Here is a 523170-nt window from a genome sequence, read left to right on the forward strand (position 1 = left end):
TGATTCTTCACTCTGCTTTCCCATCCTCAAGTTCATAAGCAGTGCAGAAATCCAGAGAATGCACATGTTAGAGATGAGAAATGGTAAGGACTTCACATCAATCATATCCACCCTATCGTTTGATAAATACTCCAAGGGAGTCTGAAGGAAATGTATCTGCCAAAATTAACAAGAAATACATGTAAGACATATTTCCTTTTAGTTTTTGCAGTATAACGTAAACGGGCATATGGTTCTATTTAATAAATAGACTTAGGCAACTTTACTCAAGAAACAAAACATTGAAGATAAGTATTTGTGTTTTATTTCCTTATTCTGGTAGATAAGAGAGAATGATTACAAAGATCTCTCTCTGTGTATCTATTTATATATTTATCTGTTTATGTATGTTTCTGTTTATATGTCAGTTGTCTGACATCTTGTTTATGAAAGACAGAAGATGTATATTTAATAATGATAATGTTTATCTCTGGCCAGGAAAATGAAATGAAATTAGATGATTCTCCTTTTAAATGGCTTTTCAGTGGGAGATCTCAAAGTCCTTGAGAAATACTTCCCAAAGCCCTGAAAGCTAGTTGAAACCTATTACTCCATGTATTTCATTACACTGGTCTTCAGGATATTTCTCTACATGACACGTACGGAAGAACCAAATTACAAATGAAGAAATAGAGGACAAAAAGGCCAAGTGACAAAATTGCAGATCCAGAGTGGGGATCTTCTGCTGTCTGAACAGCCTGGTCCCAGTCCATAGTGACACCTCCTACCCCCAGGACCTGAAGAAACTCATAACAATTTTGAGTTATAAACTCACAACTACTTTATACAGAAGAAATTATTTCTGGACTATCTGGGAGGTAGTAAAACGTTCACTTGTTTAGTGATTCTCTGGCTTCATGGTGCGAGGGTGTCTGATTCAGTATAGGTTTTGTAATGAAAGCTGTATACTTTCTTGCTAAGACAACACACATTTAATACAAGGAAATACACTGTCAAAAGTGAGGGTGTTGGTGACGTAGTTCAAGGTCAACCATCAACTACTTCCAAGACCTCAGACAAATATCTTTAAATCTCTATCATTCTCTATAACTGACTTTCCTTAAGATTATATCACGTAAACTGATGTCTTGGCCCGTTTCTGGGAAGATCTATTATGTGGATTAAAACACTTGCTGAAGGTTGATATGGATTTAAAATGCAAACGTTTACATAAAGTTCAAAGATCATTCAATTCTCAATTTCCCTTTTCTCAGGAAGAATCAATGCACAGAGCCACCAATGTTCAGAAATCCACCCCTTTCAGTGGATTTCCTTCCAGGAGGCTTCTATTCTGGAAAAAATTCTGAAGCAATGCCTCAGACATTGAAGCTTTTCTAGGACACAGGCACTTACAACAATACAGCAGTAAGTACAACTTAAAAATTAGGTGGCCTATTGCTAGCAAAATCCAGGAATGCAGAGATCAGCATAATTAACAAGCAAACATCTTAACTACAAATCAGACTGATCTCTTCACTTAAGTGTAAAAATAGGTCTACTATCACCTGCATTAGCCTCTTAAACAGACATAGATGCACAGGGATGTCCAGCACTTATGACTGGGTATACTCCTGGGAAAAATGTTGTTAGGATAAAGAGACAATGACATACCTGATTTCCCCGTGGAACCAGCATAGAACATGTGGTTCTTGACCCAGGATTCAGTTCTACCTCCAACTTTGCCCCATCATCTGTAAACTCCCTCCCCGTGTCACCAGCCTCTCCCTCCCTCTGCTGACTCTTTCTCCTCAGCTCACAATGCTACAATTCGCACCGCAAAGAAGACAAGCCCACCATCCTGCACCCTCCTTTAGCATCTGTATTATTCTCACCTTCTCTTTATAGCTAAACATTTTGAAAGAATAGTACATTCTTGGTCATCAGCATCTCACCTCCCATGACTTCCACCCTCACCACTGCACTGAGCTGCTCTCATGAAGATTGAACCACTATGTTGTACACACGAAACTAATGTAATGTTATGTCAATTACACTTCAATAAAAATAAATAACTTCTTTTCATTGAAGTATAGTTGATTTACAATGTTTCAGGTGTACAAGAGTCTCTGGCTCTTCCATCACTTCCTGTTCAGGAAGACGCATCTGGCTACCGGAGGGTGAGAGCGGAGGAGGGGTAGTAGAATCTGGCCTCTCCAGCAGCTACTGAAGAGGCCAGGGCATGTAATCTGAAAGTGCAGGGTGATTTACTCCCCTCTGAATGAACTTTGTCCATAGGAGAGAGAAGAGAAAAGGGGGCCAACAGATCCATTTCCACTTGTCCTGCTCCAGGGAACTCTTCCTAGGAATACGTTCCCCTAAAGCCTATCCAGAGACGCCTCACGTGGCCAAGTGGGTCCACCTGCCCAGCTGCTCGTCTTGGCTTGTTCTGAAGCTGTGGCATTTGCACAGACCTTGCATTTGCTCCCTATCCTTCTCTACCTCACATTCTGCTTCTCTCAGCCTCACTGCTCTAGGATTGGCTTCCTCATAAAGCACTAGCTCTTAAACCTTGCCTCAGGCTCTGATCTTTCTAAGGGATCCAGGCTAAGACATCCCACAAACCAGCAATTCAACTTGCAGGTGTTCACCCTAGAGAAATCGAAGCACATGGGCACAAAGAGATGAATACAAAGATGTTCAGTGCTACAATGTTTGTTCAATATTTGTATTAGCACAAAAGCAGAGGCAATCTAACTGTCCTGCAGTAGGAGAATGGGTAAGCTATGGCTTACTAATTAAAACAATCCATTATCATACAACAGTTAAAGTGATCTCATGTATCGAAATAGGGAAATGTCAAGAACGTAATATTGAGTGAAACAAAGTTATAAAATATGGAGTACACTATATCATTTACACAAAATTTTAAAACACAAAACAATATGTCCCTTATATATCTTATACATGGGAATGATATTCTGCAATTTTAAGAAAGGATTTACCTCTGGGAAAGAGAAAAAAAATTTAATCTGTCTTTAACAATTGTTCTAAAAAAAGAAAAAAAAGACCTAAAACAAATATCACTAATGTGATTATCTGTTTAATTTTGCCAGTGTATATATTGTTATCAGTTATATTGGGTTGGCCAAAAAGTTTGTTCAGGTTTTCCATAGCATTTTATGGAAAACCCGAACGAACTTTTTGGCCAACCCAATATTAGTTCATAAACTTTTTTGTGGTTCCACCATCTTTTAGAATTAAAATTTCAATGACTCAAGCCCTCATCCTGCATATCATAACGTTAGAATGTCCAAAAGTCTCTTCAAGCGAGGTTTCTTTGAATTTTCAGGGGATTTACAATCGGCTAAATCGGTTCCTGTTCTGTGAGCACTTTCCTTCTCCCCTGATCCCCAGCTCTGGGCCTCCTCTAGCCTCAACTGTCTGGACCATGGGCCTCAGTCCTCCCTCGATATGGTGCTGCCACCAACACACTCACAGAGCAGAGGGATACTGGAGGGAGGGCTGTGTTATCCCTCAACTCCGTGTACCATTAACAGACTTACAGTTGAGGGTAATGAAGACAGATTACAGTTCAGTTAAAAAAAAAAAAAAGAACACAAAACTTAAATGTGTTCTAAAAGCTCATTCAGTCATTTCCCTCTCTACATTTAGGCCCACGCTGTCTCCATCTTCTGGGGCTTTTCTGTTACACACACACACACACACACGCCCCTTCTCCCTACCCTGACTGCCAGCCGTTCTATCCCACAAATTCTGTTAATCCCTTCTTCAGAATAGTTTTGTTTTTCACCCCTGCCCCAAACTGACTTTCAAGCCTACCCTTGCTTATCCAAAATCTGAATCCACATCGTTAAACAACGGGCTTTCTAGTTAGGATCTCTGCCCTTTGGCTGCACAAAACAGAAGGAAAAGCTTTGAAATTACAGGCTTTCCTTTCGCATGAACAAATTTTATGAAAGATAGCTTCCCCCTGCAAGTCTTTCTCAAAACAGAAGGAAAACAGTATGAAAATTCACTTTACGTCTGTCCAGAATAAATCTGCAAGGGTGGGGAATCTCCCCCAATGCCCCACCACAGTTTACCCAACTCAGCACCCCTACGCATATATACAAGTGCTAAAAGCCCTGAAATCTAGGTCGATTTAGTATAGGGGCAAATAATTCCATACACCTTAGTTGATACTGAAGAAGTATCTGCATTATGATCCAGTATTAGAATTACTGTCCGTAAGGATGATGCCTTAGATGTGCATAGCCTTCCACAGTTTACAAGGAACTTTTATATAGAACACAATCTGTAAAGAAATACGTAAGGAGACGCAAATAATTTTTAGCAGAACTGAAACTAAAATCCAGTTCTCTCGACACAATAAAATTCTTTCCACTCTACCAAGCTGTATCTAAACTTATGTCACCTAGAAAAGATTAGATTAGTATGAGTACTACAGAAAGGATAAGGTGAAAAGAAATCTAAAAGATTTCAGAAGAATTCATTTCAGAGTTTAAGCTTTGGTGGACAAATGGTTGTCTAGAACAGTGCCTAATGCGTAGTAGGTGCTCAAGAATTCGTTGAATGAATGAATGAAATGTGTATGTCCCTGGCTGCCTGAAATCACTATTTAGTTATCCAGAATAACCCAAGGGTTTTAGATGTTTGAAATGGTGATATCCAGGATGGAGGGAGATGTGTTTATATGTATGGAGATATATATATATCTCCAGAAATTCCCCATCTCTATTACTCTCTTCCTTGCCTACATCCTTTGTCTTCAAAGCCACATTAGAAAGTATAGATCATTAATATATAAGAAAACATACCCAGGGGTATAAAAACCATACCTAGAAGAAGACACTGAGATTCAGATAAGATTTTTTCACAACTTTATTACCTACTGAATAGAGTACCCTTTGTGTAATCTTTGGTGAAATCAGACTTTCTTAAAGGAGAGAGCATATGTGACTTCCTTCTTCCTGGTGCTGAGGGTGAATGTGGCCGTGCAGAGCACAGAGGTAAAGTAAAACCCTTGACTTTGATTCACAAGAAGGGGAAATTTTGCTCAGAGAATGGGACGCATCAGAGAACAGACCTCGGTCCCACTCTTGCCCAGTGGCTGAGCAAACAGCAGAGTTTTATTTGGCAGAATTTGCTTCAGAGAGTTAAGAGAAGAGAGAAGGGGTCCAAAGAGGAAGAGTGAGGGTCGGGTTTTAAACCCCTGTGCAAATAGTGCAGTCAGGTTGAAGCACCCTGGAGAATTTAGAACCCTAGCCAAAATGGAATCAATATCTATCTAGCAAAAATGCCAGAATGTTAGTAAGTCACCTGCAAAGCATATGAAGGAGAGAAAAGGGGTCTCTTTCTGCACCAAAAGACAGCAATCCCTGAGTAGGTTCGTGGTCTATCACCATGAGAAGCTTAAAGAACACCGCCAAATAATGAACTTGTATGATTGTATTGAATAAAAAATTTGCTAAAGGATTCAAACATCTTGTGATAAGTGAACGTGAATCAGAAGAAACAAAACTCCATTAACTCAATGCAATTATGAATCAGCAGATATTGAGGATGCAATTTAAGAGTTAAAAAGATTTGGGAAGAGTCTCTAGCCGAAGAGGTAACGTCTTCCCTAGGGGTGGATTAAGGAAGTAAAATATAGCACGTCTTCCCTGGGGGTGGATTAAGGAAGTAAAATATAGCATTCCCCGACTTCCAGAGTGGCTGAATGGCTTCGACAGCCAGATCTCCTCCCCATGTCAGTAAACCCCAGCTCACTGCTGGGGCTCAACAGCCTCACTCCCAGGCCGACAGTGCTGCTGGAAAAGCCACAAACTGGTGATTTGTTTTCTTTTCTTTTTAACAATGTAATTAGTATTGCACAAACTAAACTATGGCAACACTGAAAGAAACATAAATAAAAAAATGAAAATCACCCATAATCCCCTCACTTTAATATAATATGATTTTCATTTATTTATTTTCTATTATGTTAATAGATACGTTTTCCCTCATTGCAAACCCAGCATATATACAATTACATGGTGCTGTTTTTCTTTTGCAAGAGTGTAAAATTTTTTCATGTTCCCCAGTTTTCATAATTGTTATTTTTTCTGTATTGAGATTCAGTGATTTTCCATTGAAGTATTAATCCTAATTGATTTAACCACTTCCCTGCTGTGAAGCATTTTGGTTCTTTCCAACTTTGTTCATTCATTCGGAAAGCATGAAGTGTCTTTTATGTGCCAAACACTATACTAAACATTAGAGACGTAAATAGTCCCTGCTCTTGACAAATTCAGGGGGAAAGAGATGTGGTCACCGAAGGGGGGACCTGGAACCAAACTGCCTGGATCCAGAGCTCCCCGTGGCGTTGGTCTTGCATCCGAGCTCACTTCTCCCTCTGCCTAATCTTCTTCCTCCCTCTCCTTTCCACAGGGGTTGATCCCGAGAGTACACCCTCATAAGCCCCCGAACACTAGGCTGTCTCAGAGTCTGCCTTCTGAATACACCAACCTGTGAAACACCATAAAAGAAAGATGAGCTTTTCAAACCCTTGGGTAGAAATGGAACATAGATCTCACACCAGGGATCAAAAGACCTAGTTCAAGTCCCAGATCAGCCACAGAGAGGCAGTGTGATCTTGAACAAGCCTCTTACTGTCTTGAACCTCAAATGTTTCTAAGAGAAGAATAATTCCTCCCCATCTATCTTACAGGGTTATGGCATGAGGATTTAATAAGATGTGTCTTGGGAAAACGCTACAGAGTGTAAGATGCTGGGTAATTTGTTATTCAGTAGATTCTGGAGTTGTTCTCATCCTTCTCAGCATTAAACCATTCAGATTGCTCTAGAAAAATATTTCCCTGGGTTATTCTCATAGGTGGCTGGAACGAACTCTCTAAGGCTCATAAAGAGATTTAAAAGATCAGGAACACTGAGAGAATATCAAAGCACTCTGCATATTTACAACAAACATTTCTACATAAAATATTTTATGACTACACACCCAGGTCCCAGGCTACACGAAGCCCTGTAGTCTTGGGTATAAATGAACTAAGACATAAGAGAGTCTGAGGCAGACACAGGACCAGATATAAAGAAGATTATGTGGCCCCAGTCCTGTTAATGATAGGAAGTTATAGTATAATGATTTTATGGGGAGGGAGGTCTATTGCTAATATTTCAGCCCTTCCTGTCTAGAGAACTTTGTAAGCACGCCTTGGTTCATTTTTCTTTCTGTTGTTGAAATTTCTTCATAATAATTAGGAGTCTCATCAGAGAGGTGGTAGCTTGACTGGAAATGAGAAGAGTGATGGACATTTCGATTTTCGGTGGAAGGAAAGACTGGTAATGCAGAGACTGGACATAGTGGGGATGGCAGCTCTTCAGTGCACAGCATCACTGGGAGCCTCTCCCATTGAGAAGGTGTGACCACCGTGTCACAACTTCTCTTCCTCTGACCACCGTGTCCTATGACAAGTCGGTAAAACATAGCAGCCAGTGAACCGCAGCCACTGCAAACACTCCGTCTATGTATCCAGCTCTCTATCTACCATCTATCTACCTATCTGATCTGTCAATCGTCTAGCTATATCTTATCTATCTATGTATCATCTCTATCTCTTTTTTTGAGAGAGAAAGTCTCAGATTAGTGTAACAATTCACTGACCTGTAAATTGTTATAAAAGAAAAACTAGGGGGGTTATAATGAGGGTCTTAGCCTCTGTCCACCTTCAGCAACCTTCAGAGATCTTTGATTTCCTCATCTCGATTCAATGAAAAACACAATATTAATTCAAAGTTAAAGCATTTTCCCTTTGCTAAGGGCAGCAATCTTTCTCTTAGCCCTTCTCCAGCACTAATGAGGAGAAAGCAAATCCCATTCAAAAAGCCCACTGTAGAGAGTGGAGCTGCTCTGTCAACACCAGCAAACAAGAGTGAACAAATTATCCTTCATTTCCCCCCCAAAATTAATAAATAATTAATAGAGAAAGTGGGAGTTCATTTGACAGTAAACAGAATAAGATCCAGGCTAAACAAAGAAAAACGAAAAAAGCAGAGTTGGTTTAAGTGTCTCTTCTCTTCCCCTCTCTGTTTATGTCACTTTTCTCTCTCCCTTAGGGTCTACCAACCTTTGTACAGGTTTTTTCCCCTTGCAATCCCTTGCCCTCCCAAACTCCTCACCCTGATTTGGCTGTCCATGACTCAGGGTCTTTATTTACCTCCACTCCCCAACCCAAGCCATGCACTCCTCCCCCACTCATAACCCCATTAGTCAATGGGTCTTATGCCCTCAGGTTTTAAGGGCTAACTAGCTAGTCTGGAGGCTAACACAGATTATGGAAAGAGGCTGGGTAGGGAGGGGCTGATCCCAGATAACATATAGCAAATACATGTTAATAATAACTTCCTAAAGACAAGTGGTCCATGGGAACCATTTTCCCCATTAGAGATTCCAATGGTGGACATTTCAGACTTGACAGCTAAGGAGGACCAAGCTCCGGCTGGCTGGGGGGAGCGAAGAGAACTGCAGCTGGAATGACCACTTCCACCCCAATCTGCGGAGGTTCCTCCCAGCGCTAATCTCTTGACGTAGAGACCCTCTACCTGCTAGTTTCCTTCCTTCAAAGTTCTGGGAACGTCGATACCGTCTTGCCGAGAGCCTTTTTGACTCCCTGGATTCCCTTCAGTCTGGTAGCATACCTTGGCTTCAGAACAGAGAGGACTGAACTGTCAACGATGATCTCCTCTGATCTGGCAATTCTGAAGCTTGAACGTGCCGAAATGAGACAATTAGAGGAGCAGTGCCTTATGCGTGAGCACTATTGTGTATTAACGTGCTGAGTGCCACCCAAAAGATAGGTAGCAGGTACCCAAACCCACTCGCGGTATTTTAACCTGCATGTTTTAAAAAATCGTGAAGCTTTAAAACTCCCCCAGCATATGCAACAGAATCATTCTGCGTTTCCTGAGGTAGTAGCTGTGTGAAGAGTGATATTGCCAAGGGGGTTTGATCAGCGGTGACATCAGACAGCAGTTTCCTGTGAGAAGCATGGCTGCCATTTAGACGAGGCAGGGAAGAGCGGAAAGCAAGCAAAGAGCGCTCTAAGGGAGGAGATGACGGGGGACAAGTGGAGAAGCTGTACGGTCAGCAGTAAAGCCCCGCAGATGGATGACGAGCCCAGCAAATGCCTCCTACTAACACGTACCCGCTGCTCATCTACTGAAGAGTGAAAACCAACATGTCAAACCTTTCCTTTCGTTCTCATGAATTGGCAAATATAAGGCCCACATCACTAATGTTGCCCCAAAGTCCTGACTATCCAAAATGACTAAAAACAAGTCATTCACTCATTCAGTGAAATGAATGGAGTGGAAAAATGGGGGATAGGGACAGGGGAGACAGATTTCACCAACTTCCACATATTCTAGCATGATTTTTATGTCTGCCATCCAGACACATGGATGTAACACATGTATGCAGTTGAAAGAGGTATTTTTTCCTCTTAACATATTAGGGTAGCTGTGCTTCACATGATTCATGTACAGGTATAAGATTTAAATCTGGTCAGTTTTGCTTTTTTTTGTTTGTTTATGGCCTTTTAGCAGCCTCTGTTTTCCCCACCCTCCCCACCCCAAGGCAACCACTTTTCTACTCTTTGTTTCTATGAGTTTGACATTTTAAAAAGAAATTTATTTATTTATTTGTGTGTTTATTTATTTTATTTACTTATTTGTTTATTTCAGAGTCCACATATAAGTGACACCATACGGCATTTGTCTTTCTCTGTCTGGCTTATTTCATGTAGCATAATGCCCTCCAGGTTCATCCATGTTGTCACAAATGGACCGTTTCCTTCTTTGTTGTGTCTGAATAATATTTGATTGTATATACAGATCTTCCTCGACTTACGATAGGGTTATGGCCCATAAACCCATCGTATGTTGAAAATATCGTAAATTGAAACTGTATTTAATACCCCTAACCCACGGAACAACATAGCTTAGCCCAGCCTACCTTCAACATGCTCAGAACACAACATTAGCCTACAGTTGGGCAAAATCATCTAACACAAAGCCTATTTTATAGAATAGGTGACAATATAACAAAGTGTTGAATATCTCATGCCATGTATTGGATTCTGTATTGAAAGTGAAAAACAGAATGGTTGTTATGGGTACGGAATGGTTGTAGGTGTATCAGCTGCTCACCCTTGTGAGCCTCTGGTTGACTGGGAGCTGCGGCTCACTCTCGCTGCCCAGAATCACTCACACAAGAGAGTATCATACCACCTATCACTAGCCCAGGAAAAGATCTAAATTCAAAATTCAAAGTGCAGGGACTTCCCTGGTGGCACAGTGGTTAAGAATCTGCCTGCCAATGCAGGGGACACAGGTGTGACCCCTGGTCCGGGAAGATCCCACATGCCGCGGAGCAACTAAGCCCATGTGCCACAACTACTGAGCCTGCGCTCTAGAGCCCGTGAGCCACAACTATTGAGCCTGCATCACAACTACTGAAGCCCACGCACCTAGAGCCCATGCTCTGCAACAAGAGAAGCCACCGCAATGAGAAGCCCGCGCACCACAACGAAGAGTAGCCCCTGCTTGCCGCAACTAGAGAAAGCCCACGCGCAGCAACGAAGACCCAACACAGCCAAAAAAAAAATTCAAAGTACAGTTTCTACAGAATGCATATCACTTTTGCACCATCATAAAGTCAAAAAATCGTAATTCAAACCATCATAAGTTGGGGACCATCTGTACATATACCACACCTTCTTTATCCATTCACGTGTTGATGGACACTTAACGTTGTTTCCATATCTTGGCTATTGTGAATAATGTTGCTATGAACATGAAAGTGCAGATATCTCTCTGATATTCTGTTTTCATTTACTCTGGATATATACCCAGAAGTGGGATTGCTGGATCATATGGTAATTCTATTTTTAGTTTTTTGAGGAACCTCCAAACTGCTTTCCTTAGAGGCTAAACCAATTTCCACTCCCACCAACAGTGCACAAGGGTTCCCTTTTCTCCACATCCTCACCAACACTTGTTATCTCTTGTCTTTTTGATAATAGTCATTGTAACAAGTGTGAGGTAATATCTCGTTGTAGTTTTGATTTGCATTTCCCTGATGATTAAGGATGTGAGTACCTTTCCATGTACCTATTGATCATTTACATGTCTTCTTTGGAAAAATATGTATTCAGTTCCTCTGCCCATTTTTAAATTGAATTGTTTGATTTTTTGCTACTGAGTTGTGTGAGTTCTTAATATAGTTTAGATATTAACCCCTTAGCAGATGTATGAGTTGCAAATATTTTCTTCCATTCTGTAGGTTGTATTTTCTTTCATTTTGTTGATGGTTTCTTTTGCTGTGTAGATGCTTTTTAGTTTGATGTAGTCCCACTTGTTGTTTTTTTTTTTTTTTTTTTTTTTGCTTTTGGTGCTTTTGCTTTTGGTGTCAGATCTTAAAAACATCATTGCTAAGACCAGTGTCAAGGAGCTTACTCCCTATGTTTTTTTTGTAGGTCAATTCTGTCAACTTTGGACAATTTTGTTATAATGAAACTTTATTCCTGAAGGATTTGTTCATTGAGTTGTCACTGTATAAAGAAAACCACATTAAAATGCAAGACTTAGAAAAAAATACTTAAGTCTTTGCAAGATCAGAGTGCTCCTCACTTTTGCTTAATATCAGATTGTCACAATTAATAATCATCAGCTGCAAGAAAGAAAGAAATTATTTTTTCATATTCTTGACTAAAGATTTAGTTTTCATAAGGTGGAGAACCAATTGTATGATTTTGGGGGGGGATTGAAGAGTTTATTCAGTTATGTTTCAAGGCAATTACATAACTGTTTATTTTGGTTAGCATAATATTTTGTTGCACTATTAATTTATACCATCAAATTGTATGATTTTTAGTAATTTTTTTCCCTTAGGGTCTGAGTAATTGTTTTCCAATTAAGGAACAACATTAAAAAAAAAGAACCTTTGAGAGAAAATTTCAACTGTGTCAGTGTCCCTAATGGATTCTAGAAAATAAACCAGATTGTTGACTTGGTCTTCCTCTCCTAATAACTGACCCAGAAAAGAAGTTTAATTTCTTAGAATGTAAAGTAGGACTATTTCCTTTGATATTTCTATTAATCAAATATCTTAAATCCAAATTTATAATGGGCATATACATCTGGCATTAAATTGTTTTTAAAATGAAGTACATTATTTCTCTGACCCAACAGCTGTTACTGAATACTATAGAGATGTCTGAGATTGCATTTGTAAGTACAACTCTAATGGTTTCTGAAATATGATTTAAAAATCAATACCTAAAAGTATTTTAAATGCATACTTGGGCATTATTCATCCTAGAGGCATGCACATCTCATTTTCTAGAAAAATCAAAGGCATACTTTGTAAAAATGAAAACAACATTTTCAATACTGTCTGTAGGATTTGATTGTGCAGGGCCAATACTTATATTTGACCAACTTGGGGGATGAACTAAATGATGAAAGAATATTAAACTTGAACAGGTTAGACATAGATTTTCTACAGCTAAACCTCTGTGTCTTAGTCATATGGAGCTACCACAACCACTGACAAAGAAATGAATAAAGTAAAAATTAACTGTAAGTTTCTTTTATCTTAATATTTCTTTTAAAATATAGGGAAAAGAGCAGTTATATTATTCGTGAGTTCAATATAATTATCCACTGATTTTTTTTTTTTTTTTTTTTGCGGTACGTGGGCCTCTCATTGCCGCGGCCTCTCCCGTTGCGGAGCACAGGCTCCGGACGCGCAGGCCCAGAGGCCATGGCTCACGGGCCCAGCCGATCCGTGGCATGCGGGATCCTCCGGACCGGGGCCCGAACCCGTGTCGCCTGCATCGGCAGGCGGACTCTCAACCACTGCGCCACCAGGGAAGCCCTATCCACTGATTATATAATGCTTAATTCATTTTCCTAAGGTATGTTTGGAGAAACAAGTAACAACAGTATTGTAGGGATTACATCAATGAAGAGCAATCACTAAATAATAAAGCAACAACATTTATAACAAATATAATATTTTTGTTAGGGTTTTAAAGTCCCTAGGAATTTTTGAATATTGAAAGAGCAAATAGATATAAATATATTTCGCTTTAGATGAGGTTTGCAATTTTTCTTTCCATGATTAATTTTAGGGAAATTAAGACACATTTTTATGGAAAAAAGTTTACTCTGTAATTACATATTACTTCAAGATTTTAAAATTCATGCTCTGATATATAAATAGATTATAATCAAACTAATTAATACTACATTAATCTGGTTCATAACATCAGGTTACAGTTGATTCAACACTCATTACAGTTCATCTTTATTTTCTAGTTGAATTTAAAAATGATTTTTTTTCTGAGCAAAGAGAGGTATTAAGAATTTCATTTTTATTTATAATAATTAATTGTTCAACATTTCTAAATTCATCAAAATTATATATTTTGTTGATTCTTTGCCACTTCAAAGTCTATAACTTGGGTAAATTTTCAGCACATGCCTGAAAATTACACATTTGCAATTCATTGTGATTTTAGTCAGCAGTGATTAGTGAATTCAAATTGGAACTCTAACTATAGAATACTTAGAGCCTCTTCAGACCGTGGTAGGTACTGGTTTGAAAAGATAATTGTAGAAATACATCTGTTAGAAACATATAGTCTTGGGGGAAAAATTAATGAAATACATAAATATTTCACACAAAATTCACAAGGTTTGATATCTGTAGGCAAACCCGATGCTGCCACCACCGAACCATACCTGGCCCACAGAGTGGCAGAGAATGGGGCTGTGTGCAAGAGAGAGCCTGAGAACAGTTCTGCAGATGGTGCTGAGAAAAACCTGGGTGCACGTATGTACAATCTTTCAACCTCCACATCCCAGCTCAGGTGGGAATCTCCCTCCCCTTGTCCATGCACATCCCTCAAGCTGCAATCTACCCTTCTGTCTTCAAGGTGGCTGTGAGTTTAGTTTAACCTGATTTCACTTCAATAAATTGTTAAGGGAGACGAATGCTATTGGAGCTTTTCACACTCCGCACACAGGTAGAGCTGGAACTGCCCTGATTTTCACTTCTCCAAGGCCCTTGCTACTGGCCAGTCTCCACATAAGCCCCCCATGCTTCCAAGTGCACAAGCATCTGAATTTTGCATCATCTGAGGGCTGTGGGTGCACAGTACAAGGCCTCAGGAACCAACCCAAAGCTGAAAACATTGCAGTTGCTACTTGTATAGAATATAACATATACATGGTTCTTCCAGTAGCCACGTGTCTTTTAACCTGATAAAAGCACAGAAGTGCTAGCTGGAAATGAGAACTGAATCTGCAAAACTAGCTTAGATCATTCAAATCTGCCTGACTCCAAACCAGTCCTGGGACAGCCCTGCATCTCTTCCACCCACCACCAACGTTGGAGCTCCTCTAGTTTCGTTTCATAACTAGAATGGCATCCTTCAAAAGAAGTAAAGTAATTGTTATCATGTTAAGTGGTCAAGACAACCTGGCAATAGGAGTTTTTAAAAGTAATCAAAAAGAGAGTTAAGAAATACAAAAGGATAATTTGAGTTCATTTTTGAGAGAAGTTTAGCTACATCAAAAAAATGCTTCAAGTCAGTTATTTAAAAGAAATGATTTCAGTGTCAGTCTCCTTTAAACACGTGCGTCTGTTGGGTTTTATTTTATTTTATTATCGTTTGAAGGTAAGTAGAACTGCAGACATCAGCTTCTCTGAATAATCACTATGAAGTCTTCCAAAAGAAAGGCAAGGGCTATAACCCTTGTCTAAATTTTTGGATGTCTTCCCAGTTAAATGTCAAAACAGTAGCTTCCTTTGGGATAACTATTCTTCTTTATTGTACTGAAGAGCCTTTTAAGTGGTTTCCTCTGAATAATTGCATAGCATGCTTGACTTTACTTTCACATAATATGAAAATTTTTATTTTCTCATTCTCTAGGAAACAGCCAAGTTACTTCAAGCCTGTTTCTTTTCTCTCTTAAATACAAAGCTATTTTTCTGGAAGTGGAGGTGGGGGACCTGTAATATGCAAAGGCTGAGAATGTATAATCAGTGTGGATGAACAGAAACGTGTATCCCCTCCACACCTCATCCACACCCAGTCAGCTTGCTTCCTTCTGAAACCATGTACATATTCACACCCCGGGACTTTCCAGGTGCTGTTTACTCCTGCTCTGCCCTCCCCCCTCATTCTCAGACTACTGTTCCTCACTCATCTTTCACTGTCAGCTCAAAATCCATCTCCATCATGATGCCTTTTCCCCTGATCATCCAGACGGGATGATGTGTTCTTTTCTCAGCTAGGGAATGGGTCCCCACTGTTAACTTTTTAGAGTATACAATTTTAGCATTAGTTTTGATTTAAAAAAAAAAAAACTTCACAATTTTCACATTTACACTACTTACAAAATTGTTCTTTTTCATGGGGCTACCAACATTTGCAGTCACTGTCTGCTGGTATCCTTCCTATCCTGAAATTTTGTCATAAGGTATGTTGATTCTCCTAGAACGGCAAGGGACCCCAGCCTAGCTGACTGGAAACACCAGGATCTGGTAGATGGCTCAGCAGGGGGACGTTCTGGCTCCTCCTCTCTACCTTTGATTGTCTTTTCATCTATAGAAGCAGGTCCCGTAAGTATCCCAAGGGGCAGTAGCTGTTCACTGTCCGAATAGCTCTCTGCCAAGTGACCCGGAAAGGAGGAAGCCTGCTTGAGAAGCCTGTGGAGCCATGGCTGGGGGCAGTGGACGGCTGACAGCGGCTGAACCCCTCCAATGACACCACTTCCCTCTTCCCGAGGACTGTTTTCCACACGCTGTTATGTGTGGTCCAATTAAGTTGGTCCTTTCGCACAAATCTTTTTTTTTCTAAATATATTAGGAAAACTGTCATGTTCATCTGTTTTTACTTTGATCAGTAAAGAATACTTATTTAGGGATCGATCTGGCTGGGGCTGATGATATTTGATAACATTCACAAAGTAGCTTGCTTATTTTCATTATCTCATTTCTTCCAGTACATCATAACTCCTCGGGGAGGGACAACATTTGCTCCTGCAGGAGGAATGGCTCCAGCCTTCTCATTGGTTCTCCCCTGCCTAAGGACTCCAGGGAGATCAGCACTCCCCCATTCTTCTGGATTCCTTAGATTTGTGCACAGAAATTTGTGGAAAAGAGAATTGTAATGCTGCAGTGTTAATCAGATATTACAATCTTGTGAAGGATAAAAATGAGCCGAAAAGGATGACCTGAAAAAGAAAAGCAGCAAGGAAGGTTTAGAAAAGATTTCGAAGATCTTTAAAACTACTAGGAAATTATCTCCTCAGAGTGAAAAAATTTCTATAAGTATTAAAATTATTCTGCTGTCAAGTACTTAGCTTAATTACTGTTAAAATATTAAAATTGTGCTTCTGTAGATTGAGACTAACTTTTAAATTTCAGGCATTTAGATATAGGGTTCAACTCACAGCTTATTAAAGTGTGGGATGTGATTCTCTAATGTTCTTACAACTATGTCCCAAAACTCCAGAGTGTACACACTATATGGGCCAATTAATTTCCAAACTTCACAATGTATGTCAGCACTATAAACAATTAGTAACAACAACAAAAAGATGATACCCTTTTTGATGGTAAATCATACTGAACATTTAACAGACATTCACTGAGGGCCTATTGGGTCCCAGGCACTCTCAGTACCTGGATGGAGATGGGGAAGGGGGTGAGGAAGTGGACAGGGTAAGGATAGATGGGGGATGCAGGTGGGGGGGAGGGGAAATAAGGAAATTAACAAAGCACAGTACCCACTTTCAAAGGTGTTCATCATCCCATGAGAGTTGAGAGAAAAGGTGGAGGAAAAGAAAAATGCTGTTGGGGACTTCCCTGGTGGCGCAGTGGTTAAGGATCCGCCTGCCGATGCAGGGGACATGGGTTCGAGCCCTGGTGCAGGAAGATCCCACATGCTGTGGAGCAACTAAGCCCGTGCGCCACAACTAATGAGCCTGCATTCTAGAGCCCGCGAGCCACAGCTGCTGAGCCCACGTGCCACAACTACTGAAGCCCGCACGCCTAGAGTCCGTGCTCTGCAACAAGAGAAGCCACTGCAATAAGCCCGCGCACCGCAACGAAGAGTAGCCCCTGCTCGCCGCAACTAAAGAAAGACCACGCGCAGCAATGAGGACCCAACACAGCCAAAAAATAAAAAATACATAAAATTTAAAAAAAAAGGTTTCTCAGAGCCAGGAAATGAGTTCTGTCTCAGCTCCATCAGTTCGAAACCATACGGCCTTAAGTGCTTCCCCTCACCTCTCCACTTTCAGGAGAGAATGCAAGAAAGCCCTTCGGGTACTAAAAAGGTAGAAACAAAGGCCAGCTAATGAATACTACTATGCCCCTCAGAGACGATGAAACTGGGCTTAGATTAAGACCGCCAAAATCACACACTACAGGAGGGATAAGAAAGACCCAGAGGAATTCAAATTTTCACTTCCTGATTAGGCTGCCCCTCTTGAACTGAGCTCTAAATCCACGGCGATAGTTTGTCCTGTGAGTAACCGTCCAGCTTCACTTCCTGCCACACCTCCCAGACAGGGCCACATCAGACATTGCTAAAAGACAGCACAACACCAGCCCCTCCACACCTGTGCCAAGGTCCTGCCTTAGGTCTCAGTACCCTAAACCTGGCACTGTCTTACCTCCTTGGAGTAACACCTTATTGTATTATAACGACTGTCCGCTTAACAGTCTGGCAACTCTTTGAAGACAGAGATCATGTATTATCAATCTGTGTACCCCTGTCAGAGTACCTGGTAAAGATACATGGTTTATTGAATGAGTGGATGGGTGCGTGCATATAAGCCATTTCTGCCCACAAAGAACAGAATTGTGACGTACTCCAACTATGTGCTTATGTGTGTCTCCCTAAAGCACTATAACTCTCAATATGGTTTTATAACAGCTTTACTGAGATGTACTTCACATACAGGTATCCTCAGTTTTTTCAAAAGTTTGCCATATACCACTTTGCTTTTACGACAAACCTACATTAGTAACCATTTTCGCTAACTGAAGGAAATCCAAAGAGGGTTTTGTGTAAAACCCTCTTTGTGCTTTTATGTAAAAGGCAAAAAGCAAACATAGTATTTGTCATTTGATTTGCAACAAGCTCTTATGGAGGCAGCGCCAACCTGGGCAAGGAGAGTGACCCCGCCAAGGTCCTCCTCCGGGAACTACACTCAGCATCGCAGCATCAATCTGCCATAGTTTTGAACTGTGTGAGCATCTGTGCTTTATCTCCATTTATTTTGTGTATGCGTTAGCAAGATGTGCCCCAAGGTAATTGATTCTGTGCTTTATGCCGTTTTGGCTTATGAAAGGCTTCATAGGAACACTCTACTTTGGGTAGCAGGGAAAACCTGTACCACAATTTCACTTAAGGTGTACAATGCAGTGGTTTTTAGTATATTCAGAATTGTGCATCCATCACCACTAACAAATTGAGGAACAGTCTCATCACCCCCAAAGAAACCCCAACCTATCAGCAGTCACTCCCCATCCCCCCTTCCCCGCCCCCTAGCAACCACTAATCTACTTTCTGTCTCTATGGATTCTTAATTTCTTGTTACACTGTGTACATAGCTCAGTTATTAGAACGCATCTCTGCGTGACTGAGAAATAAAAGCTGAAGCAGCTTCGATTTAATACAGAAGTACAAAATCAATCTCCTTGCTCTGTGACCTTGGGTAAGTTGTTGAACTGGATTTAATCTCCACATAAAATGAAGTTTGGACGGTGTGTGAGGGCACCTTCAGGTTAAAAAAAAAAAAGCAGAAACAAAACAAAAAAACCCTCTGTCTATAATTCCGAGACTCCACCCTAGGTAGCCTTTTCTGGGCGCCCAGCCCGGGACCCCACCCTTCGCTGCGCCCCTGGAAGGAACCGGCTGCCGCGCGCGCCCCCAGCGCGGGAGGGGCGCGGCGATGGGGGCGGAGCCAGCGACTCCGCAGCCAATCCGGGCGGCGGCGCGTCCCGGGGGCCGCGGCTCGCCCGGCGCGCAGGGGGCGGGGCTCCGCTTGACAGTGGCGGTCGCCGGGCAGCTGAGCCGGGGCGCAGCGAGCACAGCGCGGCGCAGGGAGCTCGAGCGGCGCAGGCGGCGGCGGCGGCGGCGGCGGCGGGTCCCAGCCCGCTCCGGCTCTTGGCGCAGCGCAGTAGTCTTCCGCGGCGGCGGCGGCGGCGGCGGCGGCGTTCGGGCGATGCTGCGGGTCTCCTTGGGTGTCGGTGTCCTGACCTCTTCCTAAAGGTACTCGGCTGGGCTCGCCCCGTCGCCTCGGGCGTCGCAGCGCCGGGAAGTGGCTTTGCAAAGCCCTGGGCTACAGCGGGCGGGCGGTGGGCTGGGGCGCGGGCTGGGCGGGGCTGGGCGGGGCTGCGCTGTCTGGGCCGCTTTCCCTGCGAGGAAGAGGGTGGCGGCTGAGGGAAGCGGGCTGGAGGAGGAGGGCTGTCTCCGGGCAGCAGCTGGTGGCTTTGCCATCCTCCATCCTCCTGCCCCCATGTGGTTTGAAAGAGGTTTTGTTCCAGGAGAAAGTTTGATGCTGAGACGAGAGGAGCCGGACTCGGGGGTCCCTGAGGCGCGCCCCATTAGAGAGAGACAGGTCACCCTGGCCAGGGACGCCCGTGACCTGAATGTAGGCATGCAGGAACGCAGGCCACTTTTTGGCCCGAGCAGCATTCCTGACGCAGGCTCTTCCCCGAGGACATTCCTCTGCGGGAATCCCCCTGGGGGAGGGGACTTTCCGGAGACTGGGCACTCAGAGCGCCCGTACTGTGGCTTTTGCCGTAGGTAGTTGTCTCCCTTACCTTCTAATTAAAGGTCCCTAAACAATGTGTCCAAGGTACCGATGATTCTTCTGTCAAATCTTGAATATTTTCTTAATGCTACATGTTTTCCCAGAGTGCTGGGGTGGAGCACGGGAAAGAGAGTAGCAGTTGTGGCCCAGCTCTTAGGGTGAGAGGTGGGAAGAAAGAATACAGAACCCACGTACCAACTTGAAGATGGGAGAAAGTTTTGACCTTCAAAAAAAGATGGATTAGGTGTGGATGATTTGCTTTACAAAACTTCCTCGAATGCAGAGAAATAAAGTTAGTGTTGAGTTTCACACATGATTGTAGAAACACATCTGTCATAAAGTAGCTCAGAGTAGAGGTAGACATGTGGATGTCCTATAGACTTGAAATGAGCAGATCTCAACGAGTGAGTGTTGAATTCTGTTTAATTCTAATCAGTCTGATACCTTTCTGATCACATGTGTGGATTCTCACAGGTACTTTCTTTTTTTGTATAAAAATTTGTTTATTTTATTTATTTTTATTTTTGGCTGCATTGGGTCTTAGTTGCTGCACGCGGGCTTTCTCTAGTTGTGGCGAGTGGGGGCTACTCTTCCTTGCAGTGTGCGGACTTCTCATTGCAGTGGCTTCTCTTGTCGTGGAGCACGGGCTCTAGGCGCGCAGGCTTCAGTAGTTGTGGCACTCGGGCTCAGTAGTTGTGGCTCGCGGGCTCTAGAGTGCAGGCTCAGTAGTTGTGACACACGGGCTTAGTTGCTCCGCGGCATGTGGGATCTTCCCAGACCAGGGCTCAAACCCGTGTCCCCTGCATTGGCAGGTGGATTCTTAACCATTGCACCACCAGGGAAGCCCAGGGTACTTTATTTCTTATTAGAAATATTCATACCATAAGACAGCTTGATAATGCCAACTTTTGTACCCTGGAGACACCCTTAGCCAAGGACATCAACCCCTTGCTCAGGTCCATGTGATTTATCCCCACACCAGGTCCCATCACTTCTGTGAGAACATTTACATATTAAAGGGAAGGAAACCTCCTTGGTCAATGGTGACACAGTACATCGAGCACATACTACGTGCCAGATATAGTACTAAGTATTTTATATATAACTTTAATTCTCACAGTCACCCTGACGAGTTATTACTACCCTATTTTAAGGTTTAAAGAGTTTTGCAATTTTCCCAAGATTACTTGTCAAATGATAGAGGTGGGATTTGACTCTGGATGTGTGTGACTCCCTGCCCATGCTCTTTTCCACTATCCTATGCTGTCTCCCAGCCCCTCTTGAGAGAGAGTTGCCCATGTTATGATATAGCAGGAAATCCAGATATGGCAACATGTACTGCATCTCCCAGCCTCCTAGATCAGACCCCTTTGTAGAGTATCTTCTCCCTCTGGGAACCCACCACTGTGTGCCTGTGCCCCGCAGGTATTCCCTCCACCCAAGGGTGACATCTGGAACTCTGTAGACTCTTCCCCCCACACCCCCAATCCCCAGGATGGAAATCAGATGGAAATCTCCAGACATACAAACTCCTTGCCCTTCCAGATAACTTGGTTCCAGAAGACAGGTAACCAAGTGTTTCCATCACTGGCACTTAAGGAGCAGTCTGTCCCCTCTCAGCCGTTCAAGTCTATTTTAAGTGTGCACGTATAAGTGCCCCCCACCAGCTGGCAGCAGCATATCCCCTGCAGCGCTCACACTGGCACACTCATCTTCCTGTACCAACTGTCAGAGAATTCCTGACACAGCCCTGTCTACTTGCAACGAAAGACTGAAACAAGGTCACTGGGGAAGGTGCTGTGAGTCCAGAGAATCCCTGGATTCTCCTCTACTGAGCAGAAAGGAAATTCACTGAGGACCCTAGGAGCAGGAAGCAGGCCTTCTCCAGAGTGCAAAATGCCACTTGTGTGGTGTAGCCTGTTGTCAACACTGTTGAAGATATGTATTCACCATATAGAAACGCTTTTACCAGTTATACTGGTGATGGATGTGGCCACACACCTATTTCTGATTTGATTACTCACTTTTACACTGAGGCAGTTGTCACTTGGCTGAAGGGTATGGAAACCTTGTGTCACAGTTGTGACAGTAAGCTTGAAGCTGTGCCTAAAAAAATTTATTAGTATAATCGACAACCACTGTTTTATCATTTCTCTTCCCAAGCGGGGTGTGTATGTGTGTGTATTCTCTCCCTTTGTATAGTCTTAAACTCTCTCTGGTTCCAAAATGATGCAGTACTAAGGCTAAAAAGAAAGAAATGCCTTTTGGAGCTGTGACCATATGCTGCCTGGAGGCATATCCCCGTAGTTGGCATTTTACTCATGTTAATCTAGTGCTAAGCATCGCAAGGTCCCGTGTGCATGCTTCGGGATTTCACATGGGCTCTCCTGTCTAATTATTTTACTCCACCCTGCAGCATGGTGAGGTTTTAGTTTAGAAGACAGCCCTGGCACCTTCCCTCTGATATCTCTAAATGGCCAAGAACTGGAGCAGCGCTAATTAAAGTTGGGAAAGTGGAACATGAGGTTTACTCATTGTCACTCTTGCACCAGAATGGAAAATGTCCCCCAAACGTACAAAAACTATACCAAATTATTGACATGGTACAGTTTGCCTGAAGTTGGGTGCAGGCAAATGCCTTACTAACCTAAAAGTGTCCAGTATCAACAAACTTCCACTCTGCATTCTATTCTAGTTTTAAAACTTCTCATTAACTAGCAATCCATCTTTATTTCTGTATTTCATCAGATTGAAAATGTCAGCTGTAAGACATAGCATGATCTTTGTTATACAGGAAGAAAGAGAAAATACTGCCGATTATATTACGACATGCCACTTTACCAGTGATCTTCCATGACACTGCATGCATCTGTCACACTGGCATCTCATTGCTTTCAAGATTCCTTCATCTTTTCCATGGGTTTTGGTACTTTTTCCTGCTGGTACCTTCAGTAGCATTGCTTATGGTACGATAGGCCATTGGCTTGTATGTCTCACTTACAAACTGTAACACAGATTCCTCTTTTGTGTTTCTCTTCAGTCTGGTAAAGCATTTGAATTTTGCTTTGCCAGGTAATGTGGAAATGCCAAACAAAGACAAATGTTTCCTCTAGTAATGTAACATTCAGGCCCCACTGCTCTGTTTGTTTGCCTTGGTGCACACACAGTAACATCTTTAAGTGCCAAATCATAGTGTAACCTTTTTGAAAACCATTTAAATGGCAGTTTACCAGAACACGTGCAGTGCCAAGGATGCCCCTAACTTAGTGGAAGTGATGACAAAATGAATAGCGATGACCAAGTTTATGCAAATGCAGGAGAATGACAATTGTGCGGTGACTGCTGCCAACTTGTCAGCCGTTTTAAGACACCATCAGTATTAAGACACATCCTGATTTCAGAGATATTAAAGTGTGAGGAAAAAATGAACCTTATCAATGAAATATGTTAATCTGTGCCCACTCAGTTTTGTGAACTCTAACCTGCCTACCACCTTGCATGTATTCATTCATTCATAGAGTCATTCATTTTGTTAAACTCCAAGCTCCAAGAGGGCAAGGACTTCTTCTGTCTTGTTCTCTGCCGTATGCCAACCACTTAGGATTGTCCTGACACGTAGTTAAGCTGCTCAATAAATATCCGTAGAACGAGTGAATGAATATCCCCTTTGGAAGACATGGGGACGCGTCAGGCAGCTCACGGCTCTCCTGCCGGTTAGGAAACATATTCTTAAAATGAAGACATTGACAGAAATGCCAAACATACAGAAAGAATACCAACATTAAGTCCTTTTTTTCTATTTACAAAGCCCAATACAAAATATTTCATGCCGTTGCAGAACTAGTTTCTGGTAGAAGAAACTCCAGTGTAGCTTTTATTGATCTTTGACCACTGAAGGAATTTATAACAACTTACATCTTGGTTCTTTTGTATGATCCAAAATCATTAATTGCTTGAATTTTATGCTTCGTTCATTTTCATGTACTTGTCCTGTTATAGATGTAACACGTACCAGGTGACAGGTAAATATCTTTTCCTTCAGTAGGCTCCTCTGAAACAGAAACTCAGTGCTGGTGACCTTGTCTGGATGTACATCCCCAAGAAAATATATGTCTACTTAAAGGCCGCGCCTTACAGTCTGCTTTTTAACCCCTCAAAGAGGCCGTCTTTATATTTTGACATTTGGCAAAGAAAAAGACAAAGGAAAAAAAGAAAGGGAAAGAAAAGAGAGAGAGAGAAAGGAAAGAAGAAAGGGAGGAAGGAAGGAAGGAAGGAAGGAAAGAGAAAACCTTGATGGGCAAGGCAGACCTGCATCTGCCGGTGCCTCTGCTTCCTTATCGCTCCTGGTCAAGCAGAATGCACGTCTAGGCCAGGGCCAGGGAGCTGGATGAAGATGCCAGCAGGAGGGATGGCAGAGAAGTTGACGTAGCAGCAAAAGCTCTGGAGCTGTCCTGAGGACTGAAGTGACTTAGCACTGTCCAAATCACCCCAGGTCTATGAACGTAATAGCTGGACTTGCAAAGACACACCCAGATTCCAGTCCAGGGAAATGTGGGACCTTTGAAACACATCTAACAAACCAATGTCACTCCTGAGTTCCTCAGATTCATTTAGTCTGCTTGTTCGGGGAGAGGATAAGTGCTGTGAGCAGAGGCTGGTTACCCTTCCTCCACAAACAGGTGTGGCAGTGTGGCGTGGCAGTGGAGGCTGTGAAGGGACTTGGCACATAGGCCAGAGCTGGCTCTTTCACACAGGAAAAAATAATAATTAATTAAATCGTTTTGGTTATATACTTAAAGAGCTTACATACAATTTTATTAAGTATTGTTAATATGGGCCAGACAAAAGACAAAAAAAAAAAAGGCTTAACACTTGTTTTTACTGAGCAAAGAAGGTAGAATGAAACAAACAAACAAAACCAAAATAATCTTAGCTGCCAATTCTATGATTCTGTGATTCTCTGGGATGTTTTAGCGGTACCCAGGATTTGTTTTAACCAGGTGTGGTGAGACATGCAGACATGGAAATGACTGTCATAGTGGAAGAATTTTATTATACTCACAGCCTGCTGGAAGCAGGAGCCTTGGTATATCACGCAGTGGGGGTAGAGGGAAGAGGAGAATGTGGACAAGAGTCTTTATTGTGGTTCCACTGGAAGGAACAGAAAAGGCGCAGTAAGCAGGTTTGGGATTAGCTAGTTTGAAGAATTTCAGAGGCTCTGCCACAGTGGGGCTGTTCCCAGTAGGCTGATGCCTGGCCCTGAGGAGACAAGGGCAGGTGGAGAGTGGCCCGAGGTGTGAGAGCCAATAAGTAGACGGTTTGCATATGGAAAGGCTTGCCGGAAGGCAAGTTGATTATCTCTAGGCATTGGCTTACCCTGGGAGGAGCAGTCCCTCCAGGGTTCTCAAGGCCCCAAGATGTCAAAAGATCAGGATACAGAAAATAAAAGGCATGGTTAGTACAAGGGGATTTTTTAAAATAGTCAGTTAATGAATTAGGCCCAGGTGCAGCCATATGTGCGGAAGCGCCTTGCTCAGGATCTGACACATGGTACTCATCCAGTAAACATTCATTACATCTGAGTCCTGGTGCCAGATGGTCCGACCATGCTCACGGTCAGTCTCTGCTGGATGGATACTGCGGTCAGGTGTGCACTGTTCATCTTCAGAAAAAGAAAAAAAATGAGAAACTCTATGCTGCGCAGAGGATCCCCAGAGGAAAGATGAATCACCCGGGACGAAGAGGAGGAAAAACACGGAAGTCTCTAAAAACATAAATGAACCCTTAAGCAAATACATCTTCAGCTTTAAGATCTTAAAATCTCTCCGATAATTGAATGTTTGGGGTAACTCCTTATCCACCGTGGATGTGGAATGTCAATAAAAGTCAGGAAGCATGAAAGTTACAGGCAATTTTGTAAAAGGTTGTTTCTCAGAGTAAAATCGGAGTTGGGAAGTGAACTGTGCGCTGCAAATGGTGTGCTCAGGGGTAGGCTTCTAAGGGTGAGTCACTCAAAATAGCACGAAACATGCTTTTCTTCTCAACCGCACGTCAGTATTGATCAGACAAAAGGATGATTTACACACGCAGGAAAGCAAGGTACTGGGGAGGGTTACTGGAAGGCAATTAACAGGACGTGTGGGGAAACAAGTCTAGGCATAGGATGTTTAAAACCTCCTGTTTAACAAGTGTCTGCTTTGAGGGCACTGATGAAGGATGGCCACGTGTGGGCTGGGCCTGGGGTTAGACTCAAGGCATTACTCTTAATGATGGATGGCAGGGGTGCTTGAGGGTGGGCGTGTCTGGACTCCCAGTGAAGTAAAGTAATTGAGTTGTTCCTCTGTTCAGCCTCGGGACTTTTCTTCATGAGGTTGGTTAATGGTTATAACGTCTTCAAAGTCCTATGACTTTTCCTTCAAATCTTGACCATGCACGTTAAGAGACAATAATGAAAACATAAACAGGAGGGCAATCTAATCATCTAAGAAGGGTAATTCCTTCTCCGTGAAAACTCTGCGATCGCCCTCTGCGTACAGGTCCTCCTAGTTTGTGACTTTGCACACATCTCTTTTGTGTTCGTGTAGGAGCTTATCTGTGTTGATGGAAATTGCAGAAATGTTTTCACTGGAACACAGCTGCTCTCCCTTTGTGTTTCCACACTGATGTCATAACTCTTTAATTAAACTAGCAATGGTAGCCTAAACTGGCCAGTGAAAGCATTTCTGCCCGGCTATGTTGCTCAGGATGGTCTTTGGATTTATCCACACCAGTGACGCATTATCTCTTAACCTCACGTACATTTTATAATCCAGGCTTTTATGGCCTTTTCACCTCTGATTTGCTACATGAATTAGGCCCATGTAAAAATGGAGTATTCAGTCAAATGAGATAATATGCAGAAACATTTGAATTGTCCAAGAACTGTAACGAACAGTTACATCAACCTGTATCTTGCTTTCAGGTATTTCTCACGCATCAGTGAGTCCTTTGCTTCCTGGAGCTCTTTCTCTGTGTTGATACTTATAAGTGAAATCCCATATGGGAGGGTGAGGGGAGGGCGGCAGCCTTCCTGGAGCTGTTCTAGGTATTTGCATTCTATTTTAACTTTAATCTTTATGAATTTGAATTGCTCTCTTTTGGGGGTGGAGTGGAAAGAGGCATACCGTTGCTTATCTCTGCAGCCCTGGAGCCTTGAAAACTGCCTGCAAATGGCAGGGGCTTAATAACTACTTGCTGAATTTAAAAATATCCTTTGACTGGTTGACACAGGAATTCCCATCCTTCTTTGGCTCAAAGATTTATGCATAAAAACCTCACCAAATACCTTATAATTTGATAGTTGAATCATCTGGAATAAGGAATCAAGAACATCAAAACTGAAATTTTAACAAATGGAAGACACGACGATAACCTTGTCTTAAATTTAAAAATCTATTACAAATGATCATTATTAAAATTCTCTGATGTTGGATTGAAAGCTAGGCAGGTTAAAAATAATAGTATAGAAATTACAGATTTTGATTTAGATTAGTGAACTTAATTTAACACATACAAATAAGCAATGCAGCTTTTGAAGAAAGGATCAATTACTTAGTCAAGCTTGCTAGAACAATAGAATAACAGTTTGAAGAGAAAACAGTAAGAAAAAGAATAACTTATATTTTGGTCATAACCAAATATTGTGATAAATTTCCTATAAGCCATAGTGTTACATGTTGGAGAAAAAAAAAGAAATACCATAATGATGGATACATGTCATTATAAATTTGTCCAAACCCACAGAATGTACAACACCATGAGTGAACCGTAATGTAAACAATGGACTTTGGGTGATGATGATGTGTCAATGTAGGTTCATCCGTTGTAACAAATGTACCACCTGGTGGAGGATGTTGATAATGACGGAAGCTGTGCGTGTGTGGGGCAGCAGGTATATGGGACATTTCTGTACCTTCCCCTCAATTTTGCTGTGAACCTAAAATTGCTCTAAAAAATAAAGTCTTAATGAAAAAGAAAAAGAGGGGAAGGAAGGGAGGGAGTGAGGGAGGGAGGGAAAGAAAACAAAGTAATGTTTTTATCCTAAGTCTGAAGTCAGTGAAGATTTTTCTGAATATTCTTGTCATCTTACAAAAGAAGATGCATTGGAATACAGAAAACTGATCATCATTTCAATAATGAAATATAAGACAATTCTAAAAGGCAGAATGGCAGAATGAGAAAGTACGTAGCTAATGAAAACTTATCTAAAGTACCTAAGGGGTTGATATGAATATGGAATGTGTGGCATGATCTCATATTCCAGGGGTTGAGGAGAGGAGCAGACATTTTGGACATTGATGTACAAATGTTAGATCATCACATGATAGGCCCAGAGCATGAAACACACACGTTGATGACCACCATTTAAAGGTGTAGTCAGTCTGTGCTTTGACAAAGATCAAAAGTAATTTGGGAAGTTGGAAGTCTATATCCACTGACTGCTTGTTCATTTGTTGCACTAATAAACCAAAAATAACAGTCACCATCCTTGAAACACCACTGGAGGAGATAAATCATAGGGGCTTTATTCAGAAACCACTTGAGACAGAATTACATATCAGAATTTTCTTCTCTTACTTGTTTTTCCAGATGATAGAAACAAATTTGACAAAAGACTGCAGTTTGGACACTTGGAGATGCTAGTAGCACATTAGACAGTGTCTCTATCTTAGTTGTTTCTCTTAAAAACACACTTACCTGAAACAGTAGTTCAGATTGTGAAACCTGGTCTCAATCCTCATAAAATGTTCACTTCAGCGTTGTTTTCCTTATTTCTCTGGGAAGTGGAGGTGGAAACTCTGTCTCTATGAGTGTTGCATGTGGCTGGAGAATGACCTTTTGGACCATCGAAAGGATCAAAATAGAGGTTGGGAGGCCCTTGGAGCTGTGGCTACATTATATCCGGTGTGTTTGGGGGATGGAAAGAGCTTTGACTCAGACTGACCCGGGCTTGCCATCCCCTTGTCATGGAATGAGAAGTGCATCAGTGCCAGTTGAAGGTGGCTCTGTGGCTTGTACGGAGCTAAAGGCTCTCCGTCCTCTCCTTATGCCATTTAATCCCCATACAGCCCCCGGGGCAGTTGACCCTGTTACTATCTCTCTTTTACAGATGAGGAAACTGAACAACAAAGAGGTTAGGTATTTTGCCCTGTGTCACCCTGATAGCAAATGAAGAAGCTGAGAGAAGAACCCAGAGTGTCTGACCCCAGAATTATGCATTTAAGCACCGACATTATGCTCTCATGGGGTGTGCTGAACATCCCTCAAATTTAGCTTCCTCCTCTGTAAGATGGGGCCGTTCATCTCTACTGGGCAAGTTTGTTGTGGGTTTGCAAGAGAATATGTATGTATAAAGTATCAGGCACCCTAATGGCCTGATCAGAGTGGTTGGTTGCCTGTTGCTACTGCTGACTTTGTTGCTGTGGAAAATGGCTGAATAACAGTCTCATCAAAGTCCCAGGTATTTTCTTTGTCTCTCAGATTTAGCCCAGTCACGCCCATTGCCATGGCAACCACTCTATCCTAGCCATTCACCATTGCACATCTACAGTAGCTTCTTTACTGACCTCGGTTAAGTCCAGTCTAGAAGCCTCTCTTCTCCACCGGGACCGATCTTGTCTTCCTTACACAGAGTGACTGGATGAGCGGGAAGGAGAAGTGGAAGAGGAAGCACTTTAAAAGGGAGGGGCCAGAGCGGCACTATTCCCTGTGGGAACCTCCACCCCCTCAGCAAAACACTAGAATTAAATCCACCAAAAGTAAAACAGGAGGAAAGTTTTCACTCAACACTCTGGTGCCCAAAACTGGGGAATTATCATCTTGATTTGCTATCCTTTGAGCCCTGGATCAGTTATCTTCTCAAGTGAGAAGAAAACTGCTGCTGCTTCCCACACATCCAGTCACTCTGTGTAAGGAGGAAAAGATTGGTCCTGGGGGAGAAGAGAGTGTTCTAGACATGAGGAATGGGGTAGCCAAAATTTGGTTGCCACTACTACCTCTAGTGTACTCTTGAAGCCATAACTATATAGAAAGAGTACATTTAATTACGAGTTCCATGACCTTAAACATTCTTGTAAATATATTGTAGCCAGTGAAACCTATATTGTATTCCTCCAGACCTTTCCTTAAGGAGATCCTGGGGCATCCATAGAAGTTTTTAGAAGTCAGTTGTGAAATTACTTTTTTATTCTCACGGGTTCAATACCATGGGTACATGATACCTCATTAATACATTTTAATGTGTTTAAAATACATTAAATACATTTTAATATTAATGTGTGTTAAAATATGTTTCATTAGGCAAGTAATATATGTTCAACGTGGAAGATTTTAAAGATTTAATTAAGCAAATAGGAGAAAATTAAAACCGTCCATAATCACACCTCCAAAATAGAATCAGTTTGCATTTTTGCATGTTTCCTCCCAGATTTCTTTTTTTCATGTATAGCTATATTGTATACAAGATGGAATCATTTAATATACTGTTTTATAAGCTGCTTTTTCACATAGCACAATTTATCCCGAATATCTCTCCATGGCAGTAAACCATTACATAGATTTTTAGACAAAAAGTCATCAGACCTTGGTCCTTGTGTTTCGAGACACTAGAGAAGCCTCCACTTAGCCCCAAGGCTGAGGACTTTGTCCATCTCTATACAAAACACACTCTCTGCCTTGTGGAGTTTTTAAGTCCCCAAGCAGTTTCTCTTGCAAAGCGGGAGGAGAGGTCTGCATCTGGACTCCTAGCTCTGCCCGGTACTCTTGTCATCATGAGCCGCCTACTGTTTATCTACTGAGAGGTCTCAGTGTCATCCTGGTGGCTCTGACACAGAACTGCAAATGAGCTTTTTCTGCCTTGCATCTTCTGATGGATAAACGTCAGGAGACACACAACACTGCCAACTGGCCTCTTAAAACCAAGACCATCTGCCGTTCAGAATGCTGACATCCTCCCCATCTTATAATTTCCATTTCTATAGCTGGCTCTCAATTGCTGCTTCCCCTGGGAGCCAAGATCCAAAGATAATTAAAACCCACAGATAAGAACCAAACTTCATGATAGTTTAAATCTCCTTCTCGTCCATGTTTCGACTAGAGCTGCTCACAAATGGACTGATTGGAGTTTCTCCTCCTTTTATTTCCCCTGATTAGCCCCTGATTCAGAGCCTAATGAGCAACGGGGTAGCCAAAATTTGGTTGCCAGACAGACAGGCCACCAGCCTGTCTTATGATCCTGCAGTTTGAGCGTATCAGTCTCTGAAACCTCCCATGACTTCACTGTGAAGAGTACTAAGCAAGATATTTCATACCAGTAGAATCAGACACTTACTATGCCTTCGTCGTTCTTTATCCAGACGTTTTACCCAGGAACATATAAATTGCCTTTTGCTACCTAGATTTTCCAAAAGCCTATCAGAGCTCTTCAAATAAGTTCTAAGTAATTGATATTCCTTTTTTTTAACACTATCTTGATCTCCTCTTTCCTCAGTCTGCCATCTTACCTCCATCCTCCTGCAAAAAAAAAAAAAAAAAAAAAAAACTCTCTCTACACACACACACATCTGTGTGTATTTATATGTGTATTTATACACAGACATGATACACACAAATACACATTTTAAAACATGAACCAGGGTCACCTTTCTCTAGCCGCAGATATTTTTATTCGTTTACCTTCTCCACCGAGGAACACGGAGCCGCGAAATCACTGGGCCCCCAGTGCGCCCCCGTGCATGTGGCATCCTTTCCTCCCTGGCCAGCGCGGGCAGCTGCTTCAACCGTCTGGTCCTCTCTCCCCCAACTTCAAGCCTCCTGTCAGCACTGTCAGATCTCTTCTCCCCCTTCTTTCCTCTGGACAATGCCCTGACATTTTTGTCCTCTCAGGGAGGACGTATGATGTATCTGAAAGAACAAACTTGGAGACCACGGTATTTTCTGCCACCATCACAGCTGTTAAAGTTTCCTGAAGCAGCACTACCTATTTAACAGATTTTTGGTGTTCGGTCTTTGTTTTTTCTTAAAGGAAGCCATTCCATGCTTTGGCTCTCGTGGCACTCCCGCGGCTAGGTGGTTGTAACTGGAAGAGAGGGTTACGGCCTTCTGGTTACATCACAGATGCTAAGAAGGGCCATTTTGATTGAGGCACAGCCCAGCACTTAGTTCTGAGATGTCTCCCCATCTTGTTGTATGAGTGGCTTATTCCTCAGCAGTCGTAGTGATTCAGCCCCTGTGGGACCACTCCAGCCTATTTGAATAAGCTGTCGATAACATTAAAAGCCTTCCCAGACACTGACGTTTACCAGCACTTACAGGCCAGTGCAAATGGGATGAGTGGCTTTTGGCTGTTTTCGGTTTCTCCTCGGTGTTTGTTAAACTGTTAAGGTATTTATCAGAAATGGCCACTGGACACAAACACATTCTAGTATGTGCTTTTAATTGTAATTTTGCTGAAACTGTTGGACTCGATTTCTTGTTGGATCATGTCCTTAGCCCCGGAAAGGAATCCTGGAAGTGTTGAAAAGAAATTCTGTGTGAATTACCCCTATTTAGTAGAAGACCAGTCAGAGCTGGCACAGCCTCCTAAGCTTTCAGCCAAAGCTGAGTGTGAGGAATGCCAATTAGGAGACGGGGAGAGGGGCCCAGATCTGTGCCCCCCTCCGCACCGCTCCCCTCCTATCCCACCTGACACAGCTCCCCAGGCTCACCGACCAGCGAGGTGCCAAGCCAGCTGGACCCCAGACTAGAAAACAAGGAACACGATTCAAAGCTATCAAGGGACCTGGGGAGATGGCCATGGCAGGATTGATTTCATTTGCATCCTGGATGAGATTCAGGACGTTGATGACTTCTCCCTAGAAATTTGTGTTTCACACAGATCGTGAATTATGTAGGTATTCTTTCCTTTTATTATTATTATTATTATTTTGGAGTCCATAGCTTTGATCAAGTTCTTAGATCTTAGAGGAACCCATGGCTAAAAAGTGTTTAAGAACCGTGGTTCTAATTTTCCTCTCCCGTTTAAAATAGCCTCCCCTTTGCTGACTCTAAGCTTTATTCAAGTTGTCCTAGAAGGGAAGAAGTTTGAGGTGTTCTAAACCTCTAAGTTCAAAGCTTGAGGTGTTCTAAACCTCCAAGTTCAGCTACTGGGGTTAGGGGGCCTTTGAAACCCAAACCCTCACCTTCCTGAGCACCCAGGGAGTCCAAGAAATCACAGAACCAGAGGGAGGCTGCTCAGAATCGGAGAGAGGCTTAGCAGTGTGTGTGTGGGAGGTGCTACTGTCCACTCCCAGCGTGGTCTGAGGGCTGTGGGAAGATGCTGGACTGCGTAGCAGAACTGGGCAAAGTGGCTGCCAGTGTGGCTCTGTGAACGAACCTTTATTATTTTGGCTCAAGTGGGCATAAATTCCCACAACTCTGGCTATAGCCCCAAACGGCTGGAAGTCCAAATACACCTGCAGGATTCTAAATTCTAAAATACACCCTACTAAGAGTAATTTAAAAGTATATGGGGGGCTTCCCTGGTGGCACAGTGATTAAGAATCCTCCTGCCAATGCAGGGGACACGGGTTCGATCCCTGGTCTGGGAAGATCCCACATGCCACGGAGCAACTAAGCCCGCGAGCCACAGCTACTGAGCCTGCGCACTGCTACTACTGAAGCCCACGCGCCTAGAGGCCGTGCTCCGCAACAAGAGAAGCCACTGCGATGAGAAGCCTGCACGTAGCACGGCAACGAAGAGTAGCCCCAGCTCATTGCAACTACAGAAAGCCTGCGCGTAGCAACGAAGACCCAACACAGCCAAGAATAAATAAATAAATTTATAATAAATAAATAAAAGTATATGATCTTTTGGCTCATAAGTATAGTGAGAATTGATTATAGTTATTTTGTTTTCCACTAGGGATATAATTTCCTCATGAGTATTGCTATTGGTCAATATGGAAAGAATGGGTGCTTGAATGACGTATATAAATTAAACAGAGTCTCCTTTTTATGAATGACCGATCTGGGACTTCCCTGGTGGTCCAGTGGTTAGGACTTCACCTTCCAATGCAGGGGGTGGAGGACCTTCCTGGTCCGGGAGCTAGGGTCCCATATGCCTTGTGGCTAAAAAACCAAGACAAAACAGAAGCAATACTGTAACAAATTCAATAAAGACTAAAGATGGCCCACATCAAAAAAACCTTTAAAAAAAAAAGAATGATCTGAAATGACACAAATAAGAATGAAATCAGGTCATAATCGAGTCCTTTTCGTACGCAATTAGGTTTTGAGAGTTTAAGGACCGTCCTTTGTTGTCACACACTGTGATGAATTGACCAAATATACATACAGGAAAAAGAAATAAAGCTATGAAATTTTTATTTTTAAAAGTTTTCAGGCTTCCCTGGTGGCACAGTGGTTAAGAATCCACCTGCCAATGCAGGGGACACAGGTTCAATCCCTGGTCCGGGAAGATCCCTCATGTCGCGGAGCAACTAAGCCTGCGTGCCGCAACTACTGAGCCCACACCACAACTACTGAAGCCCACGCACCTAGAGCCCATGCTCTGCAACAAGAGAAGCCACTGCAATGAGAAGTCCACGCACCACAATGAAGAGTAGCCCCCGCTCTCCGCAGCTAGAGAAAGACCGTGCACAGCAATGAAGACCCAATGCAGCCAAAAAAAAAAAAAAAAAGATCTCTATTAATGTCTTCATATCAACATTATTATCAGTATTGTAGACAAGGCTCAACCTTATTTTATTTTATTTTATTTTTTATTTTTTTCTGGTATGCGGGCCTCTCACTGTTGTGGTCTCTCCTGTTGCGGAGCATAGGCTCCGGACGTGCAGGCTCAGCGGCCATGGCTCACGGGCCCAGCCGTTCCGCAGCACGTGGGATCCTCCCGGACCGGGGCACGAACCCGTGTCCCCCGCATCGGCAGGCGGACTCTCAACCACTGCGCCACCAGGGAAGCCCTCAACCTTATTTTAAAGGTGAGATTCTAAGTAACTTCTGTTTTGCACTATCTGATTGGCTAAATTCCCTCCTGCTAATCATTTTTTTTTTTTAAGATTTAGTTTTATTTTATTTTTGACTGTGTTGGGTCTTTGTTGCTGTGTGCGGGCTTTCTCTAGTTGTGGCGAGCAGGGGCTACTCTTCATTGCGGTGCAAGGGCTTCTCATTGCGGTGGCTTCTCTTGTAGCAGAGCACGGGCTCTAGGTGCACGGTCTTCAGTAGTTGTGGCACACGGGCTCAGTAGTTGTGGCTCATGGCTCAGTAGTTGTGGCTCGTGGGCTCTAGAGCTCAGGCTCAGTAGTTGTGGTGCACGCGTTTAGTTGGTCTGCAGCATGTAGGATCTTCCTGGACCAGGGCTCGAACCCGTGTCCCCTGCATTGGCAGGTGGATTCTCAACCACTGCGCCACCAGGGAAGACCCAGGCTTGACAACATTTAGTTCAGGGGAATGATGCTTATTGGTTTTAATTATTCTCAAAATGGATTTGGGTTAAAGAATAGCTTCTCAGTTCATTATTATAACATTGGTAAAATTATAAAATATATCTTGCAATTTAAAACTTTTGAGCTCTTTAGAAACTGCAAGTGTAAAGCCCCTTATCCAGCTTCATCTGAAGTCAGTCTACCAACTGTACCTTGACCCAAAGTTTTGGCTTAATTTATGTTGTACATGTTGTAGTGTAAATAACATGAATGATAAAATAATGCAAATAATAAGGACCTAAGGGAAAATAAAATGGGAGTTTTGAAGAGCTCACATCACTATGCGCGTCAGTGTAACTTTTTAGTAAGTACGGAGAGATTTAAATATATTTAGAGTTGTGTTTCTCCCATATTTAAGTTATTGGCCACACACTAAATGGCTTGATGAATTGGTTTCTGTGTATATATCCCTACAAAAAGAATCTTTTCTAGTACATGCTTAACAATCAAAAAGAGTAATTTTTATTTATTTTCAATTAATTCTTTCGTGGAATGGAGACAGTATCTCCGTATTTCATATACCTCTTCCAATACATATTTATTTCACGATGCTTTTTTCAGCATTGCAAGTGGACACCTTTAGACCGTAGATGTACACATCTACAGTGTGCTTGCTTCGAACTTCTGTATAGTTGTTCTGGCAGGGGATGTAAATAGCATAATTAGATGCTGTGTAATTTGATGGAAGCATATTTCAGTTAGATAGAAAAATCTGGTTACCACAGCAGCTTCTCCTTTTGTCCTAGAGCAGCATCTAATGTTTTTTTCCCTTTTCAGTTCCCGACTAGAGTTGTTTACAGTTTTTTTTTCTTCACAAATGCCAGTCACCTGGAGATACGGCAGTTGATCAACAAAACTGATTACTGTGCAGGTGTAAACCAGATAGTTTAGGTCCCCAAACCATCCTGGACCAGAAGAAGTATTTCGTTTTCTCCACTAATGAACTTCACAGGATAGTTCGAAACCGTCCCTTTACATCTTAGGTTTGAAAATTAGAGCCTCATCGTAATGCCATTTAGCTGGTCCAGATGGGAGCCTGTGTAATCTAGGTAAGCTACTGAGATGAAGTGAAAACTCAATAGGTCAGAGAAAGAACATGAGTTATGTGACCGCCCCAGCATCATCATTATTGGTCAGGGAAAGGCACTTAGGCACTTGAGTTCGCTTTATCTGCTCTACTGATGGGGGATGATAATTTCATCGCATATGACTTTTGATGAGAATGCCTTAGTGAGATCGGCAGCGAGGGGGAGATGAATCTCAGAGAACGATTTTCGAGTGTGTGTATGTATGTTTAAGTAGCATCCTAGTGATTCTGAAAATCACCTAAGGAAGATGTAATCAGCCAGACCATACTGGCTTAGCAACATCGGGCCATGTTTCTGCATTTCTAATTTGATTACCTGGAAACTAGTGTCATTAAACTAAAAGACATTGCGCTGTATGTCTTGAGAGAGAGAGAGAGAAAAAAAAGACAGATTAATGATACTTCAGGAAATGCTCTGACTCTACCCAGGAAATGAACTCTTCTCACTAATTTCGCATTCCAGCCTAAAACAGCCCTGTCCATGCTCTATAATTAGAAATATAATAAATAGTCAGATCGAGGCACTAGGCAAAATGTCAGATTTATTTTCTTCACTCCCACATGTACTATATTTGTTTGGTTTAGTGTCTTCTTGGTCAAGGAAGAAATTTTATTTACATATTAGTGTCAGAAAGTATAAAAGTAAGTGATTTACCATTTGGGGTATACTCTATTTTTATATAATACTAATTAACCATGTTTTGAAACATAAGGTACAGGAAAAGCTTCCTTGTAGTATTTATATTGTAACTTTTCAGCTCACAGAAGTGTGCTGCATTTTGAACCCATATGACCAGTAAATACCTCTATCCTAAATGTCTGGAAGGAAGGTGGCCAGTGTGATTTTCTGTGCACGAAAATGTGTCTCAAGACACCGACATGAGAATTACAGGGCTTTAGAGTGCTGTAAAGTTAGCTATCTGTTTAGACCTACATCATGTCGTAAGGTATTTAGAAATTAACCGGTGCAAAATAATATACCGTTTACTAGAAATAATTTTAAAGGCCCATAGCCTTATAATCCCTTCTAAATAATCTTTATTAGGTATGTTCCCACAAGCATACTGTGGCCTGGTGCATGAATTTGATATTACAGTGTTGCAGACAACCGCTTTCTCAGACTTTACAATGGATCAAAGACAATCTTTATGCTGATTGATAGGTAATTCTGGAAGAGTGTCGGTTTCCCTGGATCTCAAGGGCCTCACTCTCAGAACCTGCTCTCATCCTAGACTCCACTCACCTCCCCACTAGCACCCACCAGGTAGGCCCGGAAATCGTATGATTAGACCAGAGATGTAAGGTGGGTGCTGCTTGTTGCTTGAGGGAGGTGGAGGTGATACAAGAAAATTGCAAGACCACGGAATAGAGGAGATGAACATAAGAGAAACAAGGAACCAACCAAACTATGGAAAATTGAGTACTCAATTGTGTGAAGTTCAAAGTTGTTTTCTTAGAGAACCAATCAAGAGGAAATAGGGTTAACCCTTAAGCAGGGTTGATTTGTTAGACATAAGGAAGGCCAAGCTTCCCTGGTGGGTTTGATATGACGTAGGACCGGAGCTTGATACCTTTTAGTAATGACTCGTGGTTTTAAGGGCTGCAGCGTATGGGTTGACATCCCTGAGCAGCCTAATCATATACTTGACCCTGTGGCAATTTAGAAAAGGCTGTTTGGCATCAGTGGAGAAGCTGTACTTCATCTGAGGTGAAGATGAGTCACCTATATATATAATGGGTGACCTCTTGACAAAAAACTACATGATAAGCAAAAAGTTTGGTCTGTAATCTCCTAGGGGTGTTATGGGGAAGGGAGAGAGAGAAACTAGCTCGTTTGCATGTTGTCCTGCCCAGAAAAACTTTTGCTGATTGAAGCTCTATTTTTTTTTTTAACTGTGGATAGAGCACTTAACATGAGAGCTACCCTTTAAACAAAAGTTTAAGTGTACGGCCCAGTATTGTTGACTATAGGTACAGGGTTATACAGAAGATCTCTAGAACTTATTTATCTTTCTTAACTGAACCTTTATGTCAGTTGACTAGTAACTTCCCATTTCTTCCACCTCCAGCTCCTGGCAACCACCATTCCACTCTTTGATTCTAGGAATTTGACTATTTTAGATATCTCATGTATGTGTAATCATGCAGTATTTATTCTTCTGTGATTGGCTTATTTCATTTAGCATGATGTCCTCAAGGTTCAACCATGTTGTCACATATTGCAGAATTCCTTTCTTTTTTTAAAGGTTAATAGTATTCCACTGTCTGTATCTACTGCATTTTCTTTATTCATTCATCTGTCAAGGGACACTTAGGTTGTTTCCACATTTGGCTATTGTGAGTAGTGATGCAACGAACAAGGGAGTGCTAATATCTCTTCAAGATTCTGATTTCAATTACTTTGGATAAATACCCAGAAATGGCATTGCTGGATCATATGGTAGTTTTACGTTTAATTTTTGAGAAAGCTGCATACTGTTCTCCATAGCAGTTGTACCATTTTCCATTCCTACCAACAGAATGCAAGGGTTCCAATTTCTCCACATTCTTGCCAACACTTGTTGTCTCTTGTTTTGTTTTGTTTTGTTTTTAATATAATAACCATCCTGACAGGCGTAAAGTGATGTCTCACTGTGGTTTTGATATGCATTTCCCTGATGATTAGTGACATTGAACATTTTTCATATATCTCTTGGCCATCAGTATGTCTTCTTTGGAAACATGCCTGTTTATGTCTTTAGCCCATTTTTAAAGAGTTGTAGGAGTTCCTAATATATTTTGAAGATTAACTCCTTGTCAGATGTATGGTTTGCAAATATTTTCTCCCATTCCATAAGTTGCCTTTTTATTCTGTTGATTGTTTCCTTTGCTGTGAAGAAGATTTTCGGTTTGATCTTAGGGGAAAAGCTTTCAGTTTTTCACCGTTAAGTATAATGTTTCCTGTGGGCTTTTCATAATTTGTCTTTATTATGTTGAAGTACTTTCCTTCTATTTCTAGTTTGTTTAGAATTTTTATCATGAAAAGCTGTTAGATTTTGTCAGAGGCTTTTTCTGTATTTATTGAGATGATCTATGATTTTTAGTCTTTATTCTGGTAATATGGTATCTCACATTAATTGATTTTCATGTACTGCAACATCCTTCCATCCTAAGGATAAATCTCACTTGGTTGTGGTGTATAATCCTTCTGATGTGCTGTTGCCTTCAGTTTGCTAGTATTTTGATGAGGAACTTTGCATCTATATTCATCAGAGATATTGGCTATAGTTTTCTTGTGGTGTCTTTATCTGGTTTTGGTATTGCATTAATGCTGGCCTCATGAAATGTTTGGAAGTGTTCACTCCTCTTCCATTTTTTGAAAGAGTTTGAGAAGGATTGGCACTAATTCTTCTTTAATTGTTTGGTGTGATTCACCATGAAGCCATGTGTTTCTCTGGTTTTCTCTTTTGGGAGATTTTGATTACTGATTCAATTGCTATACTAATTATAGGTCTGTTCAGACTTCCTATTTCTTCATGATTTAGTCTTGGTAGGCTGTATGTTTCTAGGAATTTATCCATTTCTTCTAGGTTATCCAGTTTGTTGGTGTATAGTTGTTCACAGTGGTCTCTTACGATCCTTTTTATTTCTGTAGTGTCAGTTGTAATGACTCCTCTTTCATTTCTGATTTTATCTGAGTCTTCTTTTTATCTTAGTCTAACTAGGTATTTGTCTATTTTGCTTATCTTTGAAAAAACTAACTGGAAAATTCACAAGTATGTGGAAATTAAACAGCATGCTCTTGAACAACGATTAGGTCAAACAAGAAATCAAAAAAGACATTAGAAGATACCTCAAGGACTTCCCTGGTGGCACAGTGGTTAAGAATCCATCTGCCAATGCAAGGTACATGGGTTCGAGCCCTGGTCCAGGAAGATCCCACATGCTGTGGAGCAACTAAGCCTGTGCACCACAACTACTGAGCCTCCACTCTAGAACCTGCAAGCCACAACTACTGAGCCCACGTGCCCCAACTACTGAAGCCTGTGTGCTCTAGGGCCCGTGCTCCACAACAAGAGAAGCCACTGTGATGAGAAGCCCGCTCGCCGCAACTAGAGAAAGCCCACGCACAGCAATGAAGACCCAAAACAGCCAAAAATTAATTAATTAATTATTTTTTTTAAAAAAGATGTTACCTCAAGACAAATGAAAATGAAAACGAAAATTACCAAAACTTATGGGATGCAGCAAAAATAGAAGAGGGAAGTACATTGCAATAAATGTTTACATTTTAAAAAGGAGAAAGATCTCAAATAATCTAACTTTACACCTCAAGGAGCTAGAAAAAGAACAAACTAAGCCCAAATTTAGCAGAAGGAAGAAGTAAATATTAGAGAAGAAATAAATGAGATAGAAAACAGAAAAACAATAGGAAAATGTCAAAACTAAGAGTTGGCTTTTGTTTTGTTTTGTTTTTTTGTTTTTTTTCGGTACGCGGGCCTCTCACTCTTGTGGCCTCTCCCGTTGCGGAGCACAGGCTCCGGACGCGCAGGCTCAGTGGCCATGGCTCATGGGCCCAGCCGCTCCGCGGCATGTGGGATCTTCCCAGACCAGGGCACGTACCCGTGTCCCCTGCATCGGCAGGCGGACTCTCAACCACTGCGCCACCAGGGAAGCCCACGTTGGCTTTTTTTATTGTAACTTTTCTTAACTCTAAAATTAAGAAAATAAGTGTGCCTGCAGTAGCCAGTGTAATTGAAGCAGGTATCTATATCCACGTGATCTGGGGCAGAATGCTTTACCATGCCTCTTAGTTTAGGAATGTAGAAAATGTTCACTGTGAAAACTCTCTAAGAGGTATTTGAAGTTACTGATGGGCTGTGCTGTCAGTGACTGCCAGGAGAAAGCAGTGCATCATCCCTCTGTATCAAACCTTTTGGACCATTTGCTATAGAATCATCTTGGTCAGCTCATGTCCGCAGCGGGCTCCCAGACTCACCTACAGTTACTTAGTGTTCACTCATTCTTTGCCAGGGTGCACCATGAAATGATGCTGGGAGTCTGGCTCCTTGTTTGATTCACTCTTTTTCCTTGTCTAAAGCACTTTCCAGTGGGGACAATAACCTCATGCACTGAGCTCAGTGTAAACAGGAAATCTGGCAGCAATAACTGGACCAAGGGCTAACTTTGCAAAGCCAAGTTTTAATGAGTAATTTGCAAAATAATTAACCAGGAGGCCACTGTCGCTAGAAAATGGGCTAAGTGCACCCCACACTGACTTGCTGCCTTTCCTGGCTTCCTGAGGTGACGGTCATAAGGAGAAGGTATTTTAAGGCCCATAAAATACCTTTTCCTACAAGTAAGCTTCTCTAAGTAACCTGCTGTTACCAGGATCGAAGGGAGAAGTTGTGAACTCCAGAATCCACTTCTTTAGTCTTAAAAAACTGCAGATCATGAGCTATTAATGACCCATTAATGGATGAGAAAATCAATTTAATGATTCAAAACCAACTATCAAAAAAAAATTAAGTGAAATAAACTAGAAATATCAAAGTGTGTCATGTATTATAAGGTTAAATATTTTGTAAAACAAATTTTTTATACACATATAAATATGTGTACACTTATGTTGGTACTGAGTTATAATATAATATGTATTTCTTAATCTTGGTCAGAGAAGTTTGTCATTACTTTATTTAAAACTTTTTTGAAATATGGAAATTTTTTTTCAATTACATTTTAGATATAGTGATCAAGAGAGTTTATTTCTTTATGCTTAGGAAAAATAACTTCTCTAGGAAAATAATGAATGCACTTAAAGTTGCTATAATTAGACAAAAGAAATGAATATGCTTATATGATCCTCCAAAAAAATTTGACATTAGATGTAAACTGATATCTCATGCTATTAATTTAAGTATCCTAAATATTTCAAAGCTTTATTTATAACTATATTTTTGTAAATGCCATTGAAGTATGCAAATCAATGATGATATGCAAATAATTTAAGTATTTAAACATTTTAAATAGCATTTCAAAATTTAGAGTCTTGACACTAAAAATAAAACATAAAATCTAATTTAAAAAAGCACAAACAGCAAGCTTATAGGTTTTCCCAAGGAGTAGAGGACACAATTGGGCTATTTCAAGGCTGTCACCAGTATATTTCTTTCATATATTGTCATAAAAATTCTATAAAGCCCTATTACTTTTAGTATGTAAGTAGTTTTATTCATCATTCACAGTGGCACATTTCTTTTTTTGGGTGGGGGGATCATTTTGTTTTAAAGAATTATTATTTTTACTTAAAATATGTAAAACAGAGAAGCAACATAGGAACATACACTCCAGAACCAGATTGCTTGGGTTATGTGACCAAGAGCTGGTTCTTTAACCTGTCTATGCTTCACTTTCTTCATCCATAAGATGGAAGAATGAGCAGTGTCTGTATTAAGAAGGATTAAATGAGTTAATATTTATATATCTGGCAAGTTAGGAAGTGCTAAGTGTCTGCTGTTATTATAGCACATACTCAACCTTCATTAATTCAACAAGCATTCACATCACACCTAGAAGATCAAATGCTGAACTGTAGATGAAAAGGCAGCCTCCAGCATCTAAAGACTACAACTGGGCAGATCAAATTCCTGGAAGGGTAAATAGGAGACAGTGATGGAGGAAGCAAAGTGCCAATTTGGTGACGGGGGGAGGAAAACTCACTTTTCTTAAGTGCTAGTTGCCCACAGTCGAAACAAAGTCCAGATGTTGACATTTATTTTGGATTTTCCGCTTGGCCAAGCAGCCTAGTTCCTGGCTTTTTCTTTCCTTACCATCTCGTGTAAGCTTCTTGTTGCCATTTCTCTAGTCTGGCTTTTCTCTAAGCGTTCAGTCCCAATGAAGCTGTTGAAGGGCTGCAGTCGTGATGCAGGTGTAACTGATCACACAGGACTCCAGGTGCAGGTGTGGCTCTCTCAGAGCTGATGCATATCCTGCAGTTGGTTGGCCCACCTATCATTGGTGGAAAAAGGAATTACTGCTTTAGTTTATAGACTTTCTTACCTCCCCTTCCCAAGCCAACTGCCATACTTGCAAAATGCTTCAAATATTCTCTAATCATACTAGGTATGTAGCACAGATCTTCTAAAGTACATTTTACCTGTGAACGTGTAAGCCCTGGATGGTTCTGATTTCTCTAATAATTTGTCACGCTGTGTCTTTACTCATAAAGTCAGTATTACAAAATGAAAATTGTGCCTTGAGGCCCAGTGTTGCGAGTAAAGGAGTTGTTTCAGGGAAGTAGAAGTCGTATTTGTTAAGCACTTGTAAGTCGCAACTATGAGGGTCCAAATAGGAATCAGACGCTCAAGGACCTTGGACCTGGATGGGGAAACAGATGCGGTTCCAAGTATTAGGAGCATGCTAGTAAATTACAAATGTGTTTCCATGGTGGCTCAGAGGAGGAAGTGGTCAGTTACGCTTTGGGTGTGGAGGTGTTGTTAGGGACCTCACACTAGCATTCTACCGTGGGGAGAAGCACCACATGTTAACTAAGGACCTCCTGCAGGTGGGACACAGTGCCCAGGAGCTGGGCTACACACCAAGATGGGACAGTGAGAAGGTAGACCAGGAAGCTGCCCAGGTAGCCACATCTCACCCAGCCCTGTACACACACGGCTGCATCTGAGCTGAGGTCATGTCCTAGCCCCCTGCATACCTATATGTACCCCATGCCTGTTACTACAGGGATGGCTTAGAAGCTATGTCTCTGTCTATGGACCTGAGAATATGTTTATCTTATATAAAATATGCAGGAGATGCTGAAGCAAGCAAGTGAAAGATAAACCTCTCCCCCGAATGGTCAACATCATCAGCAAGACAGAAATTTGATCCAAATATAACTGCAGAAAGTTAACAATGGGAAGGAAAAGGAAGAGAAGCTTTGGGAAGGAGTCTGACTTTGAATTAAATACACAGATGATTCACAAGCGAAGAATAAAGCCTCAGCCTTGAAACTAAAAATGAGAAAGTCAATTTGATGCAAAAGGAGAAACATTATGATGAAGAATCCAAGTGACTGAATGAAATTAAAACTGATTTATTAGGTGATGGAGATACAGCTGGAAGCTCAGCATCCCGTCTGGAGGAAAAAGGGAGGAAATTAACCTTCTGTGTGACTCTCCTGGGCTCAATAATAATGTTGAAGGAGAAGGGAAGGGAGCCTTGGTGAGAAAAATAAGGAGGGTCAGTTATGCACAGAAGAGAAGTTTCCAGGTTGGGATCAAGAAACCAAGATGATTAAATCAACACAGAATATCATGTGTAACATAATGAAAGTGATGACAAGACCATCTTCTCAAACTGTATCCTGAGCAAGGGAAATCCCGGGATGGGGACAGCAGGGATACATACAGATGATAGGAAATGGTTTCAGGAGTTCAGGAACCAAGAAATAAAACAACAACAACAACAACAACAACAACAACAACAACAACAACACCCCTAGCCTGTAGAGCCTCAGCATAAGCAAGACCTAAGATAGACTAAAGGCATCACGTTGTTCTTCCCGAGCCACAGCAGGTATGTGTTTGCCCAGCCACCTGTCTCCTGAGTCAGGAAAATGGCCAGATCTAAAAAAACAAAACAAACAAGACCGAAAAAACCCCTAAAGATTCAAAGACAAGGGCTTGATGGTTCAAATCTGAAATGGAAAGAGCAGAAATGTCGTAACTGAGAGAGGAAAAGGAGGTTGTTACCAGAACATGGACAGGTCTTGCAGAGGAGGCAGGTTCCCTGAATTCTGAGCTCACTGCTGAGCTCACTGCTTCTCCCACCTGGCTCTGTGGTTCTAGTGATGGGGTTGCCCAGTGTGTTTCCTTTTCCTTGCTTATAAAACAAGAGGATGGGAATAAATGAATTCTAAGATCCTCACCACACTTAAAGATTTCCGTAAGCATATAAAGAATATAAACTGAATTCAGTTCTCATGACAAGTTCAAAGTGAATTCGCTACTCAGGATGTAAGAATGAGGTTTCTATCTGTTGGTCATTTACTTATTTCCCTTCTTTTTTTAGATTGCCAACCCACTCCTGATCTGTCTAGGTTCACAAAAAAAATCTGTTACATCTGGTTCCTCAGAACCTTTCTAGAATGTCATATTGTCGTCATAACTTCTCTCCCAATTTCAATAAGAATGGGCACATTTTGAATCATTAAAGGCCATAATGTCCAAAGTTTGTACATATTCTGCCTATTTTGCTCCTGTCTAGCTGCGTCTTGAGATGCCAGGGCCCTTGGTTTCCTTGGCTCTGTGGGTGCTACCTTTTGGGAAATATAGTACCCAAAGGATTTAAACAGTGTCTGTTTAAAGTTGCATTGGGAAGGGTGGGGGAAATAGGTGAAGGTGGCTCAAAGGTACAAACTTCCAGTTATAAGAAAAACAAGTCATTGGAATGTAATGTACAGGATGGAGACTATAGCTAACAACACTGGATTGTATATTTGCTAAGAGAGCTTGAAAGTTCTCATCACAAGGAAAAAAAAATGTGCAACTATGTGAGGTGATGGATGTTAACTAAACCAATTGTGGTAATCATTTTGTAATAGACTTAAATCATTCCACTATACACCCTAAACTTATACAGTGTTATATGTCAAATATATCTCAATAAAACTAAGGGAAAATCAAGTTGCATTGTGCAATAGAACGTTGCTTGATAACTTCAGTTATAGTGATAAACATCAAACAAAAAGTGTGAGGCATACGCTGCCTCGTGTCTACTACAGAGTCGACTGCTGTTTCTCTTGTTCAGGGTAATTGGGCAGCAACACAGCGAATAAACCAAAGGATGGAAAAGTCATTTCAGCCTGCCAGTTAAACACGGTACGGCACTGACTTGTATACCTAGGGTGCTAATGTGATCCTAAAATCAGAAAAGTGGGACCCCTCTTTTTCGTATAGGTTCCAAAAGAAAGACAAGTTATTTAAGAATATTGTCAAACCTTCCATGAAAATACACCCTTAAGAAGATTGAAGAAGAGGCCCTGCGGCCCGCAGGGGCAAATCAACAAGAGTGGAGTTAGAGAAAGATGCTAGAAGGCAAGAGTCAGATGACAAGACTGAGCAGCACAGGGGAAAGTCCTGCTAAGCTTTAGACAACAATCTTGGTCAGGTTACATTTGAATTGCTGATGAGCTGCCACACAGAAGATGCCGCAGAGATAACCGACAGTTAAGATTCCACAGGATGAAGAGATCTGGGGTGGACAGTCGGATGGGGGACCTACAAACAGAGGGCAGATGATGGAATTTGAGTACAGGTGATCAATAAAAAAGGTGGGTAGTAGACCACAGTAGAATCTATTTTTTTAAAAAATTAACACGAGCAAGGAAGCAAAGTCTTCAAGGCTATGTCTACACTAAACTCACAAGTGACGTTGAACAGCCCAGAACATCTTTTAGTGTTCACCGCCATCCTGAAACCTGGAGCTCCCCAAGAAGTTTTTGAAACGGATGCGCCATCTGCATTCCAGGTAGGGTAGTTTTGTGATGGGTCCTGTTTACTTTGTGTTTTGATTCTTTTCTAGTATATCCACTAGAGTGGGTTCTGGTACTCCATTTGATCTTTGGCTTCTGAAATATGAGCTTTCTAATAAGTTTAAGCTTGTACATGACCTGTCTTGAACTTGGAAAGATTGTGAGGAAACCCTGGGAAGGGCAGTGTCATTAAGAAAATTCCAGGAGAGAGACTCAAGGGCAAGGAGAGTCTCAGCTAGAAAAATCTACCCCTAGTTGGATGAGGATAAAGGGAGAATAGAGGCAGTTAGTATAATTCATAAGAAGCCAAGTACAAACTTTAATTAAGACCAAAAAAAGACAAAGAAAAAACTTGAATTTAAAAATTCAGTAAAACACCAGGGAAGAAAATAATGATTATCACAGAGTATATCAGAGGTTTCTGTTAAAGGGGAGGGGAAAAAAGAGCGTATTAGGCAGGAGTAGCCGTTTGGTTCAAAAGAGCCTTTTTTGAAAATTAGCTTGAGAAAGTGACAGTCATAATTGATGACATGAAGGTAGTAAAACGTTTCCTGCACTTTCTTTTTAATTTAATTACTTGTGTCCTCTGAGACATGTCAGGGCATTGGTAATTTTGCAACAGTAGTTATCTGGCCAAGTTGAATATTATAGATGTACGTATGTGCCTTACAAAAGAGGGCAAGACTGTGAGTCTGTAACTTCTAGTTCAGCTCTGAGATTCTTCACCTGGGTTGCTACCCATTAATAGAATTTAAGATATATTAAATGACAACCAACTGATTCTGTTCTAATCCTTGGCATTCAAATGAGGATATGTTTTCTTTTTTCCTCTTACTCCACAAATAAGTTGTTACATGAGTTTTCAAAATTTCTGCTTCACTGGCATACTAGGAAAAATCAGAATGGGGGCAGAATGAAAGCTCACTTGAAATTTTAACCCTGAGATAGACCCATTTTTCCCTTGCCAATAGCGGGAATCTACAGGGACCTTTTGCTTCGACAGATGGAAAATTCCTATTTTGGGAATCAACCCCAACTGTTTTTAAATAGTATTCAGCCATTACTTAATCTAAGGCATGGCTTTTGATCCACTGCTCAGAGGATTAAAAAAAATTCTGGCTTTCAAGTTAAAGGTCAACAAATGCTACATCGGCCTGTGTGGAAAAGGCAGTGTCACGTGGTTCGTTAGTGCTCACGCGTCTGAGATTCATTCGTGTGGGACTAGCCATTGCTTTTAAGTTTCTTGGTAAAGTTTTTTAAAAATATGTTTTAACAGTTTTTTGATTTATTAAGATATTATAAGGGAGACCCAAATTCAGTCTGATCGCTTGTTTGCACTGAGGTCTCTATCTTTGCTAAGTGAAGTGTGGATAGGACTAAGACAGTTTTCAAAGTACACTGTGTCAGTTCATGACCATGATTGCTGCCTGGACATACTTCCCAGTAGACCTGTACCTTTAGCTTCAGTGTGGTCTAACTGACTGCAGATTAAGTAACAAAGGGAATTGAGACACAGTGGAAACGTGAAGCTAAGTCAGATAAAGAGCACTAGCATTACCCTCGGATGTGGATCAGTGTGGAAGAGGAATCTGGGATCCTGATGCTGTGATAGCTGCCCCTGAAATGTGATGCTCTCAGCCCATGGAGAGACCTGTTCATGTGTATGTACAATACTTCAGTGCATATCTATTTAGAAAGGACCATCTGTGATATATATATGTATATATGTAAATATACATTTACACATATATATCATAGATCATAAATACGTTCGATAATCCTCTCAAATGCATATATATATATATATATAGAGAGAGAGAGAGAGAGAGACAGAGACAGACAGGCAGAACATGCAACCAAGTGTGTGTGCGAGTGTGTGTGTGTGTGTGTGTGTGTGTATATTCTGTGGAAAGATGTATGCAGACACATGTATTTATGTACACTTATATTTAAAGATATATCCCAGATGGCTGGAAATCTTTCTCAGATTGTTAACCTGCTTTTCAAGTACATTCCTGAACAAGAGGGAAGTTGTAAATATTGTAAATGCCCCTAGACTTAGAAAGCATTACCTACCAATTTGGGGTAGATAATGTGTGAGCTTATTGATTAAAATATATTTCTGCTTTTTCTTTAACAGTTTTTTAAAAAAAAATAAAGGCAATGAGAAGCTTTTCCAATGATTTGTGTGTGTGTGTGTGTGTGTGTGTGTGTGTGTGTGTGTGTGTGTGTAATTAATTGTTGGCCTCAGGCCCAGGAACCTTAGAGGGGAGACATCATCATAGAACCCCAGGAGCAAGCCGCTGTTCTGATGTTAGGTCTAACTTTGAAATGTAATTTCCATGGGAGCCCATGGTTCAAATGTGAGGTGTTCTGAACTAAATCTGGAATTTTCAGATTACCATGGAATCAAAATTTAATTGATGAGAACAACCCCTGTACCTAGTGGGAACATAAGCTCTGAGACACCAGTATTCTCATGCATCCGAGTTTATCTTTAATATTGTGATGGCTATTTCTGATTCTGTACCTGTTCGCCAGGAAAGCCTGGAGATTTGCTTCCAACGTAAAGATATATATGGTATAATATCTATACTATGTAATTATAATATGATAGTAAAGAGGCATAGTTTGGTATAGTAAGTTATTTCTAAATATTGCCTTAAAACATGACAGTAAATATACTAGAAGAAAAAAATTAAGTGATTTAGATAATATAATTAGACTTTGGGTTATTACTATTATTAATGCACTGAAATCTCATTAATTCACACAGAACTTGGAGTTGATTATTTAAGTGAAATCTTGGTATAAGTCTCCAATTTCTGTACTTACAAGTATTGTAATAAAAAATAATATCTATAATAAAAGTATTTATAATAGTCTCCAATTTCTATATTTATAAGAAAGTACAGTACATAAAGTTTATAATAAAATAAATAAAAGAATTTATAATTCTATATTGATAATAGAAAATAAGTAGTATGGACAAAATAGACCTGGGAGAGGAGCAACGTGATGAGCGCCTCTCAGTGCTAAGCACTACAGGTGTTACCTAATGAATGAATGTTACCTAATGAATGAATGTCACAAGTAGCCTCTGAGGTAGGTGATGTCATCTGTATTTTACCAGTGAGAAATCTGAGGTTTATGGCTAACCAGAGTCACGTATCTAAGAAAGTGGACTGAGGGTTTGAACTCGGGTCCTATGCTTTTTTGAGTCCCAAGCCTCTTTCTAAGTTCCTTAGGAAGTTTCATTCTTTCATTCAACAGGTATTTTCTGAGCAACACCGTGGGCATAACAGTATGCCAAGCATTAATTCTTGCTAGCAATCTGCTTATTATCGTATTTAGCAATCATTCTCATCCGGGCACTCCAGCAGTGCGGCAGGGCTTCAGTGTTCTGGGACTCCTGGACTGTCAGAGACTCCTTTGCATACGTTCGAAATACTCGTATCCTAGTAATTTATGTGCTTCTGGACCTCATGCCTGTCCCCAACTAGTCTAGTGAGTACTGTTTTGCTCCACTTCATTTTGTGTGTTCATGGAACTTCTTACTGCTGGAAGTCAGCGTTCACTATAGGGCAGGACTCATCAAGCCCAGCCTAAGTCAACAGTAGCCACTGCCTGACAGCACTGTGGACGAAGGCTCTTACTGAACCTACACTCTGAAAATGTTCTCACCTATCGAGCTGACGATAGCACAAATCAAAACTTTAAGGTAGAAGACCTTAGAATCTATTCTGAGTGTCAGGTGGAAGGAGGCAGCTGTGAATGTGTCTTATTTTTAAAACCAAGAGCAAAGGTTCTCTTGTGTTTGTGCTGCCAGCTTCATGTTTCGAAAATAGTTGGCTCTTCTGATCGTTGAGTTTATAAAGAAAAATGGAACGCTTCCTTCTCAGCTTCAAATTCAGTTCGCTTTCAGGTTCTTAGAGGTGTCTACAGTATTTCTGTCTCCTGTTTAGCGTGACACAAACATTATTCTTACTGAAATGCACAGGAAGACCCAGCATAGTTCCTGCCATATGCAAGGCACTTGTCTTGTTATTTTCATCGCTACTAATGTTAAACGTGATTTCTTTAAAGCCTTCATTTTATCTCTGAGATACAGTGAATTCTAAGCGCTCCTGTGAAATGTCAGTGAATGGAATTAAGCGGGCAGTTAGGCAGAGACAGAAGCTACGTTGGCATAACTACATTTTAGCATATATATTTTAGGAAGAAAATACCTCAAGAGATGGAAAAGTTGAAGTATTTTTAAAGGTGTCAAGGGACTTGTTAGTCATGGATGCCCTGACACACCATTTTTATTACGTACTTTTATCTTAGAAGAGTCGTGGAGTTTTACGATAACAGAGTTTTCCCCGGCTTGTGATAAACTAACGGGTTGTATTTTCTCTCTCGTGACTGGCTGGGACTTCTGCTCACAGCCAGGCCTCACTGGCTCTGTGCCAGGATGTCATCTGTCCTCTTCTCCACTTTATAAAGCATGTCCTTGCATGTCCCATGACCCAAATGGAAATAACTCCAGTGATTGCTTCACACATACTGGAAATGAGGCATCGGGTGAGCACACTGGGAGGGTACTATTTTGTTATCTGCTTCCTTGAGAGTCAGACCTGTACAGGGTGATCCTTCGGTAGAAATAATTTATGGAGAAAAAGGAGGGAGAGCAAAACAAGGAAGACAAAAAAGGATAAATGTCTACAGTGCTCCAGGGAAGTGGCTAGGACCCCCAGGAATTTCTCTAGTAGTTACATTCATGGGTGAGGAAGAGTGGGAGGTTGTGCAGTTACCAGATGAATTACATCAGTGTATATATGCAGACTGGAAAGTGCAGTCCAAAGTACAGCTTTGCTTCAGAATTGTGTTTTCCTTGTTCAGTTGTACCTGAATTGACCCATAATTTCTTCAACGTTCACTTTCCTCTGTGTGTGGAATGTGTCATCTGGAAGCATATGTTTCACCCTATATATCTATGTATTCTACACATCTAAAATCAGACTCTCACTTAATTTTAATACATCTTATTTGCTAAGAAAATAGTAATTTAAGTGGTATCTTTGCCAAAAAAAAAAAAAAAAACGACCAATCAGAATGATCCCTTTGGTCTTGCCTTATGGTCCTTTTGTCCCATACCTGCTGGAAATTAATTTTAACAGTCCACTTATTTAATTAAATTAAAAGATTTTTTAAAAGTAATTTATCCAATAAAGCCATAAACTAATGACCTTTATGAAATGCTAAGTATGCCAGCAGTCTTCAGCCTTTTGCAAAAAGAGTTGTGGAAAGGGTTTACATGAATGGGTTAGATTTCGTTTTAAAGTGAATTAAGTGACATAAACAAACACGAACAATTTACCTTGTAAGTTACTGTAAGTACCTTAGGTAGAGGAAAATAGGAGCCAAGTATTGGAGTGGTTATAAAGTCTCAGAGCAATGGTTAGGTATGGAGAGGAATAACTGTGTTTTAAAATGGTAGAAGAGCCATGATTTCAGATTTTTAATGTGAACTGTACTTTATATAAATAATCAATTATTTCCACCTTGGGATTGTTTTATTGCTAATAAATGGAATATGCAGTTATGCATTATAAGAAGGAGTTAATATGACACAATTCAAATGGTAATTCCCCATGGGGGGGGGAAGAGTTGCAGAGATATTCTATACTGGAAAAGGCATATAATGTGAGCCATATATGTCATTTTAAATTTCCAGCGGACACATAAAAACAAGTAAAAAAAAAAAAAAGCAGGTGAATTGATTTTAATAATACATTTTAACATTTTAATAAATGTAACATTTTAATAAAATAATACATTTTAACATTTATAAATAATACATTTAACATTTAATACAATGCATCCAACACATTATCATTTCAACATGTAATCAATATAAAAAATATTAACGGGATGTGTTGCATTGTTTTCTTCCTGCCTTTTGAAAGCTGGTGTGTATTTTATACCTGCAGCACATCTCAAATTCAGACTAGCTTCATTTCCTGTGCTCAGTAGCCACATGGGGCTTGTGGCTACCGCATTGGACAGCACAGCTTTCAGACCCAAGACTTACAGGGACTAAAATGTAAGAAAAATGGAGCAAGAGGCCAATGGGGCCTGTGACAGGCTGTGACTTTTGTAGAACGGGCTGAGCTGCTCTCAGCCCAGGCTGTCCCTGCCATAGCCCTAGGGCTGCCAGGTTGCCTGATTTTTCAGGGAAACCAGACATTCAGAGTCCTGTGGGAAACTTCTTGATTTTTAAGTGCTGGCAATGAATTCAAAACTTTTAAAACATCATGTGGGCCTGGCCCTTAGGTTGCCAGTTTGTGGCCTCTGTTCTCAGCATTTCATACTTTAAATCAGGTTCTCTGGCTCATCCAACATGCAGTATTAGGTTTGGTTAAGGATAATAAAGGATCCTTGGTTTTCACCAATGCAAATGTGTGAGAACGTATTTTTAAATGTATGGACTCTATCCCACATTAAAATCTATTCAGTGATTTCCCAACTAACTCAGGTGCCTTTAGGAAAGAAAATTTCATGTATTCACAGAACCTAGAGCTGGAAACGCTCTGGGATAAGCCCCTCATTGCTCCAGCTGACTGCACTCCCCCTTTTTATAAAACATCCATCCCACCTGTAAGTGCTTGTTCAGCATTGCTATACTGTGTCAGGTTGCAGGCTTCTCGAGGGCAGGCGGAATCTGTCTTGTTTCTCACTGTATCCCCAGCATCTGGTGTGTGGCAGGCTTTGTGCAAGTGTTCACTGAATGAATGAGTAAATACATAAATCATTTAAAACCCAAGGAGGAAATGTTGGTGAGGGTGTGGAAAAATTGGAACTCTTGTGCACTGCTGGTGGGGATGTAAAATGGTGCATACTGGAAAGCAGTATCACAGTTCCTTAAAAAATTAAAAATAAAATTTACTCTATCATCCAACAATTCCATTTCTGGATATATACCCCCCAAAATTGAAAGCAGGGACACAAAGAGATATTTGTACACCCATGTTCATAGCAGCATTATTCATGCTAGCCAAAAGGTGGAAGCAACCCAACTGTCCATTGATATGAATAAACAAAATACCATACATACATACAATGGCATATTATTCTGCCTTGAGAAAGAAAATCCTGTCACATGCTACAGCATGGGTGAAGCTTGAAGACATTATGCTGAGTGAAATAAGCCAATCACAAAAGAACAAATACTGTACAATTCCACTTATATGAAGTATCTAGAGTGGTCAAAGACGAATGGATAAAGAAGATGTGGTACATATATACAATGGAATATTACTCAGCCATAAAAGGAACGAAATTGGGTCATTTCTAGAGGCGTGGATGGACCTAGAGACTGTCATACAGAGTGAAGTAAGTCAGAAAGAGAAAAACAAATATCGTATATTAATGCATATATGTGGAATCTAGAAAAATTGTACAGATGAACCAGTTTGCAAGGCAGAAAAGGAGACACAGATGTAGAGAACAAATGTGTGGACACCAAGGGGGGAAAGCAGGGGGCGGGTAGTGGTGATGGGATGAATTGGGAGATTGGGATTGACATGTATACACTAATATATATAAAATAGATAACTAATAAAAACCTGCTGTATAAAAAAAAAAAGGAGTGGTCAAACTCATATAGACAGAGGTTGGAATAGTGGTCCAGGGGCTGGGAGGAGGAGACAGTTGGGGAGTTACTGTTTAATGGGTACAGAGTCTGCAAGATGAAAAGAGTTCTGTGGATGGATGGTGGTGATGGTTACGCAACAATATGAATATACTTAATGCCACTGAATTTTGTGCTTAAAATTGGTTAAAATGGTAAATTTTATGTTATATATATTTTGCTACAATTAAAAACATAATTTTTTTAAAAATCAGGGAGGTCAAATGACTTATCCAAGGTCATAGTATTCTACTCTGGAGCTTTTAAAACTATCCCAGACTATTTGTAATATTTTTTTGAGGTAGCGTAATAGTGAAAGGAAGGACTTAAAGGTGGGAACCAGGAGACTTAGATCTTGAGAAGTCATTTGATGTCTTGGTGCCTCTTTTCCCAGACCTGTGTAGTGCTCTGTCCCTCGAAACAACTTACGAGTGAGGTTAAGATGATGAAATAAGGGCTTCCGTGGTGGCGCTGTGGTTAAGAATCTGCCTGCCAATGCAGGGGACACGGGTTCGAGCCCTGGTCCAGGAAGATCCCACGTGCCATGGAGCAACTAAGCCCGTGTGCCACAACTACTGAGCCTGTGCTCTAGAGCCTGTGAACCACAACTACTGAGCCCACGTGCCATGACTGCTGAAGCCCGTGCCTAGGGCCCGTGCTCTGCAACAAGAGAAGCCACCGCAATGAGAAGCCCGCACACCGCAATGAAGAGTAGCCCCCGCTCGCTGCAACTAGAGAAAGCCCGCAGGCAGCAACTAAGACCCAACGCAGACAAAACTTTAAAAAATAAATAAAATAAAAATAAATTTAAAAAAATGATGATGAAATAAAATACGTATGAGAAAAGTATATATGCTGTATTAATCTGGGCTGAATTCATTATACTCTAGGGAATTAATGTATTATTGAGATGGAAACTTCCTGGTCAGGTAACAAATATGTAAGATCCTTGTTGAACTGATGCCCCAGCATGATCTTTCCCCTGTTCAGTTAAATGGTCGACTGAATGTAAAAGTTTGCCTGTCTTTATGATGATGATGATTTTATTTCAAAGCAGTCTTCCGTGTGTGCTGAAATGCCCTTGGAATCAGATTCGTCTTCTCTTGCTCTCAGAGTAAAGTGAGGTGGGAGGAGAATCTGATACCACAAGAGGGTATCTAGTCTCAAGATGCAGCGCCACACGCTAAGGTGCAGCATCTCCAGGCGACTGTGACCGGCTCGGGAACTGTGTGAATGTCTGTTGTTCAAAGCAACCAGATTTCAGTGATTAGAGGGGAAAGCATGAGCATTTTAATATTTCCATTCTCTAGAGATTTGCTTTATTAGGAAAGCAAGCTTTCCCCTTTCTGTAACATGCTGTATCCAGTCTTACTGTTGAAGAGGACATTATCTTGAAGCCGAGAAAGTAAACAAGATTCTATACTAGTTCTGAATCACAGATGGCCCAGTTTATCTACCCTTATGTTTTGAAAATAAACACAGATAAACGCCTTGCATGTTGTTACTTACAAATCGATTCTTCTCGTTGTTGGGAGAGCTTTCAGTCACATCATGCACTAAAATAAATTCAGGATTAATTAAAAGAGTTGAATGCAGAAAACGAAACCATGAAAATCAAGAAGAAAATATAGATGGAAAGTTAGTTAGACTGTTGTATAAATGCAATGAAAAAAATTGCAAAAGAAAAATTGATAAATTTAACTGCAAATAATTTCTACACATCAAAAATGTAAAAGTTAAGCAATATGTTAGGAAAATATTTGAAGCAAATATGATAGGCAAAGGGTAATATATAAATAAATCTGTAATCAATTATAAAAACCTTTACCATCCCAAGAAAATGATGGACACAGGACATGATTAGGGACATGATTTTTCTTTATAAAAGAAGAAATGTAAGTGGCTAATTAGCGTGAAAAAGTTGTTATCTTAGATATTAAAGAGATGCAAGCAAGTAAGATGAGGACTATTTCTACTATTAAGTTGGCTTTTTCTTTTCTTTTTTTTTTTTTTTTACAAGATAGCCTTCAATACTGGCATTCATATACTGCTCGGAGAAGTGTAAGTTGAAGTTGATATAGCCTTTCTGGAAAGCTATTTAGCAACAGATACTAAGAGCTTTAAATGTGATCATACACATTGACTCAGAATCTTTTCTAAGGAAGTAACTAGAAATACTGGTAAAGATTTATATGTAAGGGTGTTCACTGCAGCGTTATTTGTAGCAGTGAAAAATTGAAGATAACCCAGATGAACAACAATAAGGAATCATTTATATAAATTATGGTTCATTGATGACAATGTTAAAAGTCAAGAGCCCAAAGAATATTTTTTAAAGCGTTCATTGTGAATTGTGCACGACTCTATAATGTGTAATTGTGTGAACGTATACAATTGTCTGCCAAGATGTAACATGGCAAATATGTACGTATGGGTTGAAAAGGGATTACATGGGAATCAGCAATATGTTAGAAACTGTTATCCCTGGATGGCCAGGTTACAAATACTTTCAATTTTCTTTATACTTTTCTGACTGTTCTAGATTTTCTACAGTAAAAAATATATATTATTTTTATAAATGGGAAAATAAAGTTTTTAAAAACTGAATTGAAGGGACTTCCCTGGCTGTCCAGTGGTTAAGAATTTGCCTTCCAATGCACGGGGTGCGGGTTCAATCCCTGGTCCGGGAGCTAAGATCCCACATGCCTCAGGGCCAAAAAACCAAAAACATTAAAACAGAAGTAATATTGTAACAAATTCAATAAAGACTTTAAAAATGGTCCACATTAAAAAAATAATTCTTTAAAAAAACAAACTGAATTGCAACCAAAACAGATTTATTTTGAAAAAGACGCTACATCTTTTACGTAAACTTTTTCCTGGCACCATCACCATCGTTAATGACTCCACCTTGTTCCTCAAATCCATCAAATTACCAGGTCCTATAAAGTCTTCCACCTCAATGCTTCCTAGACCTGGCCCTTCATTTCCCCTTCTGTAGTCGGCCCTATAGTTTGGGTTAGGTTCTTATTACTTACGGCCGGGTCAAAACTTCCATTGTCTCTCCATTGACTTGGTTTTTTTTTTTTGCGGTACGCGGACCTCTCACTGCTGTGGCCTCTCCCGTTGTGGAGCACAGGCTCCAGACGCGCAGGCTCAGCGGCCATGGCTCACGGGCCCAGCCGCTCCGCAGCACGTGGGATCTTCCCGGACCGGGACACGAACCCGCGTCCCCTGCATTGGCAGGCGGACTCCCAACCACTGCGCCACCAGGGAAGCCCCATTGCCCTGGGTTTTGAATCCTAATCCCAACATCCACCACTCCTGGTGACATGCCTCTCACCTAGCGTTCACATGTTAGTGCTCAAACTCCCCTATCCCATCATCCAGACTGTCCCTCATGCAACTGTGCTTTCACATCTCTATGATGTTCCTTCTACTAGCAATAAACTATATATTTATTCATTCAGCAGACATTTACTGAGCAAATGTCATGTGCTAGGCAATCTGGGGCACAAAAATGAATTAAACACAAGTCTCTGCCTTACTGTAGCTCACAGTCAACTCGGTGAGCAAGTTATAAACAGCCAGTTATACTTTGTAGGATAAGTGGTAGTTATGTTAAATATGTTCTCCAGCGGCAGAACCGGGATTTGAACTCAGGTTGACTTGCCCCTAAGGTCATTTTGCTTGAAGGTGAAGAAGACAAAAGCAATGGCGGCGTCTGATATGGATGGCGCCTCGGTATGTGTTGGGGAGGGGCAGGAGCTGAGGCTGCAGAATGGCCCGTACGCTATGCTGAGGGGTTGAAACTTAAACATCTTTGTAGCTGGAATAACAATAGTTAATAACTAACAGTCTGTGCCACACTCTGTTCTAAGTGCTTTGCATACTGACTCAGTTCATCCTTACAACCACTTGATGAGGGAGGTAAAACAACTGTATTTTTTTTAGAGATAAAGAAACTGAGACACAGGGACTTCCCTGGTGGCGCAGCGGTTAAGAATCTGCTTGCCAATGCAGGGGACGTGGGTGCGATCCCTGGTCTGGGAAGATCCCACATGCCGCGGAGCACCTAAGCCCGTGCGCCACAACTACTGAAGCCCACATGCCCTACAGCCCGTGGGCCACAACTACTGAGCCCACATGCTGCAGCTCCTGAAGCCTGCGCGCCTAGAGCCCGAGCTGCGCAACAAGAGAAGCCACCGCAATGAGAAGCCCGCGCACCGCAACGAAGAGTAGCCCCCGCTCGCCGCAACTAGGGAAAGCCCCCGCGCAGCAACGAAGACCCAACGCAGCCGAGAAAGAAAGAAACTGAGACAGAAAAGTCAAGTCATTTGCGCAATGTCACATAGGAACTCTCTGGCTCTGGTCAGAGACTGTCGTAGGCACTGCCGCGTCCGTAGCCCAAATCTATGCGTTGACACCAGTAAACATTAATTGAATGGAATTGAACACACAGCTCTTGTGAAATATTCCTACTGGTTTTGTTAATTATCCAGACCTGGGTTGTGGGGGAAAGTGGAGAAAAAGAAAGGGACTGTTGAACCCACCATCTTAATCCAACACTGTATGTCCTTCAGAAGCAGATAACCCGTCTGCGTGGGCTGAATTCGCACTACGCGGTTCCTGCGTGGCAGAGTCAGGGTCTCTTTAAGTCGGAAGCAGTCGTGGCAATGACCTTGCTGAACCTCCCACTGGTTTGAAACTGTAACTTGACTGAAAGGCTCTAAGAACACGATTCCGGAATGTGAGAGGCTCTTGCTTTTTTAAACTCACTTGTTCTAAGCCCATAGCTTTGTAGAGGAGAAAATGAGCCCTGCCGGGTCGGCTTCCAGCGTAATAGAGTCCTAATGTGTAAGCTTGTAGGGGATGCTATGCAAATGAACACTTGTTTCCCGTTTGAGCCCGCGGTAGCGCAGTGCGTGCATCGGGACGCTTCTGTTTTACATCCTGGGGACGAGGGACTGACCTGCGCGGCCACGATAGGAACGTCACCGGAGACTTGCAGCCCGTGTGCACAGAGGGTGGACCACGCTAATCCTTTCTCTCCCCAGCCCTCACCCTCACTCACACGTGTGGGAGGAGCAAGCTGCCACGAGGTCGTGCAAGGACGCACAGTGCTTCCCGTTCCAACCATAGCACTGCGTTTGCTTTAAGAGAGCGGCAGGGCAGAGGGGAGAGACAAGGGGAGAGCGAGGACCTCTCACGCCGCCCTCTCCTGACGCGGCTTTGTCACAGCTTCCCCGTCACGGCCGACCTCCATGCCCACAGATCAAGCTCGGCTTCAGCCTGTGAGGCCAGGCTCGGCCAAGGCCTCGTTAATAACAGTAAACGCAGCTAACACAGATTGCGCACGTTTGCCAAGTGACAGATTCTGTGTCCTACTGGGAGATCAGTGCCTGTAACCCTGGGGGGCTGCATTCATTGTTCTTGTCTGCATTTACCAACTGCAGGAGCTGAGGCTCAGAGGAGTTTTGTGAATTTCCCGGGAGCGAGGAGCCGGGACCCAGATCCCAGCTATGTTACTCCAAAGCCCAGGCTTTGAGCCTCTGTGCCATACTTTCTTGGCCACAGAACTTCTGGCCTCCAGATGCTCCCTGCTTCCACCTCCAGCCAGAAGTCGTCTATCCTCCTTACAAATTCTCAGAGTGCTTGATCTGCATTTCTTTCATGGGGCTTCCCAGTTGAACATCCTATTACCGTTATTTATATAAAGTGTTCACTTCTCCTGTTAAACTGGGGCCGTGGAGGCAGAGTCCATTTCTTATTCCATGGCATATTTTCCACGGCCCCCAGTGTAATGTGTAGCCCCCTCAGACAAGACTAGAGAAGGTGGTTTCTGATCAGATCTGCCCCTTCTGAGCACGTGTACCTTGATGGGAATTTGGGAATGTAGAAAACTATCTGTAGGAAGTCTTCCGCTCAGAAAGAAAAGTAAAGATTTACCTGAGAATAGTTGAATCATGGTTTTCCTAACAGAAGCAGGTAACTCATATACCATAGTCCACCGTACCGTGCATTTCCTGGAATACCCCCATTCCTCGCTGTCCTAGCACTGCTCAGGGACCATTAGCATCCCAGTCTGCTCAGAACCTCTTCTTGTTTATGGTTGAGATTTCTTATCCTTTCCTGTGCATCACATTTGCTTAGCGTCAGGGTTGACGTTCCCTCGGATCCCCTGTGACAGGTTGCAGAGACACTTCTATCTCATGTTGCTTCAATTCAGACCTTAAAGTATCGAGTTGTCATTACCTGCGCTTGTAGGTTCTACTATTGCATAAGTTTACTCACATGGATCTCAGAACATTCTGGGAGATATATGCTCAACTGTTTTTTTACACCAGGAATGCACACTCATCTCTCTTTGTGTTTCTCTGTCTCCCTTTCTGTCTGTCTCTGCAAGACTGCTTCTCTCTAATCTTGCTTCTTGGGCTGTGACAAATGAGAAGGGTTTTAGGTTCATATCCTGATCCATTTTTTGGCAGAAGAGAGCTGTTTTAAGGATGAACCCAACTCTATAATACCTCCCATGTTCCACCCTTAAACATCTTTCTGGATGCATCGCTCAAGATTTTTTTTTTTTTAAACATCTTTATTGCAGTATAATTGCTTTACAATGGTGTGTGAATATCTGCTTTATAACAAAGTGAATCAGTTATACATATACATATATCCCCATATCTCTTCCATCTTGCATCTCCTTCCCTCCCACTCTCCCTATCCCACCCCTCTAGCTGGTCACAAAGCACCAAGCTGATCTCCCTGTGCTATGTGACTGCTTCCCACTAGCTATCTATTTTACATTTCGTAGTGTATATATGTCCATGCCACTCTCTCACTTTGTCTCAGCTTACCCTTCCTCCTCCCCGTGTCCTCAAGTGCATTCTCTAGTAGGTCTGCATCTTTGTTCCCGTCTTGCCCCTAGGTTCTTCATGTCCTTTTTTTTTTTTTTTAGGTTCCATATATATGTGTTAGCATACGGTATTTGTTTTTCTTTCTGACTTACTTCACTCTGTATGACAGACTCTAGGTCCATCCACCTCACTACAAATAACTCAATTTAGTTTCTTTTTATGGCTGAACAATATTCCATTGTATATATGTGCCACATCTTCTTTATCCATTCATCTGTCGCTGGACACCTAGGTTGCTTCCATGTCCTGGCTATTGTAAATAGAGCTGCAGTGAACATTGTGGTACATGACTCTTTTTGAATTATGGTTTTCTCAGGGTAAATGCCCAGTAGTGGGATGGCTGGGTCATATGGTAGTTCTATTTTTAGTTTTTTTAAGGAACCTCCATACTGTTCTCCATAGTGGCTGTATCAATTTACATTCCCACCAACAGTGCAAGAGGGTTCCCTTTTCTCCACGCCCTCTCCAGGATTATGTTTTCCTCTTTAACCGTTTCATAATCACTGATTTCTAAGCTATCCTAGCACAGTATTTTGTTCGTAATTATGCACGAATATTTGTCAGTGAATGAACCAGTCAGGGGGGAAGGGAAGAAAGGAAAGTGGTGTGTTCAGTTTCCTGAATACAAGCAATGCCACCCCTTCTCCTCAAGTACAGCCCTAAACAGGACGTCCAGATGGGGCACCTCCCACCCCTCCACCCTTGCTGACTTCAGTAAATCACAAGGTGCTTATGTTTGCCCTGAGGTCAGTCTTGGCATCTGTGCTGCCTGCTGGGGAGTCCACAGCTGGCCCAGATGTTGCTGTATGTTTATATAAGTCTCTGTGCGTGTGCCTGTGTGTGTACGCAGATCACCCATTTACATGTGTCCTGTGTGTCTTCCCTGTAAAAACCATGCGTGTCTCATCGTGGGCTGTTGTCCAGCAGAGTTGGAAAGTCGCAGCTCAGGAGGCCCCCTTCCTGCTGAGCCACCCCTTCCCTGCAGCCTTAGCTGCTGTGAATTCCACCACCCTTTCTGCAACCTACAAATGCTTTTTTCTTTCCTCAAAGCCAAATTGCACTTTCCTGACTGGTTGGCCACGTTTGAGCCCTTAGTTTTTAATTCTTGCAAGATGACTGAAGGGAAAACCAGGAATGGTGATAAGCAGGCAGTAGAGAAATGGCATTTCATCACTGCCACTTGAATAATTCCTGTTGCTATTTTTAAATGTTGCTCAGTTTAATGTAGCATTTCTGCTCTTTGGAATGCGTGCCTATACCATGCTTGTGCTTTGGTACCTGGTCCTGCCTGAGTAAGATTTGCAAGGCTGAATCTTTGGCAGGTATCCATCTGCCTACGTATTAATTGAGGCAAGTCAATAGGGAGAACCCTCTAAAATGCTCAGGAATATTGCAGAATGGCTGAATTCCTCAGGTGCAGGCTCCGTGCACTACAGCAGCAGTTCTGTGGCATCAGTGAACAAAGCATCGAGCAAACAGTGAAGCCCCTACAGAGCACCAGGCACTCAAGCATCGGACTCTGCTGCCAGCTGCTGCCTGCACACTCCAATAAAAGGCTACCGAGGCTGCCTCCTAGATGCCAACCTTCATTTCAGTGCCCGGAGCATTTGAAAAACATCACTAGCAAATACGGTAATTCATTTCCTTAAGACAGAACTCAGAGTTGAAAGGAGGTTAAATGAAAAGGAACACAACAGGGCCAGGTTTCCAGCCCTTTCTTTTGTGCATAAATATTAATAGATACTTGGCGTAAGAGTTCTGCAGCTTTGTAATCTCTTATGATAGTGGCAGGACTTCATGTTGGATGTGCGTCGTTAATTCTCCGTTCGCTTGTCTTTGGTACTCAGCGTATTTCTGTGCCCCTGGATGAGGGTGTGACAAACCAGCGCAGTCCAACAGGTAGAAGCAGGTGAAAAGGAATCTCCTTGTGACCTGGACTTCTTGTCACGTCTCCTGACCTGCTTAAACTATAAAAGGAAGACAGTACATCTCTAAAGACACTTTCCAGACCTTTGCTCGTGGAATTGAACAGAACCGTGTTTAGCTGGGGGTGGAAGGAGGTGCCGGCTTTATGTTTTTAATGCATCAAAAGTACCGTTTGTTTATCTAAAACTAAGGGTTGGCACGAAAACACCCCCAAAGCGTATTAACAAGAGGGACTTACTTTCTAGAGGAAGATGAGTGCTTTCGGTCCTTTGCTCTGTCCCAGCCAGGCAGCCTCAGCCCAGGCACTCGCCCCTCTGAGACACGATTTCTGCATGTGGTATAAAGGATCCTCAAAGCAGCTGAGTATGCAGTGAGGTATATACCTGAAGATGCTCTAAACCCAGAGCACCACTCTTTCTAGTGTCTTTTTTATTGTCCTTTTATTGCATAGTTAACAATATCATATAACCGGCATAATTTAACATAAAGCCATCTGCTTTTTCAGTCTCTGGAACATGCTTCTCTGTGGTGAAGAGCACAGAACCGAGCATATAAAATTGCACGGGATGCTGTCAGGCCCATCACTTGCTCATTTGAGACTTCCTAGTGCCTGTCACATGGGAGCAGCCTGTAAAGGAGCTTTTCTACTCTTAGACACATATCAATTATTCACCAGCCTGGCTCCTCTTGTGCGTTATCTTACAGAATTCACCATGGCGACAGTGCACCTTGCTTCTAAATCTTAATCTGAAGCTGATACATAAAGATTAGGTTTCTTCTGCTTGAGGTTATTCTCAATGTCAGCTGATTCTGAAAATGGCTTTAAAACTTTTTCTCCTTCCCTTACGTTACATGAAGGTCACTTATTTTATATGAAACTTGATATGAAGTTTAAGAAACTGAGAGCTGGCTGTCCTTTTCTACTTTTTAGTATCAGTTATGAGATCATACTCCTGATATAACCGTCATTTAGCTTTTGGGAGAAAATACATAAGCAAGAATTTCTGCTTCAATCGATTTTATGTACTATGCTGCTTGCCGTGTTGAATGAAAGAGTATAAAATGTGTTTTCACTTTTCAAATAAGTGTAATTCAAAATTACACATACTACTGTTATTCCTTTGCACTACATATGGAGAACACTGTGTACGATATCAGGTTTCTGATATTTTCTTATGTAAAACATAATCTATAAATCCGTGATAGAAAAATGCTATGGACATAAAGAATTCATTCTTTTTATAATGTTTTTATTTTCTTTTTTACCATGGGTACAAGCAAAACCTTGTTGAGGGAGGGACCGCATAATGTCATTAGTTGGCTGTCCTGACACGATGGCTAATTATCCTCTTGAGCGCCTCACATAAAAGAACTAATGGTTCCTGGAGAGAGTCTAGACAGCTCAGGAAAGAAACAGAGACTACAATTACAATGTTAATAATCTTAACGAGGATGTGCACGCTACCTTTGGGGTGGAATAGTGCCCCTTGGTCCACATTCTGCTGGCAGTCTGTGCTGAATGACTGACTTCCACTTTGTAGTCATGAAAGTTAGATGGTGGATGATTTCTCACGAGAAAAGCCACATTCTTAAAGAGATGTCAGAACAACACGGTTGGACACGCTCCACATGTATCCTCGTGTCCAAAGATGGGCCCAGGAGTGCTGCCCATCAGTAATATGGCTGCTACATCACAAAACAGGCACCTGGGAACTGATTCAGCCCAGGTCAGAGGACAGCAAATGAGCGACAGGAGGGAGCTTTCACAGTCTGAAGAGTCAGGTGTTGAAATGAGTGACATTTTAGGACATAAGTTAAGGTTTAAGTAAATCGAGGCTCCAGTGAAGGAAATGAACACCACAGTTAAACAGCAAATATATTCTAAAGCCTCTTCAGTGTCCTGTTACAATATCACAGAACATTTTCACTGCACTCTTGGAGAGTTTAGATTATTGTATTAAGTAGAATATTCTGAAATATTTCTACTTATTTTTTAAATAAGAGTTTGTTTTTTTAGAGCAGTTTTAAGTTTACAGCAAAAATTGAGAAGGTAAAGAGATTTCCCATGTACCCCCTGCCCTCACACATGAACGGTCTGACCCATTATCAACACATCCACGTCTACTTATTTTCATGAATGACTGGGTATTATTTTTGACAATATTTTCCTATCCAATTTTTGTGAAGTTCCCCCCACCCTCCCGTGGACTCTTATCTATTTATTTTTTTAAAATTTTTATTGGAGCATAGTTGATTTCCAATTTTGTTAGTTTCTGCTGTACAGCAAAGTGAATTAGTTATACATATATCCACTCTTTTTTAGATTCTTTTCCTATAGAGGTCATCACAGAGTATTGAGAAGAGTTCCCTGTGCTCTACAGTAGGTCCTTATTAGGTCTATTTTATATATAGTAGTGTGTATATGTCAGTCCCAGTCTCCCAATTTATCCTTCTCCCCCGTCCCCCAGTAACCATAAGTTTGTTTTCTACATCTGTGATTCTATTTCTGTTTTGTAAATAAGTTCATTTGTACCATTTTTTTAGATTCCACATATAAGTGATATCATATGATATTTGTCTTTCTCTGTCTGACTTACTTCACTCAGTATGACAATCTCTAGGTCCATCCATGTTGCCGCAAATGACATTATTTTGTTCTTTTCTATGACTGAGTAACATTCCATTGTATATATGTACCACATCTTCTTTATCCATTCTTCTGTCAATGGATATTTAAGTTGCTTCCATGTCCTGGCTATTGTAAATAGTGCTGCAATGAACATTAGGGTACATGTATCTTTTCAAAGTATGGTTTTCTCCAGATATATGCCCAGGAGTGGGGTTGCAGGATCATATGGTAGCTCTATTTTTATTTTTGAAGGAACCGCCATACTGTTCTCCATAGTGGTTGTACCAATCAATTTACATTTCCACCAACAGTGTCGGAGGGTTCCCTTTTCACCATACCCTCTCTTATTGTTTGTATAGATTTTTTTGATGATGGCCATTCTGACCAGTGTGAGGTGATACCTCATTGTAGTTTCGATTTGCATGTCTCTAATAATTAGTGATGTTGAGCATCTTTTCATGTGCTTTTTGGCCATCTGTGTGTCTTGTTAAGTTTTTTTATGTTAAAAAAATATCCATTTGTTCAGTAAACTTTTTTAGCATCTATTGTAAGCTAAGCACTGTGTTAGGGCTGGGAATGTTGGTCTCAGAATTCAGCATAGTGCTCTTTACATAAAAGACTCAATATTTAGTGAATAATTGCATAGAAGATGAATAAAATACATCGTGGAGAAATTTGACAAACTCATGGGTCAGGAGATGGAGGAAAAAGACATACAAAGTTAGTATCACAATGAAGTAGAGTTAATGGTTATAACAGACATCAAAAAGTCCTAAAAAAGTCAGTGGTAAATGAAATCATCTCCAGAAGATATTAAAGTCAAGAGATACTACATTTTATTGGTATTTACGTCTATAAAAGTTCACTTCTGGGCTTCCCTGGTGGCGCAGTGGTTGAGAATCTGCCTGCTAATGCAGGGGACACGGGTTCAAGCCCTGGTCTGGGAGGATCCCACATGCCGCGGAGCAACTAGGCCCATGAGCCACAACTACTGAGCCTGCACGTCTAGAGCCTGTGCTCTGCAACAAGAGAGGCTGTGACAGTGAGAGGCCCGCGCACCGCGATGAAGAGTGGCCCCCGCTCGCCACAACTAGAGAAAGCCCTCGCACAGAAACGAAGACCCAACACAGCCATAAATAAATAAATAAACTCCTACCCCCCACCCCCCCCCAAAAAAAAGAAAAAAAAGTTCCTTCATGTCATTTTGCCTGGAAGAAAATCAAAAGATAGCCAGCCTCTTAGAATTACGAGTTACAGACAGGCCTGTTGTGAGGAGGGTGTGGGGATGCTCAGTTCTGAGAGTCTCTTTATTCAGAAGGCGTACATGTGAAATGACACTGTCAACCAGAGGAGGCCTCCCTGCAGCCCCTGGTCCTTGACTGCAACCCCCTGAGGGGCTGTAGAGGCTCCTTCTGTGACTGTGGCCTCGAAGGAAGAGGCAGGGCCTCCTGCTGGCTCACGGAATAGCCCTGAAAGGGCTGCTTTCCCACCCTCAAAACAGGACTCTACCCTCAGAATAAAGCAGACTCCATCCACAGCTCCCTAACTGAGTAATCTCCTGGGGCTTCTGGGGGCTGAAAACCACAGCAGAGCTTCCTCCTGACTGGGCATGACTCTAAGACAAGAAAAAGAGGTAATTTTAGACCATAAACTTTGACCTTGTGAATAGAAGGAGAATGGTATAAAGAAAGAAAAATAAAGTAGAAGAAATGAGCAGAAAAATGATAGGATTTAAACCATTGGGTCCTAAGATCAGACCCAATTTTTTAAATGCCCTAAAACCTCATACTGGAGAGTTTACATCTTAACCTAGCTTTCATTCCTTTTGTTTATTTTATGTGTAATGCAGACGATTAGGGGCTGCTTGATACTATATGCTCTTTGGACATCTATTGTTTATTTACACTTTGCTTTGTACAGATTGTACAGAATGCCCTGCGTAACCTACTCTCAGGGTATTAGTTTCCTTTGGCTGCTGTAACAAGTTACCACAAATTTAGTGGCTTAGAGTGACACGGATCTATCCTCTTACGTTTCCGGAGATCGGAAGTCAAAAATGGGGCTGCCTTCCTTCTGGAGACTCCAGGGGAATATCCTTTCCTTGCCTTTTCCTGCATTTCATGGCTCCTGGTCCTGCCGACTCTGACCTCTGCTTCCGTAGTCATGGCTCCCTCTCTGGCTCTGACCCTACCCTCTCCGTCTTATAAGGACGCTTGTGATTGTACATAGGGCCCACCCAAATGATTCAAGACAATCTCCCCATCTCGAGATCTTTAACTTCATCCCATCTGCAAAGCCCATTTTGCCACGCAAGGTGGCACATTCACAGGTTCCTGGGATTAGGTGACCTCTGAGGGTCTGTTATTCAGCTACCCCACTGAGGCTTCGAGTGTGTTAGACCATCAACCTAGACGGAAATCAGTCAGTGGAGAAAACAGCAAAATGTTGGAAGTGGAAGATTGTGCAAGGTCATTATTTTCCTGTACAGAATTCTATAGGTTAATATATTTTATATGTGAAAAATGAAACCGTATTCAAGTACATTCAGAAAAAGGGAGTTTTCCCCTTAACGTTCTGTAAATATTTTACTATGCGGTCCAGAGCATCTTCTCACTCATTCTGCTGCCTGGGTAATTGTGGGCCCACCAGCCGCGAGGTGCTGCCTTAAACTCCAGGCAAACTACACTCAAGGCAGCTCATTTCTTCTCAGGTCCAGTTTGTCTTCGCTTTATGTTTAGCGTATAAATGGGTTGTTAGCCCTTCCCAGAGCAGGGACCTGGACTTGCAGTCTAGCGCAGCACAGCCTCTAAAGTACAGCAGTGTTTTTCTGGCTGCTGCTGGCGTTCTTGTGGCTCGTGGTGGCGAGAAGCAGCAGGAGGACAGTTCAGGGTAGATTGCCGCCCTGGAATGGGGGGCCGGGTTCGCAGGTGGCACCCTTGCAGTAGAGGAGGTAGTTGGGGTGTGGATGGGTGACAGTCTTATGTGCTGACAGTGCCTGAGGGAGCTGCCTGCCGAGGGGAGGTCAGAATTCAATTCCCAAGGCAGGCGGAAAAGCTCACTATAGAAGCTTCCATCCTGGGGTGTGAAGCTGAGGGCTTGGAGCGTGGGGCACCTGCTCAGTCTGGAAGCTGGAAGGTTGGGGATCGCTTAATGTCCCATGTGCGGCTCCTTGGAGGCTGCTGGGGGCTCACGTTCTCCTCCCGCTGGAAGAGCGAGCGCCAGGCCAAGGCCCCAGGACTGACCTCTGCATCCCTACCTCTGCACAGCCACGTGAGCAGAGGAGAGAGCTGAGGTGCCTGTGGCGTCCTCTCTCAGTGGGCGGTAGAAAACCCCTCACGTGTTGTGTCATGTGCTGCCCAATGCATAAAGGGGATTTGTTGATGCCCAATTAAAATTCATATTTGTGAGCATTTACTAATGTGCCAGGCGCTGTTAGCTCTTTACACAAGTGATGCCATTTAATCCTCAGAACTATAGATTGAAGATGCTTTTACAGAAAAGGGGCCCAGAGTGATTAAGTAACTTACCCAAGGCCACACAGCTAGGGAGAAGTGAAGTTGGCATTAAACGCAGGCAGCCAGACACAGAAGACCGTGCTCTGTCCTCCGCTGCTTCCCAAGAGACGAGATGCTGAATGCTCTGGAGTAAAGATCTTTAAGCAACTTGAGTGATAATGCAGGCACTTAGGAGGGCTTTACATATATTCATTCGTTGAATCCTCTGAAAACCCCCGAGGTAGGTCCTGTTATTATCATGTGGGAGGGGTTACGTAGTTTGTCCAGTCTCACACAGATAGTAGGTAGCTCAACCGGGATTTGCATCCAGGCAGACTGCCTCTGTTCCTCTAAAAAGAAGATGTGTTGTCATATACAATACGAGGATAACACCCAGTTTATAGATGATGGAACTAAAATGATGGAATTTATTAAGATTGTGGAAGGCATTGTAATTGGTACAATACAGAAATGAATCCAAGAAAGATAAAGTCTCTTTCCTTTCCCCAGGGAGTTTGCAGCCCAAGATAGATGACTTAGATGTAGCCAGTGATAAACTCAATGCCTTTGGGGACAGAAGGTGCTGTGACAAGAGGAAAAGGAGGTTCGGGGTGCTGGCATGCCTCATAAAGGGACAGGATGATGCCACACGACACCTCACAGCCTCACCTCTTCAAATTTCACTGAGTGTGTAATAGTGCCTCTGCTCAGTATGCTTGGTTACACCACTTCCTGCAGGAAACAGAAGTCTAAGGAAATGTTGAAGGTGAGGAGGGTACCGGCTGAAACCACGAATGAGACAAAGTAGTCGGCAGAAGGAGGGAAGTGCCCCAGCCACAGGGACCCGTGAATAACAATGCAGGGAGGCAGGCAGGAGGTGACAAACCTGATCAGAGGGGCTGGACCTGAAAAGCAGTGACGTGAAGGATGTGAAATAAATTTTGGATGGATAGAATAGTAAGTTCCTTAGAGGCCTTTAACAAAGGGAGTAAGAAATAATGACTAACTAGAGAAAGTTAATTTATTATAATAGGGATTCTCCACAACCCTGACCTTGGGGGTTTGTGTTTTTGTTTAGAAGAGGCTCATGTTTAATTCCACTCTGTACTGAATAGATTATGGTGAGATTTGGTTGTATTTTTAATTTACGGTGACCAGACACAGGACTGTAAGCCAGAAAGGTATTCATCTCAGAGAAGAGATGTATCAGTTTCCTACTGATGCTCTAACAAAGAACCACAAACTTAGTGGCTTAAAGCAATGTAAGTTTGTTTTCTTACAGTTCTGTCCATCTGAAGTCCAACATGTGTCTCACTGAGCCAAGATCAAGGGTATAATTCCTTTCTGGAGACTGGAGATTCTGGAGAACCTCTTTTCTTGCCTCTTCCACCTTCTCGAGGCTGCCCACCTTCCTTGGCTCATGGCCCCTTCCACCATCTTCAAAGTCAAGCAGAATCCTTCTTATATTCCCATCTCACTGATTCTCTTTTTCATAATCACATCTTCCTCTTCCTTCCTCTTCTGATATCTGGATTCTGCACATCTTGGGATTATGCCGTTCTCTTCCAAAATTATGTTACCAGTGTTGTGGCTGCATTTCAGCTGGAGAGTTATGAGTGAGGAAAAAGTGATAAAGGTGAAGGGAGAGAGAGTTGGAAAGTCTGTAGCCAGGCGTCAGAAGCAGAGGCAGATGTGAGCAATAGAGAAAGGAAAGAGGGTGGGGCACCGAGAAGTGTGTCCTGGCGAGCCGGCGCTTTGTACGTCAGTAAAAATTGTGCTTGTCAAACAAAGGAAGTGTAAGTGCTTCTAGAAAACATACACTGTTTTTGTTATTCAGAGGAGAAATTCATGATAAATTGTAAAGAAGTTGATGGATATTTATTCACCTAGGTAGTGTTGATACCGTAGTATTGCAAGGACTTTTCAGAAAAATAAGAATTCTGTTTGACTTGTAGAAATTATCATTCCTATATTTATTTCTCATCTATCAATTGCATTCTACATCACAACTCTGGGAGAATATAAAAATTGATCTGTATCAAACAGAAACATGATTCTGGCAGCAAAACAGGCTTCCATAAAAATCAGGCAAAGTGGACAAAAAAAAGAGGTAGGCAGATTTTATTACATTTATTTTTGTCCATCTCCTCAGTTTTTCCTGATTTATTTTAAAACCCTAGTCACATGGGACCAGAATCTATATTTATTGCTAAATAAACATATCCGTTAGACCCGAGCCATATAAGGAAAATATTGCTAATCTTGGTTCCAGTGGTATTTTAAAATCTTAATATTCTGTGTTGGTTTAGTAGCCTTAGGCCGTTTTTTTTTTTTTTTTCCTCCTTCAGGCTTTGCACTCAAATATAATTGCCAGCTCTTCTCCACTTTTCTCACTTCCTGTGTCCCATTAGAGCTTATAAGGATACCATTCCTTCCATGACATTATTCTCATCCCTCCATTATTCTTTTTTATTTCCATTCTTGCATTTCTGCCTTAGCTGTATGTTAATCTCATACTTCTGCTAATGAGTAACTCCTTTTGGCTCAATGGACAAGAGAAACCAAGCAAAACTTCGCTCTTAAAGTAAATTATTAAACTAATTTTTACGTGATTTCTTTTAAAATTCCATAATTGCTTTTTAATCAGACACATTCGTTAAATTTGAAATGTCAGCAAGCAGAATTAAAGGCCCATAGTTATATGCTTTTCAGAATAAAGTGTTGCTGTTGCCTATAGTTTTGCACATTCTGATAAAAAGCATTAATATTTCCTTTGTTTCTGCCTCAATCATCAAGTGGTATAATGCTAAAAAGTCTCAGGATGATGACTGGGATTTGGTTAGTGGTTAAAGAAGGCAAGTCTTCTCAGAACCACAAAGACCTACAGCCTGTGTTTGAACTGTATTTACTACAGACAGGTCCTGACTCAGGTGCCAATCTGACATGACAGAATTGCTGTGTGAAGAATTCTGGATCTGTGATCAATTAGTAATGTCTGCATGGGTGCAGAATGTGAGTAGAAATATATATACCACATATTTACCATTCTTAAAATCTTGATGAAGGCTGCATAACAGCTTTTTTTTTTTACTTTTAAAGGTAGCATGACTTAATGGAAAAAACTTGGGTGGGTTCTGGAATCAGATCCATCTGGGTCCCAATCTCTCCTGTACTTCTATCTAGTTGTATGATCCTAGGAAAGCCAGTTGACACTTGTGCAATCTATGATATGGGATTGATAATACCTGTATCACATGGTTGTTGGAATAATTAATCAGATAATATATGTCAAGCCCCTGGGCCCTAGTAGAGTCTCCATCAGTGGGAGCTGTAGTTATTTCCTGTGTTATCTTCTCACATTGTTACCCACCGATCTTCCAAGACAGAGTCTTCACCAGACCATGTGCCTCTAGTGGGAGGGAGGGATTTCTCAACAAAACCAGTCACATTATGCTCCTCCCAACTCAAATCAGACCAAAACGAGTCCTTCTTTGGGGAATTTGCAGACTTGAGCTGGTGAAGGAGAGATGTTTTCTCTCTGTTGACTTGTACTCCCAGAGCCGAGGATTCTCATCTACGTGACAAAGCCTGTCTATGATGGAGAGAATGGACTGATGGGGCAGTGTCTGAGTGTTTAGTTTCAGTGACTGGACCCCTGGAGCAGCCCCGGATCCGCTCCTCCCAAAGCCTGGGTGTTTGGTCATCTTTTCCTTTGATTCATTAATCTCCATCCCCCACTCCCACCCCAAACACATAGACTTCTAATCCCATTTAACTTTAAACTAGACCCAGACTCAAAACAGTTCTGACTGATAGGCTAATTATTATTATGCCTACCTTTTAAGAAGTTTGATTTCTACAGATTAGCACTTAATTCCATCATTGCTCCTCTCTTGACAGTTTTTCATTTTTTCATGGTACAGGGAAGCTTAAAACCCAAACAAAGTGGCTTTCAACGGTTTTGCTTATAAGCATGTCATATTAAGTAACCGAGCTATGAATATTTACGGTTGATGACATATTGGGAAAATCTGTTTCTTGCAGTGGCATAAGTAGATAACATTTATATCCTAAAATGAGCACCATTGAGTGGTCTGTTAGAAGTTTGGTGCCACGTGGTGCAAATCAAGCCATAATCATTGTTCTAGAACTTGTTCAGGCAAGTTAGCTCTCTACAAAGAAAGCTTCACTCCACCTTACAGACTGTGTCTGCTGGGCTCCGATTATGGAGGGACCTGGGAGGACCTCAGGCAAACATGTCATCCTGGTGGAAACTGGGCACAAAAGGCATTTCATCTCTGTCACCCTCTCCCCCCGACTCCAGTGTCTGGCCATGGTTGGTCGTCCAGAAATGTTTGTTTGATTAGAACCACAAACAGAGAGAAAACGTATGAAACTAGTGCATCTTTTCCCTAAATCTCACCCCAACAATTGTCCCACCCTATCTTCAGGCTTTTTCTGTCTAAAAGCACCTTCCGTTCTACACTCAAAAATCCCCTTCTCAGCTCTTTTAAGAAGACATTTCATTTTCAATGAAAATTCTAAATTCAGGAGAATGATGTTTCCATAAGGTACATAGAAAAATTAGATCCACTGCTTTCAACTTACTACTTACACACTTACAAATTACCCTTGCCCTTCAGAATAGTTGGAAAAATCACAAATCCACAAACTCTCATAATTAGGAAAACTGAAAAAGAGGCAGCCATTCAGTGCTAAGCATGAATAGAGCAAACATTTGCTATTAATTTGCACTTCAACTAAAAGCCGATATAATCCTTACAATCTGTTATACCAGTTTAGCTTTTTGTTGACTTTTACTTGTTTCACCATGATTGGGCATTATAAACTCTTCATGAACCAAATCTGAATTATGTTTTTATAATTATCTCTTGGTTCCTAGATATACATCAAAGACTTAGTTGATACTTGATAACTGAATAGGGAATAATAGAGAAAATAATGTCTTTCAGAAGCTGATAGTCTAGTGGGAAACACAGGATCAACATAAAGATGACTGTAATTTCCCAAAGAGCATTCAAATGAATAATTTAACAGGCTTTTGCTTTAAAGCTGACCTAAGACGGCATTACTCAGTGGGACTGAAATTGCTGTGCCCAGAAACACATGGAGAGGGTGTATGCTGGAGAGAGAAACAGACGTGTGGCTGACAGGGTCTTGGCAGTCTGGCCGGGTGTCAGGCCTGTGCCTCTGAGGTGGGAGAGCTGAGTTCAGGACATTGGTCCACCAGAGACCTCCCAGCTCCACGTAATATCAATCAGCGAGAGCTCTCCCAGAGATCTCCATCTCAATGCTAAGACCCAGCTCCACTGAACGACCAGCAAGCTACAGTGCTGGACACCCTATGCCAAACAAATAGCAAGACAGGAACACAACCCCGCGCATTAGCAGAGAGGCTGCCTAAAATCATAATAAGGTCACAGACACCCCAAAACACACCACTGGACGCGGTCCTGCCTACCAGAAAAACAAGATCCAGCCTCATCCACCAGAATCCCCTCCACTAGGAAGCCTACACAACCCACTGAACCAACCTTAGCCACTGGGGACAGACACCAAAAACAGTGGGAACTAGGAGCCTGCAGCCTGCGAAAAGGAGACCCCAAACACAGTAGGATAAGCAAACTGAGAAGACAGAAAAACACACAGCAGATGAAGGAGCAAATAAAAACCCACCAGGCCAAACAAATGAAGAGGAAATAGGCAGTCTACCTGAAAAAGAATTCAGAGTAATGATAGTAAAAATGATCCAAAATCTTGGAAATAGAATGGAGAAAATATAAGAAATGTGTAACAAGGACCTAGAAGAACTAAAGAGCAAACAAACAATGATGAACAACACAATAAATGAAATTAAAAATTCTCTAGAAGGAATCAATAGCAGAATAACTGAGGCAGAAGAACGGATATGTGACCTGGAAGATAAAACAGTGGAAATAACTACTGCAGAGCAGAATAAAGAAAAAAGAATGAAAAGAATTGAGGACAGCCTCAGAGATCTCTGGGACAACAGTAAACACACCAACATTCGAATTATAGGGGTCCCAGAAAAAGAGAAAAAGAAAGGGACTGAGAAAATATTTAAAGAGATTATAGTTGAAAACTTCCCTAATATGGGAAAGGAAATAGTCAATCAAGTCCAGGAAGCACAGAGAGTCCCATACAGGATAAATCCAAGGAGAAACATGCCAAGACACGTATTAATCAAACTATCAAAAATTAAATACAAAGAAAAAATATAAAATACAAAAAAAAAGCAGCAAGGGAAAAACAACAAATAACATACAAGGGAATCCCCATAAGGTTAACAGCTGATCTTTCAGCAAAAACTCTGCAAGCCAGAAGGCAGTGGCAGGACATATTTAAAGTGAGGAAAGGGAAAAACCTGAAAAAAATTTCAGATTTCAGAAAAATCTGAAAATCTCATTCAAATACGATGGAGAAATTAAAACCTTTACAGACAAGCAAAAGCTAAGAGAATTCAGCACCACCAAACCAGCTTTACAACAAATGCTAAAGGAACTTCTCTAGGCAGGAAACACAAGAGAAGGAAAAGACCTACAATAACAAACCCAAAACAATTAAGAAAATGGTAATAGGAACATACATATCGATAATTACCTTAAATGAATTAAATGCTCCAGCCAAAAGAGATAGACTGGCTGAATGGAAACAAAAACAAGACCTGTATATATGCTGTCTACAAGAGACCCACTTCAGACCTAGGGACACATACAGACTGAAAGTGAGGGAATGGAAAAAGATATTCCATGCAAATGGACATCAAAAGAAACCTGGAGTAGCAATTCTCATATCAGACAAAATAGACTTTAAAATAAAGACTATTACAAGACACAAAGAAGAACACTACATAATGATCAAGGGATCGATCCAAGGAGAAGATATAACAACTGTAAATATTTATGCACCCAACATAGGAGCACCTCAATACATAAGGCAAATGCTAACAACCGTAAAAGGGGAAATCGACAGTAACACAATCCTAGTAGGGGACTTTAACACTCCACTTTCACCAATGGACAGATCATCCAAAATGAAAATAAATAAGGAAACACAAGCTTTAAATGATACATTAAACAAGATGGACTTACTTGATATTTATAGGACATTCCATCCAAAAACAACAGAATCCACTTTCTTCTCAAGTGCTCATGGAACATTCTCCAGAATAGATCATATCTTAGGTCACAAATCAAGCCTTACTGAAATCGTATCAAATGTCTTTTCTGACCACAACGCCATGAGACTAGATATCAATTACAGGAAAAAATCTGTAAAAAATACAAACACATGGAGGCTAAACAATACACTACTAAATAACCAAGAGATCACTGAAGAAATCAAAGAGGAAATCAAAAATACCCAGAAACAAATGACAATGAAAACATGACTACCCAAAACCTATGGGTTGCAGCAAAAGCAGTTCTAAGAGGGAAGTTTATAGCAATACAGTCCTACCTCAAGAAACAAGAAACATCTCAAATAAACAACCTAACCTTACACCTAAAGCAATTAGAGAAAGAAGAACAAAAAACCCCCAAAGTTAGCAGAAGGAAAGAAATCATAAAGATCAGATCAGAAATAAATGAAAAAGAAATGAAGGAAAAATAGCAAAGATAAATAAAACAAAAAGCTGATTCTTTGAGAAGATAAACAAAATTGATAAACCATTAGCCAGACTCATCGAGAAAAAAAGGGAGAAGACTCAAATGAATAGAATTAGAAATGGAAAAGGAGAGGTAACAACTGACACTGCAGAAATACAAAGGATCATGAGAGATTACTACAAGCAACTCTATGCCAATAAAATGGACAACCTGGAAGAAATGGACAAATTCTTAGAAAAGCACAACCTTCCGAGGCTGAACCAGGAAGATATAGGAAATATAAATAGACCAATCACAAGCTTGGAGGAATCTAGGGGCAGGACAGGAATAAAGGCGCACACATAGAGAATGGACTTGAGGACACAGGCAGTGGGAAGGGTAAGCTGGGACGAAGTGAGAGAGTGGCATTGACATACATACACTACCAAATGTAAAACAGATAGCTAGTGGGAAGCAGCCACATAGCACAGGGAGATCAGCTCGGTGCTTTGTGACCTCCTAGAGGGGTGGGATAGGGAGGGTAGGAGGGAGATGCAAGAGGGAGGAGATATGAGGATATATGTATACGTATAGCTGATTCATGTTGTTATACATACAGCAGATATATGTATTATTGCTGTTATATATACAGCAGAAACTAACACAACAATGTAAAGCAATTATACTCCAATAAAGATGTTAAAAAAACACACACATGGAGAAATATAATATGTAGTACAAGCCTAGTAGGCAAGTGGAATAGTCTGGTCAGTCATATGTTCTGATTAATCTAATTTCAGAGTTTGGGAAGTCATAAGGGTCTTTAATCCAAGTCCTACCTTTTGTAGAGAGAAGTGGTCTCCCCAGGATCACACAGTTAACTAGCAGAGAGCTCTATCTCAAATCCTCAAACCCCCGATTGCTGCTTTTTCAAACAAATAGGATAAGATGAAATAAACCTATCATGAAACGTTTTGCACAGTTTATCTTCTTGTTGCTACAGAGCTAAGTAACCCATGGTGGGAACAAAAAACAGAGTCAGAAAGTCTGTTGTTGAGTGCCAGCATTCTTTCCTAATGATGGCGCGACCCCAGGCGTGTCATTCAGGGTCTCTGAGCCTCAGTTTTCTCACCTGTGCGATGATAGTGACAGTATCTGATACTGGATTTCAGTATCCAGTGAAACAATGCACGTGCAGATACTTTGTTCATTGTAAAGCTCCATGTAAGTGTGAGATATTATTGTTTATGTTGTTGGGATCCTGTATTACCTCAAGACCATTGTGATGAACATCATATATGGAATTTCTGGTACTAGAGAATGCCAGTTGGGGAAATGCAGGAAACACCTGGGTTTTTACTCTATGCTTACTTACCCAGTGATGTGACTTGAAAACATTAATAAAAGTAAAGCCTGCTTTTAGATGAAGCCTTCAAAAGAAGTGTTTTTTTTGTTTGTTTTTTGGGTTGTTTTTTAGTGGTTCTCCATGTAGAGCAGTAGAGAGAAACATTGTTCTGATTAATGTCTTAGCCAGCTGTCACTTTTATTTTGATTATTTCCTTTAAGAACAGGTCTATTAACTAACTTTTATTATTCCATCTCACACTGAATTTTCATCTCTTTATGTTCCTGCTCAAATTGAGGAAGCTCTGCGTGAATATCAATTAAAGTAAATGGAAATTTTGTTCTCCTCTCCTACCGCTGAAAAATGGTGACTAGCTGTTTTAACTGCTGTTTGCAGAATACTACATTAGGCACTTGGGGGTGTAGCTGCTGTGGGGAAACCTAAATTGTCACCAACACAATGACAACAACTCATGCCTGGGCTATGTCAGAGGAAAGTGCGCTGGTTAGCCTTTGAGTTCAGAGGACAGAACAGGAGCTCCCACCAGCAACTCAATTCAATAGCTCCACAAATGGACATTTCCCAGGCTTTGAATGTGGAGGGTGTCCAACATATAAAGACAATTGTCTAAATAAAAATAGAAAGAATAAAGATCCTTGGGTGGAACACACAAGTCCCTTTTCCATCACTAAGATTCAGTTGCAAGTCTGCACAAAGTTGACCCTGTTATTCTGTAGTAAACTGGGGATAATATATCAGTTGAATCATTGAAGCCCAAAGATGACCACCAAATGTTATTTTAGCCAATGGTTTCAATTTTCTTTTCAGAAAAAAAATGTTTTCTACGAAGGGCAGCCATTAATTGATTTTAATTTTACCTCTTTTCCTGTACTGAATACGCTTAATTTTGAATAAAGTGAGATAAAGTAGGAAAGAAATTGAAAGGTAACTAATATTGACAAAGCCTGTTTTCAGTGTATGTATTACAACATGTATTTATAAGGTTAGAGATATTTAAGTACGTACTTCGGTGGTTTGGTTATAGAAATAAGAAAAGATATGCGCTCTACGAGGTGGAAAGATGCTTCGTATAACTTAGGGAAGAGATATGTTTATAAAGACTGTAGGGTATTCACGATGTTTGACTATAATTTCAGTTGCTCTGATTTTGTGCAGACACCCCCTTCCATTCAATCTGGTGATGTTGCCAGAGTCCCTGTTCATCCTTGTCTTCCTGTCTCACTAAGGCCCCTGGTGGTAGCTAACATGTTGATCTACCCATGTGTTCCCTTGCTCTCTGGACTGCACACCCTCCTGACTTTCTTGTGCGTCACTGGCCGCTCCTTTTCCGTCTTCTCTGCTGGTCCTCCCCCTTTGCCCAGCCACTGGTGCAGAGTGTCCCAGGACACTGGGTCCCAAGCCTCCTCTTCATTATCTGCTCACTCTCTGAGGTCACCTCCTCCCATCCCATCCGCGGAAAACACCCCAAATCTCTGGTCCTAACATCTCCCCAAAGTATTCAACTCATATTCTAAATGCCTTCACTTGGAGGTCCTGGAGGCATTTCAGACTTAACGTGGTCAAAACCAAAGCTGATTTTCCATCACATACCTGTTCTTCCCCCAGTTTCCCCATTTCAGTACATAACACCACCATCCCAACATCAAGACAAAAAATCTAGGGCTCATCCTTAATTATTGTCTTACCTTCGCCCTCCACATTCAGCCCATTCTATCAACCCGGCCTCCAAAACTGACCCAATCCATCTACTCCTTTCCATTTCCGTTACCAACACCCCAGTCCAAACCATTGTTTCCAACCCTTGCCTGTTGATCTTTCAGAAACATTAGTATTTATCACGCCTTCCTTCCCCCATTTCTAGTTCCCCAGTGGCATCCCCTCTATCTGCCGTAACACCCAGACTCTGCCCTGGTGTACAAAGCCCCCGTATCATCGGGGCTCTGCCGAGGTCTCCAACATTGTTTTCTATCGCTCTGCCTTTTTTCACACCCCAACTATACTGTTTACTTGTTCTCTAACACATCAGATACGCTCCTACCGTAGAGCTTTTGCATAAGCTGTCTCTGGTCTAGAAGCTCTTCTCATCTCTGAGTGGCTGTATCCTTCTTAACTTTCAGATCTCAGTTTAATTCACCTCCTCGGAGATGCCTCCCATGACACCCCATCTAAAGCGGTCACCCCCTATCCTGTCACTCTGCTTTAATTCTCTCCTATGTATTCATTACTATCTGATACTGTCTTGCTTATCTGTTTATTAATTTTTTACTTTTTAGTCTGCGTGTGGGCATATGCCCCTGTACTGTAAGCTCTGAGAGCGGGGCCTTGAAGGTCTTATTTGCCATGATAACCTCCATGCTTGGAACAGTGCATGTAGAAGATGCTCAAAAAACATATTTTGAACAAATAAATGAATGCATTCAAGCAACAGGGAAATCTGTTAAGGGGGAAATTGATGACATTTTCTGTTTTATTTCATAGTGAGGTCTTGGCTAATCTAGCTAAATTCCTAAGGACTAATCAAAAAAGTAAAATTAAATTTCCTGTTTTTTGGCCAGTTCAGTTCATTGAACCCTCTTTCTTCTGCATTTGGGATCAAGGCTGCCATAAAGGAGAAGCATTATGCATTGTACATTTCTAGTTAGATCCATGCAAGAAGAAGGCAGGATCCTTAGGACCTATGATATCTAGATTCTCATTTATTTGATAAGATTGTGGCCGTAAACTTCAAGTAGTTTGGCAGAAACGGAAAGTCTGTAGTACTAAGAACTACTCTAGTAGATGCCCCAATTCTCTCCCCAGTCTCCCCTCCTTCTTTTTCTGCTACAAAATGAAATAAAAAGTATAGCGGGCATGGGCCTGGGATGTTCTCAGTCACAATTAACTGTATTGCAGGTTCTCACCTGTGGGGCTAAGGCGCCTGTGTGAACCTAAGTCTGTCTCTCAGCTAAAGTACACCCGTTCCCTAAGGAGATTTCTGAGGCCAAGCCCATTGACCCATTTAGAGATTCAGGGGTAAGGAACTTTCTATTTATTTCCGTTCAAGCACTATTTATGGCATTCTAATCACACGGCACTCTTAAGACTATAATTATAGAGTTTTATATGAGAAGAGTACGGAACACTTCTTGTTGGATTTATCCTTTGGGGGTTTAGTACTGAGAGCATTGAAAATTGTTTTATTTAGTATTGAAAATCGTTTTATATGGCCTCTAGCCAGTTCCGCATTCCTCCTTTCTCTTTTCACAACTGCAGAATGCTACTGGTGCAGTTTTCCTCTGTTTTGAGCCCCACCCTTCCTGTTGCTAAACAGATGAACTGGATTGCGTAAATTGTCAGTTACTCAGCTGTGACAATGAGACAGGGCAGCAGTAGCCGGAAATGAGGACAGCTACTTCTATTACTTGGATTTCAGGTTAGATGATGGAGAGAGAGTCAAAAGGCAATAGGTGAAGTTATCATAAGTAAAAGTTTTATTTATAGTTACCAACTGGGACAATTTGGAAACAGGACAAAATACCCCGTCCCCTGGCCCTAATTTTCTTTACATATATTTTCAGAAAGACCTGAGCAAGCTCATTCTCCTTTCAGAATATTTACTTATTGAAGTGAGTTTTCTCCCCCATTGTAAAAAGTAATTTCCTATCATGACCAAAAGAAAAAAAAAAAAAAACGAAGAAAGGATATTATAGAAGGAAAAAAAAGGAAACATAATTCTACTACTTTAGTACAAACCCTATTAACATTTGTGCGTATTTCCTTCAGAGATTTATATTCATTATATTTGTTTGGGTATTTCTTTGTCTATGCCTAGTGATAATTTACATACTTTTAGCCTTAGTTTTAGAATATTTATTGAGTAGCAGTTATTAATCATTTTAATATTTCAGGTTAGGTTGACTCCCAATCTGGAGTCAGTTCTAAATCTGTATGTATTAAGGAGCATATTTGCATTTCTGACCCCCCCCCCCCAAAAAAAAAGAAAGGAGCTGGGCTTCCCTGGTGGCGCAGTGGTTGAGAGTCCGCCTGCCGATGCAGGGGACACGGGTTCGTGCCCCGGTCCGGGAAGATCCCACATGCCACGGAGCGGCTGGGCCCGTGAGCCATGCCCGCTGAGCCTGCGCGTCTGGAGCCTGTGCTCCTCAACAGGAGAGGCCACAGCAGTGAGAGGCCCGCGAACCGCAAAAAAAGAAAAAAAAAAAAAGAAAGAAAAAGGCGTGCTGCAAATAACACCAGAGGGCGCTAGAGTAACATTGTGATGTGCCTCTGCTTTTCCCTTAGCTCTGCCATCAAAAAAATAAATAAAAGTTGTATTTATTTATTTTTATTGAAGTATAGTTGATTTACAATGTTGTTAATTTCTGTTGTACCGCAAAGTGATTCGGTTATACATATACATACACTCTCTTTTTATATTCTTTTCCATTATGGTTTATCGTAGGGTATTGAATATAGTTCTCTGTGCTATGCAGTAGAACCTTGTTGTTTATCCATTCTAAATATAACAGCTTACATCTGCTAAACCCATCCTCCTGCTCCATCCCTCCCCCAACCCACTTCCCCTATTAAAAGCTTTTAAAATAATGCACTACCTTGTCTTGAACACATTTGCTGGAATTTACATAACACAGCTTTATGATGTGAGTCAAACATTTGTTGTTATCTAGCATTCTAATCACCGTTTTCTCAAAAGCAGGTCTTTTCTTCCTATGCTGAACCTAAGAAAAGAATCTTTAGTAATCTCTTCTTAGACAGTTTTTTTTAAGGAAAGCACGTTCTTATTCTTCCAAGATTGACTTTGTCCTCTCCCAAGAGATAGTCATACGTGTTAAAATGTTTAATAGTTCTAATCTGCAAGATATTAAAGAAATGAATTATTTCCAAACATGCTTTTATCATCACAGAGTGTGGTCTTTAGATCCGTATGTGCCTACTGTTTAATTTAAAATAAAACGTATGAATGCATTAGGATAACTTAGCAGTGCTAAAACATATAAGTATGGGTAGTTAGAAGATTATACTGGCATTTATTCCTAAACAACCAACTTAGTTTAACCAGAAGGTTTTCTTTTTCAATGGTAAGCTATTTTAAAATTCTAAATAAAGTATTTTTGTTCAACATAACTTATTTTAAAAGTGGGAATTTAGTGCCTAATGTTAATATGTCTATGTGCCTAGAATTGTCTTTTAAACCATTCCTGCCCTCAAGACCTGGCAGTCTACTTGAAGAAACAAGATATTTTCTCCTTTAAGAAGTTGTCACATGACAATTTAAATAATCCAAGAGATAAATAATACCTACCAAACATATATAAAAATTTGCAAATGTGTGTCAAGTAAAATGCTGTGTGTTTAAAGGGTGGAGATGCTGCAGGACTGGAGGGTTGGGGGAGACTTGTAGACTGGGCTTGAAGGCTGGGTAGGATTTGGTTAGGCAGAGAACAGGTGATTCAGAATAATAGCCTGGTGGGAAGGGAAAACCAGTAAGAATTCACATGCAGCAACATACCTGGCATCTCCTGGTCCCTCCACAGAGAGGTCCCAATCCAAAGTTATACATGCCATTTGTTTTTCTTTTTTGTCTTTTTTTTAAAATAAATTTATTTATTTTTGGCTGCGTTGGGTCTTCGTTGCTGCGCGTGGGCTTTCTCTAGTTGCCGCGAGCGGGGGCTACTCTTCATTGCGGTGCGCAGGCTTCTCATTGCAGTGGCTTCTCCCTAGCATGGCCTCTAGGCACGTGGGCTCAGTAGTTGTGGCTCGCGGGCTTAGTTTGCTCCGCACGTGTGGGATCTTCCCGGACCAGGGCTCAAACCCGTGTCCCCTGCATCGGCAGGTGGACTCTCAACCACTGCGCCACCAGGGAAGCCCATTTTGTTTTTCTTTTATCTATCTATTTATCTATCTGTTTATCTATCTATGTATTTCAAAATGAGATTATATTGTAATACACAGTTTCATAACACACACTATTTTATAGTCGGTGTTTTTCATTTAATAATCTCCACATTTCCACATAAATAAGTCTGATCTTCATATGATGATGCCTATCAACAAACTTGCTGCATAAAAGTCTTCCAGGACATATATACACTACCAAACGTCAAATAGATAGCTAGTGGGAAGCAGCCTTATAGCACAGGGAGATCAGCTCGGTGCCTTGTGACCACCTAGAGGGGTGGGATAGGGAGGGTGGGAGGGAGACGCAAGAGGGAGGGGATATGGGGATATATGTATAGCTGATTCACTTTGTTATAAAGCAGAAACTAACACACCATCGTAAAGCAATTATACTCCAATAAAGATGTTAAAAAAAAGAAAAAGTCTTCCAGGAAAATACTTGTTAAATGCTTCAGAATCTCCAGGATTATGGCTCTGGGATTTGTATTTTAGCAAGTGTCTAAATGCCCGAATCCTAGTCACTGATCTACAGCATTGTTAGGGGGGCGGGGGGTTGGGATAGATTTCCACTGTATAGATACACTGCAATTCATTTAGCCAAACCGTATGGGCTTAATTTTTCCTCATCTTGAGCCAGGTGATAAACATCATTTAGTGTTGAGCATGACAAGTTGAGATGATAAACATATTAAATCTCTGTGAATGTCAGCATCGCTTGATCTATTAAGTGCTAGTAATAAAACATTTTAAATCTGTGCTTAATATTGATAGAGGGGGATCTTTGGTGTGATCCCAAAGCCACAGGATGGATCACCATAAAATGGGCTGAACTAAAACTACTGCAGGGGCCTTTCCTTCCTTCTTCTTTCACTCTTGGGCCACGGGGACATAAATCTGTGTGTCTGTGTGGGAAGCCAGATGAGTCAGGTCGCCATGTCTAGTGCTCTCTCCACTGGGTTATGTGGACACATTGACCCATTTTGCCTCTGAATCCTTTTGCTGTCTGCTGACAGTCTTTCTTACCGCTTAACACCAGTGATTAAGTTATAATCAGACAACTCTGCCCAACCCACATTATTTCATCATAATATGTGTTGATAAAATTGGTCCAGTACTCCCAGGTTCTTGGCTGCCCTAGGGAAAAAGTCTGCCCAGGATTTTTTCTTATCTGTTTTTTTTCCTTTCAATTACATTCTGTAGTTCCCCTGGTTTCATGATATAATGTCAGTGGAATTAAACTTGAGCAGCTTAGAATTAAGTAATTAATTGCATGACGGTTCAATTATCATCACGAATTGATCCCCCCCTACCTGGGTGACACCTGGTGGCAGTGAGTTTCACAGTGCTATGACGGACAGATGGTAAGGCTCTGTTTGACCTGTCATGTATGAGATCCAGGTAATTAGGTTAGAAAATATTTTTCAGAGATCTCAGACGGGCCACATTTGTTAAAATGCTGTGTAAGGACACCTAGACACTGTTAGGCTGATATTTTCTAATCTGTTAAGTATAAAATTACTGATTCTGTTTCAGTACAATAGATAAGGCTTAGAAATCCATTTATTTGTTCACTAAATAGTTACTGAGCCCTTACTGAGGGCAGGTACCATGCTAGGCACTGAGACCCAGTCGGTAAACAGATTGACATAGTTCCTGACCTCATGAAGTCTACAGTCTGAGGGATCAAAGACAAAAAAACCAGGCAATTCCTACAAACACAGCTGGAACAATTTAACCCAGACTCAGAGTGTTGGGAAAGGCTTCTGTAAGTTCTATGAAAACAAATCAAATAGGAACTGATGAAAGAGGGCAGGAGATGTCTAAGGCAAAGGAACAGCATCTACAAAAGCCCGTGAGGCACCATGCCACATTCAGGGAGCTGAATGAAACCCACTATGGCTACAGCCTGAGCTGGACTGAAATGGGTAAACCAGGCCAGGTTACCCAGCACCTTGGAAGCCTTGGCCAGGAGTTTGGGCTTATTATAAGAACAGTAGGGAGCCATTGACGGTTTTTTTTTGTTGTTGTTGTTTGTTTGTTTTTGCGTTACGCGGGCCTCTCACTGTTGTGGCCTCTCCCGTTGCGGAGCACAGGCTCCGGACGCGCAGGCTCAGCGGCCATGGCTCACGGGCCCAGCCGCTCCGCGGCACGTGGGATCTTCCCGGACCGGGGCACGAACCCGAGTGCCCTGCATCGGCAGGCGGACTCTCAACCACTGCGCCACCGGGGGAGCCCCCATTGACGGTTTTTAAGAAGAGGGTTATAATCAGATTTATGTTTTAAAGAGATCACTCTTGCAGAAGTAGGCAGAATGGATGGAAAAGTAGCAAGACAAGAGGCCAGACGGTTCCCTCTTGCAGTCACCCTGCTAAGAACTGCTGCTGACCCAGGAGAGACAGGAGTCATTTATTTTATATTCATTTAGTTTATTATGTTACACTCAGCTGATAAAGTTGCACTCGGCTTAGACGCTTCATACCAGAAGCCAGGCACTGTTCTATTTAAACAGTCTGTGGTTTTTCGGAACTTACATTCAGGTGAGGAGAAACAGACAATAAACACATTTTTAAAACTAATACGGTTGGGCTTCCCTGGTGGCGCAGTGGTTGAGAGGCCGCCTGCTGATGCAGGGGACGCGGGTTCATGCCCCGGTCCGGGAGGATCCCACATGCCGCGGAGCGGCTGGGCCCATGAGCCATGGCCGCTGAGCCTGCGCGTCCGGAGCCTGTGCTCCGCAACGGGAGAGGCCACAACAGGGAGAGGCCCGCGTACCGCAAAAAAAAAAAAAAACTAATACGGCAGTTCCCTGGTGATCCAGTGTTATGACTTGGCACTCTCACTGCCGGGCCCCAGGTTTGATCCCTGGTCAGGGAACTAAAATCTGATAAACTGTGTGTCATAGATAAAAAAATAAAAATTAAAATAAAAATATTAAATTAATAAATAGCAGCATTAGTCACAATGACCAAAAGGTGGAAACAACCGAAATGTCCATTGACAGATGAATGGATAAACCAAATATGTATATACATATATACAATGGAACATCATCCTACCTTAGAAAGGGAGGAAATTCAGATACATGCTAAAACACGGATGAACCTTGAAAACATTATGCTAAGTGAAATAAGCCAGACACGGAAGGACAAATATTGTCTGATTCCACTTGTATGAGGTACCTACAGTAGTCAAATTCATAGGCATGGAAAGATTAAAGGTTACCAGGGACTGAAGTTAGGGGCATATGAGGAGTTACTATTTAATGGGTACAGAATTTTTGTTTGAGAAGATGAAAAAGTTCTTGAAATGGATAGTGGTGATGATTGCACAGCATCGTGAGTATACTTAATGCCACAGAATTACACATGTAAAATGGTTAAAATGGTAAATTTTATGTGATGTATATTATACCACAATTAAAAAAAGAAACCCGAAAACCTCATTCCCCCCACAGCCAAACATTCTATGAGACTGTGGGGTAACGAAATGCAAGAAAGAGTGGCCAAAACTATGTTTCAGGTAGATTTTTTTTCTGGGCAGAAAAATTAATACATGGGAATTCCCTGGTGGTCCGGTGGTTAAGACTCTGCGTTCCCAGTGGAGGGGGCCCGGCTTTGATCCCTGGTCAGGGAACTGAGATCTTGCATGCCACATGGCGCAGACAAAAAAGAAAATAAAAAATTGAAAACAGATGGTGGTAAATTAAATGAAGCAATAAAGCAGGTGACGCTGGGGAGAGCAGCTTGGAGGAGCAGGTGGGGACGGGGCTCTTTCTTCAGGTGACGTGGTTACAGAAGGACTCGGAAGAGGTGACAGTTAAGCTGAAACCTGACAGACTCAGCCCTGCAGGGACCTGGGGGAGGAGCATTCTGGGCAGAGAGAATAGCAGGGACAAAGGCACTGAGGTCACGAAGAGCTTGGCAGAGAGAATAAAGAGCAGTGGGGCTGGAGGGCGGTGAATAGAGCAGGACTGGTAGGAAATAGCCAGAGAAGAGGCAGGAATCAGATTCCAAAGGCCTCACAGGTCATGGGAAGGAGGTGAGTTTTATTCTAGTTGCTGAAGGAGGCACTGGCAGATTTTAAACACAGCAGAGATATGATCAGGTTTATGTAACAAAAAGACTGCCCAGCTTTGAGGTGAGAGCCTGTGGGGGAGACGTGGGGAGGCTCTTGGCAGTAATCCGGCTGAAATGGTGCCGGGACTCAGAGCAGGGAGTGGATTTGGAAGCTGCTAGAAGGCAGAGTCCCGGGGCTCCGCGCTTGAACGACCGCGGACGGTGAAATCTGCGATGCCCAGTTTCCACCATGTGTTTCTGGATGAACGTGCAGCCGCCATGGGGTCAGGTTATTAGAGTCCTGGGTCCACACTGTTGAGGTCTGTGTTCGGTTTCCTCCAGGGAGGCTGTATGTGGAAGGAGATGTACCGTAAAGAGTAAGAGCTTTGGCTTTGGGGTTGGGAGGCTTGGGTTTGAGTGAGCACGACTTACCACCATTGGGAAAAATAAATTTCTTTAAGCCTCTGAAAATGAGGCTAAGGGTAGGAAATCTGGGTGCAGTGGCACCCCTAAAAATGATTGATGCCCGTCCCTTCTGTGAGCCCCTCACCAGCCTCACTGGAGGAAAATCACAGGCTCCCAAGTCAGTAGTAATGCAAGGTCTGGTCTGAAAGATCAGTCAGTCAGAGCTCAGAAGACACCCCTAAAGTAGCTGAAAATGGACAAAAGTAACTATTAACCTGCTGCCTACGCCTAAGCCTCAGGGAAGCCGTGAACCCAGACAGCCAGACACAAGCAAGGTCAGCCTTCTGGCACCTACATCTAAAGCCTTCTGGCACCAACAAGAAACACTGTTAAGTAATGGGGGCCAGGCGGTGGTTCTCATTCACAATAATAACAAAAGCTAAAAGGCAGGCATAAATCTAAAAGATATTCAAGTCCTTACGGATAGAATTACAAAGCATTACTGAAGAGTGTAAAATAAGATACAAATCAAAGGAGAGATAGACCACGTTACTAGATGGTGGGATCCAATATAAAAGCCAGTTTTTACCAAATTGATTTTAAAACTTAATAAAATTTCAACCAAACTCTTAGTAGGTTGTGTGTGGGTGAGTGGGAGTGGGGAGTTTTACAAGCCAAATTCGCATAGAAAGCACAAAAAACAAAAATATCTAGGACGAGTTAGATATTTTTGTCAGATATCAGATACCAAATATCAGATACCAAAATTGATTTGAAATCCATACTGGTTTAGTTAAAGGAGCATCGGTGCAGGGATAGAAACCGACCAAACAAAGTCGAGACCCCAGAGGAAAATTCATGCAAATATAGAAACTTGATTTATGGCACTAGATATGCGCACTGCAGATCAAGTAGGGGTAATGATTGATATTTAAGTCATGACACACATGTACAGAAATAAATTCCAGGGGCTTCCCTGGTGGCACAGTGGCTAAGCATCTGCCTGCCAATGCAGGGGACACGGCTTCGAACCCTTGTCCGGGAAGATCCCACATGCCACGGAGCAACTAAGCCCATGCGCCACAACTACTGAGCCTGCGCTCTAGAACCTGCGAGCCACGACTACTGAGCCCTTGTGCCACAACTACTGAAGCCTGCGCACCTAGAGCCCGTGCTCTGCAACAGGAGAAGCCACCACAATGAGGTGCCCGCGCACCGCAACGAAGAGTAGCCCCTGCTCGCCGCAACTAGAGAAGAGCCCTCGCAGCAACGAAGATCCAATGCAGCCAAAAATAAATAAATAAAATAAATAAATTTAAAAATAAATAAATAAATAATACTTCACCTGAAAATATTAAAAAAAAAAGAAAGAAAGAAATTCCAGATGGATTGAAGACCTCAATGTTAGCAACAAACACATAAGAAGAATATCTTCAAAAATCTCATATTACAGAAGAATTTCACAGACAGGGTACAGAAAGCACAGTCACATTTGATAAGTCTGCCCACATTAAAATTAAAGTCATCTGTTCAGCAGAAAATACTATAAATGAAATGATAAGCTACATAACGGAAGAAAGATAGTTGCATTGGCTGTGATTAAAAATTAGTATCCAAAATGTATTTTAAAACTATAAATCAATAAGATATAGAAACATGGTGTAATATAAAACTAGGCAAAGAAAATGAACTTAAAATACACAGAAGAAATTTAATTGGTGTGAAAAGACCAAGGCTCCCTAGTTACGAGGATGTAATGTCGAGGCCTTACAGATACCCATGCAATTTCTCAGCCACCTGGGAACATTTGTGGCAGGTTGAAGGCTCACAGTCCTTAGAAGTTCACAGGGTGATACTGTGGCTTTTGGGGCTAGATATCAAGTTGATACCTAACTCTTTCAACTTCGCGAGAGCTTGGAAGGTCCACGGCCAGGGTGATGTGGAATTCAGGTCTTAAGCCAAACCACGCAGGATTTTTGGAGAAAACAGAATTCAGATGAAGAGTTGGTGAGATGGGGAATCCCAAAGCTATAGGGATGAACACCCCAGGGAGCTTCACAGCCAGTGGACAGCAAAAGTCACAGGAAGCTGGATCACGAGCTGAAATTTATGCTGAGTCAACACCCATTTAGTGTGGGGCAAGTGAAGGCTGGTGCTCTAGGCATGGTGAACCCCATGGGGAAGGCGGTGACTCTGAAAATGATGTGGTACAAACCTGTGGCCACCTGGTCGTCTCTGTCCTTGTTGCAGACCTATCTCAGTCCTAACAAGTAAGCAGTGACTCTTGAGCAAGGCTAATCCCCCAAAGTCAGAATCAGTGTCTTCACCCATTAGTGGGGGTTTGCAGGTAATGCCATTCACTCATCCAGTACGTGCTAATCGAGTGCCTCAGGGGCGCCAGACGATGTTCTAGGTGCTTGGGACACACCGATGAGCAAAATAAAGAGACCGCTGTCCTCCTGGAATTTACGTTTCAGAGGGAAGGGGGACATTATAAATAATCAAAATGAATAAGTAAATTATATATCTCAGACTCCACCCCAGCCCTACGAAAAAAAAAGGAATCTGTATTTTAACCAGTTCCTCCAGTGATTTTTATGCTATAAAAGTTTGAGAAACACTGTGAGTCTAGGAATCACTGGCTTTTCCATTCACAATTCTGCATCCAATTATCACAGTTGGATTGGCCTTCTGCCATATCGACACACAGCCTGTTCTTGGTAACAGGCAGTTAGGACATCTCTGGGCGATGGGAAATAGTACTTGGGAGCAGATATTCTAGGCAACACTTACCAAGTCATTTTGAATTTTGGACTCCTTCCTTGGCTATAAATGTGCACATTTCTTATACCGAGCGACTACTGGCTATAATTAAGGCAACTTTAATGGCAGCAAGTGGTTTTGTTATTTTATGCCCCTTGCTATTCTGGACCAATTTATTTTAGTTCTGGTACATCTGGTTATACCAAGAAATATGAATTCCTTTGCTACATAAAGGCGTTTTCACTCTTTTCTTCATTTTAGCACGAAGAGGTGGGCTGGTAGTAAGAGCCAAAGAAAGTGGTCACAATTGCCTGAAGCACTCTCTCATCTGCACACATCCACCACTGCCACTTCCAGAAGGTTCTCTTCCTGTTCGTCTGCCAGAACAAACCCTTCATTTTGGTACCCAGTTCCTAGTTAGTCTATTCCGTTAATATTTTCCTGCTCATCCCCAAATGAAGTCATTATTTTTAACTTTCAACTCATATAGCACCTGCTGTTTCTGTCTCTGTGATTTATTTCGAAATGAATCATATACTGACTTATGCCAGCTCTTCCACACTTGCTTTGAACTGTCATTTATGTCTCATGAACTGTCATTGAAGTCTCAGATGATTTTTTACATTCTCATACTTTTAAATCGTATTTTCCAGGATAGATTTTAGATTCCTTACGGACAAGAACTCTGTCTCACATATCTTAATGCACTTCACGCATTGCCTTGTACACAGTAGTCATTGGATACATACTTGTTGATTTTAGTGTGCATTTGCTCTATGGGTAAAGGTTTTTCCTTTGAAAAGCCAAGAATCCAGTATATAAATTATAAAATTTGGGGCTGACGCCTCACAGACATTTCCATTTGCTACTGGGGTAAAGCTTTAAGTAATATGTTAAGGAACTGAATCATATTTAGCTTGGAATGACATTTCTCAGGCAGCTGGTTTGTTCCCAGCATGTGAGATGATAGAAACTGGATTCCTGTTTGAAGAGCAAAATAATTGGCCTCCACCATTAAAAAACAAGCTCAAAGGGAATTTAGAATTCAAATTGAAAGCTATTAGTTTTTAGTATGGTGTTCTTTGTGCAATGTCTTCACCAGATATTTGACAGAAAGCTATGACTCAAATGTAAATAGAATTGTCATAAAAGCAGAAAGAATATGAAAAGCATAGAGAAGTTTTTTCATATAGCACTGTGGAAAAGCAGTTCCATACTGAATCCAGCACAGTTCCCAAAGAAATGGGGTAGATCACTACACTACAATGTTTAATCCATTTATTCTTTTTTAAAAAAAATTCTCTTCTTTTAAGAGGTTTTCTCTCTCTCTCTCTTTTTTTTTTGACTGCGTTGGGTCATTGAGGCATGCAGGATCTTCCACTGCGGTCTCTTCGTTGCAGCGCTTGGTCTCTCCTCTAGTTGTGTGCGGGTTTTCTCTCTCTAGTTGTGGCACACGGGCTTCAGGCGCATGGGCTCTGTAGTTTGCGGCACGTGGGCTCTCTCTTTGAGGTGCACAAGCTCGGTAGTTGTGGCGCCTGGGTTTAGTTGCTCTGAGGCATGTGGGATCTTAGTTCCCCGACCAGGAATGGAACCTTCCTGCATTGGAAGGCGGATTCTTTACCACTGGACCACCAGGGAAGTCCCTAATCTGTTTATTCTTAACAATAAGAGGAGATTAGCAGGAACTCCAAAATTGAGAGATTATTCTAGAGCTAGGATAAAAGATTACTTTCCCCGTGCAGTCTTTTTGTCTTCAAAAGATGCACAATTTTTTTTTTTTTTTTGCGGTACGCGGGCCTTTCACTGTTGTGGCCTCTCCCGTTGCGGAGCACAGGCTCCGGACGCGCAGGCTCAGCGGCCATGGCTCACGGGCCCAGCCGCTCCGCGGCATGTGGGATCCTCCCGGACCGGGTGCACGAACCCGTGTCCCCTGCATCGGCAGGCGGACTCTCAACCACTGCACCACCAGGGAAGCCCAAGATGCACATTCTTACTGTATCCTCTTTCCTCTTTCCAAAGACCTTCCCTTTATATTGATGAAGGGAAGAAATGGGCTATCCCATTCTTCAATTTATTTTTAGTAGCTTAACACTTCATTCTGTGCTACATTGGGCCAACTGGGATCTTGCTAGAAACCAAACTGCCAGACCTCTAAGCGGGATGAGCTGAAGTTGCCTACAGAATTGAATCTTCGGTAGGTGGGGAAAACAAATAATAATATGAAACATTAATTACTATTACTATTAATTAATAATTAATTAAATAATCATTAATGTTGATGATTATTATGCTAAACGCTGAAAGCTTATTTTGGAAAACACACAGCCTCCTTCTATTTCATGATTTTTCCAGCACTTTTACATTAACTGTAAAATTTCATATTCTAAAAGTAAATCTCCTGCTTATTTAACCCAGAGTAAGTGGCAACCAGTGTTTTAATTTGAACTGTAGCGCCCATACTCAAATTTTCAAAAATCTGGTTGACTGTATTTCCCAGACTCAGATGTATCTAAAGGTAGGGAATGGACTTGGAGGTCCCAGTGTCCAAGAAGGATCCTGTTGCACTCAAACCCATCTTCGTGGTCAAACATTTCCCTTTTAGAATGAATTTGTTCTTCCTTTTATTTACCTATTTGGTTCTTCAAACTGTAGATGTATTTGTCCACATATAAATACTGGGTAAAAGATGAAAAAGATGACTCTTGGTACTTTTTAGTGAGGTGTTTACTGTGACCTTAACATGAGCAGAAGAAGTAATGGCCATGTTAAGGACAGTTTCGTACAGTCAGTATAAATAAACTCTTACATAAACCAAATTTTTAAATGATCGAAATCACTGATTATTTGACTTAGGTAGCATCAGCTCTCTCTGAAATATCAAATCCATGGCTCACATATTCTTTGAGGGAGTTTTGCAAAAATTGAACTAGATTTAGAGAAGATTGTCATTAAGCCACAAGGTATTTAAGCCACTTGTTATATGACAGAAGTTAAAAAAAAAAAAAGAAAAAAGAAAGAGAAAAAAAGAAAGGAAAAAAAGCCTGCTTAGAAGAGAGAGGGGACTCATTAGAGACGGGAAGAATGAATTTTAAATAACTTCAGGGTTAACATCTTCCCACATTAAATTATTTTAAAATATTTTCACTGTACTTTCATCCCCCTGGAATTTAAAGAATCAAACAATTTTACTTTCTTAACAGTGTGAGCCAACACTAACTTGGGTACTCTGAATCACAGCCATTTGGGTGGAAAAACACCTTTCCTCTGAACATAACTAAAGTAGTAAAGTAGGATGAAGAAAACAGGGCTAGGAGGCATTATTTGAAAGACCATTTCAAACAACAAGAATCAGTCATCTCTCCATACTCTCTATTATTAAATGCAGGGACCAAAGAAGGGAATTGATTTCAACCAGCTGACATGTTTTGGGTTCAGGTTCTGGCATTATTCCTAGCCAGCTCACGTGATTGTCTTCAGTTACTAAACACCTACTGACCAAGCGATGTGCTGTCCCACGATGGATAAGACAGACACAGTTCTTGCCTTTGTGCAGCTTATAGCTAGTGAAGTTCTTTTGGAGGCCCTCTTTGTTCAAAGGGCAGGGTCACCCCAATGCCCAGTGATTCTACATAGTATTTACTTTTCTGACTCTTTGAAATTCCCCACCTTAAGAAGCTCTTCTCGGGCTTCCCTGGTGGCGCGGTGGTTGAGAGTCCGCCTGCCGATGCAGGGGACACGGGTTCGTGCCCCGGTCCGGGAAGATCCCACATGCCGCGGAGCGGCTGGGCCCGTGAGCCATGGCCGCTGAGCCTGTGCGTCCGGAGCCTGTGCTCCGCAACGGGAGAGGCCACAACAGTGAGAGGCCTGCGTACCGCAAAAAAAAAAAAAAGCTCTTCTCCCTTGAAGTCAAAAATATTATTGTCTTCATGTCTTCTCTAATTTTAGTTCTGATCTTTTTCTTTCTTTTTCATGTAAGCATTGTTGTTGTTACTGGCTTCACGCTAGCCTTGCTTACTATTCTAAAGTCTCTTTGGGGAGCGATCTTCTATTTCTTTGGATTCAATGATCACCCAGGTACAGTACACCAATGACTGCTCCGTCAGCCCCAGCTCTGACTCTCCTGAGCTCCAAACGCCATGTCCATAGTCCCTGGATATTTCCACGGCCTCTCAGGTAACTCAAGCTGCACTCATCCTGTATTTCCCCACATTTTTGCCTCCTCCTGTCTTATGTATCTTAAGAGCATTATCCATCTCTCAAGCTAGGAATCTTGGGGTCATCTTTGACCCCTCCCTTTCTCACAATGTGGGTTCTCCCAAGTCTGCCGTTTAGTCCTATATGGTAGGAATATTTGTAGGATTTGTAATATTCTAATTACAGAATCTCTTTCTATCTGTTTAGCTCTCCACATCTGTATTGTCCCTGTCCCAGTCTCAGGGACACCTGCTCCACATTCTCTTGAACTGGTCTCCCTGCATCCAGACTTTCTCAGCTGGCTTCCCTGCTGCTCTGGGGTGGGACTGACAGATCGACAGATCGTGGGTGTGCAAGCAGGGAGATCCACATTAGAATCCTGAAACAGGACTGTTGTAAGAATTCAATACACAGCACAGTGCCTGGCCCATAAGTAGTTCCTCCTCCTACTAAGACTTATTTCTCTATGTGTTTTTTTTCAATCCCCCATCTTTATTTTGTACTCAAAAATGTTTACTAAACTCTTCTAACAGTTTAATTACTCTAAGTTTTCTTAGTGAATGGGTTCAGTTATCTGAACCCATTCATTAGAATGTGAGCTCAACAAAGGCAGTGGTTTTTCTCTTTTCTTTACTAGTGATCCTCAGATCCTAGAAGTCTGGCACATAGCAGGTCTTATGTTTTTGAATGAATGAATTGATCAAGGAATGGCCAAAACTGTGGAGAGAATGGCTGCTACGGAGCAGTTAGGAGGTAGTGGGGAAGAACCTGTAATCTCAAATGTAGGCAGTTTGCTTCAAAAGGAAAAGGGAGGCAGCTGGGGAGAGAGGGGCACAGACAGTTAGAGACACAATTAAATTGTGATGAGTGAGAAGAAGGGTGAGTGCAAGATGCCAGGGGAAGGTCTGGAGAAAGGTATTTATATTGAGAACGAATGGATAACTGTGAGTTGGCCAAAGGAAAGGGGGACTCTATGAACATCCTTCCATAATAATAAATGTGTGTCTCTATCATTATAGCTGTGTAGTCTCCTATTGTATGTGTGTTCAACAAGGAAAATACCATTCTTTTTATTCTTTGGTAATTAGATCAGTGAAAAATCTCATTGTTGCTTGCATTTCTTTGATCATTACTAAGATTGAACACTTTTCCCATACATTTATTGGCTATTATTCACTCACCTCTGAGGAATTACTTGTTCATGACCTTAGCTTACTTTTCTGTGGGAGTTTATACATAATTTTTTAAAATGTACATAGTCAAATCTACCAATCTTTTTCTTTATAATTCCTGTCCTCATAGCCATACTTTGAAAATCTCTCTGTACCCCAAGATTGACTTTCCTTAATGGTTTGAGATTTCAGCTTTCTCCTATTCTGAATTCTTACTGATACTTGTATTTGCTGCTGGACTTTCTACTCTGTTTTGTTACTCTTTCTGATTACTTATGTTACCATGTTGTTTTAATTATCATGGTTTTAAAACATATTTTCATGCCTAGGAGTATAAGCCACTCATTATATATACTATACATAATGCATATTGTACATGTATACATGACATACATATGTAATTGTAACTTTTCCTATTGATATGATTACAAACTTATACAGGAGTTGCAAGAATGTTACAAGGAACTCTCCTATACTCTTTACCCAGATTTACCAATTATTTACATTTTGCTCTACTTACTTTATCGTTTATATTACCACTATCTCTTTCTTTCCTTCCCTTCCTCCCTCCGTCCCTATTTCCCTGTACACACACACACACACACACACACACACACACACACACACACACACAGTTTTAGCTGTTTGAGAATCAGTTGCAGACACAACTGCAGTGCAGATACCCTACATCCTTCAGTGTATATTTTCTAAGATCAAGGATATTCTCTTATATTTCTACAGTACATTTATCTAATTAGGAAAAATTAGACAAAGTCCATATGCAAAATTTGTCAGTTGCCCCAATAATGCCCTTTATAGATATTTATACCATGACCACCACCACCTTCCCCTCCACCCCACCCCCATGCCTCACCCCCCCAAGTCCAGGATTCAATCCAGGATCACACATCACATTGAGTTGTTTTGTCTCTTCCGTCTCTTTTATTTTGGAACAAGAGGTCCTCATTCTTTGTCTTTCTTGACCTTTTAAGACTACAGGTGAGTTGTAGAATGTTCCTCATTTGAGGTTTGTCTGACGCTTCTTCATGATTAAATTCAAGTTAGGCATGTTTTTGGCAGGGATATCATAGTAGCAATGCTGTGTCCTTCTTGTCATAGTATATCAAACATGCTGTCAGTTTGTGCCAGGACAGGGATGTTAGCTCTGATCACTGGTTAAGCTAGAGTCATCCAGATTTCTCTGATTATTTTAGAATTATTTTGTCACGTTCCCAGAAAAATCTTTTTTTTTAATTGTAAATCCATCTGATTTATAGATTAATTTGGAAAGAATTCGATGTTTTCTCTATTTTTAACGCCACTTTTCTGTCTCTCGTCAACATTTTGGATTATTTTTTCTTCTTATGAGTTCTACAAATTCCTTATTCAGTCTTAGGTTTTAAATATTTCTGACTGTAGTTGGAAACAGCATTTCTTTTTTCTTCATGTTTTCTTTGTTTTTTTTTTTTTTTTGCGGTACGCGGGCCTCTCACTGTTGTGGCCTCTCCCGTTGCCGAGCACAGGCTCCGGACGCGCAGGCTCAGCGGCCATGGCTCACGGGCCCAGCCGCTCCACGGCATGTGGGATCTTCCCGGACGGGGGCACGAACTCGTGTCCCCTGCATCGGCAGGCAGACTCTCAACCACTGCGCCACCAGGGAAGCCCCATGTTTTCTTTCTTTGTGTGGCTGCTAGATAGGAAGTCAACGTATCTTTGTAGATTTGTATAACTACCCATCTCTGATAGTTTTTATAGTTTATCATGATTCTCTTACATTTTTTAAGTGAATAATCTTATTACTTGCAAATAATGATATTTGTCTCCTGGGTTTGAATTCAGAGTCTACCAGTTTTTAGTTTGAGTATTAACACTTTCTAGCCACAGTTTCTTCATCTGTAAAGTGGGTATAGAAGTACTTTATATCACTGCTATGAAGAGTAAATGCTAAAATGCATATAAAACTCTCAGGACAGTATTAGCAAGAGATCAAGCTCTCAATATATGTAAGCTAGTTTTAGAAATTATAGTAAACTGGGCTTCCCTGGTGGCGCGGTGGTTGAGAGTCCACCTGCCGATGCAGGGGACACGGGTTCGTGTCCCGGTCCAGGAAGATCCCGCGTGCAGCAGAGCGGCTGGGCCCGTGAGCCATGGCCGCTGAGCCTGCGCGTCCGGAGCCTGTGCTCCGCAACGAGAGAGGCCACAACAGCGAGAGGCCCGTGTACTGAAGGAAAAAAAAAAAAAAAAGAAATTATAGTAAACTAATCTCATAATTCACGGCATAGATCCTGTACTTATCTTAATTTTTTTTTTTATGGACTGGATCTTTGTGGCAAATTTATATCCCAACCAATTATTGCTAATAATAGGAAAGCAATAAATTTTTCTATATTATTGTAATGAGCTTTTTTACTAAAATTACTAACTCTAATGCTTTTTACAGGTTTTACAGGTTTAAATTCATATAATCTGCAAATAATGCGACTAGTTCTTTTTCTTGTTTGATTACATTAGTCAGATTTCCTAGATCAAATTGTTCAATACTATCAGTTTATGATTTTGCTGAGACTAGAGTGTTTCACCATTTTAAGGTGTTGATTGGTTTGGGATTATAATTTTATTTTATTAACAATTTATTCTTCTAATCCTATCAAACTATAATTTTTTAATCAGGAAGTGAATTTTATTAAGTGCTTTTCAGCATCTACTGAAATGAGAATCTGTTTTCCACTTTTTTCTGAGATTAATAGATTGAAGTAATTAATTCTTAACAAATATTCTAACGTTGAACTGTCTTTGCATTGTGGCATATAATCTATTTTGTTATAATTGTTTTTACACTCGCTTGCTTTACTAACAGTTTATTAAGATTTCTGCATCTATATTCCTAAGAGATATCAGACTATAGATTTTTGTTTTGCTTGCTTTTTGTTTGCGGGCACTGTATTTTTCTGTTCTTTGCAGCAAGGATCTGTGAATTTTATTAAATGAACTGGAAATCTTCCCATCTTTTTCTGTTCTCCAGAATGGCTTGAATAATACAGAAGTTCTGTTCCTTAACATTTGCTTATAAAATAACTTGGTACTAGTGGCTTTTGGAAAACTGGATTTTACTTTCTAATCATTGCTACAATTTCTTTCATAATTATCATCATTTTGGGATGTCAAAATTGTTTCATGGGTCACTTTGGTAACAGCTTCCTCTGAAATCATCTATTTCTTACAAATTTTGAAACTTGCTAACATAGAGTGTGTATACTGTTCTTCATCGTATATTTTATGTTTTATTCCTAAAGTAGTGTATTTGTACTTTCTCCCTGGTTCAGGCTACCTTTGGCAGAAGCTTTGATCTTTCATTGTCATTTTAAAGAGCCAATTCTTAGGTTCATCAATTCTACAGTTTGCTAATTGATTACTTCCTACTTTTGTATGTCTCAGATCTTTCCCTTCCACATTCTTTAGATTTGTGTACGTCTCTGTCATCTTAGGTACTATATTTAATTCATTTTGATTTGTTCCGATTTAATAACAGTAATCTTAGTTGCATTGTGTCCCATAGAGTCACAAGAGTTTTGGAACTGGAGAAAATTGTCAAAACCATATCATTCAAACCCTTTGTTTTCCGTATTAGAAAAGCAAACAGGTTAAAGACTTGTTCACAGCCAGCCACCTGCAGAACCGAAGTATCAAACAATTTTCCTGATTCTCTTTTTCTACTCCAGCACTCTTCCTGGATGCTTAACCAAGAAAAGACATGAGAATAAAGCAAAGAGGGATAATTTCTGGTGGGAAAGTGACTTGTTTACAGCTTGGGAAGCCCCTCAAAAGACCAGGACTTAAAGTAGCCAGCTAAGGGCTTTCTGAGCACTGTTTTCTCTGTCTCTGGGACAGAGGTTAGTATATGTCGACACAAGCTGACTAAATAAACCTGTTGATTCAGGAAGGGTGCAGGGCCTGTAGAGGGCAGCTTTGGAACTAGACTTCAGACCAGTGGAGCCACACCTGTCGTAAAGGAGTTCACATTGCTTCAACTGCCCAGCTCTGAACCAGACCTCCCAGGTGAGAGAACCTCCCTCTTCCCACTCAGAGTTCCAGTCTGACCGCTCCTTCCACCCCTGCCCATTGTATCCTGACCTGATTGCGTTTTCACCCTGCATCCTGACCTGATTGCGTTTTCACCCCAGAGACGCCTGGAAGAAGGATTGCCATCTGCTTGAATTATAGCTCCCAGGGCAGGGCCAGGAAGCTCAGCAGTGGGGGTGGGGAGAGGAGAAAAGCAAATGGAGTAAGAGCAGCTCAAGTGATGAACAGGCTGGCCTGTGTGTAACTGTTAAGCGCCCTCCATTTTTCTCCTTTCTTGCCCTAACTTGTATTAGTGAAGGTGGTGGAATGGGGCAGGAAACAAAGTGGTGTAGACACGGATTCAAAAATGAGTTTTTCTGGGCTTCCCTGGTGGCGCAGTGGTTGAGAGTCCGCCTGCCGATGCAGGGGACACGGGTTCGTGCCCCGGTCCGGGAAGATCCCACATGTCGCGGAGCGGCTGGGCCCGTGAGCCATGGCCGCTGAGCCTGCGCGTCCGGAGCCTGTGCTCTGCAACGGGAGAGGCCACAACAGTGAGAGGCCCGCGTACCGCAAAACAAAACAAAAATGAGTTTTTCTTCCTTTTTACTTACAAAGGCTTATGAAAGTTCATTACTTTCATTTAACATTGGATACTGGTGATCTTTTGAGAATGAAGATGTAAAAAGATGGATGTGTGTGTACAGACGTGTGTTTTTAGCTACATATGTACCTACGCACACACATTTTACACACATGGAAGAGTCTGAAACCCAAGGGAATCTTGTGATGGAGCCTCTTTATGTAAAGTGATGAATGTTTTTGCCTTGGGAATAATTTTACTCCTTCTTTAAGTGTCTGTTTTGTCTGGGTGTTTTACGTTTTATATAGAATAATGCTCAGTATATATTTTTTATTCCTATTTTTTGCCCTGCATGAAGATAAGAGATGTTTTACTGCTGTTACCTGGAATGACCTGTAAAAGTCAGTGCAGCTCACAAAAATTCCGAGTCCACCGATGCTTAGTAAGGACTAACTCTGTGCCCAGGGGCTTTCACAGGAATTATCTTGTTTACTCTCCCTTAGCCACTTCCTGCATAGTGAATGCTGTCATTCTTGCTTTACAGATGAAGATGCAGAAGCTCAGAGAGGTTAACTCACTTACCCTAGATCACACAGCTAATAAATGCCAGAATCTAAAATCAAACCCAGATCTTCTGATTTCAAGTTGGACATTCTGTCATCTGCCTGCCAGACCAAAGCCATGTCATGCTACATGGTCAACTCCTTAAGGTCTAGGATAATGCCTCATTTATCTTCATACAGTGCCTTGTCAGCTGTTTCCCAGGAGATTATATACTTTGTGGATTATTACCTTTTATTGATTTTTATTTTTTCAAGATATTACATGCGCATTCTTTGAGAGATCAGGTAACAAAGCTATAAAACCTTTCAAAACTAGACATCTCCTGACCCACCACCCTACATAATAAGTTTTTTGTTCCAGAATTATTCCATGCAATTTGATTTAGAACTTGAAAGAGAAAGGAATAAGAAATTGCTTTTACTTAGCAAATACTATATCCCAGGCAGAATGAGTTACATTTCCCCAAAGGTATCTTATTTCATCCTCAGAAGGACTCTCACTTATCCTGGGACTCCAGCCCCTGTGCTGTTTCCACCTCACTGGACTGCCCCCAGTGCCATGAGAAACACATCTATTATCAAGTGTCAAGATCATCACCTGATGGTTAATATACCATGTGGAAGTTCACTTGGTTTTCAGAAGCTCTTCCCTCTAGTCACAATTGATTGGTTACTAATAAGTTAAAAAAGAAGTTAAAGCAATCTGCACCAGCACTTATTTTAAATGAAAACCAAGTATTCATCCCTATTCTCTTCTTTCTGAAAACCGATGTACATCTTAAAACTTTATTTGAATTTTTGTAGTTGGAAGCTACACAAGTCAGAAGTAGTATGTAATTTTTAAGTAAATGTTCTTCTAAAATATTGCATTTTATCCTCCCCCTGACCCCCCACTGCTTTTTTCCTTTTTTTTTGCGGTACGAGGGCCTCTCACTGTTGTGGCCTCTCCTGTTGCAGAGCACAGGCTCCAGACGCGCAGACTCAGTGGCCATGGCTCACGGGCCCAGCCGCTCCGCGGCATGCGGGATCTTCCCGGACCAGGGCATGAACCTACGTCCCATGCATCGGCAGGTGGACTCTCAACCACTGCGCCACCAGGGAAGCCCTGCCTCCCACTGCTTTTTATTATTCAAGGTTTACCCTGGCTGTTCTTTATAGTAGCCAGACAGTTCATCTGGTCAGGTGTTGTTCTCTTTGGTTCATTAAATTGTAAATTCCTCAAGCTCAGGAATTTTTTTCTTCTTTTATTCCCACCTCCCTTCCCTGGACTTACATTGCTGATACATAAAAGAGCTCAGTAAATGTGTGGTGCATTGAATGGAATGGAACTGTAGCGTTCATCCGCCTCACTGGACTTGGTGGGTGTCCTGGTTGTCCGTCCACCAGCCCTGTGGTGTGTTTAGAGACCAGTGCTTCCAGAAGCGGACTGAGGTCCCTTGGAATGGGGCTGTTGTCATTGCCCAAATCTATTATGTATCATTTAGAATCAAAACTATACGTCAGTTAAATTAGCACTAGCATTCTCTTCCCTCTTTCTCTTTACTTTTACTTTACTTCTCTTTACTTTTACTTTTTTTACTTTTACTTTTACTTTACTTTTTTGTGATTATTTGCACTCAACTCCTTTTGAAACTTAACCAAAGCAGTTGTTTGTAGTCATGTTTGAGCCATTTGTGAATCAAGAAAATCAACCTTAGAAGGTTAGAGTCAAGTGTTCAGGCCTTATCTTGCCATATCAGCCTTTTACCTACATATTTCAGTGGGTATTGAACTCATTTTTCTTTTTCTAACTTCCTGTCTTCTGCTGATGTCAACTAGTTAGGTATTTGTGTTTAAGTGTATGAAAATATAACTCCTGCAGCCCCAAACTTCTTCTAGAAGCTGCAGGGACTCAGAAGACATGGTTCTCCTGGCATCCACCTCCACTCCCCAGTCTTAGCCCCAGGAGCCTGGCACGGGTAACCCCACTATGTAAGGAGAGTGAACCTCCAGTTCCACAGCCGAGCAAGCAAAGGTGTGTAAGACATGAGTTACACGCCAGCGAGGGAGAGCGATGCGTGGGCAGATCAACTATACAGCAGTGTAGGAAAGGTGATGGTGAATAGTCGAGCAAGGGAGTTAGGAGCTCAGAGGGGCAACTAAGGCAGCTGGGAAAAGCCAGAAACAGTTTCTTAATGGAGCCTGGAGAATTGGGGTTGGGAGAGGAGAGAGGGGTGGTGCAGGGAGCGAGCGAAGGGAATTAAGGGGTGAGGAGAGGGTAAGAAAAGGACTCCAGGAGGAGGTGGCCACGTGAACTAGGGCACTCACTGAGCGATGGCTGGGAGTGGGGAGTGTTCAGGGCACCGACCGCGTGCAGCTGAGCATTGCTGAACAGGCACATGCAAAGAAGGCAGTTGTAAGAGGTGAGAGTAAGGAAGCGAACTGGCACCAGGTCATGGAGGAGAGGCTTGGTGGTGCCAAGGTGCTGAGTGGAACCGTCATTGCCTTTCCACCTACAGACCCAGGCAGCCTTGAAGACAATTTAAGCAGAAGGACCTGCCATTTGTCTTTTCAGTGGAGCCATTAGGCACCAACAGTGAGGACGCGTGTGAGGGGCAGAGGCAGAGAGAAAGCCATCGCAGAGTCTAGGCAAGAGTTAGTGGAGACCTGCCTTAGGACAAGGGTGACAGGAATAGAGGAAGCGATGAATTCAAAGTGGTAAAATTGGCAGCACTGGGTAAGCGCTGCGTGTGGTGGCGGGGAGAGGACGGAATTTAGAATGATTCCCAAGTTAGAGATTCAGGTGGTCAAGACAATTCAGGAGGGGTAGCAATTTAGAGCCCATGATGATTTCAGTTCTGGACCTGTTGAGCCTCGGGTGACCTTGAGTATCTAGATGGAAATATCCATCATGTAGTTGGATGTGAGCCCCGTGATGAGGTGGTAGCATAGTTCTGAGGAGTTTATGTATCTGAAGAACACACAGCCACTACTTGAGAATGCGAGCACAGGGTGATTAGATTTTATCCCTTGGCTAATAGTACCTGTCTAAAAATTCCAGGCTGCTTAGACATACGGGATAAAGATATAGACGTGTGTACAGACACACACACACACACACACACACACACACACACGTGTATGTGTGTGTGTGTATATATATATATGTATATATATATACACACACACACACCCTGCTCCCCTCCCCCACTGAGGATTAGTAAAATAGTAAATATCCTGTGAAGCATTGCATCAGAAGAAGCGTTTGCAAGGAATGTAGACAAAACAAGATAAACCAAAACCACATACCTCCTCCAAAAAAAGAGCAGTGCATGTAGAAAATTACAGCTTTGTATCCACGTCAAGGAAGAGTGTTTGACAGCTACAGGATGTGAGAAGGAGATTCAAATGACCAGTTTGTTTGGTTTGGGGAAAAAGAATGTTCACATGAAGTCACAAGAGAACCCCTTACATCCTCCGTATCGCATTAAAGTCACCATTAATACATCCCCGGCCCACTCACCCTAACAATGTGTTTAATGTGTTCACCCAGCCATTTTTCCCCCCACCCCGGCCCCCGTAAGTATGAAACTGTACAAAATACTACTGATTTTTTAGATCTGGACATTCACTAAAGTCATTCTGATATTTCAAAGTGGAAGTTAAACTAGATGTTTTCTAGGGAGAAGAAGCTTCGTATGGATATCTGTAGATCACGATATACACAGCGGGCCCTCCGTTCTCTGCTGGTTCTGCATTCTCGGATTCAGCCAACTGCAGCATTTTACAAAGGGACTTGAGCATCGGTTGATTTTGGTATCAGCTTTTGGGGGTCCTGGAACCAGGGCCCTTTGGATACCGAGGACGACGGTGTTACCTTACTAAACGACAACTCAATACAGGGAACTCTTGTATCAAGTGATTTAAAGAATTTTATTTCTTATGGCTCCTCTCCTGGAATGGCAAAGAAATAAAACATTTGTAACAGTTGATGAATACTATATCATTTTTTCAAGTCTGAGTTACACTGAGAATCCTATGCTAGTTTCTCCAAGACTCCAAAATTTTCCAGAATTCTTCAACATTTCATTACTGTAAGAATTCCCTCTCAGTGTAGGAAAGGGGAATTAGAGAAACTACAGTTATAAATACCTGACCTTTCAGGTCAACAATAAATAAAAATAAAGGCCTGACAAAAATAAAGACACACACATGCTGGAGCTGAGGTAGTGGTTCATCTTTTGAGAATTTCAGAAGTATTACTGTGGGAAAATGGAAAACCACAAAACAGCATGTATTAAATTCCTAGTCAAACTTCTGCATCTCTGTAAAGACCAAAATGAAACCACAAGCGATCATAGATGGCAAAAAACTGACTTCCCTAATAGGGTAGCATTTCATCAAGGTGGTGTGATAGCTGATCTTTGTGGAGAAACTTGTTCAACAACAAGAAGAATACAGGTTTGTGTATCACAGAGTAACTGCTGATTGAGTGAGAACACTGTTGAGTTTCAGTTATTTTCTGTCTACTTGGAGGACAATCTGTAGAAAAATATAATTATATTTTGACTTCCCTTGCCCCCTTCCAACCGTTGGCATGTGTTGCAAGAGTAGAAACTCACTTCTTCAGTTTCCTGGATAAATTATCAAGACAGTTTCTGTGGCTTGTATTGGACTCCTGAGCCTGATATAAATTGTTTGAAGTTACTTTCTCTGGTCCGTCTTCTTTAGCACAGGCAAAAGTAGTTGATTTTGTATTGATTGCATAGCACCGAGGTCTGTTCTCCTTGTAGGGGAGGGGGGACCTGGCAAACAACGTGCAGGGATTTAAAGCTTGTTCGTTTCTTCTACACGGGCAGTCACGAGGCCCAAGAGGCCATTAACAAATGGCTTTTTGTTTTGCAGAACATTAGGGTCAAAACATACTAATAGTTGTTTGTTACCTAGAAAACAGGGGGAAAGAAAGTTCTCTATTCAGCCAAGTTTGGAAAATGCCAGTTAAACAGAGTTAAGTAGGATCGATTCTTTGCTGCAAGATTCAAGAGTCTTCAACATGGACCCCTGCATGGTGACGCTACAAAAGAGATTTGTTCGCAGAATTTCCTAGACGTTTCTTACCTAGGCACGGCTTTGTCACACAGACCCACTGTTTGAAAATCGTGGGTTAAGGCACGGACTCCAGAAGTTCTGTAAACACTTGACCGTGTGGCCTGGGGAAAGCCTCAACTGATACACAGCTTTGGTTTCTTCGGCCCTATACACTGTCTTTAAAAACATGAAGCCAACATTTACAAATCAGGATATTTCAATACAAAAATCAGGGTTGCAAGCTTCTCTTGAAAAATCAGAGGATGAGGCAGACTGGGCCTTCAGTACTCCACAAGCACAGTCCACTGGACCTTGGGAAGCCACTGCCCTTCAGGGGAGAGATGTTCACCCCATTCATCACTGTCTACCCACCCCATTTCCGTACACACGACAGCCTCACTCGTTGATCTCCCTTGGGTGGCTCCAGGCACACTGGCCCCTCCCAGCCGCATGGTACCCTTCACATGGATGAGAGGGGGCTCTGAGGTTGAATCTGGGTGGGTGGTGGATGGCAGGACAAAGCCTGGAATCTGGAACCAAATATGCCAAAATGTTGACAGGGGTTGTCATGACTCATGAGGTTATAAAGTGTTTTCTGCTTCTTTTTATTTACTTTTCTGTGCTTTCCAAATATTCTGCAACAAACATATTTCCTTTGTAATAAAAAACAGAATTAAAAAAGAAAAAACAGCTAGAAAGAATCTGAAATAGGGATTTTTTTTGAGATTTAGCTGCTATGAAAATATCTCCCTTCCTTTAAATCCTGATTACTAATAGAACTTATAAAACCAGTAAGAGAAGCATGAATTTATGCAAGAAACCAAAAATAGGTCTGCTTCAAGAGTTGTCTTAAGATCCTGTCTCTTAGCTATTCATCATGAGTTAATGATATAAATTTGTAGTTATATTTTATGGAGGTGGGGTTGAAAGATGTTGGTTTGGCTTATATGAAGTTTGGTTTCTGATACTTGGACCTTTCCTAGCTTCTAGAATATGATAAAAAAAATAAATCACCTTTTGTATGGAAAACGATAAAAATAAATAAGTAGAAGGATAGTTAGATCTTTCTGAGATGATAGAGGAAGCTGGGAGAATTGAAGTGGGAAATTAAGGCCCACCTTACTTACTGGTGAAGATAGTTCCAAGTTTTGATAAAATTTCCTCCAAGCAGGCTAGGACTCAACAGTGAGTAAACAGACATGACACATTCTTAAATCTTGCGTGAAACAGACATTTGGAATCCTTAGTTGGAATTTAATTCCTGGACAAAGGAAATAAAAGGGCGGCTCCTTTCAGCACCTGAGGGAGAGATACTGGAAGGACACCATTGGAAATTTCTCTTTTGATTCAGTTGTCAGTTGCTCTTTCCTGATCATAAAAGAAGGCCCAGAAATGAGGGTGGGGCAAAGGAGATGCTTTGTGGATAAGGATGAGGAACCAGGGAGAGGGAAGACAAAATCAGAAGGGAAAAGCCTGGAGGTAGCTGGGAAACAAAGAATCAGAGGGAAAATGTATATTTTAGAGAGTTTGGTATTAAAGGAAGACTAGGCTTGGTTGTAATCAGTTACTGCTGCAGTTTCTTGGCCTCTCTTAACGAGTTTCCTCCTCTGTCAAGTAGAGAAAATGGTAGTACTGCATGAGAAATGTCAATACTTAGCATAGTACGTGACTAGAGGGAATACACAGTAAATACTATTACGAGCATTGGATTAAAAGAAAATGTTGCTATGTTTTACATTGACTTCCAGTTTTTGGGTGGTGATAAGAGAATGTCTCATAGGATATGACAACAAAAAACAAGTTGGTATCTTGAGATTTGTTTCATGGCCTTGTACATGGTCCATCATTTTTTTAGATGTCCTACAGAAATTTAAGACATTGTTTTTGGGTACAGAGTTCTCGGCCCACTGGATCAGGCTTTTTAATTGTGATATTTAAATCTGTTTTCTTACAGTTGCTGGTTTTTTTTTTTTGACCGCTTAATATCAGCTTCTGAAAAACTTTACTCTTACTTTTGTTTGCATAAGAAGCAATACGATGTTTGTAAAAATGCTAACCATATGAAGCTAAACTGGGATTTAAATGGCCGTGAGTTATAAAGTTTCTCTATTGCCCACACCTGAATTTGCACAGAATAGAGCTAGCTCAATGACTAGGACATTTCACATTTATTCATTAAATAGGTAGTGTCACCTGAATAATCAGTGCAGTGTTTGATCCAGCTCCAAAGCCACTGAAGGCATTCATGCTGCCCACTTACCTCTGGAAAGTTCAAATCGTAGAATCTAAAGGACATCGGCAGTGTCGGAAATTGTGGGAAGAATCTTCAGACTAGGTCATTTCATCCAGTCCTTGGGTGTTTAGCAAGGCTGCACCCAAGTCACCTAAGATAACCGATGTTTATCCTGATCGTGAAGTTCTTTGCCCTAAAAGATTGCACACTTTTGCTCGGTGGCTTGTGAGGAAACTTCCTGTTAAGATGTGCCTTCTTTTTTTTTTCACTGCAGTTTTTTACTCTTTTACTTCTCCATTCATTCTGTAATATTTATTGAGCACCTTCTCTGGGCAACTCACTGTAACAGTGAATGTGTTACCTGGGAGTATCGTGTAGACATCTTTCGGGCATTCTTGGAGTTCTACAGTGTGTAAATTAAACACTAAAGACATAGTTCAGGATAAGAAAATTTCAGTGAAAATAACTCACATAACACTTGAGTCCATGTATATTTTTCTCTCACTCTTGAAGTAGATGATGGAATAAGAAGATTGTTTTCACTTTTATTTATTAATTTTATTAGCTGAAAGCCGGAACATGTCTGAATCCTGGCCGAATGCACTGGGAGGAGGTATAACGTTGCCTTTTTAAAAGAAGTTTTATTGAGGTATAATTGACATATAATAAATTGCTTATATTTGAAGTATAGAAGTTGATTCGTTTTGACATATGTGTACACCTATGAATCCATCACCCCCCAACATTTCAAATCTAGAACACTACGGAGAAGTTTGGCATGGGGCTTTGGACTTCACGTCATTGGCACACGGATGAAAGTTGCAGTCATGGCTGAGAACGTCTGCTGAGCGCCACTAATAATTCCTGCCATCGGAGTGACAGCAGTCACTTGCCAACCTGGTTTTAGCTACTGCATTTCTGAGGTTACACCGTCTAGTATTTGGACAAAATATTTTAAAAGCTTCGATTCTCTTATGAATGCAAATTTCAGTTTAGTTCCTTAAGCCGAAGAATAACTATCCATCCTTCCTCTCAGAGACCACGTGGGTGTGTCAGGGACGTAGTACAGGGAGGAAGATTTGTTTATGCTGTACCTTCTCACCAGAGAACTCCACAACAAGCCCAGAAAAATGTGTCCTTAAGCCCTACCTTAATTTGAGAAAAGGCCCTGCAGTTATGCTGGTATTTTGCTGAGACTTGCAAAATTGAACAAAGAGGAATGCAAGTGCAAATGAAGTAGGATTTCAAGCCAGTAAGACCTGGTTCTAAAGATTTTTTTAAAAGGTACAGTCTGCATGACATTAAAAACTTGCCTAAGAGTCTGCTTCAGGAAATCTCTGTATCTTAGACTCTGGAATAAATAAAGATGATTCAGGAGAAGGGTTATTTACTGGAGCCAGATTTTTTTAAATGCCTTTTTACATTTTGTTAGGAATTACCAAATTGTTTGAACAGGTTAGAGCCAGGTTTTAATACTGATTTTTTTTAAAGGAGGTGTCCTCTGTATGTCTAATTTGTGGTGGTGTTTGAAAAGATATGTAATAATGCCAACTTATGGTTTTTCCTCCTGTTCCCAATTTGCTAGGATCGCTCAATCTCACTTTTCCAATGTCTGTACTTTTGCATGATATAATGCCCCAGTGTAGGTACGGGATTGCTGTGTTTGCCATTTTGTGGGCATTTGGTGTGATGTCACGTCTTAGTGCCTTTGCGCTGTTTCCCTTCATCTGCCTTGTGAACTCTCCGCTTCTCCCCTGAAAACGCTTCACTTCCCATTCCCCTCCCATCAGGAAGAGCTGACCGAGTAGCTTTTTTTATGTCACCTCTGCACAGAGTGATCTCTCTGTGTTCCAGTAACTCGTTTGCTATAGGTCTGCTCCCTTCCTAGATCAAGAGGTTCTTGAGAGCAGAGACCTTGGACTTCGCATGGTGTCAGACACATAGCAGATGTGTCCAATCAGGGGGCTTGCCAAAGAGAAGGAACGAGGGAAGGAGAGAAGAAAATACCCTTCTAAGGAGCCCCGGAAGAATCTGAGCAGAAGGGACCTGAGACATAGGAGGAAAACAAGAGATAATAGTGTCATGGACTCCAAGGGAGCAGAGAATTTGAAGAGGGCAAGGCTGGTCATGAGTGCTAATTGCCAGGGAGAGCCAATGAGATAAGTACTGCAAATATCCATTGTATTGTTAGGAACTGAGAAAAGATTTCCTCAGCCATGGTCACACCCTAGGTAATACTGCAGGTGCGTTAACAACACCAAGCAGAGATGTGTTGGCAGTAAGTGGTGGCAGGTGACCTCTCAGAGGGATGTGTCAGTGGAGTTCCTTGGCTCGGGGATAGCCTTCATTATGACGTTCTATACGATGATTTTTTTTTTTTCCTGGTGGCAAACCCACTGAATAATTGGTCCTCTCAGTTTACAAACTGAATGAAGAGTTCAAAACTCAGAAATATTTGCAGGATATACAGTACAGCAGAGTCAGATTGAGGTTTGGAAGCTCATTGGTTGAATCTTAACAGGCCTAAAATCTTGGTGGACCATTTCTCAAAAGGTGATAAGGAGCAAGGTGGTTACAGTTGTAAAACTGTACAGTTCTCAACTTGCAGCCTTCTCAAAAAATCCACATAATTTAGTAGTGCTATTTAAAAGCTATCAAAATTCACAAGGAAATTATAGCTGCAAATGAGGAAATAAATATCTTTCTATGGAATATTTGAACATTCTAAAAGCAAGAAGACAGTGTCTTATTAGCAGGAGGAATAAAATGTTCATGAGCTGGTAACAGCATTTAATAAAAAATACACAAGTTCTTAACAGAATAGAGTCACAGATGTAGAAAATAAACTTATGGTTACCAAGGGGGAAAACAGGGGAGGGATAAATTGGGAGACTGGGAGTGACACACACTACTGTTTGTAACATAGATAACTAATTAGGATCTACTGTATAGCACAGAGAACTCTACTCAATACTCAGTAATGACCTATATGGGAAAAGAATCTAAAAAAGAGTGGATATATGTATATGCATAACTGATTCACTTTGCTGTAGAGCAGAAACTAACACAACATTGTAAGTCAACTATACTCCAATAAAAATTAATTTAAAAAACAAAGAAAGCTCTAAGGCTTTTGGTGCCACACAGATTAAATTTAATCCATTTTGGTCAAAAAAAAAAAAAAAAAAAACAAACCCAAAACACAAGTTCTTGAAGAATAAGAAATTAAAAGAATTCAAAAGAGATTAATATATTGGGTTTTTAGGAGAATGGAAACTTTTAAAATGTAATGGTTATTAAATGTATAGGAATAGAAAATGTCCAGTTATAAATCTTAAATTACTTAACTATGCTATAAGTTTTAAGATTTCTTTTAGCTCAGAGCCTAATATATCATCATTCCTTTGACTACCTGAAAAAAAATGAAATTCCACTTTTGCTGGTAGTATGAAGGAGGGAGGAATGGCCTTAACAATACAGTTTGTGAATATTCTCGTTTAGCCCAAACCAAGCGAAATTATTTGTGGCCGATTATCACTCATGTTGTCAGCCAATTTAAATATTTTGAAAAGAAAGTTTACTTTTTTTATGTTCACAAATTTAATACTATTTTAAAATAAAATTGTCCTTTTTTTCATTACCCTAAAATTTGAATAATAGCAAATTCAAGCTGTTCTCACTTTTCTCTTTGAGAAAATATAGTAAATGAGCTAGATTCATATCTGTTTATATTCCCAATGAGTGGAGAATAGTTGGGCAGGAGAGGAATTAAATTGCGCCTATCAGGAACCCTGAGCCCTCTCTTACATCGTTTTATTTTTAGAGGATCAGGAGATTAGGGGCACCTTCACAAGTAGGGTAGGATTTTTTTTCCCTAATTATGATTTAAATCTCAGGAAAATGGAATACGTTTATCTAAAATGCATTTTAATATGCAGAGTCTCAACATGAATACTTTATTTTTAAAGCATAAATCGGAATTCTCCTTCTGTTTTCTCATACTTTCATTCCATGGATCTTAAAGATGTCCTGACAGCTGGGTTACACGGGGAAGGCCCAGTTAGATCAGCCAGACCATTCCTCCCTCCCTCAGTGATGCAGTGGAAATCTGCCTAAAACCAAGAATTGTGCTAGGAAAATAGAGAAAGACTTCAGAGTTCTTTCAGATTTCATATATACATTTAATAATGCAACATGGTGTTCTTTTGTTTTTTTTTATTTTATTTAATTAATTTATTTTTTTCATTTTAACATCTTTATTGGAGTATAATTGCTTTACAATGGTATGTTAGCTTCAGCTTCACAACAAAATGAATCAGTTATACATATACATATGTCCCCATATCTCCTCCCGCTTGCATCTCCCTCCCTCCCACCCTCCCTATCCCACCCCTCCAGGCAGTCACAAAGCACCGAGCTGATCTCCCTGTGCTATGCGGCTGCTTCCCACCAGCTATCTACCTTACGTTTGGTAGTGTATGTATGTCCGTGCCTCTCTCTTGCTTTGTCACAGTTTACCCTTCCCCCTCCCCATAGCCTCAAGTCCATTCTCTAGTAAGTCTGTGTCTTTATTCCTGTTTCACCCCTAGGTTTTTCATGACATTTTTTTTTCTTAAATTCCATATATATCTGTTAGCATACGGTATTTGTCTCTCTCTTTCTGACTTACTTCACTCTGTATGACAGACTCTAGGTCTATCCCCCTCATTACAAATAGCTCAATTTCGTTTCTTTTTATGGCTGAGTAATGGTGTTCTTTTGTTTTGAGTATGGCGTAGTTTTTTGTGTTTTTTTCAGTGTGGTGTAGTTTAAAGCATGGCCTTGGGCATAAGCGTTGGGAGTCAGGTCAAAGCTGTGTTCAGATCTTCTCCCAGTTCCCGGGGCGTTTGGCAGTCTCAGTGTGCTCATCTGTAGAACAGGGGGATTAGGAAGAATCAATGAGATGATGCATGTCCAAAGCTTAGCACAGAACCTGGCTGGTATTAAGCATGCAGTAAACCACAGCTATTGTTACAGTGCCTTCCAGATGCATACACTCTTAACCCTGTGTTTGCAGCCAGCCTTTCCAAGGTGCAGCCGTACCTGTTCCGCACTCTGTGTGATAATAACACCTTTCCTCTAAGACTCCATTTCATCTCATACACACTCTTATTTAGCCCCGTGAGGATACCGTGAATTGGGAAAGAAAGTCACTAAATAGCTCGACTTTCAGCTTGTCTTTTGGTAGATTTCTCCCTGTTAGCATCCAGTATTTTGTACCCTAGGGCTCTACCTTGTTAGGTATTCAAAACTTAAACACCGTTCATGAGATTTGCATTATGGAAATGTTTTCTTTCTCCTATTAAATCGTTATCTCAAACTTCAAGTAATGCTTTACTTTTTATTTCTTTACTAGAAAAAAAATGTATTTTCATGAAGCTAAGGGAGATTGAAGAAGTCTCATGGGCTTTTCAAAATAGTTTTGTACAAGCCACTCATTGTTTTGAAGTTCGTGATACGTTCCAACTTGACAAAATAGTTTTAAGTCCTGCAAGGGAAATGGTGTAGATGTTTCTTAGAATTAGTAAAATAATTTAATAATCTAATATGTAAATAGTTTGCTGGATTATAATGATAATTTATGGGTTATAATGCAACCCTAATCTGGACACACTTGTTAAAAAAAAATACTTTTCTCTTCAGAAAATCTGTTGTAGTTTGAAGACCTATTTGCTAAAAGGAGCAAAGAGAATGAAACTTATACTTGTGTTGAAGTGTATCCTCAGTTAGGTGAAAAGACCCAGCTCCTAAATTCTACCAAGTAATACAACCTACTTGGCAGCCAGGAAACCTAAGTAAACAGTGATTTCTGAAACAACCCCTAAATCCTTTATAATGGTATGTATCTACTGCTTCCAGGCGCTGGGAAGAGAAAAGGCAGATTTTATCTTCTTTATCTTCTGACTCACACTGCAACCAGACAGAACATAAGAGGGGTGTGTGTGTGTGTGTGTGTGTGTGTGTGTGTGTGTGTGTGTGTGTGTGTGTGTGTGTGTGTGTGTGAGACAGAGAGAGACAGAGGACGGGGTGGGGGAGAGGAGACCCAGCCCTGGGACATGAGGGAATAAATGATTGAGTTATGATTTCTGCACAGTCAATGAAAGAAAAAAGGGCAGAACATTTCCACATAAATAGAGCAAGGGGGAAGGGAGCAAAGGACACAAAATGCAAACTCCGGAAGCGAAAGAAAGAAAGTATGGGACAGGTCAAGCAGGAATCTAGTCAATGCTGCTTTTTCTCAGACCACCAAACCAGTTGACCACGTTAGTTTCAAGGTGTTAGTTTCAAGTTGCAAGGCAGAATCCCCGCAAAGGTCACAGAGTTTCCTTTCCATTTGCTGAGTGGAGGCTGCCATCACTGATAGGTCACAGCTCATTTGCTAGACCTCTGACTTCGCCGCCAGACAGCTGACCTTTTCAAGAAGCCGTTTGCCAGGTAGAGCGCAGGATGGAAGGGGTGGGTAGGAAGCGGCGCAGGGTTCCCGGCACTGCTGCTCGGTACACGCCCACCACGGGTTCTTTCCTCATCTCCCCAGCCATCTCTCATCTCCTTCGTCCAGCCAACTTCCAGTCGGCCGCCTGCCAGATAAGGAATTTAATAAAGACAGATGTTTGTTCTGCGTGTGTAGTTTGAAACAGAAAGGTAGGAGGAAATGTAAAATGTTTCCCAAAAGCTTGTAAAAAATCTTGAATAGTTTGGGAAGTAATAATAATTAGGCTTGCGATTTGCATAGGTATTCATTCTTAAGAGCAAGTTGTGTTTGCTCTATGGCATCGCACTAATAAAACAGAAATTTCACACAGTAACCATCACTTTTATTACCCGTGTGCCACATCTGTTCAACTTCCTCAGTCTTCTGAACCTAAAGATATTTTGGATCTCTCCTCCCTGGTGCTATTAGCGGTGGATAGGAGGGGCTCCTTCGTAATTCTACACCTGTTCGAGTCCACGCCCATCAACTTGCTAAGCTTCCCAGACAAGTGCGGGGTAAAGCATGAGAACATCTGAATCTGGGGTGGAGACGCAGATGGCTGAGGCTGGGCTTGGCTTTTCAGATTTTGTTAAGAAAATCTAATGTATTTCCTACCATGGCAGTTGATGACGGCAATTTATATTCCAGGACGAAGAACAAACTAAATTCATCTCAGAATGATTGTAAATCATCGAGACGGAGTAGCCTGCCGCCTGAACTACTCATAGGAAATGACATTAAAGGAAGACTTCAAAGAAACATTAAAAACTTGGAACCCATTCACCTGAGGCGCCCGAAAAAGAGACCATCCATATTTCCAGGTAGGATTTGTTTCTGTTGATGCCAGTTAAAAAAAACACACCAAAAGCAACAAGGACTGTATTTCGTTTGTAATGATCAGATGTGTTACATTTAAAATGAACTCGGGACATGTTTGAGTATAAAATATAGAATGATTCTTTCATCTGAAAGCACCCCCATCTTTTTTTCTTTTCTTTTCTTTCTTTATTTTCATATCTTTAAGGGTCTGGAAATAGGCGGCTGTTTTATTCTCAGGCAGCAGGATCAGGGAACCGCTTTGCTTGCAGTCCTGGAGAATGCCATGCTGCATTTCATTCTCTGGTGTGTTTTCTTTATTTTGCAAGATTACGGGATTGTTGAGTGAAGCTGATATTTGTGTGCCCCAGAAATTAACGCCATTAAATACTCGAATGCATGCTTCAAATTCCTGTCTTGCATCAGAGCCTGAAACATTTGTAGTAAAGGGCTCAATTAAACAATGTGGATGGTGAAATGTATTGGAGCACAGAAGACTCAGGGATTTCAGTCTTGATAAAGAGACTCTGATGGCAGCTTTAGATGTCCATGCCTGGTATTAGAGGTGTGTAAGCTTGTAGAAGACGCCTGTGATTGTGAACTCTCACTGAGGTGTCACTGGTGGGTGTGTGGTCACTGGAGAGGATGAATTATTTAGTGAACTTATTTCACTACCGTTTGCATTGGAATCTCCTGGAGAAACTGAAAGTGGCCTTTTTGTTTGTGATTGATTGATTGGAGTCTTTAAGGAGGATAGATTAGACACAACTGCTGAGGGCTAACTCTGTGATGATAGAAAATAAACAAGAATAATTCATTCAAGCTTTACTTCATCATGAAAATGAAATGAACCCCCCTAACAGTTGAGTTTTTAAAAAAAATATTTATCTATTTATTTGGTTGTGCTGGGTCTTAGTTGTGGCAGCTGGCTCCTTAGTTGCAGCTTGCCAGCTTCTTAGTTGCGGCATGAGAACTCTTAGTTGCGGCATGCACGTGGGATCTAGTTCCCAGACCAGGGATCGAACCTGGGCCCCCTGCATTGGGAGCGCAGAGTTTTATCCACTGCGCCACCAGGGAAGTCCCACAGCTGAGTCTTTATATTGAGGTGGGAGCTCAATGGATTCTTGTCTAGACTGTGTCCCTAAATGGTCTCCAAGCCACCTCACCGACCCCTGTGGCCTTCAGGTACATTATTTTTTCTGCCTATTTCTGCTGCCATTCCCCTTCTTGGGGACAGCAACAGGAGATGGACTCTTAACATCCTCCCTATCTGCTAGGGTCTCCAGTTGACAAGGTAGAGAGTTGTCTGCCCAAAGTTTGAACAATAGTGGCTACTTTTTTTTCTAAATTCCCTTTCACATGAACCACAACTTCATTGTCATGTAGGTCTCACTAACTTCTTTTTACAGTGGTTGACTTAGAAATGCCACCAGGCTGCAAATCCCACCACAGCTCCTAAACATCAGCTGAAAACAGAAATGTACATAGGTTGTGATAACCATTCCTATGTTATATGCTGTGTGGTTACACATAAAGAGTGGATATAATGTGGGACCTGAGCGTCAGAGAAATTAAGACGCAACTCAAAATTAATAACTGGCAAAACTACGGGTCAGACATGGGTCTTTTAACTCCAGTGTTGAAGCTGTTTCCCTCTGTTACCCTGTGCTGCGTTGTCAACTGTTGTTCTCATTTGTCTGATGAGATGCAAGACTGAAGACATGTCAGCGTTCCGATGTGCATTCACTCTGACCCTTACATACACACAGTCAACTTTATCCTCTCTCTCAAGTCTCCTGTTTTCGGTCCTGCACTGAATGATTGAATGATGGGTTGATCAGCTCATTCATTCACTCATGAAATATTCATTTAGTTCTTGCGCTGGTCTAGGGTGGACCTTGAAGAACCGAGCTGCATGGTACTCTTGTGTTCTTATCTCCCGTTTCTCCTCTAAGGGCCGTCTCACACTGCAGATAGTTATCTACCCAAAATGCAAATATGTTTGGGTCATTCCCTTACAATTCTTCAGTGGCTACCCTCGCTCTTCAGATAAAGTCCAGACTCCTTAAAGTGAAGTACACGAGACTGCCTACCTGGCCGCTGCTTCTGTCCCCGGCCCATCTCTTTGCTCTCCTCCCCTTGCAGTCCTGCAAACTCAGCCAACTTTAGATCCCTGTGGTCCATAATGCTTGCTCTTCTAGGGTAGGTGCTATATAACCTACCTGCGTAGTTTCACCCAACTAATTCCTACCTTGGCTTCGGGTGTCAGCTTGACAGCCCTTGTAGGGAATGTCTAGGAAGCTTTCCTGACCCTCCCATCTGGGTGGGGTCCATTCTCTGTCCTTCTCATAACACCTGGACTTTTCCCTATCACAGAACTTATCATATTGTATTGTAATTATCTGTTTACTTGTCTGTATCTTCCACTGGCCAGTGAGCCAGGGACCATATTAGTCTTGTTAACCATTGTGTCCCTTGTACCTATCACAATGCTTGGCACATAGCATGAACTAATAAATATTTATTCAGTTGACTCAAATCGTGATGGACAGAATGAACCCTTGGCATGCCTTGTATGCTCTGCTTTCTTCCACTTTCGCATCCTCCCTCACCTCCCAACACACACACAGGTGCACACACACACGCCTGTGTCCCTGTTATGCCCTTTCTTCCATTCTCCACCTGGGCTCCGAGGCCTAATTCAAGACTTCTGTCTTCTGTAATCACGCAGTCTTCCCATCTCTTTGAGTTCTCCTTTCATGCCTACCACTCACCTCCTTGGCCTCAGTACTGCATAAAGAGTCCTTCCCTTTCTTCCTGGGATCGTGTTCAATTGTCTTAGGTTGTGAATGGGTTCGGTGGTCACTTTGTGGCAACTAAGTTTCTATTTGTATAGAAACTCTTTGAAAACAGGGGCAATATCTTATATGGCCCAATTGTATCTGAGAGGGAATTGCACATAGTAGGTGGTCAGTTAACATCTGGTGGTAAATTAACTAATTTGCTGTGAGGCTGTGTCCATCCTGTGGGGCCTATCTGATTCTAGCTCCAGGAAAGAACTAGTTGGCAGTAGAGACTATCAAAAGGGAAGGTCTTTATACTGATTTTCATCACCATATAGGAACTCCTGGTGGGGGAAATGCAGGTACCCCTTGTCTCAGTGTGTAATTCAGTGTGTAATTTGTTAAAACATGTGTTAGGATTCTGCTATATGCCAGGATCATTCTAGACCTTGGGAAGAGAGCAGAAAATAAGACAGTTTCTTATGTGGCTGATGGGAAAGAATTTTCCTAGCAGGATGCCTTGCATATTGTGCAACCTGACAAATACCTCTTGAGAAAAGGGGTGAAGGGGGTACCATACTCACAGCAGTGAATCTTAAAAATCAAAACCAATACATTTAAAAATCATATTTTTATGATTTTTACAAAAACATCAAAAACTAACTTTTTCTTCCCTTGAAGAAGTCTCAACAGTAGAACTAGTTTGAGTTGCTCAGTTGAAGTTCTTCCATCTCGGCTTCACCAGACCAGGCATTAAGAGTGTAGGTAGGTCTCTAGCGGGCAGCTAACCTTGCTTCCTTGTCCTCCTGAAAGAACTCCAGCAGCTCCAGAGCAGAGGGCTCAGCTCCGTGAAAGAAAGCAAAGGAGGAGAGAGATGTGGTCCTTACACATACCGCATCCATAGGCACGTCAGATTGAAATGAGCATCTCATCCTGCACGTAGAAGAAAGTGGGGCTCAGGTGCCAGGTGTCATGGGTTGTTCACTCAGCACTCATAAGCAAGCAAGTTGGTGTGTTTGATCAGCTCATTCTTAAAATATCCTACTGATTTTACAATCATCTGTTTGAAAAGCGAGGAGCCATCTGCTTGGAGGAAACAGGCAGTTCCACGCACTTCCTTGTTGCTTAGTCAGAGGATGAGTGTGGGACCTCGAGGAGGAGGGCCCTCTGGTCAGGACTCACATGGCAGACAGGCCAGCACGTAAGCTAACCTCCATTCTCATTTTTAAGTTGGTTCTGTTCCAAAGGGATTTTTTAAAAAAAAATCCTAAACAATCTATAAAAAGTTATTTAAAATCATTTTAATAAAAAAACAGATTTTGAACATTTTCTAAAGTAAAACTCCTTTTTTTTTTTTTTCTTGCTGTATGTAGGATTTTATTGGAAACACAGGGAAGTAGGAAGAACACTGGCAGCTAGATGGTTCTAGCCTCCCTGAGGGCGGCCAGAAGGAACAGTGCAGCTGGGCAGTTGGGTTCGGGCTCCCTCCTGGGCGCCTGCTTATCCCAGGCACAGGGAAAGACACTCTGTAATTAAGCCCACCTCCTCCAGTTGTGTGCTCGATGTTAGAATTCTGTCACTCTGCGGACTTTCCTGGCTTCGCCTTCCAATGCAGGGGGTGCGGGTTCGATCTCCGGTCGGGGAACTAAGATCCCACATGGCTCGCGGCCAAAAACCAGAACATGAAACAGAAGCAATATGGTAACAGATTCAATAAAGACTTTAAAAATGGTCCACGTCACCCCCCCAAAAAAAATCTGTAAAGAATAAAAAAAAAAAAAAAAAAAGGAATTCTGTCACTCAGAATCCCTGCTGAGTAGTGATTTGATGACGTTTCAGCAGGGCCGTCCAGGGACAAGGAGGACGGGGGAGGACCTCCTTAAGGTCGCACCGTAAACAGTGCTTCCTGGGAGTGTGTGCAATTGGATTCAGTGGCTCCTCTTGGTGATGACAGGACCCATGTTTCGTACACCTGGGTGTCTTTGATGTGGGAGGTGCCCTGGAGGTGGTGAGGTGTGCAGGCAGGGTGGCGGCACATGAGAAGCACCATGTCATGGCCTCTCCGGAGCCGCACCCCCGTCCATCTGGTGGTGTGACTTCCTACCACGGCTGCTTCCAGAGGTGGCTGTGCTCAGGGCCTAAGACAAGGGAGCCTCAAAGGCACGAGTCTGAACTTGTCCTCTCATGAAAGGATTTCAAGACAAAGGATTTCACCAAGGAAGTATCTACCTCACAACTGGGTTCACGTTCTGATCCCCCATCTTACTAAACGTGTAATGGACGAGTCACCTGATCCCTGGGAACCTGTTTATTTCTTCATCTGTGAAATGGGAGCGAAAACACCAGTGTCACAGGGTTACATGAAATGCAAATGAGATAGTCCGTGAGGATGAAATGATACACAGCTGGAATTGACTGTGTTCGCTTATTCTTTGTTGATATCAAAGGTTTTGTTTCACATAATTTGTACTTTACATGGGTGGGTGGTAAGTGTAATTGGAACACTTTTGCAAATCTTCATGGATGGAAAGTTATCCTAAGTCGTCAATCAAACCCTCTGCTGAGGTAAATTATTATTACTTTTTTTTTTTTTTTTGCGGTATGCGGGCCTCTCACTGTTGTGGCCTCTCCCGTTGCGGAGCACAGGCTCCGGACGCATAGGCTCAGCGGCCATGGCTCACGGGCCCAGCCGCTCCGCGGCATGTGGGATCTTCCCGGACCGGGGCACGAACCGGTGTCCCCTGCATCAGCAGGCAGACTCTCAACCACTGTGCCGCCAGGGAAGCCCTGCTAAGGTAAATTCTATATAATGAGACACCACTAAAAGACCTATTAATTTTCCATGAAAAGAGGGTAACATGGAAGCTCTTCTTAATAAAAATATCCATATATTTTCTCAACATGACCTCATTAAACTTGAGAGTATTGTCATGTCAGGCCTCGGAAAATTGTTCTGTATTAGAAACAACACTATCTGTGATTTCAAAACTTACTTGTGGCCTTGTGTTCAATGATTTTGCCTAACTTTGTCTAACACCTTGCTTTGGGAAATTCAACTTAGGCTTTTTTTTTTTTTTTTCGGTTGCACCTCGTGGCATGTGGGATCTTAGTTCCCCAACCAGGGGTCAAACCTGTGCTCCCTGTAGTGGAAGCACAGAGCCCTAACGACTGGACCACCAGGGAAGTCCCAGCTTAGGCTGTTCTTTGAACTAAAAGTTGGAATAGGATGGTCGTTCATTCACAATTACATATGATGTATAGCTTATATGTAAGATTAAAAATGAACTCACCACTTGAAATGAATCTTTTTAAATATTAGGAGTATTTAGACTTCCAAAAGTTTTGAAAATCAACGTTTGACATTTTGATTTAAAATATTTATAGCATTTCTTACTCAAAAATACTAATGCAACAAAGACTGAGTATCCTGTTTCCTTAAATAATCGTATTTGTTTTATGGATAAGTTTATTCAGGGAGGTGAAGTTTCTGTTCTTGTTTTGCTTTGTTTTTTTTTCTAAAAAGAAACAAAACCAAAAACTTAATGAGGATATTAGTGGTAAACCAGTTACTTTTAAGAAAAACAAAAATGCTAATACTAGTCACATGTGTGATAACCAAAGGGAAATATGTTTTACCTTTATGCAGGGACACAGAATAAGCAGAAGGCATTAGATTTATGGCTTGACTTCAGGCTTTTCCTCCTTGTCATAAAAAAATAAATAAATACAAATATACGGTTCTGAATGCAGGACTTACGATATAAGTATATTGAGAAGTGGCTTAAATGCTCCTGTTCTAAAAGCAGTTCGTTTCCGTTTGCTGATCTATAGCAAATGTATAACTTTTCAGATTTGAGAGCTCCCACACACTTTTCTTCCCATTCTTAAATCTAACACTCTAAGGTCTAGTAGTGACATCTAGACTATGAAAAGATTGTGTTTTTACATCCACATAACTTTATATTTACTCAAGATAGTTCAGTGATAATTTTAAGCATTTTAATTGTTTTCATAAATAATGTACTTTTAACAAATATTTAGCAGGGGGTATGGCCATCCAGTCACTCAGTTATGCAGAGAAATGACCATACCCCAACATTCTTTTGCTTCAGATACTCTGGGACTCTGTACAGAATGTTTACCTTCAAAGTTTAATTAGAATATCTCCAGCATTTCTTTAAAATCTAGGAGCTTAAACAGGTAGTCATTTTGGGTGACATGCCTGGAAAAACTCTCATTACAAGATGGTCAGAGTGTTTTAGGTCACGACTTCCAAACCTTTCCATCCTAAGTGGGGCATGAGTTAATTTTTTTGTGCCGAACAATAGATTGTCAGATTTACTTTTGAACATCCTGGGAGTTCAGAGCATAGAGATGGAGGAACCACAAAGTGGTATGTACTTTTGTCAGTAGATCAGATTTCTCCACGGTGCTCCCTCAGCTATCAAATAATGCTCTTCTCTCCCACCCTGATACTTAAGAAAGACTAAGTCATCTTGATGGATAATAAATACTGGATGGCGTTTTGGAGTAATTATGGGCCAGAAAGATTCAATTCAAAGAAACATTCTTTAATTTTAAGTATCAAAATAGTGCCCAAGGATAAATGGAAGATACGCATATGGGAAAGACTACAACATCTATTCAACAAGAATCTAAGCTATCTTGCTGAACGACTACTAGATGCAAAATGCTGCGGAGGACAGGTTGATGGTTAAGACATTGATACACAGCAATTTGTTCTCCTTTCTGATTTTTTACTAGGAGAGCAGGGTGCACTAATTTGGGTGTTCATGCTTCTCTGGCACAAGTGTTTAAGCTCTGTGTTGCACCAGCTAATGGCAATACTGACACCGTGTCATCTGGAACAGAAACCCTAATTGGCAGTGAAACATCTCCCTACAGGAAAGTCCCAGGGGATCTTAATTGTCCTCTGCATCAGGGTTTCTTTGCTGGGAGATTGTTTACCTTTTGTAAATTGTGACTCTTCTGCACCCTCTAAAACACGTCTGGCCTGATCAGTCTCCTGGACTTGAGTTTTTTCAGCTGAGGAACCTGAGCACAATGAGGAAAGAACACCAGGGCCTGGTGACGGCCCTGAGTTCAGATCCAGCTCCGGGAAGGACAGGTGGAAGAAAGCCACGCCCCTCCCTAAGCTCTGGGCCCCTGGGCAGGGCAGGCAGATCCTGGGGCACTGCTGGCATCTCCGTGCTCCCCTTCAGGCCACACTCCGCTGACCTCCCTCATCTGGGCTGGAAACAAAATAAAGATCAAGCCTCCTGGACGCCAAAAACAAAAACAAAAGTCAGTGAGAAAGAATTATAAGTCGAGTGTTCCTCCCTGGGGCCCAGCTCAGGAAGGGTTTCCAGCCTTCTGAGATTTTCAAATGCTTATACAACTAAGGGAGTATTAACTGAGGAACTTAAGGCATTCATTTTCAATTAACTGCACAAATGCAAATTACTGGAGAAGTTTTTTCAGAATCCACAGGCACCAGCCCTGGAGATTTGATTGAGGAAGTCTAGGCTGGGGCTGGGCTTCTAACCGCTTTGTGAAAATTATCCCCAGGTACATGGGACGTTTGTCCCATCCCCTAGTTGAGAACTGCAGACTTAAAGGAAGTGGAAAAGATCCTCAAAGATCAAAGTCATTCTTAAACGATCCCCGGTTCACATGTAGGAAGCAGCAGGCATCTATTCATAGCAGGCCCCCGGCCCTGCCTCTTGTCATTCAGTCCCCTCTCCCACACACCCAGCCATCACCACCCTCAAAGGTCAGTGTGTTCTTGGGCAGGAAGAGAACTTGTATTTTCTCTCCTAATAGTGCCTGGATTTGAGTTCCATTATATACAGGCCTCCTCCTGGTTCCGCCTCATAATCTTACACACTACCCATCTAGGTCTTTGTTGTAACCCCTGCTCACAGCAGAGGGTAAAACACTAGAACTGTTTCTGCCACCTCTTGATCAATTGTTAAAATGTTAACGATGTGCTGAATGTTTGTGTCCCCCCCACCGCAGAATCCCTATGTTGAATAATCCCCAGTGGGATGGCATTTGGAGATGGGGCCTTTGGGAGGCAGTTAGGTCATGTGGATGGAGCCCTCATTAATGGGATTAGTACCCTTGTGAAAAAAAGACAGGAGAGAGATGATCTCCCTCGATTTCTCTCTCTCTGTCTGCCATATGAGGACACAGCGAGAAGTCAGGAAGAGGGTTCTCACTAGACACCAAATCAGCCAGCACCTTGATCGTGGACTTCCCAGCCTCCAGAACTGTGAGATGTAAATGTTTGTTGTCAGAGCCACCCGGTCTATATTAATTGGCTATAGCAGCCTGAATTGACTAAGCCAATTGGATGAATGAGAAATATTTGAGTCCGTAAGAGAAGAAAAACTCTTAATACAACAAACAAGTAATATAAGAAAATATAGAAATGTTCAGTGAATGAAAGTTGATGAATATCACGCACGATACTTAGTGCTGCACAGAAATTGCATTATTTGGAAATAAACTATAGCGACTTATTTTCTTTTGGTATTGAATCACATCCATCCAAAATAAATAGCAGTTGGGCAACTTCTCAAAAGAAATATTGCCAAAATGTAATTACTTTTAATAAAGATGCCACAAATTACTACATATTATTTAAACAAAAGGCAATGCAGTTTTGGAAGACTGTAAACATCCCGACGTTGTGACCTTGTACTTTGTCTTAATTTCTGCTGAATTAGAAAGGGCTTTGCTGTTTCAAATATACCCATGCTATTCAGTCCTTCAGCAAAAAAGTAGGTGACTAAAGTCTGTGTGCTTAACCATGCTTGACGAATGTTGATAATGATAGAAGCCATTTTATTGGTGGTAAATCAGCTTCTGATTTCCACACCAAACACTCGCACAAGCACAAACATGGTTGGGCAGGAGGCAGAGAAGTGGTCTGGAATCATATCCTTCATGGACAAACTGAAATGAAAATGCAAAATCTCCATCAATGGGGTGCTGGTTGGGCGTAAGGGGGTACAGAGGAAGCCCAGAAGGCACTTATCTAACATGCTCAGAAGAGGGAACTTAAGAAAAAAAAAATCAAGCAAAAAGAAAATAATGTTACATCTGTCCCCCACAGCAGGAAATTTGCGGGGTGGCTTTTATTTTGAACATTTTACTGCTATGGATGGGGCAAAATGACTTGCAGAAATGAAACTGTTTGGTGCTTGCCTCTGTGGAGTGGGGAAGCTCCCTGAATGTCACCGAGATGGTGAAGAGGGAGGGTGGTGGCAGGAGTGTAATCCTTGCTTATTTGATAAGTAATGGTTCTCTCTTTAAAAGACTCTTTTAAAGTTTCCCGACCTTGAAAATAATGATGAGTGAACACAAGACTGGATAGAGTGAGATAGAAAGAGTGGAAAGTTTCTGTTCCATCCTTTCCCCGAGACAACAACGGATTCTATATCTCTATCCAACCACTGCCTCGGGGGATTGACTTATTGGAAATTGAAGCAGTGGGAGGGAGACAGAGCCAGCCGGGAGGAGTCCATTGGCTTCTCATTGTCACACTCCTCCTTGAAAGGCTCCCCAGCTCAGCCTGCACGTTATTGCTTTAAAACAGTGTTAGGATCTAGCTCAGTTGTATTTGCGCAGCAGAGATAGAAATGACCAACATATGAGCTGTTGATGTTCAGACAGAAGTCCAGCATTGCACGTTGCTTTCATTAAGTTGGAAAAGACAGTGCGTAGACGTTGATGAAAAATTTACTCAAAAACCCACCACACTCTTTCAGGGGCTATAGTAGAGGGGTACATATATGGTTCTGCTTCTTTAAAGTGTGGACATTTGAGATTAACACGGTAAAATCGATTAATATGTAATTGCTGTGCACAAAATACAGATTAATCAGCCGCCTGGAATTCTGTCCCTGCTCTGGACCAGAGCGTTTGCAGGCCTGGGATCTTGCTTACTGTACAGTCCAGTTATCATCTTAACATCCCACATTGCTGTATGCTACTCATTGCTAAATGGAATGGCTCATAACATCTGTTTAAAAGCAGCATAATAAACTATTCCATAGTTTAGGACTTTAAGTTTTAGAAGTTATAAAATGTCATGAATTTCATCCCAAGTGGCAATATTGCTCCAATCAGTTTTTAAGGAATATGATTAGATGAGAAATATACCTCACTTTCAAAATATTTTAATTTCATCATTGAGAAAATTGGAAGGACACCCATTTTAAAGTCGTGGGGATTCTTCAAGCTTCGATCTTGCCAATTCTGGGCATTAATGAGCTAATTCAGCTTTTTGGTCATCATTGCTATTGTTTTATTCAATGAGAGGGCATCTTAGAAGACTTATGATGTTTCTCCAAAAGTTGAATTCTTAATTCCTTGCTAATTATTCATCTTATAGATACGTCTTTGAGTCCTGGGATTTACTGTTTTTTCAGAGCTCAAACTGCAAAAAGTGCTTGGTGGTTGTGTTGTTGAAGAACTTAGACAAGCACTTGGCAGGGAGCACAGTGGAAAATCAGAGCATCGTTGAATTACGGATCTGAAAGAAATCTCAGAGAGCATCTAATTCAACGCACTCATTTTACAGATGAAGAAATACAGACCTACACAGACCGCTTACATTGAGGGTCTCCTGCTTCCCAGCATAATCTTCACGAGATCATCACCAAAACCTAGTTTAAGAACCTCTGGGGTCATTTTTTGTGAACAAGAAAGTGAGGAGAAAATGATGCCCACAGCTTTCCTTGTGGGTCCCAGAGGCAAGCAATCCACGCACCAGCCTGTGTTTATTCAGCCTCCACACACCCACCCTTCTGCACAGGACACTGCAGTGGAGAGGCAGGGCAGGGGGAGGTTGAAGCTTTAAAAGGTACATGTCAGTCACAGGTGGTGACACACCCAGCTGAAGGGCGAGCCTGGCCCAGTGCACGGCATCAAGATCTCAGCTGGCTTTATTTTTCATTCTGTCCTTAAGAGATGAAAAGTCTGTTTCTTTGATGAAAGGAATCAAGCGAGAGAGGGGGAGTTTTAGTTTTGGGAAACTTTTGCTCAAGGAAATGTACAGGAAACATGATTGTCCTCAGAGATGTGATCCAGGGGAAAACCTAGACCCTATATAAACATTTCTTTTGTGGGGGGAAAGCTGTAGGAATATTTTCCTCTTGAACGGTGAAAAGGTCTACTAAATTGTCATTGTTCTCACAGACTAAGATCACCATTCCCGTGTCACAGTGGGGAAGCTAAAGCATATGGAAATAATCTGTTCAATGTTAAGAGGGCAAATTTGAGACAAGATAAGATTTCACAACTTTTCAGTTTCAAGTTCTCCTTCACCAAATTCTCTGAGGTTTATTCCATTCTCATGTTCAAAAAGTCATAACCCAAAGCAGCTTTAAAACCCCGTATCTTAATGATTGAACAAAAAATGTATATGTCTTTTTTTACCACACAGCGTATAACCAAATCCCTAATTAAAAATCAGTTAATAAGGCCCCTGATTAAAGGGGCATCGAAGGTAGACAGTAGACTTAGCCTGACTGCGCTTGTGGAGCAGCTGTGTGCCTGCGCCTATCATTGAAAAGTAAATACTTTGCTCAGTTGAGGGAAATGTATTACTTTTTAAGGTTGTCAGGGCTCAATTTAATCTTTGAAAAATAGGTCACCCTGTTGTTTTGTGTGGTCCTCAGTTTAAAAAATTATCTAACCGCAGGTTCTATACCTCTGAAGGGGTGTGTAATAAATAATCATTACTTTGGGAAAAGGATTCTACAAGAGCTCAAAATAAAGCAAAAAAAGGTTTTTTTTTTTTTAAAGCTTATTTCTTCTAAGCACTAGGGTTTGAAAATACAGAAGATTTTTTTTTTCTGTTTTAAAGTTTTAAAGTAATAGAAGGAGAAGATCATATAACCTCACATAACCTAAAAGTCAGCTGGGAGCAATTTGCTCTTAAAATTTAAGTAAAGATTGATCAAGCTTCCATGCCAATACCTACAGAAAGTCCCAGGCCCAGCCCCCAGATCTCTATAACTTCAGAGACACTGTCCTTCTGCTTAAGTTCCTTCTTCTGCTAATTTTTTTTCAGATATTTCCAGTTTTTATTTCTTTCTAGGCATATGACAGGATTTTACTTCCTTTCCCCTAGAATTTAGTATAACCATTTGACATTATGTGGCCAGGGAATTTTGAGAGTCACAATTCAGTGTGTCATGATTGGGTGGAAATTTTAAGCACCATATCTGAGACACCATATCCCCTTTCTTCTACTTCAGTGATTGTAGAAATTGATGTCAAGATAAGGCCTTCGTCAGCCTGAATCCAAAGAAGCATAAGTAAACACCCTGTAAACTCTGCAAATGTTTTGTTTGCTCTCTTTTGCCGTTTATGGATTTTCCCATTATCTTCTTATGCTGTGTGAATTCAGAAGGGAAGTTCATGCTCTTTCCTTGATTTCCACAAACAAAAACTCAACCATAAGAGCCTGTGTGTATAGTAGATTCTGTGGCTGTCCAGAGAGACAAACAGGATGTAGGTTTTAGATATTCATTCAGCACAGACAACGCTGATTTAATATTAGATGTCCCTGTTCTTAAAAAGCCCTTTCAGCCACCCTGACATTTGAGATTTCTCAGTGCCTACTCTACCAGTATTCTTAACCCCTGGACATCTTTTTTTTTTTTTTTTTGCGGTACGCGGGCCTCTCACTGCTGCGGCCTCTCCCGCCGCGGAGCACAGGTCCCGGACGCGCAGGCTCAGCGGCCACGACTCACGGGCCCAGCCGCTACGCGGCACGTGGGATCCTCTCAGACCGGGGCACGAGCCCGTGATCGATTCTTTCAAATTCCTTTCTACCACATCATCCCCGGAATTTCATGTTCTTCTCCCTCTGTCATATAGAGCAATTCTGATCTTACCAGCTGCTACCCCCAGCTCTTCCTTTGGCCTATCACAGCACATCCAAAACCAATCTAGGTGCTCATCAAAATCAAAGGGCCATCTGAGATTACTTCTTTTAAGCCCATGGTCGTCATAAGGGTACATAAGAACCATCTCAAATTTTGTTAAAATTAAATTCAGATGCTGGCTCATCTGGTTTGGGCTTGGCCTGGGAGTACTTACTATTAATAGTCATGATGTGATTCTGATTGAGGGATCTTCCACTCATTCTTTGAGAAACTCTGTAGTCTAATAAGAGTCATCCTCTATAGGAGGCAGCTGGATTCTAGATAACAGGGTTTTTCCTCCTTTACATATAGAGTGCACCTACAAAATCCTGCAAAGACCCCGCTGTGATTGGGGTTAAACATCTCCCTATCATCCTAGCTTTACCATCTTATGGTATAAGCCCAAGGTCACTCTGCTTAGAAGCTCTGTCAGTTAAAACTTTGGTAGACTCATTAGCAGGGGATAAGACTCATATTTCCTGTCTTAATAGGATTTATCTTGTCAAACATGTTTGTACTCACTTGAACAGGGCCAGTGACCCATGTAGCTAAGTTACATAGGGGACACAGCTTGCTCTGGGACAACCCAGGGTACTTTGCTTCCCATCTTCCAAAGATGTAGAACGGAAGACAGTCTTAAGGGATCAGGAATTAAGACCGTCTTGGGTTAGCAGGTGTTCACATTATTTTATATTTTTAATACCCAGACTAGTGATGATTTCATATTGATTTGGGCAGCATTATTCAATGAGATTAGCTTTGTTTTCCACTCAGTTTACAAGATAGCTATGTCCCTTTTAAAAGCTAATTTAATTACAAACCAGAAACTGATCAGAGGGTTATTATAAAGTGTATAAATTATCCATACTATGAATTAATAAATTCTCTTACATAATATAATGCATTTTAAATAATTTGTTTTACACAAATGTGCACTTTTCAGGAAGCTGTCAGCTGTGTTGTGTTAAGAAATACGTGTATATCTATACTATCCTTCCTAATACATTTACTGTCTTTTGTCTAGTTTCTGTCATCTTTCTACCTCAATTCTTAGCTCTTTGATTAAAAGAGCTAAATTTTCTATTTTTTTAATGTCCCTGAAACATTTATCTAATGATTTCTGCCTTCAGTGGATGTTCAGGAAAATGCTTACGCCCCACCCAGGGCTGTGTCATACTCTTCCCTCTTCCAGTAACAGTGTGTGGACCTAGATACGTAATTTAGCCACCCTGTACACCCTAGAATATTCCCTGAAAAGTGGGATAAAAATAGTATCTAATCTCTAAAATCTCTGCTATTTTAAGGACCCCTCTGGAGTCTAGAACTGCATCCCCGAAGTAGTTCTCTCATCCACTGGTAGCTTTAATTCTCTTAAACATTGAGATATTCTGTAACACCCCACACCTTCTTTCTGATAGTGCCTCTATCGTGTTTTAGCCCCTTTACTTTCAGGATCAAGCCTACACTCTTGAGCATGGCTTTGAAGACCCAGGAGCCCTCCCAGGCTGGCCCCGTGCTCAGAGGGAAGGCTTCGTCCCTGCCCCTGACCTTCCTGCACACATGCCGGCCACATGGAACCACTGAAGCCCTCTGGCCCTGCTCCCCTCTCATTGGGGCGGGTCTTCACACAGGCTTACTTGTAAATCTGCCCACCTTGCTTTTCTCTGTCGTATTCTTTTTCAAGGCTGAGCTCAAATGTCACCTTATCTCTCAAACTGTCCCTTAACACTCCCACCCTCAGATGGTTTAGTTGTATCTTACCTTTTGTTTCGTACGTCTTCACACACTGTTATGGTGTTTAATGTTGTTTGTATCGTTAGTACCACCCCCTCTGTTCCAAGCCTTTTTCTTTTTTATAACTTTATTTATTTATTTATTTTATTTTTGGCTGCATTGAGTCTTCGTTGCTGTGCGCAGGCTTTCTCTAGTTGTGGCGAGCAGGGGCTACTCTTCGTTGAAGTGTGTGGGCTTCTAATTGTGGTGGCTTCTCTTGTTGTGGAGCACAGGCTCTAGGCGCATGAGCTTCAGTAGTTGTGGCACACAGGCTCAGCAGTTGTGGCGCATGGGCTTAGTTGCTCACGGCATGTGGGATCTTCCTGGACCAGGGCTTGAACCCATGTCCCCTGCATTGGCAGGTGGATTCTCAGCCATTGCACCTGAAGGCAGATACTATGTATCCCATGCATGAATGAATGAGTGAGTAAATGAATGAATGGATGCTTTTCCTATCTGTCTATATATTAACTGCCTGGTCTGTCTTAGCGATCAGTAACATGCACAAAGCTAAACTATTTCCCAAGAATTGATAGTCATCCTTAGTATTAGTTTTCCAGTGAAAGTGGTTTATTTTCCTCTCTCCAAATCCCTCATCACCTGGACTCCTGTTATTTTGTTCTTGCCTTAATATATCCCATTTCGAGAGGATTTTTTGCTTATAGTATTAGCTACTTCAAATCCCTTGCAGATTTAAGTAAGTGAGAAGTATAATGCAGCATCTTCTGAGCCTCATGTGAGCTGAATAAGATCTTTTTCCATCAAAGGCTGCATCATTTTTTCCACTTCCCTTCCCCACTTACTGTATCCTGGTTAAAACCGATGTCAGCTCTGTATGTGTCCATCATGTTGCCTAATGTTTTGAGTCAGTACCCTTTATTAACTTATTTTGCTCCTGCATCCATGATTGGCTAGAATTATTTGACAGCTTCTTTTTGGCTAACATAGATTTACAAAACAAAACTTTCTAATGCACTTCGCTTTTGCTGGCACCATGACGCATGCTGCAGTAGCAGAGAATATAACTGTGTTTTGTGCAACAGTGTGGAAGAGTTAAGTAGAAAGAAGGAAAAGCGACTCAACAAAAAGAGATAACTGTAAGCTTGTCAGAGAATCAAAGTGAATTTCCTAAAATTATTAATACGGTGACAAGTATCTGCAACTTCTGTATTAAATCATCGGATATAAAGTCTTATTCCCGAGATAGCTCATCCGAATGATGGTTCTTTGATGTACGGAATGGATTGTTTTACCTGATGAAGCAACACAACAGAGATGTCAGGAATAACCAGCTTTACAGCCGACAGCAGAAGCCTTCGGGCCAGGACTTTATACGTTTGGCACAATTATACTTATTGTGTATCAGTGCTGTATAAATATTTAATACAAGTTCCTCCCACACCTATTCCTGGCAGGTCAAGGCCTTGCTGACTTGTCATGTCCGTAATCAAATATATTTTTCCACGTTAATCTCTTGAGGCGTGGTACCACTCTTAGGCTGGTTTCTCTGGGACCACCCATCTGCTCTAGGCTTGGGGTGTGCTCTGGATGACTGGAATATAGAGAAATAGCTGTGAAAAAAATCTTCATTTTTAGAGTTCATTGACTTACAGAGTGAGCTATATTTTCTCCTAAAGGTGAAACAGTCACCTTTGTTGAGGTTACACCAATACCTGGGCTTCTTCATCCAGGCTCTGTAACTCACACCTAGACTCTGGTGAGCTCACTTTACCTCTCCTGAGGTCAGTTTGCTCATCTGAAAAAGCTCTAATCACAAATGTTGATTCTGGCCCCAAAGTTTTAGCGCACTGCCTATTTCCAGGTATAATATTGATGCTTCTTTACTCAGAAGACATAAATTAGCTCATTCTTAAGTCTGTCTTTCTAGTGAATGTGAGAAATGTGCTACTACTTAAATATTTCATCTGTTGTCAGACTTTTTCTTTAAGAGGAATTTACCCAATATCACTATATAGAAGAAGAGAATCATTATGGGAACAGATTGGAATTCCAAAGCACATACATATAGAATACCATAGCTATTATGTGAATTTTAAAAGAATAACACCTTTAAAGTGATCGGAAAGAACAGAATCTACTGGCTCTGGGAGACAAAAGTCTGCTAATCGTGTGAACTCTGTCCCTTGGTTTCTTCATCAGTAAAATGAGATAAAGACGTACAGGGAGACTTCCCTGGTGGTGCAGTGCGTAAGACTCCACGCTCCCAGTGCAGCGGGCCCAGGTTCAGTCCCTGGTCGGGGAATTAGATCCCTCATGCATGCCGCAACTAAAGATCCTGTGCGCCACAACTAAGACCCAGCACAGCCTAAATAAATAAATAAATATTTAAAAAAGAAAAAATAAGATGTAAAGGGCCATTATGGGCAGTTACAGGAGTTTCAACTGGAAACTTTCTTGTAAAAAGATACTTCCAAGGCTGGTGTTTTGAGTTTTCTGACGGTGCTAGTGTCTTCATCTTCGTCCCGCACACTTTCTGTCCCGATCCCTCTCACTTTCTGTCCCGATCCCTCTCATGGCTTTTGCCACAGTTCCTTTATGTCTGGCTCCCTTTGGAGCTACCATCTTTGCTCATGCAAAGTGATATTTGTTGTCGGTGGTGCAGCAACACTCATCAGCCCACAGAAGGATTTAATCTGTCTTTTGGTTCCATCAACAACTTCCTCCAAAGCACGAAGTTTATTTGCCAAAAGTGAAGTAGTTAAGGCCCCATAAAAAAGCTGTGCAAATCCTTTTGGTTTTATTCACCTTGTCTTCCTCTTCTATCTGGGAACTCCCAGTCTGCAGAAGTTTTGTTTGTGCACCCTGAGGTTTCCAAGGGTGACTCGGGTAGACCTGAAAAGTTCTTTGGTCCAGGCCAACATCAGGATTATTTCTACCTGTAGTCACTTTCACTTTCACAGAGTTAAACAATCATTCAGGAAAGTGAACCCCAGGTAGGTTTTCCTGCAGGAACACAGAGAGCTCTGTCTACTGCACTGAATCTTCACAGTCAGGTGACCAACACCTAACAGTAACTATTGTGCTTCCCATTACAATGATTTACACCTATGTTACTCTCAAGTTTAAATTATTAATATAATCTATTAATATATTAATACATGGATATATTATCATATAAGCCTCTGACACTGTTTCTAAGTGCGATATGTCTTATTTATTCCTCTGAATGCCTTTAAAAATGTATACTTCTTCCAAGTCCCCAAATACTGATTTCGACCTCTCCATCATTGGCTAGGATCACCTTGCTTAATCCGATCTTCATTTCTATATTAGTAAATCTTGTAATTTGTATTGTTATGGTAATTTTTCCACATTGATTCCCCTACCAATAGCTGTGATTCATAGAAGAATCATGTACCAGTTCATCCATTCATTCATTGTGTAAATTCTTTTTGAGTACCTGCTACATGCCAGGCAGTGGACTAGAACTTGTTCATAAGTATTAAAGTGTCCAACTGCAGGTGTTCCTCATTTTATCCTGCTTCGATTTATTGTGCTTCACAGATACTGCAGTTTTTACAAATTGAAGGTTTGTAGCAATCCTGCATTGTCAGACAATGCTTAGCATTTTTAGCAATAAAATATTTTTTAATGAAGATAGGCATGTAAACATAATGCTGTTGCACATGACAGACTACAGTATAGTGTTAACGTAACTTTTATATGCACTAGGAAACCAAAAAATTTGTGGGACTCGCTTTATTGCGATGTTCGCTTTCCTGTGGTGGTCTGGAACTGAACCTGCAATATCTGAGGTACGCATACCTCAGCTGAGCCTTCAGTGACCCATATTAGTGACATCAAAGATGACTGATCACAGATCACCATAACAAATATAATAATAATAAAAAGCTTTAAATATTGCAAGAATTTCCAAAATGTAACACAGAGACACAAAGTGAGCAAATGCTGTTGGGAAAATGGTACTACTAGACTTGCTTGAGCAGGGTTGCCACAGACCTTCAGTTTGTAAAGTAGCCAGTATTTACAAAGTGCACTAAAGTCAAGTGCAATAAAGCAAGGTATGCCTGTATTACTGCCTTCCATTCTGTCAATTTGCTTCATATTTTGGGGAGCTCTGATGTTTGGTGCATACATAATTGTTATATCTTCTTGGTAAATTGACCTTTTTATCATTATATAAAGTTCTTTGTCTCTTGTAACAGTTTTTGACTTAAAGTTTATTTTTTGTTATTACTATGCCACCCCCACTCTCTTTTGATGACTATTAGGACGGATTCTCTTTTTCTATACTTTCACTTTCAACTATTTGTGTCCTTAAATCCTTAGATCTAAAGTAAGTCTCTTGTAGAAAGCATATAGGTGGATCCTGTTTTGTTTTGTTTAATCTATTAAGCCAATCTACATCTTTTGATTTGGGGAGTTTAATCCATTTACATTTAAAGCAATTACTTATAGAGAAGGACTTACTATTGCCATTTTGTTATTTTTTTTCTCTAAGTTTTATAGCTTTTTGTCTCTCATTTCCTTCCTTGCCTTCCTTTGTGTTTAGTTGATTTTTCTGCAGTGACATGTTTTGATTTCCTTCTCATTTCCTTTCGTGTATATTATATAGATATTTTCTTTGTGGTTACCATGAGATTACAAAACATCCTAGAGTTATAATAATCTCTTTTAAACTGATAACAACTTAACTTCAATTGCATACAAAAACTCTACTCATTTACATCTCTGCCCCACCCCTAGTTTACATTATTGATGTCACAAATTACGTCTTTATATACTGTGTACCTGTGAACATAGATTTATAATCATTGTTTATGCTTTTGTCTTTTAAATCCTATTTTAAAATGAATGGTGGAGTTACAAACCAAAATTACAAGAATTCAAGTTTTTATATTTGTCCATATATTGCCTTTTACCAGAGGACTTTTACAGTCATATGGGTTCAAGTTACTATCTATTAATCGCATCCTTTTGTCTCAACTTTAAGGACTCCCTTTAACATTTCTTGTAGGGCAGGTCTAGTGTCAACTCCCTCAACTTTTGTTTACCTGGGAATGTCTCAATTTCTCTCTCCTTTTTGAACAACAGTTTTGCCTGATATAGCATTCTCAGTTTTCTTTTTCTCAGTTTTCTTTTTCATTCTCAGGTTTTTCTTTCAGTACTTTTTTTTTTTTTTTTGTCGGTACACGGACCTCTTACTGTTGTGGCCTCTCCCGTTGCGGAGCACAGGCTCCGGACGCGCGGGCTCAGCGGCCATGGCTCACGGGCCCAGCCGCTCCGCGGCATGTGGGATCCTCCCGGACCGGGGCACGAACCCGTGTCCCCTGCATCGGCAGGCGGACTTTCAACCACTGCGCCACCAGGGAAGCGCATCAGTACTTTAAATATATCATCCCATTCCTTTCTAGCCTGCAAGATTTCTGCTGAGAAATCCACTGATGATATTATTGAAGATTCCTCATATATGACAAGCCACTTTTCTCTTGCTGCTTTCAAGATTCTCTCTTTGCCTTTCACTTTCTACAGTTTGATAATATGTCTCAGTGTGGGACTCTTTGGGTTTATCCTACTTAGAGTTTATTAAGATTTTTGTATGTGTATATCCATGTCCTTCCTCAAATTTGGGACATTTTCACCATTTTTTCTTCAAATAAATTCTCTGCCCCTTTCTCTCTCTCTTCTCCTTCTGGCACTCCCATAATGCATATATTAATCTTCTTAGTGGTATCTCGTAAGTCCTGTAGGCTCTCTTCACTTTTCTTCATTCTTTTTTCTTTTTGTTCCTCAGATTCAATAATTTCAAATGAATAATTTCAAAATTTCAAGTTTTCTGATTCTTTTTTTCTGCTTGTTTGAATTCATTGTTGAACCCCTCTAGTGAATTTTTCAATCAAGCTATTTTTTTTTCATCTCCGTAATTTCTGTTTGGTTCTTTTTAAATAATTTTGATCTCTTTGTTGATAGTCTCATTTTGTTCATGAATTTTTTTCCTGAATTTGTTTAGTTGTCTTTCTGTGTTCTCCTTTATCTCATTGAGCACACTTAAGAAAATTGTTTTAAAATATTCGTTAAGCAAGTCCGAGACTTGTGTTTCTTTAGGGTTGGTTTCTGGAGATTTATTTTGTTCCTTTGAATGGACCATGTTTTCCTCTTTCTCTGTACGTCTTGTGATCTTCTGTTGAAAATTGGGCATTTAAAAAACCATTTTCTCAGTCAGTCTTTGTGGACTGTCTCTGCACAGAGGAGGATCTTCAGTAATCAGCCTGGAATGAAGGCTTAAGTTTCTCTCAGACTTTTTCTGGGGATATGTCTTCCCTGCTTTTTTCCTCCTCCAATTCTCTTATACATGGCTGTTTTTAAATCTCTTAATTTTTTCTGAGTCTTATCCCTGCTCATTCTTGGGACCTTAGATGTTCTGTTGTATTCCTCTGCCTGTAATCTCTTTCCCCCAGGTGCCCATGGGTCTGCAGTTACCTGAAGTTGTCACAGGCCACTTCACCCACCACTGCTTTCCGCAGCCTCCAACCTGATATACAGAATATGTCACCCTTCCCATCAATGCTCTGTGTCAGGCCAGAAAGAAACCAGTTCCCCAGACAAACCAGAATGTTGCAAGCAAGTTCTACTCTTTCCTTCTGTCTTGAAGGAGGGACCATAAATTGGATGGCATCCTCCTGACCACATCATGCTACGCTGGGAAGGGCGTGGGGTAAAGGTGAGCAAAAAAGTCGCGAATGTCCTGTTGTTTTGAGTGTGGCTTTTTCTTGGTTAGGCATTCACTTGGTTGCAGTGGCTTCTTAACTGGTTCTAGAGTTCCCACAAAGCTACTTCGGTCCATATGTTGTTGTTCATTTGGTATTTCCGTGGGAGAACAAGGGCCTGGAGCTTCCTATTCTGTCATCTTGCTGATGTCACCCTTATTAATAAGTAACTCGTGATCCAGGGAGAAAGAAAGACATACAATAAGAATGACATAAACAGCTTTGTGTTCCTGAAAAAAATAACTCTTAAGATTACACATACTTGTACAAGAGAAAATAAACTTCAGAGCCAGAGAAACCATTGGAAACCTGTGTATTAGACTAGGTGAGAAATGATAAGAGCCTGAACTAAGACAGAGGCATGCGTTCAAGAGATATCGAGGAGGGACAGTTCTAAGGCTCAGTGGCCTATTGGAAGCATGCTCCAGGGATGCGAAGACAGAGGAAATATGGAATCAAGAAACAGACAAGTAGATCCCAGTAGTTCTGATTTTAAGCATGTTTCTTAGCCATTCGAAGCTCATTTTCTCATTTATTAAGTACCATGGTTGTGAAGATTGAAAGAGATAACACATGTAAGTGTAGTATACTGTAGGCAACTAATAAGAGTTAGTTTCTTTCTTTCCCATCCCCCTACCTCTAACCAACATCACTAGATTTTGCAGTTTGTGGATGGTGGCGCTGCTAACTAAAATGTAGACTAGGAAAAAGTGCAAGCCAATCTTTTAAATCTCTGAGTTTGCTGGGGTTTTTTAAAACTCCTCCTCTTCAGCAGTAACACACATTAGACAGATTCTGTATAAGGACATGTTTGCATTCATGTTTATCTTTCTCAGACAAGCTGTCCTACGTGTCCTAAAATTATTTTCTGATTCCCAGAATATTCCCGTAAAATTAGGCAGGAAGCAAGGTCACTTTTAGCACACTGGTTCGTTCCAGGTATTTCGGTACATTTGGAGCAAAGTGATAAAAATAACTTCTGTCTCCTGGCTCTTGAGCCAATACTTTGTTATCAACTCTGAAGCTTTTAAAAAATTCTGTGAGAATCTCTCCAAATGGCTCTAACTTGACAGATTTACAGCCATGTGAATAGATGTGTGCATTCACGATGACAGTTTAAATGTTATGTTTAGAGATTATGAAAGGAAAATAGAAAAAGGAATTTCAACCAGCCCTTTTTCCCCCCCTCAGGGTACTGACCTCTTTATAAATCATGTTTCTATAGGCCAGGATTCAAAGTGCTATCACTACTAGAGAATGTTGGTTTTCATGCGACTACTATTTTGTGTGGGCTATGTCTAGCTTAACAAATCATGATGTAGTTACTTAAAAAAGATAAAAAAAGGACAATTTAAAAACCTCTTCTTGAAATATTGTAGAATAATCAAAATAGTGTGTTTAACCCTTGGGAAATAATGCTGTAGTTAAGATCTACATGTCAAATTTTAAAAGATGATCACTATATATCCAGATATTCCATTCTGATAGGAGAAAAATCTATTGGCTTGTTAAATACGAAATCTGAGAAATTGCGATGATCCAGGCTTCTAGCTGGGGAATGACGTAAGCAGTTATTGCAACTGTACCCCTGGGCTCTTTCCTCTAAGTCATATTCCCCTTTCCCACACCACCAAGAAATGGAATTTTCCAGAATCCTGCATTTTATTAATCATATGTTTTGAAGTATTTTCAAGAAAAATAAAAGCTATAAAAATATCAAGTAGCAGCAGCTAATTCATTTCTGCTCATCCTATAGCTGTGGTACATTTCCTGCATCTCATTTCTTATCTAGTGAAATAACCAAATATGTCATCATGTGTCACCTCCCATAGAGACAATAATGACCACATTTTTTGGGTGCTGAAAATGATGAAACACTGATGGAATTCTTATCATAACTCATTGTTATGCACTTAGAGATATTTTTCTTTAGCAAAGTCCTGATGACTGGAAAGTCACAGTTGTTCAGTGAGTGATGTCTTTATCTATTTTCACACGTGATTGTTACTCAGAGATTTGACTCCAGCAGATCATAGGGCTGCATTTCTCAGAGATGATACATGGACACTCACAGACACAGAGAACAGTTTTGCCTCTTAAAGCCTTATCTCTTGAAAAGCCTGGCTCAGGTGATAAGGTTGCCTCACAAAGGCCTGATGTCATGAGGCAGGTGCCCATCTGGATAACTGCCACCTTTCCAGACTCACCTCTGCACTCCAGCACACTGAACCCAAAGCAGTTACACCATTTTCCTCACCATGTGCACCTCCTACCCAGCATTCATGCACCATCCCTCACCTTCACGCTGTCCCTCCCCACTGGCTGAAATAGACTCCGCCAGTGCCTCCCTTGCCCTATAATTTCCAGGCTCCTTCAGAACTCTACTTGGGCATGAGCCCTTCTGGGAAGCTTAATATCCATGCTAGCTTGGATCCCTTTCTAAGCACTCCTAAGAGCCCTCTGCAAACCTTGGTTTTAACATTCTAGTCACTTGCTTCTCTTCCCCATTTGATAGTGAGCTTCTTGAAGATAAAAACTATCAACCTTGCCTTTTTATTAAGAATACCTAGAATACTGCCTGGCATCTGGGGGGACTCAACAAACATGTGTTGAATGAATAAGTGGACAAATGAATGATTGATTTCATCCTGGTCCGTAAATGAAATATTGACAAGAATTATAAATAACTCTTACCAAGTTTCTTCTATGTGCCCAGCATGGTGTTGGGCTTTTTAGAGGCATCCTCTCATCTAATCCTTTAACAACTCTATGAGTCACATATCTTACTGTCCCCGTTCTATGAATGAGAAAGTCGAGACACAGGAGAGTGAAATGACCAAGATCCCACCATGCAGACAGATTTCAACTTTAGATTTGTTGAGCCCTTTACACTCAGTCTGCCCTGCTGGGGAAGTGCCCCAGATCCAACGACGCAGAGTACAGTCGTGGAAGAACCCGTAGCCTGTGCCGTATTATTGATACAATACAGAATAAAATCTGGTGAAAACTGGCATCCATCATGGCTGCAAATGAAGGTCGGGGGAAATTGTCAAAAAGGGACCATGTACACGTGAGATGTGTGTGTGGAAGAGAGGGGTAGCTCAGACTGCAAAATATGCCTGCATCTTTTTGGTGGTCCCTGGGGACTTTATGGTGAAAATCTCAGAAATTTAAAACAAAAAATAAAACCCTGCCATCCAGTGTCACTGATGTCGGCCTCCTGGCCCAGGTGGCTCCAGAGCTGCTGTAGAGCTAGAGTTCTTGAAACATTTCAGAGAGGAGACTGTTGTCTGTATGAAGATAGGGGTCATTTCTGTTTTTGTAGTTTGTGTGCAACACCGTATAGCAAGCATTTGGCACAATACTTGGCACGTAAGAGGTGCTAATTAAATATTTGTTTAAATGAAGCCATGAGTGGGGCAGAGAGCAAATGCTTTAGAATCAGAAAGAGTGGGGTTTGAGACTTGTATCTATCACTGATGAACTAACTGGCCTTGGACAAGTGACTTAACCTCTCAGAGCTTCCATTTCCTCATGTAAAATGAGGACAGTATGATTTACCTGGCCTGGTGATTTACATGCTGCTTGGGTGTGTAATAATTATAGTAAGCGGGAGGTAATTGCAGGGAGAGGGGGAGATCCACAGATTGCCTATAGCAGAACAGTGTCTCAAGTAAGAGGTAAATAGGTGGGAGAGAAGTATGCAGGAAACATAACTTCACCTAAAAGTAAGAAAGCTGCAGAAAAATAGGTATAATGTGTGGCAGGAACTCGCCAGAAATGTAACAGAAAGGGAAAGAACCAGCGTTTCCATTTATTTATATATTTATTTAGGCCTCGCCGCACAGCATACAGGATCTTAGGTCCCCGACCAGGGATCGAACCTGTGCCCCCTACTATGGAAGCATGGAGTCTTAACCACCGGACCTCCAGGGAAGTCCCAGAATCAGCATTTCTGATCCTTACAAAACTGATTAGTTATTTCCCACTTGTTGACATTTTATCCCCTTTTATGGGTAATCTCATTTTTTTTCTTTTTTACCCCAAGTATGTTATAACTCACATAAATAGGAAACAGATTTTATAATATAGGGATTTTGAAGGATTGTCTTTAAGTAGATCTTGCCGTTTTTTAGAACACATGGTTTATTTTGAAACTCTTATTTGGCCTCCAGCATGCTTCCTAGAAATCTTTTTAGAAGACTAATTTGGCATAAAATAGAAATTACAGTTTGGTAAGAAGCCCAGAATCCTCATTTGTCCCTTTTTTTAGGTATAGTGTACTCCATTTAGGGGTGTGTATGTGTGTGTGTGTGCGCGTGTGTGTGTGTGCGCACGCGCGCGCGCAGACACACTTCAGTAAAATAGTGTTACATATCGCAGATGCTGGTTGAGGACTCTTAAAAACAAAAAAAACTAAGTAAACAACAGTGACAACAACACTGTCTGCAATTCCTGTGCTGATCTGCTCAAATACTCCTTATTCTCCTGGCCTTTCATACTCATGGATTGCTGTCAGCACTGACCCTGCCAAGCATTTCTTTCTGATTTTCCAAGCACTCTTCCATCATTTAAAGAGCACCTCCAACCTTATAAAGTCTGAAAGTTGACTATGAAAATACCTGCCGACTGGCAAGTGGACCCCCAGGCTCTTCATCATGAGATCAGGACACCAGCTTCCTTGACTCTCCCAAGAATGGATGTGCTTTTCCTTTAACTCATAACATATCTTTCCTTTATTTTATTTGTGGTTTATATAGCTTTAGAGCTTTTCCTTTAAATTAAAAAAATAATTATGAAGCGCTTCAAAAACAAGAATTAAAAAATACAATATCAAATACGTATGCACCCACCCTCAAAATAAAACAGATGCTGATAATGGAAGACATTAAACTTTGCAGGTACAGCTAAATCTCCATCTCTGTCTCTTCCCCATTTCTCCCTCCAAAGAAATAACCATTGTTTCCTGACATTGGTAAACTTAATTTCTATGAAATGTCTTCGTAGTGCTACTATATATTTATATATCTCCTCAAAATTATGTCTTGCCGTGAGCCCCAACTCTGATTTCCTGACTCCACACTGACCAAGCTCCTAGGTTCCCAAGACCAGCCACTGCTCCCTGCTACTGTGTCCCAGGGCCACCGTCATGTCACCTCACGTCTCACTGGTTGTCAGTGCCTGGGGCATTTTAGGAAGCCTGAAATTGCCCCTTCTCTCTTACAAACTGAGCCACGCATGTTAACAATTGCATATTGTACTTTAGCAAGCACATCTGAGTGATTTTAACAGGAGCGTTTCCTGGTGATGTTCTCCACAACGCTGCAGAAAGCAGAAGTTCTAACTTCATTTTCATGGCCCAGTCATTCTCCTGTAATAATTCCTTCATATCTCGTGTTAATATTTTGATGGAACTGTGAATAATTATGTACCATGTTTTGCATCAGTGCGTATTAGGACCCTCATCTAGAACCCTCATCTAGAAGAGCGAGTCTCCCAGTCCCATTTCCTCAGTTACCTTCTAACTGTAAGATTCTGTGATTGTTATGAACTGTATGTAACATGAGATGACAAGAATTTAGGACTTGACAGAAGTTTTTTTTCAATAAGATGAACTAATATATGTTAGCATAATAACGGCATAACATATTTTATAGCAATTTTATTGTAAAAACAAATTTCATTTCCATTGTTAAGAGTACTTTCTAGAAGTGACCATAGATATTTTCTTAAAAAGACATGTAATCCCTCATGCCGCGGAGCGGCTGGGCCCGTGAGCCAAGGCCGCTGGACCTGGGCGTCCAGAGCCTGTGCTCCGCGACGGGAGAGGCCACAACAGTGAGAGGCCCGCCAAAAAAAAAAAAAAAAAAAAAAGACTATATGGTCATAAAGTAAAATGATTTGTTTAATAAATGAATATGTTGGTTTGAGCAAATTACCTCAAATGCTTGCATTCTTTTCCTTAACAATGGGTATTTTATCATCTTTTTCTTTAACAAAGCTTCTTTTGCCCTTATCCAGTCCTTAGTCAAGACCACTGCCAAGGTTTTAATTATAAAGTAGCTTACTTCAGAGGTTGAAGGAGATGAATCCTGGCTGATTCCTGGAAGGATAAAACTAGAAATCCCAGTTAAGTAAAGTTTCACCCGAAACATTCTGTTCCGACAGAGTCATTTTTCCTTTGAGAAAACCTGGCATAGGACTCCCTCCCCTAGGCCGAGTTAACACCTATGTTTTCCAAGGTCTCTTATGCTTTCTACAATCTCCATTTGTTCTCTTAAAGGCCAGTAAACTTAAGGTACACAGTGGGTTCTTAGCCAAACTGAGAACTAACACTGAGTAATTTAAAATCCTTCCTGATTAAATGTGTCCTTGTGAGATCGGTGGAGATAACGCATTCCTTGGGCTTCACTGGCCAGAACCACGCACCAAGGCCCAGTCCCAGACTGTCAGCATCAGCTCCGTACACCCCATCCCACCCAGCACGGGAGTTGCACAGTGTACCGTTTACATGTACGGAGCTTCAGGACCTCCGGCCACACCTCTGCCAGCTCCCTATTCCCAACACAAGGTTTGCACTCAGTTTCAGACCATGCCTGGTTTTATAACTCCCCGTTATAAAATGGTTTGAAATACATATTATATCACTTGCAGGGATGAACATAAGCTTAGGAAAACTGATTATGATGGAAAACGAAGGGCCTGTTAAAAGGGCAGTGTGGTGGGAGAACCCTGGCAAATGATGCTGGGAGTTTGAAAGAAATCTTGAGGTAGAAGTCTATCAGTCCTGAGAGCCTGGGGGGAAGGTGAGCTCTTTAAGGTCCCTCGTCACGCGGGAGTTGTAAATGGGGTTCTCTTTTGGAGTATGGGGAAAAGAATTGAAGTGACATCCAGACCGAGGGACAGGAAATCTGGATTCCAATCCCAGTTCTGCCTCAGAGTGCCATCTTAGGGTGCAGGGCAAGACACAGACCCTGTGGTCCACGGTTGCCTCGTCTGGAGTTCTGCTGAGGTCAGAGTGATGACCTTGGGAGTTCTTTCCCATCTCCACGGAGCCTGTACGCAGCAGATCCTTTCCAAATATAGCTGATTTTAACTGTTTCCGTTAGTACAGGTGAGCCAGCTGTGGAAGTCTGGCACACATCTGCTGCCTTGATTTCATAGACGCACTCTCTTCACCTCGTTGACTTACACAGGATGGAGTGGCCTGCCTCGCTGTTCCCTGGAAACCATTCTGTTCCCCTGAGATTCATTCCTCCAGGTCTTTGCATTAGTTCAGTGCTGATGTTAACTTTTTCACTCCTCTGATCTAGTTCAACTACCAGAGCATCTATTGCTGATATTTCAACCTTCCCACCATGCTACTGCCCTGCATCTAGGTCCATTTATTCATCCATGTATCCATTCATCAAACATTAAGCATCTCCAATGTGCCAAGCCCTACAAAGGCTCAGACTGAGGTTGCAAAGTGGACGGAGAACGCATTCCTTAGTAATGATCACAGTATTGTGAACACTTCTCCGGTAAAGGTCAACACGGTGTCGTGAGATCCACACAGAAGGCAGCTCTTTGCTCTGTTATGTTCCTCAAACACTATCAGCCGGTAAATGATATTCCAATCATAACTCTACTTGTTTCCATATTATTGAACAATTTCTTCTACTTTCTACTCTAGTTATTCACTGAAGTATATCTAGTCACTTACTTCTCTATCCCCCATCCAGTTTCTTCATAAAATGGTACTTACATTTATTTCTCTTCTCTCAAATGGACATTGTATGGAAAATATTGAGAAGTAAGCTACATTTGGAAACTAAAGAAAATTCTCTCTGAGACATTGTACTTACTAGAAAAGACATAACAAAAATTAGAGATAAAAATGTAACAGTCAACCAATTATATTTACACTAGTTTTATTCAAATGTTTATTTATATTCTTAATGGCTTACTCTAGAGGTATTTGAATGCCTAATTTTGAGGCATACTCTGGAGATGTGAGATATGTTTAGAGTGTAGCTAGAAATCAAGGATGTGAGTTTGTGAAGAGAAAAAGCAGAAAAAGAAATCTGGATGAAGGTGTGATGAAAGATGACAATTAAATACCATATTTTTCTGAAAAGAAGACGACCACTTTACCTATGTAGTTTAATGGAAAAAGGAGGAGCACTTACATTTAAGAAAACCAGTATCTGCCGATGAAAGGAAGTAATTGTTAACATGTTTATTGATAGTTCCACAGTATAGAAGTAGTTAGATTCAAACAGCTTAACCAAAGTAAAAGTGGGAAAGAATTTTAAGATAGAAAACACAGTGCCTTATAATGAAACTTATAGAGAAATGTGAGGCATATAAATGGAAGATAATAATAGAATCATGCATTAGAAGGAGGCTGGGCGGTGGCCTCAGCTGCTTTTTCTTCCAACCCCAGAATACCCTATGTAATACCCCCCAATATTTAACAACCTGTTGGATGGTTAAATGGTTCTTTGACCTCTTCTGGAAATTTTCAGTTACAAGGATTTTCATACTTTTAAAAACTCAGTCTATTGCATTAATGAACAACTCTAATTGCTAGAACCTAGTCCTTGTGACATAACCAGATTCACCCTCCTGTACCATCTACCTGGTTCCGGGCTCTGAAGACACATGAAGTAAATCCAATCTTTCTTCGTTGTGACAGCTCCTTTGTAAATACTTGAAGAAACTGGTCATGTTTAGGTTGAGAAGAGAAGTTTCTCTTCTCAACCTAAATATCTCCCAGTTTTTAAGGAATTCTTTTTTTTTTTTTTGGCAGCATTGGGTCTTTGTTGCTGTGTGCAGTCTTCCTCTAGTTGCGGCGAGCGGGGACTGCTCTTCATTGCGGTGTGCGGGCCTCTTATTGCCGCGGCTTCTCTTGTTGCAGAGCACAGGCTCCAGGCGCATGGGCTTCAGTAGGTGTGGCTCGTGGGCTCCAAAGCACAGGCTCAGCAGTTGTGGCGCATGGGCTTAGTTGCTCCGCGGCATGTGGGATCCTCCCGGACCGAGGCTCGAACCCGTGTCCCCTGCACTGGCAGGCAGACTCTTAACCACTGCGCCACCTTGAGGGAAGTCCCTCAAGTCATTTTTCATAGGAGCTTGTTTTGATACTTTTCAATATTGTGAGCCTCAGTTTATCAAGTTTCCTTTTAAAATATGGTGCTGACACCTCCGATGTGGTCTGAGCGCTGCTGGAATGACAGATGGGCTCTTTATTCATCCAGCTCAAGATTATATTTCCTTTTGAAGAGTAGTCCTATCATGTTATTGTTTATAAAGAGAGTTTAGTACTTTCATTCCCAACCTTTCTTAGCTTTGGGTATGTCTATTCTAGGTTTTTTGTTCGGTTTGTTTACAAACACTAACTATGTTTGCTAATTACGCTATTTCAGGTATAATGCTGGGCCCTGCGGACAAAAGATGAATAAGATTCTGGCTGGAGTATTTTATGATGTGCTAGTGGGAGTGACAGACACATAAAAAATAATTACAATATGACGTGTGATATATCTGTGAACTCAGTGCTCTAAGAACATAGGAAAGGGAATGAACTGCCTTGGGGAGGGGCAACTAGTAAAGACGAATCATTCATACATTCATTCAATAAGTCAGTGTTGACCGAGAATCTTCTATGCGTGAGGCGCATAAGTAGACACTCATTTGTATGATTATGAATCCCCCAAGTATGGTATCAGGCCTGTATTTTTCTGGATTATCTGTGAAAGTTTAATGAAAGGTTTTGCAAACTTCCTTGCTACATTTCTGTGATCTTTCAATCTACCAATATGAGAAGAGGTTAATTTCATGAACAACTATTAGTTCATAATGATTACTGATTTCTTTTCAAAGTACTGAAAAACTACTTGTGTTATAATTTGTTCTTGGATTTGAACATAAAATCCATGTTATAGCTTTGCAGTTTTTGGAATATGCTTCTCCCCTTTCTTTGGAACCTACTACTTCTTCGTTTTGTTGTAATTTTTCCAAGACTAATAACAGCAGTTTCATGATGACACCTACAGCTTTTTCAGGATGCTCATTTATGATTTATTTGGGTTTGAGGACTGGAACTCAGAGTGGCTGGGCCCTCTCTTACTATCTCTTACTTATACTAGGCTTTTATTCCCTCTAACTCATGTAATTTAAAAATAAGGCTGACTGATTAAGAAGATAGACACAAAATACTTGAGTAATTCAGTACTCTGACCCCAGTCCTGAATCCACCCCTCCTTCATTCAGTGCATATTCATAAGTTGCGACCCAGACGCTGGCTTTGGATATATCTGAAAACAGACATCTTTAGCTCAACACGTTGTTCCTTTATACCCTTAACTTTGGTGCATTCTGGGCTTCTAGCCTTCCTACCATAGAATGCACAGATTTGAGCTGCTTCTGAAATTCTTGCTCCCCAAAGAGGTCACTTTGCAATTACATGAGTATCTTTATCTGTCTCTGTTTTTATTTTTCATTAGTATCATTTGGGATGTGGGTTCAGAATATTTTTTAAGCTGTTTTCCTTTTAAACTTCCTGGCCAAAAACAAAAAAAGGAATTATCTTTTCTTTGAAATAGTAATAAATGATAAGAAAAGAATATAGGGAATTCCCTGGCAGTTTAGTGGCTAGGACTCGGCGCTTTCACTGCCGAGGGCCCGTGTTCAGTCCCTGGTCAGGGAACTAAGATCCCACAAACCACGTGGTGGGGCAAAAAAAAGAAAAGACTATAGAACACCTTTAGGCAAATTTGGGGGGTGGGGGGAACGTTACAAGGTTAATGTGCAAAAGAATAAACAATGGTCTACGCACAGCATTAGGTTGAAGCTAGTCTATATATGACCAAGAGTTGTGAGGGTAGCTCCCTATCTTAAATATGCTTGATTTTTTTCTTTAGTGCTTAAGTTATTTTTTGAGTATATATTTTTTAATATAATAGATATTCACATGATATAAAACATAAGAAGTGTAAAAACTATACAGTGAAAGCCTTCCTCCTTTCCCTATACCCTATCCATCCAGTTTCCCATCCTCCCCTACCCCCTCAAGTTACCACTTAACAAGTTAACAATTATTGTTTTCTTTATCCTTATGTAAATAAATATGAATATAGATTACCTCTCTTTTACTCAAAAGGTAGCATATGATAAAAATGGTTTTGCAACTCACTTTTTTACACTTAATATATCTTAGAGATTTTTCCATGTCAGTAATAGAGAAGGTCTTTGCTGTTTCTTAAAGATACATGTATTTCCTTGATACATATACTATTTTTTTAAATTTATTAATTTATTTATTTTTGGCTGTGTTGGGTCTTCGTTGCTGCGTGCAGGTAGCGAGCAGGGCTACTCTTTGTTGCAGTGCGCAGGCTTTTCATTGCAGTGGCTTCTCTTGTTGTGGAGCATGGACTCTAGGCCTGTGGGCTTCAGTAGTTGTGGCTTGCGGGCTCCAGAGCACAGGCTCAGTAGTTGTGGCTTAGTTGCTGCGCGGCATGGCATGTGGGATCTTCCCAGACCAGGGACCGAACCTGTGTCCTCTGCGCTGGCAGGCGGATTCTTAACCACTGTGCCACCAGGGAAGTCCCTATACATGTTCTATTGTTTACTTACCTACTACCCTACTGATGGACATTTATGTCTCTTCCAACATTTCGTTATGACAACAGTGCTGCAGTGAATAACCTGGTATATATATTATTCCAAATATAAGCCAGTATATCTGCAGAACCAATTTCCAAAAGTGGAATTACACGTATTTGTAATTTGGATTGAAGTTGTCAGTAACATGGATCTGCCAATAACATGAGAGTACCTATTTTCCCATAATCTCACCAGATGTATCGTCCAACTTAATTTATTATTAAAGCTTATTATAAACTCAGTTATAACCAATAAAAATTTTAAATTTCCCTGATTCCTATAGCTATGACATTTCTTCACGCCCTTTGTGGGGAGCACACCATTGCTTACCTAATTTTCCCTAATTTCAGAGCATAAGGTGCCCCTTGTCATGTTCTAGGTTTCAAACTTGTTCCCTTAAATCTGTCAGGACTTAGCTTCTCATCATCCTCTTGCTCTTCTGAATCTCCTGATGTTGCTTTCTGTTTCTTCCCAACTGAGTGTGCTCCCACTCCCCTTATTTAAAATAAGTAAATGAGGGCTTCCTTGGTGGCGCAGTGGTTGAGAGTCCGCCTGCCGATGCAGGGGATGCGGGTCCGTGCCCCGGTCCGGGAAGATCCCACATGCCACGGAGTGGCTGGGCCCGTGAGCCATGGCCGCTGAGCCTGCGTGTCCGGAGCCTGTGCTCGCAACGGGAGAGGCCACAACAGTGAGAGGCCCGCGTACCACAAAAAAAAAATTAATTAATTAAAATAAAATAAGTAAATGAGAAAACCCTCCCTAGGCCCCCTGTTTCCCTGAAGCATCCGTTTTCAAGGTATGGTCTACTGATAGACCTTAAGAGGTCTTCTGTTGTGAAGAGATCCGATCCAGGGGCTCTGTAGAGAATTGTCTTGTGATGTAACGTAATGTATGTGAATTCTTACTCTTCTCTTGTAAATAATAAGCAAGTCACATCTGCTCCTGTCCTATTCTGTGTCCCAGATGAATCCCCAGAGGAGAGCCCAGCACAGCCGTCTTTACAGTCCCAATACTGTTTATCTGATTGCCTGCGAGACACAGATTCCTAGAGTCTTATCGTCTCAAAGGCAACAAGCTCAAAATTGAACGCAGCTTCCCATCTACACTGGTTTATCTCCTGGCACTCTTTCTCAGTTGGTGACCTCACTATTCACCTGATTGCCCAAACTGGAACTCAGGGAGTAGTCCTTAGTCATCTCTCTCCCTCACCCCAAATCTAATCAGTGGCTTTCAGTTACCTCGTAACTATTCATCGACTCTGCACCCCGACTACTACTGGCCTGGGTCGATTCCTCAGCGTTCCTTACCTGATCTTTTGCAACAGTCTTTTAACTCATCTCCCTGTCTACCTTCTTGTCCCCGTTAATCCATCATTCACTAGCTGTGTTCCCTGTTGTGAAAATCTTACCGTCTTAAAACCCTTCACATATATCTACCACCTACAGAATGAAACCTAAACTCCCTAACGCTTGGTGAAGCGCCACTTATGGCCTGGGTCCTCCACCTCTCCAGTTTCCTTTTGCCACGTCTTGTCCCCTCATTTTGATTCCAGTGACTCCGGTTGATTTCAGCTCCCTTCATTCTCCATGTCACATCTCCTGTCCGTGTCAGTAAAAGCTTTCATTGACTGAAAACCTATTACACGCCAAGTCCTGAGCCACGGAAATCACATGCATCGCCCTAACTGAATGGCCTTCTTTGTCCTCGTTCCCTTCACGCAGTTAGCGCCTAGCCATCCCTCCAGACTTAGCTCACATGTAACCCCCTCTAGCAGGTGTTTATTAAGCAACACACTACCCACCGCATCCCTGCCCCCCATAGGCTGAGATGGGAACTCCTCTCTCTCCTCCCACTTGGCTACCAGTGGTTGCCTCTATGCCTGCACTTACCACATTACCCGAATCACATATACAATTTTCAGTTTTCTAATAGTCATAATAAAAAAGGAAAAGGAAGAGGGCAAATTGATTTTAATAACATTTTCTATTTAACCCAATATGTCCAGTATGTTACCATGGGAACATGTGGTCAATATAAAAGTTACTCTTGAGATATTTTACATTCTTTTTTTCTCCTAAGTCTTTGAAATCTGATGTGTGTTTTACACAGCACATCTCAAGTGCTCAGTAGACACGTGGGACTATTGGGTACCATATTGGATAGTACAGGTCTAGTCTATGACTTAGTGAGGACACAAACCAGGTCTTGTGCCCCTGGCACAAAGCCCAGGACCTGGCATGTAGTAGATACTCAATAAATGTGGAAGTAGAAGAGCGGAAGGGAGCAGTCTGCAGATCACCTGCATGTGTAACAAGTATCATATTTATTCAGGTGTTTTTCTCTTTTACATTTCCTTATGTTCAAAACTGCCCTGTCGTGCGAGGGATGTGCTTAGAGAGGGTTGCAGCAGAAATACAAAGTGAAAGAAGGAATTGTTATTTTAGCTTTCTGACATCCAAAGCCAAGTTTGTTTATTAGTTTAAGAAAGAAAAGCAATTTTGAATATTTTTTAGCTCTCATTGACATATCAAAATTTAGATCTTACAGACTATCAGATATACTAAAATCTGCTTATAATTCAACACGTCCAAGAAATACCTACCTGTCCTCAGTGATAAAAAAAGGAATTTTGTATGTAGTATACAGAACTATGTGTTAATATATTTAGGCTCGAATAAGAAATTAACAAAAGAAATATCACTATGCAAGGTGGCCAAGTGATTTTAATGAAATTGAGACCTGGTTATGGAGTGTTTAGATAAAAGATATTGTACTGCAGGGTAAGGAACAAATGTCCTAATTTAAAAATTAAGAATGATAAAATTCACGAATCATTTTCCAGGGTTTTTGGCCATCTACACAGGAGCTTCTTTAACATGTGGATTCTTGCTCCACCTTTGACCCATTCAGAATGTTCTAACACTCTGAAAAAAATGTTGTAAGATAATAAACTAAGAGAATGCTAGGGAGGAAGGACAGGGTGAGTGAAGACAAAGGGCTGATTTGTTGCTCTTTGAGTTACTAGAAAAGATCATTAAGGCCAGGTAGGATACACATGGTAAAAGAGGGCACCTGAACAAACAGGTATTGAATTTAGAGAATGCCTACAAGACTATTCTGGGCTACGTTCCCAGGGCAGACTCAGAAGTTACCTGCCCTGCCAGGTACTTACTAATCTGTCCCCCTCAGAAGGGAACATTTTCTCCATGACTGTATGAGGTGCCTCTTGAAAGCTCCAAGTCTGATTTTTTTTTCCAATTACATGTTTAATTGGTAAAGTGCTGAGTTTTAAGTAATTATATCAAGTAATTTTTGATGGTGGAATGAATCCAGTATTCCCTGAAACTGCCCTAATGGTCCCATTGGAAGGAAAGAGACATTTCAGTGTACCTACAACTGAGAAACTGATGTCAGCCTCCAGATTGAGGCTGATGGTTCCCCGGAGAGCATGCAAATTCAGGGTGAACTAGAAGACAATGTGAGATGCCATCTGTGAAATAAGAAACTGAACACTTTATTTAAATTCTTGGTTTTCTCTTAGATTTCTAATCAGAAATGTAAAAAAGAGGCGCTTGGTATAGCCTCCTGGAATAAACCACTGAGGTTTCTTTTGCCTTTCCATGTGATCTTATTATTTCGTATTTATGGAATGTATAAAATACAGCGAGGGCTACATCCTCCATTTTTTACCTCAGGCATTCAACAGCTTTCGATGTACATGGACCCGCCAGTTGCACACACTCGGTACCTACCGAGTGGCTAGTTGGAGGTCACCATCTTCCCCACTGTGTACCCTCCTCTAATGAAGCTTTCATTATTCCACAAATACCTGTGTTGTCCATATCCTATCCCTACCAAAATGCCCTCAAGAAATGATCTGAAACTTTTACGTGAAACTGATAGAACAAAGCCTCCTCAAAGGCTTGAACAGTGGAGGCTCCTGTGTACGTCTGCGTGTCTGTTTCTAATATGACAAGGAGTCTTGCTGTCTGCTCTTTTCATGGGTTGAGGAGGATGAATTAATTCACAAGGAAGGTTAAGATTTATCAAGAGCAATTGGCAGCTTTCTCAGAACTAAAGATGGGGTGTTTTTTGAGGGGTGGGGGTCCTAAAGGCTGGCCTTCTTCCTGATGAGCTGTCAGAAAGGGATGGAATTAATTTTTTGGTTTGGGTGGAAGGTGGGGTGGGAATCAGTGGAAAGTGGCTCTGTTGATCCCCTTGGGCAGGAAGGGGACAGAGTTGCAGGTTCTGGGAGAGGTGGATGCTGTGTGCGTGGATCCGTCCTGTGAGGTAGAACCTCAGAGGGAGTGGGGTTTGGGTCCATGGAGCTTTGACCTTGGGAGTCTGAGCAGGGGGAATCTGAGGTCAGCTTCGAGCAAAGGGAACGGAGTTTCCTGTGGGGCGCTTCACTTCAAAATACAACCCCATTTGCGGCAGAAAGGGGAGGGGGTGAGGCTTGACCTCCACGTGGAGGAGCAACTTCAGACAGCAAAGAGGCTCTGAGCTCAAAAGCAGCATGTGGGCCGGGGATGTGGTCGGAGGACTTAATGGGACTTCTTCACTTTCAAACAGTTGATTTTATACATGTGAATTTCACTTCACTTAAGAAAAATAAGGCTTACTGGTGAGGACTTAACCCTGCTCAGCTCAAGAACTAGAAGTCTGGCAGACCTTGTTGGAGCTGTCAAAGACACCAGGGGTTCTCGAATGAGCTGGTACCAGCTCTGATTTATGGGAGAAAATTTAAAAGTGTGGTATTACTTGACCGTCACGTGTTGTGGAGCAATGCATGTCTAATATCCTATAAAAAAAAATCGATGGTTCTTCATTGCCCACAGAAATAAAAAAAAACCTAAAACTGTTTTTCTGGCATTGCAGGCTCTCTACATGAAGCTCCAGATCTTTCCTTGGAGTTTCATTTCCTGCCATCTTCCGGCCACCCTGGTTCCATTGCCGTTCCCTGATGTGATTTCTGCTTGGCTGTCTCTCTGCCTTTACTCTGTGGTGACAATGGGCAGATGCCAGTTTGGGATTTTTAATGGGTTCTGTGTGTGGGGACCCGTTAAAGAACCTAAAGAGGGCTTCCCTGGTGGCGCAGTGGTTGAGAGTCTGCCTGCCGATGCAGGGGACATGGGTTCGTGCCCCGGTCCAGGAAGATCCCACATGCCACGGAGCGGCTGGTCCCGTGAGCCATGGCCACTGGGCCTGCACGTCTGGAGCCTGTGCTCCGCAATGGGAGAGGCCACAACAGTGAGAGGCCCGCGTACTGCAAAAAAAAAAAAAAAAAAAAAAAAAAAAAGAACAGCAGACCTGCTGTCCTTTCCTCTCCTTCCAAGCTCCCTATTTCTCCTCCACTTGCTGTCTCTTGAGCCAGTATCTTCTTGAACCACATAAATATTTGATATCTCAGTAAAAAAAAAAATCCATTTTGCATCTAATCAAACAATTAAATACCTTGTCACTTCTTGACCTGATATATTCACTCGTTCACCCAACAAATACTCACCAAACACGCCAGGTATGATGTTTGGTCCTAGGAATCCAAAGATGAATAGGTCATGGATCCAAAAAAGGCCTGTAATTCTGAAAGAAACTAAGAGAACTAGTTTTCCAAGAAGAAAGGCTCATCTGCCGTTGTGAAAGTTATTTGGTTTTATGGTTGCTTCTTTACATCTGTTTGGAAGGATTCCAGAGTACAAGTGGTTGAAAGATGTTTTGAAGACTCTTTTGTGTTTGCCTCATTGACACAATCTTTGTTTGCTTAAAATATGAAACAATTAATAACAATCCCTTATCATCCATTGTGGTACCTCACACCTTTTTTAGTAAAAACAATAGCTAAAAGGCCACATACTCTGATGCAGGAGCTCTCAAAGTCCCTTTTTCCAGTCCATTGCATCTTTGATTATGAAGCATGAAAAGCTTGAAACGGCATGTCATAGGAGAGCTAATTTAGCCAAAATAGGGCATTAAACAGCGTCTGGGTCATAGCTTGAGAAAACCTGGATGCAGGCATGTGAACATGATGTTTTTTCTCTTCCAGCATAGGTGCCAAAGGAGGGAAGAACAATACACTGGACTGTATCCAATTAGAAAAAAAACTATATAAGAAAAACAAAGGCCAGAGTTTTCATTTTCCCAAGAGATTAAATCTGGATGGGCAAAGATGATGGTGTCCCAAACGACAGAAACATCCCTGGGGAGATGCTGAATGCATCTCAAGTTAATATCTCCAATCGTACATGAGTACTCTTCTCTTGGCTGGAGTATTTTAATAGATATTTATTTTGAAAAAGAAAGGCATAACAAAATGTATCAACTTAAATTCTATGATTTCTATGATGACTTCAATTAATTTCCCACAGGTTTTACTCTTTTCTATAATGATGTTTCATAAACTTGTCACGAGAAGGAAATTTTTAAGTTTTAAGTTCATTACTTGGACAATGGTGAATCGATGATGTGTAAACTTACCTGAAATGATGAAGTACATTCTGGAATGTAAATTACCCTCTCTCCATCCATAACATTCTGTTTGTGGCTTAACTATTGCCTATTCATACTGATTTTCCCAGCCCCTAGAGTTTATGGGGAAGAATGTTTAGCTCTGGCAAAAAAAAAAAAGTGTTCCACATATTATACTGTTTAGCTAAAAGTTTTGCCTTGAATTTTCTGTGTCTGTTTCATACATGAATGGTTCAGCTATTACTTTTGGAGTATTTGGAGTATGATTGGCTATATTAAATGGGTCTACCACTGGAACATGCCCAAGTTCTAGAAGATCGTAGTGAGGAATAACATCTTCTATTTATAGAGCATATGATGCATTCGTATGTAGCCTGATATTTAATTATCAAGCTAATCATAGGGATCAAATAATACTATTATTCCCAATTTGCAAATGAAAAAACTGAGACTCTGAGTGTTATGTAACTTACTAAGAAACACACCTATAAATGGCAGAGCCGAGTTCAAATCAAATTGTTTTGACTCCAAATCCAGCATTGATACTATTTTTTCCTTAAAAATTATGACTTTTTAATGTTTCTCTGAAGCAGTAGGGCTGTGGAATCAGTAGGCCTGAATTTAAATCCCAGTCCCACCAATAACTAAAAATGTGGCCTAGACTAGGTACTTGACCTCTCAAAGCCTCACACCCTAAGGCCATAACATCCACATGATGATTGACCTACCTCTTGGGATTGTGAGGATTAAATCACATCATACTTGTAAAGCTCAAGTGTGCAGTAATCCACTCAATAAATGTTACTATTTTTATTTTTTTTCTCAGAACAATTTTTTTTTTTCTTTTTTGCGGTACGCGGGCCTCTCACTGTTGTGGCCTCTCCCGTTGCGGAGCACAGGCTCCGGACGCGCAGGCTCAGCGGCCATGGCCCACGGGCCCAGCCGCTCCGCAGCACGTGGGATCTTCCCGGACCGGGGCACGAACCCGTGTCCCCTGCATCGGCAGGCGGACTCTCAACCCCTGCGCCACCAGGGAAGCCCTCAGAACAATTCTTAAGGAAATGTTTTGAGTTGACATGAGATTTCAACTCTTTTAACCCTCAAGTTCTGAATGTCTGTCTGGTCTTTCTTCTCGTTTTTCCCACCACTGACTCTTTGGCAAAGATATCTAACCATGCATGAGCCCCACATACTCAATATTTCTGTTTGGTACTCTCTTACCACACCTAGCAATAATCTTGGAATCCCATTTTTACCACACTGGGAGTCAGTCTTCTTCTTCCATTTCTTTCATAGTATGAATTTCCCCTGCTTATAATTCAATTTAATTGACACAGTTGGGGAAATTCTCAAGTAATAAGTCAAAAAATGTCAATCCTATTCTTCGGGAACTGTAATTAGGTGTATATTAGAATTTCTCATTCTATTCTGTTGGTGTCTTAAGCTCTTTCATATTTCTTGTCTGTTCCTCTGTCTGTGCTGTATTCTAGATAATGTCTTCAGATACATTCACAATTCTTTCTTCTAGCTGTGTTGAATTTGTTGTCAAATCTGTCCATTTCTAACTTCAATTATTATATTTTTATTTCTAGAAGTTTATTTGTTTTCTTGCCTAAACCATTTGGATATCCTTTAATATTTCTGGTTCCCTGAACATATCTTCAATCTTGTCTTGTACGTATTTAAACATAGTAAATATGGTTATTTATCTGAAATCCTTGGGGGTCTATTTTTGCTGTCTGTTGTTTCTGCTAATTGTTTCTTAGATGCCTTATTTCCTTGTGTATTTAGCTAGTTAGCTAGTTAGTTTTTTTTTACTGTGAACTACTTATTTTCCTTGGAAGTTTACGTGTGACAATTCTTTGAATCCAAGGCAAAGATTCATTCCTTCAGAGAGGTTTGGAATCTGTTTCTACCAGGACACTACCTGAGGGCACTACCCATCAAGGATCACTCAGAATCCTATTTTTGGTCTGAAATACTTTGGACTACCTAAGTAGTGTGCATTTGAGCTCCAAAGTAACATAAGGACTGGTTTGTGAGCCCAGAATTTCAGCAATGATTCTTCTCAGCTTATTGCCTAAATTTGAAAATATACTATTTATTTGGCATTCCCCTGGGTGTGGGGGAGTGGGTGTCATTTTCCATTCACTTACACTAAGGGTGTAACCTTTTGCAGTCTCAACTTTATGTTGGAGAGGAACTCAAACTACCCCCCCACACACCAATCTAGGAGCAATCCCTAGAATTTTTACCCACACCCGATGTGGTCATAAAGATCAAAGTTAAAGTTCATGCACTTTAGCAAGTGCCGTCAGAGAGAGAAAGTCAGCTGCAGTGCTGCACCTAACTCTGAGTTCCTTCACTTAGGTTTTAGGTCCAAGAATTTAAATATTTTATCCAGAATATTTAAGCTGTTTCCAGAAGGAAGGTCCGTCCGTGTACCTATTCTCCATATTGCTCAAAGCAGAAGTCCCTACCCATATTTTTACCAATTCCACCTTTGTTTCAGATTTGGTACAAAGTTGGTAAAATTGGCAACCAGTAGGAAAAAAAAATTGATTCAATAACATCAGAAAAATATGGTTAAGCAATCAACTAAGTTATTCCTTTTAGAAGATTATACTGTTTATGCACCTGAGCTAACTCTACAATCACTACATGATAACTGTCTCACAGGGGTGGCAATCACACTGGTCCTCGCCCAGAGGGAAGCCTCAGACTGATCCATCCAGGCTCACATTGTTCAAGCCACCGTCACTCCATAAGATATATAGGGCCCTCAACCTCTGGCTTCTAGGGTCCAGAACTGCTGAGTATCAGAGTGAGAGTTGTCCACACTAGAAGGGCAGGCAGACAATGGGGAGGGATGGGAGTGTTAAGTAGACTCTTCGGGATACAGTGGAGCATATCCAAGAAGTACAAAGAGCAAAGGGCTAATAGACCAGCAGGTGCTTTCCCCAGAAAACAACAAGAAAGTTAGATCTAGGTTAACTAAGCTTCCCGGCAGCTCTCTAGGCTCTTGTCAGAAGATCCTTTCACCTTGACCCTACTGCCCCCAACCACAACTTCCACCCCCTTGGGCTGCAGCTTTCTCCCTCAGCCCTCTGCTATTCTTAGGCTGATGTCATTTATTAAGCAGATAAATATCTATATAAGTAGGCATCGAAATCTTTCTCTATGGAACAATTTTCATAGCCTTTTGAGCAAGACAGAGACATATTGGGAGCTGTGAGTTAAGGCAATAGTTTTAAGGTTTCTTAAAAAAAAATTTCCTGAACCAGTTAAGTACTTAGAAAATTAAAAGTGCTGGGCTTCCCTGGTGGCCCAGTGGTTAAGAATCCGCCCACCAATGCACGGGACACAGGTTCGAGCCCTGGTCCGGGAAGATCCCATGTGCTGTGGAGGAACTAAGCCCATGTGCCACAACTACTGAGCCTGCGCTCTAGAGCCCACGAGCCACAACTACTGAGCCCGCATGCTACTACTACTGAAACCTGAGCACCTAGAGCCCGTGCTCCGCAACAAGAGAAGCCACCGCAATGAGAAGCCCACGGACCGCAACGAAGAGTAGCCCCCGCTCGCCGCAACTAGAGAAAGCCCGCACACCGCAAGGAAGACCCAACGCAGCCAAAAATAAATAAAGAAATAAAATTTTTAAAAAGACCCTATAGGGCTTCCCTGGTGGCGCAGTGGTTGAGAGTCCGCCTGCCGATGCAGGGGACATGGGTTCGTGCCCCAGTCCGGGAAGATCCCACATGCCACGGAGCAGCTGGGCCCGTGAGCCATGGCCGTTGAGCCTGTGCGTCCGGAGCCTGTGCTCTACAACGGGAGAGGCCACAACAGTGAGAGGCCCGCGTACCGCAAAAAAAAAAAAAAAAAAAAAAAAAAAACCCTACAAAAAAACAGTGTTTACAAAGAGTATTCACTATTTTGTTTTCTAAGTATGAATGTATATTTTTAAACAACTGCAGCCTAGTTTCTGCTGTTTTATCAGTTTGCTGCATAAGAAGCCACCCCAAATTCAGTGGCTTAAAACAGCGACATTTATTATCATCGTGCCTCGGAGGCTCTTCTTGTCTGGACCTGCTGGCCCGGGGCTGAGCAGTCCGAGATGCCCTCATCCATATGTTTGGGCCCTCAGGGTGGGCAGCTGGGATGGATGGACAGGACCTTTCTTCACTTGGCCTGTAATCCCAGGAGGCCAGCTCAGGCTTGTTCCCGTGGGGTCACAGGGTCTCAGCAGCAAGAGAGGAAGCCCCAGCGCACAAGTCCCACTGCCCAAAACAAGGCACATGGCGAGCTCAGATTCGAGGGCTAGAGAGATGCAGTCCTCCTCTTGCTGGAAGGAGCTGCCGGTCACATTGCAAAGGGATGAACAAACAGGTGAGAATTGTGACCATTTCTGCCGCGGTCTACTACAATTATAATTATTATTTCATAGAAAAAAAGCATCTTACCAAAAAAAGTTAGAATAAAATTTCCTCAAATGCAAAATATTTAGCTTTATGAAAAAAACCCTCACCACCACATTGTCTTTTATTATTTTTCTTCCTATTATTATTGCTGATACCATGGACTGTTGAAAACTTCATTCCTGTCCCCATTATTCTAGAGAACAGTGTTGGGAATTATGATGTGATGAAACTGAATCTGGCACCATTGCCTCGGATTAGAGAAAAGGGTGGGAAGACTAGGGGGAGGGGGCTTCTTACCTTACCCGGCTAGGTAAGAATCCAGAGAAAAGATAATGAGAGAACACGAAGTGACTACTGAAATAGCGAGGGAGCAGGGAAATACGATAACTAACTCAGAGTAGCATTTAGTACCAGGATAGGTTGGGCTGTGTGTGTGTATGTGTGTGTGTAAGTGTAGGGAAAGGATGGAGTCCTAATTCTGAGGCTTCCGCTTTGGTCTAATCCAAAAATTTGATAATCATCTGTATTAGTTTTCCATTATTGAGTGGCAAGTTGCCACTAACTTAGCAATTTAAAACAACACCCACTTGTTATCTCACAGTTTCCTTGGGTGAGGAGTCAGGCATGGGTCAAACCCTTGATCTCTGCTCTAGGCTCCATAGGCCAGAATCAAGGTTTTGACTGAGCTGGGCTCTGACCTGGAGGCTCAAGGGATGAATCCCTCTTCAGGCTTATTCAGGCTGTTGGTGGAACCCAGGTCCTTGTTACTGTAGAACTGAAGACCTGTTTCCTTGTTGGCTGTGAGCTGGGGCGCTTTGCATCTTCAAGCCAGCAATGGCACGTTAAAACCCCCGTTTGCTTCCAATCTCCTGCTCTCTTCTTCTGCCACCAGCCCGAGAAAGCCCTCTGCTTTGAAGGGCTCCTGTGATCAGATCAGGCCCACTTGGATAATCTCCCTGTTTTAAGGTCATTTCTGCCGTGTGACATAACATTACATAACATGATCCTGGAAGTGATAGCCCATCAAATTCATGGGTTCTGGAGATGAGAGCAGGGCAGGTTTGCGGGACAATTATAGAAATTTTGCCTGCTACGTCATCTCTTGGAGAAAACAGTGATATAATTAAGGAGACTTTTTTTCATGAAGGTATTATTTTATTGTGAAATCACCATCACCTCACAGGATTATTGCTAGACACTCATGGTATTAAGAATAAGGAAATGTGTCATCAATATGAAGAGCTGGAATGAGCACAGATTCACCTGTGGGGACACTGAAATCCACTGCCACTGCTCGCAGCCGGATCATCTTAGGCAGGTCGGTGACATCCAACAAACGTCTCTCCTCCTGGAGGTTTTATTACTTGCTGCCACTAGGTGTCACTTACACAGCTTGGGAGAAGATCAGTTCCTGGTGGCTGTTTCCTCTGTCTCGGGGCTGATTTGGGCGGATATCTGTGCTACCCCCAACCCCTGCTGTGGAGTCCAGAATTCGAGCTCCTGGTCCCTGGGGATTCGGAAGCTTGGAGCGACCTTGAGGAATCCAGCTCTCCCAAAGGTGCGAGCCACGCATTCGCTCTGGGAAGGGGCTTCTCATCAGTGCAGTAGGGGGTGGGGGGGTGAGGAGAAGGGGTGGGATGCGTTTGTCATGCCTTTGGCCTCCTTCGCCAAAATCCGGTGGCCCGGCTGGTTTTGGCCGAGAGGTGAAGTCTTGTTTTACTCCGCCAGCCTCAGCGCGTGGCTTGGCACCATCGAGACAGGAGTGGATGGTATGGGCCAAAACGAAAACCAAAGTGCCGACGTTCAGGGTCCCAGGTAGAGTGGTGGAATTCTTTGTTACAAAGGCCCCTGTGAAACTTGGCTGTCAGGGGCGGACCAGGTTCACTGTTGTTCTTCACTGGGTCAAACAAATGAACTTCAGCTACACCTCGGAGCCCCCAGGTTTCTAGGTCAGGAAGCTGGCATGAGGGGGCAGAGCCGCCGTGGACTTGAGCCCAGGACTACTGCAGGTGCCTGATAGAACATAACTGACTTGCAAAAGAGAACTTTTGCCATGAAGAGCTTCTCCTGCAGGATGTAGGGTGCAGGCTTAAAAAGAGACAATAGCTCTAAATCGATGCTGATTATCTGTTGTTATCTGTTGTGGTGAATGAGCTGTGATGTTCATATATGCTCTTTTAGCACTAGACCCTTATTATCAAAGTCCTCTAGCAGTAACCGCCCGTGTCTTTACAAACCAATGCCACCGAGGAAAATACAGACTTCACAAGTTAAACAGTGTATTTTATTAATTCATATCATCTCAGAGATCACTGATGTTTCAACAGCTTAGTGGTATACAGAAGGCTTCAGTATTTAAAAAACACACAGAAGAATGTAGAAAGTGAATTATAAGTGAAGTGCTTTTTTTTTCTTACCATGTATTATGAGAAAATCAGTCTTGAGAATTATCCCCAGAAGCTGAAGTCTGCAACCTTTTATGACTTTCTCAAAAGGGCATTAGAATATGAAGAAATTACAGGAAAACAAATTAGTTGTGTTTTTTACAAAAAACATTTACCCAAGCAGATAATGCAATAAAAAAAATTAAGTAGTGAAGGAATGCAGAAGATGTAAAGGTAATGCAGGCTTGTTCCCGTAATCTAAGGGGAGACCGGGATCTGCGAACACCCCATGGGCCCCAGGCCCTTCCCTTGGCTGGCAGGGACCTGTTTCTTAGTCAAAGACCTGTTTCCTTGCTAGTGAGTCTTGGCTTATGTCTAGAACATAAATTCATGTAGTAGATAAAACCCTGTAATCTGTGCAGATGCCCATATCTTTTTTGAACATCATTTATAATCAGATCCTGTTTCATGTTTCAGCTCCGCCATGACAGTTCTGAGTAGGTTTATTTTTTTATATTAGAAGTGCATTTGGTGATGAGAGAGCTTTCCAGTATTTGCAAAAGGAATAATAGTGATGGATGGCATTTTCGAGTTTTCACTGTGTACTAATATAATCCTCATAATGACCCTTTGAGATAGAGATTATTATTATTAGTATCTCATTCTATGGAACAGTGAGGCACAGGAGGGTTTAGTAATTTTCCCAGTGACATGGCTACCATGTGACCGATCAGGATTCTCAGTGGGGCCGGAGGACTCCAGACTCTCCTCTAGGGCATCTCACCACCGTGCTTCTCAGGAAGCATATGCTTGCCTGAGTCTGTGCCCGGAGCCCATCATGTCCCCAGAGACAGTGTGGCGGGAGCATGTCACAGGCTAGCAGTCCTGAAGGGAAGTCCCTGACCCTGTAAATACATGAAATGGGCTTTCACCCTTGAGTCTTCTTTCTACCACCCATTTCAAAGGAGGAATTGGCTTTTCAAAGCCCCAGTCTCTGAATTTGTAAAACGGGTTTAATTTTTTTCTCTACTTAAAATCTAAAAGGTATAAGAATCTCCGTAATGTATAGTCCTGTGCTCATGAAACTATAATGCATTATCTCATACCAGGTGTTATTGTAATTCTCTCTTAGAATTCAGCTTTAATAAATAGATAAGGCCTGAAGTATATTTTTACTTGAAATTACCACACCACTTTCTGATAATTACTTTTATGTTCTTTCAAAAATATCTAGATTGTATTTTGCTTCCTGACAGATATCTTGTGAGTTTTGTGTTTCCTCTGGAAAGGAAGGGGTGGGGGGAGTACAAATTTCGAGCGCTTCCTTGCTTGTCTCTAAGATAGCATTTAATTGAGCATCTCTCCTCCCAAGGCTGTGCTGATATCCTCATTCAGCCTAGTGTAAGAGAGCATTCTGAGATGAATTCTTAATCATGTAGAATAAATTCTTTTAAGAGCAGAGGCCAAGGGGAAATATGCTTCCAGGCCTTAATGATTACCTTATTTGTCCATGACAAAAGCTCTCTCCTGGAGGTCACTTTTTCTCCCAGAGTATTTTAGAATGTGAGTTACATGGCTGAGTCAGAAGAACATAGTAAATCAAATCTCATCTCCCGCACATTAGTGAGTGTCACAGCAGGGCCAGGACAGTCGCCTCATTACATAGATTAAGCTGCTGAGAGACTCCACCCAGCAGCCCCAGGAGGAACCAAGTGTCACCTCAGAAATGGACAACAGGCCAGGTTGCTCTCGATCTTAGAAGCAGCAAATCTGTGCAATAAAAAGTTTAAAAATGACAACCAATTAGGATGGATCACCTTTCTTAAACTCGGTCAAACCTTTATTAAAAAAAAAAAAAAAGGAGAAATTGTTTCAGTCTCTCAAAAAATGAGACATCATCTTCTACTCCAAAAACAGGCAGGGTTAGATTTGTGTTTAGCTGGTGACATATTAAAGAACCATTTTGTGAATTAGCATTTTCCTTTTCTTCCCAGTAAAATAATTTTTTGAGCTGTAACCTTTTGTTCAAATTACTGTGTTGTAACCTAAGCAATGTGATTTTGTTTAGCCTTATACAAGTGCCGTGACTGTCAGTGTGGCTCAATTCCTGTTTAAACTTTCCTACGCTACCATCATATATTAATCCAAAATTCCAAAATCATGTACCTCAAAGTAATCAACATGCAGATCCTTTATTTAAAACAGAGTTTCCTCTTCTGAACGCTTAAGATCATATTTATGCTTATGGTAAGATTGCTTAAAAAACAGACTTGTGTAACTGCCCCAAATGAATCTCTATTATAATTATTTACTGAATATATATACATATGACTTTAATTTTGATATTGATGTAAAATCAGTCAGTTCAGTTGTAACCTTCTCGTGAATATTCCCCGTCTTGCCTTTCCCTCTCGATGAGACGGTCCCTTGGCTGTTTACTGTCCTTTTTTCCCTCCATCCCCAAGTCTTAGTCTACACTTCTCTCGTTGAGCCATCTTCCTGGTAGCCCACCAGCACGTGTACACATGGGAATTAGCTGAACTATGCATCCCTTCTCTATTGAATTCAGGGTACTTAGTGTCAGGGTTCTCCTGGTGTGAAGGAAACTGCACACAGTATTGCATGTTGAGCTATGTTGCAAGCATGTGAGGGCAGGGATTTATTTTATACTTCTCTGGGTTCCCATTTTTAATAAATAGGTCTTAATGGTTTAAATTATTATTCCTTCTTACTTTCTGACTCCTCTTCTGAATGAATTTTTTCATTCCTCTTAGGTGGACGGTGATGGCTTGTTCAATGCAGTAGTTGAGGGTAAAAATTTTCTCTTTATGTTATGTCTGCCTTTCCTCTCTTTTCCCAAATCCACACCAGTGCCACTCACTGCAGGAAGAACACAGAGATCAAATGGGGCCTGCTAAAAATACCCACGATAGGGCTTCCCTGGTGGCGCAGTGGTTGAGAGTCCGCCTGCCGATGCAGGGGACATGGGTTCGTGACCCGGTCTGGGAAGATCTCACATGCCGCGGAGCGGCTGGGCCCGTGAGCCATGGCCGCTGAGCCTGCGCGTCCGGAGCCTGTGCTCCGCAACGGGAGAGGCCACAACAGTGAGAGGCCCGCGTACCGCAAAACAAACAAACAAACAAAAATACCCACGATTCAGAAACATAGCTGACTGTAGCAAGCCCTGTCATGACATGCAAAGATAAAAGAGGAAAAATTTTAAAAAAATTAAAAAAAAAAAGGCATTTGACCTCAATGTTAGGAACTTTGTCTTTACATTTCTTTAGGAGCCTAGGACTAGTGATTCTCAACCTATTAGGTCCACTCCCCCTTTTATCACAAATATTTCGTCACATCTCCTTTATTATCCTGAAATGAAATTGAAAGATAATACAACTCACCTATCCATATAATTTCTTTTAAAAAATCTGTATTTAAATATATGTATCTGTATCTCATATCTGTAATATAAAAAGAGAAAGGTAAGGAAAGTAATTCATGATAAACTACCCTGACTGTCAACACATTCCGTCCTCTGACACTGTCACATGGAGAGATATGCTGAAATAGTCAGATGCACACACCTGTCCCAGAGCCACCGTGAATGCACAGCCCTCCACGCAGACTGACCCAGGCATGGCATTGCCTTGGGTGTTATGATTTTCCAAATTGATGACCGATTCTTGTTAAAGCTCCAACACAGTAAAGTACAGTCTCTCCTCCACTTACATTAAGTAGTTGCATTCCTTGAAAATTTAGAAGATATCTAACTTGTGCGAAAACACTTTGTTCACATGTACAACAGTTAGCTTCCAGACTTAGATCATTATAAGTGAGTTTTTCATGTACAAGATGTCAGGGGGAGCGTTTGAATGTCAGTGGGACGGGGGAAAATTCTTTGTGGGCAGGAGAGCTCCAGGCGTTGCAGGACATTGAGCAGTTCTGCCCCCACCCATGTGATGTCAGCAACCCCTCCCCCATCACTGGTATGGCCAGAAACATCTCCACACATTTTGAAAAACCCCCCTAAAGCGTGGTTTCACACCCTTTAAGAACCACTGCTATCGAACATTAAGGATGCCTGATAATAAATTTGATTCTATTCTATTAAAGAGTGTAATTATTATAGAAACTTACATTATAGCCACCATTGTACTGAATGATCACCATTTGTCTTGCTACTAGGCTGTATGCAGAGTGTCCAGCAGGGTCTCAGGCAATTAACTGGTGCTCAGTAGCTATCCGTTCAAAAATAAAGACATGAACATCTACCCTATTTTCAAAGGAACTGATAGCACTTTCCTAAGTAATACATGCCGCATTTATCAGACTTCATTGTTAAGATATTACCATTAAGCTATTAAATGCTAGATTGTGCAAACCTAGAAAATAGTCAATGATCTGTGCGTAGCTAGAGAAGGTTATCTTTCTTTCTTTGTTGAATTTTTTAAACATAACATGTAAGAAAAAAGATGCTAGCAACCACAGACCCTGAGGTGTTTTCCCTTAAGAAAATACTATTCCCTCGTTATAAAACAATTGAGTTTTTTGAATACAATAGGGCAGAGAAAAACAACAAAGATAGTCTCTCTGCAAGGACATTATTATCCATTTGGAGAGATGGGCTACACATCTAGAAGCATTAAAGCTAATAAACAAGTGCCATGAGGAATAGGGATGTCGTTAAATACAGGGAGAGACTAGGAAGAGGTGATCGTCCCTCCCTGGAGCGGGAGCAGGGAGAGACTAGGAAGAGGTGATCATCCCTCCCTGGAGCGGGAGGGCTTGAACACCAACATAAGTGACGGAGAGAATTTGGACTGGTCAACAGGACCACGTCCTAGGCAAAGGGAGGTGAGTGTAACAAAGGTTTGGAGGTAGCAACGAACATGATAGGTTGGAAGAGAGGCGTCAGGGGAGTGGTCCAGGTGACAGCGGGGAAAAGATAGTGGTGGTGGTAATGGTGAGTAGAAGAAGTTTGCCTGATGGGGAAAAATGTAGAGAAAGTTGTTTGACAGAATGGGGACCAGACTGATTATATACTCTTGACCAGAATTCCTTTAAAAGACCTGATGTTAACTGTAAGTTCCATTAAAAAAAAATATTCTTAGAGATATGTTTTTTCATCTTACTTCTTTGTGTCATTGAAAAAACAATGTTCATGGTCTGATTTGCGATTGAATGCTTAGTAATCACGTTAAGCAAGTTAAAAACAAGAATTAGAAAAGAGAAAATGTTATCTTTTGTTTTTAGTTTATCTTATTATTATTTTAGATTATTATTGTTTTATTACCTTCATTCAGATAACTAATGTTAGAATAGCTGAGCACACAAAGTTAAAGGAAGGCTGTGTTCCGAGCTATGCTTGGGTTTGGGATCAGAAATCACTTGCAGCTGTGCCACCTTAGGCAATAACTTAACACTGATGAACCTCAGTTTTCCCATCTTTAAAATGGGGGTTTTCCCATCTTTAAAATGGGGGTAATACCTGGTTCATAAACACGCACAGGTCTTTGGATTAAGTGCAATAACCTGTCAAATAGCCCATTATGTGGCACATAGAAGACACTTAATAAATATTAGGTCTCTTATTAGATTAAAATAAGATATTTAACCCCTTTCAGGTTAGGTGAAATTTGTGTTCAGTCATGGAACAAGCAAAGCTTATAAAAATTACATCTCATCAGCTAAGCAAGTGTTTATTATCTGAGTGACCTTGGATTCTCTGAACTTCAGTTTTCTCATCTTTAAGATAGGGATAATATACCAAGCTCAGAGAGTTATTATGAGAATTAAGTGAGGTGATGCATGAAAAATGCTTAGCATAGTCACGGGCACAAAGCAATCTCTTAATAAATGTTATCATTGGTGCCATTATGTTATTAGCATCACGATGATGCCTGCTACATGCTATGTACATGTCCTACCTGTATCTTTATTACAGTCCTAAGTGGTGTGTGTTTTTTAAATTTCATCTTTACTGAGGTGTAACTGACATATAAAATTGTAAGATATTTAAATTTCACATTATGGTGACTTGATATACATACACACTGTGAAAATATTCCACTCATCTAGTTAATTAACACATCCCATGGTATGTATTATTAATGTTCCTAATTTTATATGGGCAGGAGCTGAAGAATGGGGAATTAGATGGCCTGCTCAGGGTCACCAATTGGTTAACTGGCGAAGTTGGACTTGAACACAGATCTTCCAAGTCTGGAGTGTTTTCCATCATGCCTGTGCTGCCTCGAGCCTTTGTAATGTGCCAGGATAACCCTTTCCTTTAAAGCCCACTGAGAAAATGATTCATAGGACAGTTTGGAAACCACTGGACAGAATAACAAATGTTTCTTGAGACCCCAGAGCCTCAAGTGACATTTTATATATAGTACCAGTCCTGCCTAGTACAAGCCCTGCTTTTCCAATGATGAAGATGAAGATAGAACAGATAACCCTATTCTTGGCATCTCCTCTTTGTCGTCAGTGTACGTCTCCCAATGCCTTCATGCTGGCGTCATGGGCTGTGGGAGCTGGGTGGGAAATTTGACTGCCGGGAATAATTCAACACAGTTTACCGTGCAGTACTGAGCACTGCTACCTGGGGTTGTAAACATGTTTGACTCATCACCATCTATGTCATAGCAGAGTTTTTTAAGCTGGTTGCCAATCAGTGTTGATCATTTCTTTGGTTCCATTTAGAGTGGTGATATTCCTTATGAAAATAAATATTTTGGAGGTACAGCTAGAATATAAACAAACATGCAGGTGGAGGCACTACAGACCTCGACACATGTTGGGTTACAGAAGTTGCCATCTTGGCTGCATATGTAGTGCTGCTCTGGGCACATGGCAGAATTACAGCAAATTGGAAATTAAGTTTCTGGGAGCCAACAAATGTTAAACATCTGACAAAGTGAATTATGAAACAAAACTTTTCCTTATTGAAAATGTTGGTGCTTTTCAATTACCTGAACATTGTAATGCTCAGTGTTTCTGAGCTATGTGAATGGGCCTGAAATCGTGACATTGGGACTCAGCATCTTCCATGGGATGGAAGAAGGAGGGTGGCCTGTGCCCCTTACTCTTTTGTATTCAAGGACAGACCTACTTTTCAAAATCTCTGTAAGGTCATCTGGTGATTATTTTTTAACTGAATGGCCGTGATTGAAAGTATACAGGCTCATCTGCTAGAGCAGAGTCTGTGCCAGGAGAATCTTTGGAACAACAGCGGCAAAATTCATGAGATTCTTTTGAGTTTCACTATGTTCTTTGAATGCTGGCTTCTAGAAAGATCTATGGGCAGCCACAGGCGCAGCAAGAATTAGGCACAGCCAGAATTCACCATCTGCCCCTACTCTTGGGAGTATAAGAAGAAGATGATGATTGTTAATATTATTAATTATTCATCATGAGACATTTAATAAGATACCACAGTCTTCTGCTGTTGGAGCTCATGCATTAAATTAAACAGACATAAGAAACAGAAATGTCTATCTTCCTCAAAAAAAAAAAAAAAAACCTGAAAAGAGCTGACTTTAAGCAAACAATATATAGTAAACTATACTTAAAATTTTTTTTCCTCTGTGTTAGGAGATAATACATTCAGGCTGAAGAAATGCAAAATATGTGTGTGGCCTGAAACTTTGACTAAGTTCCACACATGAAGACAGCTGTTTAAATGTGGACCTTTACCTGTATTTCATTCATCAGTAGTAGGATCAGATTAATAAAATTTCACCTTTGAAAAAGGACCCTGAAGTAGCTTAACCCCTGTGCCCTCTGACAGAAACGTCTCAATAATATCCTCATAGACAGCATGTTTGGCTTCTGTTCACATACCTCCAGTGACAGGAAACTCATTGTCTCCAGAGGAAATTCATTCACTCCGCATATTTACTGAGCACTTACTAAGTAACTGTCTTTGTGGAGCTTATCTCTAGCCAGAGGAGTCAGCCATAAATGATAAATTCAGTACTTAAGTAAATTATATGTTAGGGTGTTCATTCATTCCATTTTCAGATGTCTCTTTTTGCCAGAAAGTTTTCCCTTATAGTTCCTTTCCTATAATGATTGTTTAGGTATTTGAAGACAGTGCTTATTGCCCTCTTAAATTCACCTCATTTTCAAATTATACACTCTTAGTTGGTTAAGCAGCTACTTAATACCTACCAGTTCATAACAAAGGACCACAGACTAGGTGGGGTAAACAACAGAAGTTGGCTCAGAGTTCTGGAGGCTGGAAGTCCAAGATCAAGATGTTGGCAGGGGGGCTTTCCTGGTGGTACAGTGGTTGAGAGCCCACCTGCCGATGCAGGGGACACGGGTTCGTGCCCCGGTCTGGGAAGATCCCACATGCCGCGGAGCGGCTGGGCCCGTGAGCCATGGCCGCTGAGCCTGCGCGTCCGGAGCCTGTGCTCCGCAACGGGAGAGGCCACAACAGTGAGAGGCCCACGTACCACAAAAAAAAAAAAAAAAAAAAAAAAAAAAAGATGTTGGCAGGGTTGGTTTCTTTAAGGCCTCTCTTCTTGGCTTGCAGATGGCCATCTTCTCCCTGTGTCTTTTCTCTGTGTATGTCTGTGTCCTAATCTCTTCTTATCAGGACACCAGTCAGATTGGATTAGGACACTAGTGACCTCATTTTAACCTAATTACCTCTTTAAAGACCCTACTCCAACTACAGTCACATTCTGTAGTCCTGGGGGCTAGGACTTCAACATATGAATTTAATGGGGGACACAATTCAGCTCATAACATATATTCTTAAACTGGAACACCCACAAGCAGGCAGAGTACTCCACAGAAAGAATCAGGCAGGATGGTCACATCCCATGTGCTAGACATCTAGATCACCTGTGAAAGCCCCAGCATATTGACTGACATTGAACTTGCAGTCAACAAGAAGTGCGAAGTCTTTAAATCAGGGGTCCCCAGCCCACGGTACTGGTCCGTGGCCTGTTAGGAACCGGGCCACACGGCAGGAGGTGAGCAGCGGGCCAGCTAACAAAGCTTCATGTGTATTTACGGCCGCTCCCCATTGCTTGCATTCAACATTAGATTCTCACAGGAGCGGGAACCCTACTGTGAACTGCGAATGCGAGGGATCTAGGCTGTGCGCTCCTTCTGAGAATCTAATGCCTGATGATCTGAGGTGGAGCTGAGGCGGTGATGCTAGCGCTGGGGAGCTGCTGCAGATACAGATTCTCATTAGCAGAGAGGTTTGACTGCACAGAGACCATAATAAACAATGACTTGCAGACTCATATCAAAACCCTATCAGTGAGCGGCAAGTGAAAACAAGCTCAGGGCTCCCGCTGATTCTGCATTGTGGTGAGGTGTATAATTATTTCATTATATACTACAATGTAATAATAATAAAGTGCACAATAAATGTAATGTGCTCGAATCATCTTGAAACCGTCCCCCTCCTTCCCCCAACCCCCGTCTGTGGAAAAATTGTCTTCCATGAAACCGGTCCCTGGTGCCAAAAAGGTTGGGGGCTTCCCTGGTGGCGCAGTGGTTAAGAATCTGCCTGCCAATGCAGGGGACACGGGTTTGAGCCCTGGTCCGGGAAGATCCCACAAGCTGCAGAGCAACTAAGCCCGTGTGCCACGACTACTGAGCCTGTGCTCTAGAGCCCACGTGCCACAACTACTGAAGCCCGTGTGCCTAGAGCCCGTGCTCCGCAACAAGAGAAGCCACTGCAATGAGAAGCCTGCGCACCGCAACGAAGAGTAGCTCCCACTCAACACAACTAGGGGAAGCCCGCACGCAGCAATGAAGACCCAATGCAGCCAAAAGTAAAATAAATAAATTTATAAAAAAAAATAGGTTGGGGACCGCTGCTTTAAATGACTTGTTTTTTTTTTTTAATCTTTATTGGAGTATAATTGCTTTACAATGTTGTGTTAGTTTCTGCTGTATAACAAAGTGAATCAGCTATACATATACATATATCCCCATATCCCCTCCCTCTTGCATCTCCCTCCCACCCTCCCTATCCCACCCCTCTAGGTGGTCACAAAGCACCGAGCTGATCTCCCTGTCCTATGCAGCAGCTTCCCACTAGCTATCAATTTTACATTTGGTAGTGTATAATTGAATGACTTGGTTTTAAGTCACATCTTCTTCCATCCTTTGCATAGATTATTCATTCGTTCAGCTATTCATTCAGTGAATCTGTCCCGAGCACCTGCTACTTTGGAGGTACTGCACACACTGTGTATGCAGCAGGGCAACAGGCAATGTCCCTGCCTTCTTTGGAACTTAAATTATGTCCATGAAGGCTTTCAATAAACAAGTGAACAAACAAATATGTATTATAAATAGATACATGCTACGAAGCAAATGAACATATAAGAGAGGCACCCTACTTCTGATAGTTTTTTTGGGGGGTGAGCAAAGTACAGAGTTTGAAATAAAATATTATATTTTAGGTTTGGCCCATATTCCATCCTGTCCCAGTCATTTACAGGAGAGATCCTGGCTGTAATTTATTGCATACAGTGCCTCCCCCTGTCTCCCAGATCAGAACAATACCATTGTAAAATGTCATAGAACTAACAACAATATCCATTAGCTATACGTAAGTAAAGGTCTAGCCGTCATATATAAAGTGGGACTCTAATTAGAAATATTAACAAGAATCAAGCTGCCCACTGCTAAGTTTTCTGTATCACTAGCCTGAGCCTTAAATGTTCCTCTGGTTGTGCCACATTTATCCCAAAAGGCCTTTGAGGTTGTCTGTTTGATGATTCTTAAAAGGTCAAGTCCATTTAAAGTGTTTCACTCATAATGTGGGGAAATGAAAGTTGTTTTCAATTTAAACAGAAAGAACACCATTTGCAAAACAGAATGCCCATGTTTATGGTATCAATGCTCAAAGGTGATATCCATCAACTTCTTTCAAATGGACCTGCCCTGCCCATGCGGGGCTACTCCAGAAATCTGGGTCCAAGGCAGTGTGGGTCCAAGGCCAGCCCTCACCCAGACCAGCTCCATGGTGCCCTCTCTCTTCTTACCTTGGGCATCCTTGGCATTTTTTTTAATTTATTTACTTATTTTATTTATTTTTGGCTGCGTTGGGTCTTCCTTGCTGCGTGCGGGCTTTCTCTAGTTGCGGCGAGCGGGGGCTACTCTTCGGTGTGGTGCACGGGCTTCTCATTGTGGTGGCTTCTCTTGTCGTGGAGCGCAGGCTCTAGGCGCTCAGGCTTCAGTAGCTGTGGCTCGCGGGCTCTAGAGCACAGGCTCGGTAGTTGTGGCGCACGGGCTTAGTTGCTCCGCGGCATGTGGGATCTTCCCGGACCAGGGCTCAAACCCGTGTCCCCTGCATTGGCAGGCGGATTCTTAACCACTGCGCCACCAGGGAAACCCCATCCTTGGCATTTTAACAACCAGTTCTGCACTTGCTGATCCGGTTCATCCTGGTTCCCCCCCACAGACGCAGCCTCTGTCTTTGTCCTCAGCCAGCACACCGAACATTTGGGTAAAAGGTACCCAAGCTTGCTTGGCTGCCAGTCCCCTGAACTGACTCTCTTTGTGGTCGGAGTAGGGAGAGTGCAATCAAATTCAGAGAATTGGGGACTGAGCAGTTCATCCAACAGGTACGTCAGCCTAGACTGTCACTGGGCTACCGACCCCAAGGTGATGTTGCCTTCACATCTGTGGCAGCATACTGAGAGCAGTAGAGAAAATGAAATGCTTTCATACACAGTCAAACCTCACCTTTAATTTAGCATGGAGTACGGCTTGTCAAGCTTCCTGAGCAGAGAGGTACTGTGGTAAGCATTTGTTCATGTTAGGTATTATTTGACATTAGTTTGCTTATTGAATCGGCACATTATAATCCATGATATACATAGAGTAAGTTAAATTGCAACAAAATTCATTCATTCATTTATTCATTCATTCAATATTCCTTGAGCACCTATCTTGTCCCTGTATTCTTCTGAGTTACTAGGATTACAGCCGGGAATAAAATAGGCATAACCCCTGCCCTCACAGATCTTATGTTCTAGTGAGGATGGGAGACAGACTATGAATGTGGACATATGTATTCTTTAGAAAGTGAAACATGCTTTGAATAAAATAAAGGAAGGAAAGGAGGATGTAGTGACAGGGGAATGAAATCTTACCTTATAGATGGTGGTGGTCAGGGCAGACTTTGCTGATAGGCAGAGACTTGAAGAAAGAGAAGCAGTAAGGCATGTGGACATCTGGATAGAGAGAGTTCAGGTAGAGGCAAGAGCAAGTGCAAAGGCCCTGGGCTTGAACTGTTTGAGCAGCAAGGAGGCCACTGTGGCTGGACTGGACCTAGTGCTTCTTCATTGCTGGTGTTTCAGAAAGTGTAACAAAATTAGATCAGTTCTTCACTAGACTTGCTCTGTTTTGTTACTGCTGCTGTTCTTGTTGCTAACTAAAAGTATGTGAGAAAAGGGCATTTTAGTTCTCCTGAGTCTGTGTTATTAACTGGCTGAGTAGGTAATCCCAGGCAGGTGTGTGTGTGTGTACAGACATGTATGTCTGTATATCTGCATATATACAAGTTTAATGAAATTAGGAGAGCAGTTGAGACATACATTTTTATGTTTAAATGTGAGAGTGAGGCTCATCTACCTGATTAAAAAAAAAGCCCTTTGTGGCGTGTGATGCAGTCTGCTCTTAGCAATCACTCCAGCCAGTGCTATCCTTTTCATCCTCCAAATAAAGCACAGGAGTTGGGTAAGAGCCAGGGTAGTTAGAAGTGTAAATAAGAGCTCTGATTCTTGGCAGGATTCCGCACACCTGTGTTAAACTGCCACAGGCGCAATCCCATTGGTGCAGACAATTTTATAAGCAACACCTGAGCGGGGGAGGTTACTTCCTGAGGCCAGTCTTCTTTCCGCGCACAGTCGGCCTTCCCTGACCTCCTGCGGGCCCGCTCCTGGGTACTACGCATCCTGAGAAATGCTGGGAATTTTTTTTTCGGTTACGAAGATAACAGTTCTCACGCTTCCAAGTGTTTCCATGTGTCAGATTCTGAGGGGTGACCTGTGTTGGGAGCAGAGTGCACGCAGGTGATACTGTGCTGGTGAGCCTAGCTCAGCTTGTCCAGCGGGAGTGGTTCCGACAGCCCAACGGGGCCATGGCTGCGACCTCAGAGGATGCCAGAACGCTTGAGGTACAAGAAGAGCAAATGAATAAAACTTTATCTGCTTCAGAATTAGACTCTGAAATGCACCAATGTAGCTTCAATTGGTCCTGAGAGCAAAGTTTGCAAATTTAAGAACAGTGTTTGGACTCATTCTTTGGCCATAACCAATCTTTAAATATTTAATATTTTAAAAAATATTTTAATGCTTCAGTCTCTCCATTGGTGAAATTCAGTGATGTGGTGGACCTTCACGTGATGTGAAGGTACGCTAATTAATTGGTATCTTCTCAGGAAAAAAACCGTCACAGTGAGCCGTGGTGGTCCTTCTTGGTTGGAGCTGCTTCTCTGTGAATGACCGGCTGGGTAAGTGTGTCCCAGTAAAGTTAAGTCTTGTCCTTGACAAGTGTTTTCAGAGCGTTATAAGATTTCATGGATCACATCCCGTATCAGCCTGGTTGTTTCTAAGGGCTGAACAAATGGCATTTAAAGAAATTTTGTGGTAATGGCAGAATATATCAGAATTAATCTCTAGAATTACATCTCTCTGCTTGGATATTTTAGTAAAAACAGGCATGTGATTTTTAGTCTTTGGTTTGTGTGAAACAATTAGTTGTTCTCCATTTTATTGTGTTTGTGGATTTTTACAGAAAACCACTTGACAGATGCACAACCGAAGAGTACATTTTGTATATTTAATGTATGGAGAGGGACGTTACCATAGCCGTTGCTTGTGGGCTCACCCACAGAAAGAAACTTCAGCAAGCATTTCATAGAATCTTTGATGTTCCAGGCACCGTGCTAGAGGCTGGTAATTCAGAGATGAGGCGCACGGTCTTCCACTTCTTTGAAGGAGCTCTCAGTTTAGTGGGAGGCAGACAAATAGCAATCTCAAGACTGTGTAACAAGTGCAGCTGCAGCCCATTGAGCATGGGGGAGGGTTAGAGTTGAGAAAGAGAGAAAGAGGAGACTATACGGTGGAGAGCATAGCAGTGTGGTGAAGTGATGTTTGGGGGAGCTGCGGACAGTTCCCTTTGGCCGAAGCGCAGGGTTGCGTGAAGTTAGAGAAGTAGGAAAGGGTCTAGGATGACAACCAGAGGTTGAGCTTTATCCCCAAAGTGATAGAGGACCATTGAACAATCTGCAGCTGTAGGCAGGACTGCAAGACCAATGAGAAGACGGTTGCATTGAGCCCGGCAAGGAATCGTCAGGACCTGAGTTAAGACAGTGGTGGTGGGAATGAAGATGAGAAGACAGATACAAGAAATATTTAAGAGGGAGAGTTGACCGGGCTTCCTGAGTCTTTGGATGTGAGGGATGCGAAAGAACGGAGTTCCTGGCTTTCTGACTTGAGTGACTTAGTAAATGCCGGTGCCATTCGGGCAGTAAAGGAAGACAGTGGGAACTGGGGAAGGGAAGTGGTGAGTTCAGATTTAAAGATGTTGAATTTCAGGCACTTGCACGGTATCTAGGTGGAGACAGACCACAAAATGTAAAAAGGTACACGTGGACGGAGACCTCAGCGGAAGATCAGACGTGTAGAAATAATTCAGGAAATGTAAATTGGAGAGCGAAAGGGATTAGGAAGCGTATTCAGAAAGGGTGTGTGTGTTTAAGAAACTCGGCTGTAAGGAGGAGAAGGTGGTGCGTTGTTTCATCAGGTGCTGCTGAATCCATAAAATGGACTTTGCCAGCCTAACTGGCCATGTGTGTCAAGGCGTTCTCTATCATCATCAAATCAACAGGCTCCTCACAGCACTGTTGTAGAGGAGAAGGGTCGAAATTTTTACATTAAAAGTCAATCAAGGTCAGACAACTGTCTGGGACTTTCTAACACCTCCTGCTATTCCTGAGTAGAAAAAGAGTTTCAAAATCTCATTAGAGGGCTTCCCTGGTGGCGCAGTGGTTGAGAGTCCGCCTGCCAATGCAGGGGACGCGGGTTCGTGCCCCGGTCCGGGAAGATCCCACATGCCGCGGAGCGGCTGGACCGTGAGCCATGGCCTCTGAGCCTGTGCGTCCGGAGCCTGTGTTCCGCAACGGGAGAGGCCACAACAGTGAGAGGCCCGCGTACCACAAAAAAAAAAAAAAAAAAAAAAATCTCATTAGAGATGTCCTGGTCTTGATGCTTTGAATAGGATGGGTGTGGGATAGCTCTACTGAGAGATCTCTCCTTAACATGTCAAAGGGAACACCTGGCCTCCTAGCTTAACAGGCACTTGGTGGTTTGTAAAAGAGCCCTGCATTTCAGTCCATCGAATTCTTCCACCACTGGAGACCTGGGGTGAGTCCCTTCCAGCCTAGGCTTGGGTTTTCCCTCCATATAATAATAAGTGGATTTGACTGTATGCCTTACAAGACCCACTGCTCCAGGTTCACCAGACTTTGACTCTGTCGTCAGAGTTTCTTTTTGTTTTCCCTTCCCCATCCCTCCCATGTTTGCTTCTTCTACATGCATGGTTTCTGTAGTTTTCGGTTTACAGTACACTGCTAGGAAAGAGCCCCATCTACAACTGACACGGTTGGAAATTGTGGCGGGGGAATGAGAAATCAAACACCAAGAGAACTGAGACTACTTTCTTCCAGCTTACTTTCTCCTTGGCTTTTCGCCTCTTTGGGCTCCAGCTTACTCCTCCTCTTGGCCGAAATGGGAGTTTGTTCAAACAGATATCTAGGAGCCTGAAAAAATTATGGACAGCTTCTCCATGGGGGAGATTCAAGGCCTGGAGCCGCCAGGATCAAGTCACTAATGTGCTTTGACCCCCTGCCATTGGTTAGAATATTTGGTCATTCATTCATTTACCCAGTAGCTGCTCATTCAGTGATTACTCACCGAGGGCCTCCTGTGTGCTGTTTAGTTGGGGTCCCAGGGTGCCGGCCTGAAAAGGTGAACACAGTGAACATGGAATCTGCCCTAGTGGAGTTGATAGTCCAAAGAGGGAGGAAAGAATACCGGAAAAAGTTACACAGTAAAAGCGTAACTACAAATTGTGATAAGGGCTATTAAAAAAAGAAACAGTAAAAGTAGCAATGAGGAATTTTAAGAGTAGGTCTGGATTTAGACCGGGATGTCAAGGGAAGGCTTCTCTGAAGAAATGATGCTTAGATAGGAAGAAAAACAGGATTTACCAAACAAAGAGAACAGAGAAAGCATGTAGGCAGTGGCCCAGCACTGCTTAGACCCTGAGGTGGCCAGAGACTGGGCGGTGGCGGGGGGGCGGGGGGGAGAAGGGGAGACGGGAGACACAGGTGTGGCTAACTGGGCAAGAGCTGCAAAACCAGGAAAGTTTGAGTAGAAGAGTAGAGCAGCAAATGCTGCTGAGATGCCATTTCCGTTAAAGACTGAGCAAGGTCCGCTGGCTCACTGGAGGCTACTGGTTACCTTAGCGGGAGTGTGGCCACAGGAGACTGAAGAGGAAATGGGGGGACAGGTGTGAAAGCAGCCGCGCTAAGACACTAAGCTATGATGGGGAAGTCGGGAAGAGAAGGTAGAAATTGGAAGGCAATGTGGAATAAAAGGAAGCGTTGCATATTGTCTGTTGCTTGCTTTTCAGATGAGAGGTTTATTCAGCGTTTTAATAAAGACAGGAACAATCTCATAGAAAGAGAAAGGTTAAGATACAAGAGACTGAAGGAGTGAGGTCCCAGCAAGGCGGCAGAGATGGGTCAGAAGCGGCGTTTCCTCCATCCTAACAGGAGACGCGGGACGGTGGTTTTGGGGATTTGGTGGCAGAGAAATGGGAACCTTCACATCTGATGCCACCTGTGAGGCAAAGTCATCCCTGCGAATGGGATGGCAGGAGGGGAGAATGCAAGACATGACAGCTGCAGAGGAGGGAGCCCTGCTTACCCCATGACCCCCTCGCGGGGCAGCCTTGTCCCCTGTACCTGCTGGCAGGGCTCTTTTCTCCTCACCATCTGTCCCACTGATCCTGTCAGCGTTCTTAGAAGTGTATAAGGAAGGTGTTTTGAGTTTGTTTCCTGTGGTTTTCCAATGCCAAATGACACCACTTTATGTAATTCCCTTATGAATCCAGAATATTCTGCCGTGGGAGCAGTGCATTTTGCTCTGGTAATTTTTCTTCCCTGTTTTATTTCTGGTTAATTCCATGACCCTCCCCCCTCCGTGTTCTTGCTTTTACCCTTTAAGCTGCTTATACCTTTTGGCCTTGTAATCTGAAAAGCACATGATTTTGTGTCTGTCTTTTCTGGTTGTTTTTTTGTAACTACATCTCACAGTTCAGTCTGCCTTCCATCCCATTTTTATAGAACACATTATGAAGTTGGAATCTTTCATGCAAGCCCACTGGCAAAAATATCCAAATACTTTGCCTTCTGTATTTTTTGGCCTTTCTCTCCCCCAACACCCCCCCTCTCTTTTTTTTTTTTTTTTTTTTTTGCGGTACGCGGGCCTCTCACCGTTGTGGCCTCTCCCGTTGCGGAGCACAGGCTCCGGACGCGCAGGCTCAGCGGCCATGGCTCACGGGCCCAGCCTCTCCGCGGCATGCGGGATCTTCCTGGACCGGGGCACGAACCCGTGTCCCCTGCATCGGCAGGCGGACTCTCAACCACTGTGCCACCAGGAAAGCCCACCCCCTCTCTCTTATGATTAGGAACTTTCAGGCAACATTTGTGGCAGTAACTAGAATGTCTGCTAGATCTTTCCTTTTCTTCCCTCTTCCCATTCCTGTTAGCCACCTGGCGCTCACCAGGCCCTGTTGCTTTCATCTCTGGGCTTTGTATTTGTTGTTTCCACTCCGTGTCCGGCTTGCGCTCTCCAGATCCCTGTCTCTTTGCTCCAAACACCCAGAGTCTGTTTTTCTTCTGGATGACAGTGTGAAGCAGGGGAGCCCCCTTGGAGGTATGAGTCCTCTTGTTGGGGGTTCATAGGTCCATACCAAGTAGCTTTAGAAATAAGGATGAGGAAGGGCACTAACACTTGGTGAGCACTTGCCCGCTAGGTGCGGTCCTTATGCTGTATGAACCCTCGTGGTAATCCTGCTGCAGGGAGTGTGAATCCCAGTTTATAGACAGGTAAGCAAATCCCAGAGTCATTTGTGACTTCTTGAGAAATATTTCAGGGCCAGGACTGGAAGCTGTCCTTCTTCCGTGCCTAAAGCTCAAGGGGACTGGAGGTTATCACTGGGCATCCTCTGGACACTTACGAAGGAGAGGCCCGGTTAAGGACCTTGACTTGCTTCAGACACTGCACTCCCTGTGATGTGGGGGTGGCTTGCCTGGCAATCAGGAGTCTTCAGCCCTCGAGTCCAGACAGGAATCTCCTTCACCACTAGGTGGCGATGTAGCAGCACAGCAAGTGGTCCCCGTGCAAATGGAAAAGTAGACCTGGGGACGAGCCTTCTAGGGCAAGGGCATTCGAACTTTTTTTTTTCCTCCTTAAATAATTTCCTGACATAAAACTAACCATTTTGAAGTGACAATTCAGTGGCATTTAGTACATTCACAGGGGTGTGCAACCACCGCCTCTATCTATGGCTCCAGTAAAACCCCTTAACCATTAAGCAGATTCTCCCCAATGCCCCCCTCTGTACGCTTGGCAACAGCCAGTCTGCATTCTGTCTTCATGGATTTACCTGTTCTGGGTGTTAATAAATAGAATCATACGATATGTGACCGTTTGTGTCTGGCCTCGTTCTCACAGCATAATGTTCTCAAGGCTTATCCACGTAGCATGTGTCAGTACTGCGTTCCTTTTTATGGCTGAATAATATTCCATTATGTGGGTATACGACAGTTTGTTTATTCATTCCTCCATTGATGGACATTTGGGCTGTTTCCCCCTTTTGGCAATTGTGAATAGTGCTTCTGTGAACATGGGTGTACTTCTCTTTGGTTGAGTCCCTGTTTTCAATTCTTTGGGGTATATACCAAGAATGGCATTGTGGGGTCATTTGGTAAGTCTACGTTTAACTTTCTGAGGAACTCCTAAACTTTTCTACAGTAGCTGAACCATTTTGCATTCTCGCCAGCAGTGTATAAGATTTTTTAAACTTTTTTGACCAAGACGCACAATGAAAACTATATTTTACGTTGCAACCCAGCATTCACGTGTGTGTATGTGTTTATATAACATATGTCTATATCATACATATTTATATATCGTATATATGGAAACAGAAGTTTTATGAAATAGTACTCACACTTATTACTACATGATACACTCTTATGTGTCCTTCCTATTCTATTTTAATAGAAAAATAGGCTGGTTTTGATCCACCAAATTAGTTCCACAACTCAAAGCAAAATGAAATCTTAGCTGTTAAGATCAGAGTACTATTCTAAATGTAAGTAGTAACATATCTCCTTTCCATTTGGATAGTCAAAGAATTTAGGCTATCATTCATCAGTTTAGCAATGCACAAGTTTGGCGGGGGGAGCTTATTTACCTTATGAAAATGACATTTTATATAGTATATTCTCAAACATGGACAATTTAGATCATATACAAATATAAGTTGTACTGCATGTACTTGACAGTGTGAGGATTGTAATTAGATGTTATTCTACAGTCAAGCAATGAATTTTTGGGTGGGTATCGTACCTATGGTTTCTAGGGAAAGTCCTGTGATACATGTTATTTTCATTTATTGAATGGTTCAGTTCTTTCTATATCACTTGAATATTTCATAGTAGAGTAAGATACTGCAACGTGCCATGGGATGACAGAAAGAGCAAGTGGTAATAGAAGAGAAAGAAATAGAATCAAGAGAATTGGAAGAGGGACTTCCCTTGCAGTCCAGTGGTTAAGACTCCACGCTTCCAATGCAAGGGGCATGGGTTCCATCCCTGGTGGGGGAACTAAGATCCCACATGCTGTGTGGTGTGACCAAGAAAGTATTAGGAAAAAAAAAAAGAATTGGGAGAAAAGCATTAGAAGCTTCTCACATCTGCAGTGATAATTTATGACCATCTTTGAGAACCTGCAACTGTGAGCTTTCCTGGAAGGCGAGGTGTTTGGGAGCAGTAGAGACTAGGGGTTGGAGGAAATTCTTTTAGAAAGAATGAAGGACTGATGCAAACAGGTCCACTCCTTGGGCAGATGGGAAAAAAATTACATTTTACTTCTCATTAACCTCTAACTGAAATTTTGTATTTTCTTCATTTATGAACATAGGCAAGAAACCTAGTATTAGCAGTACCTATGACTTCACTACTAATTGAAATCAGAGATAAATTTCATCCCATTACAGTTACTTTAGGTAGATTTCAATATTGTTTATGTTCGTTATTTCATTTAAAAATTATAACTATTAGGCTTGTCCCTAGATTATGTTTAGTGCATTGTTAAAGAAATGCATACATACAATACCATAATTTAAAATAAATTGATTTTTTAAATCTGGTTTTTAAAATAATTTGATAACTGTATTTCAGAATAACTGGTTCCCCCTCCTCAGACACTGCTGGTGGGAATGTAAATTGATACAGCCACTGTGGAAAACAGTATGGAAGTTCCTTAAAAAACTTAAAATAGAGCTACCATATGATCAGTCAATTCCACTCCTGGGTATATATTTAGAAAAAATGGAAACACTAATTCAAAATAACTGGTTCCCTTATAATCCCACATCTTTGGTCTCATTCACGTAAACACATTCTGGAAAGAAAGGGGTTCATGCCCTAAAATAGTTAAGGATCCCCTAGAGCTGTCCTCCCAGTAAGAGCCAGTGGCCGCATGCAGCTCCTGAGCACGTGGACTATCGTGGCTGGTCCAAACTGAGACGCGCTGTAAAATACACAACACATTTCAAATATTTAGTGCAAAAAAAATTCCAGTAATTTATATTTATTGCATGTTGAAATGGTAATATTGGGGGTATATTGGGTTAAATAAACTATATTAAATTGAATCTAACCTGCTTATTTTTAGTTATTATAAATGTAGGTACTAGAAAATTTTAAATTGCATATGTGGACATCACTGGCCTAGTGTCAGACCTGAGCTCCAGTCCTGGGTTGACCACATAACCAGCAATTATCTTCATTGTTGTTATTATCATTATTCCACCATGTCCTAGCTGTCAGATCCCCATCAATTGCCATTTCCTCATCTCTAAGGGTAGATAGAGAGTGGAGGAAGAGTACTGCTATGTTCATTCCAGACTGAGCCTTCTTCCTAATACATTTCTTACTCTCAGAAATGCCCTGCCACCGTATCTTACCCAGAAGTCCAGCAGAAGCCCCACAGCCATATCCCTTTTCCTTATTCTTCTGCTACTTGTTGTCTTAATGAACAAAAAAATTTAATTATATACATGAGAGGGATATACAAAGGTGAGGGTATAAGAATTCATAGACAAAGAACTTTTTGTAATTTAAAGAATAAGAGAAAAAGAAATTCCAAGGGATATTCCCCTGGAGAAGTAAAGAAGATGGAAATAAGTTTTGAGGTCGGGTGGAGTCCTGGGCAGACTACAGATGCCACTCACTCGTCCTGTATTTATCCAGAGAGACTCAAGTGGCATTTGGGTAAGACCCAAGCAAACCACCGGCAGATTCCTGGAGTTTGGAAATGGCCGCTCGACTAGCGGGACGACCCTGGTGTGTTTCCTAAACTAAAAGCCCAGCAGGCTATGCTCAATAGCTGGGACGGTGATGGTGTGTTTCTTTAAGAGGAAAGGGCTGAGGAGGGACATCCCACCCTTTTGTTTGTCTGATCCTTAAACGGATGGAGCCCTGAGCATCTTAACACTAGTGCTCTGGGAATCCAAAGCCCTTTCATCTACAGAATCTCCTCTGAGATCATGAAATAACTTCCTGTAGACAGCAGATAGTAGCGTATCGCGTGCATCTTATGGATGAGAAGGGAACAGCTCAAGCACAGAAGTGGATCACTGTGGCCAGTACCTGGTGGGAGAGGGGCTGACTGTGAGCTTGGATTTCTCCGTAGCTAACACCACGAGGGTCAGAAGCGTGACCTTCCGCCTCTGTTTCCCTAGGCTTCGTAGAGTGACCTCACCCACCCCAACCGTCTGCAGAGAACGTTGTTCTCCCTTCTGGCTCCTAAGCATTTGGAACTGCTCTCTCCAGCAGCCTGTTAAGTTGCTCCCTTCCATCATTCAGCCGGTTTCTAACAGCCACACCCTCCTACACAAAGCACTGCCTGTCTGGTCGAAGCAGGGTGGTGATCTCCCCACCCTTTCTGAAAACATGCCTTGCAAAAGATTTTCTCTGTCCTCCAAAATATACTTGCCCCTTCACAGTTACATTTTCCACTACATTTGAACTGTGCCTGTTGGAAGAAGCATACGATGTAGGTGTTTCTCTGATTCACTGTTGCTGGGCTCAGACCACAGTCTTCTAAAGTTAGGAATCAGAGGGTCCGAACCACACGACCCCAAGAACAGATGGTCACTTTGAAGATTCTGAAGGTTTAGTCAGTGATGCTCAGTGAGGCAGACACTTGTTTTTAAAGCATTATTTCCGAACAAAGGGATATTCAATATGGCTTTAATTCCTTAGCTCAACTATTCTTAATCTCAGTGGTGATGATCTGGCTTCAGCTATGGCTTATCCCTGGTTTACAGGATGCATCCAGTTGTATAGTTCCTATACAATTGTATAGGTGTATAGTTCCTAGTTTTCCTCTAACCTGAATAAAGCACTTTGACGTTGGCTTATTCATTTCCCAGTAGACAACTCCATTATTTTCATATCAATTTATCTCTTTCTAATTCCAAATTATTTTTTGGTCCTGTGTCAACTTCTCCTACTAGTCAGGCAGTGTGTGCTTTATATTGGATATCTTCAATACTAGCTTTATCAAAACAATTGAGAAGGTGAATCTGTTGCCTAAAAATTCAAATAATAAATGCCAAAGACTTACATAAAATAATTGATTGCCCAGTGTTCTGCTTTCATCATGCCATGGTTCCTCCCAATAGTATGGAGAATCAAAGGCTGGCCTGCCCAAGAGATGAGGCAGATTGGTGATAAGAAGCGGCATCCCTCAGTAGAAAAGTAACTTGTCCAGGGTCATAGTATCAAGGTCAAAATTAGCACAATAATTTCCTGATTTCCAGTCCTTCAACTTCTGTTCATAGGTAACTATAAACATGTGATCATACCTAGAAGAAGGAAAAAACTTTTAGTGTTTGTAAAATTTAACTAGTAAGTATATAAAAAACTAACCAAAACTTCTAATTTTGTCCAGTTTCATTCATTGTCCAGTTGATCTGACCCTTATGACTTAAACTCTCATTTATTTTTATGCATGAAATTAGGACCATTAGTGGGAATATTAGCTCTAGCCCTAAAAAGTACTTAATTTTTATCACTAAATAATGGAAATAGCCTACCACATCTCAAAAATTTTAATGTAACTATGAAAATGCTCCTTTTGGGCTTGTTAAATTATCATTCCTATGGAGAAGAACCAGCATTTTCTTAGTTATCATTTAAATAGCAAATAGTGTTTGGGGAAGAGTGATGATTAAGATAAATAGAATTGTTTTTTACTTTAAGTATTATCTGTGCATTTTTGGTAAATAATATGCAAAGCAAATGCCATTTTTTACTTCAGAAAGGACTTAATATTTTATAATCATATATTGTTAGCTATTGTAGCTAGTTATATTGGAGCTGTCTGTATCTCAGTGTAAATAATTTTTCAGGTTGCTGGTAGTCTATGAAAATAGGGTAGGAAACTAGTACCTTTGTGATAAAGGTAAGTGGAGGAAACCGTTCCACATTTTCTCTTTACATGCACGTCTGTCAGAACAGTATTAAATACTACGTGTGCCTTGCATTTACTCTGTAGAAATTGAGGTCAAATCTTTATACGTGCAAAATATATATGAACCACAGCATCTCCTGGGTTGGGCTCTAGGTTAATAATATCCAAACATGCAGGCCCTACCTTGAGGGGTTAATGGGAAGAATAAATTAGGTAAATATTGAGCTGATACTAAGCCAACCAGAACCCTGCTAACTTTACCCTGGGCACCGGAAGTTAGAAGCACTAAAATATTAAATAATACTCTTTTCTTTTTGTACATGCACGTTTAGGTTTTTATCTTTGCGAACTTCAGCCTTCCCCTGGTAGCCAGCAGGGGTGGGTGGCTGGACCGGAAGGGCCCTCTGTGATGAGCAGGTTCCCTCTCTCCCCCTTTCCCTAATCTGGCCCTGGAGTGAAGGGGGCATTTTGCACTGGGTATTCTGGGTTCATTGCTAGCTGTAGATCTGCTACTTAACAGTTGTCCTATTCCTGTGCGTTCATTTAATTCTTATAAAAGAACCTGTGAGATAAGCGCTGTTTTTCAGACAAGGAAACCGAGACCACGGGGTGTTCAAGACTCTGGTCTCCTATATTGCTCCCCTTCTAATTAATATCCCTTGAATATTTGCTCTCAAAGTCTCCATTCATTTATCTGGAGCAGTGTCGAGGGAGAAGCCCAGTTTTCAGTTCGCCAGTTAGGAAGGTGCTGGGGTGGAGACCTGAGTTAAGGGACACTTTAGTCCCAATTCCTTGTCCTGGTGTCTCGGTGCCAGTTGTAGAAAGGCACCCCACAGGTGCCCAGCAGACCTACCCCTCTGTTCAGCTTTGTCTGTACAGGTCCTCTAGTTACAGCGCATTTACATCAAGGGCTCAGTAAATGTCCATCCTTCTACCTGACTCTGAACTTGTGAAACACCCTGGGTGACACGAGCTCATGAGGAAAGGAGGCCTTCCCTGTGAGAGCAGCAAGGGGACGAACTTCAGGCTTGTCCTCTCCTCCTGCTTCAATCTTTAAGGGCTTCCCATTGCCCTAGACCAACGTTCAGTTCCTTTGTCATGGCCAGGAGAGATGAGTGGGGAAGAAAACTGGGTTCTGCTGCTGTTTCTTAATGAAAACAATTTTAGGAGACATGATTTTCCTTGTTTATGTCTGAATCTGTGCAGCAACAAGCTGTGCTTTAATGAAGTTCTGTCACATTCAAAAAATTTAAATGTCTTTCAATTCATTTCAAAGAATTATTTGTACTGGATAGTAATGGAGTAAATGTTTTCCAAACTTGCGGAATCTATTTTTGTGAAGATTTGTATATGTGGGTTGGATTTTTTTAAGGGGATGATGATTGCATTCCGTGTTTACGAAATGAACGTTGTGTGGCATCACTTCCTATTTCTTTCTCTAATTTCTTAGCATAGGATAGATCAGCCCAAATTATGCATAGACCAGAATAGCAGCTTGTAATTTATGTCAATCATTTGTTCTTTAGGTTATCTCTAAAAGGCCTCTTATTCTACTGCTTAAAGAAAAACAAAACCCTTTCTCCACAATTGTCTCCATTGATCTCAGCTGCTGTCTTTCGAACTCAATCCAGGCGATGCTTAATTTGACTTGGAACTGTTCTTATTAAGAAACAATATATACTAGTAGGGATATAATATATTTAGTGCTGTTTTGGAATTTGAAAGTCCAGATCAAAAATTGATACAGGAATTTTTCTTACATTAAGCAATTTTCCTTTGTTTCCTCAGGATGCTGGTAAAACATTTCTCCTCTGCCTCACACATTCTGTGCATGAATGTACATGTCACTCTGTGACAATAATTACATGTGTGTAGCCACGTGCAGCCACGTCCTGCGGGGAAAGGGGGCGGCTTCTAGTCCTAACCCAATCAACTCACTCAGATGCTTTAAAATCATTAGATAATGGCTCTCCATGTTGGCAAGCATCCAGATAGTTTGCCTCGCTTTGTTTTCACATTTGTTTTTAATACCACACATTTTGGTCTCCCAAAAATTTGTCCAAAATGCTAAGAAAGGGAACATTGAATATGAATTAGAGCACAAACTGATTGCACTTCAGTTGCACGTTTTTGTCACAGGCAACAGCCAGCACTAGGCACGCATGACAAGTCTGTTCATTCACTGACTCACTCAATGTATGTATTTTGCAGGAGGTCTTACCATGTGCTAGGAGGTGGAGGGGATACACAACAGAGTGACACACAGCTCTTCTGGGGGGACGTGGGACAGGTGGTTATAATAGGAATCCAGGTAGGATGTGGGTAAATGCTGTGGACTGTAAGATACAATCCATGTGCCCTTTACCACCCTCATCTCACTGCCATTCAGCAACCTGGGACCTGGGTGACCACTTGGCCTCTGCCTTCCTGAAACACTCTTGTTTTCTTAGTTCCTGCTGCACCACCCAGGCTATCCCCAGCCCGTTAGGTATCTTGATCACAAATAGGCACCCCTTCCTGTGGGTTGAGTATTGGGTAGATGCAGTCGCACACCAGGGTGGACACAGCCCATCACCACCCGTTGACAGCTTGGAGAGTGGAGTTGGGACTAGATGTCCACCCTTAATCGCCCCACTCCCACCCCAGGTCAGGTGTCCCTTATACAGAACACAACCTGTGGGATGAATCAAATTAATGTGAAAAATCATGGCATTCTTCTCTGGGTTCCTTTTAGGTAGGGCTACAGCCCCCCAGGGGACAAGTCCTCCTCCAGACTAAAGCCAGATGGGAAGGCGGTGTGTAGTCCTGGAAAGCCAGGCCTGCAGCACTCCTCTTAGTGATAACAAGGTTTTTAGCACCTCTTCCTGGACTTTTGCTAAAGAGGTTGGTAAGCATGATTCTGGCCTTGCTTGTGGTTAAAGTAAATAAATAAAATTTAGCATAAATGACTCAGGCTCTAAAATTTGCTGGACCTCAGTTTTACCAGCCATGTGACTTTGACCTTTGGTCTTATTTTATGTCTCTTTAAACCTCCATTTTCTCATCTGTAGAATGGGGCTATTAATAGTACTTCATAGGGTTGGGGTAAGAATGGGCACTTTTAAATATGATAAAGTAGGGATTTTTCAGGACAATATTACTTTTCAACAAATGTAGATGGTGTCATTAATTGTTATCACTGTCTCAGGTCACTTTCCGACTCCCACCCACCCCTACCTTGATACCATTTCCTGAGGCCTCCCACTTTTTCTGTATTACTGCTACTTTTCTTTCAGCCTCCAACATCTCTGCCTAATTCCTTGCCTAAAGATTCGTGTTCTCCTAAGATTCTTAAGGAAGGGTCCCTCTTTTTTACAGATATGAAAGCTGAAATAGTTTTAGTTCATCTTAAGTGACAGCTGAAGTCTCATAACAAGCCAGGGACGAATTCAGATTTTATTTTGTATTTTAAATACCTCCGTCCAGGTGCCCATTCTGACTACATTTTTCATAAGCCTCCCCCACACACCTAGAGAGAGAGGAAACCAAAGGGTAAATATGTCTTATCCCAGCTTGCAGCAGGTGTCATGCTATTTGGTTTGCAGGGCTTTCAGCAAAACAAAAGGCCTTTTCTGTCCTTTTACAATATATGCTCTCTTTAAAGGTACTCGAATGAGAAAAAAAAAAAAAGCCTACACTGGACAAGATTTCGGCTTCTAACAGACAGAAACTGGGCTCTTAGTTGCTGATTCACTCTTCACAGGGAAAACTAAATGCCATTAAACACATTCTTTTCTAAATAGCATTTAAAATTTTATGAGAGCGTCCTTTTGAAATAACATATATATATGAGCGACATTCTCAGCAAATTAATATGTTTATAGTAGGATTGAAAACTTTTAAAAGCCAGTTAAGATCTCTTTTATAAAATCAACAGAGAAAAATCTGTCTGCTTGAGTAACAGTATATAATAGCATGTTTGGTTATTGAGCTGTTTTAAATGTCTCCACCTTGCAGTCCCTATAGTTACCATTGGTGTTCAAAGATGATAGAGCTTAAATGGTACAAAAATGTATTTAACCTAAATTTAAAAGTTCTAGAGTCCTTAAGGGTTCATAATAAATATCAAGATAGCTAAAATTTAATTAAGCATTTACTGTATGCAAGACAGTATGCTGAACCCTTTCATTCATAATGTCCTTTAATCTTTCCAACAACTCAATGAGGGCAGCACCACTGTGGATCCCCATTCTGCAGATGAGCAAACTAAGGCTTAACAAGGTTAATAGCTTACCCTAGGTCTCAGAGCTAGGAAATTCTGATGAGTTTTGAGAGGCTTTGTGCTCATGAACTCCAAGGCACCCTGCAGCCTCCCTGTTCATTCATTGCCAACCACAGTGAGGGAGGCACCAGAAAGGTGGGTGTGGATATTTTGGTTTTCAGATGTAACAGCCATTTTGGTAAATCCTTTGGGTCCTGTTTCACCTGGAATCCATATAGTCAAAGTACAGGTGATAGAACTCAATTAGCTCATGAACCAGAAGTCAATCTCAGGAGACTTCATGAGGAGAAAGTGCTGTGAGTGGAGTTGGACATCTTGGTGGTGGAGTGCTTACGTTTTGTATAAGGAGTTTGAAAAGCTCATTGTATTGATAGTGTCTTAGGGCATTTCAGGACAGTCCTAAAAGTTCTCTTGAGTGTTGAATTTTTAAAAATTCTTAGTCTTAGAAAAAGTGTACTCTTTCCCTACTATTTCTCAAATGAACTGTTAGTCAGGAAAGTCCTATTTGTGTGTTGATTTTGAGTGGGGGAGGGGTGCTTACTTTTTTTGGTGAAATAATTATTAATATAGTTTATTAACGCCTTTGGAAAATGTTAGTCGTAAGTGTACTGGGGAGGGGGAAGGATGCATGGTTGATGAGATGCTTAGTCAAATCCCACCTACTCAAACGTAGCCTGTCAAGATTAAAGTTCTCTTGTTTAATCACCTAGTCCAGCTAAATAATAACATGAAACAAAGCTAACGAATCAGGACGCCTGATATCAAGATTTCATGGAGTAAAAAGCCATCGTGCAGCAAGGAATATAACGCTTTGCTTCTTATCTTTTGATAACAAATAAAAATAAGCTTTCCTGGGCTCGGTGGCTCCTAGAAAAGACAGGCTTGAAGATCCATTGTGGAGCCTGGCATTCGGTAAACAAGCCTAAGCAGTTCGTACCGTCCCCTTCGGACGCACACGCTGGGGCGGGGGAGCGGGTGCCCCTCAAAATGACAGCATTTCTGGGAGGGCGCAGCACGAAGTGCAGCTTCCACTGTGCCCGTGAAAGGAGGGGAGGAAAAAGCCCAGGCCGATATCCTGTTATCAAGCTTTCCTGCGGCAGCGGGGCGAACGGAGGGGGCTTTTCAGAAAACGTCGCTGCAAACCAGATCCAGGGGTGCCACTTGGCTTCCTGCGGCGACGCGGTTGTGTGGATTTCAGGGGGCAGACGCCGGGGGAGCCGCAGCGATGCAGCCGCGGGCGGCTCACCGGCGGCCGTGCTGAAGCCGGGAGGTCCCTCCCGCGGCTGAGTCGGGGCTGAGGAGTGGCTCAGGTTGAGCCCGGGGGGCGGAGGCTGCCCTCCTAGCCCATCCCTCAGCCCTGCGGCGGCCCGGAGGAGCCCTGGGGGCCGGAGCCTGTCTGCGCCGCGTCCGGCAGGCCGGCCGAGAGACCCTCCCTCCCGGGGCAGTTGGGGACTTCCTCGGTCCCGTACCTGCCGGGCCGAACCTGTGGGCGGCAGCCAGCGGGCGTGGCTGGTTATAGCAGCTCAGAAATGAAAGCAGTGGCCGCCGCTGCCTCTCAGGGCTCGGGATCAGCCCCCAGCAAATAAGGAGCCAGTTCTGGACCCGAAGGAGGAGGAGCGGCCGAGCATCTCTCTCTCCGGCGCCTCCGTGTCCTTTAAATGAGGACTTGCTGCCGGCGCCAGAGGTAGATCTGCAGAGCCGCCCTCCCGGCTGCTGACCCCGCTTACATCACTAACCTGTGACAAGCGCATCTCCACGCCCGGTACCTGCTCCCCCGGCGGCTCCCGGTCCAGTCCGAGGAGCAGCCTCTTTGTATGCCGCCGACATGGCCAGCCAGCAGGACTCCGGCTTCTTTGAGATCAGTATCAAATATTTACTGAAATCCTGGAGTAATAGTGAGTAATAGAAAATAACCGTTTGTTTGTTTTTGTTTGCTGGGTGTTGCCTAAGGTCCGAGAAATGAAATCTCAACTGGACGCATAGGCTTGTGAGCCGAGGAAGTTTTTTTTTGTTTTTTTTGCTTCCATCTGCTATGAAAATCAAAATGTCAGAGACTGAACTAGCTTTCCTGAAGTGCAAAGGCTGCGGTGGAATTACAGTAGCTTTGGTTTGATTAAATTTTCAAGTGAGATGGCCCTTCAGACCCTGGCCAGCGCAGGATGGGGCATTCCAGGCTGCATCTCCTGCCTTGGTGTTTGTTTAATGTGTTCAGGTTTTATCGAAATATTTTGTGAAGTGTGGTTTAATCAAAGGGGTGTGGCAGGGTTTCAGAGTACTTCATAATTGTTTTATTAGGGTATTGTCTAAAGAAAAAAAAGTACTTAATAGTCCAAAGCCTGACTCATCTTTTTTTTTGACTATAGAGGCATATGCAGGTTTATTTGATCTCTCCCTGTCCATGTGGGTGATGTTCAGAATGCTGTTACAGTATTTGACTTTTTGAAAAATCCTGACGTTTGTTATAGTGCCAATAAGGTGCTTTTCTGAAACATAAACAAGTGAGGTGCTGACCATAAAATCATTTATTAGGATATCAGAATGTTATGGCTTCTGAAGTTCCATTTCTGACCTACTTAAAGGTTTTTGCAGTCAGATATTTCCAAAAGACAACCTCTAAGGCATCGTGGATCCGGAATCAAATTAAAATGAGGCCTTCAGGTGATCAGTGATGCCTTGTATTTTCTGAACAGTTTAAAAACAAAGTCTTCTTTATTTCACCAACCAGCCTTTGTACTTGTTTTGGATAAAAGACTGGCTGGTGTTACAGATCCCTAATTGTTTAAAATTTTAAAAAATTTTCCAAGAAAAAAATTTATGTTGTATTCCGTGCATACTAATTAACCTACCTGTGCTCAAAGAGCTGGAGATTAATTATCTCCTACACAAATGACCTGTGGCCAAGATTGTTCTTATGTAAACAAAAGCCGGGAGGAGAACCTGTGCCATAATTGCTTTGAGAAAAGAGCCAGAGTACCTTCAGCCTGAAGGTGCCCAGGGATATTCATCTCTAAATGATATCCATAGAAACCTTCTTTTCCAGATCATTTTGCACCACTGTATACACTGTGGGGCTTGTCTGAAGCTGTTTTTCTACAAGTGGGAAGCCATTTGAGAGTAATCCTGTCACCCTAACACAGCATTCCTTTGTTATAGTCATAATTCATTTATCTTGGATTCATTACTTGTGTAATACTTCACACTCAAAGGGTGAATTTTCTTTGTCTTTTTATCCTTTGATTAATGAAAAGAATTTGACATACAAGGTTCTTAATGGAACAGTTTTCCAATATCTGGAGAGACTTACTGTTTGACATCAGTGTGTGGTTTTGAATCATTATTTTGAGTACTTTAAGGCCAGATTATTTTCTTCCATCAATTTCTGTCATTGCCTCATTAGATAGAAGATTATGTTGTGACAATCCTGAGGCCAATGGGATTTCTTTTAAAATCTTTCTCCCCTTTTGTCTTTTCAAATTACTCTAGACAAAGTCTATATTCTCTCCACCCTTCCTAAACTCTCCATCCCCCTCCCCGCCCCCCTTCACATCAGGAGATGGTTCAAAATGACTGTTCATTTCTACTTTGAGAGTGTCTGGGACACAATTTTGAATTCTTTCAATTCATTCAGCAAATATTTATTCCACACCTACTACATGCCAGGCTGTGGAGCTACAAAGGTGACTAAGACACAGCACCTGCCCTCTATCTTAATTTCTTTATCGCAGAAGAGTGAACTTGGTGATTCTCTAACATGCCTTTGGGGGTCAGAATGTTTTTCAGTCCTTTCTTAAAAGAGGAACAGGAAATATACCTTATGTTTAGGCTTCCTTAAGCTTGTTGCAACACTAGCATAGCTCTCAGTTTTACATATTTTCAGTGGCAAAAAAGAGAAAGGAATTTGTCTGTGTGGAAGACAAAGTAAAAAACAGAAGCCTTAGGATGCTCAGCCTACTCAGGGCACCGGGGCTGAGAGGATGCACCGTGGGGTCGGCAGCTCATGGGCCCAGCATCACAAGTTTGAGAGGTGAGGAAGCCCCACTCTGCCACATACCCGAATGGAGAATCAGGCCTCTAATTATGTAGTGGTGCTTATTGATAAAAGTACAACAATTAAAAAGCAATAAAACAAACTCTATAACCATGGCTGACTGCTTTGCAAGGTGGCAGTAAGAGGAAAGATGATTCTGTGAGTATTTCCAGGTTAAGATTTCCATCTTTTTTTTTAAATGGCACATTGTAATTATGTATATATTTGTCTCCTGAAGAATTAACAAGTCAATTATATCAGTCATTGCCTGGTGAGATATAGTAGCTTTTCGCTCACTGTTCTTTTTTTTTTTTTTTTTTTTTTTGCGGTACGCGGGCCTCCCACTGCTGTGGCCTCTCCCGTTGCGGAGCGCAGGCTCCGGACGCGCAGGGTCAGCGGCCATGGCTCACGGGCCCAGCCGCTCCGCGGCATGTGGGATCTTCCCGGACCGGGGCACACACCCGCGTCCCCTGCGTCGGCAGGCGGACTCTCAACCACTGCGCCACCAGGGAAGCCCTCACTGTTCATTTTGACACTCCCTTCTTCCCTGGCCTGCCCTGTCAAGGCTGCCCTTTCATTTTAATGGAGTTGGAAATTCTTATGGTCTTGATGTCTGGAAATAAAATGTCCTTTGTTCACTGCTTTCCTTATCTGCTTGGACACTTGTCCTGTTGCTTCTTCCCCACTCTTGCCCAGGCCTTCCCCAGCTGGTCAGTGATTCTCACAGCTGCACTGTCTTGATGTTCATGGCTGTGGCCACCATGGGCCCTCTTCAGTTTAACCTGGAATGTTGCAGAGGTCTCCTCATGGTTCACCTGACATAGAGCAGCCTGGAGAGGCTTCTGCCAGCTTTTCAAAGACTATATCACAGCCTCCTCTGCCCCTGAGTGTCAGGGACCACCATACAGGACCCTCTTTGAATTCCTTGTTCGTATTCTCTCATGTTGTTTATCTGTTCCAGCCATAGTTAATCTGCTCCCCTCTCTGCATTTCACTAACTTGCTCTCCAGTCCATGCCCGTACACATGTCAGCCCCCTAACCTGGCATGCCCTCACCTAGAACACACAAGCTGCAGAGCCAAACAGGCCTGGTTCAGATCTCTGATTCCTGCATTTGTGAGGCCTTGGAAAATCAATTAACTACCCTCTGCCTCAATTTTCTCATATGTAAAATGGAGGCAACAATAATGGATACCTCACAGGAGTAAATGAGGCATTAAGATGTCAAGTACTTAGCACAATATCTGGCGCATTGTGAATCTCAATAAATTTTAAAATAATGTTAATGTATTCCACTGCTTCCCTTTATTCTAAACCCACTTAAAACCAAACCTAGACCATTTTTCACCTTAGCATTGACAGCCTCTCTGGAGTATTCCATGAATAGTCAACATTCACTGCAGCCCCTGCTTTGGGCCATTCTTTTTTCTAGATTTACTTTTTATCTTTACCCCTTTTTCCACCTCAGCTTCCACCTCAGTGGACTGTGCCTACCTTCCCTACGTACATACCTTCCAGCAGCGTGGGACATGGCCTGGGAGTATTCTCGGTGGCAGAAAGTCACCTTGACCTTTCAGATTTACTACAGAAGATGTTTAGAGCAGATAGTTCCAAGCTATTTCACGGGAGAGGAGGGCTTGCTTTGTATTGATGCACAGAGCTGCTGGGTAGGCTCTCCTGCCGATGTGAAACTTCTAACCGGCATTCCTTGGGCTTCTATCCACCCCATAGTAGCCAGTGAACACGGGGCCCAGTGGATGAAGGGGCCTTCAGGGTCCATTCAACATCTCCATCTTTCCAGGGCAGGACAGTTTGTATCTTTCCTACAATGCTGACAAACCTTGCTACCCCATAGAGAGAAATCTTTGAATGCCTGTTAACGCTTCCAGGGAATGAGAATTCCATTGACAAACTGCTCTGGGGAACTGAACTTGTTTTGGAAGGGACTGCTGTACATTATAAAATGACTCATGGTGCTGTAGAAAAGCTTGCTTTATTGGAAGAATTGGGTGTGGCATTTTTCAGGTATGTTGTAGTGAGATAAATCATGGTGGTAAGGACAGTATTTCTGTCCAACATAGAAATGCTGGTTAGTATATGGTAAGCTCTGGGGACGAAGAGAAACCACGTTCAAGTAAGGATTGAAAACATGTCCGATTCACTGCAGAACAGTACTCATTGATCCCTATTTATGTCACCAGGATACTGCAAAGATGCTATGAGAAAGCCTTAAGAAAAATCTCAAGATGTTAGTTCAGTTAGTATGGTAGAGTTGGTTTAAAGAAGTAGAAAACTAAAGAGGTTAACCAAGTTGCCTTAAGTCCAGCAGAGCAGTACAGCTCAAGTGCAAGCACACCCACCTCGTTCTTCTAACAGTGGGGAGCGCCCAGCACTGTCCCAGGCACTTAGAGGAGAGTTACTCCTGTGTTCCTGTAGCCACGGTCACCTCTGCCAAAGTTGTGAGCGACAGAACCCCAGGTCAATACCCGCTCTTTCTAAGTAGAAAAAGTTGACGTATCCTGGGTTTATGATGGAGGAAAATTTGAGGTTTGTATTTGCTTTTGTTTTTTTGTTTTTGGTTTGGCTTTTTTTTTTTTTTTTTGGTTGAAATACATGAACGATCCTAGAATCTAGAATAGCAGTAGCTGCCACAGTGCCTGAGGGCCCACCCTGTGTCAGATGTTATGCTTGGTAAATTATACGTAGGGCAAACCACATCACTATTTGTCCAAACTGAGACACCTTTAAGAGTGAAAGTTAATAATTATGCTGGGACACTAGGCATAAACGGGGACTGCCCTGGGCAAAGGAGGCCATATGACCACTCTGTTTATTATCTTTACTCTTTCCAGTAACCCTGCAAGGTTACGTATTATCTACATCTTACAGATGAAAATGAGAAAAATGAAAAAATGAGAGTTGAATAAGTGGTTTGCTCAAAGCCAGGATGGTAGTAGGTGCCATGAGCCCCTCCCCCAATCCAGCTGATAATCTCATTTTTAAAAATCACCCAGAGAATGAGCAAAGGATCCAGAACACTTTGGGGAATTTAGTGCTTTGCGGGTACGTACCTTCTTGTCGGCTGATGACACTCCCAGTTCTTCGCCTCCTCCTTCCCCATCTACCTCTGAAACTGCCCCCTGCCCCACCATCTCTCTCAAGACGCAGTGCTGGAGAATACCATCCCCTTAGCACAGACCTGTTTGAAAGACCTAAGTATTAACAGCTCTTCACTCTCATTATTAAATATACGCAGCCAGTTCTGTGCCCTGTGGTCATTTGATTTCACTCACACACACACACACACACACACACACACACACACACACACACGATTATAGTAAAAAGGTACATTTCTTCTGGTAGAATATTTTATGTTGATGGCCCCCATTTTTAAAAGTACATGTAAATACTTAATTAAACAGCTCAAATAAATAAGAATATATTAATGGTCTTCTTTTAGAATTGTCCTTTGCTTATCTTGTTGGGGTTTCTCTGCTCTGTTGTGTTCTTTTTGGGAAACAGTAGCAAACCCCTAATTATCTTCAGCAGTGAGAACAGGGAGACTATTTCCAGGGATGATGGAAATCTGTCTACAATTCGGGTATCTCATTTTACCTGATAGCTCTGGTTTCCGCCACCATAAAACCCCCCACGAGACTGGCCACACAAAATGATTCAATTTCAACTTCTTTGCCTACTTTTGCCTGCTGCTTGTAGAAGTTGCCAACAAGAACCGAAATAGTCAGAAAGGCAAATGGCAGTAGGCAAGGAGGAGAAATGACCTGGATATTTTTACAATGTGGGAACAGCCCAGGATATTTGAGAAAGTTGCCAGTATTGAGATGTTTCAACTGATATAACATGCAAATATGCCCTTTATTTAAAAGACATCTGTTTCAAAACAGTGTAATGCCCATGACTCACTAGTTCACTTTTGGGTACAGTTCAAGGAATTGAATAGATTCCATGTGTCCTGATCATCTTATTAGTTACATCTGTAGTTTTGAGCCCGGTGAGATATTCAGAATGTGCTGGGCTCAGAAGTAAGTTTGGGCTGATGAGAAATGGCATTTTCCTTGTGTTGGAGGTGTTCTATAGATTGACAGCCCTGAATATAAGCCTTTTGTGCAGGTTCTTTGTTAGTACTAAGCCTTAAATTTATTTAGTGCCTTGTAGTTTGCTCAGCACCTTCAGACACCACATTACCTCATTTGATGAATGAGATGCATTGATTCTGAATAAACTAGCTTCTTCTTAAATGTTCCTGGTTTGGAATGAAGAGGCTTAATTCTCCCAAAGCTCAGCTTCTGTGGTATGAGATACCCATACGGCATCACATAGGTATATTTTGTGAGATTTCAGATCAAATGAACAAATAATGATCTTAGTACGGGGTCTTGACCTTTGAATGGGACTTTCTAAGTACAGTATACCTTGGCATTTATCACATAAGATATACAGAGGTGAGTCCATCCAAAAAAACATATGTATTAAAAATTCCCGAATTTATTTGTACCCTAGCATTTCTTAGTCCTCTTTTTTAAAACACTTAAACATTTCTACTTTTTCGCAATATGGTGCCTTTTGGGAATCACCCGCTATTTGCAGATGACCCCAGTGCAGAAGGTTTAGCAGGCACCGACTTCCTGGAGAGGGGCATTGATGGATAAGATAGTACACAGCTTTATCTCTTTTTTTTTCTTACTAATCTCTCTCATTTGATAGATCCCATTCATCATATTCATTTCAGTGTTGTTCCATTGTAGAGCTGTTGGCTATATGAATAAAAGAATGCTCTTTCTTTGAGTTGAAATGTATCTCCCAGATTTGGAGGAGCAGTGGGAATAGCCTTTTCCATTAGAACATCTTTGCTTACTTTTCAATGCTGCCTTATACTGAAAAACTTACTACCTTACCATCAGCTTTTCTTGGTTATTCCTCATAATGTCTTGCTGCTTGACAGTGTCAAAGACGCAAGGCAAACGCTATGCATTACTTCTTTCTTGAGCACCGTCTGTGTCCTAGACACTCTGCTTTGAGAGCTTCATAGCTGAATCAGACCTGGATCCCACCTTCTTCCTTCCTTATTAGAGTCAGAATTCAGGACTATTAGTGCAGAAGCTCCCAGGCCTAGGAGAGGATCCAGTGATATTTCAGAGACACTGTGTGCCCCGGAGAATTTTATTTGGGAGGATGTGTTTGATAGATTCTGTTGACTTTAACAGTCTGGATTTGTACTTGCACTGCATCAGAGAACTATTGGAAGCCTGGTGTTTGCAGGCAGAGTCCTGTGAGGACATTTTCCAGTCTTCCTCCTAGCAGGATGGCTGAAGGAGAAAAGGAGATGTAAATTATTTACTCAGGAACACTTGACCAGATGTCAGTATTTGGGAGAGCAAGGGTTTCAGATAGGCATTCTTTACCTTAGAAAAATGTGAAGAAGAGTTACGATGTTTATCAGAATTTTGGCGTGGGACTCGTTTAAAGCCATTAGACTTCATTTGCAGTGGGCCTCTCACTCTTCGGCATATTTGGGGGATTAGAGAGAAGGAATGTGTATGTATGTGTATATGTGAATTATATATTCTGTACGTTGTTTAATGATCCTATATCTCACCTATGTTCTTACAAACACTTCTTTTTACAGAACATACAAGCACAAGCATTTAAGTGTTAGTCATCCAAAACTCCAGATGCTAAGTAGTGAAAGTTTATATTCTGCCAGCATATCAGGCTCTGTAATGAGTCTGATTTTGGTTTAATTCCTTTCTACTGTTTAGTCATTTGATGAGCTGCAGATGGAAATTTAAGCCAAAGCCATAATATTCCAGCCAGTACTTTTTATGCTACTGTAAGGACTTGTTGTCATGTCAATTTAAGGGAGTTGAAATCTTTTCCAAGAAGATATTCAGATCTACATTAAGGGCTTTTATCAACTCTAATTTGATATACAACTCTAACTGCCTCTGCTGTTCTCAATCAATTGCAAAGTGCAAAGTAGTTTAGCAGTGGAAGACAGCTTTGAAATTTCTAGTATTTCTCGGCTAATGCCACAAGCATAACATTATGGAAATATACAATTAAATCTCCATTAAATTTTTTTGTCCTCAGCTTAAGAAACACTAGGTTGGCTTCTGTGAGTCTGGATTTAAACAGGTAAATATATATTTTGGCAGCCATGAAAAGGAGAGGGTATTAGATTAACTAGGGCAATACTTTAGTAAAATTCCATTTGAATGTTATATTTATGTGGGAAGGGTTCAAATCAGTAAGATGATTTATTATGTAACCGTCAAATCAATAAAATGTTCAATTGTGCAAATACAAGATTAGGTTTTCCTTCCCTGTTTTTCTGTTAATTTTCTGTGTGTGACCTTGATCGTCTCCTTCCCTTACTTCCTTGTGTGAGAGGAGCAAAGCTGACACTGTCTCTAGTTGTTTTGTATGAAGGGTTTTGAATGCCTCCACTGAAAAAAGAGGTTTATGTAAACGTCGTAATAATTGTCGGTTATTCCTCCTGTCCCATTAAAGCCAGACCAAAGGAGGGTGAGCGGTACATTCTTGGACTTGACTGATAAGTAGAGATCAGTCTCTGACTTTCTAAGCTTGGTCAGTTTCTTGGACTAGCTCGCTCTTCAGTATTCCGAATAAGAAAAAGTTGTCAGCCTATCGGGTTCTTTCTATCGTTATTTTTACAGCAAAGTGACTGTGTGTCTAACTCAGTGAATTTGAACAGGGTTGTCTCCAATCTGAAGTGTGGCATTCTTGATCCAGAGATGGGCATTTCTTTCTGCACCGTAAGATATGGTGTTTATGGAGACTGCTGGCATTCTGCAGGTTTTATAACGTAGGATTGTACTGCCAGAGGATACGCTCCTAGGTTTTGGTAGATATCGTGTTTCAGTTAAGCTATGTTGAAATAAAGTAGTTCGTAAGGATGCAAGATGCTATTAAAAAATTTGTCTGAGGGCTTCCCTGGTGGTGCAGTGGTTGAGAGTCCGCCTGCCGATGCAGGGGACACGGGTTCGTGTCCCGGTCCCGGAAGATCCCACATGCCGCGGAGCGGCTGGGCCCGTGAGCCATGGCCGCTGAGCCTGCGCGTCCGGAGCCTGTGCTCCGTGGCGGGAGAGGCCACAACAGTGAGAGGCCCGCGTACCGCAAAAAAAAAAACCAAAAAAACAAACTGTCTGCAACATCGTTTGGTTTATCATACTGTTCACCTTTACTTAATGCCTGCAGCTAGGTAGAAAGCTCTGTGAGAGCTTTAAAGAATTGTAAAACTAGGAAAGTTGCTCTAGATAAGCATACTGCTTATGACTTTAGCAAATTATAAGCAGCTAGTTTAAAGTTTGCAGGTTGGAGCACCAATGAGAAGATAAATTGCAGTTTTTCTTAGGAAAAAAAAAAACCTGCTTTTCAACTTTTAGTTTTTGAAAACCACATTTTTAACAAATCTCCACTAAAAATGAGGCCTTGCGGTTGAATGACAACATGGACTTAGCCTTAGTATCACTTGTACTATTTCAGCGCCCCAGAATTAATCTTTTACTTTTCCTTTTTTTTAATTGAAGTATAGTTGATGTACAATACTATATGTTGCAGGTGTATAATGTAGCAATTCACAGTTTTTAAAGGCTACACTCCATTTGTAGTTCTTGTAAAGAATTGGCTATATTCTCTGGGTTATACAATATATCCTTGTAGCTTTTTTCATGCCTAATAGTTTGTACCTCTTCATCCCCTACCTCTATATTGATCTTCTATTTTTCTAATGAGAATCGTAGCTTCCTTGGGGAGTTTATAGAGAAGCCCACCCCCTGTTGGGCCACACTGGGTGTTTGGTCTCCCTTCCCTCATGATTTGATAGTGGCCCTGAGGCCTGTCCTCATCTTTTCTTCTAAGACAACCTGTGCTCTTTCTCTTTTACTTGACTGAATACAATTGCAAGCAAATAGGAAAATGAGACATTTTAGCCTTCTCATTTTGCATTCCATTTACTAAACAAACCCCCAGTCCTTATTCATTATGGGAAAGCTAATCCTAGTTTATGCCAACTGAGGTATCAGTTTTGAAGGTGTTTTAAAACGTGGCCCATTTTCAACTGAAAAAAACTATTTTTTTAGCTAACAATTTAAATGCTTGAACTTTAAGAAAGGTCACAATTATGAATGAGAATGAAGATTCTATCACAGTTTAAATATCCAAAAATCTGTTTTACCTTAGCTTCTTTGCTTTCTCTTGTTAACTGTTCTATTTGCCATTTCAGTGATTAGTACCATTTTCTTAGGGGGGCAAAGAAGTTGAAATTCAAATTATTATCATTGTGATTAGTCAACTGCTTTACTTATTTAAGAAAAAAGGAAAAAATATATATATAAATTGGAAACTACTGTGTAGGATTCTGAAGATCAGTGACTTTCATTTCTAAATCCTAAATCCTTCTTGTCACAACTCAAAATACCATAATGCCATAATGGTATGGTTAATACATAGAACTAACTTTGCCATCTAGTAATTTGAAATGTGTCATTTTAGGATGCTTTCGCTATACGTAATAGATAACTTTATAATGGCTGAAAGAATAAAGACTTAATTAGCTTGCCTAACCACAGCCTGGATGGAGCTGGGAGGTTCTGAATGGCTTTAGAAGCTGGAGGACCCAGACCATTCAATCTTTAGACTTGTCACTGCATGATTACAAAATGGCCACCTTAGTTCCAAATATCTTTGCTTCACTTAAGAGGAAGGAATGAGGCCCAGTTTAGGTCTGTCTTCTGGCAGGAAGGAGAAGATTTTGCTGAAAACCCCAGCAAACTTCTTCTTGCATTCCTCTGACTGGAATCGGGTCGCATGCCAATTACTGGCAAAGTTGAATGGAATTACCATGTTGGCTTCGACAAATCGTTATGCATACCCTGCCCTGGGGTGGGTCCACCTTCTGTTAGACAAAACTTCTACCTGCTACCTGAACAGAATACTCTTTTACCAAGAGAAAAGGGTAGCAGCCAATAACAACCCCCATAAAATATAAACTGTACAATGCTAGATGACTATTAATCACCACCTGTTGTTATATAACATCGCATTAAATGCAATAATAGTAGCTGGTATTTATAAGCCTTCATGACGTATCAGTGCTGATTTAAATGCTTCACCTGCATCATTTCCTCAAATCTTCACCATGACCCAACTTGGCCTATACCATTTGTAAGTGACAGAGCCGGGAATCAAACCTAGACTCTAGGATAAACACTAAATTATGCTACCTCTCATCATTATTTGTAATATAAAGATATTGATTAGCAGTAGGTGAAATTGATGAACCTCAGGTAGGAGCAGAAGTATATTGACATGTAATTCCTACTAAGTTACCTCAGTGGTTGTCAAGAAGCAGTGGCAAAGCGTTCAAGAGCACTCAAAATAAAAATTCTCTCTTTGCCTCCAGTTTCAGAAAGAGGAGAATTTTCTGACGTTTTCTTTCTTGTGCCCATTTGATAAGAACTTGAGTCTGCTTTTTTTTTTTAAAAGCAAATTGTAAGGAAGAATATTACTAGATCAGAAACTTGAGCCCTTGAAGATTGTACCCAGTTCTCAGCTGAAAGAGAAAAAAAACAAAGGAATGTAATAGGGTTATTAAAATCTGTTGTTAGATTAAAATGAACAAATGCAGTATTAATTTGAGGGCCATCCGACAGTAGTAGATGAAATACCCTTAATCTTGTCATTGCCCGAGAATGACAAAATGTTTTCCTCTTTTCAGATATTTCCACTTAGGTAGAAATGTCAGTATTTTCCAATGAGGTTTAGATTTCAATCTCATTGTTCAGATTCAGCTACTAATTTGAAAAGGCCTCAGCCTGACTCACTTTACCTATCCACGGCCCCCATAAGCTAATCTTGCAATGGTCCAATAAGAAGAATTGGCTGTGTTTCAGCCAGTGTGCTAAGCACTATCTCATTTAAACTTAAATCAAATCCTACTGAGGCAAATCTCATCTCATAAATGAAGAAACCTAAAGCAAATAACTAAATAAATAATACACACATAGAGACTTGCCCAAGGGAAGTGTGTGAATAAGTACTGGCACCTGGATTCGATTTGCTTCTGGCTCTGGAGCCTCTATTCCTGTTGGCAGCCCAGCAGGAGTCATGCCCAGCCCCCTTCTCCTGTGATGATTTCCCACCAGAATGTTTGAAAGAGGCAGGTCCTCGCTTGTTCAGCCCTCAGTGCAAGCTTGCAACTGTGATCCAGTTGCTGGGGGAACTTCTGGAATGCATGTTTCTTCCTGAAAATAGGAAAAATTCATTCTTTGACACTCTGATTGACCTGTTGCATCCAGCCTTTGAACACAATCTGTGTAGACAGCAGAAAAAAACCCCAACAAAACCCTACTAAAGTCTAATACCCAGAGATGACTTTAAGCTGGACATGGATCAAGTTCCCGCTCTTACGGAGAGGATTGTCTAGTGAAGGAGACCTACATAAATCAATAATTCCAATCAAATATGACCAGGAACCAACCCCATGAAAGATGAAATGCATCTCTGAGTAAGAGGGACTACAGTTTTGTTTTTTTGCGGTACGCGGGCCTCTCACTGTTGTGGCCTCTCCCGCTGCGGAGCACAGGCTCCGGACGCGCAGGCTCGGCGGCCATGGCTCACGGGCCCAGCCGCTTCGCGGCATGTGGGATCTTCCCGGACCGGGGCACGAACCCGTGTCCCCTGCATCGGCAGTTGGACTCTGAACCACTGCGCCACCGGGGAAGCCCCTTAGTGACTATAGTTTGTACGTAAACATCGCTCACTGACCCCGAAGGCCGGCTTTTCTCTTATTTCCCTGCTTTGCTGATGCTCATCTCCAAAGCTGGATCTTTTCTCAGCAGCCCAGTGAAGCTATGACTTCATTTCTCTCCTTCAGGTCCCTCATTGTGCTCATTTTCCTCATCACAGATGCTGCAGTTTCTCTCTTGGTCAGGCCCAGGCAAGAAACTGAGTCCTTTTCAACCCTTCTTTGTCGTTCGTTCAAAACATGGCTGAAACTTCTTGTGCTTCCCTTTCCGCATCTGGATCTCTGTCACCATCGCCTCTGCCACAGCCTTGTTCCAGGTCTTCATCACCTCCCATCTGGAGCGCCAAAACTCTTCCTCTCCAGACGTTCTGCTGCCACCACCTGGCCGCCTTTCCAGGACGCTCTGGTCCTTGCCACATCCTTGAGTGATGCCCTTCACCTTTGTTCTTTTAACTGGGTGCTGGCACTGAGGGTGAGGTTTCCACAGGCAGGGTTGGCACGATGTCTATGGTAGCAAGCACCCCGAATAACTAAAGTGTCATTATGAGCTCAAAGTCATCATCTGAATTCGTTGTCTTGACCATGTATATCCAAAGCGTTTGTTTTGGTAGGTTTAAGAGTTCTGTAGAATGCAGAAATGGACTCCATCTCTGACCCACGCTCTGGAATCACAGTCATGGCCCAGGGGTGGGATGGAGGGTTATTGTAATGCTGGGACTGCACTTTAAGGTAAAAGGAGTAACACATACTACCCTGCATTTTCATGCTGCTGAGACTTGAAGAGTCTGGATTTGACGGGCATGATGCAGAAATTAAGGAAAAGCTGGCCTAAAGTTAAGTAAAAGACCACGATCTAAGTGTCATTATCTGCTAATAAAATAAATGAACTCAGGCAGAGGATCCAACTACTCATGGAGTGTCCACACTCCAATGATGGAAGGCCCACTCAACAATTCTCAAGTGTCCCTTATACACGAAATAACAGTCATCAAACTGGCCCAATGAGTTCATTAAATATCATATTGTTCTGCCAAATAAGGCCCTTGTTTTAGGGATTGACTCAGAGACTGTCACTTCTTGGGCCAGGAGAATGAAAGTACTCTTCAGGCTCTGGGAAAAAGATAAAGAGAAGTTGTGGATACTGTTCCTAGGCCATCCGTCCCATCTCAGTCTGTCTGATTGGACTGTGTGTTATATTGAAAGATGTCTACTCGGCTGATTTATTCAGCATTTCCATGAAGTTTCTGCTATAGACCCACACAGTGGAGAGGAGGTTAGAATGTTCTTTCTGGACAGGGTTCAGCTAACGGCAAAGAACAACCCAGGCTTGATGGTGCTGGGCTGGCAAAGTCATGTGTGCTCAGAGCTTGAGTCCAAGCTTCCATCTCCTTCCTTGTAAGTGGAAAGCCACATCCAGAAGAGCCAGCCAGGAGTGTCATCTCGTTTTATTTGCTTGTATTTTTTTCTTGCTGAAAACAGAAGTGAATCACACTCTTCACGGAGCCCTGCTGCTGAAGGAAATGATGCAATGCTGGTCACGTGGCACAAAGGAAAAAGGCCCATTATGCAAACCTAGTTCTTCATTGTGTTCTGGTGTAAGGAGAGGTTCAACCTCCGTGCAGGGAGGCAACATAGAACTGGGATTCTTTTTTTTTTTTTTTTTAATTTATTTATTTATTTTTGGCTGTGTTGGGTCGTCGTTTCTGTGCGAGGGCTTTCTCTAGTTGCGGCGAGCGGGGGCCACTCTTCATCGCGGTGCGCGGGCCTTTCACTGTCTCGGCCTCTCTTGTTGCGGAGCACATGGCTCCAGACGCGCAGGCTCAGTAGTTGTGGCTCACGGGCCCAGTCGCTCCGCGGCATGTGGGATCCTCCCAGACCAGGGCTCGAACCCGTGTTCCCTGCATTGGCAGGCAGGTTCTCAACCACTGTGCCACCAGGGAAGCCCCAGAACTGGGATTCTTAAACGTGGATCCTTTTTCTACACGGAGGAACCATGTTTTACTTCATTTTTGTCTCTTTTTTATTCTTCTGCCTTTTCCCATTGGATTCATTAATTTTGATTGTAATACAAAGTATGGAAACAATTGATTTAAGTTCGTTTGATTTACTTTTTCTGTATGATTTGGGATAGGTATGAACATGGGCTTTGCCTTAGCCCCTAACTTGCTATGTGACCTTGAGCCTAAGGTGCTTCAACTCTGATTCTGTAGAAAGGTTTTAATATACATCATATATATCTTCATAAATAAAAGGTATACATGTATATTTAATATGCCTACCATAAAGCCTTACTAATTAAATGAGTTAATGTTTATGAAATGTTTAGTATACAGCCTCACTATTGTAATTGCTTGATAAATGGTAGCCATTATTATTATGAATTTATCTAATGAATTCTTGTCTAAATTCCTCTTTGAGTTAATGGTTTTATCATGCTTGCTCATTGCCGAGACAATAGGACGGGGGCCAAAGAGTCCTGGAGTCTCTTTGTGACATCTTCTTGGCTTGGATATCTGGTCTTTACCACTCCCTATAGCAGACATTTTGGTAAAGAAGTATGTTTCTGCAACTTCAGAAAATAAACCATCTGAAGAGGTCCAAGTTGAAATACCTTCCTTTCAAATTCAGCGTTGTGTGGAGTGACTGCTAATACAGCAAGGTATTAGTATGTGCTACAGTCGCAGCCTTTCCTGTAAGTGTCCCATGAATTAAACCATAAGCACGTGTTTTTTGGACCTGAGCCAAAGTCCTCTCCCAAGTGTGAGTTCAGTTGTCACCTTCAGGGTGAAGTCTTCTTTGATTGCCCCACTTCCCCTGCCCTTTCTACACACCCCCATTGTAGCAATGGCCACATTGTTGTGTAAGCGTGCTTTGTGGTCTAGGTCCCTCCTGGGATAAGAATCCTCTGCGTGTTCGTCATTATATTCCCCAGACCTTTCGGGCCACACTGGCTCTTGTTAATAAAGAGTCAGATGTTGACAGAGTGAATAAAGTTACCTGAATGGGTGTGGGAGGCTTATGGCCAAACTTAACTAAGCATTTATCCCATCTTGGATCAGCACCCAGCAAGCATTAACAATGTTTTTGTATTCGGAGGTTCTTTGTTTCACTCCAAGCGGTAACTCGTCATCCACTCTCAGCTATGAAGTCTCTTTCCTTCCGTGATCCTCACCTGTTTTCTTGGAGTGCATTTAACCTGTGTTCACAGAATTCAGGGCCGATGAGTCCATGAAACTCACAATGAAGTGACAGTGAAATAATCATGTAGTAATCAGCCAACTTCAGGGAATATTTCTGTGGTAGGGTTTTTTGTTTCTGTTTTCAATCAGTGAACACTGTCAAAGATTACTCTTTATAGAAAAGTATTAACTTATTCCTACATTCGTCGAATTTAACTTTACTTTGAAACCTTCCAGCCACTTTTGCCAAATTGGAAGGAAACCATTCTCAGTGAGATTACTGAGCTAATTTAATTCTTTACTGATCAGGGTCTTTTTCCATGAGAGGGATGCCACCGTTTCCCATTTGGAGAAATTGATTGCCTTAGTAGAAAAAACGTTCTGAACCCGAAGATTTCATCATGATGGTTATGGTGGATGTACTTGGAGCGTCACCCCAGTCGGTCATGCCTGAATGGGCTTCAGGCAGTGCCTGCAAGTGAATCAACAGTCTTCCCCTTCTCTTCTTATAAGTTATTAGATACCTCCTTAGTAGGGCACCGGGCTGGATAGAACACACTCGGCAGGCCTACCTCCAGCCTTCTGTGGGCCTTACAGTCAGAGACAGCTGGCTTTGATGAAAGGAGAGATATAAGGAAGTCACAGAGAAGAAAAGTGCTGATCAGATAAATGTTCTATCTGTGCCAGGCCTTTTGCTTGGACTCAGGGTTACTGATATAAATAATCATTCAGAGGATAAAGGGATTCATCTTTTTATGTGGAAGAAGGCAGAGCCTTCTAAGAGGCTGTGACATTTGAACTTGAAGGATGCCACAGAAAAGAAGGGAGGAGGGCAGAGGGAAGATCACAATCAGATGCTGGGAGGTATGAAATTCATGGGTTCAGGGAGCAACAGCTGGATCATAGGGTCCCAGAAGGAGAGTGAGAGACGGTAGCCATAGACAAATGGGGTCATGTCATAAGGAGCGTTCATGAGCTGCTGAAGGGTCTGGGCTTTATCCTGAAAGCATCGGGCGAGCCCACAGCTTTTTTTTTTTTTTTTTTTTTTTGTGGTACACAGGCCTGTCACTGTTGAGGCCTCTCCCGTTGCGGAGCACAGGCTCCGGACGCTCAGGCTCAGTGGCCATGGCTCATGGGCCCAGCCCCTCCGCGACATGTGGGATCTTCCCGGACCGGGGCACGAACCCGTGTCCCCTGCATCGGCAGGCGGACTCTCAACCACTGCGCCACCAGGGAAGCCCCCAAACAGAACACTTCTTAAGAAACAAGGTTCAAGATGATCTCTGTTAGCTGCTTTTTGTTGCATCTGTAGCCATACATGGTTTGGTCCTCCTTGGACAGACAGGACCTGCTCTCACTTTTCTTTCTACCTTCTAGGGAGGGCAGTGTGCTTTCCAGGCCCATGTGTACTTCTGTAAACTGCTCTAGGAGAAAATTTCTCCTAGTCTTAGGCAACTTGATGATGACATATTTTTCTGTGTTTTTGTGCTAGTTCAAACTCTGTCCGATTAGGCTAGTTGAATCAGATTCTCCCAATGCCTCCTCCCTGCCCTTACATGAGGAAAGTTCTGGAAGTTGTATTAACTTTTGTGGTCTGCCAGGCATGGCAGTAACTACTTCAGAATGCCGCAGAGTGCTCTGTAACAATAAGTCATGGCAGGTGGTTCGTCATCACATAAGAAAGTAAGGCAGACATGCACCTAATTTGTCATAAAACGATACTGTAAACCTTACGCCCATACTGTCTTGTGCACTCAATTCTCTGAATTATAACTTAAAGTTATAATTATGTATCCACCACATACAGTATTCAGGAAGACACATCAGCATGTGAACAAGCTCTTAAAAAGCTCCTTAATAATGAGGATTATTTAAGTAGATAAACCTATAGCGATAAAGCTGGGACAGAAATAATATCGATACTTTATTTTATTTATTTATTTTTAAAATTTATTTTTTATTTATTTTATTTTTGGCTGCGTTGGGTCTCCGCTGCCGTGCGCGGGTCCCCTCCAGCTGGAGCGAGCGGGGGCTACCCCTCACTGCGGTGCGCGGGCCTCTTATTGCGGTGGCCTATCTTGCTGCAGAGCACGGGCTCCAGGTGCATGGGCCTCAGCACTTGTGGCGCATGGGCCTAGCCGCTCCATGGCATGCGGGACCCTCCCGGACCAGGGCTCGAACCCGTGTCCCCTGCATTGGCAGGCGGACTCCCAACCACTACGCCACCACGGAAGCCCAATATCGATACTTTAAACGGAGACGTTATACAGTAAAAAAAAAACTCCACTCATATAGATACATATTTAAATATTTCCATCCCTTTCCAGTCTGAGAGCTCATAGTTATTGCATCCCAGGATGTAATTGGGTGAGGAGAAGAACTGTTTCCCTTTTATTTGGTTAAGGGAGGTTTTGTGGTACAAGTCGGATTTGTAAAACGTCTTTGAAAGAGAAGGTGTGTTGGCAGGATTGGGAGGAAAAGGTATGTCAAGCAGAAAGTGTGTAGCTGGAGTGAAGAAGCAAAGGAGAGGAGTGGTGGGATGGCTGGCCAGAGCAGCTGAAGGGAATTCCAGAACTACCTCCTGGAATGAAATAGAGGCCCACCAAAGCTTCAGATGCACATTTGCCAGTTTAGCTTTCTGCTTGAATAGGAGCCCATTTTCCCCAGCGCTCAGAGTACTTCTGAGGTTTCAGGTGGGGATTAACTGACGATATGATTCTGCTGTGGGAACAGTGTGAATCGAGACTGTGGTGTGCCTGTATTGCTAATGCAAGTCTGCATGAGGAATTGACATATTGTCAGACCGTTTTACCAGTTTTTCTTCCCGCCTTGATGTGGCTTAAAAATTAAAGACATAAACAAATGAATAAATATTCATTGAGGATACACTGTGTGCAAAACACTGCAGTAGGAGCCAGGTGAATTGCAAAGAAGTGTGAGGTGCTGACCCCAAAGAGCAGGCAAGGTGGAAATGTATATTTAGTAAGAATGACGGTGGTGATACAGTGGCTATCACAAATCCGTGTGTACTCAACTGTAATGTGGGCGAGATAGTGAGACAGGGCTAAGGGAGTATTAAGATGTTTAAAAATCTGTTTCCTAGTCAGTTTTATATTTTTGGTTTTATATGGATTTGGCTGCCATGTAGAAGCATTTAATATCCGAGATATCTTTTTTTTTTTTTTTTTTGTGGTATGCGGGCCTCTCACTGTTGTGGCCTCTCCCGTTGCGGAGCACAGGCTCCGGACGCGCAGGCTCAGCGGCCATGGCTCACGGGCCCAGCCGCTCCGCGGCACATGGGATCTTCCCGGACTGGGGCACGAACCCATGTCCCCTGCATCAGCAGGCGGACTGTCAACCACTGTGCCACCAGGGAAGCCCCAATATGTATAAGTTTTATAAAGCGGTAATTGGTGTAGAGAACAGCATGTACAATAGAAATATAATGCAAAGCCTTTATGCAATTTAAAGTTTTCTTGAGGCCACATTAAACAGAGTTTAAAAGCATCTGAAATTAATTTTAGTATTTTACCTAGTCCAGTATATCTAAAATATTATCATTTTGACATGTAATCAGCGTAAAAATTATTAATGAAATATGTTATATTCTCTTTTGGGGGAATAATTCAGTGTGTATTTATCTCGCACCACCAGCACATCTAAATTTGAATACCAAATTGGTCAAAAATACTTGATCTCTATTTAGATTTCATAAAACTTACAGTTAAAAAAAGTAGTTTTACGTATGCAAATTATTTACCAATGTACCTAAAATTTTTCCAGTAACTGAATCAAGCATCAGGTTTTCAATTATAAACTGATTAAAATTCAGTAACTCAGTTGCACTAACCACATTTCAAGCGCTTAATAGCTATATTTGCCTGGTAATGAACAGCACAGGTAAAATGATCCTGAATTATTTTTCAGTAGGTCCCCAGACTTTTAGGCAGCAGAATCATTTCATTAAAAAAAAAAAGATGTTCTAAACCTGGATTTCATTTTGGGAGTTAGTTTATACTGACTATGCTTAGTGGTGATTTCTGGCACTCAGCTTGTTCTGCCTGCTAAATTTATGACATCTCCTTTGAATGAAGCTCTCTAGATGAGCCTGAGGAATGTTGAGTTGCTTTCAAAATGCTGCAGAAAGATCCGTGTTTTTTGGTAGTGAGCATCTGAATCCATTATCGTTGCAGATGAATAGTCTGGGTCTCCAGCTGCTTGACTTGCCCAAGATCCCATGGCTAGTTGTGGGGCAGGTCTCCCTTAAACCTGGACTCAGGGGTCCTTGCTGCTCCTTATTTTGCCTCATTTAGGCGCAGGCGGATACCTGATGCCCTGCTTTGGACACTTAACGTCTTACCTGAAGGAGGACCCTTTCTCAGGCCATATTTTTTAATTCTCAAAAATATCATCAACCCCAAATCCAAAGTGGAGTGTGGAGACCATATTGTATAGACTGAATTGTCTCAAAGAATCCTTGGGCAGAGCAAGGTTGTGGAGATGAGGAGGGGCAGAAAGAGGCTTCCTTAGTAGTGAAAATGTATGTGGCTAAGTGCCTGCTTCCTGCTCCTTCCCTGACTTGTAAAGGCAAATTTTGACTTAATAGAAAAACAACCATTGTAGTCCTCAAAATAGTGGTGCTGTTTCTTTTTTTTTTTTTTTTTTTTTTGCGGTACATGGGCCTCTCACCGCTGTGGCCTCTCCCGTCGCGGAGCACAGGCTCCGGACGCGCAGGCTCAGCGGCCATGGCTCACGGGCCCAGCCGCCCCGCGGCATGTGGGATCTTCCCGGACTGGGGCACGAACCCGCGTCCCCTGCATCGGCAGGCGGACTCTCAACCACTGCGCCGCCAGGGAAGCCCAGTGGTGCTTTTACTATGTACATTTCTATTGTATAAAGTTCTCTTTTGGAAAAGTCTCTTTTTTGCTGCTAAATAAAACCAGTAAAGATGATTCATAAGCATTGGGTGGAAATGGATATGGGATACTTAGCTGAATGATTCCTAAATGTTCAATGTGACTGGTTTTTAGACACTGTTGGCTCCTATATGCTTTCTTAATGAATAGTCAAAAGGGATATGAGCTAATTCCTTGAGTTCCTGGCATTAACTATTTCACAAGAATTTACATACTTTATAGAAAAGGTTAATGTTTTCAGGACCAGTCAAAACTTCAAGTTCGGAAATCTTTGTTTAAATGATGCTTTCTTAGACGCAAGTAGTTGTTTTTTTTTTTCTTTTTTTTTTTTTGCGGTACGCGGGGCTCTCACTGCTGTGGCCTCTCCCGCTGCGGAGCACAGGCTCCGGACGCGCAGGCTCAGCGGCCATGGCTCACGGGCCCAGCCGCTCCGCGACATGTGGGATCTTCCCGGACCGGGGCACGAACTCGTGTCCCCTGCATCGGCAGGCGGACTCCCAACCACTGCGCCACCAGGGAAGCCCTGGAATTTTTACTTTTTAAGAGCTCCCCAGCTTTGGGTAAATGGGCTTTTGTCAGGCCCCTCCCCCCCAAAATAAATGAGTTAGATGCAAGAAACAGGATCAATGCAATGTTCCTCCAATATAGAATAATTAAAAGACTGTAGGCCAGGGAAAGATCCAGTTAGGGATTGCACTTATAGTTGTGGGACTGGGGAATGTCTCTAAGGTGATTCATCATCAGAGAAAAGTTTTTGGAGAGAAAGCATTTAGAGTATTGCTAACACACGTAAGTTCTTTCCCTTCTCAGTAGCATAGAACCCCTTCTGATTTTCCTCTCTAAGGTTGGACTTGAGTGCACCTGGTAATTTACAAGAGCATGGGTGATACACAGGTTTAAAGAGAGCCCCTGTATAGGTTCAGACAATCTGTATATAGTAAGTATTGCACACCTGTTGGTAGAATACTGCTTTAACAGTGGCTGGGTTCCAGAGGCTCCCTGTGCCAAAACAAACCAGTGTTTTCCTAGAGGCCTTCCTGGCAAACATTTTGGGGTTGCATTTGTTTGTTGCGTATGTCTTCAGGTAACGACATGCTTGTAACGACTAGAAGCCTGTTTGATAGTCATTACCTCCAAGCATAATGACACATTGTCTTTTAAAGGTTCTCTGCCCTTATGGTTTCCACAGGGAAGGGGCAAAGCTGCACGTGATGTTTGGTTATGTTGTACTTAATTTGGTTCCTACCCTAAGATAGCCTCAGAGGTTCTTTGTCTCTGAAAGATTTGTGAATCCAAGTGAATGAATATATTCTGTACTATGTTATCTCATGGAAAAATAGTGAAAAGAGATTATCCTCTTGACACTGGCATCTATCATTAACTGCCACATTTCTGTGGTAATATTTTAACACTTGTATTTACTAAATTTCTAGAAAGACCAGTGTGCATGTGATTATGCAAATAAAATGTAACGTCCTATTACTGAAATATTTCATTAAATATATCCCAAATTGGTTTTAAAGACTCAGTGAGAAATGTTGAGTTTTTAAGGCCAATGATGGGAAAAAAAAGAATTATCAGCTTAGGGCTTCCCTTGTGGCGCAGTGGTTGAGAGTCCGCCTGCCGACGCAGGGGACACGGGTTCGTGCCCTGGTCCGGGAAGATCCCACATGCCGCGGAGCGGCTGGGCCCGTGAGCCATGGCCGCTGAGCCTGTGCGACCGGAGCCTGTGCTCCGCAACGGGAGAGGCCACAGCAGTGAGAGCCCCGCGTACCAAAAAAAAAAAAAAGAATTATCAGCTTGAGTTTCTCATGACTTTAGGGTTTTGATTGATATAGGTTGTGTTCAGTGTCACCACTTTAAATGCTGACTTTTTCTTCAAGCTGGAAAAATTTGAGTTGGTGTCTAAAGGATATTTTTTGCTTCCCATAATATAATAGAGTAGATTGTACATTAAGGGAGGTGAATACAGTCTAATAGGCTACATTTGATGAGAGTGGTTATATAATCTAACCTTCATGCCAATGAAGTAGCATGAAGTAGTATCAGTCGGTCAGTAGCCTAGAAACAATCTTTGCCAAAACAATAAGGTTAACGAGACACACTGAGGAACGTCCTTGCAACTTGTAAGCTTGTGAAGATAGAAGCAACCAGTTTGGACTTTCACTTGCCCTTAAAAATACTTGCAGTCAAGCCACCATGCCACACAGAAACAGAAAGGAAATTTTTATGAATATTAGAGCAACTTTTTTTAAACATCTTTATTGGAGTATAATTGCTTTACAGTGGTGTGTTAGTTTCTGCTTTATAACAAAGTGAATCAGTTATACATATACATATGTCCCCATATCTCTTCCCTCTTGCGTCTCCCTCCTACCTTCCCTATCCCACCCCTCTAGGCAGTCACAAAGCACTGAGCTGATCTCCCTGTGCTATGCGGCTGCTTCCCACTAGCTATCTATTTTACATTTGGTAGTGTATATATGTCCATGCCGCTGTCTCACTTTGTCCCAGCTTACCCTTCCCCCTCCACGTATCCTCAGGTCCATTCTCTAGTAGGTCTGTGTCTTTATTCCCGTCTTGCCCCTAGGTTCTTCGTGACCATTTTTTCTTTTTAGATTCCATATATATGTGTTAACATACAGTATTTGATTTTCTCTTTCTGACTTACTTCACTCTGTATGACAGACTCTAGGTCCATCCACCTCACTACAAATAACTCAATTTTGTTTCTTTTCATGGCTGAGTAATATTGCATTGTATATCTGTGCCACATCTTCTTTATCCATTCATCTGTTGATGGACACTTAGGTTGCTTCCATGTCCTGGCTATTGTAAATAGAGCTGCAATGAACATTTTGGTACATGACTCTTTTTGAATTATGGTTTTCTCAGGGTATATGCCCAGTAGTGGGATTGCTGGGTCGTATGGTAGTTCTATTTTTAGTTTTTTAAGGAACCTCCATCCTGTTCTCCATAGTGGCTGTATCAATTTACATTCCCACCAACAGTGCAAGCGGGTTCCCTTTTCTCCACACCCTCTCCAGCATTTATTGTTTGTAGATTTTTTGATGATGGCTGTTCTGACCCGTGTGAGATGATTAGATTAACTTTTAAAGTAATAAAAAGCATCAACTTTTAAAGTCATCATTCCATTAATATGAGGGTTATTATGGTACTGTCAATTAAGCATGCCAGCAGTCCAGTGTATGTTATTGATTAAACTTAGATTACATTAATATCGTTTAAAATGCATGACATTTATGTAACATCATCAGGGAACAAATGATCTCTGAGTAAATTTCTCCAAGTCGTGAAGCTTAACCCTTGAAGTATCAAAACATTTCAATTGAATAATTTTGAATAGAATTCTTTGTAAAGCATACTTTATTGTTCTCTATTGTATCTGTGCTATTGTATGCTATCATAGTTTAGCCATGTCTAAATGAATTCAGACCTTCAGCACATGTATTCATTATTAGAGATTCATCACATATGGCTACCTCTAGGGCTCTTGAAATGTTAAGGGCTCTCTCTTGTTATACTAAAATATCCTAAGGCTGCTATCCTTCCAAAGTTTTAGGTCTGCTTTTTGTCGTTGTTTTCTGATTTTTCTATCAGTATCAGCCATGAGCTGACAGCTGTTACTTACTCAACTGTTAGTGTGCCGTAGGAGCCTTCACCCATCCATGATCTGATGTTTTCAGTCTAACGTAAATTGAGGCAAGGTCAGGATGGTTAAAATGATGTGTACCGTAGGAGAAATAAGCTCTGAGTGGAGATGGGTGAGGTGAGGTGGGAATTCTTAGTAACAAAGACTCTGAGCTTTAATGGATGGACTTTGTGTCATCTGTTTTGACTCTAAAAGACACCTTCTGTTATTCATTAATTCAACTCTACTAGGCATCCAAAGATGAGAACAATGTGGTTTATGCCCTAAGGACGTTCCCCAGACTGTTAAGGGCCAGGGTACCACAGAAGCACGAACAAACCAGGGAGGGCATCAAAGGAGACTAGACTCTCTGGCCTTCAGCTGGGTTTGGGGTATGTGAAATTTTTGGATTAAAAAGTAGATTACTTGGGGGCTCCTCCCAAATGTATACAAAAACAAATACTCTAAGGTTACGATTGTTTAGAAGTTCCAATTCATAGTAAGGAAGGTAGTAGAATAAAAATAAGTGTAGTGACTCTGGAGTCTGACAATCCTGTATTTGAATGACCTTGAGCAATCTTATTTTTAATCCTTTTCATCAACTGTAAAATGGAGTTGGTAATGCCTACCTTATAAGGTTGCTGTGAGGACTGAATGAAGTAATGCATGAAAAGTACCTGGCAGAGTACCTGAATCCAGTTCCATGTCTCACTAACGTTAGTTCTTTTTTCTACCTCTTTCTCTCTTGCACTTGCCTTAAATGCTGTTTGGTAATTGGTATCTGTAAAAAGAGTGAAAAAATAAAATGATAGGTACTTTTTTTCTTATTTGTATGAGGCTCTTTTAAGTAACTTTTTTTAATTGAATGACAGTCACATCATTTGAAAGGTTGATCTAATAATAGCACTAGAGACTTGAAGCTGACGAAGTACAAATTTTCAGTTGAGTCTTGATTCCAATTTAGATCCAGAAAGAGGAAAATTGAAGCATTCTTATTACTCAAAATTCAGATACCTCCCTAGGCACACTTGTAATTGTTTTGGCCCCTTTTAGTAAAGCATAAACCAAATGCCACATGGGCACCTCAGTCAGCTCTTAAAAAAAGGCGTTATAAACCCTGGATGTGTAAGACACAGTGGTACCACGGGGGCGTCTTTGCTGGCGTTTAGCTTGCCTGAAAACACGTGGAGTGTTCATTTTGGTAATGTGGACATTTTTCTCCTCCCTGTGAAATGTTTCCGTTCATCAGTCCATTCCCCATACCATGCTGTTTTGTAATTCCGACCTATATTGCTAGAGCAAACCTTCAGTTACCCTGAGCAAATGAAAAATAGAAAATGACTTGGGTTTTGTGCTCTTCACAGCTGTGTTAGTGAAGAAATAGATTTTCACTGACCCTCCTAAAATTTTTCTGTCGGAAATAATGCCCATTGAAAGATCAGTTAGTTACACTTCTATTTCGTTTTTAAGTGACTTTGCATTTTCCTTCTCCATGTCGTTGGCCTAAACCTGTTTTCTTTTGAAGATAGAGCACTCAACGCTCACCAGTGTTGGCTCCTTCTTGGTGTTATAAATTAAGTTGTTAACAAGTGGATTTCGGCTGTGCCTTTTAAAATAATATAACTATAGATTTAAACCCAATCACTTTCCCTTACTCGTTACGTTAACAGATGTTCAGTGTTGCGTTTTCCTTAAGGGTGTATAGTTTCTCACTGACTCTTGGCTTCAAATAGGGCTTCTCTGCTGTTGGCTTTGTCTGTAAGAACTTAAGCTGTTTAAAGCTGTTCGCGCTTGTGGCCAAGAGATCCTGGTTCCCAAAGCAACGGTTTATCACCCACCGTGTGTTATCTTTGCTCTTGTATTTCTTTGGTCACAGGAACACTCTTGCAGCCCGGTGGGTCGGCTCCATGGGTCGTGCGTGGAATCGGAATGCGTGAACTGTTTGTGGTGAGCTGTGGAGGTCAGGCTCATGTTCCTGGAGTGCTCTAAGCAGCTTGACTAATCTGGCAGCATAGTATGTTCTTGCGGTTAAATATAGACATACAGGCACTTTGCTAGTTGTGGGTCACTGTCTTACTGTGCAGCTAAAAATTGTCCCATTGGTATGAACAGTGTTCCCTGGACGGAAGGCCTGTTTTAGTTTGTCTTCTACTGTAGGTCTTCAGTACCTGACTAAAAATACACCTTGGGCCAGAAATAAAAGAGCCCTACCTTGTGGCCGAGACACTTATGGTGGCAGAGAGCAGCAGGGTCATGGACTTGGTCATTCTGTTTTTCTGCTTTGGAACATAGTCTGTGTAACGGTTCCAGACTGTGAGTTCGGGTTCCTTTTCAGGCTCATGGAGATTACAACAGCTTGTTGGAGACGATCCTGTGTGATCAGCTTCATAAAAGGGCTTGGTAGGTATGAAAGGCTGTTAATTGTGCAGAGTGGGTAACTGGTTATTAAGCGCTGGGTGTAGGGCGGATTTTCCTAAAGGTTACCATGGATGGGGGTGGGAGGGGTACCTGCATCTCCATGCAGGGAATTACTTATAATGTCACTGTTCAGAGACAAGAATAATACCCTTTGGGGTTTCTGTTTGGGACTGCAGTGTTTCTGAGGTAAGATTGGGTCAGTTTTATACATGAGTCTGTGGAACAACAAAGCCATGATGTCATGGAATTTTTCTGTGCATTGAAGTTTCACTAAAAGGTTCGATATGACTATCTGTTCTATAAAATTGCTAATCTGTGAAAATTGCTAACATGTATTTGGAAAACAGTCAATACCATCACATTTAATATTACAGCAGAGGTAGGGTTTATGCTTAATTTCTTCTAAATACTGTTGTAAATATCCTTATTTGTTTTCTTTCAAACACTGAAATGGGCCTAAAGCAGTTTTTCCTTTGCTTTTGGCCTAGCCCCCTCCAACATTTAAAAAATGTTTTTTCTTTTTTATGAACTAAAAAACAGGATACCGTATGTTAACCAACATTAACTGGGTCCAAATTGCATGCTGCTGCTTTTTCTTTATCCAAGTAATAGCCTGGTTACATTAGCTCTAGCATAACCTTGTAAGCAATATTGTACAGGAGCTCCAAAAATTTCATGAGAGGTAACTTCCATGACACAGAGTTAATTACATGCATCTTGGATATCCACCATTTAACTTTCTATTTACTGAAGGTGGAGGAAAAGTTCATTTGTAAATGGTAAAGGCACAACAAACTGCTCTAATAGAGAAGAAACATTTTGTTTATTAATGATTTGGGAGATTGAATTACTGGTTAATTATTGTGCACTATCTCTAATGAGACTATTAGATATTTACATATAATACCATTCTGTTTCTAGGAATAAAATCTCTATTAGTCATTAATTTACCCCTTATGGTTTATAAAAGTGGAGTGTATGTTAGGAAACTTTTTCCTCTCAAGAGATTTTTTTTTCATGTATAACAAGCATACAAGTTAAAAGACAAAACATATGGATGCATTTGGAAAAAATGCTGCATTGTAATAGGACTTGTGTGAAATGCCTAATACTTTTGTTGTTTGATGTCTCTTGGAAATGTTACCGATCCCTTGCTGTGTTACCACTGGACAGACCACTCCCATGCTCTGCTAGCCATCTCAACTTCTCTTTAACTCATTGTCTTTCTTGCTCACAATATATAAACTTAACTGCTAAGAGATCAGTAACAACTAATATGTTTTCTGTGAATTGGTAGATTTATCATTGCCTTAGATGATAACCTTGTGGTAGGCATGTGTCAAGTGAATTTTACAGTCATTGTACAGTTCCGTAACTACTTAAGAATTTAATAAAACCTAAAATATTTTTTATTAAATGAGTTGACATCTAAATAAATAAGCACATATGAACCAGGAATTTAATAAATATTTTGATCTTGACAAAATAAAAAACTAACCAGACTATAAAGGATTTCAGTTATTCCGTTAGTTCATGGACAAATTATAGAGTTTCTATTGTATACCCTGCACTGGAAGTCCTTCTCTCACTCCAGATGTTGCAAGCATATCTTGTGTTATCATATGTATTAATAATGTATGTGCATAACATCTATATTATACATATGTATAGGTAGATTATTGCATACATATATATGTGTATATATTTTATAGTAGAATGCGTATTGTAATGTATATTATACTTTTGTGTATGTATTTTTTTTGCACAGTAACATGCTTTATTTATTTATTTATGTATTTAATTGGGGTATAGTTGTTTTACAATGCTGTGTTAGTTCCTACTGTACAGCAAAGTGATGTAGAGTTCCCTGTGCTATATAGCAGGTTCTCATTAGTTATCTATTCCATACATATTAGTGTATGTATGTCAATCCCAGTCTCCCGATTCATCCCACCCCCTGTATGTATATTGTTTTATGATATATATTATATTAACAAAGACATACGTAGGATCGGACTCCTTTTCAAGTCCCCTCACCTCCCGCCCTGCATCATGTAGTCTCCAAGGGTATCCTGAAGGGAACAGCTAAAACTTTGGTTCGTGACCTTTAATGTCAAGAAAGGGCAGTGCCTGGCCCTGCTTTCTGGTGGCCGTCCCCGCACATCCAGCCTGCCCTATCTTCATTGTCACTTCAGGTTGGGTCCCTGTGTCACGCGCCCACTCATGCAGCTGCAGAAACTTCTGTTCTCTTCCCCTTGATTCTGGCTTAAATATGGTTCTAATAAAGTAGTTCAAGAAGCTGGGTCTGTCCTTTTGGGTGGACCTGAGGCTACCGCCTAGACAGCAGCCTACAAACGACTGCTGTTCCTGCAGCCTCTAGAGCCTTCTTGGCCATGCCCCACAGTGGGAAACACATTTTGCGTTATGACCCAGAGCGCACACACACATACGTATCTGTGGGCACAGACAGAGACTGGAAACAAAAGTATCATGAAACAGGGCTTCGCCTCACTATGCAGGGTGTCATCGCTCTGCTGTTTTTTCTTCTACACTTTTCTATTTCATTGCAGTCATGCTGGTCAGCACCCACTCGGTTGGTTTCATGATTGAGTAACAGGTCCCAACCTGCACTTGACAAGCTCTGCTGTAAAGATTGCATAAGCCAGGCCTCCTCAACACACCATTAGTCAACTTCTCCACCGAAATGACGTGCTGTCGTCCTTGATATAACATCCTCCTCCTGGGCATCTTGGTGCTTTATTTGTCAGTGTCCTGTTAGGTGGCAGAAGGAGCTCTCCCAGTAGACTTGATGTGAGTCTTGGGTTGAATATCAAGGTGCTAGGCTGGAGACAGTTCATGACCTTATATACCTTAATGCTTCCTTCCTTCTTAATGCAAGAACTATTTACTGAGTACTGGCTATTAAGCTGGAAAGTGAGGATACAAGAGGACTTACACAAATTCTTTGCCCTTGTTGTACTTAAGTGTAGTAGAGGAGACAGATAGAAAGCAAGTACAAAATATATCACTGAATATCAAGAGGTGGCCGGCACTCTGCAGGAGGGCAAAGCTGGGTAAAGGGGATGGAGGCTGTCAGTGAGAGGAGGTGCCAAGGAGTGTCTGGCCAGAAGAGCCTCTAATAAAACCAGAAGGAAGCGAGCAAGTGAGCCACCATGAGGCATCCTTTCCCCCCACTTTGCTCTCATTCTCTTCTGCCTTGAAGGCTTCTCTGACTGTATCTATCATCAGTAATTTCTAAGTCTCAGTGTCAGTGTCACCACCCCAGACGGTCCTGCCCTGACCCCCTAGTCACAGATATGTCCACCCTGTCTGTCTTGTAGGATTTTTTATCATTGGAGTATAGTTGATTTACAGTGTTTCAGGTATACAGCAAAATGATTCCGTTGTATATATGTATGTTCTTTTTCAGTCTTTTCCATTATAGGTTATTACAAGATATTGACTCTAGTTCCCTTTGCTATACAGTAGGTCCTTGTTGTTTATCTATTTTATGTACAGTAGTGTGTATCCGTTAATCCCAAGTTTGTAATTTATCCCTCCCCTGCCCCGCTTTCTCCTTTGGTAACCATAAGCTTGTTTTCTATGTCTCTGAGTTCCCCCTTTTTCTCTCTTCAGCCCTCATAGCACTTCGATTTGTGATTCTCTTTCTGGGTGTGTTTATTATGTAATGCCCATCTCCCCCTCATACCCCACGTACCATCAGCTGTATGAGGACAGGAGTCGCACCTGCCTTCCCCCACTGCAGCTGGCACACTGCTTGGAGCAGAGCGGGCTTTTAGTAGATAGTTGATGACCGAATCAATGAACAAATTAATGAATGCTCTCCTAAATTCATGTGCTCGTCCATTGGCTCATCAACCTGACACTGTCTTGTGGCACCTTGTGACTGAATGTACTAAATTTTTAAAATCTTTCAAATTGTCACTTTAAATTTATCTTTGTATTCTCCACTGAACTTTGCAGAGCACCTTATCCATATTAAGGACTCATTTGTAGCAAATTGATTAACTGATCGCATTCATAGTATTTTCAGACAAAAATATTTCTGAAATATCATAACTATGAAAAAGGACACCTAGGGGAATGACATCCCACCTGTATTCACCCTTGCTGTGTGTTGTAAGTGTAAGTGCTCCAAGATACACACCATTCGGTCCAACACAGTTAATGTGAAAGGATGTAGCTGGACTTGAAATCTTAGTGAACATTCTAACTTACGTGATCAAACCTAGATTATAGATGGTGTTCAGTTTTCTTATATAATAATTTATTTTTTGAATTGAGGTTCTAAGATAGCATTCCTTCATTATTGCCCGCTATAAGGCAATAATGGAAACTTTTTACAAATGAGCCTTATCTTTTAAAAATGTTCTATTATGAAAAATTTTCAAACAAACACAAAAGGAGAAAGAATAGTACATTATACAACACATCTCCATCACTCAGATTTAAGTTATCAAGATTTAATCATGTTTACTTCATGTACACCGTCTTTCTCTTAAGTATTTTGAATCAGATATGGGCATCATTTCATTGAATTCTATATAATCAGTATACAGTCTAGAAAATATAGGTATTTTCTAACCTACCCACAATGCCGTTATCATTCCTAACAAAGTTAACCATGATTCTTTGATATTACCTAATATCCAGTTCATATTCAAATTGCTTTGATTGTCATTTTTTAAAATGTCTTCCAGCAGTTGGTTTGCTCAAGTCACGATTCAAAGAAGGTCTGCTCTGTCTCCTAAGTCTCCTTTAATCATACTATTTTCATCTCTTCCATTGATTGGTAGACATTAGTGCACTTTTCTTATAAAATGGACCCAATTCTGGATTATTTCTTTTGCTTCCTTAGGGTGACATTTAACTTGTTCCTACATCCCCATTGTTTCTTGTAAATGGATATTAACTCTGCTGTTTTGAAAACTTGATGAGGAAGGACATAGGGCAAGATACAATTCCCTCTCTGCCCTGCTGCTCTGTTCTAGTGTTAGGAGACTGGGAACCCCTTTGCTATTCCCAGGAATACCTAGCCAACAGTTTTCAGTGCTTGGGGGGACAAGAACTCCTGCCACGGGGGCGGGGGGGGGGATTTTGAGAAAGCTTCTAGAGTCAGTATTCTAAAAAAGTTTCTCCAACGCCTTAACCATTATAGCATCTCACCAGGGAAACATATCTTGCATGACTTTCTTATTGGAAAATCGTGATGTGACAGGATTTCAGATCATCTCTGTAAGATGTAGGACCTTCCTTTCTGCTCTGATGGGCCCCATACAGGTTCCCACCTTCATTGTTTTTCTCAGAGTTGGTACAGTGGTCTTTAATTTGTGTTGTCCCTCAAACAGCCCTTTTTTTTAGCCCATCCCACACAACGATATCGATCAGCATTCCTCCCAGAAACCGGCTAGCTCCAAATAGAATCCAAACTCGTTGACTTGTCATCCAAGACCTTAATTCTAATAATAAGAATTAAAAACCTACATTTTTTTCAAGAGTCAAAGGTTTTTATTAGGATGATGAAAAAACTGTAAAGTACTGAATACTTTTAAATGATATAAAAAGTGGGTAAGGCACTGAATATTTAATTATTGACATGATATAATGGCAAAGGAGAAAGACTAGAGAAGAGGAAGTTGTCATTTGGATAGAAAATTCCCCTTATTGCCTCCTCATTAAAAAAGTATGCACAGGGGCTTCCCTGGTGGCACAGTGGTTAAGAATCTGCCTGCCAATGCAGGGGACATGGGTTCGAGCCCTGGGCCGGGAAGATCCCACGTGCCGCAGAGCAACTAAGCCCGTGCGCCACAACTACTGAGCCTGCGCTCTAGAGCCCGCGAGCCACAACTACTGAAGCCTGTGTGCCTGGAGCCCGTTCCCTGCAACAAGAGAAGCCACCGCAATGAGAAGCCCGTGCACCGCAATGAAGAGTAGCCCCCGCTCGCCGCAACTAGAGAAAGCCTGCACACAGCAATGAAGACCCAACGCAGCCAAAAATAATAAATAAATTTTAAAAAATTATGCACAGGAGGAGGTCAAGATGGTGGAGTGGGAGGTCGAGGAACTCACCTCCCTCAGTGATCTCATCAACAGTACGTCTACATGTGGCACAGCTCCCGCTGCAAACCAACTGGAGACTTGGAGAAAGACAAAAACCTACATTTTTATAGGACTTAGGAGTTTAAGTTTTTCATATATATACTTGTTCAGTGATTTCATTCACCCAAAGGCTGTGTACTGTGGAATCAGATGGGTGTAGGTCCATTAAGTAAGCACAATTGTTTAATTATGCCAGGCATTGTACTCAGTGCTTGAGATAAAGACAAGATGTGGTCCTGTTCTTGAGAATTTCTCAGTTCCTTGGTGAAGACAGAGTCTGTGCATGTGTGCTGTGATGGGGATGCGTGGTGGGCGGGTGAGGGAGGACAGGACAAGGAGAGACCCTCAGCAGATGCCTCCAGGCACCTGCCATGCTGAGCCCTCGCCTGGGTTGTGCCTTTCTCATCTCTACCTGTCAGAGTCCTACCTGTCCTTTAAGCCTTGGGTCAGATGCCATCTATTCCACAAAGTCTGGCGAATCGGTGGCCTGGAACAGAGTTGATGCCTCTGTCCTTCTGCGTCTACTACAGGGTTTTGTGAAAGGCAGACTCTCAGCACCTAATGTTTTTGAAAAAATGTTGACACGAGTCCTGAATTTACAGCTCGGCATGAAGCCAGGTTTCCTCTTATGTCTACCTGGAGTGTAGGGAGTTGCCAGTCTCAGAAAGGTGGGTGGGAACCAGAGCAGAAATGGAGGTAGAACTGGAAGGGTCAGGAGTATTTGTCAAGGTTTCCTCTAGAGAGAAGACAGACAATGGAATCTCACTGGTTTATATTAATTCCAGGGAAGGCAAGTGTTGATTACTAAGTGTTTGAATAAGTGATGTTTTATGCGGCGTCAGTGCATTTTTGTTTATTTGTTTGTTTTTGCGGTACGTAGGCCTCTCACTGTTGTGGCCTCTCCCGTTGCGGAGCGCAGGCTCAGCGGCCATGGCTCACGGGCCCAGCCGCTCCGCGGCATGTGGGATCTTCCCGGACCGGGGCACAAACCCGTGTCCCCTGCATCGGCAGGCGGACTCTCAACCACTGCGCCACCAGGGAAGCCCGTCAGTGAATATTTTTATACAGTCATAGAATACTGGAGCTAGAAAGGACAACGAGGCCTGGCCTCTTTAAGAAGGACAGGTAAGGAGAGCAAAGACCAGTTGCTGCAGGTTCCTCTCCCAGGGACACACACAGCTGTGCTGGGACTCAGACCTTGGACTCTCCATTCAGTGCTCTTCCTCTGTTTTGCCTACAAAGCATTAACTTAGTTGGAGTTCATGAAGCATATCAGTTTTGCTATAGGCAAAAGGAATGAAAAACACTTCTAAGAAACACAATGTAGAGACAAAATGAAAAAAATAGTAATGATAATAAAAACTTGCATTTTCAAAAAAAACAATAACAAAAACACTTCTATCAACTGGATTAATTGGTCCCCTTTGCTTTCCTCAGAGATCTCAGTATATGGTCCCCAGGCCAGCAGCATTGGCATAACCTGGGAACTGGTTAGAAATGCAAATTATCGAGCCCCACCCCAGAGCCCCTGAATCAGGTAGGGCCCAGCCTTCCAGGAGAATCTGATGTGCAGAGTTTCTGAGCACCCCTGATTCACATCAAAAGGTAGCAAATCTTTTTCAAAGCTAACATAAAAGAATGCAAGGCCTTGTCCAATGTATCATAGATTTTAAATTAAGGAATTTCAAATTAATGAGACTTTACTGCATAAAATGAGCCATAAGAGGAAGACAGTAGAAAGGAGAAAATACAAGAAAGAGGAGAGGATGGCCAGTGAGGGCCACATGAATGAGAACCACTTGTCAGTTCTGTTCGGGAGAAGACAGAAGTTGAAATTGAGGATTATCCCGCCTCTAGCAGGTTATTCTATCTCCTTTTGGTGAGAATGGACCTTGAAATGTCAATGTAACCTCATCTTCCTTTGCTCACAGATCTTGGCAAACATTCTCTTAGGCTCTGATGACAGTACTTACTTGGAAGATCAGGGGAAAGTCCATGTAATTGCATCTTAGCAGATGACAGACATTTATAAAGGAAATCACTCAAGTGTTACTGTCATTTCTCTAAGATAAAATACTGGAAGGTAAAGGAAGAGAGAAAGAAAACAGGGCAGTGACTTGATGCTTACTGTCTCTTTACTGAACTTTTTCACTCTCTCCAAGGTGTTCAGTCTTTGGGAGACCAAAGACGAAAACGGTTTTGAGAGGCAGCAGATTGAAGTAAACACAGAGAACTGTGCCTTCAAGTTCACTTGCTTCCTCTTAGGATAACAACCAGTTAAAGGTTATATCATCAGGAAAGAATAGTCTCTAGACCTTTCTAAGGTGTGTCATTAATCAGATTTCATGTATTTATATGGGTCCTCAATTCTTTTTTCTTTTAAGATTTTTTTTGATGTGGACTATTTTTTATAGTCTTTATTGAATTTGTTACCATATTGCTTCTGTTTTATGTTTTGGTTTTTTGGCCGTGAGGCACGTGACATCTTAGCTTCCCGACCAGGGATCAAACTCACACCCCCTGCGTGGGAAGGCGAAGTCTTAGCCACTGGGTCGCCAGGGAATTCTTGATTCTTTTTTGTACCCCTAGCCTTTCTTAGCCTCCTCTAATGCCTAAAAGATGCATTCAAGGTGAAGAAGACGTACGACGTGGCATGGGACCCATGTCTGGAGGTTGTATGAGTCTTTCTAGAAAATAACCATCTATACTAATCCACAGGAAGCCTCATTCTCCAAATTACAGCATTTATATTTTATCTTGTCGTGCCTTGAAGTCCCCAAACTACTTTACGCCAGGGGGAAAAGCCTTGTGGGTGGGTAAAGGGACTTATATTATTTAGTCTTCATCGCAAGCAACTGCTGTGTTTTAAGACAGGGTGATACGGGAAGCTTACAAGACATGCTGTCAGGTAAACATGGGTTCAGATCCTGAGTCAACCGCTCTGTGACCTTGGGCAGATCGTGTAACCTCTTTGAACCTACATGGTCTTATCTGTAAAAGGGAGATTGTTTGACCTTCTAGGATTATTTTTGAGGATTAAAGATATTAATTGTCCTAGAGATATCTTGTGAACCCTGAAAGTTGAAGGAACACAATTTGAGAATTATAGAATTGAGAGCTAAATAGTGTAAGAGAAAACAGGAATGTATTTAATCAAGAAAAATGGGAGGAACATTTCACATTATTAGAACTTTACGGAAATTAAGCAGAACTTAACATGTCATTGAATATATTTCTCTTCCAAGGCAAAAATTATTTCTGAGTATTTTTGCCTAGTAGTCTTTTATTGACCTACTTTGAAATATATACTATTATTTAGGAATCTTCTATCCCTTAAATATTTTTCTGTTGCTCAAGCTAATTGTTTCTTCTTATCCCAATATCTTTCACTTCTCCTTTTTATTTATTTATTTTTGGCTGCATTGGGTCTTCGTTGCTGTGTGCAGGCTTTTTCTAGTTGCGGCAAGTGGGGGGCTACTCTTTGTTGTGGTGCGCGGGCTTCTCATTGCAGTGGCTTCTCTTGTTGCAGAACACAGGGTCTAGGCACACGGGCTTCAGTAGTTGTGGCACACGGGCTCAGCAGTTGTGACTCGCGGGTTCTAGAGCGCAGGCTCAGTAGTTGTGGCGCATGGGCTTAGTTGCTCCGTGGCATGTGGGATCTTCCCAGCCCAGGGCTTGAACCCATGTTCCCTGCATTGGCAAGCGGATTCTTAACCACTGTGCCACCAGGGAAGCCCTCCACTTCTTAATAATACTCTTCAGAGGAAAATAAATCATCTGATCATAGTTGGAGGGTTTTTTCTTTTTGTCCTAATTTACTTTCCATGACCTTCAGGGTTTCTGGTCATTTTGAGTACTTGCAGTCCCTTTAAAATGCCATTTCTTAAGCACCCTCATAAATGCATTAGTGGACAATTTATTATTGGTCTATACACAGTGTGACACGTTCTCACAGTAGCTGCGTCATCCTTGGTTTATGTTTTATGAATGTTCCTGTAATCCCAGTAAACAAAATAAGTCTTACAGGAAAGGAGGGATTGAGGGGGGGGGGACGTATGGCCCTAAAGAAGGACCCAGTTCTTGGTTACAAAAGGGGTTTGCTCTCCAAACCTCTAAAATGAGCGAGGCACCGAGAACTGGCAGAAAGAATAATGTATACCCAACTGTGGACAAAGAAATCTAATCAGTTTACTCCTATTTTGAAAGATAAGGTGACTTAGATCTCTAGAAAGTAAAGTTGTTTAAATAGACCTTCATTTCTAGGAGGAGTACCTACTTTGAACAGTTACTACATACTATCTCAGGATACTTAAAAAAAAAAAAAGTAAACCATTTTCTTTTTCAAATGCTCACGGTGTGGTTCCAGTAATGGAAACATCAGAAGAAGCATTGAGTGTTTTGAAAAGCTGGGTCTTTGCTTGTCTGTCTTTGTAAGCTGCTGAAGAGCTGGCAGAGATGCCCCCTTTTCTGAGTCCTGTACTTTGTGAAGGAGGTGAAGAAGCCGTGTGTCTGGTCAGCATTTTGATTCATGCCCTTCACAGGCTGGTTAAAATTCTCATTTCCAATCCAACTGACACAGATACACGCAGGCCACAGGGATGGATCAGAAAAGCAGACCCTGCCTGAGGCAAGCGCTCTGGGTTTTCTGGACACCAAGAATGCACGTGTCTTTCGTCCCTCTCCACAACAGTTGTAGACTGTAACGTCTAAGCACCTTTGGGCAGATAGACAAGAGCAGGTTCCTCTATTTGCTCACTCAATTTAATTTTCCCTTCGTCTTTTAGAACATATTGCAATCTAACACACTTTGTGTGTGTGTGTGTGTGTGTGTGTGTGTGTGTATACACACACATGAAATTGCTGATTATATGACCCTGCCTCAGTAAACTGTAAACTCCATGAGGGCAGGACCCATCTGTTCACAGCTATCTTCCCAGTGCCTAGAACAGAGCCTGAAGCCTCAGCCCTCGTTCGTTAAATATTGGTTGAAGTGAATGGGTGAAAGCATGAATGGATGGTAGGCTATAACGAGCGATGGTATTAACGTGTCTGAAAACCTAACTGAGAAAAACAGTTGCTCTCCTGTAACACAGATCGCCACTTCTAGCCTCTGGGGCACTTACACAGGGAAACTCGTTACAGCCTTTCCTTTCCTTAGTGTCGCAATAAAAATGTAGCTGCACCGTGCGTTTTGGAGCTGTTTGTGCTGGTGTTGCAGTTAGGAGGTTAGGAATTCGTGGAAATGTGGGTAACTCAGGGAAATTATACTGAAGACCGTAGCCAGCTAAGAGCAGTCAGGCTAAAAATTAAGGTATTAGTTGATGAAATTAGGGGAAAAAAGAGTCACCCTCAAAAGATCATCACTTGCGGTCAGAAATAGATCTAATAAAGAGGTAACGAATGGGCCGCAAAAGCCTAAAACAGACTTCTAACAGATTAAGGAATGGAGCCTGCTGGATAGAAGAAGTAGACACCTAGTAAAAGGGGGAAAACACCTCCTGAAACCATCCAGCAGAACCAACTGAAACAGAATTTAGCATGAAAGTAATAAAATAGCATCAACAAAACCCATTTAAGACCAAAGAAGAATTAGAACATGTTTCCTCCGAGATTAAAATGTAAATGGGAAAATATAAGCAAAGCAAATTTCCAAAGATTCAAGAGTTAGAGGCCTGATTAATATCTGAAAGTGATGCTCTTCTCTTCAACCCCGCCTCAGCTCCCCACCCGCCCCTAGGAACACGGGTTTCAGTGACTTTCTAGGGACATTGAGCTGTTGTGTGAAAATAGGAAGATGAGATGAAGAAAAGGAGAGGGGATGAAGGCAGATGGAGTTGAAGCTTAAAAATCCATCACATACGAGAAATTTAAATGAGAAAAGTGTTTACTCCAAGTTAAATTGTTCCTTCGACTTGTCTTTAGGTGGGGAAGAGGAGATGATGGCCTGTCAGGACCCTTTTATCCTGAGGGATCCGTATTTCCAGAGGTCCCATGTTAAGAGGATGTTGACCATCCAGAGCAGCTGGGTGGACTGAGGGCAGGGCCTAGACCCAGCCAGTGGAGGAGAGGGTAGTGACCGGACCATAGAGTGTAGACGGGCTTCTTGCCTGGCTGGATAGAAAGCAGGGAAAGCAGTGGAGGGGAATAGACTCAAACTGCAGGGTCGTCCCTCAGTGCCCACGGGGGATCGCTTCCAGGAGCCCTGCAGATTCCAAAACCTGTGGATGCTCAAGTCCCTTATATAAAATGGTGTAGTATTTACATATAACCCACGCACATCCTCCCGTATATTTTGGTTCATCTCTAGATTACTTATGATACCTAATACAATGTAAATGCTATGTAAGTAGTTGTAAGTACAGTCAATGTAAATACTGTGTAAATAGTCGCCAGCCCGTGGCAAATTCAAGTCTTGCTTTTTGGAACTTTCTGGATTTTTTTTTTTTTAAATCATTTTCCATCCAGGGTTGGTTGAATCCACAAATGCGGAAGCAGAGGAGACAGAGGACAGACTGTAACCGCCTGCATTTGCAGAGCTGGAAAAGGGGGCCTTAGTGTGGCAATTACCGAGTTGGTGGTTGGTGTATATGTTTCGATGAAAAAGAAGTTTTAGTTAAAAATCAGACCTATGAAGAAATAGATGTAATTTTTGAGAGCAAAGTTGACCCCTTAATGTACCAAAACGTTTTTAGTGTTTTCCTTTTGAAATGGAAACCTTTCGCAAATTTATATCATTCTTTTTCCTCACCTTCTCAATTACAGGACTAGATGTTGAACTTATTCTAACCCTTCCACGGGACTCAGGGTTATCGTCGTGAACGCTAATCATGACAGCCTGCAGAATGGAGATATCCCTGCCCCCAGTGTCCTATTCTGTGGCCCTGTACTAACTGGCTTCGGGCAACTGCATTTTCAAGTTCTGGTGACTTTTGAGAGTTGTGCCTTTGTTTCTTCTGCTGCTGTTAGTGCATCTACCCATAGATGTTGTACCTTTCCCTTATAATTTTCTGTTTCCAGACTATTATGAACTTAGAAACGAGACAGTTGATCTTAGTTATGTGTAGATTAAGGGCAAGCAAGTGCTGAGGGAGGAGATAACGATTTTTTTCCAGTGGTAGTGATCTAATGTTTAGTGTGAACTATGACTAAATTTCGAGTACCAGGAACATGTATTTTCTGCTTCTCAACTATATTTGGTAACAATCTATAATTTGAGTCACTGAAAGGTGCCGTGAAAATTATCCTAACAAAAAGCTAGAATTTGTTATGAATTATGGTGGGAATGAAGAGGGCTTTCTAAAACTTGGGAGCGGGTCTGGTTCAAGGACACTTACCCATTAACTCTCACGGCATCTCCATCTGCCCAGCTGGTCTGTTTGCAGCCAGAATGATGGGCACCCTCTCCCTGAGTCGCTTTCAGCTCTGACACAGGGCTCCGCTGGGCTTGTATAGTTCCAGCTCGCTAAGGCTGTGCACACAGACTTTTGTGCTCACGAGGATGTCTGGGCTTTGAGGTATTGGCAGATACATTTTTTATGATAGCAGTGAATTGGTACTTTGGCCTTTTAAATGGAAGAGTTGTCTGGGAGACATTCTGATACCTGCATTTCAGCTCTTCTGGTTGAAGATGCAGCTTTGCAGGAGGACTGCTACAGGTCGCTGTTAGGAAAATTCTCTCACTATAGTTAGGACTTTTAAGCCCCAGAGCCTTATAATGATGGATCTGGTCTTGCAGTTGTATCCCATCAACCTGACTATTGCTGTCTTCTAGAAGTGGATTAAGTCCTGTGGAAAACTAAGGGGAATAAAAAGTCCTCCACTTAGACTTCCTCGGTTTCTGTTTCAGTCTCAGTCCTGTGGCACAGTGCCCTTGATACATTAGAAAGGTATCTCGTGGAGATCCCACGTCCTTCTGTAGGTTGGACCTGGGAGGCTTCCTACTTCCACCAGGTTCTTGCACTTAGGGTGGGAGGTAAGGCAGAGGAATGGACTTCATTTGCATCACCTGATTTTGAATATGCCCTTTAGAATTAATAGTACCTTTCAGTAAGCTGCAAGGAGTGCCGTTTACTAATGACTCTTCACTGCAAATGTTTCACCCTGTTCCTTTCAAACTGTGACCACTGATTCTTCTCATAGTCTTCCCTCCTTACGAATCACATCAAGACATACAGAAATAAAGTTAGATGTCATTTATTTATTTAAAGAGATTTATTATTACCTGTGCGAAGAACTCTGTATTAGATCTGGGAGGCTACAGTCTTGTGCGGAGACACAGAAAAGTATGTGGTTCAGTTACAGAGCCAACCCTCAGCAGAACTGCGTGACTAATTGATAATGACTTCACTTGTCAGCCATCTCTGGAGCCTTCCTTAGGTCATGCAGGATGTACAAGGCCAAAGCGCGAGAGTTAAACGTTTAAACCTTGTCAAACAGACTGACCAGTGAGGATGGGCCTGGTGGAATAGGTTTCATGGAGATGAGAGTAAGAGTGGTTCTGAAAGGACAGGAGGATTAGATGAGCAGAGAAGAGTGGAAAGCAGCAGCGGAGGGCCAGCAGGAAGGCGCAGGTGAGAACGGTGCACACCTGGGCCAGCGGGGCCATCAGCACGACTTGGGTGCATTCAGTACCAGGCCATGTGTTTGAAGCAGGATGAGGAGAATCGAGAGCCGTTGAACATTTTGAGCAGAGACGTGTTCGAATTAAGCTGAAGGAAGACTCGTTTGGTATGTGAAATGAGTGGAATTAAGCCAGCAGTGGGGCTGCTGTAATAATCTAGCCGTAGGTTTCCAAAGGCCTAGACTAGGATGGAGCTAGTGAGAATGGAGAAATGAGAAAATGGAATCGTATACAACCGATTTTATTTTATTTTTATAACTTGAGAGGCCATATTCTTAAAGTTTAGTGGTAGTTGAGATATGGGAAGACCCTCCAGATGTAAGGGAGTCCCCAACTGTATGGCAGGTTAAATGAAGTGGAGAGGAGGGGATGTTAGGAAAGAGTAAGAAAGATGACAGAGAATCTACACGACGTGAGAACACGCTGGTAATTCCATAAAATTAATACAATTAATAAAATTTTTGCCTGGCTTCCTCAGAATTTAGCTTGAGATAGAAAGAAGTTTAAGAGAAGGCTTGAATTTATTTGTAGTTTTGAGAAAAGTGTGTTCAGCTTTCATGGAGAACTTTTTCCCTCCTTTATTATCGATGACATACCCCCATTCTCTTGACAGCCAAACCAATGTCCAAACTGGACAGTGGAGGGCAGGGCCTAGACCCAGCCAGTGGAGGAGAGGGTAGTGGCCGGACTGTAGAGTGTAGACGGGCTTGCTAGCCCGGCTGGATAGAAAGCAGGGAAAGCAGTGGAGAGGAATAGACTCAAACTGTAGGGTGCCCTCAGTGCCCACGGGGGATTGCTTCCAGGAGCCCTGCAGATTCCAAAATCCATGGGTGCTCAAGTCCCTTATATAAAATGGTGTAGTATTTACGTATAACCCATGCACATCCTCCCGTATGTTTTAGTTCATCTCTAGATTACTTATAATACCTAATACAATGTAAATGCTATGTAAGTAGTTGTAAGTACAATCAATGTAAATACTGTGTAAATAGTCGCCAGCCCGTGGCAAATTCAAGTCTTGCTTTTTGTTTTTCTTCACTCCTCTCCTTAATCTCTGTATCCAGTCACCCAAACTATCTAGTTTTCCTTCTCAAAGTCTACTTTATCATCGTCCTCTCCTCAGCATACCTAATGCCTGTCACCTAAGCTCACCTACTCTCATATTTCTTTCATTGAATATTGTTAACTGACCATCTTACAGGTACTTAGGTGGAAGGGGCTAGTCCTTGTTAGAATTCAACATGTCAAAGGGTAGTCAAAAGTAGGGAGACATGAAATTTTCATTTATGAATAAAAAAATCTTTTTCTGTAACTGTTAAAGCAGTGGTCCGTCTGCTGCATCCTGAAAGGAGGCCACTGACTGGAGATTCTGCTAATGGCCTCTGTTCAGGATCTAATCCAAGTAGGGAATCTGCACATTTTATAAAGGATGGGGAGGGGCATCCTGACTTGAACCGAAGGATGGTGAGAGGGAAACGAACCCGCACCTTGGATGGCATAGATGGCACTGCGTGAGCCTTGTATCCTTCAAGAGGGGCATCCCTTTCAGGAGCAAGAGCCAGCTGGGCTTCTGAAAATTGTTCTTGGAAACTTCTGGAAGGGACGACCCCAGAGTCTCTTCCATTATTAGAATGAATCTAGAAGACAGAATGCTCCTGGTTATCAGGCAAACCAGGACAAGGAATCACTTGTTTTCCCCTGTGCATTTTCTTAGTCCGTTTCCCTGGAACGTAAAAAAGAAGCTAAAAACATCCTAAATGTTTTAGGATTTCTCAGCTGTATTATGTCTTTGCAACACAATTTACCTAAAGCAATGAGGTAACCAGAAGTATTTCAAGATATATACGGCATAACACACACTTATATAATCAAAATAGTTAAATCCTAACTCCATAAGGCCAGGTTATGATGTTGAGTACAGCGTTCTTCATGTGATTCATATCCTTTTATTTATGGTTTAACATAGCCAATCTGAATATTGATGATGTTATTTTCAGCCAGTAAGAATATCCATTCTGTTTTTTCAGCTTCTCCAGTTGGCAACGGTTATATCAAGCCTCCAGTTCCACCCGTATCTGGCACACAAAAGGAGAAAGGGCCACCAGCCATGTTACCCATCAGTGTGGACCCAGACAGCAAACCTGGAGAATATGTCCTCAAGAGTTTATTTGTCAACTTCACCACTCAGGCTGAGCGCAAGATTCGAATCATTATGGCAGAACCCCTGGTGAGTACGCACAGGAGACTTGCATCTTTTTAAATTCATCTTGACACTGAAGATAGATTTTACAGCTCTAAGAAAGGATGGATGGCTTTCCCCCTAGTTTCCAAATGTTTGATACCATAGGTAATTTTTAAAAGATAATAGTTCAGTTTGCTGATTTAAGAAAAAAATTGTGGATGCAGGACTTCAAAACAGTCCTTAGCCAGTACAGTTCAGCAGCGCGCTTCACCGCTGCATTTAGGACAAATAAGCATAATTTCACGTTAAGCCTAATTTAACGTTATTCATCATAGAAAAATCGTGTTCCTAGCCTCTGCTGTGTCATATACTTTTGTCAAAATCTTTTGTCCTATTTTTAAAGTAAAAGAAAAAAAAAAATCGTCATTCTTCAAGGGCTGGCCTGAGCTCCCAGTCTGAGAACATATGGTCTCAGTGACATCTTATCCGAGGAAATTTTTTGGTGAGTCATTGAGAAATACCACTCTCTTATCTGAAAATTGGAAGACCGGAAATTCTTGACTCCGTTACCTTTAGGTCCATTCTTAGATAGATAATGCCCTTCAACGTCAGTAGTCAGTATCTTTCTTTGCAGATGATTCTGCTGCAAAATAAGGCTTGTGGCTTCCGTCTTACGTTCATTACTTCAACAAGGGCTCTAAGGACAGTGTGCTAAATCTCCAAAGGACGGTCAGAAAGGAAGAAAGTGCAAGTGGAAGATTCAGATTACTTGTTTTCTGACCTTGGTAGGCCACACACAATAAGAGAAAGGAAAGGAATTCAGAGTGACGCAGCAGCTCTTTGTATGAAGCTTGGCTTTGTACCTCCTGTGAGGAGACTGGGACAGGAGAAGAGGTCTGGGGTTGGCTTTAAGGCAGGGGTCCCCAACCCCCGGGCCGCTGAGCTGTCTCGTTAGGAACCGGGCCGCACAGCAGGGGGTGAGCAGCGGGTGAGCCAGTGAAGCTTCATCTGCGGCTCGCTCCCCACTGCTCGCACTACCGCCTGAACCATCCCCTGCCCCCCATTTCTGTGGAAAAACTGGTTTCTACGAAACCAGTCCCTGGTGCCAGAAAGGTTGGGGACTGCTGCTTTAAGACATCATAGCTTAAAATAATTGAATGTAATAGTGAGCCCACCGCCCAAGTCTCAAAAAAATACGTAACGGATGATATTCGACATCATCTGTTAAAAATAACCTTTATAAGAATCACAATTTAAGGTTTGGGAATCAAAATTCAAGAATATTTAAGTGTATGGTTGCCCGAAAGTTACAAACTTTGCATTTTAACGTTTTTATTAGATCAGTGAATACTAACTTCCTATGAAGGAAAATGTTTTCTTGGTTTTACAGTTTAAATCATTTATAATAAATGAAACCTTAGTACTGTACCTTTTCCCCATTCACCCGTGTTTTTGTGTTTTTAGTACTCTTGCTACTAATAATAGCTAATATTTCTGGGGCACTTACTATGTGCCAAGCACTGTGCTTAACTTATGTCCTTTAATCTTCATGATGACCTTAGGTAGGTAGTATTTATATCCCTGTTTATAGATGGGAAAAGCTGGCACAGAGAGGGGAAAGTAATTGCCCAAGGTCACACAGCATTGATTTGATTTCAAGCTCGTTCTCTTCAGAGCCCACCTCGGAACCATTCTACACTCTACTGCCAGTCATTTTCATGGAAAGATACCTTCTTTCACTTTTTTAAACAAGCCAATACAGGGATCCCCATAACTTGAGTCCAAAACACGTGCCCAAATTGCCATTGCTCCAAACAGTCCCGATCCCTGGGACCCTCTGAGCTCCTTGAGAGGTGCTGAGGCAGCCCAGGCCCCCTCCCCCTGCCAGTGCGGGTCGGGAGCCACCTGGGTTCCAGAGATCATGGGGGGAGTTAAGGAGGAGAGAGTTGGGAAGGCACAAAAAAGAATCGTTTCACTCCTTGACAGTGGAACAGTGCCAAAGTAGCAGGCCAGGGCTCTCTGAAATTGTGTATTATGGTGGATTTTCCCAAGAAACTGGGAAGTTGTACAGTAGTTGAAAGAGGTGCTTAAAAGGCTAGATCCTGAGCCATCCCTGTTTCCAAAATAATCGTTTAGATACTGTTACTTAAGAATTTATGAAGTAAAATAGTTTAGGTTTAACTTTTTCATCTTGAGTTTACTCATTTTGGCACGTGTTTGCATGACATTTTTCTTCCTGGAGTAAACATCATGTCTGAAAAAGTAACATGTACCACAGCTTTCTTTTAATTAGAGGTAGCCATTTTTGTTCCTTTCTATGAGACAAAGGTCCCCAAACAAGAAAAATGGAAAAGAAAAAGTGCAAGTCCTCTTCATCAGCAAATTTTCATTGTGTGCCCAGGGTGAGAGTTTATTAGATGCTGATGGCCAAGTAGATGGACATTGTGTTGTTAGCTGAAGAAATGTATTCAATCAATTTTCAGTATCGTTGCTTTTTATAAAAAGAGACTATTTACTCCCCTTGTATTTTTTGGCAGAGATGTAAGCTTCTGCGCCATTTCCATTTCTTGTCTGCTGAAAAGCGCTTAGTAATTTTTGCCCTTGTATTTGCTTACTTATGGGACAATAAATGTGAGTAGATTCTGTGGCTTGTTACCTGATTCTAATGTAAGTGTGCATTTGGCATTTGTTCTGTAGCCATAGCGAGAAGAGGTGTTATTTTTGATGCATGTGTAGTACATTTAAAGGGAACTCCAAATAAATATGCCCTACTATTTCTTTTGCTGAGGTTGGCTTTATTTAGAAAGATGTTGAATCTTTTAAAAACCTGGATTTATGTGGGCTTGTATCATATCACAAAGTTGTATTCTGTTATCTCTAATATAATTAAAACCTGTATGGAATAGCAAAGGTAATTTTTAAAAATTTTGTAGTATAGATTTATTATCTATGGGGCTACTCAGGAATCTGTATTTTTCAGTTTTATTTAAAAAACGGAGTCCTTCAGAATTCCACATCAGTTAGATTGTGTGGGATCAATTATATACAATATTAAATTAAAGTTGTATTTACGAATTACCAGTATCCAAATAGGTAACTTAAATGGGGAAGAAAGGACAGGAACAAAAATGTTCTACCAAAATAAAATATTAGATATTTTTCTCATTAAACATCTATCACTGGTTCAGCAGTATTGTTCTTTGTATCCAAAAGATGCTCAGATCATATTCATTAATATTTATGGATAAGTCAATAATTTTATTCTATTTTTGTTGCTTCATGGGGTCATTTGATAGCATTTGCTCTTGGCTGGTACCATTATTTCACCTTTCCCAAGCGAAGTGTTTTAAACAAGATAAATGGGGTCATCTGTATCTTTTTTATATTTTTATTTCAAAACAGAAAAAGTACAGAAAACAATGTAACAGATGCTTTCCCTCTTGCCTCCTACTCCTTTCTTCTGGTTTAAATTTTCTTTTTCCCAAAGTATATCTTTTTGTAGTTCTTTAAGTAACAGTCAGTGGGTGGGAAATCACTCAGTCTTGTTTATCTTGGATGCCCATATTTTCCCCTCAATTATCAGTGATAGTTCAGCTAGGAATAGAATTCTAGTTTGACATTTATTCTCCTTCTAGACTTTTGACAATCTATTTCACCATGTTGCCTCAAGCATTGCTGTGGAAGAGTCTGGTTGATTTGCTATTTGTTTGTGGATTATTTACTTTTTTCTCTGTTTGCTTTTATGGGTTTTTGCGTTGTGTATAGTGTTCTGCAGTTTCACTACATTGTGTGCTTAGATGTGGATTTATTTATTTTTTATATATATATTTTTTAAATTTTATTTTTGGCTGCACACAGGCTTTTCTCTAGTTGACGCGAGCGGCGGCTACCCTTCGTTGCAATGAGCGGTCTTCTCATTGCAGTGGTTTCTCTTGTTGCAGAGCACAGGCTCTAGGCGCACAGGCTCAGTCGTTGTGGCACACGGGCTTAGTTGCTCCGTGGCATGTGAGATCTTCCCGGACCAGGGCTCGAACCCGTGTCCCCTGCATTGGCAGGCGGATTCTTAACCACTGCACCACCAGGGAAGACCCTGGATTTATTTTTATTTTCTTGTTTGACACGCATGTTTCTTGAATTGAGGGTTCATATCTTTCATCAGTTCTGGAAAATTCTTAGCCATTAATTGTTTGAATATTGCCATTTCTCCACTTTTCCTCTTCTCTTTTTCTGGCATACATATTAGATGTACATTGGACCTTCTCATGATATATTACATATCTTTTTACCCTTTAATTATTTCTACCTCTCTGTCTCTGGCTACTGCATTCTGAGTAATTTTCTCAGCTCTATCTTCAATTTATTAATCTTATCTTGGGCTATGTCTAATCTGTTGTTTAATGTGCCCAGTGAGAATTATAATTTTGGTGATAGAATTTTTTATTTCTAGAAGTACTGTTTTAAAATCTATTTAGGTGGGTTTTATTTTTTTAGTTTTTTTTAGGGGTTTTTTCCTAACGTTCAGCATTTCTTTTTTCTGTCTTTGATCACCTTAAACATATATTTCTGTGTGTGTCCTCTTTTAGGTTAGCCCCAGAGTCTTCACCATCTGGGCCAAATATTACGTTAATTTCTTGGTTTGCAAGTTTCTGCACCTAGAAGGTGATATAAATGTAAGCTCCAAACTCTTGTGAGACTTGAGACTGTGGTTTCAAATTCTTGGGGAGGATTTTGTTGTTGTTTTTACCTAGAACCCAGGCAGGGGTCATTGGAATATCTTTTCATCTTCCTGTGCCAGTGCATAGATTTGTCCCTAGTCCACTGTTTCATTGTTTAGGACCAGGGTTTATATAGGTGTCTTATTTCCAGTGTCCCACCTCTCAAGGCTCACAGCTTTGTTGCGTGTCCCCAAGTGGAAAACAACAAAAAGCCTCCAGCATAACGAGACCAGTAGTCCTCTCCCTGTGTAGCCACTACATCACCTCATATCTTTCTGCCTTTCATTTCCCTTTTCCTTTCTTGTGAACTCATTTCTGCCTTTAAAAAAAAAACCCTTATACTCCATTCAACATTTCCAAGTGTCTGTAGCATGTGAGTTTTTGCATTATGTTTGTCCATTATCCGGCCAAAGCCCTCTGCACAATTCTTGGTTTGCCTTTCATGCAGATAAGGGCAGGTGGGTCTTTGCACTGTGAGGTTCCTGTTGAAGCAGACATTCCCATGGCGAGGTGGGGTGTCCCCAAGATGAATAAAAGGGAGAGTGAGGGGATTGTCACCAAGTCTTCCTCTTCTGATCCTGCCTGATGAGTTTCCCCTAAATACAAGAGTTGTCCCTTTCATTCTCTTATTCAGATCCTTCATATCACACCCTTCTGCTCCTTGATTTAACTCCAGCCTACCTTTCTTCCTCCATGGATCTTTATGTTTCAATTCTGTGCTTGCCGGCCAACGTGTGTATAGCACACTGTCCCCTCTTCCTGGAATGCCCCTCATCTCTCCATCCTGCCTATCTTTCAAGGCCCAACTCAAACACCTTTGACAGGTTTACTTGATTTCCTCCCTGCTGACTCCACACAATTATGCAGTTGTGGATATACACACTTGTAAATCTCTATTTTATCTGAACCGCCATATCATTATCTCAAGCAAACTGCCTTCATTAAATAAGAGTATTAGAGTAGACTAGAATAGAAAATATCAGAGAACATTATAGATTTTAAGGGTAGATGTTGTTTTACGGAACTTTCAGTTGTGTATATATATATCAGACCTTGGTATGAAATGTATATTTTTATGGTATAAAATTTATATTTTAGGGCTGGAGGATACAGACTTTTTGTAAGTTAAAGAAGCACGTTACTAGTCTTTCAGTTCCTACAGGCATTAACTGTGTCTTATCTACACACACACACACACACACACACACACACACACACACACACATCCCTGTGTCTAGAAAATCTCCTTTATATACAGTAGACAGTGTTTTTTGAGTATATGAATGAATGAATAGATAGATGAATGAATGGATGAAAAAAATATTAATAGGGACTTCCCTGGTGGCGCAGTGGTTAAGAATCCGCCTGCTAATGCAGGCGACACGGGTTCAAGCCCCAGTCCAGGAAGATCCCACATGCCGCAGAGCAACTAAGCCCGTGAGCCACAACTACTGAGCTCACGTGCCGCAACTACTGAAGCCTGCATGCCTAGATCCTGTGCTCCAGAACAAGAGAAGCCACCACAATGAGAAGGCTGCGCATTGCAACAAAGAGTAGCCCCTGCTCGCCGCAGCTAGAGAAAGCCTGCACGCAGCAACGAAGACCCAATGCAGCCAAAAAAAAAAAAAAAGAAAAAAACTATAAAAAAATATTAATATAGTAGCTCAAAAGGAATGTAGGATCCTGTGTGTTTCTGAGGGTCGTCTTGCCAACCTCTAAACAGATAATAATGGATCTTGTTCTGTCCTTTGTACCCCTCGGCAGATGAATGCCCTACAATCTGCAGAGTACAAGGGACGTTAATTCTCAGCCTTCTGCCTTGGGGCATCTAAGGATACCTCATTATTCATGGATACGGTCACCTGCTCCCACTTCACCGGAGCAGTGTGTGAAGAAGAGAGTCAGGCTGACTCTTAGCGGTCGGACTCAGCCTCAGAATATACGCTCTCATTATCTCTGAGTCTCTCCGGTTATATAGCATCTGTCACTGGAGTCACAGGCAATTACCTTCTCAATAAACTCTCTTCCAAAAAACAAGGCTCTCCAGCTTTTCGAAATTCAAGAGCTCGCATAATCTTGACTTTGCAGATTTAATGGAAAAGAAGGGATAAAACAACTTTTCATTCAGCTTGATCTGGATCTGAATCCTGATGCTGCCTCTTTAGTGTTGTGAGGCCTTGGGCCAGCTAGTCAGTCTCCCTTGTTTCTCATTTGCAAGAGCCTAGCTCATGGGGTGGGTGAGAGAATTCGAGGTAATGTGTGGAGCTGTGACGCAATTCTTAGCACGTTCTAGGTACTCAGTTTTCACCGCCATCATCATCCTCATTGTCATCGAGGAATTGGTATCAATAACCTCATCCTCTGGTATGTTCCTCTGGTGGCCAGCCTGGGGCTTCCTCTCTTTGTGTTCATCCAGAAGGAGTGGAAGCTTGAACAGGGTGGTTGGATGCCTGCTGTTGCCATGCCCTATATTGTCAGATGGTTGTTCTGATCTCTGCCTTGGCAATGAGAAAGGTATAGCCAAAGCTGGTTTAAGCAGACCTGGTCTGGATCCTTTAGGGATTTATGCTCCGGGAGGTGACAGAGCAAACAAAAGTCTACAAGAGAAGGCGCAGCCCCACTGGCTCACTGTTGTCTCCCGCAAAATACTTACGCGGGTATAAGTTGTGAGGACCTAGGAAATGAAACCAGGGATTTGAGGCGAGTCCACATAGAATGGTTTTCCAAGAGGAAATTTCACAGGCCCTTGAGGATCGGGGTCTCGGAGACAAGTAGGAACATTGTCGTGCCAGGTTGTGCTGGGAAGTCAATGGCCCCAAAAAGCTGGATTATTCAACTAAGTAAAGCAACTTCAGAAAATTTCATAACTTTCTGTTTTCTCATTCATGTGTTTAAATTTATTGAAAACGTCAGAGGGAGAAATATCTAATTTTCTTAAAGTTAGTCGTCAAATCAAACTGATTTTTCCTTTTTTCCTGTTTTATTGAGCTATAACTGATGTATAACATTGTATTAGTTTCAGGTATACAACATAATGATTTGATGTATTGTGAAATGATCACCGCAATAAGTTTAATTAACATCCATCACCTCACATGGTTACAAATTTTTTTTTTTTTTTTTTTGTGGTACGCGGGCCTCTCACCGTTGTGGCCTCTCCCGTTGCGGAGCACAGGCTCCGGACGCGCAGGCCCAGCGGCCATGGCTCACGGTCCCAGCCGCTCCGCGGCATGTGGGATCTTCCCGGACCCGGCCACGAACCCGTGTCCCCTGCATCGGCAGGCGGACTCTCAACCACTGCGCCACCAGGGAAGCCCAAATTTTTTTTCTTGTGATGAGAACTTTTAAGATCTACTATCTTAGCAACTTTCAAATATACAACATGGTATTATTAGTTGTTGTCACCATGCTATATGTTCATTCTCAGAACTTACGTTTGTAATAACTGGAAGTGTGTACCTTCAAGAATTTTCAACCACACTACTCAGGCTGCCTGTTTTGTCCACCCTCCTTCCTATAATTTGACCAATACACAAAAAACTTGGTTTTTCATCACAGCCCTGCTACTAGCCTCTGCTTCCAGCAAAGTCACTTAAATGTGATCCATCATTGTTTTTTCTTCTATGAAATGTTCACAGTCAAGCCCAGTTTTAGCTCTAATGTGTATAACAAATGAAATATAAGCATTAACTCTCCACACCTCTGAGTGAATAAGTCATATCCCACTGAATCCACCTTGGTTAAAGCTTCTATTGCCCTTGCGAGGAGCTGCAGGGAAGCTAAACTGGGTGCTGGACCAGGGGTTTCATCTGGATCTACAGCCTAACAGCATAAAATGTCAACAGGAAGAAGAAGCAATTCTAACTCACCTAAGACTTAGAAAGCAAGTAATGTATTCTCTACTTTAATTGAAACGTGGAGAGAGGAAAAGATCTGCATAACCTCAAAAGAAGAACACACACCTTTCATCTTGTCCTTTAGCAGAGCCTATGACGGAGCAGGAGAGCAGAGCTTGCCTTCCTGTAATGTTCCCGCATTTTAAAACATATCTCGGATGAAAGGTGATGTGACAGTGGGAAGATTTCATTATTGGGATTGCTTGAGCTTTGATAGCCCCTGCTCACAAAATAGCTAATGGATGAGATTACAGGCAGGGGCTTTCAGATGTTATCCCTGTGTTGAGCTTGGAGCATAGGTGAGGGAGGGGTGACAGATACTCACTCATAGAGATGCTAACTGGGGGATGCTGGGATGGAGCCTTAACAATCATATAACATGATCTAGCTGGTTTGCTAACATAAGAGACACAAGTCAGGGAATTTCTGTTTTCATATGAGACTAAAAATGAACTAGAAGTAACACAAAATAGTTGCTTGGTGTGCACGAGTTTAAAGAATCCAGGATGCCAATGTCTGTTGCACCCACACCACCAACCTGTAGGGAATGTGTCGTGCCTTGAGACCAAGCCTGTAGGGACAGTGGTCACGGCCAGCTGGCACACACGGAAAGGCTGAGCAGTTAGCTCATTACCGCAAGCTAATGCGGCTCTAGGTTCACGGAGTACTGCTGCCTGTTGACGAACACTTGCTTCTTGGCCCTGCGTCCCGGGCTTTCAGCTCCTCCCCCACCTGCAGTCGCAGGGCTGGCACCAGGACAGCTCTCCAGTTAACCCCAAACTTAAGCTGGACATTGTGCTGTAATAGACACAGGTGATCCACCACCAACAAAATAAGTACGCTGAGTCGTTCTAGTTGTTTTAATGAATCTGACTGCGGCTCTCTAAGTAAGCAGAGCCTTTAGTAAGTGAAATACACACTCACTCCAGCCTCCTCTTAGGATTTTAGACTGGATCTGATGAGAGGTAAGAGACTATGGTTGGGATACAGTCTACTTGTAGTTATAAAAGAGCTCTTTTTTTTTTTTTTTTTTGCCTCTGGCCCATATACAGATTGAACTTCCTGCTGTAGTCTTTTGTTTCATCTCTGCAGGTACCTGAATAGTCTGCTGATGTCTGGATACCAGAAACTGTCAGATTCTTTAATCAGGAACTTTTTTAATATTTAAGGAATTTGTGAATTAGGGAATCCTGCTGCACTAATTGAAAGGCAGAATTACTACCTCTAATTAAATTTGAATCTTTATATGGTGAAGTTCATGAAAACTGTTGTAATTAGTCATGCTTATTATAGCCTGATAGCCATTCACTAACCTCAGTGTTGATATTTCAAGATAGTATTTCATCATACTCAGATTTGCACATTGGTGGGTTTTTTGCACTGTTGTGTATGCAAGTCTTCCTATACCACCCAGCTGTTACACGTCTATCACCTAAGGATGTGTAAATGGCAGAGACAGCAGCTTTCATATCCCTCTGCACTGTGGATTCAAGTCAGCTTCCCAAAAGGACAACCAGCTAGTGTTTTTAGCCAAACTTCTCTTTAAATAGAGGTTCCTCTTACTTCAGCAAACCTAGTAAGGGAAATATAAAGAGAATAAAAATAATTTCTAGATTTAGCTGCCTACTGAGTATAGTGATAGAATCAAAGTAATGCTGTCCTTAAAGGAGACTCAGAAACAGTTCAGGTCAGATAAGGAATATTTATGTTACACTTGACAAAGTACTAGCTTATTTTCCAAATTATAAATTAAAAAATAACTTTAAAAATAGCTATTTCTTAGCAGAGCAGCTCAGCCTGGCACCCCTTACTTAATCTAGTAACGCTTTCACCAGAAATCTGAAAACTCACCCTAACCCAGAAAGAAAATAGTATTAATAGCTAAAACCAGACAGAATTGTTGAAAGGTTGCATTTAGCCGCCGAATGAGGTGATCTTTCCAATGAGCTCACAAACTCACTTTTTTCTGTGTACTGTTCAACTTGAAGTTTGTTTTCCTTGTTATGAATGTTCTTGGTTTCATACAGATGAAAAGTTGTTCTTTTGTGACTGTTAAATGGAATTTTTTCGGCCATGAAATGAAATTTAATGCACCATGAGAGTAAAAGTTTCACTGAACCTTATAGCAAATAAAACATATGGAAAGTATCATGAAGTAATACCAAAAAAAAAAAAAAAAACCCAAAGGGGTTTTTACTTCAACTTAATAGTATCCAATTCAGTTCATCCATGGGTGAGGCCATAATTTTTATGTCCAGTGACTATGAGAAGATTATCAAAGTTTCTTCTTTTTGAGAGTACAAATCAGGTGAAGATTATTCCTCAAGTTATTTTCAGTCTAGCCTTTTCTGATTATATGCTTCTTCTTACTATGTATAGAGACATTATTTTTAACACAAAAGATCATTTGAAAATACATCATCATTTTTTAAGTGCCAGAAAATACCAATAGAAGTAAATTCAGGGACTTCTCTCGTGGTCCAGTGGTTAAGACTTCGCCTTCCAATGCAGAGGGTGCAGGTTCGATGCCTGGTCAGGGAGCTAAGATCCCACATGCCTCGTGGCCAAAACACCAAAAAAAAATAAAACAGAAGCAATATTGTAACAAATTCAATAAAGACTAAAAAAAAAACGGTCCACATTAAAAGTAAGTTCATTAATATGACATAATAAGCATTGAAGGCCCATTCCTACAATCACTATGATATAATATCACTATATTTCCACACAGCATTTTGCATTTTGACTTTCCTGAAAGTCATTAATATGGTTTTAGGCAGCAGCAGTCTTTAGCACTGTAGTCATTTTAACTGGCTAAAATTCCACAGGTCATGCTAACAATAAGAAGACATTTTATTAGGTAATTTTGATGGTCACTTATGTATGTATCTAGTATTTCCGACTTAAACGATTCTTAAAATTCAGCATTCCATATGATGGTATTTCCTGATGCCTTTAGGGGTTTCTACTCAATTCCTAAGTTGTAATCAGGGAAGTTTGGTGGAGGTTAGATACTATAATCTTTAAATATTTTGATTGACCTAAAATGTAGGTATTGCTTTTCTTTAATTGAGGTATGTTCACATACCATGAAATTCATCCTTTAAAATTGTGCAGTTCAGTGAGTATTCACAAAGCTGTACCATTAATTGCAGAATGTTGCCTTTTAATAACACTTCAGAAGAGAGAGTAGGTGAGTAGATTTTCATCTATTTTTTTTTTCAACTCTTTACCCCCTGGAGTTTTCCTTTTATTTTTACCAGAAAACCAAACCTTTTTTTTCTTAGTTAAAGTAATTGGGTCATTTCAGTTTTAACTGGGAAATTTTGATTGGCTGCATGACTCTGGGTATGTAATGAATACTATATGATGATTATCATGAAGAGGATGCTGCCTATGAAATGGCCTTTTTTATCTCATGTGTAAAACAAAAATTCAAGATACTTAGGGGCTGTGGAACTTCTACAGGAATGAAAATGCTTACCCGTGAGTCAAGCCAAATTCCAATTCAGAAATGGCAGCAAGGGCAGCATCCCCCTTCACTCGGGTTCTAGCTGTTGGTTCAGATAACGGCGCTGTGTCACCAAATCCCACCTGAGAAGAGGCTTCTCTGTGGTGCTGAGTGAAGTGGTTTCCATTCTCTAGTGTTGGCTACTGACCTGTCAGTAACGCCCTGAGAGGCACTTGGCTGGAAAGGCTTGTAGAGTGTGTGTTACATTCCTTTCCATCTAAATAATGCCCTGTATGTACCAGATTGGTCAGTCAGAATGTTCTAATTCCAGAGATTTACAGCCAGCACATTGGGATCAATGTCTTACCCCATAAGTATCAGCTCTGTGGCTTCATGCATACCCACTTCCCAAGGTTTTCTGGGATTCCCAGTGGTTAGCATAATAAATTGTGAACTTCTCAAAGGCAAAAACTATCATGCTTATGCTCAGGATGGACAGTGGGAACGAGACAGTGGTTCCCACTGCTAAAAGTAGGTTGTTACTATCAGAATTGCCTCCCCTCCTCCCTTTGGTGTCCAAGAAAATGAAATGCCTTTCAGACAGATTAGGGATTCTTCCTCCCATACATTCAGTGAAAATTTTTACTTTAATCAATATGCTTGAAGTATACAATACAATAAGCTACAGGGGTTTAAAAACTATGATTTGATGAATTTTGATAAATTCGTACGCTGGTGTCAGCATCACCTCAGTCCAGATACAGAACATTTCCGTCATCCCCGGGAGTTTCCTGTGCCCCTGTGCAGACAGCCCAGACCACCACCCAGGGCCTCTGGCAACTATTGATCTATATATAGATTAATTCCCATTTTCTAGAATTTTGTATAAATGGAAGCTCTGGTTTGTTTCATTCACCATAATGTATTTAAGGCGCTTCCGTTTATTATTTATCAGTAATACATTCATCTTTATTGCTGAGTAGAATTCCATTTAATGTATATACCACAATGTGTTTCTGTAGTTACCTTTGAATGGCCTTTGGGTCAAAAAACAGTGTTTTGAGTACAGTTTTAACCAGCACAAGTCTTTTTTTTTTTTCCTATTCTTTTTCAGATTCTTTTCCATTATAGGTTATTATAAGGTATTGAATACAGTTCCCTGTGCTATACAGTAGGTCCTTGTTGTTTATCTCTTATATATATAGTAGTTTGTATCTGCTAATCCCAAACTCCTATTATCCCTCCCCACCCCCTTCCCCTTTTGGTAACCATAAGTTTATTTTCTATGTCTTTGAGTAGCCAGCACAAGTCTTGATTTCCATAGATCGTGCTAATAATTATAACAATGTATATTTTACAGGGTATGTTTTTAAGTTTTATGGAAGTATAGCTGATTTACAATATTGTGTTCATTTCTTCTGTCTGGCAAAGTGACTCAGTTATACATATATTTAAGTTACTTTTGATAGTAGCTTATAGATAGGTAGGTAGGTAGATAGATAGTACTTTCTATAGTAACTTCCAAGTGTGACTGTACTTGAGGCTATGCATTATACAAAGAAGAATAAGACAGATTTTTATAAGAATAACTGCCATTGTTTGGCTTACCTGTCATGTTTCAGACATACTAATTTTCACATTAACCCTAGCAGATAGGTAATAATAATAGTTCATGTTTCTCTAGTGCCTACTGAGTGCCAGGCACTGTTCTTAATACTTGAATAACATCAACTCACCTAATTTTTCACATTAACATCATGAGATATGTACTCTTATACCCCACTTCACATACAAGGAAAAAACTTGTCAAAAGTCACACAGTTAGTAAGTGGTGGGCCCTGGTACTCAGTGTAGCCCACCCATCTCCTGGGTCCCTGCTCTTAACCACTACACTCGTGGCCCCCTTCATTTTTAGTCGGAGATGCTGAACCTGGGAGATTTAATAGAACCTTACCAAAGGTGGTGGAGTTAGGGCTAATGTCCTGATTCAAATCCTGATTTGATTGACTCCAAAGTCCAAGCTCTAACCTACTCGGGAAAGGATGTGTATGTGAGTAACCAGGATGAATTTGGATGTGTATGTGAGTAACCAGGATGAAAGGATGTGTATGTGAGTAACCAGGATGAATACTCAAGAACTAGAGAATACCAGAAGAGCAACCGAGAGTGAAATCTCTGTCACTTCTTGTAGGAGTGACCAGGGAAAGTGCGGTGGAGTGAATGAACCTTAAGGGACAAGTATGATTTTTTGATGAGAGGTGGTTTGGTTGGGTCTGAGAAGAGTGTGAGTGTGTGTGTGTTAGTGGTGCCAGAAGATAATAAATCAGAACATGATTGATTTCAAGTCCCCAAGAACATCCCTGGGGAATGTAAACATTTGAGGAGAAAGACCAGCCTATGAAGGACACAGAAAAGGGATGTCTAAAGAAGTAGGAGGAGAAAACGTGGGGGATGGCATGAGTCAAGTGGAAAGAAGGGAATCGTCAATAGTGTTTCACTGCAGCTGAAAGACCAGAAAGAAAAGTACTGAAAGACGTCCACCAGATTTATTGTTTGGAAATTCACTGGGGCTTCTCGGGGGACTATTTTTAGCGGTGACAGAAAAGTCAGATTGCAGGTGGTTGAAAAAGGAGTAGGGGAGGAAGGGAAGACAGGAAGTGTAGACCGCTCATTGGCGAACTAAGGATGAGAAGTAGGGGAGGAAGGGAAGACAGGAAGTGTAGACTGCTCATTGGCGAGCTAAGGATGAGAAGGGGGTGGAAAGAAAACGGTAGCCAGAGGTGGAAGTGTGGTGAAGGCAGATGCTAAGGTGAAAAGCTCTAAGTATGTTGATGGCTGAGAAACAGAGCCAGGAGCGTAGGGGAGGCTGGCATCTGGGGAGTGGGGAGCTGGGAGACCATGCAGAGTCCCAGAGGAGGCAGGGAAAGATCCATCCACGTGTAAATGTCCACTCAGTGGACATAATGTGCACAACTGGTGTATATATTGGGACAAAAAAATCCAAAATACCAAGAAAGACAGAAACAGATGAGTGAAGGTGGCATCTTGCATTGCTCAGTAGCTGCTGTAGTTTTTACAGAAATGCCTGTGGGAGATGCTCTTTTGTTCAGTTAAAATGAAGATTAACTTTGTAGCCAAATTTAAGTGAAGTTTCCCCTCCAATGTTCAAATAATAGATTTGTCCTTGGGACTGTTAGATTTGGCAGACGATTGGCTTCTCTGAAATGTGCAAAGCCAGCTGCAAATAGGACAGGTTCTCTCAAGAGTTTTTAGTTCTTAGAAAAAGCGCCAAAATATTCCTCCAGATTTGAACGTGCCTTCTCATTTCATATCACAGGGTAACAGGCAGCATCTTACTTGCTGATACCTGAACTGATCTGAGATACTCTCCATCATTCTCTTGATCTGGGGATTTTCCCCCAATATTCTGGGTAAGAATCAGCATCTATTGTCTTGTTTAAAGAAATCCGTTTGTAACTGAAGAGAATAAAAGGGAAACACAGTGTCATCCGTTTCTATTAGCCCCCTTCTTCCATAGATCTCCAATGGTTTTCTTTTTTTTTTTTTTTTTGTGGCGGTACGCGGGCCTCTCACTGTTGGGGCCTCTCCCGTTGCGGAGCACAGGCTCCGGACGCGCAGGCTCAGCGGCCGTGGCTCACGGGCCCAGCCGCTCTGCGGCGTGTGGGATCTTCCCGGATCGAGGCACGAACCCGTGTCCCCTGCATCGGCAGGCGGACTCTCAACCGCTGCGCCACCAGGGAAGCCCTCTCCAATGGTTTTAACTAGTGCTCATGAATTCTTAGTAGAAACCTAGCCAGGTCGGTGCGAAGTGATGCTCATTTTTGCCTGTGGACAAACTGAGGCACCATCGAGGAGGCTGAGTCTTCCGCTAGAAGGTCAGTGATCCCTGCAGGCAAACAAAATGACCGGAGTGTATCTTCAAGATGATTCCAACCCCCAGGTCCCTGATTGCCCCTCGTCATGTAGGGAGAGACTTTTGGGGAGAAATGGTCAGTATTCAGAACTGTGACTTCTCAGGCTTCTTCCTTAGATCTGTTTCCAAGGTTGAATCACAGTTAGCACAAATAAGATCTGAAGAAAAAAAATATGTGCCAGACACGAAGATATTTTGAACCTCATTTTTCTTTGGTTCAGCCTGAGGAAGGTGCCTGCCGCTGTGTGCTGATTGTTCTGGATGAAATGCCCTAGTGGCATCTCAACAGGTAAGCCCACGGCTGCTCTGAAGGGTGCAGCTCACTACACATCCTCCCTGTGTTCTGGTGAAGAGGGATCCCAGTCAGTTGCAGAAGTTCAGATCTGAAAATTTTTTGTTGACTACTCAGAACAGACATGTATATTATAAAATTTCACTGCTGATGGTATCAAAATCCTAAGTCAGTGGTGCATAAACAAGTTCTTATAATCAAAAACACTAGTTTCAAGACTTGAGATGTTTGGTGTTTTTTTCTTTTTTAAACTTGGTTGCTTTTATAGCATCCCACCATTAAATTAAAAGGTTTCCGCTAAATTACATATTAAGAATTAAAGTCACTGTAGTCATGTTAGATTTTTTTTTAAGAGAGAGGGACAATTACCCTTTATGTTTCTTTCCTACTTTCTGTAATACAGCTTTCTAGTTACACTTGGAAGCTTCCAGGAAGGTAAAATTAAAGCTTTAATTAACGTTAGTGGGAGTATGCGTTACCCCAGGAAAAGAGGTGGAACTCAGTTTCAGCTCCTGAACATTATGAAAGAGGTTACACATTTTAATCTTTCTAGTCCCAATAATAATGGTATTAAAAGGAATTTTAATAGTAGTAATGACTCTCAATTATTGAGTACTCTGTGTCATTCATCTTTCGGTTCTATGAGCTAGGTTGGCATTATGTATCCTTATGTTACCTAAAAGTTAACTGAAGCTTAGAGAGGTTAAGTAAGACCCAATAAGGGACCTAGGAGTCAAAGTCAACTCTCTCAGGTTCCAAAGTCCATGCACTGAACTGTTATATAATAATTAAAAGATGTTAAAATAGTATCTCATAAGCAAGGCTGGTGACATAGTTAACAAATTGAATAAGCTCATATTAACTCTAGTGACATTGCTGGGTGACATGTTTATTGAAATATCTCTGAGGACAGTAATACTGGGGTCATTTGAGATTAGTGAAGTCCTACCTGTGTGGGGCACACTGTGGATTTTTTTAGGCCACTCAAACTTCAGAGGTAGAAAGTGATTTATTAAATAAGCCCCTTGTATTCCCCAAATAAAACACCTTTTGATACAGAAGAGTCTCTCTAGACTTGTCTCACTGCCATGTCCTGCTGTGCTGTGGCCATCTTTTCTCTTACAGATTACAGAGAAACCCAGTGCGAAACAATTATAAAGTGAAAATGTAGCTAGTATGCACTGAAATTGTTCGAAAATTGAGGTAGGAGTCAAAGGCCTTTTTAGGTAGGTATGGGCACAAAGAGCTTTTAGAGTTTGTATTTTCTTAAGGGAGGGAGAGGTTGGAACGTCCCAAGGTTTGAGAAGCACAAACAGGGACCTTGCTCTTTTCCTATGGAAATGCTTGGAACCCCTACAGGTTTCTTCGTGACAGGAGAAAATTCCTGTTGGATGGGTTGGGACAGCAGTGCCCTTTGATTCAGGGGAAGCAAACTCGAAGAAAAGCGCACAGTGCAGACTGAGAAGGGCAGCTTGCTCCTCACACAGCAGGCGAGATGCTCGCCACCCAGATCCTGCCAGGAAATATGAAGAAATGGGGTGGGGTGGGGTTCCTCCTGCAGCTCCAGCAGGAAAAGATAAAGAGTTGTGTGAGTACTATAGAAATCAGTTTTAAGTGACTTATGCCATCTTGGAAATTGAGACATGATAAAAATTTTTTTTCGTGGTGACACAAGTGATACATCATTTCCCCTGTTTTTAGTTTTTGTTTGTTTTTTTGTTTATGGAGAATTTCAAACATGTAGTAAAGTGGGAAGACCGTGTAATGAACACAGTGACCATCAAAAGCAGTTATCGACTCATGGCCAATTTGTTACACTCCCAGCTCCTCTCCCCAGTAGTATTTGAAGCAAATGCTAGAAACCATATCATTTAATCTCTAAGTATTTCAGCATGTATCTCCAAAAGATAAACATTCTTTTTGAAACGAAGACCATTATCACACCTAAAAAATTAAAATAATCCCGTAACGTCATCAAATATCTAATGTGTTCAAATCACCAATGGTTTCATGAAGGTCATACTTTCTCTTAACAGATTATTTGAATCCAGCCCCAGATCAGATCCACATAGTGCAATAGCCTTTAAAACAAAAATCAATAGGCTCCACCTCCATTTCTTTTTTCTTTACTCTTTGCAACTTTTTATTGAAAAAATATCTTTTACTTCAGTTTCCTTCAGTCGCTGAGTCTTGCTGATTGCATCCCTGTGGCGTAGTGTAACATATTCCTCTTACTCTTTCCTAACTCTTGTATTTCCTGAAAATTGGAAATTATATCTAAAGGCTTGGTTAGGTACAGGGTTTTTTTTTTTTTCTGTTTGTTTTTATCAAAACTATTTCATAGTGTTTGCTTCCATCAGGAGGGGCTTAATGTCTATTTTGTTCTCTTTGGGCTGTTAGCAACCCCTGATGTTCAATGCCAAGTCTCACGATGTTTTTGGTTTGCCCATCTCTTCTGTTCACTGTCACCCAGTGAGCCGGGGCTTCTGGGCAAGGTCGAGTCACAGGCTGAGGTCTTCTAGCTTTGGACCACTAAGAATTCGGGGGGATCCATGACCCCAAAGTTTTGTTTTATTAGAATGATTTTTGAAAAACAAACGTATCATTCAATTAGTGAACCTCTAGTAAATAAGTAAATCTGTACTAAAATACAGAACAAAGACAAATTTTAAAACTATACAACGCACACTGTTCTTATTGGACAAGTGAGACCAGCATTTTGAGCCTCCTCTGTCATAGTCTGTTTCTACTTGTTCTTTAAGTATCCATTGTTTACTCTGTGTTAATTTCATTTTACTACTTATTTAATGCTCTTTGAGACCCATGATGTCTTGAATGTGCAGACCTTGGATTCTTGCAGACCTTAGATTCCGTGCACTGATCTCCTGCAGGAGAACCTCAAGCAGAACCAGGCCTCTGCAGGTGTCTTTTCTCAAGGGGGCGTGAGCCTGATTGCTCTGCCTTGCTTTCAGATGGCTCTCTCCTGAGCTTCAGCAAGTTTGCTTCTCTCCTCTTTTCCATTCTCCCCTCCTTCCCTCCCTTTCTTCCTTCCTTCTCCCTTTTCTCTTTACTTTTTAGCCAGCACGATACTGTCTTCCCCAGGTCTAGTTTTTAACCTCTTGACACTGATAAAATCTATGCTGATGTGCAGCTAATCTTGGGAATGTTAAAATGTGAACTTGATTCTCTGTGCCCAAAGCTACCTTTCCAAATGCATAGGGATATATTCATTTAATAAACCCTAATAATAAGTTTCAACTCTGTACTAGGAGTGTAGGGAGACAGACAAGTTACAACACAGTGGAAATGCTGACAGGAAGAGATGCAAAGTGCCGTGTGACAAGGAACAGATGACTCTGCCTGGGAATAGTGGGGAATGGCTTAATCTTGGAAGTGATATTTAAACTAAGTCTTCAAAGAATATGATTAAGACAGCATATTTGTGTAAGAACCGTTCAGGAGAACTTAGTGTAAAAGTATGTTGTTTTACTGGGACATGGAATTCAAGTAATTGGCTAATGGACTTGACTTTTGAGTATAGCACCAACTTACCATATTAACTTTGCTTGCTAGACACAGTGAGACTTGCCATAGGCTATTTCCTTCATATGTATGCAAATACGTGAGCATAAAATATCATGTTTATCACCATTCCCACCCAGATGGTAGTGGGGAAAAATGACTTTTAGGCATAGGACATTCCAGGATGTGGGTGGACAGAGTCACCTTCCATCCCCCACTGTGATAGGATCTCATCTTTTAGGATGAAACGATGACAAATTCCCAAGGTAAGGACTGCTGAGTAATTGCAGGGGTCTACAGATCCACATGTGTCTCAGCCATTTAGGTTTTTTTTTTTTTTTTAAGGCCACACCATGCAGCATGTGGGATCTTAGTTCCCTGATCAGGGATCAAACCCATGCCCCCTGCATTGGGAGCACAGAGTCTTAACCACTGGACCTCCAGGGAAGTCCCAGCCATTAGCACTTGACTGAATACATTATAGTTTCCCATGCAGATGTAGCCCCACTTTCCTAATGTATATAAAATAAGTATTGTTGCTGTTATAGTACAAAACCATTTAAAAGTATCATTGAAATCATAGTTTTAGCTCTGTCATTATGTATGGTTTTAAACAACAAGATAGAATTACTATCTTGTGTGTTTGGGGTATAAGTCTATGCCTACTGGTTAAGAATTCCTTGAAAATTTTTGACATTAAAATGGGTCCTTATAACAGAGTGGTGAAGGTTAGACAACATGGTAAATGCACTTAGTGTCGCAGAATTGTACACATAAAAATCGTAAAAATGGTAAATCTTGCATCATATGTATTTTGCCACAGTGAAAAAGTATATTAAAAAATTCCTTTAACTTATAGCAAAACACACACATGCCAATAAGAGGACCTCATAGTTGAAGAAACTGGACATCATTAGCCTACAGCTTTGATTAATTTGGCAAATGTTTAACCGTTACCAAGCAGAGCCCTGCCCTGTAACTCTAGGTGCTCGGGAAAAAATAGAGGGGACTGCATTTCTGCAGCTTGTAGTCTACTGGGGGTGTCAGTCAGCTCATCACCCTTGGTAAGTGCTATAAAAGGAAAAGTATAATATACTTTGAAGAGGCAATGTTTATTAGCCCTTAAGAAGGCAGCATTCTTTTTATTTTAGGTGAATGTGCATTTTGAAGCTGTGTATTTTGCAAATGAGACAGAGCAGTTAATTCATATGGTTCCTGGTAAAGCTTTAGATACCCAGACTGAGACGATCTCTTCAAGAACAGAGACTCTATGGGGTGGGGTGGGGCTCGCATCCACCTTAGGGTATATGTCACCTTTTCAGTGGAGAGGAATGGAGAACCGAGGCAGGGAAAGGGTCTTTGCGATCAGCAAAATGTAAATGGAATCTTTCTGGGACATCATCATTAGCTAAAGTAAAACACTATTTTTTTTAACGTCTTTATTGGAGTATAATTGCTTTACAGTGGTGTGTTAGTTTCTGCTTTATAACAAAGTGAATCAGCTATACATATACATTTATCCCCATATCCCCTCCCTCTTGCGTCTCCCTCTCACCCTCCCTATCCCACCCCTCTAGGTGGTCACAGAGCACCAAGTGATCTCCCTGTGCTATGTGGCTGCTTCCCACTAACTATCTGTTTTACGTTTGATAGTGTATATATGTCCATGCCACTCTCTCACTTTGTCCCAGCTTAACCTTTCCCCTCCTCGTGTCCTCAAGTCCATTCTCTACGTCTGCATCTTTATTCCTGTCCTGCCCCTAGGTTCTTCAGAAACTTTTTTTTTCTTTTAGATTCCATATATATGTGTTAGCATATGCTATTTGTTTTTCTCTTTCTGACTTACTTCACTCTGTATGACAATCTCTAGGTCCATCCACCTCACTACAAATAACTCAATTTAGTTTCTTTTTATGGCTGAGTAATATTCCGTTGTACATATGTGCCACATCTTCTTTACCCATTCATCTGTCAATGGACACTTAGGTTGCTTCCATGACCTGGCAATTGTAAATAGTGCTGCAGTGAACATTGTGGTACGTGTCTCTTTTTGAATTATGGTTTTCTCAGGGTATATGCCCAGTAGTGGGATTGCTGGGTTGCATGTTGGTTCTATTTTTTAGTTTCTTAAGGAACCTCCATACTGTCCTCCATAGTGGCTGTATCTATTTACATTCCCACCAACAGTGCACGAGGGTTCCCTTTTCTCCACACCCTCTCCAGCATTTATTGCTTGTAGATTTTTTGGTGATGGCCGTTCTGAATGCTGTGAGGTGGTACCTCATCGTAGTTTTGACTTGCATTTCTCTAATGATTAGTGATGCTGAGCATCCTTTCATGTGTTTGTTGGCCATCTGTATGTCTTCTTTGGAGAAATGTCTGTTTAGGTCTTCTGCCCATTTTGGGATTGGGTTGTTTGTTTTTTTGATATTGAGCTGCCTGAGCTGCCTGTATATTTTGGAGATTAATCCTTTGTCAGTTGCTTCATTTGCAAATATTTTCTCCCATTCTGAGGGTTGTCTTTTGGTCTTGTTTATGGTTTCCTTTGCTGTGCAAAAGCTTTTAAGTTTCGTTAGGTCCCATTTGTTTATTTTTGTTTTTATTTCCATTTCTCTAGGAGGTGGGTCAAAAAGGATCTTGCTGTGATTTATGTCATAGTGTTCTGCTTACTTTTACCTCTAAGAGTTTTATAGTGTCTGGCCTTACATTTAGGTCTTTAATTGATTTTGAGTTTATTTTTGTGTTCTAATTTCATTCTTTTACATGTACCTGTCCAGTTTTCCCAGCACCACTTATTGAAGAGGCTGTCTTTTCTCCATTGTATATGCTTGCCTCCTTTATCAAAGATAAGTTGACCGTATGTGCATGAGTCTATCTCTGTGCTTTCTATCCTGATCCATTGATCTATATTTTTGTTTTTGTGCCAGTACCATACTGTCTTGATTACTGTAGCTTTGTAGTATAGTCTGAAGTCTGGGAGCCTGAATCCTCCAGCTCCGTTTTTCTTTCTCAAGATTGCTTTAGCTTATCAGGGTCTTCTGTGTTCCCATGCAAATTGTGAACTTTTGTGTTGTAGTTCTGTGAAAAATGCCATTGGTAGTTTGATAGGGATTGCACTGAATCTGTAGATTGCTTTAGGTAGTATAGTCATTTTCACAATGTTTATTCTTCCAATCCAAGAACATGGTATATCTCTCCATCTGTTTGTACCATTTTTAATTTCTTTCGTGAGTGTCATAGTTTTCTGCATACAGGTCTTTTGTCTTCTTAGGTAGGTTTATTCCTAGGTATTTTATTCTTTTTGTTGCAGTGGTAAATGGGAGTGTTTCCTTAATTTGTCTTTTAGATTTTTCATCATTAGTGTATTGGAATGCAAGAGATTTCTGTGCATTAATTTTGTATCCTGCTACTTTCCAAATTCACTGATTAGCTCTAGTAGTTTTCTGGTAGCATCTTTAGGATTCTCTATGTATAGTATCATCTCGTCTACAAACAGTGACAGTTTTACCTCTTCTTTTCTGATTTGGATTCCTTTTATTTCTTTTTCTTCCCTGATTGCTGTGGCTAAAACCTCCAAAACTATGTGGAATAATAGTGGTGAGAGTGGGCAGCCTTGTCTTGTTCCTGATCTTAGTGGAAATGGTTTCAGTTTTCACCATTGAGAACGATGTTGGCTGTGGGTTTGTCATATATGGCCTTTATTATGTTGAGGTAAGTTCCCTCTGTGCCCATTTTCTGTAGGGTTTTTATCATAAATGAGTTGAATTTTGTCAGAAGCTTTTTCTGCATCTATTGAGATGATCATATAATTTTTCTCCTTCAACTTGTTAATATGGTTTATCACATTGACTGATTTGCCTATACTGAAGAATCCTTGCATTCTTGGGATAAACCCCACTTGATCATGGTGTATGATCCTTTTAGTGTGCTGTTAGATTCTGTTTGCTAGTATTTTGTTGAGGATTTTTGCATCTGTGTTCATCAGTGATATTGGCCTGTAGTTTTCTTTCTTTGTGTCATCTTTGTCTGGTTTTGGTGTGGGGGCAATGGTGCCCTCACAGAATGAGTTTGGGAGTGTTCCTCCCTCTGCTGTATCTTGGAAGAGTTTGAGAAGGATAGGTGTTAGCTCTTCTGTCAGTGTTTGATAGAATTCGCCTATGAAGTTGTCTGGTCCTGGGCTTTTGTTTGTTGGAAGGTTTTTAATCACAGTTTCAATTTCAGTGCTTGTGATTGGTCTGTTTATATTTTCTATTTCTCCCTGGTTCAGTCTTGGAAGGTTGTGCTTTTCTAAGAATTTGTCCATTTCTTCCAGGTTGTCCATTTTATTGGCATACAGTTGCTTGTAGTAATCTCTCATGATCCTTTGTATTTCTGCAGTGTCAGTTGTTATGTCTCCTTTTTTCATTTCTAATTCTATTGATTTGAGTCTTCTCCCTTTTTTTCTTGATGAGTCTGGCTAATGGTTTATCAGTTTTGTTTATGTTCTCAAAGAACCAGCTTTTAATTTTAGTGATCTTTGCTATCCTTTCCTTCATGTCTTTTTCATATATTTCTGATCTGATCTTTATAATTTCTTTCCTTCTGCTAACATTGGGGGTTTTTTTGTTCTTCTTTCTCTAATTGCTTTAGGTGTAAGGTTAGGTTGTTTATTTGAGTTGTTTCTTGTTTCTTGAGGTAGGATTGTATTGCTTTAAACTTCCTTCTTAGAACTGCTTTGGCTGTATCCCATAGGTTTTGGGTTGCTGTGTTTCATTGTCATTTGTTTCTAGGTATTTTTTGATTTCCTCTTTGATTTCTTCAGTGATCTCTTGGTTACTTAGTAGCATATTGTTTAGCCTCCATGTGTTTGTATTTTTTGCAGATTTTTTCCTATCATTGATATCTAATCTCATAGCACTGTGGTCAGAAAAGGTACTTGATATGACTTCAGTTTTCTTAGATTTACCAAGGCTTGATTTGTGACCCATGATATGATCTGTCCTGGAGAATGTTCCCATGAGCACTTGAGAAGAAAGTGTATTCTTTTGTTTTTTGCTGGAATGTCCTATAAATATCAATTAAGTCCATCTTGTTTAACGTGTCATTTAAAGCTTGTGTTTCCTTATTTATTTTAATTTTGGATGATCTGTCCATTGGTGAAAGTAGGGTGTTAAAGCCCCCTACTAGGATTGTGTTACTGTCGATTTCCCCTTTTATGGCTGTTAGCATTTTCCTTATGTATTGAGGTGCTCCTATTCTGGGTGCATAAATATTTACAGTTGTTATATCTTCTTCTTGGATTGATCCCGTGATCATTATGTAGTGTCCTTCTTTGTCTCTTGTAATAGTCTTTATTTTAAAGCCTATTTTGTCTGATATGAGAATTGCTACTCCAGCTTTCTTTTGATTTCCATTTGCATGGAATATCTTTTTCCATCCCCTCACTTTCAGTTTGTATGTATCCCTAAGTCTGAAGTGGATCTCTTGTAGACAGCATATATATGGGTCTAGTTTTTGTATCCATTCAGCCAGTCTGTGTCTTTTGGTTGGGGCATTTAATCCATTTACATTTAAGGTAATTATCAATATGTATGTTCCTATTACTGTTGTCTTAATTTTGGGGGTTTGTTATTGTAGGTCTTTTCCTTCTCTTGTGTTTCCTTCCTAGAGAAGTTCCTTTAGCATTTGTTGTAGAGCTGGTTTGGTGGTGCTGAATTCTCTTAGCTTTTGGTTGTTTGTAAGGGTTTTAATTTCTCTGTCGAATCTGAATGAGATCCTTGCTGGGTAGAGTAATCTTGGTGTAGGTTTTTCCCTTTCATCACTTTAAATATGTCCTGCCACTCCCTTCTGGCTTGCAGAGTTTCTGCTGAAACATTGGCTGTTAACCTTATGGGGATTCCCTTGTAGGTAATTTGTTGTTTTTCCCTTGCTGCTTTTAATATTTTTTCTTTGAATCTAATTTTTGATAGTTTGATTAATATGTGTCTTGGCGTGTTTCTCCTTGGTTTTTTCCTGTATGGGACTCTCTGCGCTTCCTGGACTTGATAGACTATGTCCTTTCCCATATTAGGGAAGTTTTCAACTATAATCTCTTCAAATATTTTCTCAGTCCCTTTCTTTTTCTCTTCTTCTGGGACCCCTATAATTCGAATGTTGGTGCGTTTAATGTTGTCTCAGAGGTCTCTGAGACTGTCCTCAGTTCTTTTCATTCTTCTTTCTTTATTCTGCTCTGCAGTAGTTATTTCCACTGTTTTATCTTCCAGGTCACTTATCCGTTCTTCTGCCTCAGTTATTCTGCTATTGATTCCTTCTAGAGAATTTTTAATTTCATTTATTGTGTTGTTCATCATTGTTTGTTTGCTCTTTAGTTCTTCTAGGTCCTTGTTACACATTTCTTGTATTTTCTCCGTTCTATTTCCAAGATTTTGGATCATCTTTACTATCATTACTCTGAATTCTTTTTCAAGTAAACTGCCTATTTCCTCTTCACTTGTTTGGTCTGGTAGGTTTTTCCCTTGCTCCTTCATCTGCTGTGTGTTTCTCTGTCTTCTCATTTTGCTTAACTTACTGCATTTGGGGTCTCCGTTTTGCAGGCTGCAGGTTTGTAGTTCCCATTGTTTTTGGTGTCTGTCCCCAGTGGCTAAGGTTGGTTCAGTGGGTTGTGTAGGCTTCCTGGTGGAGGGGACTGGTGTCTGCGTTCTGGTGGATGAGGCTGAAACTTGTCTTTGTGGTGGTCAGGATGGCGTCTGCTGGTATGTTTTGGGGTGTCTGTGAACTTACTATGGTTTTAGGCAGCCTCTCTGCTAATGGGTGGGGTTGTGTTCCTGTCTTGCTAATTATTTGGCATAGGGTGTCTGGCACTGTAGCTTGCTGGTCGTTGAGTGAAGTTGGGTCTCAGCGTTGAGATGGAGATCTCTGGGAGAGCTTTCACCGTTTGATGTTACGTGGTGCCAGGAGGTCTCTGGTGGACCAATGTCCTGAACTCGGCCTGATATCCAGCCAGAGCACCAAGACCCTGTCAGCCACACGGCCCCAAACTCCGGAACTCCACTCTCCAGAGGCCCTCCTCTGGACGTGCTTCCTCTCCCCTTCCGCGCAGGTTGAAAACACTATTTTTGGATGTGTAACTTTTTGCATGGTTTCTAATCCTAAGTCAAATTTGGGTCAATATTAACTTCCAAAAAAAGAGAAAGGTACAGGTAAGGCTAAATAGTTACAAAATGCCCTCCTGAAGGGTCAGTTAAGGCTTCCTAATGTAAACGAAGAAATAATCGTTAGGAAAATTTATTTCTGTAGACCTTTGTCACTTCCCAGATGATTTTTGCAGAGATTTGGATGTTTTGCAGGCCAAAATATCATGCTTAGAAATCACCGATTACACCTAGTAAGTGTGTAATTGTAGGTTGTCCATCCTTCAGACTAATAATTATACCTTATTTTGTTTCTAAATCTTAGGACTTGGAATAGTGTATCACTTTCAACTTTTTATTATCTGTCAAGTCCCAAGATAGGTAATGAAATTTCAAACAAATTCCCTAGGTTTTATTATGTGGTTTCCTTTGAAAACACAGGATCACTTATAGCATCAGATTTGAATGTCTTGGTCAAATGTGTGAAGATGAATAGTAAAAATCCTGGTGGTGATGATCAAACACTATACTTTAAGGTTTGAATAGTAAGGAAGAGTTTCTCACATATTTGAAAACTGGCGTCTCTTCATCCCATAAAGGGAGAAATAGATGAGAACAATTTTAATAATAATGACATTTCTTTTGTAATATTTAAAAGCCTCTAGTAATTTTTCTTGCCTGTGTTTCTTCCTAGGAAAAGCCATTGACAAAATCTCTACAACGTGGAGAAGACCCCCAGTTTGATCAAGTATGTAATATATGTTATATACTGCTTTTTATTTTTTTGAAGATGTACAGAGGCAAGGGCTGAATGCTTACTGTGGTGTATTGATGAACTTCGTCAAAGAGGATACAGGAGTGTTATCTTAGGAACTGTGTCCTGCAGCTTTGACAGTGACAGCTTGTAGTAGATGTTTAGTAAATGTCTGTTGGTTTGAATTGGAAAGAACTGAAGTGTTGAAATTTAAGATGAGGAGGTCATCAGTCTTTGGTTACCAGAAAAGATAAAGGAATTTCCATTCAAAACCTTATTGAGATTCTTCTGAATAAATGGTATCATGACGATCAGATCTCTGCCCTAGAGCTTTCTTATATTTTAACCAGCGTTTTGTTGAATGCCAGCTATATGCTTGACACAGCAATAGGCTCTGGTGATATAAAATCTAGGACCAATTTTAGCAATCCTGTGAGAGAGAGAGACCACCTAAGCAATAATTATAAAACAGTATAGCAACTTAGATTCTAATAAAGTGATACATGAAGAAAACAGTTTAAGACAGAATAAATACAAAGAAGGTCCTTTGAAAATAGATCAGGACTAGTAAAAGGACTTCCAACTCTAAACAGCAGGTAATAAACATAGGAAACTAGAATCTTATCAATCCTGGTTAAGTCACTTCAGGAGGGCTTTAGGTGTGTTTAGAATGATGGATAACAGGACATCAGAGGAGGTCGGAAATGTGTTTGTGGTGTTTCCTAAACGTCTGCATTTAATGACGAAGAGGACAGCGTGTTCTTCTTTCTAAACCTCATTTGGTGCCAGTAGCAGAGGCAAAGCCCCACGGGATGCACCATGGCCTGATCTAACACAGTGGGATTTTTGTATTGTCTTATGGAGAACACACAGAGAGTACGCTCTCTGCAGTGCTTTGAAATTGCCTTTAATGTGGAATCAAGAGGAAATGCTTTGGCTGTTAAAGTTCAGACTTGTTCCATCCAGAAATGTGAAGGCCTGACTAGAGAGACAGAATCCTCCATTCTCTATTTTATAAACTGTTGGCTGAGGGGAGACCTCACAAGTTTGCTGTCACGGCAGGTCTTGGAAGGCTGGTGCGGCCCTGGCTTTGCGCGCTGTTGCTGGCAGAGCTGGCTGTTCTCTGGAACGCTGGTGGAATGGAGTATGGGCTTCGTCTCTCTGTGCCATGGAGCTGACTTCTCTCCTCCTATTATCCTTAGTTGCTGTTACCTGGTCCCGCTTGCGAGGTCAGGGACCTGGGGTGAATGTTTGGGGTCGTTATTTTCGAAATGTGGCAAGTGTGGCTCTTTCCGTTCTCCTTAAGAACGTAAATATTATCTGTCTTCCATAATTTTTCACTATTTTATTTTCTTTGTCTCTTTCCTCTTAGATTATCACTGTCCTTTCCTCAAAAAAATTGTGTTTTCTTTTTCTCCTGCTTCGTGTGCTGCTTTCTTTTTCCTCTGGGAGAATGGTACTTCAGCATTTTAACATTACGTATAATAGTTATCCCAAATAATTTGGCTTCGACACAATGTCTCGTTTATGATTCGGCACTCTATTTCTGCATTTCAGCATTGTGGGAAAGAGATCGACTTTGGGGTTTAAATCCCAACTTTCCACTTAATTAGCTGTAATACTTTTAACGTTGCTGCTCAAAATGTTGAAATGCAGAATCACTGCCCTGCCTTGATATACTGAGTCAGATTCTGCAGCTTAACGGGATCTCCAGGTGACCCCCACCCACATTGATGCTTGAGAACCACTGCTTGTAACACATCTCTGTGTCTTAAAGACACTTTAGGGGTGAACCAGTAGTGAGTTGGTCACTGAGGACTTTCAAATAAGGCACATGAAATTATCCTCTGATTGTAAAATCATAAATTTATGCGTGAACCATGAGAGAAGACAACCTACGAAGTTGGTCTCATTTTAAAGAGATAGCAAGATCCCCAGGCCAGAAGGAAATGTGACTGAAGTTGGCCCCTCTGTGGATTCAGTGAAAAAGAAAGTCAGCCAAGTCACCTTTGAAAGTGCCCGTCCACTGTTTCAACAGCAAATTATAAGAATTGTGGTTCTATTGGCAAGGCCGTGAATGTATCAAGCTCTCTTAGGGTTTTGATATCAAAGGTCCAAATTCTGTAATTGCCCTTATTCTGATTCCAAGCAGGAGGATGTTATTCTGGGGTCACACAGGTCCGTCTACGGGAGAAGAACACGCTGGTGACACCTCCTTGGAGCTATAGACGCCATTGCTCTACTCCCGGGAGCAGTGGTACCCACAGAAGTGACATTTATTTAGTACTTACCATAGGGGAGGCGCTATGCTAAGTGCATCCTTTGGACAACGGACAACTGGTCCCTGTTTAGAGAATATTTTTATCTATTTCTCCCTTTTATATGTCCCTGGCATGAGTGATAGGCTGAAGGGAGCTGGGCTTCACTTTCAGTGCCTGATCCTGGGTGGCCCTGTTTAATCCTCCACTTGCCAAGCCCAGGATTCATTTTTCTCCCGTTAGAAATAGAAGCAAAAACAAAATAACAAGAATCATTATAAAGAATTATAAAGAATCATTATAAAGAATTATAATACTTTATAATTAACCAAGCCTCTTCTTAATTCTTTGATATTATCATTTTTATTATTTTGGTCACACTGCGCGGCATGCGGGATCTTAGTTCCCTGAGCAGGGATCGAACCTGTGCCCCCCTGCAGTGGGAGCGCAGAGTCTTAACCACTGGAACACCGGGGAAGTGCCTTACCAAACCCCTTCTCACATATCGTGTCACCTGACATTACTCAACCCTTCCAACAAGCCCAAGAAGAAGGTCTCATCATCATCTCTATGTTACAGCTAATGGAAATGAGTCCTGGAGAGGTTGCCCTATATTATATGACTAAAGCCTGAAGGGACCGAGACTGGAATCCATATGTTCTAACTATAAAGCCTGTGCTTTTTACTCTGTAACATGCTTATATTTTTAAAAGCTAAGTTGGTGAGAATTTAGAGGGGAGTTTTCAACAGGTAATGGACCTAAGATCCCATATCAGTTAAGATTAGGTTTGGCGGCAAATGGCACATAAAATAACAGTGGCTTTAACAAGATAAAAGTTTATTTCTCTCTCACATTGAAGAAGTACAAAGAAAATCAGTCCCGTATCTTTATATTTTTGTTTTCCTGTGTATGGCTTACATTCCCAAGGTCATCTCATGGTCCACTGTGGCTTCTGGAGCTCAGCTGTTACATCTGTGCTCCAGGCAGCAGGGAGGTGAAATGGAAAAAGAATCACAGAAAAAAAAAAAACAGAACATCCTTACAATGCACACGCTACTTCTGCTTATGTCCAGTTGACTAGACCTTAATCACACAGCCACATATACCTATAAGAAAGATGAGGAAATTTTATTTTGGGCAACCATGTGTCCATCTAAAAATGAGGTATTTTATAACTAAGGAAGAAGAGAAGAGTGGATATTGGGCATTACCTGGCTCTAATAGATATTATGTAGCCTATTTTTTTGTCAAAATTCCCAGTAAAGAGTATTATGTACAATTCTCTGCCTCTTTTTTTTCACTGTGGAAATCTCTGAGAATTTGTCAGCTTTCCAGTTTGAATTTTAAAACGTATATTTAGAGGTTAAAGCTTTGTGTTTCCTTAAGTTTTCTGTTGCTTTTCTGTTTCATTAACTGTTGGTTTAATATCTCTTATTTAACCTAATTACAATCTAAACATGTATAGAATAGACTTGGTTAAAAAAAAAAAACCCTCTTGTTTCATAAATGACAAGATGTCTAAACAGGACTAATTTTTTGAAGCTCACTGTTAGTGGGAGAAGAACTGTACCAGTGACTACTTTGTATATTGGAGAGCTAGGAATTTGTACCCTAATTCCCAGAATTTCACTTTTACAAATGTTATGAATGTGAACTTGACCCATTCTTACACGGTACCTACCTTGTGGCAGCCGTGTGCCAAACATTAGGCCAGGTTGTGGAAATAAACATGAAGGAAACATAGTGCCAGCCCTGGAGAGGCCCCCAGTCTAGTGTGAGAGACAAAGAAGAAAGATGTAAATCAGATAAATTATAACCTCAGTCTAGTAAGGAAGCTCACAGTGGAAGAAGCAGGCGTGCTGTGAACCCGAGAGCAAGCTTTGCCCTGTACTAGGGAGCCAGGGAGGGCTCTCAGTTCCTGCTGGTGAGACAGTCATACGGTGATGAGAATTAACAAAGGTGATGAGATTTCCAACAGCATTTTGAAAATGTACACTGCCCCTAATTTATTTTAAATGCCTAAATTAACCCTCAGCACTTAGAAAGCAAAATAAATGAAAAAGTGTCCGGGTAATAAAGTTATTTTAGCAAACATTTATTAGGTGAGTGAGAGCGTGTGTGTATGTATGTGTGTGTCCATATACAACAAAGCCCTGTGTGGGACAAAGAGGTGTAAGAATGTGGTCCCTGCATTCCAGGTAGGAAGGGTCAGACTGTGGAAGACCTTGATGCCAGCGGGTGGGGCCGTATCCTCTACCTGCCAGTATCAAAGAGATCAAGGTGCAGCCTTGATGTTAAACCCCGACTGGAGAGATCCTTAAAGTTTGGAGGCATTTTGGGAGTTGGGGCATCGATAAAGATTTGAGGCTAACATGGAGAAGGTGGAACTAGAAAGAAAGAATGACTATAAGCAACCTTACGTAAGAAGAATCAATATTGGTTGAGAGAAGGAGAAACAAAAGGTAACTGCAGTTTTCAGCCATGAGTTGCAGCCATTTCCATTCAGTTTAACAAACGTTGAGCACCTGAATCATGCCAAAGTCTGTGCAAGGTGCTGGGGTTACAAAGCGGTAAGCAAGAGTTTCTGCTCTCCAGAAATTCTCAGTCCCAGGAGGAAGACAGATACCTAAACAAATAGTACTGTGATGTAAGTATAATAAGAAGGTACAGTTCAAGTGCTGTGGGAACTCAGGTAAGGGAGTAGTTAAGGATGCTAGAAAGGTGGGGCGGGGGGGAGTGTCATAGGAAGCAGTGACATACTAAAGATATCTGCTATCCAGATGGACAAGACGGGTTGGGTCGTGCCAGACAGGTAGAGCCGAGTGGACAAAGGAATTGAAGGAGAGAAGAGCAGAGTTCTGGGGAGTGGCCGGGAGGAAGCCGGGAAGGCCGACTGGAGCCCATTGCTCCCGTGACCGTGGGAGCCATACTGAGGAGTCTGGACTGTTTTCTGTGGATAAGGAGTTTTTCAGAGGACCGCTGTGCTTGGGGAGAGGGGATAAATTAGTTTTACACGTACTGAATTTTCAGTGCGGGTAAAATACCTCAGGAGAAATAACCAGGGCTCATTCATTTATATGATCACCCAACAAACACTGAAAGATTAGGGTAGAGAAAGTGGGTGAGGCATATCATAGGGAAACAAGTTCATTTAGGACCAGAAAGTGGGATCCACAAAAGAAAGCCCAGAAAAGGAGCGCCCAAAAAAGTGAGAGAAGCCTAAGATGATGCATCTTCCCAGGGCAGGGGTGGCCCAAGACGGCAGCCTGTGCAGGGACCCTCACGGAAGAATGAGAGGTTAGAAGTTAGGAGCGCATGGGAAGCCAGCTTTGAGAAAGCCTTTTGTGCAGTGGCTATTACTCATTGCCATGTAGAATACACTTTCAGATTGCTGGATTAATGTTAAATAGTTTAAGAGACTTCCTTTCACAGCCAAGTTAGAGTGGCTGGTCATGATTGGCAACACTTAAATGAAAAAGCATTATACCAGGACACAGTCATGGTACCAATGATGAGCTCCCTATCTGTGATCTGTGCAGAGCACCCTGTGAGTGAAGGGCATGGAGCTCCCTGTTTTAACTTCAAGTGACTTTCCTCTGTTATCAAAGTTTACAGATATTCTTTTAAAACATAAAGGCCAAGGCATTGTATTTTGGATTTTCCAATGAAACAACCGCTAACCTGTGATGTGTGTGGACCTGAGTAGATGGTGACCAAATGCAGCTCACATATCAAGTTAACCCATTTTAAAAAGTGAAAAACACCTCTCCAAAATAACCCTCACCTGAGGGAGTACGTAAGCCTTACCTGGTACAGTATGTACTAATGACAGTCACTAGATACATTTACACACAGATGAAAAGTCGTGCTTGAGTAAAGTAACAACTGAATCTTTATTATTTCACATACCTTCCAGCTACATATGCTTCTTGCCTGTTTTCTCTGCCCCTTGGCTTTTAGACCTTTGCTTATATCTAATGGTGGCATGAACATGCAGTAAATTAAATGATACAAACAATTGTACACTGCACGATGTGCTTCTATTTGAAGTATTGCTCCAACTTTGTTTCTTAAAACAGTCTCATAGAGTAAGTGGAAGTTACTTCTTCTTTGCGTAGGAAAGTATGATTACTCCCCAAAGGGGCTTGTGCCAGAACAACCAGGATTAGCATCCAGCCCCTTCTTTTCACAGGTGCATTGCTTTACTGTGCTTTGGTGGTGTTTAAATAACCACATGGGAGATGGCAGCATCGCAGAATGGAGGAAAGCATTTCCGGCAGAATCTGATAAATGTTGTCATGTGCTCAGGAGACTTCAAGGGAAATGATTGCAGGAAGGCCATTGGCTGGTCGTGGGTTTGTCCTTTCTGATCTTTTATAGAAGAGTGTCGGTACTGTAGCAAGAGTAGAAATCAGGTCTCAGGAATGAAGAAGTGAGGCAGAAAGAGGAAGCATCTCCAGTCCGTGGCTGATTGAGCAGTTGGCCAGAAGAGGGACCCGTCAGTGGGTCAGAGAGGGGAGAGTGGAGTCAAAGAGGGCTGGATGTGTTTACGGAAATAGGAGAAATCCGAGAGCTGCGTGAAATCCGAGAGCGTAATGCTGTGCCTTTCAGCCAAGGGTTGTATCCATTCTTTTTTCTTTTTTATAAACTGGCTTATAACAGTATATGTTTCCTGTGTTCAATATTATAATTCGACTTCTGTATTCACTACAGCGTGCTCACCACCAAAGTTGTTTCCATCTGTCACCATACAGCTAACTCCCTGTACCCTTTTCACCCTCCCCGTTGCCTCTTCAGTATCTATGTGTTCATTTTTGTTTGGTTTGGTTTGCTCATTTGTGTGTGTGTGTGTGTGTGTGTTCGTTCTTCACTTACATTTGGGCTCGACACCTTTTTCAGGATGCTGGAGGTTCCTGAGAGCCAGACTTGTAGATGAGTCAGGACTTACAGTTACTGGTTTTTCTTCAACAGATTGATTGTGGTTGCAGAATAGTTACTTTCTCGGTGTCCTTTCCCATTTGCTTTAGAGCCAGGTGTGCCGGCAGCAAGCTCGGGGAGTCCAGTGTTGCTGTCTTTCTCTTAAGGAGCTGATGTAGGACAGGCGTTGCTCAGAGGCCTCTACAGTAAGCATCTGGAAGGCACTGTGTTTACATCTGCTGGGGCCAGAAAAGTTGGCTTAGTTTGGGAATACAGACTAAGCAGAAAGGTTCTAATGGAGGCCTTGGTAGTTTGTGCTTGGGTAAGAGATAGGTGGGTCTTAATTTTTTCCCACTGCGGTGGTCCAGGGTGTCCATGGGGCATTGGTTCCAGGGCCTCTGACCTACATGGATGCCAAAATCCACAGATGCTCAAGTCCCTTGTATAAAACGGTGTAGCGTTTGCATTATAACCTACACACATCCTCCCATATACTTTAAATCACCTCTAGATTACTTATAATACCTATTGCAATGTAAATGATATGTAAATAGTTTTAGATACAATATAATGGTGTGTAAGTCATTGCCAGAGAGCGGCAAACTCAAGTTTTGCTTTTTGGAGCTTGTGGCATTTTAATTTTCTGAATGTTTTTGATTTGTGATTGGTTGAATCTGCGGATACAGAGGGCTGACTCTGTACCTAAAAGCAACATTTATCAGCTCTGATAACATCTGTCATCAACGTCTGTCATTCGTTCTGTCATTAACCTAGCCTGTGATCTTATCAAAGTCAAAATATTTGGTGTCTGTGCTTCAGTTTCAGTATTTGGAAATGGAAGAGGGGAAAAGAGAAACAGACACTTTTGAAGGTCTGTTATATGTCCCACACTTGAGAGTTTCTCCTTTAGTCTCCATAAAAGCCCAGTGAGGGAAGTATTCTTAAGTCCTGTTTTATAGCTGAAAACAGAGCTTCAAAGAAACAGCAACGTGGCCAAGCTCATACAGCCAATAAAGGGCAGAGTTGTAACTTGAACCCTAAACCTGCCTGATCTTCCCAGTACGCTGATGAAATTATGAAAATGTGACTTTTGGAGATCAGGCTTCAGATACGCTGTTCTGAGAACATTAAGTTGCAGCTATTTGCAATTCAGTGTGACCTATTCTTTACTCTAAGTTAAAGATAATTTGCTCATACATTCTAAGTAACTTCTTTTGGGATTTTCTTCTAGATGGTGTATGTTTATGTCCTTTTGTGGCACCTTAGTTTCTTAATGTGTTAAAAACGCTATCTATAAACAGGAAACACATGGTAAAATGAATCTATTATAAATCTATAATAGAACTAAAATAACTTTTTATCATCTTGGGTAGTAATATTTTCCTGAAGAAGGAGACAGGTGAAATTCTAGTGCTTTAACATTGATTCTAATGCTTCAATTCAATGAAAATCTATTTAAAATATATAAGTGAAAAATATAAGCAATTAAGAGGGTAAAAACAAATTAGGTAGCATTGGATTCACATTAGTGTTACTCAGTGTTTCTTATTCTCCAGTGGAACAGTGAGTTCCATAAAATGGACCAAGAAGGTAAAATCAGATAATGAAGATCTTTTCCTAATTTGCAAGAAAATCATATTTAACATATACATTTTTATAATTTTAAGTTTTTATAATAAATTATTCTTAAGCCTGCAGTGTCTTATCATCACTCATCGAATACTGTAAGCTAGCAATAGTATGAAATGTGATCGAGTGAAAAAAAAAATTGCCTCTGAATTGCTATAATAGATCAGGGACACAGAGAGTACCCTGGCGTCCAGGTGCTTGGCCACCTGAACTAGTTTGAGAAATTAAGCCATCGGTGAAGTTACTGTAAAATTATTCGTTAAATACACCACTCATGACAAGTCAGCCTTATAACTGTAAAATATGGAATGACTCCACTGAGTAATTATTCAAATATTTATGTGTGAAGTTTCCTTCTTTGCATTCAGCCAGTATAATAAAATGCTTATGAAAAATTAATGTCTTAGATACAGCATAATGGACAGTTTCTTTTAGCCTATTTATATATAAAACGCCAAAATAAATGTTGAGAAAACATTTGCAAAGTACATTTAGTATTCCCCCCTATCACCCCTCCAAAAGAAAACACCAGTATGAAATAGTTCTGTGATTCTGTGAGCTTCATCTCCTCAAGCTGCACAGTACCTAGCTCATCTGTGATGGAAGAATATGATCATTTAAATGCAACAAGAACATCTTTGTAAATGGGCCTCCCCTTGCACAGCAGCACAGAGCTAGAATTCATCTCACCATTGGCTCTGCTTCCCATAAATGAAGGAACTGAGTAACCAAGAAGCCAGCTAGACCTTCCTCCCTTCCTGAGCTTTGAGGGCCAGGTCTTTGCAAATTCCACCCTTCCTTCCTGAAAGTCTGAACTCAAAAGGGCAGTTAACAGAGAGATGGAAAAAACATGCACATCCACCCCCTGCTGACCTTTCATCTCTTCTAAGATGGTCTCAGTGTATTTGCCATGGAAAGCATGCCCAATAGATACAATACCAAGAATGGCTTCGGGATGACTTTTTAATGGGTAGAAAAAAATTATTACAGCTGAGATTTGAAGAACACTCTTGACGTTCTCTATGGAGAATGTGGGTTACACCTAAGTGAAGTAGCTGAATGCTGTTAGAGAATGCTCTACCCAGAGAGGTTTATAGGAGTCAAACACAGGTTTATATCACCTTTATGGGTCTGAAGTAAATAAAGGAACTTGTAAATGTCACACAGAAATTTTTTTTAATTTTTATTTTATATTGGAGTATAGTTGATTAACAATGTTGTATTAGTTTCAGGTGTAGAGCAAAGTAATTCAGTTATACATATGCATGTATCTATCCGAATGTTTTTCAAATTCTTTTCCCATTTAGGTTATTATAGAATATTGGGAACTCTACTCAATATTCTGTAATGTTTTTTAAATAAACATTTTATTTTAGAATAGTTTTGGATTTACAGAAAAGTTGCAAAGATAGTACAGACAGTTGTCATATACCCTGTACCCAGTTTTTCTTATTAACATCTTACATTACCAGGGTACATTTGTCATAACTAAGAAACCCATATCAGTACATTATTATGAACTAAATTCTATACTTCCTTTGTGTTTCATTTGTTTTTCCCTGATATGTGTCTTCTGTTCCAGGATACCGATACCATCGAGGATGCCACAGTACATTTAGTCATCATGTCTCCTTAAGTCTCATCCAGACTTGCACAAGTATTTCTAAATTACTGAAATATAATTGTAGTGGCTTTGGGATTTTACTATCTATTCAGTAATTAAGACAGAATTAACCCTTGGTCAGGGACTCTGAATTCTGATCCCGTTTCCCATGTGGGAGGAACCCTCTTTGTTTCCCAATTCAAAATATCTTAGATGATGACAACTTGAAGAAATATCCTTTCTGGATAACTTTAGAGAGGTAGGAAATTACCTGGGGTAACTTTAGAGAGAACTAGGAAATTACCCCCTTGGCACACCATAGTCATCTTTCCTCCAAAAATTTGCTGCTGTTACATCCAAAGGAAGAGCAGGAAAATTTGTTGTGCCTGTGGATGTTACAGCCTGGAGGGGAGGGCTCGTTTTTTAAAAAAAAAAATAATTAGATATTTTAAAATTACAGAACCCTATAACGGTGACTAGGTTCACCAGGCAGGCTAAATGCAATAGCCTGTTTATTTTTTTTTAACTTAACCCATAACTAAAGATAATGCACAATTTTGTATTATGTACCTATAACCATAATTATAAGAGAGCATGAAATAAGCTATCAAGAAATAGAATCTGAGAAAGAAAGCAATCATTGCTTTACTCAATCTTAGGGCTTGTTTTAAAGGTGACAGTGGAAAGTCCTGTTGACATGAAGCACTTGCGCTTTCATTGCTCTAGTTTCCTGCTTTTGTAAAAGGAAGTTAAGCCTAGCCTGCTTAACTACAGAAATATTTCAAGTTAACTAACGTTTTCCGTTTCTTCTGCCACCTCCCCAGCTCAGGCTCTGAGCCCTGCGCTCCTGGAACCGTTGCAGTAATAACCTCATTAGATTCAAGCATGTGTTGTGTATTCTCTTAACTGCCTCTGTTTGCAAACCACTTCGGTCCAGCCTACACGTCACTGCTAGATTAAACCTCCCCAAACACCATTTTCATGGGCTGAGTATCCTACTCAGAAATCTTTAGGGGCTTCTCATTTTCTAGAGAAGAAAACTGAAATTGTTTAGACCGGCATTAAAAGTACCTTTAATGATTTATTTCCAACTTAAAATTTTCAACATTATTTCCCTCCACTCTGGTGAACCAAAGTTCCTACACTTTCAGTTCCTTCAAAACCTTCATTAATCACATAATCATTATCAACAAACAGTTATTTTGCAACTTCATGACGGTAGGATTTCCTGCTTAGGCTCCTTGCTTAGTTTCTTTCTTGACTCTCATTTCAGATTTCTACCCTTTCTTTTAAAAAGGCCCAGGTAAAATCCTACCTTCATTTTTTTTAAACTCCCACTCACCCTGTCCCTGGCGATCTCTCTCCTGAGATCTCTCCTGATTGCAATATGTACCCTCAATATGTTGGTATATTTTCTTCTGGTCTTATTTTCTATATATGCGTACTTATATGGGTCTCTATCAAATTGGGATCATACCAATTAAATGATTTTTCACTCTTCTTTCACTTAACATAGCATGAACATTTTCATAGCATTAGATATCTTTGAAATGAGATTTTTAACGGTTTCATAGATAATCTACATCAAATTCCACATCGGATTCAGGCATTTACCTAGAGCAGGACATTTGTTTCCATTTTTTTGCTATAATAAGTAATGCTGTCCTGAACATTCTTGCTCATCTCTAATTATGTACTTGAGGTAAATTCCTGTCTCATCAGTGCTGGGTGTTATGATTTACCTGTACTGTTTGTTAATTAAGTAATTAAAAGCTATCTCATTGTACTTTGACACATTCTGGTTATAAGACCTGTATCAGAGAGGTGTTCTGCAAATATTTTCTCCCAGTCTGTGGCTGGTCCTTTCGTCACTTAACAGCATCCTTCTAAAAGCTTAAACTTTTAGTTTTGATGATTTTCAGTATGTCGAATTCTCATGGAATTTGCTTTTGGTTTGATCCCTAAGAAATCCTCACCTACCCCAAAGTCACAAGGATTTTCCCCTATGTTTTCTTCAGAAGTTTTATAGTTTTAGGTGTTATACTTAGGTCTATGACCCATTCTGAGTTTATTTTTGCATGTATTATAATATGAGATATGGACTGAAGTTCAGTTGAGGAGTGATACTTAATATAAAAGATCAGGAATCTTTCCAAAATAGGGAAAGTAGAATAACTCATCTATCAAAGGTATGTTTGTTGTTTAAAGAGGGGAGATGTTTGCCTTTGATGTAATACAGAGTAAATTACTGCTACTGATTCATTAAGTCTAATTTGGGGCACAACTCAGATTAGTTTATGAATGATTATTGGCAGAAAACCATACATTGCATTACCACTTAGGTTATTTGTTTGGGGGATAGAATTGCTTATTTCACCTAAGCTATTAAGGTAATCATATTAATTAATGTATTTATTTATATAACAAGCATTTTTGAGGACCTAAGTAGTACCAGTCACTGTACTTCTTAGGGGCTGTGGGAAAATAATTTCTTTGCAGTCCATGAATAACCTGTATACAATTAACATCTGATTTCTAGAATGAAAGGGAGTCAAAGTGATTATCTTTCTTAAACCACAAAGTTATTATATTAGGAACATCTGTCAACAGTAAGAAACGGGTTCTTGGGAATGTACTACTAAAGATTATTAAGGATAGGACTGTGATAAATAAGAAAATTTTGTAGTGACTATGGTTTGGAGTTATTTGTGAAATAAAAAGTTTCTCAGTAATTGGCAGTACCACCAAAGCTTTTTAATTGCCTGCTTTTCTCTGTAGGTCATCAGTTCAATGAGCTCCCTTTCTGAGTACTGCCTGCCTTCCATTCTACGTACATTATTTGACTGGTATAAAAGGCAAAATGGCATTGAGGATGAATCACATGAATACAGACCAAGAACCAGCAATAAATCCAAAAGGTACACTTCTCTTATGTAAGGATTATGAGGATTATAGTTTTTTCTGTCTTTCTCTTTTTTTTTTTTTTTTTTTTTTTGTGGTACAGGGGCCTCTCACTGTTGTGGCCTCTCCTGTTGCGGAGCACAGGCTCCGGACGCGCAGGCTCAGCAGCCATGGCTCACGGGCCCAGCCGCTCCGCGGCATGTGGGATCTTTCCGAACCGGGGCACGAACCCGTGTCTCCTTCATCGGCAGGTGGACTCTCAACCACTGCGCCACCAGGGAAGCCCTCTTTCTTTCTTTTTCTTTCTTTCTCTTTTCTTTCCTTTCTTTCTTTCTTTTACTTTCTTTTTCTTTCCTTCTTTTTCTTTCTTTCTTTTCTTTCTTTCTTTCCTTCCTTTCTCTTTCTTTCTTTCCTTTTTCTTTCTTTCTTTTCTTTTCTTTCTTGAAACAAATCAAAGTGGGAGTTGGGTGGCCTCTAGATCTTCCTGCCTCTTTACACATGAACACCACCTTGTCTAGCAGGTGGCACATTTGGAGTATTTGTCACTGCCAGCTGTCAGAGGTTGAAAATTCTTACACGGCCTCATTTTGACAGTGGTGGGGGCAGGGTGTCAAGGACCCTAGGTAACCCTCTTGCCTGCTTCTCTCCTGGGCCCTCTCTCCTGCAGTCTGCGCCTGAAGGCAGAAAGCCTGCAGCAGGCCCTGCAGGACATTGCCTGGATATTTGGGTCTGCGATTGTAACCTTGAGTGCCCAGGGTACTGTAGTGCAAAGGACGCTGGGTTGGACCTTAGAGGTAGTCATGGAGCTGCCACTAATTAACCGTGTGACTTTGGCCAGCTCCCCAGCAGCTTCCCAGCTCCCAGCCTTTTCGTGAGCAAAGGGGGAAGTCAGATCACCCCATCTCTAACTTCCCTTCTAACTGAGAATTTTGTTGATTGGATTTGAAAAGTGGAACTCGCTGCTACATGAGTTCTTCAGCCATAAAACTTAAGATTCTCGTTCTGTCCAATGAATGTATGTCCCCCAGAATTTTAGGTAAATATGTATAACTTCATATGTTTGAAATCAACCTATTATAGCAAGGTAGCAAATATAAGAAAGTTTAATACATTTACCTTTCTTTAAAAAAAATGAGATTTTTCAAAGCACTTAGATTTCTCCACATGGGTTGTACATTTTTTAATGCTTTTAAAGACAATATAAGTGAAATTAATCACTCAGAAAATCAGATATTAAATACTACTTGTGAGTGATTTATCCCTCTCATTTTTTTGACACTCCTAGTATTTAAAAATATGTAAACTTCTCTTGAAATTGAAGACCTGTTATTTTACCAAATTACATTTCATCTGAACTTGTAATTTCATTTTGTAATATGCTTGAGTTTATTCAAGATTCATTTACTTATCATTTTGTTTGGGGGAGAGATTAATAACTTTTGCATATTGAATAATTATTTTAGTTGAAGAAGAACTTTTTAAAATGGAGATATAATTCACATACCATAAACTGCGTCCTTTTAAAGTGTGTAACTCAGTGTTTTTAGTATATTCACAAGGTTGTGCAGCCATCATCACTGCCTAATTTTTCTTTAGGCATAATATATATTTTTATCGCCCCGAAAAGAAACCCCACACCAGTTAGCAATCTCTCATAAATATTTTTAATGTATCAAATTTATCAAATATTTATCAAATATCAAATATTTATCAAATATCAATATGTATCAAATTTATCAAATATTTTTAATGTATCAAATTTATCAAATATTTAATGTATCAAATATTTTTAATGTATCAAATTTAAAGGTAAAATTTCAATCGTGTGTCTGAAAATGGTTCAGCCTGTATGATTAATAAATTAATGGCATCATTTTAGTATTTCCTCCTATTTCATGTTAACTTATGAATAGATACTAAAACTTTCTAGGGGTGGAGAGTGGGGCAGTTTTAGTGAGTTGAATTAAGTGAGTTTTAGTTTTGTCCTGTTTGGTCAGAATTTAGTTACTAAAACTAGATTGTTCATGAATTGATTTCTTTATGGATTGAAAAGAATAGCTTTTTAGGTTGTATTACTGATTATTTCCAGGAGATCAGAGTAATTGCCGAGATCAGAGAATCGGGACAGTGAAATTCAACTCAATTGCATTTTAGTTAGCACTTGAAAGTTTAAAATAAGAGAGAGAGATTGTGTGTTTGGGACAAAGCCGAAAGAATGAGGGTCTCTAGAACATGATGTAGCTAATAATGGGGGTCTCTCTTAATAGAAACAAGAAAAGAGGAACTTAAGGAAGAAGCATAAGCAGCTGAAAACAGTCAAATGTGATGGATGTGTATTTGGGTTATGATTTCTTTTTTTTTTTAACATCTTTATTGGAGTATAATTGCTTTACAGTGGTGTGTTAGTTTCTGCTGTATAACAAAGTGAATCAGTTATACATATACATATGTTCTCATATCTCTTCCCTCTTGCATCTCCCTCCCTCCCACCCTCCCTATCCCACCCCTCTAGGTGGTCACAAAGCACCGAGCTGATCTCCCTGTGCTATGCGGCTGCTTCCCACTAGCTATCTATTTTACGTTTGGTAGTGTATATATGTCCATGCCACTTTCTCACTTTGTCACAGCTTATCCTTCCCCCTCCCCATATCCTCAAGTCCATTCTCTAGTAGGTCTGTGTCTTTATTCCTATCTTACCCCTAGGTTCTTCATGACATTTTTTTTTCTTAGATTCCATATATATGTGTTAGCATATGATATTTGTCTTTCTGACTTACTTCACTCTGTATGACAGACTCATCCACCTTACTACAAATAACTCAATTTTGTTTCTTTTTTTTTTTTTTTTTTTTTTTTGCAATACACGGGCCTCTCACTGTTGTGGCCTCTCCCGTTGCGGAGCACAGGCTCCGGACGCGCAGGCTCTGCGGCCATGGCTCACCGGCCCAGCCGCTCCGCGGCATGTGGGTTCTTCCCGGACCGGGTCACGAACCTGTGTCCCCTGCATTGGCAGGCGGACTCTCAACCCCTGTGCCACCAGGGAAGCCCCTCAATTTCGTTTCTTTTTATGGCTGAGTAATATTCCATTGTATATATGTGCCACATCTTCTTTATCCATTCATCTGATGATGGACATTTAGGTTGCTTCCATGTCCTGGCTATTGTAAATGGAGCTGCAATGCACATTTTGGTACGTGACGCTTTTTGAATTATGGTTTTCTCAGGGTATATGCCCAGTAGTGGGATTGCTGGGTCGTATGGTAGTTCTGTTTGTTGGGTTATGATTTCTAAGATTAGTATAGTATCAACGTTTTGACTGCCAGATAAATTTGTCAGATGCCTCTGGCTCCTCCTGGCAGTTAGACCTCAAACCAGCAATAAAGTTGGATTCATTATTGGAAAGATGTATGTCTTCCTTTTATTTGAAAGCATAAATTGGCTTATTAAATAAAACAGAGTCAGGAGTTTACAATTTTGTTTCTACCAAGATGTTTTTGCTACTTTTTCAAGTTCCTCTGGCCCCTTTTGGAGACCCCTTACTATAGCCCTCTTCTCTCTGCTGCTGCTGGCCGTCTCTGAGAGTTTTCTCTCCCTGTGGTCTTCAGACTTCCTGTTTCTCTTCTCCATGATGTAATTTCTGGGTCAGACTTGTGGACGCCCTCTTTTTAATGCAGCTCCATATGTTTTCCTCTCCTCCCTTCCTCTGGCAGCAGCACTTTCTAGTTCTAGTGGGTCTTGAAGGGCTCCAGATGGATGGTTTGGTCCATTGCTCTTTCTCCTGGCAGGGACTGTTTGTAAATGATCCTGAATGAATTGAGTTCCTGCCCGGTCCATACATTTCCCCTTGAAAGTTAAAGCTGCAGCTTCCCTCCTTGACCTGCTCTGTCACCTACCAGGCTTAACTGGACTTGCTCAAGGCTGCAGAGCTCCTCCAGAGTTCTTTTTTCTATCTTTTATATGCTTTCCTCTCATTCCCTCTTGACTGAATAGAAAAACATTCCATGTTTAAAATAGTCTTGATTTATTTTGAAAATATCTGCCTGACACATCCAAATTCTGTCCTCCTTTCTCATTGCTTTTATTTAATATGCAGGTACTGAGCAGTTGTATGTTTGGGAGACTCTACTAAATACACGTTTTCTCTTAATACTCAAGCAAACCTTACTATAATTACTATTATTATTTCCGTTTTGTAGATGAAAAAATTACTGGTAAGTAGAAGAGGCGTAATTTTCACCCGGGACTGTTCTACACCAAAACCAACACTCTTTTTTTTTTTAATTTATTTTTTTATACAGCAGGTTCTTATTAGTCATCAGTTTTATACACATCAGTGTATACATGTCAATCCCAATCGCCCAATCCGTCACACCACCACCCCAAAACCAACACTCTTAACCAGTATTCTGTGCTAAGGGACTTTGCAGTCACTCCAGTTGCTGAATTCCAGATTAGTCCTCAGTACATTAGAGAAGCAGGAAATGAAGGGAAGGGGGTAAGAACTCACATTTCTGTCCTCCTGACGGTGCTAATTCTGCTCCCTAACTTTGGAATAAGTTCAAATGACTCCACTTTGCCCCTCCTACCTCTTCTTCCATCTGCTTTTTAATCTTTCTCTCTTCCACCCCCCTCAACACCTTCTTTCTTCCTCTCATAAATTTCAAGTGGCAAAAGGTCAAGAAGAAAGGGGCAGGGGAAAAGAAACGAAATGTAATGCTGATCCTTTCTCTTCCCACTGCAGTCCTGATTCCATAGGTAATCATATTATTTCTTTCCGTTGTTTAACTCTTTTCACAAGATCCTCTCAGGGTCTACCTCTAGCACCGGAGCCCTGTATCATGTTTGTTTCCATTTTACAGATGAGAGGTTTCCTGTGTTGAAAGGTACCTTAGAAAAGTCCACAAGATGAAATTATATACTCACAAATAGCTACCCAAGTTGACATGGTTAGATACTTAAAACATAAAGTCAAATATTCAAATCCAGTGTCTGTCCACTGCACCAGACTGATCATAGTGTGTATTTACCGCTGCAGTTTCTTCGTAACAAAATTGGTTTGCAGTCCACTGGGGATGAGTCCTAGATTTTTGGGTGAACTACATCACTCTGAGGATATTTTCAGTGCCCATTTAATGTGAATATTTTAAATTTTACAGTGATGAACAGCAGCGAGATTATTTAATGGAAAGACGGGACCTCGCCATTGATTTTATTTTTTCTTTAGTATTAATAGAAGTTTTGAAACAGGTAGGTCATTAATTTAATGTTACTTTAGATAAGATTTATTTATCTAAAATCTACTTATGTTTTTAAGGTCAAGTTTATTAAATTGTTCATGAATTTCAAATACTATGTCATATGAATTATAGCTATTGATTGTTAAAGGCCATATGTAGTTCATTGTGAGTACTCTTACTGATTTGATCTTTAATATTCCCTTCCAAGTTGAGCCATCTTTTTTTTTTTTTTCCAGATTCCACTTCATCCTGTAATAGACAGTTTAATACATGATGTTATTAACTTGGCTTTCAAGCACTTTAAGTACAAAGAAGGGTAAAGTAATTTGTCATCTTCGAATTTGAAGAAGTTGGGTACTTAAAACTAAATCAAGTTTGCTCTTTTCAGATGACCTGGGGGGATTCCTAACTTGTCTAATTGTATGTTATTTAGGTACCTTGGTCCTAACACTGCCAATATGCACATTGTGGCAGACCTGTATGCAGAAGTCATTGGAGTGTTGGCACAAGCTAAGTAAGTGAACCTCAGAATCGTTCACCATAAGAACATGAGTGCCTCTCCTGCGCCAACCCAGCCCTACTCTCAGGAGGGGGGAGGGTGTGAGCTTACCAGAAACTAGGGTTTATTTATGCTGTGTGTGCCCTGTCTCTGAACCTCACAAGAAGCTCCCCAGGACAAGTACCAAGTCTTTCTCCAATTTGTTTTCTCCTTTAGCTTTTTCACTTGGCAGTTGGGCCAGATCCTACCAAGAGTCCATGAGTTTCAGACTATTGCATCCGAGAAAGAAATGAACTAACCAAAGTACTTTTCTTCCTGCTTAATTTTCCAAAGAAGTTTATCAGTTTTAAAAGTTTTGTTTTCTATATTCCATGAGTGGGTGGTTACGATATAGCATCCATGAGTGGGAAAATTCCATTCTAGAATGTGCCTTTACTATAGACCTTACTTAATTCAGCTGAGCTAAAAATGTCCCAGACTCTGTCATGGAAACAAGTCAGAAAATTCTCATTGCTAAATATATCTGGCCCATAACACTACTTAGCAGGCTAGAACAAAGTGGTATTAGACTCTTAGCAATCATATACTTCTTCCAAAAGTGATGTCACACCCTATTCACCCATCTTCATCTTATTCAACCCTGAGGCAAGTCGGGCAAGGTCCTGAATTTCTAGGTTAAGCAAAGTGAGCCAGAGACATACTGTGAATCCAGGCCAAGAGGCCAGCTGGGAGCAACAGTGATGCCCTGATCTTTGTGAAATTGCAACCCTCAGAAAGATTTGTATCTTCAAGAGATGGAATTTCCTAACTTAGCAGTGTGGAAACGCTCAATTTATCTCAAAACAAAATTTTTAAAAAGTACTTACTCAGCACCTTTAGCTAGCCAAAACATAGTCAAGAACTCAGGAAACAGACCCCAAAAACTCCTTGAGGTGACTTATTTATTTAACCCTGTTCGTCTATTCATCTTGACTACCTGTTTTCTTCTAACACATAAAACATCAGTACTAGATGGAAGAGACTTAGATACACTGACGCCCTGAGAAATATCAGGCTCGAAAACTGACAGCAACAGAGAGGAAAGAGAAACTGGCCAAAGCATACATAAGCACCAAACATTAGAGTTACCTGGACCATTCTGCATAAGAATATATATTGTACGTTTATTATAGCCCATTGTAATAATTGTAGTTCATGAAACACTTAAAAAACTTAAAAAAGTGTAATGCATTTTGGAGAGATTTCCATTGCAATTAAATAATAAAAGTATTGGCTTTTTGAAGGAATAAGCTGCAGTTATCTGGCAAATTAACTCATGTGTCTCTACCTCATTCCTAGAAAAGATCAGAAAAATGAGTTGTTCATATGTATTTTGGCTGCTTTGTCAAACCCTGGAAATCTCATCATATTCCTTTGTAATTACCCCAGCCTAACTCTCTTATACAATCATTTGGAAAGTTTAATATGCCAGAAATGACTTCTTGTGTTTTTCTTAGTTTTGTGAACTGTACATAACAATATCGGTTACTATAGAATGACTTGCCTTAGCTACACTGATTTTTCAGTTGGTTGAGAATGAATTGAGAGACAACGTCATAATTAAAGCAACATTCTAAGGTTGTAGGAATTTCCTTATTAGGTCTGATTGATGATCCACTGAGCCAGTGTTTTCTTGCCAACAAGGACTTTTTAAAATTTTCATGTCAGTATTAGTCTCAATTCTGCAATAGGAGGCTATAACAAACGCCTCAGTTTGGATAATGCTCTAGTACTTTTTAGTCACAAGAAAATGCTTTCACCAGCGGCTTCTTGCAGTAATTGCAGTAATATATAGTAATCCCATTGATAAATTCTTAACCAGTCGGTATAGAGTTAACCTTTATTGATAGTACAGTCTTAAACTGGTGTCACGCTACAAATTATCACATTACATTCTTCTCATAAGTACACCAGGACCATTACTTTATTGTCGCCTTAGAAAATTACTGCTTCCTTTGTTCTCAGTGGGGGAAAAAAAAGATGTATGCCTATTTGGTATAGGATGGTTATCTTTTTTTAAAAATAAACTTGAGTAATGTAACAATTCTAATTTTAGATTTTATATCTAGATCACAGGGGTAATGCACTAAAATATCTTCTTCATTCTGACTTTAGATATTAATATTTAGTTTGGTCTTTAAATTTTAGCAGAATCACTATTTTTAATCTTACTAGTGATAATGCGCTCAATTCCTGTCATTAAGGGAAAAGTTTTTTTTTTTTGCTATTAAGTGATATTCACCCAGGGTCTTGACTTTTTCAAAGTCAATTAAGTTAAAATTAGATTTTTTAAGGTAAGTTTTTTGGATTAAAATCTGACATATTCATTTAAATAGCAATGATTGCTTGTAAGATTCATTCCAAAACTGCTCTCTCTTTATGTGATATAATTTTAATATATATATTCTTATACTCTCACTTAAATAATATCTACTATACATTTTAAAGCAGAAGACTGAGTAATCATTTAGTTACTGTATTTACTAAAGAATACTAAACACTCTAGGCATGGTCATTGAAAAGAAATTTATTTTTCCCTAAAATTATTTGAAGGGAAAATAGATTTTAAGGGAAAATAGATTTTTGGATTATTTTTATTTTAAAATTACATGTTTATGTCATGTGGGACTGTTTAAAGTAAAAGATAGCTATATTTATTTTTAAATGAGAAATAAATAGACTTTTAGCCACTAACTCGTGAGAGTACTGAAATAGTGAGGTGTACAAATAACCTGCCTTTTCCTCCCTCTCCTTGTTTTAGTCACGGATTAGAAAAGAAAAACACACTTTCTAAGTATCATGTGATCTTTAAAACAGTATAACTCTAACCTGTAAAGTTACTTTTTTCTTTTAAAGTCTCACATTTCAAAATTAAAGCCATAGTTTTTTTGTTTTTTTTTACCTGTTTGGAAATAATTTGAAATAAAATATAATTTTAAAAAATCTAGTTTTTATAGATTTTATAAATTTTTATAATCTTGATCGAAAGTGTCACTTCCTTCTCTTTGCTATGCCATTTCTGCTTCCTGTCCTTCATCTGTCTCTACCTAAAACCTCTGTTCACCCTTTACCCTAACATAAATCACCTCTGAAATCTTTGTCCAGCTGGAAAGAACCCCTTCATTGTCCAGTGCCCCCGGAGCCTCTTCAGGTGTATTATTCACATAAAGGACAGTGTGAAATATGAGAAAGTGATTTGGCCTGGGGCATTTAACCTCCCTGAAGGACCAGAGAGATCCAGGCAGATTCCCAGGCCCATGGTAACATACCTCATAAATAATAATACTGGTTATTACTCTTATTAAAATTATTACTATTATTCACATGGCTCATGGTCAATGCTGCATTGTCTTACCTTTCCAGTTAAACTGTATAGAGTTCTAAATAGACAGGGACTACATTTCACAGCTCATGACTGTCTAAGGCAGCTACAAAATAGTGGACATTCCTGGAATTCACAGCAGAAGATCACAAAGTCTCACTTTTTTCGCTTTGACCTTCCAATCTGTTTCTTCATTCATAAAATGGAAACGCATTCACTACCTATTTTCTGCTCCATTGCCTTCTTAAAATCTTTTTCTTTTGTATGTAGCAAACATAAAGAAAAATCCATAAGTTGTTTAGAAAATACAAACAACTTTAACAAATTGTTACCAAATGAACACCATGTAACCTCCTGCATTCCAGCCGAGAACGAGAAAATTGCCGCTCTCACGAAGCCCGCAACAGCCAACTTGCCAATCTTACACCTCTTGCACTGCCTTTTGGTGACACCATATCTGTATGTGTACCACCTCCCTTATATGTCCTAAAATTTCTGCTTTGAGGTGTCAAAAGTTGCGATTCCAAACTTCTGGGATTTTATTAATTGGCCTTTAACTTTTATAGTCGTAATTACCCTCTGTGATCATGCCTTGCTTCTAATTGATCCTTTGCAGAAACTCAGGCTGATAGTTTCAGGAAACAAAATACAATGAGTCTTAGAATGCTTTCCTTGTTTTTCCTTTTTTTAACCAATAGTCAAACCAGCCATCTCAGAAATAGTTTGGATGACTTGTTTGTATATGTTCCTTTACCCTTAGGCACTTTGACAACCTGCTACTTTCCATCCTCTTAGGATCTGTTCTCTTTTTAAACTTTTTATGATAATGTTGTTGTTGTAATTAATGTTATTAATTATTAATATTATTTTACTTTCAAACAATATAAATACCTTAAGTTCCTTGGGGACTGTGTCTTTTTATTTGTAAAATCCCATCAATGATTAGAGAGCTTTTAGAGATGATTTGAATTTTCCCATTACTAGATTTTCCTTCAACCTGAAAATATTTTTTTCAATAATCATTAACCTAAAACTATAAAAGAAGCAACAACAGAAAACTGTGGAAATGGATGTAGGAATATTACTTGGCGTTATTTGCTGTCATCGTCAGAAATACCTGGCCTCCTATGTTATTGCTCATCTCACAGTTGGATACTTCAGGCCCTTGGGGTCTGTAAGTACCTGGGAAATTGCTAAGCCTGAGGAAATGGAGCTTTTCATCATGCTCAGTTTAAGGGCTGAACCATTTTGAGAGGCTCTAAATAACCTTGGATCTTCTCCCTAGCCTGAAGGAGACATTGAGCATCTGATAGAATAAGAGAAGAAAGGAGAAGATGGGACTCTTTACTATATCCTCAATATCAAAAGCTTTACAAGATGACAGCCATCGTACCTCAGCTGATTCGAAGGTCCCCGTCACTGTGCCCTGTCCCTCTTAGATGCTGGGGACCTACTTTACCGTTACTTTCCTACCCATTATTTGATAAATCACGCACGTTCTCTTCTTAGATTCCCTGCTGTAAAGAAGAAATTTATGGCAGAGCTCAAAGAATTACGGCACAAAGAGCAGAGCCCGTATGTCGTTCAAAGCATTATCAGCTTGATAATGGGGATGAAGTTCTTTCGAATTAAGATGTATCCGGTGGAGGACTTCGAGGCCTCTCTCCAGTTTATGCAGGTACTGTCTTGGGCAGGAGAACTAAGGGGCTGTCAGCTTGAAGCATCTGCCTTCCTTAGAGTGACTGACCTGGACGGTGAGAACCCATTCACTCGCCCATACGTAAAAGAATCCTACACTTTTTCCTCAATAATTCATAAAGGGCTTCGTAACCAAGTAATAGAGTTTCAGGCACTTAAGTTCATTTTTAAACTCATATCACCTTTGGAGTAGGGTGTACAGTAGAATCTTATTTGTAGACTTTTTTTTTTCTCTTTTTTACCCATTGGCTGCATATCGTTCTGTCAGTAAAATATAGCTGGTTTTTTACTTTTTGAGATCGATAGCATTGAGTTGGCGATATTAACATTTCCAGGCATCAGAACTTTAAGTAATGATATCTTTTTTATTCATACTATAAAAAGGAATCAATTTTTAAAAAATCAACTAAACCATACAGGTTTAGGTGTCTGTGACACAGTGTTCACCGTTATGTACTAAAAAAAAGAATTATTGCTAATGAGGATTTCCCAGAATACACAGCTCTATTAGTTTTTCTCTGTGTGTGTGTGTGTGTGTGTGTGTGTGTTTTGTTTTGTTTTGTTTTGTTTTTTTGGCCACGAGGCAGGCCTGTGGGATCTTAGTTTTCCAACCAGGCATCCAACTTGCGCCCCCTGCATTGGAAGCGCAGAGTCTTAACCACTGGAATGCCGAGGAAGTCCGCACAGCTCTATTAGATTTTATAAAACTTTAGTATCTAAAGGGATTTTTTTTTCTAATGCTGCTGTGAATTAGATCTAGTAAGGATCTTAATAAAGAGTTTAGATACAGGGGTTATGAGTGTAGGTTGTACCACTTCATACCCACTAGGATGGCTATGAGCAAAAGGACAGACAACAGCAAGTTATCTGTTGGTGAGGATGCAGAGCAATTGGAACCCTCATACGCTGCTGGTGGGAATGGAAAACAGCACAGCAGCTTCTGAAACAGTTTGGCAGTTCCTCAGACGTTGAAATCTAGAATTACTATATAATCCAGTAATTCCAATTCTAGGTATATAGCCAAGAGAAATGAAAATATATGTCCACACAAAAACTTGAATGCAAACGTTCATAGGAGCATTATTCATAATAGCAAATGTCCAGGATAGGCAAATCGGTAGAGACAGGAAGGGTAGTCGTGTAGGGCTGGAGGAGGACGCCGTGGATGCAGAGGTTAGGGATGCCTGCTAACAGGTGCAAAGTTTCTTTCTGGGATAATGAAAAGGTTCTAAATTTGATTGTGGTGAAAGATGTACAATTGTGAATATACTAAAAGCTGTCAAGTTATATACTTTATAAGGGTGAATTGCATGGTATGTGAATTGTATCTCAAAAAAGCAGTTTAGGGCTTCCCTGGTGGTGCAGTTGTTGAGAGTTCGCCTGCCAATGCAGGGGACACAGGTTCGTGCCCCGGTCCGGGAAGATCCCACGTGCCGCGGAGCGGTTGGGCCCGTGAGCCATGGCCGCTGACCCTGCGCGTCCGGAGCCTGTGCTCCGCAACGGGAGAGGCCACAACAGTGAGAGGCCTGCGTACTGGGGGGAAAAAAAAAAAAGCAGTTTGAAAAAAAAAAAAAGCAGTTTAAAATAAAAAAGAATATAGGCCCTGTATCAAATTTCTTGGGTTTGAATTCAAGCTTCAGCACTTACCAACTCTGTGACCTTGGACAAGTCACACTTAACCCCTCCCAGCATCACTTACCTTGTCTGCAGAGTGATAATAATGACACTAACTTTGGAAGGTGGTTCTGAGCATTCTTGGCACGTGGTAAGGACTCACTAAATGCTAACTATTTTTATCTCTCTCTCATGCTAATGATTTGTGTATCTATGTACTTGAATTAAGATTTGAGACAGTATTTACATATGTATGCAAAATAATGTAGGAAAAGGGCCACAATTCTGGGGACCATAAAGCTCTATTCTGTATTGGGAAACTCTCAAAGACTTCCCATTCTGGCAGTGCGTATCTCGGACTGATGTCTTAGTATGATATTGATATACTGGGAACTTGAGTAACTGTTGTTGGTGATAGTTCCAATGTGGGCTGAAAATAAGACGTAATAGCTGACACAGATATTAAAGTGTCATCACCAATACATGTAGCCTTGGACCTTTCCATGAAAACAACATGTAAAAAAGACCACAGTAAGTTACTACCCAAAAGACCAGGAAGGGGAAAGGGGCTGGCAGAATTCTGGACAGGCCAGCTCTTCTAATATATTATTCCCTGGGCAGCCAAAAATACCCTTTTGTAGACAGGAGTCCACAAGCATAGACATCCTTGCTTAAGAAACTATTCCAAAGGTTTCTTGTCTGAGGTGGGGAAGGGAAGCATTCCAGACTTGCTCATGAAACTATCTGAATAATAAACACCTAAAATGTCAGGGCCTAACAAGTAAACAGCTCTGTGCACAGGGCTGTCAGGGCCTAAAATAAGGTTAATGTCCTCTGCCTCTCTTCCCATGGTTACCTTCTCTGGGGATCTGTGCTTGTGGGTTAATCAAGGCCCCAGGGCCCCCCACACAGTAGGTAGTCAATAGAAATTTCTTGCAAATGAGTCACTGAATGAACCAACTAGTAAGTCATTGGATGAATGTCTGCTTGCTGGTTATAGATGCTTTGTCCTTTCAGCAAAGGACAGAGTGATTTTCAGTGATTTGGGGATAGAAGTTAGGGGGAGAGTGAGAAAACCAGCCTTGTAAAATGTCATTGGAAGATATTGTGAACTTAAATATAAATGCTTGAATCCAGTGATTTTTTTTAATAGATTATGGAATATGCTGTGTTATTGGGTGTGATTAAATTAAGATCTATTTGCTTAAATTTGCTGACATACATTTTCCGTGCACATTTAAATCTTTCTCCCTCCCTTTACTCTGTTTCTGCTTCTTAGGAATGTGCACATTACTTCCTCGAGGTCAAAGACAAAGATATCAAGCATGCCTTGGCTGGGCTTTTTGTTGAAATTCTTGTCCCAGTTGCTGCTGTGAGTTACATTTTCATTTTTAAGAACTTCTTCAAATTGGATTAGAGAAGCAACAATTTCATTAATATAATATAAACATGCATCTCTATTTCAGGCTGTTAAAAATGAAGTAAATGTTCCCTGCCTCAGAAACTTTGTTGAAAGCCTATATGATACCACGCTGGAACTTTCTTCTCGAAAGAAGCATTCCTTGGTTAGTAACTCTGAGAAAATTCAAAAGACAAAACTGCAGAGACTAAAATTCCTAGGCCGAAATCTATTTGAGAGTCATAAGGGTTCCACAGATGGGAGAACTACCTACAGCTTCCTCAAAGAGAGGTAGCATTTCAAATTTTAGAGCTTCCACCTATTACTGACCATGACTGAATCAAGGTAACATAAGGGGATTAGACCATGTCACCTCAAGGACCCTTCTAGTCCTAAAGATTCCGCTGTTTATTTTCAAGATGGGTTTGACTTATTTTAATTTCTGAGTATTTTTTCAATCTGAAGACTAAAGTTTATAACAACAGTTTCTTTTCTCAATCCCCAGGAAGCTTCACTGGCTAATTCCCATCCTGATATTCAGAATCAAAATGGAACCAGGCAGGAAAGGGAGTTGGGACACAGATAGTTGACCATTGGAAAGATTCTCTGAAGGCTGAGAAAACAGTTTCGGGGAATGCTTTTGTACTGAAGAGCAGCATAGAAAAGTCTTTTAAATTACCACAACTTTTTTCCTCCATGGTAAATAAAGCTCTGGTTTATGAATCAGCAGGTGGTAGACCAGCTGTAATTGTGATAGTATGGAGGAAGCGGGCTGCTTAGGGAGCTGGTTTCTAGCCTTGTTTATGCTAATCTTTAAAGTATGAACATTACCACCATTATCTGAGCAAATAGTTGCTTTGCTGGCAGTGGCGACAGATTTGCTCATTTGTCTACATTCTGTGGTCGTGGTGACTGCTTGTATTTTTGTTTTTAAATTACTGGCTGGAATTAGAGTTGCACTCAATGGCAGTAATAGTTCAAAGTCAGTTTAAAACTAAGTTAACAACAACAAAAAAATAAGTGTATGGATTGTTAAGCACTGAGTCTCGTTGTGGCAATAGATTTTTGCTAATTCAAGTTAATGGATGAGCGAGTTATATTTTTGTTTTAATCTTCACTAGCCCTAATTTTGGGGAGCGCCGTAATCTGGTTCAGCAAAATGGTGGTGGGTTCTGCATGTATATTGTTTGGGTGGCTGCCCACAAGCTTTTCTGTCTTCTCCAGTTGCTGCGGGAAACCTGCCCAGTTAGGCAGGAAAAGCACAGTAGCACCTCTGTTTATTCACTCGTAAGCAGATTCCTTCTGCGGTTAAATTTGTCTGGGTGGAGTTTACCAATGCAGTAACATTTCTTTTAGGAATCTTCCTTAATTACAGGAGGATTGCATGCAAAAGTAAACACATACACCTACCTCTAAGACAGGGACAAACTGGTAGATGTTTATGAGCCAGAAAGCCAGTAACATTTTCAAAATCAGTGTGCCTTCCTGCTTTTTTTCCTGAGGCTTGAGAGTGATCTACGACAGTTTGTTCTTAAAATTTATGAGTGAAGACTAAATCAGTGAATCAGATTTCCACTTATGATCCATGAAACTCACTCTCTACCCTCTACATAACTCTAGAGCATTCCATCCCCATCGTCCTCAGAAAGCATTTGCAAAGTATCCACGTCTGCACCGCACTTGTTGCGCCTGGGTGTGTTACAAAGTGGGTGGTGGTTCCAGAGAGCGTGTGTCACCTGGTTGGTTGAAATAGACATCACCCTGTGACCTCATCTTCTCTCTCCTCAGGCCTTGTACCCGCTGGTGACCTGTCTGCTCTGCGTCAGCCAGAAGCAGCTATTCCTGAACAGGTGGCACGTTTTCCTCAACAACTGCTTATCCAACCTTAAAGTTAGTATTTGTCGGCTCAGAAAAGTCTTCTATAAAAATATGTATGAATCCGAGCCTGGTTTGTGTGTTTCTGAGAGTGACTCCTGATGTCTGTAGGGGAAATGATCCTGTACTATTTTGGAATAATGAAAAAAATATTAAGAAGAGTTTTCCTTATTAAATATAGTCAGTTTTAGAAGGCAACTGGGGTTAAGAGGAATCATGTCAAATTGGGGGGGAAAATCTTTTCTTTTAAAATTTTTTTTAAATTTTAATTTTCTTATTGAAGTATAGTCAATTTACAATGTTGTACACTCTCGTCTAAGAAGGATCACTTTAGAAGCTTTTTTTTTTTTTTTTTTAATATTTATTTGGCTGTACCGGGTCTTAGTTGCAGCACGTGGGATCTAGTTCCCGGATCAGGGAGTGAACCTGGGCCCCCTGCATTGGGAGTGTGGAGTCTTAGCCACTGGACTGCCAGGGAGGTCCCTAAGAAGGATTATTTTAAAGGTAGAATTAAATACCCCTCTATATGCATCTATGGTCACACTTTTTCTAAATGATTAAAAAAAGGGAGGCCACACTTCACTGGCAGAAGCTCACCTAAACCTCCTCCAGCCTTTCTCTAACCTCCTCCAGGCTAGGGAAATATTTGGGGGGGGGGAAAACGTTCCATTCTGTGGGAGGATTGACCTAGTAGCAGAGAACACTTATTTCCTGTCCCTGTTATTTGTGATTGTTTGAAGATGTTCTGTTAAAGCCACGTGCCAGTCAGTCCTAAGCGTTCACTGAACAGCAGCTGTTCAGATGCTGGGTGACATGAGAACCAGTTCAGGGTGCCTGAAACCGAGGAACCTACAGTTAAACCAACTGTAATGGTTAGCTTTAAAATAGGCTTTATAGCTTTTAATGTTGTGGACATATTTTAAGTTTTAGTGACCTATTGATAAAAGACAACTAAATGAACACTGTTTCTAATATGTGCAAATAGCACATGTTTTTCACAGTTGTTCTCAGTTGTGTCCAAAGATGTTGAATTCCTTTTACAAGGTTAATACTTGCTTCTTTAGAATTTTTGAAATGCACTTAGTTGTAAAGTGCTGTATGTGCTTATACATATTGCCTTGCCTTTTTTGTTCTAAGACCCTTTAATTTGGTGAAATGGTCAAGATTAATTATATCATTTTGTCATTTATCATATAATGACACAATAGTCTGCATTGGGGCTGTTTTAAGCACCAGCTGTGTACTGGCTCTAAAAGCTGATTGTGAAATCCAAGATTAGAATCGTTTATTTTCTTCAAATTGGCAGGGAAATATAATAGCAGTGGATATAGAATTAGCTTTTAAGAATTCTGGAAAACACAGTGTTTTTCAGGGAATCAGCTATTATATAATGGCCACCTTCAGATGTTTGATGCAGGGATTTATCCATCTGTCAAACGCCTCCAACACGTAACCCAATGTCATTTTTTTGTTATATTGGTCCATTTTTAAGTTATTCCGCTATTCCATTTAAATATTTTTTCTTCTACATTTTACACAAAGAGGAAAAGCTCATTTTGTTCAAAACGAAAGAAAAAGAGAAATGATTAAGAATGTTCATTTTTCTGTATATATTATCCTAAATGTGTTTGTGATGAATTTTAGTTAGAACCAAAATAGTGTTTTGCCTGACAATTTACTGTTGTGGCCAAAAATACCAAAATTCTTGGTGTCTGGAGTTGCTTTTGAAATACAGCAGCATAATCTTACTTTGCACTTAATTACTTTAAAGTTAGAATGTTGTTTGAAGGTCTGGTCGAAGCCCACCAGAAAGACTTAATAACAGGGTTACACACAGCCCTAGAGAGAAGGGCTGCACGCTCATGGTGTTTCCCTGTGCAAACATTTCAAGCATCAGGATTTCTCAAAGGGAAAGGCAATAGGATCAGAAGGAGTAGAGGTGCTAGGGAAGGTGCCGGAAATGGGAAAGATCGGGATGTTAGTTCTATAAAAATTAGATCTAGGGTCCCTGTTCTCAAGGAACTTGGCATTTCATTGGGGGATATGTAATGAAGTTTCAAAATGCGTGATGCCGACAAGGAGGGATATAAAAGTTGGGAGTAGGGAGTTACCTGTGCCATTTATGGAGGTCTGGTAATCCGTGAAGCATGAAAGAGGTAGTTATTAGGCAACGGAAAGGCAATGATATTTCACTTTATGGGTAATAAATTGTTGGAATTCACCTCCTCAAGGGTAAAAGATACAGAAAGATCCTTGATGAATTACAATCGGAATAAAATTGTATCACACGTATTTAGAACTAAACCTGATGAGTTACAATCGAAATAAAATTGTATCACACATATTTAGAACTAAACCCAGTAGGGATTAAATGGGACCATTTAAAAAAATACAGAAAACCTTCCAAACCTCTTCAAGTGTCCTCGACAGGGAAGAAATACCTGGGGAAAAACTAACATGGCTTTAGGAGTACACTTTGTCTTGAATGGCTTCAGTATTCTGTGGGATTTAGAGCCAAACGTATCATTTCAGAAAGGACCACCAATCCAGCTCTTTCCTCTGGTCACCATCCCTTTTTCCCTGCATCCCCTCCCCTACTTGTCTCCCCATCCCCTATATGTACTCCCCATCTCTATATGTACATCTCTATATGTACTCTCCCCATCCCCTATATGTACCCCTATATATACTCATGTATAATGAACCCAGTGTTTGAACCTTACATGTTGAACTTGGTAGCCACCTTTGATATGTTCTGCAGGGGAGAGCCATCAAGGTGGCAGCATGACATAGAGCAGAATAGAAATGTGTGTGAGTGTGAAAAATCTGCTTTCAAAGTAAACAAGCTCTCAGATTCAATGCTCATTTAACGTCAGTGCCCTGGTTTATCCTCAGCGTCAGTCTGTCAGAAGCAGGCTGCTTTGGTAACACAAACGTGAAGTCCTTATTTACACTTGTTAACTCGGTCAACCACGTATTAGCGATAGACCCCTGTAAAGTGGTGAGAAGTTTACAACACCTTCTCACCACGACCTTGACATCTTTCAGGAACCCCTGGTGAGTAGTGACCAATACTTTTTTCTTCTATGTATTTTATGTCGGAATCTGAACATATTGAGCTATTTTAAAATGTTACATTCCCTTCACATATGCCATAATATATCTCATTCTGAAAAAGGGAAATATGTTTTGAAAAATTGACTTAATAGTACTTTTTTTGTCATGAATCCCCATTTATTAATAGTTCTTTTAAAATGTCGTAATTATTGTGTTCATAATAACTATGTACACGTTTCTTATCCTCGAAAATGGATGATATAATTGGGAGAATCTTTAAATTTCCTTTTCCTTAAAATAATGAATATAATATACCCGTGAGGTCTTGATCACAGAAACAAACAAAAAAGGAAACCTCAAAAGTTAAGAAATCTATTTACTGTATAATTAATAACAACAATAGGTCTCATTAATTGGAGATCTGTTATGAGCCAGGCCAGCAGTAGGGCCTTTACATACATGTCATGGATTATCATGACAATGTCACAGGCTGCATTGGCCTCCCTCTGTGCTTTTATGATATTAGTTATGTTTTTCTAAAAATTTTGCTCAGATAGCAATATTGAAGGTATATCATCTGAAGGTTAGACATTAGTCAGCTTAGCTTCATAGTACTAGAAACCAAAGTACAGAATTAAAAAGGATTCTTCTTTTGTCTCAGTCACTATTTGCACTGGGACTTGAATGCATTCGCTTAGTCAGTTAGTCAACAATTCTTCACTAGAACTGTACCAGGCACTGTTCCAGGTGCTGGGAATAAGTGATGAATGAGATAGTAACACGCTGGTCTCTTAGACCTTGTAATTTAGTGGAGGAAACAGACAGGAAACAAGTAGATGAGGAAAAATCTTCAGATAGTGATAACTGCTATGAAGAAAATCAAATAGGATATGATGATAGAGAATTACGGATTCAGAAGGGGCAGGGAAGAGGAGGGGACAAGGAAGGTCTTTTGCTTTCCGCTAAGAGTCTCAAAGTTTCGTTGCCATAAATTTGTTTGATGAAACTTGTGTTTGGCACTTAATATATCTTTGTGTGTAATAATCACTATGAAGTTAAAGGAGTGCTTTTTCTTAACGTTTCACGTAAAAGTAAGGGTATTAATGATATCTTTATTTTATGAGGGGAAGGATTGAGTAATATATTAAGGATTCCACAGTCATTGCCTGAATCCATTAAAATGTATGGTACCATTTAAAACAACTACTATCCTCTTTGCAAATATCAAATGTAAGCGATGCCGTATTAGCTATTTAAATATTAATTTTCAAGAAATAGTTATACTGCTTTAATATTAACTTTATTTCTATAAACTTGAGAAAATCTCTTATCTATGTTTCAGATCTGTCAAAGGCACATTTCAAAGTGGAATTTATAAATTCTAATAGTGCACACAAATTGAGTCCAAAAATTAGTGATCAGATGACAGGTGTGTTACTTTCTGTGAATGCCTTATTTATTCAGCCAATGAATAGAAAAATAATCTCTGTAATTTTTTGGTACAGAAATTTTAGAGGTTATCCTAAACTATAGCACATATGTTATTTGGATAATACAGTCATCAAAAAGATTGCATTATGATCAGAGTAAATTGATTCAGGTATCAAAAGGAAATGCCAAAAGGAAGGAAGGTGTTGACTGTGATATGTGCAAGGAAATATGAGAAAGAAATAGGTTTACTTCAGTTGCTTTAGTTGCAGTGCAAGAGAAATCTAGAAGAGTTTTGAATATAACAAGATGAAAAGACTAAAATTATTTATTGATCTGTAATCAATGGATCTTTATCTCTGTGTGCATAAGGATCTCTAAGGAAGCCTGTTACAAATGCAACTTGTTGAAACCTACCTCCGGAGATTCTGGTTTAGAATGTCTGGGTGCAGCCGAGGAATTTGCATATTCATAGGCAGCCTGGGTGACTGGGTGCAAGTGGTCAGCTGATGGGTCATGGGAAACATGGGTCTGTCCAATGACCCTGTCACTAGCCAAGTTATCAGTGAATTCAGTGCTCCCTACTTGTTACTGTTAACACTGAATTGCTTTAACTAAATCAAAAGCACAATTTAAAGAAGGTGGGCATGGTGTTGGGCAGGTTGACATGTCACATGAAGTCTGTCTGTGACCAGCACTGAGATGAGATGCAGGAGACCAGGGAAGATCCACTCTGAAACCTACTAGATTCTTGGAACAGTTTTATCACTGTAACCTCAGAGCTGGAATAGATAAGTTGTTGGTTAATTAATTAATTGAGAAGCGTATTCCAGTGGAAGAATAGAATAGTCTTTCCATCTTGGAGTGGAGACTTTTGACACAGATGTCGGTGGTTTGAGACATAGGTTAAAAGTGTCAAAATCCTGAAACTATATATCAAGACCTTGTTATGTTAGCTGCTGTTGACATACAAAGACAATGAGGAAAAAGTCCTGTTTTCAAGTAGAGTACAGTCTAGTAGGTACCAGCAGCATATTTGATCAGCCTCCATATAATATTTCCACTGAGGTGGGAAAATTCATGTTTGGAAGACACCGGGGCCAGATTGCTTAGGTTCAGATGCAGGCTCCGCCACTTACTAGCCCCTCTGGACCTTGATTTCCTCATCTGTGAAAGGATACAATAACAGTATCAACTTTATGATTCTGAGAATTAAAAAGAGTTAGTATGTGTACAATTTTGATAACAACGCCTGATATAGTAAGCATCCTGTAATATACACATTCCAGTTTCTGAGAAAACAGTCCTTACTGGACCAGAAGTCGGTTCCTATCCCACCTGTCATTTACTGGCTTGAAGACTTGAGCCAGTGATTTGGCTTCTGTCAATGACAGAATCGCCCAATTGATGTCATGGTCTATGAAAGTACTTTTGAAATATCAGAATGCTGTAAAAGTGTAAGATGTTTAGTAATATCATGTCCATTAGCTTCAGCTACGTACTAAGGGTTGCCTTTTGTACAGTTTCTATATAAAGACATTTTGCTTACGCGTCACGTTGTTCAGCTACTACTCACAGTTTGCTTTTTTTTAAAAAAAGATTGATATTTACTGATAACCTGCTGTACGGCAGTCACTGAGGGCACAGAGGTGAACAGTCCAAAATACCTGGAGCTCACAGTCTGGTAGGAAACATATCAATACAAGTAAAGGCATAGAACAGCATTCTAGAAGTCAGAGAACAGGAATACTTGGTAATCTCTCTGGGATATAGGAAGGAGTGGAGGGGCAGGGGAACGTAACACAGGAGTGACACCTAATGAATCTTGCTGGGGAGTAGGAATTTTCCAAGTAAAACAAGGGTAGGGAGGCATTCCAGGCATTCGATGAATTGCAGAAGGGATGTTATGGCACAGAGCACAGTGGGGGTAGAGGCGGAGGGTGGTGATGGGGGAGCAAGGTCACCAAAGGCCCCTCATGCACCACATCATGGAATTTGGACGTCGTCCAGGAGGTGATTAGAAGCCACTTAAGTGGTTTAAAGGCAGGGAAGTAAACAATCATGGTTGCAGTTTAAGAATATCATATGATAATGCCGAGAATGGAAGAGAAACAAGGGAAATCATTTTAGGAGAGAATTGCAGTGATCAGTGATATCATCTTGAAATGCTACAAAGCAATTACCGGTACAGGATCCACGGTTAAAACAAAATAAAAACTTAAGTCAGCCACCTTGCTCTTCAGTCTCTATGGGAGCACAAATAGACGATCTCAAACATATTCTTAAGAGTAAGAGCACGTCAGTCACAACGACATGCCCCCAAAAGATAATTGTGGGTAGGAGGACAGGGAAAAAGTGTAAAAGAAGTTAAACAGAAGACAGTCATCTGAATCATTTAAACTAGAGATCTTAGTTAAGCTCCTAAACGAAAGTTAGATGCTACTTGCCCTACCTGGCCATGATTCATGGTGCGAGATAAGGCACGAGAGAGAATTTTGGATGACACACTATGCAAATATGAATATAAAATAATATATACACCCGTAAAGGGAAATGCACAAAGGAGGAGACATTCCCACTAGAAAGGAAGCTCCCTGAAGTCAGAGACGAATCTCCTTTGTTTGCTGCTGAATCTGCACCTTGTACGTAATAATAGTTACTATGGGCAGGAACAGTGCTAACTCCCCTCTATGTGCTAACTCTTAAGTTCTCTTAGCACTCCTAGGAGGGAGGGAGGATTAGTATCTGCGTTTCACAGTCAGGGAAAATCAGGCCCAGAGAGATTACAGAGGTTCCCTGAGGTTGGCCACACAGCTAATAAATTGCAGAGCAAGGATGGGTTTAAACCCAGGCAGTGTGTGTCTAGAGTCTGCTTTTAACCACTGTGTTAACATCATAGACATTTGCTGATCTGGAGTGATTAGAGGACAGATAATTAGAATTCCTGAAATTTTTAAATGATGGAATATTTTAAGCGCAACTTTACTATTTTAGTAGTTTATTAAAATTCCTTTACGTAACCAAGACATTCAACAAGTTATAAGGTGTATCACTTGTTTTACTAACAGACAAAAAAAATCTTTTATGTATAAATGTATGCTTCTAAAAAGTTGGGGCTTTTTTGTTTCCTGGAGCTAGAAAAGTAGTTAATGAAGTTTATTTGGAAGAATAAATATACAGGAATATCTGGGAAATCCCTAAAAATAGAAAGAAAAGAAAAAGAGCAGTGGATGGTGGAAGGTAGGCCACACCAGAGAGTAAAACACATCATAAAGCCTCAAAAATTAAAATGATGTGTTTTATCATTTTATTTATTTACTTATTTAGATTAATAGAAGAAAAAATGCAGAATGAGACCAAAATGCATATAGAAATTTAGAATTTCATAATAATGATCATGCCAAGAAGTTATTTTAAAACTATTTAGGCATAAGAAATCTTTTCTAAATCTAAAAAACTACCCCCTACAGTCTTTTCCGTAGAATTTATTTATGTGACTCCTCTTTATTCAGCAAGTAGCTTAAAGGTAAACTTATCCTAGATTATGTCTAAACCGTTAAGAATTCTTAACAAATCTCCTTGAGCTTCATGGCTTCCTGTCACCACCACGAGAACCCTGGTCCCGTTATTTAGCAGGGCACGCAGGGTTCTTCTCAAGCCTCCTCGGCCACTGCTCCTTCGCCTGGCCCTGTGTCCTGGCAGAAAAACCATCCCCAGTTTCTGAAACATGACTCCTTCACCTGCTCTCTTAGCTTCTTTGTGCTGTTGCCTCTCTGTAAAGTGCTGTTCACTCCCCATCATCTTGGTTTCTAGTGTCAAGCGTAGTACCTGGCCCAGTGTAGCCACTCGAATGTTTGCTTAATGAACAAATGAGTGAAAGGATTTAAGTTCGTCTGAGTTTTCGTCTGCCCCTGGAAACCTTTCCTGACCCCAGTCCTTGTGTTCGCCATAGGTTGCCCTTCTTTCCGTCCTCTAGCTCCTGTCCCCATCAGTTTTCCTCTGTGTCTTTGAGTTGACTGTTTATTATTTGTCTCCCAACTGCCACCCCCTCCCCATAGACTGTGAACATCTCAGGGAAAAAGGATGAACTTGTATCTCTCTATCCCAGTGCTTATTCTATATTAGTCTCAATAGATGTTGGAGGGCAAAGAGATGGGAGGTGAAGGTGGGTGGTGTTTACAAGGGCATAATCAACAGTAGGACGGATTGATTCTCCTCTTGGCGCCAGGGGTTGCAGTTCCCTAGGACCTGGAGGAAGAAAGCAATTGCCAGTATTCACCTTAGAAAGGAGAGAAAGACGATTTCCCCCGAACTGCTCAGTCCTGCCCTCTTGGCTATTTGGATCCATTCTCAGAGATTATTTACCCAATGGGCACCAGGAGGCAAATACCCCATAAGTCCCAGGTGGTGCAGCGTACCTCATAGGCACCCTACCACCCACCTGTGGCCCTCCATTACCAGGCATTCAGAAAAGAATAACCTCTGCACAGTACCATTTAATCTGCAATCTTTTATCTTGGTTTCTGTTGTAGAATAAAGACCCCAAGATGGCTCGAGTTGCACTGGAATCTCTGTACAGATTACTTTGGGTTTACATGATTCGAATTAAATGTGAAAGCAACACAGCCACTCAGAGGTAAGGAGCTGGCTTGGGTTAATGGTAACCCCATCACTGAGTTAACTGTAACCACATCACTCAGCCAGTGAAAAGGGTGTTTTGTGTCATTGCCAACTATGCTAACCAAACTAGAAGCTGTTCAAAGCTGACGGTTTGTAAAAGCTCTAAGTCCTCTGGACCTTTTCAGGCTTTCCTTAGACGTTGGCTCAACAGCCATTACAGAAACTCCAGCCCCTACCAGGATTGCCAAGTTCTGTGTCAGGACTACATTCACCACTTTAACAAAGGAAGTGGCTATAATTTTCCAGCTGCCCTTAGTTTTCCAGAAAACCTTTTCAGAGAGTAATTATGCTAATGGAAAAGAGATGAAGTGGTTTGTTTTCTTTCTCTGAATTCTCTCTGATACTTAGATAAGATGAAGCACCTGCCATTTTCCCTTAATGTACAGGAGCTCAGCCAATCTTGCTTGTTTTCTCTTTTTTCCCCTTATCTTTCAGCCGTCTTATAACCATCATCACAACACTTTTCCCCAAAGGGTCCCGTGGTGTGGTGCCGAGGGACATGCCTCTGAACATCTTTGTGAAAATCATCCAGTTCATTGCCCAGGTAATGGAGATGCGTCTGGCAGTGAGAGTCTTCTAATTGCCTCTAAGTAGCCACCTCCTTCTTATGAAGTACTAACAGATGAAGAGTCTAAAATAATCTCACGTGTGCAGACTTTTCAGGGTGGTTTTGCAAGTGTTTTCACACATAGCTTTTTTTTTTTTTTTTTTTTGCTTCAAAACAAATTGTGACATGGTGTGCCAAGTGTCTTCAGCATTTGACCAATGAAAGAACTGAGAGGCAGGGTTCAAGTGACTGATCTGAGGTCACAGAGCCTATTCGTAAGAGGGTCTCTTGACTCCTAGGCCCTGTTTGTTCCTGCTTCTCTGCTCTAGATGCTTCAAGTCAGGAGGAAATTGAGTCTGATGTTTGGAGGAAATTAGAAGACGATAATTTAGTGAACCTGGAGGAGTAAATAAATCATAATGCTCTTTCACCCTGTGAAAAAGAAGAATGTAACAGGAATATTAGCTTTTATCAGGCGCTCATTCTTTGCCAAGAGCTGTTCTGAGCACTTCATACATACTATTTTACTTAAGAACTGGGTCCAGTGATATTAAACATTTAGTGTTTACTATTTAGACCCGAGACTTTTAAAAGTTGTTGTTGTTTTTCTTTGCGGTACGTGGGCCTCTCACTACTGTGGCCTCTCCCGTTGCGGAGCACAGTCTCCGGACACGCAGGCTCAGCGGCCATGGCTCACGGGCCCAGCCGCTCCGCGGCATGTGGGATCCTCCCGGACCGGGGCACGAACCCGTGTCCCCTGCGTCGGCAGGCGGACTCCCAACCACTGCGCCACCAGGGAAGCCCTAGTTTTTAAAACACTTTGTGTGTAAATGGTTTTTATCCCGACTTTGGCTTCCTTGTGATTTATAGAGAAGCATGAAAAGCTGGTTATTCCAGTCCAGCCTCTGCCGTGAGCCAGCTCCATACCCTAAAGAAGTCATAGAACATCTTTATTCTCAGTGTCTTTATCTATAAAATGTGGATGAAAGTGCTTACCCAGTATCCCTCAGAACGTTGTGTGGATAAAGGGAAATAATAGGCATGAAAGTACTGTTGAAGTGTAATTGATATTGCTATAAAGACATAAGGTTCAATGGCTGCTTCACAGACCATTTAATATATAGTATCTCTCTGTGTTTTTAGTGCGAGGAAGTGTCTCTGTGATATTTGTACTTAGGGAAAGGACAGTACTTGCTCTGCAGGTGGATGAATTCACAGAACTTTTCTACATGTAGTTATCATGTGGCTGAGAATGTGCTTTGATTATTCTGGAATATATTGTATAAAATCAACGTGACGTATCTCAGTAGTCACTGTCTCAGATTATTAGAATGTGGCGTAAACGTTCTCATTTAAGTAACCTTAATAGTTCTTATCTGTTGATTATTCATTTCACTTGCAGGATTGTGGTTGATTATTCATTTCACTTGCGGGATTGTCTGTTGTAATATGAGGCAAGGGATTGGAAATGTTAGAGAATAGAAGAAAATGGTCATTTTGCAGTGGTATTTTTACAAATATGTTTTAAACTGAGTTTCAGGAAGGTGTCAGCATTGGCAGGACAAGCAGGAAGAGTTTGCACTGTTTAGAAGCCCAGATGCTCAGAGCGTTTTGGTTTTTCATTTTTTGGTTTTTAGTTATTAGTCATTCTGTGCTTTAGGGCCTAATTACCTATATTATATAAAGCATCTCCACATGCCACATGGAAACAGGAGCAGCTCCACCGAAGGTTCGGATGGACATGGTTTTCCTTCAGGGATTCTCTGTGATGCAACTAAGCGATACCCCTCTTCTTGCAGAAGCCACCTGTTTGGTGCATATGACAAAAACAGACATTTTCATGTTGAATTAAAATAACGCTTTGTTTTGATTTCCCTTTTTCACTATAGGAACGTTTAGATTTTGCAATGAAAGAAATCATTTTTGATTTTCTTTGTGTGGGAAAACCAGCAAAAGCTTTCAGTCTCAATCCAGAGGTAAGAATGACCCTTTTGCGTTTATCGACAGAAACCTACCTTTGCTTTGCAACCTTGGGGGATGGGGTGAAGGCCGTCTTCTCCAAAAAAGTCTTCTGTTTGTTTCCGTCCATGTTATTTGACTAAAATAGTAGAGAAGTAAGATTTTGGGGTGAATAGACTTAGAATGATGAAAAGTTGACGTCCTACCACATTCTGTTCTTGTAGAAGGGAGTGAACCTTGCCCCGAAAGGTAATCTGTCTCTGTATGTCTGGTTGTTCATTATAGAAAGTCAGTACTTGTAACTATTTTGATGCAGATTAGTAAGTTGAGGAGTATTGAAAGTGATGAAACAGAGAAGAATAAATAGATGCAATGATAAAATACTAAAATCTAGTGAAATTAAATAAGTAATGTATGCATCTTTGATTCTGTGACAGCATCACAATTCAAGGGCCAGGCAGATCATGGAAATGAGTGTATAATGGGTGTGATGTACCTCATGTGCGGGGGAGGGGGGTGGCTTAGGCAAATGAAAAGCACGTGCAATTTTAAACTTCTAAAAAGACTGTTGGTGGGAATTCCCACCAACAGAGTGCAGAGTCCTAACCACTAGCTGTAAGACATTGACCTCTCTGAACTTCAGCTTTTTTACTAGTAAAAGGGACAAACTACTTTTCTAGATCACCTCACAGAATCATCGTGATATTACAAATTCATAAGCAAAAAAAGAAAGAAATTGCACACCAGAAAAAAATTTTTAAGTGTTGTTCCTGTCATCACTATGATATTGTCTGGCTCCTTCATTCTGTCAGTGAGGAAGGAGACCCAGAGCCCAGAGGCCCAGAATAGGCAGCTGGTTAGCAGCAAGGGGAACCCAGGTCTCCTTGCACCCTCATGCTTCTTCCCACCACACCCTGAATTCTCTTCTTGGCGCTAAGGTTGCCATGTATGTAGGGACAGCCCAACAAGCCCTAAAATGGGAGTTTCTGTCTGGTGTTTAGTGACATCACAGGCTTCTGGAATGGCTGCAGCCAGGGTCAATGGGCCAATGGGAGGGGGACAAAGCCAGTGCAAATTCGGGGCATTTTGGCTGGAAGGAGGCCCATGGCCCAAGTACTAAAGAGTCTTCTCTTGCTTGGGAACAGTGATTCCATGCTTTTCAATGGATGAAGGATAGTCTTTTTTTTTTTTTTTTTTTGGCTGCGCCGTGTGACGTACGGGATCTTAGTTCCCCAACCTGGGATTGAACCCTGGCCCCTGGCAGTGAAAGCGCAGAGTCCTAACCACTGCACCACTAGGGAATTCCCAGGATAGTTTTTCTAATAAATGGTACTAAACAGTTGGAAATCCACTTGCAAAATAATCAACTTCAACCCATAATTTGCCCTGTCAGGAAAAATTAACTCAAAATGAATCATAAGCCTAAATGTGAAATCCGACATCATAAATCTTCCAGAAGAAAACAGAAGATAAAAATCTTTGCAACCTTTGGGTAGGCAAAAATTTCTTAGATAAGATACAAAAAGCATAAATTACAAAAGAAAAAGTTGATAAAAGTATGCGCTTTAAAAGTTAATAAAGTGTAGCGCCACAGACTGGGAGAAAATATTTGTAAAACACGTATTGACAAACGCTTCTATCCAGAATATATAAAGAACTCCCAACTCAATAACCCAATTTTTTAAATGGACAAAATGAAGAGCCTCTTTACCAAAGAAGAGATACAAATGACCAATAAACCTATGAAAAGATGTTCAACATCCTTAGTCATTAGGGAAATGCAAGTTAAAACCACAGTGAGATGTGCTGAGAAGGATACAGCGCAACTGGAACTTTATACTATTGATGTTTTAGTGAGAATGCAAAATGGTACAACCATTTCTTATAAGGTTAAACATACACTTGGCATATGATCCAGCAGTTCTACCCCAAGGTGTTTATCCAAGAGAAATTGAAACATTTGTCCACAAAGATTTGTATCAACATTTATAGCACCTTTATTCATGATCACTAAAAACAGGAAAGCAACTCATGTTCAAACAGCTGGTGAATGTTGAAACAACTTGTGAATCATCAGCACAATGGAATACTATTCAGCCATAAAAAGGAACAAACTACTGATACTGCAGCAACACCTCAAAAGCATTAAGCTCAGTGAAAGAAGCAAGACACGAAAGGTTGTGTCTCTTTGCTTCCATTTATATCACGTTCTGGAAAATGCAAAATTATAGGCAGAAATTAGACACTGATTGTCAGGTGCTGAGGTTGGAGGAGAGGACTGACTGACTGTAAAGAGGCACAAAGGAACTTTTGGGGATGATGGAAATATTTTATATCTTGACTGTGATGATAGTTACCTGACTATATATGTTTCTCAAACTTCAAAGGACTGTACAACTAAAAGGAGTGTATTTTACTATATGAGAATTATATCTCAATAAACTTGACTTCAGTAGAAAACAGTGGAGATTCTAGCCTACAATATATATTTACCAGCGGGAACTTTTCAGGTATTAATCCTCACCATAGCCCTATATGATCAATAGGTATTATTATTCTCATTCTACAGAAAGGAAGCTGAGACTTGGACTTGGAAAAGTTAAGTAATTTCTCAAGACCAGACAGATAATAGAAGGAGAGGTATGATGCAGAGCTATATAAAACATAAGAAGAAATTGTTTTTGAAATTAAGTTAAAACTATATTTCCCAAACTATCCCAACTTACTTCTGCCCTTAGAATTATTCAGAGAAAAGGAAAACTAAGAGAACTGGCAAGGATGGCTCATAAATTGGATAATCCATTTACAAATAATTGAAGCTTGATCATTTAAGTCAATTCACAGTCATCCTACTGATACTGCATCTCCTGAATTAAACGCTGTATTTCCTCACCCAAAACAATGCTGTGTCTTGAAAAATATCCACAAATCTAGAAAACATTTCATGAAAGAACTACTAAAATAAGTGAGGAAACTAATGGACTTTAATATACATTTAAACTTTTTAAAATGAATACTCTTTCATTTTAGAAAATGGAGAAAGAATATTACTGAAAACCATAAAATCATAAAATACACATTGGATTGGGTATGAATGGGCCAGAGAAATGTTTACCACACCCTGGTTGAAATACCCCTACTCCTTGAAGCTTGAATAAATAGTTTAGAAGTCGATATTACTTCATGTTCTAAGATATAATCATGTACTACAGAATAGGTGATTCGGGCAAACCCAACTTGAATGTATAGCTTCCCACCTACTAGTTATGTGGCCCTCTGTTTCCTCACCTGAAAAATGGGAATAATCATACCTTCCTTGCATGGCTATCTTAAAGATGAGAGTTAATGAGCAGTTCTGGATATATGTTAAGAACTCAATAAATTGTAATTAGATTATCATTGTTAGTAACGGTAATTATTTTCTGCATTAGGTAGCGGTCTACTTAGGGAACTTATTCCTTGATGTGGTTTGAAAATATGAGTGTAAGTGTTTACACATGCTGTTTAAGGAACTACAGATGTTTTAGTACCTTCTGACCTTTTAAGATTATTGCTGCTGGGAGCAACTATCTTACTGAGTCATCTTTCAGAGCCAATATTATGCCTTATCTGAGCCTGGGGGAAGATAATGATCTGGCCCAGAATGACATTTCTTCTTATGAGTTTATGTGTTTTTATAAGTAACAGGTTCAGTGGCTTCGAATTCTTTAAATTTATTTTCAAACTTGCCAGCCTTTGTGAATCAAAAGTCAACAACCTGCAATTCAGAGCAGACGACTTGCATTTTTATGATTCACATTTGGAACTCCCGTTTGTTTTCATTCAGTCTTTGTGGGTTAACACATGTCTCCTCCCAGGAGACAAAGAGATTTTTGTTGACCTCAGTTTACCTTAGTTGCAGCTGCTCCAAAGGGGGACTGCCTATCCCTTGGAGGTGCACCCAGGATCCCCCAAACAGAATGAATCTGACCATCTCAAACATACCCTCCAAGTTTGGTGAAAATCTACCCAGTTGTTTTCTTGTGATGCAGCAACAAAGAGTGTCAGAAACTTAATTTCATTTTCTTAGGTTTGGCCTAAACCCTTTTAAATGATTTTCCCACACTAATCTAGAAGGCAAACCATGCTTAACTTCTTTTGAAAGACTGGTGGCTTAATTTCACAACAATAATTGGGTCTTTCTCTTTACCATGAACATATTGTCTCTTACAGAGGATGAACATTGGTTTACGGGCGTTCTTGGTCATAGCTGATAGCTTGCAGCAGAAAGATGGGGAACCTCCCATGCCAGTTACCGGAGCCGTTCTCCCTTCAGGAAACACACTGAGGGTGAAGAAGACATATCTGAGTAAAACACTAACTGAAGAGGAAGCCAAAATGATAGGTGGGTTTCAAAGATATGTTTGCACTGGGCCTTATTAAGCCTTTAAAATGACCAATAGACACTTACCCTTAGTGAGATATATTTTTTAAATCTTCATAAAAGTAGCTGATGAGACATGTCAACATTAATTGTTTTGATTCATGCTGTGGTTTGTTTTACTGCCCTTTAAACTCTTTGGAACTTCCTGGTAAACATTTTGCCATTTAAATGTTAGATTTTTATCTGTGGTCTTCTCAAACTTCTAATACTGATAATTTGCAGTTTACAGTAAATTTCTAAGACATCTGTGTGCTTTGGTAGATAATCCTGTTTATAAAGCAAACATATAAATATATTCATTCATTTATTCATTCCCTCATTCATTTTTATAGTTCCTTTTCTTCTATTTTTTTTCAGTAAAATTAGTTTAATCTGTGTTTTAAACATGCCAAGTCCCATACATGCCAGGGTATATTGTGGGTTTAGCCTACGTGAGATTATTTTCTTTTTAATTTAACTATCATAACCCAAAGAGATGATCTTTTGCATTTGTTTCTCTTTTACCGAGTTCCTGAATTTAGAAACCTACTGCAAACTTGTTAAGTTAGTTCCTGGATTCCAAAGACCTAGAGGAAACATATGAGGAAACTTTTTCCTTTAAAATATTTATCTTTAGTTATGCAATGCTTAAATGAGTTCAAAAATATCAATATGACATACATATTCTGTACACATTTTCTTCCACTGTATTAATGAGAGCGGTAAAAATAATATACCTGAGGTAAATTTTTCTTCATTTAAAAAATTATGATGTGAAATCATTTGTTGCCTTTACTAAAAAACCCACACATATATTTCAGAGAATAATATAAAGTTATTAAAATTCTAACCCCAAATGAGAATTATCTTTTATTCACATAACCACTCATTATGCTGAATTTTTTTATACTAACCAGAAAACTAAAAATTCTAGTGTGGAACTTGCTGTTTCCTTGTTTATTTTTACTCTTCTGGAAAATATTTCCCTTTGAAGTATTAGAATTCCTATGTGTTAAATTTAAATGATTCTTTCGGGAACACCCACTACATGTGGGTACTATGCTAAGAGTCCTGCAGATAAGAGATTAAATTAGACTCTGCTCAGAGAATTCACTGACCCACAGAAGGTCTTCAGTAAAAATATATCACAGAGGATGAATAAAATGGGATTTCACTCTTTGATAGATTTAGTCAAAGATGTAACTGTCATGCGTATTTTTCAGGCATGTCATTATATTACTCTCAAGTACGAAAAGCTGTGGATAACATTTTAAGGCACCTTGATAAAGAAGTAGGAAGGTGTATGATGCTAACTAACGTCCAGATGTTAAACAAAGAACCCGAAGACATGATCACGTGAGTACAGTGAGGACTAAGTTTTCAATGAAGGATTAATGAACCAGAAGACACCAGCAGAGGTTCTTCCCCTTTATTCTGTATTTTGTTCTCATGTTATTAGAGTCCGAGTTCTAAGAAGTGTTAGGGATAGTAAAAACATCGTTTGATAATATTTGACTAACTGTAAAAATAAAGTCAAACCTGAGATTGATCTGTTTTGATAATATTTCAAGTATCATTAGGCCAGTAAGTTAGAAAATGGGCCCAAGACACTTTTACTGGTCCACATTTTCAGAAGTAATGTTTTGCTCTTAAGCCCATGTGATACAGCATCATCACCAGTTTAGAGACATTCCATCTTTATGAATCTCAAGTTTACTTGTTTCTAGTGAGCGTTCCTGAACAGTGAGAGTTAAACCTGCTTAATATTCTCTATGTAACTGTGTCATAGAAATACTGGATTTTCAGAATGCATTTGTAGCTTAGAATGTAGAAATCAGATGTTCTTAGCCAAAATCCAAGATCTGGATTTGTAATTAGAGTTCCTCATTAGAAACACACAGTTTGATTTTGCTGCTTGTGATTAATTATGGCAGGAACGCAGGTTAGGTTATGACTATGTTTTAAGACAGTTTGGACTTTGTTGTTGAACTATGAATTAAATTATATTTGGCACCAGTGGCATACATTTCTAAACATACAATTAGGAAAATTTTCTTTGTCACTCAGTGTGTCCAATTCCAAATATCACAGTTAGTTGGAACGTTGTTACCTATATAGGGAAGTTCATGTTATGGGTGTATATTTTTATTACAATAGTAGTATGTCAAAAACAAACTACAGTGAGACAAAACATGATAAAATAAAGTTAAAAATACAGAATTATTTTAAATACATATTTAGCAGTATGGCAAGTTAAAATGAAAGCCTCCTCCACAGAGCTCCACTTGAAATCTGCATCCATTCCTTGGTTCAGGGTGATTTCTTCCACACCTTTCCCAATGTCAGCACAAATACATATATACATTTTCTTTTTTACAAAAATGGAGTTATACAATGTATATTATCCTGCAGCTTGCCAGTCACTTCATTTAAATGATATGGAGAGCATGTAGCTTTAGGTTTTTCAACCAAAATGATAGCAGAATTGAAATTGACCAAAGTTAATGACATTAACTATCTTGTCTACAGATCTGGTCCTTACCTAACAAATTGCCAGATTGTCCATAACATTTAACCTCCTTACTGCACACTCTCTGAATATATTAAAGCAGTTTTCAGTTTACAATGTAGAAGATGTAAGAAATGCTTTGAAAACTGCTGCCATAGGGCTTCCCTGGTGGCGCAGTGGTTGAGAGTCCACCTGCCGATGCAGGGGACGCGGGTTCGTGCCCCGGTCCGGGAAGATCCCACATGCCCCGGAGCGGCTGGGCCCGTGAGCCATGGCCGCTGAGCCTGCACGTCCGGAGCCTGTGCTCCGCAACGGGAGAGGCCACAACAGTGAGAGGCCCACGTACCGCAAAAAAAAAAAAACAAACAACTGCTGCCATATTGTTGTTTCCTCTAAAATAGTAAGGAAATGAAAGGCCTTCAAAGGAAAACTATGTTTATAATCCAGAGATCTTAAGACAGGGTCAGGACTAAAACAAGACATTCAAAACCATAAAAGGTACAGGTTTAAATGTAGATGTTAACATTTCATTTGTATTTTCACAATACCTTAAACTTTTTCTAAGGTGATTCTTTACTTTCTCCTATTCAACTGTCTTGAGATGCCCCGCCCCACCAAATAGGGCTAGAAATAGTTTTCATGCTAGACTTTAAAGCAGATCCCTGAGTGGAAAATGGCTCATGGCTACATTTCTAAAAAAAACGAAGAGATAGGGAGACCTTCAAGATGGCAGAGGAGTAAGACGTGGAGATCACCTTCCTCCCCACAAATACATCAGAAATATATCTACACGGTGGACAACTCCTACAGAACACCTACTGAACGCTGGCAGAAGACCTCAGACTTCCCGAAAGGCAAGAAGCTCCCCATGTACCTGGGTAGAGCAAAAGAAAAAAGAAAAAACAGAGACAAAAGAATAGGGACGGGACCTGTACCTCTGGGAGGGAGCTGTGAAGGAGGAAAGGTTTCCACACACGAGGAAGCCCCTTCACAGGCAGAGACTGCAGGTGGCGGAGTGGGGCAGCTTCGGAGCCGTGGAGGAGAATGCAGCAACAGGGGTGTGGAGAGCAAAGTGGAGAGATTCCCGCACAGAGGATCAGTGCCAACCAGCACTCACCAGCCTGAGGGGCTTGTCTGCTCACCCGCTGGGGCGGGCGGGGGCTGGGAGCTGAGGTTCAGCCTTCGGAGATCAGACCCCAGGGAGAGGACTGGGGTTGGCAGCGTGAACACAGCCTGAAGGGGGCTGGTGAAACACAGCTAATCGGGAGGGAGTCCGGGAAAAAGTTTGGACCTGCCTAAGAGGCAAGAGACCATTGTTTCGGGATGCGTGAGGAGAGGGGATTCAGAGCACCACCTAAATGAGCTCCAGAGATGGGCGCAAGCTGCAGCTATCAGCGCAGACCCCAGAGACGGGCATGAGATGCTCAGGCTGCTGCTGCAGCCACCAAGAAGCCTGTGTGCAAGCACAGGTCACTCTCCACACCTCCCCTCCCGGGAGCCTGTGCAGCCTGCCACTGCCAGGGTCCCGTGATCCAGGGACAACTTACCTAGGAGAACACATGGTGCCTCAAGCTGGTGCAACATCACACCAGCCTTGTCGCTGCGGGTTCACCCTGCATTCCGTACCCCTCCCTCCCCCCAGCCTGAGTGGGCCAGAGCCCCCGAATCAGCTGCTTCTTTAACCCCGTCCAGTCTGGGCAGGAAACAGATGCCCTCAGACGACCTACGCGCAGAGAGGGGGCCAAATCCAAAGCTGAACCCCAGGAGCTGTGCGAAAAAAGAAGAGAAAGGGAAATCTCTCCCAGCAGCCTCAGGAACAGTGGATTAAATCTCCACAGTCAACTTGATGTACCCTGCATCTCTGGAATACCTGACTAGACAACGAATTATCCCGCAATTGAGGTGGGGGACTTTCGGAGCAACTGTAGACTTTCTGCATCTAATTTGTTTCTGGTTTTATGTTTATCTTACTTTAGTATTTAGAGTTTATTATCATTGGTAGATTTGTTTATTGATTAGGTTGCACTCTTCCTTTTTTTTTAATATATAGATATGTGTATATTTTTTCCTTGTTCTCTTTCTGTGCGTTTGTATGTGTATGCTTCATTGTGTGATTTTGTCCGTATAGCTTTCCTTTTACCATTTGTCCTAGGGTTCTGTCTGTGGTTTTTTTTTTAAGTACAGTCTTTAGCGCTTGTTATCATTGGTGGATTTGTTTTTTAGTTTGGTTGCTCTATTCTTTCTTTCTTTTTTTCTTTTTTTATGACTTTTTAACTTTTTCATGTTTAATAATTATTTTTTATTTTAAGAACTTTATTTTATTTTATTTTTTTCTTTCTTTCTTTCTTTTTTTCTCCCTTTTCTTCTGAGCTGTGTGGCTGACAGGGTCTCAGTGCTCCGGCAGGGTATCAGGCCTGTGCCTCAGAGGTGGGAGAGGCGAGTTCAGGACATTGGTCCACCAGAGACCTCCCGGCTCCATGTAACATCAAAGAGCAAATGCTCTCCCAGAGATTTCCATCTCAACGATAGGACCCAGCTCCACTCAACGACCAGCAAGCTACAGTGCTGGACACCCTATGCCAAACAACTAGCAAGACAGGAACCAACCCCACCCATTAGCAGAGAGGCTGCCTAAAATCATAATAAGGTCACAGACACCCCAAAACACACCACGGGACATGGTCCTGCCCACAAGAAAGACAAGATCCAGCCTCATCCACCAGAACACAGGCACCAGTCCCCTCCACCAGGAAGCCTACACAACCCACTGAACCAACCTTAGCCACTGGGGACAGACATCAAAAACATGGGGAACTACAAACCTGCAGCCTGCGAAAAGGATACCCCAAACACAGTAAGTGAAGCAAAATGAGAAGACAGAGAAACACACAGCAGATGAAGGAACAAGGTAAAAACCCACCAGACCAAACAAATGAACAGGAAATCGGCAGTCTACCTGGAAAAGAATTCAGAGTAATGATAGTAATGATGCAAAATCTTGGAAACAGAATGGAGAAAATAAAAGAAATGTGTAACAAGGACCTAGAAGAACTAAAGAGCAAACAAACAGTGAGGAACAGCACAATAAATGAAATTAAAAATTCTCTAGAAGGGATCAATAGCAGAATAACTGAGGCAGAAGAATGGATAATGGACCTGGAAGATAAAATAGTGGAAATAACTACTGCAGAGCAGAATAAAGACAAAAGAATGAAAAGAATCGAGAACAGTCTTTGAGACCTCTGGGACAAAATTAAATGCACTAACATTCAAATTATAGGGGTGCCAGAAGAAGAAGAGGAAAAGAAAGGGACTGAGAAAATATTTGAAGAAATTAGAGTTGAAAACTGCCCTAATATGGAAAAGGACATAGTCTATCAAGTCCAGGAAACGAAGAGAGTCCCATACAGGATAAATCCAAGGAGAAACACGCCAAGACAAATATTATTCAAACTATCAAAAATTAAGTACAAAGAAAAAATATTAAAAGCAGCAAGGGAAAAACAACAAATAACATATAAGGGAATCCCCATAAGGTTAGCAGCTGATCTTTCAGCAGAAACTCTGCAAGTCAGAAGGGAGTGGCAGGACATATTTAACATGATGAGAGGGAAAAACCTGAAAAAATTTTCAGATTTCACAAAAATCTGAAAATCTCATTTAGATTCGATGGAGAAATAAAAGCCTTTATAGACAAGCGAAAGGTAAGAGAATTCAGCACCACCAAACCAGCTTTACAACAAATGCTGAAGCAACTTCTCTAGGCAGGAAACACAAGAGAAGGAAAAGACCTATAATAATAATAAAGAATAATAATAAACCCAAAACAATTAAGAAAATGGTAATAGGCACATACATATCAATAAATACCTTAAACGTGAATGGATTAAATGCTCCAGCCAAAAGACATAGACTGGCTGAATGGAAACAAAAACAAGACCTGTATATATGCTGTCTACAAAGACCCTCTTCAGACCTAGGGACACATACAAACTGAAAGTGAGGGGATGGAAAAAGATATTCCATGCAAATGGAAGTCAGAAGAAAGCTGGAGTAGCAATTCTCATATCAGACAAAATAGACTTTAAAATAAAGACTATTACAGGAGACACAGAAGGACACTACATAATGATCAAGGGACCAATCCAAGAAGAAGATATAACAATTGTAAATATTTATGAACCCAACATAGGAGCACCTCAGTACATAAGGCAAATGCTAACAGCCATAAAAGGGGAAATCAACAGTAAAACAATCATAATAGTGGACTTTAACACCCCACTTTCACCAATGTACAGATCACCCAAACTGAAAATAAATAAGGAAACACAAGCTTTAAATGATGCACTAAACAAGATGGACTTAATTGATACTTATAGAACATTCCATCCAAAAAAACAACAGAATACACTTTCTTCACAAGTGCTAATGGAACATTCTCCAGCATAGATCATATCTTGGGTCACAAATCAAACTTTGGTAAATTTAAGAAAATGGAAACTGTATCAGATATATTTTCTGACCACAATGCTATGAGACTAGATATCAATTACAGGAAAATAATCTGTAAAAAATACAAACACATGGAGCCTAAACAGTACACTACTAAATAACCAAGAGATCACTGAGGAAATCAAAAAGGAAATCATAACATACCTAGAAACAAATGACAATGAAAACACAATGACCCAAAACCTATGGGATGCAGCAAAAGCAGTTCTAAGAGGGAACGTTATAGCAATACAATCCTACCTCAAGAAACAGGAAACATCTCAAATAAACAACCTAACCTTACATATAAAGCAATTAGAGAAAGAACAGAAAAACCCCAAAGTTAGCAGAAGGAAAGAAATCATAAAGATCAAATCAGAGGTAAATGGAAAAGAAATGAAGGAAAGGATAGCAAAGATCAGTAAAACTAAAAGCTGGTTCTTTGAGAAGATAAACAAAACTGATAAAGCATTAGCCAGACTCATCAAGAAAAAAAGGGAGAAGACTCAAATCAATAGAATTAGAAATGGAAAAGGAGAAGTAACAACTGACACTGCATAAATACAAAGGATCATGGGAGATTACTACAAGCAACTATATGCCAATGAAATAGACAACCTGGACGAAATGGACAAATTCTTAGAAAAGCACAACCTTCTGAGACTGAACCAGGAAGAAATAGAAAATATGAACAGACCAATCCAAGCACTGAAATTGAAACTGTGATTTAAAATCTTCCAACAAACAAAAGCCCAGGACCAGATGGCTGCACAGGCGAATTCTATCAAACGATTACTGAAGAGCTAACACCTATCCTTCGCAAACTCTTCCAAAATATAGCAGAGGGGGGAATACTCCCAAATTAATTCTATGAGGCCACCATCACCATGATACCAAAAACACACAAAGATGTCATAAAGAAAGAAAACTACAGGCCAATATCACTGATGAACATAGATGTAAAAATCCTTAACAAAATACTAGCAAAGAGAATCCATCAGCACATTAAAAGGACCATACACCATGATCAAGTGGGGTTTTTCCCAGGAATGCAAGGATTCTTCAATATATACAAATCAATCAATGTAATACACCAGAGTAACAAATTAAAGGATAAAAACCATATGATCATCTCAATAGGTGAAGAAAAAGCTTTTGACAAATTTCAACACCCATTTATGAAAAAACCCGTCCAGAAAGTAGGCATAGAGGGAACTTACCTCAACATAATAAAGGCCATATATGACAAACCCACAGCCAACATCATTCTCAGTGGTGCAAAACTGAAACCATTTCCACTAAGATCAGGAACAAGACAGGTTGCCCACTCTCACCACTCTTATTCAACATAGTTTTGGAAGTTTTAGCCACAGCAATCAGAGAAGAAAAATAAAAGGAATCCAAATCGGAAAAGAAGAAGTAAAACTGTCACTGTTTGCAGATGACATGATAGTATACATAGAGAATCCTAATGATGCCACCAGAAAACTACTAGAGCTAATCAATGAATCTGGTAAAGTTGCAGGATACAAAATTAATGCACAGAAATCTCTTGCATTCCTATACACTAATGATGAAAAATCTGAAAGAGAAATTAAGGAAACACTCCCATTTACCATTGCAACAAAAAGAATAAAATACCTAGGAATAAACCTACCTAAGAAGACAAAAGACCTGCATGCAGAAAACTATAAGACACTGATGAAAGACATTAAAGATGATAGAAACAGATAGAGAGATATACCATGTTCTTGGATAGGAAGAATCAACATTCTGAAAATGCCTATACTACCCAAAGCAGTCTACATATTCATTGCAATCCCTATCAAACTACCAATGGCATTTTTCACAGAAGTAGAACAAAAAATTTCACAATTTGTATGGAAACACAAAAGACCCCGAATAGCCAAAGTGATCTTGAGAAAGAAAAATGGAGCTAGAGGAATCAGGCTCCTGGACTTCAGACTATACTACAAAGCTACAGTAATCAAGACAGTATGGTACTGGCACAAAAACAGAAATATAGATCAATGGAACAGGATAGAAAGCCCAGCGATAAACCCACGCACATATGGTCACCTTATTTTTGATAAAGGAGGCAAGAACATACAATGGAGAAAAGACAGCCTCTTCAATAAGTGGTGCTAGGAAAACTAGACAGCTACATGTAAAAGAGTGAAATTAGAACACTTCCTAACACCATACACAAAAATAAAATCGATTGAAGATCTAAATGTAAGGCCAGACACTATAAAACTCTTAGAGGAAAACATAGGCAGAACACTCTATGATATAAATCACAGCAAGATCCTTTTTGACCCAGGTCCTAGAGAAATGGAAATAAAAATAAACAAATGTGACCTAATGAAACTTCAAAGCTTTTGCACAGCAAAGGAAACCATAAACAAGACCAACAGACAACCCTCAGAATGGGAGAAAATATTTGCAAATGAAGCAACTGACAAAGGATTAATATCCAAACTTTACAAGCAGCTCAGGCAGCTCAATATCAAAAAAACAAAGGACCCAGTTCAAAAATGGGCAGAGGGCTTCCCTGGTGGCGCAGTGGTTGAGAGTCCGCCTGCCGATGCAGGGGATGCGGGTTCGTGCCCCGGTCCGGGAAGATCCCACATGCCACGGAGCGACTGGGTCCGTGAACCATGGCCGCTGAGCCTGCGCCTCCAGAGCCTGTGCTCCACAGCGGGAGAGGCCACAACAGTGAGAGGCCCACGTACCACAAAAAAAAAAAAAAAAAAAAAAAATGGGCAGAAGACCTAAACAGACATTTCTCCAAAGAAGATATACCGATGGCCAAGAAACACATTAAAAGGATGCTCAGCATCACTAATCATTAGAGAAATGCAAATCAAAACTACAATGAGGCATCACCTCACACCAGTCAGAATGGCCATCATCAAAAAATCTACAAAGAATAAATGCTGGAGAAGGTGTGGAGAAAAGGGAACCCTCTTGCACTGTTGGTGGGAATGTAAGTTGATACAGCCACTATGGAGAACATTATGGAGGTTCCTTAAAAAACTAAAAATAGAACTACCATATGACCCAGCGGTCCCACTATTGGGCATGTATCCAGAGAAAACCATAATTCAAAAAGAGTCTTGTACCACAGTGTTCATTGCAGCTCTGTTTACAATAATCAGGACGTGGAAGCAATCTATGTGTCCACCAACAGATGAATGCATAAAGAAGATGTGGCACATACATGCAATGGAATATTACTCAGCCATAAAAAGAAATGAAATTGAGTTCTTTTTAGAGAGGTGGATGGACCTAGAGACTGTCAAGTAAGTCAGAAAGAGACAAACACCATATGCTAACACATATATGGAATCTATAAAAAAATGATTCTGAAGAACCTAGGGGCAGGACAGGAATAAAGACGCAGATGTAGAGAATGGACTTGAGGACACAGGGAGGGGGAAGGGTAAGCTGGGACGAAGTGAGAGAGAGGCATGGACATATATACACTACCAAACGTAAAACAGATAGCTAGTGGGAAGCAGCCGCATAGCACAGGGAGATCAGCTCGGTGCTTTGTGACCACCTAGAGGGGTGGGATAGGGAGGGTGAGAGGGAGACGCAAGAGAGAGGAGATATGGGGATATATGTATATGTATAGCTGATTCACTTTGTTATAAAGCAGAAGCTAACACACCATTGTAAAGCAGTTATACTCCAATAAAGATGTTAAATACAAAAAGAAAAAACCAAGAGAAACATTAGAGAATCATGTAGGCATTTAGGAAAAAAGAGTTGAGGTCCACACCACACTAATGGAAATAGTTATTGGAGTTGATATTTGAGGCTGGTCTACCATTTTTCCAGGCCTTGCTTAGGGTATGAGCTTGAAAATAAAGCATTCTGTGTTGCTCTGTTTCCATTCCTCATCCCTTTTTGTGCTTTATGCTGGCAAATAATGATAATAATAGTAGCAGTAAGTATAATAATATAATGACTGTAAATAATAATTATATAATATCTGTTAATAAAAATTATGCTATTTGGGGGACTCAGATGCTTCCTATAAAATCCCAGGCACAGGGCTGCAGTAAACGGAAACCATGCACCAATTAGAGTTTCTAATCTAGGCTTGCTTTATCAGCTGGGAAGTCTGCCAGTCCTGTAAGTCTGCTCTATCGGCTGGCAGAATTTTCCTTACACTTCAGGCCAGGCAGGGTCATCTGTTTTCCAACAGATATGAAAATAATCCCAGCTGTTTAAGACATCTGGTGAGCATGTTAGAAGAGCTATTTAAAAGACTCTGTGCCACACATGCACAATCAGATCACTAGGCTTTAACTCTGTCTAGCCATCGAGGATGTCATTTGAAGACTTCTCTTTCCTTCAGCTGATTGGAAACCACTGTACAGTGCAGTCCTCTCTGAAGTCCTTGTACGTCCCATGCAAAAGGACTATGGAAATGGAGAGAAAATAAACTTATGACTTCCCACAAGAACAGAGTATTTTAGAAATTCACATATATGTGTTCTGTTTTTCACAAAATACAGAAAACTTTCGTATTTATTCCTAACAAACTTAAAAACACATGCTAAAAAGTAATGTCACAGAGCAAAATTGCTGTCTGATTATTGTCTTTAGTTTATAGAGAGCATGGATTCTGCCTGTTACATTTCTATTCTGACACAGTTACTGTTCCAGGAAGGAATTACTTCTACGCTACTTTGCATTTTCATTATTGTGTTTGTGTCCTACAATTGCGTTAATTTGGTACCAATCTTATATTTATTCTCAGGGGACTAAATCGTCAAAATTTAAATATGCTGTTATATTATATCACAAGTTATTTGAAAGATTTGATGTGTAGTTTAGTTTTTCCATAAAGGTTATTGATAAATATGTGGTTAAGAATCAGTTATCTATTTAAATAAGTAAAAATTGAAATAATTTGTCACTGAATTTATATTTTTCCTTCATATTTTACAACAGGATATAGAAGGTATTAATTACCTTTAAAACATTCATATTCTCAAGAAAGTAAAAAGAAGCTGTCTCCATAGAGGTCAGGACCATCAGAGTAATTTTAAAAATCAGAAATGGGTACACAATTATATACATTTCAGGATTTTACTTGACATTATGAAAGACTTATGTTTGGAAGCATTTAATTTAAAAAAAATCAGGGGTGGGCACTCTTGAGAGGAGAAGCATAACTCATCAGAGAGAGAAACTTCCAGATGTCATGCTTGTTAAAGGCACCATTAGTTGTATACATTAAAATCCCATTTTTAAATGCTGAAGGTAGTAATGACTGCAATGTATTTCTTACATACTAATGTGTCTGGGCAATTCAGTGTCTTAAATGCAGCCCACAGGGGCCAAACCCCATGGAACCCAGCTGAATGGCAAGACATATGATAGCAATAGAATGCTATTGCTATTGGCATTTTTCTTTCCAGATACATACCTCTAACTAACATTTAAATCTTCATAAGTTCTCGTAGAACTGGCCAAGCTATAAAAGGCATAAACCCTTAAGAATAATAGGGAACCATCACCAGGCAGTGATTCAGAAGGCATTGATTTTAGTCTTTGTTCACATATTTGGCCAATTTTTAAAAATTTTTTCATAACCTTTGACTTACGTTTAAACTTTGTCTTCAAATTCCAGGGGTGAGAGAAAGCCAAAAATAGATCTTTTCAGGACCTGTGTTGCTGCTATTCCTCGACTGCTTCCTGATGGGATGTCAAAACTTGAACTTATTGACTTGCTGGCCAGGTAGGTGAGAGCTGTAGTGGGCATTATTTGATCAAAATTGATTTAAATCATTTGTCATGATTCCTCAAAAAATAGAATGATTATTAAAAATGGACAGATATTTACTAATTCTAGGTACTATTTGGAGTTCCCAGGAGGAATAAAGAGATGGTTTTGATTTGGGGCTTTTTGGTTTTTTTCCTGCGCTCAAGGGGTTTAAAATTCAATGCAGAAGCAAATCCGTAAGGACATAAGGTAACTAGCAATCCAAGGCTTGAAAGTGTGCAAATTAATGGCACCAAAAAAATGTGATACATAAAATCAGAGGGTAGAAGGATTACTGTGGACTGGGGACGTCAGCAGATGACTCCCGGCAGATGGTGGAACTTGAATGGCCCTTTGAAGGAAAGATAGGATATAGAAATGTAAAGAGGCCTTTGAAGGAAAGATAGGATGTAGAAATGTAAAGGGAGTGCCATGAGGACAAGCACAGAGGTGGGACCAGGAAATGAGGAGATGAGCCTGGCTGGGAAAAAGTTCATTCAGGATGTGATTCCCAATCTGCGACCAACACACCCCCAGGGAGGCAAGAAGGTGGGTAACAGGGATCCTAAGCGAATTTTTGTACTTCACTTCCATAGATCATACATTTATGCCGCTCCCCATCTTCCGTTAGAATTCACGGTCCAACTAGAACCTAAAGTTAACCTGCTTTGCTTTGAATGAAAGTATATTATTGTAGTTAAATAAGCTTGACTTTTCTCATGCTGATCTGAAGTTCTAGCTGACAGTTATGCATGTCTTTAATTTAAAAATCAAAAGTGACTTATTATCTAAGTGCATTTAGAAGGCAAAATCATTAGAAACGGGGTCCTTGGAGGGAATGGAATGAGGAGGAAGACAAGTCATGCTTGCTTTGAAAAAAAAGAAAGAAAAAGGATTTTAGAAAACCCAATGGTAAAAATAAATAGAAATAAGACTTTAGAGGTAGATATTTAATTAATCTTTACTATTAACTGAGGCGTTTGGACTAATGGAGTTTCTAAGCAGGAGAATATAACATGATAAAAAATGTCATTTTGGCTGGTTAATCTGATAATGGCGGAATAGAGGAAAGGCCAGAGAAGGATAACAAATATTGATGCTGATTGGATGAAAGATGCTTTATACATAATCTTTTACCCACATCCTCTAGCCTTCAGAGAGCACCCTTCCCATCAGTATCCAAAAAGTAGCCCAAGCCCTGGTCCCCCGTGACTGCACATCGCCCGGTGGCCGGCCAAGGCTCTGAGTGTCCCCGTGGTGCGCAGTGCGTCCTGGCGATCCTGGTCGTCATGCTCTCTGCTCTGCACAGCCGTTTGGACTCCTGTGCAGAGGAGACCAAATCCCATGGTTGATCACTTCCTGCTATCAGTTAATAGCTTTCATAGCCTGCTGTCCTTCCCCATTCTCTTCACTCCAAGTGTGGACAAAGCCACTCCTTTCCCTCTTCTGGTCACACTAGCTCAGGACGGTGCTGGCTCCTGAGGTTTACTGGAGAGCCATTGCTTTGATAACCACCGTGTGTCAAGCTTTGGTGTTCCCTGGCCACAGCCGTCTACCCTTCTAGCTGACTTTTATCACCCATGACCTATAACCGGTTCTTTGCTACAGTCAGCCATCTCCAGGCCATGGGTTCTTCTTTCTTCCATTCCATGTGTAGGATGAGTTTTAAGAAGAATATGAACTTAAAACAAACTACAGTCTAGGCTTTTGCTGAAGCCTAGCAATCAGAATGTGAGCCTATAGCACCTTATCCGAAGTAGGGGAGCAGTGGGGAAAGAGGGACGGACAAGCCTGCATCACAAAGGGGCTTCCAGTTCTCGGAGAGGACAAGATTTAAGGAGGAGCGAAGGGTGGATTCCTAGTGAATAACAGACATGGGGATTTGGGGGTTGGGGAGCTGAGGAACACAGAGACCAAGATACTATAAAGGGCCGTCCACGCTACTGTGGAGTCTCCCAGGATGATGGGGAAGTGCTGTAGATAAAGAAAAGCTGTGAGCCAAGTGCCAGAATTACCCAGAAATGTACAGGAACAGCCTGTCCATTTGCCCTGGACAACAGTGGGGAGGATGGTGTGACTAGGAGACAAGTATTTGCACAGAGGAGGGGAGCTGAGTGAAAGGGCTGCAGGGGGCATTGAGGAACGAAGGGAACGCCGTCTGAGAGATGTGCAGGAGGCGCCCCCAGATGGGAATAGTACTGACTCCTTTGGAAATCCTGATTTTTGCTTCCCTGCTTTACCATTTTACTAGCCATTGTGATGATGACAAATTATTGGGTTGGCCAAAAGTTTGTTCGGGTTTTTCCACAAGACGGTACAGAAAAACCCGAACGAACTTTTCGGCCAACCCAATATTTAACCCCTGTCTTTTTTTTCCTCGGTAGAATTGGAATAATGCTGCCTAGCTCATAAGACTGTTGAAAGGGCAAAATGACGTGGCACTTTGGTTAATCGGAGAGAAAATGTGTCAGCAGGGAAAAGACAGTTCTCAGTGAAGCTGAAGTAAAGGGAAAGTTCACTTATTTCATTGAAGTCCTAATTGGTGATGATTATATAACTAAGCCCTTTGAAATGCTAAGTGTTTTAAATGTCATGCAGCCTTCTGGTACCGTCTCTAATGCTGTTTTGCTGTAAATCTGTGTGGGAGACGCTTACCTCTGGAACCACCTTGGTAGCCTCATGCAGTGACGCCTGGCTCTGCAGCCGCGGTGCCAGGCTTGTCAGGAGGGAATTCTGTGAGACCTGGTTGGAATGGCAGTGCTATTTATAGTGCCCCATGTTTATTATTATGTACATTCTTCAAAACCCAAAACCATGGGTACTGTTTTTATGAGGGGAAGGAACAAATAAATATACTTGAGAGTTCAAGTCTTAGGGCAGAGTTCAGAAAATGACGGGACTTATATGGGAAGCCTGTGAAGAGGCCTTTTTCATAAGCTTCAAAAGAAGCCAGAGGCCGTTCTCCTCAGGGGAAGGATAACTTGGAGAGCTGGCCCTCACACTGGGTCCATGACCCTATGAGAAAACGAGCCCCTTCTAGATCTCAAGAAGGTCAGAGGACAGAAGTGAAGGAATTGAAGAGCAGCAGTCAATGTGGGTTTCAAGTCTTGAGTCACTCTGTCCCCCTGTAGTCCAGTCACATTTGGATTCATTTGACTCCTGACACAGTCTGGTCAGAGAGGTGTGAGACCTTTTATTTCAGACACTTCCTCATTGCATCCATGGTGCTTTTTTTAACTGGAGAAAATCTTGGTTTTCTTCATACTTGGCAAAATAAGACCAAATGCCATGCAGGCTCACCTGCCCCTCACAGCTCGGTTCCCCGAATAAGGAGTGTTGACTGAAAAAAAATGCACAACGTGAGAACTGTGAGTTGAGTTTTATTTGGGGCAAAATGAGGACTATAGCCCGGGAGACAGCGTTTCAGATAGCTCTGAGAAGCTGCTCCAAAGAGGTGGGGGGATGCGCAGGATAGATGTGATTTTGGTGAAGGGGGAATACGTGCAGTCAAGCACATATTTTTTGCAGAAGGTTTCTGCTAGTCTCGTGAAGGTTACAGCTAGTCACGAGGAGCAGACGTCACCATGAAGGATTTTAGTGCTTTTCTAGATACAAGGAGATGCAAGAATTGGGCTCATAAAATCTTTTCCTGAAAATATCTAATTATCTGAAGACCTGTTCTGCCAGTTTTTCCCAGAGCACAGAGCGCCTCATTCCTGATCTCCACCCTGAACTCCTTTCAAGGGGTGTCGAAGGTCAGCAGCTGCAGCGGCTCGTGATTTAATCCTTGTAGAGGCAGGTGGCAAGTGCCCATGGCAAGAGCCAGTTTGTAGGTGACAGGAGTTTCAAGGTTATGTCCCCCAGAACTGCCCCCAGGCTCCCTTCCCAGCTGTTCACGTATTGGCTAAATACCCCAGACACTCTGATCTCAGAGTTGTATTAGTATGTTTACCATAACAATGGCTTACAGACCGAAACAGACAAAGAAGGTGGAGCTCACTTTTCTCCTTGGCAGTCGCCATCATTTTTCTGTCTCCTCCCAGGTGTTTCCTGCTCTACCCTTGACCACAGGAAGGACCTTTTCCCCTAACAGTCTACAGGCTCCTGTCCTCTGTCCCTTCCTGCAGCACTGTAGATGCACTAAGGGTTTGCTGTTCCATGTTTGCCCTCCTTTCAGAAATCTGAAATAGGGTTGTGAGAATTAAACAATGCATATAAATCACTTAACATCGTGCCTAGAACACAGTAAGCTCTCAGCAAATGTTAGTTATTATTTTTAGGCATCTTTAAACATGAATAACATATTATGCCACGATGTACAATGCACTTTCATATACTTTATGTTAGGAAAGCTGGGTACATATGCATTCCTATTTTCGGACAAAGAGATTGAACTTCAGAAGAGTAAAGTTGCTTGCCCAAATGTACAGAATTTTCCAGAAGCCAAATAGAAGTGACAGATGTCATTGGTTTTATACAAAATGGCAAACATTTTGTGCAGTGTTTCTTTACAACTTGTGGAACTTTCTGAGGTAACGCATATACAATTTCATGATCTTTAGTGTTATCTGAAAGCTATTAATCATTTACTATTTATCATTCAGTCTTCAGCCTTTGTGTAGCGGAGGGCTGCTAGCTGTTTTGAGTAGCTGGGTGAGAACTGTAGACTCAATTGCATATATTGCCTCGATAAACCACTTAATCTTATTACTTTATTTGAGATGCAATTCAAAGCCCTGTAGATATGTGGGAGCTCATTCTTTTTTTTAATAAAGTTCCCATTTAATTTTATTTATTTATTTTTTCGGGAGGGGCCACGCCACACAGCATGTGGGATCTTAGTTCCCTGACCAGGGTTGAACCCGCACCCCCTAAATTGGAAGCACAGAGTCTTTTTTTTTTTTTAACATCTTTATTGGAGTGTAATTGCTTTGCAATGGTGTGTTAGTTTCTGCTGTATAACAAAGTGAATCAGCTATATGTATACATACATCCCCATATCCCCTCCCTCTAGCGTCTCCCTCCCACCCTCCCTATCCCACCCCTCTAGGTGGTCACAAGGAGCACGGAGTCTTAACCACTGGACCACCAGAGAAGTCCCGGGAGTTCATTCTTTAATACCTTAGAGAAGAAGTTTCTGCCACTTCTGGTGAACATGCCAGAGGTTAACAGTCCACTGGTCAGCAAGTCTCTCCTTTTGGAAACCTTTGTCTCCATTTCTTCCTCTGCTGCCCTTGGTGACGTTATGGGGCAGCAGGTCCCTCACCGCTGCCTGATAACCTTGTGTCAGTCTTGCCAGAGCTGAGAGGAGGCTGTTCCTCCTAATGGATCTTTTCTTCTGGGTATAGTTTGTGAATTTGAAGTCACTCCCTTTTCCTTCATGCACCTCTAGCAACAAAATTCTTCAAAGCGACTGAGCTGATTCCATCTGAACCTGAGCTCACCTTTACGAAAGTGTTTCTGTTCAGTCATTTGTCTGATCTGACCAACCAAGAAGGCGGCCTTGCTCAAGTTCTGGGTTTTCCCCCCTTTTACCCACATCCTTACTTAGTGTAAGTGCCCCTGACACCACACCCTCGTCCTAGATCACTCCAAGCAGGGCCTCGGGACTGTTGGCTCGTGCAGAATGTCGCCGCCTGGTTAATCAGGCCAGGCTGGTCCATGAGCCTCATGGCAGCTGCTGGGGAAGGACAGATGCAGTTGATGTTGGCAATAACGGTTTTTTTCGGTATGCTTCACTGCTGTGTCACGGTGGAGTCCCTTCAGGCCCCCTTGGTGGTTTTGTGTGTAACCATATACTCGTGACCCCATTTTAAGCTCCTGGAAACCAGATCAGCGTCTTAGGAATTTTTCCTCGGGTCCCCCAACCTAGTCAGACTTCCTGAGCTGCCTTCTCTGAACGTCTCTCTTCTCTTTGAATTGCTGCCACCAGACTGTCACAGGACTGTTGTTTATTGTCATCACAGTTGTTCACAGGCAAGAACCTGTCCTTTCTTTTCTGGCTTCTCAATGGGATGACCCTGCAGGAGTTTGGGGGATGTCCTCTCCTCAGCCACTCCTTGCTCGCTGGACCAGCAGGCATCGTGAGACTCTAAATAGGTCGGCCAGCATCATGCAGCTTCCCTACACATCCTGCATCCTCAGGATGCCTGAGCATCTTTCTCCTTTAACTGAATCATCTTTTCCTTTTTCGTTAACTAAAATTTGTTTTCCTGTTTTCTGTTTTATAATGTTAAATCCCATGCGCTTCACAAGATGATCTGTGATTATCTGGTTAAAATCTAACAAAAGTAAAAATGAGGAAGATCTGGGTGGAAGAAACGGCGGCTGTATCTGATAGGCAGCTCCCTACTTAGACTCTCTGAGGAATGACACGGGGGCGGGGCTCTGGCTCTTCTCGCAACTTCTTCTCCTTCTCCCTCGCCTGTTGCCACTCAGACTTGCCTTGATACGTTATTTTCACTCCATCTCAGTTCTGTGACACTGGACCTTTTTCTTCCACAAATATTCCACATTTATTATCAACTGGGCCTTTTATTCCCAAAGCTCCCTCCCCTCCCTGGTCCTGTCTCTTCGTACTCCAGGAATATTTTTGAGTGTTCTCACTGGTGAGGCATGTGAATACCATGATTTCAAGAGGAGTGGTCACCAAAAATAGCAAGAGCTGCACCACTTTGGGGTCTCAGAGTCCTTAAAATGATCCTGCACTGTTGGTTTAAAGTTAAGGCAGCTTCCAGATTGCAAATTGCGAATGATGCCAACGTTAGACGAAGAGTAGAATTAATCTCATTGGAAATCTGAAAGTATTGGCCCTTCTTTAAAAGCTTCATCTAAATAGACCATGGCATGGTTTTTATTTTGACTTTTGACCCTAAAGATATGTGCTTGCCTAGTTTCATGTGTGTAATAAAGTAGCGCAAACTGGGTGGCTTAAATAACAGAAATTGTCTCAGAGTTACACAGGCTAGAAGTCATCAGGGTTGCTTCCTTCTGAGGCTGTGAGAGAGAATCTATTTTCTGCCTCTCTCCGAGCTTCTGGGGGTTTCTGGCATAGTTTGGCCTTCCTTGGTTCATACAAGCATCACCCTAATCTCTGCCTTTATCTTTACATGGTGTTCTCCCTGTGTGTGTGTGTCTCCAAATCTCCCCTTCTTATAAGGACACCAGCCATATGGATTTTACCCTACTCCAGCATGACCTCATCCTAATTTAGCTAATTGCATCTGCAATGACCTTATATCCAAATAATGTAATATTCTCAGGTGCTGAGTGTTTGGATTTCAACATGTGAATTTGGGAGGAGACACAACCCGTAACAATGAACAGTACCATTACCATCAGTTAACATTTGCTGAGTGCCTCCTGTTCCTGTCCTTAAAAGGTGGTTCATCATCTGCAGAAGCTTATTCTCTAAGACATTCAGGACAGGTATAAATGTAATAAATTGGAACAATAAACTTAAGATGGAATCATGACCTCAAGTGTTTTCCATAAATTAGTGTTTTCAAACCATGGGCTGCAAAGGTGACTGGAAGCTGCTTGTAGATTGAAGGAATGTTTCCTGTCACATGGGGGGCTTCAGGTCCTTTACCCAGCTTCAACCAGAACAACTCGGTTTTTTCTTTTTAATAAATAAATAAATTTATTTATTTACTTACGGCCGTGTTGGGTCTTTGTTGCTGCGTGCAGGCTTTCTCTAGTTGCGGTGAGCGGGGGCTACTCTTTGTTGCAGTGTGCGGGCTTCATTGCGGTGGCTTCTCTTGTTGCGGAGCACGGGCTCTAGGCACACGGGCTCAGTTGCTCCGCGGCATGTGGGATCGTCCAGGATCAGGGCTCGAACCCCCGTCCCCTGCATTGGCAGGCGGATTCCTAACCACTGCACCACCAGGGAAGTCCCACAACTCGGTTGTACTATATACTAGAGTTCTACATAAAATCTTTTGGAAAAAAAAATGGAGCTGCTGATTAAAATACAAAGAAAATTTGTAAATTCCTGCCTTAGTCCTTAACTAGAAGCCCAGGTTAAAGACCTCTGTGTGTTATTTCAGCAACTATGACCTACTTAACAACTATAGTCTTAATAGCAAGTCTGCCCTGAAGAATTAGCTCAGCTCTTCCTTCTCAGCAGTTTTGTAGAGCTTAACTTGCTTTTGGAACAGAAAATATATCTTCCCTGACTTGGTATATATCTGCTCATTAATGAGCTTTTGTCTGGTTTATATTGTCAAATTTGGACCAATTAGTGTACTTTATACTCTAGAGAATAAGAAGGGTATTCAGTATTCAGTTTTTGAAATACTGTCTATTCAAAAATATGTAAGTGTATCAGACCTGTTTTATGGAGAAAACTTTGGATTAAAGATGAGAAGTCCTGGGTTGGAATCCTGGACTTTGAGGAAATCCCTTAACCACTCCGGTTCACAGTTTCTTTTTCTGTTGGTTGAAGATGCTTCATCCTGTTTAATGGGGGGCCCCTGTTGACTTGGCCAGCTGCTTCTTTGACACTGAACAATTCCAGGCTGCTGAGTCCTGGAGATTCTGTCTCCTGGGTATCTTTGCTCTCCGTCTCTCCCTTCTTTACTACGTCTCTGCCTTGGGTCAGGCCCCCGCCACTCGGTGCCTGAGTCACTGCAATGACCTCCCAGCCGGTCTATGCCCTCAGTCTTGTGACTCCTCCAAGGCATCCTGCATGTTCCTCCCTAACTTTCTTTTCTCAGATGTGAATCTAATCATGTTACTTCCCCTGTAACTTTCTGAATACGGTTCATTTTCTTCTCATAGTAAGAGCTAACCTGTACTGAGTGCTTACTGCATGCTCTGTGTGGTACTAAATGCTATTCATAGATCATCTCAATGAACCTCACAACAGGTTTATGAGATACAAGTACAGCTATTATCCCCATGTTCCAAATGAGGCTCTGAGGCTTAGAGAGGTTAAGTAACTGGCATGAGGTCACATAGCTAATGCATGATCAGGCATTCTGATCCCAGAGCACTCACACTTAACCTCTTCCTGCTGTGTTGCCTCCTTGGGTGGCCCACAGACCCTCCAGCGAGCCACTCCTGCTCTCTCTCCAGGACGGTCTCATACCTCGCTCTTGCTAACACCCTACCCAGTAAACACAGCCATACCGTACTCCATATCCTGAATCTTAGGAGGGCCTGAATCTTAGGAGGACCTCAAAAGCATTTGTTTATTAAATAAGTGAATGAATGAATCTATAAAGCATGATGTTAACTATAAACGCTCCATACCAATGTTGAGATTTATTTAATAATATTATTATGATGTTCTGGCTTAAACCATAAATACACTGATATTATTTCAGTTGACAAACTCAGGATTTCCCAACTTTGCCACTGTCAGCATTTTAGGTCAGAGAATTCTCTGTCATAGGAGTTGTCGTGTGCATTGTAGGATGTTTAACAGCATCCCTGGTTTCTACCTACTACATAGATACCAGGAGCACACTCCAAGTTGTGACAAGCAATAATGTTTGTAGACGTTACCAAAACTCCCTTCATGGGGGCCAAACCAATTGAGGACAACTGGCCTAACTTTTAATTACTCATTTTCACTGAACTTCTGGATGAGTCCCTTAGTTTCTCCAGGACCATCCTTAAAAGTGGTAAGGTTTGATACTAATTTGTTCTGTAGTCAGTAATGTATTAAAAAGAATTCACGTACAGCTAAGTGCAGCATGGTATCTCGGATTGCATTCCGAAACAGGAAGGACATTGATGGAACACTGGTGAAATCTGAATAAAATCTGTATTTTAGTTAATAGCATTGTACCGATGTTAACTTCTCAGTTTTGATCACGTACCATGGTTATATAAGATGTTAACATTAGGGGAGCTGAGTGAAAATTATAATAATATATTAGGGGAGAGTGACCCATTTTTCAGATACAGTAAAAGGCTCTGGCCTTAGATATGTTCCTTTACAGATATAGAAGGAAAACTGATAAAGTAAATGACTTCATTGTCTTTATTCATCTCACAGGCTCTCTATTCACATGGACGATGAACTGCGACATATTGCGCAAAATTCTCTTCAGGGTTTACTCGTTGACTTCTCAGACTGGAGGGAAGATGTCCTGTTCGGCTTTACCAACTTCCTGCTCCGGGAAGTGAATGACATGCATCACACACTCCTTGATTCATCCCTCAAGTTACTGCTGCAGCTCCTAACCCAGTGGAAACTGGTCATACAAACTCAAGGAAAAGTCTACGAACAAGCCAACAAGATCAGAAATTCAGAGGTGATTTTCACCCTTTGCCCACTAATTTATATTCTTTATGTCACAAGTAAGTTGCAGCCCAGAGAACCTTGTGGTTCTTACTCTCAGCTACCTAGGAATTTGCTCCCTAGTGATGGCCCTAAGGTTTTCCATCTGCTTAAACTGTGGCCAAGAAATTCAGGGCATCGTGTGCCACCTCAGGTTAGATTTAGTAACGTTAGCAAGGCCATTTACGGAGCAGAAAAGGATGTTTTTTTCAGAGAATTATGATTATAAATCCATTTGTAAGAGCAAATGGCCATAGGGAAGAGATATAGAGCTGGGGATGAATGTGGATCTAGATATGGATGTGGATATAAAGCTAGAAGTGGATCTAGAGCTGGATGTGGATATAAAGCTGGAAATGGATCTAGAGCTGGATGTGGATATAAAGCTGGAAGTGGAGCTAGAGCTGGATGTGGATGTGTATCTAGATATGAATATGGATATCGATCTAGATCTGGATATGACTCTAGAGCAGATATGGATATAGATACGAATATGGATATAGAGTTGGATATGGATATATAAAAGTTAGCTGCCCACCAGTGTTTTCCCCCTAGTCAGCAACAGATTGGTTGCTTTCTCCAATATCCAGAGAAGAAAGAGGTCTTGGGGTTTCTTTATTCTCTCCTGCCTCAGTCCTGAATGGTAAAAATTAATGAGACCATTTTGAAGAGCAGGTTGAGGAGGAGTGTTGTCAAATGAGAACCAGGGCTGTGTGACTTGGTGTTGGCAATGAGCAGACAGAGAAGGGGTCTGGCTGGAGAAGAGCTTAGCTGAGGGTCTGAGGAATGTCGAGGCTTGGGAAGTATGATAGCGTTTAGGGTCCCAGATGGGCTAACCTCAGAGATGAGCTTCAGGGCATGACTCCTTCCTTGTGTCCTACACTTGCCAAAAGATGACAGGGAGGAAAACAAGGATTACCTGTGCTTGAAAAAGGGAGACTGAAATGGAGGTGGGATCCGCCCTGTTGTCTGGCGTGCTTTTGTTTGAGACTCATTTGGTTTGGGAACTTTCGGAACCCATCTCATTAACATGCAACACCCGGATTAAAATCTACCATGAAAAGAAGTCTGATTAGCAAATCAATGTTTGAAAATTCAATTTAGTAGTAACTAAAATAGAGAATTCTCTATAGAGAATTTAAGTAAAGCCAAATTAGGACACTTTAATTAAATATACAGTGTCATCTCAAATGGTATGGATGGAAGCAGTTTTGTTTTTATTCCTGCTAATAACCTTTGAAAAGTTATTCCTTATCAGAGGTAACAGAGGGCTGATGGTATTCCAAAGTGACAGTTGGTCTGAAAATAAAAAGGGATCTATGATATTTCATGAATAATAATGAATTCATAGACATGTGTGGTTCTAAGCTGGTATAATTTATTTTAGTATTACAAGGTCAAACATGCCAGAAGATGTACATAGAAGAGTGGCTGCTTCTTCCACCGTTGTTTTTCTGAACATAGAATGTTGTTCTTATTGCACAATAGCTCATTGCCAATGGCTCCAGCCACCGAATCCATTCGGAGCGAGGTCCCCACTGCAGTGTGCTCCATGCCGTGGAAGGCTTTGCTCTGGTTTTACTCTGCAGTTTCCAGGTGGCCACACGCAAACTGTCTGTTTTAATACTCAAGGAAATTCGAGCTTTATTCATCGCCCTGGGTCAGCCTGAGGTATGGATTATTTTTCTGAATTTTCCAATTCATATCTTTCAACGGTTTCAAAGTTTAGGTTAAAAACTGTAAAGAATGCATTACTATTTTATGTGCTTTCATGTCCCATGATGTCAACAAATAATTTTTGATTCAGGGTGGGTTTTTTTGGTTTGGTTTTGTTTGGTTTTGTTTTTTGCGGTACGCGGGCCTCTCACTGTTGTGGCCTCTCCCGTTGCGGAGCACAGGCTCCGGACGCGCAGGCTCAGCAGCCATGGCTCACGAGCCCAGCTGCTCCGCGGCACGTGGGATCTTCCCGGACCGGGGCACAAACCCGTGTCCCCTGCATCAGCAGGCAGACTCTCAACCACTGCGCAACCAGGGAAGCCCAGGGTGGGTTTTTAATTATGAAATCGTACCCTTGACCTACAAGAGCTAAGTCATATATTCTGAGGGCACGAGAGTAGACTATTCCTGATTCTCTAAGAGGTGGTGCTTTGTGAAGAAGTGAATCTTAGGCTTCGGTTTTAGATCATTTTCTTTCATGATGTTCAACGTACATAGAATTAAGAAGATATTGCATTTATATTAGAGAATGAACTTGAGAAAACCATGCATCCCATTTAAAAAGAGCAAGGTACCAAACAGTCTGGCTTACTGAAAATTGTTTAATCTCAATAGTGGTAGAAAAATGGCATCACAAGAAAATATGTCCACTTGAGATGGGAGAAGTAAGCTGTCTAATAACCATGACTGACTCTAGTTATTCTCCTGCACTCGGTCAAGGGCTGTACACCCTTGTTTAGATGTTAAGTTTCATTGCCTGTCGGCACAGGTGGCCAAATTCTCTCCACAAGTTGATGAAAGAAGGACCAGCTTTTTATGTGACATACTTCTTTAGAAAAATACTACTTTCTGTTTTCTTGTTTTAAGTCACTAATCTTGGTTTCATGATCCTTAAAATGATCAGTGTCTTCACAAAATATTTTCGAATGTATCCCAATCGTTTCTGTTCACATTTCTGCAGCAGGCTTTCTGATGTATTTTAGGACATCTCTGGGATCTGGTAAATGGATCTCTAGGACATGCTGCATTTTGATAAACCTCCATTAAGTCTCTAATTGTGAAATAACGATAATAATAATTACCATGTATGTGTCAGGCAGTGAGCTGTGCTTTATACATATTATCTCACTGAATCCTCACAATAACTTAAGCATTGGTACTGTTATTTTTCCCATAGTGCAGATTCTGAGACTGAGGTTTAGGGGGCTTAAATGCCTTACCCAAAATCAACAACTAGGATGTGGTAGAGCTAGAATTGAAAACCAGATATACATGCCTCTTCAGCCCAGGTTCTTAACTGCTATTCCAGCCGACTGTGTTAAGAATATTTCTCCTACGGTGCATTCTTTGACCAGCCACAGCTTTTTTGTGTGTGTAATTTTTTTTATTGAGGTATAATTGACATACAACATTATTAGTTTCAAGTGTACAATATAATGATTCCATAGTTGTACATATTGTGAAATGTGCACCACAATAAGTAGTTAATATCCATCACCATTCATAGCTACAGGATTTTTTTTTCTTGTGATGAGAGCTTTTACGATCTACTCTCTTAGCAGCTTTCAAATATGCGATAGTCTTGTTCACTGTAGTCGCCATGCTGTGCATTACATCTGCATGACGTATTTATTTTATACCTGGAAGTTTATACCTTTTGATTCCTTTACCCATTTTGCCACCCCTCCCCCCCCCCGCCTCTGGGAACCAACCAATCCGGTCTCTGTATCTACAAGCTTGGTTTTTCGTTGTTTGGTTTTTTTCAGCCACAACCTTTTTGAAACCATTCTCATTCGTACATGAATAAGGACATTCCGAAGCTTTCCTATAAGGCTGCTACGTAAATAATTTCCTATTTCTGAGCCTTTCTATGATAAAGGATGGCAAACACACATGTTCATGTATATACGCACTATCATGTAGGAGAATTTCCTGTAAGATACTCTCTCCTGTGCTTTTTTCCAATTTGCTTCTTTTACCAAATAGCTGTGCACAACATAGATACTACAGAGAGTGTGTGGTCAGTCTCCTGTGCAGTTTCTTTGGGACTGAAATGCAATCACAGTCAACAATTTACCAGTTATTTTAGCAGATCAGTGACTTGAGTAAGTAGCATTTTCATGGCTTTTCCATTTTCTAAAATTAATGACAACGTGAACACTTTAGTGAATAATGTGTGATGCTGAGATTTAGATTCCAGTCTAAATAACTGTATGTGCATGAGTTTTTGAAATTCAGGTACGTGTCTTTTCAGTACAGTGTCAAATTGGAGCTCTAATTATCTTCCGCTGAAACTTGTCAGACTAAACTCAGAATCACAGGGAGTTTTACCCACTACCTTTCACCACCGGGGCACTCACTTTTCTGTGAGAAAACCCTTATCACTACCTTGCAAGCTGTTATGCCTCACATGCTGGACAAAGGCGGTGGAGAGGGTGGAAGGATTCGTTTTCCCATGGAGAGTAATCGTCTCCTTTATGTACAGGACGATGATAGGCCTATGATTGATGTCATGGACCAGCTAAGTTCTTCCATTCTCGAAAGTTTTATTCACGTAGCAGCTTCGGATTCAGTAAGTACACGTTTGATCCTGATGGTTGCTAGTTCTTAAGTATAAGCTCTGGGCCTGGCTGGAAAAGAGACACAAAGAAAAATGATATGGAAGAATTCTGGGGTTTTATGTCAGGTTAATAAACCAAAACAAAAGTCCTTAGGGAAACAAGACTAGCTTTTCAAATACTAGCTCAGGAGACCTTCAGATAAATTTAAATCAAAATTTGAGTCTGAGGAAGATAGATAAAGTTTTGCAAATTGCAATTTCAAGAATTGCTCAGGATTCTTTCAGAAAATTAATTTGCTTTATTGATTACACTTAATGCTATATAACCTATATTTATGTGTTGTTTTACAGTTTACAAGGTGCTTTCACATTTAGTATCTATTTTGACCCTCATAGGTATTGAAACTCAAAAACATTAAGGGGCAGGGCTGTAGTCACACAGAGTCTCAGGGCCTGGACTTGACCCTCTCTGGACTCTGAATCTCGTAGAGGTTTATCTGCTACACAAGCACATTCTTTGTTTTAAAGAGCGTATTGGCAGCTTTCAATTTCTGATGAAGTAGAAGGAAAATTGAAACCGATTTTAATTACCTGATTTTTTTTTTTTTAATTAGTAAAGCACAGTTATGGGACTTGGATTGATTTTAGCTAAGTAGCTGAAGAGAGGCAGGGCACATCTGCAGAATCCACATTGCCGACGCGCCTTGTATATTCTGATCAAATAACTATAAATGAATATTTGACAAAGAGCTATAAATAAATATAAAACCTAAAGGCACGTGTGAGCTTTTTAATGACCTTTTCTAACCGAGAGTGAACACAGATCCCTATTTTTAGCAACCCTGTTCTTGCTTATGGTTGGAATATTAATGATAATTACTAAAACTGTTAGCCAAGCAGTGCAGACCTTCACAGTGATGGTGAATACCTCTACCTCTTCTTTTAGAAATTCAGATTGTTTTGACACTGAATGGAAGAGCCAGGCGTAATTGTTTTATATACATATCTTGTTTCCCTGCAGATTATGTTCTGTTCCTGTGATTTTGTTCTGTGTTTATCAGAGTGTGAATCTTGAGCCTGGTTAACCAGATCAGCAGTACTGCACGTAGGAAGATGCACTGAAGGGGGAGAAGAGGCGTGGGGGGGAGTAGCGCCTGCTTTGTGCCAGGTTTTGACATCCCTTATCTCATGTCATCCACTTAAAGATTAAGTGCGATCAGCATTATAATTTCCAAGTCATAAATTAAGCAGACAGAGACTCTGGGGTGTTCAGAAATGCCTATGTCAGGGGCTTTGGGCAGAGCCAGCGTTGGAGCCTTAAGTCTCTGGCTCTGCAGCTGAAGGTGCGCCTCTTCAGCCCATTAACCATGGAGGCCCCAGGTGCAGCACTCTGGCGCATGGGAACTCAGAGACCCAGCAGATAAAATGGGTCACTTTAAATGCCTGACAAACGTAACAGCGATTTTCTCTCCACGTACGACAGCTAGATTATTTGAAACTTGGTCTTCCCTCAGCTTTGATACTCTGGACTTAAAAGAGAACGAAATATAAGACATTATGTGGTATCAATATATAAATATATATCTCTATATAATATAGATTAAATATGGATAGAGATATCTTTCCAAAGGTTTTAGAATGTATTATTTTGGCTTGATATCATAGGACAAGAATAAGTAGGTATCTTACCTCAAAAATCATTAGTAAAATACTCTTCATAAAAGAGATTGCACTTAGCCATCTCCCTAAGCCAGGGAGAGAATGTATTTCGGTCCAAGTAAAGGTAAACAAGATCATGGCTTTAAGAAAAAACACTAATTACAGGGATAATAACACACTTAGGAATCTCAGAGATTAATAACTTTTCAGAATTTTAAGTTGGCAAATCCATGGTCAAGTTCAGACTAGCTCATGTTGTATATTTGTTCGACAAGTATTTAGTGGGCAGCTCCTGGGTACTAGTGTGTGGGGCTGTGCGACATTGACCCCTGCCCTTAAACTCTGCACTTCCGCTGCCTGCGGTCTCCCATAGGAGTGGCCGTGACCACAAACCCAGGTCCGGCATGGGAGGTGTGGGAAGGGTGCTTCAGGTTCCGAGCTGGACCCATTGCAGAGGTGGATGGGAAAAGCGTCGTGGAGGAAGGGACATTGGGCTGAAGCAGGTCGAGGACGTGGAGCTTGCCGTTCAGCGCCGATTCATCACCTGCTTCTTGCACCTGCAGGCGACCTTACCCCTGACCCACAGCGTGGACCTACAGTGGCTGGTGGAGTGGAACGCCGTCCTGGTCAACAGCCATTACGATGTGAAGAGCCCTTCCCACGTCTGGATTTTCGCTCAGTCTGTCAAAGACCCCTGGGTCCTCTGCCTCTTCAGCTTTCTCCGGCAGGAGAACTTGCCCAAGCACTGCCCCACTGCCCTCAGCTACGCCTGGCCCTACGCCTTCACGCGGCTGCAGTCCGTGATGCCTCTGGTGGACCCGAAGTAAGGGACCCCTACGCTTCCCTCTGTTTTGTTTGTTTCACCATTTGCCCTCTTACGTTTTTGTTTTATATATGAGATCGGGATATAATTCTGTAGTTTCTGACCGTCTTACTACAGAAGTCTTCACACTGAGTAAATACAGGTTAAAAGTTCTTGTCTAGAGCTAATTTTTTTTCCTCCCTTAATAATCATTATGATTGTCTGAGTATAGAATCTCAGCCCCTTACCGGTGAAAAGTTCTATTCAGCTTTCCATCCAATAGAGACATTCCCTGTCCAGACAGACAGTCCTTGACAGACAATCGTTCAACTCAGTTGGAGCGCTTCCCAGGATCTTTATTTAATAAGTGATACCTAAAATCCGGAACTTAGTTTCACTCTTGTTTTTGACTTCGTATTTCTAGCAGCCCAATTAATGCCAAGAAAACCAGCACTGCCGGCAGCGGAGACAGCTATGTTACATTGTGGAGAAATTACCTTATTCTTTGTTTTGGAGTCGCAAAACCCAGTATTATGAGCCCGGGACACTTACGAGCTTCCACTCCAGAAATAATGGCGACTACACCTGATGGTACCGTGAGCTACGATAACAAGGTGACATGACATGCTTCAGAAGAATTATTCTGTAAGGTTTTTTTTTAGCTTGTTTGTCTAGATTTCACAGTGTGAATTGCACTGTGCCTGCCATCTGGAATATATGGGATCAGATTTTCATCCTACACATTTCTAAATTCCATTGAGCGTTTGTGTGAATAATTTATTATTCCTCCCTGACAAGTGGGGAACTGAAAATAAAGGGAAGTTAAGAAACTTGCCTAAGGTCGTAGAGTGACTTATATTTATTAGCGCCCTGAGGTTTGGTTCATGTCCTACATACCGCATTTCTCTCACCCCTCACGAGTGTTCACCTTTAAACCGTGTCTTGATTAACTTATCTTGTTAAAGATGGTTTTGTGGATTTAAGTATTTAAAAAAAAAAAAAAGAAGACCCTTATAATACGAATGTTCTTTAGAATTTGTGTCCCAGGTAAAAAATGCATTCATTGTGCTGTTTTAAAATTTATGTGTTTTTTTTTTTTTTCCTGAAATGATGGCAGTGCCTTGGGATGTGGTTCAGTACTTTAAAACTGTTATAATGGAATCATCGTTTGATTAAAAGAAGCATCAGTTATCATGTTACCTCTTTTTCACTTTTAACAACTTGTTTCAGGCCATAGGCACCCCATCGGTGGGAGTTCTGTTAAAGCAGTTGGTGCCTTTGATGAGACTAGAGGGCATTGAGATCACAGAGTCCTTAGTTTTAGGATTTGGAAGGACAAATTCCCTTGTTTTCAGGTACGGTAGTCTTAATGAGTTGTTCTAAACTCCTGTATACTGCTGCTATCGTAGTTCCTGCTTCTGACTCAAGTTTGAGTTCGTGTTTGGCATGTGTCTGGAGGTCTGCAGGCTTTGCACAATTCCCTTTGTGTCCTCGTTGGTTGACATGCGCGTGACAAGCATTCCCTGCAACTGCCTCGAATTTCACTTTTAGACGTTGCAACTTTGACTTTACATCTCAGATTTTCTCTCACTTGCAAGCTTTGTTTTAGATAACCATAAATGAAGATAATTCCGTGTCAATCCCCAGTTAGCCAGACTGTTCAGAGGCTATAACGTCAAAATAATGAGTGTCTGCTCATCAGCCACTTATACAACAGACTCTCAAGACAGAACACTTTCAGGGGTGTCTGTTATGTGTCACACTTGCTGGTCTTTCTATAAGATGCTGCATCTGCCTTAAGAGAACCATTATGTCTCACTTTCTGGATTCCTTACTCATTTCACACCTTTAATCAAATAACCATTCCATCTGAGGCAGTGTCAAAGCCTTTTCAAAGAGTCATCATCAAATTTTATTTCAGGCTGCCTCTGATGATTTTATCTAGCAACGAAAACCTATAAAGACAAAGAAAATCTTAGTTTTTCCTATACACAGAAAAGGGAAAGCTCCAAGCATCTGTGAGAAACCCTATCTGAAAAATAAAGATTAGCGAGACATTTTAGAAGCAACGAAAAAAGATCTGTTACAGTATAGGGTCAAATTTTATCCTTAAAAAAAGCAATTGTGAGTTCTGACTACTTGAGTGCCAGTTAACCAGTGTTTTCACTGATTAATTAGTTAAGACAAAGCATCATACAGAAATACTACAAGAAGATAAAAAAAATAATTCCTGGAATTACCTAATGTCTTTCCCAAAGAACCTAAGGCTCTTTTGCATATCTTACCGTCTGAGTACTCCTAGGAGCAAGTAAGATTACGCAACTTACTGGCCACATGGGTGTGGAAAACACTGTCCCTGGGACTCGGTTCCGTCACCTGTAAAATTGTCATAATAAAAATAAAGTGTATCTCTGTAATTAAAAAAAATGGTATAATTATAGAATCTATCTTATAGATGTATCAAGAGGATTAAATGTAAAAATGCACGTAAATATTTGATAAATGATTGCTATTAGATGAAGGAGACCATTAGCGTTATTTCCATTTTTTGAAGAAATTCTAGCATCTGTGTTGGAGAAGTCTGGAATGGAATACAGGATTTCTGTTCTTCAGTACAGAATGCCATAGAGTTTTTGCCTTCGTGTCCTTGCATTTCCCTGGAGGGTGATGTCTAATAGCACAAAATGTTCTACCAGAAAATACAAGATTTTCAGACATGGAGCAGACTATAGACGAAATACCTAGCCACAGGCTAGATCTCCTAATTTTGTCTGTTTTGACAAAGCAATTCAGAAGTCAGTTCCTAAAGATGACAGCTGGTTAGATTACCAGCTATAAAGCTGAGAATTGGAGAAAATGGGGACAGATGAAGTATATACATGTAATATCAGACGTATTAACCTGATAAAATATTTTAGTTTTACTACACAAGAGAAAAGGTTTTGATGAGAACCTCACCATTAAAGTAGTTGCCGTAATTTGCATTTATCATGTAGCTCAAATAAAGGAATTTATCTCTGAAATTCCAAAAAGACTTTATTTTAAAATCAACAGTCCTCTGAGCACAGATCCCAAAGGTAGTGCCATAGTTATTACACCTGTTTCTTATGCCCTAATTAGACTGAAAATTTCTTCTGTTTAGGCAATGAATTTTATTTCTCTTCAGTGCCTCAGCCTGTGGCCAAGTGCTTTCAATTTAGTAAGCACTTCCAAAATATTGTTGGTTTTAGTTGCTCAGGTAGGGATTTTTGCCATAGACTCTCCAGAACATTAAATCAAAATCAAGTCAACAAATATGTATTGAGCCCAAATTATATACGTAGCACTGGAGTTAAGATAATACAAAGTAAAAGCCAACGGCAATTTCCATCTCACCACATGATACAGAAATGGAAAGGCCAGAGGAGATTTTGATGTCAGAAGCGAAGTTTAAAAAGCAGATGATTTGGGATGGAATGGCTATATTTTGTGACAAATTTGGTGTCAACAATAATGAAGTCTAAATGCTCACCTTTTTCATTCATAGAGAATTGGTGGAAGAACTTCATCCATTAATGAAAGAGGCTCTGGAACGAAGACCAGAGGTAAGATTTTGAATTTATATAATTAATGCCTTGGCAGGAATAAAGAGGTAGACATAGAAAATGGATTTGAGGACATGGGGTGGGAGGGCGAAGCTGGGGCGAAGTGAGAGTAGCATCGACATATATACACTACCAAATGTAAAATAGATAGCTAGTGGGAAGCGGCCGCATAGCACAGGGAGATCAGCTCGGTGCTTTGCGATGACCTAGAGGGGTGGGATAGGGAGGGTGGGAGGGAGGCTCAAGAGGGAGGGGATATGGGGACATGTGTTTGCATGTGGCTGATTCACTTTGTTGTACAACAGAAACTAACAGTGTTGTGAAGCAATTATACTCCAATAAAGATCTATTAAAAATAATAATTAATGCCTTGGTTTATTTGGACAGTAGTGTGAATTTAAACCATACCCAATAGTTTCCCCTAAACATACCAACATGTTGTGTTTTTTTTTCATTTTTGAGGGTTTTATTTATATCAAATTGGATAAAATGTGTGTATTTCTCAGACAGAAAGGTAGAAATGTACCTTTCAACTATTCACCAACATGCTTTTAACAATGAATCTTACTATTTTAACTTTTGTTATTTTCATTAATTTTTGATATTTGAGTATTTAGTATAATCTGGTTCCGATTTTAAAAGATTTTAAGTCCTAAACTTATGAAAGAAAAGCAACCTAAATAGTCATATGTATGTTAAGGTATTATATTCTTTTGTAAGAGGTTTGAGTTAAGATTGAATTTGGGGTTGTAGTTAGTTTGCTTTTTTTTATAAGGGGTTGAATAGCCAAGAACATTATTTGTTTCATCTGGTATATAAAGCACTTTCCTCAACATTATCTTCCCTGAAGTGAACTCTGAAAAGGATAAACTTAGAATGTAGCAGGATAAAAAATTAAATAAAATAGAATAAGACTAAAAAAGAGGCTTCCCATGTAGTAGATAAGATACAAGAAGTAGCAGAAGTTTGGCAATTTAAGTAAGAACAGTGTTACCTCTGTGACCAGAACTGGTGGGACTGTTAGTGTCCACTGTCCTTTGCCACTTCTTCCTGATGCTTTAGTTTTTCAGCAGCTGCTGGAGGCCTCTAGGAAATGAGACTTCTTGACTCTCAACATTTCCAACTTACAGATATTTATTGGCCCACTTGTGATCTGTTTCTCTTATAACCTGTGATAGCAAGCATTTTCTCTAAGGATTAGGAAGAAAGAAAAATACTTTTTGTCCTTTGTGTTTAGAAAATTGAAAATGACTAGATGACATCTTCCTTTATTGTGCCCATGTTTATAAGTGGTATTACCTCTTTCTGCACAGAACAAAAAACGCCGAGAACGGCGAGACTTGTTAAGGCTACAGCTACTTCGAATTTTTGAACTTCTGGCTGATGCTGGCGTAATAAGTGACAGGTAGGGTGGAAATTCTACTGAGTTGGTCTCTCCTCACCAAACTGATGTCTTTGCCTCTCTTTTTTTCGTTCTTTTTTTTTTTTTTTTTAAATATATTACCTTTAACTTTTACTTAGAAAAGTCCAAAAAACCTTGTTTTTTCATATTCTGTTTACACTGCATAGCCGTCAAGGACAAATTTAGTGTGCGAGTTCTAACAGTGAATCTTATTTTCCATGAAGCATGATGCACTGCTTTGACATCAAGACTAATCATCTACAAGTTTAATTTCCTTTTATTCCAGCACCAATGGAGCCTTAGAACGGGATACTTTAGCCCTTGGAGCTTTGTTCTTAGAATACGTGGACCTGACCCGCATGCTCCTAGAAGCTGAAAATGATAAAGAAGTGGAAATTCTTAAAGATATCCGGGCACATTTTAGTGCCATGGTTGCCAACTTGATTCAGCGTGTTCCAGGTACAGTGGTGCATCACTGCAAATTACCTTTTGTGCTTGAAATATCATTTGTGTTCCTCATTACTGTGCTTTCCCCTTTAAAGCTGCTGGCCTGTTTGCAGGTCTGGGATGGGATCGTTTATTTGTCTGGCAATCCTTGGAACAGGTCGCGGGCATGCAGCACCGAGTTGGAAGGGCAACAATAGAAATTAACTTTGGCTTTGTGCTCGTCATTATTTCTGTTCTTTGTTTTGGTTCCCACCTGAAAATGAACCTGTACGATTTCCATAGAAAGGAAGTCATTCAGAGGGAAAGTTCACAAAGGCTCTATTTTTTCATTCTCACTGTGCTAATCTGTGAACATATAATCTCAGCAATATTCCTGCTCTTGACTCTATCCAGTCAGCACATTATATATAGAATTCCATATAGCTTAAGAAATTATATTATTGGGATTTTTTTCATAGAACAAATGGGTCTGAAACATTTTCATATAATAGAAGCATAGAGAATAAAAATAGCTGGTCAGTTTGGTATAAAAATTAATTGCTGGAATTAAAATGTTTTGACATAATTACCAAAAGCTGCAGCTCATCTGTTTCTATTTTTTCATTATGATTTAACATTATGATGTTGTAAAACATTCTTACCAATCCTCCTCATTTTTGATGACCCTAAATTAAGATTTGCCTTCTTGGGCTTCCCTGGTGGCGCAGTGGTTGAGAGTCCGCCTGCCGATGCAGGGGACGCGGGTTCGTGCCCCGGTCCGGGAAGATCCCACGTGCCGCGGAGCGGCTGGGCCCGTGAGCCATGGCCGCTGAGCCTGCGCGTCCGGAGCCTGTGCTCCGCAACGGGAGAGGCCACAGCAGTGAGAGGCCCGCGTACCGCAAAAAAAAAAAAAAAAAGATTTGCCTTCTTCAGTTAGAGAATGTTTGTTTGAGGTAGACAGTCTATCCATTGTGTTTCACAGTTCTTCCTAAAGACGCAGCAGCAGTCAAGAGAACGTTTTATGTGTAATCAGGTGTTGCAGTTTCTCTAGATAATGCTTAGAAAACAGGGTCTGTGAGTCCATCTTCGATCTCTGCTTTCTGCTCTGAGACAAGGTGCTGTTGACTGAAACATGAGGAGAGGAAAGAAAATTAAGCTTGACTTTTTAAATACCTATTTCATGATGTAAAGAAAACTTGAGTTTGAAAACGAAATTACTCCTTTCCCCAAAACTTAAGGATCATGCCTAATCGCAACGTAAACTGTATTCACTGTATTTTTCAGTCTAGTAGACTCTTAGCTCTGTTTTCTCTCTAGTTCACCACCGAAGATTTCTCTTCCCCCAGCAAAGCCTGAGGCACCATCTTTTCATCTTATTCAGCCAGTGGGCAGGACCCTTCAGCATTATGTTCACTCCTCTGGATCGTTACAGTGATAGAAATCATCAGATTACAAGATACCAGTATTGTGCGTTAAAGGTAGGTCACCTTTGCCTCATGAATGACTTCTGTCAGATTGATGGTCTCTTTCCTTAAACAACCATGCCTTAAATACGATTAAAATAAATAATATAATATGACATGATAAAATATAAGCACACACGCAAAAAAACCCAAATATATACACGAATATAAATACATACGCTTACTCTATAAATTCTAAAATATCCATACATAAACAAAATAGATAGCTATGTATAAACATGTAAATATTCCGATTGTGTTCACAATTTCAAAATGCGAAACTTTTCCAAGATCCCACTTTTATCTAAGGTTTCTACTATATGAAAACCATAGTTTTTGCTTATTTACCCTTTAAGTAACTGCCTTGCCAGTTAATTTCCAACTTAAAATATATATATTCCCTTTTTAGTCTCCTCCTATCCTAAAGACTCCCAGAAATAAGTTTCTACACTACTAGGACTGTTCAACATTTTCAGAACCATTATTCCTAACAGCTTAATTTCCTTTAGAAAACTAACTGTATATTGTCTCAGTCATATATACCAGGAGTTGCTAACTGTCACGTTGACTTTTGACTTTATGGAGCTAATATGAGCCATGGCCCTGATAATCATTTGGACCTACGGATTACAAAGTGAATCAAGATCTTCCCTTCTCTTGCTTTCTCCCCACCTCAAAGGAACTAAAGTTCATATTCTTCATTTTCTTTATCTTTGATTAAGAATCACAATTATTTATTTCTACATAGTTTGCTTTAGTTTCATGGTTTGAAGGAAGATGTAATCTAGTAATTTATGGTTTCATAGTGTATCAGTCAAGTATTTGTCAAGTTTGTTGGTTCAGTATATTCGTTAAATATTTGTCATCAAAACAAAATTTGAAAAGCTGTATTTATCATAAGCAGAATTCATTCACTTGAAGTCGCTGATGGTAAATTTATTTTAAGTTCTGTGAAATGGTCATTTTGTTTTGAATATCTCAGCCTTTCATTTTAAAGATTTATTATAAAATTACATGTCTACAAAGTTCAATTTATGGGTTTTAACTCTTATAAAAAGAGACAAAATTGGGAATCTGGTATTTTTTATTGAATCTACTAAGGAATACTTTAAAATCTTGTGGAAATAACTGCTTTAAAAGACCCTCATCAGGACTTCCCTGGTGGCGCAGTGGTTGAGAGTCCTTCTGCCAATGCAGGGGACAGGGGTTCAAGCCCTGGTCCGGGAAGATCCCACATGCTGCAGAGCAGCTGGGCCCCTGTGCCACAGCTGCTGAGCCTGTGCTCTAGAGCCTGCAAGCCACAACTACCGAGCCCACGTGCCACAACTGCTGAGGCCCACGTGCCTGGAGCTCATGCTCCTTAGCAGGAGAGGCCACTGCAGTGTGAGGCCAGTGCACCGCAGTGAAGGGTGGCCCCCGCTTGCCACAGCTAGAGAGGCCCTGCGCGCAGCAGCAAGGACCCAACGCAGCCAAAGATAAAAATAAATATATTTTTTTAAAAAAAGACCCTCATCATTTATAAATCTAGTAGTATGTGTTTTAAAGTCAGTTGTGTACCATTCAGTCATCCCAGGTTGTGTTCTGTTTTGTCATCAGGCAATGTCAGCAGTGTTGTGCTGTGGCCCAGTGTTTGACAATGTGGGCCTTTCCCCAGATGGCTACCTGTATAAGTGGCTTGACAACATTCTGGCTTGTCAAGATTTACGAGTAAGTACTAGCCAAAAATACTTTGTTTTTAAATGTCTTGGTTATCCTGCCTCAGTTGGGTTACTGACCTGTCTAAGCATTGTTCACAGCACAGTCTCTTCACACATCAGCCACAGAACTGTAGGCTTATGTGTTGTTCACATTACACTATGATGCATCAGGATAAAAAACACAGTAACATTTACCAAAATTGACTATAAACTAGGCTATAAGGCAAGTCTCCACAAAGTTCAGATGATTGAAAGATACAGGCTCTGTTCTTTGATCACAATGGCATTAAACCAATAATCAGTAATAAAAAAGATAATTAAGAAATGCTCTTCCAGATAACCAATGAGTCAAAGAATAAATATAAAGTGAAAAATATCTTTAACTGAAGAATAATGAAACCACTACACACTAAACTTGTGGGTTTTAAATAAAACCTTGCTTAGAATATGGCCTTAAATGCATATATTGGAAAGAAAAAAGGCTAATGACCTATGCATCCATTTCAAGAAGTTACAAAAAGAATAGCATATCAAACTCAAAGTACATTGAAGAAATAATAGAGATAAGAGCAGAAGCTAATTAAAGAGAAAAAATTACTGGAAATGATCATTTAAACCAAAAGTTGAATCTGTTAAAAGACTAACAAAATTAGTATATCCGTGGCAAGTCTGATTAAGAGAGATAAGGTGTATGTCACCAACCTCAGAAATGTAAGGGACATCACTACAGATGCTACAGATATTAAAAATAAGAGAGCATATGAACATCTTTGTGCCAATAAACTTCAAAATTTAGATAAAATAGACAAATTCCTAGAAAAACACAGCACAAGAAGAAAAGAAAATCAGAAGTCATATAAGTAAAAAAGAAAATTAATCTATAATTGAAGGTCTTCCCACAAAGAAAACTTTAGGACCAGATGGCTTTATGGATTAATTCAGCATTTAAGGAACAGATTGGATTGATTTAATGCAAATCCTCAAAGAGAAAACAGATGAAGAGGAAACATATCTCAACATGTTTTATGAGACCCGCATACTAAAACCTGACAAGAATTTAACAAGAAAGACAGTTAAAAGGCAAATTCATTCATGAACATAGATACAGAAACTTTAAACAAAATATTAGAAAATTGAATTCAGTGATATATTAAAAAGATGATTCATCATGATCAAGTGGGGATTATTCAAGAACTACAAGATTGGTTTAATATTCAAATGTCGTTCAATTCATTTGTATATTAATTATATTAAAGTCGCAAGAAGGAAATATCATCTGATCATTTCAATAGATGCAGAAAAAGCATTAATAAAATTCTACATTCATTCATAAGAGAAACTAATGAAACTAAGAATAAAAAAGAATTTCCTTAGTTTGATAAAGGGTGTCTTTAAAAACAAAAAAAAAAACAGTAGTAAACATCACACTAAATCGTGAACATTGAAAGTGTTCTCTGAGACTAGAATGACCAAGGAAGCCCATTTTCATTACTTCTATCAACATTCTACTAAAGATCCTAGCCAGTGTTTTAGAAGAGAAAAAATAAGATATCATGAGTGAAAAAGAAGAAATGGTTTATACAGAAACAGACTCACAGACTTAGAGAACGAATTTATGGTTATGGGGGGTGGGAGGGATAGATTGGGAGTTTGGGATTGACATGTACATACTGCTATATTTAAAATAGATAACCAACAAGGACCTACGGTACAGCACAGGGAACTCTGCTCAATGCTCTGTAATAACCTACATGGGAAAAGAATTTGAAAAAGAATAGATACATGAATATGTATAACTGAATCACCCTGCTGTACACCTGAAACTAACACAACATTGTTAATCAACTATACTCCAATATAAAATAAAAATTGAAAAAAAAATAGTTTGTAGATCTAATAGTTTGTGAAAGCTGAAAAACTGAAGTTTCTAGAAAATAAAACAGAAGGCTATTTTAATCCCTGGGGTTAGGGAAAGATTTATTAAATAGGATGCAAAAATTACTAACCATAAGGGGAGACTAATTAATAACTTCTGTTCGCCAAAAGACACAATTAAGAGTGTAAACAGGCTAGCTGTAGAGTAAAAAAAGATTTGCAACATAAAGCCAACAGAGTTCTTATCTAGAATACATAAAGGACCTCTACAAATAAATAAGGTAAAGACACTCATAGAAAAATGAGCAAGAGACTTAAACAAGCAATTTACAAAAGAGGTTATCCAGTATGTGCAATGTAAGACATGTATAGAAATATTCAAAGCAGTATTATGAAGTCAAAAGCTGGAAACAACCCAGATGTTCATCAGTAGTAGAATGAATAAATTGTGGAGCAATCATAAATTAGAATACTATACAACAATGAAAACGAATAAATGTTGATGACTTTTAAACATAAGTTGAGTGAAAGAAAGACACAAAATTATATACTCTATAATTCTATTTACACAGAGTTCAAAACAGCTCAAACTAACCAATGGTGGTAGAAATCCAGATAGTGGTTGCTTTTGAGGAAGAGAGGCTAGTGATGAAGAGAATACACAGAGCAGGCTTCAGTGGTGCTGGTGATCTGGTTTCTTCTGGTATTCACACTAGTGTGTTTAGTTAACATAACTCACCATTTACTTGTGAATTATATACTATCTACATTTTATAAAGTTTCTAAAGCACAATAAAAACTTGCTGACTTTCTTTCAAGTTGAACTAAGTTTTTAATGAGATGTTATTTTTAAGTCCTTTGCAATAGTATCACCAGCTTTTATCTGCTTCTAAGTACTTAAGCCCATGGGGAACTAGGTTGATGATATTTGACCATCCAATTAGAATATAGCTCCCCAACTATACTCCAATAAAAATTAATTTTAAAAAATGGTAATTTTGGTACACAATAAAGATTTTTAGTTTAAAAAAAAGCAAAAAAAAAAAAAAAAAACGGAAAAGAATATAGCTCCCATCTGGGCCCATACCCTATAATATAAGAACAAACAAGGCATAATCTTTCCTTCTCCACCTTGTTGCTACTGGCAGGAGAATGGACAACTTCAGGAAGAGGCAGGAAAATGTTACTTTCTGAGGGGAATATAGCCTCCAGACACCAGGCTTGTCCTGGACAAATGGGACCATCCAGTATTTAACAGTAGCTTCAAGAATCATCAGTTAATGATCCTATTAATTCTATCTAGTATGATAATCTTTTCATATGAAAGTCTCTGATCAAAAAGAGCTTATTGATATTGTATTTCTTTTTAAAAGATTGCCAGCTAAGCTGTACACCATATATTTAGTAATTAAGCCTCATAAACATATTCCCTCTGATCTTTTTCCTTAAACGACTTTGCATTCATGAAGGCTATCCTTTCATATATTTAAATTTTTTAAACCAAATACATGTATTTTTCAAAAATATTTTAAATACAAAAAAGAAACATTGCCAATGAAGTCTTTATCACCTTTTCAGAGTTAAAAATCGAGAATGAGTGGAGCCTATATGACAGATTTACACTGAGTCAACTTTAGTTTGTACATTTCAGTTTTCAGTTGCAACATTGCATCCTCTTAAAGAGGAATTCCTGGAATAAAAACTAATCAAGATAAATGTTTAGTGTTCGCTTTCCTTTTACACAATTGATATTCGCTACGCTTGATTTTGTGTCTTTCCCTTGAATAATCTTTCATTAAGCGTGAATGATTGCTTTCCTCCATGTGTTCAGGTTCATCAACTTGGCTGTGAAGTTGTTGTCTTGCTATTGGAACTAAATCCTGACCAAATAAATCTTTTCAATTGGGCAATTGACCGATGCTACACTGGTTCCTACCAACTCGCATCCGGCTGCTTCAAAGCCATAGCAACTGTGTGTGGAAGCAGGTATGAATTCTTTAAGTGGAAGGTACTGGGCAGCGGCAAGTGCCATTAAGGTTACTCTTCATCGTATGAATAATTGAGAGCTGACTGTTTTTGCAGATATTTGAACAGAGTAAATTCTAAGGAAATACAAAATGGCCTCTTTTTCCCCAGCAGATAGCCTATTCCCTCTAAGTTTACAGCTACGTTGTTTTTTCATTCTACTGGGAGAATGGTTTGTAGTTATAGACTGGAAATTTTTTTTAATTGCCTGGAAATTTATAATGAAGTATTAGAGCAGGATTTGAAAATGGTAAAGATACCTTAAAGGAATTTCTAGAAGTGTTTGTGAAAGGTATGAACTGTAAGCACTTCAGCCATTTTGAGACCAAACTAAACTCCGGAAGCAACCTAAAAATGTTAAATTTCTCTTGCCCAAACCTTGAGAAAAGAAAAAAAGAAAGGAAAATGTGTCTCCTGGGATTCCATGGATTGTACTTTTAAAATCAGTGCCCTAGCTATGTAAATTAGTCATTCAGTGGAGTATTTCAGTTCTATAATTTATTGAAAGTTTTTTCATAACTAAGACGAAAGGGTTAATGAAGCCTCCCCATATTGCAAAAGCTACTCCCAAGAAAGAGCTTATCATGTACTAGAAATCCAGAGAAGGCAGCTCAAGTTTATTTTATTTTATTTTTTTAACATCTTTATTGGAGTATAATTGCTTTACAATGGTGTGTTAGTTTCTGCTTTATAACAAAGTGAATCAGCTATACATATACATACATCCCCATATCTCCTCTCTCTTGCGTCTCCCTCTCACCCTCCCTATCCCACCCCTCTAGGTGGTCACAAAGCACCGAGCTGATCTCCCTGTGCTATGCGGCTGCTTCCCACTAGCTATCTATTTTACATTTGGTAGTGTATATATGTCCATGCCACTCTCTCACTTCGTCCCAGCTTACCCTTCCCACTCCCCGTGTCCTCAAGTCCATTCTCTACATCTGTGTCTTTATTCCTGTCTTGCCCCTAGGTTCTTCATGACCTTTTTTTTTTTTTAGATTCCATATATATGTGTTAGCATACGGTATTTGTTTTTCTCTTTTTGACTTACTTCACTCTGTATGATAGACTCTACATCCATCCACCTCACTACAAATAACTCAGTTTCGTTTCTTTTTATGGCTGAGTAATATTCCACTGTATATATGTGCCACATCTTCTTTATCCATTCATCTGTCAATGGGCATTTAGGTTGGTTCAATGTCCTGGCTATGGTAAATAATGCTGCAATGAACATTGTGGTACATGACTCTTTTTGCATTATGGTTTTCTCAGGGTATATGCCCAGTAGTGGGATTGCTGGATCATATGGTGGTTCTATTTTTAGTTTTTTAAGGAACCTTCATACTGTTCTCCACAGTGGCTGTATCAATTTACATTCCTACCAACAGTGCACGAGGGTTCCCTTTTCTCCACACCCTCTCCAGCATTTATTGTTTGTAGATTTTTTGATGATGGCCATTCTGACTGGTGTGAGGTGATACCTCATTGTGGTTTTGATTTGCATTTCTCTAATGATCAGTGATGTTGAGCATCCTTTCATGTGTTTGTTGGCAATCTGTATGTCTTCTTTGGAGAAACGTCTATTTAGGTCTTCTGCCCATTTTTGGACTGGGTTGTTTTTTTATACTGAGCTGCATGAGCTGCTTGTAAATGTTGGAGATTAATCCTATGTCAGTTGCTTCAAAATATATGCAAATATTTTCTCCCATTCTGAGGGTTGTCTTTTCGTCTTGTTTATGGTTTCTTTTGCTGTGCAAAAGCTTTGAAGTTTCATTAGGTCCCATTTGTTTATTTTTGTTTTTATTTCCATTTCTCTAGGAGGTGGGTCAAAAAGGATCTTGCTGTGATTTATGTCATCAAGTTTATTTTTGAAAGGACTGATATAGGCTGTTGATTGTCCCTTTTAATTAAATATTGCATTTTAAATAGCTATCTTGAGCTACAGGGTGAAGGGAATAAATGTAAATTAGTTGTAAATTCCAACCTGTTATGGTTCTAAATGAATAAGAACAGTATTTTAGAAGACATCTACTTTCAATCAACCTAAAATGAACATGCTTTTTAAAGAGGCAAGTTTCTCTTTAATATTTTTCTTTCTTTTATAAAGATAGTAGATAACATTTCATGTCTAAAGCTTTCGTTTTCCATAATCTTAATAGTAAAATTTTTATTATATATATATGTTAATTTCCATAAAAGTCATATCAGATGAACGTAATCTAAACTGTCTGATTTTCCATTGGTTTATTTCTTGATGTTAGCAATACTAAGTAATTTATTTATCCTATTGGATATTACCAAAATAACATTTTTTATAAGAGTCTCTTTCTCTGGAGTGTTGTTTTATTTTCAGGTATTTCAGCATTCTAAAAATAAATTTCTGTTCTTTGATTTTTAAAAATGTATTTAGAATCTATGACTTAGACCATAGATTCATTTGACAAAAATGAGAGTAATAAAAGTTTGCTCTCTTCACTGCCCTTCTCCCAGTGAACTTGGTTTGAACTATCCTAGTCACATTTATTTCATTGCATGGCCCTCTCATAAAATATCACACTGCATTCCTCTGGATAAATCTAGGTATTTTTTTTAGGGAGCACAAATAAATGTTTTATGACTTTAGCAATATAGTCTCAATTCCAATAATATCTCAGTCACAAAAACATTAGGATATAAAGCCCTCTATGTTTAGAGTAGATTTTTTAAGATAGCATCCTAAAATATTTTGATTTCTTAAACACATACCGCCTATCAGCTTACTTCACAACACTCATCTGTTCAGAGGGAAGGTCAGAGGGCCAGGCAATGCCATGGCTGCAACCTCCTGCCAAGGCAGTAGCCAACATGTGACCGCAAATGGTGGTCGTTTCTCATCACAGGGCACGTTCAGAATTTAACGTTTCAGCTGTGGCTTAAATTTGCCCTCTTTTCCCGTAAGTTCTCAGTCTGTGTCATCTGGATAAGCCTCCAGATTTGTTTGCACAGTCCTCGCACTTCAGTTTTCAGTACTTTTTTCAAAAGCAATTCTGGTGTTTTAGACTTTGTTTTTTGCAAGTTTGCTTCTAAAAAACACCTAAATAATTTATGAAATGATCTGTTCCTAAAATATCATACATAAACTGGATCATATTTTAAATTCCTCAAACAAGGTGTCTGTGCAATAACTCCTGCAACAAGACATACCCTAAAGTGAAGAATTCTTCCTGTAAAGAAAAGAATTACCTCTTCCTTGTCAAATGAGAATGATCATACGCTGTATTTATTTTTGTAGGAATATGACAGTTTATAAGCAGACTCATTTATTTAGGAACCACTTATAACTGACCTTAAAATACCTAAAAGACTTCACATTTTAAAAATGCTCTTGTGGATTAAAATTTTCTACCTTTAGTTTTAGAACTAAAGCAATTTTTACGTAGTTAATATGTCAATCCTTATATTCAAGAGCTGTGATAATGGGGAAAATGGTTCTCTGCATTTTTCTTTTCAGTTTATTTCTCCAAATGACTCTGTGTGTGTGTGTGTACGTGCGTGTGTTGCGAACTTGCTGGTCTCCAGTCAAAACTATAACTGTAACTATAACTAGGATCTGACTCTGGTGACGTTGAGAGATTTGGAAGTCAGAGTGGAAAGTGAATAGGACCAGGGGAAGTGAGTATAAAAGTAGAAAGTGATGGTAGAACTAATAATATTAGTTTTGAAGCATTTTTCATAAGGTATGTTTCATATTTGATTAAAATCTATTAAATGCAGCTCAGTACTATAATTTAGCACAAAAGAAAATAGCTCACCTGTCAGGCAGCATTAGTTCAAATAACTGTTTGGGTTCTGTATGTGTTCTTATTAATTTTCCCCTCAACTCCAAGTTATATCAGTTTGGAAGAGATAGGGAAATTGAGAAAGAGATTAAATGGCTTTCCAAGGTTATAAATCAAGGTAAATAATATGCTCTATATTAAAAGTATAGACCGCTTCCAATCACTAGCTTCACTCAACAGAATTCTCTTCATATTTAATTAAATACTTAAGAATGCCATTGTTTTTACTCTTACTCTGTAACATACGACTAGAATATAGTTAATAGATGCCTTAGAATTACATGCAAGATCAAAGTTTTAATTTTTAAAGAATTTTGTTGGGTTTCTTTTTGGAGGTGGTTTTTGTTGTCATTGTTCTTTGCACGTCTGCCTTGCCTTAACTGTCTATAAATCTTTGCTAATTTAAATCAGGCGCTGCAAACTTGAATCTTTAAAAGTAAATGCCCCACATTTCTTAAGGGAATAGCATCCATCTATTGCCAAGGAAGACAAGGGAAGCTTCTGATTCATGAATCTCAGTCATACTCCCTATCTGGTGACATAGAGCCTCATTTGGTTGTGTCACTCAGCTGGAGAATTTCAGGAGAGCACAGAACTTGGGAATTTGGGCTCTGGAAACATACTGTCTTGAGTTTGAATTCTAGCTCTGCCTCTCATTAAGCTGTGTGCTCTTGAACAAGTTACTAAATGCTTACTCATTTGTGAAATAGGAGTGATAATAGGGTTAGGGTAAGAATTACATAAAACCAATCTCTTGACCTAAGGTCTAGCACATGACAAGCACCCTGTAAACACTGTTATTATTCAACAGCTATTGGAGGCAAAGAGCTATGATGTAATCATGTCAGCTGGTAAAATCTGCTTCTCTTTAGAATAAAATTATTCTGAGCTTCGTCATTTAGTTCTAAGCCAGAGCTAGTGGGTATTTCTCAAATTCTTCAAAATCTCCTCTCTTTCTGATTGAAAAAACAGTTTTATTTCTTGTTTACTTTCTGAACCATATTTACCTTTCATATTCATTTTACCTTTTTTTTTTTTTTTTTTTTTTTTTTTTTTTTTTTTTGCGGTGCGTGGGCCTCTCACTGTTGTGGCCTCTCCCGCCGCGGAGCACAGGCTCCGGACGCGCAGGCTCAGCGGCCATGGCCCACGGGCCCAGCCGCTCCGCGGCATGTGGGATCTTCCCAGATGGGGGCACGAACCCGCGCCCCCCACATCTGCAGGCGGACTCCCAACCAGTGCGCCACCAGGGAAGCCCTACCATTTTATTTTTGTTCTGTATGAGCACAGCTGTCTTTATTTCTTTTACCCTTCCACTGCCTACATTGAATAATTAAATACTGAAAAATGTGACATTTGGTTTCTAAGCCTATTTTAAACATCTAAGTACAGATGTTTTATTTATGCTCTTGTACTCATTTGAGAGCTTTCTAATTTTTTCCTTCTCTGGGTTTCTTTCATTTTCTGTATCTGTGTTATTTCTTTCAATGCTGTTCCCCTTAAACTCTGTAGCTCAGTCTTCAGCAGCGAATTGAATTCCCTAATTACTCGGTCAAGTGCATAGCCCTGCAGAAGAGGGAGGCTTTGTCTACCCTTCTACTGCCTTTAAATCCCCAGTGATCCTTAGTAGTTTCCAGTGTTTACTTATATTAAAAACATATGTATTAAATCCCAGTGTCAGAGAAAGCAATGTAGGTAAGATGTCTCTGCTACTATGGGGCTCAGAAGAAAGTTACCTTTCTATTTTCACAGTCAGAAAGGTCTGTTTCCAGATACTGCAGTTTGTAAGAATTCCAAATTAGCCTGGCCATGAAATGATCTATTGTGAGGTGTCCAAGAGGCTGATAGCACTGTGGATAAGTGTTTGAATTCTTTGGAGTCATACAAATCCAGGATGGAATCTAGACTCCACTACTTCTCCCTAACCTTTGGCAAGTACTTAACTTCTTTAAGCCTCACAAGCTTGTTGTGAAGATTAAATAACAAATCTAGATGAAGGACTTGGTACAATAACTAGCACAAAGTAAGCACATCATAACGTAAGTGTCATCCATTGTTTATCATCATCCTCACCACCATTATTTGGGGGCTTTGCCCAGTGTCTCACCTAACACATCAGCCTCATGCATTTTTGCTCACTTAAAATTAAAGTTCTAGGAAAGCAATCATTTGGGAGTGCTAATTGGTAAAGCCACTTTGCAGGGCAATATAGCAGTATCTACCAGAATTTTAATGTGCCCTTTGACCCTGCATGACCTCTTCTAGAAATCTGTTCTAAAGAAATTCTTGCACATGTGGTGTTTGTGGTATTATCATAGTGAAAAAAATGAAAGTAACCTTTAAATGTCCGTCAACACATGTCAGAGTTTGGCTTCCCCAGGAAGCAAGACTCTGAGGTGGAGATTTGAGTCCAGGAAATTTATGAGGGAATGCCCTTGCGATCAACATCTGTGGGGAAGTGAGGGAAACAGGACTGGGCAGAGGAAAGAAACCTCAGCCAATCCCACAGGGGTGCTCCTGGGGACTAGGCATGAGGTTGGCCTAGGCAATTCCCAGAGGGCTATTCAACCAAAGGTATCAGACTGCAGCACTGTAGTGGGAGACTGAGTGCCTCAGTCCTGAAGGGGGATCTAAGTGGCACACCACAACATCCACTACAAGAGTGGTTATTTATGGTACGTCCATACTATGGAACACAGTCCAGCTACTAGAAAGCCTGAGCCTCACCGTCCAGTGAAAAAGCGAATCCCCAAACAATACATGTAGGTAGTATAATTACATTTATGTTTAAAATTCTGTGTAACGGGGGAGAGGTATTTTCATATATAACCTTTCAAAATGGTGTTCTCTCTGCACCATGCTGCCCCTTCCATGGCCTTGCTAACAATTACCATGTCTGTTGGCGCTTCAGGGCTTAGTTTACTTCTTTCCTCCTTCAAAAAGCCTCCTCTAACTCCAAGTCTGATGTAGGTGTCCCTTGTCGGGATTCTGTTTCATGCTGTGGATAATCCCACCGCAGCTCATCATAACTAGACTGTATAGTTTGTCTCCCTAACTAAACCGTAAGCCTTCCTTAGGAGAGGGCACCAGCCTTACTAACTTAGTATCATCTGTACTTTGCAGTCGTTTCTGATAGATGTTTGGTGTTTAATAAATTTAGATAGATTGAATGAAAATAGTAAGTCAGTGAGCTGTTGAGAAATTTAGACATATTGTCTTCTTCTTTTCCTCTTGTATTTGGTTTTCATTGAACTCTATTTGCAGTAGATAGACTTTTGTGTTCATTTATCCTGGTGTGACTATATTCAGTTTTAACCCAAAATAGAGCTATTTCCCTTCACCTGCTAATAAACAGCAGAAGAATGAGGCGGGTGGGGGAATGGCCACATGGGCTTGGGAATGTCTTTAGTAAGTGTGACCGAGGTCAGTGTACCATGTAGAATTTTGAGAGGTAGTGATTTATCAAGATTACTAGCCAGGCTGTCTCCTAAACTATGCTGTTTATTTTTTTTTTAGGAACTATCCCTTTGACATAGTGACATTGTTAAACCTCGTTCTATTCAAGGCTTCTGACACCAACAGAGAGATTTATGAACTCTCCATGCAGCTCATGCAGGCATGTATCCTTGACTACGTTGAAATTTCCCTCCTCGAGCACAGAAAATAGAAATGGTAGTTGATCTACTGGATTGCTATTTATTGAGACGTATTTATTTATTTCTGCATCTCACCGGTGGATATGATGAGTGAGAAAACACATAATCTTCTGTAAACATAGGAAGCAGCCGATGCTTTACCTTTAATACAATATTAAAATATTTGTTCATTAGTTTTTATTACAAAACTTTATTCAATATAAATACTCCTGAGATAGCAAGCCAATGTTGTTTCATACTGTTTATTACTTTCCTACTACTTCTTTATAGATCCTTGAAGCAAAGCTTTTTGTGTACTCGAAGAAAGTAGCTGAACAAAGACCAGGAAGTATTCTCTATGGAACACACGGCCCGTTGCCGCCCCTGTACAGTGTGTCACTAGCCCTCTTGTCGTGCGAACTGGCCAGGATGTACCCCGAGCTCACTCTCCCTCTCTTCTCAGGTACCATGTGATAGTCAGTCATGACATGTGTGATCATTTCTGCTCCAAGTGTTCTTACTTTTTAAATTCTAGTGTAATTTAGAATCAAAATTATTGATGCTAAATTTGTAGCTCAAAATTACTCTGGGCTAAGTTCAGTTACGTATAAAAGTAAATTCTAGAATATCTTTAAAACAGTGTATTTATCTAAAATAGTGTAGGTATAAATAAACGTAGGGCAAATGTGAAGATGCTTAGATGAATCATAATACTTTACATACCCTGTGTATGTAAAATTTCCCAAAGAAATTAAATATGGGTGGAATAACTTCTAATACAGATAATTGCCGTAAGTTGTTTTCTGGTGGTGGTGATGGTGGTATTTTGTAGCTTGAATGTTACATGTATCAGTAGCTTGAGTGCTACATGTATCAGTTGTTGAGAGTTTGAATCGGGGCACACCTTTACGCGTAATCTTTGTGAATCATGTTTTGGAAAATCCATTTATCTGAAACAGACTTAGTCACATCCTTGCATTGTGCCTGAAACAGTGGAAGGACTCAAGGAAAACCTTTTTGATAAATTAATTTTCTTCTTGGCAAACTAAAATTTATTATTCACTTCAACCAAGATTTGAGTGCCACCTGTATTGCCAGGCACTGTGATTGGATCCTAGGAATACGGAGGTGAATTAAACAGCCTCTCCCATCAAAGTTTCATTGTCTAGTAATAAATCTGTGCAATCCTATGATTATGATACAATTTTTAAAAAGCACATTCTCTGTATGGGATGGAAGATCAGGGAGTAATCAGTTACTGGGCCAGGAGTATCAGAAAAGACTTCCCAGAGAAGTTGATGTCTGAGCTGCAGTTTGAAAGAAGAGTAGACATTTGCAAAGCAGATGAATAGTTGACGTTGCAGTTGGCAAGCAGACGGCATTACAGGCCAAGGAAATATCATACGCATTGGCTTAGAGGCATAAAATACAATGATGCATTTGAGAGATTATGTAGTAGTCAGTTTGGCTAATACAACGTGCAGGGAAGGGGGAAAGTTTGAGATGGTCACAGACAGGCAGAGAGGCAGAAGTCAGTCTTGGAAGGCCTTGTATTGTACCCTAAGGCGTTTGTAGGCCAGTGACCACATACGTGCTCCTTGAAACCCCTCAGAAGCCTGTGAACAGGCAGGGCATCCAAGCAAGCTGCTTGGATTTTGAAAGCCACTCATCAGTTTCAAGCAAGAAGAGAGGGGACGAGATCAGAGTGCATTTTAGAAAGACTGACTGCAGTGTGGTGAATGGATTAGAGAACATCCAATCTAGAGAGAAGAGACCAGTTGAGAAATGATGACAGTAGCCCGAGGAGGAAATGAAGTGGACCTGAACTCGGACAGCCCAGTGAGAGCAGAGGGGAGAGACCAGAGTCAAGAGCTACTGGGCGGAGTGCACAGAAGGGAGTGCCTAGTGCCATATCTGGGAAATGGGTGGTGATAACCCCACCTGGAGAGCCGACTGGGGGAGAAGAGGAGGGTCAGGCCAAGGCAGAGATCATGAGCTCTGTTTGGGCTGTTGAGTGTAGGCGTCTGTTGGACATCCTGAGTATAGACAGGCCAGGGTCAAGGGAAGGCCAGAGGTAGTGACTCACGGAAGACCAGAGGGGTCAGAACCATGGGAATGAATGAGGTCCTGAATGGAGAGCGTACAGAGTGAAAGAAAGAACCTGGACCCCCAACTTCTAAGGACCAGGCCAAGGAAGGGCGAGGGAGCAGAGAGGGAAGGGAGGCATGTTTATAGAAGGAGAGCACCTAGAAGGTGTGTTTTATGGAGACCTAGAGAAGACAGGACCTAGGAAGACGGAGTGGAGCAGTCCACATTCCTATAGATCCCAGGAGATAAGGTCTAAAGATTACCCTATGGATTGCACAGTTCATTGGTAACTGTCGGTAGTTTCCATGGAGAAGTAGCAGCAGAAGCCAGATCTCAGGGGCTTGGCTAAAAAGAAGCAGAAAAAGAGAGGATGGGGCTGTAGTAGGACGCAGAGTCCGAGGATGAGCGAGACTCGAGCTTGTTTCCTGGCTGAGAGGGAGAAGCCCGTAAAGAGGGAGAGACTGACAACTGGGGAGAGAGAAGATAAACAGGCCAGCAAATTTAATAAGAAAAGAAGCTCATGTAATGAGCTGCAAGTTCAAGCTAAATTTTTTGTCAAGAACTGACCTTTTGGCTATTTTGATTTATGAGGAATAAGTTGTTAAAAACAACATGGAAAAATGAGGTTTTAATAGATTCCTCGCTTTTGTTTATACTGCCTTTACCATTAAAAACCCTGTGGTGAGATTTTTACTGCCTGTAATTTCAGATGACTTAATTCCTTGTGCGTAGCCAGGCCAGTTGTTCAGGTCTCTCCCAAAAGCCAGCAAATGTATACGGGATCCCACTGACATTGTCTCACCGTTTATTTAATTTGTTTCTAAAGAGGTGAATGAGGGGTTGTTCGTGTGCCATGGCATTTTTTTTCTCTTTTCCCTTTAAAACATCTCTAAAAGTCCAGGCCCTGATCTAGGTGCCTGGGATACCACAGACAGACATCCCCACCCCCTTGGACCTTATGTCTGACAGACAAGATAAAATAAACATAAATAAGCAAATTATTTATAACTTTTATAGATATAAAGCTATAAACACAAATTTATTTTACATAAATGAGTAATATGATAGAAGGTGCTTATTGCTACGTAGATTTTATACCGCTGTTGAAAGACGACGGGTATTCCAATCCCTCTGATTGGAAAGGTTTATTTCTCTCCAAAGTCCCAATAAATTTTTTGTGTCATAAAAATCCATGGTATCAGTCATCACATTCATGTAAGTTTAGAAATTAAGTAAATTTTGAAATTTTGACCTGTGTGAAATATAACAGCATAACATGTCTGATTATTGTGCACAGAATTAAGTATATTCTTATTCTTCAAAATAAAAAATTGTCATTTTAATGTCAGGAAAAGGGCCAAATCAATTAAAGCTACTGTTTCAGGGATGCGGTGGATTATCTTGGTATAATTCCTGGCATCCATGTTCTGTTGTGTAGCAGGCATGAGCTGTCTAAATGAGATTACACGCCTCATTGGATGACAGCAAATGCATCAGGCCAAGCTTTCTAATTTCCCTTAGGATAAAACAGTTTCTTCCATAAATATTAGAAATAGGAGACGACTTAGAACTTGCAGCATATACATAAAGCTGTGCTTTTATTTCTATAGAAAGCTTATTCAGATTGTAAAATTAAATGCTGCTGGCAGTGAAACAATGTAAAACTGCTATCAGAGGAAGTAATGGTGAGATGACCGGGCTGGTCATATAGTTTTACCCTTTTGACTCCTTATTTCGTAAAACAAAGCGTGGCATTGAAAGCACACTTGCCACATAGTTGGCAGTTCTCAAGTAGACACCACGGACATGAGTCCACACGCTGGGTTTGTTCTTCCTGGAAGTTTGCATTTCACTTTTTAACAGCTAACGCTTCATGCAAGGCACTTTGTAAAATATAGGCATAGTTGAGAGGTAAGTCATTGTTATAATAATCGTAACTGCTGTTTATTAAGAGCCTACTGGATGACAGGCACTGTGCTGAGTATATTATACACATTATGATGGTATCTTTTAATCCTTACAATTGCCCAAGGCAGGACCTGATGGGCCCCATTTTACAGATGAGGAAATTGAGGAACAGAGAGGTTAAAGAACTATCCCAGAGTCTCATGCAGCTAATAGGTTGAGGAAATGGGATCTGGTCACATGTCCTTCTGATTCCAAGTCCCCTGTTTTGTCCACCCTAACGTACCTCTTCCACTAGCGGTCGATCTGAATCCAGGAGGTCTTCCATCCCATCCCACCCAGCCTGTGCTCTCCCCGCTGTGCTCTCACTTTCCTCCACGGAGCACCTGCTGAGAAGTGAGGGTCTTGAGGACAAGCCTTGGGGAGCTGCTGTACATGAAAATGCTTTGTAAACGGAGGGCTCCGTTGGCTCTGTCAGTTGCTGTTCATCTTCCGGTTTAGTGTGATGAGATGACATGGCTCTCGGTCACTGCCCTTCCCTCTATAGAGGTCAGCCAGCGGTTTCCCACGACGCACCCGAACGGGCGTCAGATCATGCTCACCTACCTGCTGCCCTGGCTGCACAACATCGAGCTGGTGGACAGCAGGCTGCTCCTCCCAGGCTCGAGTCCCAGCAGCCCAGAGGACGACGTCAAGGACCGGGAAGGAGAGGGGACGGCTTCTCACGGGCTGAAAGGCAATGGCTGGGGCTCCCCGGAAGCTACGTCCCTGGTGCTGAATAACCTCATGTACATGACAGCCAAGGTAAACTCCGAGGAATCATACCTCCATCCTGTGCCCCCACATCCCAGGAAACCCGGGATTATACCTGGGGGAAGTGTCATCTACCATTAAAAGTCACAAAAATAGGGTGGGGTTGGTGGTGACAGTTTCATAACAGTGTGAACGTGCTTCCTGCCGCTGAACTGTACACGTAAAGATGGTTAAGATGGGAAACTTTATGTTTATTTTACCACAGTTTTAATCGTGATCCTAATCATCATCATCCTAACATTTGAAGAATCATATGAATAAATATTGTGCATTCTAAATTCCTAAAAAGTGGCATCTTTCTGATGAATGGCCATGTCCCCCCTTCTTATGACTTGGAGATGACCGTGACCCTTAAAATGACTTCTCATCGGACATTTTGCGTCCTCACGTTTTTTCTGTGTGTCTCCCGAGCCGGTTTTTATTTTGTTGGTTACAGTACGGAGATGAAGTTCCTGGCCCAGAAATGGAAAATGCCTGGAATGCTTTAGCCAACAACGAGAAATGGAGCAACAACCTGAGGATCACCTTGCAGTTCCTGATCAGCCTGTGTGGGGTTAGCAGCGACACGCTTCTCCTGCCCTATGTGAGTGCCCCTCTGACGTTCAGTGGTCATTATTCTGCCGGTGGTTCCATCAGCGGTTTGCAAGTCGGAATGTGCTCTTTGGTCCAAGTAGTATAGAGATGTCAGATTTCATCAGTCACGCTAATCTCCTGTGAGCTTTCTAGATATTACATGAAAGTTCCCTTCTGCCCCTCTGAGATGCGGACTAGTGTCCTAGTGACACCTCTGTCATCCCCTTTCTAAGACTTTGGACACGGAAACCTATGAATTTAGGCATAGGTGTATTTCTAACCATTACCTAAATCTGTCTTCTAGAAACATTAGACCCACCCATTATGTAAGAGAAACTAGGTGACACATTATATTTTTACTAATAAAGTGTTTCATGTTTACATCCTGATGCTCTTAAAACATTAAAAATGGAGACTATCCCAGTTGGTCTCTTCAAAGGCAGGTGGTAAGAGAGAGGAAGAAGCAAAGAGACATCCTGCTGAGATTCCCACCATTTAGTGTTTGTATTTAAAGGTGAGGTGATCAACAAAACCACTACATGTTCAAAACCCTGACTCAGGGGCTTCCCTGGTGGCGCAGTGGTTGAGAGTCCGCCTGCCGATGCAGGGGACGCGGGTTCGCGCCCCGGTCCGGGAAGATCCCACATGCCGCGGAGCGGCTGGGCCCGTGAGCCATGGCCGCTGAGCCTGCGCGTCCGGAGCCTGTGCTCCGCAGCGGGAGAGGCCACAACAGTGAGCGGCCCGCGTACCGCAAAGAAAAACCAAAAAAAAACCCTGACTCAGTTGGCATCTGTGTGCTGGCTGCTTTTCTGAGAGATTTTGTGCCTGCCTGCTGTTCCGGGCCACATCAGCCGCATTACAGCAGCTTACGTGCCTCAGGTTTGGGGGCTATGGTGATGCAGAGCTTTAGTCCAGGGTTATTTTTACAACTTAAAGCAATGCAAACAGCTCAGACTCGTTTGTTTCTTGGGTAGCAGGAGACTGAGTTTTTGGGGGTTTTTTTTAACAGAAACAGCTAGCAGTTTTTCCCCCATGGTTCTGTATAAATAAAATACTTTCTCAAGGTAAGACCTTACGTGGCAAGTTTTTAGTTTAGATAGAATCATGTTTAGCCCACAAGTTATCCCCAAAGTAACTCTTGTAAACTCAGCCATTAGGGAAGGTAAGACCTTTAACCACACACTCCTATCAGCTGTGCATGTGAAAGGAGGTGAGTTTTAACCCAGACACTTGACTCCTCCTGCGAGAGGAGGAGGCTCCATCAGGGTGGGCGCTTCTGGGGGGATGACGTCAACAGAATGAACGGGTTACCGTCTCCGCTGTCGACAGCCTAACATTCTTGCGGGCGTGCTCTGGAAAATATCCCTTGTGTTCTGTTTTTCATCTCAGATTAAAAAGGTGGCCATATACTTGTGCCGTAATAACACCATTCAAACCATGGAGGAGCTTCTGTTTGAGCTACAGCAGACGGAGCCGGTGAACCCCATCGTCCAGCACTGTGACAACCCGCCCTTCTACCGCTTCGCGGCCAGCAGCAAGGCCTCGGCGGCAGCCTCCGGTAGGGGACGGGCGGCTGGGTAGACACCTTGTCGTGGGGCTCCGGATTTACCTTTACGTAGAGCATTGAAAGGATATGAGTGTGCGTTTGTTACTTTCTCTTATTCCTACATATACACTCATTTAAAAGATGGCTTCAGGATAGCTGAGACCCTTAGGGCCTTGTCTGATTAATGAAATGATTCTGTAAGGATAACCAGTAGCCGGGAGCCAGGGACTCATGCGCAGAGCTTCTTGCTTCAGGCTGAGCTTAGAGTGGACACTCGTCATTTAGGTATCTCGTTTCTGGACCTTCCTTCTCGTATCGATGGAATTCTCGTGGCTAATATTCTCCCAGGGTTTACTAAAATGCCCCCTGACCAGTGTTATCACTTTCGATAAATTGGTCTCTCAGCATCATTTTATGAAATATATACCACCCTCCTCAAATTCCTTGGTGCTATCTTCCTTTCAATTCACCTAACGCTGTAACTGCCTTCAAACCTCTCTCCTCCTCTGGTCTCTTGTGCCCTCTGTGTGTTCACATCCTGCTGCCAGAGCAGTGTTCTTGCAAAGAAGCAGTGGCCTAGGGATCAGAAGCTCTAGGAACTTGGAAATGCTTCACTAACATTCGTTTATTAACTCCTGGACCCAGAAATGCTAAAGGAGCTAACAGCAGGGCTGGCCACTATAAATAAGCTCGTTACCTAAGCAGCCAGGAAGAAAGGGTTTCAAGAATGTTGTAGCCTCGCTTTATAAGAGAGTTGAGGAATTTGGTTTGACCATAGCAGATGTCTGGGATTCTCCATTTCAGTGGGGCAGGCCTGGAAGGTTGTTTAGAGTGTCTGAGATTATGCAGAAGATGTAAGGAATCTCACAAACAGATTTTACAGGAAATCCTTTCCTGGAATTACTTGAGACTTGAGCTTGACCCCAGCGCAGGTATTTCTTTCTAAGTGTTGCTCTTTAATCCCATCTACAGGAACCACCTCCAGCAGCAATACAGTGGTTGCTGGCCAGGACGGTTTCCCAGACGCTGAGGAAAGCAAGATATTGAAAGAATCTGATGAGAGGTTGGTGCACAAATTTGGTTTAACATCCAGCTTAACTTTCAGCAGTTGTCTATACAAAGCATTAGGAAAATTTGTGGGGCTTCATAAATTTCACACACACACACACACACACACACACACACACACACACACACACGCATCCTTCTTTGTTTTTTAGAAACACAGATTGACTTTCAGACTCCACTCTGTATATCCCTAAAGATAACAATTTCCTGCTGAGCAAAGCCAGAGGAGAGAAAGATTAAGAGAGATGTTGTTCTGGTGGCTGAAGCCTACTTACCCCAGGGCTTAATAAAAACCACAAGTTGTTCTGCTAGTGGGCACAGACCATCTGGAGTTAGAGGGAATTTCCACGTGAAATGTTCAAATCTGGGTCTTGAATAATTTCTTAGAGACAGAGTAGTTATCTTGGGGTGACTTCTGTGAAACATCATCATTCTTCTTTTACCTTTACTCTGTCACATCTGGGTTAACCAAGAACACTGTCTAAAAGAAGTCTCAATCCCCTTCCTGTTAGCTCTTTAATGGTAATATTTCTCTTGTTCGTATTTCTGCCTTCACGTTGTCTAGGAGCTACCCATAAATAAGCAAAATCTAGATCACCATTTCCTGCAGTTGGTTGTGAAGAGCAGAGAGACAAACCAAAAGAGATAACAGGACTGAAATTTGAAAATTAAAATTAGAATGATTCTCATGGGGTTGAAAACTCCTTAGGTTGAATATTTTCTAGTGAAAAATAATGGGGAGCCCGTAAGAAATTAATAACAAGGATGAGATATTCACAAATTCATGCTGGAGAAAATTGAGTGGATCAAATAATGAAGATAATTCATTTAGCCTGAAAAGCCCCTAGATGCTTCATGACCAGCCTCAGGATTTCATCCTGTACACGAGAATACATCAGGGGCTACAGGGGGAAGATGATCTGACATGGGGCTGGAGTTCTGAAAGTTCATTCTCTAATTGAGGCATTTATCAAATTCCTCAACATGTTGATTACTGGCTGGCTGCACTGCCTTTAGGCAGGTGCTCATCCTGGGAGCTTGCCTTCAGATCAAGAGCTCTAACTCAGTAGGTCATGAATTATAGACCTTTTCCTTTACAGTTCTCTAATAAAGGCCTTTCTTTCTCAGAAATGGATAATTTTCATACTCTATGCATCAATGACAGTACAAGGTTATTAATTAACATGTTACTTTTTCCTCTATATTTGCCAGTACCTTCTTTGGAAAACTCCCTCATGGTAAAAAAAAAAAAAATCACATATTTCTCTAAAGATATTTCTACTTTTTGGTGGGAGTGTAACATTCTTATCATTTAATGTGTAGTCTGAAGTTTTCATCTTAATTGTGTTAAGGGTAGAAAGGTGATACATTTCCATACATTAACATCTCATTACAAAGGCCCCTTTAGGACCAGAGTTCTGAGTGTCCTGCCTAAATTTTTAGTGGTAGCCTTTAAAATGAAGAAGCCAGAGAATATCTGTACTAGGCTTTCTTGTTTATCTCTTGCTTTCCTGCTCCATCACCACATCTCTGTTGGCCATTACAAAGCCTGATGCTACCCACATTTTTACATATTTGTGCACATCTGTTATTTCATACTGACTATATCTGTTTATCTACCTATAGGTAGGTTAACTGGTCATATTTATATACATGATCATACCTATATGAATGTTCTATCACAAAGGATACTATCATTCCATTGACCCTATATTCCACCTATGCTATTTCTCTAATATAGTCTGTCTTTTCTTTGAAGGTAGACTGTGCCCTCAGCCTAAAGTGTCCTTTTTCTCTGCAATCTACTTACCGCCTTCCTCCCTGTCATGTTGACTTATAGATACTTGCAAGCATACTTGTGTCTCAACCACTAGATTTTCATTCTTAGAAAACAGATTATGTAGCTCTTATACATATTTCTATCCTCAGTGATTACCCTACTATGCTGCACATCGTAATCATTTCTTAAAATGTTTATTCAGTATGTGAATGAAAATTGGAGAAACATCACAGCCCCAGAGGTGGATAAGCTATCCAAACACCCTCCAGCCCCCCTTTCTCCCTCCCTCTTACTAACCCCATTACACAAGACAGTTGTTTACTCTGGTCTTTACATCCTTCTAGACAAAGAGCCTACAGAGATAATCTTGGTCACAAATACCGATGACCTGGCTGCTGTGTGACACAACTCCTGGGGGTACCAGTCACCAGAATGCGTTGTTGGGCTCCAGGGGGCACCATGGAGTTGTGCAAAGCGGCAGCCCTGATGCCATGTCCTTTACAACTAGTTAGTCGTTCTTAGATATAATTCAGAAATATTTAATAATACCATACCTACTGACATAAAGTTTAGATAACTTATAGTAAAACCAGGGTAAAAGAATGAGTCAAGCTAAAAGGAAAGTAAGATAGTTATGTCAAAAGCCCTAAAGAGAACTACTAAAAGTTAATATTAACCTAACATTGAGTTCCTCAGTAGTCAAAGTAAGAAAAGAAAAATAGAGCAAATTTTGTAACTTTCAGTACATCAAAAAGTAAACAAGCAAAAGCAATTCACTGGAAGCTACTAAATAAGTGTTCCTAAGCTCTAAGAAGTATTTATCATCTAGTTTTTAAAATGAAACAATAAAGTGAACATATATTTTTAATTAAAACAACAGTTCGTAAAATATGCAGAAACAAACCGTTTAAGTATTTTTAATACATCAACCATTGATAAAAGCCATGAAAGGATTGTTCATAAGGAACTAAAAGCAATAAACTTCAGCTATGTAAGTTTCTGGTGATCTGTGTTGATACAGGGGTAGAGATTAGTAACCCACAGAAAGTTGTGTAAGTATTACTTTGAGCAAAATCAGCAAGAGAAAATTTAGGAAAACACTTTGTGCTTCTCGTTTTTCTCTTAGCAGAGCTATTTTTATGATAACATTTCTAAGACATGTACCTTTATATTAAAAGACTGTTCAGTCTACTTAGTCCTTGAAATTCCTCTAGGACCTAGACCCAAAATTATTTTCTTCAACCCAGGAAAGCAAATGAACACAGCAGATTTTACTCTTGGGAATCAGTTTTTTACCTTTTCTTTTTGCCAGGTGTACACTTCCCTGCTCTGTGGTTTCAACCTTCTCCAGAATAAGGAGAATAGTCTGGAAGGGGCTTGCTCCTCCCCTTCATCTTGACCTCATAAACGCCTCCTAGCAATCCTTTAGATCTATCTCAAAAGGAAAAGAGAAGAATTGACATCTTTTCTATAATTCTTCCCTGCCTGGCCTTCCCGAGCACGATTGTAAAACCGACGTATATCACCATTCTTGAATAGCTAGGAAGGCTGCAAAGCTCTCTGTCCTGTGGAAATCTCCAGGTGTGGAATTCTTTCATCACCCTGTTTTTATTCCCTGTTGAATGATGTCTGGGCTCTGCATATGCTGTTTATATCTTTGCACTTATCAGCATAAATATGATTGTAGAACTTCTTCAGAAGGTAATAGGTTTGTCACTTTTCCAATTTCATAAGTACCAGTTAGACAATTACGTGGCCTGTTTTATATGAAACTAAGCAGATGTCCTCCATCTTCTGTTTTATGGATTCACAAATTAATAGCCCAAAAGATAAGAGAATGAAGAATGTTTGAAATACAAAGTTACTGGGAGAAAGGTGGCTTGTCAGGACCAAAAAAAAAAACAAAAAAAAAAGCTGCTGCAAATATCTACAGAGTGAATAAAACCAAAGGCTTTATACTCAATACATTTCTATATTCAGAAAATTCAAATCATCATTGCAGTGTTCTGAGGTTATACCCTGGGACGAGGTAGCATCTTAATGGTACATCCAGTACATTTTCCTGAAATATCACTGTTTCTCCATACATTGATGAGGACAGCTATAGCCGTGTATTTTCTAGTGTTCCAGAGGGAAATAGAGTGTTGATCTGCTATCAGTTAGGATGGAACACCCAGTCAATAATGTAGACAAAACCCACTTTGTATCATTTTATGTAAAGTAAATATAGATGTACCGTTTCACCCACACTTCCCCTCATCCACACCCTTGCCTGACCTTATAGCTCTTTAGTTGGTAAAAATGCTATTGATTTGTAAGTCTTTGGTGCCCTAAAAAGGCATTCTAGAAATTCAAGGTAGAGGTATAATAATTAGTACCTTATAGTTGGATGGCGACTTGGAGTTTTGGAAATTCTCACATCATTTCTTTTGATTCCCACAGCAGTCCCAACAAAAGGTTGGGTGAAATAAATGGTGAGGTGTTATTATTATTCCTTTTTGGCAGGTGTGGAAACAGGGTCCCCAAGGAGGTAAAGGACTTGCCCAGGGTCACCAAGCTAGTGAGCGAGAGCTCAGCCTGAGATCGCGTCCCCCCCCTTCTTGGAGGCAACACGGCAATAAAAGCATCCCTGTACTGCCACCTTCCTCGGCCTGACACTGGACGAGTTGCTTAGCCTCACTCGGCCTGTTTCCTCATTTGCAAAGTAAATGATGCTTATCTCAAAGTTGAGTGAGTGAGATTAAATGAGTTAATGTATGTGAAGTTATTATACTTCAACCTTTTTTTCTCTTTTTTTTTTTTTTTTTTTTTGATTACTTCGTAAGCCACAAGAGAGACCAGACAGAAAGAGTCCCTCTGGTTATATCATGCTTCAACTAGTACCTCTTCCTAAAAACACTTTAAGGAAAACTTTAAAGCTGGTTAAGTCCAAAATTTGTTATGAAACTATTTTTGTTTCCAACTATTTCCAATTCTGTCTCCTTTCACTTATTCAGTCATTCAGCAATTATTTCTTGACCACCTCCCATATGCCAGGTTACCATGTGAGTAAAGGATTCATGTTAGTCAGTATCATGCCCATTTTATTTCCAAACAAATGATATAATTTTCTAGTTTAATTCAAATATTAGTCTTAAAATGTTTATTTTCAAGGTTTGAACTTGTGCTCCTGAGCAAGAGTGACCACTGGCCCTCTCGAGGACAAAAGGAGTGTTTGGTGTACACTTTTTTTTCTTTTTGTTTTTGCGGTACGCGGGCCGCTCACTGCTGTGGCCTCTCCCGTTGCGGAGCACAGGCTCCGGACGCGCAGGCGCAGCGGCCATGGCTCACGCGCCCAGCCGCTCCGCGGCACGTGGGATCCTCCCGGACCGGGTCACGAACCCGCGTCCCCTGCATCGGCAGGTGGACTCTCAACCACTGCGCCACCACTTTTTACAGTATTCTTTTAGGAAAAGGATCATGAGAACTAGCTGCCCCAAAATAGTATGTTTTTCTGTGTCACAGCACAAACCCACATGTCAGTATCTCATGACGGTTCTTGTATTTGAAGGTTCAGTAACGTCATTAGAGCCCATACCCGTCTGGAGTCGAGATACAGCAATAGCTCTGGAGGATCGTACGACGAGGATAAAAGTAAGTACCAACAGGCTGGGGCAGGGGGCTCAGATGGAAGGCAAAGGGTTGGAGAACAGAAAATGAGTATTTTGATTATTCTTGTTCTAACCACTAAAAAGGGGCCCATAAGTATTAAGTAACCACTTAGTCCAACCATGTAGATGGGCAAGTCAACCTCTTAAAAGTAAAAAGAAGCCAAGCAGTGCATGAATCAAAGCTGTTAAAACTTCAAGCTACTACCTAAAGCCATATTTTTGTATTCTTGGCCCTTTTCCTTGGTAATGCAGTTGGGGAAAGGTTAGTAAGAAATGGTCTCATGAGAAAACAAAGGTTTCCATTCAATTTATTGACCTGTCTTGGGAGTGGATTTAAGCTTTAAGCTTTGTGAGTCAGCTCACCCAGGATAGATTTGTTTTCACATTGAATATCTCAACGGCGCAGTCTCAGTGGCCAAGTGAAAACCTTGCCAGACTGGGAGATAAAATTATCACAGAAATTTCATTGTACCTTGGGGCGCTGGAAAAACCAAAAAGGTCAGTGCATTCATTAATTTTGTTTAAGCCCTGGACAGGTTGTGTAGATGCTCAGAAGGTGATGGGTATTACTTGTTCACAAGTTACAGAAATTCTGGAACCAAAGAACACTCCCAGTGACATTTAGGTGTGCTAAGGAAATCGGTAAACTATCTGGTAGAACTTATTTGTCTATTTTGGTGGAAATCGTAACATGATATCTCATGAGTTAGGTTCATTTTGTAAGTCAGTGCATTGGGCCTTTGTAGTGGTTGTTTTGAGTTGTTTTGTTCTTATGGGAAATGTGCAGAGTGGGGTAAGAGCTTAGCAGTTCTAATGACACCACATTTCAGTTGCCCTTACTTTACTCCTTAATGCAGATATAGATAGGCAATTCTCCGCCATCCAAAATACCAATTGGAGGAATGTCTAAAATCCATATATATTGCCATACTTGGGTTAAGTTTTAACTATGTCCCTATAAAACCTTTTTCTAGAAAGGTCAGTATGAGATTAGGGGGGGGAAAAAAAAAGCTCTTTGCATTTTCCCTCCTTTCTGTGCCCCATCAAGGGGCTTTGCCATCCAGACACCAAACAGTTGAATCTAGGCAGGACCAGACTTTATAGATGAGGAGAGCAGTACCTGAGGAATGGAGCTGTTGGTTCAAGAAAAGTCATTGCTGTGCAATATTTGGTAACACAGAATTTGAGGACAGAAAAACTGAATCATGAAAAAGTTAGGCAGTCAAATCCTGAGTCCCCCAGAACGTGACAGGCGTGATATAACAAAGCAAAGCACTCTGTGACTGTGGATTTTACATTAGGAAGATTGTTGCACTTTGGCCAGTTGACTCCTTCAAAGTATATCTCTTTGTTCTGGGTATAGGACACAGGATTTGGTAGAAAATGCTGTAACAAAGTAACAATCATTTTGAAAATACATCTTCAGAGCCCTCTGGTATTAAAACTTCATATTCCTTACATATTTCAAAATAGTGACTTTCAGGGGATAATTATAACAAAATAAGGTAATAGTTGTGTCGTTATATAAACTCAGATCACTGACTTTAGGGGCAAAAAGAAAAAGTAATAGAAGTATTTATAAAGGGAAAGAAAGACTACTGTGAATGCAGATAAGGTATAAAGAGTAGTCTGGTATTATCATTATGGCCTCTGTTTTACCCAGAAATGTTTATAAATTTGTCATACCAGCATAAACAGCATTTTAATGGGAAAGTTTGGGTACAGAACTTGAATTTAATTGAGTCAGGTGTCAGTAATATTCTTCACAAGGTTACTAATATTAGCGAGGGAAATTGGAGTTCACAGAAAAGTAGTTTGGGTGCTGAGAGCTCAAATCTCCAGTTCCTCATTGAAAGAGAAAATGGAATCAAGCTTCTCAAACAGATCCTCATAACAGAAAGTATATAAGCTATATGCTAAGATCCTTTCCCAGGCATTCAAGTACTAGAGCTTGACTTTGGCTGTCTCGGATGAAGCAGTGTGTCTGATAAGGCACGAATACCCTCAGGACTTTGGTAACTGGGTCCTCCAGCTACGCAGTGATGGATAGAGTATGCCACAAGAGAAGCAAAGGTTAGCAGGCTCAATTCCAAAGCCTTATGGCCAGGCGTCTGGTGTATGTTAAGGGCAGTCATTTCCTCCCTGAATTCCTGAGGGTATCAGCAAGGGTAAGAAGAGTGAGAAGGGATCAGGAGAGAGCTCGTGGCCCAGGGCTTCATGGTCTGGGTTATCCAAAAATCAGGGTGATGTGTACCTCCTAAGTGTATTTTTTATTAAAAAACCGTACCACCTGGAGTAAAATGGACAAGCAAACTGATGTAGACCTGGTCTATAAAGCAGTTTTCTACCGACGTTATGTAAGCTTTTTTTTTTTTTCAGAACTACTTAACATATCTGGATTATTTTCCAAGGCCATATGCTCATGTCTGTAACCCCACAATAAGGATACAACTAGTTAAGTTGGATAGCAGCTGAGTCCTAGCAGTTTAGGCCTAACTGTAGAACATCAGTTTTAGGTCAGCTTAATCCCTCGCAGCACATTTTTGCTGACTGGATCTATATCTGAGAACATCAGAAACGAAAAATAGCATGTCCTTTCCTAACAGAAATCTCACAAGTTTTTTTTTTTTTTTAATTCTTCAGTGTTCTCCCATTTTTGCTCCCCTTTCTAGTTGTGTAGAGTAACTCATTATTTAGAAGTGCATTTTGCAACCAACTCACCTTGGACAGTTATTCAAGAAGGTAGTTTGCTGAAAGTGATGCATCCTGTAGGTAGTTTACCGAGTGGACTAAGCTGAGTGACTATTATACCTGCTTAAAATGTTTTCTGGGCTAAAAATGTGGCCAAGCACATTTCATGGCATAGAGTGACAGGTTTCTAGTTGCTCATTTGCTTGTGTGTTAGAAAGAGTCAAGAGGCACTTTCTGAGGTGACTCCTGGTCTTAACCCCTGGAGACTCCCTCAGCTCACATCCCAGGAGAAGTGGGCTGTGCTTGGTTCTAGTCCCTGTGTGGGTTTGGAGCCTCAGTTTTCGCCACAGGAAGGCATCCCCTCCATCAGCTCTGCTAACTGTTAAGGCCAGCGTCCTGCACTGGACCAGTAGCATTGAATCAGCTACCTCTCACTACCTTCAGAAGTGCAACCAAGGGCTTCCCTGGTGGCGCAGTGGTTGAGAGTCCGCCTGCCGATGCGGGGGACACGGGTTCGTGCCCCGGTCCGGGAGGATCCCACACGCCGCGGAGCGGCTGGGCCCGTGAGCCATGGCCGCTGAGCCTGCGCGTCCGGAGCCTGTGCTCTGCAACGGGAGAGGCCACAGCAGTGAGAGGCCCACGTACTGCAAAAACAAACAAACAAACAAACAAACAAAACTGTATTTTGGAGAAACTGCCTAACGATGTTATAAAAACATCCTTCCTCTTCATACACTAAAGTCTATCCCGGGATTAAGCCAGCTTGTCTGCAGCCGTATGCATTGATCATGTCACGTGGCCCCAAGTGCAGAGGCTTGTCTTGAGTGCCACTGGCCTGGGTTGAGAGCGTTATAAAAAATGACTCCATGAGATTTGTTGCTGTGCTTACTTGAAAAATATTTTGTTGAGGAAGTTCATTAATTCATTCAAAATATATATGTACCGATCTCCTACGACATGCCAGATACTGCTCTGTGTACTAGGAACAAAACAGAGAAAGTCCCGCTCTCAGGGAGCTTGTGTTAGAGGCAGAGGAGGGGGAAGCCGTCAGCGCTGGGGAATCGGTGCCGCGGGGGAACTACAGCAGAGAGAGGGAGAGAAGGTGATTGGGGAAGGGGTGGATTTTAAATGGAGTGGTCACAGAAATCCTCTGCGATAAAGTGGTACTTGGGCAGAGACTTGCATGAAGTAAAGGAGTGAGCCACGCGGCCATCGGGGGAAGAACACTGCAGCTGTTGGGTGGACGGTAGGTGGACGGCGCCTGGCACGGTCACAGAACAGCAAAAGAGCCAGGGTGACTGGCGTGCAGTGAGCAAAGGGGACAGCAGAAGGACATAAGCCGAGAAACAGGAGAAAGATCTTGTCAGGCCTTAAAGGCCCTGGGGGGGCTGCTGGATTTCATTTTGAGTGTTAAGGGGAACTACTGGCCAGTGGTAAGCAGAGGAAGGGACTCTGAATGAACTTGTGTTTTAAAAGGATGACTCTGCCTGCTCTGCAGAGAACAGACTGTAGAGGGGCAAGGAGGGAAGCAGGGAGAGACGGTGGGAGCTTAGCCTAGGATAGTAGTGATGGAGGTGGTCGTATCCTAGATTTGTGATGAGGTAGAGCTCACTGAATAATGTGGATGGTAACAAATTACTTAACCTTAGCGTCCCCTTGATAAAATAGGGATAATAGATACCCATCATTGGGTTATTAATATGGGAGATGCATAGACCAGTGCCTGGCATAAAGTAAACACTCACTATGCTAGTTCAGATGTTGTTATTTTAATTATTACTGTCACCACCATCACGATCATCATGATTAGAAGTTGGATATGAGATGTCAGGGAGAAGTCAGGGAGGACTCCAAGACTCCTGTCCTGAGCGAACTGGAAATAAGGAATCGCACTTTACTGAGATGGAGGAGATCAGAGAAAGAGCGAGTTGTCACAGTGATGGGAACTCACGTGATTTCATGTTTCTCTTTTTGTGTATCTATATTTTCATATTTTTAATCACTCTATAATGAATCACCATAAATTAGATATCCAAGAAACAAAGGAATGAAAGAAACTTAATCAAGTAATTCCAACCCGTTTGATGATATAATTTCATGCTCACCAAATGGAATGGTTAGAAAGTTATTTTTACAAGCATGAATTTGTAAGTTTCTAAAAAGTCAAGTAGGGAAAATAAAAACCTCCTCTGCCTGAAACTAAAGCACGCTTGTGTTTCTCACTCTGTAGATGACCCAATTTCTCCCTATACTGGCTGGCTCTTGACTATTACGGAGACCAAACAGCCGCAGCCCTTACCCATGCCTTGTACTGGAGGGTGCTGGGCCCCCCTGGTGGACTACCTTCCAGAGACCATCACTCCCCGGGGGCCACTCCACAGGTGAGTAGCATGTACAGGTAGAAGGAAATGATCACTTAACTTTGAATGGACTTTTCTTCCTGTGAAAAGAGGGAAAGGGATTCCAGGTCCCATCAGATGAAATGACCTTTGAAATCAGAGGGAACGTGCTAACCTGATCTGCAGCTACCAGCATATTGGCGAGTCTGGTCAGCCATTAACCAGGGTGCAAAGCTGCCTTGTAGCCCTCTGAATTTTTCCTTGATGTCACCTTGGTATGGGTATTCATTCTGTTATGCTTTTTAGATTGTGAGCAGCTTGAGGAGAGAGCCCTTGTCTTCTGTTTCTCTTCATTCCTCAGCTCTTATTGCCTAGTAACTAGTAGAATCCCCATTATGTGAATTAGCTCAGCTGAAGTTTCTTCTCCTCATAGAGCTCTGTGCTGTGTCAGAAGTTAAACTCCATTTCCCTGGAATAAGGGCCTTACATAATTCTTCAACAAGGTTTACCAGTTGGATGTAATTGTGACCTAATGATCTATCAGTGTATTTTCATCCTCTTCCGAAGTTGCATTAATTTCATCATTTCATTGATTAGGTGCAATATTGCTGTCATTTTTATGACTGAGATGGTGGTGGATCACAGTGTAAGAGAAGATTGGGCTCTTCATCTCCCATTGCTACTCCATGCTGTCTTCTTAGGTAAGACTGGAACCGAGAGGAATTCTAGCCAATAGGGTCCAAAACCTACAGAAGTCACCCACAGAGCTTTCCTTTTACATGGACATCCTGCTTTTCCTCATTTCCAAAATATCTAGTCTCTTCCGTTTTTCACTGTCTTTCTGTGACATCTCTAAAATTCTAGTTGATCAGTCATTGTTTAAAATTGTACTATCACTACAATGTAGAGTGGTACCTTGCCAGTGCTATTTCTATAAAGATATCCAAAACAAGTTGGGCCTCTTTGTGGGTCTTTGGTTCGACGTGATAAATTTTAAGCCATGAGACACAGTCGGTGCACAGAGAGAAAGAATGTAGAGCATGGTGGGCCAAGCACTGAGATTTTAAAATACTCAAGCTGTAGAGCAAAAAAATGGGAAGAGGAACCAGCCAGGCAGGGAGACTCAAAAGTTCAGTGAGAGAGAGAGAGAGAGAGAAAATTAGAATCTTTCAGTAACAGGGAAATCCAGGGGAGAGAACATCTCAGGAAAGAGGAATGCTAAGCATGTCAGATGCTATGGAGAGGTCAAGAAAAGTCCGTCTATCAGTGCTTTATGAGAACATTTGATTTAAGGAATAAAACATTTTATTTTGCCTAGGACCAACTTCTTTACGTCGGTAACACAAACAATAACAAAGAAAACTAAACATTCTTTTAACATGTTCCTCCTGGGTATCTTGGAATCTTTACTATCCCTGGAATCTAAACGAGCTGAAGATTTGTTTATGCTAAGAGATTCCACCGTTTTCTTCCAGGTTTGGACCATTACCGGCCTGAAGTCTTTGAACACAGCAAAAAATTGCTTCTTCACCTCTTGATCGCCCTCTCTTGCAACAGCAATTTCCATGCAATTGCTTCCGTACTCCTGCAGACTCGAGAGATGGGTGAAGCCAAGACTCTAACAGTGCAGCCAGCTTACCAACCCGAGTATCTCTACACAGGTAACAAAAGAAGGAGTGGCCGGGAACCTGAGACAGAGTCACAAGTATGAGGATAACTCCAGGTGTCACTGGAGCCCCAGTTAACTTCTCGGGTGCTATTCCCCACCCCCCAGCTTTCTAAGTGGTAAATGACAGGACTGTGAATATGCACCATTTCACTTGATGTGAACTTACCTCTCAGAATCTTTCTTCATTAGTAAATATTTTCAAATATACTTTTTACATTGTTACGATGATTGCTGTTTTCATTAAATATGTTCCTATTGGTACACTGAAAATTCAAATGTCCATTGACCAAGAGCATGAGTCTAGAACAGCCGTGGAGGAAGATGCAGAAAAAAGTGACCATCTCCATCCCCTCAAGAGCAGGTGTCACCAAGGTGCCGGATGTTTCACTGTGTACCTTCTAGTTCCCCTGAAGGAATCTATTAAATGACTGACTTTTTTCTGGAAGGCACCGTTAGTGGAAGTCTATTAAAAATCATTGCTGTTTTGAAACCAAAAATTTCTTCTTAGAAATGAGGACAGAAAGCATTAGCTGAGTCAAAGAAATGACCCCGTTGTGTCCAAGCTACTCATGAAAACGTTCCCAAAAGGGTTGACCAGCGGTTCTCATTGAGAACCAGAACATTTTAAAATATCTTAAAATGGTGATGAACTGACAGAGTTCTGGGGCTACTTTTCTTTACCTCGTTATTTTGTACATCACACTGGCACCGGATATGGGCTGGCATTTCATAAGTCACCACGTACTTCTCTCATTACCTTGAAAAGGAAGGACCTTTTAGGCACTCCTGTCCTGGGCCCTGTCCTGTCTTCTGACAGACGTTGCATATTTCTCTGGAAAACAAATCTGAAGTCATTAACTCTGAAATGCAAGGACTTACCTCAGTTTAAGCTCTTTATTTTGAACCAAGCTACACCTAATTGAAAGTAATCCATCAATAGCCTCTCAGAGACACAAAACTCTCTTTACTGTAGACGATGCTTAAGTAACAGATTCTGAAGACTGGCTGTTCTAGCTCCCCAAGGTAGGGATGTATTCCGTTAAGCACATGGCCTTAGAATGAGAAAATTGTAATCTCTGTTCAGTTGTATGTCTCTGAATGCATCAGTTTTGTATTCACTGTACCGCTGATGTGGCAGAAAATGGTTTAGAGTGGGGATTTACAAAACCAAAGCGAACACAATATACCGTAGGCAAGACCTTGTGAAATGATTGAAGCTCTATATAGTACACATGGACTAGGTGTACCAAAACTTTGAGAAGTGTCTTCTTTTTATAAACATTTGTTAAAGATTTATTGAACACCCAGTTTCAACTACAGTTGCTTTCAAATCCATACTAAAAACCTATGTGATAAAAATTGTCTTCATCTTATCGTAATAGGAAACTGGGGTACAGGGAAGTTACCTGACTCCCTGAGATTACACATTAAATAGCAGAGATAATACTCAGACCCAGGGCTTCTTACTCATAATTTAATATATCTGTCAGACACACCAGAACTGTGTACTTTTTATAATTATTAAGTAGGAGAAAAGGAATGGTCGTGTGTATACATTTTCAAACCCACAACCCACCCAGAGATGTAGAATGCTAACTGTAGTATAGTATTTACTTATACCATATTTATTTTGCCTACCTTGAGACATATTTTATTAAAATATATTAATATACACACAGTATTCACAATTCTGGGTACATTTACTCAAAACAATCTACTTATCGCTGGTTAGTGTTGATACCCTCAAAAATGGTATCATTTCACATATTTAAGTTGTCTATTACCCAAGAATAATTTACTAACAGCACAGTTAGGTGCATATGCTTAGAGAAACTATTCATCAGCCTGTGCACGTGTGTGAGAATGCACACGCAGACACACACACACACACACACACTTCTTTTGTAGAAAGCGTCAATTAAAACACCAGAGTAGAAAATAGCAGATCGCCCTCTATTACCAAATGCACTCTCGTTTACACAGCAGTGCAATTAATCCGTAAGCGGGGAAAGAGTGTCAGTCTTATTTAATCATAGCCATAGCCAAAATGAAGCGTTTCTCCCCCCCAAAATTAAATAACTACACACTTCTTTATGCGCACCTCCTGACCTCATTAAGTGCCCGGCCTGCAAGTTCCACCTTGACCTTGTCTTCCGCCAGGTGGCTTTGACTTCCTGAGAGAGGACCAGTCCTCCCCGGTGCCAGACTCGGGGCTGAGCTCCAGTTCCACCTCCTCCAGTATCAGTCTGGGAGACAGCAGTGGGAACCTCCCGCAGATGACCCAAGAGGTTGAAGATGTGGACGCAGCTGCTGAAACAGACGAGAAGGCAAACAAGCTCATTGAGTTTCTGACCACCAGGTAATGAGGGGTCAGGAGATGGGCTGCTGTTTTCAGGTCAGTCTTTTGGGAAAGGGACATCACTTTAAAACCACAGATAGAAAAGGAAGCCTGGAGTTCTAGCAAAGTCTTCTTTCTTCTGAATTGTGTCTGCTGGAGTCTGTGTACAAGGCAGACCCTGGTAGGCATCGTCACAGTTGAGAGGCAAGGAGATTTTGTGCATAAAGACCCTGCAGCAGGTGGAGGCAGGAGAAGTAGCTCCCGGAGGTGAGCGTGACTGTCACCATCTATTGGAGCTGCCAGGATCTGGGAGTTGAGACTTGGCAAAGAACATCACTCTGGAAAGCAAAGAGATTAGCCACGGTCAACCCAGTGGCAGCTGCAGAGAGGACAGCTGTCTGCTCCTGTAGTCCAAGGAGTCATTTCTAATGGAATTCAGAAACCAGAAACGGTAAGGATGCATGATAGGAAAGGGATCAAACTAATAATAAATCAAAATCGAGAAAAACTGCGAGCGATCCTGTTTTTTGCAGGTCTTCTGGCTCTTCTAAGGAACGATTTAACTCGGAAGGCTTCCAAATCTCTAGTCCCCTGAGGTCCAGTATTTGTATAAACGCATGCTTACCTGTGACCTGGGGCACGCTGACCTTCCTCAGTGAGTCAAGTCCTGGAAGTCTCGTCTATATAAATATTTGTTACCTACTTTCTCACATGATTTTTCTTTATTCAACTAATCCATCAAGTAAAGCAAAAAATGAAGAGAGAGCATTTGTTTTTCAATTAATGGTTTAGAGTATTGTGTGCACTCAACTCAATATAGAATTTAACGTACAGGAAGCTCAGGGAGGGGCTGGTGATGCCTCCATACTGGGTACCTCAGAGACCTGACTGGTTTGTGGAGAAGAAAGATATTGTCACCACTCACTGCTGTCAGTGTTGGGAAGGGTGTTCTCTAAAATTCTCAGCCCTGGATCCATCCCATTCTTACTGTAGAAAACCAAATAGCCAACAGAGGTTGTATCTTCAAGTTGGTGCTACAGTATTTGGCAACCTAATGATGTGATCCTGATAAAAGCATTCTCTCTGCAAATTCTAAGACATAGAAATTGAGTCTGTGTCTAAATCTATATTTTATTTAACATATTATATCATTTTGTTTAACAAACACATAGCACCTACTATGTGCTAAATAAACACCGTCCTGGTGAATTGAGAGGTTTTAATTTTGTGGGTAGAACATAAGAAAAAGTGTGTCTCCGTCAATTAGCTAGTTCTGTTTTGAGTATGCTCTTACGCTTTAGAAGACTGAAATTTACCACCAAATTAATATGTAAAATTTTAAAAAATGTATGTGGTACCTTTGGAGTTAGAACTGTGTATATGGTTTTAAAAATGCAAAACGATAGTTACATTTTTGTAGCTACATTTTGTGTGTTTTGTTGAAGGGCATATGGTCCACTTTGGTGCCATGAGGACATCACACCCAAAAATCAGAATTCGAAGAGTGCTGAACAACTCACTAATTTTCTACGTCATGTTGTATCCGTGTTTAGAGATTCCAAATCAGGTACTTCATCCTGTTTCTCCAAATCCCACTTTCAGCATTTTTCTATAATGGAGCTCATTCTCCCCATATAACCACACACTGTGTATGTATTTGTGTGTGGTGGGGCGGGGCGGGGTGTGTGTGTGTGTGTGTGTGTGTGTGTGTGTGTGTGTGTAAAAGCCTGCATTCGGAAGCGATAGCAAAGGAATATTCATAGAGGATATTGAAGCTTTTTCGATGTGCCTGAGTGATAGTTAATGTCACATACACTGATACTCGCATTATGCTCTATCAAATAATTTCCCCAATGTCTCTGTTCTCCTTGCTTCAATTACCTTACTAGAATTAAACTGTGCCTGTATTGATTTTATTTAAAGAAAGCCATGAGAGAGAAGTCGTAGTCACTGACTGTCAGACTCAACTGTGAAAACTGTCAGCCTTGCAAACTGTTTTTTTTTAAAAAAAGAATTTTGTGATAAAATGTTTTCGGCTTTAAAAGTATTTGCTGGCAAGTCCTGTGCTGGTGACCACTCAGTATTCTGAACACGGTCTGATTCTAATTTAGACAGTAGCACCATCGCAACATTTAAGCCCTTAGCTGCATTCCATTCAGATTCAGCTTGGCCTGGGCTGAGGTGTGTGTGAAATTTAAATTTGGTTCCTCAGCACGCTACAGCAGCTCTCCCTGCCTTTTTTCACACAGCAGGCTGGCCACAGTAGATAGGGCTCACCACCTCTCCTGGCTGCTCTGATAATTAGCACATTTCACAGTTTGAAACATTCCAGATTCGCCACATCTCTTTCCATTAGCAGAGGATACTTACTAAAAAACAAAAAATACTGTTCAACTGAAATGGGAAAGTTGTTCTAGGAATGGGATGGCCATTTCTTGTTTTGAGTTTCCCCTTTGGAATTTCTTTGAAATATTAAGACTGCTTTTATTGGTATTTCCCCCACTTAAAAGTCACTTGATAGCCTAAAGGAAGACATTTATGATGCATGTGAACTCTTCATTTGTGTAACACTCTTGATTGTATGAAGATGCTAAAAATGAGAAAACGTATGAGTCCCTCATATAGCGTGTTCTCAGGGGGTCTTTCAGACTGCTTAGAATATCGTATGTCTTTTCACATCTTGCACGAGATACTTTTACCCACCTCAGTTTCCTTGTGCGTCGCTACTTTCTGTTTCCAATCCAGCACAATAAAATGTGTTCCTGGAAACACTTGCATTAGTCAGGGTAGCATAGCTGCTATAACAAATAACCCCCAAAGCTCAGAGACCTAACACAAGAGGCTAGTTCTGGACCACAGAACAGTTCAATGTGGACATTTGGGAGACAGCCTTCCACCTGGTGCTTCAGGGACCCTCTGCCCTGTGGCCCTGTCATCCCCTAGGCTCGGAGGTCTCAGCCCTCTGTGTCCGTGGGGCAGGCGAAGGAAGAGAGTGTGCGGAGGATTGCTCGCGAGGAGTTTACATGCTAGCTTTGCATGTGACGTCCGGTGCATCTTCCTACGTTCCACTGGCCAGAACTCGGGCAGGAGGTCACGCCTGATTTCCAGGAAGGCTGGGAAATGTACGATCAGTGTGTAACAGGGAGTAAAGGAAACCTTTTTCTTTTCTCTGCCACCCATGAAATAGCTTTTCCCGAAGGACATCGTCTTAGTGGTGGTGGGACGGGGGAGGATTCTGCAATCCTACTAGTACAGTTCCAGCAGTATGATTTAAATAAGCTTTTGTTCATTGCCAGGGGACCTAACCCCCATATATTAAATGGCTTAAGTAGAAAAATACGTTTTGAAAAGCAAAATAAAGATGTAAAAAACTATTTTGAAACATCCATTCATATGGGTTTAATCCTGTATTTACTACCCTGAATGTGTCTAAGTCCATTTTCCAGGACCCTTTGTTGACTCTGCAGGAACATTTTCTTATACGGTCTACGTGTCTCTGGGGTGAGACAGCCAAGCAGCAGCTAACAACAGTAGCACTGAATGATCCCTCCTGGTCTCATTCATGAGACAGTCGAATGTGCCACAGAGCCTCTAGACCACGGAGACAGCTCAAGTCGATGTTTTCATCATGTCCTGTGACCCTCGTAGCCTGATTTTCTCCCTGTAAAGAGGCACAGCAGGTGTAGGGGTTAGTGGCCCAGTATTCAGTCATGGACTTTCCCTTCCGCTTTCATTTCTGTCTGATCACATGGTTTCCTGAGGACTGAGATTACCTTCATGCTGGTGGAAGAACAAATATTCAGGCGAAAGTTTAAATGATGCCTGCCTTCTCTGCCGTGCCTGCACCTCCGTATCTGCGTGTTTATGGACTCTTCTGAAGAGCAAAGACTTTGGCCCAGGCCTTGGCTATGCTTCGCTTTCCTCTGCATACACAAGTCCTCCAAAAACTTGTTTCTAACAAATTCTCGTATGAAAACAGGAGTGAAAGTATTCTGTGTAAAAAGTACAGAAGAACAATGTCAAACAGCAGCAGCGTAATAAGTAATAATACACTGTGAGCACATATTATGTACCAGAGACAGCACTAAGCCCTGTTTAAGTTGTTTGATTTTCACAGCCCTCTGAGGTAAATGCTGCCATCCACAAGGGAAAGACGAGGAAGCAGGCTCGCAGGGAATTAGCTTCTTTCCCAGAGTCCCAAATCCCCCATTCAAAACTAGGACCACCTTGCTCCAAAGCGTCTGACTGTACTCCACTATGCCTCCTTAAGACTGATGCAGATTTGGGTTTTATTTTAAAATGGTTAATTTTTAAATAAGTAGCACCAGGAGGTAGCGCTGTGCAGCTAGCCTGTTGTAAACATGCGGATAACTGGTGTCCGAGGTTTGCAGAGGAGCGGCTGACCTGCTCCCACCCCTGTGCCCTAGGTTTCCACCTGGAGCAGCAGCTGAGTGAAGTTGCTCTGCAGACAGCCCTCGCCAGCTCTTCCAGACACTATGCCGGCCGGTCCTTCCAGATATTCCGGGCCCTCAAGCAGCCACTGTCAGCACACGCCTTGTCGGACCTTCTCTCGAGGCTGGTGGAGGTGATTGGAGAGCATGGAGATGAGATTCAGGTACGGAAGGAAAGTCCAGGAACTCACCCTTCTCTCAGCTCAAAGATGGGGTGTTAATAACTTTCTTTGAGCTTTCTTCCACTCGCCAAGTATCCCAGCCATTTGGACATGTACAATTTATTTTGAAATTCTAGAGGTTGACTTTTATTTTTACAAAAATCACTCCAGGGGACATTGTTCTAGAAATTCAGTGGACACTTTTATGGAGCCAACAACTGAAATCCTGTGGTGACTCTTTGTGGTGTTTTGTCTTTATTGATTTTATTTGGTGGGGGCTGAGGGAGTTGTCTTGTTTTGTCTTTTCTACTAACAACCTAAGATGCAGTTGTGCAACCTGCCCACCCAGAGAAGGGATCGCTGTTGTATCTGTGCAAAACGTCACACCTGTCTGTGTGGTTAGCCTTCCATAAACTGGGAAAAGTGAAAGAAATAGTGGGCAGAATAGATGCCACAGGAAGACCCTGTGGACTGGGAACCCCAGAGACCAGGGAGCTGGAAAGCCAGGGGCATTACAAGCTCTGTAGCTTGGGCCAAGCCCTTCTTTTCCACCAGGAATGTTCTTCATCTCAGAGGACCTGCACGCCTGTAGACTTCAGCTTCTTTTCCTCCTCCTGGCCATTGGCAGTACACTATAAAATGCCCTTGGGACACAGCCCTTCTCATACTTCATCTCTTAATCCTGGCTTTCAGACGTTGCCACTCTGTATTTCACATGCCCACCATCCCCTTCAACAAGGGGCCATGCTTGTCCCTTGCCCCTCCCTGTTGGATTTCAAATGAGCTTGATCTGTGGAAGACCTCACAGCTAGGGAAATCAATCTTCATGATTATCTGCTAACTCCTAAGCCATCTGAATTTCCTAAGTGGCCCTTAAAATTTGTTTGTAGCCTTTGTACATTAAAGTAACCATGACTGTCTAACTTTCAATATTACGATTATTTGAATAGTTTGTTTTGATTAAATTTATCTTCAGGAAGTTAACAGTAGTTATAAGCAGTACAGAATGTTGTCTTTGCCCGTTTGGCAGGGTTATGTCATGGAAGCGCTCCTTACCTTGGAAGCTGCTGTGGAAAACTTGTCTGACTGCCTGAAGAACAGTGATCTCTTAACTGTATTATCTCGGTGAGAATCAGTTTAACTTCGTTTTGAAAATCAAATATGCTGTACTGAATATCTGGGAAATGCCTGGACTTTGGGCAATGTCTAAAGAACGAATCCAGTTTTGGAAGTCTGTGTATGATCCAAGAAAGTATGTATGACATTTCCTTAAGTTAAAAAAAAAAAGAAGTTACAACACACACACACACACACACACACACACACACACACACACACACACACACACACAGTAGAGAAGTATTTTAAAACATCAGCAAGATAGACAATAAATGGGGCTTCCCTGGTGGCGCAGTGGTTGAGAGTCCGCCTGCCGATGCGGGGGACACGTGCCCCGGTCTGGGAAGATCCCACGTGCCGCGGAGCGGCTGGGCCCGTGAGCCATGGCCGCTGAGCCTGCACGTGCTCCGCAACGGGAGAGGCCACAACAGTGAGAGGCCCGCGTATCACACACACACAAAAAAATAGACAATAAATGTTACTTCTAAATAATACAAATATTAATGATTTTTCATTTCCTATTTCTTTGAGTATTTTTTCAAATTTTATGTAATTATCCTATTTATTACGTTCTAGAGAAGCAAAGTATTTTATTTTTTAATTTAAAAAAATTTTTTTATTTTGGCCGGCTTCTCATCGTGGTGGCTTCTCTGGTTGTGGAGCATGGGCTCTAAGCGCATGGGCTTCAGTAGTTGTGGCATGTGGGCTCAGTAGTTGTGGCACACAGGCTCAGTAGTTGTGGCGCATGGGCTTAGTTGCTCCATGGCATGTGGGATCTTCCTGGACCAGGGCTAAAACCCATGTCCCCTGCATTGGCAGGAGGATTCTTAACCACTGCACCACCGGGAAGTCCTATTATTTATTTTCGGCTGCATTGGGCCTTCGCTGCTGCGTGCAGGCTTTCTCTAATTGCGGAGAGTGGGGGCTACTTTTCCTTACGGTGCGCGGGCTTCTCATTGCAGTGGCCTCTCCTGTTGCAGAGCATGGGCTCTAGGTGCGCGAGCTTCAGTAGTTGTGGTACGTGGGCTCAGTAGTTGTGGTGCATGGGCTCAGTCACTCCGCAGCATGTGGGATCTTCCCAGGCCATGGATCAAACCCATGTCCCCTGTATTGGCAGGCAGATTCTTAACCACTGTGCCACCAGGAAAGCCCCAAAGTATTATTTTTTAAATGAATATATATGAAACACAACTGATCGATCACTATAAAAACAGTTGGAATAAATGTTGATTTTACTTGAAGAAATTTCTACCTTAGGATCTTTCTTTTTTTAATTTTTCAATTCCTTTTGCTCCTGGCAATGTTTAATAGCCCATTTCAAATCATTCACAATTTTGTATTCTGTTTGTGTAATTAAGCTCAACTTGCTTGAAATTCAGTTGGCAATGTTATATCACGTTGAGCTTTGTTTCATTTTTAAGTTGAACATTTTTATGCATACATAGTTTTAGTGTGATTAATAACATCATACATACTTATCTATAGAAACCTACAGATTAACCTAAATCAGTAAAAATTTAGCAAGAATGTTCATAAAGAGTTCTATCTTTTCAGCCTGAAATAGATTTAGAAATCATTTTTCATAAGCGTTTATAAGTGCAAAAATTTTCCTTTGACACAAACATTTACTTTTTTTTCCTAGATGTTTTGTTATCTGTTCTTTTTATCAGTCAGTTAATAGAATATTAACATTTGTACCTATCAGGTACATTTTATTTTGTAATTACTCTTATCCAAATTCAAACAAAAAATAAATGAAAGATCAGTAAACTTTACAGACGACTGCTTATTTCTTTAACTTTTTGATAAGTGGAAATCAGTATTTGGTTTTGTTGGTGAGGGTTGTTCTGATTAAGTTTTGTTTTTCGTAGCTTTATGTTTAAGAATAAGGAAACATATTCTTTCCGTTTAAGAATATGGAAAAATGAATAGAAAGTGATATTTCCAAAGAATGATTTCCCTTCCTCATTGTTTGTTGATGGCTCTTGAGAGGACTAGCCTTTCACTGAAATGTGTTGGCTTCCTATTGAACTTTTTAACTTTTATACCCAGCTCTTCATCACCAGACTTAAGCTCTAACGCTAAACTAACAGCAAGCAGAAAGAGCACAGGACAGCTCAATGTGAACCCTGGAACAGCCAGCGGCAGCACAGCAACTGCAGAGCGCAGCCGGCATCAAAGGAGCTTCTCTGTGCCCAAGAAGTTTGGTGTTGTCGACCGGTCCTCAGACCCACCTCGGAGTGCCACCCTGGACAGAATCCAGGCCTGTACCCAACAAGGCCTCTCCTCAAAAACCAGAAGCTCATCTTCCTTGAAGGACAGCCTCACGGACCCATCACACATAAACCATCCAACCAACCTGTTGGCCACCATCTTTTGGGTCACGGTGGCCTTGATGGAATCCGATTTTGAGTTTGAATACCTAATGGCCTTAAGGCTGTTGAACAGACTGCTGGCTCACATGCCACTCGATAAAGCTGAGAACCGAGAAAAACTGGAGAAACTCCAGGCACAGCTCAAGTGGGCGGACTTCTCAGGGTTGCAGCAGCTGCTCCTGAAGGGATTCACCTCTGTCACCACCACCGACCTCACCCTGCAGCTTTTCAGTTTGCTGACACCAGTGACCAGAGTACCCATGGTGGACTCATCCCAAGCCATTGGTAAAGCCCACATCACTCACGCTCTTACCGTTCTGGTCCTGGTGGGACTCATGTTTAGTGTAATAAGATAATGTGGGCTTCGTACTTCTAACGATTCTGCTTGAAAATGGTTCTTTGGGAACACTTTGTTCTTTCTTTTAAAATTCTGTATAAGTCTTAAAATTCTATATAAGTCTTAATTATGTATATTGTAAGAGATATTTTTAAGGCAATAGCATAAAAGGGGCAGGAGTAATACATAAGACAGTAATCAACTCTTTATGCTTTCCAGATCAAATTGCAGACAGTGTTGGTTTATTCCATTGCTGTTGTACAGACTTTTTTCCCTTTTTTCTTAACTCCTAAATCTTTTATTTTTCTAAGCCTTTCTTTTCCTCTTGAAAATTCCCTTGGTTCCCTATCGTTTTGAATTAAGCCAACAACAAACCAGATTTTTTTTTTTTTTTTTTTTTTTTTTTGCGGTACGCGGGCCTTTCACCGTGTGGCCTCTCCCGTTGCGGAGCACAGGCTCCGGACGCGCAGGCTCAGCGGCCATGGCTCACGGGCCCAGCCACTCCGCGGCATGTGGGATCTTCCCGGACCGGGGCACGAACCCGTGTCCCCTGCATCAGCAGGCGGACTCTCAACCACTGCACCACCAGGGAAGCCCCAAACCAGATTTTTAATTACCATGGCATGTGGCCCAGAATTCTTTCCAGGAAGCCAAAGCTTGATACAGTGGAGCTAAGCTACTCCTCATCATTTTAAAGAGTCTTTCTGATTACATGAGTAAGACTTAAATGGATTGGCCTGTGTCTTCTCAAGCAGGTTTTCCTTAAAATACATTTTTGATAAAAATTCAAACCAGTGCTTCAGTCCATTTTAATCTGCTTTTTAAAATCTGTGCCAATCATTCTTATTTGCAACAGTCCGTAGCAAAACAGCCGCTGAACCTGCAGATTACAAATGTACTTCAGTGCCTCCTTGGAAACGGTGCCATTGCAGTCGTACATTCTTCCTGGATTTATGTTAGTTCAGATCAAAGCTGCTTCAAAAGGCTGCTTTTGCAGCACCTCAGAATAAAATCTGTAATATGCCTTCCCGCTCTTAATGGTTCAAATGCACCATATTCACTTGTCTCCATTGTATCTTCTCTAATCCAGGGTTTCCACTGAATGTCTTGTGTCTTCTGCCCCAGCTGATACAGCATTTTGAAAACCCCGGCCAGTTCTGTAAGGATATAGCCGAAAGGATTGCTCAGGTATGCCTTACAGGTTCAGGCACATTCAAGGCCTAACGGTGGACGGAGATTACCAGGCTCAGACAGGGTGATGAGTTTCATAAACCTGAAAATAATAACTGATATCACTCGTAATTCACATCTCTGGGTGGCTGGTTTGCATTGTCATTTCATTATTGAGAAAACAAGTGGAAAAAAAATTGTGAAAATTAAATTACTAAGCGCCTCCGCAGCTACCCAAACAATGTATCGATCAATTTTCCAGGCTGCTGGAGCTTAGAGCAAAATTGCTGACATTTCTTCCTTTTCATCAGGCTGTTTTATCCCTAATTGATTTTCTTCTTGTAAAAGGTTTGTTTGGAAGAGAAGAACCCCAAACTTTCCAACCTTGCACATGTCATGACTCTTTATAAAACACACAGCTACACGAGGGACTGTACCACATGGGTCAACGTGGTCTGTCGATACCTTCATGAAGCATATGCGGACATTACCTTGAATATGGTTACCTACCTGGCAGAGGTAAGCTCTTCAATTAAGGATAAAATCTGTTATGGTTTCTATGGGTAAAATGTGTATGTAAAACTGATAACAGTAGCCTTCACTCATTGATCACCTATTATCTACTGGCATAGATGCTGTGTGGAATCATTTAAAATCCTCACAACAACCCAGTGACGTAGGATTCTTTGTTTTAACAAAGATTCTGAGGCTCAGCCGGGTTAAGTAATCCGCCACAAGTTTAAGGTGAAATGAGGTGTAGCTGCCCCCGAAGCTTAAACTCCTTTTTACTACACTAATACCCGTCAGACATGGCAGAGATGAGGAGCTTTTATCTGCATTATTCTGGGTGTTCAGATCTTATTTAAGGAGTTACTGTGTGGCTTGTATGTTTAATGGTTGTTTGCTCTGAACTCATTAACAAAGCATATATTTTTGAAAAAAACTTTTTATCTTCATCTTTTGTGTTTGTTTTTAAAACTGGGATGAGATTTTTGTCCTCATACCAGTGTGTTCCTAGCACATTCATTGCGAACCCCTACTCTCACTTCTGTGTACGCTGATGCTAGAAATACATGCCACTTTCGGCAAGCGATGAAATGTTATTCTTTAGCGACCCCAGACCCCAACTGGTTTACTACACAAGGTCATGAAATCTATGAGGCAAGTGATTGATAGTATTACCTTGTTTTAGCATTTTCAGCGTTTGCTTTTCCTCTCTGGATCTGCGTTCATGCCTCTTGCTGGGGCCTTTTCAGAAGTGATGAAGACAGTCCATTCTAATTTTTCTTGTATTATATCACCAATTCAGAATGCAGGTAGGTTAAGAATCAGTCATTTTCAGAAAGGCTCCATGAGACTGAAAGCCTCTACCTAGAAAAAGGTAGCTGCTTCATCCACCAGCATATATAGTTGACCCTGAAGGATTTGGGTTTGCAACACGGATCAGCAATATTGGGCTGTACTCGCACTGTCAACAGCCAAGGATTATTTTGCTCTCTTCACACCCCCATCCCTGGCATTTAAAGAACCTCTCTTAAGTGCCACCCTACTGCTTTTGATAATCACCTTGGTCACATCTGTCCCTGCAAGAGTTACTAATCCAGCACACACGTACCTTAGCACACAAGAAGCACCGGGATAAACAACGCAAACACCCTGCTTCCCAAGGCAGCCAATGCCTGTTGTAAAACAAGGTGAACTGGGAGAGAGCAAGGAGGCAAAATTTGTTTGGTTCACTAGACATAAAAGTTTCAAAAATACAAATGGGCTGTGGTCTGTACATACGATGGAATATTATTCAGGCTTAAAAAGGAATGAAGTACTGACACATGCTACAACATAGATGAACCTTGAAAATATTATGCTAAGTGAAATCAGCCAGACACAAGAGGACAAATACATGATTCCACTTATATGAGGAACATAGAAGAGGCAAATTTATAGCCACTGTTTTACAGTTATAGAGTTTCAGTTTGGGATGATGAACCAGTCCTGGAAATAAATAGTGGTCATGGTTGCGCAACAATGTGGGTGTACTTAATGCCGCTAAATTGTACACCTAGAAATAGTTAAAATGGTAAATTTTATATTATATGTATTTTACCACAATAAAAAAATAAATTAAAGTGGATATCCTAATTTGTTCTATGCTGCCCTTATCAACAATTGTCACCAAAAATTTTATTATAAACTTACCTACTCACTACATATGATACAAATTAACTGCTATTTCAGTTAGTCCCATGTTCTTTCAGGTGTTGGCCAGGTACCTACATATAATTTTAGGCAGCTGTGGTCACTGTTTCCATTGAACCTGCTGTGCTCACTTCACGCTAACTTTGTATGTGTGTATGTGTTGACATAGCTCACATCTTGTCACTTTCAATAACTGGAATTATATCGTTAACCATCTACCTTCTGTTGCTTGTATTCATAACTTTTTTTTAAAATAGTCCTTTGATGCAGACTTTTTATCAGATTATATTTAGCTCATTTTTCCTGGTGGCCTTTCCCAAAAAATCTATCCAGGTAAAGCTCATGGATACATTTGGGAAAATGTATGCATTTGGGAAATTGGTCTTCACAGAGATTTTCCCAATTTACAATACTACAAACAATGTATAAATATTCAGGTTATCCCATATCCCCACTAAATTCTATCATTTCATTTATACATGTTTTCAGTTGAATATTTTTTTTTTTTTGCCAGTTGAATATTTTTATTGATACTTTAAAATTAATCTCTTTATGTATTTCCTTTCTAGTGAAGATATTCCTTTTTTCATACAATAGATTTGTGAAATTGTATATTTCCTCATCTGTTAACTGTTCAGTTATTTCTTTGGGCCACTTTTTTTTTTTAATTTATTTATTGTATTTTTGGCTACGTTGGGTCTTCATTGCTGCATGTGGACTTCCTCCAGTTGTGGTGAGCAGAGGCTACTCTTCGTTGCAGTGTGCGGGTTTCTCATTGCAGTGGCTTCTCTCGTTGCAGAGCACGGGCTCTAGGCACGCGGGCTCTAGAGCGCAGGCTCAGTAGTTGTGGTGCACGGGCTTAGTTGCTCCGCGGCATGTGAGATCTTCCTGGACCAGGGCTCGAACCCATGTCCCCTGCATTGGCAGGCAGATTCTTAACCATTGCACCACAGGGAAACCCTGGGCCACTTTTGATGTGTAATTTCAGCATTTATTTGAATCATCTCTATTAATTTTTAATTTTGAACAGTAACCTTTTTCATTATGTCTGTCACATCAGTTTTCTCATTATTTTGCTTTCCTTTTTGAAAATGTCATTGATTTTTTCCCCCCTGATTATAAAAGCAGTATGTGTTCAAAAATAATTATGTTATCTAGGGAGAAACACTTTCAACATTTTGTTGGGTTTACTTCCAGCATTATTTCTATGTAACACACACATTCACATCAATGTTGGCATCATCTATTATATAGAAATTATGTATCCTTCCTCTTTCACTTAATATCATCTGATATCCTTTACTATCTTTAAAAATGTCATTCTATTGACTGCATGATATTTCATCATACAATTTACCATAATCTATGTATCCATTTCCCTAGTGTTTGACATTTAAATTGCTTACAGAGCTTTCTTGTTTTGTGTGGGTTTTGTTTTTTTTTTTTTACCATTATAAATAATGCCTTGGTGAAATCTCTTACTTAAATCTTAGTATTTATCTCTAGGTTTGGAAAAGTTCCTAAAAGTGTAATTAGTATTTCAAAAGATATAAACCCTTTTAGTACTGTTGATCTCAATTGCCAAATTATCCAATTTACATTTCCACTGATGTGTAAGAATACTCTTCTTATATCCTCACCAATACTATCATCAATTTCTAATCTTTGCCAGTTCCATAACTGATAAATGTATCTTTCGTTTTCATTTATATTTTTCAGTCATTGGTGGTATTTGATGCTTTCCTTTTGAGGTTTATTTTGTTGCACTCCATTGTGTAATATTATATTTGTATACTCAGACCTACCTGCGTTGCCTTTGATAATACCTCCATGTCTTCAGTAGTTAGGATTTTCTTTTCCCTCCTAAGGAAATGTGCAATCATAAAGGTACTAGGAAACCCTGATGCTTCTGTGTGAAAATCTGGTGTCAGACTGACTCACCGTGTGCTTTTCCCCACAGCTGCTGGAGAAGGGCCTCCCCAGCATGCAGCAGCCCCTCCTGCAGGTGATCTACAGTCTGCTCAGCTACATGGACCTTTCTGTCGTTCCGGTAAAGCAGTTCAATGTGGAAGTTCTGAAAACCATTGAAAAATACGTGCAAGTGAGTATTTGAACCAGGATGTTTCCAGAAAGTCATTCCAGAAAGATTGAGGCTTTGCATGGAGCTTTCTTTGGACTTGGCCACAGAGCTATATGGGTGCCAGGCTGCATGTTCGTTCATGGATACCCATAACATGCTGAGAGCGGCTGAGACAGTGGCCGACCACACCCTGAGCGGTCTCCTGAGGCCGCAGTGCGTTCCTGAGCCTTCGGAGGACACCTCTCTGCCTCCTGGACTTCTAGGCTGGGTATTGAAAGCACACTCCCGGCTGGGAGGGTGGGGGCAGGGTCTTCTTTGAGGGGTCCTGTTTCAATGGAGAAGGAAGAAGCAACTTGCTTGTGCCTGGTTCTAGGCCAGGCGTTTCAAATGCGAACAGTTAATTCAGAGGTTCAAATTGTCCCTTTCGAGTTGAAGGAATTAAGGTTAAGAAAGTGGCATAAATGTACTTGAAAATACTCCAACAAACAAACGTAGTGCACTTGGTAGGTTTCAGAGTTCAAGGGCAAATGCTAGGTATCTCTCTGGTTAAACTCATTGACTAAAGCCATACAATTTTAAACTTTTTTTTTTCCATCCTCACTTCACCAGTCACATTACTTGCAGAAAATTACTTAATGCTAAAAATGCTTTTCAAGCATTTTTTTTTTTCCGAGTGGCATTGCTCCAGTAATAGTTGTACCATGTGGTAGGCATTCATTACCACTTTCTCACTTTACACTCATGAGAGACAGAGGGTCAGTTCACATCTTTCTACTAATCATATGCCCCTAGTTTTTTAAAAAAGTGATTGTTTTATTAGGCTACCTATTCTTAGGCCTGTGGGCCATCCCTGGTACTCAAGATCTTATCTTGAATGGTGGCTAATTTCATATTCAGACCATGACCTCCCATGTGCAGAATTTAACAGTGAAGGAAATGTGTTTTAGTTCATGCACTTTATTCCAAGACCTAGGCAAATAATAACTTTTATCATGCTAGTTTATCTGTATTCAATATTTTTGTTGGAGAAGTACCTCAGTCAGCTTGGGGTTGTCAGGGATACAAAGAGGGTGAAACAGATGAGACTTACAGGAAGAGTAGGAGTTTGATAAGGCAATAAGGAGAGGAAGGGCGTTCCAGGATGAGGGAATTGCATGAGGAAAGGCACAGAGGCTAAGAGACCTTGGTTGGTTTGGGCAACTCCAGGAGTTGCCTGGGGGAGATTACCCCTGCAGGCCTTCCTCAAAGAGTGTGGACTCCACCTTGTCCACCAGAGGGAGCCCTTGAAGGAGTTTAAGCAGGGAAGTGGCTTGAGCTGAAGATTCTAGAAAGATCACTGTAGCTGGAGTGGGTTTGATGACGGACCCAAGGAGTCCTGCAACTGGGAGGCTGCAACTGGGGAAACCAGTTAAGAGGCCACTGAAATAGTCCAGGCAGAGGCCAGAGAGGATTCAGCTGAGCCAGTGCCAACAGCAACGGAGGGGGCGGGGATCAAGTTCTCAGGAGGGAGGGAAAGAGGGGAGCCAAGAATGGCTCCCAGATTCCTGGGTTAGATCAGGAGGAAGGTGTGGAGAAGAGAAGAGGGCTGAGGGCAGAGGGCAGATGCCCAGCAGCAGATGAGGCAGGAAGAGCCAGAGAAGTAGAAGGAGGACCAGGGACGCTTGGAAACTGGTGGGGAGAATCTTGAGAAACGGTGAGTAGACAGTAGCGTAAACTGCAGTGAGGGTTGCTGCAGGGGAGGGGGGCAGTTGTTTGTTTTCTGTTTTGTTTTTCAAACTGAAGAAATACCTCATTAGCAAAAATGGTACCTTGTCATTTTAAACTTTTACTTATTTGAATGTGGACAACACGGGTCTTTTTTATTCTTGTTTCCTAAATGTAGCTCATCTTATGCATAAATTATCTTTTTATGTCATTTGCCTTTTACTTATCACAGAATTTCCTGCACTGTTTTAAATCAATGAGTTCTGACCGGTCATTAGAAGTTTCGGTAGCTAGCGGCATATTGTGTGGTTTTTTTTTTTTTAATTATTTTTACCCATTGACTGTTTTATTTCCTTCAGAGCGTCCACTGGAGAGAAGCTTTGAATATCTTGAAGCTAGTAGTTTCTCGATCTGCCAGCCTAGTTTTACCTTCCTACCAACACAGTGACCTTTCAAAGATAGAAATACATCGAGTATGGACCAGTGCATCTAAGGAATTACCTGGGAAAACCCTGGACTTTCACTTTGATATTTCAGAGGTATGTTAACTGTTTCTGTAAACTTTAGCATGAATACATAGTGGCAAAGGTCAGAACTAGTTGCCTGGAGAAGGGGAGACTTATTTTACAGTTATGTCAAGTGAAACCTCCTAAGACCTAAATTAGGTTCAACGCATTGTCCTATTCACTGGGGCTCTTCAGTGGCAGCTTTTAGAAATAGAAGCTAGCCTCAGTTATATAAAAATGACTTCCCCCCAAAAGATAACTTTAAAATGGAATGATCGTAAGCATTTTAAATCATGACCTTCACTCATTCTGTATCTGACAGCTGTCACGTCCTATCTTGTATCCACAACCTTGTTTCCTGAACTGCAGCTAAACCAACGGATGCCTGAGATTTACAGGAATACGGGATCTGCCTTTATGGTCACTTCCCCAAGCCACACTGCTTTTTAAACCAGTATAACTACCTAAGTTCTCGCCTTGAGGGAGATGGGTGTGAGGAGGGAAGAGACGTATAAACTAAGGAGTTAGGAAGAGAAGAAGACAGAAAATAGTCAGGTTTACCTGCTGGTCCATGAACAAACTTTTGGGAGGCCTGTGCTTAACTATTTTAGTCCAAGATGTAAAAATACATTTGCTTTCCTGTCTCCTTTACCCCATGGCCCATAAACCCCCCAAAGCAGAAACAACGGCCTGTCCACTTTGTAAGCAGGGTCTGTACAGTGTCTGATGCACGTTAGGTAGTTCATAAATATTCTTCACCACGGCTGAGTGGATTCATTCACTAAAGGAATCAACTAGATCTGCTTACATGGAACTCACTCTGTTGATTAGGTTGTAGCTAGATTGGGTTTTCTCACACAGCAGTCTCATTGACTGTTCATCATTTCAGTACTCAGGAGGAGATGCTGTTGTGCTTCCATTGTGATATTTAGTGTGTATATGATATTAAGGTATCAACTCAGTATTTTGCAATGTTTAACATTTTTTTTACATTGCTGGGGGTGGGGGAAGCTTACTCTTTGACTTAAGTTTACTCTGTCCCAAAGAGGTACAGAAAACCTGTAGCCAATCCGCCGCATGCCCCGGAGACCCAGCTGCTCCAGAAAGATGTGCCTTGAGAGGCAGGTGGAGAATTACCAGCCAGCGTCTGCCATCTCTGAATGTAGGCCTATGAACAGGTTTCTGCAGAGACCTCCCTGGGGCTAAAGTTTGGGAGGTGCTGCCTACCCAGCCACCACACTCCAGGACTCTCAGGAAGTGAAATTTCTGAAGTGTTGTCAAGAACCTGGCCCTGACCTCATTCATTAAAATAATTGAAAAGATATAAATAATTTAAATAAATTTTTAAATAATTGAGAGTGTATCAAGATTGGTGATTACAGGTTGGGATGAGGGGAAGGATTTTTGGTCTTGTTTTAACTATAAAGAAAGTCTTTCAAGCTTAAATATCTGAAAACTATTTTGCTTTCCTGCATGCCTTCCTTCTTATCTTTACAATCATTTCCAAAGTGTGTTTAAGAACACGCAATTGGGGCTTCCCTGGTGGTGCAGCGGTTGAGAGTCCGCCTGCCGATGCAGGGGGCACAGGTTCGTGCCCCGGTCCGGGAAGATCCCACATGCCGCGGAGCGGCTGGGCCCGTGAGCCATGGCCGCTGAGCCTGCGCGTCCGGAGCCTGTGCTCCGCGACGGGAGAGGCCACAACAGTGAGAGGCCTGCGTACCGCAAAAAAAAAATAACATAAATAAAAGAAATATACTTTAAAAATTAAAAAAAAGAAGAACAAGCAATCGGATTTGTTTTCAGCTGCTAAAGAGGGTGGGACAGTGTTGAAGATGCAAAATGATCTGGACTATGTATTTGAACATAAGGAAAATGAGCCTCCTTGTAACACTGAACTTCTCTAATCTAAGTTTTAATCAGATAAGCAGTTCTTGGTTGCTGCTGGGATAGAGCGATCCACATACCCCAGAAGTATGAATGAGATAGAAGAACGTGTGCTTCTCTATTCTTTTTTCTCAAGACGCCCATCATCGGGAGGCGATATGATGAACTGCAGAACTCTGCTGGGCGTGATGGGAAGCCCAGGACCATGGCTGTCACCCGGAGCGCATCTTCCACCTCATCAGGCTCCAACTCCAATGTCCTTGTTCCTGTAAGCTGGAAGAGGCCCCAGTACTCTCAGGTAAAGAGTCCTCGACTCCCAGGATTGGAAGGGAGCTTAGGGGACCTATTGAACCCAACTGTGATATGGGATTCCTGCATCCACCATCCCAATATTTCCCGTCTGGGCATCGACACTTCAGTGATGATGATCTCGCAGTATTCTGTATCCCGAGGGAACCCATTTTATCTTTGAACAGTTCATTACATTGAGTTGAAGTCTGACACTCTGTTGCTTCTTCTCATTGGTCCTTGTTCTCTTAAGGCTTAGAAAATGCAATTGGATCTGTCTTTCACATGGCAGCCCTTCAAACACTTAAAGAAACTCTCCCCCCTCTGCCACTCACCCAAATCAGTCCTCTTTTCTCCAAGTAATACATCCTTAGTTCTCCTAACCAATCCTGCATAACAGGGCCGCACCCCAATGACCATTCTGGCTGCAGTCCTACAAGCCTGCCCTCCAGTCAGTGGGCTGCATGCACACCTGACCCTGCAGAGCATGGTGGGCGGCCAGATTTCTCTGTGGTTCTGTCATCTGTATTCACTTTCTGGGTGACTGCATCACAGCGTTGATGTCACTGGACTTACTGTCAAGTGAAACCCATGCATTATTTGGGGCTCTTTTGGAGACATATGCCAGAAGCCCAGTGGAAAACTACCTTAAGTGGAAAGGGAATGTGTTAACTCCTGTATCATAACTTCAAGCAGAACTGGATTGTAGCACACACCATCCTTAGACCCTCTCTGTCCTTCTCACTGCCCCCACCTTCTCTTCCCAAAGTCTCAGGCCTGCTCTCCTCCCTGCTGACCTCATTCTCAGGCAGACTGTTCCAACGTGAGGCCCAGCAACCTCTTGCATCTCCAGATTTACATGGTGTTTGGCTCTGACGATTTCAGGACAGAGATCTCCCCTCCCCAGCGTCGTAGCAATTCCGGAGAAAGGGCTCTGTGCAAGAGAGGCAGAGTCCCATTTGGTGGGAGAAGAGCCGTCCCAAGATAAAAAGAGGGACTGCATTACCGGAGGAAGGCGAAGTGGGTGCTGCTGGGTGCTGCGCAGAGAGAAACCCTTTGTTTGCACGCCCAGCAGGACTCATCCTCACTCTCAGAGGTTAGGGAAGTGGAGCTTAGAGCACGGCGCCTACTGGAGCAGAGCCGGTTCTCAGTGCTCACTGCGTGCTTGAATAGAGAGCCCGCCCTACTTTCTTGGGAATTTGGAAAAGAGAAGACAAATGTCCAGCCCAATTCCATGCTCCCCTACATTCATTCCTTCCCGGAATTGTAAAGTGCCCACTAAAACTTAGGGAAATAGGTTAGTGAATCTCTTGCCATTCTTCAACATCAAGGTCCTCCTGTCTTTGACCTTGAAATGACACCATATTGAGTGAGTGTCCCGTCTATAATTTGAAAAGAAGGATGCAGGGAACTGAGTTCCATTAAGAAGGAAAATCTATGAGTGATATTGGCCTCCTTGCAGTCTGCATATTAAATCAGATTAAAAGGAAAACAAATCATGTTCAGGAGAGGAGGACGATTGCTCTAAGAGCAATTCTGAGGCACATTCATGTTTTTTAGGCTCTGGTTACCCATCCTTTTCATTCTCAGCTCACCAGTCATTCTGAGACCTAGTTTGTCTATGTCATTGGGAAATGTGGAGGTTTGTAGAAGAATCCCTGTGCCTAAGGAACTGAAAAGTAAGGTTTACGAAGAACAGCAAAAGGAATTCTATCCATTTAATTATAGGAAGAATAAATTGAGAGAGATTTAATATGCCTTGCAAATAATCGAATTTAATTCTGCAGAAAGTAAATTTATCCTCCCATTTGAGGAAAAGAGAATTGTGTTGTAATATAATAGATTTAATTTAGGTGTAAGGAAAGGCTTGCTAATGATTGAAAGTTGTAGCACACAAGAAAGATTATCAAGGGGAGTAATGAATATCTGCTAGAGAACCAAGGGGTTGACTTTCACATCCCCTCCCTTGGGAAAACTTAGATCAGCACTGTCCAGTAGAAACAGAATGTGAGCCTCATTTTCAATTTTCTAATAGTCACCTTTTGAAAAAAAACAGGTAAAATTAATTTTAATAACACATTTTAGTTAACCTAATATATCTAAAATATTCTTTTTAAACATATAATCAATATTTTACAATTATTGGTGAGATATTTTACATTCTCTTTTCATACCTACTCTTCATGTATTTTATATCTGCATTCTCACTGGCCACATTTCCGGTGGGTTAGCCCTTTGTGGCTGATGGCTACACTACTGGAGTAGATTTGATCACAGGACCCCATGATTAAAACCTGCCTGTGTGTTTCTTTTCCAGAAGAGGACGAAAGAGAAGTTGGTACACGTCCTTTCTCTGTGTGGCCAAGAAGTCGGATTAAGCAAAAATCCATCAGTAAGTTCTGTCCTATATCACATTTATTTTGGTGTCATAACCTTTTTACCTTTGGTCAGTTTTGCCTTTGGTCATGTAGTTTGGAGGTTTCAACTATGAATTACAAGTATGATATCCATCATCTAGATCAAACCCTTAGATTATTTCTCTCCATAGTATGATTTTTAATCTCAGTTCAGAAACAATGAAAGATGTTATTGGCTATTTGCTCCAGTTGGTAAATAAAAACTCAGTTATTTTAATTTTTTTAATAACTTGGATATTTTTAATAAATATGCCCAGACTTTCTTAAAATAGGTATATGTGACTGTCTTCTGCACCACCATATATGATACACGTTCCTTTTCGGTGTAATTTTACTCTCTGTACACACATCTGTTACCGTGATGTCACTATTTCACTCATGTACAATAAAGGCAAAAATAGTGATATATTATCATGTTTTTTGTCCTATAAACTTCCACTGAGGAACTTCCCTGGCGGTCCAGTGGTTAAGACTCCATGCTTCCACTTCAGGGGGCATGGGTTCGAGCCCCGGTCAGGGAAGTAAGATCCCGTGTGAAGCGCGGCCAAAAAAAAAAAAAAAACACAAACCAACAAACAAGAAACTTCTACTGACGTTACAGTTGCACAAAAATGCCATTGGACTTTGAAATAAATGAATAATTGAAGTATTAGAAGTTAGCTTCTGAAGCTTTTATAAAATTTAGAAAATTCAAATTGTGTGTGTGAGAATATTGTAGCAAAAACAATAAAAATCTCAGGGTTTGGTTTTACCAGGTATCTTTATTTCATCTATCTCACAGCATCATTATTAGTAACCAGAAAAGAAAATAGCAAACTAAGTAATTTCCCAAGTAAGAAGTAGCAGACAGTGTCTCTGGGGAACTACTTTTAAAATTCCAAAATGTCTATACTAATGTAGTTCACGAGCAGGTGAAACATGAGACTCATCGATTCGAGCTCAAGTGCAAGTTGCTACTTGTAATCGTCTGGGAATGTGCCCCAGCCAGAAGGGTGGCCTCCGTTGAAGTCACCTTCTGAGTTATTGATCAGTGGGTTTGCTGCTGCTCCTGTGACATCATTGAGGGCAGAGGGACGAAGAGATAGTGTGGGGTAGATGGAGCCCCCCAGCCTGAAAGGGAGAGGAATGAGAGCCCTTTACCTCTGCAGTGGCATAGCCAGAGAGGTCCGTTTCTTACCACCCCTGCGGTTACACTGTCTCCTTCAGATCCAGACCGCCTGTTTCTGTGCCAGGCTTTTCTAGCTAGAAATGTTTACTATGTTACAAATAAGAAAAGTGGCACTAACAAGGAAAGGGAGGCCTCGGCTGAGGGAATCAGAATTCTGGTCTCTCATCTCTCACTGACTAGTTGGCTGGTCCTCAGTGCTCTTTATCTCATAGACCCATTTGCAATCCCTGTACAGACTGTGTGTCTTGTACCATTTATGAAAACCTAGTGCAAATCCTATGACTGCTCTTAAACACTGGAGAAAAAAAGGAATGTTTAAAATCCATTCCCGGGCTTCCCTGGTGGCGCAGTGGTTGAGAATCCACCCGCCAATGCAGAGGACACGGGTTCGAGCCCTGGTCCGGGAAGATCCCACATGCCGCAGAGCAACTAAGCCCGTGCGCCACAACTACTGAAGCCCGCGTGCCTAGAGCCTGAGCTCCGCAACAAGAGAAGCCACCGCAATGAGAAGCCCGCGCACCGCAACGAAGAGTAGCCCCCGCTCGCCGCAACTAGAGAAAAAGCCCACGCTTAGTAACAAAAACCCAACACAGCCAAAAAGAAAGAGAGAAATTTTTAAAAAATAATTTAAAAAAATAAAATCCATTCCCTCCCTTTTTTTTTCCTTTTGAGAGATATTTGTGATATTTAAATTCTTATAAATGACTTGCTTACTTTCAAGGAAGACCAAGACGTTATAACGGTTAAATAAAGAATACTGTTCATTTTATTTAAAATCAGTCTATGTTCAGGAGAGGCTGGAGAGCAAAACATTTAGATTTATTTGAAGTCTGTTATTTCTACAGTTATATTAAAATGGCCCAAGTGAAATGAACCTAAACATAGAAGTTAATTTAAAAATATTAACATACTAAAATTTTAATAGAAAAAAAGTTTTGTTTGAATCAACAGGACAGCACTTTTAAGTATGAATTATGAGCACGGCTGCTCAGCTTCTCCTCTGTAATTCAGATGAACAAGTACTGTACTTCCTGACTTATGTTTCTTTTTCCCTACCGGTTCCTGGTTTATCTCTAAGAGGGTTAAATACTTTGCTCTCACAGTTCGTTCTACAATAACATATCTTGGCAGCAGTAGTCCTTAAAATCTTTCATGATAATATGTATGTGATGTGTATGTGTGTGTGAACCTGTACAGTTTCTAACCTCGGTAAGTGCAGAAACATTGGAAAATTTCTTGGCTGCTGTAGACTGTGAACATACACTCAGTTGGCACACACACACACACACGCATGTAGGATACACTTTTCATTAAGAAGCAGCGATTTGACTCTTGAACAGTTTCCTAGTGTGTGAACTTGCATCTTCGCAATGAGTTTAATCTGAAGGCGCCTGTCCAACATAAATAATAAAAGAGCATTCTAAAAATACCCACTTAAGGAATTAGGTGTGTACTGGAAATACAGTGCTCTGAGGAGCCAGTTACACTTTTTGTAGCACAAACAAAGAAGGGAGAGCGGTTTCTCAGCAGAGGACTCTTGGTTCGTAGGTGATTTTCTCGTCGTGTGGGGACTTGGATCTGCTGGAGCATCAGACGAGCCTGGTGTCCTCCGAGGACGGCACCCGGGACCAGGAGAACATGGACGACACCAACAGTGAGCAGCAGTTCCGGGTCTTTAGAGACTTCGATTTCCTAGACGTGGAGCTGGAGGATGGAGAGGTACGGCCAGGCTCGGTGAAAACCATCCGCTCAGCCTTTTCCTTGACTAACAGAACAGTTTCTTTCTATCTGCTAAATAATGAGTTCTTTCATTAGAAAGCTGTAAACTTTATTTTTAATCAATTTATTCAAAGTACAGCAGCTTAACTTGGGCAAAAGTCACCACAAGCTTCCTGTCTAAGCCCACAGCCAAAGCCACCAAGTTCTTTCTAAATGGCGAAGATCTGACTTTGAATGACCATACAGAGACTCTGTGTGTGTGTAGTCCAAAGGTGAACTTTAAAAAAAAAAATCACAGAAGCATTCAAGGTCTGAGCCTGTTCTCTGGTACCTGGGTAAAACAGGCTAAGCATTTTATTATTTTCAATGTGCAATTGCTCTCATGGGTTGACGTCAAAGCTTGCCTGCTGCAACCTGCGATCAGAGCCCAGGGGCCCCGGCATCTTTGTGCTGTTTGATGAAATCCTCAGAACTTGAAACTAGATTTAACATACAAGAGCTCTTGGCTCTGCTTTCAGTTGGTTCTTGACACCTGGAGTAGCTGAATTCAAGTATCAACAGGCAGATGCAGATCTGTTTATCTGAATGATAATCGTGGTAATAAGACCCTTTCCGTTATGAGTCATGTTTTTGAAAACCTGGGGTTGCAAGGAGGAGCATCATTTCAGTAGCTCAGGGGCATGTTCCAGCTGAGAGGCAGGCTTTTTCCTCCTGGGATGGACACTATGTTCCCTGAAGTGGGGTTGGCATCTGTAATAAAGCCTGGTACCCAGCCTGGCATGTGGTGGGATCCACATACTTCAGCTCACATTTAACCAAGCACACTCTATTTCCCAGACAAAGAAAGGGCTTTCTGCTAGCCGTACAGTTAAAATGGAGGCTCAAATTCAAAGTTTATCATATCCTATGGCAGGTAGGCACCTCCTAATTTAACGATAAACTTGTGGGAAATGATACTTCAAGTAACTGCTTACCTTCCCTAAAAGGATATGATTGCTGACCAATCCACTTATGTCAAGGCAAGGCCACGGAGCTGGACAAGCTCTCTTGAGCTCTATTTTTGTCCTTACTGGCCACTGACTACCCTGGCTGTCTGTGCCAGCAAGGAAGAATCATGTTCTCAGAATGAAGAATGTTTTCTTTACCAATTCTTTCCCTGGAAGCAAGTTTAGCAGATCCAGTCCTTTAAGAGTATAAAGGCACCAACTGCAAGGCATCTTTAAAATGTGTACGCTTTCATCATCTGCAAAAAGCATTGCAGAGTTTTCTGACTGTTAACCATAATTAGTGATAAATCAATTGCTAAATGCCGTGAGGATTGTTTAAAAAGTCTAATGCAAAATACAGCTGTTTTGAATACTTTCGAAATGATCCAGAGGTATATGGAATGTCAAAAGTTTAGCTTCCTGGTCTGAGCAACCGACCTAATCTTTGCTCTTAGGCTAGAATTCAAGCTTGGGCACCCTCTTCAGGGGTTAAACTATGGAGAGAAAAATTGATGAAACAAGAGAGGCATCATTTTTCAGTGTCAGCCAAAGAAAAATGTGTTACGTGAAGGGACCTAGGAGGAATGGTGTCAGAGAAATCAGAAACAATTTCAGAACAACTAACAAATTTAATTTCTATCAAAATAAAGTAAGGAAAATCATAGATGCCCATCACTTGAAAATAAATATTATACTAGTATTTTTCAAGGACAATAAATAATGATTACTAGGCCTTCCTTCTAGTGTTCTTGCTATTGTCCTGGCCAACAAGAACTGAAAAATCATAGTGATTATTTTATCTTGTATGATTAAGATTTTATAAGAAGTTAAAGAATGTGAAAGTACATATTTTATCCAAATAAAATTAACCATTTGAGAATATTTTGCTACTTCTCAGTAAGGTTATAATAAGGGATCCTTGCGAGCTTACACAGTGGTAGAGTGAAAATGCAAGGGCTTTGGAGTCAGGCAGGTCCAACTCTGACTTTCAGCTCTGCCACTGACCCAGCTCAAGCCTGGATGCAGTTTCTCTTGGCATCCTCATCTATCGAATGGGAGTGATAATACCCGCCTATAGAGTTGACGTAAGGATCAAGTAAGATGGCCTGTGTAAAGCTTTTAGCATAATTTCAGGTAGTAGGCATTCTAAATATCTGTTCCTTTGTACTGTCTTTGGTGAATAATTTCAGTATTTCCTCATCTGCGAAAGGTAAGCATATGTGGCTTCTAGATCAACACACATTTACTAAAAAAAAAAAAAAAAGGACAAGGTTTTTGTCATGTCTATTCCTTTTCATTAAATAGTCTCAGAATTTATTGACTAATATCTTTAAGCGTTTGCCTTTGAACTTCTCAGAATCTTTAAAGGGTGCTGTGTCTTTGCTATTAATTGCACCTCAGCAGTGAAACAGATCATGATCACAAACACTTCTGGTTTTGTGTGCAGGATCAGGTGATGCCACCTTTTTTCCCCAGCTGATGACCCTCATTAGTCTTTCCATGACGTTTCACGATTTTCTCACAAATAAAAATTCAGGCATTCCAAAAAAAAAAGTGTTGAGGAGACCAAAGTTGTCACTGAAGTGGAAAGCTATTTCAGAAATTTTATTTATGATTTGTTACCAACTACATCATCCACCGCTAAGAGGTTTGGAATTTCCGGTGTTTCATACTAATTTTTCTTTATGGGGTTAGTGTATCTTTGTCTTTTTCTTTAAGTTGCATCTACTGACGTATATACTGTTAGCACTGTTAGTTGCTGTTGTGTTAAAACTAAGACAAAGGCACTTGAGTATCTAATATAATCATTTTAAATAGACCTCTTATTTGTTTTTCTGTCCATTCAATCTGCTACACAGGAACTTCAGGTAAGACGATGCTATTTTCAATTCAGATGCACTAGTAGATGTTTTGCATCATTGCAGATTTATAACTGCATAACTGCTTTTTCCCCCCTTCGAGAGTATGTATGCCTATTTGCACATTTACACTGAGATGTGTGTGATAGAAGTATTTTTCTTGGTTGCTGTAGAAGGGAAATATTTTCTGAAGTATAAATATGAGATAGTTTTAAAATCTTTATATGTTTAGTTCTGGAAGTTGCATGATTATATCTCTTGAGAGAGAGTGAGTTTTTAAATATGATCCATGGAAATCCTATAATTTCTCATTAGGCAGTTGCACAGCTGGATTGGTTTTGCTGTTAAATTCTTTTATTAAAAGTGAAATCAAGAAGCTGCATCTAACAATATACCACATATACTGCCAATCAATTCCTTTTATTTTCCAGGAATTAGGAGCTATCTTTGGATGGTGACTATATTAAATTTCATCCAAATGAGGACCCTTTTCAAGAAAAAGGGGCCCGGTAATAATTACACTCAGACAACAGGCATAAGCTGGCATTATCCTGGGCAAACTGACCTATAATCACCCTGTATCTATGTCATATAGACTTACTCTAAGTAGGTACATTTGGGAGAACATATTTTGACCATCCAAGTTCCTTCAACAATAATTCTTATTTTTTGGAACTCCAGGATCAAAGAATACGATTTCCAACATTTCTGGAACAGTCAGTTGTGAATACTTTCTCATCTCAGTGTAAATCCTGAGTGGTTATTTAAGTTTGATAACTGACATATGCAAATTGTCCATCAGGAATAGTTAGCCATCTTCTAAATTTTCTCACACATAGAAAATCTCACTTAATCAGTGAAACACTCTTTTGGCTTTTGACCCTGTAGGTAACATAAAATGCAAATCTGACATTTGGGTGTGGGGAAGTTGGAAGGTGGCTCTCCCAATAGGGGTATTCCTGTGCTATGCCCAGTTGACTTTTAATCACCACCGACTTTAACGTAGACTAGGCTACTGTTCCATCTCAACCCCTCAGCTACCACCGAGGAAACAGTTTCAACATCTTTGCCTCTAATGGAGGTATTGCATCCTCTTGCAAGACACCCAGATATTGTTCCTGCAAGAACAACTTCCCTGACTCCCAGTTCCCATGCCTGATTGATTCAGATCTTCACCTGAGCTGCAATCAAATTAACAGCAATGGCAGTCTATACCCAGTGTAGCATTCTCTGGCCCTAGGTGTCTGTATTTCTCTGCAAGCTCAGTGCAGCCCAGGTTCAGTGTGGGAGACATCCAGAACTGCTGCCTGAGTTCATCTAACCCATCCATTGATTTGGTAGAAGAGAATCTGTTTTGGGAATTAGGTTTTACAGTTGTACGTTTTTCCCAGTAACTTTTACATTCTTTTTTCTCCGTATTGTAATCTCATTTTTCTTTACCCTCTTTATTTCTTCACACATTGAGTTTTCTTTTTCTTCCTAGAACTCTTGCCTCTTCCACATTTTTTTCATTTTTTCACTGAAACAGCTATTTTAAAACACCAGCACAACAGTCAGCCTTTTCTACCAGGAAAAAAAATCATTTGGTGGTAATTTATCACAGCACTTACAGATAAAAGGTACAAATACAGCTATAAACTATGGAAAGCATATTCTGAGTCTTATAATCAAACAGTCCTAAGAACAATCATAAATATCATAAATGGGGTGAATAATGCTAATTTCCATATCATATCCAGAATGTGTTCAGGATTCTTACCTGTTGCCTTCCACCATGAATAGCCAAAACAGACTTTGGAAAAGCTAAGCATCTATTATATGAGAGATCTGTGAGAATGGTAAGATTCATTTCATTAGGAGCCAGAAAAAACAGACCCTTAAAATCAGAGGAAGATTAATAAATTTAATGCTCATTAATTTTAATAGTAATTTACATCTCTCACTGAAATTATATTATTATGCTATTTACTGAGCTCTCATCAGAAAGTTATTTATGGGAGTTCCCTGGCGGCATAGTGGTTAGGATTCGGTGCTTTCACTGCAGAGGCCCAGGTTCAGTCCCTGGTCGGGGAACCATCCCACATGCCACGCGGTATGGCCAGAATACAAAAAAATAAAATAAAATAAAAATAAATAAAACATCACATTTAAAAAAAGTTATTTATGTCAGTGAACCATCAGTGTTTCAAATGACTGATATAAATAAGATCCTGGGCTAGATTTTATTCAGATTACCTATTTGTTTAGGTTAAAATTTGCTCACCAATGAGCTAGTAATATTTCTCCAGCTTTATTCCTATCTTAACAGAGAGAAAAATAAAACCCAGATTGGTTTTCAGAAAAAAAATTTTATGTGCATCACATAAGCTTATTTAATATCTGATGGTTTGCAGAGGAAATCTGAGCTATATCTAAAATCTTTAACACTTTACCTTGCCACTTAGCCCTGTTCTCAGTGCAAATGTACAATCCAGCAATAATCCTTGGTACCGAGTCAGTCCATTCGGGTCTAGGGAAGGAACTGTTTTCTATATTGGGACAATTATTTAAAGATGAGCCTAAAACAGAACTGAAGCCTTGCTGCTCTGGCCTCTGCGTAGTGCATGATTGTCCGACTGTGCCCAGCTGCTCTCTGATACCCCTTAACGCTGCATTTTATCTGTGAAAACTGCTGCGGCAGAAACAGCCTGGAATGTTTACCTAATGCTCTTCTACTTAATACCCAGGGGGTGTGGAACGTGCCACAAGCGGAGCTCCTACTTTTTCTCCTTCTGAAAAGAGTACTAAACAGGGGCGGGGTTTGGGGAGGGAACATCTCTTTTGAAGTTGTTTTAATATTAACAGTCTCGTTCTGACAGATTGTTGTTAACACGGATCATTTATAGAGTATCCCAAAATCAACTTGTTAAAACACAAGATGTTACCCACTGTGCCAGAGTAAGGTGTATAGTCATGTCTACCTATGGTTTAATCCTCATTTTGGTGAAAACAGTGTGCTTCTTACTACTTTTCACATCATGTGAGCAAAATGTTTGGTGCCCAAGGCCATGAGGGCTTGAGAGTTCATAATGAAAAATTTTGTTACTAAGCTGTGGCTAATCGACTGTGTAAAGGCGTGAGTGCAGGAGGGTTTGGGCCTTAAAAAAGCAGCTGATGGTGTGATTTCAGGGCGAGAGTATGGACAATTTCAACTGGGGAGTCCGCAGGCGTTCTCTGGATAGTCTGGACAAGTGCGATATGCAGCTTCTGGAGGAGCGCCAGCTTTCAGGAAGTTCTCCCAGCCTAAATAAAATGAACCACGAGGATTCCGATGAATCCTCCGAAGAGGAGGATCTCACCACCAGCCAGATCCTGGAGCACGCTGACCTAGTAAGTAGGAACTCTCCACCTACTCTTCCCAAGACGTTGGGAGACTTCTTTTTGTGATTCAAGCAGTAGTGCAGTTTCCAGTTGCAGCTAAAGAAACTTGCTACAGCTGCTAAACTCAACTCTGAAACATGAGGTGGTGTCTGATTCTAACCGGTCTCTTCTCTGTAGGTTGCAAATGGAAACAAACACTGGGGTTTTTATAAGCCCTGAATGCCATCAAATCCGTTCAGGCCTAGATTTTCCCCAAAAAACTTTTATTATGCTGAAATCTTTTTTTTTTTTTAATTCCTCAGACATCTGAAGTTTGAGGAAATATGACACAGACATTTTGATGGGGTTATCTGGAAATAGAGGTGTTTGTATTGTTCAGTGCTGGGCCTTGCCAGCCAGTGTGCTTAAGTTCTGATGACAGTGAAGTATGTATGTTAAACAGTTGTTACCTGTCCACCCAAAACTAGCTTGTCCATTGGTTTGTACTCTTATGTAAAGAATAATTAGAGCTTTTAAAGAATGGGAACGCCACACTCTGTTTTACTTCCTATGCTTTCTCAACAGATCATGAATCTCTCCCCTTCTGAAGAGACTCATCCCATGGAACTCACGACCACCTGCGATATGACCCCCGCTGACCCTCATGCCTTTAACACCAGAATGGCTAGCTTTGACGCTTCTCTGCCTGATATGAATAATCTTCAGATTTCTGAGGGTTCAAAGGTGAAGAGATTTTGGCAATCGTTGATTGTAGTTTTCTTTAAAAAAAAAATGTACTTCCAATTTTCTGAGCATTCTTAGCAGGTTATAAGTGGAGGGACTATCTTTCTTTTCTTTCTTTCTTTTTTGAAGTAGTTGAGTTTGTGCCCCTAAGCCTAGGTTTTGAAGTTGCTTTATTCTCACAGACCTGAGTAGCCATCTTGCTGTTGGTTGAAGGAGATTTGATTTGAGGTCCTTTTAAAATGAAACATTTTGCATTTTCCATAGAGCACGAACACTGGTCGTGTTTTGCCATTTGATTAATGGCAAAACAAATTGGTATATGTCGGAATTGCTGAGACTGGGAAACTGCTGTTCTTTGTCATGACTTTTATAAAACAATCTGCTAAGTGAGGTGTGGGTGTATGCGTGTATCGGGGGGAAATTTTTTCCTATGTAGGAACCAATTTTACAATCTGTACATTGATTCTGTTCTCGCCTTTGGCTGACTATCAGAAATTTCAATATCAATCACAGTATTATGCACAAAACTGTCCTAGCCAGGCTCTCTGAGGAGAAAAGTAAGTAAATGGATACAATTTCCTGATTTAAAAGGTCAGCTTTAAAAAAAAAAAAACTAAAAATGTGTATTTCATTTAAGGTTTATTTTATCAATATTTCCATAAATGACCTTGTCCATAAAACTATCAACTCCCACACTGTGTTCACATATGTGCCCACATAAATGCCCATTAGTACAGAATTTTATTTTCTTATATTAGAAATACCAAAACAACCTATTGCTGTTAGGATAAAGTTTTCTTTATCTTTAGTTTGGTTATGGTGGTATAAGTTTAAGGAGAAAATGAAATAGAAAAAAATTTACAAAAGTATATTCTTTCTGATGCTTCTACTAGAAAAATATAATACTGGCTATTCTGTATTCTTTTACAGTGTGCTAAAAAGTATGTCTGCAATCTAGCAAAATCTAATCTACTTTAAACCAAGGGCAACCAATGAAACCGCAATCACCTAAAAATATTGACGCTTAAAAAATAATTATTTCTAAGACTTCCCCATTGCAAAAGGACTATGCTCAGGATTCTTAGAATTAGCAGAGTCCTTTTTTAGCCAAAAAAGGGGCCAGAAAGAAAACTGTCTGAGATTAAACTTCATGGAAAGGACATCACAAAATAAATGTGAAGTTATTAGCATTTATTATTTCTCAGTCTTGCAGTAGTCATTTTCTCAACTTTTCTATTTTGAATGCTAAGTTATATAATTCCTTATACAAAGCATTGCCTAAGGAGTAATATTTTCATGGACTCACACAGAAATCTATCAAGGAATTCTGTCAAGGAAAGGCTGAGTCTAATTTCTGAAAAGCTATATCTGTTTTTCACATCAGCTGGGCTTCTACAATGTTTGATGTATCTGTGATGTCAGAAAGAGAAAATAGAAAATATTTTTATAAGAACTCAGCCCACCCCTAATAGATTAAGTCTATATACACTAATAACCCAGGCCAGTCAGCAGTCTCGTTGGAACCACTCTAGTTTTAAAAAGCAGGAAGATGTAAATCAACTATACTCCAATAAAAATTAATTTAAAAATAAATAAATAATAAAATAAAATATAGTGCTCTGCCCACTCATCAGACACAAGAAAGCAGTGAATCTTCTGGCCAAAATTAAGCTGGTTAACTGCATGGCTATCAACCTAGACAGTTACTGTTTACATTCAAAATTTGGGGTAAATGATAAATGAGTTTAACAACAACAAAAGAAATTATATGAAGTGGACCATTAATGAAATTCTAACTGGACAGAAACTAAATATTTTTTAATGGCAATAGTAAATGTTTTAAAGATAAAAAAATAAAATAAATAAAAAGCAAGAAGCAGCAGATATGGATATGCCTCTGAAACACAGTATTTATGAGCAATTCCTTCAAAGACATGAGATAACCTATTTCCCTAACATATCTGTAAACATTTCTAATTTCCCTATTTAATCCTAGACCCAAAATACTAAATGGGCAGCCAGATGTCAGCCCACGATAACTCTCTAATTCATATATACATCTATTTCGCCTTGATTTTGTTTTTGTTTTAAGAAAATGACTCACTGAACCACGTATGTGTGATTTCTTCCTCTCCTCTTCTGCTCTGTGATCCAGTTGCCTTCCTTCCTCTCCCAAAGAACAATCAGTTCTCCAGATGATTTCCCCCTGGCCCAGGTTCAAGCCCAGCCTCTTTTTCCATTTGACTTGCTACGTCTTTTTCCTGCCCCTCGGTGATCCCAGCTCTGCCTGCCCTAGAGCCCTTTCATCTCGCAGATCATTCTACATTTTATAGCAACGTGAGAGCAGCCTCTCATATCTGTTATCTTCAAGGGATATTCCCAAGAGTAAAGCATATGTGTATATGGATCTCGGAGGATTTTCAGCATGGAAAGGCCTGTCAACGTGGCAGGCTTGGTGAATAACTCTGGATCACTTGTGAGCACCGCAGACACTTCTGGAGCCTTTATTATGCCAGGCACTGACAATTCTAAATTCTAGTTTCCACAGGTAATATTGGACATATTATATAATATATTGGAGAGTTAACTCCAGATAACTTGCTTTAGAAGACTGGGGTTGTACAATGAAAAGAGTTCTGAATCAGAGATGGTGTCTCCAGTCCCAGCTCTGGCTCTGATTATATACCTGATATTAGGCACGTCCTTTTCCCACGTGGAGCAGCTGTTTCCTCGTCTATAAAATATGGAGATTGGACCAGGGGGTCTCTACGGTCTCTTCCAAGTTTAGCATTTTATACTTCATAAGCGTGGGTCAAATATGGTAATCTACTGAGAGCCTCTTTGGGAACTCTCCCGGAAAAGACTGAAAAGAAGATAAAGAACAGTACTTCAGAGAATTCTTGAGCTCAGTTATAGAAATTGACTCTACCGTAGCTAGAAGACAAATGCCCCCACTTTCTATTACTCTCAGGATTGCAGATTTTCCTATGGATAGTCTTACATGTTGGGGGATTCTTTTCTCTTTTTACGTTCCCAGGTCAGCGCTGCCCAGGAGGCGGAGGACGCCACCGTGCACGAGGATGATCTTTCCAGCTCCATCAACGAGCTCCCGGCAACTTTCGAATGCAGCGATAGCTTCAGCCTGGATATGACCGAGGCAGAAGAAAAAGGCAGTCGAGCGCTGGACCAGTTTACTCTTGCCAGGTGAAGAGTGTACAGGGCACATCGTACTGGCTTCGCTCCCACTCCAGTTAAATGTCAGGCTTATGCTGCTGGGACTTCCTAACAAAGGAGTCCAAGCGGACATATAACTTGGAGGGCTCTTGGCGGGTGGGAATCCTCCAACCCCCAGAGCAGGGCCTTATGCGGAACCCATAAAGCCCTGGAGTAACGTAAAAAGCCAGAGGGGAGCCTGGGGACATGGTCCAGGCCTTGTAAGCTTTGAAAATAAGCAAGCTTGGCAAGGCTTGGAAATAGGGAGTTCTTTTCATTTTGAGTTAAAAGACCAGAACAAGAGGCCCCTTCTAAGCCAAATACCTACTCTTTTTTTAAGTGGGTGGCTTTCAGCCTCGTGGCTGACATTTCTGAGACAAGTGAGATCTAGTCAGAGAATACAAATAGGAAAAAATATAGAGAGGATAGATTTTTAAAAACCCCACTAATGTGGCATCTAGAATAAATCACAAATAGTAATGCTACAGATTTACTTTAGGAGAAGAAAGTCAGAATCCTAAAATCACTCCTCTGAACGCTGAAAATAAGAATGAAGTAAAAGCTTCTGATGTGGCTGGACAGAGGCCTTCTGTTATGGTGACCCATATCCGTCCATCAGAGAAACAGCTTACGGTGATACCTAGAGAAGAACTTTGACTTTTCACAGTTCGTTCATTCTTCTCTCCTTTCTTCGTTCCTCTCTGTCTCCCCCTGCATTTCTCTTTTTTCATTTCCTTTCCTCTCTCTGCCCTTTTCTTCTGGGCATTTATGTATCTGCACCCACTAATACTGTCCCTCCACAAACGAAAAGTGAAAAGATTCAGAAATTTACTTATCACTTATTGTATTGAAAAATGAAAAGGACTACAATGGGCCACAGCACAGGAATGGATGTATCCTGTGTGCGGGGAAAGGCTGTCCAGGAAAGTGAGGGGCAGTTACTGAAGGCTAAAAGAGGCACCGAATCTATAAAGGAAATCCGAGTGCGAGGAATCCCAGAAATTCTACAGGTGAAAATTCTCTTTTCTGGAGTCAGAAAAGAATCTTGGAGAGACCTCTGAATGGGAGCCAGGCTCCCAAAGCGACCCCAGCGGGAGGAGTGGGCAGAATGGGTGCCTCGGGGTGAGAACTAACACAGGCTGGCAAAGGAGAGGAGGACGCCACTTCCTGACGCTGCCGTTTGCCTTCTTCCAGCTTTGGAGAAGGGGAGAGGGGAGTCTCGCCGCCCCCCTCGCCCTTCTTCTCGGCCATCCTCGCTGCGTTTCAGCCCGCGGCCTGTGACGACGCGGAGGAGGCGTGGCGCAGTCATGTCAACCAGCTGCTGTGCGACTCGGACGGCTCCTGCGCCGTGTACACGTTCCACGTGTTCTCCTCCTTGTTCAAGGTACGGCGCCCGCGGAGGGGGCCACAGACGCGCAGGGGCTGCGGTCTCTTCGGGGAGCCAGCCGGCCTCCAGCTGAAGGGGTTAAGTGCAGGGTTTATACTACTTTGTCCTCCTGACATCCTTCAGTCTCCTCTGACTTCATCCTTTCTTCTCCTCGACCTTCATCTACTCAGCCTTCTCAGGCTGGCACTGTGGAGACGCTGCGCTCAGGGATTCAGGCCGCCGTGCTGTGCCCCTCGCTCCCCCACTCTGGTTTTCACTGGCATCATCAGTCCCAGGCAGGCAGCCAGGTCTTCAGGACCACAGGGTGGCACCTTCTGCCAAGCCCAGCCTCCATCTCTTCTTTCCGCTTAGACCTCTCCTCTGTCTTTTTAATTCACTGTGTTTTTCCTTGTCTTTTATCTTTCCCCACCATGAAGTCCTTCAACGTGCCAGCCAGTGAAACTTTTCTAGAGGTTGAGTTCTGCTGAGTATATCACGAGAGAGGCAAGGTAACGTAGCTGGACTGAGGGATGGAGTCCTCTGATCTCCTTCAGCAAGAGCCATGGGAAAGGCAGGGAAATGAGGAATTACATAAAAAGTGGAAAATGAAAACACTGGGATCATCTGCTTTAAATGATTTCAAATTCAGGAAGCCGTACTTTAGTTAACATAAAAGTCAACTTGGTTTTTGAGCCTGGAGGCCCTTCCATTTAGGAGAAGCATATACCAGTAGTACTCAGAGCTAGTTTCTCAGTATTCTGAGTGTTACTCATGCTGCTGTCTCTCAAGGTTTTCAATTTACTTTTCGTGAGACCTGTTAGAAAACTGAATGGACAAAAACTAAGGTGGTGTCTGAGATGCACTGGGGGCTGGAGGGACTGTTAGCCTTAAGACAGAAAACAATGGGCTGCTGAAAGATGAGAATCCAGAGACACCCTAACATTAAGCCAGACGGAAATTTTAAAACAACAACAACTATCCACAAGCTACCATTTGAGGTAAATTTAATTGTTAAGGATTCAGGAGCAAAGTCATTTATTATATTGTTCTAAAGTCAATTTGTAAATAATGGTTAATAATGTATATTTAAGTCTGTGTGTTGTAGTAATTTTTTCTTATTACAGTTGCTAGACCCTTCATGCTCAATTTTATAGTCCTGAGCAGTACGTTTCCCTCTGCCGAGAACTGTCATCCCCTCTTTTCCCACAGCTGTGCTCCCAATGACATGCAAATCCCTGATTGGCTGTCACTTCAGTGAATGACGCCTTCCTTTACCTCTTTCTGCCTGCCCCCCACACACACACTTGGGATCCTGAGCCAATTGTAGTTGTTTCTGTTATACTTGTCACACTTGTTTAGGTGTCTGTCTCCCGGGCAAGGGCAGGTAATGGTGTCTTGCTTTGATTCCCCAGCAGCTGGCACACAGTGGCTCACACACAGTAGCTGCTCAGTAAATGCAGAAAGAATGAATGGGGGAAAAAAACCTTTTTAATGTAAATCTTAAACGTACAGTTTCTGACTTAATGCCAGTATGGCAATAGACTGTCATGTGAGCTGGGACGTGGGGCTGGGCCCTGGGAGGTACATTGGGGTTTGGACTTTTTTTCATCAGCGTATTGGACCAATTTCTAAGGAGCTTATCCACAACAATAATAATACAAATGTGTACCTCCTATTTCAGTTTTTAATATTACATTTAGCTTTAAGAACTTTCTCAGCTACCATCAAATGCTCTGTGATTGAGAGCAACACGGGTAGCAAAATCGGTATTAATCCAATATGCTGGAAATGAAACACATTTCAGACATGCAGTCTGTTAATCTTTCGTCATGTCCTCACCATGGCTGTTTACTGTTTTCTAACATTTTTCCTGTGAGTCTGGACACCACGTTTCCCTGTATTTGGTTGGATTTTGGACGGGGTAGAGAGCAGGTAATTGCAAAAATAATTTGGTTTTAAAAACAAGGAAATGGTTTCTAAAGGTCCAGCATGGGTGGCTTTCCAAGTGTCTCAGTCAGTGTATTTCCTTCCTGCTGCTCCTGTGTTAGAATATTGTCATTTGATCACACAGTGTCACCAAATTATATGATATTTTTATATGGAAGTCATATGTGGCTCTGAAGTTCCCTGAAAGATCTAGCTTCTCAGTACAATAAAAAACAAACCCAGGGACTTCCCTGGTGGTCCAGTGGTTAGGACTCCACGCTGCCACTGCAGGGGGCACAGGTTCGATCCCTGGTCAGGGAACTAAGATCCTGCAAGCTGCTCAGAACAGCCAAAAAAATTTTTTTAATACAAAAATGAGCCCAGATCTCACCATATCCTTAAGTAAGATGGAAAGAAACCAACCTATTTGCAGGACCTGGATCCTACTCCCGGCTCTGCCACTCCACTAGCTGGTGACACGTGGCATTTCCTGTTCCTTTCAGCAGCAACATTCTGTCGAGTTTTTTTTTTTAATTGCACATAAAACTAAAAACACCATAAAGACATACATATGTATTATAACAAGATTCTCAGAGGTATTAAATAAAAAATAAACAATATGCAACATGGTAGGCATTTTTCTAGTATAACTTGTAAGGAACCAAGAGCCTGCTGCTGTTTTGGGGACCTGCTAATTTCCCCATAACAGGGCAGAGAGGATTTCTCGTGGGTTAGATTCTCCAACTCAAGAGGTACGACATCTCTTGGGGGAAAGCCAGTGCCTACAACCAGAATTATTTTTTGGTTAAATATTTTGTTCCTTTTGTTAAAGATGTTGTGTGTTGGAAGTTGGGGCTAAAAATGTTCTCATTTTGGCACTGACACGGGCCCAGTGAGTCAGATTCTTCCCAATTATGGTTTTTCTTCAGGCAGTGTAGGGGGAATAGTAACATTTAGGAAGCATTATAGGTTAATGGAAGGGATATGAACTTAGAAGTCAAGCTCATCCTTACTCTTTCACTTACTAGTTGCATGACCTTGAGTCCTTTAACCTCTCTTAACCTCAGTTCCTTCACCTGGTTGTGAGGATTGATGAGTTGATGTGTGCAAAGCTATCGGACAGTTACAGACTCCTAATCAGAGGCGCTCTCACAGGGAGACAGGTCCCATGAATTTACTCTTTCATTCGTCAGAGGCTTTATGGCCCATTTTAGTGCTCTATCTCAGGGAGCTGTGATCTTGGGAAACAGATTATATCTCATGACCTTTTTCTTCTCACCCACATTGAAATAATCTCAGAAATTCTCACTCATCTGACAAACACGCTAGGCAGACTCAGGCTGCCGACCGGCGCTGACAGTCAGCAAAAAGCAAAAGCAGGATTTATTTAAAAGATTATATGAGCACCCACGCATTGGGAATTGACATTTTAGGAAGAAACTTTGTTCACACTGGGTGATTACTCACTTGACTTAAGACATTCACTCTGCCCCTATCACCCCCCCGCCACTACATGGAGGACCTGTGCTCATTTGATAGTTTTATGAAGATTAGAAAATAGTTTTTTCTAGTACAAAAGTTAAAACGTGGCCGTTTACAAATAGTAATTATGTTGCCTTTCAGAATATTCAGAAAAGGTTCTGCTTCCTAACCTGTGATGCGGCCAGTTACCTTGGAGACAACCTCCGGGGCATCGGATCCAAGTTCGTCAGCTCTTCCCAGATGCTCACCTCCTGCTCCGAGTGCCCCACGCTTTTCGTGGACGCCGAGACCGTGAGTATCTCAGGCCTGCTCCCGCGGCAAATGGCCTGCCCAGCTGATGGTATGGAACTTCAGGGAAGCACACCTGTGTTGTGGTTTGTTTGAAAGACACTCTCAGTGTTTGCGAGCAGCGCTCTGTTGTTCTATGAGTCCCAGAGGCCTGGGCCGGCACAGGAATGACTCTGCATGGCCAGCCCAAGCCAGGGCAGTCACTGCAGGGAATCAGGAGGAGGACCCCCTCTGTGCTCCCTTCGCGGCCTTGTCGCTTCTCTCCGATGACTCTTGACTTTGAAGGCTGAGAATATGGTGAGCTAGCCCCCCAGAGCAGACCTAGCCAGTACCCACGATGCCAGGTTGGCTAGGCGGATGGGTCCCCAGAGGCAACGATGTTACCACTTTCCCTACTTCCAAGAGACTGAATGCCCTCTGGATGGATTCGTCCAGCCGAACTGCAAATGATGAGTTTAAAAGCAGGAGTCCCCAACCCCCAGGCCATGGACCGGTGCCAGTCCGCAGCCTGTTAGGAACCAGGCCATAGAGCCGAGGTAGGCGGCGGGTGGGCGGGCGGGTGAGCGAAGCTCCATCTGCCGCTCCCCACGGCTCACATTACTGCCTGGACCACCCCTCCCCCACCCACCCCACCCCGTCTGCGGAAAAATCGTCTTCCACGAAACCGGTCCCTGGTGCCTAAAAGGTTGGGGACCACTGGTTTAAAGGATGATTAAAACAGTCCCTGGCTGACTGCTGAATCATGACTTTATAAATACAAAATCAGTTTGAAAACCTATTTGGCGGTCTGTCTTCACATTGCTTGGAGTATTACTGGATGAAGACACTAGAGTCCATGCATAAAATGGATGCTGTATCTTAATGTGGGCTTCTGTGGAATACTTGTTAAGATTTGTCCATCTATACTGATATGGGGAAGATGGATATTTTCACAGGAGATTTTGATTAGCAGTATCCAATGCAATTGCCGCTGATAGTGGAGCTAAATTACAAACTGCACAGCTTATTAAAATGGATGCTACCAACCCCCCCCCCCCGCCCCACACTTTACATCTAAATATACTTCTCTTTTCTCTCTGCATAGCCATGCCTTTGTCTAGGTGTCTCTCTGGAAGTTGTTTTAATACAAATTATTTTGCTGTCTTTAGCTCCTTTCTTGTGGACTTTTGGACAAGCTCAAGTTCAGTGTTTTGGAACTGCAAGAATATTTGGACACCTACAACAACAGAAAAGAGGCCACCCTCTCAGTAAGCTTTTATGTTTCTGTGCATATACATTTAGTTAAAACCAGATGAACCCAACCACTGTGAGCTCTTGGGAGGCGATGTGATTTACCCAAGAGAGGCTCTTTTGGGAGAAGACAGATTTCATCTATTCTTCTGTGAAGGACTACAGTTCCAGCTTAATGGTGGCAGAACTGTCAGTACTATGGATTATATAAAAATTATACCTACAAAAGAGAAATTTTTCAGCTTTCGATTTTAGCCCTATAATTTCCCTACCAAGAAATTGGGGAAAGTGGGTATCTGCTTAATATGTCAGTTTATCAACATTATAACTTTTCTTTTCTCAGAAATTTAAAATTGTTAATTACTTCCTTCCAGTGTTCGCCTCACCCAAAACTGGTTGAGATGGATCTCATCTCTCTTCTCCTTTTTTTTTTTTTTTTGCGGTACGCGGGCCTCTCACTGCTGTGGCCTCTCCCGTTGTGGAGCACAGGCTCCGGACGCGCAGGCTCAGCGGCCATGGCTCACGGGCCCAGCCGCTCCGCGGCATGTGGGATCCTGCCAGACCGGGGCACGAACCCATGTCCCCTGCATCGGCAGGCGGACTCTCAACCACTGTGCCACCAGGGAGGCCCCTCTCTTCTCCTTTTAACCACTCTCGGTAGCTGCTTCTCCGTCTCTGTGGTTTCTCTTGGCCTCGGCTCCTGCTCTTTACTTTTTTCTTCCTTCAAAGATGTAAATTGTAAAATGTTAGAGCCAGAAGTGATTCAGAAACCATCCATGCAAACCCCCTGATTTCCAACAACTTCCATGTGTAATTTCCATGGAGCACTTCCTATCATACACCAGTCACTGTAAAAAGAACATGGATTTTTAAGTCAGATGGACTTGAGTTCAAATTGCAGCTCAGTTACTTAAGGGTTAGTGACCTTGGGTAAGTTACCTCCTCTCATCTCAGATTCATCATCTATAAGACAGTGATAATAGTAATTTGCAGAACTGTTGTAAGAACATAACGATTATAACAGTCATAGCAGCTGTCATTTCCTGAGTCCTTTCTATGTATCCAACAACCTGATAAGTTACATCTCTTAACTTAAATCATGTAATGCTTACAACTACCCTGGGAGTTGCTATTATTATTCTCATTAGCTAGGAGGTAGCATAGCGGTATTGAAACCCAGGTCTGTGGGATTCAAAGGTCCATGCTCGTAACCACAACACGATATTGCCTTTAAAATAGAAATAATATATGTAAACTGCCCAGCACAAGTGCATCATACATAGAAGATATTCATTCTAAAGTTACTGGGTTTTTGTTTCTTCTTGTTCTTATCTCATGACCTGTCAAAGAGAGTTCTGACATTCTACTGCAACAATTCCCTTTGTCTTCTATTTCTGTGGCTCTTTCGCTGTCATTGATTTCCAGCTTCTCAGTCATCAGTTAATAAAAGTAATCCTTTCATTCTGGTTGGTGAACGAGCCAGTCTTTTGATGTCAAGTGTGAGTTTCTGTTCTTCAGTGCTTATTGTTTTCTGCCCAAAGGTTCCTTTCACATCTATACTAGTTACTATTCCAGATACTTAAGACCGGCAGAATCTTTAAATAGCTGGGCTATTACTATAATAGCCTTTCTTACAGTGAAATAGACCTGCCTCCCAGAAGCCACCTCAAAATAACAGAGGAGAAGGTGTTCCATGAGTCAGGATGCATTGTCCAGGATGACCCAGCCTGCGAGGAAGTGTTGGACCTGTCTCCTAACCTCAGTCGTATGAAAGGTTTCTAACCATATGTGAATTTAATCTATACATAAATTTGGAATGGTCTGGTGAAACCATTCTTCAGGGTGATACATCACAACACTGAAATGATAAATGTTGAAATTTTTAAATGACCATCACTGAACCCATCTAAGCAGATATTTTAATTTCAAATTATTAATCTTTAACCAAAAAGTTTTCAAAAAGTCATTATATAAAAATTTTATTTTACTGTGATTAGAAGCTTAATCTATTTTTCCTGACAGAATTGATTGTAAGAACATTCTTAGGACATCACCGAATTTACCTATGTCTGTATCTCTTTCTGACAACAGTGGCTTGCAAACTGTAAGGCGACATTTGCAGGAGGATCAAGAGATGGAGTAATTACCTGTCAACCAGGGGACTCAGAAGAAAAGGTAATAAAAGCCTGTTAGAGTTTATCTTTTCTGTGCTCTGACTGTGTGTTGGTGTTGATCTACCCAAGAAGCGTGGAACTTGAAAAAGGAAGAGGCAGAATGAGTCATCCCATACATTCACATGACACCTATAGAGTAAGAAAGAATGACATTGGCACCAAGCATGACTGTGTTGATGGGATTTGGGACGGGCGGTCTTCTTTTTGGAAAAGTAGAAGTATAAAAATAACCTTTCTGCTCGACACTAACTATACTAACCATTTCCTAATAAATCTATTCTTCATTCAGAATATAAAACCAAATGTCATTAATTCTTCACTGAACCACTTAGTTCCTTCAATGAAGAAAGTCTTTGTTGACCTTTCAGCAATCACTCAGACTTTTTTTTTCCTCATTTAGAATTGCTTTAAGTACACACCTCAGACCAGCTGGCTTATAAACGTACGTCATATTGTAAGGGAAACTGGGCAGAAAAGTGTGAACAGATTAAGATCATTCAATTCTGCAGTTACTCCTGTGACCCCCGTGGTGGGTACAACAGTGAATTCTGCTCCAGGTGGAGCTTCTGATCTGTTCAGGGAGATGGACGTTAACCAGCAGTCATACATGTGTAAACCGTGACAAGTGCCCTTAAGGAAAGGAAGGAACAGTAAAGCTATGAAAGAATACAGAAGAGAACCTGGCCTACCAGGAGGGCAGGTCTGGGATGGCTTCTCCACAAGGTACCATCTAAGTGGAGATCTCGGCTCTGAGCTAGTGCAGGGGGGTGGGTGTGCAAAGGCCCCGAGGCAGGAGGGAACCTGCCCCTTTCCAAGGACTGACGAGAGCCTGTGGGGCTGGGCGTGTAGACAGTGACAGGGAGAAAAGTCTGAGTCTGAAGAAGCTGCACAAGCCAGACCATGCAGGGCTTTGGGTGCTTATCTTAACAGCAATGGTGGGCAATTAAAAGTTGTAACAGGTGGGTGTGATCAGAGTGGGGCTCACCCACTCTGCTGTGGAAATGGACGGAAGTGGGCAAGCGTGGATTTGGGAAGACAAGTTAGGGGGCTGCTGATGGGTCTAGGCAGAGAGGTCACCTTGTAATGACATTGTCACACCTAGAAAAGCCCGTTCGAGTGTGCATCCTTCAGAGGATGAGAAATCGTTTCCAGGGTGGGCCTTGAGGAGAAATGACAGTGTCAGTCCATCTCAATATTGATCTTATATCCAGAGTTGGAAGAGAGATTATTTTTCTGATTAGAGCTATCATTTGGCTTCCATCCCAAAGCAAAACCCAACAGATGTTTGACCTCAGAGCACTGCTTACCCTCCATTGATTCACTCCAGCTCTCTTTTTTAAGTCAGATTCTCTATCTTCTGGAATAGTTTGAAGTTGCCAGTTATTCTGAGCACCCTTTGCATGGGGACAAGTGGAAGGGGGAGATAGGAAGTGAGCTTTGACTTGAAGAATCTATGTCTGGATATAAATTGCGAAGTCAACATGCCAAAACTTATTCCACGTGTGTATTCTATGTCAGAGAAGCGTAGACTTTATGGAATAGTACTTACCTTACTAAACCTAGCAAACTCTTGAGCAGTTAGAGATGTCAGTCGGCCAGAGATGGTGACCAAGTACAGATAGGCGTGTGAAGTGTTCCCACCCCAAGCCCTACCCCAACCGGTCTGGTCTTTGCCACTAGCTGATTTCTAGTCATTCTTAACTGGTAACGTAAGTGAGAAATTGCTGTGGAATTGTTTGTGGAACAGAATATAGCTCTTTGTTGGATGCTGAGTATTTATTTTCTGATTTTTCTTCTATTCTCAACATGAAGTTGTAGACATCAAGGTAATGAGGAAAGGTTACACACTGGTAGCCTGTAAGATGTAACCAATTCAGACATGTTTTATTCAGCTTGTACAATTTAAATTGGACCCAACAGTTTAAACTTAAAATTGTTCACACGTACACTCAAAACAGCGTTCCTGGCATCTCTTGAAAAAAGAGAAAAAAGAGGTAGCAACACCAGGCCTGCCTTCCTAAAGTGGCAGCAGCGACCCTGGGCTGGTCGGCTCTCCGCCGTCCACTGTGCACAGAGTTCCCGACCCTGCCGGCAAGAGCCAGGTGCCAGTCATCAGGATGTTCTTGTCTTTATAATAGAAACATGTGCTTTTGCACCTAAGGCCCCACAATGGGGAAGTGAAAGCTAAATAGAACTGTGCCTTTCAAGAAAAACAGGAGTGTTCCTCTTTGCCGCAGTGAGAACAGTCTCTGCGTATATAAGATGCTAGGGCCCGTGTGCTGGCCTCACTCCCTGAGGGGACCTTGGAGGAGTTGTCATAGCGTGTGTACAAAACAACAGAACAGTGTTCCTGAGAAAAGTGCTTCTAATACATGGGAAGTATTTTGGAGGGAAGGCTTCTTTTGTTAAGACAGGTGTGATTAGTCAGTAATGTAGGCTACTTGGTGACTACAATACCCGTTCTCCTAGAATGAGGCACGGCGCACAGCAAATAAGATGTAGAACAAGGCGGGCGTGTGAGTCGCGCCTGTCGTGAGGGCAGCTCCTTGGCAGACGCTGCTGTACCAGTGTCTTCTCCACCTGCACACACCCAGCGAGACAGGTCTCTTCATGACTTAAAGCCAGCAGCTCTAAATAAGGATTGTGGTTTGCGGTGACCTCTCCTGTCGCCCGCGGAATTCATCCTGGAGCGGCTGCTGCTGGGGAGTTTAAGTTCACGGAAACGTAGGACACGGTGAAGCATCTCAGCTCTGGGCTCTCCAGGCAGTGGCATTGGCCTTGACCCTAAGGCGAGTTAGCACAGCTCACCTCCCGGTTCTGCAGGGCTGGCCCTGGGGAAGCTAGAGAGGTTGCCACTTCATTTGCCATAAGTGATTTTAGTTGACACACTCTTAATTCCACAGCTATTTCTGAGCACTAATTGAACATTCGACTCTTTGGACTCAAGTAAAAGAGTTTACATGTAGCCGCAATACATTTTCTTATTACATTCAGACCATCTTAGAGTCGTCTTGGACAGTAACCCTCTTAGCTGTGTATTTCCTATCCCTGTCTAACCAAGAACGAGAGAAGGCTGCAACCTCTGTTCTTCTACAAATTGAACAAAAAGCTAAATGTTGAACAAGACGAGATGTTTCTCCAGCTAAACTATAACCCATTAAACATTATCCTTCAGATACAGTCAATCAGTCCTTTTCTATAAGGAATCTCTTCTCTAGACTGAGTAAGGAAATGTCTGCTGAAATGAAAGTTTTCTTGAAAATAGTAAATACGTCAGAGTGTGTAATCTGTCTTAGAGGCTTAAAGGTATTTATCTTTCAAATCTTTGAAAGATATTCATGAACAAGGTCCAAAAACCTCCTCAACAAATATAATGCAATAGTCATGAACGTGCCAGAGCCAAGTGATTTTAGCACCAGGTGAGTACGTATTGTACCCACCTGCTTAGGAGATTACATGCATCTATGTAATACTGAGTAGGAAAGCTTCAACAATTGGCTAGATTTTCTAAATTTTATCCAGTTTAGTTTAAACCAGTGACTTTCAGAGATTAAGCATGATGAAAATTATAGTTAATATAGTACAGTATACTGTGACTTATCTTCTGACGTCGAAAATCTCTCAGATTTTTACCTAACTGGCTACATCATAAGCAAAGAACTGGCTTCAGAGCAGAATACAGAGAAACAAGAGTGGCTATGCTTTTTTTTTTTTAACATCTTTATTGGAGTATAATTGCTTTACAATGGTGTGTAAGCCTCTGCTTTATAACAAAGTGAATCAGTCACACATATACATATGTCCCCATATCTCTTCCCACTTGCGTCTCCCTCCCTCCCACCCTCCCTATTCCACCCCTCTAGGTTGTCAGAAAGCACCGAGCTGATCTCCCTGTGCTATGCGGCTGCCTCCCACTAGCTATCTATTTTGTTTGGTAGCGTATATATGTCTATACCACTCTATCACTTTGTCCCAGCTTACCCTTCCCACTCCCTGTATCCTCAAGTCCATTCTATAGTAGGTCTGCAGCTTTATTCACGTCTTGCCCCTAGGTTCTTCTGACCCTTTTTTTTTCTTTTTTAGATTCCATATATATGTGTTAGCATACGGTATTTGTTCTTCTCTTTCTGACTTACTTCACTCTGTATGATAGTCTCTAGGTCCATCCACCTCACTACAAATAACTCAGTTTCGTTCCTATTTATGGCTGAGTAACATTCCATTATATATATGTGCCACATCTTCTTTATCCATTCATCTGTTGATGGACACTTAGGTTGCTTCCATGTCCTGGCTATTGTAAATAGAGCTGCAATGAACATTTTGGTACATGACTCTTTTTGAAATATGGTTTTCTCAGGGTATATGCCCAGTAGTGGGATTGCTGGGTCGTATGGTAGTTCTATTTTTAGTTTTTTAATTTTTTAGTTTTTTAAGGAATCTCCATACTGTTCTCCATAGTGGCTGTATCAATTTACATTCCCCCCAGTGGTTAAGAGGGTTCCCTTTTCTCCACACCCTCTCCAGCATTTATTGTTTGTAGATTTTTTGATGATGGCCATTCTGACTGATGTGAGATGATATCTCATCGTAGTTTTGATTTGCATATCTCTAACGATTAATGATGTTGAGCATTCTTTCATGTGTTTGTCATGTCTATATCTTCTTTGGAAGAATGTCTATTTAGGTCTTCTGCCCATTTTTGGATTGGGTTGTTTGTTTTTTTGATATTGAGCTGCATGAATTGCTTGTATCTTTTGGAGATTAATCCTTTGTCAGTTGCTTCATTTGCAAATATTTTCTCCCATTCTGAGGGTTGTCTTTTCGTCTTGTTTTTGGTTTCCTTTGCTGTGCAAAAGCTTTTAACTTTCACTAGGTCCCATTTGTTTAGTTTTGTTTTTATTTCCATTTCTCTAGGAGGTGGGTCAAAAAGGATCTTGCTGTGATTTATGTCATAGAGTGTTCTGCCTATTTTTTCCTCTAAGAGTTTGATGGTGTCTGGCCTTACATTTAGGTCTTTAATCCATTTTGAGTTTTTTTTATGTGTGGTGTTAGAGAATGTTCTAATTTCATTCTTTTACATGTAGCTGTCCGTTTTCCCAGCACCACTTATTGAAGAGGCTGTGTTTTCTCCACTGTATATTCTTGCCTACTTTATCAAAGATAAGGTGACCATATGTGCGTGGGTTTATCTCTGGGCTTTCTATCCTGTTCCATTGATCCATATTTCTGTTTTTATGCCAGTACCATACTGTCTTGATTACTGTAGCTTTGCAGTATAGTCTGAAGTCAGGGAGCCTGATTCCTCCAGCTCCATTTTTCTTTGTCAAGATTGGTTTGGCTATTCGGGGTCTTTTGTGTTTCCATACAAATTGTGAAATTTTTTGTTCTAGTTCTGTGAAAAATCCCAGTGGTAGTTTGATAGGGATTGCATTGAATCTGTAGATTGCTTTGGGTAGTATAGTCATTTTCACAATGTTGATTCTTCCGATCCAAGAACATGGTATATCTCTCCATCTGTTTGTATCATCTTTAATTTCTTTCATCAGTGTCTTATAATTTTCTGCATACAGGTCTTTTGTCTCCTTAGGAAGGTTTATTCCTAGATATTTTTTCTTTTTGTTGCAATGGTAAATGGGAGTGTTTTCTTAATTTCACTTTCAGATTTTTCATCATTACTGTATAGGAATGCAAGAGATTTCTGGGCATTAATTTTGTATCCCGCTACTTTAACAAACTCATTGATTAGCTCTAGTAGTTTTCTGGTAGCATCATTAGGATTCTCTATGTAGAGGATCATGTCATCTGCAAACAGTGACAGCTTTATTTCTTTTCCGATTTGGATTCCTTTATTTCTGCCTCTTGTCTGATTGCTGTGGCTAAAACTTCCAAAACAATATTGAATAGTAGTGGTTAGAATGGGCAACCTTGTCTTGTTCCTGATCTTAGTGGAAATGGTTTCAGTTTTTCACCATTGAGGACAATGTTGGCTGTGGATTTGTCATATATGGCCTTTATCATGTTGAGGAAAGTTCCCTCTATGCCTACTTTCTGGAAGGCTTTTATCATAAATGGGTGTTGACTTTTGTCAAAAGCTTTCTCTGCATCTGTTGAGCTTATCATATGGTTTTTCTCCTTCAACTTGTTAATATGGTTTATCACGTTGATTGATCTGCATATATTGAAGAATCCTTGCTTTCCTGGAATAAACCACACATGATCATGCTGTATGATCCTTTTAATGTGCTGTTGGATTCCGTTTGCTAGTATTTTGTTGAGGATTTTTGCATCTATGTTCATCAGTGATATTGGCCTGCACTTTTCTTTGTGACATCTTTGTCTGGTTTTGGTATCAGGGTGATGGTGGCCTCGTAGAATGAGTTTGGGAGTGTTCCACCCTCCGCTATATTTTGGAAGAGTTTGAGAAGGATAGGTGTTAGCTCTTCTCTAAATATTTGATAGAATTTGCCTGTGAAGCCATCTGGTTCTGGGCTTTTGTTTGTTGCAAGATTTTTAATCACAGTTTCAATTTCAGTGCTTGTGATGGTATGTTCATATTTTCTATTTCTTCCTAGTTCATTCTCGGCAGGTTGTGCATTTCTAAGAATTTGTCCATTTCTTCCAGGTTGTCCATTTTATTGGCATAGAGTTGCTTGTAGTAATCTCTCATGATCCTTTGTATTTCTGCAGTGTCAGTTGTTACTTCTCCTTTTTCATTTCTAATTCTATTGATTTGAGTCCTCTCCCTCTTTTTCTTGAGAAGTCTGGCTAATGGTTTATCAATTTTGTTTATCTTCTCAAAGAACCAGTTTTTAGTTTTATTGATCTTTGCTGTCGTTTCCTACATTTCTTTTTCATTTATTTCTGATCTGATCTTTATGATTTCTTTCCTTCTGCTAACTTTGGGGTTCTTTTGTTCTTTCTCTAATTGCTTTAAGTGTAAGGTTAGGTTGTTTGAGATTTTTCTTGTTTCCTAAGGTAGGACTGTATTGCTATAAACTTCCCTCTTAGAACTGCTTTTGCTGCATCCCATAGGTTTTGGGTCATTGTGTTTTCATTGTCATTTCTTTCTAAGTATTTTTTGATTTCCTCTTTGATTTCTTCAGTGATCTCTTGGTTATTAAGTAGTGTGTTGTTTAACCTCCATGTGTTTGTATTTCTTTCAAATTTTTTCCTGTAATTGATATCTAGTCTCATAGCATTGTGGTCGGAAAAGATACTTGATACGATTTCAATTTTCTTAAATTTACCAAGGCTTGATTTGTGACCCAGGATATAATCTATCCTGGAGAATGTTCCATGAGCACTTGAGAAGAAAGTGGATTCTGTTGTTTTTGAATGGAATGTCCTATAAATATCAGTTAAGTCCATCTTATTTAATGTATAATTTAAAGTTTGTATTTCCTTATTTATTTTCATTTTGGATGATCTGTCCATTGGTGAAAGTGGCATGTTAAAGTCCCCTTCTATGATTGTGTTACTGTTGATTTCCCCTTTTATGGCTGTTAGTATTTGCCTTATGTATTGAGGTGTTCCCATTCTGGGTGTATAAATATTTACAATTGTTATATCTTCTTCTTGGATTGATCCCTTGATCATTATGTAGTGTCCTTTGTCTCTTGTAATAGTCCTTTTTTTTTTTTTTTTTTTTTTTTGCGGTACGCGGGCCTCTCACTGTCGTGGCCCCTCCCGTTGCGGAGCACAGGCTCCGGATGCGCAGGCTCAGCGGCCATGGCTCACGGGCCCAGCCGCTCCGCGGCATGTGGGATCTTCCCGGACCAGGGCACGAACCCGTGTCCCCTGCATCGGCAGGCGGACTCTCAACCACTGCGCCACCAGGGAAGCCCAATAGTCCTTATTTTAAAGTCTATTTTGTCTGATATGAGAATTGCTACTCCAGCTTTCTTTCGATTTCCATTTGCATGGAATATCTTTTTCCATCCCCTCACTTTCAGTCTGTATGTGTCCCTAGGTCTGAAGTGGGTCTCTTGTAGACAGCATATAGATGGGTCTTGTTTTTGTATCCATTCAGCCAGTCTGTGTCTTTTGGTGGGAGCATTTAGTCCATTTACATTTAAGGTAATTATCGCTATGTACGTTCCTATTACCATTTTCTTAAGTGTTTTGGGTTTATTATTGTAGGTCTTTTCCTTATCTTGTGTTTCCTGCCTAGAAAAGTTCCTTTAGCATTTGTTGTAAAGCTGGTTTGGTGGTGATAAATTCTCTTAGCTTTTGCTTGTCTGTAAAGGTTTTAATTTCTCCATCAAATCTGAATGAGATCCTTGCTGGGTAGAGTGATCTTGGTTGTAGGTTTTTCTCCTTCATCACTTTAAATATGTCCTGCTAGTTCCTTCTGGCTTGCAGAGTTTCTGCTGAAAGATAAGCTGTTAACCTTATGGGGATTCCCTTGTATGTTATTTGTTGTTTTTCCCTTGCTGCTTTTAATATTTTTTCTTTGTATTTATTTTTTGATAGGTTGATTAATATGTGTCTTGGCGTGTTTCTCCTTGGATTTATCCTGTATGGGACTCTCTGTGCTTCCTGGACTTGATTAACTCTTTCCTTTCCCATATTAGGGAAGTTTTCAACTATAATCTCTTCAAATATTTTCTCAGTCCATTTCTTTTTCTCTTCTTCTTCTGGAACCCCTATAATTCAAATGTTGGTGTGTTTAATGTTGTCCCAGAGGTCTCTGAGGCTGTCCTCAGTTCTTTTCATTCTTTTCTTTATTCTGCTCTGCAGTAGTTATTTCCACTATTTTATCTTCCAGGTCCTTTACCCGTTCTTCTGCCTGCTATTGATCCCTTCTAGAGAATTTTTAATTTCATTTATTGTGTTGTTCGTCACTGTTTGTTTGCTCTTTAGTTCTTCTAGGTCCTTGTTAAACGTTTCTTGTATTTTCTCCATTCTGTTTCCAAGATTTTGGATCATCTTTACTATCATTACTCTGAATTCTTTTTCAGGTACACTGCCTATTTCCTCTTCATTTGTTAGGTCTGGTGGGCTTCTGCCTAGTTCCTTCATCTGCTGTGTGTTTGTCTTCACATTTTGCTTAACTTACTGTATGTGGGGTCTCCTTTTTGCAGGCTGCAAGTTCGTAGTTCCCATTGTTTTTGATGTCTGTCCCCAGTGGCTAAGGTTGGTTCAGTGGGTTGTGTAGGCTTCCTGGTAGAGGGGACTAGTGCCTGTGTTCTGGTGGATGAGGCTGGATCTTGTCTTTCTGGTGGGCAGGTCCACATCTGGTGGTGTGTTTTGGGGTGTCTGTGGCCGTATTATGATTTTAGGCAGCCTCTGTGCTAATGGGTGGGGTTGTGTTCCTGTCTTGCTAGTTGTTTGGCATAGTGTGTCCAGCACTGTGGCTTGCTGGTCGTTGAGTGGAGCTGGGTCTTGGCGTTGAGATGGAGCTCTCTGGGAGATTTTTTCCGTTTGATATTACATGGAGCTTGGAGGTCTCTTGTGGACTAGTGTCCGGAACTTGGCTCTCACACCTCAGTGGCACAGCCCTGACACCTGGCTGGAGCACCAAGAGGCTGTCATCCACACGGCTCAGAATAAAAGGGAGAAAAAGAAAGGAAGAAGGCAAAATAAAATAAAATAAAGTTATTAAAATAAAAAATAGTTAAGAAAAAAAAATTTTTAAGTAATAATATGGACAGGCAGAACCCTAGGAGAAATGGTAAAAGCAAAGCTATACAGACAAACTCACACACAGAAGCATACACATACACACTCATGAAAAGAGAAAAAGGTAAAAAAATATATATATCGTTGTTCCCAAAGTCCACCTCCTCAATTTGGGTTGATTCTTTGTCTTTGTGTATTCAGGTATTCCACAGATGCAGGGAACATCAAGTTGATTGTGGAGCTTTAATCCGCTGCTCCTGAGGCTGCAGGGAGATATTTCCCTTTCTCTTCTTTGTTCTCACAGCTCCCAGGGGCTCAGCTTTGGATTTGGCCCCGCCTCTGCGTGTAGGTTGCCTGGGGCGTCTGTTCTTCGCTCAGACAGGATGGGGTTAAAGGAGCAGCTGATTCGGGGGCTCTGGCTCATTAAGCCCCGGGGGAGGGGGGACATGGATGCGGGGCGAGCCTGCAGCGACAGAGGCCGGTGTGTGTTTTCCTGGGGAAGTTCTCCCTGGATCCTGGGACCCTGGCAGTGGCGGGCTGCACAGGCTCCCCGGAAGGGAGGTGTGGAAAGTGACCTGTGCTTGCACACAGGCTTCTTGGTGGCGGCAGCAGCAGCCTTAGCGTCTCATGCCCGTCTCTGGGGTCCACGCTGATACCCGCGGCTCATGCCCGTCTCTGGAGCTCGTTTAAGCGGCGCGCTGAATCCCCTCTCCTCAGGCACCAGAAACAATGGTCTCTTGCCTCTTAGGCAGTTCCAGACTTTTCCCAGACTCCCTCCCGGCTAGCCGTGGTGCACTAGCCCCCTTCAGGCTGTGTTCACAGAGCCAACCCCAGTCCTCTCCCTGGGATCTGACCTCCGAAGCCCAAGCCTTAGCTCCCAGCCCCGCCCGCCCCGGCGGGTGAGCAGACGAGCCTCTCGGCCTGGTGAGTGCTGGTGAGTGTTGGTCGGCACCAATCCTCCGTGCAGGAATCTCTCCGCTTTGCCCCCCGCACCCCTGTTGCTGTGCTCTCCTCCGCGGCTGCGAAGCATCCCCCCTCCGCCACCCGCAGTCTCCGCCCGCGAAGGGGCTCCTAGTGTGTGGAAACCTTTCCTCCTTCACAGCTCCCTCCCACTGGTGCAGGTCCCGTCCCTATTCTTTTGTCTCTGTTTATTCTTTTATCTTTTGCCCTAACCAGGTACGTGGGGGGTTTCTTGCCTTTTGGGAGGTCTGAGGTCTTCTGCCAGCATTCAGTAGGTGTTCTGTAGGAGTTGTTCCACGTGTAGACGTATTTCTGATGTATTTGGAAGGTGATCTCCGCGTCTTACTCTTCCACCATCTTGAAGCTCCTCCTATGATACTGTTAATGAATAAGAACTAGATGATTCTAGGCTTTTAAGCTACCTTGTCTATGATCAATTCTTAATTTCTTGACATCTTTTTTCTCATTTTCAGAAAACATACCTCTAAATCCAATTTATATATAAATCAAGTCATATCAGGAGTACAGGAACTGGGCTTGAAGAAAATCCTTGTGACCAAATAAAACAGATTCCCACATTTTCAAAAGAATCTTGAATCACCAAAACATAGATATATCTATAAAGACTTCTAAAGGGATTATTTTTAAAACCTGGATATCGGAAAATATTTGTGGGGGGGAAGTTTTAACATTTTCCTTGAAAGGTTTTTTTCACTCTTTTTGGAACTCTAAATGCAAACTACATCCAAGCCTGTGGCCTAGGAAAAGATTCTGGGGTAATAAATATCAATGCAGCTTGGACTAGCCTACCTAGAAAGGAGAGTGTAAGAAGGACACTGAGAACTGGTGTTCATCAAGCTGTCCGTCTCCCAAGAAACACAAGTGTGTGCCCTGAGCGTGGAGTGGAAGGAATTCGTTGACAGTGAAATTCCTCGGTACCAGGCTCAAGTCAAAAAGCCTCATTTGCCTTCACTGAACAAGAAGATTTTTCTTTAACTGACTTGATGACCTGGGATTACAACATTCTTTTGGAAAACAGTAAAAAAGATAGCCGTTTTCTTCACATAAGACCATGTAATTTACTCAGCACTTGCTTCATTCCATGCTTCTGCAAAGTAAATTCCATGGTAGAAGCAGTTATGTACTAAGGTTCATACTAAACGTTTCAATCAGATTTGACGTTTTCTAAAAAGTCTTCACAGTGGCAACTCTGTATATGTAGACTTAAAACTCTGGCCCTGTACTCCTTTCTTGTGTGACATTGTTTTTCAGTGCATAAGGTTTGGTTATAAAAACTTCTAGCACAGTTAAAGTTTTCTTGAAAATAGTAAATACCTCAGGTTGTGTAATCTGTAACATGGCCCAGTTACAAATTTATAATATTCTAGACTAACATCAGTTCTAGATTACTTTTAGAAATTGTCTACTGGGGAAAAAATTATAAAAACTAAAATGCAAGATTAATTGTCATATCTCACACTTGTTTGGGAGTATAAAGACAATGTTCAGTCCTTTGAAATAACAATATCTATCAGTCCTGTAAAATATTCTCAATGTGGAAGGCAACCTGACTCTAAAGAAAATGCCACTTAGATTGTTAATTATATTCTATGCTAATTGGATAGTCATAGCGTAGTAGATACGAAACCAAACATATTAAAGACTCTGCCTTAACCTAGCAATAGTGTAATTTGTTTGGGGCTGTAGTTCTTTCAGATTAATCAGTTGGTCTCCTCACAGTTTTACTATGTTTACTATGTTACTATTCACATTTAAACACTAAAATCTTCAAGCAATATAAGTTTTCACTTATGGTCTCCAAGACTGACAAAGTCTAAATTAACTAATCAGAGAATCTAAAAGATCACAAATTATGTTTTTTCAATGACATGTTTCCCATTAGAGCTTGTTTTTAACTGGACTGCTGTGCATGTTGAATGGGTACAACATTTGCAACCATTTATCACGTTGGGGCAAGCGATGCTAATATGGCTGACGGCTGACGGTTCTGCTCTTAGAAGAGGGCCGTGCTTTCTGTTGCATGCATTACACTGACCCTGTACTTTCTTTCCTTTCCTTTGTTTCCTGTGCCATGCTTGCTGTGTAGCAAATGGAATCTCTTGCAGTAAGTTAACTTTCTTTCCTACTCTTTGTCCATTTAGGCATGGACCCATAACAATCTTATTTTTACTGTTACTATTATATCTCTTAGCATGTTTTCCCTTTTTTGTTTCATTTTCTTTTATTTGGTAGACTGAGACATGTAGTTTATTAGCATTCTGGGCTGCTTCCTTCCAAAGTAGAAACCTATGTTGCTATGAACTCTCATGTTATCACTAGAATATTTTTAGAAATAACTACCATTATCTGACACTTAGAAAAGTCAGAGTTTTCATAGCTAGGTTTCACCCTAAATTGTGAAAGGTAACATTTTGTTTTTAAACAATACTTTTTTTGTCTGAGAGTCTCTGGCAGTTGTCTTTTATACCAGATTTTGAAAAGGTTTCCACAAAGGCAAGTTTAAATTATCATAAAATGTGTTACTAAAACAACTAAACATCTAGTTTGGGTTAGCAAACGAGTGTAGCTACTTCTTTACACTTAGGCTGGTTACCAGCATTGAGAGATCAAATAAATCTAAGTAGAATTGCTTTTTCCCCCTAAGGGCCAGGGAGAGAGGAGAAAGAAAACTCCAACCAGCATGGTCTTAGCATGAACTTTAGTCACTTTTAAAATTAGGGTCAAGAGTATGTTAATAATACTATTAATGGAATATGCTTCCTAAAAACCTAAGTTTAAATTCTTGTCATTTCTCTCCTTAAACTGATTTGGGGGGGAACAATTTTAAGTCACGTCAGTGGCTCTCAATTCTTACTGAGTTCTTTATAGTCCATTAGTGAAAGAAAGGCCCTATTTATCCTTACTTAACCACATTTGAAAACTGAACAGTGAAGTGTTTGGTTTAAGCCACATATCTCACCCACTTTCAGTGGTGACTGCTGAGCCATTAAATTCTATCTAGTGAAGGCTGTCCTTTTCCTCTAGCAGAATCCCATCTGCTACCTAGGAGCTAACCCTTTCTTGGGATAAAACAGGCAAAGTTTAGAGGCCATTGAGCAGATACAGCTCAAAGAGTACTATGATCATTGGTGTTGGAATTACTCATGGTTTATTCTTCCCTTACAGTACACGTAAGCTGTATAATGAAAACATTTTCAATTCCAGAGGTGTCTATAGAGCTCCAGGGCCATTTTGTATGCATATTTTTTTAACGTTCTTTCCACAGAAAGTTTTGCATGCTTTCATGACTTCTCCTTTTTGTAAGCATTTTGGGCCCTTTTTATATCTCTTTAATTCAACAAATTTGTTGAGCACTGAGTAGAAGCATCATCATTAAGCCTGATGCAGCACCTTAGACAGTCACGTGACTCTTGTGTTTACACAGACTTTAGGATGAGTGCCTACACCCTAAATGGCAGCCAGAGTTGTCACAAGGAATAATCTCCCAAGTGTCTGCTGAATTTATAAATTTAACACCTAGAACCACTTAATGCTGTGCCTTTTAAATATACCTTTAATAAAAAGAAATTGTGTTCAAAGATGTATAGCTTATAAAAATTAAGACTGCAGTTATAATTTGTAGATATTAAACCTGTAATTTAATTGGCGAATATAATGGAAATTTGGCAGTTCACTAAGTCCCTTTATAGCTAGCTACTACTTCTTTCTAATTAGTCATCCTCCAGGAGCTGTTTTATTCTATATTACACAGTGAATTTCTCACTGATAGTCATTGATTGGATTTATTGTTCTGTTTTATTGAGAATGGTAACAACTAGTTACGGTTCCTTGATGTAAAAAAAAAAAAGGTACATTAGTCTCCACTAAGATTTCACTTACTATACAAGAATGATCCTTAATAACTCTTTCTTCCCATGCAAATTCTCTCTTTAGCAACTGGAACTGTGTCAGAGGTTGTATAAGCTACACTTCCAGCTGCTGCTGCTTTTTCAGTCGTACTGTAAGCTCATCGGCCAGGTGCACGAAGTCAGCTCCATGCCAGAGGTGAGCCTGCCCACTCCCGACCCCAGGTCCTGCCATGAGTATCACTGCTTTCCTTTTGTTCTCCCTCCTGCCAGTTTATAAATGTCCGATTTTATTCCCACATAATCCTTTCACTCAAGCACAAGTCTTAAATACCAGTGTCTTATATTTATTTCCATGCTCACGTGGCAGTGCCAGGACTAGGGTGAGGCAAGTGACATACCTGGACACAAAATACAAGGACGACCTTCAGGGTGAGCCCCTCCCTGAATGCTGTGCCGAGGGCCTCACTTGCCTCCCCCTGGCCCTGTGTCTGGGGATCCTTATTTGAAAAAGTTCCTTGTGTTACGGTTTTTCTGACCTCTAGCTGTTCATACTTGATCCTACATTGAGGTAAGAAGGAAATAACTACATGATGTTTGACTCTCTTCAGCTTCCCTGCTCTGCTTAGCATCCGGACGCATTAATACTTTTAATGTAAAAGGTAAAGTAACTTGAGCATACAGCTTCTGAGTGAGCCAAATTTTTCCTAGACTTGAAAAAATACTACTGCAGTGTAGTAGATGAAAAAATAATGGTGGTGTAGGCTGGATATTGTGGAAGCTCAGAGGGTGAGTGCCTAGTTCAGCTGGAGACAAGGAGGTTGAAAGAGGAAACTTTCTGGAGGAGATCACACCTGATTCTTAAAGGATGAGTTAGAATTAGAGAGATGAAGTGGGGGGTAAGGAGGAATGTTCCAGTAAGAAACAACAGCGTGGGCATAAACATGGTAGTGAGAAAGAGATAGGAACTACAAGTACAGGTAATTGAGGATTGCTAGACTATAAAATGCAAACCAAAAGGAACAATGGACTAAGGCGGAAGAGATAAGTAAGGTGAGATCACGCAAGACGCTGCACCTGTGAGTATTTTAGTTAGATCTTCACGGCAGGGATGTGGAGGGTGGATTTGGTGACAGCTAGACTGGAGACAGACAGACCAGTCAGTTATGAGGCCGCTGAAATAGCTCAGATAAGAGGTGAGAGTTTGAACTAGGACAGCAGTGCTAGGTAAGGATAGGGAGGAAACGTGGGAGATATTTTAGGACAAAAGGTCACTGAAACTGATGGGGTGTGGGGGGAGGAGTGGGGGACGATGCTCAGGTCCCTTCTCAGATGAACTATGTAACCACAGTGCCACAGCTAAGACAGGGATGTCGGAGGAGGCCTGACACAATTGTACATCCACAGCTCCTGCCTGCTCGTCAGTGACCGACTCTGCCTGCTAGATCCCATCTTGCATGTAGTTAAATACAAGGATCTGCTGCTAAAGGTGCAGATGTGCTGTCAGGGAACAGTCATGAGTCCATGAAACAATCCCATTGCAAGCAGCGGAGTGAGGATGGAGCCTAGAAACCTCATGTCTGAGTTGGGGGTAGGGGAGGAGGAGACAGAATGACAGCCATTTAACCATAATTATTACTCAGTGTGGAAAAAAGGAAAAGTGACTATAGTTTTTAAATATACAGTTCACCCTTGAACAACATGAGTTTGAACTGTGAGTCCACTTACCTATGTGGATTTTTTCAATAAATATATTGGAAATTTGAAAAATCTTGCAAACATACCTAGAAATAGATATGTCGTGACTACATAAAATATATGTAGACATACATATAACATACAAAATATGTATTAATGGACTGTGTGTTATCAGTAAGGCTTCCGGTCAACAGGGGGCTGTTAGTAGTTAAGTTCTAGGGGCGGGGGTGGGTGGGTGGGTGGGTGGAACCAGAAGTTAGACCGTGCCTCTAACCCCGAGTTGCTCAAGGGTCAACTGTCCTTTCACAGATCCCAATTTCAAGTGAAACAGGAGTCAGACATCGTTGTTTATGAAGAGCTCTTCACAAACGAGTTTTCCTCCACAGAATCACAAATTATCAGATAAAAGAAAAGACAGTTGATGACTGGGATTTGCCCCATTGTCAAGATAAGCTTTACTCTTCTGGAAAGTAGGAACCGAACCCTCAGAGTCCATTCTCTGCTCCAAAAATAGAGGACAATGCACATGCAATTCACATGTCATTTTCCATATTAAAAAAGTAATTCACGTTTCACTTAAGAGTAGTAAATTACATGTTTCATACCGTGTGTGTGTATCTAATTATTTTAAATCTAATAAATTTAAAGTGAATTTTTCCTTAATTATTTTAAATCTAGGTAAGTTTTAAATACTTTACATACACATAATTTAAAACTTACCTAGGGCTTCCCTGGTGGCGCAGTGGTTGAGAGTCCGCCTGCCGATGCAGGGGACATGGGTTCGTGCCCCAGTCCAGGAAGATCCCACATGCCGCAGAGCGGCTGGGCCCGTGAGCCATGGCCGCTGAGCCTGCGCGTCCAGAGCCTGTGCTCCGCAACGGGAGAGACCACAACAGTGAGAGGCCTGCATACCGCAAAAAAAAAAAAAAAAAACTTACCTAGATTTAAAATAAGAAATTCACTTTCACACTTTAAAAACTATATGTCTAAGACACTCTAACAACTTATGTAAAAGGATTACCTCCTTGAATTTTGAACGTGGGGCTGGAGTACAGAGTTGTATTTAATCGGCATCTGTGTGAAGACAGTCCTTGAGGGCTTCAGTTCTATACCTTGTACAGTGAGCAGGCTGGGAATGAAAACAGGTAAAGATGCTGGGTAAATCAGCTTTTCAAAGAAACTGGGCATCCTCAGCTTACATGACAAAGGGAAACAAAAAACCTTTAAATTCATCTCAGTTTCTTTTAAATGCTCTTGAGGTCAAACTGCAAAAGAGCTGTCTTCCACTGTACACTTTGGAGGCACTAAGAAGTGACACAGGTTCTCTTTATGATTTACTTTTTAACAACTCAGAATCTTTTGGTTCCAGTAATTCTGAGGGAAAATATCCCTTACTTGTAACATGAATACTAACATTACATTGAGATTTTTCCTCCTCCCTCTTAAAATTATGTCTTTCATCTTTTCCAGTGGCATAGGAGTAGGGAGAAAAGTTTATTCTTCAAACAGCATCTGTGTTCATAATTAAATTTATTGGGCACTTTTGTGCCAAGCTGTTATCTTTAAAATAACCTGAGAGGTGGGTAATATCTTCAGTCTCACAGATGATAAAACTAAGGCACGTAAAAGTTTGTTTACTTGACTATGCAGTAGTCAATAACGCAGAACTGGCATCTAATAAACCCAGCGTTATCCAACTACCGAGCCTGTTCTCTTGTGCATTTTACTTCTACGTATGCCCTTCTGCTTAAATAGACGACATTTTAAAAGGAGTCAATCTTTTCTATAAGGAGAGCATCCCAGCTGTTGACATAGTTGAATACAACGCATTCAGCCCCATAACCCTACATATACCACGCAGTACGGTTTCATCTGTCCTATTTTAGTTTACGGAGATATTAAGCTTCTGCTTAACCAGACCTCATACAGTCAAATTTTTTTTTACTTTGGGGATGTAAAATCCAGCCTGCAACTAAATACAGTAAAAATACTTTTTTTTTTTAACAGCTGCTAAATATGTCCAGGGAACTGAGTGACCTAAAGAAAAACCTGAAGGAGGCTACTGCAGCCATCACAGCCGACCCTCTCTACATAGAGGGGGCGTGGTCTGAGCCGACCTTCACGTCCACTGAAGCAGCCATCCAGTCCATGCTCGAGTGCTTGAAAAACAACGAACTTGGCAAGGCTTTACGGCAAATCCGGGAATGCAGGTGACGCTACTATTTCTATTTAGAGACGGTTAAAGGAAATGCATGCCTAATAGTTACTTTGTCATGGCTGGGGACTAAATCACTACGGAAGGAACACCAAGATGTTTATATAAACCCTTCTCAGATCCTTCCCATTACCATGCCAGAAACATCAGATTTCAGGACTTATTGTTTGAAGTGTTGGTTTCGGTTCTGGTCATCTCTTAAATGTTCAAACACTTCAAAGTATACGCCAACATAATTTTAAAACTAATTATTTGAATGTAGCCTCTTTGGGTTTTTTCTCCCTACATTTTGATAGTATATTCACATTCATTGTAACCAGAATGCTATAGCAAATAAATATTTTAAGATTATGGGATTCCATTCTGATATTTTTTTTACTTTAGATATTTTATCAAAACCAATAATATTCAATATTCTAAAACTGATCATGTGATGTCTACACAACTCTGAATATTACTAAAAAAGCCACAGAACTATATATTTTAGATAGCTGAATTGTACAGTTTGTGAATTATATCTCAACAAAAGCTTTTGTATTAAAAGAGCAATTTTCTTATACTAATAAAGACTCATAACCTCTCAAACTTGTGAATAATAGTGCCTCTAATCTGCTCTTCTTTTCTGACTGCAGAAGTCTGTGGCCCAATGACATCTTTGGAAGCAGTTCTGACGATGAGGTCCAGACACTACTGAATATTTATTTCCGTCATCAAACTCTGGGACAAACAGGTACTTACGCACTGGTGGGGTCTAACCAGAGCCTGACCGAGATCTGCACCAAGCTGATGGAGCTGAACATGGAGATCCGGGACATGATCCGCAGGGCCCAGAGCTACCGGGTCCTCACCGCTTTCCTTCCAGACTCCAGTGTTTCTGGCACTAGTCTCTGACAGGAGCCTTCCGTCCCCCATGGGTGCCAAGCTGGGGGTGCTGCCATGCTGGGGTGACGTCATTCAGTGTCTTCTCGGCCTTCAAAAGGCTTGGTCAGACTGTTCTCCCTCTTGTTACCTGTAGGACTTTTTCTAAAGAGGATGGCAGAACTTCCCACGTGTAGCAATACTATAAGAACCAAGGTAGCATAGGACATTCTGGAACAACCTCCATCCGTCATGCTGTGTGGCACAAATGTGTTATTTTACTGAGCAAATGCAACTCACTACTGAAGATGTGACTTCCATTGCATACCAAAGCCGACTACTCTGCACAGTACCTTCCTTTCTAGAAACAGTTTTAGATTGGCAAAAGTGCAATGTTTTCTTCGCTAAAAATATTTTATATTCTAAAACTTGTACATTCTTTCCTTTTCCTTTTTTTTTCTTTTTTTGGTGGGCTGAGGAAGGGGCAGGCAGAATGAAGCTGGCCACTGAAAATTGTAAGACGGTCAAAAGCTGACAGCCTGTATATGTGAAAAGGGAATTGTAAATGGACAATTTAATGTACACTGAAATTTGAATACAATTACTGTATCTAAAAGGAGCTGCTATGAAGTACCTTTCTTATGTTGCTAGGCTACTGTTTCGAAAGCCCTGGATCTCTTTGCAGGGGTCTGTGATTAGGACCCTCGCACCAAAAATGGTCCAGAGAGACCTTTTTTTTAAAGGATCTTGGCTGCTTTTTACTATAAGGTTGCTTTTATGAGCATATTTATACTACAGAATGATGAGTGTTAATTTTAACCAACTTGGCCATTTTGTAGAAAAAAGTTAAAGACATTCAACATTATAAATTCCAAGTCTTTCCACCTGTTACGCATGCATATTTTAATATCCGTTTGGATAGCTGGAAGTAGAATCATAACGGTAAAATATGAGTTGTCACTTTGTTTCTTAAGAAATGTCATTTTATTTGTAATATATATGTAAAGGGCCATTCTTAAGTTTTCTCCTTAAACTTAATGCTGTCAAGTGTTAGCTGTGTGCATGTAAACCTGTTGCACATTAGAAACATTCAAAGTTTATCTGTGTAACTTATTCACTCTGTAAATACATTTAAAGTTTTTGTGATGTAATCTCGGTTAATATTCTCTTCAGACTAAAAGAAAAAAATACATATTGACCACAGGTTTTACTTCTGCTTAATGAAGATTTTTGCCGTTGACACATTTATAGTTTTGTGTGTGGGGTGCCACACTCATATGTGTTCCATGAATGAATGGCAGCCAGTGGGGTTGTGAGGCAGTACAGTGACCCTGGGAGCAGGAGGCCTCTGTAACCTCTTGAAGTGGACACCAAAGACTGTGACCCTCACCCAGTGCTCACTGGGATCAAAGAGAGAAATCAGAGAAGAACAAGAGCTCTAATTGTCCATAACCTATCATTAGGTTGTCATCCTTAAAATTCTGAAATAGACCCATAACGATCAGGAAAAAGTAGTAAGAGTTTTTGTTCTTTCACCAAAACCCATCTATTCTTCACCCCACTCAAAAAACAGGGTCATGGAGACACATAACAATCTGATCTCTATGGTCTTCCTACTCATACTTCTTAGATTAACAAATATAACTTGCTTTCCTAACATGCACCAACTAAATCATAAGTAGTAATTTTCTAGAAGTACCCTGCAACAGAGCCTGACCCAAGATTTTTTTAATGTTACCATAGGTACAACTATTCACTTATTTTAAAGACTTTCTGGACATTGCTGTCAACATACTCTTCTGATGATTTTCACCTTACCTTAAAGATGATTCTCCGTGATTTGTAGAAAAGAAACTGAATCACAATCTCTCTGAAGAAAAAGTCTTACATAATGCAGGTCTCTGTGGTTAACAACACTAGCCAACTCTCAGAGTTCTGCTGGGACCCACAGTAGATAGGACTGACCAGTCATGACTGAATTTTCCACCATGGCCTCTAACCCAGCAAAGAACCACCATGATGGGTTACTCTTTTAAAAAAACGAGATTTCAGTAATATCTTATAATCTGTAGTCATGGGAAGTAATGGATTTTTTTCTGTTTATTTTTTAAAAAAACAGATTTTTTAATGTGAAACATTTCTTCTACTTTTCCACTATTTCTTAACCTTCTCACCCTTGAGTATAAAAGAAAGGCCCTTTGAAGCTGCAGACCTGCCCCATTGGAGCCCAACAATCAGTGATTTCAGAGCTGCAGTCCAATCTCCTTGGGTATTGTGTTGTGCCTCTGTTACTGAAGTGTTAATTTTCACTTCGCAAGGAACAGGGATGGAGAAGAGAGAAGAGGTAGAGATATCCACCCAAAGGAGAGGGCAGATATCTAACAGATGCTTCTGGGATAAGAGAAATACCTCCTCATACCTCCATGCTTTCTAGTCCCAAAACATGATACACTTTACCCACGGGCGTAAAACAATTCAGACAGGTGCACTGCAACTTAGACATAACTTGATTAAAATTGTAGTGTCCAAATCGAGTATTTTAGAAAAAGCACCATACATTTTAGAGGCATGAGAATGTCTTATTCTCACAAATAGGTGAGACCGTTAATATGTTAGTACAGCTGTGAAATAAAGATGCTTGTAACTTAGCATTGCACCTGCACACGTGTCCACAAACATGCACAGAGTTAGGTCTTAGGGCTCTTCAGGTTCCAAATCTTAATGCTGTTCTTTTCAGTGAACTGCAAATTACAGAAACAAGGGGGGGAGCATCTAGGGAAGGGAACAAGCAGGGGTGCCCAGGGAGGTCATGGAAGCTCTGCACACTTTCCCCAAGCCCTGCCCTACACATCTGTTCCACATGGGTGTTCATCTGTATCTTATATCCTTTAAGAACAAACAGTAACAGTATTATCATTTAAGACGAATTCCTTTCAGAAGCTTGGTGTTATCCTCACTACAGTCTTGCTGCTCAAAGCACACAGATCAATATTAGCTACCTCTTCTGGGAGCCTGGAAGAAACACAGACTCTCAGGTCCTACTGCAGACCTACAGATTTAGAATCTACATTTTGACAGAACCCTCAGAGAGATCCCCAGAAAGATGGCAGAGTAGAAGGACCTGAGCTCACCCACCTCACAAAAACACCAAAATCAAAACAGCTGAACGACCATTGACAAAAAATGACTGGAACCTACCAAAAAGATAATCTACTTCCAAAGACAAAAAAGAAGCCACAATGAGACGGTAGGAGGGTTCCATTCGCGATATAATCAAATCCCATACCCACCAGGTGGGCGACCCCCAAACTGTAAAATAATCATATCACAGAGGTTCTCCCACAGGAGTGACAGTTCTGAGCCCCAGGTCAGGCTCCCTACTATGGGGATCTGGAATTGGGAGGAGGAGCCCCCAGAGCATTTGGCTTTGAAGGTCAGAGGGGCTTGATCGCAGAAACTCCACAGAACTGGGGGAAACAGAAATGTCACTCTTGGAGGGCGCACACAAGATTTCATGTGCACTGGGACGCAGTGGAAAAAGCAGTGACTTCATAAGAGCCTGGGAAAGACCTACCTGCTGATCTTGGAGAGTGTCCTGGAGAGGTAGGAGGTGGCTGTGGCTCACTGTTAGGACAAGGACACTGGTGGCAGAGGTACTGGGGAGTACTCATTGGTGTAAGCTGTCCTGGAGGCCGCCATTTTGATGCCAAGGCCTGGCCCTACCCAACAGCCCAAAGGCTACCCGTAATGTTGGGATGCCTCAGGCCAAACAACCAACAGGGTAGGAATGCAGCCCCACCCTTCAGCAGACTTTAAGGCTGCTCAAAGTCTTCCTGAGCCCACAGCTGCCTATAAACACACCCTTTGACATGGCCCTACCCACCAGAGGGACAAGACCCAGCTCCACCCACCAGTGGGCAGGCATGAGTCCCTCCCAACAGGAAGCCTGTACAAGGCTCTTAGACCTCATCTACCAGGGGGCAGACACCAGAAGCAAGAGGAACTATAATTCTGCAGACTATAGGAGAGCAAACACATAAAGTTAGACAAAATGAGACAGCAGAGTAATATGTTCCAGATAAAACCTCAGAACAACTAAGTGAAGTGGAGATAGGCAATCTACCCAAAAAAGAACTCAGAGTAATTAAAGATGATCCAAGATCTCAGAAAAAGAATGGAAGCACAGACCAAGAAGATACAAGAAATGTTTAACAAAGAGCTAGAAAATGTAAAGAACAGATGAACAATAAAATAACTGAAAGGAAAAATACACTAGAAGGAATCAATAGCAGAATTAATGAGGCAGAGGAATGTATAAGTGAGATGGAAGACAGAATAGTGGAAATCATTGCCACAGAACAGAATAAAGAATGAAAAGAAATGAGGACAGTCTACAAGACCTCTGGGACAACATTAAACACACCAATATTCACATTATAAGGGTCCCAGAAAGACAGAAGAAAGAGAAAGGATCTGAGAAAATATTTGAAAAGATAATAGCCAAAAACTTCCCTAACATGGGAAAGGAAACAGTCGCCCAAGTCTAGGAAGCACAGAGGGTCCCATACAGGATAAGCCCAAGGAGGAACCTGCCGAGACACATATTAATCATACTGACAAAAATTAAAGACAAATAGAAAATACTAAAAACAACAAGGGGAAAGTAACAAATAACATACAAGGGAATCCTCATAAGGTTATCAGCTGATTTTTCAGCAGAAACTCTGCAGCCCGGAAGGGAGTGTCATGATATATTTAAAGTGATGAAAGGGAAAAACCTACAAGAAAGAATACTCTAACCAGCAATGCTCTCATTCACATTCAACAGAGAAATCAAAAGCTTTACATACAAGCAAAAGCTAAGAGAATTCAGCACCACCAAACCAGCTTTACAACAAAGGCTAAAGGAACTTCTCTAGGTAGAAAAGAAAAGCCCACAACTAGAAACAAGAAAATTACAAATGGGAAAGCTCACTGGTAAAGGCAAACATACAGTAAATATAGGAAATCATCCACACACAAATATACCAAAAGCAGCAATCATGAGAAGAGGACAGTACAAATGCAGGCTATTGAAAATGCATTTGAAATTAACAGACTAGCAACTTAACACAATCCTGTATATATATAGACTGCTATATCAACACCTCATGGTGTTGATAGCTGCAAACCGAAAATCAACAATAGATATACACACAAAAAAGAAAAAGTAATCCAAACACAACACTAAAGACAGTCATCAAATCACAAGAGAAGACAACAAAAGAGGAAGAGAAGAAAAAAGACCTATGAAAACAATCCCAAAACAATTAACAAAATAGAAATAAGAACATACATACTGGGGGACTTCCCTGGCAGTCCAGTGGTTAAGACTCTGCACTTCCAATGCAAGGGGCATGGGCTTGATCCCTATTCAGGGAACTAAGATCCCGCATGTTGCAAAGCGTGGCCAAAAAGAACACACACAAAAAAATACATATTGGTAATTGCCTTAAATGTAAGTAGTTTAATGCTCCAACCAAAAGACACCGACTGCTGAATGGATACAAAAACAAGACCCATATATATGCTGTCTACAAGAGGCCCACTTCAGACCTAAGGACAAATACAGACTGAAAGTGAGAGGATGGAAGAAGGTATTCCACGCAAATGTAAATCAAAAGAAAGCTGGAATAGCAATACTCACATCAGACAAAATGGACTTTAAAATAAAGATTGTTATAAGAGACAAAGAAGGACATGACATAATGATCAGAGATCAATCCAAGAAGAAGATATAACTATTGTAAATAGTTATACACACCCATTATAGGAGCACAGCACCTCAATATATAAAGCAAATACTAACAGCCATAAACAGACAGTAACACAATAATCGTGGGGGACTTTAACACCCCACTTTCATCAATGGACAGATCATCCAGACAGAAAAAAATAAGGAAACACAGGCCATAATGACATTAGACCAGATGGACTTAATTGATATTTATAGACTATTCCATCTGAAAGCAGCAAAATACACATTCTTCTCAAGTGCATATGGAACACTCTCCAGGATAGATCACATGCTGGGCCATTAAGCAAGCCTCAATATTTAAGAAAACTGAAATCATATCAAGCATCTTTTCTGACCACAATGCTATGAGATTAGAAATCAACTACAAGGAAAAAAAAACTCTAAAAAACACAAACAAGTGGAGGCTAAAAAATATGCTACTAAACAGCCAATGGATCACTGAGAAAAGCAAAGAGAAAATCAAAAAAATACCCAGAGAAAAATGAGAATGAAAACACAGTGATCTAAAACCTATGAGACACAGAAAAAGCAGTCCTAAGAGGGAAGCTTACAGCAATACAATCTTACCTCAGGAAACAAGAAAAATCCCAAATAAGCAACCTAACTTTACACCAAAAGCAACTAGACAAAGAAGAACAAACAAAACCCAAAGTTAGTAGAAGGAAAGAAATCATAAAGATCAGAGCAGAAATAAATGAAATAGAGATGAAGAAAACAATAGAAAAGACCAATGAAACTAAAAGCTGATTCTTGGAAAAGATAAACAAAATTGATAAACCTTTAGCCAGACTCATCAAGAAAAAAAGTGAGAGGGCTTAAATCAGTAAAATTAGAAATGAAGGAGAAGTTACAACTGACACCACAGAAATACAAAAGATCATAAGAGACTACTGTACAAGCAACTATATGCCAGTAAAATGGACAACCTAGAAGAAATAGACAAATTCTAAGAAAGGTACAATCTACCAGAACTGAACCAGGAAGAGAAAATATGAACAGACCAATCACAAGCACTGAAATTGAAACAGTGATTTTAAAACTCCTACAAACAAAAATCCAGGACTAGATGGCATCACAGGCGAATTCTATCAAACATTTAGAGGAGAGCTAACACCTATCCTTCTGAAACTATTTTTAAAAAGAGGGAGGAAGGAACACTCCCAGACTCATTCTATGATCCTCTATCACCCTGATACCAAAATCAGAAAAAGACACCACAAAAAAAGAAAATTACAGGCCAATATCACCGATGACCATAGAAGCAAGAATCCTCAAAATACTAGCAAACCAAGTCCAACAATACATTAAAAGTATCATACACCACGATCAAGTGGGATTTATCCGAGGGATGCAATGATTTTTCAATATCCACAAATCATTCGGTGTGATATACCATATTAACAACCTGAAGAATAAAAACCATATGATCACCTCAATGGATGTAGAAAAAGCTTTTGACAAAATCCAACACCCATTTATGATAAAAACTCTCCAGAAAGTGGGCATGGCAGGAACATACGTCAACATAATAAAGGCCATATACAACAAACCTACAGCTAACATCAGGCTCAATGATGAAAAGCTGAAAGATCAGGAGCGAGACAAGGATGTCCACTCTCCTCACCTTTATTCAATCTACTTTTGTAAATCCTAGCCATGGCAATCAGAGAAAAAAAAGAAAAGGAATCCAAATTGAAAAAGAAGAAGTAAAACTGTCACTGTTTGCAGATGACATGATACTATACATAGAAAATCCTAAGGATGCTATCAGAAAACTACTAGAGCTCATCAATGAAATTGGTAAAGTTGCAGGATACAAAATAAATACACAGAAATCTGTTGCATTTCTATACACTAAAAACGAAAGATCAGAAAGAGAAATTAAACAAACAATCCCGACCAGTCCCTCCCATCAAGCCGCGTAGACAGCCTCATCCACCAGAGGACAGACAGCAGAAGCAAGAACTACTATCCTGCAGCCTGTGGAACTAAAACTACATTCACACAAAGTGAAGATGATCCAGGACCTGGGGAAAAAAATGGAGGCAAAGATCGAGAAGATGCAAGAAATGTTTAACAAAGACCTAGAAAAATTAAAGAACAAACAAACAGAGATGAACAATAAAATAACTGAAATAAAAACTACACTAGAAGGAATCAACAGCATATTAACTGAGGCAGAAGAACGGATAGGTGACCTGGAAGACAGAATGGTGGAATTCACTGCTGCAGAACAGAATAAAGAAAAAAGAATGAAAAGAAAGGAAGACAGCCTAAGAGACCTCTGGGACAACATTAAATGCAACAACATTCGCATTATAGGGGTCCCAGAAGAAGAAAAGAGAGAGAAAGGACCAGAGAAAAGATTTGAAGAGATTATAGTTGAAAACTTCCCTAACATGGGAAAGGAAATAGCCACCCAAGTCCAGGAAGCACAGTGAATCCCATACAGGATAAACCCAAGGAGAAACCATGCCAAGACACATCGTAATCAAATTGGCAAAAATTAAAGACAAAGAAAAATTATTGAAAGCAGCAAGGGAAAAATGACAAATAATATACAAGGGAACTCCCATAATGTTAACAGCTGACTTCTCAGCAGAAACTCTACAAACCAGAAGGCAGTGGCATGATATACTTAAAGTGATGAAAGGAAAGAACCTACAATCAAGATTACTCTACCTGGCAAGGATCTCATTCAAATTCAATGGAGAAATCAAAAGCTTTACAGAGAAGCAAAAGCTAAAAGAATTCAGCACCACCAAATGAGCTCTACACAAATGATAAAGGAACTTCTTCAAGTGTTGGAAACAAAAGAGAAGAAAAGGACCTACAAAAACAAACCTAAAATAATTAAGAAAATGGTAATAGGAACATACATATCGATAATTACCTTAAACGTAAACAGATTAAATGCTCCAAGCAAAAGACACAGGCTTGCTGAATGGATACAAAAACAAGACCCATATATATGCTGTCTACAAGAGACCCACTTAAGACCTAGGGACGCAAACAAACTGAAAGTGAGGGCATAGAAAAAGATATTCCATGAAAATGGAAATCAAAAGAAAGGTGGAGTAGCATTACTCATATCAGAAAAAATAGACTTTAAAATAAAGAATGTTGGACTTCTCTGGTGGTGCAGTGGTTGAGAGTCCGCATGCCGATGCAGGGGACACGGGTTCGTGCCCCGGGCTGGGAAGATCCCACATGCCGTGGAGCAGCTGGGCTCGTGAGCCATGGCCGCTGAGCCTGCGTGTCCGGAGCCTGTGGTCCACAACGGGTGAGGCGACAACAGTGAGAGGCCCATGTACCACAAAAAAATAATTAATTTAAAAAAATAAAAAATGTTACAAGAGACAAGGAGGGACACTACATAATGATCAAGGGATCAATCCAAGAAGAAGATATAACAATTATAAATATATATGCACCCACCATAGGAGCACATCAACACATGAGGCAAGTGCTAACAGCTATAAAAGAGAAAATTGACAGTAACACAATAATAGTGGGGGACTTTAACACCTCACACCAATGGACAGATCATGCAAAATGAAAATAAATAAGGAAATACAAGCTTTAAATGACACAATAGACCAGACAGATTTAATTGATATTTATAGGACATTCCATCCAAAAACAGCAGATTACACTTTCTTCTCAAGGGCGCACAGAACATTATCCAGGATAGATCACATCTTGGGTCACAAATCAAGCCTCAGTAAATTTAAGAAAACTGAAGTCATATCAAGCATCTTTTCTGACTACAACACTATGAGATTAGAAATGAATTACAGGGGAAAAAAAGTAAAAAACACAAACACATGGAGGCTAAACAATATGTTACTAAATAACCAATAGATCACTGAAGAAATCAAAGGGGAAATCAAAAAATACCTAGAGGGGGCTTCCCTGGTGGCGCAGTGGTTGAAAGCCCACCCTCCGATGCAGGGGACACGGGTTCATGCCCTGGTCCGGGAAGATCCCACATGCCGTGGAGCCACTGATCCCGTGAGCCATGGCAACTGAGCCTGCGCGTCCGGAGCCTGTGCTCCACAACGGGAGAGGCCACAACAGTGAGAGGCCTGCGCACCGCAAAAAAAAAGAAAACGACACCTAGAGACAAATGACAATGAAAACACGACGATCCAAAAACTATGGGTTGCACCAAAAGCAGTTCTAAGAGGGAAGTTTATAGCTATACAAGCCTACCTCAAGAAACAAGAAAAATCTCAAGTAAACAATCTAACCTTACACCTAAAGGAACTAGAGAAAGAACAAACAAAGCCCAACGTTAGCAGAAGGAAAGAAATCATAAAGATCAGAGCAGAAATAAATGAAATAGAAACAAAACAATAGCAAAGATCAATAAAACTAAAAGCTGTTTCTTTGAGAAGATAAACAAAATGGATAAACCATTAGCCAGACTCATCAAGAAAAAGAGGGAGAGGACTCAAATCAGTAAAGTTAGAAATGAAAAAGGAGAAGTTACAACAGGCAGCACAGAACTACAAAGCCTCCTAAGAGAATACTACAAGCAACTCTATGCCAATAAAATGGACAACCTGGAAGAAATGGACAAATTCTTAAAAGATATAACCTTCCAAGACTGAACCAGGAAGAAATAGAAAATATGAACAGGCCAATAACAACTAATGAAATTGAAACTGTGATTAAAAATCTTCCAACAGGGCTTCCCTGCTGGCGCAGTGGTTGAGAGTCCGTCTGCCAATGCAGGGGACACAGGTTCGTGACCCGGTCCGGGAAGATCCCACATGACACGGAGCAGCTGGGCCCATGAGCCATGGCCACTGAGCCTGCGCATCCAGAGCCTGTGCTCCACAACGGGAGAGGCCACAACAGTAAAAGGCCGGTGTACCACAAAAAAAAAAAAAAAAAATCTTCCAACACACAAAAGTCCAGGACCAGATGGCTTCACAGGTGAATTCTGTCAAACACTGACAGAAGAGCTAACATCCATCCTTCTCAAACTCTTCCAAAATATTGCAGAGGAAGGAACACTCCCAAACTCATTCTATGAGGCCACCATCACCGTGATACTAAAACCAGACATAGATACTACAAAAAAAGAAACTTACAGACCAATATTACTGATGAACATAGATGCAAAAATCCTCAACAAAATATTAGCAAATAGAATTCAACAACACATTAAAAGGATCATACACCATGATCAAGTGAGATTTATCCCAGGGATGCAAGTTCTTCAATATATGCAAATCAATCAATGTGATACACCATATTAACAAATTGAAGAATAAAAACCATATGATCATCTCAATAGATGCAGAAAAAGCTTTTGACAGAATTAAACACTCATTTATGATAAAAACTCTCCAGAAAGTGGGCACAGAGGGAACCTAGCTCAACATAATAAAGGCCATATACAACAAACCCACAGCAAACATCATTCTCAATGGTGAAAAACTGAAAGCATTTCCTCTAAGATCAGGAAGGAGAGAAGTATGTCCACTCTCACCACTATTTTTCAACATAGTTTTGGAAGTCCTAGCCATGGCAGTCAGAGAAGAATAAGAAATAAAAGGAATACAAATTGGAAACGAAGAAGTAAAACTGTCACTGTTTGCAGATGACATGATACTATACATAGAGAATCTTAAAAATGCCACCAGAAAACTACTAGAGATAATCAATGAATTTGGTAAAGTTGCAGGATACAAAATTAATGCTCAGAAAATGTTGATTCCTGTACACTAATGATGAAAAATCTGAAAGAGAAATTAAGGAAACACTCCCATTTACCAATGCAACAAAAAGAATAAAATACCTAGGAATAAACCTACCTAGGGAGATAAAAGACCTGCATGCAGAAAACTATAAGATTCGGATGAAAGAAATTAAAGATGATACCTACAGATGGAGAGATATACCATGTTCTTGGATTGGAAGAATCAATATTGTGAAAATGACTATACTACCCAAAGCAATCGACAGATTCAATGCAATCGCTATCAAACTACCAATAGCATTTTTTTACAGAACTAGAACAAATCATCTTAAAATTTGTATGGAGACACAAAAGACCCCAAATAGCCAAAGCAGTCTTGAGGGAAAAGAATGGAGCTGGAGGAATCAGACTCCCTGACTTCAGACTATACTACAAAGCTACAGTAATCAAGACAATATGGTAATGGCACAAAAACAGAAACATAGATCAATGGAACAAGATAGAAAGCCCATAGATAAACCCACGCACCTATGGTCAACAAATCTATGACAAAGGAGGCAAAGATATACAATGGAGAAAAGACAGTCTCTTCAATAACTGGTGCTGGGAAAACTGAACAGCTACATGTAAAAGAATGAAATTAGAACACTCCCTAACACCATACACAAAAATAAACTCAAAATGTATTTGAGACTTAAATGTAAGACCGGACACTATAAAACTCTTTAGGAAAACATAGGCTTAACATACTTTGACATAAATCACAGCAAGATATTTTTTGATCCACCTCCTAGAGTAATGGAAATAAAAGCAAAAATAAACAAATGGGACCTAATGAACCTTCAAAGCTTTTGCACAGCAAAGGAAACCATAAAGAAGATGAAAAGACAACCCTCAGAATGGGAGAAAATATTTGCAAACAAAGCAACGGACAAAGGATTAATCTCCAAAATATATATGCAGCTCATACAGCTCAATATTAAAGAAACAAACAACCCAATCCAAAAATGGGCAGAAGACCTAAATAGACATTTCTCCAAAGAAGACATACAGATGGCTAAGAAGCACATGAAAAGCTACTCAACATCACTAATTATTAGAGAGCTGCAAATCAAAACTACAATGAGGTATCACCTCACACCAGTTAGAATGGGCATCATCAGAAAATCTACAAACAACAAATGCTGGAGAGGGTGTGGAGAAAAGGAACCCTCTTGCACTGTTGGTGGGAATGTAAATTGATACAGCCACTATGGAGAACAGTATGGAGGTTCCTTAATAAACTAAAAATAAAACTACCATATGATCCAGCAATCCCACTACTGGGCATATACCCAGAGAAAACCATAATTCAAAAAGACACATGCACCCCAATGTTCATTGCAGCACTACTTACAATAGCCAGGTCATGGAAGCAACCTAAATGCCCATCGGCAGACAAATGGATAAAGAAGTTGTGGTACATATATACAATGCAATTTACTCAACCATAAAGAGGAACGAAATTAAATCATTTGTTGAGAATGTGGATGGATCTAGAGACTGTCATACAGAGTGAAGTAAGTCAGAAAGAGAAAAACAAATATCGTATATTAACACATGTTTGTGGAACCTAGAAAAATGGTACAGATGAACAGGTTTGCAGGGCAGAAGTTGAGACACAGATGTAGAGAACAACTGTATGGACACCAAGGGGAGAAAACCACAATGGGGTGGGGATGGTGGTGGGCTGAATTGGGCAATTGGGATTGACATGTATACACTGGTATGTATAAAATTGATGAGTAATAAGAACCTGCAGTATAAGAAAAGAAACAAACAAACAAAACAAAAACTAATACTAAATTTTCTTTGCTTATTTGTATGGAAATATGTTAATATAAATGTTTCAGACATTACATGAAATTTCTAAAAATCTTATATGTTCTGATATAATGTTATAAGTCATAATTCTAGTTATTATTTTAAAATGTATATCTCTGAGGGCTTCCCTGGTGGTGCAGTGGTTGAGAGTCCGCCTGCCGATGCAGGGGACGCGGGTTCGTTCCCCGGTCCGGGAAGATCCCACGTGCCGCTGAGCAGCTGGGCCTGTGAGCCATGGCCGCTGAGCCTGTGCATCCAGAGCCTGTGCTCCGCAACGGGAGAGGCCATGGCAGCGAGAGGCCCGCGTACTGCAAAAAAATAATAATAAAAAAATAAAATAAAATGTATATCTCTGAAATAACTTAAAAAAATAAAAAAATGAAAATCTAACTTTCTCTTTTGAAAATCAAAGAGTAATTCCCATAGTCCTACAATAATGGGATAATTAGTTCTGAAACCTGTCATGTTTCATGTTTCATATGAAAAGAAAATCATATTAATTTTTAAAAATTTAACATGGACTTTGCAGCACAAAGACAAGGTCTCCCCCTCCCAAAAATAAGAAACAATCCCATTTACTATCACAATAAAAAGAATAAAATACCTAGGAATAAACCTACCTAAGGAGGCAAAAGACCTGTACTCTGAAAACTATAAGATGCTGAAGAAATAAATCAAAGACACAAACAGATGGAAAAATATACCACGTTCTTGGATTGGAAGAATCAATATTGTCAAAATGACTATACTATGTAAGGCAATCTACAGATTCAATGCAATCCCTATCAAATGACCAATGGGAATTTTTGCAGATTTAGAACAAAAAAATCTTAAAATTTGTATGGAAACAGAAAAGATCCTGAATATCGAAACCAATCTTGAGAAAGAAAAACAGAGATGGAGGAATCAGGCTCCCTGACTTCAGACTATACTATAAAGCTACAGTAATCAAAGCAGTGTGGTACTGGCACAAAGACAGAAATATAGATCAGTGGTACAGGACAGAAAGCCCAGAAGTAAACCCACACACTTATGGTCAATTAATCTACAACAAAAGAGGCAAGAATATACAACAGAGAAAAGACAGTCTCTTCAGTAAGTGGTGCTGGGAAAACTGGGCACCTACATGTAAAAGAATGAAATTAGAACATTCTCTAACACCATACACACAAAAAACTCAATATGGATTAAAGACCTAAATGTAAGACTGGATACTATAAAACTCTTAGAGGAAAACATAGGCAGAACACTCTATGACATAAATCACAGCAATATCTTTTTGGATCCACCTCCCAGAGTAATGAAAATAAAAGCAAAAACAAATGAGACATAATTAAACTTAAAAGCTTTTGCACAGCAAAGGAAGCCATAAACAAAATGCAAAGACAACCCACAGAATGGGAGAAAATATTTACAAACGATGCAACTGACAAGGGATTAATCTTCAAAATATACAAACAGTTCATGCAGCTCTATATGAAAAAGAACAAACAATGCCATCAAAAAATGGGCAGAAGATCTAAATAGACATTTCTCCAAAGAAGACATACAGATGGCTAAGAGGCACATGAAAAGCTGCTCAACATCACTAATTATTAGAGAAATGCAAATCAAAACTACAATGAGGTATTACCTCCCACTGGTCAGAATGACCATCATCAAAAAATCTACAAACAGGGCTTCCCTGGTGGCGCAGTGGTTGAGAGTCCACCTGCCGATGCAGGGGACATGGGTTCGTGCCCCGGTCCGGGAAGATCCCACATGCCGCGGAGCAGCTGGGCCCGTGAGCCATGGCCGCTGAGCCTGCACGTCCGGAGCCTGTGCTCCGCAACGGGAGAGGCCACAACAGTGAGAGGCCCGCGTATCGCAAAAAAAAAAAAAAAAAAAAAAAAAATCTACAAACAATAAATGCTGGAGAGGGTGTGGAGAAAAGGGAACACTCTTACACTGTTGGTGGGAATGCAAATTGGTGAAGCCACTATGGAAAACAGTATGGAGGTTCTTAAAAAACTAAAAATAGAGCTACCATATGATGCAGCAATCACACTCCTGGGTGTATATCTGGAGAAAACCATACTTCAAAAAGATACATGGACCCCAATGTTCATTGCAGCACTATTTATAGTAGCCAAGATGTGAAAGCAACCTAAGTGTCCATCGACAGATGACTGGATAAAGAAGATGTGGCATATATATAGACAGCTGAATACTACTCAGCCATTAAAAAGAACAAAATAATGCTATTTGCAGCAACATGGATGGACCTAGAGATTATCATACTAAGTGAAGTAAGCCAGACAGAGAAAAGACAAATATCATATGATATCACTTATATGTAGAATCTTAAAAAAATGATACAAATTAACTTATTTACAAAACAGAAACAGATTCACAGACTTAGAAAACAATCTTATGGTTACCACAGTGGAAAGGTGGAGGGCAGGGATAAGTTAGGAGTTTGGGATTAACATACACACAGTACTGTATATAAAATAATTAACAAGGACCTACTGTATAGCACAGGGAACTCTATTTGATACTCTGTAATATAACCTATACGGGGAAAGAATCTGAAAAAAAATAGAGACACGTATATGTATAACTAAATCAGTTTTCTGTACAACTGAAACACAACATTGTAAATCAAATAAAGTCCAATATAAAATTTAAAAAACAAATTTAAAAATAAAGAAATAAGGGGACCTCCAGGCTGCTTACATCAATAGCTTACACCTGCTTCCAAATACCTGCCTGAAGAACATAGACATTACTGTCCATGGGTGGTTTTACAGTATCTTAATTATATCTGACTAACCGTGGGTTTTCTTTAAGCTTTTTTATACACTTACTCACAATTAATTGATATTTGAATGCCCATCATGAGCTGAGTTTTTTCCTTAATTCAGCAAATATTTATTATGTACCCACTCTGGGCTAGGCACTGTTTCAGGGTATACTGCAGTTATCAAAACAGATATATCCCTGTTCTCAAAGATTTTATAATTTCATGGAGAGGAGATATGCTTGTTTGTCTATGCCAGGCCATGAAGAACAAGAAAACAGGACAGAAGTGATATCTCATTGTAGTTTTGATTTGCATTTCTAATGATTAATGATGTTGAGCATTCTTTCATGTGTTTTTTGGCAATCTGTATATCTTCTTTGGAGGAATGTCTATTTAGATCTTCTGCCCATTTTTGGATTGGGTTGTTTTTTTGATATTGAGCTGCATGAGCTGCTTGTAAATTTTGGAAATTAATCCTTTGTCAGTTGCTTCATTTGCAAATATTTTCTCCCATTCTGAGGGTTGTCCTTTCATCTTGTTTATGGTTTCCTTTGATGTGCAAAAGCTTTTAAGTTTCATTAGGTCCTATTTGTTTATTTTTGTTTTTATTTCCATTTCTCTAGGAGGTGGGTCAGAAAGGATCTTGCTGTGATTTATGTCATAGAGTGTTCTGCCTATGTTTTCCTCTAATAGTTTGATAGTGTTTGGCCTTACATTTAGGTCTTTAATCGATTTTGAGTTTATTTTTGTGTATGGTGTTAGGGAGTGTTCTAATTTCATTCTTTTACATGTAGCTGTCCAGTTTTCCCAGCACCACTTATTGAAGATGCTGTCTTTTCTCCATTGTATATTCTTGCCTCCTTTATCAAAGTTAAGTTGACCATATATGCGTGGGTTTATCTCTGGGCTTTCTATCCTGTTCCATTGATCTATATGATGAAAAAATTCTGGAAATAGACAGTGGCATGGTTACACTACATGGTGAATGTACTTAATGTCGCTTAACTGTGTACTTAAGATGGTAAATTTCAGGTTATACGTATTTTACCACAATAAAAATAAATTTTTAAAAAAGGATCACTCTGGCTGCTATGTTGCAGAATAGACTATAGGACCGCAGAAGCAGAAAGACCAGTTAGAAGGCTATTGCAACAGTGCACCTACGAGTTATGTTGGCTTGGGCTAGGGGCGTAGCAACACAGGTTATTAGAAGTGGGCCTATTCTGGAAACATTTCAGAGATAGAGCTGACAGGACTTGATGACACATGGAAATGTGAGAAATTTGGCCCAAATAACTAGAATAACAGAGTTGCTATTTACCAACACAAGGAGGTGCACATTTGGAAAGTGGAAATCAAGATTTAATTTTAGACATGTTAACTTTGATTTGCCTAATTAGACACCCCAGACAAATGGCGAGCAAATGGATGGATGTGTGAGTCTGCTATTGAGAAGTCTAAAAACATAGAGGTGGTATGCAAAGCCTCTGAGGAAAAAACAGGATACACACCTGTCTCTCCTGTAAGAATCAGAGCGTATTGCAGTGAGTTTGAAATCTTAGTTGCACATTAAATCATGTGGGGAACTGCAAACTCCAATACCCACTCCACTCCTCCAGAGACTGATTTAACTGGTCTGAAGTGTGCAACTCCAGGGCTGTTTAAAGTTCCCCACGTGATTCTAATCCACTCTAAGATTGTAACACTCCTCTGGTGGTTCTTGAACCTAAGAATCACTGGAGGAGGCTAGTCAAAAGTAAGTGCTCACTCAGGTAAATCCAGAGCAGGGTCCACCAAACCAGCATTTTAATGGCCACCTCACTTTGAAAGTTGTTGAATTAGGAGAAATTTATTCTCCAGCAAAGTTCACACCCTCAATCATTTTTCCATGGAGGGTGTTTGTGTAGTGATTCAACTCCAAATCTGTCATTGATTTGTTACTTTGTTTTGTATTTGAGGTCACAGGAAGTGAATGACTAGAAATCACGCAGACCATTACAAAGCAGTTTCCTGTCAGGCACTTCCTTCTCTGTCACCATCTCCTCTAGCCCAGACTTTGCTTTTAACAGCAAACTCTTTCTCTAACATTGTACGCTAACTTTGGGTTCCAAGAACTTTGGCCACCTGCCAACAACTTCCAGGAGTTCCTGGGCCAGGAGGTTGACGAAACTCCCCGCTGCTCCGCTCTACGGATTTCCAACCCTTCTTTCTTTATTTCTTTCAAACAGCCCAGAGACTTAGAAATTCACGCTGCCCAGGTGCACTAACCATCCTCCTTCCTCAAGCCCGTCGCCATCCCCATCACCCGCAGCAGTAGTTGGGAACCTTGGAGTACATTTGAGTCATTGGGGAAGCTTTTAAGATACTCTGGGACACAGGTCCCACCCCAGATCCCTTAAATCAAACCCTCAGGACAGCGGCCCGACATAGTTACTTACAATGTCCCTCATATGATTTTAAGGTGCAGCTGTGGCTGAGAACCGCTGGCCTAAAGCTCTCCTGTTCACATTGCCTTATTCATTGAATAAACAATAGCTTATTGCTCACTGTCTTCCTATCCATCCCAATGTCTGATGTCATTCTCAGGGACTGCAACATCCTCGTGACTAACCCAAACAGTATCTTTTTCCTCTCAGTTTTAACATTCTTACCTCCAAGGAATCTCTGCTCCCCTCCATCCCACCTTGGCCACCCAATTTCATGGCTATACAAAAACCCCATCCATAGCAATAAGTGTATCAGCTCCAGAATCTCATGCTTAAGCATCCCACTCAGATATGCTTCCAGGCCCCTTTTGCTCTAGCCCCCAACCCTTTTCAAAAATTCTTCTCCCGTCATCAATAACAACCTGTAGACCTCGCTACTTTTTCCACTACCCACCACCTATCTTCATTCCTCTTCCGAACAAGTTTAAATTCCATGGATTATAATCACTCCCTTGCTGACACTCAAAAATATCAACTAGTTAAAACCTTTCCACATCTGCACATGTTGAAATGTGACATTACTAGACCACAATGCAACCAAGCATATCTTAAAGAGTGTCAAATCTCACAATGAGCCCTCAATGCTATCAGACAATCCTGTAATACAATTATGCTCCCTGATAGTTTCAAATTCCTATTATGAGATCATTATTTCATATCTTGCTCTCCCTCTGCAGTTTTTCAGCCCGTATTTTTATTATTATTAAGGTATAATCGACATACAACATTAGTTTCAGGTATAGAACATGATTTGACATCTGTGTGCACTGAAAAATGATCACCCCAATAAGTCTATTTACCACGTGTCACCATACAAAGTTACAAAAAAAATTATTTTCAGGACTTCCCTGGTGGCACAGTGGTTAAGAATCCGCCTGCCAATGCAGGGGATATGGGTTCGAGCCCTGGTCTGGGAAGATTCCACATGCCGCGGAGCAACTAAGCCCATGCGCCGCAACTTCTGAGCCTACGCTCTAGGGCCCATGAGCCACAACTACTGAGCCCATGTGCCTAGAGCCCGTGCTCTGCAACAAGAGAAGCCACTGCAATGAGAAGCCCACGCACCACAACGAAGAGTAGCTCCCTCTTGCCACAACTACAGAAAGCCTGCGTGCAGCAACGAAGACCTAACGCAGCCAAAAATAAAAATTAAATCTTAAAAAAAATTTTATTTTCTTGTGATGAGAACTTTTAAGATTTAATTTCTTAGCATCTTTCAAATTTGCAATATAACATTATAGACCATGCAGTATACTACATCCCAACGACTTATTTATATTATGACTAGAAGTTATATTTCTTCATCTCCTTCACTCCTTTTTTGCTCACCCTCCAACCACCTCCCCCAACTCTGGCAACCACCAATCTTTTCTCTGTGTCTATGAGTTTTGCTCAGTTCTGTCTGCTTGTTTTTTAGATTCTACAGGTAAGTGAAATCATATGGTCCTTGACTCTCTTAGTTCACTTAGCATAATACTCTCAAGGGCTATCCATGTTGTCTCAATTGGCAAGATTTCATTCTCTTTTATGGCTGAGTAGTACTCCATTGTGTATATATGTACTACATCTTCTCAATCCATTCATCCACCAATGGACACTAAGGGTGTTTACATATATTAGCTATGTAAATAATGCTGCTATAAACATTGGGGTACATTTATCTTTTCAAATTAGTGTTTTCATTTTCTTTGAATAAATAACAGAGGTCGTATTGCTGGATCATATGGTAGTTCTATTTTTAATTTTCTGAGGAACCTCCATACTGTTTTCCATAGTGGCTGCACCAATTTACATTCTCATCAACAATGCATGAGAGTTTCCATTTCTTCACATCCTTGCCAACACTTGTTATTTCTTACCCTTTTAATAGTAGCCACTCTGAAACATATGAGATGATATCTCATGTGGTTTTGATTTACATTTCCCTGATGGTTAGTGATGTTGAGCATCGTTTCATGTGCCTGTCAGACGTCTCTATGTCATCCCTGAAAAAATGTCTGTTTAGATCCTCTGCTCATTTTTTAATTGGATTGGTTTATTTTTTTATTATTGAGTTGTAAGACTTCTTTATATATTTTGGATATTAACCCCTATCAGATATATGATTTGCAAATATCTTCTTCCATTCACTAAGCTGGCTTTTTCTTTTTCTTGGCTGCATTGGGTCTTCATTGCTGCACGTGGGCTACCTTGAGCTGCGGTGAGCAGGAGCTACTCCTTGCTGTGGTGTGCTGGTGTCACATTGCGGTGGCTTCTCTTGTTGCAGAGCACAGGCTCTAGGCACGCAGGCTTCAGTAGTTCTGGCACACAGGCTCATTAGTTGTGGCTCATGGGCTTAGTTGCTCCACGGCATGTGGGATCTTCCTGGACCAGGGCTCAAACCCATGTCCCCGGCATTGGCAGGCAGATTATTTTTTTTTTAACATTTTTATTGGAGTATGATTGCTTTACAGTGGTGTGATAGTTTCTGCTGTATAACAAAGTGAATCACCTATACGTATACATATATCCCCGTATCTCCTCCCTCTTGCATCTCCCTCCCACCCTCCCTACCCTACGCCTCTAGGTGGACACAAAGCACTGAGCTGATCTCCCTGTGCTATGAGGCTGCTTCCCACTAGCTATCTATTTTACATTTGGTAGTATAAATATGTCCATGCCACTCTCTCAATTCGTCCAGCTAACCCTTCCCCCTCCCTGTGTCAAGTCTATTCTCTAAGTCTGTGTCTTTATTCCTGTCCTGTCCCTAGGTTCTTCAGAACCACTATTTTATTTTATTTTATTTTTAGATTCCATATATGGGTGTTAGCATATGGTATTTGTTTCTCTTTCTGACTTACTTCAGTCTGTATGACACTCTCTAGGTCCATCCACCTCACTACAAATAACTCAATTTCATTTCTTTTTATGGCTGAGTAATATTCCATTGTATATATGTGCCACATCTTCTTTATCCATTCATCTGTCGATGGACACTTAGGGTGCTTCCATGTCCTGGCTATTTAAATAGTGCAGCAATGAACATTGTGGTACATGACTCTTTTTGAATTATGGTTTTCTCAGGGTATATGCCCAGTAGTGGGATTGCTGGGTCGTATGGTAGTTCTAGTTTTACTTTTATAAGGAACTTCCATACTGTTCTCCATAGTGGCTGTATCAATTTACATTCCCACCAACAGTGCAAGCGGGTTCCCTTTTCTCCACACCCTCTCCAGCATTTATTGTTTCTAGACTTTTTTTTTTTTTTTTTTTTTGCGGTACACGGGCCTCTTACTGTTGTGGCCTCTCCCGTTGCGGAGCACAGGCTCCGGACGCGCAGGCTCAGTGGCCATGGCTCATGGGCCCATCTGCTCCGCGGCATGTGGGATCTTCCCGGACCGGGGCACGAACCCGTGTCCCCTGCATCGGCAGGCGGACTCTCAACCACTGCGCCACCAGGGAAGCCCATTTCTAGATTTTTTAATGATGGCCATTCTGACTGGTGTGAGGTGATACCTAATTGTAGTTTTGATTTGCATTTCTCTAATGATTAGTGATGTTGAGCATCCTTTCATGTGTTTGTTGGCCATCTGTATATCTTCTTTGGAGAAATGTCTATTTGGGTCTTCTGCCCATTTCTGAATTGGATTGTTTGTTTTTTTGATTTTGAGCTGCATGAACCGTTTGTATATTTTGGAGATTAATCCTTTTGTCAGTTGCTTCATTTGCAAATATTTTCTCCTATTCTGAGGTTTGTCTTTTCATCTCAGTTATGGTTTCCTTTGTTGTGCAAAAGCTTTGAAGTTTCATTAGATCCCATTTGTTTATTTTTGTTTTTATTTCCATTTCTCTAGGAGGTGGGTCAAAAAGGATCTTGCTGTGATTTATGTCATAGAGTGTTCTGCCTATGTTTTCCTCTAAGAGTTTGATAGTTTTTGGCCTTACATTGAGGTCTCGAATCCATTTTGAGTTTATTTTTGTGTATGGTGTTAGGGAGTGTTCTAATTTCATTCTTTTAAATGTAGCTGTCCAGTTTTCCAGCACCACTTATTGAAGAGGCTGTCTTTTCTCCACTGTATAGTCTTGCCTCCTTTATCAAAGATAAGGTGACCAATACCTCTGGGCTTTCTATCCTACTCCATTGATCTATATTTCTGTTTTTGTGCAAGTACTATACTGTCTTGATTACTTTAGCTTTGTAGTATAGTCTGAAGGCCAGGAGCCTGATTCTTCCAGCTCCGTTTTTCGTTCTCAAGATTGCTTTGGCTATTCAGGGTCACTTGTGTTTCCATACAAATTGTGAAATATTTTGTTCTAGTTCTGTGAAAAATGCCATTGGTATTTTGATAGGGATTGCATTGAATCTGTAGATTGCTTTGGGTAGTATAGTCATTTTCACAATGCTGAGTTTTCCAATCCAAGAACATGGTATATCTGTCTATCTATTTGTATCAACTTTAATTTCTTTCATCAGTGTCTTATAGATTTCTGCATACAGGTCTTTTGTCTCTTTAGGTAGGATTTTTCCTAAGTATTTTATTCTTTTTGTTGGCAGGTGGATTCTTAACCACTGTGCCACCAAGGAAGTCCAGTAGGTTGGCTTTTTATTTCATTAACGGTATCCTTCCCTGTGCAAAAGCTTTCTTGTTTGTAGTCCCATTTGTTTATTTTTGCTTTTGTTGCCATTGCCTTTGGAGTATAATCCAAAAAAATATCACCGAGATCAACATCAAGGAGATTATGACTTGGTTCTCTTCTAAGGTTTTTTACATTCAAGTCTTTAATCCATTTTGAGTTAATTTTTTTGTATCGTGTAAGATAGTGATGCAGTTTCATTCTCTTCTATGTGGCTGTCCAGTTGTCTCAACATTGTTTATTCAAGAGACTGTTCTTTTCCCACTGGATATTCTTGACTCTTTGGTCATAAATTAATTGACCATATGTGCATGAGTTTATTCTGGGCTCTCTATTCTGTTCCATTGATTTGTGTGTCTATTTTTGTGCCAATACCATAATGATTCTGATTACTATAGCTTTGTAATATAGATTGAAATCAGGAGTGTGATGCTTCCAGCTTTGTGCTTATTTCCAAATATTGCTTTGGCTTTCATAAACTTTTGTGATTCTGTATAAATTTTTGGATTGTTCAATTTTTGTGAAAAATGTCGTGGGTAGTTTGGTACGGATTGCATTGAATCTGTAGATTGCTTTGGGTAATATGGACATTTTAACAATATTAATTCTTCCAACCCAGAGCAAAAGACAAATACAGACTGAAAGTGAGGGAACAGAAAAAGATATTTCATGCAAGTGGAAATGACAAGGAAGTTAGGGTAGCAATACTCATATAAGAGAAAATGGATCGCAAATCAAATTCTGTAACAGAAACATAGAAGGGCATTATATAATGATAAAGGGATGAATACAAAAAGATGATACAACACTTGTTAACACACATGTACCCCAATATAGGAGCACCTAAATATATAAAACTAATATTAACAGACATGAAGGGAGAAAACAAGAATAATAAGTAATCTTTGGGGACTTTAACGCCCTAGTTATATCAATGGACAGATCATCCAGATGGAAAATTAATAAAGAAACAGTGGACTTACATGACATGTTAGACCAGTTTTACTTAATAAATATCTACATGACATTGCATTCAAAAACGTGCACATGGAACATTCTCCAGGACAGATCACACGCTAGGCCACAAAACGAGTCTTAACAAATTTAAGAATGTAAAAATTATATCAAGCATCTTTTCCAACTACACCAGTATGAAACTAGACATCAATAACAGGAAGAAAAATGGGAAAAACAGAAACATGTGGAGACTAAGAAACATGCTACTAAAAAACCAATGGTCAATGAATCGAAGAGGAAATCAGAAAATACCTTGAGGCAAATAAAAATAAAAGCACAACTTTCCAAAGTCTATGACACACAGCAAAAGCAATTCTAAGAGGGAAGTTTACAGTGATACAGGCATGCCTCAAGATACAACAAAAATCTCAACATAACCTAACATCTAAAAGAATGAGAGGGCTTCCCTGGTGGCACAGTGGTTGAGAGTCCGCCTGCCGATGCAAGGGACACAGGTTCGTGCCCCGGTTCAGGAAGATCCCACATGCCGCAGAGCGGCTGGGCCCGTGAGCCATGGCCGCTGAGCCTGTGCGTCCGGAGCCTGTGCTCTGCAATGGGAGAGGCCACAACAGTGAGAGGCCCGCGTACCGCAAAAAAAAAAAAAAAGAATGAGAAAAAGAACAAACAGCCCAAAGTCAGCGTAAGGAAGGAAATAATAAAAATAATTATTTTAAATTATTTTGTTCTTTTTTAAAAGAAATAAAATAGAGGCCACCAAAAAATAGATCAAAGAAACCAAGAATTGGATATTTGAAAAGATAAATAAGGCTGATAAGCCTTTAGCCAGGCTCATGTAAAAAAAAAGGACACAACTATACAAAATAAGAAAGAGATATCAAAACTGATTATCACAGAAATACAAATAATTATAAGAGGATACTATGAACAGTTATATGCCAACAAATTGGACAACTTATAAGAAATGGATAAACTCTTAGAACCATACAATCATCCAAGACTGAATCAGAAAGAAATAGATAATCTGTTGAGTATGATAATAATACCTGTGGATCTGTAACATGGCCTTTTTAAAATGAGGTATGTTCCTGCTATGCCCACTTTCTGAAGACTCTTTTTATAAATGGGTGTGGAACTTTGTCAAAAGCTTTTTCTACATCTATTGAGATGATCATATGGTTTTTATTCTTCAATTTGTTAATGTGGTGTATAATACTGATTGATTTGCAGATACTGAAAAAATCCTTGCATCCCTGGGATAAATCACACTTGTTCACGACATATGATCATTTTTAACATCTTGTTGCATTTGGTGTGCTAGTATTATGTTGAGTATTTTTGCATCTAAGTTCATCACTGATACTAGCCAATAATTTGCTTTTTTTGTGGAATATTTATCTGGTTTTGTTATCAGGGTGTGGTGGCCTCACAGAATGAGTTTGGAAATGTTCCTTCCTATTGGAATAGTTTCAGAACCACAGGTATTAACTCTTCTCTAAATGTGTGATAGAATTCACCTGTGAAGCCAACTGGTCATGGACTTTTGCTTTTTGGGAGCTTTTAAATCACAGATTAAACTTCAGTACCTGTAATTGGTCTGTTCATATTTTCTATACCTTCCTGGTTCAGTCTTGGGAGATTGTACCCTTCTAAGAATTTGTTCATTCCTTCTAGAGTGTCAATTTTATTGGCATATACTTACTTGTAGTAGTCTCTTATGATTCTTTGTATTTCCATGGTATCAGCAGTAACTTCTCCGTTTTACTTGGTAATTTTAAAGATTTGGGCCCGCTCCCTTTTTTTCTTGATGAGTCTGGCTAAAGGTTTATCAATTTTGTTTATCTTCCGAAAAGCTGAAAGCATTTCCTCTAATATCAGGAAAAACACAAGGATATCCACTGTCACCACTTTTATTCAACATAGTTTTGGAAATCCTAGGCAGAGCAAACAGAGAGGAAAAAGAAATAAAAGGAATCCCAACTAAAAAAGAAAAAGTAAAACTGTCACAGCTTGCAGATGACATGATATTATACAAAGAAAACCCTAAAGACATTACCAGAAAACTACTAGAGCTCATCAATGAATTCGGTAAAGTTGCATGATACAAAATGAGTACACAGAAATCTCTTGCGTGTCTATACACTAACAACAAAAGATCAGAAAGAGAAATTAAAGAAACAATCCCATTTACCATCTCATCAAAAAGAATAAAATACCTAGGAATAAACCTACCTAAGGAGACAAAAGACCTGTACTCCAAAAACTGTAAGACGCTGATGAAAAAAATCGAAGATGACACCAACAGATGGAAAGATATACCATGTCCTTAGATTGGAAGAATCAATATCATAAAATTGACTATACTACCCAAGGCAATCTACAGATTCAACACAACCCCTATCAAATGACCAATGTCATTTTTCACAGGACTAAAACAAAGTATTTTAAAATTTGGATGGAGACTCCCTCTTGCGAGAACACCGGAATCACAACTAACTGCTGAACAATCATCGACAGGAAGACATTGGAACTCATCACATCCAAAGAAAAAGGAGAAGCCACAATGAGATGGTAGGAGGGGTGCAATCACAATAAAATCAAATCCCGTAACTGCTAGGTGTGTGACTCACAAACTGGAGAACACTTATACCACAGAACTCCACCCAATGGAGTGAAGGTTCTGAGCCCCACGTCAGGCTTCCCAACCTGGGGGTCCAGCAACAGGAGGAGGAATTCCTAGAGAATCAGACTTTGAAGGCTAGTGGGATTTGATTGCAGGACTTCGACAGGACTGCGGGGAACAGAGACTCCACTCCTGGAGGGCACACACAAAGTAGTGTGCGCATCAGGCCCCAGGGGAAGGAGCAGTGACCCCATAGGAGACTGAACCGGACATACCTGCTAGGGTTGGAGGGTCTCCTACAGAGGCGGAGGGCGGCTGTGTATCACTGTGAGGACAAGGACACTGGCAGCAGAAGTTCTGGGAAGTACTCCTTGGCATGAGCCCTGGCAGAGTCCGCCATTAGCCCCACCAAAGAGCCCGGGTAGGCTCCAGTGTTGGGTAGCCTCAGGCCAACAACCAACAGGGAGGGAACTCAACCCCACCCATCATCAGACAAGGGGATTAAAGTTTTACTGAGCTCTGCCCACCAGAGCAAGAGCCAGCTCAACCCACCACCAGTCCCTCCCATCAGGAAGCTTGCACAAGCCTCTTAGACAGACTCATCCACCAGAGGGCAGGCAGCAGAAGCAAGAAGAACTACAATCCTGCAGCCTGTGGAACAAAAACCATATTCACAGAAAAATAAACAAGATGAAAGGCAGAGGGCGATGTACCAGATGAAGGAACAAGATAAAACCCCAGAAAAACAACTAAAGGAAGTGCAGACAGGCAACCTTCCAGAAAATGAATTCGGAATAATGATAGTGAAGATGATCCAGGACCTGGGAAAAAGAATGGAGGCAAAGATCGAGAAGATGCAAGAAATGTTTAACAAAGACCTAGAAAAATTAAAGAACAAAAAACCAGAGATGAACAATACAATAACTGAAATGAAAACTACACTAGAAGGAAACAATAGCAGAATAAATGAGGCAGAAGAACAGATAAGTGACCTGGAAGACAGAATGGTGGAATTCACTGGGGCAGAACACACTAAAGAAAAAAGAATGAAAAGAAAGGAAGACAGCCTAAGAGACCTCTGGGACAACATTAAATACAACAACATTTGCATTATAGAGGTCCCGGAAGGAGAAGAGAGAGAGAAACGACCAGAGAAAATATTTAAAGAGATTATAGTTGAAAACTTCCCTAACATGGGAAAGGAAATAGCCACCCAAGTCCAGGAAGCACAGCGAATCCCATACAGGATAAACCCAAGGAGAAACATGCCGAGACACATAGCAATCAAATTGGCAAAAATTAAAGACAAAGAAAAGTTATTGAAAGCAGCAAGGGAAAAATGACAACGTACAAGGGAACTCACATAAGGTTAACAGCTGACTTCTCAGCAGAAACTCTACAAGCCAGAAGTGAGTGGCATGACATATTTAAAGTGATGAAAGGGAAGAACCTACCCGGCAAGGATCTCATTCACATTCGATGGAGAAATCAAAAGCTTTACAGAGAAGCAAAAGCTAAGAGAATTCGGCACCACCAAACCAGCTCTACAACAAATTGTAAAGGAACTTCTCTAAGTGGGAAACACAAGAGAAGAAAAGGACCTACAAAAACAAACACAAAACAGTTAAGAAAATGGTAATGAGAAGACACATATCCATAATTACCTTAAAAGTGAAAGGATTAAATGTTCCAACCAAAAGACACAGGCTCGATGAATGGATACAAAAACAAGACCCATATATATGCTGTCTACAAGAGACCCACTTCAGACCTAGGAATGCGTACAGACTGAAAGGGAGGGGATGGAAAAAGATTTTCCATGCAAATAGAAATCAAAAGAAAGCTGAAGTAGCAACACTCATATCAGATAAAATAGACTTTAAAGACTATTACAAGAGACAAAGAAGGACACTACATAATGATCACGGGATCAATCCAAGGAGATTTTACAATTATAAATATATATGCATCCAACATAGGAGCACCTCAATACATAACGCAATTGCTAACAGCTATAAAAGAGGAAATCAACAGTAACACAATAAGAGTGGGAGACTTTAACACCTCACTTACACCAATGGACAGATCATCCAAACAGAAAATTAATCAGGAAACACAACCTTAAAATGACACAACAACCGGTCCTTAAGCACCCGGGCCTTAGACGAGACATCCTCAGTTTCTTCCCAAGCAAAGAAAAGTATTGGCTCCAATGAGCTCTACGTAGGTCTCTGCTGCTCGAGATTCAAAAGTTCTTTTTCGAGGCAGGCGGGATTTAGTTTGCTTCTTGTTCTGGCAGGCTCACAAATTTGACTTGTCAATCTTAAGTGTATAATCCTCCAAAAGAGAAGACAGGTACGGAGTTGAGGAAGATGGCGGAAGAGTAAGATGCAGAGATCACCTTCCTCCCCACAGATAACATCAGAAATACATCTACACAGGGAACTGCTCCAACAGAACACCCACTGAACGCTGGCAGAAGACCTCAGACCTCCCCAAAGGCAAGAAACTCCCTCACGTACCTGGGTAGGGCAAAAGAAAAAAGTAAAAACAGAAACAAAAGAATAGGGACGGGACCTGCACCAGTGGGAGGGAGCTGTGAAGGAGGAAAGGTTTTCATACACTAGGAAGCCCCTTCGCGGGTGAAGACTACAGGTGGCGAGGGGGGAAGCTTCGGAGCCACGGAGGAGGGCACAGCCACAGGGGTGTGGAGCACAAAGCGGAGAGATTCCCGCACAGAGGATCGGTGCCAACCAGCACTCACCTGTCCGAGAGGCTTGTCTGCTCACCTGCCGGGGCGGGTGCGGGCTGGGAGCTGAGGCTCGGGCTTCGGTCGGAGCGCCAGGAGAGGACTGGGGTTGGCGGTGTGAACACAGCCTGAAGGGGGCTAGTGCACCACGGCTAGCCGAGAGGGAGTCTGGGAAAAGGTCTCGAGCTGAAGAAGAGGCAAGAGACTTCTCCCTCTGTTTCCTGGTGCGCAAGGAGAGCGGATTAAGAGCGCTGCTTAAAGGAGCTCCAGAAATGGGCGCAAGCCGCGGCTATCAGCGTGGACCCCAGAGACAGGCATGAGACGCTAAGGCTGCTCCTGTAGCCACCAAGAAGCCTGTGAGCAAGAACAGGACACTGTCCACACCTCCCCTCCCGGGAGCCTGTGCAGCCCACCACTGCCAGGGTCCCGTGATCCAGGGACAATTTCCCCGCGAGAACGAACAGCACGCCTCAGGCTGGTGCAACATCTCGCCAGCCTCAGCCACCGCAGGCCCGCCCCGCACTATGCCCCTCCCTCCCCACCGGCCTGAGTGAGCCAGAGCCCACGAATCAGCTGCTCCTTTAACCCCGTCCTGTCTGAGCGAAGAACAGACGCCCTCAGGCGACCTACACGCAGAGGTGGGGCCAAATCCAAAGCTGAACCCCAGGAGGTGTGCAAACAAAGAAGAGACAGGTAAATTTCTCCCAGCAGCCTCGGGACCAGTGGATTAAATCTCCACAATCAACTTGATGTAACCTGCATCTGTGGAACAACTGAATAGACAATGAATCATCCCAAATTGAGGAGGTGGACTTTGAGAGCAAGATATATTATTTTTTCCCCTTTTCCTCTTTTTGTGAGTGTGTATGTGTACGCTTCTGTGTGAGATTTTGTCTGTATAGCTTTGCTTTCACCATTTGTCCTAGGGTTCTGTCCATCCGTTTTTTTGGTTTGTTTTCTATTTTAAAAAAACCTTTTTTCTTAATAATTATTTTTTATTTTTCATTTTAATAACTTTATTTTATCTTCCTTTATTTTACTTTATTTTATCCTCTTTCTTTCTTTCTACTTTTTCTCCCTCTTATTCTGAGCCATGTGGAGGACAGTCTCTTGGTACTCCAGCCAGGTGTCAGGGCTGTGACTCTGAGATGGGAGAGCCAACTTCAGGACACCGTTCCACAAGAGACCTCCCAGCTCCAAGTAATATCAAATGGTGAAAATCTCCCAGAGATCTCAATCTCAACACCAAGACCCAGCTTCACTCCATGACCAGCAAGCTACAGTGCTGGACACCCTATGTCAAACAACTAGCAAGACAGGAACACAACCCCACCCATTAGCACAGAGGCTGCCTAAAATCATAATAAGGCCACAGACACCCCAAAACACACCACCAGACGTGGACCTGCCCACCAGAAAGACAAGATCCAGCCTCATCCACCAAAACAGAGGCACTAGTCCCCTCCTCCAGGAAGCCTACACAACCCACTGAAACAACTTTAGCCACTCAGGACAGACATCAAAAACAACGGGAACTACAAACCTGCAGCCTGCAAAAAGGAGACGCCAACCACAGTAAGATAAGCAAAATGAGAAGACAGAAAAACACACAGCAGATGAAGGAGCAAAGTAAAAACCCACCAGACCTAACAAATGAAGAGGAAATAGGCAGTCTACCTGAAAAAGAATTCAGAATAATGATAGTAAAGATGGTCCAAAATCTTGGAAATAGAATAGAGAAAATGCAAGAAACATTTAACAAGGAACTAGAAAAACTAAAGAGGAAACAAACAACGATGAATAACACAATAAATGAAATAAAAAATTCTCTAGAAGGGATCAACAGCAGAATAACTGAGACAGAAGAACGGATAAGGGACCCGGAAGATAAAATAGTGGAAATAACTACTGCAGAGCAGAATAAAGAAAAAAGAATGAAAAGAACGGAGGACAGTCTCAGAGACCTCTGGGACAACATTAAATGAACCAACGTTCGAATTATAGGGGTACCAGAAGAAGAGAAAAAGAAAGGGACTGAGAAAATATTTGAAGAGATTATAGTTGAAAACGTCTCTAACATGGGAAGGGAAAGAGTTAATCAAGTCCAGGAACCACAGAGAGTCCCATACAGGATAAATCCAAGGAGAAACACGCCAAGACACATATTAATCAAACTACCAAAAATTAAATACAAAGTAAACATATTAAAAGCAGCAAGGGAAAAACAACAAATAGCACACAAGGGAATCCCCATAAGGTTAACAGCTGATTTTTCAGCAGAAACTCTGCAAGCCAGAAGGGAGTGGCAGGACATATTTAAAGTGATGAAGGAGAAAAACCTACAACCAAGATTACTCTACCCAGCAAGGATCTCATTCAGATTTGATGGAGAAATTAAAACCTTTACAGACAAGCAAAAGCTAAGAGAGGTCAGCACCACCAAACCAGCTTTACAACAAATGCTAAAAAAACTTCTATAGGCAAGAAACACAAGAGAAGGAAAAGACCTACAATAACAAACCAAAACAATTAAGAAAACGGTAATAGGAACATACATCTTGATAATTACCTTAAATGTAAATGGAATAAATGCTCCCACCAAAAGACACAGACTGGCTGAATGGATACAAAAACAAGACCCGGGGGGACCTTGAAGATGGCGGAAGAGTAAGACGCGGAGATCACCTTCCTCCCCACAGATACACCAGAAATACATCTACATGTGGAACAACTCCTACAGAACACCTACTGAAGGCTGGCAGAAAACCTCAGACCTCCCAAAAGGCAAGAAACTCCCCACGTATCTGGGTAGGGCAAAGAAAAAAAGAAAAAACAGAGACAAAAGAATAGGGACGGCACCTGCACCAGTGGGAGGGAGCTGTGAAGGAGGAAAAGTTTCCACACACTAGGAAGCCCCTTCGCGGGCGGAGACTGCGGGAGGCGGAGGGGGGAGCTTCGAAGCCACGGAGTAGTGCACAGCAACGGGTGCGGAGGGCAAAGCGGGGAGATTCCCGCACAGAGGATCGGTGCCGACCGGCACTCACCAGCCCAAGAGGCTTGTCTGCTCACCCGCCGGGGCGGGCGGGGCTGCGAGCTGAGGCTCGGAGGCTGGGGTTTCGGTTTCGGACAGAGCGCAGGGAGAGGACTGGGGTTGGCGGCTTGAACATAGCCTGAAGGGGTTGGTGCACCACGGCTAGCCGGGAGGGAGTCCGGGAAAAGTCTGTACCTGCCGAAGAGGCAAGAGACTTTTTCTTCCCTCTTTGTTTCCTGGTGCGTGAGGAGAGGGGTTTAAGAACGCTGCTTAAAGGAACTCCAGAGACGGCTGCGAGCCGCGGCTAAAAGCGCGGACCCCAGAGACGGGCGCAAGCCGCGGCTAAAAGCACGGACCCCAGAGACGGGCGCAAGCCGCGGCTAAAAGCACGGACCCCAGAGACGGGCGGGAGACACTAAGGCTGCTGCTGCCGCCACCAAGGGGCCTGTGTGCGAGCACAGGTCACTCTCCACACCCCTCTGCCGTGGAGCCTGTGCAGCCCGCCACTGCCAGGTTCCCGGGATCCAGGGACAACTTCCCCGGGAAAACGCACGGCGGCCCTCAGGCTGGTGCAAAGTCACCGGACTTTGCCGCCGCAGGCCCGCCCCTCACTCCGTGCACCTCCCTCCCCGCCGGCCTGAGTGCGCCAGAGCCCCCGAATCAGCAGCTCCTTTAACCCCGTCCTGTCTGAGCAAAAAACAGACGCCCTCCAGCGACCTACACGCAGAGGCAGGGCCAAATCCAAAGCTGAGCCCCTGGGAGCTGTGAGAACAAAGAAGAGAAAGGGAAATCTCTCCCAGCAGCCTCAGAAGCAGCGGATTAAATCTCCACAATCAACTTGATGTACCCTGCATCTGTGGAATACCTGAATAGACAACAAATCATCCCAAATTAAGGCAGTGGACTTTGGGAGCAAGATCTATGATTTTTTCCCCTTTCCTCTTTTTGTGAATGTGTATGTGTATGCATCTGTGTGAGATCTTGTCTGTATAGTCTTGCTTCCACCATTTGTCCTAGGGTTCTATCCGTCCATGGTTTTTTTAAAAAATTTTTTTCTTAATAATCAATTTTAATTTTAATAACGTTATTATACTTTACCTTCGTTCTTTCTTTCTTTCTTTCCTTCCTTCCTTCCCTCCTTTAGACAACGAATTATCCCAAATTGAGGAGGTGGTCTCTGACAGCAAGATTTATGATTTTTCCCCTTTACCTCTTTTAGTGAGGGTGTATGTGTATGCTTCTGTGTAAGATTTTGTCTGTATAGCTTTGCTTCCAACATTTGTCCTAAGGTTCTATCCGTCCCTTTTTTTTTCTCTAAATAAGAATTTTTTAATTCAATAACTTTATTATACTTTATTTTATTTTTACTGTATCTTCTTTCTTTCTGTCTTTTTTTCCCTCTTTCCCTCCTTCCTTCCTTCCTCCCTCCCTCCCTCCTTTCTTTCCTTCTTGCCTTCTTTACTTCTTTATTTCTTTCTTCCTTCCTTCCTTCCTTCCCTCCTTTCCTTCTTTCTTTCCTCATACTTCTACTAATTCCCTCTACTTTTTCTCCCTTTTATTCTGAGCCGTGTGGATGAAAGGCTCATGGTGCTTCAGCCAGGAGTCAGGGCTCTGCCTCTGAGGTAGGAGAGCCAACTTCAGGACACTGGTCCACAAGAGACCTCCCAGCTCCACATAATATCAAACGGCGAAAATCTCCCAGAGACCTCCATCTTAACACCAGCACCCAGCTTCACTCAACGACCAGCAAGCCACAGTGCTGGACAACCTATGCCAAACAACTAGCAAAACAGGAACACAACCCCACCCATTAGCAGAGAGGCTGCCTAAAATCATAATAAGGCCACAGACACCCCAAAACACACCACCAGACGTGAACCTGCCCACTAGAGAGACAAGATCCAGCCTCATCCACCACAACACAGGCACTAGTCCCCTCCACCAGGAAGCCTACACAACCCACTGAACCAACCTTAGCCACTGGAGACAGACATCAAAAACAGCGGGAACTACGAACCTGCAGTCTGCAAAAAGGAGACCCCAAACACAGTAAGATAAGCAGAATGAGAAGACAGAAAAACACACAGCAGATAAAGGAGCAAAGTAAAAACCCACCAGACCTAACAAATGAAGAGGAAATAGGCAGTCTACCTGAAAAAGAATTCAGAATAATGATAGTAAGGATGATCCGAAATCTTGGAAATAGAATGGACAAAATGCAAGAAACAGTTAACAGGGACCTAGAAGAAATAAAGATGAAACAAGCAACAATGAACAACACAATAAATGAAATTAAAAGTACTCTAGATGGGATAAATAGCAGAATAACTGAGGCAGAAGAACGGATAAGTGACCTGGAAGATAAAATAGTGGAAATAACTACTGCAGAGCAGAATAAAGAAAAAAGAATGAAAAGAACTGAGGACAGTCTCAGAGACCTCTGGGACAACATTAAACGCACCAACATTCGAATTATAGGGGTTCCAGAAGAAGAAGAGAAAAAGAAAGGGACTGAGAAAATATTTGAAGAGATTATAGTTGAAAACTTCCCTAATATGGGAAAGGAAATAGTTAATCAAGTCCAGGAAGCACAGAGAGTCCCATACAGGATAACTACAAGGAGAAATACGCCAAGACACATATTAATCAAACTGTCAAAAATTAAATACAAAGAAAGCATATTAAAAGCAGCAAGGGAAAAACAACAAATAACACATAAGGGAATCCCCATAAGGTTAACAGCTGATCTCTCAGCAGAAACCCTACAAGCCAGAAGGGAGTGGCAGGACATACTGAAAGTGATGAAGGAGAAAAACCTGCAGCCAAGACTACTCTACCCAGCAAGGATCTCATTCAGATTGGATGGAGAAATTAAAACCTTTACAGACAAGCAAAAGCTGAGAGAGGTCAGCACCACCAAACCAGCTTTACAACAAATGCTAAAGGATCTTCTCTAGGCAAGAAACACAAGAGAAGGAAAAGACCTATAATAACGAACCCAAAACAATTTAGAAAATGGGAATAGGAACATACATATCGATAATTACCTTAAATGTAAATGGACTAAATGCTCCCACCAAAAGACACAGATTAGCTGAATGGATACAAAAACAAGACCCTTATATATGCTGTCTAAAAGAGACCCACTTCAGACTTAGAGACACATACAGACTGAAAGTAAGGGGATGGAAAAAGATATTCCATGCAAATGGAAACCAAAAGAAAGCTGGAGTAGCAATTCTCATATCAGACAAAATAGACTTTAAAATAAGGACTATTAAAAGAGACAAAGAAGGACACTACATAATGATCAAGGGATCGATCCAAGAAGAAGATATAACAATTGTAAATATTTATGCACCCAACATAGGAGCACCTCAATACATAAGGCAAATACTAACAGCCATAAAAGGGGAAATCGACAGTAACACATTCATAGTAGGGGACTTAAATACCCCACTTTCACCCATGGACAGATCATCCAAAATGAAAATAAATAAAGAAACACAAGCTTTAAATGATACATTAAACAAGATGGACTTAATTGATATTTATAGGACACTCCATCCAAAAACAACAGAATACACATTTTTCTCAAGTGCTCATGGAACATTCTCCAGGATAGATCATATCTTGGATCACAAATCAAGCCTTGGTAAATTTAAGAAAATTGAAATTGTAACAAGTATCTTTTCTGACCACAACGCCATGAGACTAGATATCAATTACAGGAAAAGACCTGTAAAAAATACAAACACATGGAGGCTAAACAATACACTACTTAATAATGAAGTGATAACTGAAGAAATCAAAGAGGAAATAAAAAAATACCTAGAAACAAATGACAATGGAGACACAACGACCCAAAACCTATGGGATGCAGCAAAAGCAGTTCTAAGGGGGAAGTTTATAGCAATACAAGCCCACCTTAAGAAGCAGGAAACATCTCGAATAAACAACCTAACCTTGCACCTCAAGCAATTAGAGAAAGAAGAACAAAAAAACCCCAAAGCTAGCAGAAGGAAAGAAATCATAAAAATCAGATCAGAAATAAATGAAAAAGAAATGAAGGAAACAATAGCAAAGATCAATAAAACTAAAAGCTGGTTCTTTGAGAGGATAAACAAAATAGGTAAACCACTAGCCAGACTCATCAAGAAAAAAAGGGAAAAGACTAAAATCAATAGAATTAGAAATGAAAAAGGAGAGGTAACAACTGACACTGCAGAAATAAAAAAGATCATGAGAGATTACTACAAGCAACTCTATGCCAATAAAATGGACAATCTGGAAGAAATGGACAAATTCTTAGAAATGCACATCCTGCCAAGAGTGAATCAAGAAGAAATAGAAAATATGAACAGACCAATCACAAGCACTGAAATTGAAACTGTGATTAAAAATTTTCCAACAAGGGCTTCCCTGGTGGCGCAGGGGTTAAGAGTCTGCCTGCCGATGCAGGGGACACGGGTTCGTGCCCCGGTCCGGGAAGATCCCACATGCTGCAGAGCGGCTAGGCCCGTGAGCCATGGCCGCTGAGCCTGTGCGCCCGGAGCCTGTGCTTCGCAACGGGAGAGGCCACAACAGTGAGAGGCCCAGTTACTGCAAAAAAAAAAAAAAGAAAAAAGAAAAAAAAAAATCTTCCAACAAACAAAAGCCCAGGACCAGATGGCTCCACAGGCGAATTCTATCAAACATTTAGAGAAGAGCTAACACCTATCCTTCTCAAACTCTTCCAAAATATAGCAGAGGGAGGAACACTCCCAAACTCCTTCTACGAGGCCACCATCACCTTGATACCCAAACCAGACAAAGCTGTCACAAAGAAAGAAAACTACAGGCCAATATCACTGATGAACATAGATGCAAAAATCCTCAACAAAATACTAGCAAACAGAATCCAACAGCACAGTAAAAGGATCATACACCATGACCAAGTGGGGTTTATTCCAGGAATGCAAGGATTCTTCAATATACGCAAATCTATCAATGTAATAAACCATATTAACAAATTGAAGGAGAAAAACCATATGATCATCTCAATAGATGCAGAGAAAGCCTTTGACAAAATTCAACACCCATTTATGATAAAAACCCTGCAGAAAGTAGGCATAGAGGGAACTTTCCTCAACTTAATAAAGGCCATATACGACAAGCCCACAGCAAACATCATCCTCAATGGTGAAAAACTGAAAGCATTTCCACTAAGATCAGGAACAAGACAAGGTTGCCCACTCTCACCACTCTTATTCAACATAGTTTTGGAAGTTTTAGCCACAGCAATCAGAGAAGAAAAGGAAATAAAAGGAATCCAAATCGGAAAAGAAGAAGTAAAGCTGTCACTGTTTGCAGATGACATGATACTATACATAGAGAATCCTAAAGATGCTACCAGAAAACTACTAGAGCTAATCAATGAATTTGGTAAAGTGGCAGGATACAAAATTAATGCAGAGAAATCTCTGGCATTCCTATATACTAATGATGAAAAATCTGAAAGTGAAATCAAGAAAACACTCCCATTTACCATTGCAACAAAAGGAATAAAATATCTAGGAATAAACCTACCTAAGGAGACAAAAGACCTGTATGCAGAAAATTATAAGACACTGATGAAAGAAATTAAAGATGATACAAATAGATGGAGAGATATACCATGTTCTTGGATTGGAAGAATCAACATTGTGAAAATGACTCTACTACCCAAAGCAATCTATAGATTCAATGCAATCCCTATCAAACTACCACTGGCATTTTTCACAGAACTAGAACAAAAAATTTCGCAATTTGTATGGAAACACAAAAGACCCCGAATAGCCAAAGCAATCTTGAGAACGAAAAACAGAGCTGGAGGAATCAGGCTCCCTGACTTCAGACTATAGTACAAAGCTACAGTAATCAAGACAGTATGGTACTGGCGCAAAAACAGAAATATAGATCAATGGAACAGGATAGAAAGCCCAGAGATAAAGCCACGCACATATGGTCACCTTATCTTTGACAAAGGTGGCAGGAATGTACAGTGGAGAAAGGACAGCCTCTTCAATAAGTGGTGCTGGGAAAACTGGACAGGTACATGTAAAAGTATGAGATTAGATCACTCCCTAACACCATACACAAAAATAAGCTCAAAATGGATTAAAGACCTAAATGTAAGGTCAAAAACAATCAAACTCTTAGAGGAAAACATAGGCAGAACACTCTATGACATAAATCACAGCAAGATCCTTTCTGAACCACCTTATAGAGTAATGGAAATAAAAACAAAAATAAACAAATGGGATCTAATGAAACGTCAAAGCTTTTGCACAACAAAGGAAACCATAACTGAGATGAAAAGACAAACCTCAGAATGGGAGAAAATATTTGCAAATGAAGCAACTGACAAAAGGATTAATCTCCAAAATATACAAACGGTTCATGCAGCTCAAAATCAAAAAAACAAACAATCCAATTCAGAAATGGGCAGAAGACCCAAATAGACATTTCTCCAAAGAAGATATACAGATGGCCAACAAACACATGAAAGGATGCTCAACATCACTAATCATTAGAGAAATGCAAATCAAAACTACAATTAGGTATCACCTCACACCAGTCAGAATGGCCATCATTAAAAAATCTAGAAATGGGCTTCCCTGGTGGCGCAGTGGTTGAGAGTCCGCCTGCCGATGCAGGGGACACGGGTTCGTGCCCCGGTCCGGGAAGATCCCACATGCCGCGGAGCAGATGGGCCCATGAGCCATGGCCACTGAGCCTGCGCGTCCGGAGCCTGTGCTCCGCAACGGGAGAGGCCACAACAGTAAGAGGCCCGTGTACCGCAAAAAAAAAAAAAAAAAAATCTAGAAACAATAAATGCTGGAGAGGGTGTGGAGAAAAGGGAACCCTCTTACACTGTTGGTGGGAATGTAAATTGATACAGCCACTGTGGAGAACAGTATGGAGGTTCCTTAAAAAGCTACAAATAGAACTACCATATGACCCAGCAATCCCACTACTGGGCATATACCCTGAGAAAACCATAATTCAAAAAGAGTCATGTACCAAAATGTTCATTGCAGCTCTATTTACAATAGCCCAGAGATGGAAACAACCTAAGTGTCCATCATCGGATGAATGGATAAAGAAGATGTGGCACATATATACAATGGAATATTACTCAGCCATAAAAAGAGACGAAATTGAGCTATTTGTAATGAGGTGGATAGACCTAGAGTCTGTCATACAGAGTGAAGTAAGTCAGAAAGAGAGAGACAAATACCGTATGCTAACACATATATATGGAATTTAAAAAAAAAAATGTCATGAAAAACCTAGGGGTGAAACAGGAATAAAGACACAGACTTACTAGAGAATGGACTTGAGGCTATGGGGAGGGGGAAGGGTAAACGGTGACAAAGCGATAAAGAGGCATGGACATATATACACTACCAAACGTAAGGTAGATAGCTAGTGGGAAGCAGCCGCATAGCACAGGGAGATCAGCTCGGTGCTTTGTGACCGCCTGGAGGGGTGGGATGGGGAGGGTGGGAGGGAGGGAGACGCAGGCGGGGGGAGATATGGGAATATATGTATATATATGACTGATTCATTTTGTTGTGAAGCTGAAACTAACATACCATTGTAAAGCAATTATACTCCAATAAAAAGGTTAAAAAAGATCAAAATTTAACATAACAGGGCACACGATTTGACTTTGCTGTAAAGTGGTTGATGAGGAGAAATGTAAAAAAAAAAAAAAAAAATGTTCCTATAAAAGGGTTTTATCTTCAAGGAATTCATGGAAAAGACTCTGACAAGTACAGATTTCTGATGACTGACTATACTGCTGAACTGAATGAATAAACATTTTCAGAACTCTAATGGAAAACGGATGAATTCATAAAAGTACTAACAAAAGATCAAGATGAAAAAAAAATTAATTACATGGGACTGAGTAAACTGATAAGTATGATTATAATTTTTGTGACTTTGTTTGAATAAAAAAAAATCCCACAAGGACTCAGAGGCAAAAAATATACAAATCAATTTTCACTGCAAAGTAAAGGAAGTGTTACAGTGGAGGACTACTGAACTGAATGTCAATACTATGACACAGTATGAGTGTGTTTCGTGTTTGGTAATTGCAATCATTGTTGCTTTTGTTGCAGTCATCCATTTACAATGCTTGGTGTCAGTTTATTTATCTGTGTAAAAATAAAATACAGTGTGTGTGTCTGAAGAAAAAAAAAAAGAATGTTCTTGAGGGACATCTCTGGTGGCGCAATGGATAAGACTCCACACTCCCAATGCTAGGGGCTGGTTTCGATTCCTGGTCAGGGAACTAGATTGCACTTGCATGCCACAACTAAGAGTTCACATGCCACAATCAAGGAGCCTGCCTGTCGCAACTAAGGAGCCCACCTGCTGCAACTAAGGAGCCTGCCTGCCACAGCTAAGGAGCCCACGTGCTGCAACTAAGGAGCCAGTGCTTCGGAACTAAGAAGCCCGCAAAAAGAATGTTCTTGATAATGCAATACACATTCATTTTACCAAATCTCACCTCTTAAGTACACACGTTTTAAATATTCTGTGTAACTAGATGGGTAGTACACAAAATACTTCTTTTGCATACCAAAATATGTAGGTTATCTAGAGAAAAATCACTTGTGAGACTGAATTACAAGCTGAACTAGCTACATGCATTGTCACTTTCAAGTACCACCATTTTAACTTGAAAGAATGATGGATAACTAGTTATTCATGACTGAGTGGCAAAGATTTTCTTGAGAAAATGAATAAAATGAGCCTATCAACTCCAAAGGAAACAAACAAACAAAAAAACATAGGCAGGGACTTCCCTGTTGGTGCAGTGGTTAAGAATCTACCTGCCAATGCAGGGGACACAGGTTCAATCCCTGGTGCAGGAAGATCCCACATGCCATGGAGCAACTAAGCCTGTGTGCCACAACTACTGAGCCTGCACTCTAAAACCCACGAGCCACAGCTACTGCACACCTAGAGCCCATGCTCTGCAACAAGAGAAGCCACCACAATGAGAAGCCTGCACATGACAACAAAGAGTAGCCTCCGCTTGCCACAACTAGAGAAAACCCACATGCAGCAACAAAGACCCAACACAACTAAAAAAAAATAAATTTTTTAAAAATTAGGGAAAAAAAAACCATAGGCAGTACACTCTTTGACATAAGCCTTGGTAATATTTTTTTGGATCTGTCTCCTCAGGCAAGGGAAAGAAAAGCAAAAATAAATAAATGACACATTATTAAACATAAAAGCTTTTAAACAGCCATAAAAGGGGAAATCAGGGCTTCCCTGGTGGCGCAGTGGTTGGGAGTCCACCTGCCGATGCAGGGGATGCAGGTTTGTGCCCCGGTCCAGGAGGATCCCACATGCCGCGGAGCGGCTGTGCCCGTGGGCTGTGGCCACTGAGCCTGCGCGTCCGGAGCCTGTTGCTCCACAGTGGGAGAGGCCACAGCTGTGAGAGGCCCACGTACCGCAAAAAAAAAAAAAGGGGGGGAAATCAACAGTAACACAATATTATTAGGGGACTTTAACACCCCACTTACACCAATGCAAAGGTTATCCAGACAGAAAATTAACAAAGAAACACAAGCCTTAAATCGCACATTAGACCAGATAGACTTAATTGACATTTATAGAGCATTCCATCTGAAAGCAGCAGAATACACTTTCTTCTCAAGCGCAAGAACATGGAACATTCTCCAGGGCATCTCAGGTCACAAATCAAGCCTTGGTAAATTTACGAAAATTGAAATCATATCAAGCATCTTTTCTGACCACAATGCCATGAGATTAGAAGTCAATTACAAGAAAAAAAACTGTAAAAAACACAAACACATGGAGGCTAAACAATATGTTACTAAATAGCCAATGGATCACTAAAGAAATCAAAGAGGAAATCAAAAAATACCTAGAGAAAAATGACAACAAAAACACAACAGTGCAAAACCTATGGGATGCAGCAAAAGCAGTTCTAAGAAGGAAGTTTATAGCAATACAATCCTACCTCAAGAAACAACAAACATCTCAAATAAACAACCTAACCTTATACCTAAAGCAACTAGAGAAAGAAGAGCAAACAAAACCCAAAGTTAGTAGAAGGAAAGAAATCATAAAGATCAGATCAGAAATGAATGAAATAGAGATGAGGAAAATAATAGCAAAGACCAATGAAACTAAAAGTTGGTTCTTTGAAAAGATAAACAAAATTGATAAACCTTTAGCCAGGCTCACCAATTAAAAAACGGGAGAGGACTCAAATCGGTAAAATTAGACATGAAAAGCAGAAGTTACAACTGACACCCCAGAAATACAAAGGATAAGAGACTACTACAAGCAACTATATGCCAATAAAATAGAAAACCTGGAAGAAAGAGACAAGTTCTTAAAAAGATACAACCTTTCAAGACTGAACCAGGAAGAACTAGAAAATATGAACAGACTAATCACAAGTAATGAAATTGGAACGGTGATTTAAAATCTTCCAACAGGGGGCTTTCCTGGTGGCACAGTGGTTGAGAGTCCGCTTGCTGATGCAGGGGACACGGGTTCGTGCCCTGGTCCGGGAAGATCCCACATGCTGCGGAGTGGCTAGTCCCATGGGCCATGGCTACTGAGCCTGCGCGTCCGGAACCTGTGCTCCGCAATGGGAGAGGCCACAACAGTGGGAGGCCCGCGTATAGCAAAAAAAAAAAAAAAAAAAAATCTTCAAACAAACAAAAGTCCAGGACCAGATGGCTTCACAGATGAGTTTTATCAAACATTTAGAGAAGAGCTAACACCTATTCTTCTCAAATTCTTCCAAAAATTTGAGAGGAAGGAACACTCCCAGGCTCATTCTATGAAGCCACCATCACACTGATACCAAAACCAGACAAATATATCACAAATAAAGAATATTACAGGCCAATAGCACTGATGAACACAGAAACAAGAATCCTCCACAGAATACTAGCCAACAAAATAAAACAACACATTGAAAGGATCATGCACCATGATCAAGTGGGATTCACCCCAGAGATGCAAGGATTCTTCAATACAGTATATGCAAATCCATCAATGTGATACACCATATTAACAAACTGGATAAAAATCATATGATCATCTGAATAGATGCAGAAAAAGCATTTTACAAAATTCAACACCCATTTATGGTAAAAACTCTCCAGAAAGTGGGCACAGAGGGAACCTATCTGAACATGATAAAGGCCATATATGATAAACCCACAGCAAATATCATTCTCAATGGTGAAAAACTGAAATAATTTCCTCTAAGATAAAAAACAAGATAAGGATGTCCACTCTCACCACTTTTATTAATATAGTTTTTGAAGTCCTAGCCATTGCAATCAGAGAAGAAAAAGAAATAGAAGGAATCCAAATTGGAAAAGAAGTAAAACTGTCACTGTTTGCAGATGACATGATAATACTATACATAGAAAACCCTAAAGATGCTACCAGAAAACTACTAGAGCTCATCAATGAATTTGGTAAAGTTGCATGATACAAAATTAGTACACAGAAATCTCTTGCATATACTAACAATGAAAGATCAGAAAGAGAAATTAAGGAAACTGTCCCATTTACATTGCAACAGAAAGAATAAAATACCTAGGAATAAACCTACCTAAGGAGGCAAAAGATCTGCTTTCAGAAAACTATAAGAGACTGATGAAAAAAAAATCAAAGATGACATAAACAGATGGAGAGATATACCATGTTCTCGTATTGGAAGAATCAATATTGTGAAGATGACTATACTACCCAAAGCAATCTACAGATTCAATGCAATCCCTATCAAATTACCAATGGCATTTTTCGCAGAATTAGAACAAAATATCTTAAAAATTTGTATGGAAACACAAAAGACCCCAACTAGCCAAAGCAATCTTGAAAATGAAAAACACAGATGGAGGAATCAGGCTCCCTGACTTCAGACTATCCTACAGAGCTACAGTAATCAAAACAGTATGGTACTGTCACAGAAACAGAAATACAGATAAATGGAATAGTACAGAAAGTCCAGAGATAAACCCATGCACCTATGATCATCTAATCTATGACAAAGGAGGCAAGAATATACAATGGAGAAAAGACAGTCTCTTCAATAAGTGGTGCTGGGAAAACTGGACAGCTACATGTAAAAGAATGAAATTAGAACACTCCCTAACATCATACACAAAAATAAACTCAAAATGGATTAAAGAGCTAAATGTAAGGCCAGAAACTATAAAACTCTTAGAGGAAAACATAGGCAGAAGACACTTTGACATAAATCACAGCAACAACTTTTTCAATCCATATCTTAGAGTAATGAAAATAAAAATAAACAAATGGGACCTAATGAAACTTAAAAGCTTTTGCACAGCAAAGGAAACCATAAACAAAACAAAAAGACAACCCCAGAATGGGAGAAAATATTTGTAAATGAAGCAACTGACAAGGGATTAATCTCCAAAATATACAAACAGCTCATGCAGCTCAATATCAAAAAAAAAAAAAAAAAAAACAACCCAATCAAAAAATGGGCAAAAGATCTAGTCACTTCTGCAAAGAAGACATGAAGATAGCCAAAGAGCATGTGAAAAGATGCTCAACATCACTAATTACTAGAGAAATGTGAATCAAAACTACAATGAGTATTACCTCACACTGGTCAGAATGGCCATCATCAAAAAATCTACAATAAATGCTGGAGAGAGTGTGGAAAAAAGAGAACCCTCCTACACTGTTGGTGGGAATGTAAATTGGTCTAGCCACTATGGAGAACATTATGGAGATTACTTAGAAAACTAAAAATAGAACTATCATATGATCCAGCAATCCCACTCCTAGGCATATACTCAAAGAAAACCATAATTTGTAAAGATACATGCAGCCCAATGTTCATTGCATCACTATTTACAGTAGCCAGAATATAGAAGCAACCTAAATATCCATCAACAGAGGAATGGATAAAGAAGATGTGGTACATATGCACAATGGAATATTACTCAGCTGTAAAAAAGAACAAAATAATGCCATTTGCATCAACGTGGATGGGCCTAGAGACTTTCATAATGAGTGAAATAAGTCAGACAGAGAAAGACATATGATACGTCTTCCATACAAATATCATATGTTATCACTTATATGCGGTATCTAAAAAAAGGGTACAAATGAACTTACTTATAAAGTAGAAGTAGAGTCACAGAAAAGAAACTTATGGTTACTAGGGGATAAGGGGTAGTGGGGAGGGATGTATTGGCAGAATGGGATTGACATATACACACTACCATATAAAATAGATAACTAATAAAACCTACTGTATAGCACAGGGAACTCTACTCAATACTCTGTAATGGTCTACATGGGAAAATAATTTTTAAAAAGAGTGGATATGTGCACATGTATAACTGATTCAGTTTGTTGTACAGCTGAAATTAACAGAACATTGTAAATCAACTATACTCCAATACAAATTTAAAAAAATAAAGGCACCTTGGATATTAAAAAAAAAAAAAAAGCTTTTGCACAGTAAAGGAAACCATCAACAAAATGCAAAGACAAACTACTAAATGGGAAAATATATGTGCAAACGATACATCTGATAAGGGGTTAATATCCAAAATATATATAAAGATCCCATACAAATTGATAATAAGAAAACAAACAACCTGATTAAGAAATGGGCAAGAAACCTGAATAGACATTTTTACAAAGATGACACATAGATGGCCAACAGGCACATGAAAAGATGCTCAACATCACTTAGCATCAAGGAAATGCAAATCAAAACCACAATCATATATTGACTCAAACCTGTCAGAATGACTGTTGTTGAAAAGACAACAAATAACGAGCATTGGGAAGGATGTGGCGAAAAAGGAACCCTGGTACACTGGTGGTGGGAATGTAAATTGGTGAAGCTACTGTGGAAAACAGTATGGAGATTCCTCAAAAAATTAAAAATAGAACTACCGTATGATGAGAAATTTCAATACTGAGTATTTATCTGAAGTAAATGAAAACACTATTTCTAACTGATAAAGGCACCCTTATGTTCACTGAAGCATTATTTACAATAACCAAGATATGGAAGCAACCTAGGTGCCCACTAATAGATGGGTAAATATTACTCAACCATAAAAATGAATGAAATCTTGCCATTTGTGACAACATGAAGAACCCAGAGGGTATTACGCTAAGTGAAATCAGTCAGACAGAGAAAGACAAATACTGTATGACTTCACTTATATGTGGAATCTAAAAAACAAATGAACAAATATAACCAAACAGAAACAGTCATTGATTCAGAGAACAAACAGGTGGTTGCCAGAGGGGAGGGAATGGGAAAGGAACATGATAGAGGAACGGGATTAAGAGGTACAAACTAATATAACCAAAATCTTATAATAATAACTTTAAATGAAGTATAACCTATAAAAATATCAAATCGCCATGCTGTACACCTGAAACAAATATTGTAAAGCAACTATACTTCAATTAAAAAAATCAGATGGTCTTCTCTTCACTCCCAAATCTATATGCCTATCTTTATCTAATTCTAGCCCATGTTCTAGGTGCTCCATCTTTTTACAATAGAAGGAATATCACTGTTCCCGCTCAGGCCTAATCACTCCACCTGTGCTCTGGACCCCATTTCTTCTCCCTTTTCATAGGTTTTGACCTGGAGGCATGGCTTCTCCCTGCTATAACATCAGCTTCCATCTACTGAATTATTCCATTCATACACAAACTTACTCAGTACCTCCTTTTTCCCCAAGCGCCCTTCCTGAGGATTACTAATTTCTCTAACAGCAAAACTTCTAGAAAGTATTATCTTTATTTACTGTCTTCACTTTACTAACTTTGCCTTCCATCCCTACCAGGACATTGAAACTTCTCTTTCCAAAGTCACCAGCCACCTTCATGTCACCAAACCCAACAGACATGTCTATCTTCAGCTTTCTCATTCACCGAAGAATTTGACTCAGTTGACCACTCCCTCCTTCTTGAAATACTGTTTTATCTTTGCTTTCATGACACCATCCTCTGCTGATCTTTCTTGACCTCCTCTTTTATCTAACCTTTAACTTCTTGCTACCTAAACTGTGGTCAGGGGACCAGCGGCATCGACTGCAAATCTAAGAAGCTCCCAGATGCTAAGGCTCAGACCCCTGACCTGCTGGATCAGAATATCAAATTAACAAGGTCATCAGGGAAAAGAAAGGAGAAAAGATGGCAGAGTAGAAGGACTTGAGCTGACCTCCTCTCACAAAATCACAGCTAACTTCTGAACAACCATCGGCAAAAAAGACTGGACCCTACCAAAAAAGATATTCTACCTCCAAATACTAAGAAGAAGCCACAAGCAGACACTATGAAGGGTGCTTTCATGATATAATCAAATCCCATACCCACTGGGTGGGCAATCCACAAACTGGAAAATAATTATATCACAGAGGCAAACATACAATAAAGGTAGGAAATCATCCACACACAAATATATCAAATCCAGCAACTGTGAGAAGAGGAGAGTACAAATGCAGGAAGTGCAGTTGAAACTAAGAGATAAGCAACGTAAAACAATCTTGTATATATATAGACTGCTACATCAAAACCTCATGGTAACTGCAAACCAAAAAGCTACAATCGATACAAACACAAAAAAGATAAAGGAATCCAAACCCAATGCTAAAGATAATCAAATTACAAGAGAAGAGGAAAGGAAGAAAAAAAACCTACCCCCAAAATCCTAAAACAATTAAGAAAATGGCAATAAGAACACACATATTGATAATTACCTTAAAAGTAAATGGATTACATGCTCCAACCAAAAGACACAGACTGGCTGAATGTATAGAAAGAGAAGACCCATATATATGCTGTCTACAAGAGACCCACTTCAGATCTAGGGACACATACAGACTGAAAGTGAGGGGATGGAAAAGGTATTGCATGCACATGGAAATCTAAAGAATGCTGGAATAGCAATACTCATATTAGACTTCAAAATAAAGACTGTTACAAGAGACAAAGAAGGACACTACATAATGATCAAGGGGTCAATCCAAGAATAAGACATAACAATTGTAAATATATATGCACCTAACATAGGAGTACCTCAATATGTAAGACACATGCTAACGGCCATAAAAGGAGAAATCAACAGTAACACAATAGTAGTGGGGGACTTTAACACCCCACTTACATCAATGGACAGATCATCCAGATGGAAAATCAATGAGGAAACAGAGGCCTTAAATGACACGTTACACCTGATAGATATAATTGAAATTTATAGAGCATTCCATCCAAAAGCAGCAGAACACACATTCTTCTCAAGTGCACATGGAACTTTCTCCAGGATGTATCACATGCAGGCCATAAAAGAAGCCTTGGTAAATTTAAGAAAACTGAAATCATATCAGGCATCTTTTCCAACCACAACACTATGAGATTAGAAATCTACAAGAAAAAATGGTAAAAATAACAAATACATGGAGGCTAAACAATATGTTACTAAACAACCAATGGATCACCGAAGAAATCAAGCAGGAAATCAGGGAATTTCCTGGCAGACCAGTGGTTAGGACTCTGTGCTTTCACTGCCAGGGCCCAGGTTCAATCCCTGGATCAGGGAACTAAGATCCCACAAGCTGTGTGGTGTGGCCAAAAAGAAAAAAAAAAAGAGGAAATCAAAAAAATACCCAGAGACAAGTGAAAACAAAACACGATGATCCAAAACCTATGGGATGCAGGAAAAGCAGTTCTAAGAGGGAAGTTTATAGCAATGCAATCTTACCTCAGGAAACAAGAAAAATCCCAAATAAACAACCTAATCTTACAGCTAAAGTAACTAGAGAAAGAAGAAAATAAAAAATCCAAAGTTAGGAGAAGGAAAGAAATCATAAAGATCAGAGCAGGAATAAATGAAATAGAGATGAAGAAAACAACAGCAAAGACCAATGAAACTAAAACCTGGTTCTTTGAAAAGATAAACAAAATTGATAAACCTTTAGCCAGACTCAACAAGAAAAAAAGGGAGAAGGCTTAAATCAGTAAAATTAGAAAAGAAAAGGAGAAGTTACAACTAACACCACAGAAATACAAAGGATCATAAGGGAATACTATAAGCAATTACATGCCAATAAAATGGACTACCTAGAAGAAATGGACATATTCTTAGAAAGGTACAATCTCCTGAGACTGAAACAGGAAGAAAAAGAAAATATGAGCAGACCAATTACAAGTTAAAAAACTTCCAATGTTTCTCCAAAGAAGCTATACAGACTGCCAACAAACACATGAAAGAATGCTCAACATCATTAATCATTAGAGAAATGTAAATCAAAACTACAATGAGATATCATCTCACACCAGTCAGAATGGCCATGATCAAAAAATCTAGAAACAATAAACGCTGGAGAGGGTGTGGAGAAAAGGGAACACTCTTGCACTGCTGGTGGGAATGTGAATTGGTTCAGCCACTATGGAGAACAGTATGGAGGTTCCTTAAAAAACTACAAACAGAACTACCATATGACCCAGCAATCCCACTACTGGGCATATATCCTGAGAAAACCAAAATTCAAAACGAGTCATGTACCAAAATATTCATTGCAGCTCTATTTACAATAGCCCAGAGATGGAAACAACCTAAGTGCCCATCATCGGATGAATGGATAAAGAAGATGTGGCACATATATACAATGGAATATTACTCAGCCATAAAAAGAAACGAAATTGAGCTATTTGTAATGAGGTGGATAGACCTAGAGTCTGTCATACAGAGTGAAGTAAGTCAGAAAGAAAAAGACAAATACCGTGTGCTAACACATATATATGAAATTTAAGAAGAAAAAAAATGTCATGAAGAACCTAGGGGTAAGACAGGAATAAAGACACAGACCTACTGGAGAACGGACTTGAGGTTATGGGGAGGGGGAAGGGTGAGCTGTGACAGGGCGAGAGAGAGTCATGGACATATACACACTAACAAACGTAAGGTAAATAGCTAGAGGGAAGCAGCCGCATGGCACTGGGAGATCGGCTCGGTGCTTTGTGACCGTCTGGAGGGGTGGGATAGGGAGGGTGGGAGGGAGGGAGACGCAAGAGGGAAGAGATATGGGAACATGTATATGTATAACTGATTCACTTTGTTATAAAGCAGAAACTAACACACCATTGTAAAGCAATTATACCCCAATAAAGATGTTAAAAAAAAAAAAAAAAAAAAACTTCCAATGAAGTCCAGAACCAGATGGCTTCACAGGTGAGTTCTAACAAGTATTTAGAGAAGAGCTAACACCTATCCTTCTGATACTATTCCAAAAAACTGCAGAGGAAGGAACACTCCCTAACTCATTCTATGAGGCCACCACTCATCCTGATACCAAAACCAGACAAAGGCACCACACACAAAAAAAAGAAAATTACAGGCCAATATCACTGATGAACATAGACTAAAAATCCTCAAAAAAATACTAGCAAACCAAGTCCAACAATACATTAAAATGATCATACACCATGTTCAAGTTGGATTTATCCCAGGGATGCAAGAATTTTTCAATATCCACAAATCAATCAGTGTGATACACCACATTAACAAATTGAAGAATAAAAACCATATGATCATCTCAATAGTTGCAGAAAAAGCATTTGACAAAATTCAACACCCATTTATGATAAAATCACTCCAGAAAGTGAGCATAACAGGAACATACCTAAACATATAAGGCCATATGTGACAAACCCACAGCTAACATCATACTCAATAGTAAAAAGCTGAAAGAATTTCCTCCAAGTTCAGAAATAAGACAAGGATGTCTACTGTCACCACTTTTACTCAACATAGTTTTAGAATTCCTAGCCACAGCAATCAGAGAAGAAAAAGAAATAAAAGGAATCCAAATAGGAAAAGAAGTAAAACTGTCACTGTTTGCAGATGACATGATACTATACATAGAAAATCCTAAGGATGCTAACCAGAAAATTACTAGAGCTCATCAATAAATTCAGTAAAGTTGCAGGATACACAAAATTAATACACAGAATTCTCTTGCAGTTTTCTATATAATTCTCTATACACTAATAATGAAAGATCAGAAAGAGAAATTAAAGAAACAATCCCATTTACCATCACATCAAAATAAAATAAAATAAAATACCTAGGAATAAACCTAGCCAAGGAGGCAAAAGACCTGTACTCCAACAACTATAAGACACTGATGAAAGAAATTGAAGATGACACAACCAGATGGAAAGATATACCATGTTCTTGGAATGGAAGAATCAATACTGTCAAAATGACTATACGACCCAAGGTAACCTACAGATTCAATGCAATCCCTATCAAATGACCAATGACATTTTTCACAGAACTAGAACAAAAAATCACAAAATTTGTAGGGAGACACAAAAGACTCCAAGCAGCCAAAGCAATCTTGAGAAAGAAAAATGAGGCTTGAGGAATCAGGCTCCCTAACTTCAGACTATACTATAAAGCTACAGTAATCAAGGCAGTGTGGTACTGGCACAAAAATAGAAAAATAGATCAATGGAACAGGAAAGAAATCCCAGAAATAAACCCATGCAGCTATGGTCAATTAAGCTAGGGCAAAGGAGGCAAGACTTTACAATGGAGGAAAGACAGTCTGTTCAATAAATGGTGCTGGGAAAACTGTATAGCTGCATGTAAAAGAAAAAAATGAAATTAGAACACTCCCTAACATCATACACAAAAATAAACTCAAAATAGATTCAAGACCTAAATATAAGACTGGACACTATAAAACTCTTAGAGGAAAACATAGGCAGAACACTCTCTGAAATAAATCACAGCAGTATCGTTTTCAATCTGTCTCCCAGAGTAATGGAAATAAAAACAAAAATAAACAGATGAGACCTAGTTAAACTCAAAAGCTTTTGCACAGCAATGGAAACCATAAACAAAACAAAAAGACAACCCACAGAATAAGAGAAAATATTTGTAAATGATGTGGCCAACAAGGGATTAGTCTCCAAAATTTACAAACAGCTCATGTGGCTTAATATCATCAAAACAAACAACCCAATCAAAAAATGGGCAGAAGACCCAAATAGAGATTTCTCCAAAGAAGACATACAGATGGCCAAGAGGCACATGAAAAGATGTTTAACATCGCTAATTTTTAGAGAAATGCAAATCAAAACTATGAGATATCATCTCACACCAATCAAAATGGTTATCATCAAAAAGTCTACAAACAGTAACTGCTGGAGAGAGTGTGGAGAAAAGGGAACCCTCCTACACTGTTGGTGGGAATATAAATTGGTGCAGCCACTATGGAGAACAGTATGAAGGTTCCTTAAGAAACTAACAACAGAGCTACCATATGATCCTGCAATCCCACTCCTGGGCATATACCCAGAGAAAAACATGGTCTGAAAGGATACATGCACCCCAATGTTCATTGCAGCGCTCTTTACAATACCCAAGACATGGAAGCAACCTAAATGTCCACTGACAGAAGAATGCATAAAAGAAGATGTGGTACATATATACAATGGAATATTACTCAGCCATTAAAAAGAATGAAATAATGCCATTTGCAGCAACATGGATGGACCTAGAGACTGTCATACGGAGTGAACAGAGAAAGAGAAATACTGTATGATATCGCTTATATGTAGAATCTTAAAAAAATGATACAAATGAACTTACAAAACAGAAACAGACTCACAGACTTAGATAATGAACTTATGGTTACTGGTGTGAAGGGTGGGGTGGGGGATAGTTAGGGAGTTTGGGATTGACATGTACACACTGCATGTGGATAACCAACAAGGACCTACTGTATAGCACAGGGAACTCCGTTCAATATTATGTAACAACCTAATTGGGAAAAGAATTTGAAAAAGAATAGATATATGTATAACTGAATCACGTTCTTGTTCACCTGAAACTAACACAACTATCCTATTGTTAATCAACTAAACCTATTGTTAATCAACTATCCTCCAATATAAAATAAAAAGTTTAAAAAGTTAAAAATATAATACTTAGCAAAATGAAAAAAAAAAGCCTGAGTTAGACTAACCCATGACTAAAAGGAGATTAGAATCAGAATGGAGGTTATTAAATTGTTTCTAGTTTACCTTCTTTAAACATTTTGAATTATGTGTTATATTCTTTATTGAAACTAATAAATATTAAAAATAGAAAAAAAATTTTTAATGGTCAGAAGATCTAAATAGACATTTCTCCAAATAAGACATACAGATGGCCAAGAGGCACATGAAAAGATGCTCAACAACTCTATTAGAGAAATGCAAATCAAAACTAAAATGAGGAAAATAAAAACGTGTTTGGAGGAGCTTCAAGATGGCGGAAGAGTAAGACGTGGAGATCACCCTCCTCCCCACAGATACATCAGAAATACATCTACATGTGGAACAACCCCTAAAGAACACCTACTGAACACTGCCAGAAGAACTCAAACCTCCCAAAAGGCAAGAAACTACCCATGTACTTGAGTAGGGCAAAAGAAAAAAGAAAAAACAGAGACAAAACATAGGGATGGGACCTGCACCTCTGGGAGGGAGCTGTGAATGAGAAACGTTTACACACACTAGGAAGCCCCCTCACTGGCGGAGACAGAGGGTAGCAGGGTGGAAGCTTTGGAGCCAGGGAGGAGAGCGCAGCAACAGGGGTGCGGAGGGCAAAGCAGAGAGTTTCCTGCACAGAGGATTGGTGCCGGCCAGCACTCACCAGCCTAAGAGGCTTTTCTGCTCACCCCCTGGGGTGGGCAGGGGCTGGGAGCTGAGGCTCCGGCTTCAGAGGTCAGATCCCAGGGAGAGGACTGGGGTTGGTGGCGTGAACACAGCCTGAAGGGGCTAGTGCACCCCAGCTAGCCGGGAGGGATTCCGGGAAAAAGTCTGGAGCTGCCGAAGTGACAAGAGACTTCTTTTTGCCTCTTTGTTTCATGGTGCGCGAGGAGGGGGATTAAGAGCGCCACCTAAACGAGCTCCAGAGATGGGGGCGAGCTGCAGCTATCAGCACAGACCCCAGAGACGGGCATGAGACTCTTAAGTCAGCTGCTGCAGCCACCAAGAAGCCTGTGTGCAAGCACAGGTCACTCTCATCACCTCCCCTCCCAGGAGCGGGTGCAGTCCACCACTGCCAGGGTCCCGTGATCCAGGAACAACTTCCCCGGAGAACACACGGCGCGTCTCAGGCTAGTGCAACGTCATACCGGCCTCTGCCTCTGCAGGCTCGCCCTGCATTCTGTACCCCTCCTTCTGCCCAGCCTGAGCCAGAGCCCCCGAATCAGCTACTCCTTTAATCCTGCCCTGTCTGGGCGGGTAACAGGTGACCTCAGGCGACCTACACGCAGAGGCGGGGCCAACTCCAAAGCTGAACCCCTGGAGCTGTGCGAACAAAGAAGAGAAAGGGAAATCTCTCCCAGCAGCCTCAGGAGCAGCGGATTAAATCTCCACAATCAACTTGATGTACCCTGCATCTGTGGAATACATGAATAGACAACGAATCATCCCAAATTGAGGTGGTGGACTTTGGGAGTGATGATATATATATATTTTTTTCCTTTTTCCCTTTTTATGAGTGTGTATGTATATGCTATTGTGTGTGATTTTGTCTGTATAACTTTGCTTTTACCATTTGTCCTAGGGTTCTGTCTGTCGGTTTTGTTGGGGTTCTTTTTTTTTAGTATAGTTTTTAGCACCTGTAATCATTGGTGGATTTGTGTTTTGGTTTGGTTGCTCTCTTCTTTATTTTTTCTCACTTAAAAATTTTTTTTTTATTTTTAATAATTATTTATTATTTTAATAATATTCTTTTCTTATCTTTCTTTCCTTCTCCCTTTTATTCTGTGCCATGTGGATGACAGGGTCTTGGTGCTCCAGCCAGGCATCTGGCCTTTACCTCTGAGGTGGGAGAGCCGAGTTCAGGACACTGGTCCACCAGAGACCTCCCAGCTCCACGTAATATCAAACAGCAAAAATCTCCCAGAGATCTCCATCTCAACACCAAGATCCAGCTCCAATTAACGACCAGCAAGCTACAGTGCTGGACACCCTATGGCAAACAACTAGCAAGACAGGAACACAGCCCCACTCATTAGCAGAGAGGCTGCCTAAAATCATAAGAAGGTCATAGACACCCCAATACACACCACTAGACATGGACCTGCCCACCAGAAATACAAGATCCAGCCTCATCCACCAGAACACAGGCACAAGTCCCCTCCACCAGAAAGCCTACACAACCCACTGAACCAACCTTAGCCACTGGGGGCAGACACCAGAAACAATGGGAACTACGAGCCTGCAGCCTGCAAAAACGAGACCCCAAACACAGTAAGTTAAGCAAAATGAGAAGACAGAGAAACACACAGCAGATGAAGGAGCAAGGCAGAAACCCACCAGACCTAACAAATGAAGAGGAAATAGGCAGTCTACCTGAAAAAGAATTCAGTATACGGATAGTAAAGATGATCCAAAATCTTAGAAATAGAATAGAGAAAATACAAGAAACATTTAACAAGGACCTAGAAAAACTAAAGAGCAAACAAATGATGAACAACACAATAAATGAAATTAAAAATTCTCTAGAAGGAATCAACAGCAGAATAACTGAGGCAGAAGAACGCAAAACTGACCTGGAAGATAAAATAGTGGAAATAACTACTGCAGAGCAGAATAAAGAAAAAAGAATGAAAAGAAATGAGGACAGTCTCAGAGACCTCTGGGACAACATTAAATGCACCAACGTTCAAATTATAGGGGTACCAGAAGAAGAAGAGAAAAAGAAAGGGACTGAGAAAATATTGGAAGAGATTATAGTTGAAAACTTCTCTAACACAGGAAAGGAAAGAGTTAATCAAGTCCAGGAACCACAGAGAGTCCCATACAGGATAAATCCAAGGAGAAACACGCCAAGACACATATTAATCAAACTACCAAAAATTAAATACAAAGTAAACATATTAAAAGCAGCAAGGGAAAAACAACAAATAGCACACAAGGGAATCCCCATAAGGTTAACAGCTTATCTTTCAGCAGAAACTCTGCAAGCCAGAAGGGAGTGGCAGGACATATTTAAAGTGATGAAGGAGAAAAACCTACAACCAAGATTACTCTACCCAGCAAGGATCTCATTCAGATTTGATGGAGAAATTAAAACCTTTACAGACAAGCAAAAGCTAAGAGAGGTCAGCACCACCAAACCAGCTTTACAGCAAATGCTAAAGGAACTTCTATAGGCAAGAAACACAAGAGAAGGAAAAGACCTACAATAACAAACCAAAACAATTAAGAAAATGGTAATAGGAACGTACATATCAATAATTACCGTAAATGTAAATGGATTAAATGTTCCAACCAAAAGACACAGACTGGCTGAATGGATACAAAAACAACACCTGTATATATGCTGTCTACAAGAGACCCACATCAGACCTAGGGACACATATAGACTGAAAGTGAGGGGATGGAAAAAGATATTCCATGCACATGGAAATCAAAAGAAAGCTGGAGTAGCAATTCTCATATCAGACAAAATAGACTTTAAAATAAAGACTATTACAAGAGACAAAGAAGGACACTACATAATGATCAAGGGATCAATCCAAGAAGAAGATATAACAATTGTAAATATTTATGCACCCAACTTAGGAGCACCTCAATACAAGGCAAATACTAACAGCCATAAAAGGGGAAATCGACAGTAACACTATAATAGGAGGGGACTTTAACACCCTACTTTCACCAATGGACAAATCATCCAAAATGATAATACATAAGGAAACACAAGCTTTAAATGATACATTAAACAAGATGGATTTAATTGATACTTATAGGACATTCCACCCAAAAACAACAGAATACACTTTCTTCTCAAGTGCTCATCGGACATTCTCCAGGATAGATCATATCTTGGGTCATAAATCAAGCCTTAGTAAATTTAAGAAAATTGAAATCCTATCAAGTATCTTTTCTGACCACAACACTATGAAACTAGATATCAATCACAGGACAAAATCTGTAAAAAAAAAAAAAAATACAAACAGGGCTTCCCTGGTGGTGCAGTGGTTGAGAATCTGCCTGCCAATGCAGGGGACACGGGTTCGAGCTCAGGTCTGGGAAGATCCCGCATGCCGTGGGGCCACTAGGCCCGTGAGCCACAACTACTGAGTCTGCGTGTCTGGAGCTTGTGCTCCACAACAAGAGAGGGCACAACAGTGAGAGGCCTGCGCACCACGATGAAGAGTGGCCCCCGCTCGCCGCAACTAGAGAAAGCCCACACACAGAAACGAAGACCCAACACATCCAAAACTAAATTAAAAAAAAAAAAACACATGGAGGCTAAACAATACACTACTTAATAACCAAGATATCAACTGAAGAAATCTCAGAGGAAATCAAAAAATACCTAGAAACAAATAACAAGGTAAACACGACAACCCGAAACCTATGGGACGCAGCAAAAGCAGTTCTAAAAGGGAAGTTTATAGCAATACAATCCTACCTTAAGAAACAAGAAACATCTCAAATAAACAACCTAACTTTATATCTAAAGCAACTAGAGAAAGAAGAGCAAACAAACCCAAAGTTAGCAGAAGGAAGGAAACCATAAAGATCAGATCAGAAATAAATGAAAAAGAAATGAAGGAAACAAGACCAAAGATCAGTAAAATTAAAAGCCGGTTCTTTGAGAAGATAAACAAAATTGATCAACCATTAGCCAGACTCATCAAGAAAAAAAAGGGAAATCAATAGAATTAGAAATGAAAAAGGAGAAGTAACAACTGACACTGCAGAAATACAAAGGATCATGAGAGATTACTAAAAGCAACTCTATGCCAATAAAATGCACAACCTGGAAGAAATGGACAAATTCTTGAAAAGCACAACCTTCTGAGACTGAATCAAGAAGAAATAGAAAATATAAACAGACCAATCACAAACAATGAAATTGAGACTGTGATTAAAAATCTTCCAACAAACAAAAGCCCAGGACCAGATGGCTTCACAGGTGAATTCTATCAAACAGTTAGAGAAGAGGTAACACCACTCCTTCTCGAACTCTACTAAAATATAGCGGAGTGAGGAACACTCCCAAACTCATTCTACGAAGCCACCATCACCCTGATACCAAAACCAGACAAAGATGTCACAAAGAACGAAAGCTACAGACCAATATAACTGATGAACATAGATGCAAAAAATCCTCAACAAAATACTAGCAAACAGAATCCAACAGCACAGTAAAAGGATCATACACCATGATCAAGTGGAGTTTATCCCAGGAATGCAAGGGTTTTTCAATATATGCAAATCAATCAATGTGATACTCCATATTAACAAACTGAAGAATAAAAACCGTATGATCACCTCAATAGATGCAGAAAAAGCTTTTGACAAAATTCAACACCCATTTATGATCAAACCCGTCCAGAAAGTAGGCATAGAGGGAACTTACCTTGACATAATAAAGGCCATATATGACAAACCCACAGCCAACATTGTCCACTAAGATCAGGAACAAGACAAGGTTGCCCACTCTCACCACTATTATTCAATATTGTTTTGGAAGTTTTAGCCACAGCAATCAGAGAAGAGGCAGAAATAAAGGTATCCAAATCAGAAAAGAAGTAAAGCTGTCACTGTTTGCAGATGACATGATACTATACATAGAGAATCCTAAAGATGCTACCAGAAAACTACTAGGGCTAATGACTGCATTTGGTAAAGTAGCAGGATACATATTAATGCACAGAAACCTCCTGCATTCTTATACACTAATGATGAAAAATCGGAAGAAGAAATTAAGGAAACCCTCCCATTTACCATTGCAACAAAAAGAAATAATATCTAGGTATAAACCTTCCTAAGGAGACAAAAGACCTGTATGCAGACAACTGTAAGACACTGATGAAAGAAATTAAAAATGATACAAATAGCTGGAGAGATATACCATGTTCTTCGATTGGAAGAGTCAACATTGTGAAAATGACTCTACTACCCAAAGCCAGCTACAGATTCAATGCAATCCCTATCAAACTACCACTGGCATTTTTCACAGAACTAGAACAAAATATTTCACAATTTTTTGGAAACACAAAACACTCTGAATAGTCAAAGCAATCTTGAGAAAGAAAAACAGAGATGGAGGAATCAGGCTCCCTGTCTTCAGACAATACTACAAAGCTACAGTAATCAAGACAGTATGGTACTGGCACAAAAACAGAAATATAGATCAATGAAACAGGATAGAAAGTCCAGAGATAAACCCATGCACGTATGGTCAACCGTATTTTTGATAAAGGAGGCAAGCATATACAATGGAGAAAAGACAGCCTCTTCAATAAGTGGTGCTGGGAAAACTAGACAGCTACATGTAAAAGAATGAAATTAGCCTGGTGCACGAGGAGGGGGGATTGGGAACGCTGCTTGGGAGAGCTCCGGAGACGGGCGCGAGCCGCGGCTAAGAGTGCGGAGCCCAGAGACGGACATGGGACGCTAAGGCCGCTGCTGCCGCCGCCAGGAAGCCTGTGTGCGAGCGCAGGTCACTAGCCACACGCCCTTCCGGGGAGCCTGTGCAGCCCGCCGCTGCCGGGGTCCCGGGATCCAGGGACGGCTCCCCCGGGAGAGCGCACAGCGCGCCTCAGGCTGCAGCGTCACGCCGGCCTCTGCCGCTGCAGGCCCGCCCTGCACTCTGTGACCCTCCCTACCCCCCGGCCTGGGTGAGCCAGAGCCTCCGAATCAGCGGCTCCTTTAACCCCGTCCTGTCTGAGCAAAGAACAGACGCCCTCCGGCGACCTACACGCACAGGCGGGGCCAAATCCAAAGCTGAGCCCCTGGGAGCTGTGAGAACAAAGAAGAGAAAGGGAAATCTCTTCCAGCAGCCTCAGAAGCAGCGGATTAAAGCTCCACAATCAACTTGATATACCCTGCATCTGTGGAATACCTGAATAGACAACGAATCATCCCAAATTAAGGAGCCCTGTGGATGAAAGGCTCTTGTTGCTGCAGCCAGGACTCAGTGCTGTGTCTCTGAGGTGGGAGAGCCAACTTCAGGACACTGGTCCACAAGAGGCCTCCCAGCTGCACATAATATCAAACAGCAAAAATCTCCGAGAGATCTCCATCTCAACGCCAGCACCCAGCTTCACTCAACGACCAGCAAGCTACAGTGCTGGACATCCTATGCCAAACAACTAGCAAGACAGGAACACAACCCCACCCATTAGCAGAGAGGCTGCCCAAAATCATAATAAGTCTACAGACACCCCAAAACACACCACCAGACGTGGACCTGCCCACCAGAAAGACAAGATCCAGCCTCATACACCAGAACACAGGCACTAGTACCCTCCACCAGGAAGCCTACACAACCCACTGAACCAACCTTAGCCACTGGGGACAGACTCAAAAAACAACAGGAACTACGAACCTTCAGCCTGCAAAAAAAAAAAAAGGAGACCCCAAACACAGTAAGATAAGCAAAATGAAAAGACAGAAAAACACACAGCAGATGAAGGAGCAAGATAAAAACCCACCAGACCTAACAAATGAAGAGGAAATAGGCAGTCTACCTGAAAAAGAATTCAGAATAATGATAGTAAGGTTGATCCGAAATCTTGGAGATAGAATGGACAATAGAATGGACAAATTGCAAGAATCAGTTAACAAGGACCTAGAAGAACTAAAGATGAAACAAGCAACGATGAACAACACAATAAATGAAATTAAAAGTACTCTAGATGGGATCAATAGCAGAATAACTGAGGCAGAAGAACGGATAAGTGACCTGGAAGATAAAATAGTGGAAATAACTACTGCAGAGCAGAATAAAGAAAAAAGAATGAAAAGAACTGAGGACAGTCTCAGAGACCTCTGGGACAACATTAAACGCACCAACATTCGAATTATAGGGGTTCCAGAAGAAGAAGAGAAAAAGAAAGGGACTGAGAAAATATTTGAAGAGATTATAGTTGAAAACTTCCCTAATATGGGAAAGGAAATAGTTAATCAAGTCCAGGAAGCACAGAGAGTCCCATACAGGATAAATCCAAGGAGAAATACGCCAAGACACATATTAATCAAACTGTCAAAAATTAAATACAAAGAAAACATATTAAAAGCAGCAAGGGAAAAACAACAAATAACACACAAGGGAATCCCCATAAGGTTAACAGCTTATCTTTCAGCAGAAACTCTGCAAGCCAGAAGGGAGTGGCAGGACATATTGAAAGTGTTGAAGGAGAAAAACCTGCAACCAAGATTACTCTACCCAGCAAGGATCTCATTCAGATTTGATGGAGAAATTAAAACCTTTACAGACAAGCAAAAGCTGAGAGAGTTCAGCACCACCAAACCAGCTCTACAACAACTGCTAAAGGAACTTCTCTAGGCAAGAAACACAAAAGAAGGAAAGGACCTACAATAACAAACCCAAAACAATGAAGAAAATGGGAATAGGAACACACATATCGATAATTACCTTAAATGTCAATGGACTAAATGCTCCCACCAAAAGACACAGATTGGCTGAATGGATACAAAAACAAGACCCATATATTTGCTGTCTACAAGAGACCCACTTCAGACCTAGAGACACATACAGACTGAAAGTAAGGGGATGGAAAAAGGTATTTCATGCAAGTGGAAACCAAAAGAAAGCTGGAGTAGCAATTCTCATATCAGACAAAATAGACTTTAAAACAAAGACTATTAGAAGAGACAAAGAAGGACACTACATAATGATCAAGGGATCGATCCAAGAGGAAGATATAACAATTGTAAATATTTATGCACCCAACATAGGTGCACCTCAATACATAAGGCAAATACTGACAACCATAAAAGGGGAAATCGACAGTAACACATTCATAGTAGGGGACTTTAACACCCCACTTTCACCAATGGACAGATCATCCAAAATGAAAATAAATAAGGAAACACAAGCTTTAAATGATACATTAAACGAGATGGAGTTAATTGATATTTATAGGACATTCCATCCAAAAACAACAGAATACACATTTTTCTCAAGTGCTCATGGAACATTCTCCAGGATAGATCATATCTTGGGTCACAAATCAAGCCTTGGTAAATTGAAGAAAATTGAAATTGTATCAAGTATCTTTTCTGACCACAACGCCATGAGACTAGATATCAATTACAGGAAAAGATCTGTAAAAAATACAAACACATGGAGGCTAAACAATACACTACTTAATAATGAAGATATCACTGAAGAAATCAAAGAGGAAATCAAAAAATACCTAGAAACAAATGACAATGGAGACACAACGACCCAAAACCTGTGGGATGCAGCAAAAGCAGTTCTAAGGGGGAAGTTTATAGCAATACAAGCCCACCTTAAGAAGCAGGAAGCATCTCGAATAAACAACCTAACCTTGCACCTAAAGCAATTAGAGAAAGAAGAACAAAAAAACCCCAAAGCTAGCAGAAGGAAAGAAATCATAAAAATCAGATCAGAAATAAATGAAAAAGAAATGAAGGAAACAATAGCAAAGATCAATAAAACTAAAAGCTGGTTCTTTGAGAAGATAAACAAAATAGATAAACCACTAGCCAGACTCATCAAGAAAAAAAGGGAGAAGACCCAAATCAATAGAATTAGAAATGAAAAAGGAGAGGTAACAACTGACACTGCAGAAATAAAAGAGATCATGAGAGATTACTACAAGCAACTCTATGCCAATAAAATGGACAATCTGGAAGAAATGGACAAATTCTTAGAAAGGCACAACCTGCCAAGACTGAATCAGGAAGAAATAGAAAATATGAACAGACCAATCACAAGCACTGAAATTGAAACTGTGATTAAAAATCTTCCAACAAAGAAAAGCCCAGGACCAGATGGCTTCACAGGCGAATTCTATCAAACATTTAGAGAAGAGCTAACACCTATCCTTCTCAAACTCTTCCAAATTATAGCAGAGGGAGGAACAGTCCCAAACTCCTTCTACGAGGCCACCATCACCTTGATACCAAAACCAGACAAGGATGTCACAAAGAAAGAAAACTACAGGCCAATATCACTGATGAACATAGATGCAAAAATCCTCAACAAAATACTAGCAAACAGAATCCAACAGCACATTAAAAAGATCATACACCATGATCAAGTGGGGTTTATTCCAGGAATGCAAGGATTCTTCAATATACGCAAATCTATCAATGTGATAAACCATATTAACAAACTGAAGGAGAAAAACCATATGATCATCTCAATAGATGCAGAGAAAGCTTTTGACAAAATTCAACACCCATTTATGATAAAAACCCTGCAGAAAGTAGGCATAGAGGGAACTTTCCTCAACATAATAAAGGCCATATATGACAAGCCCACAGCAAACATCATCCTCAATGGTGAAAAACTGAAAGCATTTCCACTAAGATCAGGAACAAGACAAGGTTGCCCACTCTCACCACTCTTATTCAACATAGTTTTGGAAGTTTTAGCCACAGCAATCAGAGAAGAAAAGGAAATAAAAGGAATCCAAATCGGAAAAGAAGAAGTAAAGCTGTCACTGTTTGCAGATGACATGATCCTATACATAGAGAACCCTAAAGATGCTACCAGAAAACTACTAGAGCTAATCAATGAATTTGGTAAAGTGGCAGGATACAAAATTAATGCACAGAAATCTCTGGCATTCCTATATACTAATGATGAAAAATCTGAAAGTGAAATCAAGAAAACACTCCCATTTACCATTGCAACAAAAAGAATAAAATATCTAGGAATAAACCTACCTAAGGAGACAAAAGATCTGTATGCAGAAAATTATAAGACACTGATGAAAGAAATTAAAGATGATACAAATAGATGGAGAGATATACCATGTTCTTGGATTGGAAGAATCAACATTGTGAAAATGACTCTACTACCGAAAGCAATCTATAGATTCAATGCAATCCCTATCAAACTACCACTGGCATTTTTCACAGAACTAGAACAAAAAATTTCGCAATTTGTATGGAAACACAAAAGACCCCGAATAGCCAAAGCAATCTTGAGAACGAAAGAAGGAACTGGAGGAATCAGGCTCCCAGACTTCAGACTATACTACAAAGCTACAGTTATCAAGACGGTATGGTACTGGCACAAAAACAGAAAGATAGATCAATGGAACAGGATAGAAAGCCCAGAGATAAACCCACGCACATATGGTCACCTTATCTTTGACAAAGGAGGCAGAAATGTACAGTGGAGAAAGGACAGCCTATTCAATAAGTGGTGCTGGGAAAACTGGACAGCTACATGTAAAAGTATGAAATTAGATCACTCCCTAACACCGTACACAAAAATAAGCTCAAAATGGATTAAAGACCTAAATGTAAGGCCAGAAACTATCAAACTCTTAGAGGAAAACATAGGCAGAACACTCTATGACATAAATCACAGCAAGGTCCTTTTTGACCCACCTCCTAGAGAAATGGAAATAAAAACAAGAATAAACAAATGGGACCTAATGAAACTTAAAAGCTTTTGCGCAGCAAAGGAAACCATAAAGAAGACCAAAAGACAACCCTCAGAATGGAAGAAAATATTTGCAAATGAAGCAACTGACAAAGGATTGATCTCCAAAATTTATAAGCAGCTCATGCAGCTTAATAACAAAAAAACAAACAACCCAATCCAAAAATGGGCAGAAGACCTAAATAGACATTTCTCCAAAGAAGATATACAGAGTGCCAACAAACACATGAAAGAATGCTCAACATCACTAATCATGAGAGAAATGCAAATCAAAACTACAATGAGATATCATCTCACACCAGTCAGAATGGCCATCATCAAAAAATCTAGAAACAATAAATGCTGGAGAGGGTGTGGAGAAAAGGGAACCCTCTTACACTGTTGGTGGGAATGTAAATTGATACAGCCACTGTGGAGAACAGTATGGAGGTTCCTTAAAAAGCTACAAATAGAACTACCATATGACCCAGCAATCCCACTACTGGGCATATACCCTGAGAAAACCATAATTCAAAAAGAGTCATGTACCAAAATGTTCATTGCAGCTCTATTTACAATAGCCCGGAGATGGAAACAACCTAAGTGTCCATCATCGGATGAATGGATAAAGAAGATGTGGCACATATATACAATGGAATATTACTCAGCCATAAAAAGAGACGAAATTGAGCTATTTGTAATGAGGTGGATAGACCTAGAGTCTGTCATACAGAGTGAAGTAAGTCAGAAAGAGAGAGACAAATACCGTATGCTAACACATATATATGGAATTTAAAAAAAAAAATGTCATGAAAAACCTAGGGGTGAAACAGGAATAAAGACACAGACTTACTAGAGAATGGACTTGAGGCTATGGGGAGGGGGAAGGGTAAACGGTGACAAAGCGATAAAGAGGCATGGACATATATACACTACCAAACGTAAGGTAGATAGCTAGTGGGAAGCAGCCGCATAGCACAGGGAGATCAGCTCGGTGCTTTGTGACCGCCTGGAGGGGGGGGATAGGGAGGGTGGGAGGGAGGGAGACGCAAGCGGGAAGAGATATGGGAATATATGTATATATATAATTGATTCATTTTGTTGTGAAGCTGAAACTAACATACCATTGTAAAGCAATTATACTCCAATAAAGATGTTAAAAAAAAAATTGTATAAAATTTTAAATTTTTAAAATAAATATAAAAAAAAAAAAAAAAAAAAAAGAATGAAATTAGAACACTCCCTAACACCATACACAAAAATAAACTCAAAATGGATTAAAGACCTAAATGTAAGGCCAGACATTATCAAACTCTTAGAGGAAAACATAGGTAGGCAGAACACTCTATGACATAAATCACAGCAAGATCCTTTTTGACCCACCTCCTAGAGAAATGGAAATAAAAACAAAAATAAACAAATGGGACTTAATGAAACTTCAAAGCTTTTGCACAGCCAAGGAAACCATAAACAAGACCAAAAGATAACCCTCAGAATGGGAGAAAATATTTGCAAATGAAGCCACTGACTAAGGATTAATCTCTAAAACTTACAAGCAGCTCATGCAGCTCAATATCAAAAAAACAAATAACTCAATCCAAAAATGGGCAGAAGACCTAAATAGACATTTCTCCAAAGAAGATATACAGATTGCCAACAAACACATGAAAGAATGCTCAACATCATTAATCACTAGAGAAATGCAAATCAAAACTACAATGAGATATCATCTCACATCAGTCAGAATGGCCATCATCAAAAAATCTACAAACAATAAATGCTGGAGAGGGTGTGGAGAAAAGGGAACCCTGTTGCACCATTGGGGGGAATGTAAATTGATACAGCCACTATGGAGAACAGTATGGAGGTTCCTTAAAAAACTGAAAATAGAACTACCATACAACCCAGCAATCCCACTACTGGGCATATTCCTTGAGAAAACCATAATTCAAAAAGAGTCATGTACCAAAATGTTCACTGCAGCTCTATTTACAATAGCCAGGACATGGAAGCAACCTAAGTGTCCATCAACGGATGAAAGGATAAAGAAGATGTGGCACGTATATACAATGGAATATTACTCAGCCATAAAAAGAAACGAAATTGAGTTACTTTTAGTGAGGTGGATGGAACCAGAGTCTGTCATACAGAGTGTAGTAAGTCAGAAAGAGAAAAACAAATACCATATGCTAACACATATATATGGAATCTAAAAAAAAAAGGTCATGAAGAACCTAGGGGCAGGACAGGAATAAAGATGCAGATGTACTAGAGAATGGACTTGAGGAGATGGGGAGCGGGAAGGGTAAGCTGAGACAAAGTGAGAGAGTGGCATGGACATATATTCGCTACCAAATGTAAAACCGATAGCTAGTGGGAAGCAGCCGCATAGCACTGGGAGATCAGCTCAGTGCTTTGTGACCACCTAGAGGGGTGGGATAGAGAGGGTGGGAGGGAGGGAGATGCAAGAGGGAAGAGATATGGGGATATATGTATAGCTGATTCACTTTGTTATAAAGCAGAAACTAACACACTATTGTAACCAATTATACTCCAATAAAGATGCTAAAAAAAAAAAAACTACAACGAGATATCACCTCACAGCAGTCAGATTGGCTATCATCAGAAAGTGTACAAACAGTAAATCCTGGAGAGGATGTGGAGAAAAGGGAACCCTCCTACACTGTTGGTGGGAATGTAAATTGGTACAGCCACTATGGAGAACACTATGCATGTACCTAAAAAAGCTAAAAATAGAACTACCATATGATCCAGCAATCCCCCTGCTGGGCATATAAGTGGAGAAAACCATAATTCGAAAAGATATATGTATCCTAATGTTCACTGCCGCACTATTTACAGTAGCCAAGACATGGAACAAACTAAATATCCATCAACAGACAACTGGATAAAGAAGATGTAGTACATATATATGATGGAATATTACTCAGCCATAAAAAATGAAATAATGCCATTTGCTGCAACACGGATAGATCTGGAGATTATCATACTAAGTGAAGTAAGTCAGACAGAGAAAGACAAATATATGATATCACTTATACATAGAATATTTAAAAAATAATACAAATGAACTTATTTACAAAACAAAAACAGATTCACAGACTTCAAAAACAAACCTATGGTTACCAAAGGGGAAAGCTGGTGGGGAGTGATAAATTAGGAATTTGGGATTAACATATACACACTACTATATATAAAATAATAAACAAGGATCTACAGTATAGCCCAGGGAGCTCTACTCAATATTCTATAATAACCTATAAGGAAAAAGAATTTGAAAAAGAATGGATATATGTATAACTGAATCACTTTGCTGTATATCTGAAACTAACACAACACTGTAAATCAACTATACTCCAATATAAAATTAAAATTACAAATAAAAATAAAAATGGCAATCTGGATACAAGCTGAATATCAGAGGCTTTGGGAAAAGCACATCATAGGTCAGTAGAATTGGCAGTGCCATAAAAATTACCATAAAAGTTCTAACTTAAAACCCAGAGGGAGGAAAAGATAAGTTAAGCTAAAAACAGAGTCAACTTATGGTAGGGAACACAGGATAAAGAGTTATTAATAATAGTTGAAATCTAATTAAATGACTCATTTAATTAAAAAAGCAAAAAAGATCACCAGGTAATTCCTGGGACATTAAAGTTTTAGAATCGTTGTTCTAAATGTTGCTGTGCCCCAGGGCCCTGTGCTGTACTCTCCTACTAGGTGACACCATCTGGGCTCACAGTTTTAAATTTTATAATTATATATATATATATATATATACACACACACACACACTTTTTTTTTTTTGGGCCACCCTGCTCGGCTTGCAGGATCTTAGTTCCGCAACCAGGGATGGAACCCAGGCCCACTGCAGTGGAAGTGCAGAGTCCTAACCATTGGATCGCCTAGGAATTCCCAGTACTATGGATTTTTTTTTTTTACATCTTTATTGGAGTATAATTTCTTTACAATGTTGTGTTAGTTTCTGCTGTATAATGAAGTGAATCAGCTCTATGTATACATATATCCCCATATCTCCTCCCTCTTGCATCTCCCTCCCACCCTCCCTATACCACCCCTCTAGATGGTCACAAAGCACCGAGCTGATCTCCCTGTGCTATGCAGTTGCTTTCCACTAGCTGTCTATTTTACATTTGGTAGTGACTACAGATTTTTTAATCTCCAAACCTCTCTCTCTGTAGCTCTTACCTCCTTCCTAAATTCCAGATTCATATAAACAACAGCCTACATGACATCTCCATTTGTATGGAGTTTCAAATATTTCAAAGTTAATGTTGAAAACAGAAGCCTTCTCCCATCTCACTATATAGCCCCACCAAAAAAGGACAGCTAAGTTTACTGAATACCTGTTACAGGTAGTAACCTAAGTGCTTAACATGTAACAGTTGCTTTAGTCCTCACATCACCACCACCAAGAGACAGTTCCTATTATTGTCCCCATTTTACAGAAGAGTAATTGAGAGAGAGGGCATAAGTAACTTGCCCACAAGCATACATCTCCTAAGTATCACACCAAGGATTTGAAGTTAGGTAATTTGAGTCCAGAATGTTCCTGTTATACCCCTCAGTTCCATCCAACCCAGAGCTCAAAGAAATCTAAAAGTCATCATTTATTTCACCATCACCCACTCCTAACCCTGTGCATTACATTTTCAAACACTATCTGGAATTCATGTATTTCTCTCTATCTCCATGGCCACCCACTCTTTTCCAAGCCATCATTTTGCTCGTGCATTCATTAATCTCCTAATTGGTCTCCCTCCTTCCACTCTACCTGGTATTCTCTCATTGCAGTAAGTTTTTTATAGAAAGAATCTGTTGTCAGTGCCTTGTTTAAACCATTTCATGGGCTGCCATATGCTTGACCTGAGCCCTGCCTTCTCCAGCCTATGCCTGACTTGAGCCTCAGGGGCTCTTGTTCCTCAAACATACCAAGTACATGTCCAAGCCCACCCCCAGGGTCTTTGCTCTTGCTGTTCTGTTGGATCAAATTCAGCTTCCTTTCTCCCAGCTCCCCCTCATCCGGCAGGTCTCAATTCTCATGTCACCTCTTTTCAACAACTCTTTATAAATGAGTCACTCTATTATAGCCCCGTTTCCTTCATTGCACTTAACACATCTGAATCTAAGAAAAAATCTAAGTAAATCTAAAGCCGTGGAGAATGGACTAGTCTACCTAGGTTCAAATTCTGGCTTTACCCTGTAACCTCCCTGTGGCTCTCTCTCCTCATCTGTTAAAAAGTAGTATAATAAGAGTGCTGTGATGAGTAACATCAATGCCTGACATATACTAAGTACTATTTAAGCATTTGCTATAATGATTAGGTACACTTGAAGGCAAGGACCTTGCTCCTGATCGTCTCTATATTCCTAGCACTTAGAACACCCAGGGTACAAGTTTGTCAAATGAATGACTGTTGTTCCTCTTCATTGTTCCATTCATATTAGTGATAGGATCTACCATTTTCCCAATGTTTTAGTGATGTTTTTACCCCGGATCACCAATTAATGTGTCTTCATGGTCTATTTTACATGCATTTATTTTATTCTATTCACATCGACAATTGTCATACCACCTACAAAAAGTACAAAAGCCTAAACCATTTTCCAATACCAGGTCAGAGCCAAGGTGCAAAAGAGGAACTATACAGTAAATTACAAGAAGAGTTCAGGTGTCCCGTATGAAGCATGCTGCCTGTCACATGATGCATTTAAAGCTGTAAATATTGCCACAGGAGAATCTCTTGTCTTTGCAGCGGCCACACAGCTCCTGCCGATGAGGCCTCCTTAGATCGATGTGTCTTTTCTTTTGAAGACAGGAACAACGAGACTTTGAACAGGTCTTTTGAAAAGAAGCAACAGTTTGGGGACCAAATGATCAAATTAGTTCTTCAAATGTAGTCTTCAAATGAAAATACTTTTCCCCACCACCCCTATTCCCCGATATCTTTCTCCTCCTTTGAATCCTATGAGAAGTCCAAGACCAAGTTGTACAAAACCACTCACAGCCCACTAAATGTCATGCATTTTTCAAAATGAATGATCAGACGATATTTAAGAGAACACTGATGAGCCAGTCCAGAAGATACAAGAGAAAAGGTTTAAAAGTTAGAGTTTTGTAGAGTCTCTTCATTATACAGGTTTCTACATTTGTAGCCAGGTGGGAGTGAGCAGTGGGTATTAAGTGATTTGATTACCTAGACTGGAACATTTAAAAAATATTAGAGCAGTGATTCTCAACCAGTAGTATTTTACCTACCAGCAGACATTTGGAAATATCTGGAGAGATTTTTGCTTGTCACAACTGGAGGGAGGGGTGTTCTAGAGGAAGCTAAATATTTTCCTTCCAGTCATGCCTAATCTCTGCTGGAATTTGAAGAATTTTTAACCATTATCCTATTCTGTCTTCTGATAAATAAAAAACACACCGCATGGAGACTGGTATACTACCCTGGTCCACCTTCCCAACCCTGCTAATCTTTGAAAATTTATAATCATTGCTCAATTTTCTGCATATGTCCATAGCCAAAAAGAATAAGTAAAGCTTTACCTTTTATATTGTGAAAATAGGCATTTTTATTTTCCAAATGAGTGTCTCAGATATGATTTATCAAATGTTGTACTGCACTTACATCTTCCACTCTCCCGTTGATGAGTATGCATCCTTAAGAAAATTCTAATAGCAATACTCACATGTTGTTTACTCTAGGTACTCCTCCAAGCACTTTATATAAATTCACTTAATCCTCATATCACCTTTATAAGGAAGAAAAGGCTTAATTCAAAACAAATTTTTTTAGTTAAAAAAAAAATCAGGATTTAGTCTAAAGGTAGGTTTCTGGTTTTAGTAATGGTGGATTAGGTAGTTTTGACCAAATCTCCTACTTAGGACAACAAGAAAAGCTGAACAGAGAAGATAATAATTAAAAACAAGAACTACTTGAAGGCACTGGAGAGATACCAAAGTATCAGAGGAGGAAGCCCAGAAATAGAGATGAGCCTGACATTTGGGACTATTTTCTCTCTAAAGGCAATTCTGTAAGAGGTGAAAGACAACAGGAAGCTGAAAATGAGTTTAACAAGTTGATGAGGCTGAGGGATAATCTTAAATATGTCAAAGTAGGAGAGACCTGGTAAACAATTCAGGTTTTGTGCTGGGACCCTGAAGGGCCCTGAAAGGCCACACCCTAAGAATAAGAATGAACCCCAAATTGACCAGCCTTCAACTGCTGAAGCCCAGTTTCAAAACAGCTCAACCCTGATTGGAAAATAGTAATCTGAAATTGCTAGTGTCCCCATCTGCCCAACAGAAGCAAACAAGTCTTCGGTGAAAAACAATACTATCCTAGGCCTCAAATTATCACTATAATTTTTCATATACAATATATAGCACTCAAAAGTAACCAGGTATATAAGGAGACAGAACGACATACTCGAAAACCAAGGAACGTGAAGAGGATAGCAACAGAACCATAGAGGATTAAATTAATGGAGTTTTATGGTATGGATTTTAAGAAAATGATGCTTAATATGTTCAAAGAGATGAGACTGATCTTTCCAACAAAGAACTGGACGTCACTTAAAAAGACATAAAAATTCTAGTACTGAAAAACACAGTAACTGAAATCTATAACTGAATAGGTAGGTTTGACAGCAGATTGGAAAGAGCAGAAGGAAAAATTAGAGAAATGGAAGATAGTTTAGTAGTTGCCATCCAAACGAAAGCAAAGAGAGACAAAAGCTTAGGAAATACAGAAAAGAGCATAAAAGAGATAAGGGATATGGTGAAAGGTCTAATATGAGTAATTAGAAGAAAGAGAGAATGGAGATGGAAGTAATATTTTAAAGATAATGGCTGATAATTTTCCAAGAGTGATAAAAGTCTTCAAGCTACAGATTCAAGAAACACTATGAATTGTAAGCAGGATAAATACAAAGAAACTACAATTGGGCATAAATTGTAAAACTGTTGAAAACCAAAGCAGAGAGAAATATCTTAAAAGCAAACAGACTTAAGGTGAGAAAGTGAGATATATTACTTCAAAGGAGCTGCAATAAGACCAATAGCCAACTTTACAGAAACAATGAAGGTCAGATCCTTAAGGGGCAGAAAGAAACTACTGCCAGCCTAAAAATTTTATATTCAGTAAAAATATCCTTTAAAAAAGCTATCTAGACAAAACAAAATGTGTCACCTTCAGATCTGCATTACAGGAAATATTAAAATGTGTTCTTCAGGTATAAGGAAAGTGGTCCCAGATACAAAAAGGACCTGAGAGCAGCAGAAAGGGTAAATATGTAGCTAAAGCTAAATTAATTATGACTATAACAAATAATGTCTTTTAAAGTTTAAAAATAACATACAACAATAGCAGCAAAGAAGTTTGGATGAAGTGATAAGGAATTAGTGTGACCTAAGGTCACTGCATTGTCAAGGAAAGGTGAGATTGACTTATCAACATCTACATAAGTTGTTAAAGAATCATGCTGTATGATGAACATTAAAGAAGAACATTAAAGAATGAATAACTGCCAAGATAATGGGGGAGGTTTTAAAAAATCAATTCAAGTGAACACAAGAAAAAGGAGTATAATAGTAAGAAAATATATTTAAATCCAAAGTAATTATAGTAAACAGACTAAATGAGAATGTCAGACTAGAAAATCTAAAGATAAATAATTTATAAACGATTAGACTAGTTTTTTAAGTTATTTATTTCTTAGTAGTATAAAAATGTTAAGTAAGTGAAGGATTTAGGATAAAAAAAATTCTTGATTATGAAAATCAACTATGTCACTCTTTTCTGAAAAGCTTCAAGAGATATCTCCTGCAAGCTGTTTTATGTAAGAGCTCATCGAATTCTGTGACATCCTAGACCTTGGGGACACCATGGAATCTGATCACAACTCTAATACTATCTGTCCAACCTTGGGCAAGTTATTTTCTTATTGAACTTTAGCTTTCTGGTCTGTATCATGGGAATAACATCTACCTCAAAGGTTAGATTACAGGAGATAATGAAAAGCACTTGGCCTCAAGTTTGGCACATAGTAAAAGCTTAATAAAGGTTACCTGTTAAATTATTACATGCAGACTATACACAGGGTGTTTGAGGAAAAACATACCACATACATAAACACACCACATAAGGCAACTTAAGAGTAAATCTTCCCCTTCCCCCCGCCAAAAAACGTAGAATTAATGTTTTTTCTAAAATATTATAAAAATTCAAACATACAGAAAACCTAACACTCCTGTACAGATATCTAAGTCTATCAAATCCTAACATTTTGCCACAGAAGCTTCATGCTTAAGAATAAAAACATTATAGATACGATGGAAATATTCTATTTGCTTACCTGGCATTGGATTGCTTCTACTCGATAAGGGTTAAAACTCTTTTGGCATTTGCAACAGAGTTGTTTGAAATAAACCTAAAGAGAAATTTGTCTTTTATACAGGTTTATAGGTACTCTAGGCTCCCGGATCTTAATTTAAGTAATCCATTCCTTCACCTTGCAGCTTGCTTTTGCCCAACCTCTATGCTGAAGTCTTAAGCTCTTCTAGTGCTATCAGTCACTTTTTCTTATTATTTGAACCTCATTTTCCTTACCTGTAAAATTGAGACAATACCACTTCCTTTTTCTATAATTCTGACAACTACCCAATAATGTACACAAAGTACCACAGTAAAAGTCTTCAGTGAGAAGTAGCTATGATAACTTTATTCATTGTGCAGGCAGAACCCTTGACTTGCTCCTTCTGTCCTGGTCTATTTGCCCCTACTTTTTCATTTTTTTCAGTATTTCTCAATTTGAAATTTAAATTACTTATAGTTACCCACCAACACACGTGGTTTCCAGGCTTTGTGCATTTTCTTGTGCACTTTCTCTCCCTTCCTCACTTGGTGAACTCCTATTTATAAACCTTTAAAATCCTGCTTGGACATCAAGATGCCTTCCCTCTGACAGGGTTAATCGTCCCCCTCCTGTATCATTTCTGTACCACTTCCATGCCACGGCTGCCAATGCATATACCACCAAATCTCATTTTGTCTGCGTCATTCCTAACAAATTTCTCCAGGATGAGTTCTATGTCTCGTTCTTTTTTTCCTAGTGTCACCAGTGTTTGAATTAAACCCACTGTTTCTTTTCTGGCAAGAGAAGGAAAGTAATTTTAGTTTAGTTTAAAAATCTATTCGCCTCCAGGTTCTAGTAAATGGCTAGGGTTAAAAAAACAACAACAACAACAAAAAACAACCAAGTTTTCATTCAGGTGGTAGCATGCCTCCTTACCCTCTCCCTCTACAGTCCTCAAGAAGGAAGAGCAGTATCTAAAATGCAACAGCACAGGGGCCTCAAACTCAAATGCTTGTAGAGGTGAGAGACACGAGATGCAGATTGCTGTGAAATAAAGGCCACATGCCCAGTGAAAGGAGACAGAAGCTGCTCAAGTCCAGCCTACTGCTCTCAAACTGAGAGCGTTTAATGACCAGAGTCTGATGGTTCAGGAAAATCTGGAAATGCAAAATGTGGAATCTTTCCCAGCCTAAATATGTTGACAACTAATTCAAATTAAGGCGGGGAGCCTAAATAACCAAGTCTCTCAAGGTTAACCTTTACAATAAATTATTTCTCTCATTGCCCCACCTTGTGGACAGACAGTGGAAATTTTCTAGAGCTAAGGCCCAAACTTGTTACAATATACCAACTAAAAAATGATTATAGGGCTTCCCTGGTGGCACAGTGGTTGAGAGTCCGCCTGCCGATGCAGGGGACGCGGGTGTGTGCCCCGGTCCGGGAAGATCCCACATGCCGCGGAGCGGCTGGGCTCGTGAACCATGGCCGCTGAGCCTGCGCGTTCGGAGCCTGTGCTCCACAACGGGAGAGGCCACAACAGTGAGAGGCCCGCATACAAAAAAAAAAAAAAAAAAAAAAAAAGATTATAGCAAGTCCCAATGTATACAAGAGCAAGAGTTCATTTAAATAACCTGACATTTTGTCTGGTGCAACTACCAAACCAAATATAACACCAGGGTTCAGGAGCGCAAGAGCTCTTGTGGACAGCCCAATTCAGTTCAATCCAAACATTTACTGAACACCTGTTATGTGCCTGGCACGGAGGCTGCCAAGATGACCGAGACAGCATTCTAGTCATTCTCTATTAGGAAACATGTTCTTCCTCCATGTAGCACCTGTGCCCGCCCATGCTCTCCCTTGTCCCACTCACTTTTACTTACCTTATTAGTTCCAGAAATGCACCACACATAAGCACTCTCCCATCTGGTCTTACAATCTTTACAGTGAAAATAGCCATATTTTGGTTCTAAAAACTGCAAATAAGGAGGAAAAGTCCTTTACTATCTTGGGGTGGTGGGGAGGGGGGGTGCGGATAAAAAGCCAGCTCCTTCTATCCTTGTGGCTTTGTATAAGAAACAACAAGAAGCCTCCTTAATCTCATTCATAGCTATTCTCAAGATCACTACGTGAACTCAGCTCTCAAGGATTGATTACTCTGGGAGCTTCTAGCTGCTCTCATGCTTTTCCAATCTATTTTCCCCAAGGCCATTAGCACCACCTGCACAAAACAAAGATCTGATCACAGATTTCACAAACCTGAAACCCTTCTTTGTCTCATTTCCAATAGCTATGGTTCCCAAACTTTGGGCTTTCATAGGCTTAAAGTTGGCACCCCATTTTACCAAAAAATTAAACACACACATACACATAAGACATGTAAAATATATGTTTGCAGAGAAGATTCTGCTCTCGTGGCACCAGAAATGGAAAAAAAGGGAAGAGAGGGCTGAGGTGAGGGAAAAGAAAGCTCACCTGGAAGCTGGGCTTCCGGAGCGGCTCGCTGGCGTCTCCCTGAGCTTGCTTGCTCTTCCTTTCCCGAGGACTTGAGGTATCTTCCTCCCCCAACTCTTCCTGTTGCCGGAGTTCCTCCCGCTGGTTCTCTTCCGACCTTGGTGTGGGTGGCGGCAGCGGCGGCGGCTGTCTGGCCTCGGGAGGACCCGAAAGCGCCTTCCTCTCCTCGTCTTCCCCATCCTTCTGCAGCCGCACCAGGCCCCTGCGGCCCATCACTGGCGAATAGACTCCCCAGGCTGACAGGGGCGCCTTGTGCCCCGTGCTGCCCCAGGGGGAGCGGCTGTGCAAGGTGCGAGGCCCCAGTGAGCATTGCACGGACTTGTCCACCCGGGGGTTCACCTGCACGCCCACCTCCTTGGTGTCGGCCTTGCACAGACGCAGGCTCAGGCTGGGGTTCATCTGGGAGAGAATGGCCTTAAGCTGGGCCCTCTTGTAAGGGTCCACGCAGTAGTCGGAGGCGTTGGAGGGCACCAGCAGCCCCGGCCTGGCCAGGAAAGCGGGGGGACCGTTGTTGTGCCTCCAGTCGGGCTGTTTGTGCTCAGAAAGTACAGGCTGGCCCAAAGGCAGCGTGTTCCCATAGCCCGGGTACAAGCTGTAGGGCACACGGACCAAGCGCTCCATCCGGCCGCCGTGCGCCCAGGCGCAGCGTAATATCCTGGGGCAGTTTGTTTGTGTCCTTGTTTTGCCTTCTACCTTCATCCGCTCCCTCTTTCTCCAGATCAGGTTGGTTCAGGTTCTTCCCAAGCTTCTCCATTTATTTCTGATTCTGGTGGGTGCTGCTTCCTATTACTCTAATTGCAGGAGGGAAGGCGATCTCCCTACCTACTGAGGTCTAATTGCCACCTCATCCCTAATTGCTTTTTTCTGTCTCTTCAATTCACTGCTCCTGAATCTTTTTTCAAAGCTGTTTTTCATTTACCTTCTTATTCACACACGTTTTAATTAGCAATTCATTAATTCACTATTCCCAGAGTGACTTACCATTTTAGAGACCCTGTTTTAAAAGATACTGTACATCCAATACGAGCAGTAAATTATTTGAGCTGCCACACTATAAGAGTGAGTATAAGGAAGAAAGTATATTATGGCAGAGCTAAAGAATGTAAAAAACCTGGTACTACAGGAGCAAGGAGCATAAAGTTATGGGCAGAGTGTGGGGAGGGGGGGAGGGGGGAGGAACAGTGTATATAGTGAAAAAGTATATTTCAGAGGGTTGTATGACATACCAACAGTTCTCAATAGTCTACTCTAGTGGACCTGCCCCCCAAAAAAGGTGAAAAGCAGCAAATTGTTCAGATTTAGAGGTTAAATGCAGACAATCACAGGATAGTTAAGTATCTGAAGTTACACAGACTTGAACTGAAACCTGGGCCTTGTTTATCACTCAACTTACTTAACTAGATAACTCAGATTCCCCATCTGACAATACTAACCAATTTATAGGATTATTGTAAGATTAAACGTGATATCCTTTATAAAGCAGAATAACTCATAGATGTTCATTAAGTGTTAGCTGTTATTGGGTAAGGATCCCAGGCCCATGTTTCTTTGCTATTTAGGCCTAGATGATCATAAGCTTTGGTATTTATCTGTATTGGTAAGGCTTCCTACTACAGCAAAGGATTACGATCAAACTAAAATGACACCTCAGGTACCAAGTA

At 40.9% G+C, this 523170-nt stretch overlaps 2 protein-coding genes across 3 annotated transcripts; one reads left to right on the forward strand and one right to left on the reverse strand.

Annotated features, from left to right (window-relative positions):
* Positions 1–116768: 116768 nt before the first annotated feature.
* Positions 116769–445815, forward strand: FRY (FRY microtubule binding protein; the record flags this gene model as incomplete). Of its 2 annotated transcripts, none has more annotated exons than XM_082859749.1 (61): positions 116769–116973; positions 237967–238166; positions 265735–265788; positions 278981–279120; positions 284260–284350; positions 284577–284656; positions 284774–284854; positions 289710–289878; positions 292792–292884; positions 292979–293077; positions 294700–294801; positions 303804–303907; positions 304387–304495; positions 306388–306474; positions 310670–310841; positions 312083–312215; positions 323510–323617; positions 333648–333906; positions 335421–335603; positions 338134–338220; positions 340431–340690; positions 341094–341283; positions 341900–342024; positions 344196–344253; positions 345567–345658; positions 345942–346114; positions 347399–347559; positions 349141–349251; positions 352948–353102; positions 360476–360575; positions 360886–361057; positions 365135–365391; positions 365837–365983; positions 367363–367531; positions 368492–368582; positions 373918–374000; positions 378939–379089; positions 379645–379748; positions 380523–380708; positions 382877–383075; positions 384500–384621; positions 387482–387669; positions 388697–388791; positions 390838–391445; positions 392588–392685; positions 393016–393186; positions 396824–396964; positions 399007–399186; positions 401174–401335; positions 403643–403717; positions 406459–406629; positions 412643–412843; positions 413399–413557; positions 416595–416761; positions 417965–418154; positions 421686–421835; positions 422981–423079; positions 425154–425237; positions 439775–439885; positions 443392–443594; positions 444232–445815. In XM_082859749.1, the coding sequence occupies 61 exons, from the start codon at positions 116769–116771 to the stop codon at positions 444488–444490; spliced, it is 9174 nt and encodes a 3057-aa protein (XP_082715875.1). In that variant the 3' UTR covers positions 444491–445815. The 2 variants fall into 2 exon arrangements, with proteins under 2 accessions (XP_082715875.1, XP_082715876.1); XM_082859750.1 differs by lacking the exon at positions 116769–116973 and adding an exon at positions 194041–194110.
* Positions 445816–514901: 69086 nt separating this feature from the next.
* ZAR1L (zygote arrest 1 like) lies at positions 514902–522492 on the reverse strand. The gene is given in 6 exon segments (XM_082859751.1): positions 514902–515516; positions 515520–515579; positions 515581–515604; positions 518999–519073; positions 520879–520971; positions 521471–522492. Coding segments are annotated over 6 exon segments (1170 nt in total). The 5' UTR covers positions 522209–522492; the 3' UTR covers positions 514902–515336.
* Between the last annotated feature and the right edge of the window lie 678 nt (positions 522493–523170).

The sequence above is a fragment of the Leucopleurus acutus genome (genome assembly GCF_964270905.1).
Source record: "Leucopleurus acutus genome assembly, chromosome: 18".
Classification (NCBI taxonomy): domain Eukaryota; kingdom Metazoa; phylum Chordata; class Mammalia; order Artiodactyla; family Delphinidae; genus Leucopleurus; species Leucopleurus acutus.